General features: G+C 43.8%; 5 protein-coding genes, 1 long non-coding RNA gene and 2 other non-coding genes across 13 annotated transcripts; 4 read left to right on the plus strand and 4 right to left on the minus strand.

Annotated features, from left to right (window-relative positions):
* Positions 1–21,185: 21,185 nt before the first annotated feature.
* Positions 21,186–313,345, plus strand: NF1 (neurofibromin 1). Of its 2 annotated transcripts, XM_025363565.1 has the most exons (58): positions 21,186–21,628; positions 88,466–88,609; positions 91,433–91,516; positions 96,038–96,228; positions 103,085–103,191; positions 114,762–114,829; positions 115,059–115,134; positions 116,171–116,328; positions 138,353–138,526; positions 138,965–139,087; positions 139,349–139,423; positions 144,228–144,359; positions 152,445–152,579; positions 156,962–157,075; positions 159,588–159,667; positions 161,172–161,295; positions 162,824–162,979; positions 163,849–164,098; positions 164,635–164,708; positions 164,943–165,026; positions 166,443–166,883; positions 167,257–167,396; positions 167,682–167,804; positions 168,264–168,347; positions 169,486–169,602; positions 170,112–170,293; positions 170,414–170,625; positions 173,366–173,527; positions 173,673–173,776; positions 183,011–183,146; positions 187,280–187,342; positions 192,705–192,863; positions 193,383–193,480; positions 194,711–194,857; positions 196,065–196,211; positions 199,713–199,823; positions 263,568–264,000; positions 265,189–265,529; positions 267,985–268,187; positions 272,137–272,330; positions 273,594–273,734; positions 273,887–274,166; positions 274,618–274,832; positions 275,066–275,127; positions 275,593–275,707; positions 276,264–276,365; positions 278,043–278,183; positions 281,390–281,516; positions 284,008–284,139; positions 285,058–285,193; positions 287,145–287,302; positions 291,365–291,487; positions 291,879–292,009; positions 292,188–292,288; positions 293,359–293,501; positions 293,845–293,891; positions 295,323–295,539; positions 309,678–313,345. In XM_025363565.1, the coding sequence occupies exons 1-58, from the start codon at positions 21,569–21,571 to the stop codon at positions 309,818–309,820; spliced, it is 8,520 nt and encodes a 2,839-aa protein (XP_025219350.1). In that variant the 5' UTR covers positions 21,186–21,568; the 3' UTR covers positions 309,821–313,345. The 2 variants fall into 2 exon arrangements, with proteins under 2 accessions (XP_025219350.1, XP_025219351.1); XM_025363566.1 differs by lacking the exon at positions 187,280–187,342.
* OMG (oligodendrocyte myelin glycoprotein) lies at positions 228,911–231,662 on the minus strand. Its single transcript, XM_025363571.1, has 2 exons — positions 231,409–231,662; positions 228,911–230,600 (listed from the first exon to the last, which is right to left on the minus strand). The coding sequence occupies exon 2, from the start codon at positions 230,592–230,594 to the stop codon at positions 229,272–229,274; it is 1,323 nt and encodes a 440-aa protein (XP_025219356.1). The 5' UTR covers positions 230,595–230,600; positions 231,409–231,662; the 3' UTR covers positions 228,911–229,271.
* On the minus strand, positions 241,281–256,573 carry EVI2B (ecotropic viral integration site 2B). Of its 3 annotated transcripts, none has more exons than XM_025363567.1 (3): positions 256,050–256,573; positions 251,711–251,776; positions 241,281–243,158 (listed from the first exon to the last, which is right to left on the minus strand). In XM_025363567.1, exons 1-3 carry the CDS (start codon positions 256,086–256,088, stop codon positions 241,782–241,784), a joined length of 1,482 nt encoding a protein of 493 aa, XP_025219352.1. In that variant the 5' UTR covers positions 256,089–256,573; the 3' UTR covers positions 241,281–241,781. The 3 variants fall into 3 exon arrangements, with proteins under 3 accessions (XP_025219352.1, XP_025219355.1, XP_025219353.1); XM_025363570.1 differs by lacking the exon at positions 256,050–256,573 and adding an exon at positions 245,611–245,682 and having other exon boundaries at positions 251,711–251,837; XM_025363568.1 differs by lacking the exon at positions 251,711–251,776 and having other exon boundaries at positions 256,050–256,382.
* EVI2A (ecotropic viral integration site 2A) lies at positions 255,405–259,631 on the minus strand. Of its 2 annotated transcripts, none has more exons than XM_025363572.1 (2): positions 259,245–259,631; positions 255,405–256,764 (listed from the first exon to the last, which is right to left on the minus strand). In XM_025363572.1, the coding sequence occupies exon 2, from the start codon at positions 256,753–256,755 to the stop codon at positions 256,045–256,047; it is 711 nt and encodes a 236-aa protein (XP_025219357.1). In that variant the 5' UTR covers positions 256,756–256,764; positions 259,245–259,631; the 3' UTR covers positions 255,405–256,044. The 2 variants fall into 2 exon arrangements, with proteins under 2 accessions (XP_025219357.1, XP_025219358.1); XM_025363573.1 differs by lacking the exon at positions 259,245–259,631 and adding an exon at positions 258,704–258,773.
* Positions 313,346–314,224: 879 nt separating the features above from the next.
* Positions 314,225–318,138, plus strand: LOC112610232. Its single transcript, XR_003116294.1, has 2 exons — positions 314,225–314,690; positions 317,895–318,138. It is a non-coding gene; the product is annotated as an uncharacterized LOC112610232 (long non-coding RNA).
* Positions 318,139–328,268: 10,130 nt separating this feature from the next.
* RAB11FIP4 (RAB11 family interacting protein 4) lies at positions 328,269–470,505 on the plus strand. Of its 2 annotated transcripts, XM_025362896.1 has the most exons (15): positions 328,269–328,600; positions 368,583–368,670; positions 370,741–370,829; positions 454,691–454,917; positions 458,630–458,824; positions 459,380–459,514; positions 459,818–459,853; positions 460,971–461,070; positions 461,348–461,451; positions 462,540–462,680; positions 465,284–465,365; positions 465,857–465,994; positions 466,071–466,229; positions 467,806–467,949; positions 469,087–470,505. In XM_025362896.1, the coding sequence occupies exons 1-15, from the start codon at positions 328,442–328,444 to the stop codon at positions 469,201–469,203; spliced, it is 1,914 nt and encodes a 637-aa protein (XP_025218681.1). In that variant the 5' UTR covers positions 328,269–328,441; the 3' UTR covers positions 469,204–470,505. The 2 variants fall into 2 exon arrangements, with proteins under 2 accessions (XP_025218681.1, XP_025218682.1); XM_025362897.1 differs by lacking the exons at positions 328,269–328,600; positions 368,583–368,670; positions 370,741–370,829 and adding an exon at positions 426,070–426,348.
* Positions 470,506–487,602: 17,097 nt separating this feature from the next.
* Positions 487,603–487,674, plus strand: TRNAT-CGU. Its single transcript has one exon. It is a non-coding gene; the product is annotated as a tRNA-Thr (tRNA).
* A 13,237-nt stretch (positions 487,675–500,911) lies between these two features.
* On the minus strand, positions 500,912–501,037 carry LOC112610494. The gene has a single exon (XR_003116389.1). It is a non-coding gene; the product is annotated as a U6atac minor spliceosomal RNA (small nuclear RNA).
* Positions 501,038–556,270: the final 55,233 nt, after the last annotated feature.

The raw sequence follows: 556,270 nt of genomic DNA on the forward strand, positions 1-556,270 counted from the left end.
CTCTGCCTCCCGGGTTCAAGCAATTCTCCTGCCTCATACTCCGGAGTAGCTGGAATTATAGGCATGTGCCACCATGCCTGGCTAATTTTTGTATTTTTAATAGAGATGGCGTTTCACCATGTTGGCCAGGCTGGTCTTGAACTCCTGACCTCAAGTGATCCACCCGCCTCAGCCTCCCAAAGTGCTGGGATTACAGGCGTGAGCCACCGTGCTAGAAGTCTTCATTCTTTATGGTACTTCAGGACTTCCAAATGCCTCTTACTATCTCCTCATGGTTTGCGTTTCTACGCTGGTGACTCTCTCTTCATTGCAGCGCCTTCTGCATATCCCACACAGCAGAAGGCCCAGACAGGAATCCCCACGGTGAAAGAGGATGTTTGATCTAAGTGTTCTGCCCAAATCCCTCCAGATCTTTTTTTTTTTTTTTTTTTAAGTCAGGCAGCCCTCAGAATCACAGCAGCTTCAGAGAGAGTCCCCCTCTAGATCTTTTTATGATCTTAGTCATTTCTCTCCACCTTCAAGTGTGCTTTTGTTTACAATGGCCTGCACCTGTGACTCTTCTTAGGGGAATTTGCCCTGGGCTGCTGGAGCCACTTTTCCCTCAAGGATGGAATTCTGGAAGTGCCTAGTAGGTTTTCATGCTCTTGGCAGGCCCTTAGTGGATGACCAAGGGTGAGACCCTCTCTTGTCTTAGGCTGAGACAGACTCAGGTGTGACTTACATCCCAGAGTGCTCCCCCACCCCCACCCCTCCTCCCCCGCCACAGGATAGGGCTGAATCACAGACTGGCTGGGCTCCTTCCTTTGCCTGCCTCCTCCACGCCTTCACTGATTTCTCCTGGGAGCCCTTGCTTAATTTATTACTTACACACAAGTCCTCATCTCAGGGTGGTGTTCTGGGAAACCCAACCTAGAAAAAGACTTAAAAGAAAAAAAAAAAAGAATTACAACTTAAAACTTAAAATAGTTATCACTGGTTTTAATGCAATATAATAAAGCCAGACCTGTTCCTTCTCAGCCTCTTGAAGAACTTAATGCTCAATTTAACATTTTATTTACATTTTCATTCATCTTTTTATGAATTAATCATGCCCAATCTTTTGTTGCTCTTTCCTTCCTTTGAAAGGTTTCTGAGTTTATTCCCTTCTCTGGAAGTTAACTGGTAAAGACTGCCTTAAACACAGTTTAAGGAGTTGTGTTGCCCCCAACCCCAATATCCCCTTTCAGGAAGCAGCATCTTGGTTGTGTTTTGTCTTCCAACACACAGATGTGCACACACACGTACCCACAAATACACACTTGTGCACACACTGATGCACACATATTATGTTCCCACATGCAGGCATGAACAAAAACATGCAGTCACACTCATGTGCACACACAAATCACATACATGCACACATGCACACACATATGCAGACCATACTTAGAATTCAGCACCTGCCTATATGCCTTCCTAAACTGTTCACTGTGGAATTTCCTGATGCTTCTTTTCACTTGTGTGGTTTCCTGAAAGAGTTTGAAGGGCTCTGATGGTTGTCAACAGACTGTCAAGTGTAGGACTGAACCAAATGACATACTTTTGAATATAATGAGAAAAATAGAAGGCACTGAGAGAAAAAGAAGGCAAGTAGTAGAATTTCTTTGGGTAGGTTCTAAGCACACATTTTTAAAGTTTTTCTAAAGTCTAAGGGGGCATACAAAATTATCTTTGATTAAATGTTTATTATAGCTTCCATATTAATGTTAGGTCAGATTTATAACACGGTAGATTCTGAATAGAACTAGGTTTTTTTTTTTTTTTTTTTTTTTGAGACAGAGTCTCGCTCTGTCGCCCAGGCTGGACTGCAGTGGCCGGATCTCAGCTCACTGCAAGCTCCGCCTCCCGGGTTCAGGCCATTCTCCTGCCTCAGCCTCCTGAGTAGCTGGGACTACAGGCGTCCGCCACCACGCCCAGCTAATTTTTGTATTTTTAACAGAGACAGGGTTTCACCGTGTTGGCCAGGATGGTCTCGATCTCCTGACCTCATGATCTGCCCGCCTTGGAGAACTATGTTTATACTATGTCTTATATACACTTTTATTTTTATTTATTTATTTATTTTTGAGTCTGAGTCTTGTTCTGTTACCCAGGCTGGAGTGCAGTGGTGTGACCTTGGCTCATTGCAACCTCCACCTGCTGCATTCAAGTGATTCTTGTGCCTCAGCCTCTAAAGTAGCTGGGACTACAGACGTGTGCCACCACACCTGGCTAATTTTTGTATTTTTAGTACAGAAGGGATTTCACTATGTTGCCCAGGCTGGTCTCGAACTCCTGGACTCAAGTGAGTCACCCGCCTCAGCATTCCAAAGTGCTGGGATTACAGGAGTGAGCCACCATGCCTGGCCTGCATTGTAATTTTCTAAAAGGAGGATGGAGTCATACTTGCCAAACCTATTGGACTATAGCACCCTTCCTGAGGAGCATCTCTGGAATGAGAGTCCAATGGACAATACTCTCAGCAGTGCTGACCTGCTTTACCCTTGGACCTGCACACTTGCAGTGATCTGGTCTAGCTTTTTGTTATATGAACACCAGCATTTTCCACAGATGTGACCTCCCACTGTCAAGGTAATTTAAAACAAAATTTTTTTGTAAAAACTAAAAGAATCCTTGCCAGATAATTTAAGCATCAAAGAGATAAACGTACATGTGATGTTATAGAAGGAAAAGAATCTTCTTGGGAGGTGCTACTTCTCCCCTAGCCCATAAGGACCAATATATACTAATGAGGACCCTTCTCATCTATAAGCCAGGGTGCTAAGCAGCCTCCACAGACTATCTGATTTACTTATTACAGCACTGCCACGAGGTAGATAGCATTATTCTCACTTTGCAATAAAAAAGCCTGAGGGTTACTTGAAATGCCCAACATCATCTGGTAGGTCTGGATTCAAATCCAAACCTGTAACACCAAAGCTCATGGCCTTAAGCAATAAAAGGTAAAAGGCCGGCATGGTGGCTCACCCCTGTAATCCCAGCACTTTGGGAGGCTGAGGCGAGTGGATTACCTGAGGTCAGGAGTTTGAGACCAGCCTGACCAACAAGGAGAAACCCTGCCTCTACTAAAAATACAAAATTAGCCAGGCATCGCCTGGCGCATGCTGGTAGTCCCAGCTACTCGGGAGGTTGAGGCAGGAGAATCATTTGAACCTGGGAAGTGTTGGTTGCGGTGAACTGAGATCTCGCCATTGCACTCCAGCCTGGGCAACAAGAGCAAAACTCTGTCTCAAAAAATAAATAAATAAATAAATAAATAAAATAGAATAGAATAAAAGGTAAAAAAGCAAGGATTGAGGGGGAAACATATCCAGGTGAACATCTGTACATCCCCCTTCCCTTGTGTGGCTCTAGCTGCCTGGAATTAAAGTCAGGCCAGAGCCTACATACCCCAAGGTATAGGGCCCGAAGTGACCATGTTGTTTTCTCAGACCTTAGGACAGGTCACCCAATGACAATAGCTGATATTTATGGAGTGCTTCCCCGGCGCCAACCACTGATAGGCTCTTCACACGCATGATCTCACTTAAACCTCAAAGTTCAAAGCTGTGAGGTAGGTACTATAATGACCCCATTTTACAGAAGAGCATAGGTTCTGAGAGGTTACTTTGCTTGCCCAGGGCCACACTGCTAGGAAATGGTAAAGCTGGGCTTCGAACCCAGGTCTGGTCTGAGTTCAGGCCATATACTTAACCCATTCTCCTATACTGTCGTTCCAAAGTACTGTATTAAGAAAAACCAGAATAGTCTGATTCTTAAATACATCCTTTAAAAACCTACCATATCTTTGAGTTAAAACTAGAAAAAAAAAAAAAAAAGAAATATCAGTCTTTTTTAAGTATCTCCAAATTATGAACATTTGCTGGTTTCGGGGACTACGTAACACCTAGATCTCCTTCCTATTTTGTGGGAATTCCACTTTTGGAAGGTCTTGATGGGAAGGCCTCTGCCTGTGGGAGCTGGAAAAGGCCAAACATTCCCTGTCCCTGCCTCCTGGCTCACCGGTGGGCCGTTCCAGCAGGGAATGATGGTTTTTGGGGGGTGTGATGATGCCAAGACACAGGAGCCCTTAGAGAGCATCCACAGCAGCGGCTGTGGCTGTGGGTGATGTTCCTGTGTCACATCTTTGACTGGGCTTCCTGCTGACTCACCTACATGGGTTCCTGCCTGTTTCCTGGGGCTGGTGACCAAGCCTCCCCACCCGTTCTGTGACCCACCAACATTCTTCCAATATACTCACTCCCTTTCTGTTTAGGTAAACTGCACGTGGCTTCTGATGTGTGCAACCAAGAACCAGACACGTACAAAAGTCTTCGTACTTCTGGAATTACATAATTGGAGCCAAAGATAAACCTTTGTCTTAGCCTCCTGCAGATGATTTAAAAGTGTATTCTTTTGTGAAATCCAAGCAAAGGACATAGCTGTGGCTTTGTCCTTGCGTAACAACCACCTTTTGTACACTGGGGCTATAGGCAGAGAATTCCAGTTTCTCAGTGAGACCTTCAAGGCTTTGCCCAGATTAGCCCCATCCATGACTCTGTCTTCTAACTAGGCCCATATTCCAGCCAACCTGGCCTCCTGGCTGCTCCTTAGCCATGTTTTTGCCTTTTCTCACCCAAATATTCACATGCCCTTCTGAGGTCAGCTTCTTCTAACATGGGTATACATGGAAAGCTTGGTCTTACATATACCTTGAGTCATCCACGTAGAAACACGTCCTACATGTAACCCCAGCACTTTGGGAGGCCGGGCCAGATGGATCACTTAAGGCTAGAAGTTTGAGACCAGCCTGGCCAACATGGTGAAACCCTATCTCTACTAAAAATACAAAAATTAGCCAGGCATGGTGGCACTTGCATGTAATCTCAGCTACTTGGGAGGCTAAGGCGAGAATCGCTTGATCACAGGAGGTGGAAGTTGCAGTGAGCTGAGATCGCACCATTGCACTCCAGCTTAGGCAAAAGAGTAAGACTCTGCCTCAAAAAAAAAAAAAAAAAAAAAAAAAAGCAGCAGGTCCTATAGTCACAGATTTGTTTCCCACTGTTCCTAGCTCTACTGAGGGCTGTGGCTCCCCCACAGTGGTCTGCTAACTCCATCTCTAGGCCTGAGGTAGTCCAGTTGGTAGGAGAAGAGTCTAGTTGTCTCTTCATAGGCCTCACTGGGAAGTGGGAGAGGGAGCGGGTCTCCTTCCCCTTCACCACACCACCCCAGGTTGTACAGATGGAACAACTCACTTCACTGGGCATGTTGGAACCATTGGAAAGGGAACCAAAATTCAGTAAAAGGAAGGTGAAAGTTCTTGATGAATCTGATTCTTCCCGAGTTGCAAGGGAAAGTAGCACAAGATGAGGCCTTCACTGGGTTGGGGTAGAGGATTCTGCTAAGGTCTGGCCCTGAATGTCCCACTTTCTCAAGCGTCTTCTACTATGAGACTTTTGGGAAAACCTCTTCGAGTCACTGGAAAGCACTGGGAAGGCTCTGTTCCATCCCTGTCCTCTCTCCAGACATTCCCTCATTCAAATGGGCAACTCAGCAGGACTATCAGCCCTGCTAGGACAAGCAAGTCTTGAAGACCCATCAGAGGTAGCAGGAGCTGGGGAGAGGCTCAGGCTCACCAGGGTCTGTGGCTGAGGATCGGTATGGGTCGTCTGGGTCAGATTATCTTTGTGCTTGCTATTCCCTTCTGCAAACATGGCTGTGTCAGTAGCTTTTGAACTTGTTAGATTTAACAGGTAGTGGTTAATTAAGAAGTTTTTATTCATTAATAACGTGCTTCCCCTTTCCCTTGAAGTCCCTAAATCCCGTTATAATGCACAGGAGGGGTTAGCCCCTTTCTCATTTTGCCTATCAGAGCAATGGAGGAGGCGTGTGGCTCATGCCTGTAATCTCAGCACTTTGGGAGGCTGAGGTGGGAGGCTCATTGAGCCCAGGAGTTTGAGACCAGTCTGGGCAGGGCAACACAAAAAAATTTTTTAAATTAGTTAGGTGGCCAGGCGCGGTGGCTCACGCCTGTAATCCCAGCACTTTGGGAGGCTGAGGTGGGCGGCTCATGAGGTCAGGAGATTGAGACCATCCTGGTTAACACAGTGAAACCCCGTCTCTACTAAAAATACAAAAAAAATTAGGCGGGCGTCGTGGCGGGCGCCTGTTGTCCCAGCTACTCAGGAGGCTGAGGCAGGAGAATGGTGTGAACCCAGGAGGCGGAGCTTGCAGTGAGCCGAGATTGCACCACTGCACTCCAGCCTGGGTGACAGAGTGAGACTCTGTCTAAAAAAAAAAAAAAAAAAAAAAAAAAAAATTAGTTAGGTGTGGTGGTGTGCACCTGTAGTCCTAGTTGTTTGGGAGGACTAGTGGGAGGATCATTTAAGTGGGAGGATTGTTTAAGCCTGGGAGATTGAGGTTGCAGTGGGCAGTGATCATGCCACTGCACTCTAGCCTGGGTGACAGAGTGAGACCCTGCCTAAAAACAAAAAAAGAAGAATGTAGGAGTTACTAAAAAAAAAAAAAAAAAAAAAAAAAAAAAGCTTTATTCACATATAATTCAAGTATGATGCAATTCACCCACTTAAAGCACACAATTTGAGGGTTTTTACTACAGTATTTTCACAGTTGCAGGCCATCACCACAGTCAATTTTGGAATACTTTCATCACCCCAAAATTAAGCCTCATACCGATTAGCAGTCGTGGTAACCACTAATTGACTTTATGCCTCTATAGATTTGCCTTTTATGAACAATTCATATAAATGAAATTATACAATACTATATGTGTTATTCTGTGACTGACCTCCTTCACTTAGCATAATGCTTTCAAGGTTCATCCATGGTGTAGCATGTATCAGTACTTTATTCTTTTTTATAGCTAAGTAATAGTTCATTGTATGAATATACCACTTTTGTTTATCCATTTATCAGTTTATAGATCTTTGGGTTGTTTTGACTTTATGGCTATCATAAATAAAGCTGCTATGAACACGAGTGTACAAGTCTATGTGTGCACATATGTTTTTTCATTTCTCTTGGGTATATACCTAGGAGTAGAATTGCTTGATCATAGCTCTGTTTAACCTTTGGAGGAACTGCCAAAATGTTTTCCAAAATAGCTGCACTATATTACATTCCTACCAGCGGTGTATCAGGATTTCAATTTCTCCACATCCTTGCTACAACATTATTATCTGTCTTTTATTATAGCCATCCTAATAGGCATGAAGTGGTACCTCACTGTGGTTTTGATTTGCATTTCCTAATGGCTCATAATGTCGAGCATCTTGTGCTTATTGGTCATTTGCATATCTTCTTTGGAGAAACATGCATTTACATCCTTTGCCTGTATTTATTGATTTATTTATTTGAGATAGAGTCTCTCTCTGTTGCCCAGGCTGGAGTGCGGTGGTGTGATCTCAGTTCACTGCAACCTCCGCCTCCTGGGTTCAAGTGATTCTCCTGTCTCAGCCTCCCTAGTAGCTGGGATTACAGGCAGGCACCACCATGCCTGGCTAATTTTTGTATTTTTAGTAAAGATGGAGTTTCACCAAGTTGGCCAGGCTAGTCTTGAATTCCTGACCTTAGGTGATCCACCAGCCTCGGCCTCCCAAAGTGCTGGGATTACAGGCATGAGCCACCGTGCCCAGTCAATTTATTTATATTTATTTATTTATTTAGAGATGGAGCTTCACTCTGTCACCCAGGCTGGAGTGCAGCGGTGCAATCTTGGCTCACTGCAACCTCTGCCTCACAGCTTTCAAATGATTCTCCTGATCAGCCTCCTGAGTAGCTGGGACCACAGGCACATGCCACCACATCCAGCTAATTTTTGCATTTTTAGTAAAGAAGGGTTTCGTCATGTTGGCCAGGCTGATCTTGAACTCCTGACCTCAGGTGATCTGCCCGCCTCGGCCTCCCAAAGTGCTGGGATTATAGGCATGAACCACCGCACTGGGCCATTGGCCTATTTTTTAATTGGGTTATTTGTTTTTGAGTTGTAAGAGTTTTTATATAGTCTAAATACAAGTCCCTTATCAGATATATGATTTGCAAATATTTTCTCCCATTCTTTGAGTTGTCTTTTCACTTTCTTTATGGAATTCTTTGAAGCACAAAGTTAAAAAAAAATGTGAAGTCCAATTTACCATTTTTTTCCTTAACTGCTTTGCTTTAGCATCATATCTAAGAAACCATTGCCTAACACAAAGTCACAAAGATTTACTTCTTTGTTTTATTTGATGAGTTCTAGAATTTTAGCTCTTATATTCAGGTCTTTGATCCATTTTAATTTTTGTATATGGTGTGAGATAGAGGTCCAACTTTATTACTTTGCAGGTGGCTATCTAGTTATTCCAGCAGTACTTGTTGGAAAGACTATTCTTTCCCTGTTGAATTGTCTTGGTATCCTTGTTGACAATCAATTGACTGTAAGTGTGAAGATTTATTTACAGACTCTCGATTTTATTTTTATTTATTTATTTATTTATTTATTTATTTATTTATTTATTTATTTTGAGATGGAGTCTCACTGTCTCACGCAGGCTGGAGTGCAGTGGTGCGTTCTCGGCTCACAGCAACCTCTGGCTCGTGGGTTCAAGCAATTCTCCTGCCTCAGCCTCCTGGGTAGCTAGGATTACAGGTGCCCACCACCACAACCGGCTAATATTTTGCATTTTTAGTACAGATGGAGTTTCACTATGTTGGCCAGGTTCCAACTCCTGGCCTCAAGTGATCTGCCCGCCTCAGCCTCCCAAAGTGCTGGGATTACAGGCGTGAGCCACCGCGCCTAGCCTATTTCAATGTTTTATAGCTGTCCTTACACCAGCACCAGAAGTTACTTTTTTTTGAGACAGAGTCTTACTCTGTCACCCAGGCTGGAGGGCAGTGGCACAATCTCTGCTCACTGCAAGCTCTGCCTCCTGGGTTCACGCCATTCTCCTGCCTCGGCCTCCCGAGTAGCTGGGACTACAGGCACCCGCCACCATGCCCAGATAATTTTTTTGATTTTTAGTAGAGACGGGGTTTTACCGTGTTACCCAGGATGGTCTCAATCTCCTGACCTCGTGATCCGCCCGCCTCGGCCTCCCAAAGTGCTGGGATTACAGGTGTGAGCCACCATGCCCAGCCCAGAAGTTACATTTTAATCAAGGCTGCTTTCTTTCCTTCCCCAGGAGGAGCTCCTGGTTGACAGTTCCGTTGTTCACAATTTAGTCTTGGAAGAAGGATAAGGTTAGAGAAAGGAAGGGAGGTAGCCAGTTCTTTATGTCTGTATTTTCTCAGGCTGTTCTCATTTCTCCAAGAGTAGGACCCCATACCATAGAGGACATGTTAGTGACACCCTCCAGGTTCATTCATTTATTCATTTTCAGTGCATGGTGATACATTGCAGCTTGTCTGTGCCTAATTAAGTGGTTATATAGATTACACTAACTGGATTCCAATAAACTAAATTTGCTGACATTTTCTGTGAAGGCCAGAAGCTGTCAGTAGTATCAAAACATGCCTGCGTGCGGGTGCATACACACACAATGTGACCTTTAAAATAAAGGTGTTATTTAAAAATGATTGAGAGAATGACAAACTCCTTTCCTAAAAAAACATGTTATGGAGAGGGCATTTGGAAAACAGATCTTTTAAAAATATTTCATAGTTATGTGGCTTTGTTGTAAAGACAAGTATGTATTTATAAAAACTCATAGCTGCGGCCTGGCACAGTGGCTCACACCTGTAATCCCAGCATTTTGGAAGGCCGAGGCGGATGGATCATGAGATCAGGAGATCGGGACCATCCTGACTAACACATGAAACCCCGTCTCTACTAAAAATATATACAAAAAATTATCCAGGCGTGGTGGCGGGTGCCTGTAGTCCCAGCTACTCGGGAGGCTGAGGCAGGAGAATGGCCTGAACCCAGGAGGTGGAGCTTGCGGTGAGCCGAGATCACGCCACTGCACTCCAGCCTGGGCGACACAGCGAGACTCTGTCTCAAAAAAGGAAACAAACAAACCAAAAAAAAAACCTCACAGCCATATATTTTTAAAACTTGGAAATCAAAATTTCTAACCCATTTAGGTTTAAAAGGAAATGTTTCAGTGGATTTTGTACTCATTTGTTAGTTTAGAAAAACAACTGGTTCCCATCAGGAAAAATGGAAAGATGCTAACAGCATTACAAGAGCAGCAGCACCCTTGCATAATTAGTGAACAGGGTGGAAAATTAATATCATAGGCTAGGCGCGGGGGCTCATGCCTGTAATCCCAACACTTTGGGAGGCCAAGGCAAGTGGATCACCTGAGGCCAGGAATTCAAGACAAGCCTGGCCAACATGATGAAACCCAGTGTCTACTAAAAATACAAAAAATTAGTGGGCTATGTTGGTGGGCATCTATAATCCCAGCTACTCGGGAGGCTGAGGCAGGAGAATCGCTTGAACCCCAAGAGGCAGAGGTTGCAGTGAGTCGAGATCGCACCACTGTACTCCAGCCTGGGCGACAGATGGAGACTCCGTCTCAAAAAAAAAAAAAAAGAAAAAGTAAGCAGACCCAATGACAACTTCATCCATTTGTGTATATGTACTCTTTTAGAGCAAATGTGTAAGTTATGATATCCATTTAAAAAGGAACAAAATAGGCCGGGTGTGGTGGCTCACACCTGTAATCCCAGCACTTTGGGAGGCCGAGGTGGGTGGATGGCTTGAACCCCGGGGGCAGAGGTTGCAGTGAGTTGAGACTGCACCACTGCACTCCAGCCTGGGCGACAGAGTGAGACTCCGTCTCAAAAACAAACAAACAAACAAAAAACCTGAACTTTAGAAGCAGAACTTTGAAAAGAACAATAAATCAATATGCTGAGAAATAAGGGCCAGGCGCAGTGGCTCATGCTTGTAATCCCAGCAGTTTGGGAGGCTGAAGCGGATGGATCGCTTGAGGTCAGGAGTTTGAGACCGGCCTAACCAACATAGTGAAACCCTGTCTCTACTAAAAATACAAAAATTTAGCCGGGCAAGATGGTGGGTGCCTGTAATCCCAGCTACTCAGGAGACTGAGGCAGGAGAATCGCTTGAACCTGGGAGGCAGAGGTTGCAATGAGCCAAGATCACGCCACTGCACTTCAGCCTGGGCGACAGAGTGAGACCCCATCTCAAAAGAAAAAAAGAAATTAGCTTGGTGTTGTGGTGGGTGCCTGTAACCCAGCTACTCGGGAGTCTGAGGCACGAGAATCACTTGAACCCAAGAGGAGGAGGTTGTAGTGAGCTGAGATTGCGCCACTGCACTCCAGCCTGAGCGACAGAGCAAGATTCTGTCTCAAAGAAAAGCTGAAAAATGTAAAACAAGTCCAATCACAATACTCTTTGTAAAAATATTATTATAAACAATATTAACATTTTATGTTTATAATATATTAAATACTATTAATCATATCACAAATATTACTAATGCTGGAAATTTTAGTGAGAACAAAAATTAATATATTAAACAGACTAAAATTAAAAATAGTTAAAAATATATAGAATCTGTAAGTCCTATACTGGGCAGAGGTGCTTACATTCTTTTACTGATACGAATATGCCTTCAAAAACTTTTTTTTGGTTTGTTTTAAAAAAGGAATATACTGTCAAAAAAGTCTGGAGGCCACTGGCTTAAACTATTACATTGTAATACAGAACACCACTGTGAACTGCCAATAGGGAACTACAGTGCATAGCATTTCTCAAACTCATCTGGCCACGAGTCATTTGGAGGCATGAAAGTTCCAAGAAACTGTCTTTGGACCATGCTGTATGGTGGATAAGAGCATGAATCTGGAGTCAGACAAAGCTGACTTCAGCTGACTACCAGACTCATACTAGCTAGGCGACCTGAGCATTTTACTAAATCTTTTTGAACTCTTTTCCTTATCTGTAAAATGGGGATAGTAATACCTACCTCGCATGGCTGTATGGACTTTAAAAACAATATTGTATATAACTGCATAGTATAATGCCTGGTGTCTTGTAAGCACCCCTTAAAAGGAAGTTTCTATTATTCTATCATCTCTGATAGTTATTTAGAGACCTGATGCATCTTTCATAACTACACCTCTTCAGAGCAGAAATTGAATCTTCTCTTATGAGTCCCATGGAACACTTAGCTGCACTAGGTATGCGAGAATGAAGAAATGAATTATATTAATAGAAGCAGAGTTCTCTGAAAGATTGAGAGACTATATCACCAAAGACTGAAGGACAAATGTTTCTTTCTCAGCTGTTATGACTTACCTTTTTAATGGCTACACCAGAACATTCACATAGGATGAATCCTCATAGTAATTTTCCTTACCTAGGCAGTTGATAACAAATTAGCCTGTAACTGTTTCCAGCTGCTCCCCTTAGATTAATCAATCAAAACAAATTTATAATGGTTCTCCTGTGGTTTGATACTGCTAGGAGCCTGGCATGCCTGAGATGAAGACAAGATGACTACGTGCGCTTAAAAGTCCAGGAAATAGGCTGGGCACGATGGCTCACGCCTGTAATCCCAGCACTTTGAGAGGCTGAGGAGGGCGGATCACCTGAGGTCAGGAGTTCCAGACCAGTCTGGCCAACATGGTGAAACCCTGTCTCTACCACAAATACAAAAATTAGCCAGGCATGGCAGTGGGTGCCTGTAATCTCAGCTACTTGGGAGGTTGAGGCATGAGGACTGCTTGAACCTGGAAGGCGGAAGTTGTGGTGAGCCAGGATCACGCCACTGTACTCCAGCCTGGGCGACACAGCAAGGCTCTGTCCCAAAAAAAAAAAAAGTCAGGGGAATAAGGACTGGAGTGGCCAAAGCAAGTTCAGCACTGAAGGATTAGGTGGGCTTTAAAGGAGAGACAGTGACTCACGCTTATAATCCCAGCACTTTGGGAAGCTGAGGTAGATGGATCACTTGAGGCCAGGAGTTTGAGACCAGCCTGGCCAACATGACAAAATACACAAATTAGTAGGGCATGGTGGTACATGCCTGTAATCCCAGGTACTCGGGAGGCTGAGGCACGAGAAACACTTGAACCCAGGAGGCAGAGGCTGTAGTATGCTGAGATCGTGCCACTCTACTCCAGCTTAGGCAACAGAGCAAAACTCTGCCTCAAAAAAGAAAAAAAAAGGACAGACAAAAGAAAAGTTATTTCAGACCCAGGTAAAAAGAGCAAAGGCATGATAGTGTCAATTTCTAGCTCTCATTTCCTTTTGTGCCGCTTCCTCTGGAATGTTCCTCTTACAAAGTTTTGTTATAGTAGTACTAATGATACTACTACCACTTACGATAATTACATAAGTACTTAACAAATAATCCAGGCCGGGCGCGGTGGCTCAAGCCTGTAATCCCAGCACTTTGGGAGGCCGAGACGGGTGGATCACGAGGTCAGGAGATCGAGACCATCCTGGCGAACACAGTGAAACCCCGTCTCTACTAAAACTACAAAAAAAAAAACTAGCCGGGCGAGGTGGTGGGCGCCTGTAGTCCCAGCTACTCGGGAGGCTGAGGCAGGAGAATGGCGGGAACCCGGGAGGCGGAGCTTGCAGTGAGCTGAGATGCGGCCACTGCACTCCAGCCTGGGCGACAGAGCGAGACTCCGTCTCAAAAAAAAAAAAAAAACAAAAAAAACAAATAATCCAAATAAGTCCTAGGCATCACTTGGCCCAGTTTTGGAGTAGTATAACATTCAGAGGAAGAACCTAGCAACCAAAAATTCCTATGTATATTTTCCTAATTACAACCCATAGTAACACTTCTGAAAATCACCTCTTTCTATACCTCTAGGTTCCATTCAGCAGCTGCTTAAAGCTCCTCTTTCTTTACGTTTCTCAGTATCTGCCGGGGTCAGTTAGGGTTGCATTCAGCTGCATGGAACTGAAACCTGGATGCACATGCTTCACAAAACAGAGGTTTTATTTTTCTTCTGTAACCAGAACTCTGGAGGCAGGCAGTTCAGGGCAGGTACAGCTGCTTGAAGAAGTATCAGGGACCCAAGTTTCCTTTAGCTTCCATCTTTTGCAAAATAGCTGCTTCACTTCCAGGCTTTGATCTATGTTCTCAGCAGGAAGAAGAATGAAGAGTAAATGACAAAAGATCCGTGCTGTTGCTGGCAGATTGGGCATTTGGTGGCATCAGCAGCTGGATCAGCCTTATTGAGTGGGAGCCCTGCTACTCTGTATTTGCATCCTTTTCTTTGATGTTCCCCCAGGGGATGCCAGTTTTTAAAAATGTAGACTGTTGGCTGGGTGAGAGGGGTACCATTTTAGAAGTTTCCCCAGGTATGGCCTTGGCCTTCCCCACTATGACTGCTCTTGCTCCACAGGCCAAGGAACTACTATAGAAGTTCTGCCAACCACCAAGTATGCCCATGCTAAGTACCCATTCAGAGAGGACAAGGACTCATCACTATATACCCTTGCTGGGAATCCAGTCTTCCTCAGTCATTAGGTTCTGGAAATTGGCTCAGGTTGAGAAACAGGGGAAGGGATTGACTCTTGGGGCAGCTCCTCTCAGCCGCCTCCTTATCTGTCCTTGTGTTTTAAAAACTACACCTTGAGGCACACAGTATCCTCCTAACTACCTTCATAGCTCCCTGGGGGTCAGGCCTCCTTGGATGCCATTCTGTCTTGCCACTCCTAACAATGCCACTTAATCTTCTGCTGGTTATGCACTGCCACCTGGTCTCTAGCAGGCCCATTGCTCTCAGGGACCCTAGCCCCTGAAACATCTTCCACCATAAACCCTGGTCTACAGATAAAAGCGGCTATTGGACTTCTCAGCGATGCTTGTGTCCCTCTCAGTAGCATATTCCTTATTGCTTGTGATAAACAGCAGAACACGGCTGACAGGATAGCATGTAAATAATATATCATTCCCACTTCCGAGTCTTTTGCTCCCTTCTTCCATTGTTCGCCAGGACAGCTCTGGCCTTTCTATTTTGCTTAGTGTGGGCCATTACTTTCTCCAAGCTTTCTAGAGCCATCCTAGCAATCTGTTAGCTTTATCTCCTGGAGTCCTTGCCAGAATGTAAATACATTTACATTGCTTATATCCATACACTCTGCTTTATTTAGCATTATTTTCTCCTCCCTCCCCATTTCAGCACACTGGGGACCCCTTCCCCATTTCTCCCACCTTCTGCAGATGTATATATAAGTTGGGCAGGTTTTTTTTGAGACGGAGTCTTGCTCTGTCACCCAGGCTGGAGTGCAGTGGTCCGATCTAGGCTTACTGCAAGCTCCACCTCCTGGGTTCATGCCATTCTCCTGCCTCAGCCTCCAGAGTAGCTGGGACTACAGGCGCGTGCCAACACACCCAGGTAAATTTTTTTTTTTTTTTTTTTGGTATTTTTAGTAGAGACGGGGTTTCACCATGTTAGCCAGGATGGTCTCGATCTCTTGACCTCGTGATCCACCCGCCTTGGCCTCCCAAAGTGCTGGGATTACAGGTGTGAGCCACTGCGCCCAGCCTAAGTTGGGTAGGTTTTTTAGCTCCTTCAGGATATAGTGCCTCTCCTCCCTTAGCAGGTCTAGCATTTTCTTAATGGGGTTATGTGTGACTTGACCTTAGTTACTGGTCTGTTAGACAGGTGGAAAAGAGCAGGTAGATCCTGAGGAGAGTGTGTGTGGCCTTGCAAGGTAGATAATACTTCTTGATCTTCAAGCAAGGGGGTTGGGGTGCTAGTTTCTATAGGGAGGAGTGGGACACTTCTACAAACCCATAGCACTCAAGGTGACGTGGGTTTTGAGGTTCTCAAGTGCATTGACCCAGATGCCCCATTTAAAGTGTCAGGGTCCCACTTCTCAACTATGCCCCGACCTTGGTATAGTAGACTCACTAGGGCTGAAAACCTTTTCAGAGTTCTGCTGCTCTTATAATTAAATCTTGAGCTTGATTTTCTGCTTTTTCTGCTCCTACTTCCTTTATATGCTGCTAAGGAGGCATTCTGGCTTTCTTCCTTAGCCTTTAATTGGTGATTAATCATCCTCAACCTTTCATTGTCTTTCTCCAAAGCACAGGTTTACTCCATCAGTAGCTATCCAATTTCATTGTTCTTCAACTACTATTTGTCCCATATTGTTAAAATGCCTGATAGATTGCACCTATGAGTGCCTTGTTCCACTGATGTTACATCCCACCCATTCCAGCTCTTCACCATTGCTGAAAGTTTTAACATTCTACTGCTATGGCAAGCCGGGGCCTGTCTGGGCTTCTCCTGGGGACCTTAGTGCTAACTGGCCAGGGAGATGTTTCAGCTCCACTGGATCAGACCACATTCATGGGACATTTTTGTCTGTTTTGAGACAGGGTCTTGCTCTGTCACCCAGCCTGGAGTGCAGTGGTACAAACACGGCTCACTGCAGCCTCTACCTCCTGGGATCAAGCAATCCTCCAGCCTTAGCCTCCTGAGTAGCTGAGCTCAGACGACAGCTGCTCACTGCCATGTCTGGCTAATTTTTTTATTTTTTGTAAAGATGTGGTTTTACCATGTTGGTCAGGCTGGTCTCAAACTCTCGGGCTCAAGCGATCCACCTGTCTCAGCTCCCAAAGTGCTGGGATTACAGGCCTGAGCCATGGTGTCCAGCCACACTCATGGGACTCAATTGCCCTTGGAATCAACTTCGTGCAGGAGAGAAAGGAGTAGGATTGAGCAGAAAGAGAAGTTGGACTAAATGTAGTCACAGTAAATGCCTCAGCTTCCAGATCCTAAGGGAGCTCTGGAGCAAGGAAAGCCCTTCAGAGCAGCCCCACCCTAAGCCCTGCATCTGCCAGCCAGTGCAGACGGACCTGGTGAGAGGCAGCTTTCTTCAGCTGAGGGCAACTGCTGGAAAGGGATTTAACTGATAGCTGTTGGCAAGCAATGTGCCCAGCAGCTGAAGAAATGAGCACCTTAGTCCTAAAGAATGGTGTGCTCCTTGGAATGCTGTGATGGTTGGTTGTGCCAGTGGAGATGGGGGCGGTGGGTAGAATAAAGGGAATGCTACTGTAAAAGCTATTTATTTATTTATTTATTTATTTATTTATTTAATAAGACAAGGTCTAACTCTGATGCCCAGGCTGGAGTGCTGGAATGCAATGGCACCATCACAGCTCACTGTAGCCTTGACCTCCTGGGCTCAAACGATCCTCCCACCTCAGCCTCCCAAGTAACTGGAACCACAGGCACATGCCACCATGTCCAGCTAATTTTTAAAAACCATTTTTGTAGAGATGAGGTTTCACCGTGTTGCCCAGGGTGGTCTTGAACTCCTGGGCTCAACTGATCCACCCACCTTGGCCTCCCAAAGCACTGGGATGACAGCATGAGCCACGGCTCCCAGCTTGGAACAAGACTCTTGAAGAAAATATTAGCAGAGCTTGTTGCCTGACCAAAAAACAGAGGCTGAATGAGAGAGATGCATTTAAAACAATACGAAACACTAAGGGTTCCCTGAATACTGTTGGACACTGCAAAATGGGGGAAGTTAGGATACAAATCTAATTCTGTTCTACTCTAAGGCTCGTGCCTTTTCACTAGACTAGAGCTGGTCAAACTGGTGTTCCATGGGCTAAATTCAGACAGCAGACGTATTTTGTTTGGCTGCACAGCACTTAAAAAATGTAAATTGGCTGCCACTATGTAAAAATTGGAAGAGTTTATATGTAAGTTCAGATCTCTAGCTTCTCTTGAGTAACTAGAAGATCTAGCAACACTGGGTCAACATTCCTGCATGGCAGTAACTGGAGTTGAGCGACAGATACTCCTTAAATGGAGAGAGTATCTCTTATCTGGATAAATAGAGGTGGGCATATGCTCCTTAGTTCACCACAGTCTCCATGCATTACCTTCTTTGGCTTTTTTTTTTTTTTCTTTTTTCTTTTTTGAGATGGAGTCACTCTGATGCCCAGGCTGGAGTGCAGTGGCACAATCTCGGCTCACTGAAACCTTGGCCTCCTGGGTTCAAGCAATTCTCCTGCCTCAGCCACCCTAGTAAGTAGTTGGGATTACAGCTATGTGCCACCATGCCCGGCTATTTTGTATTTTTTTTTTTTTTTTTAGTAGAGATGGAGTTTCATCATGTTGGCCAGGCTGGTCAAACTCCTGACCTTAGGTGATTTGCCTGCCTTGTCCTCCCAAAGTGCTGGGATTACAGGCATGAGCCACAGCACCCAGTCTTCTTTGGCATTTTTGTTTAGAATTCCTGCCATACATACTATGTATGATCTAACAAAGTACATAATGTATAACAGGTATTTGGATACTTTTATTTTTATTTATTTTTTAGAGACAGGGTCTTGCTCCGTTGCCTAGGCTGGAGTACAGTGGCAAGATCACAGCTCACTGCAGCCTCGACCTCTCAAGCTCAAGTGATCCTCCCATCTCAGCCTCCCAAGTTGCTGGGACCACAGATGCACACCACTATGCCTAACTAATTTAAACAATTTTTCTTTGGTAGAGTCTGGGGTCTCACTATGTTGCCCAGGCTGGTCTTGAACTTCTGGGCTCAAGCAATCCTCCCACCTTGGCCTCTAAAAGTGCTGGGATTATAGGCGTGAGCCACCATGACTGGCCCATTTGGACACTTGATACTGGTTCAGCAGAACTGAATGAATTTAATTGGAGAGGAAGTTGGGGTGAAGTCTAGGCCTCTGACTGTAATGAGAGGCTTGGCACTCAGGGGAAGCAACAGAACAGGGAGTACAAATTAGGATGAATTAACAACATGCTGGCAGGAGCTTGAGTAAAGGAAGAAGAGCAGAGGGCCAGCAGAAGTTTGGGTGTCTTAGCACAGAGCTAAAGAAGAGTGGGCAATGGTGGAAGAAACTAGAGAAGAGGAAAGAAAGGCACAGAGGAACTTCAGCAATGGAATGCCAGGGAAGGCAAGGGAGCTGAAGGTTTGGGCAGTTGCGTCCAATGTAGGGAAGAAGATCAGGGAGATAGGCAAAAAGCCATGGCAACAAGGAAGTACTTAGGGACTTTCAGAGTAAGTACGAGAAAAGGAGAGGAAGGTTGTGGGTCTGAAGTTTAGCAGTGCAGTAGGGGCACTGGAATACTATCGTGCGGGTATGAGTGAGTGCTTTTTCAGGGGTCCTACTTGGGAGAAACATAGACATTCGTTTAATATTCATCCATTTCTTTCCAGCATTGTTATCATTCTGACAACATCTAAAATAAATTAGTATCTGCATTGCATCCTTAAAAGAAGAAAGGACCAAAGACATGTCCAAACTGTCTTTTTGTTCTAGTGGAATAAAACATTTATTTAACATGTATTTTGGACAACCACCGAGAGATTGGAAACTTTTCTCAAGGATGTATCTCTCTGTACGTGGGTTATTGGCTTTGTGGATTTTCTGTAGTAAAATTAAAATTCTAGTTTTGTTTTCCCTTATCACCCAATGTCTTTCTGTGTGGCCTAACTGGCTGATTAGCGTGTGCTTGGAATGTGTAAATTCATTTTAACATTAGCCTAGGGGCCTGTGTGGCAGCTCACCCCTGTCATCCCAGGACTTTGGGAGGCCGAGGCAGAGGGATCACTTGATGCCAGGAGTTCCAGACCAGCCTGGGCAACATAGCAAGACTCCTGTCTCTTCCACAAAAAAAAAAAAAAAATTAGCCAAAGCAGGGTGGCACTCACCTGTAGTCCCAGCTATTCAGGAGTTTGAGGTGGGAGGATCACTTCAGCCCAGGAGTCTGGGCTGATTGAGCCACTGCACTCCACTGCAGAGTGAGACCTTGTCTCTGAAAAACAAAAACATTCGCCTAGGTAAAATGTATCTAGGAAGACAAATTTTAAAATTACTCATTCCAGGCCAGGCGCAGTGGCTCACACCTGTAATCCTAGTACTTTGCGAGGCTGAGGCGGGCGGATCACAAGGTCAGGAGTTCAAGACCAGCCTGGCCAATACAGTGAAACCCCGTCTCTACTAAAAATACAAAAATTAGCCAGGCACGGTGGCGAGTGCCTGTAGTCCCAGCTACTACGGTGGCTGAGGCAGAAGAATCACTTGAACCCGGGAGGCGGAGGTTGCAGTGAGCCAAGTGCACCTCTGCACTCCAGCCTGGGTGACAGGGTGAGACTCTGTCTTAAAAAAAAAAAAAAAAATTACTCATTCCAAAGTCCAATGTCAGACATAGATAGATTATCCGTTGTTTTGGATGTAATCCTCTTCCTGGAAAACTGGCACAACCAATTACACATGAAATCCTTTCAACTCTGGTATTGGAGGCATAGGGAAGGACTTTGTTTTAGGAGAGCCATAGTCTGCCTCTATTGTCCTTGGAGTTAAACCACATAGGTTTATATCCTGACTCTGCCACCTGTCAACTCTGTGACCTTGGGCAAATCAAGGGTCTGAGGAGTGCAGGCTCCCAGCATTCCCACGGGGGTGGGGAACGTGACCTATTCATCAGTTAGATGAGGATAATGATATGTATTGAAAAGATTTGTTGAAATATTTAAAGACGATGAATATATTGAATTAATAATGAAAGCGAGGCCCTAAAGGTGTTTTGAGGGTGGTGAAACTTGAATCTATTATCAGCTGTGCAAAAGTTATATTAACTTTGGTGGCTATGAGTTTTGCAGAGGAAAGCTGGGCTTAAATCCCAATGCTAGACCCGGTGGCTAGACCTTGATTGCCACTGGGTCTAGCATTGGGATTTAAGCGACCTCTTAAAAAAAAAAAAAAAATCACGGAATCTCTCTTTGGCCTTCCTTTTTTGTTTCTCAGCAGTCTACAAAGCTAAGAAGAACCTGAAAATCGGAGGGTGTGTACTTTATTTTTTCTGAGAACTTAAGGCTGAGAGCACAGCCTCCTCAGGAGATTAGCGGCAGAGATCCGCGCGGCCGGAGAAAGGCTAGCCCCAGGGCGCCCTAACTTCCAACTCCGGGAACAATCCAAACCCGGAGGCCGGCGGGGGAGGGGACAGCCCTAGGGGGCGGTGGGGATGGGAGCGGATGCTCTGGGGTCAGCTCTGGCACTCGCCGGCTGAGCCCAGTGCCAGTCTAGGTGAGCCCCACGGCGGTGAGGGACGCTCGCGAGGCGGCCCAGAGGAGTTAGATGACGTCACCTCCAGGAGGACTCGCTTTTTCATTAATGAAACCGGCCGGCGCGGGCGCATGCGCGGCAGGCCCCCTGCCTTCTCGCTTCCCCCTCCCCTTTCCCAGCCGCGCTCTCAATCTCTAGCTCGCTCGCGCTCCCTCTCCCCGGGCCGTGGAAAGGATCCCACTTCCGGTGGGGTGTCATGGCGGCGTCTCGGACTGTGATGGCTGTGGGGAGACGGCGCTAGTGGGGAAAGCGACCAAGAGGCCCCCTCCCCTCCCCGGGTCCCCTTCCCCTATCCCCCTTCCCCCAGCCTCCGTGCCAACGCCCCCTTTCCCTCTCCCCCTCCCGCTCGGCGCTGACCCCCCATCCCCACCCCCGTGGGAACGCTGGGAGCCTGCACTCCTCAGACCCTCTCCTCGCCTCTTCCCTCACCTCAGCCTCCGCTCCCCGCCCTCTTCCCGGCCCAGGGCGCCGGCCCACCCTTCCCTCCGCCGCCCCCCGGCCGCGGGGAGGACATGGCCGCGCACAGGCCGGTGGAATGGGTCCAGGCCGTGGTCAGCCGCTTCGACGAGCAGGTAACGGGCCCGTGGCGGGCGGGAGGTGGGAGCGGAGTGGGGGTGGGGACAGAGTGGGTGAGGGGAGGTAGGAGCGGCCGCCTCCCCCGCGGCTGCCTCTGGCTCTGTAGGAAAGGAAGGGAAGAAAAGGGAAGGGGGGATAAGTGGGGGTGGCCAAGGCGGGAGGTGAGGGGTAGGAGGGGACAGCTGGGAGCTTGGGCTCCCTTTCCCTCCTAAGTCGGGGGGTGGGGCCTTGTCCCTGACCAGCCTCCGACCCTCCGTACCCTTTATCCCAGCCCTTCCGCTTGGGAATGGGGATGAGTGACCTGGGGGCCCCTTTAGGGGCGCGCCATCTGGATTTAATAATTACCCCCTTACTTTTGTTTTTGAGCAGAGGTGGGTAACGTTTAGGGGTTCTCTCTTCCTCTTCCCTCCGTGACCCTCCTAACTGGGGACGAGCGAACCCTAAGGCCTGTCTTATGTACCCACAATAGGAGAACGATAACATTCCGCCCCTCCCCCAGTTTCTTCAGCTTCCTCTCCTGGAGGGGGAAGAGCAGAAGAAAGCAAGGAAGGCACAGGTTTTCTTACTTTCTGCTCCATCGTCTCATCCTGCCCCGAGAGCTTCAAGTGCACACTCACTGCACATCTTTGTGATGCCCCAAAACGTCGTCCCCCATATCCTGATGACACAGACTGCCTTTTTTTTTTTTTATTGCCGTTTGCAGTGGAAACCGTGTTTCTGAAATATCTTCCCCTTCCTTGATAATTGTAGTCTCTCCCCCCGCCTTTTTTTTTTGCCAGCGGTCTGAGGATGTGATGTGTTCTCGAGTGAGGATGTTGGGGAGTAAAGGGAGAAGGGTGAAAGGAAAGTGAGAAACTGCTTCTGAGCCACCAGCAACACAGAGCAAAGCCAGCTGGGATATGGTCCTGGAGCAGATCATTCTGCTAGTGTTTGTGGTTGTTTTTGACTCTCTCCTCCTGGTTGACAAGAGAACTTTCATTGAGAATATTTGGGATGGAAAAAAAAGTTTTGTAGCTTGAGGAGGTGACTTTTTATCGGCTGAGTTTCACACAATAAATCCTGGGGCTGATTAGAATGAATGCACGCAGCATAGCCTTTTGTCATTGGAAATTAGTTTAACTTTGTGTTGCTGTAGGTAGTTGGGGATGGTTTAAGGGATACTTTCTGCAGCTGTGGTTGCAATGGGCTTCCTGTGATGGGGGAATTGTTTAAGATTGAGTCAATCTATTTTGTTTACTGGATATAATGGTAAAACATTGTGGGAGTTGAAGGGGTGGGGGAAGAGCTCTTCCCTTATTTGATCCATAAACATTTCTTTACGGCACTCCAAGTGTTTCAGACCTACCTGGAAAATATCTGGGAATAGGCAGAGGAAGTTGAGAAGAAGCTATGTAGATAAAATAGAATTATGAAGCTGTCAGAGACTTGAAGGAATTGTTTTATCCATTCGTATGCTTCCAGACCCAAAGGCATCTAAACCAAACTATACTAATCCATCTGTGGTTTAATGTTACTGCATATAAAATATTGCATTATTGATAGAGTGTTAGATTTAAAACTTGGTAGAAAAGACTCTAATTTTAAGAAAGGATTTAAAAGGCACATAGAAGAACCCCAAAGCTGACCCTTGCGGACAGCAGAATCTGGATGTAGGAATTTGAAGGATTCATGCCGCAATTCTCCTTAAATTTTAAAAATTAAAAATTTTTTTCAGTTTTTTCTTAATTTTATTTTTTTACTTCTTACCTGTTCATCTCTAGGCTTATTTACCATATTGGAAAAATATATTTTAAAGGGGAACGATTTTGGACTGGGCACAGTGGCTCACGCCTGTAATCCCAGCACTTTGGGAGGCCGAGGCAGGTCGATCACCTGAGGTCAGGAGTTCGAGACTAGCCTGACTAACAGTGAAACCTCGTCTCTACTACAAAAATTAGCCTGGTGTGGTTGCGGGCGCCTGTAATCCCAACTACTCAGGAGGCTGAGGCAGGAGAATCACTTGAACCCAGGAGATGGAGGTTGCAGTGAGCCGAGATCATGCCAGTGCACTCTAGCCCGGGCAACAGAGGAAGACTCTTGTCTCAAAAAAAAAAAAAAAAGGAGTGATTTTGATTATATGCCCATTAATGCAAGAAAGTGTTTCTCCTTCTGTCCCTAGTGTTAAAAGACCTTAAGGCTTCATTGTTATGCATATTGTGGAATCAAACTCACCACCATCTGTTAAAAATTAAGGACATAAGTTTTTAAAACAGCATTTTTCTGCATTCCTTATGTTGTAATTAAGAGAAAGATACATAGCAGAGATTATTCCTCACTTTTTTTTTTTTTTTAATTGAGACAAGGTCTCACTCTTCTGCCCAGGCTGGAGTGCAGTAGCTTGATGTCGGTTCATTGCACCCCTGCTTCCCGCATTCAAGTGATTCTCCTGCTTCAATCTCCCAAGTAGCTGGGATTACAGGTTTGCACCATCATGCCCGGCTAATTTTTGTATTTTTAGTAGAGACGGGGTTTCACCATATTGGTCAGGCTGATCTCGAACTCCTGACCTCAGGTGATCTGCCCGCCTTGGCCTCTTGAAGTGCTGGGATTATAGGCGTGAGCCACTGTGCCTGGCCTGTTCCTCACGTTTTTCTCTTAGAAAGTTAGTCTCTGACCTTGAGATGCAAAAATGTAAGGGTTTTCAGTGTTTAACATAAGGTACTTACATATATTAATTTATTATAGAAGTGATAAATGTTGAATTCATATTAGAGTTCATCTTAAGGTTGAAAATGTCCTTTAGTCAGAAAACTGAGGCATAGGGAGGTTAAGCGACATAAATGTATTAACAAGAGCTTCAGTATGAAAAGTAGTGAATGCTTGACCGTCAGGGAGATACTTTTCCTAAGTATCCCACAGAATTTGTTCTAATCCATTAAATAGAAGAGTTTTTTTTTTTTTTAATTTTTGAGACGGAGTTTTCACGCTTCTTGCCCAGGCTGGAGTGCAATCATGCGACCTTGGCTTACTGCAACCTCTGCCTCCTGGGTTCAAATGATTCTCCTGCCTCAGACTCCCAAGTGGCTGGGATTACAGGCGCTGGCCACTACTCCTGGATAATACTTGTATTTTTAGTAGAGGTATGAGATTACAGGCGTGAGCCATCGCTTACATTTTTATTGAGGGGAGAAAAAGCCCTGCATGTACTGAGAGATATTTGTATAAGAATCTTAATAGTTGGCCGGGCGCGGTGGCTCACACCTGTAATCCCAGCACTTTGGGAGGCTGAGGTGGGCGGATCACGAGGTCAGGAGATTGAGACCACCCTGGGTAACACAGTGAAACCCCGTCTCTCCTAAAAATACAAAAATTATCTGGGCGTGGTGGCGGGTGCCTGTAGTCCTAGCTACTCGGGAGGCTGAGGCAGGAGAATGGCCTGAACCCGGGAAGTAGAGCTTGCAGTGGACTGAGATGGCGCCACTGCACTCCAGCCTGGGCGACAGAGCGAGACTCCATCTCAAAAAAAACAACAAAAAAGAATCTTAATAGTTTCAACTGTTAATAAAACTTTGAATTTTGGATTATGTTATCTGTACTTTGCTCTACTGGGCCCAGGGGAAGTTAAGCTTTTCCTTCTTATTACAGCTAAGAGTTTGCATGTTGGACCACTTACGCCCCCAGGGAGCATATGCGTGTCAGAAGATGGCAACTCTGTTTATGATTGCTGTTTTGGTTGGATTTCCAATATTTGGTGTGATTAAAGCAGAAATGCATTTCTAGCCACTGCTGATTACAGACATATTGCACTCTGATGGGTATTGCTTAGCAACTTAGTGCAGTAGACTCAGTTAAAAGAAGTGGATGTGTGCCATATTGACATTTTGAGCTCACATTCTTGTGGGTAATATAAAATTCCTTAACCTGATAATATTGCAGCTAAACCTAGTATTTAGGGTCTAACTTGAATGAGTATTACCAATTTTAGAAGTAATCACCTCCTTGGTTAGGGAAATGACAGTTGCAAAGGTGGACAGCCAGAAAGCTGAATGTTATCAGTTACATCTTATGTCTCTCCTTAACCTGCCTTTATGGTGCCAGATAGCAAGTTTCTAATTGAAACTGACAAATTGTATGTGTGTAGCTTTTTTTTTTTTTTTTTCCCCTTGAGGTGGAGTTTTGCTTTTGTCTCCCAGGCCAGAGTGCAATGGCGAGTTCTCAGCTCACTGCAACCTCTGCCTCCCTGGTCCAAGCCATTCTCCTGCCTCAGCCTCCCGAGAAGCTGGGAGCTACCACACCTGGCTAATTTTTGTATTTTTAGCAGAGATGGAGTTTCACCATGTTGGTCAGGCTGGTCTCGAACTCCTGACTTAAGGTGATCTACCTGCCTTGGCCTCCCAAAGTGCTGGGATTACAGGTGTGAGCCACTGCGCCTGGCCAGGTGTGTAGCTTTTAATTGTGGTTCATTAACCCGGTTTCTAAGCAAATTAGAACCTTCTGTGTATCTCACCTAGTTCTGTATGCCCCACTGGTCCCTGTAGAGCTTTATTTCTGAAAGGAAGTATGGGAAAACTATGGATATTTGAACTTGAAAAAGAAGTCCATCCCAAAATCATTTGTTGTAAATATGATTATTTAAAGCAATTATATTTTCCATATCTGATCAAGCAAAAGCAGTATATAAAAGCCAAAAAAAAAAACCATTTAAATAATATGTTACAGAATAAACTCTGATTTTAGAGGTTATAATGGCATATCTGTTCTCATACATTGAGTGTTCATCTGAATGTACTTTGAATATGCGGTGAGAGGTTCACAGTATAAAATGATTGGCAAGTATCTTCGAAATTACAAACCACATACTAATTAGACAAATAGATTTGCAAAACATTGAAGCTTTTTGGATTTAAAAAATATCTCCTAGCTTCATTCTTCAAGCCTGGTCTGTAATTTTTATAAGGCCTTATAATAGTTGAAAATGAGTACTAATTTGTTTTTTTTTTTTTTTTTTGAGACGGAGTCTTGCTCTGTCGCCCAGGCTGGAGTGCAGTGGCCGGATCTCAGCTCACTGCAAGCTCCGCCTCCCGGATTCACGCCATTCTCCTGCCTCAGCCTCCCGAGTAGCTGGGGCTACAGGCACCCGCCACCTCGCCCGGCTAGTTTTTTGTATTTTTTTTTTAGTAGAGATGGGGTTTCATTGTGTTAGCCAGGATGGTCTGGATCTCCTGACCTCGTGATCCGCCCGTCTCGGCCCCCCAAAGTGCTGGGATTACAGGCTTGAGCCACTGCGCCCGGCCATGAAAATGAGTACTCTTTTATGGTGAGGAATATTTTATGGTGAGTGAGAAATAATGCTTATTCTTCCAATTTTAGTATATGTGGTGCTGAAGCGAGCACAATAATGCTTATTCTTTACTTTGGAATTTTTTTTTTTTTTTTTTTTTTTGAGATGGAGTCTTGCTCTGTCGCCCAGGTTGGAGTGCAGTGGCGTGATCTCAGCTCACTGCAACGTCCGCCTCCTGGGTTCAAGCGATTCCCCTGCCTCAGGTTCCCAAGTAACTGTGACTACAGGTGCATGCCACCATGCCCAGCTAATTTTTTATTTTTAGTAGAGTCGGGGTTTCACCTTGTTAGCCAGGATGGGTCTCAATTTCTTGACGTCGTGATCCGCCTGCCTTGACCTCCCAAAGTGCTGGGATTACAGGCATGAGCCATCGTGCCCGGCCCAGAATTCATCCTTTAAAAAAATTTCTTCCAACTGTTCCTCAGTTCTCTGCACCCCTTACACTTTCCACCTTATCTGTCTAGGAACTAATTTAGTCTCTATGTGGGCTTCTTTCTTTTTCACTTTTCAGGCTAAGATTTCCTTTCTCTTGGAAATCAGACATTTACTTGGTCCTGCAGCTCTCTCTGTGGACCAGCCTTTTTTGTTGTTGCCAGATACCCGCCTCTACTGTTTATCCACCCATTTCCTTTATAACTCTGAAAAGTAGCTCCTGCTTCTGCTTTCCTTCTTGATTGCTGTTTTCTTGAAAGTGATTCCTTATGGCAAAACATAGTGGTCTTTGCTTAGTTGTAATGCCACTGTGATGTTCCAGTACCCACTGGAAACCAATCTCTTCTAGTTCCCAAGACACAATACCTTTCTGCTGAATTGGAATTCCTTAGTGGTGGTCTTAGTTTTGTTCTGTTATTCACTGCCTTTGTCCCTATCCTAGCCATTAGCTTTCCTATAGATCCTTGATTTCCTCATCTGTTGAAAAAGAAGTGGCTAGAAAATCTTTTAGATTCTTTCAAGTTTAAATATTCGGTGACTTAAATATTCTAACAGCATGTCTCTGTGACCTAGCAGTCTACCGGGAGCTGACCCCACTTAATTTACTAAACTCTCCCATTATGCCTCTGCATGCACGTATGTTCCAGGCAGGTCACCTCAGTCTCTTCTATATGTATCTTGCTTCTTCCCACTTCTTGGTCTTTGTTTCTGCCAGTCCCTGTCTGAATGCTTTAATTCCTCCTTTGTGCTTTTCTAATTCCTGTCCTTCCTTCAGTGTTCAGCTCAGACTTCATTTTTTTTTTCCCCATGAGGTTGTTTCACACTAAACTCTGCTATCTCACTTCTTGGTATCCTTGTCACCTGGAGTTTTATAAACCACACAGTAAGTTTTCTTCCTTTAGGAGGGTTGGTTGAACACAGCTTGGTTTGTTTTCTTTTTTTCTTGTCTTTTTATCAAATGGAGTGTATACTTTCTGAAAAGCAATGAACCCCATTTGAATTCTCTTCTAGTCACCCCAGTGCCCAGCACAGTCTTAAGCACACAGAACATTGATGGAATGTTTTTGAAATGATTCCTGGTTGAAGGGTAGACTGGCTAAATTAAAAAAAATAGTACTTTTGGCTTTGTTTTACTGAATTTTACTTCCGTGTTTGTAATAGCCTAGGTTTGATAAGTGATATTTTAACAAGCAATGAGTAAGAAAATTAGCATAAAGAAGGAATTTGTACATATTTTTATTTCCTCCCATAGAGCAAACATGTTTTTTGTATCAGGTTTCAGATCTGATCAACTACTTTTGTAATTTTGGATTTGTCACTTACTGTTAGGACATTTTGCAGTAGTCTGATAGGATATGAATGTGAAGCACTTTGAAAAGTCTAAAATTTTTCTAATATAGGATTTATATGTTTTCTTTATAGCTGATTACTTTTTTTTTTTGTGACAGAGTCTTGCTGTGTTGCCCAGGCTAGAGTGCAGTGTAGCTTATTACTGATTATTGTGTTTTCACTAAATAAGGGAGCGTAGGCCGGGTGTGGTAGCTTATGCTTGTAATCCAGCACTTTGGAAGGCCCAGGTGGGAGGATTGCTTGAGGCCTTGAGTTCAAGACCAGGCTGGGCAACATAGTGGGATGCTGTTTCTAAAAAATATTAGTTGGGTGTGGTGGCATGTGCCTGTAGTCTCAGCTACTCAGGAGGCTGAGGCAGGAGGATCACTTGAACCCAGGAGTTCAAGGATACAGTGAGCCATGATTGTGCCACTGTACTCCAGCTTGGGTGAGACCCTGTTGGAGGGTCTGTCTTCCAAAAAAAGTGTGAGACCTCAAGAGTGAGACCCTGTCTTCCAAAAAAAAAAAAGGGAGCGTGACTAGTCTCTGGATATTCCTTTGTATGTACCTTGGCCAATATATACCTTACCTTAGTATCCATTGACAAGTTCTCTTTTTTTCTTCTTTTTTTTTTTTTTTTGAGATAGAGTCTCGCTCTATTGCCCAGGTTGGAGTGCAGTGCCATGATCTCAGCTCACGGCAAACTCCACCTCGTGGGTTCAAGCGATTCTCATGCCTCAGCCTCCCAAGTAGCTGGCATTACAGGCATGTACCACCACACCTGGCTAACTTTTGTATTTTTAGTAGAGACAAGGTTTCGCTATGTTGGCTGGTCTCAAACTACTGACCTCAAGCGATCCGCCTGCCTCAGCCTCCCAAAGTGCTGGGATTATAGGCATAAGCTATGGCGCTGGGTTAATATTGTTACATTTTATTTTAAATGTTCCTGTTTTTTGCCCTACTCTTTTTATTTGACTTTTTAACTATTAGGAAATTAGATTCTTTTCTTAAATCTGCATTATTATTATTATTATTTTGAGACAAGGTCTCACTTTGTCGCCCAGGGTGGAGTGTAGTGGTACAATTTTGGCTCAATGCAAGCTCTGCCTCCTGAGTTTAAGCGATTCTCCTGCCTCAGCCTCCCAAGATTACAGGCATGTACCACCACACCCAGCTGATTTTTTTTGTATTTTTAGTAGAGGCGGGGTTTCACCATATTGGCTAGGCTGGTCTTGAACTCCTGACCTGAGGTGATCCGCCTGTCTCGGCCTCCCAAAGTGCTGGGATCACAGGCTTGAGCCACTGTGCCTGGCCCTATTTTTGTATTTTTAATAGAGACGGGGTTTTGCCATATTGGCCAGGCTGGCCTCAAACACCTGCCTCAGCCTCCCAAAGTACTGGGATTACAGGTGTAAGCCACTGTACCTGGCCTTAAGTCTGCTTTTAAAAAATATTTTGGCTGGGTATGGTGGCTCATGCCTATAGTTCAAGCTTTTTGGGAGGCTGAGGTGGGAGGATCACTTGAGCCTCAGAGTTTGAGACCAGCCTGGGCAACAGAGTGAGACCCCATCTCCTACAAAAAGTGAAAAAAAAAAAAAAAAGAAAAGAAAAAATCAGCCAGTGTGCATTGGTTAAAAGTAAAGTAAAGAAAAAGCAGACAGAGATTAGCCAGGTGTGGTAGTATATGCTACTTGGGAGGCTGAGTCAGGATTGCTTGAGCCCAGGAAATTAAGGCTGCAGTGAGCCATGATTGCACCACTACACTCTGGCCTGGGTGAGACCCTGTCTCAAAAACATTTTTTTAACATGGAGAAAGTATTTTTGTTTTTCATTTTTTATTTGAGTACAGGCCACTGCACCAAGCAAAAATTTTGTCCTTAAAATTTGAGTCATATAATACAGTAGTAAGAATGCCTTATTTTTCACATCTTTGTTCTTTAAATTACTCAGATTGCTATGGGGCATTTTTGTTGTAGCTTTCAAATTTGGTGTTCTGGGGTTCTACGTAGACTATATTGCTGCATTCTAACAACATACTTTTAAGAATAAGCAGTGTATTAATTAAAAATGTGTTTTCCACTTGTGTTCCTTAGGTCTGCGTCTATTTTGGAGGTGTGTGTATATATAAGTCAAGGGACAGGAGGTATCGGAAGGCTCTAAAGGAAGTTTAAGGAGGAGAATGTTCTGTAGAAGTGGAAGGGGAGATTTGTGGTCAGCTTAAACTGTTAAAAGGCTTGGGATCAATACCAAAGCAGAATATGAGCATCTTAATCTGTTTCTTTGCAAAGGATTGACTTGTGTTTATAAAAGCGTTGGCTTGTTTCATCTGACATCTTTTAGAATACCTCATTTTCTTGGGGGTGGGAAGGGAAAGATGAGACCATTTGTTTTGATCTTGAAGGATAGAAAAGTGGTTTTACATCATAGTGACTGTGAATTAAGTTTAAAGTTTCAACAAGTTGTAAATTTCTGTATCATACTATGTGGTAGAGCCTTCAGTAAATAGAGTGCTCTCAGGTGTTTAATGCTATAGGATATGAATTATAACTGCTATTTATAGTACCCTCACTAAAGTCTCTTAAAGACGATCCATTTGATCACTTCAAATGTTATATGCTTGTGATATATGGTTATATTCTCCACATATAACTGGTTTTTAAAAATTGTTTATTATTCATTTGTTTTAGAAGTGAGGTCTCTTGTTGTTCCTCAGGCTGGAGTGCAGTGGTGTGATCATAGCTCAGCATAGCCTCGAACTCCCGGGCTCAAGTGATCACCCATCTCCTGAATATCTAGGAATATGGGTGTGCGCCACCATGCCTGGCTATTATTTTAATTTTTTTTGTAGAGACGGCATCTTGTTATGTTGCCCAGGCTGGTCTGAAACTCTTGGCCTCAAGTAGTCTTCCCACCTTGGCTTCCCAAAGCACTGGAATTATAGGCGTGAACTGCTGTGCTGAGTCCTGAGTGGATTTTGAGCCATGGACTATATCATCAAAAAAGCTTCTGTTGAGACAAAGCTTCAAGGGGAGTTCATCCCACTAAAATGAAGAATTGGCATTACATTCTAAAACTTTACATATTCTTACCATAAATGGTACTAATTACTTTGCAGTAGCAGTAACTTGAGGTGCAAACTTCCAGATTGCATATTTTATTTAAACCATAGTCTGGCACTCATGGTTTGGCTTAGGGTTGCCACTGCAGTCCACAAGCTGTCGCCTGCTCTTATTCATATTTTATAGCTTTGAATGTCTTATTCCGTTGAACTTCAGAGAACTTTTTTTTGAGATGGAGTTTTGCTCTTGTTGTCCAGGCTGGAGTGCAATGACGTGATCTTGGCTCACAGCAACCTCCGCCTCCCAGGTTCAAGCGATTTTCCTGCCTCAGCTTCCCGAGTAGCTGGGATGACAGGCATGTGCCACCATGCCCAGCTAATTTTGTTTTTTTAGTAGAGACAGGGTTTCACCATGTTGGTCAGGCTGGTATCGAACTCCCAACCTCAGGTGATCTGCCTGACTTGGCCTCCCAAAGTGCTGGGATTACAGGCATGAGCCACCATGCCCGGCCGAGAACTTAACTTTTTCTGATGAAATTCTTTCCTGTTCCACCTCATTCCCGTGTCCCACCCCCACCAACAGAGTGGTGTATCTAGCACAGGAGGCATGAAGTTAATTTAGTAAATAGCAGGACTGCTAGAAACTTTTAAGGATTTTATTTAACTTATTTTCAATCAAAATTTTATACTCAGATAATGACCTTTTGGGAAGTTATGTCTCTTAATGATCTCAAGTGGTGACCATTTTCTGTTGACACAGTTTCTCTTGGGTAGTTCTCATAGTAATTTGGGCATGAGAAAACTTTTACCACTTTAGACTTGTGAGGGTAGCCTACTATGTAGTAAAAGAAAAAGCTCTTGACTGTGCAATTTGCAGTGTGGTCTTGGGGAAGTCTCTTAACCTCTCTGAACATCAGTTTTCTATATTTTCGTATGTAAAATGGGCATGATACTTAACCTACTTACATCATGGGCTTGTTTAATGACTTAGGTATGAATCTTACATGAAAGGAAGCTGTAAATAGTCATAAAAATGTATTAGCATCTGTGCAGTATTTCTATCCATTCTTCATAATTTGGTGATTATTATTTCTATTCTACGTGAGAAAAAAGTTACAGAGGCAAAACAACACATTCACAATCATATGATATCTAATTAACTGAGTTAAACTAGAGTATGGATGTCTTAATCCTTAGATCACTAACTTTCCAATAAATAGTCTTAAGTCTAAATTTTACTAACAGGTAGTACAAATATGCAAAATGAGGGATGTGTGATTGCCTCTTCACTGGAAGATGATATATTATGTTTTTCCTTTTATGTTCATGTTAGAGTATCTGAATCTTTTTAAGTTGGTTATATGTTAGAAATAGATGTAAATTTAAAAATTATATCCTTGATTTCATTGTGTATTCTCCTGGTCACTTTATCAAAACTTCTTCAGCTGTTAGAAGTTGTAACATTGTTTCCCTTTTATTTAGTTATATACTCTCTGTACATTCTTAAGTGACAGAATAGAATTTGTGAGAATACCAACAGAAATATACATACAGCTATAAATACGAGATTATCATTCTTTGATGTTGGTATTGCACAGTCTGTTTTCATAAAGTTAGTTTTGTATTCTAAGAACATTTTACTTAGAGTTTGATTACATTTTATTAAACTTTGGTAGTATTTCAATGAAGATTCCTGGATGTGGTTTTTTTAATTGTTACATCTACTTTTTCAGTTTTTCTTTTTCCCTAGAACAACTCTCAAATCCTTCATCTTGTCTTTTGGAGTATTTTTTCTACTCTCCTGTCTTTATCAATGCCTTCTATTCCTGTCCCATCGTGGGTCTGGGAAAATGTTGTGCCTTTATGTTCCATGTGAATCTTCTTCCTTTTGGGTAATGAGTGAGGAGGAAAAAAAGGAAAGTATTTATTTCCCTGTTATGTTTCAGTTTTTGGCCTCTGGTAAGTGAATCTGCAGTAGGGAATGACAGTGATGGTAGGTTTTGTTTTAGTCATATATTAACAACAAAGATCAATGAAGACCTGAAGTTCTTGTTCCTCTCATGACACAAGCTGCCTTTGTGGCTCAGAATTCATAAAATTAAAAAATCTTTTGTTTCTTTTTTATTGAGCCAGCCCTCTGGCTGAAAAAATAATTCCAGTCAGTAATTGACTAGTCACAGATTCTTAGTTAGAAAGAATCTGAGATTATTAAAGTCCTACTTGTACAGTATCCCTGACAGCTGATTGTCTAATCTCTATGTAGACATTAAAAATAAAAAAGTAGTAATTCATATCCTAGTAGTATGGAAAATGCAGCAAAATCACAAAAAGTAAATATCATTACTAATATTGTGACTCAGAACCACTGTTAAGATTTTGGTGCGTGGTTGTGGTTTTTTTTTTTTTTTTTTTTTTTTTTTTTGACAGAGCCCCACTCTGTTGCCCAGGCTGGAGCTCAGTGGCGCAATCTCACCTCACTGCAACCTCCACTTTCCAGGTTCAAGTGATTCTTCTGCCTCAGGAGTAGCTGGAATTACAGGCACGTGCCACCACACCCAGCTAATTCGTGTGTGTGTGTGTGTGTGTGTGTGTATATATATTTTTTTTTTAGTAGAAATGGGGTTTCACCATGTTGACCAGAGGATGGTCTTGAACTCCTAACCTCAGGTGATCCTCCCACCTTGTGTGTGTGTGTGTGTATATATATATATATTTTTTTTTAGTAGAAATGGGGTTTCACCATGTTGACCAGAGGATGGTCTTGAACTCCTAACCTCAGGTGATCCTCCCACCTTGGCCTCCCAAAGTGCTGGGATTACAGGCGTGAGCCACCACACCCAGCCAGTGCATGTTATTAAATGTGCTGATTCTGAAATCAGATTGCTTAGGTTTGAATCTCTGCTCTCTGCTACTGCTTTTAGCCCTTGGACAAGTTACTTAACCTCTTCAAACTTCAGTTTATTCACTTGTAAAATAGAGTTAAAAGCACCTGTTTCATAGAGGTGGTTGTGAGATTTGATAAAGAAATGTATGTAAAGCATATGACACAGTTTCTGGCACATAGGACCTCAATAAAGGTCAGTATTGTTAGGGTGTTGGAATTGAATGACTTAAATTGTTTTATAATCTGTTCTTTTAATATAAACACTTACCATATGATTACGTTTTCTTTTATATTGTTTTAAAATTTAAGGGATTATATGTAATGTTTTTTCTTTTCTTTTTTTTTTTTTTTTTCCTTGACCTCAAGTGATCTGTCAACGTTGGCCTCCCAAAGTGCTGGGATTACAGGTGTGAGCTGCTGTGCCTGGCAGTTTTTTCTTAATATTTAAAAAATTTTGAATTTTTTACATTGAACATATGTTTTTGTAATCAGAAAAGTAACAGTAAATGTTTCTTAAAAATGTAACTAGAATGTGTCAATGTAAGAAATTATATTCTCAATAATTTCTAGTACTGTAAAGTTAACATAAGAGCAGGATCTGAATATGAGGTGAATATAATAATAAGGTGATTAAAGTCTGAGAACTTCTTTTTTTTTTTTTTCTCTCCTGTCATCCAGGCTGGAATGCAGTGGTGTGATCTTGCCTCACTGCAACCTCTGCCTTCCAGGTTCAAGCGATTTTCCTGCCTCAGCCTCCCGAACAGCTGGGATTACAGACGTGCATCACCATGCCCAGCTAATTTTTGTGTTTTTAGTAGAGACAAGGTTTTTCCATTTTGGCCAGGCTGGTCTCGAACTCCTGACCTCAAGTGATCCACCTACCTCGGCTTCCCAAAGTGCTGGGATTACAGGCATGAGCCACCGCATCTGGCCTCTTTTTTTTTTTTTTTGAGACGGGGTCTTGCTTTGTCACCTAGGCTGGAGTGCAGTGCCATGAACACGGTTAACTTTGGCCTCGACCTTCTGGGCTCAAGTGATCCTTCCTCCTCAGCCTCTGGAGTAACTGGGACTACAAGTGTACACCACCATGCCCAGCTAGTTTTTGTATTTTTCTGGTAGAGACAGGGTTTCACCACGTTGCCCAGGCTGGTCTTGAACTCCTGGGCTCAAGCGATCTGCCCACCTTGGCCTCCCAAAATGCTGGGATTATAGGCGTGAGCCACCTTACCCAGCTGAGAACTTGTTACCATACCTTTGGCCCTGTTTAGGTAAGAGGGAACTGTGAACTGCCATAAAAGAGCAGTCTGCTTGACAGGTCTTTGGATTTTAGTGTTTTCAAGGATGGTTAAATGGTTGTGCCACACAAAATTTAACCATTTCCATTAAAAGACATCAGGGCAGGTCATTCTTCTTTTCTTGTGCTGTTCTAAATACTATGATAGGCAGTCTTATTTTGACCTCTGAATGACCAGGTATACTATAGCTCAAGGTAACTCTTTCCATTTGTAGACTTGTAATTGTTATAAGCTCTTCCCTTAAATTGAGCCTCATCTGTCTAAATCTGATCAGCAAACATTTAAGTGCCTTCTATTTGTTATAGATGCTGGAACATTGTAGTAAATGCTAGGGAAATAATAATAAGATGTGGCTCTTGGTTTCCAGAGATCCTAAAGCTAGTATGGGATAGATAAAATAAAATTATAGTTAATATTATGATGGATGCGTAAAGTACAATGGGAGTATGTAACAGGAGCATTTGATTCAGATGGGGCAGTTTGAGAGAGAGCTTGTCAGAGAAAGTGATACCTGAAATGAGTTGTGAATCTCATAGCTGCTTATATGCCGTACTAAGATGTTCAGATTCTTTTGTGAAGGCTTTGGGCATTCATTGAATGGCGTATCCTTTAGTGAGAGAAGTTGACAAGTATAAACAAGGGAAATGATGGAATGAAGAACCATAGGACATTGAAGAAGTTAGAGATCCAAATTAAGGTGAAATTTAGAGACTGAATGGTAGAGAAGGAAAGAATGGGTTTGATTCATAATAGCTTTGGGGGAAATGAAAGAGTGGTCTAAGGATACTTAACAATATTGGACACTTAAAATCTTAGCTGAATTTGCAGACCCTTTCTTTGTTACGGTCATAGTCATTGGAATTGAGGAGATAAGGAAAATGGAGGACTAGATGTTGGATAAGTGACATTGAAGTCACCTAGATTAGGGTTGTCAGATTTGGCAAGAAGAAATATAGGATGCTCCATTAAATTTGAATTTCAGATAAACAATGAATAAATTTTTAGTGTAAGTATTTCCCAAATATGGTATAGGGCATACTTAAAATATAAAAATTATTCACGTTTATCTGAAATTCAAATTTAACTGGAAGTCCTATATTTTATCAGGTAACACTAACCTAGATGCTATCTAGATGATGGTGGATGTGGGGTGGAGGAGAAACTGAGCCAGGAACCAGTTTCTTTTGATGAGGGGGAAATAGCTAGAAAATTGGTAGGTAATTGTGACAAGGTTTGGTAGTGAGTATATGAGCCATAAGCCTTAAAGTGTGGGTTTTTATAAAAGTAGAAAAGTTTAGAATTTAGAGTCTTTTATCCATTGTTTCTACTTCACCCTCTCTAACTCAACAGAATAAATTTGTCCTTTTACTTTAACAGATTTGAGGCTGGGCATGGTGGCTCACACCTGTAATCCCAGCGCTTTGTGAAGCCGAGATGAGATGATCGTTGGAGGCCTGGAGTTTGAGACCAGCCTGGGCAACATAACGAGATCCCGTCTCTACAAAAATGTTTCTTTTTTAATTAGCTGGGCCTGGTGGCGCACGCCTATTGTGTCAACCACTTGGTAGGAGTTCAAGGCTGCAGTGAGCCGTGATCACACCACTCCAGCATGGGTGACAGAACGAAACTCGTTTATTTATTTATTTATTTATTTATTTTTGAGACAGGGTCTTGCTCTGTCACCCAGGCTGGAGTTCAGTAGCACAAACATGGCTCCCTGTGGCTTCGACCTTTCTAGCTCAAGCCATATTCCCTCCTCCGCCTCCTGTGTAGCTGGGACCACAGGTGCATGCCACCATGCCTGGCTAATTTTTTAATTTTTTGTAGAGATGAGGTTTCACCATCTTGCCCAGGCTGGTGTCGAATTCCTGGACTCAAGCTATCTTCCCACCTCGGCCTCCCAAAGTGCTGGGATTACAGGCATGAGCCACTGTGCCCAACCGAGATTCTGTTTCTGAAAAAAATAAAATAAAATAAAATAAATAAATACAAATAAATACATACAAATAAAAGAAAAACATTTGAAGACATCTTAAGTACACCCTAGATTCCCACCCCCACCAAAAAATTTCATTCATTCTTCAGCCATTTCTCGAAGGACATGTTTTCAAGACACCTTACTATCCTAATTGTTTTCCTTTTGGTGTAATGGTGGTCAGTACTCAGGCATACCTTTTTTTTTTTTTTTTTTTTTTTTTGAGAGGGAGTCTCCATCCACCGCCCAGGCTGGAGTGCAGTGGGGCGATCTCGACTCACTGCAAGCTCTGCCTCCCGGGTTCACGCCATTCTCCTGCCTCAGCCTCCCGAGTAGCTGGGACTACAGGTGCCCGCCACTACGCCTGGCTAATTTTTTTGTATTTTTAGTAGAGACGGGGTTTCACTGTGTTAGCCAGGATGGTCTGGATCTCCTAACCTTGTGATCCGCCCGCCTCGGCCTCCCAAAGTGCTGGGATTACAGGCGTGAGCCACCGCGCCTGGCCTCAGGCATACCATTTTTCATCTTTCCTCTCAATGTTGTATGAGGGCATTATATGAAAATTAAATGGATTTTAAAATGCTGAGCTTGCTGGACATGGTGTTCATACCTGTAATTCCAGCACTTTGGTAGATGGAGGAGGGAGGATTGCTTGAGCCCAGGAGTTCGAGATCAACCTGGACAACATAGCTAGTATACACAAAAAAATCTGCACCAAAAAAAAATCAAAAAAGTAGCTGGATGTGGTGGTGCACGCCTGTAGTTCCAGGAACTTGGGAGGCTGAGGTGGGAGGATGCCTTGAGCCCAGGTGGTGGTGTTTGTGCCACTACACTCCAGTGAGTGGTGTTTGTGCCACTACAGTCCAGCATGGGTGACAGAGCGAAACACTGTTTAAAAAAAAAAAAAAATGCTGAGCTTCAGGTACACTGTATTTTTGGTATGCATTTGATTACCAATACAGTGTACCTATCAAAAATGTTAATTACATTGAGAGGTGACAATGGCTAGCAGCCCTCACTCTCGGGGCCTCCTCGGCCTTGGCGGCCACTCTGGCAGCACTTCAGGAGCCCTTCAGCCCGCCACTGCACTGTGGGAGCCCCTCTCTGGGCTGGCCGAGGCCGGAGCCGGCTCCTTCCGCTTGCGGGGCAGTGTGGAGGGAGAGGCGCGGGCAGGAACCGGGGCTGCGCGCTTCGCTCATAGTCCAGCCCGAGTTCTGGCGGGTGGAGGCGCAGGCTCTGCGGGCCCCACACTCGGAGCTGCTGGCCGGCGCCGCTGGCCCAGGGAGTGAGGGGCTTAACACCGGGACCAGCAGCTGTGGTAGGTGCGCCTCGTCCCCCAGCAGTGCCGGCCCGCCGGCGCAGCTGCCTCCCTGCGGGGCGGGGTTCGGGACCTGCAGCCTGCCAGGCCGGAACCCTCTCCCCGGTGGTGGGCTCATGCGTGACTCGAGCCTCCCTGACGAGCCCTGCCCCCTGCTCCGCGGTCTCGTCGACTGCCCAGGGGCTGAGGAGTGCAGACACTGCTTGGGACTGGTGGGCAGCTCTGCCTGCAGCCCCGGTGCAGGATCCACTGGGTGAAGCCAGCTGGGCTCCTGAGTCTAGTGGGGATTTGGAGAACCTTTATGTCTAGCTAAGGGATTGTAAATACACCAATCAGCACTCTGTCTAGCTCAGGGTTTGTAAATACACCAATCAGTACTCTGTGTGTAGCTCAAGGTTTGTAAATACACCAATTGGTACTCTGTATCTAGCTAATCTAGTGGGGACTTGGAGAACTTTTCTGTCTAGCACTCTGTGTCTAGCTAGAGGATTGCAAATGCACCAATCAGCAATCTGTGCCTAGCTCAAGGTTTGTAAATACACCAGTCTGTACTCTGTATCTGGCTAACCCAAGTTGGGACTTGGAGAACTTTTCTGTCTAGCACTCTGTGTCTAGCTAAAGGATTATAAACACACCAATCAGCACCCTATGTAAACGGTCCAATTAGCTCTGTATAAAATGGACCAATCAGCAGGATGTGGGTGGGGCCAGATAAGGGAATAAAAGCAGGCTGCCCAAGCCCGCCAGCGGCAACCCTCTCGGGTGCCCTTCCACAGTGTGGAAGCTTTGTTTTTTTGCTCTTTACAATAAATCTTGCTGCTGCTCACTCTTTGGGTCCACGCCACATTTATGAGCTGTAACACTCACTGCGAAGGTCTACAGCTTCACTCCTGAAGCCAGTGAGACCACGAACCCACCGGAAAGAACCAGTTAACTCCAGACGCGCCACCTTTAAGAGCTGTAACACTTATGCAAGCTCTGCGGCTTCACTCCTGTCAGCGACACCACGAACTCACCAGAAGGAAGAAACTGCAGACACATCTGAACATCTGAAAGAACAAACTCCGGACACACCATCTTTAAGAACTGTAACAATCACCGGGAGGGTCTGCGGCTTCATTCTTGAAGTCAGCGAGACCAGGAACCCACCAATTCCGGACACAACATGTTTTAAAATGAAAAGTTTCAAACATGAAAGTAGAGAGATTTTTTGTTGTTGTTGTTTTTGTTGTTGTTGTTTTTCCTGAGACAGAGTCTTAACTGTATTACCCATGCTGGAGTGCAGTGGCACGATCTTGGCTCACTGCAACCTCTACCTCCCGGGCTCAAGTGATCCTCTGTCTCAGCCTCCCGAATAGCTGGAATCGCAGGTGCACACCACCACGCCTGGCTGAATTTTTAGTATTTTTTGTATTGACAGGGTTTTGTCTTGTTGTGCAGGCTGGTCTCAAACTTCTGACCTCAGGTGATCAGCCCGCCTCAGCCTCCCAAAGTGCTGGGATTACAGGCGTGAGCCACTGTACATGGCCTAGAGAGATGATTATAAATTAATCCTTTTGTATCTATTACTCAATTTCTCCCTAGTCTTATTTCATCCATTTTCCTCCCCATTTCCTGCTCACCACTTCTTTATTATTTTAAAGCAATCCTATATATTATTTCAGCATGATTTATTCTTATACTGACTTTAAGAGCTGTGTAATGTAAAAACAATGCAATGAGGAATCAGAGGACTTCACTTTAAGTCTTAATTTTCTATTGGAGTGAGTTAACAGTGGGGCAAGCCAAGCTGTATGAGCCCTGAATTCCTAATATGTTGAAGAGAGTAACAGGTGGTGGAGGGAACATAATGTCACCTGCCCTTTTTCACAGGAATGTATGAGAATCAAAGACAGGAGGTAATATGCATGAAAGTATTTTGTCTATTCTGAACTCAAGCAAAAGTGCTTTACAAAGGTAGGATTTTATTCGTAAATGCTGCTTCCCTGTATAAGTGCTAACAACTCATGCATAATCAATCTTAGAAATATCTGGATGCTGATATTAAATTAAGTCCATAGTATTAAAGTCACCCTTTCATCTTTGCCCATTCTTGCATTTTGACAATTGCAACATTTTCTCATTCCCAATCTGGCTCCTGTCTACTTTTCATGACTTCTGCATGTTCACTGACAGCATTTCTAAATTTTCATCTATACCTTGGATTCATGTACACTTGAGTTTAGGTAAAGCAGGGAGGTGGGCTCTTCATGCTTTATGTATCTAAGTTCTGATGACTCTCAGCAATGCTCTTTTTCAAATTTGAAGATCATTTTCTTTCTTTTTTTTTTTGGAGATGGAGTCACTGTCCCCCTGACTGGAGTGCAATGGCACGATCTCATGGCTCACTGTAACATCGACCTCCTGGGTTCAAGCTATTCTTGTGTCTTAGCCTTTTGAGTAGCTGAGATTATAGGCGCCTGTCACTATGCCCGGCTAATTTTTTTATTTTTAATAGAGACGGGGTTTCACTGTGTCGTCCAGGCTGGTCTTGAACTCCTAATTTCAGGTGATCCTCCTGCTTTGGCCTCCCAAAGTGCTGGGATTACAGGCGTGAGCCACCATGCCTGGCCTCATTTTATTTTCAACTAGAACGATTAGAAATAAAAATTGAGTTGAATAGTTCTGCTTTTAATGACCTATTGGTGCTGGATCATGGACTCTAGTGATTCTTGTTCTTCTTTCCTCATCTTTTTGATCCTAATGTATTTTAAAAGCCTTTACATATTTTTGTCTTTAAAATTTCTAGTTATTCTGAACTTTTAACTCTTCTGTTAATTTCATCCATTGTGTGTAGTGTGTATTTTTTCTTAAATGTCCTTATATATACTGAGCTATGGGGGAGGGGAGAGGAGGAGCAACTCGTGCAGGCAGGCAAGTTTCTTTAGAAATGTAAGCCTTGCCAGATCACTTAAGACTTGTTAAAAGGACAGATTTCCTGGCTCTACTAAACAGCTTGTGATTTCTAGAGGTCCCAGGTCATTTTGACATAAAGCTGGGTTTGTAAACCACTGCTGTGTGATATACAGGAAGAATTTAATTTCTGGGTGATATTTAATAGGTCACAATACAATTGTATGTATCACTGCAACAAGTTAGAAAAAAAAAACCACAATTGGATGAACTTTAAAAATCAATATTAAACAAAATACTGGAGAGCTATGGCTGTAATGAGGACTAGATGAATTAGAATTCCTGAGATAGAAGAGATCTTTATAGGTGAGCAGAGGATTGCTGACGTTTGCTGATTCAGGACATACACTGAAGGAAAAGGAAACTAGAGAGGAAGTGCATTTTACTAAAACTGCAACATATCCCTGGCCCAGTTCAATTCCTTATTGGACTGAGGTGACCAGCCTATCTTATCCCTTTGTTTAATAGAGGAAATAGACAGCTCTTACTGAGAAGATATATTCTGGAGTTTCTGTGGTTCTTTTCATTTATAATACTATCATACTGTTAACTATTTCTAGAGATGTGAAAGGGTGGAAAAATTCAAGAGAAAAGTAAAACTATAGAAGCAGACTCAGAAAATTGAAGTTCATCAGACAAGGACTTATTTTAAAATACACTTAAGAAAATAAAGGAAAATATGGACAAAATGGATGAAAATTTTCAGAGAATTGGAATCCACAGAAAGAAACCAAATGGACATTCTGGGAATCAAAAACACAACATTGGTTGCTTAAGGTCTTTATTTGTAGTTTGATTAGAAACTTTGGTGCAGGATTCTAGGACCTCATTTTATTGTTCCCCCATTCTTTATTGTTCTTTAAAAAAAAAAAAAACAGGTAAATTGAATGTATACTATTTGAGTTCCACGAGAGCAGGGCCTATGTCTGTTTTGTTCATTGCTGTACTCCCAGGGCTTGGTATAGTGCATGCCACATTGAAAAACAAGACAGAACAAAATCTTCCTTAACACCACCGCCACAACCCCCCCATTAATAATTAATTGGCATTAATCTGAAATTATTCATTGTACTGGTTCAGTAGCAGACTGTGCATAGCAAAAGGCAAGACTAGAGAACTTGTGGACAGATCAACAGAAAATATCTAGATAAAAGCACAGGAAAAAAAAAGAATGGAAAGAGTAGAACAGAGCCTAAGAGACATGTGGAGCACTTGTAAAAAATCTAATGTGTAATTGGAGACCCAAAAGTAGAGACATTAGCATGAAAGCAAATACTTGAAGAAGTAATGATAAAATATTTTCCCAAACTGATGAAAGGCGTCAACCTATAAATTCAAGTAGTTTCGCAAACCCCAAGCAGGATGAACACAAAGAAAACTACACTTAGCATATCTTAATGGAACTGTTGAAAACTAGAAACAAAGAGAAACTCTTTTTTTTTTTTTTGAGATGGAGTCTCGCTCTGTCGCCCAGGCTGGAGTGCAGTGGCACGATTTTGGCTCACTGCAAGCTCCGCCTCCCGGGTTCACGCCATTCTCCTGCCTCAGCCTCCTGAGTAGCTGGGACTACAGGCACCTGCCACCACACCCAGCTAATTTTTTGTATCTTTTAGTAGAGACGGGGTTTCACTGTGTTAGCCAGGATGGTCTCGAACTCCTGACCTCGTGATCCACCCGCCTTGACTTCCCGAAGTGCTGGGATTACAGGCGTGAGCCACCGCGACCGGTGGAAACAAAGAAAGCAGCCAGAAGAGGGGAAAAAAGACACTGTGTTCAAAGGAACAATATAATATAACTGATGGCTGACTTTTTAACACAACTGGAAACTGGGAAATAACAGACATTCTTTAAATGTTGGCAAAAAAACCCTGCCAAGCTAGAATTCTGCTTCCAGCAGAAATATCCTTCAGACAAGAAGGCGAAATAAGGACGTTTTTAGACAATCAAAAGCTGACAATTTATGACCAGCAGACCTGCACTGTAAGATTACTGAAGGAAGTTTTTTAGACAGAACGAAAATATCTGAAATGGAAGTACAAAACTGGGAAATAATGAAGAGCACTCACTCGGGTAAGTGTATGAGTGTATAGACAAGACCTATTGCCTCTTGTTTTTGTTGCTGTTTTTAGGAACTTTATTGCTTTTTGCCATTCTAGAATAATAGAATTTCTACAGCTTTTAGGTTAAGGTAAAATTGCCATCCAATCAATAAACTGCACATATTTAAAATGTATAATTTGATGAGTTTTGATACACACATAAATAAGCCTTTGATACCATTACCACAATCAAGATGAAAAACATATATTACCAGCAAAAGTTTTCTCCAGCCTCTTTATAATCCATTCCTACCTCCATCCCATCCCTAGAGAACTCTTGAGCTGTTTTTGTCTCAGTGAATATATCATAAGTCATTTATCCATTTACTTGTTGATGGATAACTAAAGACAACCCAAATTTTCACCATTACAAATAAAGTTGTCTTGAAGATTCATATACATGACTTTCATTTCTCTTGAGTAAATATAAAGGAGTAGAAATGGGTGGATCATATGGTGGATGTATATGATAATGATATGTTATAGGATATTCTGTAATTTTTTAAGAGGCCACCAAGCTGTTCCTAAAGTGTACCATCTTATAGCAGTATATGATTGTACCATATTATAGCAGTATATGAGAGTTCTAGTTATTCCACATCTTTGCCAACACTTATTTAATCTTTTCTTTTAAATTATAGCCATCCTAGTGGGTATGAAGTGGTGTCTCTTAGTGGTTTTGATTTGCATTTCCCTAATGACTAATGATATTGAGCATCTTTTCATGCGCTTATTTACCATCTGAATATTTTCTTTGGTGAACAGTTTATCTCTTTTGCCCATTTTTTAAAAATTGAGTTTTACTAGAATTTTGAGAGTTCATAATATATGCTGAATACAAGTTCTTTATCAGATAAATGATTTGCAAATCTTTTCTCCTAGTTTTTGCTTGTTTTTGCTTGTTTTTTGTTCTCAAAGTCTTTTAAAAGCAGATGTTCGGCCGGGCGCGGTGGCTCAAGCCTGTAATCCCAGCACTTTGGGAGGCCGAGGCGGGTGGATCACGAGGTCAGGAGATCGAGACTATCCTGGCTAACATGGTGAAACCCCGTCTCTACTAAAAATACAAAAAAACTAGCCGGGCGTGGTGGCGGGCGCCTGTAGTCTCAGCTACTTGGGAGGCTGAGGCGGGAGAATGGCGTGAACCCGGGAGGCGGAGCTTGCAGTGAGCCGAGATCACGCCACTGCACTCCAGCCTGGGAGCACAGCGAGACTCCGTCTCAAAAAAAAAAAAAAAAAAAAAAAAAAAAAAAAAAAAAAAAAAAAAAAAGCAGATGTTCTTAATTTTTCTGAAGTCCACCTTATCAATTAAAAAATGGATCATGTTATTGGTATATCTGAGATACCTTTTTCTAGTACAAGGTCACAAAATTTTCTCCTGTGTTTTCTATAGAAATTTAGGATTCATACTCAGGTTTGTGGCTCATTTTTAGTTAATTTTTGTATTTGTGCTATATGCCTGTTATGCCAATATCACGTAGTCTTAACTATAGAAGAGCTTAACTATATAAAGTATATAATAAAATATCAAGTCAGGTAGTATAAGTCCGCCAGCTTTCTTGTTTCTTAGAATTGTTTTGACTAGTCTAGAACTTTTGTTATCCTTATATGGTTTCGGATTGGCTTGCCAATTTATATTAAAAAGCCTGTTTTGATAGAGATTGTGCTGAGTCCATGGATCAATTTTGGGAAGATTGCCATTTTAACAGGTATTGTTTTTTAGCTTCAATGTTTGATTGTTGCTAATATATAGAAATACGTGGATGTTTATTGATCTTGTTTGTTTTTATTTAGGCCATAGATTTTTTCTTTTTCTTTTTAAAGACAGGGTCTTGCTCTGTTCCCCAGGCTGGAGTACAGTGGCATGATCATAGCTCACTTCAGCCTTGAACTCCTGAGCTGAAGTGATTCTCCCAAGAAGCTAGGACTACAGGTACACGCCACCACACTTGGCTCATTTTCTTATTTTGTAGAGACAGGGTCTTGCTGTGTTTCCCAGGCTGGTCTCAGGCACCTGGCCTCAAGTTGTCCTCTTGCCTCAGCTTCCCAAAGTGCATGAGTCACTGAACCTGGCCAGGCCGTAAATTTTTTTGAGACAGGGTCTTGCTCTGTTGCACAGGCTGGAGTGCAGTGGTACGATCATGGCTTACTGCACCCTCGACCACCTGGGCTCAAGTGATCCTCCCACTTCAGCTTCCTGAGTAGCTGGGTCTATAAGCACTCACCATGATGTCTAGGGACAGGATTTCACCATGTTGGCCAGGCTGGTTTCGAACTCCTGACCTCAGGTGATCCACCCGCCTCGGCCTCCCAAAGTGCTTGACCACTCAGCCTTTATACAGATATTTCATCTTCTTTACAAGAAGAAAAACACTCTGAGCTCTTGCCTAAAAAGATGAAAATGTTATTTGTAAAAATGAGGATGTCCTCACCCTCTTCCCAAAATGAGGAGCAGAGTCTCATAATTGTATTGATTTCTGGGTGACATTCACACTGTCCATTTCTAGGCTGTGTTAATTATGCCTCAAATTCATAGTCCCTTCTGAATATCCTGTTACCTAGGGACTAAATTGTAAAGTTAATCTTTAATAAAGTTTGAATAACAGAGAAGAAGAGAGAAGGAATTGATTTATAAACTCGCCCGATTCCCTGTAATAAGGAAGAAAACATGTATAGCTGTTGTAGACCTTGCTTCTGTAACTGGTTGAGAAATTGTAGTTCATATTTATAACTACTTCTGCTGTGCATTCCATGTTTCCTTTGTTCTCATACAGGATCTCAGCTGATGGGGTAACCTAAATCTTCATTAATAAAGAATATGGCTTTGGGAGGCCAAGGCAGGCGGATCACGAAGTCAGGAGATTGAGACCATCCTGGCTAGCACAGTGAAACCCCGTTTCTACTAAAAACACAAAAAATTAGCCAGGCGTGGTGGCGGGTACCTGTAGTCCTAGCTACTCGGGAGGCTAAGGCAGGAGAATCACTTGAACATGGGAGGCAGAGGTTGCAGTGAGCTGAGATCGTGCCATTGCATTCCAGCCTGGGCGACAGAGTGAGACTCTGTCTCACAAAAAAGAAAAAAAAAAAAGAAAAATGACTATGGGCCGGACACGGTGGCTCACGCCTGTAATCCCAGCACTCTGGGAGGCTGAGGTGGGTGGGTCACAAGGTCAGGAGTTCGAGACCAGCCTGGCCAACATAGTGAAACCCTGTCTCTACTAAAAATACAAATATTAGCTGGGCGTGGTGGCAGGTGCCAGTAATCCCAGCTGCTTGGGAGGCTGAGGCACAAGAATCGCTTCAACCAGGAGGTGGAGGTTGCAGTGAGCCAAGATCACACCACTGCATTCCAGCCTGGGCAACAGAGCAAGACTCCGTCTCAAAAAAAGAAAAAAAAGAATACAAATCCTCGGTGGTCCTGCTTCATGTGTGTGCATGCCTGTGGCTGCAGTTTTCCATTAACTTTTGCTCTTATATATGTAGGTTTAGAAAAACATTTCAGGGAATCCTCAGGGTTCCAGACATAGTCCTCTTTGTCCCCATTATGTAGCAACAGTACAGTATCACCTAGTAATAGGATTGAATTATATCAGCTAATAGAATAACCCCCTTCTTTGACTGTTGATGTAGTGTTGTGATTCTTAGGACAATTTTGCCTCCCAGAGGACATTTGGCAATACCTGGAGACATTTTTAATTGTTACAACTTTCATGGGGGTGGGGAAATGCTACTGGCATCTAGTGGGTAGAGTTCAGGGATGCTGCCAAGCATCCTGAAATGCACAGGACAGCCCCCAAGGGTAGAGACTGATCCAGTCCAAACTGTCAGTAGTGCTAAGGTTGAGAAATTCTGATTTAGTGGTATGGAGGCAGTAGTGGTCACGAGGGTCGTTGTTACTTCCAGTTCAGTGGAACCTGGTGGAATCATTCCCTGCTTGGGAACCAAGGCCTCCAATCCAGCAGATATCAAAGTCGTAGGTACTTGAAACAAAACTTCTGCTATTGGAGTTTTTAGGAATAATAGAGGAACTACTTCTACTTCTGCCCGTTGATTCTCAGGTCTTTGTAGTCTAGCTATAGGGAAAACAACATTGTATATTGCTCATTGATCCAAAGCAGTTAGTACATGTTGTAAGATGAGAACCCTCATTCTTGAGGATTTAGTCTCCCAGCCAGTACTGTAACTGAGTGAATCTTCAGTAGGCCATTCTGTTAGACTGGCTGCTTCTGGGTGATGGAGTATGTGGTAAGACCAGTTCCATAACCTATTTCCAAGTTCCATAACCTATTCCTACATACCCCTTTTTCTGTGAAATGAGTTCCTTGATCAAAGTCGTGTTGAGCAGTATACGTTGATGATGAACAAGGTGTCACCCATGTCCTTGATGGTGATACTGGCAGAAGCACTGCAGACAGGGAATGCACATTCATATTCAGAATATGTTGGTGCCAGTGAGGACAAATTCCTGTCCCCTCCATGTATATAGAGTTTTTGTTTTGTTTTCTTTTTTATGGTGTGGTACTATCCACTATCATTAATATTTTCCGAACATTTTATTTCCACATTAAAAAAGAGCAAAATAGGTAATAAGTATCTCACCAAGAAATGTTTTAAATAAATCGTAGACTTTTGACAACTGTATCATCTATCTAAAAACCTTGGAGTAACTGTAAAGTAGTGAGTTTTGAACTGTAGACTTGACTGATGCAGGTATCTTACTAATTTTGTTGAAATCTACCAGATAGAAACCCATTGTTGTGGGTTGTATGGTTGAAAACTTGTTAGGCTGTCATTTGTTTCAAGATACAGATTGACGGCCGGGCGCGGTGGCTCAAGCCTGTAATCCCAGCACTTTGGGAGGCCGAGGCGGGTGGATCACGAGGTCAGGAGGTCGAGACCATCCTGGCTAACATGGTGAAACCCCGTCTCTACTAAAAATACAAAAAAAAACCTAGCCGGGCGTGGTGGCGGGCACCTGTAGTCCCAGCTACTCGGAGGCTGAGGCAGGAGAATGGCGTGAACCTGGGAGGCGGAGCTTGCAGTGAGCCGAGATCGCGCCACTGCACTCCAGCCTGGGTGACACAGCGCGAGACTCTTGTCTCAAAAAAAAAAAAAAAAAAAAAAGATACAAATTGACTTGGTATACTTTAACACTTCTCATGGTTGACCAAATTTAGGTAAAAGTATTTAATTTCATTGAAAGTTTTAGGGAAAATGCCTAAATATTAAATAGAGATAGGATGAATTAAAGAACTTACCCTTTGAAAAATTGCCAAGGTTAGCAATTTTTATGTGTGGAGTGGTATATATGTTTCAGAGGAATAATATAAATGTTCAGATAAGAGTATCTACCGAATCTAACTAGGACCCGTCTAACCTACCTGCTTAAGGATAGAGGAAATCTTGAGAGACTTGAAATTGAAGAACTTAAAATTTTAAGTGTTCCCTTTCCAGGCCCTATCAACACATCATGACCACATCTTTAAAAACTTATTATTTAATATAGTTAGAAAATTTTATTTTTAGAACTCCAAAATCATTTTATTTTATTTATTTTATTTTTTTGAGATGGAGTCTCGCCCTGTCGCCCAGGCTGGAGTGCAGCCTCTTGGCTCACTGCAAGCTCCGCCTCCTGGGTTCACACCATTCTCCTGCCTCAGCCTCGCAAGTAGCTGGGACTACAGGCGCCCACCACCACGCCCGGCTAATTTTTTTTTTTTCTTTAAGTAGAGATGTGGTTTCACCATGTTAGCCAGGATGGTCTCGATCTCTTGACCTCGTGATCCACCCGCCTCAGCCTCCCAAAGTGCTGGCATTACAGGCGTGAGCCACCATGCCTGACCCGTTTTATTTTTATTATTATTTTTTGAGATGGAGTCTCACTGTCTTCCAGGCTGGAGTGCACTGGTGCTATTTTGGCTCACTGCAACCTCTGCCTCCTGAGTTCAAGCGGTTCTCCTGCCTCAGCCTTTGCAGTAGCTGGTACTACAGGTGTGCCACCAAGCCCGGCTAAATTTTTGTATTTTTAGTAGAGATGGAGTGTTACCATATTGGCCAGGCTGGTCTTGAACTCCTGACCTCAGGTGATCCTCCTGTCTTGGCCTCCCAAAGTGCTGGGATTATAGGTGTGAGCTACCGTGCCCGACCTCCAAAACCGTTTTTATTCATTATATTCTTTATTAAGTATATGTTTGATAAAGACAAGCATTTTTCCTTTTTTCACTGTTACATTCTTTCTGTTTAGAATAGTGATTTGTGGCTGGGCACGGTGGCTCACTCCTGTAATCCCAGCACTCTGGGAGGCCAAGGCAGGCAGATCACAAGGTCAGGAGATCAAGACCATCCTGGCTAACAGGTGAAACCCCGTCTCTACTAAAAATACAGAAAAATTAGCCAGGTGTGATGGCAGGCGCCTATAGTCCCAGCTACTCGGGAGGCTGACACAGGAGAATGGTGTGAACCCGGGAGGTGGAGCTTGCAGTGAGTCCACATCACACCACTGCACTCCAGTCTGGGCGACAGAGTGAGACTCCATCTCAAAAAAAAAAAAAAAAAAAAGTAGTGATTTGCACATAGAAAGGACTCAATAAATATTTGTTGAATGAATGAATATATGAAATAAAATCTTTCATGCTCTTGAAGAGAAGTATTTGTCATATAACTGGTCTTATATGACAGAGTGTCCCTTGTTTACCATTCTTATTCCTTTCTAAGCAAATCATAATACGTATTTTTAGGTATTCTTTGATATTTCTTTTTGAACGCCTGGAAAATGCTAAAATATGGTTTAAACCTCAGTGTTTGTGAATTAGGGGTTAGGTGCAGCCTGACTTAAGGGATAAGGGCTGAATTATAGAGAAATTGCATTATGCTTTCAAATATGGTATGCATATGAAACTAATACATGGTTTTTTTTTTTTTTAACTGGGTTAAATGTGGTAAATGCACTCTGTCAATTCAGTGTTTTATTAAACTTTGGTAGATGTTGTGTTATAAGCATAAACATTTCTAAAAGAATTTTTGGGCCTAGAAGTTGTGGGAATTGTTACTTTCTTTAACTTTTGGTTTGAAACAATCACAGATTACACTGGATTCTTAAAAATGTTGTAGGATCTTTAGGAATCTCAACTGCAGTCCAGATGCTGAATTTTTCTTTTTTTTAAATAATTTAAGTTCTGGGGTACATGTGCGGAATGTGCAGGTTTGTTACATAGGTATACTCATGCCATGGTGGTTTGCTGCACACATCAACCTGTTGTCTACCTTAGGTATTTCTAATGCTATCCCTCTCCTGGCCCCCCACCCCACAACAGGCCTGGTATGTGATGTTCCCCTCTGTGTGTCCATGTGTTTTCATTGCTCAACTCCTACTTATGAGTGAGAACATGCAGTGTTTTCTGTTACTGTGTTAGTTTGCTGAGAATGATGGTTTCCAGCTTCATCCATGTCCCTGCAAAGGACATGAACTCATCCTTTTTTATAGCTGCATAGTATTCCATGGTGTATATGTGCCACATTTTCTTTATCTAGTCTATCATTAATGGGCATTTGGATTGGTTCCAAGTCTTTGCTATCATGAACAGTGCCGCAGTAAACATACGTGTACATGTGTCTTTATAGTAGAATGATTTATAATCCTTTGGGTATATACCCAGTAATTGGATTGCTGAGTCAAATGGTATTTCTAGTTCTAGATCCTTGAGAAATCACCACACTGTATTCCACAATGGTTGAACTAATTTACACTCCCACCAACAGTATAAAGGCATTCCTATTTCTCTCTCTTTTTTTTTTTCTTTCTTTCTTGAGGCAGAGTCTCGCTCTGTCACCAGGCTGGAGTGTGTAGTGTGGTGGCATGATCTTGGCTCACTGCAATCTCTGCGTCCCAGGTTCAAGCGAGTCTCTTGCCTCAGCCTCCCCAGTAGCTGGGATTACAGGCACATGCCACCACACCCAGCTAATTTTTTGTATTTTTAGTAGGGACAGGGTTTCACCATGTTGGTCAGGATGGTCTCGATCTCTTGACCTTGTGATCTGCCTGCCCTGGCCTCCCAAAGTGCTGGGATTACAGGCGTGAGCCACCGCGCCTGGCCTTAAGTGTTCCTATTTCTCCACATCCTTTCCAGCATCTGTTGTTTCCTGACTTTTTAATGATCGCCATTCTAACTGGTGTGAGATGGTATCTCATTGCGGTTTTGATTTGCATTTCTCTAATGACGAGTGATGATGAGCTTTTTTCATATGTTTGTGGGCTGCATATATGTCTTCTTTTGAGAAGTGTCTGTTTATATCCTTCACCCACTTTTTGATGGGGTTGTTTTTTTTCTTATAAATTTGTTTAAGTTCTTTGTAGATTCTGGATATTAGCCCTTCGTCAGATGGATAGATTGCAAAAATTTTCTCCCATTCTGGATGTTGCCTGTTCCCTCTGATGATAGTTTCTTTTGCTCTGCAGAAGTGCTTTAATTTAGTTAGATCCCATTTGTCAATTTTGGCTTTTGTTGTCATTGCTTTTGGTGTTTTAGTGATGAAGTCTTTCCCCATGCCTATGTCCTGAATGGTATTGCCTAGGTTTTCTTCTAGGGTTTTTATGGTTTTAGGTCTTCCGTTTAAGTCTTTAATCCATCTTGAGTTAATTTTTGTATAAGGCATAAGGAAAGGGTCCAGTTTCAGTTTTCTGCATATGGCTAGCCAGTTTTGCTGACACCATTTATTAAATAGGGAATCCTTTCTGCATCGCTTGTTTTTGTCAGGTTTGTCAAAGATCAGAGTGTTGTAGATGTGTGACATCATTTCTGAGGTATCTATTCTGTTCCATTGGTCTATGTATTTGTTTTGGTACTCGTACCATGCTGTTTTGGTTACTGTAGCCTTGTAATATAGTTTGAAGTCACGTAGTGTGATGCCTCCAGCTTTGTTCTTGTTGCTTAGGATTGTCTTGGCGATACAGGCTCTTTTTTGGTTCCATATGAAATTTAAATTTATCCCCCATGATCAAGTCAGCTTCATCACTGGGATGCAAAGCCAGTTCAACATATGTAAGTCAAGAAACATAATCCATCACGTAAACAGAACCAATTCTGCGAGAAAGAAATAAAGGGTATTCAAATAGGAAAAGAGGTAGCTTGATGGGAATAGTATTGAATCTGTAAATTACTTTGGGTAGTACAGCCATTTTCATGATATTGATTCTTCCTGTCCATGAACATGACATTTTTTTTTCATTTGTTTGTGTCATCTTTTATTTCCTTGAGCAGTGGTTTGTAGTTCTCCTTGAAGAGGTCCTTCACATCCCTTGTAAGGTGTATTCCTAAGTATTTTATTCTCTTTGTAGCAATTGTGAATGGGAGTTCACTCATAATTTGGCTCTCTGTTTGTCTATTATTGGTGTATAGGAATGCTTGTGATTTTTGCACATTGATTTTGTATCCTGAGACTTTGCTGAAGTTGCTTATCAGCTTAAGGAGATTTGGGGCTGAGATGATAGGGTTTTCTAAATATACTGTCATGTCATCAGCAAACAGAGACAATTTGACTTCCTCTTTTCCTATTTGAATACCCTTTATTTCTTTCTCTTGCCTGATTGCCCTGGCCAGAACTCCCGATACTATATTGTATAGGAGTGGTGAGAGAAGGCATCCTTGTCTTGTGCCAGTTTTCAAAGGCAATGCTTCCAGTTTTTGCCCATTCAGTATGATATTGGCTGTGGGTTTGTTATAAATAGCTCTTATTGTTTTGAGATCCTTTCTGTCAATACCTAATTTATTGAGAGTTTTTAGCATGAAGGGGTGTTGAATTTTATCAAAGGCCTTTTCTGCATCTGTTGAGATAATCATGTGGTTTTTGTCATTGGTCTGTTTATGTGATGGATTATGTTTCTTGATTTACATATATTGAACCAGCCTTGCATCCCAGTGATGAAGCCGACTTGATCATGGGGGATAAGCTTTCTGGTGTACTGCTGGATTCGGTTTGCCGGTATTTTATTGAGAATTTTCACAGATGCTGAATTTTTTTCTGGGAAGAATTTACTATGACTTTTTCATCCTACAAAAATTATTCTGGTTCCAAAGGACGCAAGTGTTTCAGTGGTGTCTCATTAATATAGGCCTAGCACAGTTCTTGCTTGGTTATAATAGGCAATTAACTGTTGAATGAATGAAAGAATTTTAACTTCATTCTGTGGGTTACAGGGAGCCATTGAAGAGTTAAGCAAGTGAGTGGCCTGCTCACATGTGTTAAAGAGTGTTTCCTGGTAGTGATATAGAGGATGGATTTGAAGGGACGCTAAAGACAAGAAGAATAATTAAGAAATTGTTATAATAGGGATGATGTTCTGAGCCAGGGTACTGATCATAGGAAATCAGGGGCAACCTGGATATGAGATTTGTTTAGGAGATGAAATTGGAAGGCTTCAGATGGATGATAGGGGTAAGGAGGAAAGGAGGAGATTTAAGTGAATAAGAGTTGAGGAGAAGGAGGAGTTGTAAATGAGAATTTTCTTGTTTATTGTTTTGAACAAAGGGGAACATTGTTTTCAGGTATTCATAAAGGACTTAAAAATGGACTTTGATGCCAAAAGTTGTTTTGAAGTTATTTCCTGCTTTATCTTTGGAGATGCTTCCTCCCACCCCCACATCAAAGCAAATCCCCCCAACTGCTTTAGATGCAGTCTTGCATTGAAGTAGGTATCATGTTGGTTTATTTTGCTTGAATGGGTGCTGTTGGCTTAAACATCTAATTGCATCTGCTTTGTCTTCTTTAATTGTTGTCTACTTATGGGCCAAAAGAGCATTTCTACCTCCGTAATTTCATTTGCTTATTGGTTTTCAGATAAATTGAAGATTAATTATACAAAGTATATGGTTTGTAATATCAATTGAAGGTGAATTTTTTATTTTCCTGGTTGAATATAATGGAATCATTTTGGTATGGAGAAGAAATGGTTAAAAATAGACTAATGGGTCATCTCAGTGTGAAGTCAGGAGGACTTCTAGGCTTAAGCCTGGTAGCTAAATTTCTATTGGCTCTACCCTCTTCATGATGAGTTCAAGTTTATTTTGATCTGCATCTTTCTTTTTTTTTTTTTATGAATGAAATTCTCCTTCATTCAGCCTGATAAGTAACCTGGCCATTAGTACATGACTAAATAGCTCAAGCTTCTGGCTTGTATTAAGTTATAAACTTAGCACAGTGGCAGGTGCTTGAACTGCCATGTTAAAACTAGCGCATAGAATCTTTGTCATTCAAAAACTGTTGTCTCAGTCCCATGAAGGAGATGTAGCCTACATGGGAATCTTCACTGATTGTGCTAACTTTTCTTCTACAATTTTTAGTTTATTACATGTATAGTATAGTATATTAGTATACTATATTACATATATAGTATAGTATATTAGTATATTACATGTGAATTGTGCTAGGATATTTTGTTAATATGTTCTTAAAAATTCAAATCCCGGGGTAAACATCAAATAATTGTTCCTACACACACACACACACACACACACACACACACACACACAGTTAAATACGTATAATCTTCATTCTCAGTCTTTCAGAACCCTTGTTTTCCATTTTCATTTTTAACATTAGCTGCATTATTTCTTTATATAACTAGGAAAAGGGATTATTCAGAAATTTGGTTGATGGCTTTTTATTTTGTAGAGACAGGGTCTCTCTCTGTTACCCAGGCTAGTCTCTAATTTCTCGTCTCAAGTGATCTTTCCACTTCAGCCTTCCTGGTGTTGGGATTACAGGCATGAGCAACTGCAATGTCCCGATGGCATTTTAAAGCGTAGTGTTAGGAAAATAATTAATTTTTGCAAGTGAAGATAGTTGAAATGTTAGCTAAAATGATGACCTAGAGGCAGCTCGTTTTGGTAAATATCTTAGTCAGTTTAGGCTGCTATAACAAAATACCATAGATTTGGTAGTTTATAAACAACAGAAACTTAGCTTCTCACAATTCTAAAGGCTGGGAAATCCAAGAATAACATTCCTTCAAGCAAGGTTGAGTGTACCAGCTTGGGCGATAGTGGCAAGTAGCCTCCTATTCTATTCATTGCATTTGTTCTAGAAAGCATTTTTTTCTCTTTTCTATTATTTTTCTCTCTGTGTATGTTTATGTGTTAGGGAGAGAAGGAGAGAGAATATTTTTATATTTTTCTTTAGGGGGGATATTTTTATTTTTTAATTATAAATACTTCCAATTTGCGAATGATCCCAGATATAGTTGAAGCTCTTTAAACCCCTCTGAGATACCATTCTGTCCTCTCTGTTAACTACTATTCTGAAGTTAATTTGTATTCTGTCAGTTTTTATCCTTTTATTACACATGTTTGTGTTCATAAAGCAATAATTATAGTTTAACATTTTTACATAAAAAATACTTGTAAATATTCTGAAATTTGCTTTTTTTAATTTAATTTTTAATTTTTAATTTTTTTTTTGGTAGAGCCAGGGCCTTGCCTTGTTGTCTAGGCTGATCTGAAACTCCTGGCCCCAAGCAATCCTCCTACCTTGGCCTCCCAAAGGGCTGGGATTGTAAGTGTGAACCACCACTCCTGGCCTTGCAGCTTGCTTTTTAAACTTATTCTAAGACTTGATCCCTGTTTATACATGTGTATTGAGTTAACTCACTTTGACTGCATGTATAATATTCTATTATCAGTATGTCAGTTGATCCATTTCTGGTATAGCAGAACACTTAATTTGTTTTCAGGATTTTTTTTTTTTTTGCTTGTGTTTTTGTTTTATTATAAACAATGCTTCAGGAAGCATGTATTTGTATTCTTGAATTTTTTTTTTTTTTTTTTTTTTTGAGACAGAGTCTCGCTGTGTCACCCAGGCTGGAGTGCAGTGGCTCGATCTCGGCTCACTGCAAGCTCCTGCTCGCGGGTTCATGCCATTCTCCTGCCTCAGCCTCCCGAGTAGCTGGGACTACAGGAGCCTGCTACCACGCCGGGCAAATTTTTTTTTGTATTTTTAGTAGAGACGGGGTTTCACCATGTTTATCAGGATGGTCTCGATTTCCTGACCTCGTGATCTGTCCGCCTAGGCCTCCCAAAGTGCTGGGATTACAGGCGTGAGCCACCGCGCCTGACCGTGAATTTTTATTTGACTTAAAACATACTGTGAAACTTGTAAGAATATATGAATCATGTTTGTACAATTTATACTTAAAAAAAAAATAGTGAACTCTTATCAATCCACAGAGTAAAAAACAACATTCCCAATGCTGTGGAAATGCCTCTATGGCCCAAATCACAGTTCTTTTCTTACCATTCCCCCTACCACTATCTTGAATTGTATTTTAAAATTTCCTTGCTTTTCTTTATATCTACATGAACAATGTATTGCCTTGTTTACTTATTTTGATCTTTATGTAATGGAATAATACTGTAAGTATTCTGATTTCTTTTGTAAGCATCATTTTTCTTTTGAGCGTCATCTCTGGTATTGTATGCACTTCATTCAGTTTTACTGCTATACATTAGTTCATTATTTGTATATATCACTATCTGGGCTATTGATGCCTATTTGGATTGTTTCTAGTTTTTTGCTATTACTAACAATGCTGCTTATGAACATTCTTATTCATGTCTTTTGTGCATGTGCAGGAATTTAGAGCATATATCTGGGAGCAGAATTTTTCATTTTATGGGGTATATGGGTTTGTTTAGTTTTAGGTAATGCCAAAGTTTTCTAATTTTAAAATTTTTTTAATTAATTTTTTTTTTTTTTTTTTGAGATGGAGTTTCTCTCTTCTCCCCCAGGCTGAAGTGCAATGGCACGATCTGGGCTCACTGCAACCTCTGCCTCCCGGGTTCAAGAGATTCTCCTGCCTCAGCCTCCCGAGTAGCTGGGATTACAGGCATGCGCACGACGCCCAGCTAATTTTTGTATTTTTATTAGAGACAGGATTTCACCATGTTGGCCAGGCTGGTCTCGAACTCCTGACCTCAAGTGATCTGTCTAACTCAGCCTCCTCAAGTGCTAGGATTACAAGTGTGAGTCACTGTGCCCTGCCACCAAATTATTTTTTAAAGTGATTGAATCAGTTGACACTCCCAACTGCAATGTATAAGTATTCCTATTGCTCTGTGTCCTTGCCAGTGCTTAGAATTGTCTGTTTAAAACATTTTATGGGGCTGGGCACGGTGGCTTACACCTGTTCAAGACCAGCCTGGCCAATGTGATGAAACCCGGTCTCTACTAAAAAATACAAAAAAATTAGCTGGGCGTTGTGGCATGCGCCTTTTGTAGTCCTAGCTACTCGGGAGGCTAAGGCAGGGGAATTGCTTAAACCTGGGAGGCAGAGGTTGCAGTGAGCTGACATTGCACCATTGCACTCCAGCCTGGGCAATAAGAGCAAGACTTTGTCTAAAAATTAAAAAAAAAAAAAAAAGAATTATGTATCTGGTGGGTAAGAAATGTTGTTTCCTTGTAATTTGAATCTGTATTTTCTTGACTACCAATGAGGTTTAGTTTCTTTCAGGTATTCGTAGACCATTTGTGTTTCTTACTCTGTGAAATGTATTTGTGTTTCTTATTCCGTGAAATGTCTGTATATACTTTTTTGCCCATTTTTCTGTTTGGATTGTTTAATTTTTCCTGATTGATTCATAGCAATTTTTGTATGGCTTTAGATCTAATGCTCTTGTTTTTTGAGGCAGGGTCTGGCTCTGTCACCCAGGCTAAAGTGCAATGATGCAATCTTGGCTCACTGCAACCTTGGCTGGGCTTAAGCTATCCTCCCACCTCAGCCTCTTGAGTAGCTGGGACTACAGGTACGCACCACTGTGCCTGGCTAATTTTTATGTTTTTTGTGGAGATGGGGTTTTGCCATGTTCCCCAGGCTGGTCTTGAACTCATGAGCTCAGTTGATCCACCCACCTCAGCTCGCCAAAGTGTTAGGATTGTAGGTTTGAGCCACAGTGCCTGGCCTAGATCTGATTCTTCATATTTACGTATGTTGCAAATATCTTTTCCAGTTTATGACTGGATTAAAAAAAACTTGAGTGATTGAAGTTCTTGATCTTACTGCAGCTGAATTTATCAGTCTTTTATGATTTATGTTTTAAAATTTTTTGTGTGTCTTTTCTCATATCATTAAGATAATTGTCTATTTTCTAAAAGTTGCTTTTCACTTTTACATTTAAGTCTCTAATCCACGTGGAAAGACTTTTTTGGTAAGGATCCACTTTTATTTTTTTCCCATATGATAACAGATACCTGATTGTTCCAGCCTATTTATTGAGTAGTGCATTTTTTCTCCTGTGATCTCAGTGCTTACTTGGGTGAATATTGAGTGTCAGTATATGCACAGGCTCAGTTTCTAGGTTCTCAATTCTGTTCTCTCCTGTGGTGCCAGTAATCCACTTGATTATTTGTCCTGATTGTGGTTGCTTTATAATAATTCGTAGTATAAAGTATGGCAAGTCTCCAAAAGACTCATAATAATGCCTTTTCATATTGATTTTAGAGTCAGCTTATTGATTTCCACAAAAAAAGATACTGGGATTTTGAATGGTATTGCATTGAGTCTTTGGATCAAGTTGGGAAGAATTGATTGACATTGTTATGATATTGAGTCTTCCTATTTAAGAACATAATATGACTTTCTATTTATTTTATGTTTTAAAAAATCATTCCAGTTAAGTTTTATAATTTTCTCCTTATATAAAGAACTTGTGCATCAAATGTCAGTTTTTCCTAGAATATTTGTATTACTTATACATGATATTTGAAAAATTGTATTTTCTGATTGTATATAGAAATGAGACTTATATTTTGTCTTTATACATTTTTTTTTTTAAAAGAAATGGGGTTTTGCTATGTTGCCCAGGCTGGTTTTAAACTCCTGGCCTCAGATGATCATCCTGTGGTCTCAGCCTCCCAAAGTGCTAGGATTACAGGTGTGAGCCATTACATCTGGCTTGTTTTTGTGCTTTTATTGACTTATATCTAGATTCTTTGGGGTTTTCTATGTAGACAGTGGATAATCTACAAATAGTTGTAGCTTTGTTTCTTTATCTTCAATCTTTTTTTTTTAATCTGTGCATCTATTGAGGGCTTTTAATGTTGAATAGGGGAGATGACATTGGGAAGCTAAGTCTTGTTTTTAATTATTATTATTATTTTTTTGGTATATTGACCTCTTCTGTACCTTGCACTTCTTTTTTGTTTTGCTTTGTTTTTGGAATGCAGTGGCACAATCACAGTTCACTGCAGCCTTGATCACCTGGGCTCAAGCCATCATCCCACCTCAGCCTCCCAAGTAGCTGGGACTACAGGCGTGTGCCACCATGCCTGGCTGATTTTTTTTTTTTTTAAGAGATGGGGTTTCATCCTGTTGGCCAGGCTGGTCTCAAATTCCTGAGCTCAAGTGATTCATCTGCCTCGACCTCCCAAGGTGTTAGGATTATAGGCATGAGCCACTGTACCCAGCCCCAGGGTTGTTGCTTGTTTATTGAGCATGCCACTCAGTGCCTTTTAACTGGGACATTTAGCCTGTTTACATTCAAGGTTAGGATTGACATGTGTGGATCTGATTCTGTCATCGTGTTGTTAGCTGGTTATTATGCCGACTAGTTTGCGTGGTTGCTTTGTAGTGTCACTGGTCTGTGTACTTAAGTGTGTTTTTTTTAGTATCTGATAATGTTCTTTCCATATTTAGTGCTGCTTTCAGGAGCTTTTGTAAGGTAGGTCTGGTAGTAACAAATTCCCTCAGCATTTGTTTGTCTGAAAAGGATCTTATTTCTCCTTTGCTTATGAAGCTTAGTTTGGCTGAATATGAAATTCTGGGTTGGGATATCTTATCTTTAAGAATGTTGAATATAGGCCTCCAATCTCTTCTGACTTGTATAGTTTCTGCTGAGAGGTCCACCGTTATTCTGATGGACTTTCCTTTATAGGTGACATGTCCTTTCTCTCTAGCAGCCTTTAACATTTTTTTCTTTCATTTCAACCTTGAAGAATCTGATGATTATGTTTCTTGGAGATGATCTTTTTGTGAAGTAATTTGTGGGAATTCTCTTTATTTCCTGAATTTGAATGTTGACTTCTCTAGCTAGGTTGGGGAAGTTCTCATGAATGATATCCTGAAACATGTTTTCCAAGTTGCTGCCTTTCTCCCCATATCTTTCAGGGATACCAGTGAGTTGTATATTTAGTCTCTTTATGTAATTTCATATTTCTTGGGGGTTTTGTTCCTTTTCATTCTTTTGTCTTTATTCTTGTCTGTCTTATTTCAGAAAGCCAGTCTTCAAGCTCTGAGAGTCTTTTCTCAGCTTGGTCTGTTCTGCTGTTAATATTTGCGATTGCATTATGAAATTCTTTTTTTTTTTTTGAGACAGAGTAGTGAGGCGATTTTAGCTCACTGCAACCTCTGCCTCCTGGGTTCAAGCGATTCTCCTGCCTCAGCCTCCTGAGTAGCTGGGATTACAGGCGCCTGCCACTACACCCATCTAATTTTTTGTATTTTTCGTAGAGACAGCATTTCACCATGTTGACCAGGCTGGTCTTGAACCCCTGACCTCATGATTCGCCTGCTGTGGCCTCCCAAAGTGCTTAGATTACAGGTGTGAGCCACTGCGCCCAGCCATGAAATTCTTGTAGAGTGTTTTTCAGCTCTGTGAGGTCATTTATGCTCTTTTCTATACTGGCTATTTTGTCTGTCAGCTCTGTATCATTTTATTGTGGGTAGCTTCCTTAGATTGGATGTCAACATTCTCCTGAATCTCAGTGATTTTCATTCCCATCCATATTCTGAATTCTGTTTCTGTCATTTCAACCACCTCAGTCCAGTTCAGAAACTTTGCCAGAGAACTAATGCAGTCATTTGTTTTAGAGAAAAGAAGATGCTCTGGCGTTTTGAGTCATCAGAGTCATTCTTGTGCTGGTGCTTTGTCATCTTTGTGGGCTGATGTTCCCTTAGTCTTTGAAGTTGCTGTTTTTTTTTTTTTTCTTTTATCCTATTTGATGACCTTGGATGTTTGTGGTACAAGGTGGGTTCAGTTAACTGGCTTCATTACTGGAAGGGCCAGGGCTCCTCTCAGGACTCCCAGAGTACGTGGGTCCTCTAACTCTGGGGGACTGGTATTGGGCACCAGTCTTGTTCTCTGGTTCTTCAAGCTTAGGAACCTGCTGCATTGGAGGGGCTGAGGTGCTCCTGGACCTCTGGTCACAATATTAGCATGGGTTGTACCAGGCAAAGTGTAGGGGGTGGCAGTGGAATCCATTCTTGTTCTCATGTGCCAGCAGCAGTGGCAGCAAGGCAGGGTGCCAGGGTGTTGGCCTCCATGTGGGCATTGGCAGCAGCAGTGGCAGTAAGGCCAGGGTGGGGGGCCACTGGTACACATTTGCACTGGTGGTGGTGTTAGCACCCGCTGGTGGGTGCAGGACTGGGTGTGCCCTCTGTGCATGTTCATGCTGGTGGCAGTGGCTGCTAGGGGGTAGGGGTGGGTCCTCTATTTTCTCTGCCTAGTTTCATGTTGGTGCAGGGGCTGGGTTCTGGTGGGGATGGCACTGGTGGACTCTGTAGCTGCCAGTGCTCCCTTGACAATGGCCGTGGGGGGACGGGCAGGGTGTACTCATGCTGGCCGCAGTGGCATGGGAGGGTGCCTGCGCACATGTGTGCTGGCAGGGAAGGGAAAACAAGGTAGACCTGTGTACACGTGTAGGCAAAGCATTTGGGGGGTGGCCATGGGCGAGTGCCTGCAGGCAAAGCAGCATGGACCAGCCTTCAGTGGGAGGAGGGTATTGGCAGGCTGATGCTTTTCCACAGGGATCACTCTGGTGGAGCACTCTACCTGTCAGCACCTCACCAGTGCAGGAGCTGGTATGTGGCCCCCCGGAGGTACCGGGGGGCAGCACTGCAAGCATCCTGGCCAGGCTGGGGCCCCGTGAGAGACCAGCAGACTAAGGGTGCTCAGGTCACACCGCCCCCACCTTAAGGGGAAGACTGCCGTGCAGAGTTCAGGTCTGGCAGTTCCTCTAGGGCTAAAATCTCCTATGGGAGCAAGTTGAGTCTTGGGGGATGGGCATTCCTGGCCCTGTTCCACTACAGATGCTCCAGCACCAAACCCTCTGAGCTCTGCCCTGGCTGGAGTTCTGCCCCTACCACTTCTCTAAGCAGCTTTCCCAGCCAACTCAAGTGTCCTTGGTGGTTGAGGGGTCTCCTTGTGGTGGAGGAGTCTCCTCCTGCAGGGATTCCAGAGTCCCCTGGTGAGGGTGGCTTGCTCCTTTCCTGTTCAGCTCAACTGCCTCTTCAGGAGTCACTGGGGGCCAGTAAAAAGTCCCTGTGCGCGGTAGCCCTGTGCAGGGTTCCTCGCTTCTTCCCTCTTCAGCATCTGTGTCTGCCCTCTGTCAGCACTCAGTGCTTTCCCTCTGAAGATCTGCTAGGAGTGTGCCAGTCATCCTGGTCCTTTGGGAGATGTTCCTACTGGCTGCAGCTAGTTGGCCATCTTGGAGCCCCCTCCGTGTGGCTTTTCATGATTTCTAGTAATTACGTTGATGTTACATTCTGTAGGCTGTTCTTATTGAAATGTATAATTTTAACAAATCAGTTGTTGGTGTAAACTTGCTGATATTTTGTTTAGGATGTTTGCATCTATGTTTGAGTAAGATTGGTTTGTAATTTTCTTATATAGCCCGTGTCTGGATTTCATATCAAGGTGGTTCTAGCCTTATAAAATCAATTGGGGAGTTTATATAATCTATTTAATCTCTGTGTTAACTGAAGTTATGTCTCATTTTCACTCCTAATGTTTATTTCTGTATTGTTTCTTGATTTTTTTTCTGTTTGTGTATTTCATTTTATTTTTATTTTTTTGAGACAGAGTCTCACTCTGTCATCCAGGCTAGAGTGCAGTGGTGTGATCATTGTTCCCTGCAGCCTTAACCTCCTGGGTTCAAGCAATCCTCCCACCTTAGCCTCTCAAGTAGCTGGGACTACAGGTGCATGCCACCACCCCTAGCTAATTTTAAAAGGTTTTTTTGTAGAGACGGGGTCTCACTTTGTTGCCCAGGCTGGTCTTGTACTCGTGGACTCAAATGATCTTCTTGTCTTGGCTTCCAAAGGTGCTAGGATTACAGGCGTGAGCCACTGTGGCTGGCCTCAGTGTATTTTTAAAGACTCATTTCTAGGCTAGACTTGGTGGCTTACGCCTGTAATCCCAGCACTTTGTGAGGCTGAGGTGGATGGATCACTTGAAGTCAGGAGTTTGAGACCATCCTGACTAACATAGTGACACTTGTTTGTACTAAAAATACAAAAACTAGCCAGGTGTGGTGGCAGACGCCTGTAATCCCAGCTATTCAGGAGGCTGAGGCAGGAGAATCGCTTGAACCCAGGAGGCGGAGCTTGCAGCCAGCCGAGATTATGCCACTGCATTCCAGCCTGGGCAACAGAGCAAGACTCCATCTCAAAAAAATAAAAAGACTAATTTCTTAGCTTTTAAACTTTGTTTTCTGTTTTGTTAATTTTGTTGTTATCGTTTTCTTTTCTTGGGTTTATTCTGCTATGCATTTTTCCCCTAACTTTTTAATATTACTTATTTATTTTTTGAGATGGAGTTTCACTCTTGTCGCCCAGGTTGGAGTGCAGTGGCGTCATCCCGGCTCACTGCAACATCTGCCTCCCGAGTTCAAGTGATTCTCCTGCCTCAGCCACCCAAGTAGCTGGGATTATAGGTGCTCGTCACCATGCCCGGCTAATTTTTATCTTTTTAGTAGAGATGGGATTTCACCATTTTGGCCAGACTGGTCTCGAACTCCTGACCTCAGGGGATCCACCTGCTTCGGCCTCCCAAAGTGCTGGGATTACAGGCGTGAACTACCACGCCTGGCCTTAATCTTATTTTTAAGTGTGGAAAAATGTACATAACATAAAAGTTACCATCTTAGTTGTTCCTAAGTGTATAGTTCAGTAGTGTTAAGTACATGCACATTGTTGTGTAATCAATTTACAGAACTCCCTTCATCTTAAAAAACTGAAACCTTTTCTCGTTAAACTAGAACTTCCCATTCCTCCATGTTCCCAGGCACTGGAAACCACCGTTCTACTTTCTGTTTCTATGAATTTGACTACCCTGGATACCTCAAATAAGTGGCGTCATACAGTATTTGTCTTTTTATGACTGACTTGTTTCAGTTAGTATAATGCCTTCAAGGTTCGTGCACATTGCAGCATATGTCAGAATTTCCTTCCTTTTAAAGGCTGAATAATATTTTGTTATTTATATAAACCACGTTTTCTTTATCCGTTCATTTATCGATGGACATTTGGGTTACTTTCACCTTTTGGTTATTGTAAATAATGCTGCTGTGAACATGGGTGTGCAGATACCACTTCAAGACCCTGCTTTTAGTTCTTTTGCATATGTACCTAGAAGTAGGGTTGCTGGATGATACAGTAATTCTATTTGTAATATGTTGAGGAACTGTTTTACTGTTTTCCATAGGTAGATACATTATTTTACTTTCCCATCAATAGTGCACAAGGGTTCCAATTTCTCCATATCCTCATTTACATTTGTTATTTTGGTTTTTTTTTGGGACAGAGTCTCACTGTGTTGCCCAGGCTTGAATGCAGTGGTACGATCTGGGCTCACCTCAACCTCCGCCTTCCGGGTTCAAGCGATTCTGCTGCCTCAGCCTCCTGAGTAGCTGGGACTACTGGCCCGCCACCACGTCTGGCTAATTTTTGTATTTTTAGTAGAGACGGGGCTTTGCCATGTCGGCCAGACTGGTCTTGAACTCCTGACCTCAAGCGATCTGCCTGCCTTGGCCTCCCAAAATGTTGGGATTACAGTCATGAGCCACTGTGTCCGGCCTTATTTCATGTCTCTTTTTGACAGTAGCCATCCTAATGAGTGTTACGTGGTTTTATGACTTTTTTTTTCTTTTAATGGAGACAGGTTTTTCCTCTGTCATGCAGGCTAGAGTATAGTATCATGAGCATAGCTCACTGCAGCTTCAAACTCTTGGACTCAAGCAATCCTCCTGCCTTAGCCTCCCCAAAGTGCTGGGATTATAGGTGGAAACCACAGTACCTAGCACGTTTTCTGACTTTAAAAGTTAGATTTAAGCTCATCAATTTTGAATATTTCATTTGATTGAAAGTATTCAAAGTTACAAATTTATTAAATGCTGCTTTAATTGTATCCTACAAGTTTCAATAATTTCAATTTTTATTTTTCAATTCTATATTTCCATGTAATGTTTTCAATTATGATTTCTCCTTTCACCTAGAGTGTTTCGTATGAATATGAAACATGTTATGGTTTACATGTTACCAGTAATTTCAAATTTGAAGTTAGCTTTGTGACCTTGAGCATATGTATTAGTTAGTTATTGTTGTTATAAATTATTCCCAAATGTAGCAGTTTTGTACAGCAAACATTTATTATCACATTAGTTTCTGTCCATCTGAAATCCATTAGTGGCTTAACTGAGTGTTTCTGCCTCAGTCTTTCATGAAGCTGCAGTGAAGTCTTGACTGGGTCTGTAGTAATCTGAAGGCTTGACTGGGGGTAGAGCATTTGCTTCAAAGTGAATTGATTTACATAGCTTTTGGCAGGAGGCCTCAGTTCTTTGCTGGCCATTTGTAAGAGGTCTCACTTCCTTTCTACTTGGGCTTCTCAGTCGAGCTGCTTGTAATGTGGCAGCTGACGTCTCTCAGAGTGAGTGATCTGAGAGAATCAAAAGCCACTTTCTTTCATGATCCTTAGAAGTTACATACCTTCCTGCTTGCCATATAATATTGGTTATGCAAAACAACCCCAATACCAGATGAGAGAGGATGACACACAGGTGTGGATATCAGAATGTAGGAATACTTGCAGACCATCTTGGAGTCTGGCTACTGTAAGCATACAGTCCATTTTTATAAAGGTTTCATGTCTTCTTGAAAATGATATGTAGTCCCAAGTTCTTGAGTGTGATTTTTACGTAGGAGTTTGATCACGTTTATTAAGCAGTTCAACTCTTCTAAATTCTGATTCTTTTTTGTCTGCTAGATCTTACTACTGAGAGAGGTAAGTTAGGAAATCTTTCACTGAATTAGTATATTTATACTTTTTTCTTGCAGATGTGTCAGTTTTGTGTGTGTGTTATTAGGTACATAGAGGCTTACAGTATCTTACAGTTGATTCGAGTCCTGTATCATCATGTAGTGCGCCTCTTGATCTCTAATCCTTTTTGTCTTAGTCCTCTCCTGTTTTCTCTTGTTTCTATATGCCTAATAGATCATTTTCCATTTCATAAGTATCAATATGTCTGTGCCTGTATGTTTTATATTTGTCTCTTACAAACAGTATGTGGGAAACCAGTCTGATGGTTTTTTTCTTCTAACTGGAGTGTTTAGTTCATTTACATTCATTGTGATTACTGATATATTTGGATTCCTTTCTGCCATTTTCTTTTTAAAATTTAATCTAATTATTATTATTTTTTTTGAAACACGGGGATCTCTCTCTGTTGCCCAAACCTGAGTCCAGTAGTGTGATCATGGCTCACTGCAGCCTCTGTCTCCTGGGCTCAAGTCATCCTCCCAGCTCAGCCTCCCTGGAACTATAGGCATATACCATCTTGTCCAGATAATTAAAATTTTTTTTTTTTTTTTTGGTGGATACAGGGTCTTGCTATGTTATCCAGGGGCTAGTCTTGAACTCCTGAGCTCAAGCAATCTGCCTGCCTCCTCCCAAAGTGTTGTGATTACAGGTGTGAACCACCACACCCAGCCTGTCATTTTCTTATGTGCCTTTTTATTCAGCTGTTTCAATTTTTTATCCCTTGAATCTCAGAATTTACTTTTGGGTTCATTTTACTTCTGCTTGAAGCATCTTCTTTAGAATTTCTTTTGATGAGGGTCTGTTGCAGTAATTGCTCTTACTTTCCTTTCTTTGAAAATACAGTAGCCCCCACTGCTGTCCCCCGCAACTTATCAGCAGTTTTGCTTTCCATGGTTTGTTGCTCACAGTCAACTGCAGTCTGAAAATGTTAAATGGAAAATTCCAGAAATAAACAATTCATAAGTTTAAACTTGCATGCCGTTTTGAGTAGTGTGATGAAATCTCACAGAGTCCTGCTTTGTCTTACTTGGGATGCGAATCATCCCTTTGTCCAGTGTATCCACACTGTTTATGGTACCTGCCTGTTAGTCACTTAGTAGCCATCTCATTTATCAGATTGACTGTCATAATATTGTAGTGCTTGTGTTCAATTAACCCTTATTTTATGTAGTAATGGCCCCAAGGAGCAAGAATAGTGACGCTGGCATATTGTTATAATTGTTCTTTTTTTAAAATTAGTTATTATTGTCGATCTCTTACTGTGTCTTACAAATTAAACTTTTTTATAGGCATATATGTGTAGGAAAAAACATAGTGTGTATATAGGGTTCGGTACTATCTCTGGATTCAGGCATCCACTGGGGGTCTTGGGACTTAGGCCCCATGGATAAGGGGAGACTACTGTATCTTTATTTCTCCCTTATTCTTGAATGATAGTTTTGCTGGATATATAGAATTCTGGACAGTTATGTTTCCCTCAGTATGTTAAAGATACTATTTCACTATCTGTCTGCTATTATAGCCGTTGAGAATTCAGTTGACGTAATTGCCTTTATTTTATAGGTGATATTTTCTCTCCGGTTGTTTTTCTTTTTTAGGTCTCCTTTTTGTTGTTTGTTCTGTAGTTTCACCAAAATGTTTGTAGGGATATAGATCTCTATTTATTCTGCTTTGAGTTTTTAGACTTCTTGGTACTGACGTGTGTTGTTGTCTAACAGGTCTAAAAGAATAGCCATTACCTTTTCAAATATTGTTTCTTTTCTGTATTTCTATTAGTTTTCTTCTGGGAGTACAATTAGATGTATGTAATGTTGTTTGAGGCTGAGCCAAGAACTGTACTGTGATTAAGTTTACTTTCTGGTACAATTTTTTGTGTCTCCTAAATTTAGTAAGTCTCATTTAGTCTCTCTTTTTTTTTTTTTTCATTTGCTTCAGTTTTTATGTACCTATTGTTATTTCTTTACATCATTAACACGTTCTCAGTACACTTTTTCACACAGGGTCAAACCGGTTAATCTGTCCAATGTGACCGTTTTCCTTGAGGATTTCCTCCCATGCTCCTGTTTAGAAATGACTGCTTGCTGTGCCAGGTGTGCCTCCTGGGTTCTCCCTTCAGCATCATTTTGGAAATTCCCATTGCTTGTCTCCTGTGTTTATTTGCTTGTTTTGTGGATCCCATTCATTTACAGCACACCTTCCACTAGCTTGCTCGGAAAAAAAAAAAAGTACAAAGGAGGTAAATTTTGAGACCTTTAATGTTTGCAAATGTCTTTATTCTGCCTTTTTTGAAAAAAACAATTTGATAATTTGTCTAAGTATTCTAATATGAAAAAATTTTTTTTCTCAGAATTTGGAAAGAATTTCTCCATTGCCTTTTAGTTTATCACTGAGATTATTGCTAACCCCAATGCCATTCTGGTTTCTGTTGCATTGTCAGCAATCTGTTTATTTTTTCCTTTCTAGAATCCTTGGAATTTTTTTTCCTTTGTCCTTGCTGTTCTGCAGTTCAGTAATAACATACTGGGATACCAAATGGGTCTTACTTAGTTTAGAGACTCTTCAAGTCTGGAAAACTTCTTGTATTATTCTTTGGCAATGTCTTCCTATCTTACTTATTTATTTTTTATTTTTTTCACATGTTGGAATTGATTACTCATGTAATTTTTTACATATTTTTTCTTTTATGGTCTTTTTTTTTTTGTAGAAAATATCTTGACTTTATCTTCCAACTCTTTAATGTTTTCTTTCTTTCCCTTTTCTTTTCTTTTCTTTTTTTTCTTTTCTTTTCCTTTGTCTTGTCTTGTCCTGTCCTGTCCTGTCCTGTCCTGTCTGTCTTCTTTTTTCTCTTGAGACGGAGTCTGGCTCTGTTAGCCAGGCTGGAATGCAGTGGCACGATCTCGGCTCACTGCAACCTCCACCTCTCGGGTTCAAGCGATTCTCCTGCCTCAGCCTCCCAAGTAGCTAGGACTACAGGTGCGTGCGACCACGCGCAGCTAATTTTTGTATTTTTAGTAGAGACGGGCTTTCACCATGTTGGCCAGGATGGTTTCAATCTCCTGACCTCGTGATCCGCCAGCCTTGGCCTCCCAAAGTGCTGGGATTATAGATAGGCATGAGCCACTGCGCCCGGCGTGTTTTCTTTTATCTGTGCAAAGTTAACATAGCAGGCCTTAAGACTATTATCTTTAGAAAGGCGTGCTCCGAAGCTTGGCGATTGGCTGGTATCTGGGAGCTTGGATTTTGAAAGGGTTCCTACCGTTCCCTGATAAGAATAGCTCATTGTACTTAAAATGGTATGTGTAATGTGGTTTATGCTGAATGACTGTTTTCCTTCTGGGTGCCTGGAATTTGGTATGTTTTAGGCAGAGGATGCCCCTAGTGAAAACCCTGAGCACTAAGTATCTAATGAACTTACCTTGTAAGCAATATTTCACATGTGTTGTCACAACTCACTGTTAGAAGAATTTAGCATGTTCTGTGTGGTCCCACTGGGAGACAACACTTGGAAGCTTGCACTTGGTTTCTTCTGGACCTTGTCCCATTTTCAGCTTTTCATTTTGCTGATTTTGCTTTGTATTATTTTGCATAATAAATCATAGCTATGAATATGACTGTATGCTGAGTCCTGGTGAGCCCTTCTAAAGAACACTGAACCTGTGGATGATCTTGGGGATTCCCAACATACTGCACTGTATATTTAACATTCCCAGTGTTCTCTTTTATTCTTATGCTCTCTTAATTTTAATTTAATTTATTATTTTACTTTATATTTAATTTTATATTTTTAAGACGGAGTCTCACTGTGTCACCCAGGCTGGAGTGCAGTGGCATGATCACGGCACTCTGCATCCTCCACCTCCCTGGTTCAAGTGATTCTCCTGCCTCAACCTCCTGAGTAGCTAGGATTATAGGTGCCTGCCACCACACCTGGCTAATTTTTGTATTTTTGGTAGAGATGAAGTTTCACTATGTTGGCCAGGCTGGTCTCGAACCTCTGACCTCAGATGATCCACCTGCCTGGGCTTCCCAAAGTGCTGAGATTACAGGTGTGAGCAATTGCACCTGGCCTGCTCTCTATTTTAAAAATAGTATTCTTTAATTTTTTTTTTTTTTTTTTTAGGGGTGGGGTCTCGCTCTTTCGCCCCGGCTGGGGTGCAGTGGCGCAATCTCAGCTCACTGCAAGCTCCGCCTCACAGGATCACGCCATTCTCCTGCCTCAGCTTCCCAAGTAGCTGGGACTTTTTTTTTTTTTGTATTTTTAGTAGAGACAGGATTTCATCGTGTTAGCCAGGATGGTCTCAATCTCCTGACGTTGTGGTCCGCCCGCCTTGGCCTCCCAAAGTGCTGGGATCACAGGCAGCATTCTTTAAATTTTTAAGTATTTTTTAAGATACTAATAATTTACCTTTTTTTGAAGTTTTCTTCTCTTTCCTCATTATCTTTTTTCTCAAAATTAATTGTGTTTTCTTGGTTCTTTTTCTTTCATGTTAATAAGGTTTACTTATACCTGGTGATTCTGAGCTGTTTTCACTTTAAATATCGAAGTTTTGTTTGTTTGTTTTTTGAGATAGCGTCTCATTCTGTCACCCAAGCTAGAGTGCAGTGGCATGATCTCAGTTCACTGCAACCGCCATCTCCCGGGTTCAAGAAATTCTTGTGCCTCAGCCTCTCAAGTAGCTGGGATTACAGGCATGTGCCACCATGCATGGCTAAATTTTGTGTTTTTAGTAGAGACGAGGTTTCACCAGGTTGGCCAGGCTGGTCTCAAACTCCTGTCCTCAAGTGATTGGCCTGCCTTGGGCCTCTCAAAGTGTTGGGATTACAGCATGAGTCATTGCACCTGGCCTAGTCTTGGATCTTAAATGTTTTACACACACACGCACACATGCACACACGGTAACTGTGATGATGGATGTGTCGATTGTGGTAATCATTTCAGAATGTATACATTTATTAAATTATCATGTAGACCTTAAATTATAATTTTTGTCAATTATACCCGAAGCTGGAAAAAAATGCAGATCTACTCTTTTTTTTTTTTTCCCGAGATGGAGTCTCACTCTGTCACCCAGGCTGGAGTACAGTGGCGCGATCTCGGCTCACTGCAAGCTCCGCCTCCTGGGTTCACCCCATTCTCCTGCCTCAGCCTCCTGAGTAGCTAGGACTACAGGCGCCCACCACCATGCCCGGCTAATTTTTTGTATTTTTAATAGAGACAGGGTTTCACCGTGTTAGCCAGGATGGTCTCGATCTCCTGACCTCGTGATCCACCTGCCTCGGCCTCCCAAAGTGCTGGGATTACAGGCATGAGCCATCGTGCCTGGCCTCTACTCTTAAATGTGAGATAATTGGAAGCTAATGTGCATGGGGTAGGGTAAGTTGGTGGAGAACTAACTTTATTGTTGGAGGCTTTCTAAATGTGTGTCTTTTCTTTGAACATTAGTTTGTTCCAGAAAATATTGCGTGGTTGGTTGCCTGGGAAGATATATGTCTGATTATCGGACTTGGAAGCAAAATAAAGGAAAGAGGCTGCTGGTTTATGTTATAGAGATTTTCACTCGTTAAGGAACTAACGAAGTAAGGAAGTAGGGTTATTGTAGAAATACTATTTTACAGTTCAAGTTTGTAAAACACAGGTGAAGGTAATTGTTGATGGGTCTCTTCCTCTGAGATCACCAAACTATCTGTAGACTGATTGGTAGACTCGCAGAGACCACTTGTTCTTGGACAACAGTTAGAAGCATACTGCCCTAGGCAGTAAAAAGGTGGTTGTTGAGGGCAGCAAGAGGCGGTGCATTTTTCTTTCCTTAGCAAGCATGTACTAATTGCCTTTTAAAACTCCTGACCATAGGGGATAAAATGATTACAAGAAAGATACCTGCCCTGCTCCCATGGAATTTACATTGTAGCACAACAGTGGATATTAAACAACGTATCATCTGGTTATGTAATTACAGTAATAAGAATCATGTAGGGGAGGTCAAGGAAGCTTACTGCTGTGGGGTTCAGGATGGCATCTCTGAAAGTATGAATAAGGAAAGTGGTGGGAGAATAAAAGGAGAGTGGCAGAGACTCAGACTGAGAGATTAATTGGGATAATGACAATTGTGGGATTCAGTGAGGTATATAATGTGTTTAGTGCCTGGTACTTGTGCTCAGTAAGTGCTAATTAGTGATTGTTTATAGCAATATTGTTATCTTGGATGATCAAATAGAAGATCCCTAGCAAGTAATTTTATAAAGACAAAAATTTTGTGTCAACTCTATAATAAAACAATATATCCTTAGAATCAGTTTTCACTTAAAAATCCTTGTTTTATAGAAATTTTTGTGTTTCAAAAGTATAGCTAGGGCAAGTCCCGCTTCAAGGTGGATACTTGAAGGAGGTGAAATCACCTCATAAAGGTGTCTGCACTCCAATGTTCATTGCAGTGTTATTCCCAAGGTAGCCAAGATATGAAAACAGCCTAAATGTCTGTTGATGGCAAATTGATAAAGAAAATGTGTATGTGTGTGTTTATACAATGGAACGTTATTCAGCCTTTAAAAAGAAGGATATTCTGTCATTTGCCACAATATGGTTGGACCTTATGCTAAGTGAAATAGACCACACACAAAAAGAAAAATACTATATAATCTCACTTATATGTGGAATGTTTTTAAAAAGTCAGATATACAGAGATAGAGAATAAAACAGTGGTTAGGTTATATTGATAACAAAATAGCAGATATGTAGAATAAAGAAGTCTGGAGAGCTTAGGTATAACATGAAGACTATAGTTAATAAAATTGTATTAGGGATTTTTATTAAGTAATTTAACTGCTCATAACACACACACACACACACACACACACTAACTGATAGATATGTTTTCACTATAGTAACCACTTTATTGTCTATAGATATCCCATGATATCATCTTGTAAATCTCATATGCACAAATTTTTTTTTAAAGGTATTGTTGGGGCAGAGATCAGGCTTAACTTTATGGTTGTATCTGTAGTACCCAGCATAATGCCTGACACATAGAAGGTGTTCAGTCTTTTTTTTTTTTTTTAAGTATCTGAAATATTTACCAGAAATTCTATTCTCTCAGTTGAGAGACATCTAGGAAGGATATGTGATTTTAGATATTAATAAAAGAAATATTCTTCCTTTTTTTCTTACTACAGTGTTGGTATCGGTGTTGTTTCTTCAGGGACATTATTGATGGCCTTTTAGTTAGAATTTAAATGTTAATCCTTTCTGTAGCCAGCAGGGATCTGTTGGGATAAAGTCTTATTTTTCTTTTCTTGGGAGTAATTGGTGCTTTCTGACTCTCCAGCACTTAGACTTGCAGTATATTAGTTATCTATTGCTGCAAAACACATTACTTTAAAACTTAGCAGTTTAAAACAACAGACATTTATTATCCCACAGTTTCTATGGGTCAGGAAGGATAGGAGTACCTTAGCTGGATGCCTGTGGAGCAGAGTCTCTTGAGGTTGCAGTCAAGCCATTGGCTGGGGCTATATCATCTGAAAGCTTTACTGGGGCAGGAAATGATGTGCTTCCAAGTTCACTCCCCTGATTATTGGGAGAAGGACTTAATTCCGTGTCGTGTGGGCTTCTTCCTGGTTTATGTTTGTTACCTGGTGTCTAGAGCTGATGTACTGGGCACTTTCCCCCTAGCATGGTTATTTTCTTTGTTTTTTCTCTCATTTAGATGAAAACTTATGTGAATTTTAATGTAAACCCCACCCCCATTATGGTCTAAGGGGCCTTTTAGAAAATGAGTAGAATGTACACAGGGGCAAAAATTTTAGCCTGTGACCTTTTGAAGAATTTTCTAAGTGAAACTAGAAACAAATTAACCATTGTTCACAGAGTGCTTTGCTTAATGTTATGCCTTCTTTTGCTAAATCCTCTTGTTTCTTGAAATCTTATATCTTAAGTTGCTGATAGGTTGTTAATAGAGATGATAATTATATTTCTTTGTGCAGTTTAGCTTTACATTTCTTCCATTATACCCAAAGATTTCTATAATATAGCAAGAAATGTTTTTAAAAAGGGGTTTTCCCCAATTGTGTGAAAGTAATGTATCTAATTGAAGAGAAACTCATAAAAGTAAAAATTTTAAAAAATCATCTTATTCTTACCTCTCAAATACAATGACTTCATATTTTTAATTTGGCTGTAGGTTTTTTCCTCCTCATTCTAGGCATAATTATTTTCTTATGTGTGTTCCAGTATTACCTTTTTTGTGAAAAATGTGGTTACAAATGTGGTCTAATTTCATTTTGCACTTTAAAAATTATTAATGAGGCCGAGTGCAGTGGCTCATGCCTGTAATCCCAGCACTTTGGGAGGCTAAGGTGGGCGGATCACGAGGTCAGGATATCGAGACCATCCTGGCTAACATGGTGAAATGCGGTCTCTACTAAAAATACAAAAAATTAGCCAGGTGTGGTGGCGGGCGCCTGTAGTTCCAGCTACTTGGGAGGCTGAGGCAGGAGAATGTCGTGAACCTGGGAGGCGGAACTTGCAGTGAGCCAAGAGCACGCCACTGCACTCCAGCCTGGGCAACAGAGTGAGACTCCGTCTCAAAAAAAGAAAAATTATTAATGAGATGGTCATATTTTTATATATTTACCGATCACTTATCTTTGCATTGCCCCTTATTTCTTGAAGTTTTTCCAATAAATATTCTTATTAATAGACAAGACAACCTTATCTATTAGTTATGTAAACTTTTTGGTAGCTAATTGTATATTCTTTTACCTCCTGTTTGTTTATTAGCAGTGTCTTTTTGTTATAGAATTTATACATTTTCTTGTAGGCAAATATCATTGTTTTTATTATAGGTGCTGTGTGTTTGTCTTGCTTAGGAAAATCTTTCTCACTCCAGTATTATTAAATTATTCTTTAGTATTTGTCCTAATAGTTTTATGGCTTTGTTTTTTCTTAATCACACACACACACGCACGCACGCACGCACACACGCTCTTTGAGACAGGTCTCGTTCTGTCGCCCAAGCTGGAGTGCTGTGGTGCAATTACGGCTCACTGCAGCCTCAACCTCCCGGGCTCAAGATATCCTCCCACCTCAGCCTCCCAAGTAGCTGGGACTCCCGGTGCATACCACCACCCCCAGCCAATTTTTAAATGCTTTTTTTTTTTTTGTAGAAACAGGGTCTCACTTTTTTGCCCAGGCTGGTCCAAAACTCCTGGGCTCAAGTGATCCTCCTTCCTCAGCCTCCCCAAAGTGCTGGTTTTACAGGCATGAGCTACCACACCTGGCAGCGCCCATATATTTTAAAATTTGGTGTGAATTAGTCTTGTCTTTTTGATGTGGCATCATTGTGTTGACTAATCCATTCTTTACCATTGATTTGAAAAACCACCTTTATTATATTAAATTTCTGTGTAAATAGGAGTATCTTTTCTGTGACTGAAATTAATTTATACTTTTGTACAGGTTGTGTTATAAGAGCTTAACAGTATATTTCAGTACTTGGTCATGTCTCTTGTTCGTGTTTTTCTTTTTTTGCTTTGTTTTGTTTTTTGAGACGGAGTCTTGCTCTGTCGCCCAGGCTAGAGTACAGTGGCACGATCTCGGCTCACTGCAAGCTCCGCCTCCCGGGTTCACGCCATTCTCCTGCCTCAGCCTCTTGAGTAGCTGGGACTACAGGCACCCACCACCACGCCCGGCTAATTTTTTTTGTATTTTTAGTAGAGACGGGGTTTCACCGTATTAGTCGGGATAGTCTTGATCTCCTGACCTCGTGATCTGCCCTCCTCAGCCACCCAAAGTGCTGAGATTATAGACATGAGCTACCGCGCCTGGCCTTGTTCTTGTTTTTCAAAAATTTCTTAGATATTCTCACAAGTTTATTCTTCTAAATTAACTTCAGAATCAGCTTACCGTTTTAAATAAGCATCCCCCTTCTAAATCTATTATAACGCCTCACTACTTTCTCTTCTGTTCTTACTAGCTTAACTGAGCTACCATCCTCCCTTGAGTAAGACTGTTTTCTAACATGGAGCAACAAGAGGGTCCGTTTAAAAACATAAATCGGATTATGTCATTCCTTTGCTTAAATTCCTTCAGTGTCTTCTTCCCCTGTCTTTTGGTTATCTATTGCTGTATAATAAGCTACTCCAAAGCCTTGTAGCCTAAAAACAACCATTTTATTGTGCTCACAATTTTTGGGGTGGAGGAATTCATGACACGTTCAGCTGGGCAGTTCTTCTGTTCCATATGGTGTTGCTGACACTGGAGAATTCCTTCCATTATGGCTTCTTCAGTCACATGTCTGGCTCATCAGTGCTTCTTGGCCTCTCTCTCCAGAATGGTGTCCCATTCTTCAGAATCTTTGCGTGTGGCCTCAGCTTCTCACAGCATGCTGATCTCAGAGTAGTCCCATTTTTTACATGGCAGCTGACTTCTAGGAAGAGGGAAATGAAAACTGTCAGACCAATTAAGGGCTGTGGCCTGGAACTACACAGTGTGCCTTTCAGCCGTATTTTATTGGTCAGAATAGTCACTGGGACCTGCTAGATGAAAGGAGGTAGAAAAATAAATTTCTCTTCCTAATGAGGGAGTGGCAAAGTCTTATTTCAGGAAAGCAAGTGGGATGAGAGATACTTGACAGTTGGAAAATATAATCTGCGACATCATCAAATTCAAAATAAATTCAAAGTTCTTAAAATGGCCTATAAGGCTTTTCATGATCTGACTCCTGCTTCTTGAATTTCTGACCACATCCCCTAGATTTTCCTCTTTTGTTGCCTTTGGGTTAACCACATTGGCCCTCTTGGTAGGCTTTGAACATGGCACACCCAACATCGGATCCATTTTACTTGCAACTACTGCCGTGAATGTTCTTCTTTAGATCTTTGCATGGGTCTTCCCATTCTCATTCATTCATTCATTCATTCATTTATTTTGAGACAGAGTCTCACTCTGTTGCCCAGGCTGGAGTGCAGTGGTGTGATCTTGGCTCACTGCAACCTCTGTCTCCTGGTTTAAAGCAATTCTTCCACCTCAGCCTCCTGAGTAGCTGGGACTGCAAGCATGTACCACCATGCCTGGCTAAGTTTTGTATTTTTTGGTTTCACGAGGTTTCCCCATGTTGGCCAGGCTGGTCTCAAATTCCTGACCTCATGTGATCCGCCTGCCTCGGCTTCCCGAAGTGTTGGGTTTAGAGGTGTCAACCACTAATCCCATGGCTGGTCTTCCCTTTTTTTTTTTTTTTTTACTACTTTTAGGTCTCTGCTCAAATGTCACATCTTCAGAGAGCTTCCCCTGACCACCTCATCTGATAAATTCTTGGTTACTTAGAACTCCTTAATCTTGATTTTTTTTTTTTTCTCTGTCATAGGATTTGGTGCTGTTAGTAGGAGCCTGGGAGATCTGAGTACCACTTTTCTTCCTTCCCTGCCTGGCTTCTGAGCAAGTTGAGAAATGAGTAAAGGTGGAGGCCAAAATATATTTTAAAAATTCCTCTGACTAAAGGGAGATGAAGTAAAGGGAACAAAGTATCATGAAGATTCTCAGATGTCCAACATGGGACATCTGAGAGAACAGGTTCAACTGGGCAGTTCTTCTGTTCCATATGGTGTTGCTGACACTGGAGATTGTGGTATTATTTACTAAGACAGGAAACATAGTAGGAAGATTATGAATTAAGCTTTGGAAATGTTGAGTTTGAAGTGCCTACAAGTTATCCATGTGGAGAAACCAAATGGACATTTGGATAACACATCTGAAGCTCACAAGAGTTTACATTATAGATTCAGGTTTGGTAGTTGTTCTAGTTTTCTATTGCCGTGTAACAAACTACCACAAACAGTAGCCTAAAATTCACAAAATTACTATCTTACAGTTTCTGTGGGTCAGGAGTCAGGGCATTGCTTAGCTGGGTTCTCACCAGGCTGAAATCAAGGTTTTGGTTGGGGTCTCAATCTTATCTGAGGCTTGGGGTTCTCTTCCAGGCTCACTGGTTGTTGGCAGAAGGTTCAGGAATCTGGGGAGACAAGATTTTTGGGAGCACCAACCCAGATGTTTCCATTCCATGTGTCAGAATCTTGTTCTTTCCCAGCCGGGTCCCTGATCTGGGCGTAGGTGACCTGCTGCCTTTGGGAGTTCAACCTTTGAAGCTCCACACATATAGATTTAGATACCTAATCTATCTGTTTGTCCGTCTGTCAGTCCTTCCGTCCATCCATCCATCCATCCAACCTGTATATCTCTGAGATATAGAAGTATAGTAAATGAGTGATAATTAAGTGCTGGTTCTGGTCCTTAGGTCTCTCTGCCCTCTTGCTGCAGGAGAGGAGAGTCTCTGTTTTCAGAGGTTCTCTAGCTTTCAAACTTAGTCTTCAATTGGAAGTTAATCAGCTTTTTTGTTGTTATCTTTTTTTCTTTGAAATCAACAGCTGGGAGTGAGGAGCACTTGGCAAATGCAGTGCAGGCCCAACACCAGCTTTGGCCAACCCCCACTGGGAGCCTGGAGCGAGAATGGGAGCCTGGGGCAAGAATGGCTCTTCTGAGTTGCCCAGAATTGCGGTGGCTGAGGTGTCCAGGCCTTTATATTGCCATATCAATTAGTCCTTGGATGTGGGTTATCTTGGGAAGGGTATGACCTTGAACAGGGTTGTTGCCTGTAGGTGAGGCATTCCCTGAAGGGGCTGACTGATAGCACTCCCAGCATTTAAGGCAAGTCTTTTTTTGAAGGAGGAACTAACTGGGTAGCACCTCAGGGTCTACCATGATTTCTTTGTATCCACCAAATGGCCAATTTGTTTTTGTTTTTTATTATCATTATGCATTCATGGATTTAAGCATATATTTAGCAAACTTTCTGTTATGTGTATAGAAAAGGGCACAAATTGTAAATACACAGCTCAGTTAAATGTTCACAAAGTAAACACACCAGTGTAAACAGTATCCAGATCAAGAAATAAAACAATGCTGTGAATCTAGAAGTCCTCCTTGTGTTTCCTTTCAGTCACTGTCTTCCAGGGATCTATCCTGACTTCTGAAATCATGGGATGAATTTAGCATGGTTTTGAAATTTATGTAACATCATACAGTATATCTTGTTCTGACTTCTGTCAGTATTGTATTTGTGAAATTAAGCTCACAATTATAGTGTATTTTTTCATGGTATGACTATACCAGTTTTTATAAACCATTTATGCTATTGACATTTGGATTGTTCCAGTTGTTGGAAATTATAAAACATGCTGCTATAAAACATTGTTGTGCCTGTCTTTTGGTGAACATATATACATTTCTGTTGGGTATATATATCTAGTGAAATTGCTGAATGTGTGTGTGTGTGTTCACTTTTAACAGATAATGCCAATTTCAGCAGATAATGCCAGTTTCCAAGGTAAGTGCTGAGTTACCTACTAGTAGCTCACCAAGGTTTCCAGTTGCTGTAATGTGCTCCTGTTTGTAGAAGACACAGCCTTCCAGGGCTTATCACTGAGAACTGTATTTACTAAGGTCTCCACTAGCAGATTCTGAAATCTTTTAAAGTCGTCTTGAAGCTGCAAGGCTTTCAAATTCTGCTTTTCAGAAGTTTTTAGTTTAGCCTTTTTACACTCTTCCACTCATGGGGGCATTTGAGATTCCCTCACGTCTTCAGTTTTGCCAATCTAGCTCTCAGTGAACACCAGAATCTCTGATGGTTTCTTCTTCCAATAGAGATATATTGCCTGGGGAAAAAAGCCTTATTTCTCAATCTCTTTTCCTGACCAGAATCTGCAAATTCTGGGGAAAAGCAGCTGCAGAAGATCCCCTTATCTCATTATAGCTCACTCTTTTTGGAATCTTAGTGTTACTAATCCCTATTCCTTCAGTAGCTCTCTGAATTCTTCAAACAGATGATTTTTATATTTCATCTTTTGTTAGAAATTAAGTTTGTGGTGGGAGCTATTGTTTTGCAGTAAATTACTCTGTCCTACATGGAAACAGTAGTATGGATTTAAATATATTTAGTATGTTTCAGTAAATTGCTGTCCTTAACAATGTTCAAATTATTACACTTTTGGCCAGTGGGGACCTCTTTAAAATTCATTCCTAACCATTTTTGACTTGACTCTTATTAGTCAGTGCTGCTGTCTGGTATGACAAGATGTTCCAGGGTCATTATGTCCTTTGTGTGTGTGTGTGTGTGTATATGTGTGTGTTTTTACCTCCAGACATAGAAGCAGCCATTTCCTAAAGGAGTTCAGATTCCTTTTACTGGGAAATGGTAGTTCAGGATTATAACTGAGTGAGGATTACTATGGGATTGGTCATTAGTCATTACTATGGGATTGGTCATTGTTTCTAGGCATTTTCAGTCGACAGAAGTAGAAGTATATGTTTTAAAATACAAAATAAAATATCTTGACTTCATATAGATACTTCTATTTAAAATTCAAGACTACAGGTGCTTTACTTTACCATTACTTTTATTTCCCATGCTGAAAGTCGGGGGTTTTTAGAGACACTAGGAGTGATGGAATTAAAATACCACAGAATTATTTAGTTCCTTTCTTTATGATTATACCATTAAAGAATTAGATACAGATTTCAGTTCATTTGTTCATTTTTTATTTCTAGACTTCTTAAAATTTTAATTTTATGTTTATGTAAGTTACATAGTTCTAAAATGAAATCTACAAAAACAATATGTATTCCATATAGAATATGGATTCTATCCTTGTCACTTCTACTTTATTTCTTTTCATTTCCTAAAGGCAACCACTAACTTCTTTGAGCATTTCATTCTTCTGCTGTTTTGTTTTGTTTCTTAATATAAGAAACATATATTTCTATCTCCTCCCTCTTCTTAGATGAATGGAACATACTGTATATATTTTCTCCATCTTGTTTTTTTTTTTAACTTAAGATATATCCTGGAGATTATTCTATCGTTTAATGAATTTTGATTCATTTTTTGGTTTTACATTACATTTAATTTTATACATGCCTTTTATTTAAGTGTCACTGTGTTCATGCTCTTTGCTCTTTCAGCATATATAAATATATACGCATATATACACGTACACATACACACACACAGACACACACACACACACTTTTTGAGACAGAGTCTTGCTCTGTTGCCCAGGCTGGAGTGCAGTGGGGCTTAGCTCACTGCATTCTCTGCCCCCTGGGTTGAAGCAGTTATCATGCCTCAGCCTTCCAAGTAGCTGGGACTGTAGGTGTGCACCGGCTAATTTTTTTGTATTTTGGTAGAGATGGAGTTTCACGATGTTGGCCAGGCTGGTTTCAATTGTGTGCCTTGGCCTCGACGTATATTTTTGTATTTAGAAAGATTTATTCAGACCAGCATTCAGACTGTGTAATGATAAGGAATTTATTGTAGAAATTAGATTGTATACAGTTTTGAGGGGATTAAGTGAGGTGAGTATCTAGAATGGGGAATTGGAGGATCGGGGAGTCCACTAACCAGATCGTCCAAATCAATGACAATGGATAGATAAGTTGGAGGGGTTTGGGAAGTCTGAGAAGTTAAGTATATCCAGCCACTGAAGTGAGATTATGAAGGAGGAGCTTGAAGAGGGCACTGTGGGACGCTCTTGCCATGTAAGGTTTGTCTTACAAAGCCCTGTAGGTTTGCACCCAAGCATCTGGTGGTAGGTTTGGGCTAGTATTGGTCAGCAAAGTGACCACTGGTCCAAAGAAAGAGCTGGACGTAGAGTGAAAGAGAGTAAAAGCTGGAACTTTCTGGGTGCTCTGTATCTGTCTCTCATTGTATCTTAGTGTGAAAACCTTCAGAACAATAGCTGCTGCTTCACTTCCACATTTCAAACAAATTTTATACAGGTTGAGTATCCCTTATCTGAAATGCTTGGGACCAGAAGTGTTTTGGATTTCAGGTATTTTTGGGTTCTAGAATATTTGCATTTTACTCCTCATGATCATCCCTAATCTGAAATGAGCATTTCCCTTTGAGAGTCATGTTGTTGATCAACAAGTTTGGACTTTAGAGTGTTGTAGGTTTCAGATTTTTGGATTAGGGATAGACAGCCTGTACAAATTACCCTTTAGACCAACTCTAACCCAGAACCATACAGTGAATGGGATCTGGGAAAGTAGTTCCCAGCTTAACAGTTAACACACCACACACCACCAGAACAATTTGTGTTTTTGTTCTGGTGGTTACCATTGTATTAATACCTTTATATGGTATTCTAATTTCCTTCTCTTTTGGGGTGGAGGGGTATTATGTGTTGGTTTTTTACTCTGAGCAATAATGAAATGAACTAGAAACCTCCTTTTCTCATCTTTTTTCCTGGCATTTTACTCTCAGTTAATAACAAGACAAGAAACATAATCTGCTATTTATATGCTGTCACCACCCTCCCTCTCCTCAATTTTGATAATTGTATCTATATTATCAAGTACATAAAGCAGTCACCTAATATACTTTCTCCCTTATTACCACCATTCTCAGTTCTTTTAGAAAATACAGTGATGCTCCAGCTGGGCGCGGTGGCTCATGCCTGTAATCCCAGCACTTTGGGAGGCCGAGGCGGGTGGATTACCTGAGGTCAGGAGTTCAAGACCAGTCTGACCAACATGGTGAAACCCCGTCCCTACTAAAAATACAAAAAAGATAGCCAGGCATGGTGGTGCACACCTGTAATCCCAGCTACTAGGGAGGCTGAGGCAGGGGAATCACTTGAACCTGGGAAGCAGAGGTTGTGGTGAGCCGAGATTATGCCACTGCACTTCAGCCTGGGTGACAGAGCAAGGCTCTGTCTCCAAAAAAAAAAAAAAAAGAAAAAATACGATGATGCTCCACATAATGACATTTTGGTCAATGATGGACTGCATATGTAATGGGAGTCCCTTAGTATTATAATACGGTATCTTTACCTTTTCTGTGTTTAGATATACAAACACTATGTGTTAAAGTTGCCAAGAATATTCAAAACAGTAACATGCTGTACAGTTTTGTACCCTGTTACCATATAGCCTAGGGGTGTGGCAGGCTATACTATCTAGGTTTGTATAAGTACACTGTGATGTCACATGATAGTGGAATCATGTAAGGACACATTTCTCAGAACATACCCCATCATTAAGTGACACATGACTAAATATATTTATGATTCTTATTAATGTGGATGTCTCTCGAGGTATTTTGGTCATCTGAAGCATATGCCCTAGTATATCCTCCAGGAAAAGGAAAAGGGAACAAAATTTCCAGGGTTCTTGCAGTTTAGAACAGTTTGTCATTGCTATACAATTGTGTCTCAGTATCTGAGACATTGGTTCCAGGACCCCCCATGGACAGTGAAATCTGCAGATGCTCAAGTCCCTGATATGAAATGGTGTGGTATTTGCATATAGCCTGCACATATCTTTCTGTGTACTTTAAATCATCCCTTGATTACTTATAATACCTATTACAATGTAATACTATGTAAATAGTTGTTATTTATAATACCTAATTTTTTGATCTGCAGTTTCTTGGATGCGTAGATGGAGAACTCATGGATTCAGAGGGCTGACTGTATTTGAATTCATTTTGGCTATATATGAAATCCTTGGTTTATGTTTTCTTTAAATATCTTACATTTATTTACTTTATTGTTTTCTGACAAAATTTTGTCAAAGTCTGATGAGAGTCTAATATTTTTTTTGTATAAATAATTTCCTCTTCCTGTAAGTTCAAAAGATTTTTTTTTTCTTGTTCACAGAAGTTCAAAATATGTTCAGGTGTTGGTCATTCTGGCTCACTTTTTCCAGGTGTGTGGTATGCACATTAAAGATATGGCTTCAAGTTTTTAAAAATTTCGATAATAATTTCAGCAAAGTTTTCTTGAATTCTAGTTTCTACTATCCATTTTATTCCATTGGTTTGGTTTCTTTCTTTGGTGATTCCCGTTATATGTATGTTGGATCTTCTTTTTGTATCTTTTTTGTCACTTTATTGCAAATCCTTACTATCTCATATGTAATTACTTTTTTATATTACAACTTTCCTCCTTATTCCTCCTTTTTTTTTTCAACATTCGTTTACTCTTAAAGCATTATCTTCTGTGTTAATTCATTCTTGTGTATCTTCTGGTTAGTCTTCATTTCTGAAATGATTTATCTTCTAATTATTTCTTGAGTTCTGCCAACTTATTTCTATCTGTAATTCTTATTTGTGTTATTCCACATCTTTTGTATTTTTCTTAATTTCTCTTGGCTCACTTTGAAATAATCATTTACAGTTTTCATCTCTTGGTGGATATGTCTTTTTGGATATTGTAGGCCAGGATAGCTTTGTAGCTTTATGGCTCTAGAGCTTATTCTTTTTTTATTTTCATGAAATTAAAAAAAAAATGGTCTCATTCTTTCAGAACTCTCTTGTTCATCTTTCTGTTTTTCATCTTTATTTGGACCTTTTTCCTTTTCTCCCTTTACCTGTGTTTTTGGTTTGGAGTTTATTCTCAGCAGTTTCTTCTCAGTGTGGGCTAGAACTGTGCTGTCCAGTCAGATCTAATAATTACATGTGTGGCTACTTAAAGCTAAATTTAAATAAACTTTATTTAATAATAATTTAAATAAACTTTAAACTTTTGATTTCTCATCTATGCCAGCTAGGTTACAAGTGGTTAATAGCTACATGTGACGACTAGTGGCTATTATATTGGGCATTGCCCATACAGAGCAGTATCATTACCACAGCAAATTCTATTAGACAGTGATGGTTTTGAATGTGCTCCATTCTCTTCAGACTTTATCATAGGCCTTTTTCACTCATCTGCAAATTGCAGTAAGCATAACTACCCTCTGTTTTGGCTAATATTCCTAAATTGGGCTGCTGTGCTTTTTATTAAGGATGTAGTACATTGGGGAATCTCCTCTTGTCAGATCCATTAGACATTCTCCTTCCACCTGCTTTCTCTTGCATAGATGCTTATACCACACCAGTGTTTTTGTTTTTTGTTTTCTAGAGACAGGATCTCACTCCATTGGCCAGGTTGGAGTGCAGTGGCTAGATCACTGCAACTTTCTGGACTCAAGCAGTCCTCCTGCCTCAGCCTCTTGAGTAACTGGATTATAGGCACACACTACCAAGACTAGCTTTTTTTTTTTTTTTTTTTTTTTTTTTTTAAAGTAAAGATGAGGTCTCACTCTGTTGCCCAGGCTGATCTTAAACTCCTGGACTCAAGCAGTCCTCCTGCCTCAGCCTCAAAAAAGTGCTGGAATTATAGGCATGAGCCATTGCGCCTGTCCCCAACCAGTTTTGTAACTGTAAATGGTTTGTTTCTATTTGTTCACTTCTCTGGGTTTGGGAATGAGGGGCCTTGTCCCTTCATTTTCATGTAGATGTTCATCAGTTTGTGGTTTTACTAGAAGAATTCTAGTTTCTCTAATGTTTTTTTTTGAGACAGAGCCTCTGATGCTCAAGCTGGAGTGCAGTGGTGTGATCTCAGCTCACTGCAACCTCCACCTGCTGTTCAAGCCATTCTCGTGCCTCAGCCTCCCTAGTAGATGTATGCCACCATGCTTGGCTAATTTTTTGTATTTTTTAGTAGAGACAGGGTTGCACCATGTTGGCCAGGCTGGTCTTGAACTTTTGACCTCAAGTGATCTGCCTGCCTCGGCCCCCCAAAGTTCTGGGATTACAAATGTGAGCCTCTGCACCTGGCCGTTTCTCTGATTTTTACGGGATACTTAGGGAGATTCACAAGCTGCATTTTAGCTCCTGCTGTCTTCTGAAAGTCCTATTTTTGGCCCTTCCGGTTTTTTTCCTCCATAATCTTTATAATTAACATTACAAAGTTTTGTAGTTTCTGTTCTGCCCACTCCTTTACACTCTAAAAATGCCCCCCCCATTTCATTTAGTATTTTTTTTTTTTTTTTTTTTTTTGAGATGGAGTCTCGCTCTATCACCAGACTGGAGTGCAGTGGCGTGATCTCGGCTTACTGCAATCTCTGCCTCCTGGATTCAAGCAATTTGGCAGGCCTCAGCCTCCCAAATAGCTTGGATTACAGGTGCATGGCACTACACCCAGCTAATTTTTGTATTTTTAGTAGAGTCTGGGTTTCACCATGTTGGCCAGGATGGTCTCAATCTCCTGACCTCGTGATTTGCCTGCCTCAGCCTCCCAAAGTGCTAGGATTACAGGCCTGAGCCACTGTGCCCAGCCTGTTTAGTATTTCTTTACTATCAAGATAATCGTCCATTATTAACTGATTTAGCAAACTTGGGCATGCCCCTCGGTCTCTTTCCACCTTTAGTTGTACTATGTTAAAAATGAGAATGTTATATTCAGGTTTGTTTTTTTCACAGAGGAACATTGCTAGGTTTCTTTGTTAGCATTAGCAGGGTTTAATATTAACAGTAAGTATGTCTATGATGCTTTTGCTGTTTTTGAGCAGAGTAGAGATGAACTTCTAGACAGTGGAACTTAACTCATTCACAGAGAAATGTAAATGTGATCTTCTCATAGAATATTTTTTCTCATGGGATTTATCTACTTGTGTTCTTTTATCCCTTCAATTGTGTAGCTGAGGGTGCTTATCTTACTGAGTCAGTCTTACTGTGTTTTTTCCAGGTTTTATAGTTTGTTCTTGCTTCTGAACAATCAGCAGTTGTTTGCCATTATTGACTAGAGGTCTAGGACATATATTTTCTTGGTCTGTTTTTCTTTTAATGTCTGAGTTCAATGGATAAGGGAAACGGTTGTATGCATTTTATTGCAGACATTCTCTGAAATAATTTTTAGCCACAAGGAAATAGCTCTATTTCTGTGAGTCATCATTTCTTCTTATATAGTGCTGGGTGAAGAATTTAATTTTGTAGCTAGAGATTTAAGACTTCCAGAAAGAAAGCTGCAAAAGTGAAAGTTTCCAAATAATTTAAGATTTGCTATAATAAATGCTATCATATATTGGAGTTTGAAATTCAGATATAGTTATCTGTGTATCATATATTGGAGTTTGAAAATTGGAGTTTGAGGTGCAAATATAGGTATCTGTGGTTGATACAATTTTCCTAAAACATCATGATTTTCAATGGGAAGTAAGTTATTTATAGTCATTTTTAAGGATAAGCTCTTAACATGTTTTTTTTCTTTTTTTTTCAGCTTCCAATAAAAACAGGACAGCAGAACACACATACCAAAGTCAGTACTGAGCACAACAAGGAATGTCTAATCAATATTTCCAAATACAAGTTTTCTTTGGTTATAAGCGGCCTCACTACTATCTTAAAGAATGTTAACAATATGGTGAGTATTTGGGTTACTGTGTTTTGGGGAATTTGCTTTCTTTTGTTTTTGATTAAAAAGTTTAGAACAGTATATTTTGAAGTATGGAAAGGGATTTTCTGTGGACTTTGGATATAACCATTAATCTTATTTTGTTTACAAGCACAGAGAACCCTTTTTATTTTATTTGTTCAAATTTTTAATTAGCTGGGTTTTAGATTCAGTGAGCACAAGTAACTAACTTTCATTTTAATTTATTGTTTCCCTTAGAAACATCTCCTATTCTTTGTGACCATATTTCCTTTTCCAGTATTTTTCTTGAATTAGGATTTCATACAGCTTTTGTGTGATACACGAACTGACTACAGTAATCTATTACACATATTTTTCTTCAGCATCTTATTTCAATTTACATATGATTGTCTCAGCCCTAAGTAGATGATAGAATATGATCTCATAGTCCTAAAATGTGGATTGATTTTTTATTGAAGATATTACTGTGTTTTTTCTACCTTCTGTAACCTGTGACAGATTCTATAGTAGTTAGCCTGTTGTTGAAACAGTTTTTCTCAAATACCCGTTTCATCAAATAATTCCACTGTTAAAAGCTCATTTCTTTCTTCTTCCCATTTTCTAAAATCTATTGACGTTTCCTAGACTTCAGAGTACTCCAACTGTTCTCCCACTGTACCTTTGAACATACAACATCTTTTGTCTCTCAAGTGATCCCTTCCTCTCTCTAAATTCCTATTTAATGTCTCCATTCTAAGCTGTTCCAAACTAACATACTCAGTTCCTGGCAACTGATCTGGATTTTTCTTGATTAACTCTGAACTGTCTGCCAGTCTTTAGCATTTATTTATTTATGAATGAATGAATGAATAAATGAATGAATGACAGGGTCTCATTCTGTCACCCAGGCTGGAGTGCAGTGGCGCAATCTCGGCTCACCGTAACCTCCCCCTCCCTAGCTAAAGTGATTCTGCTGCCTCAGGCTCCCCAGTAGCTGGGATTACAGGCATGCGCCACCATGCTCGGCTAATTTTTTTGTATTTTTAGTAGAGACAAGGTTTCACCATTTTGGCCAGGCTGGTCTCAAACTCCTGACCTTAAGTGATCCGCCTGCCTCGACCTCCCAAAGTGCTGGGATTACAGGTGTGAGCCACCATGCCCAGCCTGCATTTATAATCCCAATTTGTATTTGTTTGTATTGAGTTGTGAAACAACTGGTTATAGGTTGTGAAGATCATTCCCCCTCCCTTTTTTTTGAGATGCTCCTTAGGTTTATTAGATAATGTTCTAGTATGACATTGAAAAGACATGAAGTTACCTTTTTGCCTTATTCCCATATTTTAAATACTTTTTCTCTTGTTCTGTTTTGTTTTTTAATTGATACACAGTAATTGTACATGTTTATGGGTACATTGATGTTTCAATACATATAATACATAGTGATCCCACTAGGGTAATTAACATATCCATCATCTCAACATTTATCATTTCTTTGTGTTGGAAATATTGAATATTCTCCTGTTATTTGAAACTATGTAATGTTAACTATAGGCCGGCGCAGTGGCTCACACCTGTAATCGCAGCACTTTGGGAGGCTGAGACGGGCGGTGAAACCCTGTCTCTACCAAAAAAAAAAAAACCTTAGCGGGGTGTGGCAGCATGTGCCCATAGTCCCAGCTACTCGGGAGGCTGAGGCAGGAGAATGGTGTGAACCTGGGAGGCGGAGCTTGCAGTGAGCCAAGATGCGCCACTGCACTCCACCCTGGGTGACAATGAGACTCCGTCTCAAAAAAAAAAAAAACTTAACTATATAATGTTCATGTAGTCATTCTACAGTAGTATAGAACACTAAGTCTTATTCTTCCTATAAATCTGTATTTCTGTATCCTTTAACAAATCTCTACCCACCCCGATTCCCCCTATCCTACCCTTCCTCCCTCTAGTGTCCTGTCTTCTACTTTTTACTCTTTTTAGCTTCCACATATGAGTGAGAGCGTGTGGTGTTTAACTTTTTGTTCACATCATCCTTGGTGTGTTTCCTTTTAAGAAAGTTGCTTACACAATACTCTAAACGTACAAAACTAATAAACTGGAGGTGTAGAAAATTGTTTACCTTCTTTATGGAAAAAATTAGTATTTTCCCCCCAAAAGTAGGACTATTTATAAATATATAAAGAGATTTACCTAAAGACATTTAATATTTTTTTTAGCTCCTCTGTTGCAGTGTGTGGGGCACAGTTTAGTATTTGCACATATGAATATATGGCTGTGTTCCCAGTTAGATTGAAATATTTTAATATTTGGGACCCTTTTTTCAAAACAAAACAGCATTGTTATATTGGCTTTCATTTAGTGCTTATTAAATAAGTTTTCAAAACCGTAGTCTCTTGTTAATACATACGTAGTATTCATTTTGAGGATAGTGAGTACTTAAAATTCACTATGGTGCTGTAGCATTTTTTTGCTATGAAAATTAAGACTTTGATTATTTCTTGGCATAAAAGTGTAGTTAAATCCCCAATTCAAGATTCTGGTACAGATCTATATGTGTGTCTAAATCCTACGTATTTTTAAAACATGAACCAAAACAGCATCTTTTACTGTTACAAGGTTAATGGCAAACTCTTAATAAATGCCATTTCTGTTTGCCTGAGAATTTAGTTTTTATGAGGATTAGGATAAAATCAGAAATAATAAATTTAAGTATAGTATAATCTGGGAGATAAAATAGAAGATTATTGTTGATCTTTTAGTCTTTCACTTTTCAGTTGTGTGTTGATTGGTAGCAGAGAGTGAAACTAACTTTTACGTTCTGAATATCTTTTCTGTTAGAGAATATTTGGAGAAGCTGCTGAAAAAAATTTATATCTCTCTCAGTTGATTATTTTGGATACACTGGAAAAATGTCTTGCTGGGGTAAGTAAATTGATCTTAAGTAGGCAGGCTTTGTGAATTCAATCTTGAGAATGATCTTATGTACCAAAGTACAGATGTGGATCAAGAGGACAGTCATACGGACTTTTGTCTAAGACATATAAATACGAGTTTTGTTAATAATAGCTGACCTGGTGACAATTTTTCGTGAGAAAATTCTCTCATCTTTTGTAAATTAAACAGATGTTAAGTTTACTTATAAAATGTTATGTTTCAGCCACGTATCTGTCTCTCAGGTTTTTAGAAAATATTTATGAAGAGATCACTATTTAATTTGACGGATCTCTCAGAGAGTTGTTGGAGAATGTGATTCAGAAGACCAAGAGTAATCTTGTATTTCCTCCTATATGAATATGATTTTGATATTCTACTTTTCAAATTTATGTAAATGAGAACTTAAAAATTAAACCTATTAAGGATAGATACTACCTTGAGAACACTTGTTTTATGTAGACACACACACATGTGATAGGTATGTGGAGGAGAGTACCAAACAATTATTTCTCTGGTTTCCTGTAAGTTGTTACCACAGTGTATTTCAACCATTAATTAATTTGAACTTTTTCAAGACTATTTCTATTGTGTAAAGAAAGTATTTCTATATGTCAGTATCCTTAATTCTTCCTGGAACATGGTGAGAGTTTATATAAATATATAAATTGAATACCTCCATTTTAATGATCTGCCTAGTCCATGTGTATTGAAATTAACTCATTTCTTATGTTCTCTCTTCCTTTGGCTCAGAATTCAGAATTTTGTTTTTATTCAGAATTGCTTCCCTGTTCCACATATGTTGCAGTTCGCTATAGTAAAACTAGTTGAAAGAGACCTTAATATATGAGGACTGATAGTGTGGTTGAGAAGTGTTGGTGGAAGCACTGGGATAGGGAATTGAAAAAAAAAAATTATATTGACACAATTGTGTATCCTTAGGGAAGGCTATAAGCCAAAAAATCTAAGCAAAATATATATGTATACACAGACATTATATATATATACACACTACATGTTGTGTATATATAAATATATATGTGTATATATAGTATATATAGACATTTCCAGTATATGTATAAATATATATATAGTGTGTGTATATATATATTTTTTGAGACAGAGTCTCACTCTGTGGCACAGGCTGAAGTACAGTGGCACTTTCTTGGCTCACTGCAACCTCCACTTCCTAGGTTCAAGCTATTCTCATGCCTCAGAGTCCCGAGTAGCTGGGATTACAGGCATGCACCACCATGCCCAGCTGATTTTTTTGTATTTTCGGTAGCCGTGGGGTTTCCACTATGTTGGTCAGGCTAGTTTGTCTCCTATCCTCAAGTGATCTGCCCACTTTGGCCTCCCAAAGTCCTGGGATTACAGATGTGAACTACTGTGCCTGCCCTAAGCATAATATTTTAAATTTTCTTATTGACCCTTGACCATATTCCAAAATTATGGAGACAGTGTTTGTAAGTTTTCTACTTAAAATCGAAGGTGAGCTAGTTGTTTTAGCATGGTATTTTCTGTTAACTTGTGATATGCTATTGTTCGTGTAAAATGGAGTGAAAGAGATAAAGAGCTGTTACATAGAATTATGGAATTGGGAAGATGGGCAAATTTTAAGCTTTTCTTGAATCAGTTTTTTCCAGTGGTCTTATTACTTTGACTGCAAATTACGAGTATATCAGCCACACCGATGACTGAATGGTGAGGTGCGGGGTGGTTTATTGCCTTGTTCAGTTTCACAACTTTTCTCCATTAACATTTGTAATTGAGAGGTAATGATAAATGTATTTTGGAGAATGATACTGATATTATTGGCCTCTGTTTGATTTAATACTCTTTGAAGATAGCCTAATGGAAATGCTAATAAGTGGGCCTGGTATAACTTATATAATGCATAAAATGTATATTACCTTGCCCTGCTCTACTGTTGAAAAATGTGTACGCTTTTTCATTACATTTACGATTTAAAAAATAATGCTATTTATATTATTGAACAATTGTTTTCTTTATTTCCTTCAATGATTTTACAGATGTTTCTTGATTCTTAGTTTTAAATCAAAGTAAATTGAGGCAGTTTAAGAAGAACTGAGCTCACAAGTACATGTTTGTCATATACATAGTTGGAATAGTTAAGTGAAAGAAAAATACTTACCAATATGTTGTAAGTGAAATTTTGTAGAATTTGAGGAATCTTAAGTATTTTTGTTCCCGTGAATATGACTTATTTAAAAGATTTAATACTTCTCAGATTTTTATGTTAGAGTTAACATCTGTATTATTTGGTTAGTCTATAAACAAGAAATAGGCATTGTAATGTGAATTCACAGGTTTTTGTTTTTTTGTTTTTTTGTTTTTTTGTTTTTTTTGAGACGGAGTCTCACTCTGTTGCCCAGGCTGAAGTGCAGTGGCCGGATCTCAGCTCACTGCAAGCTCCGCCTCCCAGGTTCACGCTATTCTCCTGCCTCAGCCTCCTGAGTAGCTGGGACTACAGGCGCCCGCCACCTCGCCTGGCTAGTTTTTTGTATTTTTTAGTAGAGACGGGGTTTCACCGTGTTCGCCAGGATGGTCTCAATCTCCTGACCTCATGATCCTCCCGTCTCGGCCTCCCAAAGTGCTAGGATTACAGGCTTGAGCCACCGCGCCTGGCCCACAGGTTTTTATGAAGTCTGTTTATGTATTGTCCCTATGTTTTAGTGTATTTGCATCTGAGAGTGCTTGGATTGCAGTTACAGAATTGAGCGTAGCACACGATTGTACAGATTTTTGTTCTTTGCCATCTTGCTCAGTGTTATTAAAATTCTTATCCACATACAGATATCAAGACTGTTAGGTGAAATAGTAATGTGGAACAGCATACCTGCAGGATAACTTATCCATTGATTGTTAATTGTAAAGTATATATTTACTTTACAAAGTAGAGATTTCAGTGTTAACACCAAAGTTATCAAACTTGGTGTCATTAGTGGGACAACCTCGCTTTTTGTGCTCATGGTGCGATGTAATGTAACCTGTAGTGAATCCCCTAAACTGTTTAACCTCAATCTAATCAGACCATTAGGTTTAAATTTTAGATTACAGAAAATATACAGGCTGGGCGCCATGGCTTACACCTGGAATCCTAGCACTTTGGGAGGTTGAGACAGGCGGATCGCTTGAGGTCAGGAATCCAAGACCAGCCTGGCCAACATGGCGAAACCCCATATCTGCTAGAAATACAAAAATTAGCCAGACTTGGTGGCATGTGTCTGTAGTCCCAGCTACTCAGGAAGTTGAGGCAGGAGAATCACTTGAAACCAGGAGGCAGAGGTTGGAGTGAGCCAAGATTGTGCCACTGCACTCCAGCCTGGGCCATAGAGCGAGACTCCGTCTCAAAAAATAAATAAATAAGAAAATACACAATACAGTAACTAGAAGAGCAAATCAATCTATGTCACTGGAAAATAATTAAATCAAGGATATAGAACATTCTGTAAGGCAGCTGACCCACTTAAAGTCATGGGAAATAAGAGTGGTGAATATGGGCTGGGGGTGGTGGCTCATGCCTGTAATCCCAGCACTTTGGGAGGCCAAGGAGGGTGGATCACTTGAGGTCAGGAGTTTGAGACCAGCCTGGCCAACATGGCAAAACCCCGGCTCTACTAAAAGTACAAAAATTAGCTGGGCGTGGTGGCGGGCGCCTGTAATCCCAGCTATTCGGGAGGCTGAGGCAGGAGAATCACTTTAACCCTGGAGGTGGAAGTTGTAGTGAGCTGAGATTATGCCCTTGCACAGAATAATGAAACTAAGGAAACATCCTATTGCAATCGGTGAACTTTTTTGGATCCTTATTGAGTAAAAATGGCTACGAAAGACGTTTTGGGGGACAGTGGTGAAATTTGAATTCAGACTTGGTATTAGATGACACAAGGGAATTGTTTATTTTTCCTTGGTGTGTTAATTGTATTGAAGTTACATTAGAGAAAATTCTTACTTTTAAGAGATGCCAGGTCACATGGGATGAAGTATTATATTTATAACTTACTTTGAAAAGATTCAACCAAAATAAAATTACTTTGAGTAAGTAGTGTCTGTTTTGGTCAGTCTGCACAAAAGCAAGTGTGAATGCTCACCCGGGAATTTACTTAAATGTTAAGACAGATGACACAGTGCACTCATCAATCAGTATGAGTTAAGTTGATTCTGTAATTGTAGAACTCACAACAAAATGGGGATTCCCAGGGAAGGGCTCATTTGATGAACAAGAGAGCAACAGGAATGGGAGAACTAGTAAGGATGGCAGGGGGATTGAACTTTAATTGTGATTATGGGGTCAGAGATGGAACCATCCTCTTTATTAAACTATCTTTAGACAGATGTAGCAAATATGATAAAATGTTAACAGTTGTTAAATCTAGGAAGTGTGTATATAGGTGTTCATTATTTTTGTTCTGTGTGTTTGAAAATTTTCATAATAGAAGTGTTTATAGATCAAATTAAAGTTTTAGAATAATGTGATTATTTCTATTTTAGCAACCAAAGGACACAATGAGATTAGATGAAACGATGCTGGTCAAACAGTTGCTGCCAGAAATCTGCCATTTTCTTCACACCTGTCGTGAAGGAAACCAGCATGCAGCTGAACTTCGGAATTCTGCCTCTGGGGTTTTATTTTCTCTCAGCTGCAACAACTTCAATGCAGTCTTTAGTCGCATTTCTACCAGGTTAGTGTGTAAATCCACATGGGACTAAAGTAATATGAATACTAGAAGTCTTGATTTTGACTACATAAAAAGTTAACAGAAATGAGGATTTTTGTTTTTGAGACAAATTCTGTTGCCCCTCACAGCAGCTTCAACCTCCCAGGCTTAGGTGATCCTCCTACCTCAGCCTCCGGAGAAATGAGTTTGTCTAGGCTTTCGTAGAAATTTTATGCATTAATATCTTCGACATTTTAATTGTGTAATATTGTGATATTGATATGTGCAATTAAATAAGAGCACTGTTATGAATGTGAAAGTCTAAATTTTACATTAAAATATCTGCCGTGAGCAGGCTTTAAAAAACAATACTAGGTATGAACTTTTGGTTTGGCTTTTTAAACATTATTCCTTTAAATGAAACTACCCAATCAGATGGAATAATTGATGAGAGTAGTCAGAATTCGAATACTTTCACAACTCTACCCTTTATCACAAGATCTTAGGTTACCAAAAAACAAAACAAAAACAAAAACAAAAAAAAACCTAAGTGATGTGGAAACACAAGGAAGTGAATAATTGCGAAGTAGAATTCTCCAGAAAGTGGACTGTGTTTTAAGTGTATGTAAAATACTGCCATTTATTGAGTATTTACAGCATTTCCTTTGCTGTCTCATCCTCACAGTAACCCTGATGATACTTCCCCCATTTTACAGGTGAGCAAACTAATACTCAAAAAAGTTAAGGTGATGTGCCAAATAATGGAGGACCCAAAATTTCTAAGTCAGACTGGCTTTAGAATTCATATTAGTTTCACTATACCAGATTGCTTCCCTATCTATTTTAGCCACATTTTGATGAAATCCTTTTTATAAAATATACTTCTGTTTTTAAAGATGTATCAAAAATATAATTCAAGCTTTTATTGATGACTCAAAATCATCCTGAGCATTAGTTGTGATATGCTACATACAGGTGGAGAAATTAGTATAGGTAGTGCCCAGTGAGATAGAATTATAAGTGACAGTAGCAAGTAACTCTGCAAATTGTTGTTATGCAAATGATTTGCCTTTCTCAGGCAAGTAAAGTCAAATGGGTTATTAACTTAATTAGACACTATAGCACAAATTATTTAGTGATTCATGAATCGAAGACTAATACCGAATAGAGAAAAACAGTCCTCTCTGTTGATGCCTGCATCTTTGGCTTGTCAGTGTTGTATGAACAGTGGACTTTATTAGTCAGATTTACTGATTCCTTTGTTGTTTTCTAGCAAGTGTGAATGACAACATACATCACCATTTGAGAATCTGTGTTATGTTTTTTTGGAGGAATTGATTAACTTCAAAGTCCTGCAATCTTTTTAATCAACAATGACATTTCTATAATTAAGATCCTAGGCAGCAATATTTTTCAACCTCAGCACAATTCTTGATCCAAAGAAAATTAAAGTTTTATTTAATGGTATATTATTGGTAATCTTGAGTGATATATATATGATAGAAAAATATTTTCATGAAATCTTTTGAGCAGTAACATTTTATATTCTGAGTAATAATACAGTGGTTGAGTCAGCAAGGTAATAAATACCTACAGAATAGGAGGGTGGAAAACTGTATTTAATAAAAGACGCAAACTGTTTTCATTTAGGTGACTGCTCGGCCAGCCTTACTGTTTGAAACACCTGTTACATTGAAGGTTGAAAGTGATACAAAAAAACCCAAATGTCTTTTAGTCTATCAATGCATGAGCTGCTTTATAGAACACAACAAATGTGCCACCTTGGAAAATTCTAGAAAATTTCTAGTCACCAAAGGTTTTACTTTATGGGATTTTGCAGCATTAGCACATGTAAAAAATAAGCAACTTTTCTTTATTTCCTGAATCTAGTTCACTGTTGCCAGAATAGAAACCAAGTGTCTAAAATTTTATTAGCTTTTAGAGGACAGACTGCTCAGAAATGGCATCTATGAAATAACGTTGTTTCAGACAACTGCATTTGCAGTTTCATTTAACTTGCGTCAGAAATAGGAGCTGATCTTGTTGAAGGATCACTCATCTAAAAGACCATTATGATGGTTTACTTTAAGTGGGAACATCTTACGCTGTCACAGTATTAGGTGACTTAAAATATGCATGTGGCTTGAATGGCAGTTCTTTCTAAAGATTGATTTTATGTTTCATATATAATAGATGAATCAGTATCATGAAGATGTTTCCTGTTTGTCCATTCTCCCCGTCAATGTTTCTCCTTTAAGATTTGGTTTTTTTTATTTCTGACCTTTATTTTTCTTTAGGGGAAGATAGGCTACAGATTTATTTATTTATTTATTTATTTATTTATTTTTTTGAGACGGAGTCTCGCTCTGTCGCCCAGGCTGGAGTGCAGTGGCCGGATCTCAGCTCACTGCAAGCTCCGCCTCCCGGGTTTGCGCCATTCTCCTGCCTCAGCCTCCCGAGTAGCTGGGACTACAGGCGCCTGCCACCTCGCCCGGCTGGTTTTTTGTATTTTTTAGTAGAGACGGGGTTTCACTGTGTTAGCCAGGATGGTCTCGATCTCCTGACCTCGTGATCCGCCCGTCTCGGCCTCCCAAAGTGCTGGGATTACAGGCTTGAGCCACCGCGCCCGGCCTACTTTATTTATTTTTTTTGAGACATAGTCTCTCTCTGTCACCTAGTCTGGAGTGCAGTGATGTGAACATGGCTCACTGCAGCCTCGACCTCCTGGGCTCAAGAGATCCTCCCACCTCAGCCTCTCGAGTAGCCAGGACTACAGGCATGTGCCACCATGCCTGGCTAGTTTCTTTAATTTTTTTGTAGAGACAGGGTCTTGCCATGTTGCCGAGGCTTGTCTTGAACCCCTGGGCTCAAGGGATCCTCCTGCCTTAGCCTCCCAAAGTGTTGGGGTTACAGGGTGTGAGCTACCATGCCTGGCTGGCTATAAATCTTAAGATAGCTTTATTTTTCTCCTGGACTATACCATTTTCTGTGGCTCATAGTACTATTTTATGTAGAGGAGTAGCTGCTTTCTCCACAGAATTACTCCACAACTGCAGTAGATCTAGTTGTTTTGTAGTGAGACGGTGCTTCAGAATATCTAATTTGATATACCACCAGAAGCAGAAGACCCAATGACTTTAAACGTCATTTGGTTCTTTACAGTTTACCATTTGGTTCTATATAAATCTGTTCATTATGGTTTCTTACTCCTTTTATAAAAATAGTTTTCAGTTTTTTTCTATGTCTCTGATCATTTAAAACATATTTTACATTCTCTTTAGTACTGTTTAATATTGATTTGTTTGTGCTGATTCATTCATAGCGAATTGTTTCATCTCAGTTTTGGAATCCTTAATTGGAAAGTTATCTTTAGTGGGGCCTATATTTTCTTTGAGAATCTTTTGTAGTCTTGGGCTGAGGGAATGTTCTAGTGATGGTTTTGCATTTGCATTTGCCAGGTGCCCAGTTCTGGAACTATTTCTTTCTTAATTTCTCTGTCCCACCCTGTATGGGCAGTATAAATTTGAACTGTAAACTCTTAGAAGGTAAACAGCTCTAGATGACTTTTTTCACTTTATCCAAAGTTTAGGCAGAGCAGGTAAGCTTCATTGTGCTGGTAGATATTTTTTCTTTTTTCTTTTTTTTTTTGTGGGGGGTGGTGGTGGTGGGGGAAGTGCATTGTTCTTTCTAGTTCATATTTTATGCAGGGCCCCGGTTAGAATCCTGAATTATTAGGTTACAAGGCTTTATATCCAGTCTCCATGTGGATGTTAAGCCCCAAGCTTCTAGGTTAAGGAGATCAAAAACCTCACTCATCTTTCCTTTGTTGCAGGGCCAGACCATGTACTCATGTACTTAACTCTCTGGTTTTCAGTTTTCTTCTTTTCTGGACCTGTACATTTAAAGTATCTTTCAGTATGCCTAGTCTTTCTAGATGGTTTAGTGATGGGTTTTCTACTCTTCATTTCTTTTGCTCAGACTACCCTTTATCTGATTTCTCTGCTTCAGAAATGATGTTTAACCTTCACAAAATACCTGCTCCCAATAAGGGTACCAGACTATAAAAGTGACAAAATTTTTCTTCCATTTTTCACAAGCAAACACAAGAGTCAGCTTTTGAAAAGTTGGTGTTGCTGATCTGTGATGTTGTGTTTTCTAAGGAGCCGTACTCCATATTTCTATGCTCTTTGCAGCAGCTGTGGAATTTTTAGCATTGAGGACAACCTCATTCCCAGCTTGAAATGCTGAGCTTTTCTTACCCTGATGATAGGAAGAGTGTTCATGTAAGTGCTTAGAATAGTTTTACTGTTAGCTGTAGGCTAATTAAAGCTAAAGTGAGTGAAAGGAAAATTTGAGAAGAAAGAATAGGATTGATTACATTCTTATCAACTGAAGGTTTAGTGTAATGATTAATAACTCAGTTGCAAATTGCACTAAATGATTGAAATTCAAGTTACTTCTTATAAATTATAAGACCACATAGTATTTGTGCCTTTTCTCCATATCTCTATTGCTGCATTTATAAAAGTTAGCAATTTAATTGTGCTGCTTATGTTTTTGATGTCTATTAATATGAATAATGAGTATGCCTCATTAGGTAGCATAATTTAATAGGTTAGCAATACCAACTTTTGAAAATCTGAGCGCTGTGGTTTTTGATGTAAAATGGAAGAAAAGTTTAATTGCTTTTATTAACATTTAGGCTAAGTGAATTTCTTTTATCAGTTTAAAAGTATCTACATATTTGTTAAGTGTTAAATTTTTCTACATTTGTGATAACTTCATATTCAGCATAAGAGAAACTTTGGTTTAAACAGATATTCCTGTCCTTATAAGCTTACATTCTACTGTGAAGGAGGGATATTAATCAAATAATTACATAAACACATGTACATGTACAAACTGAAAAGTGCAATGAAAAAAGGCTTACTCAGTTTTCAAATACAAAGTAAATGTACCCTGTGAATATAAAGTTTCATTCATGTTTCAGAAATCTAGTTGATATAAGTAGAAGTTAGTAAAATCCAGCTTACTTATTATAGTTTTACTTTTAATTAAAATTATACTTTTACTTGTAATTTGAAATATGAATTTTGAAAACTGTTCATTGTGGAAAAATTAAAACATACACATAGCAGAGAGAACAGTACTTCAGTTCCCCATGCATCTCTTACCCTGCTTTAACTGTTTCCAGCATGCTATGATTTCTCTTCCTCCCTTTTCAGTAATTTAAAGCAAACCCCAGACATCATTTCACCTGTAAATATTTCAGTATATATCTCTAATAAATAGATTTTTAAGCATTTAACTATAGTATTGTCATACCTATCAAGAATCATAATTCCTTAATATCATGTATTGCCAAATTTGTGTTTAATTTTTTTTCATTATCTCAGAAATGGCTTTTTTATTTGTTTTGTTGAAATTAAGATACAAACAGGATGCATACTTTGCAATTGGTTGATATTTCTCCTGAGCCTCTGTTAATCTGTGTCATTTCTTCATTTCTTCACCTTGCTCTCCTTTTTTTCTCATGCCGTTTATTTGTTGGACTGTGCTATTTGCCTTATAAAACTTTCTACATTCTGTATTTGGGTTTCACTGGATTCAGGTTCATTTGGCTGGGAGGACAAGAATACTTTACTGATGATGCTGTGTGGTTCCTAAAGCATCACATCAGGAAACATGTCCTATTACTGACTTTTAATGTTATGATCAGTGGTTGGATTTCGATGTTATCAGTGTTATGCATTCATTATACAGTTTCCCATAAATTTGTACCTAATATTTTTGGTAATCACTGATGATCACTGCCTGGATTCCACTTCACTGGGGGCTGCAAAATGAAGTTTTCTATTCTGTCATTCATTCTTTATTTTAAAATTGTGACTTCTGTGAAAGATTTTTGCTTCATTGTGTGTTTAGTTATCTTGCCATAGAGTCCATGTAGGGAATGCAGGATACAGACTTGACTTTCATTTTTCATTATCAGAACGAGTTGGTACCCTAACAGTTGCGAAAGGTTACCCATGAGTTTTTTCTTTCAATATTACAACAGGCTTGTGAATTTTAATTTATTGTATGTATTTCCATTGTAGACATAATTCTTTTGATCCTCAGATTATCCCATTTTTGACAGTTGAGATGCCTAAAGTCCATACCTGTGTGATATTTGACATGACTCTGATAGTTGTTGATAGTTTCCTTGTTTTCAAGCCCAAGGTGACCTGCCCTCATCTTGTAGATCTCTTGCCCCCATCCTGGAATTAAATAATTTTCCCAAAGAACCCTGGCCGAAAGTTGGAAATATCATTTAGACACCTCAGTCTTAAGGATAAGGATGCTACAATGCTACGTTTACTGGATTATCATGGTTTCTTTTATCATATCCTTTAAGTTAGTTATGTTCCTTTAGGATTTTATAAGAAATATTTATGGCTTTATTTTTATATGTGTCTTTACTCTTATGAACTCATCTTTGGGGGAAGAATCTGTTGAATTCAGAATTTAGAGATACTCTAAGACTTTTTTTGTTTTTGTTTTTTTTTAAAGAGACAGGGCCTCCCTCTGTTACTCAGGCTGGAGTACAGCGGTGTGATCACAGCTCATTGCAGCTTCAAACTTCTAAGCTCAAGAGATCCTCCTCCCTTAGCCTCCTGAGTAGCTGGACCTATAGGTGTGTGCCATCATGCCCGGCTAATTTTTGTATTTTTTTTGTAGAGATGGTGTCTTGCTATGTTGCCCAGGCTGGTCTTGAACTCCTGGCCTCAAGTGATCCTCCTGCCTTGGCCTCCCAAAGTGCTGGGATTACAGGTGTGAGCTACCACACCTGGCCCCTAATACTTAATTTGATAAGTTATTTTTGGTTTTTACTTTTTAGGTTACAGGAATTAACTGTTTGTTCAGAAGACAATGTTGATGTTCATGATATAGAATTGTTACAGTATATCAATGTGGATTGTGCAAAATTAAAACGACTCCTGAAGGGTAAGTTTAAATGTATAATATATCTGAAAAAAAATCACTAGGTCAAAAACCAGTATCATGAATGTACTAATTATATTAATTGTGCTGAACTAGAACACCAAACTGGATTTCATAATGACATTTCCTTGTGAAATAGCCAGTAATAACATATGGTTAATTATTTTTCAATCTTTGAAAATAATGCAGTAGAGAAAATGAGCCTTTTAAATCTTGGCAATGGAAAGTTTTGCTTAACTACAATTTTTGTTTTCAATACAGAGAATGCGAGGGTGCTCTTATTTCATTTTTCTGGAATTTGATTTCCCAAGGGTGGCTATAGGTTATAGAAACTATCTGTTTAGCTATTATAGTGCTTTAAAAAGATTGTCTGTAGTAGGATATCAAAGTTTTATTGCCGAATGGAATGAGGAGATTGTGATGTTATGGTGAGAGGATGAAGTGAGCCAGAGATTTCATTTCTGACATTTCTGTTTTCAGCTCTCTTACTGACTTTACAGCATTACAAAGTCCCTTAACCTTCCATTGCCTAGTTTTGTCTCCTTGTTAAACATGTCAATAGTAGTTCCATATATTATAACACCTAATATGTGACTTTAAAGCTTTGGAATTACTTTACATGATTATGTGGATTGAAATAAACTATCAGAAGGAATTGAGATAAATTCTGTGTTAAGCAGTGATGTGTTCGTGTAAATCAGATATCAGTGAGTATTCATAAACTGAGTATGATCAGGAGGAATTGAGATAAATTCTGTGGTAAGCAGTGATGTGTTCATGTAAATCAGATATCAGTGAGTATTCATAAACTGAGTATGAATATCTAAATTTCATTTTACAAAAAATGTTTTTTAGTTTTTGGCATTATTAGACCCTGGCTAATTTAGATATGAAACCTTATACAGTTCACACATATTTTTATTTGTAACTTAAGGAATTGTCAAACAATAGCATTTTTAATATCTGACCTAAAACAGATTGAATGTTAGCTTCAAAAACGTCAGTTCTGCAATATAATTTTCAAAATACCTGGTTTTGTTTTCTTAATATTTGCTTTAAACTCAATAACTATCTCACCAGAGATGTAAAAAGGCAATACCTGTGTAGAGGAATAATATAAAGCTGTGTTCTATTTATATTACTCTTGTTCATAATTTATGATTTTAGGTCATTACCATTGTGAAACCAAGCAGCAATTAAATCAGTGTTCAATAACTTTAATAAAGGAAAATATAGGGATGATTTTAGCTGTTATGCCAAGATAGGAACATGTGGACAGCAATTATTTTGGATTATAATAAACCACCATTGAATTAATAGTTAAGATTTACAAGATTTTAATATCTATTATTAAGCATTGAGTAGTTGAGGAACTGAATGGTAAAATTTAGAGATCTCTATAAGTTAAAGTTAAGAAGTATTAGTGGGATTTTATGATTTTCATAACTCTTCAGTGATGTTTTGGAAACAAGTCTAGCCCAGGTTGCCTGTGAATGGATGTTTAAAACAATAGAAATGTTCAATCCATAATAATTAATTGAAATGGCTCTTCTGTCCAAATAAGAGAAGCTAATTGAATATGTGGATAAATGACTTTCTTTTATACTGTAGTAACTTTCCCATTGAATGCAGCTCCCTCATGAACATAAATTTAGAGTATATGCTGATAAATATATGAAGTGTAAAACCAATATTAAATAGGTCAGCAAAAGATGGCTCTTGGTGACAGTGATAAAAGGAATGCACCCTTTCAATAATGAGTAGTAAAGGTAGTAATGTGTTTTAAATACAATTCAACAAGCTTTTGTTGAGAAACTGTGTATAAGAAGCCATGCTAAGTGCTGGGATTACAAAAATTAATAAAATAGGGACTCTGTCCCTAAGGAGCTCATGGCATGGTTTATGAGACAAATGATATCATTATCAAATTATTTGCAAAAAAAAGCTATGATAAACTTAAATAGGGTGAGTGTAAAGTGAGAGAAGAAGTATATAGTTGTCTGAGGGGATGGGAGATGAGCAAGATGTGAAGGTACAATAATAGGTCAGATCATTTTAATAAAAATATGGCCAGGCCTGGTGGCTCGCACATGTAATTCCCACACTTTGGGGAAGCTGAGGCGGGAGGATTGCTTGAACCTGAGCAACACAGAGAGACCCCCATCTCTACAAGAAAATAAAAATACTAGCCAGGTGTGGTGACACGCACCTGTAGTCCCAGCTACTTGGGAGGCTGAGGTGGGAGGATCACTTGAGCCCAGGAAGAGGTTGAGGCTGCAGTAAGCCATGATCGTGCCACTGCATTCCAACCTGGGTAACAGAGTGAGATCCTGTCTGTATGTCTGTTTTCTCTGTCTGTCTCTCTGTCTCTCTCTCTCTCTCTCTCGATATGCCTATCTGTATATAGATATATCGATCTGTATGTATATATCCAGATCTATCTATGTATACTATATAGATCTGCATATATAGATAATGTCTATATCTCAATAGATATATCGAGAAAGAGAGGGAGAAAAACATTTGTTACATTTTCAGTCTGTGCTGGGCCTTGCACTATGCAGTTTGCATGCCTTTTCTCATCAATTCTTGCAATAACCCTGTGAAGCAATACTAGTATTATCATCTCCTGTGTAGATGAGGAAACTGAGGCCTAAGTAAATTTCCAAAGTTACAGAGCTAGTAATCAATCAGTAAAGATTGAGTTCACATCTGTTCATCTCTAGAACCAAAATACTTGACTGCTGCACTGTTGTGCTTATGAGTTATGAAGCTTTATTTTAGTGGCCATGGGAAGTGATAGAAAGGCTTTAAGGTGGGGAATACCTTAATCAGTATTTTATTTTAGATATACCACCTTGCTTGAAATTTGCAGGATGGCTTGGTAGAGGGTTACCTGACCTTCTGGAACTTGGTTATGCAGTAATATAAGTGAGAAATAATGAGAGTTGTGGATATCCAGATGATGGAATGGGGTAGGATGGGGATGGGGACCAGTTTGATAGCTATTCAAAGAAGTGGAGGCCAGGCTTGGTGGCTCACGCCTGTAATCCCAGCACTTTGTTAGGCTGAGGTGGGCAGATCACCTGAGGTTAGGAGTTTGAGACCAACCTGGCCAACATGGTGAAACCCCATCTCTACTAAAAATACAAAAAAATGGGCCGGGCGCAGTGGCTCACTCCTGTAATCCCAGCACTTTGGGAGGCCAAGGCGGGCAGATCATGAGGTCAGGAGATTGAGACCATCCTGGCTAACACAGCGAAACACCATCTCTACTAAAAATACAAAAAATTATCCGGGCGTGGTGGCAGGCGCCTGTAGTCCCAGCTACTCCTGAGGCTGAGGCAGGAGAATGGCGTGAACCTGGGAGGCGGAGCCTGCAGTGAGCCGAGATCCTGCCACTGCACTCCAGCTTGGGCAACAGAGCGAGACTCTGTCTCAAAATAGAAATAGAAATAGAAAAGAATAGAGAACAGAACAGAACAGAACAGCCGGGCATGGTGGCCCGCGCCTGTAGTCCCAGCTACTCGGGTGGCTGAGGCACAGGAGAATCGCTTCAACCTGGGAGACGGAGGTTGTAGTGAGCCGAGATCACGCCATTGCATGCCAGCTTGGGCAACAAGACTGAAACTCCATCTAAAAAATAGGAAAAATAAATGGAATACATAGCATTTGGTAGTCAATTTAGATATATGAGGTTAGATAATCACCAAACATTACAGAATAAGCTGATTAGAGCAGAAAAAGGAAGGAAAGGTTGATGGCAGAAGAGAGGGTTTGACCAGGAAAATAATAAATTCAGTTTTAGATCTTCTGAGTTTGAGGTATCAGTAGGGTATCCAACAAGAAACTTGTAGAACTGGAAGATACTTTAGCTTTGAGAATAGATTACAGTATATAACCCATTTAAGATGTCATAAAGGTAAAGTTGTTGCTAAAGAACACTGTGAAGTGTAATGTCATTATTTGGAAATCAATGGAGGGTGAGAGTAAAGAGAATTCAAAGGAGTACTTTTAAAAACTGATTTGGAGAGTAACTTATTTGCACATCCAGAAAAAAGACTCATCTCTCTCTTAGACACTTATATAGATGTAATAAAAACCTTTATCACTTCATTAAAAGTCAACAGGAGAAGTTCTTTGCAGAGGGACCATTGCCAGTAAAATTATTTATAGACAGGTCATTTTCTCCAGACATAAATCTTTTTCTGGATGTAGACTATAAACTTATAGAAGAAGAAATTAAAATACCCAATATATTTATATAGAGAAACGTTTACTGTTACTTGCGTTAAAATGCAGTCTACTATTTTGAACAATCCAATTAACAAAATAAAGAAAATGAACATGCTTTTGTGATGACAAAGATACGATGAAGGCACTTTCGTATGCTGCTTGGTGATAGCAGCATTTGGCTCAACCCTAATGAAAGGCAACTTGGTAATCTTTATGAAGGGCCTTAAAAATATTCATCTCTGTGACTGGACACTTCTAGAGATTCCTTATCTTAAATAAGCAGTGGTATGGGAAAATATTTTGATAAAAAAGTATTTATTAATTTTATTTATAATAGTGAAATAACAGAAATAACTTCAGTGTTAAAACTGGAAAACATTTAAATAACCAGTAACTTAATACAAGTGACTTAAATATTATGAGAGACATCAAAGCATACTGAAAAGACTTTGATATTAAAGCCCAATTCAGTCATTTATTAAATCTGTAACCTTAGACACACAGTTTGCTCATCTGTAATATTTTGAAAGCATTAAGATTCCAAAAGAATTAACTAAAAATACATGGTATGTTTTGTTTGTGTAATAGTTACTAATTGCATATAGAGCCATCAAAAATAGGCCAGGTGGGGTGACTCACGCCTGTAATCCCAGCACTTTGGGAGGCCGATGTGGGTGGATCACGAGGTCAGGAGTTCGAGAACAGCCTGACCAACATGGTGAAACCCCGTTTCTACTAAAAATACAAAAATTAGCTGGATGTGGTGGTGCACGCCTGTAATCCCAGCTACTAGGGAGGCTGAGGCAGGAGAATCACTTGAACCTGGGAGGCAGAGGTTGCAGTGAGCCAACATTGCGCCATTGCACTCCAGCCTGGGCAACAGAGCGAGACTCCATCTCAAAAAAAAAAAAATATACACACACACACACATATACATGAAGAGTTTTTACTGACAGAAAAAATTAGGGACACTATGTAAAAAGAACGGGTTTGGTATAGCCTACATGATCTCAATTATGTTAAATGTATTTGTTTTCTACATGCATAGGAAAAGTGATGGAAGAAAAACCACCAGATGTTAACTGTGATTGTCTCCAAATGATAGAATCATTGATGGTTTTAAAAATTTCTCTTGAACACTTACGCTTTTGCTTCCTTTCTTTTTTTCTTTCTTTCTTTTTTTTTTTTTTTTTTTGACAGAGTCTTGCTCTGTCGCTCAGGCTGGCATGCAGTGACATGGTTATAATATACTGTAGCCTTGAAATTCTGGGCTCAAGCTATCTTCCCACTCCTGCCTTGCAAAGTGCTGAGATTATAGGCGTGAGTCATCGGGCCTGGCCCTGTATATGTTTTTAAAATTTTTTTATTATACTTTAAGTTCTGGGGTACATGTGCAGAATGTGCAGGTTTGTTACATAGGTGTCCATGTGCCATGGTGGTTTGCTGCACCCATCAACCCATCATCTACCTTAGGTATTTCTCCTAATGCTATCCCTCCCCTAGCCCCCCACCCTGCAACAGGCCCCGGTGTGTGATGGTCCCCTCCCTGTGTACATGTGTTCTCATTGTTCAACTCCCACTTAGGAGTGAGAACATGTGGTGTTTGGTTTTCTGTTCTTGTGTTAGTTTGCCGAGAATGGTGGTTTCCAATTTCATCCATGTCCCTGCAAAGAACATAAGAACTTACCTTTTTATCCTACTGCATAGTATTCCATGGTGTATATGTGCCACATTTTCTTTATCCAGTCTATCATTGATGGGCATTTGGGTTGGTTCCAAGTCTTTGCTGTTGTGAACAGTACCACAATAAACATACGTGTGCATGTGTCTTTATAGCAGAATGATTTATAATCCTTTGGGTGTATGCCCAGTAATGGGATTGCTGGGTCAAATGGTATTTCTAGTTCTAAATCCTTGAGGAATCGCCACACTGTCTTCCACAGTGGTTGAACTAATTTACACTACCATCAACAGTGTAAAAGCATTCCTGTTTCTCCACATTCTCTCCAGCATCTTTTGTTTCCTGACTTTTTAACGATCACAATTCTAACTGGTGTGAGATGGTATCTCATTGTGGTTTTGATTTGCATTTATCTAATGACCAGTGATGATGAGCTTTTCTCTCTATATGTTTGTTGCTGCATAAATGTCTTCTTTTGAGAAGTGTATGTTCATATCCTTCATCTACTTTTTGATGGGGTTGTTTGTGTTTTTCTGGTAAATTTAAGTTCTTTGTAGATTCTGGATATTAGCCCTTTGTCAGATGGATAGATTGCAAAAATTTTCTCCCATTCTGTAGGATACCTGAACTCCGTGATAGTTCATTTTGCTGTGCAGAAGCTCTTCAGTTTAATTAGATCCCATTTGTCAATTTTGGCTTTTGTTGCCATTGCTTTTGGTGTTTTAGTCATGAAGTCTTTCCCCATGCTTATGTCCTGAATGGTATTGCCTAGGTTTTCTTCTAGGGTTTTTATGGTTTTAGGTCTTCCTTTTAAGTTTTTAGTCCATCTTGCGTTAATTATTGTATAAGGTGTAAGGAAAGGGTCCAGTTTCAGTTTTCTGCATATGGCTGGCCAGTTTTGCCAATACCATTTATTAAATGGGGAATCCTTTCCTCATTGCTCGTTTTTGTCAGGTTTGTCAAAGATCAGATGGTTGTAGATGTGTGGTGTTATTTCTGAGGCCTCTGTTCTGTTCCATTCTTCTATGTATCTGTTTTGGTACCAGTACCATGCTGTTTTGGTTACTGTAGCCTTGTAATACAGTTTGAAGTCAGGTAGTGTGATGCCTCCAGCTTTGTTCTTTTTGCTTAGGATTGTCTTGGTTATGCAGGCTCTTTTTTGGTTTCATATGAAATTTAAAGTAGTTTTTTCTAATTCTATGAAGAAAGTCGGTGGTAGTTTGATGGGGTAGCATTGAATCTATAAATTGCTTTGGGCAGTATGGACATTTTCACGATATTGATTCTTCCTATCCTTGAGCATGGAATGTTTTTCCATTTGTTTATATCCTCTCTGGCTGGCATCTGGCGGGTGCCCCTCTGGGACAAAGCTTCCATGGGTAAGAACAGGCAGCAGTCTTTGTTGTTCTGCAGCCTTCGCTGGTGATACCCTGGCAAACAGGGTCTGGAATGGACCTCCAGCAAACTCCAGACCTGCAGCAGAGGGGTCTGACTGTTAGAAGGAAAACTAAGAAAGGAATAGTATCAACATCACCAACATCAAAGACTAAAGGTAGGTAAATCCACGAAGATGGGGAGAAACCAGTGCAAAAAGGCTGAAAAAAAAACCAGAATGCCTCTTCTCCTCCAAAGGATAACAACTCCTCACCAGCAGGGGAACAAAACTGGACGAAGAATGAGTTTGACGAATTGACAATAGTAGGCTTCAGAAGATGGGTAGTAACAGACTCCTTGGAGCTAAAGGAGCATGTTCTAAGCCAATGCAAGGAAGCGAAGAACCTGTGAAAAAGATTAGACGAATTGGTGACTAGAGTAACCATCTTAGAGAAGAACATAAATGACCTGATGGAGCTGAAAAATACAGCACGAGAACTTCGTGAAGCATACACAAGTATTAATAGCCAAATCGATCAAGCAGAAGAAAGGATATTAGGGATTGAAGATCAACTCAGTGAAATAAAGCGAGAAGACATGATTAGAGAAAAAAGAGCAAAAAGAAACAAGCAAAGCCTCCAAAAAATATAAGACTATGTGAAAAGACCAAATCTATGTTTGATTGGTGTAACTGAAAGTGATGGGGAGAATGGAACCAAGTTGGAAAACACTCTTCAAGATATTATCCAGGAGAACTTTCCCAACCTGGCAAGGCAGGCCAACATTCAAATTTAGGAAATACAGAGAACCCTACGAAGATAATCCTCAAGAAGAGCAACCCCAAGACATATAATCGTCAGATTCACCAAGGTTGAAATGAAGGAAAAAATGTTAAGGGCAACCAGAGAGAAAGGTCGGGTTACCCACAAAGGGAAACCCATCAGACTAACAGAGGATCTCTAGGCAGAAACCCTACAAGCCAGAAGAGAGTGGGGGCCAATATTCAGCATTCTTAAAGAATTTTCATCCCAGAATTTCATATCCAGCCAAACTAAGCTTCATAAGTGAAGGAGAAATAAAATCCTTTACAGACAAGCAAATGCTGAGAGATTTTGTCAACACCAGGCCTGCCTTACAAGAGCTCCTGATGGAAACACTAAGCATGGAAAGGAACAACCAGTACCAGCCATGGCAAAAACATACCAAATTGTAAAGACCATCTATGCTATGAAGAAACTGCATCAACTAATGGACAAAATAACCAGTTAGCATCATAGTGACAAATTTACATGTAACAATATTAACCTTAAATGTAAATGGACTAAATAACCAGCTAGCATCATAATAACAAATTCACGCATAACAATATTAACTTTAAATGTAAACAGGCTAAATGCCCCAATTAAAAGACACAGACTGGCAAACTGGATAAAGAGTCAAGACCTATCAGTGTGCTGCGTTCAGGAGACCCATCTCACATGCAAAGATACACATAGGTTCGAAATAAAGGGATGGAGGAGGATTTACCAAGCAAATGGAAAGCAAAAAACAGCAGGGTTGCAATCCTTGTCTCTGATAAAACAGACTTTAAACCAACAAAAAAGATCAAAAGAGTCAAAGAAGGGTATTACATAGTGGTAAAGGGATCAATGCAACAAGAAGAGCTAACTACCCTAAATATATATGCACCCAATACAGGAGCACCCAGATTCATAAAGCAAGTCTTTAGAGACCTACAAAGAGACTTAGACTCCCACACAATAATAGTGGGAGACTTTAACACCCCACTGTCAACATTAGACAGATCAACGAGACAGAAAATTAACAAGAATATCCAGGACTTGAACTCAGCTCTGGACCAAGCAGATGTAATAGACATCTACAGAACTCTCCACCCCAAATCAACAGAATATACATTCTTCTTAGCACCACATCGCACTTATTCTAAAATTGACCACATAATTGGAAGTACAACACTCTTCAGCAAATGCCAAAGAATGGAAATCATAACAAATAGTCTCTCAGACCACAGTGCAATCAAATTAGAACTCAGGATTAAGAAACTCACTCTAAACCACACAACTACATGGAAACTGAACAACCTGCTCCTGAATGACTACTGGGAAAAGAACGAAATGAAGGCAGAAATCAAGATGTTCTTTCAAACCAATGAGAAAAATACACAACGTAGCAGAACCTCTGGGATACATTTATAGCACTGCATAGAGGGAAATTTATAGCACTAAATGCCCAGAAGAGAAAGCAGGAAAGATGTAAAATTGACACCCTAACATCACAATTAAAAGAACTAGAGAAGCAAGAGCAAACAAATTCAAAAGCTAGCAGAAGGCAAGAAATAACTAAGTTCAGAGCAGAACTGAAGGATATAGAGACACGAAAAAACTTTCAAAAAATCAGTGAATCTCCTTACCTCATGATCTGCCTGCCTTGGTCTCAGTGAAACCCGTCTCTACTAAAAATACAAAAAAATTAGCCAGGCATGGTGGTGGGTGCCTGTAGTCCCAGCTACTTGGGAGTCTGAGGCAGGAGAATGACATGCATCTGGGAGGCAGAGCTTGCAGTGAGCCCATATCGCGCCACTGCACTCCAGCCTGGGCGACAGAGCAAGACTCTGTCTCCAAAAAAAAAAAATCAATGAATCCAGGAGCTGGTTTTTTTTGAAAAGATCAAGAAAATAGATAGACCACTAGCCAGACTAATAAGGAAGGAAGAAAGAAGAATCAAATAGATGCAATAAAAAATGATAAAAGGGATATCAGCACCGATCCCACAGAAGTACAAGCTACCATCAGAGAATACTATAAACACCTCTACACAAGTAAACTAGAAAATCTAGAAGAAATGGATAAATTCCTGGATACCTACACCCTGCCAAGACTAAACCATGAAGAAGTTGAATCCCTGAATAGACCAGTAACAAGTTCTGAAATTGAGGCAATAATTAATAGCCTGTCAACCAATGAAAGTCCAGGACCAGATGGATTCACAGCCAGATTCTACCAGAGGTACAAAGAGGAGCTGGTACCATTCCTTCTGAAACTATTTCAAACAATAGAAAAAGAGTGAATCCTCCCTAACTCGTTTTATAAGCGTCATCCTGATACCAAAACCTGGCAGAGACACAAAAGCAAGAGAAAAGTTTAGACCAATATCCCTGATGAACATTGATGCGAAAATCCTCAATAAAATACTGGCAAACTGAATCCAACAATCACATCAAAAAGCTTGTCCACCATGATCAAGTTGGCTTCATCTCTGGGATGCAAGGCTGGTTCAACATACACAAATCAATGAAAGCAATCCATCACATAAACAGAACCAACAACAAAAACCACATGATTATCTCAATAGATGCAGAAAAGGCCTTTGATAAAATTCAACACCCTTTCATGCCAAAAACTGAATAAACTAGGTATTGATCAAACGTATCTCAAAATAATAAGAGCTATTTATGACAAACCCACAGCCAATATCATACTGAATGGGCAAAAACTGGAAGCATTCCTTTTGAAAACCAGCACAAGACAAGGAAGGATGCCCCCTCTCACCACTCCTATTCAACATAATATTGGAAGTTCTGGCCAGGGCAATCAGGGAAGAGAAAGAAATAAAGGGTATTCAGGTAGGTAAAGAGGAAGTCAAATTGTCCCTGTTTGCAGATGACATGGTTGTATGTTTAGAAAACCCCATCGTCTCAGCCCACAATCTCCTTAAGCTGATAAGCAACTTCAGCAAAGTCTCAGGATACAAAATCAGTGTGTAAAACTCACAAGCATTCCTATATACCAATAACAGACAGAGAGCCAAATCATGAGTGAACTCCCATTCACAATTGCTACAAAGAGAATAAAATACCTAGGAATACAACTTACAAGGGATGTGAAGGACCTCTTCAAGAAGAACTACAAACCACTACTCTAGGAAATAAGAGAGGACACAAATGGAAAACAATTCCATGCTCATGGATAGGAAGAATCAATATCCTGTATGTGTTTTATACTTTTTTTGAAAAAGCAAGTTATTAAAAACAAAGGAAGAAGCTCATAATCATTGATGTCCAAGACATATTTGCTGTTTTGGAATTTTTCTTTCCTAGCAGGCAACTATCAAGTTTTGGGTTTGTGTTAGGTGTCTTTACCTTTCATTGCTTACAGATAACATTGGAGCAAAAGTAATAAGTAAATGGAAAGTTATTTTGCTCTGAGTTGTATTTGTGTTAACTTATTCTAGAGTTAATTTTTAAAAATTGTGTTTTTTCCAGAAACAGCATTTAAATTTAAAGCCCTAAAGAAGGTTGCACAGTTAGCAGTTATAAATAGCCTGGAAAAGGTAAGTTACAACCTCTCTGGTATTAAAATTTTGTTTTCGGTGATAAAATTTGCTGTCGTTAGCATCCTGAATCAAAAAGTTATGATTTGAGTGATAGTTTCACATTAATTTTCAGGAAGAATACATTGTAATATTATTATGAAGGAAGTTAGAAGTTTGTGACATTTTATTTACTATATTACAAAAGATCACTGCTTTCATATAAAGACATGTGTTTGTTTATTTATAGGCATTTTGGAACTGGGTAGAAAATTATCCAGATGAATTTACAAAACTATACCAGATCCCACAGACTGATATGGCTGGTAAGGATAAGATTGAATTTTTTTTTTTTGTCTTTTAAATGCCTACTTGTGACATAAAAACCTATCATTTTCCAAGTTATTTTTGTTATAAAGGTGCTTTTACATCTTCTATTGTCAACTGGCGTCAAATAGGAAATACTGTTTTTCTCTTACATTTCCAAATTACGCCCAACCCTCTTCCTTTCCTTGGAGCAAACAAAGTAGTCTGAAATGAAGGTCAGATCTTTAGAGTTGTGATAGGATGGGATGTTTGACTCTTTGTTGTGGAGAAGCATGTGCTCTGAAGCTTTATTTTGTATTTAGGGAGATGCGTATAAAGTAGTAATATTCTTACCTATGATGTAAGACACAACTGCAAGGCAGAGAATACAGACTCCTGGAGAACTTTGGTGATTCTTTTTGGGAAGCTGTTCAGTTTTTGTTGCTTGGGTACATCACACTTTGCGTAAGGGCCTGCCCAGTGAGACCAAATACACGATCATCCATTCTAAAATGTGGGCTTTTCCAGGATAGATCAAGATAGCTCTTCTAACACATAGACAGTATTACATTGCTTGTCTACTTACCAGAATGCATTTGTGTAGTTGCTTAAATGAAGTTCCATGTTTAGTTCCATGTTTATCTTTTAAAAGTGTTGCCCTTGGGTTTTTTTGTTTTTTTGTTTTTGTTTTTTTGAGATGGAGCCTTGCTCTGTCTCCCAGGCTGGAGTGCAGTGGCGCAATCTCGGCTCACTGCAAGCTCCACCTCTCAGGTTCATGCCATTCTCCTGCCTCAGCCTCCCAAGTAGCTGGGACTGCAGGTGCCCGCCACCACTCCTGGCTAATTTTTTGTATTTTTAGTGGAGACGGGGTTTCACCGCGTTAGCCAGGATGGTCTCGATCTGCTGACTTCGTGATCCGCCCGCCTCAGCCTCCCAAAGTGCTGGGATTATAGACGTGAGCCATGCCCTTGGGTTTTTACATAGTGTCAGCTTTTGCTTTAATGCCAGGGATTTTGTTCCTATCTAATAATGTCATTTAATATATTTTTCATGTAGAATGTGCAGAAAAGCTGTTTGACTTGGTGGATGGTTTTGCTGAAAGCACCAAACGTAAAGCAGCAGTTTGGCCACTACAAATCATTCTCCTTATCTTGTGTCCAGAAATAATCCAGGATATATCCAAGGATGTGGTTGATGAAAACAACATGAATAAGGTAAGGAGGGCAGAATTATTTCCATTATATCTAGATGTGAAGCAGTTTATTTTACTCGAGGTGTGTATTACTTTAGGCTTATTATTTCAGCAAACTATTTCAGGGCACCATTTAAATTATTTTAGGTTTCTTTGTTTGATGGACTTAGAAGAGACATACTCATACATAATTTTATTTGGCAGAGGGATAAATATTACCAGTCAATGATCAAAGATTTAAAATAATCCCTTAGTTTCATTCTTTTATCTGAGAAGACTAAATGATACCTCTGTTAATATTAAATGTAGTTTCTCTAATATTCACTGCAAGGATTGCCCTACTTGACTTCATCACTTTTATAGTGTGTTATTTGCATGTACTTAGGTGTGTGTCCATATGGTGCTACTGAAATTATGTAGTAACTCATTTGAGGTATTTTAGAACAGTTTTCAAAGAATTTTGCCAGGAAGGTAAGGCTCTTGCATATACCATCTGTAGTGAAATTGGCACCGTGACACCTGGTAATTCTAGGAGGCTCTTATTTTTTTAAATAATCACCTAGGCGATTGGAAAAAAAAAAAAAAAAGAACTGAGTATTAATCTTAGAGTTTTACTGAAATTTCAATATGCAGTTTGTTTTGCAAATAATTTTTTTTTCATTTTTTGCTGGTTTTGGAGAAATACTCTTAGGTGGCTAAACATGAGATGGGTTCCTTCATGGTTTGCCTGTAGATGGAGATGTTCAGAATCAGGTCAATGATTTATTACTTTGTAGAAGTATTGGGTAGGGAATGTATACATTAAAGGGTAAATAAATGAACCAGGTAATCCTTGAGCGTCTGTGATTGTGTGTTACTCCACTTAGGTGTATATCTCAACTTTTCCATTATGAGGACACCATTTTTCATGGTAGATTATTTTGGAGCCCTTCAAAATAGTAGGTATGATGATAAATACTGAGTGTCAACTTGATTGGATTGAAGGATATAAAGTATTGATCCTGGTGTATCTGTGAGGGTGTTGCTAAAGGAGGTTAACATTCGAGTTGTGGGCTGGGAAAGGCAGACCCACCCTTAATCTGGGTGGGTACCATTTAATCAGCTGCCAGCATGGCTAGAATATAAGCTGGCAGAAAAATGTGAAAAGAGAGATGGGCCTAGCCTACTAGCCTACATCTTTCTCCTGTGCTGGATGCTTCCTGCCCTCAAACATCAGACTCCATGTTCTTCAGTTTTGGAACTTGGACTGGCTTTTCTTGCCTCTCAGCCTGCAGACAGCCTATTGTGGGACATTGTGATTGTGCGAGTTGATACTTAATATGCCATTTATATAAATATTCTGTTAGTTCTGTCCCTCTAGAGAACCCTAATAGAGATTTTGGTACAAGGAGTGGTTCTAGAGGAACAGAATATTAAGGATGGAGTTTTTTAGTTTGGAGGTTTCTAGAGTTTGCTGCTTAATATGATTAGACCCCCAAATGCTAAGGACTGTACTTCTAATAGTGTAGAGAACACTGATAGTCGTCGGCATGAACTGTTGAGAGAATTATGCAAAATAAATGCATTTGACACTCCTGATTCACCCCTAGTAAGAGGCAAGGAGTTTAGTGACTCTATATATAATACCTTTGACCATATATGGAGAACCAAACAACATAATGAAGCTGGTTGGTTGCTCCTAAATTCGGTGGACAAAGTGATGAAAGAAAATGATGAACTCAGGGATTCTGTGTCCCGGCTTCAGAAGCAGATACTGCTCAGATTGCCCTGGGTGAGAGTCTTAGCTCCTGTAGAGAAATAACTGAAATTGTGGAAGAACAGATACAAGCTCTTACCGTGCAAGTGTCTGACATACAATGAAAGGTGCGTGCACAGTCTCGCTAGGTGTCTACTGTTAAAGTAAGGGCATTGATTGGAAAAGAATGGGACCCTGCAACTTGGAAAGGGGATCTGTGGGAGGACCCTGATGAATCTGGGGACTCTTGAGTTTGTAAACTCTGATGAACCTTTTTTGCCAGAAGAAATAGCTTCTCCATTCCCAGTTACGGCAGCATCCCCTCCTGGAGCCGTGCTGCCATCAGCCTTTCCACCTTTGTCTGAAGAGATAAACCCTGCGCTGCCTGAGGCAACAGTGATGGCCTCCCCTGAGGCAGTTGCCAGGCAAGATAATGTTGATTCTCCTCAGGAACCACCCCCAACATCCCTGTTTGCTTCTAGACCTATAACCAGACTAAAGTCCTGGCAAGTCCCTAGAGGTGAGGCTGAGAGTGTGACCCATGAGGAGGTGCACTACACTTGAAAAGAACTGCTTGAGTTTTCTAATTTATATAAACAAATCTGGAAAACAGGCATGAGAATAGATAGTAAAGGTATGGGATAATGATGGAAGGAAAATAGAGTTGGATTGGGCTGAATTAATTTATTTGGGACCACAAAGTAGGGACTCTGCATATAATGTTGCAGCTTGGGGAGTTAAAAAAGGTTCTAATAGATTATTTGCTTGGTTAGCTGATATATGGATTAAAAGATGGCCCACTGTGAGTGAGCTGGAAATGCCTGATCTCACTTGGTTTAATGTAGAGAAAGGGATCTAAAGGCTTAGGGAGATTGGGATGGTGGATTAGTCATTTTAGACCTACTCATCCCAACTGGGAGGGTCCAGAAGATATATCCTTGACCAATGCCTTGAGAAATAGATTTGTGAGGGCAGCACCTGCATCTCTGAGGAGCCCTGTAATTGCTTTTCTCTGTATGTCAGATCTGACATTGGGAACCACAGTCACTCAACTACAAAATTTAAATACAGTGGGAATAATTGGCTCCTGAGGTGGCAGGAGCCAAGTGGCAACTCTTGACCGTCAAAGGCAAGGTGGGCGTAGCTGCCTTAATGGACAGCACAGGCAAAGCGGCAATTAGACCAACATCCCTGATGAACGTCGATGCAAAAATCCTCAATAAAATACTGGCAAACCGGATTCAGCAGCACATCAAAAAGCTTATCCACCATGATCAAGTGGGCTTCATCCCTGGGATGCAAGGCTGGTTCAACATTCGCAAATCAATAAACATAATCCAGCATATAAACAGAACCAAAGACAAGAACCACGTGATTATCTCAATAGATGCAGAAAAGGCTTTTGACAAAATTCAGCAGCCCTTCATGCTAAAAACGCTCAATAAATTCGGTATTGATGGAACGTACCTCAAAATAATAAGAGCTATTTATGACAAACCCACAGCCAATATCATACTGAATGGGCAAAAACTGGAAAAATTCCCTTTGAAAACTGGCACAAGACAGGGATGCCCTCTCTCACCACTCCTATTCAACATAGTGTTGGAAGTTCTGGCTAGGGCAATCGGGCAAGAGAAAGAAATCAAGGGTATTCAGTTAGGAAAAGAAGAAGTCAAATTGTCCCTCTTTGCAGATGACATGATTGTATATTTAGAAAACCCCATTGTCTCAGCCCAAAATCTCCTTAAGCTGATAACCAACTTCAGCAAAGTCTCAGGATACAAAATTAATGTGCAAAAACCACAAGCATTCTTATACACCAGTAACAGACAAACAGAGAGCCAAATCGTGAATGAACTTCCATTCACAATTGCTTCAAAGAGAATAAAATACCTAGGAATCCAACTTACAAGGGATGTAAAGGACCTCTTCAAGGAGAACTACAAACCACTGCTCAGTGAAATAAAAGAGGACACAAACAAATGGAAGAACATCCCATGCTCATGGATAGGAAGAATCAATATCGTGAAAATGGCCATACTGCCCAAGGTTATTTATAGATTCAATGCCATCCCCATCAAGCTACCAATTCTTCACAGACCTGACTTCAAAGTGTACTACAAGGCTACAGTAACCAAAACAGAGATATAGACCAATGGAACAGAACAGAGCCCTCAGAAATAATACCACACATCTACAGCCATCTGATCTTTGACAAACCTGAGAGAAACAAGAAATGGGGAAAGGGTTCCCTATTTAATAAATGGTGCTGGGAAAATTGGCTAGCCATAAGTAGAAAGCAGAAAGTGGATCCTTTCCTTACTCCTTATACGAAAATTAATTCAAGATGGATTAGAGACTTAAATGTTAGACCTAATACCATAAAACCCCTAGAGGAAAACCTAGGTAGTATCATTCAGTACATAGGCATGGGCAAAGACTTCATGTCTAAAACACCAAAAGCAACGGCAGCAAAAGCCAAAATTGACAAATGGGATCTCATTAAACTAAAGAGCTTCTGCACAGCAAAAGAAACTACCATCAGAGTGAACAGGCAACCTACAGAATGGGAGAAAATTTTTGCAATCTACTCATCAGACAAAGGACTAATATCCAGAACCTACAAAGAACTCAAACAAATTTACAACAACCCCATCAAACAACCCCATCAAAAAGTGGGCAAAGGATATGAACAGACATTTCTCAAAAGAAGACATTCATATAGCCAACAGACACATGAAAAAATGCTCATCATCACTGGCCATCAGAGAAATGCAAATCAAAACCACAATGAGATACCATCTCACACCAGTTAGAATGGCGATCATTAAAAAGTCAGGAAACAACAGGTGCTGGAGAGGATGTGGAGAAATAGGAACACTTTTACACTGTTGGTGGGATTGTAAACTAGTTCAACCATTATGGAAAACAGTATGGTGATTCCTCAAGGATCTAGAACTAGATGTACCATATGACCCAGCCATCCCATTACTGGGTATATACCCAAAGGATTATAAATCATGCTGCTATAAAGACACATGTGGCACTATTCACAATAGCAAAGACTTGGAATCAACCCAAATGTCCATCAGTGACAGACTGGATTAAGAAAATGTGGCACATATACACCATGGAATACTATGCAGCCATAAAAAAGGATGTGTTTGTGTCCTTTGTAGGGACATGTATGCAGCTGGAAACCATCATTCTTAGCAAACTATCACAAGAACAGAAAACCAAACACCGCATGTTCTCACTCATAGGTGGGAACTGAACAATGAGATCACTTGGACTCGGGAAGGGGAACATCACGCACCGGGGCCTATCATGGGGAGGGGGGAGGGGGGAGGGATTGCGTTGGGAGTTATACCTGATGTAAATGACGAGTTGATGGGTGCTGACGAGTTGATGGGTGCAGCACAGCAACATGGCACAAGTATACATATGTAACAAACTTGCACGTTATGCACATGTACCCTAGAACTTAAAGTATAATAATAATAAAAAGTAAATTAAAAAAAAAAAAGAATAGTCTGACTCGTTTAGAGCTCTGGCATTAGCTAATTAGTCATGGTGTTCCTAAAAATGAAATTGATAGGAAGCCTACTGCACTCTCACTTAATTTATACAAGCAGAAAACTTCTAAGGTTGAATGAACAAAAGACTAATTTGAATTATAAAAAACAGAATTATGACTCCTCAATCGGTTTCCAGACTTGAGCCAGTTTACAGACCCAGAACCTCTTGAATGAAAGCGGAGGTCGGGTCCCCTTGAGGAAAGACCCCACTATATTAGTGACAGTGACAGTTTATGCGGTAAATCTTTCTCCCATCCTTCCCCAAGGAGACCTCTGGCCTTTTACCAGGGTAACTGTGCACTGGGGAAAGGGAAATGATCAGACATTTTGGGGACTACTGGACACTGGCTCTACGTTGACATTGATTCCAGGAGACCCAAAATGTCATTGTGGTCCTCCAGTTAAAGTAGGGGCTTATGGAGGTCAGGTAAATTAATGGAGTTTTAGCTCAGGTCTGACTTACAGTGGGTCCCTGGACTCATCCTGTGGTCATTTCCCCAGTGCCAGATGCATAATTGACATAGACATACTTAGCAGCTGGCAGAACACCCACATTGGCTCCCTGACTGGTAGGATGAGGCCTATTACTATAGTGGGAAAGGCCAAATGGAAGCCATTAAAGCTGCCTCTAACTAGAAAAACAGTAAATCAAAAACAATATTGCATTCCTGGAGCGACTGTGGAGATTAGTGACACCGTCAAGGACTTGGAAAGACTCAGAGGTGGTGATTCTCCCCACATCTTCGTTCATCTCTTCCATTTCGCCTGTGCAGAAGACAGATGGGTCTTGGAGAATGACAGTGGATAATTGTTAGCTTAACCAAGTGGTGACTCCAATTGCAGCTGCTGTTCCAGATGTGGTTTCACTGCTCGAGCAAATTAACACATCTCCTGGTACCTGGTGTGCAGCCATTGACTTGGCAAATACCTTTTTCTCCATTCCTGTCCGTAAGACCCATCAGAAGCAATTTGCCTTCAGCGGAGGTAGGATATACCTTTACTATCCTACCTCGGTGGTATATCAGCTCTCCAGTTCTGTGTCATGATCTTACTTGGAGAGACCTTGATCGAGTTTCACTTCCACAACATATCGCACTGGCCCATTACATTGATGATATTATGCTGATTGGATTCAGTGAGCAAACAGTAGCAAATGCACTGGACTTATTGGTGAGACATTTGGGTGCCAGAGGATGGGAAATAAATCCGACTAAAACTCAGGGACCTTCTGCCTCAGTAAAATTTCTAGGGCTCCAGGGGTGTGGGGCCTGTCAAGATATTCTTTCTAAGGTGAAGGATAAGTTGCGGCATTTGGCCCCTCCTACAAAAAAGAAAGAGGCACAACGCCTAGTGGGCCTATTTGAATTTTGGAGGCAACATTTCTCATTTAGGTGTGTTACCCTGGCCCATTTATCCAGTGACCCAAAAGACTGCCAGTTTTGAGTGGGGTCCAGAACAGGAGAATGCTCTGCAGCAGGTCCAGGCTGCTGTGCAAGCTGCTCTGCCACTTGGGCCATATGACCCAGCAGATCCAATGGTGTTTGAAGTGTCAATGACAGATAAGGATGCTGTTTGGAGCCTTTGGCAGGCCCCCATAGGTAAATCACAGCGGAGGACTCTAGGATTTTGGAGCAAGACCCTGCCATCTTCTGCAGATAATTGCTCTCCTTTTGAGAGACAGCTCTTGACCTGTTACTGGGCTTTGGTGGAAACTGAACGTTTGACTGTGGGTCTTCAAGTCACTGTGTGACCTGAACTGCCTATCATCAACTGGGTGCTTTCTGACCCATCTAGCCATAAAGTGGGCCATGCACAGCAGCATTCCATCATCAAATGGAAGTGGTACATACAAGACTGGGCTCAAGCAGGTCCTGAAGGCACAAGTAAGCTACACGAGGAAGTGGCTCAAATGCCCATGGTCTCCACTCCTGCCACCCTGCCTTCTCTTCCCAACCTGTACCGATGGCCTCATAGGGAGTTCCCTATGATCATTTGGCAGAAGAAGAGAAGACTAGGGCCTGGTTCACAGATGGTTCTGCACAATATGCAGACACCACCTGAAAGTGGACAGCTGCAGCACTTCAGCCCCTTTCTAGGACATCCCTGAAGGACAGCAGTAAAGGGAAATCTTCCCAGTGGGCAGAAATTTGAGCATTGCACATGGTTGTACACTTTGCATGGAAGGAGAAATGGCCAGATGTGCAATTATATACTGATTCATGGGCTGTAGCCAGTGATTTGGCTGGATGGTCAGGGATTTGGAAGAAGCATGATTGGAAAACTGTTGACAAAGAGATTTGGGGAAGAGGTATGTGGATAGACCTCTCTGAGTGGTTAAAAACTGTGAAGATGTTTGTATCTGTGTGAGTGCTCACCAGTGGGTGACCTGAGCAGAGGATTTTAATAATCAAGTGGATAGGATGACCTGTTCTGTGGATACCACTCAGCCTCTTTCCCCAGCTACCCCTCTCCTCGCCCAATGGGCCCATAAACAAAGTGGCCATGGAGGCAGGGATAGAGGTTATGCATGGGCTCAGCAACATGGATTTCCGCTCACCAAGGCTGGCCTGTCTACTGCCACTGCTGAGTGCCCAATTTGCCAACAGCAGAGACCAACGCTGAGCCCTCGATCTGACACCATTCCTCGGGTTGATCAGCCAGCTACCTTCTGGCAGGTTGATTATAGTGGACCTCTTCCATCATGGAAAGGGCAGAGGTTGGTCCTCACTGAAATAGACACTTACTCCTGATATGGGTTTGCCTATCCTGCATGCAATGCTTCTGCCAAGATTACCATCCATGGGCTCACAGAATGCCTTACCCACCGTCATGGTATTCCGCACAGCAATGCCTCTGACCAAGGCACTCACTTTACGGCTAAAGAAGTGTGGCAGTGGGCTCATGCTCATGGAATTCACTGTTTTGTGTTTTTGTTGTTGTTGTTGTTTGGTTTTTTGAGACGGAGTCTCGCTCTGTTGCCAGGCTGGAGTGCAGTGGCGCGATCTCGGCTCACTGCAACTTCCGCCTCCTGGGTTCAAGCGATTCTCCTGCCTCAGTCTCCCAACTACCTAGAACTACATGCATGTGCCACCATGCCCAGCTAATTTTTGTATTTTTAGTAGTGATGGAATTTCACCATGTTGGCCAGGATGGTCTTGATCTGTTGACCTTGTATCCACCCACCTCGGCCTCCCAAAGTGCTGGGATTACAGATGTGAGCCAGTGTGCCTGGCCACACTGGTCTTACCATGTTCCCCCACCGTCCTGAAGCAGCTGGATTGATAAAACAGTGGAATGGCCTTTTGAAGTCACAATTACAACGCCAACTAGATGACAGTACTTTGCAAGGCTGGGGCAAAGTTTTCCAGAAGGCTGTGTATGCCCTGAATCAGTGTCCAATATATGGTACTGTTTCTCCCATAGCCAGTATTCATGGGTCCAGAAATTACTCACCATCACCCCTAGTGATCCACTAGAAAACTTTTGCTTCCCGTTCTTGTGACATTACGTTCTGCTGGCCTAGAAGTCTTAGTTCCAGAGGGAGGAACGCTGCCACCAGGAGACACAACGACGATTCCATTAAACTGGAAGTTAAGATTGCCACCTGGACACACTTTGGGCTCCTCCTACCTTTAAGTCAACAGACTAAGAAGGGAGTTAACAGTATTGGCTGGGGTGATTGACCCTGACTATCGAGATGAAATCAGTCTACTACTCCACAGCGGAGGTAAAGAAGAGTATGCGTGGAGATCCATTAGGGCGTCTCTTAGTATTACCATGTATTACCATGCCCTGTGATTAAGGTAAATGGGAAACTACAACAGCCCCATCCAGGCAGGACTACAAATAACCTACACCCAGAGGAATCAAGGTTTGGGTCACTCTACCAGGAAAAAAACCACCACCTGCTGAGGTGCTTGCTGAAGGCAAAGGGAATACAGAATGGGTAGCCGAAGAAGGTAGTCATCAATACCAGCTGCAACTGCATGACCAGCTGGAGAAACCAGGACCGTAATTGTCATGATTATTTCCTCTTCCTTTTGTTAAAAATGTTTGTGCATGTATACACCTGTACTAAGAAAATATCTTCATTTTATTTCCTTTTTCTTTTATCATATGGCTTAAGATTTATTGACTTCACATCAGCATTTAAGTATTATTAACTTTTAGTATTTGGGTTGGGATAGATGTGTTTCTGGTTGTACGAAGGATAGTTGTATTATGTTAGGCGTAATTATGACCTTATTATTGTCTTTATTTGAAGATCGTGTATGATCTCAGGAGATGTGTATGGGTTCAAGTTGACAAGGGGTGGACTTGTGATGGTTAATACTGAGTGTCAACTTGATTGGATTGAAGGATACCAAGTATTGATCCTGGGTGTGTCTGTGAGGGTTTTGCCAAAGGAGATTGACATTTGAGTCAGTGAACTGGGAAAGGCAGACCCACCCTTAATCTGGGTGGCTACCACCTAATCAGCTGCCAGTGTGGCTAGAATATAAGCAGGCAGAAAAATGTGAAAAGAGAGATGGGCGTAGCCTCCCAGCCTGCATCTTCCTCCTGTGCTGGATACTTCCTGCCCTCCAGCGTCGGACTCCAAGTTCTTCAGTTTTGGAACTTGGACTGGCTCTCCTTGCTCCTCACCCTGCAGCAGCCTGTTGTGAGACCACGTGATCGTGTGAGTTAATACTTAATAAACTTCCCTTTATATAAGTATCTATTCCATTAATTCTGTCCTCTAGAGAACCCTGACTAATACAGTAGGGTGTTTTGTTGTTTATTGGAAAAATAGAAATAAATAAAAAGCTATAAATTCAGTAGTACTCTTGAGTGAATTTACATTTTAATAATCACAGCTGTAGCTTTCTAAGTGTTTATTGGTTATTTGTATATCTTCAGGGAATTGCTAATTTTCCCATTGAATTGTTGTCTTTTTGTTTTTTGAGATGCAGTCTCACTCAGTCGCCCAGGCTGGAGTGCAGTGGTGCGATCTCGGCTCACTGCAAGCTCCGCCTCGCAGGTTCACGCCATTCTCCTGCCTCAGCCTCCCAAGTAGCTGGGACTACAGACGCACGCTGCCACGCACGGCTAATTTTTTGCATTTTTAGTAGAGACGGGGTTTCACCGTGTTAGCCAGGATGGTCTTGATCTCCTGACCTCGTGATCCTCCCACCTCGGCCTCCCAAAGTGCTGGGATTACAGGCGTGCGCCACCACGCAAATTGTTTGTCTTTTATTGATTTGTAAGGGTATATGTGTACATTTTTATTTGGTTTCGTTTTTAAACTTTATGAGTTCTTTTTACTATATAGATATTTACAATTTGCATGTAGTCACCTCAGCCTTGTTCTTTTTTGTCTCCTAGCTTTTTTGGTCAGACTTCTCTTCCCACAAGATATTAGTCATTTTATTGAGATATAATTCACATACCATAAAATTTATGTTTTTGAAGTGTAAAATTCAGCGATTTTACTACATTAACAAAGTTGTACAATCATCACCATTGTTTCTGTGCAGAACATTTTCATCTTCCCAAAAAGAAACCCGTTAGTAATCACTCCCCCCCGTTCCTCTCGCCTCACTCACAACTAGTAATCTAGTTTGTCTCTATAGATTTACTTATTCTAAACTAGACATTTCATATAAATGGAATCATTCAGCGTGTGACCTTTTTGTCTGGCATGTGCCAAGATTTTTGAAGTATGCTTTTTAATATTTCTCTGGTATTTTCTAGATTTAAAAGTTTAGATTTTTATATCTTTCTGGATTTTAAAAAAAGTATTATTTATTTATTTATTTTGAGATGAAGTTTCACTCTCGTTGCCCAGGCTGGAGTGCAATGGCATGATTTCGGCTCACTGCAACCCCCACCTCCTGGGTTCAAGCGATTCTCCTGCCTCAGCCTCCTGAGTAGCTGGGATGACAGGCATGCACCACCAGGCCTGGCTAATTTTGTATTTTTAGTAGAGATGGGGTTTCTCCATGTTGTTCAAGCTGCTCTCGAACTCACGACCTCAGGTGATCCGCCTGCCTTGGCCTCCCAAAGTGCCAGGATTACAGGCATGAGCTACTGCGCCTGGCTAAAAAATATATTTAAAAAAATGTATTACAAAAAAAAATAGCTGGATGTGGTGGCAGGCGCCTGCGATCCCAGCTACTCTGGAGGATGAGGCAGGGAGAATTGCTTGAACCTGGGAGGTGGAGGTTGCCGTGAGCTGAGATCACGCCACTGCACTCCAGCCTGGGTGACAGAGCGAGACTCCATCTCAAAAAACAAAAAAATAAAAAATAAAATAATAAAATAAAATAGTATTCTCACCCTTTTCTACTCACATTCCCTCTAAGCTAGTTAGTGTCATTGGCTGGTATGTATTCTTCCACTCACATCTATTTACCCATAAATTCAAATGCAAAGTACACATACATACGTAGGGTGGTTTTGGTTGTATTTTAAAATGAAATTATTTTATGCACATTACTCTCCCTCGTTATTTATCTAAGAAAGTATTTTAGCTGTTCCTCAAAATAGTTGATAGAGATCTAACACATTCCTTTCAATATTAGGTAACATTCTGTTACACTAATGAGCCTCATTTACTCAGCCATTTTGCTGAATGGGTGGGTATTCAGATGTTTTCAGTTTTTTGACACTATAGCTAAGCCTTAAGTAAATATCTTTTTCATATATTCTTGTTAACTGATGCTTTTAATTCTATAGATTAGAATCCAAAAACTGGGGGTTCCTGTGTCGAGAACATTTGCATTTAAAATTTGTAATAGTTATTACTAGATTTACATTCCCCAGTAGTTGCAGCAGGTCACAGTTTCATCCCCACTGAATTGCCTATTTTCCTGCATTTTTATCAGGATTAGCTATTGTTCAGTCTTTAGAATTTTTGCCACACTAATAAGGTAAGATAGTATCTCATCTCAGGTATTCTTACCTTCTCTTTCAGAGGTAAACTGTGTGATGGATATGTTAATTACCTTGATTGTGGTACTTATTTTAGAATATATAAGTTTATCAGAACATCATGTTGTACACCTTAAATATATACAATTTTTATTTTTCGATCATACCTCAATAAAGCTGAAAAATGGCATTCAGAAAGGAAGCAAACAGTATATTAAAAATATGTTATAAATTTTCAAGCATAGAATGATAACATAAGATTAGGAACAAGAATATGCATATAGATTAAACATTTATATCTGTGAATATTAATCCATAAATACGAATGTTGAAGGTGTTACAGTCTTGAAGAAAATGAAAATTATGTTGTGTCCCTATAATATGAAAATTAAAAAATCACACAGAGGCATATACCTTCTCTCAAGGATGTATACTCGAGTATACATATTATTTATAATAGCCTAAATTTGAAAACAGCCCAAGTGTCCATCAGCTGGTGAATGAATAAACCAATGGTGATGCCTTGAAACCATGGAATACTATTCAGCAATAAAAAGGAACTAACTACTGACTCGGCAACATGTGTAAATCTCAAAAATATTATGCTAAGTGAAAGAAGCCAGGCTCAAGAGATGACATGCTATGTGATTTCTTAAAACTTCTAGAGAAGACGAAATTCAGGACAGAAAGCAGATAAGTGGATGTCAGGAGTGGAAGTTAGGGGAGGAAATTTATTGCAAAGGAGCAGTAGGTGATTGATTGTGGTGATGATTGAAATGTTCTATGTCATGATTGTGGTTGTGGTTACATGACTATTCTGAAAGTTCGTATTTAATAAGTGATATAAAAGAAAAAAGTATTGACCTAAACATTAATTTTCCAAATGAGAGCACTAATTAAAATTCTCAGATACTGAGAACAAAGATAGTATCTCATTGTAATTTTTATTCTTTTTAAGGTTACTGAGGTTTGGAAACAGTTCATATGTTTCTTTGCCATTTGCATGTTTTCTTTTGCAGGTGTCTGTTGACTTCTTTACCTATTCTTCTGTTATGTTGCTTCCAGTTCCTTATGAATTTGCGAAATTTTTTGTATATTAAGAGCAGTAATCCTACATTTTTAGTCTGTAAATATTTTCCAGTCACCTGTTTCTTTTGACTATAGTATCTTTTTTTAAAAAGAAATATTTGAAATGTACAAAGAATGTAACAGTTCCCCATACTCCTATTAACATTTTTATATTTTGCTCGTCTTTTGAGAAATTTATATATGTGTCCACGAAAAGAGTCAAACTCTATAAAATATTTTAAGAGATTTATTCTGAACCAAATATGAGTGACACAGGCCCAAAAGTGGTTGGGGTACAGCTTGGTTTGATATATTTTAGGAAGGCATGAAGCATCAATCAAATACATTTAAGAAATACATTGGTTTGGTTTAGAAAGGTGGGACAACTCAAAGTGGGGGCTTCCAGGCTATAGGTAACTTTAAACATTTTCTAGTTGACGGTTGAGTTCGTCTGAAGACTTGGGATTAATGGAAAGGAGTGTCCAGGTTAAGATAAAGGATAAAGGATTATGGAGACCAGGTTTTGTTGCGCGGAGGAATCTCTCAGCAAACTTCAGAGAGCAGGTTGTAAAATGTTTCTTACTAGACCTAAAAGGGTGCCTGGCTCTTAGTCGATTATCTCCTGGATCTGGAAAGGAAGGAAGGAAAACAAAGGGAAAAGGGGATTCTCTATAGAATGTGGCTTTTTCCCACAAGAGACCTTGCATGGCAATTTCAAGGTATGGCAAGAAAATATATTTTGGGGCTAAATATTCTGTCCTTGTCTCATAATGTTATGCCAGAGTCAGATTGAAAAGTAAGTCACGATATATAGGGTCAAATAAAACCCATCTGATGAGAACTTATGGTTTGTAGGGCATACCTCCCTTAGACCCCTTAGGTAGGAATTTGGGCAAGTTAAAACATCAGAGCTTAGTCCTTATATTGCTTTTAAAAGTTGTGAACAAGTAATACTTCCATAAATTCTCACTTAATTACAAATCCCACTAATTTCTTTTTCTTCTTTCCCAGGGACAGCCACTGCAAAGGGTTAAATGTGTATTCTTCCAGTCTAGCTTTTACATTTTTATGAGGATGGGGAGATAGACAGATAGGTATATAGTTCAGTGTTTCTCAAAGTGTGGTCTTTTTTTTTTTTTTTTTTTTTGAGACGGAGTCTCGCGCTGTGTCACCCAGGCTGGAGTGCAGTGGCGCGATCTCGGCTCACTGCAAGCTCCGCCTCCCAGGTTCACGCCATTCTCCTGCCTCAGCCTCCGAGTAGCTGGGACTACAGGCGCCCGCCACCACGCCCGGCTAGTTTTTTGTATTTTTAGTAGAGACGGGGTTTCACCATGTTAGCCTGGATGGTCTCGATCTCCTGACCTCGTGATCCACCCGCCTCGGCCTCCCAAAGTGCTGGGATTACAGGCTTGAGCCACCGCGCCCGGCCAAAGTGTGGTCTTTAGACCAGCAGCATCAGCATCACCTGGAAACTTGTGAGAAATGCCAGTTCTTAGTTTCTAACTAAATATTTAGTTTCTCACTAAAAACAGCAGTTTTTATTAAGTCCTTTCAAGTGGTTGTTAATGCACATTGAAATTTGAGAACTATTGTTCATCTAGGTCATTGGCTTTAACTGCTGTAAGGTGTTCCCCAAATTGAACATACCATTTTTTTAAAAAGAGACTAAGTCTTGCTATTATGTTGCCCAGGCTGGTCTCAAACTTATGGGCTTATGCGATCCTCTTCCACCTCAACCTTCAGATAGCTGCAGCTATAAGCATGCGCCACTGCACCCAGCTTGAATGTACCATATTTTAAATTCCATATTGTCAAGCATTTAAGTTACTTTTCTTTAAAAAATTAACATTAATGCAAAGGAAACAATTGGCAGAGTGAGAAGACAACCTACAGAATAGGAGAAAATATTTGCAAAGTATGTATCCAGCAGAGGATTAATATCCAGAATATACAAGGAACTCTGACGTCTTGACAGCAAATAAAAAAAAAAGAATCCAATTAAAAAATGGGCAAATGACCTGAATAGACATTTCTTAAAAGAAGACAGACACATGACCAACAGACACATTTTTTTAAAAAGCTCAACATCACTAGTCATCAGGGAATGCAAATGAAAACCACAGTGAGATATCATCTTATCCTGGTTAGAATGGCTACTATCAAAAAGACAAAAATTAGCAAGTGCTGGCAAAGGTGTGGAGATAAGTGAACTCTTAAATGTGGCTAGTGGGAATGTAAACTAGTACAGCCACTATGGAGAACAGTGAGAAGGTTCCTCAAAAAACTGCAACTAGAACTACCATGTGATCCAACAATTCATTATTGGACATTTATCCAAAGGAAGGGACATCTGCACCCCCATGTTTATTGCAGCACTATTCACAATGGCCGAGATATGGAATCATCCTAAGTATCTAACAACAGATGAATGCATAAAGAAAATATGGTATATATACACAGTGGAATAGTATTCAGCCATAAAAAAAATGAAATTCTGTATTTTGAGGCACATAGATTGAATTGGAGGACATTATATTAAGTGAAATAAACCAGGGACAGAACGTTAAACACTGCATGTTCTTGTTCGTACATGGAAGCTAAAAAAGTTGATCTCATAGAAGTAAAAAGTAGAACAGAATACTACAGACTGGGAAGGATAGGGCGCAGGAAGGGTAGGGAGCGATTTGTTAAAGGATTCAAAGTTACAACTAGATAGAAAGAGTAAGTTCTAGTGTTGTATACCACTGTAAGATGACTGTAATTAACAATATGTTACACAGTTTCAAAGAACTAGGAGGAGGATGTTGAATGTTCCCAGCACAAAGAAATGATAAGAGATGATGGATATGCTAATTACCTTGATTTGATCTCTGTATATCTATGGAAACATTACTATGTTCTTCATAAACATTAATACATCAAAAAATTTAAAATTAATAACAAAAGATAAAGGGCCCTGAACTCTAGTTTTAGAGCTGAATTGTATCCAGTGAGATAGTTTCTATGTTATATAAACATTCACTTTAAATTTGGAGCTGAAATATATTTGGAAATCCGTACTTTTAGTATGTTCATTTGTGTGTGTGTGTGTGTGAGGTAAACTTGGTTGGCTATTGGCAAATGCATTGGGTAGCTACTTAATAAAACATTTCCTTCCAGTGCTTCAGCTTTCTGATGCTTAGAAAATGTGTATATTTAACATAATATGCATTATCACTTTTGAAAGTAACTAATTATTCTAACAGTTATTTGTGCCAAATTAGTAATGTGAGTTCGGGAACTATCAGTCTTTTCTATGGCCTGGAATAATTTAAATAATAGAAATTATCCGATTAGATAGAAATCATTATAAAATCATCAAGGTTAGAAGCTGTTAAGATTTCCTTTGACTTTTGCTTATCATTAGTTTTAAAGAAAAAAAAAATTGACATAATGGAAATTTTCACTATACATCAGGAAGGAAATTCAGTGGAAAAGTAAGCTTCCTGTTCAGTCTTGACCTTCAGTTTATACTTTTCTTCTTAAGTACTGCTACTGGTTTCTTAATGCTATTTCTAGAACTAGCCTATCTATTGCCTATTTAAAATAACTCATTAATCACCTTTTATTTGAACTCCCATAAATGGATCTATGTTGGTTTTCTGTTGCTTTTTAAAACTTTGTATGCAGTAAAATACACACAAAATAAAGTTTACCATCTTAGCCATTTTTAAGTATACAGTTTAGTAGCACTATCTTTCACATTGTTGTGCAACCAATCTCCAAAACCTTTTCATCTTGCAAAACAAATTCTGTGTCTATTAAACAGCTCTCCTTTTTTCCCTACCCTCAACTCCTGGCAACCATCCTTTTACTTTCTGTCTCTCTGAATCATTGACTACCTCATATAAGTGGACTCATACAGTATTTGTCTTTTGGACATGGGCTTATTTTACTTAGCATAATGTCCTCCAGTTCCATTCGTGTTGCCATGAAAGACAGGATTTCATTCTTTTTTTAATGGCTGAAATAGTATTCATCCATATTGTAGCATGTCAGGATTTCCTTCTTCTTTAAGGCTGAATGATATATTCCATTGTATGTGTATACCAACATTTTATTTATCTAAATTTATATGCCAGTGGATTTTTCGGTTGTTTCCACCTTTTGGCTATTATAAATAATGCTACTGTGAACATGGGTGTACAAATAACTTCAAGACCCTGCTTTTAATTCTTCTGAATATATATCCAGAAGTAGAATTGCTGCATCATATCGTTATTTTATTTTTAATTTTTTGAAGAATTTCTGTTGTTTTTAAAGTCACTTTTGATGGTTTGTTCTTTGCTAGAAAATATATTTTTCAATTTTATCAGTGCAGAGTTGTATATAATACTTATATATTTTACTTGTACAATTACATAAAGGTTATATTTCCATATTCTCATGTAATTATCTTTAGTATCCATGTTTGTAACTGTTTACTCATTTCTCTTTTTCCTCGTTCATGTTTACTGTTTTATTGGTCTTTAAAACCTAGACTTTGATTTTGTTTCCTAGCATTTAAATTTTTCTGTTTCATTAATTTTAGCTTTCATTTTATTTATATTGTTATTTCTTTTTTTTTTTTTTTTTTTTTTTTTTTTTTTTGAGACGGAGTCTCGCACTGTGTCACCCAGGCTGGAGTGCAGTGGCGCGATCTCGGCTCACTGCAAGCTCCGCCTCCCAGGTTCAGGCCATTCTCCTGCCTCAGCCTCCGAGTAGCTGGGACTACAGGCGCCCGCCACCTCGCCCGGCTAGTTTTTTGTATTTTTAGTAGAGACGGGGTTTCACCATGTTAGCCAGGATGGTCTCGATCTCCTGACCTCGTGATCCGCCCGCCTCGGCCTCCCAAAGTGCTGGGATTACAGGCTTGAGCCACCGCGCCCGGCCCTATATTGTTATTTCTTGAGGCAATGGCTTAGTTCATCTATTTTCAGTTTTTTAAAACAACTAAAGTATTTGTAAGGCTCTAAATTTTTTTTTTAGTTATAGGAATTTTTAATATATTCTGGTTATTCATCCCTTATGAGATACATTATTTGCAAATATTTTCTCCCACTCTGTGGATTGTTGTTTCATCTTGATAGTGTCCTTTGTTATACAAAAGTTTTTATTTTGATGAAGTCCAGTTTATCTGTTTTTTTTCTTTTGTTGCCTGTGCTTTTTTGGTATCATATACAAGAAATCTTTGCCAAATGCAATGTTGGAAATATTTTTTTTCCTATATTTTCTTCTAGGAGTTTTATAGCTTTACTGTTAAGTTTTGGTCTTTGATCTGTTTTGAGTTAATTTTTGTATATGATGTAAGAGAAGGGTCCATCTTCATTCTTTTGCATGTGGATAATCAGTTTTCCTAGCATCATTTGTTGAAAAGATTCTCCTTTCTCCATTGAACGGTCTCAGCACCTTTGTCAAAAATTGGTCATATGTGTGAGGGTTTCTTTCTAGGCTCTCTATTCCATTGGTCTGTATGACTGTGCTTATGCTGGTAACACATTGTTTTGATTGCTGTAGCTTTGTAGTAAGTTTTCAAATAAGAAAGTGTGAGTTATCCAACTTTATTCTTTTTCAAGACAATTTTGACTATTATGCACTTCTTTGAGATTCCATATGAATTTTAAGAGGGGTTTTTCTTTTCTTTTTTTTTTTTTTGCAAAAAATACCATTGGGATTTTGATAGGGATTGCATTGAATCTGTATATTGCTTTGGGTAATATTGTTACCTTAACCATCTAGGAACGTGGGATATCTTTCCATTTATTTATGTTTAATTTCTTTCAGCAGTGTTTTGTAGTTTTTTATTGTATAAGTTTTTCACCTTCTTAATTCCTGTATATTTTATTTTTGATGCTATCATAAGTGGAATTGTTTTCTTAATTTCGTTTTTGTATTTTTCATTGCTAATGTATAGAAATCTAGCTGATTTTTGTGTGCTGGATTTGTATTGTGACTTTGAATTTATTAGCTCTAACAGATTGTTTTTGGTGTGTATGTGTCATCTTTAGGGATTTCTACAGATATATCATCTGTGAATAGACATAATTGTGCTTCTTTCTGTCCAATTTGAATGACTTTTCCATCTTTTTCTTGCCTACTTGCTCTATCTAGAATTTCTAGTATTATGCCGAATAGAAGAAGAAAAAGTGGGCATCACCATCCTGTTCCTGATCTTAGGGGAAAAACTTGCAATCTTTTACTATTGAGTATGTTGTTAGCTATTGGTTTTTACTATATGGGTTTTATGATGTTGAGGAAATTTCCTCCTATTCCTAGCTTGAGTGTTTTTTATCATAAAAGGTGTGAACTTTGTCAAGTGGTTTCTCTGTATTGATTCAGATGATCACGTGGAGTTTCTTCTTCATTCTATTAATGTAGTGTATTACATTGATTTTTTTGTTGTTGAATCATCTTGTGCTCCTGGAGTAAGTTTCACTTGGTCGTGGTTTGTCATTCTTTTAATAGGCTGCTGATTTTGTTGAGTTTTGCATCAGTATTCCTAAAGTATATTAGCCTGTAGTTTTCTTGTAGTATTTTTGTCTGGCTTTGGTATCAGGGTAATGTTGGACCATATAACTATTGAGGAGAAGTGTTCCCTTCACTTTAGTTTTTTGGAAGTGTTTGAGAAGCATTCTTTAAATTTTGGGTAGAATCAACCAGTGAAAGCTATCTGGTCCTGGCCTTTTCTTTGGGAGCTTTGTGATTACTGATTTAATCCCTTTACTAGTTATAGTTCTGTTTAGATTTTCCATTTCCTCATGAGTTAGTTTTGGTAGATTGTGTGTTTGTAGAAATTTGTCTATTTTATCCAGGTTATCCAAATTGTTGGCATATAGGTTTACATAGTATCGTCTCATAATTCTTTTTATTTTTGTAAAATCAGTAGTGTCACCACTTTTTTCCTTTTTTTGGGGGGGGGACGGGGGTGCGGGGATGGAGTCTTGCTGTTTCTCCCAGGCTGGAGTGCAGTGACACGATCTTGGCTCACTGCAACCTCCGCCTCCTGGGTTCAAGCGATTCTCCTGCCTCAGCTTCCCTAATAGTTGGGACTACAGGCATACACCACCATGCCTGTGTAATTTTTGTCTTCTTAGCAGAGATGGGGGTTTTACCGTGTTGGTCAGGCTGGTCTTGAACTCCTGACCTCAAGTGATTCACCTGCCCTGGCTTCCCAAGGTGCTGGGATTACAGGCATGAGCCACTGCATCTGACCGTGTCACCACTTTCATATCTGAGTTTAGTAATTTGGTGTTCTTTCTCTCTGTCTCTCTTTTATTTGTTTCTTTTTTTGTTAAATGATCTAGCTAGAGTTTTGTTGACTTTTTCAAAGGATCAACTTCTGGTTTTGTAATTTTTCTCCATTGTTTTTCTGTTCTCTGTTTTCTCTCTAATCTTTATTATTTTCTTTCTTCTGCTAGCTTTGGTGTAGTTTACTCTTTTTCTAGTTCCTTGAGGTGTATAGTTAGGTTGTTGAATGAGAGAACTTTCTTATTTTTTAATGTTTACAGCTTTACATTTTTCTTTTAGCCATGCATTCACTGCATCTTATAAGTTTTAGTATGTTATGTTTTCATTTTCATTTGTCTCAAGTTGTTTTCTAATTTCCTTTGTGATTTTTTCCTTTGATCTGTTAACATTCACAAATTTTCACGTATTTGTGAATTTTTTAGTTTTTTATCTGCTGTTGGTTTTTCATTTCCATTATGATCAGACAACATACTTTGTATGATTTCAATTTCTTTAAATGTATTAAGACTTATTTTGTAGCCTAACATATGGTCTGTTTTGGAGAATGTTCCATGTACACTTGAGAATAATATATTATGCTAGTGTTGGGTGAGTTTAGTTCTTGACTTGTTACATTTGAGCATACATGTAGGTGGAGATGTGAGATACTCATTTAGGAGAAAAGCCAAGTGAAGAAATTTGTTAATGAACTGTAAAGAGGGATTAACATCACAAGAGTAGGTAATTTTTTTTGAGAAACAAATTTAGAGCAACAGAACAGCCTTGAATATATTCCTATTTAGAAGGCTGAAGGTTGAATATAACCTGGTGTGTTACAAAAGGGTGGAACAATTTATCATAGGCCAGAGCCAAGATAGTATAATATTTAGACTTTAAATATCAAAAAGAAGATATGATCAGCTGAATTCAAAGTTGAAGGCTAGGCGTGGTGGCTCACGCCTGTAATCCCAGCACTTTGGGAGGCCGAGGCAGAAGGATCACTTGAGCCCAGGGGTTCAAGACCAGCCTGGCCAACATGGTGAAATCCTGTCTCTACTGAAAATACAAAAATTAGCCAGGCATGGTGGCAGGCGCCTGTAAACCCAGCTATTCTGGAGGCTGAGGCAGGAGAATCGCTTTGACCCCGGGAGGCAGAGGTTGCAATGAGCCGAGATTGTGCCTTTGCATTCCAGCCTGGGTAACAGAGGAAGACACCATCTTGGGGGAAAAAAAAAGTTCAGAAAGCAGCTTGTTTGGGAAGGACTGTTTTTTTGTATTCATTTAATAATTCAATAAAGAAAATAGAAAAAGCATGATTTTTTTTTTTAAATTTGAGAAACATTTAAATGATGACCACTACTTAAATTATGAAATTGAAAACTACAAATATAAATTATGCCTTCTTTATAGTATGAGTTTTAGAGGCTGTTAATTTGCTATAATATTAGATAAATCTGGAATAGAAGAAACTTCATATATTATCTTATCGCTATATTTGCATTCTGTAGAAGTTATTTCTGGACAGTCTACGAAAAGCTCTTGCTGGCCATGGAGGAAGTAGGCAGCTGACAGAAAGTGCTGCAATTGCCTGTGTCAAACTGTGTAAAGCAAGTACTTACATCAATTGGGAAGATAACTCTGTCATTTTCCTACTTGTTCAGTCCATGGTGGTTGATCTTAAGGTAACATGCTTATTCTTTCTCTACTACAAACTTTAAGAAAATGAAATGAATTTTCTAGCATAAGTATTTTTTCAAAGATAATTGCTAACATTAAAGTTCTGATTCTTTGTTAAGTTCATAGGACTTTCTTTTGTTTTTTCTGTGTTCATCAGCCTAAATGGATTGAGAATATGAAGAAAACACCATTTTCTTAAATGAGCATAAATATACAGACTTAGGTTTGAAATAATGTGTCTATTAGGACCTGAAAGGAACCTATATATAGTATAGGAACAGTTGTATCAGACTGATGAACTACAGTATTGGTGCTTTGTGCTTCTTCTGGCAACTGAATTTTACTGCCATTTGTGTGGGTAATGTGTTGATGTTATTACGTGTTAGTAAAGAAGTACTGCATGGGCATTTAAAGGCTTTTGTTTTCTGTTGGGGTTTTTATAGAACCTGCTTTTTAATCCAAGTAAGCCATTCTCAAGAGGCAGTCAGCCTGCAGATGTGGATCTAATGATTGACTGCCTTGTTTCTTGCTTTCGTATAAGTCCTCACAACAACCAACACTTTAAGGTGAGAGCATTGGTTTTTATCTAACTATATTTACTGATGCTGTTATCCTTTATAAACAAAAAGACTAGAGAGATTAATAGGTTTACTTTTATTGGTATTTCTCACTTATTATGTATTGATGTTCATTTCAAGACCTTAAAAACTTAGTGTTTTTTTAAAAAAAAAAAAAAAAAGTTCTATTTGCTGTTTTTTTTGACTTCATTTGTATTACTGAGTATTTTTCTCATAGAAATAATCTGCTTTGTTTTTCTTTTTCTATAGATCTGCCTGGCTCAGAATTCACCTTCTACATTTCACTATGTGCTGGTAAATTCACTCCATCGAATCATCACCAATGTAAGTCCAAAAGGTATTGCTAAATTACTAAAAAAAATTTTTTTGTTCTTTTCTTTGCATATTTCTTTTTAAGAAATGCACTCTTGGTTTTCAAAAAGCTTCTGAATTTAGATGTATGAAATAGGAAAATTTCTCCACAGGGATTATATTTGATAATTGATAAATATTTGTATTTTTCATATTAAGTTTGACTTAATTTTTCATATTAAGTTTCATATTAAGTTTGACTGAAGGGACCATATTAAGGAAGATGGAGTTAATAAGATGCTTTGGAAAGATTAAATCTAAAATGTTTTATTCAGATCAGAAGTCCTTGAAAAAAATGCCACTGAAAATACAATTTAAAATTTTCATCCCAAAGCTTTTCAAACATATTATTTGAATACTCTTAGCCCTCTCACAGCATTTGATACATTGACTTGCCACCTTACCATTTAAATTAAAAGTAATAGTATTTATGTTGTAGTCTAGTATAGCACATTGACAAAATGATGGGACTGTATTTGATGGTACTTTTAAATCTTTTGATCCTAAATTGATTCATAGTGTAAAATTTCATTTTTCTTAAACAAAATGAAATATTAACATACTTTAAAGTAGGTATTCACAAGATACAAAAGCATATCAGACAAAGTAAGTGAAATCATTAAAAGGTACTTGTGAAAGCTTCAACTCTGATGTGGAGACATTAAATAGACAGCAAAACTTTATCAGATTTGGACTGTGGATTTTAAAAATTCTGTTCTTGTAATTATGAACAACCCTATTTTGAAAGTTCTCAGGTGTTATTTTCCATTGTTCCACTTTTATCAAATGATAGATACTCACATTTATGGGTAAAATGGTCAACATTTTCCTTCCTTAAAGGAGGCTTTAATCATTGATAACTTAGTATATTTGTCCTGTTTATAATCAAATTCCATTTTAAGACTGTGCCTCTGGTGAGTTGAAAATAACTCTTTACCCTCATTTGCCCTGAATGTTGTATTTATTTAAAATAAATGCTGCCCATATTCTATCCATTCCTGCAGTGGAAAATTCACTATTGATAAAGCTATTTGGTGACGCATTTAATTTTTCTCAGCATGTGTTTAGTGAGCATTTTGGGAGGATAGTCCTTTGTTGTGCAGGATGCCTTGGGCCTTGCAGGACCTTTAACATCTCTGGCCTCACTTCATTAAATGCCAGTTGTGCTGCATCTCCCCCATCCCTAGTCATTATGAACAAATAAATATGCCTGAAGGAATGATACTTCCTCCCTTAGTTGAGTATCACTGAGTTAAATTGTAGGTAGAAGTAACATTGAATATGCTTTGTTCCAAAAGGGAAAGTTTAATGAAGATTGTAAATAAGGTATGTTTGTATTAAAAACTTTAAAAAAATTACTGTACTTTTGTCAGCATAATGAGCCAGGACATTGTACCTTAAAGGTTTACTTTCAAGGCCATTGGAAAAAAAGATGATTTCCACCCTGAAGTTTATGTTTAACTCAGAAATAAGACATTATTGCTTTTTTCTGCTGTGGCTCAGAACACTGAAAATATTCAAAGAGTGGATAGCTTTACATAAGTGCTTAAAATTTGTTTATAATAAACCCAAATATATACTTTTTTGATATTTTGTGGCTAGTTACTTTAATTGTGAAATATTTTTGTCTACAATTGACTATATAGAGCACTTTCAAGCATGGACTTGGCACTGCTGTAAGTGGCTGAGCTGCTTCTTTCTGGGTTCCAAGCATGCCTGGAGTGGTGCTTCATGCATGTCTCAGTGTACTTGGTGAAAGTGGCTGTGCATCCTCTTCTACTCTAATGAGCACTGCATGTGTGGAGGGTGGAGTGTGTCTGTATCAGAGATCAAGTTATATGAAAATCTGTTTTTATAAAGAAAAAAACTACATTGATTTTTAAATATTAAGTATCAGTAGCTTTTCAATGAAATAACTTGAAAAGGAGCATAAATATTAGTTCAAAGTATCTTTTTAAATCATGCCTTGTGTAGTGATACTTTTTTATTATAGATTGTGTGAGAAATTGTTTCTCCTTAGGATATTTTCCCCCTTGGTTTGAGGCTAATCGCTATTGAATCTGAAGTACTTTTTTGGTTGAAAAGGACTATTTATAAAGTGAATATACAAATTTATGAGATTGACTATTTTAGAGTTTCATTGAAGACATTTATTATGGAAATATTTTTGTCTTGAAAAATCACATGAAATTATTCTTAGATATTTGGACTTCTGATCTTCATTCATAGTGTAAATTTTTTTTCTAATGATTCTTGGTTCAATGTACCTCATAAGTTCTCTTCTCCCATGGTTCTTTAGCCAGTCCACACATTTTTTTTTTAAAGTATCACGTTCTCAAATAAGATAAAAGTTTTACTGATGTGTATTGAGGGTTTGTGTAGAAGTAGTAAGATGTTTGGAGTTCTACTTTTGTAAAACGTACTCATACTCAGTTCATAAGTACTGAGTTTAGATCTAAAATATTCCAGCATTTCTTCTTAGAAAATCTGAAAATATATCCACTATTTGATTCTTATTGTAATGCAGGTTCCTGGCAGTTGCTAAAATAGTAGTAGTTGTACTGTCCTCTTTTTTATTATGATGTACCATAAGAGATGAATTATAGTTGTAAGATCTATGTTATATAATCTTCATAGACTTCCTTTAGGTTAAATTAGATATGTAATTGGGAAATTTAAAAAGTAGTATACACACTTATGAACCAATTATTTTAGCCATCACTGGTACATGCTATAGCTGGTATATTACATATTTCTGTTTTTTTCCTTATGACAATTGATCATAATTTACATATAGATAGTTCACATACTGAAAATGAGATGATTTCTTTCTACTGAGAGGTTGTAGTTGAAAGAAATTATTTCCAAGGCATTTGAAAATTATTTAAATCTCTTGAGGAATTGCCACATAATTTGTTCATATTATGTCAGGGTTGCCATTTGGCTATAAACATGGTATTTTCAAGGAAAAAAAGAGTAAGTCTACTTTAATTGACTGGTGTTCCGGAAGGACACATTTAGTAACTGCTCAAAATACTAAACTTTTTTGCCAACCACATGATATCTAGTTTTTCATGCTTATTTTATTTGAAAATGTGTCTTTTACTTTAAAATGAATATATTATGAAAAATGAAAACTATGAAAATTACTAAATCTTAAGCCTAACGTTATTTTATATGGTGCACCTGGTACCACAATACAGTTTAAAAGCTATTTTTAAAATGACACAGTAATTTGAATAGGATGTTATATGGGACGTCTTTCTTAGTTTATCAGTTTCTGACAAGATCTTATGAGATGTGTTGGGTGAGGAAGACCCTTCACTCAATGTACATTGCTATTCAGCTTTTTGTTACTTTAGGCTGATTAACACAAGCTGTATAATTTAGTAAGTATCAGGAAATCAAGTTGCATTGGTTGCTTTGGGCAAGTCAAAATTGCAGAGAGTTGGAGGAATCCATTATACTATCAGACTAAAAATTGATCATGTGTAGGAACTAGATTAAATGAAGTAGGAGTTGAGGGAAAAGTGTAAACAACCATACTGTCCCAAAAAAGCATTTCTTCCCTCCCAGTTTTGGGATTCCTCCCTGAATGGATTTCAGTATTCAAAATGTGTATCATAAGTTGGTTTTATATTTTACTATCTGGCGAGCAGGATTTGTAATCCACAGTTTGGGTTAAAGTAACGTAACTTGATGCTATTCAAAATATTCTGAGAATTCCAAGTGAAGAAATTAAAATGTTGACACTTGAATTAGCTTAGTTTTGAATAAGAAAAAATCTGGGAATGAGACATGAGAGATGTGAGGCTATTAAATCTCTCTTATCTACAATTTGAATGTGTTATTCTTCCAGATTTTTTTATAAACATCTGGAGTATTATAAATTAGAAGCCTACATTTCAGGTCATTTCATGCATATTCTACATATATAGTGAAAATTCATCCAGTCAGTTTTGTATTAACTGATAGACTTTAAAGATAATAGTGATTTTCATAATTGTCATTTTTTAATAATATATCAAGTCATTCATTTTAAAGTTAAAGATACACTTTCAAATAAAATAGGCGTAAAAACTAGACATCAAAGCAAAACAGGTTAAACTGAAATAGAAAATACACGAAATAATTTTTTAAAAAATGTTTCGCTAGGATCAGTTTGTCTTTGTTTATGGTAATTGTTAGTCTCCCATGTATCATGTCATCATTGCATATCAATTTAAGATTATAGATTTACTTAATAGTTTTATTTCATTTACTAATTTCATGTTGTAATTATCATTGTTTTCTGTAAACATATAGGTAATGGTTTCCCACATACACTTTTAATATTGTGTTGAACCACTAATCACTTTTAAAGCTTTGATAATAGCATTCTTACCTGGGAAAATATATGCCATTTATGCATGTGTTCCAGAAATTGTAAAACTTGAAACTTAAAAAAAAGAAGAAGATCGGCTACAGATTAGCTCTCTGAAGACTTTAGTTTTCAAATTCACTGGCTTATCATTGAGAAAAGATAGTCTCACATGCACATGCTCATGAAGTGGGCAATTTGTCTCATGCTCACTATTATGTTTTATAATATAATGTGTATGAGTTAGTGTTTGAATTAAAGACGTTGTTTGAAGACTTTGGAAATCATGGTGTGTGTTTGCATGGTCTTAGAAACTTCCTGACAAAAAGATAAAACTTAAAACTACAGTGATAAACACAGTATACAACTCATGTAATTTTGTACTTTCTCTTCCTTATGGTCTTTGTTTTTCTCTAGTCGGCATTGGATTGGTGGCCTAAGATTGATGCTGTGTATTGTCACTCGGTTGAACTTCGAAATATGTTTGGTGAAACACTTCATAAAGCAGTGCAAGGTTGTGGAGCACACCCAGCAATACGAATGGCACAGGTAAGATAAATCATGAATTTTGAATCTCACCTCCTTTCAATTGCATTTTTTAGTGTCTTTATCCCATTCCTGCTGCTTTGATTATTTTAGAGAATTGAAGGGGTCCTTCATTTCTTCTAAATGTTGTGGTATGTTGTATGTAGAATATTGTTGAATACTAGATAATAATGTTTATTTTCCACTGTTTCCATGAGTTGAACTTACTTTTCTTAGATAAATGTTCTCACAAAACACTGAAAGTCTTAATGAATGTCACCTTTTTTTCTATTTTTAAAGTTTTTTTCTCTTTAAAACTTTTGAGCAAAAATATTTTGATTAGCTTCTCACCTTTTGGGGATGAGTAAGGGAAGCTGACTCCTGGGTTAGAGTGAATGTTGCTGCTAATGCACATTTTAGCTCATTGAATAGTGACTATTACATATAAGAAATGAATACAATTTAGAGTTTTTGTATTTAAAATAAAAATATTTTATATTTCAACAAATATGCTTTGAGCCTTTACAAATGATAGGTACTTTGATACTGACATTTGACTCTAAACTTAATAAAAAGCAGACTTAAAATTGGGTATTCTCACAGATTATTACTGTTAATATGGAATTTAAAAACTCCTATGGAATCAATTTAAAAAGATAATTATAAGATTGTGGAAGTCAGTTTTTGGTGTTTATGTATAGCAAGAGTATTATACATGGCAACTCTTGACATTGATTGGTGGTGCTTTGTCTTCTGCTTCTTATTTTCTATTCTTATTGGCTGCTGTCGCTCACATGATCAGATGCCAACCAGTCACTGTTTTGCATGGCAGTGGGCTTCTGTGGCTGTAAGTATGACCCATTGTAACTACCTCAGAAAAGTCCTTGGTTTCTTTGACTTTTCTGTGTATAGTTACCATTATAGTCACATTTTGTCATTTCAACTGAAAATATAGCATGTCTTCACCTGTTGGTTTTATCTAGTAAATTAGTCATTTCACAGTTACGAGAAATTTAAACAGCTTCCTCCCTGGCATGCTTCTCTTTTTCTAAGTCCCCTTAGTCAGTGAAATAATTTGGTTTTATACAGTTGTGGTTCACTCTTATCCAGTTGTCAGTAATTATTTCTGAGGATAGTTTATCTTAGATGTTCAAATACAGAAGTTTTTTTATGTCATATAATTTGGGATTATTGAGCCTAAAAAATATAGCTAAAAGATCATGACAGTGATGTTTCCTTAAGTAAACTTTAAAATGCAAGGTTACCTTTTAGTTGACTTTTTGTAATGCCAAGTACTTCATTTTTTTTTAAGTTGAAAAAATTTTCAATACAGGTATAAGTTAATTGGAGGTAAGCATAAATAATAGCTGCATTTTATGTTATTTAACAAGACACTTTTTAAAAATCTTTAAAAACTACTTGAAATAAGTTGTTTAAAAGTTATTTATTGACCTGTTTATTCCAGAGACCTTCTGGGAAATTAGAAGTTTATTTGACTTTTTTGTTTTAAGTTTACTACCTTTTCTGGTAGAAAATTAATGGCCTCCAATAATAGGGCTTGGTGGAAGGTTAATATTCACTTCCTATTTAACTTCAACATCCACTTTACCAGCTGCCCATGACTTTCTGTGAATAAGGACTAAAAATGAAACTAAATGATTATTTTGAACAGAGGTAAAATTTGATTGGTAGTCTGAATATGTCCTCTACACTTATTTTACAAGTTATTTTACTTCTACAAGTTATTTTACTTCTTAGCCCTAGTTGTAAGCTGATTCTCAGAGCTACATATTATTTTACTGAAAAACCATAACTAGAGAGGATTTCCTCTTTTGGCCCAAGGACCCCTGTAATAAGAATTTAGTTTTTATTTCTAATTGTTTTCTGAAAATATCAACATACATTTAATTTTCAAAATCATTCTTAAGCTGTTTATGTTTTTGAAATGTTATATGTATGTATATTTGTACATAATGACTGAAGGACAGCTTTTGAGCTGATATATCCAGGAGAGAAAATAAATAGCAAATTTAATATGAAACAATTTTTAGAATAAGAAAATTTTAGGTTTTGAATGGCTGTTAGAGTAAAATCTCACCCTTCATAAACTTGGTGAGTTAACAGTCAGATAACTAGTATGAAAGTATTGACCTTCTATTTGCCAGGCAAAGGTGCTAATGCCAGGGAAGCATGACAAACTAAACATACACAGTACTTCCCCTCACCGAGACTCCAAGCAAAAGGCTTGTAGCTTTTGCTTGAAAATCCTAATGAAGAACTCACACCGGGTACAGTGGCTGACATCTGTTAATCCCAGCACTTTGGGAGGCCAAGGTGGGCGGATCATCTGAGGTCAGGAGTTCGAGACCAGCCTGGCCAACATGGCAAAACCCCATCTCTACTAAAAATACAAAAATTAACCAGGCGTGGTGGTGCATGCCTGTAATCCCAGCTACTCAGGAGGCTGAGACAGAAGAATCACTTAAACCCGGAAGGCGGAGGTTGCAGTGAGCTGAGATGGCGCCATTGCACTCCAGCGTGGGCAACAAGAGTGAGAATCTGTCTCAAAAAAACACAAAAAAACTCACTACAGGTGGCATGGAGTCTGGCAACACAGGCAAATATATATAATAAATGGTTTACAGATAATACCTAACGTCAGAGTTTCTTACTGTTGGCACTATTAACATTTTGGACTGGATAACTCTATTATAGGGAGCTATACTGTGCATTGTGGGATATTCAGCAGCATCTCTGGCCTCTACCCACTAGCTGCCAATATTTCCTTTACCCCCCAGCCCTCCCCGTTATGAAAACCAGACATGTCTCCGAACATTTCCAGATGCCCCCTGGGGGACAAAATCACCCCCAGTTGAGAACCACTGTATTACAGAGTGTGTTCAGTGGGTTGTCCCTCATTTGTATTGCCTCAAATGATTTGAGACTCTGATAAACCTGAGCCATTAGCTTGCTTCAGAAGTAGCAATCAAGGAGTTCTATTGCAAAACAGTGAAAGTAAAATAATACCTGCTTCAAGGTTTTACTAACACTTTGTATTTTGGAGAGACAAGTTACTTGTTGGAAGGAGCTAATTATTTGAAAATTTTCTCTTTGACCAAGATAGAATCCTGTCTCTGTCACTTCCAGCCATCATTGATCCTCTTTCTTTTGGAACTCTGGAATACTTCTGATTCTTCCACAAGGTGTCCCTGCAGATATTTGAATAAGGTTATTCTGTACTCCTAGAATTCTTTTTATCTTTATATAGTTTTGGCATTTTATTCTTTTAGCTCTCTCTCTCTCTTTTTTTTTTCTTCTTGAGACAGAGTCCCACTCTGAGTCCCACTCTGTCACCCAGGCCGGAGTGCAGTGATGTGATCTTGGCTCACTCCAACCTCTACCTCCCAGGTTCAAGTGATCTCCTGCCTTAGCCTCCTGACTCACTGGGGTTACAGGCACCCACCATCATGCCAGCTAATTTTGTATTTTTAGTAGACCATTTAGCACCATTTTGGGCAGGCTGCTCTTGAACTCTGACCTCAAGTGATCCACTTGCCTCTCTGTCTCCCAAAGTGCTGGGATTATAGGCATGAGCCACTGTGCCTGGCCTCTTTTAGCTCTCTTTGAAAGTGTATGTGTGTTTGTTGGGTCTGTTTTTATAGCTAGGGAAACTGAAGCTTAAAAAGTTATATTAATAACAAATGCATGGTTAATGAGTCGTTAACCAGAGTTAGTTCTGAGGTTTTTTGACATTCAGTTCAGTGTCTTTATCAGGTTCTTTAGTTGTTCTTCTTCACTAGCAAGTTAGGTTGATGAAAGCATTAGCTTTGTCTGGCTTATTCAACACTGAATCCCTAACTTTTGAACAACATCTGATACATACTGGGCATTTAGTACATGTTTGCAGAATGAATGAAGGAATGAATTTCTTACTTGATCTGGTTTCAAAATCCTCCTCCAGGCTGTGTGCAGTGGCTCACGCCTATAATACCAGCATTTAGGGAGGCCGGGGCGGGCAGATCACTTGAGACCAGGAGTTTCAGACCAGCCTGGCCAACATGGTGAAACCTTGCCTCTACTAAAAATACAAAAAAATTAGCCAGGCGTGGGGGGCAGCTACTCAGGAGGCTAGGCAGGAGAATCGCTTGAACCCGGGAGGTGGAGTTTGCAGTGAGCCAAGATTGTGTCACTGCACTCCAGCCTGGGCAACAGAGTGAGACTGTCTCAAAAAAGCAAAAACAAAAAATCAAAAGCCAAAAACCCTCCTATATCTGATTTACTTCTCTTCTGGAAAGACCAACCTGACAAAAATTTTTAAAATTAAAATGCCATATTAAGATCTGATGTTAGTGATACAGATGTAATACTATGATGTAATAATTGATAAAAGCTATTAAACTGTTGTGTTTGTATGCCCTGTTTCTATTAATACAATCTAAGATAGTATTATTATTTTATATTGACGTCTTAGTTATTTAAACTCTGGCCATTTTTATATGAATGTTGAACCGTAACTTCTCTTCGTTTGTACTTTTGTAGTATTTTTTAATATTTGAAATGTTTGTCTTAGCACTAATTTTACTATTTGAAAACTAACATGTCCTGCTTTCATAAAATTCAAAACTGCCCATAAGAGATGTATGAATTTTCACAAATATTTGTTATTTCTCAACATTTTTTATCTTAAATGGCATGCTGGCTTACCAGATCTTTCTTACATGCCGCTTATTCAGTCACATGGTCTAAATTAAAAAGTGGTTTGGGCCTTTAATAGATACCTGAAGACTCTGGTTCATGAATTTCTTCCCAGACATGATTGCCTCTCATCTTTGGCCAGATCACATGTACCAGCTTGTATTCCTAATAATACCTGCAGTATAGAAGATCAGCTAATGAATGAATGAATTTTTTTCTTACATTTCTAATTAAGAAACACATTGCTTCTTTAGCATGTTGTTCCTGACGTTCTGTAACCCACTAAAATTAAAAGGTATTTGAGATGAATTATATTTATTGGAATTTCTGAAGTCATACGTTTCATATTAGGCAGCCATGTTGGAACAGAATTTACATGTTGATACTTGGGATTAAGAGGTGACATAATTAAACTAATATAGTCATACATCACTTAATGACAGGGACATGTCTTGAGAAATGAGTGCATCCTTAGTGATTCAGTCATTGTGCAAACATCATAGAGTCTACTTACATGAACCTGGATGGTTATATAGCCTGCTACATACCTAGGATATATGGTCTAGCCTATTGCTCCTAGGCTACGAACCTAGGCTAAACAACATGTTACTATACTGAATACCGTAGGCAGTTGTAGTACAATGGTAAGTATTTGTTTATTCAAACAGAAAAGGTGCAGTAATAACACAGCATAAAAGAAAAAAATGTATAGGACACTTAACACAAATGGAGTTTGCAGGACTGGAAGTTGCTGTGGGTGACTCATTGAGTGAGTGCTGAGTGAATGTGAAGCCTAGGACATTACTGTACACTACTGTAGACTTAAAATTTTTTTTAATTTATTTTACTTTTAATACTTTTGCATTTTTCTCATACTCAGGATCTATACTGTAGACTTTATAATCACTGTACACTTAAGCTATATCAAATTTATTAAAAAATTTTTATTTGATAATTAACTTTACCATAGCTTTTAAAACATAAACTTTTAATTTTTTAAATTTTGACTCTTGTAATAACATTTAGCTTAAAACACATTGTACAGCTAGCTGTATAAAATATTTTTCTTTATATCCTGTAAGTTTTTCTATTTGAAAATGTTCTGTTTTAATTTTTATTTTGAAAACTGTTTTAAGATCTGAGACAGAAACATGCACATTAGCCTAGGCCTACATGGGGTCAAGATCATCAGTGTTCCTGTCTTACACCTCCACATCTGCTCCCATTGGAAGGTTTTTAGATACAGCGTGTGGAGCTGTCATCTCTTGTGGTAACAATGCCTTCTTCTGGAATACCTCCTGAAGGACTTTCTGAGGCTGTGTTTCATAGTTAACTTTTTATCTTTAAGTAGGAGTATAACAATACAAAGTATACTATAGTAGGTTGGGCCTGGTGGCACACGCCTATAGTCCCAGCACTTTGGGAGGCCAAGGCGAGTGGATCACCTGAGGTCAGGAGTCGAGACCAGCCTGGCCAACATGGCAAATCCCCTTCTTTACTAAAAATACAAAAAAATCAGCTGGGCATGGTGGTGCGCGCCTGTAGTCCCAGCTACTCGGGAGGCTGAGGCAGGAGAATTGCCTGAACCCGGGAGGCAGAGGTTGCAGTGAGCCGAGATTGCGCCACTGAACTCCAACCTGGGCAACAAAGTGAGACTTGGTCTCAAAAAAAGTATATTATAATAAATACATAAACTAGTAACAGTTACTTATTCTCATCAAGTATAGTATACTACACATAATTGTATGTGCTATACTTTTTTTTATATGACTAGAAGTGAAGGTTTGTTTACACCAACATCACTACAAACAAGTAATGCATTGTGCTTGGACATCAGTGATGGCTGTATCACTAAGTGATAGGAATTTTTTAGTTGTGTTACATATTGTCTATCATTGACTGAAATGTTATGTGGCCTATGACTCTATTTAGTTTTTTTGGAAATGATTCTTAACTAAGGAAAAATTCTGATACCTGCCAATTGTTCTCCGATCTTGTGTGCCTGTGCAATGACTGCGTCAGGGAAGAGCCGCTTGATAGTTACACTTAGTTACATCAAAGTAAATAAATTTGTTTGATCAAAGTTTCAGCTTGATCTAAGGTGAAACACCTCAACTTAAAGTGAGGGAAAAATACAGTTGAAAGAGAGCAAACAGTAAAACCAGAATTTATTAAATCATTTAGTAAAACATTTGCTTTGGGGTCAGGGGGCAGTTATAAAAGCAAACTATTTATAAGTTTTGCTGTCTCTCTTCCGTAGTGACATTCTTGAGTATAAATGTGTGCATTAAATAGCTAGTCTTCCCCCCTGAGGACTAAAACCCTTTGGTGTTCTTGGGTGTAATAACAAATGCATATTTCACTTGAACATTGAGGATAGTTCATTTGTGTTGTAGATATGCATGTCTGCTTCTTAACTTTGAAAGACAACCTGTTTACTTGGACATTTGTATTATGGGTCCACAGTTGGTATATAGTCTATTATTTCTATGTTACATATATGTTTACATAAAGGCATTCATGTCAAAAGCAGATAGTTTTGTGTTCTTTTCAAGAAAAAAGGAAGGAAATGTTTTATAATAGAGAGGTGATACTAGCTCTAGAATATAATTGTTGGATTTTTGGTTGAAAAACATCTATAATCATTTTAGTTCATCATATGTCTCTATAATTGAAACATATTTTCTGTAAGTTTACCTTTCTCAGAGTTATTTCTGTTTCATGAATGTTCTTTAGGCAAAATGCAGGCATTCTGTAACTTGAAAGAGGTGGAGTGCCATCAAAGGGAAAAGCAAATTTTACAATTAAACTAGTAAATATAGAGTAAATTGCCTACATAACATATTTCGTTAATTCTAAGAAGCACTTATTTTTACTCTTCTCTAAGATTGGGAGTGTATCTTATTTAAAATGTTGTCCTACAATTGACAGCAGTTTTTCATTCCTTTTGGGACATCAAATAAAGATGCATCTTACAATTGATAATGTTGTAGAGTCTATAAAATACTTGTATATATGTGTGGGGAATGTTTGTTAAATGAATTACCCAGTAGTTATATTTGTGAGAACTATAGACCAAATATTTTTTCCCTTATGTTTTTAAATTTTGGAAAATAGTTTTTCACATAGATGTTTTACAACCTGATATTAAGCTTTTAGTATTGTAATAGATTTTCATTGTTTTATTAGATTGACTTAAAAAATAACATAAATGGTGCAAAAACAGTTTTCATTGTTTTGTTAAGCTTAATGATACTGACTTTATGTTTACTATTGAGTGTTTCTACTTATACCCCACATTTGGTAGTATAAAAAGTAGCTTTTTTCAAAGTTTTTAAATAATTTCTTTTAAAAGGTTGGATAGCTATTATCCTGAGTCTTATGTCTGATACCATGTTTTTGTTTTGTTTTTAGACTCTTACATTTAAAGAAAAAGTAACAAGCCTTAAATTTAAAGAAAAACCTACAGACCTGGAGACAAGAAGCTATAAGTATCTTCTTTTGTCCATGGTGAAACTAATTCATGCAGATCCAAAGCTCTTGCTTTGTGTAAGTATTTTTTTATGAAGTGTCTCAAAATGATTGCACTAAGTTAATTTGGTTTAGCTGAAATGCCAAGACCTTGAGGATAATTTTTAGCTCAAGAGCACTTACTGATCCTTTCTGATCATACCTGAAAACTAAGACATCGCTAAGAAAATTAATGTATAATGAATGCTAACATAATTAGATCAGATTCTTAAGTGCCCTTACCATTTCTTAACATTTCTCTTTCTTCTTAATTTCCCTATCATTATACTAACATACTTTGATGAGATCTCTGTTCTCATCCTATTACTAGGTTATATATTACTCAGATATAATCCTGGTATGGGGGATAGAAGTGACCATCAATCACAGTGCTGTCTACATCTACACCATTGGTTTAAAAAATCTCCAGTTGCTGTTGCCAGTTTAGCTTTTCGCTCCCCCTTTCCTCCTGTTATCAGCTTTCTGTTATTGGTTCTGCCTACAAATACTGTATTGGAAAGAGAATGAGGTGAAAATGGGTGTGGTTAGTACTTGAATTATTGTTATTATTATTATTATTATTTTGAGACAGGGTCTCGCTCTGCTTTCCAGGCTAGAATGCAGTGGCACAGTCATGGCTCACTGCAACTTCAAACTCCTGGCCTCAAGCCATCCTCCAGCCTCAGTCTCCCCAAGTACTGTGATTACAGGCATGAGCCACCGTGCCTGGCTAGTAGTCAGTTATTGTCATAACTACTCTTATTGCCTCAGATGGTATTAAATTTCTGAGAACATCACTCTGGTACACAGAGTAATTAGGAACAATGCAAAATAATAAAAATTAGTCATAGTGAAGTGATTAACAGCATGGACACTGGAGACTACTTACTAGCTATATGATTCGGGTGACTATTTAATCTTTCTATGCCTTAGTTTTCTCATCTGATATATTGGGATCATAATAGTTCTATCTCAGAGATACTGTTAAGAAAATTGAAATAGTACATAGAATGCTTTTAGGAACAATGCCTGGTACATAATAAGAACTAAATAAATGTTAGCTATTATTGCTATTAATAAGATACAATTTAACACTAATATTATTAATGCACCAAATGTAATAGTTCTATATTGTGACTTTCATAGGATGACATGTTGAACCTTTGTTGAGCTTCTTGAGTCCCTGGAGAGCAGCATCAAGCAAGGTTTCTTATCGCTTTGCTCAGTAACAGGCTTTTTAAAAAGTGTTAAGGTGCTTTTATTTCAGTGGCATGTTTTTCAAATTGCTGTAATACAGGGAGTTTATAACTACATACCTATGGTTCCAAGAGTTCTATGAAACTTCATTTATTTTTTAAAAATGTGTATTTATGAGTAATTTTTCTTGGAGAGTGGAGAGGAGAGAAGAAAGAAAGAAAAAACATTCCCAAAGGCTCAGTGACCCCAAAAGAAGGCCTATGATACTTTACCCCTGAAAAACCCATTCAAATTTGAAAGTCTAATTAGAATAAACAGATCTTTGGCATGAAAAAATTCCTTAAAACCTGTGAGTGAAACTCTATAAAAATAATGAAATTCCCTTTCTTTTCATTCCTCTATTATGTGTCACAAGCTATTTGTGGCATTATTTCATCATGAAGGTCACATAATACTAGCACCACTCTGTTTACATGGCAATAATTCACTTTCAAAGCAGGCACCAAACTCATCAATGCCTTTTCCACTTGCTGTTTTCCAAGGATCTTTTAAAATGGAAATTATTTGCTTTGCTGCCATCTAGTGGTTAATATGTTTTCTCAAAGTAACGATGAGTACATTAAAATAGAAGATTCATTGTAAACATTTGACCGTTTTGTCTTTTACATAAAAATTCTGAGTCTTAGTAATTTAGGAAGAGTGCAGGAATAATTATTAAATGGTCTCAATCATGGTATTTTTAAAGTAATATGATTTTGTCTTATTTTAGTACTCTCAATTTCTCAAGCCTCCTGATTACTCAGCTTGCATCGTTTCTTAGATCCCCCTGATCATTTCTCCACACTGAAGTTATGGCAATCTCTTTAAAAAGCAAATCTTATTATGCCCCCAATCAGCTTGAAACCTTTTAGTTGAAATTGCTTTTGCTTATGAAGACCAAACTCCAAATAGATCTGCAAAGTCGTGCAAAATCTTTTTCCCATCTACCATTTCTTCCACATGTAGCATTACATTTTTTGTCTTCCTTTACTCTATTCATGATGGTCTTCCTTTCAATCTTTCTAACCACATGCCTTCATACTTCCCTTGCACTTGCTTTTCCCTCTGCCTAGAATCTGCCTACTTTTCACATAGTAATTCCTACTCATTCTAAGCTGTTGTCACTGCACTTCCTAAGGAAGCCTCCCTGACTAGGACACTTTCCCATGTTATAGGCTGTCATAGCAGCATGTACCTTTATAGCTCTTATGTGATTTGCATTTTTATACTTGTTGATCTGATTATTTTATTGATGATATCTTCCCCCACGAGACTACATGCTCATGGAGGATGGGAAACACATCTTCTGTTTTTCATTGTTGTATCTTTGGCATTCAATAAAAATTATTTGATTTTGAATGAATTTTTATGAATGTCAGAAAATAAGCTAACAGTTTTGAATTACAGATATATTGGAGTGAGGGCTTACCTTAGTCATTATAATGGGGAAAAATCTATAGTTAGCAAAATAAAATATGGGACACAAGTTGCATTGGCTTCGTATATATATTTTTTTTTTTTTAGACAGAGTCTCACTGTATTGTCCAGGCTGGAGTGTGGTGGTGTGATCTCAGCTCACTGCAACCTCCGCCTCCTGGGTTCAAGTGATTCTCCTGCCTCAGCCTCCCGGGTAGCTGAGATTACAGGCATCCACCACCACACCGGCTAATTTTTGTAGTTTTGGGAGAGATGGGGTTTCTCCATGTTGGCCAGGCTTGTCTCAAACTCCTGACCTCAAGCAATCCGCCTCCCTCGGCCTCCCAAAGTGCTGGGATTACAGGCGTGAGCCACCATGCCTGGCCGAACCATATATTCCTGAAGTGCAAATATATGCTTCCAAGTTAAGAGAAACATTTTAGTCTCTAAATAGGTAGGCATTTGGCAGGGCATGGTCGCTTACACCTGTAATCTCAGCATGTTGGGAGGCTGAGGCAGGTGGATCACCTGAGATCAGGAGTTTGAGACCAGTCTGGCCAACATGGTAAACCCTGTCTCTAATAATAATGCAAAAATTAGCCAGACAAGGTGACGCACACCTGTAATCCCAGCTACTTGGGAGGCTGAGGCAGAAGAATCTGTTGAACCCAGGAGGCAGAGGTTGCAGTGAGCCGAGATCACGCCATTGCACTCTGTTTAAAAAAAAAAAAAAAAAGTAGGCATTCACATTTATACACAAGGTTAATTTTCTTTGCTTAGTACACTATCTTTTTCCACAATGAAAAGGACCAAAGTATGAGTATCTGACGATGTGAATTCTAGCCTTTGCTTTGTCAACAGCTGTGTGGATTTGGGCAGGACCTTTGTATGGGACAAGAGGGCCGTACAGGATAATCATGTGATCCTTATCCAACATGTGTGTCCTTTGCCTTTGATCACAATCATGTATAAGCTCAAAACCAGTAACTTCCAAACCAGAGATACGTTCTTAAGCCACTTGGCTATTGTTGGGAAAAAAAATTACTCCTCATATTATTGATGTAATTTTCAATGGAATTAGTGGTTTTTGTTCTCCTTAGGATTTTCCCTGGACATTATTCACATTAATGAACAAGTATAGACGTGGATTAAAAGAATCCCTAACAAAAGAAGTTTTGTTTTAACAAAATTTTTATTTTATTGAGATAAAAATACCATACCCACATACCATAAAATTCACCATCTTAAAGTTTACAGTTTAATTGTTTTCAGTATATTTACAAGGTTCTGCAACCATTACCACTATGTAATTCTAGAATATTTTTTTTTCTTTTTCTTTCCGGTTTTTTTTTTTCTTCAGACAGAGTCTCGCTCTGCCACCCAGGCTGGAGTGCAGTGGTGCAATCTTGGCTCACTGCAACCACCGCCTCCCAGCTTCAAGTGATTCTCCTGCCTCAGCCTTCCAAGTAGCGGGGACCACAGGCGCATGCCACCACACCTGGCAAATTTTTATATTTTTAGTAGAGTTAGGGTTTCACCATGTTGGTCAGGCTGGTCTCAAACTCCTGACTTCAGGTGATCCACCTGCCACGACCTCCCAAAGTGCTGGGCTTACAGGCGTGAACCACCATGCCCAGCCTAGTTCTAGAACATTGTTATCACCCCTAAAAGAAACCTGGTACCCTTTAGCAGTCACTGTCTATTTCTTCCTCCTTCTAATATCTCTCGATTTATTTTTTTTAATTGAAGTTTCGTTTTTCTCCTTGCAGAATCCAAGAAAACAGGGGCCCGAAACCCAAGGCAGTACAGCAGAGTTAATTACAGGGCTCGTCCAACTGGTCCCTCAGTCACACATGCCAGAGATTGCGCAGGAAGCAATGGAGGTAAGGGGAAAATGAATTCCAGGTTCTTGAAGGAAAGGTTGTAACTATGTACATTCATGATGTTCCTTTGGTGTGTGGTTTCTATGAGTAATAGGTAGATGTCATTTCTGGAAATGGTATGTTTATGTCTATACATTGTTTTATAAAACTCCATGGAGAAAGAAGGGATTTACTTGCTTTATATCACATAGCAACAACATTGTACAAATTCTGATGCTTAATAAAATAGTTCGAGATTTTCTAATTGCAGTTGACTTTAAAATTTTTTAAAATATTTTTACTAAATATTAAAAATACTGATTTTTAAATTGAGACATAATTCACATACCCTCAAGTTGAACATTTTAAGTAGTTCTTATTCACACAGTTGTGCAACTATCACCACTCTCTAATCCATTAACATTTTTATCACCCCAGAAAGAAACTTGACTCCCCATTCCCTTATCCCTACGAACTACTAATCTATTTTCTGTCTCTGTGGCTTTGCTTGTTTTAGGTATTTCATTTAAATAGAATCATAGAATATGTGGCCTTTTATGTCTGGCTACCTTGACAATGTTTTCAAGGTTCATTTATGTTGTGGTATGAATCACTATTTTCTTCCTTTTTATTTCCAAATATTTCATTGTATGGATCTCAGTTTTGTTCATCTAGTTATCAGTTGGTGGACGTTTGGTGTTTCTACTTTTTGGCTATTATGAATAATGCTGCTATGAACATTTGTGTAAAAGTCTATATGTGGACGTATCTCTTAAGTATATAGGAGTGGAACTGCTAAGTCATGTGGTAACTCTGTTGAACTTTTGAGGAACTGTCAAACTCTTTTTCCAAAGCAGCTGTATCATTTTATATTCCTAATAAGAAGATATGAAGGTTTTAATATTTCTGCATCCTTGCTAATACTTGTTATAATGTGCCTTTTTGATTATAGCCATCCTAATGTACATACTATAAAAATGTTTATACATACCCAGTAAAACTATTTATAAAAAATGTTTTAGCACTTATGTAATCATTGGTTCTATTTGTGTACATTGCTATTGGTACCATAAATTGATACATTTCTTGTAGTCTTTTTGGAAGGCTATTTGGCAGAAGCTATACAAACATTTCATTTTTTGTACAAATAATTTCTAGCACTTTAAAAATCTTATGAATATAACTCAAAAGGAAAAAGCTGCACACACAGGTACTTATTGCTCTTAATTATAATATGAGAATATTAGAGCTTTACTGAGAGGAGAATGGGCTAATATTCAATAATGAGAATGGTATTTTAACTTGGTGAGCTGTTAAACATTTATTAAAACATATAGATCACACAGCAATGTGGAAAAATATGAAATGTCAAGTTGAGTATACTGTGTTTATGGCTTTGTTAAAACATGGAAAATACAAAAAAAGAAGGCAACATGAAAAGAAAATTAAAGCCTGGAAAAGGCTAACACGTTTTCTTTCAATATATATTTTTAAAGTTTTATCAAACAAAAATATAGAGAATTTGTCACTTGAAAAAACTACTGGCAGTAAATTGTACCAAGTTTTTGTACAATAGTAGCAAAATTGAATTTTAATTTGTGTTGTTTTTCCTTGATACGAGAGCTATAAATTATATAGCTTTTTAAGATTCTCACAATTAATTGCAATTTTCATTAAATATCTCAAAGTACTTACAATAAAAATGTTTGAAATAAGATAATGCGGGTCTGGCCTTTATATGTTGATATGTTGACCAAGGACTGAAAGAAATGTCCAGAGCTTCAGTGTCTGCTGGGTCAGGGGTGGAGGGGTGTGGGAAGAATGTAAATTGAGATTGTAGAATTGGAGTTAAGATAGCATCCATTTGAAGGAAGAGTTTGTGTTTTATTTTTCATATCTTTGATGATTTTATGTAATAATCTATTCATATGTTGTATATTGTAAGTGAATTATTTAATTCTTGTAAATGTTCTCTGAGCCAGATTCCAATTTCAGTTCTGTGGTCAATTGAAATACTTTAGAATGGATAATCTGCTATGAAATACAAAATCCATTTTGCTTCCTCTCTCTTGATTTTGAAAAATAATTGCTCTTTTCTGTTACAAAAGACTTTGTGGCAAGTGAGACAATATTTACTTATCTTTTGCTGTGTGTATTAATTTTGGCAAGCCCTTCTTACTTGGGGATTAACTTTTTGTTTCATAGAGTTCTTTACTATCTATTGAAATTATTTTGTTTGTTTCTTAAAGCAGTTTTTACAGTTATATATTGTTCCAAATTCATCATTTAGCTTTATATGTGCATGCCAGTTAGAGTCAGGATGATGGGAATAAAATTATTTCATGCTGCCTGTATTATTCCCTAGAGGTTTGTGTTCACCAGAGTTTCTCTCTTAACCTTTTACTATATATTGAAACTACAAATGAAATAGCTCAATTTCTTAGCATTTATAAAATAAGTACTCCAGTGTTATGTTTACCAAAAATGTTTGAGTGAGTCTTCTGTTTGTCTTTCTCTTTTTTAAAAAATTCAGGCTCTGCTGGTTCTTCATCAGTTAGATAGCATTGATTTGTGGAATCCTGATGCTCCTGTAGAAACATTTTGGGAGATTAGGTATATGTACTTTTATTTTTTAAATTCAACTTTTAAATTTTATTTTGTATTTTTTGTCTTGAAATAGTAACTCTGTAGTACTTAGTATATTGTAAAACTGGGTTTTATGGTTTTGTATTTTATTTGACTTCAAATTATTAGAATTTCTTGTTTTAACTTATAAGAAAAGTATCATAGCAATTTAGAAAATAAAGTTTAAGAATAGTGCTAAGTTTTGTCACCCTAACATAAGTACTGTTATTTTACATATTACTTTTTTCAGATTTCAATGTGGTTACTACTGTATTTTAATAGATTTTCATAGTTATAAGCCTAGAATGATAAAATTTTGTAACAATACTGTTTTTTCAGTTTTTTAAACTATGATCTTTTGTAAACTTTCTGTAATACCAGTGCTTTTAATGAATGAATTAATAATGGACACCTGCTTAGAAGAAAAAAATATATACAGAATTTTGTGGTCTACTTCCTAGATTATATAAATCATTACATTTTAATGAGCATGAAGTCACCACACTGAGGAAAATGTAAATGTGTAAACCTCAAGTTTGCCATTATCTTATAAGAATGGGTATGCTAAGTTACTTGGTAGCTGAATTAAACCTTACTCTAGAGTAGTGCTCTCCACTAGTAATATAATGAGAACCCCATATGTTAAAGTTTTTTTACTTACTACATTAAAGAGTAAAAAGAAGCAGGTAAAATTAATTGTAATAATGTTTTATTAACCCAGTGTATATTATCTATAATATAATTTCAACATGTAATCAATTTAAAAGTTATTAATGACATTTCATTCTCTTTTTTAAATAAAGTATTCAAACTTTGGTGTGTCTTTTATCCTTACAGCACATTTCAATTTGAACAGGCCACACTTAAAGTGCTCAGTAGCCATGTGTGGCTGGCTAGTGGCTACCATGTTAGACAGTGCAGCTCTGGAGTAGGGATCAGAAAATTTTTCTCTAGAAGACCAGATAATAAATATTTTAGGCTTTGTGGGTCATACAGTTTCCGTCATAACCATTCAGTTCTGCCTTTGGAGCATGAAAGTTGCCACAGACATGTGAATGAACGGGCATGGCTGTGTTTAACTAAAACTTTATATACAATAGCAAGTGATAGGCTGGATTTGGTCTGTGGATGGTAGCTTGCAGACCCCCACTGTGGAGCACTGGGTTTATAGGCAGTCTCTGCTGTGCATATGGTTTATTGTTTCTTCTTATGTCCACTGCACGGATGAGTTACATGGATAGAAACACTGGAAGTTTAATGAAACATAGGGAGCTTATAAATAAATACTTGCTTTTTTTCTATAACCTATGGACATACTTCCTTTGATTATAATGCTGTTAACACTTTGATAACTGTTTCTCTAAAGCCCTACAAGGGAAACTAAGCTTCTCTAAACTTGTATTCATTATGGGAGAATGCCATTCTTATGTCTGGTTATATCTGCATTAAGTTATTGATGATGCTAGTAACAATGAACTTTATGTTACCGCAGCTCACAAATGCTTTTTTACATCTGCAAGAAATTAACTAGTCATCAAATGCTTAGTAGCACAGAAATTCTCAAGTGGTTGCGGGAAATTTTGATCTGCAGGAATAAATTTCTTCTTAAAAATAAGGTAAGCAAAATGACATATTTAAAAAATGGAAGAATATTTGGAATGGTAATGGTGAGAGATTAAGAAAGTGTTTTATAGCCAAATTAGATTCTATTTCAGCTCCTTCTTCCTCCCAATGTTCTCAAAAGGAAATATATGTGCAGAGGACAATGGCTGGTAAATCAGCATTTTAAAAATTGTTCTGAGGCTTTAGCCTTAAAACCACACCGTTGATGAATTCTAGTTCTAGTTGAGTTAAATAGGTCTATCTGGGGCAGGCCTAGGAAAAATGGGGGCTGCTATAACTAAAATAGCTGGTGAGGAGCATATTCTGTGTCTACTCTCAAGTTCATACATAAGACATAATTCATACATAAAATTTTTTTTAACATATAGCTTCTATAATTTAAGAATTCTGTTATGGCATAGATTTGGGAGTACTTGATTTAATTAGTTTTTGTCCAGTTCTAGAATAATAGCTCTGAGAGATCGTAAAGGCCTAGATTTCATGGCTAGACTAGTCCAGAGAATTATCTATCAAGAACCAAAAGGGAAGGAGTTGAGGGTTCTCAATCTAGATTTATTTCTATTCCTCCAGTAAGGGTTTCACCTCTTGAAAGTATCAGGAGACTTCTTCGTTGGGGTGGAGTGAAATGTTTTGATTCTGAACTATTGAAACATGGTGAGGTTGTGGAGGATAGAGAAGAGCCTTAAATTTCTTTTAAAATATAGTTTCCGTAATTAATCTATTTAGGAATTCTGTTATGGCCTAGTTTTCAGAGTACTTGATTTAATGAGGTTTTATCTGGTACTAGAAGCATAACTGTGAAAAACCTTAAATGTATGAAACTCATATCCTTTTCAGTGTTTTACAGCTTGTTATTAATAAATTGCCTCTTTTCGGAAATAGACTAATGGTAAAGTGGGTTTATTCACATGTGGCTTATTTGATGTGTTAATGTAGTGGAATTTGGCATTATTCCAAAGATACGGAAAGAGATTAGACTTCAGACTTTCATGCCCTTGCCTATGGTGTAATCTCCAGAATGCGAGTATGAGGAATCCAATAATGAATTCCTAGGGCCCTGGTAGGCGCAGTCACTCTTGTGACATACTTGGTGTATATACCAGGGTTAATTACTGGTCCATAAAAACTTAATCTCAAGAGTCAATTTCTGGTTATCCCAACATGACACAGTATAAAATCTTATGGAAAAAAAATATTTGTCATTGAGATGGAATTACAGTTCATACAGTAGTTTTACATTGTTGATGTTTTATTTATGTTTATGTGAGACTTAATTTATATTTGTAGAATCTACTGTTTCTAATGATTTAGAGAATGGGAAACTGAAAGAAATTTTAAAGACATTAAGTAAACCTTATTTGTTCTAATGGGTTTCTAGTGAATCTCCTTCAAGTTGGGGCATAGACATTGAGAGGAGAGGTTTTTTAGGAGAGTCTCAAACAAGAAGACAACTCAAATTAAGTGTTTATTCCTCTTGGTTGTCAGTGCTTCATTAAAGCTTATTTATTTCTTTTTTTCTAGCAGGCAGATAGAAGTTCCTGTCACTTTCTCCTTTTTTATGGGGTAGGATGTGATATTCCTTCTAGTGGAAATACCAGTCAAATGTCCATGGATCATGAAGAATTACTACGTACTCCTGGAGCCTCTCTCCGGAAGGGAAAAGGGAACTCCTCTATGGTCAGCTTCTTCTGTACTTTTCCTGTATCATTTTATGTGCTCTGTTTGTTTTCTGAATGAACTTCGGTAAATTTCATCTAGGTATATAGTGTAATAGTGAAAAACTGCTTAGAATCTAGTTCTATTACTGCTCTTTGGGGAACTTTGGGCAAGTTCATAACATCCTTATTCCTCAGTTCCTCAACTTTAAAATGGGGACAGTAATAGTTCCTGCCCCAGAGTTGTTAAAGAGGGATAAATAAAAGGATGTGTAAATAGTACTTGACACTTACAAGCTATATCTGATAATTATAATTATTATAAACCTCCACTCCATAAAAAACCCATTCATACAACAGAAGTATAGAATTTGTACCAGCTAACAAAGGTACAGATTTACAGGGATAAAAACAAAGTATTTTGCTTCATGTGAAAGATAAGTGTTTCTGTGATTTGTGTTTGTATGTATAATTTCTTTTAAATCATATTTCAAGTGAAAATATCAGATCGTTGCAGAAGAGTTTATTTTCCAAACCAAAACTTTTTTCATCTCTAATTTTTAACATAACCTTGTTAGGGAAAAAAACACCTAAGCAGTATGGTATTTACTATTGTCTGTTTTACTTGTAGAATTTGCATTTTCTTTTTTACCAATTTTCTTCTCCATTTCATGTTTGGGGAATAAGTAATTCAGAATCAAGTATATCTGCTACAGCTATATTTATTTCTTGTTTATGCCCTTGTTTCAATGAGTGCTACAGTGTACTTATTTTATTACTTCCCTACACACACACACACACACACACACACACACAGTTGATTGCATTGTTGGGTTTTATATATAAAATTACCCGAGTTGCAAATATATGTCTTCCACCCTTGACTGTCAGGATAGTGCAGCAGGATGCAGCGGAACCCCCCCGATTTGCCGACAAGCCCAGACCAAACTAGAAGTGGCCCTGTACATGTTTCTGTGGAACCCTGACACTGAAGCTGTTCTGGTTGCCATGTCCTGTTTCCGACACCTCTGTGAGGAAGCAGATATCCGGTGTGGGGTGGATGAAGTGTCAGTGCATAACCTCTTGCCCAACTATAACACATTCATGGAGTTTGCCTCTGTCAGCAATATGATGTCAACAGGTAAATGTGAATAGTGGTTTTTTTTACTCAGTCTGCCTCAAAGCACATGGCATCTGATTGTGAGAATGTATTTAAGGTCACTACTTTGTAAGTTTACAGAGGAAATTCAAATAGCTTACTTGAAATCTTTCTCTGAACAAAGTAAGATGAAAATAAAAAGCATTTGAAATAAATTGTTAGTCTCCTACTGAGTTGTTAATATGCTATACATTTTAAAAATAACTGGCAGTGTATGTTACTATCAGTTATGATTATGTAATTTACTCTGCCTAAGTTGTAGATAGTGAAGTTTTATGAACATTGGCATATGTTTCGAGTAAATTATAGGTGGGAATAGTTATTTTATTCTGTGGACATTGTAGAGTCCAAGATAAGTACCTTTCTTCTGAGGTTAGTGAAAGGAAGTTTTTGGCTTTATCATTTGAGGCATTTGCTCTACTCTTCCTACTCTGCCTTTTGGGTGGGGCTTATCAGGTTCTCCATTGGCAGGCAGGGCTCTAAGTGCAGTAACTTGATTTGCTGTTGTATTTGCTTAGGAAGAGCAGCACTTCAGAAAAGAGTGATGGCACTGCTGAGGCGCATTGAGCATCCCACTGCAGGAAACACTGAGGTATGCCCTTAGCAACAGAAACACCCTTTCCAGGCGCCCACCCTCAATTTTGGAAGCCTCTTGTTACATATGTGTGATCAGGAATAGCTTTTGAAGTAAATCTAAGATATGTGCATATTACAAGTATAATATCTGAGTATTTAATATACCTCAAGTTTGAAACTTGACTGTTGCTCATGGATGTTTAGCTCTAGACTTAAAGTTGTTTTCAAGTGATAACTGCCTTCATTTTAGGCTTGGGAAGATACACATGCAAAATGGGAACAAGCAACAAAACTAATCCTTAACTATCCAAAAGCCAAAATGGAAGATGGCCAGGTAAGTTTGTAAAGTTGACTTTTGTCTATTAATTGATCTGCTAAATATATGTACTTCACTTTGGTAATCTTTCATGAGTCACTCAGTAAAGTAAGCATATAGTTGTCTGAAGACTGATATTTAATTGTGGTTTATCTAGACCTGTACTTTGTAATATGGTAGCCACTAGCATGTGTGATGATTTAACTTAAATTTTAACATAATTAAAATTAAATAAAATTTAGTTCCTCAATCATATAGTAGCCACATTGCAAGTACCCAGTAGCCACATTTGACAATTACTTACTCTGTTGGACAGCAGAGAGAGAAAATGTTCCCATCATCACGGAAATACTGGGCAGCATTCCTAGAGACTGTTTGTTGCAGAGACCATTTCTTTACCTTTTCTTGCTCTTTCTCCCTTCATCAGGGTGTTTCACAGAATTTTCAGAAAAGGAGCAACAGAGGTAGAGAAGAGTTAACATGGAAACAATTCATTTTGCTATTTTGTTAGGTATTCTAATTAAGGAATGTCTTAGGCAGTAGATTGAGCCCATAGAGTAAATGAAATTTTAAAATGTGGACAGTTCATTCAACTATTATTATTCACTGTATTACCCGTTACTTTGGAAATTAATGATCAGTTGGTGTTTGTGTGTACTTGATTTGTAATGTTCATATTGCTCTCATTATTAGGTGATTTATAAAAACTGGTTATTCCCCCATTTTTTTGGTCATGCTTAATTACAATAAGAAAAAAGTTACATTTTTGTGAAGCAAAATTATGTACCTAATACCTTTATTTGAAGGGGACATGTAGCTTTAGAATGAAAGCTTTTGGGGAGTTTAATATAATATATAATTACATGCCATACAATTCACCCATTTAAATTATCCAATTCAGTGACTGTTTTTAGTATATTCACAGAGTTGTACAACCATCACCACAATCAAGTTTTAGAACAATTTCATCAATTGAGAAAAAAACCCTGTACCCTTTAGCTATCTCTGCCTCTAACCACCCCCCACCCGCTTTCTTGCCTCTCTTCCCCTAACTTCTCCAGCCCTAGGCAACCACGAATCTACTTTCTGTCTCTGTAGATTTGCCTATTCTGGATATTTTTTGTAAATGGAATTAATAGAATATGCAGGCTTTTGTGATTAGCTTCTTTCACTTAGCATAATGTTTCCAAGGTTCATCCATGTGAAATCAAATTTTTGAAAGAAATTTGATACTCGGGTGATTATATTAGTATATGATAAAAATAAATCAGTGGCTCTTTAAAAATGTGTATGGTAATTTTGGGGGTTGATATTAATGTATTTTTTACATTTTTTGTACTTTTGTCATGGAATAAATGTTGGATAAAGAATAATTTGTCAAGTCTCAACTAATTAAGGTTTAATTCATGCTTTGCACAAAAATTTTGTGTTTAGGCTGCTGAAAGCCTTCACAAGACCATTGTTAAGAGGCGAATGTCCCATGTGAGTGGAGGAGGATCCATAGATTTGTCTGACACAGACTCCCTACAGGAATGGATCAACATGACTGGCTTCCTTTGTGCCCTTGGGGGAGTGTGCCTCCAGCAGAGAAGCAATTCTGGCCTGGCAACCTATAGCCCACCCATGGGTCCAGTCAATGAACGTAAGGGTTCCATGATTTCAGTGATGTCCTCAGAGGGAAACGCAGATACACCTGTCAGCAAATTTATGGATCGGCTCTTGTCCTTAATGGTGTGTAACCATGAGAAAGTGGGACTTCAAATACGGACCAATGTTAAGGATCTGGTGGGTCTAGAATTGAGTCCTGCTCTGTATCCAATGCTATTTAACAAATTGAAGAATACCATCAGCAAGTTTTTTGACTCCCAAGGACAGGTAAAGTGTTCTCTTTTTTATTTTTCACCTTTCCCTATGAATAGAGTGACGTGTTTGAAACAAGCCTTTTTCTTTGAGATTATTTAAATTAGGTACTCACAGTTTTTAAAAATTTCCAAAAAATTGCAGAAAGAAGAGTCATCTCAATGTAGGGGTCAGCTTGCCTCTTAGGAACTCTGGTGTGTACATGTGCCTGAGGGTATACGTGCCTTGTGTATGGGTACGAGTGTCTTCGTATATCTGTAGGCTTGTTTGGCTCTGTGCCTGTGGGTGCACTTACTCTGTGTGTTTAGATCAGTCAGTTTCATCTCTCTAGGGGGTCTGTCTTGTGGGCATTGATGGCAAATCTTTAATATATTTGTTCTTTCTATAGGTTTTATTGACCGATACCAATACTCAGTTTGTAGAACAAACCATAGCTATAATGAAGAACTTGCTAGATAATCATACGGAAGGCAGCTCTGAACATCTGGGGCAAGCTAGCATTGAAACAATGATGTTAAATCTGGTCAGGTAAGCGTTCTACTGAAATATAGCAGAAACATTTTAAGAGATAAGAAAAACCTCTTACACATTGATATTGGTGGTAATTGATAAAATAATTTGCCATTCTTTACTGCACACAAACTAGGGTGTGACAATAAGGTAACCAGAAGTTGTGTATGTTCTTTTCTAAATAAATATCTTATTGTTTTCGAACTTAAATTTAATTCATTTTGCTTGATGACTAAAGTACTTTGAATGCCTTCTCCTTTGTCTATATCTGATAATTTTTTTATTGTTTCTATGTCTATATAGGTATGTTCGTGTGCTTGGGAATATGGTCCATGCAATTCAAATAAAAACGAAACTGTGTCAGTTAGTTGAAGTAATGATGGCAAGGAGAGATGACCTCTCATTTTGCCAAGAGATGAAATTTAGGTGAGTTCTCAAAAGAGCAGTGTAGGGTCTTGTAAATCTTAATATGTTCAATGAAGTACAGGAAAAGAGTAGATACATGGTTATTGGTAGAAAGGAGGACATGAAAAGAGAGCAATTTACATGTTTGTTTTTCTCTACATCCCTTCTCAAATTTCCCTAAGCTTTGTGCCTGTGACAGTGCTCCCTTTTTCTAAAACTATGCTATAATTGAGCTAAGAATTTGATTCTGTTTCCAATCTGATACCATAACTAAGGGCCATGATGGAGGGTAAATATCGATGTTGCTTGTTCCCTTCTGGCTTTTATGTCTGTGATAGCAGTATCTCTTTTATAAAGTCATCATGTCACTTAGATTATCTGGGAAATTATTTGCACTATAAGAAATCTTACATGACTAAAGGTGTGTGTGTGGCTTCAAAAAAATTGTTTGCTGTTTCTCTTTTCTCCACCATTCTATAGGAATAAGATGGTAGAATACCTGACAGACTGGGTTATGGGAACATCAAACCAAGCAGCGGATGATGATGTAAAATGTCTTACAAGGTAAAAAAGAGAATGACCTTCAAGTATTAGTGGGTTTTACTGTGAGAATTATAACTACTTCATTATAGCTTTATACTTGTATTTTATGTGTATTTAAACTTTTTAGGTGTCAAACTTTTGTGTTTGAAATATGTAAAGACACTAATCTTTATTACTTTTTTTTTTTGACTGATAGACTTTCAGTAAAAATAAATGTGAAAGAGCGATATGTTTGGGAAGTTAGTGTTGCTAGGTTATGAAGAATAGTGTAGAGTTATTGGGAAATAAGATACATAAAGCCTCAGATTGCATTTATGTTATGATTAGATAAAAGTATTACTTGAGGAACTCATTGTGTTGAATCTTTCTAAGAAATAATTGATTTCCTGATTCAAGCACCAGAGACGGAAAAAAAAGGAAATAATTAAGTCTGCTTTAATGATAAATACTTATTGACACATATCAGAAAGTGATTAAACACTATGGACTGTATAATAAACATTCACATATGTTTCTTTGACCAAGCCTAGCTTTATAATACAGTCTTCTCTCAGGATCTGTCAGGGATTAGTTCCAGGAACCACTCCCCAAACCGCTCCCCACATCTCACTCCCATGAACACTAAAATCCACAGATGCTCAAGTCTCTGACGTAAAATGTCATAGTATTTGCATATACACTATGCACATCCTCTCATATATTTTAAATTATCTTTCGATTACTTATAATATCTAATACAATATAAATGTTATATAAATAGTTGTTATATCATATTGTTTAGGGAATAACAACAAAGAAAAATCTGCACATGTTGAGTGCAGATGAAACCCTACTTTTTTTCCCCCAACTTTCTTCAGTCCGTGGTTGGATGAATCCATGGATATAGAACTCACTGATAGAGAGGGCTAATTGTACATTCTAAATTTAAGGTAGTCATTTTGCCAAGATTACTTTATAGAAAGTAAGTATTACCTTCTCCCCATTTGAGATGATTTTGTATTCTGGGATCTGCATATTAACTCAAATTATTTGGGTTGTGCTAATAATTTGTTTAATGAAATAGATATTTCCTAAGGCTTATATCCGTTAGTAAGAGGTTTATTTGAGGGGAAGCAAAAGAGCCTGAAAGATTTATGGTCTCTAAATTTTTTTTTTCCAGAGATTTGGACCAGGCAAGCATGGAAGCAGTAGTTTCACTTCTAGCTGGTCTCCCTCTGCAGCCTGAAGAAGGAGATGGTGTGGAATTGATGGAAGCCAAATCACAGTTATTTCTTAAGTAAATTTCGGTCACCAAAAAACATAAAGCAAAAAGCAAATAAAGCCCCCCACCACACACACAAAAACAAGTAATCCCCATGACAGGACTAGGATAGGAAAATAACTGTGTTTTGTGATTTTTTTAAAGAAAATAATATGATCAGTGAAATTTTACTTATAATAAAACCCAAATTGCTTCATTAAGTCATTTACAAAAGTGACATTGTCTAAGCTGTTTGGACCACTAATTTTATATACTAAACATTAAAAGTGACACATTTAACCAGGTTACATTGCATCTATTTGATGCTTATGTTATGAAGGGTATACTAGGCTATATCAGCTAAAATCATGTCTAACATAGCACACTTCATAATGAGCCACCCTGGCTGATTATCCTGAGAGAGGAGAGAAACAGTTAACCCAGGGCCAGTCACACCATGCACATATGATTGTTTTGGAATGTCTGGTTAGCTTTCTAGTTGATACGGCCTTCCCTACGTAAAGGTCGGTTTTTTTATTTCTCAGATACTTCACATTATTTATGAACCTTTTGAATGACTGCAGTGAAGTTGAAGATGAAAATGCACAAACAGGTGGCAGGAAACGTGGCATGTCTCGGAGGCTGGCATCACTGAGGCACTGTACAGTCCTTGCAATGTCAAACTTACTCAATGCCAACGTAGACAGTGGTCTCATGCACTCCATAGGTGAGATCAAAAGAAAGTTTCATTTAGAAATACAAAACCTAGAGAACTGGCATGTAAGATAAGCAAAAATTACTTCAGCAAGGCCATGTTAGTAAATTGGCGTCTGTTTGTCCACATTAGGCTTAGGTTACCACAAAGATCTCCAGACAAGAGCTACATTTATGGAAGTTCTGACAAAAATCCTTCAACAAGGCACAGAATTTGACACACTTGCAGAAACGGTATTGGCTGATCGGTTTGAGAGATTGGTGGAACTGGTCACAATGATGGGTGATCAAGGAGAACTCCCTATAGCGATGGCTCTGGCCAATGTGGTTCCTTGTTCTCAGTGGGTAAGTGCATAGAGTAAGCGGGAAAGAAAAGTGCCTGGCATATAGCAAATCCTTCAGACTATATTTGTTCAGTAAGTGTTTGTTGAATGAATGGGTAAAACTTTAGGGCCAGAATAAATCTTTTTTTTTTTTTTTTTTTTTGGAGATGGGATCTCGCTCTGTCTCCTAGGCTGGAGTGCAGTGGCCCAATTTCGGCTCACTACAACCTCCGCCTCCTGGGTTCAAGCAATTCTCCTGCCTCAGCCTCCCAAGTAGCTGGGACTACAGGCATCCGCCACCACTCCTGGCTAATTTTTTGTATTTTCAGTAGAGACGGGGTTTCACCATATTGGGCAGTCTGGTCTCGAACTACTGACCTTGTGATCCGCCCACCTCGGCCTCCCAAAGTGCTGGGATTACAGGCTTGAGCCACCGCACCCGGCCCAGAAGAAATCTTAGAAGATGTTTAGTTAGATGATTTTTCAGGTGTAGGGAAATGGTTGGCACCACTAGACCTGACTGGTGTTCTATATCTTTCCATCCTACTAAAAAGTTCCGTTTAAACACTGATTAAAAATCACTGATCTACTCTGGTGTCTTCATATATTTGATAAGGTAATTAGGTTAAACCTAATTTTAGTTAGTAGTTGCAACACTGGAGCTGGAATCCACAATTTGTGCCTGTGTACTACCTCCAGTTTGCTATTCTTTTCCCCAGAATGTCTTACACAATTTTTTTAAAATGTAAGTACTTTTTATTTGCATTTGATATTATGATATTTGTTTTAAACACTGAAAACATCATATGGCTATTAGGTCTCTCTCTTAATGAAAAATTTTCCTAAAATCACATCATTCTTAATACATGCTAAAACGTTGAGAAGGGTTGTTGTTCCTTTCCAGTGTTAAAAGGCTATTTGCTTTTTATTGTACCAAAACTGATTTCAGTTGTAGTAAATTATGACTAATAAGGTAATCTGTCGTCGTTATACTTGTACTTAAAGTAAAATTTTTTATACCTGTACTTAAAGTAGAATTAAAACTCCTTATCCTGTCCTACAAGGCTCTACCTGATCTGGGCCCTGCCTCAGAGATCTCTAACATCATCTTATGCTATTTTCTTTCTTGTTCACCAAAGCCACACCAGCTACCTTTCTGTTCCTTCTTGTTAGACTTGTTTCTGCCTTAGAGCACCCTTGCTTCTGCCACCACCTGAAATGCTTCTTCTCTGGTATTTTATTTTGGTGAGAACACGTAGCATGAGATCTACCCTCTAACAGATTTTTAAGTGTATAATACAGTATTGCTGTCTGTAGGCACAATGCTGCACAGCAGATCTCTAGAACTTACCTTGTATAACTGAAATTTTACACTCATTGATTAGCAACAGCCCCAAATTATTGAAACCTTCGTGAAGCCTAAAATTAGTTCACAGATGTTCAAATGTTTTGAAAATGGATGTTCTGAATTATCTTATTAGCACCTATTTATAATTAGCACTGAAAATACTCAGTAATTTTTTAAATTAAGAATCAGTTAAGGGCCGGGTGTGGTGGCTCACACCTGTAATCCCAGCACTTTGGGAGGTCCTAGGTGGGTGGATCACAAGGTCAGGAGATCGAGACCATCCTGGCTAACACCGTGAAACCCTGTCTCTACTAAAAAAAAATACAAAAAAATTAACCGGGCGTGGTGGCAGACGCCAATAGTCCCAGCTACTCGGGAGGCTAAGGCAGGAGAATGGCATGAACCCGGGAGGTGGAGCTTGTAGTGAGCCAAGATCACACCACTGCGCTCTAGCCTGGGTAACAGAGCGAGACTCCGTCTCAAAAAAAAAAAAAAAAAAATTCAGTTAAGTTCAAGTAGCTTTAATTCGTTGAGTTTTATATTAAATGACTTTGAGAAGGAATTTTCTGTTAGGCCAGATCTCACCTATAACATTATTGTAATCCTGGGATCAGGCCAGAATTAGAGAGCTATGGGCCATGATCCTGGCCTTTGTTGTTACTGCTTGAGGATTGAGGCATCTTTTTATAGCTTCCCCTATTCTCTATAAATTTCTTCTTATCATGTGATTAAACAGTGGTTTACCATTAGATCATTTTTTCTTGAGTGTACCCCAAACTGCTTTACTACAGGGAGTTATAAAGGATGTCATTTAGGTAATAGATAGGAATTTCAGCCCTCATCCTTACACCTCTAGCTTTGTATGTAAATCTGACTGATCTCTGGGTTCTGAATGCCCAATTCCTTTTCTTCCTGATTTCTCAAAAATCCTGCAGTCTTTCTGTTTTTGTCATGTCTCTGCCTAGTATATATTCAGTATTCACTGAGTTCCCCTGACTGTATGAGAAGAGAGTAGAACTCTTCTGATCATCAGTCTTATTTCTGCTCTGTGCAAATGCTTGTACAAATCAAACTAAATTCTTTGCTGTCATCTTCTGTTTCTGTTCTCTTTCATTTTGTGATGTAATTTGAGCTGAATCTTGGAGGTTTTGTCTCCTGGTAAAGCCTAGGCCTCTCCCAATAGCTTTCACCAGTTAATCCTTGGAATTAACAGCTATCGTAGACATCGTATATAGTCATCTATCATAAACAATATTCACAGTTAAATCTCAGGATAAATATTAATCAGTCACCATTTGCCTTAATTTAGCAAGTGGTTGTCAACTTTGGGTTTACATTTTTGCTACTCTTTAGCTTTCTACCTAAGAACAAAAATGGGATTGTTTGCGCTAAGCTGATTTTGTTTTGTTCTCAGGATGAACTAGCTCGAGTTCTGGTTACTCTGTTTGATTCTCGACATTTACTCTACCAACTGCTCTGGAACATGTTTTCTAAAGAAGTAGAATTGGCAGACTCCATGCAGACTCTCTTCCGAGGCAACAGCTTGGCCAGTAAAATAATGACGTTCTGTTTCAAGGTTTGTATCATTCATTTTGTGTGCGTGTGTGTGCTGACGTATGTCAAGTAATGATTATGTACAGAATGTGCAGGACTGATTGTCTTCTTTTAAGGTAAAATATATGGAGCAGGCATAATCAACTCCTACTCATGCATTTCTGTAGGTATATGGTGCTACCTATCTACAGAAACTCCTGGATCCTTTATTACGAATTGTGATCACATCCTCTGATTGGCAGCATGTTAGCTTTGAAGTGGATCCTACCAGGTTTGTCATCTTTTCACATAGAACTGCTCTGGTTTTTTTTGTTTTGTTTTGTTTTGTTTTTTACATGAAGCAAGGCCCCTTCTCCCCTTGATCATTAAAATTAGTTTTTAATTATAAAAGTTATATACAAATACACTTTAATGATATCTGTAATTTTTTTTAAGGTATCCTTTTTTTTTGTTTGCCTTAGATCCAGGGACAGACTGGAGAAAGGTGTCTTTGACTTCCACCTCCAGAGACTGTTACTAGTTAAGTCTATTCCACTGTCATTTTTCCATGCATTTGCATATTCATATACAGTCACTCACATGCATACTCTTTTTCTAACTCACTTTTCCTATGATGAGGAGTGACTTAGGAGAAGGGAAAGAGGCTAATAGGTAATGTAGGGTGCAGTTTATTTATTTGTCTTTTTTTTTTAAATTTGAGACAGTCTCATTCTGCCATTCAGGCTGGAGTGCAGTGGTGCAGTCTTGGCTCACTGCAGCCTCCGCCTCCCAGGTTCGTGTGATTCTCCTGCCTCAGCCACCTGAGTAGCTGGGATTACAGGCATGCGCCACCACACCCAGTTAATTTTTTTTTTTTTTTTTTTTGTATTTTTAGTAGAGATGGTGTTTCACCATGTTGGCCAGGCTGGTCTCAAACTCCAGACCTCAGGTGATCTGCCTGCCTTGGCCTCCAAAAGTGCTGGAATTATAGGTGTGAGCCACCATGCCCAGCCCAGAGTGCAGTTTAAACCACCATTTCTGTGAAGCTTTCTCTGTCTGTTACCAGGTACTACCCATGAACAAAGAAATATGCTTTGTTCTGTGCCTCACACCACCATTGTAACAATTGGGATGGTTTATGAGTTTATCTCCCCTCTAGAGTGTTGGCTCTTACACATTTTTACATCTTTATATCCTTCCATGAGTATTTAGCATGGTGTCTGCTTTATAGGGAACATTTTATAAATATTTGTTAAGTGAATAAATTTTAACTGATTTTCTTATGCTTACTTTTTATAAGCCACATGTTAAGATGTTCTTGTCTTTCAGTTAGGACTTTATTTGCCATGTGTATGTTTATTTTTTATTTTTTATTTTTTATTTTTGGCTTTTTTTTTTTTGAGACACAGTCTTGCTTTGTCACACAGGCTGGAGTGTAGTGGCGCAATCTTGGCTCACTGCAACCTCTGCCTCCTGGGTTCAAGTGATTCTCCTGCCTCAGCCTCTTGAGCAGCAGGGATTACAGGTGCCCACCACGATGCCCGGCTAATTTTTGTATTGTCAGTAGAGACGGTGTTTCACCATGTTGGTCAGGCTGGTCCTGAACTCCTGACCTCAAGCAATCCACCCCCCTCGGTCTCCCAAAGTGCTGGGATTACAGGTGTGAGCTACCACGCCCAACCATGTAATATCTTTTTTCTTTCCTTTATTTTCAGTCTGTGTTTTTCCTTGTAGGTGAAGTCTGTTTCTAGTAGGCAACAGATTTTTGGGTCATTGGGGTTTTTTTGTTTGTTTGTTTGTTTTTAATCCATTCAACCACTCTTACGTCTTTTGATTGGAGAATTTAGTCCATTTACATTCGATGTTATTATTGACAAGGACTTACTCCTGCTATTTTGTTATTTGTTTTCTGGTTGTTTTGTGGTCTTCTCTTCCTTCTTTTCTTCCTTCCTGCCTTCCCTTTAGTAAAAGTGATTTTTACAGGTGGTATGTTTTAATTTCTTGCTTTTTATTTTTTGTACATCTGTTTTATGTTTTTGATTTGAGGTTACCATGAGGCTTGCCAATAATAGTTTATGAGCCATTCTTTTAAGCTGATGACAAGTTAGCACTGATTGCATAAAGCAGCAAACAAGCAAAAAGAAAACTAATAAAAACTCTACACTTTAACTTTATCCCCCCACTTTTTAACTTTTTGTTGTTTTTATGTATACCTTATTATACTGTGTCTTGAAAAGCTGTAGTTATTATTTTTAAAAGGCTCATCTTTTAGTCTTCTCAAGATAGTAGTTCATACCACAATTACAGTGTTATAATATTTTGTGTATTTACTATTACCAGTGAGCTTTGGACCTTCAGATGATTTCTTGCTGCTTGTTAATATCCTTTTCCTTTTGATTGAAGAACTCCCTTTAGCATTTCTTCTAGGACAGGTCTGGCATTGATAAAATCCCTCAGCTTTTGTTTGTCTAGGAAAGTCTTTATTTCTCCTTCGTATGTGAAGGATATTTTCACTGGATATACTGTTCTAAGGTAAAAGTTTTTTTTTTTCCTTTAGCACTTGAAATATGTCATGCCACTCTCTCCTGGCCTCTAAGGTTTCCACTGAGAAGTCTGCGGCCAGATGTATTGGAGCTCCATTGTATGTTATTTGTTTCTTTTCTCTTGCTACTTTTAGGATCCTTTCTTTATCCTTGACCTTTGGGAGTCTGATTATTAAATATCTTGAGTTAATCTTTGGTTTAAATCTGTTTGGTGTTCTGTAACCTTCCTGGACTTGAATATTGATAAATATCTTTCTCTAGGTTTCAGAAGTGCTCTGTTATTACCTCTTTGAATAAATTTTCTACTGCTCTTTCTACCTCCTTTTTTTTTTTTTTTTTTTTGAGATGGAGTTTCTTGTCACCCAGGCTGGAGTGCAATGGTGCAACCTCTGCCTCTACCTCCTCTTTAAGGCCAGTAACTCTTAGATTTGCTCTTTTGAGGCTGTTTTCTGGATCTTGTAAGCATGCTTCATTCTTTCTTATTCTCTTTTGTCTCCTCTGTGTATTTTCAAATAGACTGTCTTCAAGCTCACTAATTCTTCGGCTTCATCAATTTTGCTTTTAAGAGACTCTGATGCATTCTTCAGTATGTCAGTTGCATTTTTCATCTCCAGAATTTCTGCCTGGTTCTTTGTAATTGTTTCAATCTCTTCATTAAATTTATCTTGTAGGATTCCCATTCCTTCTCCACATTATCATGGATTTCCTTGAGCTTCCTCAAAACAGCTATTTTGAATCCTCGGTCTGAGAGGTCACATATCTCTGTCTCTCCAGGATTGATCACTGGTGCCTTATTTAATTCGTTTGGTGGGTCATGTTTTTCTGGATGGTCTTGATGCTTATGGATGTTCATTAGTGCCTGGGCATTGAAGAGTTAGATATTTTTGTAGTATTTGTAGTCTGGGCTTGTTTGTACCTATCCTTCTGGGGAAGGCTTTCCAAGTATTTGAAGGCACTTGGGTGTTGTTATCTAAGTCTTTGGTCACTGCAGCTATATCTGCTTTAGGGGACGCTCCAAGCCCAGTAATGCTGTGGCTCTTGTACACTCTTAGCAGTACCACCTTGGTGGTCTTGGGTAAGATCCTGGAGAATTCCCTGGGTTATCAAATGGAGACTCTTGTTCTCTTCCCTTACTTTCCTCTAAACAAACAGAGTCAGTCTGTCTCTCTTTCTCTCTCTCTTTCTGTCTGTGTGTGTGTGTGTTGAGCTGCCTGTAGCTGGGGGAGGGGCGACACAAGCAGCCCTGTGGCCACCACCACTGGGAGTGCACTGGGTCTTGCCCAAGGCCTGCAGTACTGCTGCCTGACTACCACCTATGTTCACTCAAGGCCCAAGGGCTCTACAGTCAACAGGTGGCAAACCCAGCCAGGCTTGTGTTCTTCCCTTCAGGCAGTGAGTTTTCCATGGGTCCAGAGATGCTGTTCAGGAGCCAGTGACTAGAGTTGGATACATTAGAGATCTGTGTAGTGCTCTATTCTGCTGCGGCTAAGGATTAAGCTGGCACCCAAGCTGTAAGACAAAGTCCTTCCCACTCTTCCCTCCTCTTTTCTCAAGCAGAGGAGTCTTTTCCTATGGCCGCCATTGCCCCAGGCCCATGGTGAGAGCTGCCTGGCTATCACTGATGTTCACTCAAGGCTCAAGGGCTCTTCATTCAGCTTGTGGTGAATGCTGCTAGTTCTGAGTCTCTCCCTTAAGGCCATGGGGCTCCCCTCTAACCCAGGGCAGGTCCAGGAAAGTCTTCCAGGAGCCAAGGCCTGGAATCTGGGACCCCAGGAACCTACTTAGTGCTCTACCCCACTGTGTCGAGCTGGTACCCAAGTTGCAACACAGAGTCCTCTTTATTCTTACCTCTTCTTTCCTCAAGCCGAAGGGATCTGTCTCCATGGCCACCACAGTTGGTAATGTGCTGGGTAACACCTGAAGCCAGCATGTCTCCCAAGTCTCACCCAAGGACCACAACAAGTACTGCCTGGCTATCCCTGCTGGTTATTCGGGGCCAAGGGCTCTTTAGTCAGCAGGTGATGAGTTCTGCCAGGACTGGGTCCTTCCTTTTAAGACAGCAGATTCCCTTCTGGCCCAGGGTTTGTTTAGGAGTGTTGTCTGGGAGCTAGGGCCTGGAATGGGGGCCTTAGGACTCTGCCTGGTGCCCTCTCCTACTGTGGCTAAGCTGGTAGTTGCAAGACAAGGTCCTCTTTACTCTCTCCACTCTTGTATTTGAACAGAGGGAAGGTGTCTCTGTTGGAGCTACGAACTGAGCTGAGCTGCCTGGGTTTGGGAGAGGGGTGATGTAAGCATTCCCTTGGCTGCCCTGGCTGTCTTACTAGGTCTACCCCAAGTCCACTGGCTCTGAGCCCAGCACAGCACCAGGACTTACCCAGAAACTGCAGTCCTTGTGTCCCTAGACTGCCTTTCAAGTTTATTTAGGACTTCAGGGCACTTGAGCTCTTGGTGGTGGGGCTTGCTGGAAGTCAGGTTTCAACAACTGGGATGGGTGATTTACCTCTGGCTAGGTCTGTTCTAAGTTCTCTGTCCGTGAGCACTAGTTGAGCTCTGCCCTGTGTTGCTTTCTGCTATGACAGGGCAGCATTGAGTTCTTATGCAAAGCTCCATAATCACTGCGCTGTCCGTCCCCCAAATGCAGATTTTCTTTGCACACCATGGGGCCACTGCCAGGAGGTGAAGGAAGGGTGATATAGGTAATTCAAGACAGTTTTTCCTACCCACTTCAGTGCCTCTTTCCTTAATATGATGTTAAGACCAGGTGTTTTGATTACTTACCTGATTTTCAGTTCTTATGAAGGTGCTTTTTTTGTATGGATGATTGTTCAGATTGGTGTTCCTATAGGGGGGACGATCCCTGGAGGCTTCCATTCAGCCATCTTGCTCCACCTCCAATTCTGAAGCTGGTTCTTTGAAAATCAACTTGAGCGAAAAGTTTTTTACACAGGAACACTTGAATAATTGAACACAGATGTTCATTGTAGTTCAGAATTACTAGAATATTCAACAGGTTACCATTGGCATGTGGGAAGCAAGAGAGCACTGTGGCTAGAACGTATTGTTTTATAGGGAAACCTGAAATGGACTGCAGTGTTCCTGCTGCTATGCTGACTAAAAAAAAAAAAAAAAAAAAAAAAAAAAAGAAAGGCAATTGTCCGGGTTTCTAGCAGTCTCTTTGAGCCTTGTTAAAGAAATTGTTAATCTCATTCATACCCACCAATTTCTAGGCCTCCATATCTAAGATTTGGATTACTGCTGTATCTTAACGTTCTGCCTGCATATAATCCCCATATTTAGACAGTCTCTTCAATTAGCCACATATTGCAAGTTCATTTTCCTCCTCTGGCTTCCTAACAATCATCAGCCATTCTCCAATGGATACCAACCAGGTGTCCTTGTGATTCAGTTCAACCGTGACACTGTTTACCTGGAGTGAACATCAGATTTCCCACAGGGTGAGGGCTGAGTGAGATTGCCACCACTAAAGATGCCAATTACAAGCCACAGGTTGTTACCTGTGCTTCTCACAGTCTCACCTTGAGTTGGATTAATTTGCTAGAATGGCTCACAGAACTCAGGGGCATACTTTACTTTCATTTGCTTACTTACTATAAAGGATATCACAAAGGGTACAGATGAACAGCCAGATGGAAAAGATGCACACAGGGCAAGGCATGTGGGAAGGGGCTTAGAGCTTCCATGCTGTCTCCAGATGCACTATCCTCTAGGCACCTCTGTGTGTTTGGCAACCTTTAAGCTCTTCAAACTCTGTTCGTTGGGTTTTTATGGTGGCCTCATTACATAGGCATGATTGATTCAATCATGGGTGGTTGGTGATAAACTCAACCTTCAGCCTCTCTCCTCTCCTTGGAAGTTGGGGAGTGGGGCTGAAAGTCTCAACCTTCTAATCATAACTTGGTCCTTCTGGTGACTAGCCCCATCTTGAAGCTCCCTAGGGCCTCCCAGCCACTGGTCATCTCATTATCATACAAAAGACACTCAGCACTTCCAGAGATTCCAAGGGTTTTAAGAGCAATGTGTCAGGAACCAGGAGCAGAGACCAAATATATGTTTATCACAATATCCTTGAGTTATTGTATTGAGTACTTAGTGTGGAATACCTGGTGTATATGTCTTTCTCCTTTTTGAAAAGGTCAAAAGGCAATTATTGTTGAATCCTCAGCACCTGACACTAAGATGGCAAATAGTAGATGTGCACTAAATGTTTATTGGATTGAACTGATTACCTGACCTACCTACTTTCTCTTTCTGAAATACCCTTACTTCTTTTGTCTATGCAAATTCTGTGCCTCCTTTGGAACTCACCTGTTCAATGAAATATTTCCTGCTTTGTAGTCCATGCTAATTTCTGAACTCTTACTGTATTCAATGCTGTACCACACAGCAAACTCTTAAGGAATCTAGAGCAATGACGTAAGTGTCTAAAGCATTTCTGTAATACATTAATTAATATAGAAACAAAATTACTAGTTAATCTGTTAAAACAAATATTTACTCAGTACTTGCTGTGGTAAGGCACTGTGCTAGTCTTTAAGGGGACATAGGTAAACACTTCCTTCAAGGAGCTTACAGTTTAGTAAGAGGGATAAAACACATAACAGATAAGTGGTGAGTTTCATAAGGGATGTATTTTGAGAGTTCAGATTAGGCTAGTTAGAGAGTAAAGGTTTGTGGATTTGATTGCTATTGGGTAAAATTTAAACTACATAAAGCAGGTATTATTATTCCTGTATTATTGATGAGAAAAAATGACACCCAGAGAATTTAAGGATTGTGACCAAGCTCATAATGATCCATGACTGATACAGCTGAAATTTAAACCTAGTAAATCTGCCTGCGGAATCTCTTCCTTTAATCGCAACACCAGAGTTTAGAGGTGGTACTGATAAGAGTTAGCAACACCGGGGTGGGCGTGCTGGCTCATGCCTGTAATCCCAGCACTTTGGGAGGCTGGGGCAGGCAGATCATGAGGTCAAGAGATCAAGACCATCCTGGCCAACATGGTGAAACCCTGTCTCTACTAAAAATACAAAAATTAGCTGGGTGTGGTGTTGGTGCTCAGCTGTAGTCCCAGCTACTGGGGAGGCTGAGGCAGGAGAATCACTTGAACCCAGGAGGCGGAGGTTGCAGTGAGCTGAGATTGTGCCTCTGCACTCCAGCCTGGCAACAGAGCGAGACTCTGTCTCAAAAAAAAGAAAAAAAAGCAACACTGATTGGATATGGGGAATAATGAAGTAGAGCAGGAAAAAGTGACATCAGAGATGGCCTGAACGATGTGATTAAGAAAGTGATAGTGCTATTGATAACATAGGGCACAGGATAAGACATACGAGTATAAGGAAAAATCAGTTAATTTGGGGCATACTGATTTTTAGATATCAGTGGGGAGGGGACATCTAGCAGTTAGAAACGTCAGACTGGATGTGAAATGCAGTTCAAAATAAGGGAAACCTGAATGGCCACAAAATATCTAAAAGCATGTCTAACCTTAGTAGGAACTGTGGAAATAGAAGTTAAAAACATGAACTACCTCATGTTTTTCCCACCTACTAGTTTGGAGGGGAATAAGAATTCTTATACAGTACTAGCTTTAGAGCTATTTGGCAATTATCTAGTAAAGTTAAATCTGCATATACTCAATAACTCAGAAATTTCATTTTTAGGTAGCTGCCTTAGAGAAACTCTTATGTGCAAGAATGTTCATTGCAGTGGTATCTATAAAGGTGAAAAATGTTTAATGTTCATTAATTAGAGAATAGATAAATCATGGTATACAATAGACTATTATGCAGTAAAGTGAACTATATATTCATCTATCAACATGGATATCAGAAACATGATATAGAGTGAAAGATGAAGGTTGCATTTTGTTACTATTGATGAAAAAATTAAAAACCTACATCATTCAGCTGGCCGTGGTGGCTTATGCTTGTAATCCCAGCACTTTAGGAGGCTGAGGCAGGTGGGTCACTTGAAGTCAGGAGTTCGAGACCAGCCTGACCAACATGGTGAAACCCCGTCTCTACTAAAAATATATAATTAGCCGGGTGTGGTGGCGCATGCCCGCAATCCCAGCTACTTGGGAGACTGAGGCAGGAGAATCGCTTGAACTCGGGAGGCGGAGGTTGCAGTGAGCTGAGATTGTGTCATTGCACTCCAGCCTGGGCCACAAGAGTGAAACCCCATCCTCCCGACCCCTCCACCCTCCCACCCCCCCAAAAAGCCCTGCATCATTCATATGTGTGTATTAATTTTTTCATACGGGCATATACACATAGAGGATTGTGAATTGGAAAAATATGTGCTATTCTTGTTTTATCTGTCCTCTCTCTCCCCCTTTTGTTGCTTGGGTATTTTAAAGCATATCTCAGAGATCATGTTTCTAACAGATACAGACTTAAACACACACGTGCGTGCGCAGCCTGAGTATTTCCACACAAATTAAAGTTAGTAATCCTGAATAATTTATCTAAGACTAGTTTTCTGTTAAATTGTTTTCAGTTATCTCAAAGTCGTCTTTTTTTTATTTGTATTTTTATTTTTGAGATGCAGTCTTGCTCTCTCATCCAAGCTGGAGTGCAGCGGTGCAATCTTGGCTCACTGCAGCCTCCACCTCCCAGGTTCAAGCGATTCTCCTGCCTCAGCCTCCTGAGTAGCTGGGATTGCAGGCACCTGACTAATTTTTGTATTTTTAGTAGAGATGGGGTTTCACCATGTTGGCCAGGCTGGTCTTGAACTCCGACTTCAAACGATCTGCCAGCCTTGGCCTCCCAAAGTGCTGGGATTGCAGGCGTAAGCCACCGTGCCCTGTCAAAGTTGTCTTTTTTATAGTTGGTTGTTTAAAGATTCCAACGAAGTCCACACATTGCATTTGGCTTAATGTCTCTAAAAGAGTCTCCTTTAAGGAGTGATTTTTGTTATTTGTTTGAAACAAAAGTGTTAGGATTTTAATTTTTTTGTAGATTAGAACCATCAGAGAGCCTTGAGGAAAACCAGCGGAACCTCCTTCAGATGACTGAAAAGTTCTTCCATGCCATCATCAGTTCCTCCTCAGAATTCCCCCCTCAACTTCGAAGTGTGTGCCACTGTTTATACCAGGTATGCTTACAGTTAGAGATTACCATTATTAATCTAAAGTTAAATTATGAAGAATGCTTTATCAAAGAAGGATCTAGCTGCTGATGGTGTGTGGTTAACTATAATACTGAGTGAGTTTGGGTGAATAACACATTGAGAATTGTTGTTGGAATTGTCTTTGAAAAAACTTAAATATTACTTAGGCAACAGTTTGAAGTAAGAGAAGACTTTAAAATACTAAATTTTCCTTGCATTGGGAGCAAGTTTAAAATGCAGTGAATCCACTGGATGTGATGGGTGTGACTGAAATGAACATATTATGGATTTTTGTTGTTGTCGTCTATTAACCTAAATTATTTACAGGGTGTTTCACAGTTAAGGCGGGTCTCCTCCTCGCTTTTTTACCTTGTGAATTGCTTGATCATCTGTGATTTTGGTTTCTTCATTAATGTGTAATTAGTTTGTGTCAGGTTTTCCCAGGATAGACTGATTGTTCTGTTTATTTTATGTAGCATGTTTCTTAAAAGAGATATTGCATCATCATCATTCAGACCAAATTACTAGACTTTCTAACATTAGCGCTGCAAGTAATGCATCTGAATTCAGAAGATAGCCGTAGTCATGGCCTTCTTTTTGAAGGAATTAGGTCTATGATCTTTTATGCCTTCTACTGTGTTTTTGAATTGCACATTGCAGTTTTAGGAATTATTTATTCCAAGGGAGATCCTGCAAATGCACATTAGCCTTTTGGAAACTATGGTTCTGGAAGAAACATTAGTGGGTCTGGAATTTGGGGTAGGGGTGGGTATAAGGTAAATACACAGTTATCAAAACCCATGTCTTTGTGTCTCTCTCTTTGCAGAGTCATCGCAGCCATTTGCTTTTTTTAGCACACGGCTTCAGTTGCTTAGAGACGTTAACAGCATCATTGAAATCACCATTTTAAAAGCTGTTTGAGGCTGCTCTATGTGAATTTTTTCCCCATTGCTATTTTTAAAGATGTATTTGTTCTATCTGTAAAAAAGCTTTTCACAGTATACCTAGATGATACAACATACTTAACATTGTCTCTCTTAATTTATCATGACTTTTCTGTCTTTACAAAAAGACTCAAAGAAACTTAGGAAAATCCTACATAATTTTTTCAGCTAGTTAAATCTGACTCTAAAGGGTGGTTTAGTTATAATATGAAACTTAATACAGTGAATATCTTCTCTTAAGTTTGGGCTGTATTCAGGTGTCTCTTTAAATTTTATTTAGTAATTGTTCTATTGATGAAACTAGGCAGACAGGAAATAGGACATATTAAAAATAGTCTGGGTTGACTTCTTGGTTGGCTTTGTGGTAACTGGTGTCAGAGAGCAAGTGGGTTTCTAAAATGACAGTGGCTTTGACTTTAGCTGGTTAAAAGTGAATGGGGACTGACTACATGATTACATGGTCTAGGAGATTGTAGTAGAATTTCTTCATGTGGTTGTCATCCTAAAAGAAAAATCTTTTTGTATCATCAGCAAACTTGGAGACCATTTCAAGACCATGATTCTGATAATGTAAAAGGAACAGGTCTTAGCACTTATTTAGTACTTAAGAAATATTTAATGAAGAAATAAATTTCCCCATCCCTCCCACCTAAGTAAACAAGATTCTTGCCAGCTTTCATAGCTGAGAAAGGAGGAAAATAGTGAAAATAGAAAATAGATTTTTAAACACTATATGTGGTGGTTATTAAACAGTATGTTATGCTTTTTAGAGCACTTCACAATAAAATATCCTATATTAATAACAAACCTAGATTATTATGTTAAAATTTCACATAAAATTATTATCTTTAAAAACATGAATTAAATGTGGTATTAGTGCATTGAGTATTGGGTAAAAGCATTGTTGAAGAGCAGAGACAGTATGTTGTGTTGTTATTAAATAAGGCTTTATTTTTTAATTAGTAATTGGTAACATTTACTGATTAGAAAGAAAGATAGGGCCGGGCGCGGTGGCTCAAGCCTGTAATCCCAGCACTTTGGGAGGCTGAGATGGGCAGATCACGAGGTCAGGAGATCGAGACCATCCTGGCTAACACGGTGAAACCCCGTCTCTACTAAAAAATACAAAAAACTAGCCGGGCGAGGTGCCAGGCACCTGTAGTCCCAGCTACTCGGGAGGCTGAGGCAGGAGAATGGCGTAAACCCAGGAGGCGGAGCTTGCAGTGAGCTGAGATCCGGCCACTGCACTCCAGCCTGGGCGACAAAGCAAGACTCTGTCTCAAAAAAAAAAAAAAGAAAGAAAGAAAGATAGGAAAAACGCTTTGGTCTCAAGATAGTATTTTATTGAGTCTGCTCCCCAAACCTAGTTTTTTTCCTTTTCATTTGCTCTTTTTTTTTTATTTGTCTTCCCTCTTCTGACTTCTTCTTGCCCCTTTGCCTTTGGCAGTAACACAAGTGTAGCTTCCTGCCCTTCTGTGTTCTGCCTGGAGGGATAGTAGTCCCTTGGCTCCTGCTTTGGGACTTACTGGGGAAATGTTGAAAGGGAAATGAGTATATTGCTAGCTGATAAACTTCCCTGGACTTTAGCCCCTTTTTTGAGTTCATATCTTGGCCTTTAAGCCTTTTAAAATCATGCTTTAACCAGCTGTATTACTTTATATACCTTCCTTCCTTAGTTGACTGATTAAGGTTATATAAGAATAGCCAACTGTGAACATGTGTCAGATTTATAATTAAATCATTTTCTCATGTGTTGTTTTCACTTCTCCTGATGGTTTTAGAATAAAGATAAAATAATTCCCAGAGTGCATATTCTCTTATGGTGAGAGAATTCTAAGAACTAATTTATGATTCTAAATAAATCTCACCTTTTTTCAGTAAATCTCCTTCTCCAAACTGAAGTAGTTTACACAAATTTTTAAGGCTATAAATGATAGTTATATACCATGGTTACTAGTACATTTGTATATAGTCCAAAGTTTGAAACAAAGCTCGGTGAGCTAAGGGGCTGTGTCTTCTTGTTTTACTGCTATTTCCCAATGCCTAGAATGGTATTTGACATTTGGGTGCACAATAACTGCTTGGATAGATGAATGGGTGGGTGGATGAATGGATGTCTAACTAACTTAAAGCCCAAGTTATGGTTATGGTGTTGGATGCCCAGAATTCCTAGAATAAGATGCCATCTATTTGTGGATTAAATAATTCTGACATGGTTTTTGAAATATTTTAAAAATAATTATTCTGCCTAGGCTAGTCCTATCAAGAGTCTTTTAATTTTGAAAGAATTCTCTGGTCTAGAAAGAGCTCTGAGAGATGAAGCCAGTATGTGTCTGGAGTTTTGGGATTTTTTAGGTGGCCTTTTTTTTTTTTTTTAGATATTTTGATCAATGGTCAACTGTAATATGTGAAGTTTTAAGCAGGCCTACAGTTTTGTTCTGTAATTTTCTCTGCAGTTTCTTCACTTTAATAATATTAATGCTTCTTACTAGTTGAGCTGATAACCTTCTTCTCCCAAATGTTGCAGAGCTTTTAACCTCCTCTGATTAGAACCATTTCAGGAAGTAGCCTGCAAACATTGAAAAATAATGTGAAATGATAAGAGTAATCTTTTTTAGGGAGAGAGAGGTCTTTAATTCAGAATTTCTAAAGTGCATTTTTATATTTATCCATATAATTTTTATTTCTTTGTTCAATAGGATCTTAATTAAATGCCAGGTGTTGGAAAAAGAACTTAAAGTCAATTGAAGGATACACAGAGAAGAATTTTACATATCAAGAAAAAATTATGTAGACACAAATGTTTTTAGTGTGTGATCTACTTGTAATGAGTATTTTATATTAAATTTCTCAAAAGCTAGGAATTAACCAAAATGTAAATATTTAATATCCTCAAATTCACTTGGGGAGAGTTTTTCTGTGATTCATAGCCAGAAATAGTAGACATGATTGGGTCTCAACATTTCTTGCTGTTTTAGTGCTTGGCTTAAAAATGTAATAAAAATTAAAACCCAGAATTAAAATTCATTCCTCAAAATTCAGTTGATTTCTAATTTTTTGTTGATTCCATTTGTGTTACATTTTATGGTATAATTTTATGTACAAGCCAACATTGTTTTTGTTGCTGTATGTAGTCGGTGCTGTGACTTGTTTGTGCTCATCTCTGTTCTGTAGGCAACTTGCCACTCCCTACTGAATAAAGCTACAGTAAAAGAAAAAAAGGAAAACAAAAAATCAGTAAGTTTGGAGAACTTTTTACTAGCTGTTTCTTTCAAAGCAAAACAAAAATCTTTTGCTGTTTGTTAAGAATATCTTCACTTCAGCCTATTTGACCTTCACTGTAAAATCATTCTACTAATTCTGGCACAAAATAGCTTTCATTTCAATTAACCCTGGAATTAAGTTACATTGAAACATTCTCTGTGTTCCTTTGGTTTGATTTATCCCAAAGGCAATTTGTGGGCATTTGTTGCATTGGATATCCTTGGTCTAATTTTATTATTGTTACTTTTAAAATTATAAATGAATGCAAAGAAACTTAATTTCAAGGCCTTAGGAAATGCTGACTCTCTTCATTCTTGCTTCTTGTTTGAAGGTAATGTGAGTGGTTTCTTTTTCCAGAGATGACAGTGTTTCTTAATTGTTAGAAGTATATGGTGGGAAAGTGTCACTGTCTAAATCTTACCTAAAAGTTGCTAAATTTTATTTTTTTACTCTTCATATTTTTATCTAGGCAGTCCCAGGCATAATTTAGATATTTGTGCATAGTTTCCTAGAAATTTTAATGGTAAAACTACTTTTACCTCAAAAAAAAAAGGAGGTAAATGGTAAGATAGTATTTTTGAGATAAAAGAAAACTGAGTTTGTATGTGTAGAAAAACACATCATTCTGCAAACATAATGTGAATATACTCTCTGCTTCTATGAACTTGGCCTGATTTATTTAAAAGGAAGAAAATTATGAGAGTCATAATTATTTTCTTCCAGTGAATGGAATTTGTACAAAATATAACATGCATTCATTTAACATTTGCCATTATTTGTCAGAGTGACTTATCAGGCTGAGCCCTGTCTTTATTCATATAATCCAAATAATTGTAGAGTAAGATGTAAAGAAAACTTTTAGGAGTCAAGTAGGTAGTTTTCTTAAAAGGGTGTAATTTAGAATACAGTGTTCATCTGGTTTCATCTTTCATTCCTTTCAACTTTACATATAATAAAGCTTTATGGCAGGGCACAGTGGCTCATACCTGTAATCCCAGCACTTTGGGAGACCAAGGTGGGAGGATCTCTTGAGCCCAGGAGTTCAAGACCAGCTTGGGCAACATAGCAAGTCATCTCTACAAATATATATATATATATTTTTTCATTAGCCAAGTGTGGTGGTGTACTCCTGTAGTCCCAGCTACTCGGGAGGCTGAGGCAGGAGGATTGCTTGAGCCCAGGTGGTTGAGGCTGCAGTGAGCCGTGATTGTACCACTGTACTCCACCATGAGTGACAGAGTAAGACCCTGTCTCACAAAAATCTCACAAAAAAAGAAAAAGCTTTACATATGTTTCTAAGCTTTACATATAAATTGTCTAAGCGTTAAATATAGATTTTTAAAAATTCAAATCAAAATTTAAATTTATAGACATACTTTTGTTGTGTCCATTGAAGATTTTATTTTTGAGTATATTAAGTAAATTTGACTAGCTATGATCAAATTGATTGGATTATAAAGACGTTTCTAATGCTTCAGACTTCTAATTCTCAGTATATGTGAGTTAAACATAATGTACACCATCATCGTTGAAATTAATTTGCTGCTTCTAACACTCTTGTTCAGTGTTATACTAATGCCATTTTGTAGTGTATCACATAATTAAAATTCAGGCTTTCTGTGTTTCTCTAAAGCATGTTTTCTAGCCTTCCTAACACTGCTTTATTTATTAAGATTTTATCTAAAATTGTTTCTTGAAATGTTTTTTCTACTAGAGTTGTTTTCAAAAAAAATTTTTTTAATTTCTGAGTAATACTAAGTTTTGGAATATATTTCTCAGTACAGGTAATATGAGCTCCTCATGGAAACAAGGGGAATCTAATTGGTAATTTCAGATATTTTAGAGTACATTCCAAAGTATGAAGACAGTATACTCATAAATTTAAGTTGTTTTATGGAGTTGTGTGCTTTAACAAAATCTAATGATCTTTAAGAGCTGACTTTCTTTTTGGGTGTATGTATCATGGATTGGAATATGTAAAATATAGAGAGATGTGGCTTCTAGTATATAACTGTGTAGTCACATTACAGATAACTGTTTATTCTCAAACATATAGTGTATAATGAGGTTTACTTTGAAAGTTAACTGTCTGCCTAACTCAGGGAGAATGCAGTAACTAAGCATATATGGGTAGTAACGCTCTTGCTGAAGTGTAGTTTGTGACTGCATGCATTCACATTATGTGGTCAGCTTTTACCAGAGGAAGAAAGGGGACATTTGGCTGATAACGGGTCTCAACACACAGACTGGCCCAACTTTGACCTTTTATGCAGAATGTCTCTTGGATCCAAATTAGATTTTTATGAATTAAAAAACCAATAGAGCATGTATGTATTATGAGGTAAAATTACATTGGCATCAATTAGTGTTGAATGAAAAAAAAAGTCCTTTTATAAGTTGACTTATGAAACTTGTTATATAGCATTTTTATTGGTTTTTAAAATCAGTTTTTAGTTCCAAAATTATATTGATTCTGCCATCAGTGTGATACATATTTATATGATACATGAAACAGTATGTGTTCCTGAGGTGTGGATATTTTGGGTTTTAACATGAATTATTTTTAAAGATGTGGAAGATGGTAAAACTGTGGTACTTTTTGTAAATTTTACAATATTCTTTTGGGAAATCACTTAGTTTTTCATTAAATTCTGATGCTGAGTACCATTAAGTATAAATCAGGTGTAAATATGAGTCACACTTTAAAACTTCTTTGTGCTAGAGAAAACCAGTAAATAGCTACTTCCAAAAAAGTATTTTGTCTAATTGATGATAACCATTACAAATTTCCTTGTTCCTTCTCCACTCCCAGTGCTTCATTTTACTAGCGTAAAAAATGAAACAGTATTTTGAAAGCTCTCTATGTGTTTCACAGCAGGTTAACATTTTATAAACTAACTGGTTCTTTGAAAATTAAACTATGGCTTTTAGTTTTTTAAAAACCATTTTAGAATTTTAATGGGTTAAACTTATTAGATGCTAATTCTTTTAAAATAATCTATTTTAAAATAATTATAAAGTAATTTTTAATCCTTTTCCCTCCTGCTGACTCACTCCTTAAGGGCTTTAAAATGTTATAGGTTTGTTTTGTCTGCCTTTTTATATTTATTTATTTATTTATTTATTTATTTATTTATTTATTTTTGAGACAGAGTCTCTCTGTGTCACCCAGGCTGGAGTGCAGTGGCACAATGGCTCACTGCAACCTCCACTTCCTGGGTTCAAGTGATTCTCCTGCCTTAGCCTCCCAAGTAGTTGGGATTACAGGTGTGCGCCACCACGTCCAGCTACTTTTTGTATTTTTAGTAGAAATTGGGTTTCGCCATGTTGGCCAGGCTGGTTTTGAACTCCTAGCCTCAAGTGATCTGTCTGCCTCGGCCTCCCAGAGTGCTGGGATTACAGGTGTGAGCCACCACGCCCAGCCAGAGAGTTGTCTAAGATTAAAATTTGGGAGTTTTAGAAGAACCACTCAGTAGCAATGATGGTCTATGAATATTCTAAAATTATGTGAAGAATTTTGTGTGTGTGAATGCATACATTCATTTTTCTAACCTTTATCAGATTTCAGAGAGGTTCCTCATCCCCAGAAGGTTGAAACACCGTACTGGAATAGTTGAAGCACTCGAATTTTTTCTTAATTTTACATCTTTCTATAGTTTCAGCTAAAACTTCTGTGTCTAATTCTAAATTTATATATTTGAGCTAAAAATAAATGGTATTTAGGTTTTAAAGCCATTCTAATAAAGCAGCTATATTTAGTCACCTTCACCAGTTTCCGCTTATTTAAGAGTTAAGGTTGTTCTTCATGCAATAAACACTGTAACATAAAGAAAGCTTCCTGAACTACGTGTAGTGTAACTGAAGGTGGGACTATATTAGTTACAACTGACCTCTTTTTATCACCTCTTACAAATATTTTTTTCTCTAAAATCTAGTTTTTACTAACTTCCTATCAGAGATTATAGAAAGCTATTTTGAGATTATAAGCAGTGATAACGCATTTAAAATGTGGACTGCTTGAAGCACTGCATTGAACAGGGTGAAGTGAAATAATCCCGATTCTTTCCAGAGTTAATCTGGAGTCAGCCTATCATAATTTATGTCATAATTTCCTGTCATAACTTATGACAGGAAATATTTATTGAGGCATTGTGAAAAAAATAGCTACGTGATATTCTGCATGTAAATCTGGGACCCCCCCCACCAACATCCTTTGAAATGAAGGTTTATCCTTGGAATCGCAGATTATTGAGTGGAATGCTACAGTTTTGTAGTCACTGCTAGTTTAAACAGCAGTTAGCCACACTAAGCAAAAATAGCTGTAGAGATTAAAATGTTACATTAAGTGTTCTTTAAAAATACACATATATAGTATATATAAAAAATGTAAATTGTAAAATATAATTTTCATCTATAACATGATTTAAAGTAGGGGACACTGGGAAGGGATGGGGGCTGAACCAGTTTTATAGCACTCTTCCCAAGCTAAGGTACCTTTTACTTTATCTTAATGTAGAATGTTTTATAAAGGGAAAATAATCCATTTTTAATATTGGGTTCACATTGCTTTTCAGGCTGGACAACCATTTCTTGAGTTCTTAAATTATTTTTATTTGACAGAATTATAAATTGAGGTAGATATAGGGATTCTGTCTTCTGGTGAGATCCTTTTTTCTTTTAGGTCCCCAGGAATTCCCATCCCTCCATGGTTTAAATAATAGGTAGGTTCTTATATTATAAAGGAAGCTATGAAGAAAAGGAACTGGCAGTAACATTACTTGTAAGTAAGTTGTTTTTTTTTCCCTCAGGAATCTAAGATTTTGTTTTGTATATGGCCAGCATTTTTTTCTTAAATTCAGTTGTAACTGGTACACAACAAAATGTAAATATGTACTATCAAGTATAGGGTGTTTTGGGGGTGTGCTGTTGAAAATTTAGTTTCACCTTATAAAGTTGACCACACTTTCATGTCTGTTAATCTTAGTAAATTACGATCATCTTTGTGTGAAAATTTGGTCTGCTTTCATTACTCATCAAACTTGCGGTACAAGTGATGATACAGTGAAGATCTTTTTTCAGGTTTCTTCTACCCATCTCATCCATGAGGTTTTTCTTTCCTCTGAGATACCTTAATTGTACTTTAATATGATACAAGACTAGAATTGAGAGGAAACCATTTTCTCATGTTTTGGGAGAAGAAAAAAATAGAAATATGTCATTCATGAGGACTGATTGATTCAGAGTGTTTGTGCGAAGTTTGACCTTTGAACTCTTTGTTTTCATGTCCTTATTTTAATTCAGACCTTATACTCAATTCTCAACTCCTTGTTTTTAGGTGGTTAGCCAGCGTTTCCCTCAGAACAGCATCGGTGCAGTAGGAAGTGCCATGTTCCTCAGATTTATCAATCCTGCCATTGTCTCACCGTATGAAGCAGGGATTTTAGATAAAAAGCCACCACCTAGAATCGAAAGGGGCTTGAAGTTAATGTCAAAGGTGAATTATTTTGATAATCTAACTATCTTAAATTCCCTTTGCAACTAAATTTTCAGCTTTTCTTATAGTACTTCCTCTTACATTTATATTTGAAATACCCTATGGTTTTCAGTTATGTGTTTTTGTTTTATTTTGTTTATATTACAAAGGAATTCATTAGGTACCTGATGGACCTTATTTTCATGAGAAAACATGTTGTTATAGCAGATGTCTTGTGTTATGAAGATCTTTTTTGCATAATCATTCTAGACATTCTGAAACAGACTAGAATGTAGACTATAGGATTTTTTTAAAAAGGCATTGAACATTTTTAATACGTATTTTTACATGTAAATATAATAATTGTATTTGGGAAGGATAGAAACACTACCTAAAATAAGTTATAGAATGAGGAATGATTAATTTTTAAGTACTAGCAGAAATATCAATGAGAAAATTCATGCTTTTAAAGAATATATTAATGTATAGACTTCATACAATAAATAATCTGATTATTTATAACCCTGTTTTATTGTATAGATACTTCAGAGTATCGCCAATCATGTTCTCTTCACAAAAGAAGAACATATGCGGCCTTTCAACGATTTTGTGAAAACCAACTTTGATGCAGCACGAAGGTAATTTACTTGCCACTTATTCAGTTGCTCTGTTTGGATCAAATATTTTCAGTTTCATATAAGTCCATGTACCTGTTTTACATGAAGTTCCAGTGTAGGTTTTTTTCTTTTCCTGCTCTAGGTCAAGACATAACTTGTCTTATTTTATTTTACTATAAAAGACAGTCATGAAATAAAATAATATTTTTTATAATTTGATAGTGATTTTCATATTTGAAAACCAAGAGGGATTTTTGACATGTCTGGTTAAATAAAGGATTTGAGGATGGTTCAATATGGGGACAAGGAAGAAGTAGGATTCTTTTTATTTAAAACTAAAACCATGGTATCAATAATACATAACAATGTTTAATAAGGTTTTTTTGATGTTAGAGTATTTGTGGTACTTAAATTTGGAAGTGTATCTAAACTAAAATGTTATTCTTTAAACCAAGTAAAGCAAACACGTAAGATTTTGTTTATGAGAAACTGAACTTTATGATTGTAGAAAACTTTTCTGCTAGATTTCCATAACTAGTTATTTCACTTTATTTCTCTGAGTTACTGGTTTATCTGTAAAGTGGGAATAAAGTCTTTGCCTGAGTTGTTTTTAGAGGGAAAAAAATGAGATAATTCATAAGAAAGTGTTTTGTAAATTTTATGTCTGGAATTCTGCTTTTCATGTAGTATGAATCTAATTGATCCTCATCATCTAAGCTAGGCTTGTACAACTCTCTCTTCCAGTTTATCATCATTGTAGTTGTTACTGACTGCTTTTCTGTTAGGGAAACTTGAGTTTAAAAGGTATATTGCTGAATGACAAGCCATGTTGGAAAGAGAGTGAATGTCAGCATAGGATTCATATTCTGGCACTCTGAGTACCCATACAAAGTTAAAAGGATCAAAGTTTTAATCCTGGCTCTGACAGGCTATGTATCTTTGGGGAAGTCTTTGTCTGGACCTTCATTTCCTTATCTGTAAAATACTAGCCTCTTTCCGAAGTTTCATCCATCTCAATTTTGTTGTTAAACTTCAGAGCCTACTTTGAAGCTGAAGCCAGGTATCAGAAATGGAAAGCCAACTTTCTTCTTGTCCTTTTTGCTTTGTCTGATGTCAAGTCACATTTTGGGAACAAGCCCTCCATATTTGTAATCTCAGTTACTTCACAAAGTTACTTCATATAAATTTAATTCAAACATAAGTCTGGGTGTATCTGGTATTGAAAATTCTAATAACTTTGCATTTTTGAAGGTTTTTCCTTGATATAGCATCTGATTGTCCTACAAGTGATGCAGTAAATCATAGTCTTTCCTTCATCAGTGACGGCAATGTGCTTGCTTTACATCGTCTACTCTGGAACAATCAGGAGAAAATCGGCCAGTATCTTTCCAGCAACAGGTAAGATTTCCCAGTCATGGGGATAGTGAATACTCTCTGTTTAAATTTAGATTAATAAAATTATTGGTCATGAATAGTGCTTTTTACTTTGCATCTTCTTGGACTAAGAATTATGGTTTAGAAAGAGAAAGATTCTTCTTTTCAAAAAAATACAAACAAAAGGTTAAGTCATATTAAATAATCAAGAAACCTACCTAGGTTCCAGTGGTTATTATTATTATTTTTTTGTCAAGTTAAGAAATCACAGATTCGCTCTTTGGGTTTTTATGGCTTGCAAACTGTCATAGACCCAGAGAAGTTCAAATTAGCGTTGGCATTTGAATCTGAAGAACAGCTAATTCGTAGGAATTCAGTAATTAAAATATTGTCAGCGTTTTAATTCTATGATAAACTCATTTGTGATACTTTAAGTATATGCAATAAAGCTTTGTATAGAAAATACCAGCCTGACATGGTGGCTCACGCCTGTAATCTCAGCACTTTGGGTGGCCTAGGCAGGCAGATCACCTGAGGGCAGGAGTTCGAGATCAGCCTGGCCAACATGGTGAAACCCTGTCTCTTGTAAAAATGCAAAAATTAACTGGGCATGGTGGCAGACGCCTGTAATCCCAGCTACTTGGGAGACTGAGGCAGAAAAATCGCTTGAACCGGGAGGCGGAGGTTGCAGTGATCCAAGATCGTGCCATTGCACTCCAGCCTGGGCCACAAGAGCTAAACTCTATCTCAGAAATAAAAAAAAAAAAAAAGAAAATGCTTAAAAATTGAAATTATTAATTTGGGCATTGTTTCATTAATCTTGGTAGTCTCTTGTGTATCATAAATTACTTGCTATCCCATCTAGTTATATAAACTTGTAAAGAGACCAAATTCCTATGTATGAGGAGTCCCTAACAAAGGAAAAATGAGTTCAGATTATTTTTAAATGCCAATAAAAATGGTTAGCACATTCACGGGAAAAGTAGTGGACTGTGAAGCTAAGGGTAAGCAATTGGGAGAAGGGAGTTTAAATGACAGGGCATTTTCATCTTTTATGAGTTATTAATGGATTGAAGTAAACATGGTCCTGAGGTCTTTTTGGTGCTGTTTACAAATCAGCAGAGACCACCAGCTGACAGTAAAAGGAAAAGCAACCAGTTACAAGTTAAAGAAATGTGTAGCGCAAAATGTGAACTGCTAATTTTTTTTCTAAGTAGTTTGCTGTATCTAGGGATCATAAAGCTGTTGGAAGACGACCTTTTGATAAGATGGCAACACTTCTTGCGTACCTGGGTCCTCCAGAGCACAAACCTGTGGCAGATACACACTGGTCCAGCCTTAACCTTACCAGTTCAAAGTTTGAGGAATTTATGACTAGGTAAAGTACAACCTTGAAATAGTTGATTGCATTCTTTTTGTTTGAGAAGCAGAGTTTGCCCACCAGGCCACTTGTTAGATATGATAGAAGACTATGAGGAAAGATGTATTTAATAATCACATTGCCATGTTTGGGGATCCAACTATATATTATTTATATATATAGGGTGTGTTTTTTATATGTTGATTGTCATAACAATAGTAACAAATCATATTTTATCATCTTGCTTTCATAAGTTTTCACATTTAGTGCTTACCAGGGAGTGAAGACAACATTATTTTCAAATTATAGTTAAGGAAGACGCAACTCAATGTGAATAATTGACTTGCTTAAGATTCCACACCTGTTTCATAGGTCTTTTGGTTTTAAGTGAAGGACTTTTCTACTACACTGTAACATTTTTCAGAACCCTCATAAAGGTTAATGGTTTTGACTTCTTTCAGATTAAGGTCCAGAAAATATAGTATACTTCAATATTGCTATAAAATTTCTGTGGACTTTTGTTTGAATCCCATTTAGTGGGATTTAGTTTGTGAACCAAAAGATCCTCATTGTTAGACACTTACTCTATGATGATACAATGGGAGTAGTTTGCTGAATCTTTTAAAGTACCTTTCACAGGACTTGATGCTTAATAAGTGCTCCTTGGTGTCTGTGAGTTGAGTGTTATGTTCATAGTTTGTGCCAAAACAGAAAAAACAGGATCTGATGATGAGAAGTTAAAGATTTGTATATAATATGCCTTGAATTGTAAGTGCTTGTTATTAGTTGTATTGCATATAGGTCATGGTTTTGTATATATAAATCCAAACCAATGATACTGTTAAAAGAATATATGAATATATGAAAGAATATATAAACATAAGAATGTATGGGTATATAATGTCCTTTCCAAATTAATTTTTATTTTTAGCTCTATTAGATTTTTCTCAGTGCAACAAATGTTTATTCCTGTGTAATTAAGGGCATATTTTCCATACAGAATATTCACATTACCTAACTGAAAATTATATACTACAAAAATATAATACTATTTTTAGGCCAGGCATGGTGGCTAATACCTGTGATCCCAACATTTTGAGAGGCCAAGGCAGGAGGATTGCTTGAGGCCAGGAGTTCAAGACCAGCCTGGACAACATAGCAGGACTCTATCTCTACAAATAATAGAGTATTAACCAGGTGTGGTGGTGTGCACCTGTGGTCCCAGCTACCTGGGAGGCTGAGGTGGGAGGGTTGCTCGAGGATGCTGTGAACTGTGATTGCACCACTGCATTTCCAGCCTAGGTGACAGAATGAGACCTTGTCTATGAAAAAAGAAATGAGTAAAAAAAAAATAAGTAAATATAAATATAAAAATGAATGAATCAAAACAATTTTAAATTTGACATCACTGAGGACATCCTAGCCATTTTTCTAGGAAACTATTTTTATCACTCCTTTTTTTCTAAGATCCTACCTTCCCTTACAAAGCAATCTTTTGTGCTTTTGAAGATTAAGTGATCCAATATGTATAATATACTTAGCGTACTATCTGGTACTTGTAAACTGTTTAATAAATGTTAGATCTTATTTTTGTTCTAAATTCCCACTGATGCTCTTGGAGACCCATTTTCTTTAAAAAAAAAAAATGAAGGTAGCTTTATAATATTTTCAGTTATTAAAAAAAATTATTAAATTACTCGATATAGAAATCTAAAGTGGAAAGTAAAAAAAATAAAAATTGTTTATCCTCCCTGTCAGAAATAATTCAGTTAACGTTTGCTGAATAGTCTCCCAGTCATTTATCTATGCACATGTATAATTATTTCTCCTATCAAATGATATCTAGGTTGTTTCCATTAATATTTTTAAAATTCTGACCTGGTACCAGCAGCACGATGGGCTGAGCTAATGCAATCTCTTTCCCAAGACATAAGACTCAGAAATACTAGGTATAAAAGAAAATATGTATAGTTTAAAAAATTTTAGGCCGAGTGCGGTGGCTCTTGTCTGTAATCCCGGCACTTTGGAAGGCCGAGGTGGGTGGATCACCTGAGGTCAGGAGTTGGAGACAAGCCTGGCCAAAATGGTGAAACCTCATCTCTACTAAAAAAAAAAAAAATATATATATATATTTTTATATATATATATTTTATATTTTTTATATATATATATTTATTTTATATATATATTTATTTTATATATATATATATTTTATATATATATATATATATATAAAAGCTGGGTGTGGTGGTGGGCACTTGTAATCCCAGCTACTTGGGAGGCCAAGACAGGAGAATCGTTTGAACCCTGGAGGCAGAGGTTGCAGTGAGCCGAGATCGCGCTACTGCACTCCAGTCTGGTCAACAAGAGCGAAACTCCGTCTCAAAAAAAAATAAAATTTATAGCTGAAGCTAGTTTCTAAGCAAATTACCTAGCATACAGTCAGTACAGACAGATAAATGGAAAATATGAAAGAGGTTAAGAGATGCAGAAGATAGAATGAGAAGGTCCAAAATATGTCTAGTAGGTGTTCCCTAGAAATAGAGCTCAGTGAGAATGGGGAGAAGTAATATTTGAAAGGCTAATGGATGGATGTTTTCTGGAGTTGATGAATGACGTGTATCTTGAGGTTAAAGAAGCACACTGGGCCGGGCGCGGTGGCTCACGCCTGTAATCCCAGCACTTTGGGAGGCCGAGGCGGGCGGATCACGAGGTCAGGAAATCGAGACCATCCTGGCTAACATGGTGAAACCCCGTCTCTACTAAAAATGCAAAAAATTAGCCGGGCGAGGCGGCGGGCGCCTGTAGTCCCAGCTACTCGGGAGGCTGAGGCAGGAGAATGGGGTAAACCGGGGAGGCGGAGCTTGCAGTGAGCGGAGATCGCGCCACTGCACTCCAGCCTGGGCGACTAAGCGAGACTCTGTCTCAAAAAAAAAAAAAAAAAAAAAAAACAAAGAAGCACACTGAGTCTTGAGCAAACTATATAACAATTAAACCAGGCTTTAATACATATGGGAACATAACATATGGTAAAACTGGTATTCAAAATCGAGATTAGGGTGGCCTTTCAGTAAATGGTGTTGATACAACTGAGTAATGATCTGGAAAAATACTTTCATACCATTTATGATAGACTCCCATAAATCAAAAAAGCATGAGCAAAGCTAAGGCCTTTTTCATCCATTCAAAATCCATAAACTAGAAAAGATTGATAAAATGAATTCATTAAAAAATCATAAACTTCTGTCTGGGACAAAAACGTCATGAGTAAAAACAATCCTATGGTTAATATCCTTGTCCAATAGTTCTCTTAGAATAGTCCTAAAAGTGCTTTTGTGGTTCAAAGAGTAGTACCTTGAAATTTTTGGTGCATGTTGCCAAATTACCCTTTAGAATGCCTGTTGCTTTTAAAATATTTTTTCATTTTAGTATTTTATTGTTTATCCAGTTAGAGACTTTTTTTTACATACTCAGTAGACAACATAAAGCCTCATAGTTACTCTGTTCTTTTTCTTTTAGGCATCAGGTACATGAAAAAGAAGAATTCAAGGCTTTGAAAACGTTAAGTATTTTCTACCAAGCTGGGACTTCCAAAGCTGGGAATCCTATTTTTTATTATGTTGCACGGAGGTAAGACATACTATGTTTTGGTGTCCCTTAACAGAATTTTTTAAATTATAGCAAGAGATGGCAAGTTTGGTTTTTCCTAGTTGACTTAACAGGAATTGAAGACAAGTTTACCTGGGAGCATATAGCAGGATAAATAGCCTGCCTTTCCTAAAATGATGGTCAGTATCTAGTAGCTGCTTTTGATACTACCCCTTTCATACTGGTTTCTCTGTCCTACATCATTTTTTAAAATACTGCCTGCCAAGAGTCAAAAATTACCAAGAGTTAAAAACCCACAAAGAATATGTTGTTTTCAAGTATATTCTGATTAAATAGTACTCACAACATGATAACCGGGAACTTTTTTTAAAGGAAGAAATAAAACTGTAAAAGCCTATTTCTGAGAACTTTTAAAAATGTGCTGTGTAAGATGGCATCGGGGTGATTTAGAAAATAATTCAAAGGAGTGGTGGAAAATACCTGTGAAGATGGTGCAGGGGGTGGCCTGGAAAATGGTTCTTGTTCATGCTGCCCTCAGTTGAGGCTAGTTCCTAGAAAGCCTTTCTGGAAATGTTGTGAGCTCTTCTTTAATAATAGGTATGATGCTTGCCTTGCTTTCCCTACCATTGTCTTTTCTTTCTTGCCTCATTTTACCTTCCTTTTGAAAACTCATCTGTGACATTATTTCGTCAGTTTGACTTCTTCGCATTTACCATGACATACATTCATGGTAATTGAACCTTAGAGACAACATGATATGTAGAGAAACCACTGACTTTGGAATCTCAAGGACCATGTTTAGACTTACTTCTGCTACTCATTAGTTGTAGACTTAATCTTTACCAGTTTCCTGAATTTAACAGTATTTAACATCCATGACCATTAAGTTAGTAGACTTACATTGTTAGTCAACTTACTAGCCACAGGTGGCAGTGTGTGGGAAACAAATTGAGGTTGAGAAATAGTAGAGAGATGGTGAAGGAAGATCAGTGGAAGATGGGAAACTTGTCTAATTGGGTAATTCAGATAGCCTTAAGACCAAGAAGTCCAAAGGACTGGAGCATTAGGGAATCAAGAAAGTAAGAAAATTGCATTGAACCTCCCCCCGCACCCCCCTGCCCTTTGACAACTCTAAGTAACCCCTCCTCACCTTCCCATGAAAGACCTCTCTCCAGCTCTCATCTCAGTTGCCATTTCTAAATTGCCTAAGATCATTTTAATTTTCGTTTGCACTTGAGATGAACCATATTTGTATTCTAACCCCAACCTTTAATACAACCAGGATATTTTTACTTTCCCTTTGTTGTCTAAGTAAAAAGCAAACATTGTAAGGGAGGTAGCAGACGTGTATCCCTGTCTTCTTTAAAATCTTATTAGTTTACAAATAGCAAAGATTTATGGTAAACAAAGCTGGGTTTTTTTTCAGGATCAGAAACTATTATATTTGTATTCTTGCTCTGTGGTGATCTAGCAAAAACTAAAGGAAAGCAGATTGGACCTGCTACAGATCCCTTAGTGAGATTCAATCAGTTAGGTTTCCATGAAACCTATTGAGTGTTGTGGCTTAAGAGTGCTAAGAATTCTCAGCTCTGCTGCTTATTAGCTGCATTTTTTTTTTTTTTTTTTTTTTTTGAGATGGAGTTTCACTCTTATTACCTAGGCTGGAGTGCAATGGTGCGATCTCGGCTCACTGCAACCTCCACTTCCTGGGTTCAAGTGATTCTCCTGCCTCATCCTCCCGAGTAGCCGGGATTACAGACATGCACCACCATGCCTGGCTCATTTTGTATTTTTAGTAGAGACGGGGTTTCACCATACTGGCCAGGCTGGTCTCAAACTTCTGACCTCAGGTGATTTGCCTGCCTCAGCCTCCCAAAGTGCTAGGATTACAGGTGTGAGCCACGGCACCTGGCCTTAACTGCATAATCATAAATATAAGTTTATTTTTCCAAATCTGTTGCTTCATCTGTTAAAGCTGGGGTGTGTGCTTATAAAAACTGTCTACCTCTCCTATAAAGTGTTTTTTGACCTGTAAAGTTATGTAAGGAGTAAATTTGAGATTTTCTTTTTTTCTTTCATTCTTTTTTTGGGGAATATGGCACTGTCAGTTTCAGATTTTCAATCCTTTTAGTTTCTTACTTAGACCTACTGGAGCTCCTCCTGGCCTTCATTTTTACCTGGTGTGACAGATGAGTACACAGTACATCAGAGCAGAGCATCCATTTACTCCATTATGAAGGTCTTGTCTGTCTGTATGCCATCAGTTTTGTCAAAGAGCACTTGGGTTTGACTTCTTTTGATATTCCTGCGTTTCTGGGGCTTAGACAACCATGTGTTAAGTGATGCTTTTTGAATTGTGGATTTTCTAATCTCCTTATAGATAGTCCACAGATGTTTCAGACTTGAAATGTCCAAAACTTAATTCAGTATATCTTCAAATCAACCTCCTCTTCACACCATATTTCTCTTAGTAGCATCATCATCCCTTCTAGTTCCCCATCTAGAGACCCTAATCATTTTAAATTCTTTCCTCTTACTTCTTTTATCTTTCTCATTGTTAGTCACCAAATCTTGGTTTTACCTGTGAGATCCTGGGCAATCAATTAAGTTATTCTAGTTATTATTGCAAAGCAGTCATTTGTATTTTCTCAAGAATAGCTTTTAGGAAAAGCATGAATTAGAGCAGAGCCTACCCAGATAAAGAGAACTAGATGACTGTGGTGCTGGAACTGGCTACGCTCTTTGACTGTCTCTTGGTTTTGTGTTCAACTCTTCCTCATGATTTTCTTCTTTCTGTATCCTTTCAGCTTTTGCCCCAGATAGTAACCCCTTCATTGTCTCAGTACTGCATGTCTGAAATTTTAGAAAGAAAATATGATTCAGCTAAAAAGTATCCCTGCTTGGCAGAAACTTTAATGTTAGGTTCTGGCCAGCCAGTTGATTTCTGGCTGCCCCTATGTCCAGTATGTGCTCCTGGCCCAGCAGTCATGTGATTCAAAATGTGACCACTTGGCTGTGCACAGTGGCTCGTGCCTGTAATCCCAGCACTTTGGGAGGCTGTGGCGGGCAGATCATGAGGTCAGGAGATCAAGACTGTCCTGGCCAACATGATGAAACGCCATCTCTACTAAAACACAAAAAATTAGCCAGGCATGGTGGCGCACACCTGTAGTCCCAGCTACTCGTTAGGCTGAGGCAGGGGAATTGCTTGAACCCGGGAGGCGGAGGTTGCAGTGAGCCAAGGTCGCACCACTTCACTCCAGCCTGGCGACAGAGCAAGACTCTGTCTGAAAAAAAAAAAAAAATGACACTCAGTGCTGTTTCTTCATCAGGCGCTGTTCTTAGGTATGTGTTTTAATTGTTTTGTTTTGTTTTGTTTTTGAGATAGGGTCTCACTCTGTTGCCTAGGCTGGAGTGCGGTGACACTATCATGGCTCACTGTAGCCTCTAGCTCCCAGGTTCAAACAGTTCTCCTGCCTCATATTCCCAAGTAGCTGGGAAGACAGGTGTGCGCCACCACAGCTGGCTAATTTTTCTTTTTATGTTTTTGTAGAGATGAAGTCTTGCTATGTTGCCCAGGCTGGGCTTGAACTCCTGGGCTCAAGCAATCCTCCTGCCTTGGCCTCCTAAAGTGCTGGGATTATAGATGTGAGCCACAATGCCTGGCCTAATTTTTTTTTTTTAGTTGGACCTTAATGGACTAATATTACTATTAGGTACCTTGGCAATGTCTTTCGAAACCATTTTCTCCCACTGCATTGCTGGAACTATCACTGTGTCTTACCTATACTAATGTAGCATTATTCTCCTCCTCCTTCATCCCCAGATGACTACTTCTAGGTAATCTTAACATTTCTTCTGGAGCCAGTTTCCAGTAGAAAGCTTGTCTCTCCCATTGACTCCCTGCATAAAGTCCAAGTTCTGTAGTCAAACATGCAAGGTAATTTTGGCCTAATTTACTTTTCTAATCTTTTCCTTCTATTGCATCCTATATACTTACGCTCTTGCCCTGTGGTAAAGTAGCATAATACGAGGACATTGTTGCAACATTGTTTATACAGTGGCAACAAAAAGGAAAACAATAGAGCTGTGTTTCGAAAGGGGGATTGTTGAATAAATGATGATACATTTATATTAGGGAATAATGCAGTGTGTTGATTTTGCTTGTTAAAAGTGACAGAAATGCAATTCAAATTTACGTGTGCCAAAAAGGAATTTACTGACTCATATGCCTAAGAAAATCAAGAGATGTACTAGTTTCTTGCATGACTAGATGCAGAGCTTTGAACAATATCATCTGCAGAACATTTGTCTTCTCTGGCTCTTAACTCTACTTTCTTTGTGTCAGTTTTATTCCCAAGCAGCTCCTCCCAAGTTTTGGCCAGTAATGGTTTGTGTTCTCCCAGCTTAACAATCCCAGTGGAAAAACACCTCTTTCTCAGTTTTGTGGTTTCAGCAAAAGTGGTTGGTCTTACTGGCCTGGTGTGAGTCACATGCCGATTCCTAAGGCAGTCACTATGGCAAAGGGGATGGAATTTCTTGGTTATCTAGACCTGGATCATGTGCCCCTTCCTGGAATGCAGTGGTAAAGCCAGCCCTATCCAAATTGCATGAACTAAAAGGAGGGCATAGGGGCAGGGTTTTCACAAAGGAAAATTGAATTGCTGTTACCAGAATGAGGAAAAATGGATGCTGGACAGGCAGAACTAGCAGAAGTCCTCTACATCCAGCTTTTAAAAGGCCCAGAAAGATGACTCTGACACTTACCTTACAAGGTAGACGACAATGTGTATGTGTACCTGCACATGTGTATGTGTAGACTGAGAAATGTATGAAATTATATATATTAACTGTTCACATTGCTTATCTCGGAAGTGTGATTGGAGGAGATAGAGGACCAATTTAATATTTCTGTTATTTATCTCTATGTTGTTTGGCTTGCCAGGAGCATATAGTGTTTTTGTAAGAATAATTAAAAATATAAAACCCCAAAGTGGCTGGACGTGGTGGCTCACACCTGTAATCCCAGCACTTTGGGAGGCCAACGCGGGGAAATCACTTGGGCTCAGGAGTTTGAGATCAGCCTAGGCAGCATGGTGAAACCCTGTCACTGCAGAAAAATACAAAAATCAACCATACGTGGTGGCATACACCTGTAGCCCCAGCTGTTCAGGAGGCTGAGGTGGGAGGATCACTTGAGCCTAGGAGGTCAAGGCTGCAGTGACCTGAGATCACACCACTGTACTCCAGCCTGGGCAACAGCCTGTCTGAAAGAATAAATTAAAAAAAAAAAAAAAAAAAACACAAAACCCAAGTTACAAAGAAGAGTTTTCCTCTTAGGAATATTGTGATACCTGGCAATTGCTTTTTGGGTGGTAGTAGTAAACAATGATAATAGCTGACATTTCCTAAGTGCTTTCCCTGCATCAGGAAACTGCATATTACATAATTTCTCATTTAATCCACATAATAACCTTCTGAGATATTATTAACAATTAATTGATGTGCATATAAACTGAAACCCAAACCTGGCTATCAGAATGATCTGGAACATTAAAACAAACATATCTGCAGCCCCACTTCCAAATCAAAATCTCAGGGGCAGGGCCTTATTTATATATTTAACAGGCACTGCAAGTGATTCGTTTATTACTAAAGTTTGTTTGGGAATCTCAGTGGGTCATGTATTTAATCCATGGTAGCACAACTAGTAAGAATCAGACGTAGATTTCAAACCTAAGTCAAAGCTCTTAACAAATGCACTATTAATCACATGCTTATTACTATTATAATTTTATGCTTGGGTAAATCTTTGTAGATGAGCATGAAAACCTAACCAACAGTTATGAGATATATTACTCTGGGGAAAATAAGTTCTCAATTCCAGGCATCTGATTTACAAATGATTTTTTGAAACATAAGACAAGAGTTTACTCAATATAAGATAATCTTGTCATTGGCACAATATCATTATACATTACAAAGGTTAGCAGAATTGGCACCTTTTCTTAGCGAAATGACATACTACTATTAACACATTCATGAAATATGTTCAGATGAATGTGTTATTTTGTAAAGCACTTTAGTTTATCAGATTAGCATTTTTTGTCTGTTTAACAAAAAATAAAATATAGACCGGGCATGGTGGCTCACACCTGTAATCCCAGCACTTTGGGAAGCCAAGCCTGGTGGATCACCTGAAGTCAGGAGTTTGAGACCAGCCTGGCCAACATGATGAAACCCCTCTACTAAAAATACAAAAAATTAGCCAGGCATGATGGTGCACGCCTATAATCCCAGCTACTCTGGAGGCTGAGGCAGGAGAATTGCTTGAACCTGGGAGGTGGAGGTTGCAGTGAGCTGAGGTCATGCCATTGCACTCCAGCCTGGGCAAAAGGAGTGAAACTCTGTCTCAAAAAAATAAAAATAAAAATGAAATACAAAAACAGCTTCCCCCATACCACTCCTTATCCCACACCCCCATCCCCTATCCCCTATCCTTCATCTCTGTTTCTCACTCGCTTTCTCACTGTCATGTGTGTGCTCTCTCTCACACACACACACACCCCACCTAAATAATTTCTTCTCTTACACCTTTAATATAAATATCTGAGTTTCAATTCAGTTTTGCAACCATTTAAAAGGCAAACATGGTATTTTGCTTCTTTCAGCATTTAATAATAAGGTAGTAAGTACATACTTTCCTCATATGGAAGGAAACCACCATATTAAGTTAATATTTGAACTTACACAATTATAATTTGCAAAAAAACAAATCAAGTTAATAATTTCTTAAGTAGTAAGTTGAAATAAATGATATTTTCCTAGCATGCTTGTCATTCAGCAGATAATAAGAAACTGAGATAAGAATGCAGGCAGTTGAAGTTCACTTCAGCCCGAGTGCAAGTGTACACAAAACAATAAAAATATTACATAGAAAATAAAGTGAACGTTGTCCATTGGATTGAGTATGGTCCTACCATTTGTCACAGTGCACATATTCATAGTTGTGGCTGTCTTTGGGGTCACTGCTGTGTTCAGACTTGTCTTGGAATTTGGAGTCATCTTGGGACTTGAGGTCATTTTGAGATCTAGGCTTGTCCCAGGATTGGTGTTCATTCTGGGATTGCTGCTACCATTTGTCACAGTGTTCATATTCATAGTTGTGGCTGTCTTTGGGGTCACTGCTATATTCAGACTTGTGTTGGAATTTGGAGTCATCTTGGGACTCGAGGTCATTTTGAGATCTGGGCTTGTCCCAGGATTAGGGTTCATTCTGGGATTGCTGCTACCATTTGTCACAGTGTTCATATTCATAGTTGTGGCTGTCTTTGGGGTCACTGCTGTATTCAGACTTGTGTTGGAATTTGGAGTCATCTTGGGACTCGAGGTCATTTTGAGATCTGGACTTGTCCCAGGATTGGTGTTCATTCTGGGATTGGTGCTCGTCCCAGTATTCAGGCTTGATACGGTACTGGATACTGCCACAGAATTTGAGGTTGTTGATGTTGAAGTTGTTCCCGGAATGTTAACAAACATGAAGAGCACGCCGATCAGTGATAGCTTGAACATCATCCTCCTCTGTTTCACAGTAATTAGATAATTTTAATTGAACACATGGATCACAAATAGGCAAGCATATATCCTTAATTGTGTTTATCAGTACATTTGTGTTATGTAAATGTTTGCTTTTTCACTGTTAGTGAACAAATAAAAAGCTTCCCTTTCTTTGTTGTCAACATCTGCTGACAGAAGACCTATTTTCTATTGAGGGCTACCAGCTGAAGGCAAAAACAATCCAAAGACTAAAAAAGAGCTTAATTGGCATTTTTCTATTTAAAAAAGGAAAAAAAACACTAGACATTCAATACAATAAATATGGGGGCTTGAGATCAGTATAGAGTAGGGTAGGGGCAAAGGCTGAGAGACAATTTGGGACAGTAGAGCAACAAAAGAAATAATGAAATTTTCTTATGACCTTTATTCCAACAATTTAAGGTTTTAGTTTAGGTCACAAATTAGGATATTACTTCTAAATATTTACTCCAGAGACTAAAGAGGTTAAACTGTAGGATTTCCCCAGTGCTGGGATGAGATTTTCTTCGTTAAAACAACAACAAAAAACTAGTAAGTTCATAGTTTTAAGATTTAGAAATGAGCAAAACCAACTCCTTCATTTTGTAAATGGGCTCAGACAAGGGACATAACTTGTCTGAGGGTGCATATCTAAAAATGACCCAAGCTAGAACTTAAGTCTGTGACTTAAAGCCCAAATTTTAACTGTAAAACTCTTAACATATATAGTAAAAGTTGCATTTGGCTCTAATATGTAATTGAGAACATTTCAAATTAATGTTACCTTTTGATATTTTTCTTTGAAGAGTAAGAATTCAGTCTTTCTCCAGTATCTATGGGGAATCTGATTTCTCACTCACTACATTCTATTTAAATATAATTAGTGAGGAAGTCACGTGTTCTAAACTTGACCTGTCATTTGCTCTTTGGAAGTATCCAACTGAGTGTTTCCAGACAACTACGCATAAACAGATAGACTTTGGCAGAGATTAAAGAATTCAAATAAAGTTCTAAAATTTGCTTGCTTATTTAAAGAATCCAGTGAATAGCATTTGTTATTTCTCTTATCCATGTATACATTAATGAATTGCTTCACTGGATTGACTCTAACTAGATGAATTTACTGTTTTGCCTGCTGTGATTATTATGATTTTAAACCAAGTAAGTGTATTAAAGATGTCTGCTTTTTTCTTAGAACATAGGGTAGTTTCTACCCATGGTTATTTTGAAGTTTAAAAAATAATTCAGTAATATAACATTTCAGGTATTTAATTTTTGGTAAATAAAGTAACCTTGGAAAAGAAGTTAAACTTCATTAATACGAAACTTAAGAAAAGGACTACATATGAAAGTGATACTTTTTCATACTAAGTTTACAAACTTTTGTGTGTTTGTGTATGGTTTTTTAATGTATTAAACCACTCACCTTGAAGTGCATAAAGTAAATTTTTTAAAGGAGTTTTGTCTTTTGGTCAGCCAAGAGTTTTCCATGATAACTAGCATATAGGGAAGTTGAGTTGTATTGTGCTAATGTTTTCATCACATTGGCCAGCATACTTTAAAAATTGCAGGGCTGTGAACAATGGTGTTGACATACAAGGAAATTACAACATAAATGGCAGAAATACAAGCCGGTACATGTTCCTTGCTTGTTTTATTGTGCTATGAAGATCGTTTTTCCCCTGAATGAATAAACCATGAATAGAACCATGCTTGGTAAATCTTATTTATGTGGTACATATAATAACTTCACTTAACCAGAGGTTAATATGGTCAGATCTAAGAAGTAAACAAAAAAAGTTTCTTGGCAACCAGAGTAGATATTATGAATCAGAGTACCACAGTAATTTACAGGAGTTTGTCATTGTCCTCTCTCTGCTCACTTGCTCATTCTGTGGATTTCTTTAGGGGCATATAGTTGATAATAGTAATAGTAGTGTTTCGAACTTGAGCAAACTGTGACTTTATTTTTCTAATCCTGATCTTTTGAGTACTACACTTACACAACTCTTTATTGATGCTTCAAACACCTCAGTCTCAACTTGTTTAAAATTCAAAAGGTAGCATTTTCTGCTTCCTATTTTTGTATCTACATATATTATTCTCATAATCTCTTGGTTAATTGTATCATCACCTAGCCAAATGTTTCTCCAACATTGGGTTTCTCATTATCTTCTCTTTCTTATTTCTCTTAAGCTCCCCAGGCCTCTTGATGATGATTAAGTAAAATTTAAATTCTATTTAGTACTCAAATGCTCCCAAACAAACAAAAATCTATTTGCCGTTATTCGGGTCTTCAAATACCCACCAACTTTGTATCTTTGTGCAGCCTCCTCAACTCGCCCAAAGTATAGTAATAGCCCCCTCTTATCCTAAGTTTCACTTTCCATAGTTTCAATTACCCATGGTCCACCATGGCCTGGAAATACTGAATAGAAAATTCCAGAAATAAACAATTCATAAGTTGGATGTATTATGAGAAGGTTAATAACCCAGCACTATGTCACAGTGCTGCATCAGTCAACTCACTTCATCTTACCACATAGGCATTGTGTCATATCACATCATCACAAGAAGGGTGAGTATAGTACAATAAGATATTTTGAGAGAGAGACCATGTGCACATAGCTTTTATTATAGTATATTGCTATAACTTTTATTTTATTGTTTTTAATCTCTTACTGTGCCTAATTTATAATTAAACTGTATCACAGGTATTTATGTATAGGAAAAAAAACAGTATATATTGGGTTCAATACTGTAATTCTCTGGTTTCACGTATCCCTGAGGGGTCTTGGAACATATCCCCCACAGTTAAGGGGGTACTACTGTACTTTCCTCATTCAAAATTGTGTTGTTTCTTCAAGTTCCACTCATGTCAGCACCTTTTATAGGATCCTTCCCTAATTCTTCACATCAGAATCAGTCATTTTAGTATTTTATACTTATCAGAGTCTCCTTTTCACTAAAGAAACTAAATCTTCCACCATATTCTGGCTTTTTTGTGGTAAGATACCACCTCTTATTCCTTCTATTCCCTCTACCTTCTGAAATATCGAGTTTATAAAGAATAGGATACAGGGCCAGGTGCAGTGGCTCATGCCTGTAATTCCAGCACTTTGGGAGGCCAAGGTGGGCAGATCATGAGGTCAGGAGATGGAGACCATCCTGGCTAACACAGTGAAACCCCTTTTCTACTAAAAATACAAAAAATTAGCCGGGCGTGGTGGCATGCGCCTGTAGTCCCAGCTACTCGGGAGGCTGAGTCAGGAGAATTGGTTGAACCCGGGAGGCGGAGGTTGCAGTGAGCTGAGATCACACCACTGCACTCCAGCCTGGGGCACAGAGCAAGACTCCATCTCAAAAAAAGAAAAAAAAAAAAGGACACAGTAAGTATTGGAATTCATTGAAATACCTCCTGTTTCACCATGTCGGAGGGCTGGTATAATTAATGTCTAAAGTAAAAGTTATTTGGTTATTTGCAGTTTTCCCTTCACATTAGCATAAATTTGGAAGACATAGGCCTGAGTTTAACTTTCATCTCTACTTTCCTGGCTGCTGTTTTGAGAGGATTTCTTCATTTGTACAGTGTGGATCATAATGCACATAATCCCTTGTCTGTAATCTGAAATCCAAAAATCCTCCAAAAACCTTAAGTTTTATCAAAAATAAAAAAGTTTGACACCACAATTTATTTGGTGCAAATGCCTTATCTGCATTGGTGTGAGGTTTTTAGCTATCTTTATTTGTTTCACTTAGTGTGGATAGTAAATGTTTCACTGCAGAAATATTGATGAGATTGATTTTGGGGTGCTGTTCCAGTTTTTACTGGAGTGTTACATAATACATGATAAGAGTAGTACTTAGCATATTCATGTTCCTCTTCCTTCTGGGCACAGCACCATGCCACTCTTAGCATTCTGATAGTTAGGTGGTACCGTCTGACTGAGTTCTGGCCACTAAAATGTCAGTTCCAGTGATGTACAATCGACCCTTGAACAACACTGGGGTTAGGGGCACTGTATCTCCACACAATTGAAAATCTACGTATAACTTTTGACTCCCCAAAAACTTAACTACTAACAGACTGTTGATCGGAAACCTTTTGATAACATAAACAGATTAACATGTTTTGTAAGTTAATGGTGTATATGCTATATTCTTAGAGTGAAATAAGCTTGAGAAAAGAAAATGTAGCTCAGAAAATCATGAGGAAGAGAAAATATATTTACTATTCTCTGAGTGGAAGTGGATTATCATGAAGGTCTTCATCCTCATTATCTTCATGTTGAGTAGGTAGAGGAGAAAGAGGGATTGGTCTTACTGTCCCTGGGCTGGCAGAGGTGGAAGGATTAGCACGGTTCAAACCCGTGTTGTTTAAGGGTCAACTGTATATCATTTTTAAGCCTGATGTCTTAACTTCTCACCAATCTTCCATTCTTGCTTTCTTCTGTCAACACCTACTAGAAACAGACGGTTCAGTGGAGGGGTTCGCCAAGACCCTAGAAGATGGTAAAACCATTAGAAGACATGATCTAAGGGAAATAAACTTTTGTTGTCCTAGCCAGTGATATTTTGGGATTATTTGTGACAGAAATTAGTTTGTGCTGACTAACATAATTACATGCTGGGCATTTTGCCTTTGCCTCTTCAAATCCACTCTGTTCTTTACCCTGCTCTGTGCAGAGGGTATCTTTGGGCTCCTCTCCTCTCTGGCTTTCAGCTGGCCCATAGGGAATACAAGCAGAAGATTGGAGGGAAGAAAGAGAGTAAGGTTAGGATGTATATATTTTTGGCTCCCTTTCTGTAGGGTCCCTGTGGGCTGGCTGCATCCCTCCACGCAGTATGGTTTTTGTTGGGTGACCCTCTCCACACAACCTACTCTGCGTCTACTTTTTGCTAACTGCTTCCTGCACTCACTACTTTAGGTGTAGTATCACACTGTCTCTTAGAGTTTCCTTAAAACCTGCCTTCTCCTTTATACATAATCTCTAATATCTCAATTTGAATGTGCCACCTGTTTCCTGCTAGAACTTTAATTGCTACAAACAGTATGTACACTGTATCATCTTCCTAAAATCAACCAGGCATGGTGGGATGTGAGCTATAGTCCCAGCAACTCAGGAGGCTGATGTAGGCGGATTGCTTGAGCCCAGGAATTCAAGGCTACAGTGAGCTATGGATACCCTAACCTGGGCAACAAAGCAAGACCTTATCTCTAAAAAGCAAAAATTAAGTTTAAAAATAGTGTCTTTCTTTATATACTTACATTGCTACTTTCAGTTGATCTGTTTTTGAAATGTTTCCAGAACTGTCTTCCCTCACGTATTGATTCTTCCAAAATTCTTAAGAAAATGAAAAAAAGTAATTTCTGAAAATCATGAGAATGATCATAAATTTCATACAACCCTTTCTTGAGAATTTCAAATTGCAGTTTTAATATTTTACTTTAGAAACAGGTCCAATTTTCCCTTCTGTAATTTTTTTCTTTGGTCTTTTTGGATATATATATATATATTTTTTTTTTTCCATGAAAAGAACACAGAGATCTTTTCTTGAGTGATATTTGCACAGACATTACCTTGGCAATTTTTTTTTTTTTTTAAAGAAAACACTATTAAGTTTTATGCCATGTCTATGTTCATTGCACCTGTGCCTCATGTCTCATTTATTTATTTATTTTACAATTTTTTTTTTTTTTTGAGACGGAGTTTCGCTCTTGTTGCCCAGGCTGGAGTGCAGTGGCGCGATCTCGGCTCACTTCTACCTACGCCTCCTGGATTCAAGTGATTGTCCTGCCTCAGCCTCCTGAGTAGCTGGGATTACAGGCGCCCACCACCACACCCTACTAATTTTCGTATTTTTAGTAGAGATGGGGTTTCACCATGTTGGCCAGGCTGGTCTCGAACTCCTGACCTCAGGTGTTCTGCCCACCTCGGCCTCCCAAAGTGCTGGGATTACAGGTGTGAGCCACCGCACCTGGCCTTCATGTCTTGTTTAAATAGGACTTCTAAAGTTTGAAATGAGGCCAGCTTCAGTAGCTCATACCTATAATCCCAGTGCTTTAGGAGGCCAAGGCAAGAGAATCACTTGAAACCAGGAGTTTGAGACCAGCCTGGGCAACAGCATGAGACCCTGTCTCTACAAAATATATTTTTTAAAAAATTAGCCAGGTGTGGTGGCACACACCTGTGTAGTGTTAGCCACTTGGGAAGCTGAGGCAAGAAGATTGCCTGAGCCCAGGAGTTCACGGTTGCAGTGAGCTATGTTCCCTCCACTGCAGTTCATCCGGTTAAGGGGACAGAGCGAGACCCTGTCTCAAAAAAATTGTGTTTTGAAATGAATTTATGTATGTTTGGTTATTTCTGAAAGCAGTTCAGGCCTACAGCCATACCACCCTGAATGCACCTGATCTTGTCTGAAAGCAATTCAGGTTTTCAGGATTAAAATTTTTATGCTACTAGGTTTTTAACCTATATTTAAAAGTAGAACATTTAAAACATTTTAGTAGTATATAGCACTGAAAAGTGGACTTTTAGTGTAGACAGTTGTTTTTCAAAAAACTATTTTGTAATCCTGGCTACTTGGAGCCTGAGGTGGGAGGGTCGTTTGAGCCCAGAATCCAGTTTGGGCAACAAAGAATTCCAGTCTCTTAAAAAAAAAAAAAAAAAAAAAAAAAAAAAAAAAAGGAAGAAACTATTTGGAAGTTTTGTGAACAATAGATATGCAAAAAGGACATTGTTATAATAGGCCTAATTGTGAGTACTTTCTAGAATGTATATAAGCGTGATTCTCTTCAATAGTAAAATGTCAGCTTCTTCATTTTAGAAATCTAATATAGGAAAAAGAACACATTTCTCCTTAGTTATGAAACACAGGTTCTCAGGGTGAATGCCCATCTTTGAGCAAGTTTGTCTTCCTAATGGTATAATACTGTAAGTCTGTTATCTAATTTTGGCTTGTTGTCACTTATTTTTCATAATCAAAGAAAAATGATTTAATTTTAAAAAGATACTCTCCTTTCTGTTTTCTTCTCTTGGATGATAGTATCTGTCATGCGCATCCATGTGAAGAGACCACCAAACAGGCTTTGTGTGAGCAACATGGCTGTTTATTTCACCTGGGTGCAGGCGGGCTGAGTCCAAAAAGAGAGTCAGCGAGGGGAGATAAGGGTGGGGCCGTTTCATAGGATTTGGGTAGGTAAAGGAAAATTACAGTCAAAGTGGGGTGGTTCTTTGGCAGGCAGGAGTGGGGGTCACAAGGTGCTTAGTGGGGGAGCTTTTTGAGCCAGGATGAGCCAGGAAAAGGAATTTCACAAGGTAATATCATCCCTTAAGGCAAAGACCGGCCATTTTCACTTCTTTTGTGGTGGAATGTCATCGGTTAAGGCAAGGCAGGGCATTTGCACTTCTTTTGTGATTCTTCAGTTACTTCAGGCCATCTGGGCGTATATGTGCAAGTCACAGGGGATGTGATGGCTTGGCTTGGGCTCAGAGGCCTGACAGTATCCCTATCTGTCTGAGTTTACAGAATCTTAATTTTTAACTGCTCTTACCACATATATCTGATTAGTCATTAAGTCATGTTGATTCTGCTTCAGAAATTGTGTTTTATGCTTCACTGTCATGCTACAAACTTATTTGGTAGCTTCAGCAGTTGTCCAAGCTGGGGGTGGCAAACTTTCTCTGTAAAGGACCAAATAGTAAACATTTTGGGCTTTATAGCCCATATGAAGTTTTTTTTTATTTTTCTTTTCTTCTTCTTTTTTTAAAAAAAAAAAAAAAAAAATGCTTTAAAAATGTAAGAACCCACACCTGTAATTGCAGCACTTTGGGAATCTGAGGCAGGTGGATCATGATGTCAGGAGTTTGAGACCAGCCTGGCCAACATGGTGAAACCCTGTCTCTACTAAAGATACATTAGCTGGGCGTGGTGTCTTGTGCTGTAATCCCAGCTACTCAGGAGGCTGGGGCAGGAGAATCCCTTGAACCTGCGAGGCAGAGGTTGCAGTGAACTGAGATCGTGCCACTGCATTCCGGCCTGAGTGACAGAGTGAGACTCTGTCTCAAAAAAAAAAAAAAAAAAAAGTAAGAACCATACTTAGCCTGGAGGCCATATAAAAACAGATCACAAGCAGGCTGTGGGCAGGATATTGCAAGTGGGCCATACTTTGCAGACCTCTGGTCTAGGCTATTACAACAATTTCCTAATTGGAGTATTTGTCACTGGTATTTTACCCCATCACCTTCATCTTACACATTACTGCCAGAATCATCTCTCTGAATTGTGACCATCTCACTTCCAGGTGAAATCTTTATGTGCTCCTTTTAGCTAAGTTTTCATGCTTAAGACATTCATGTACCACTTTGGGGATTTTTTTTTTTTTTTTTTTTTGCCATTTCTTCATAACCATCTATATTATCTATTCAGTATTTTTATAGACTTTTTTTCTTAAAGGAAATTTATACTGTAAATGGAAAATCAATATTGATAGCCATAACTAGAAAACCAGCAAAAGTTAACAGTAAAAGGAAATACAGAACTATGAAATGCCTGTTTCATGTAGCACCCAATCATATATGTACTACATTTCAAAAAGCCCCACTGGCTTATAAACATATTTTTTAGCATCTCATACAAGTCTCTTCATAATCTGTTATACTGCTCACCTAACTTGCACAGTTGCTGAGCCAAAGCAGATCAAAAGTCATTTTGGTAAGAGGCTAGATGCTGACCTTGTATTCTGAAAATCTGATTATTCTACTGTCGTTGTGATGTGATTCCAAGTAAGCCTGTGTGAACTTCTGGACTATTATCAGGGAAGTGTTTATGATACATTGTTGAGGGTATCATCAGGGCAGTTGATCCAAGAAGACTGTAGGAGCTGACAAAGCCGCAAAGTCTGCCCAAAAAGCTCAGAATGACAAATGGATGTTTTGTACATTATCTCTACTATAATAGTAGGGAAAAAAGTCTTAAAACCATTTGTCTCAATTGATCATTTATATGGAATAATAGAAGACTGGTTAATCATCTTAAATCATCATAGTGTTTGGTAATGTCTGTAGAAGGACGCTTTAAACTACTATGTACTTCAGCTATGCTGACCGTCTCACCATTGCCCCCTATGCCATGCCCTGACATGCTCACATGCCTCTCTTCTTTTACATACTCTTTCCTTCTGGTTTGAATGCCCTTCCTTTATCATGGGACATTATCTTTTCCATTTAATACCCGTCTTGATAACCTGACTCTGACTCCTCTAGGCAAGTTAAAAAAAAAGCTTCATTGAAATGAAATTCACCCTTTCTGAAGTACAATTGGCTGGGCACAGTGGCTGACACCTGTAATCCCTGCACTTTGGGAGGCTGAGGTAGAAGAGTCACTTGAGCCCAAGAGTTCGAGACCAGCGACACCTGCCTCTACAAAAAAAATACAAAAATTAGCTGGATGTGGTGGTTCATGCCTGTAGTCCCAGCTACTCAGGAGGCTGAGGTGGGAGAATCACTTGAGCCCAGCAGGTTGAGGCGGCAGCGAGCTAAGATCAAGCCACTGTACTCTAGCCTGGAAAATGGAGAGAGACCCTGTCTCAAAAAAAAAAAAAAACTTTCTTTTTAAGTATACAATTTTGCATATTCAGAGTTGTGCACTCATTACCACTATCTAATTGTAAACATTTTCATCACCCCAAAAAGAAACCCCATAGCCATCAACAGTCACTCCCCTTTCCTCCTGCCCCACCTCAGCCCCTGGCAACCACTAATCTACTTTCTGTCTCTAGGAATTTGCACAGTTTAGATATTTCATATAAGTGGAATCATATAATATGTGCTCTTTTGTGACTGCCTTCTTTTACTTTAATGTTTTCAAGATTGATCCATGTTGTAGCATGTATCAGAACTTTATCCCTTTTTACAGCTGAATAATATTCTATTGTATCATATAATATGTAAGTTTTTGTGTGGATATATGCATTCAGTGTTTTTAGATATATATCTAGAAGTGAAATTGAACCATATGGTACCTCAGTGTTTAACTCTAGAGGAACTGCCAAATGATTTTCCAAAGTAGCTGCATTATTTTACATTGTCCCCAGCAGTGAATGAGAGTTCCAGTTTCTGTACATCTTCACCCAACACTTGGTATTGTCTTTCTAGACGAATTTTGATAAATCCCTCCTTTTCTAAACCATAGAAACATAAACCATAGAAACATTAACATTGTTAAACCACTGTTTAACAATGACCATCTTGGAGCATAAATTTTCTGTTCACACTTTGAACTTTAACTTCCAGGTCTTAGATGTCTTTATTTGGATATACAGAGAATCTACGTTTTGTATGTAATCGTTCAATGATAGTATTAAAACTAAGGCCGGACACAGGCTCGCGCTTGTAATCCCAACACTTTGGGAGACCGAGGCGGGTGGATCATGAGGTCAGGAGATCGAGACCATCCTGGCTAACACGGTGAAACCACGTGTCTACTAAAAATACAAAAAGTCGGGCGTGGTGGTGGGCGCCTGTAGTCCCAGCTACGTAGGAGGCTGAGGCAGGAGAATGGCATGAACCTGAGAGGCGGAGCTTGCAGTGAGCCGAGGTTGTGCCACTGCACTCCAACCTGGGTGACAGAGTGAGACTCCGTCTCAAAAACAAAACAAAACAAAACAAACTAATTACTAGTATTTTTGTTTTTGTTTTTTTGGAACAGGGTCTCACTCTGTTGCCCAGGCTGAAGTACATTGGTGCAATCACAGCTCACTACTGCCTCAGCCTCCCTGGGCTCAAGTGATCCTTCCAGCTCAGCCTCCTGAGTAGCTGGAACTATAGGTGTGCACCACCATGCCAGACTAATTTTTTTTTTTTTTTTTGTTAGAAACACCATGCCTAGCTGATTTTTGTATTTTTTTTGTAAAGACAGGGTTTGTCATGTTGCCCAGGCTGATCTCAAACTCTTGGACTCAAATGATCCGCCTTGGCCTCCCAAAGTGTTAGAATTACGGGCATGAGCCACCTTACCGGGCCTAATTACCCTTTTTAATTATAGACCTACATGACTACAGTTTGAAGGAAAAAGACTTGATTTAATACTTGTGATTGGAATTGGAATTCTGAATTGAGCCAAAAGATTTCTTGAGTGGTTTTGTTTTCTCTGATAACTTGGTTTATATAAGTAAAGTGGTCCTGGGTGTTAGTGGTAAAGCAAGTCTTTGCCTTGTACAACAAAGATGATTTAGTGATTGATACATTCTGAATAATATGGTGGTTATGACTTGACACATACAAAAAATGATAGTGGTTGCAATCCATCTGTTGCTCTGTAAAAAGATTTTTGTTATTGTTTGTTTGTTTTGAGACCAAGTCTCACTCTTATCACCTACGCTGGAATGCAGTGGCACACTCTCTGCTCACTGCAAACTCTGCCTCCTGGAAGCAAGCAATTCTCCTGCCTCAGCCTCTTGAGTAGCTGGGATTACAGGCATGCACCACCACACCTGGCTAATTTTTGTTTTGTTTTTTCTTTTTTTTTGGAGATAAAGTCTCACTATGTCACCCAGCCTGGAGTGCAATGGTGAGATCTCAGGTCACTGCAACCTCCGCCCCACCAAGGTTCAAGCGCTTCCCCTGCCTCAGTCTCCTGAGTAGCTGGGATTACAGGCATGTGCCACCATGCCCAGCTAAGTTTTTTATTTTTAGTAGAGATGGGGTTTCACCATGTTGGCCAGGCTGGTCTTGAGCTCCTGACCTGAAGTGATCTGCCTGCCTTGGCCTCCCAAAATGCTGGGATTACAGGCATGAGCCACCGTGCCTGACCTAATTTTTGTATTTTTTTATAGAGATGGGGTTGGCCAGGCTGGTCTCATGGAACTCCTGACCTCAGGTGATCCACCTGCTTTGGTATCCCAAAGTGCTAGGATTACGGGCATAAGCCACTGTGCCTTGCCAAAAGTTGTTTTCTTGAATCAACTGTGGTTCATTTATTTCAGTTTAAGTGTTTAATCCTCAAAGGAAATAATCCATTGAGATATAATTATGAAGTTTAAGTCTATAAAACAATGTGGAGGCAGGGCGTGGTGGCTCACGCCTGTAATCCCAGCACATTGGAAGGCCGAGACGGGCAGATCACTTGAGGTCAGGAGTTCGTGACCAGCCTGGCCAACATGGCAAAACCCCATCTCTACTAAAAATACAAAAATTAGCTGGGCATGCTGTGCGTGCCTGTAATCCCAGCTACTCAGGAGGTTGAGGCGGGAGAACCACTTGAGCCCGGGAGGCAGAGGTTGCAGTGAGCCAAGATAACACCACTGCACTCCAGCCTGGGTGACAGCATGAGACTCCATCTTAATAAATAAATAGCCAAGTGTGGTGGCACATGGCTGTAGTCCCAGCTACTTGGGAGGCTGAGACAGGAGAATCGCTTGAACCTGGGAGACGGAGGTTGCAGTGAACCGAGATTGCACCACTGCACTCCAACCTGGGCAAGACAGAGTGAGACTCTGTCTTTAAAAAAAAAAAAAAAAAAGTGGAAAAATTCTGAAACAAGCATGTAGGAATAAATGCATCCAAATGAACGTTGTTCATCTCAGAAGAGTCACTATTGGAGGTAATGCGCTGAGTTCAAACTGTGCCACCTTTGAGCACAACATTTTAGGGAAATAATTTTTTGGAAGTGTTGTCAAAGTCTGAAATACATTCTTGTAGAATGTGGAAAATCTTCACACTTGAAATTTTTTGATAAGCAAGACAAAATGTCACGTTTAGTGATACTGTTTTTTGTTTAAGATAAGGTTTTTCTGCTGGACATGGTGACTCACACTTGTAGTCCCAGCACTTTGGGAAGCCAAGGCAGGTGGATTGCTTGAGCCCAGGAGCTTGAGACAAACCTAGGCAACATGATGAAACTCCTTCTGTGTAAAAAATTAGTAGAGAGTGGTGACGAGAGCCTGTAGTTTCAGCTGCTTGTGAGGCTGAGGCTGGAGAATCACTTTAGCCTAGGAGGTCAAGGCTGCACTCCAGCCTGGGTGACAGTGAGACCCTGTCTTAAAAAAAAAAAAGTTTTGTTATATAACTTGTAAACTAGCTCTTAGTGGTATTTGAAAGGAATGGCCCCGGAGTTGTTTTCAGTAGTGATGGTATCATTGGAGTAAAAGTATAGTGATCCAACATGACTACTTTGAAGAAATATACAGAAAATGAGGTGTATCATGTATGACATTTATGTTTAAATTTAAAATCAGTTTATAGTCAACTCATAGTTAATATATGAATTTTTTTTTTACTAATTTCAAGTGATTCCTTGATACTTTTAATATGCTTTTTTGTTGTTTTTTGTTTTAAGATGGTGTCTTGCTCTGTTGCCCAGGGTGGAGTGCAGTGGAGCGATCTCGGCTCCCTGCGACCTCCACCTCCTGGGTTCAAGTGATTCTTCTGCCTCAGCCTCCCGAGTAGCTGGGATTACAGGTGCGTGCCAACATGCCTGGCTCATTTATGTATTCTTAGTAAAGACAGGTTATTCTCCTGTTGGCCAGGCTGGTCTCCAAGTCCTGATGTCAGGTAATCTGCCCGTCTTGGCCAGCACTTGGCCAAAGTGCTTACAGGCGTGAGCCATTGCGCCCAGCCTATTTTAATACGTTTTAAAGAGACTTTAGCTTTTACAAGGTGTCTCTAAGCTCATATTTAATGACCTGCACCTTTTTTTGTAGAATTTAAAGTCGAGGCAAGAGACTCATAATACTTTATCCAAGTATATTTTGTTAAAGCAAAAAAAAAAATGTCATGTGATCTTGTGGAAAAGCCATACCATGAGGAAATTTTAGATCCTATAAATAGGTGAAACTGTTTTTAAACAATTGTTTGCTTTCTTAGATTATTTGTCATTGGTATGAGGAAATACAGCTGAGTATTTAATGTCTAAATAATAGAACTCATAAATGGATGTGGTTGTATGCCAGTTACTCTTACACTACATAATATCTCAAATGTGATAGTGGTCGCTGAGGCTTTGGATGGCAAATTAGGGCTTTTCCAGTGGTTATTGTGGTGTATGGCATCCTTGTCTTCCCTTACTTATGTTTTGTTTTTCTTCTTTCTCAATGAAAAGCCATTAAGTCTTAGTTTATTTTCTGTTGAGGCAAGCATTTGACATTCATGCGAATTCCATCAGCCTTCCAGAAGCGTTTAGTATGTTTCACCTGTGACTATGGGCAACAAAATAATACAAAGTGAAAAACTGCATTTCCTGGTGTGAGTATTTAATTAGATTTATTGATCTTTAGCCTTCTGGTATCTATGTGAAATATTCAGACATCTAATTTTTTACTGCTAAATAATTTTTTTCAGGGGATAAATAGCAAACCTTGTAAATTAATTATTTGAAGCATAACTGAAGATGTCGGATATATGGGAAACTATTTACTATTACTGTTTCAGTCATTTTCACTTCTAATCTTGTTAATTATCCAAGAATCTCTTGTACAAAGGATAGTAATCATTAAAATGGCTATATAGCACCCACAAAGTGCTTTAATATACGTGTTTTAATCTATTCCTTAAAACACCTCTGGAATATATGTTCTTAACCATATTTTTTATCAGAGGACACATTTAATCACTTGCCCAAGGTAAAAACACACACAAGTGATAAACTTTGTGTCATGCTTTGCTATTAAACCACCAATATAGTTAGAATTATTTTGATCAGACAGGAGCAAAGCAGTTTTCCTGTTTTTAGTGAGTGTGTATGTATGTTTAACTTCTGTGCTTTGATCTCATTCGTAACTTTGTGTGTGTGTGTGTGTGTGTGTGTGACACAGGGTCTGGCTCTGTCACCCAGGCTAGAGTACAGTGGCATGATCTCAGCTCACTGTAGCATCTGCCTCCTGGGCTCAAGCCATCCTCCCACCTCAGCCTCCCAAGTAGCTGGGACTACAGGCACATGCCACCACACTTGGCTACTTTTTGTATTTTTTTTATAGAGACAGGGTTTGCTGGGCTCAGAGCTCAAGCAATCTGCCCACCTTGGCCTCCCAATGTGCTGGGATTACAGGCATGAGCCACTGCTCCTGGGCTCATCAGTAACTTTCCAGAAATTTAGATTCAGAATCTCAGGCCAGGCTTTCTAGATAAGGATAAATGGGTGTGTTGAGCATGCGTCTCACCTGGCTCTTAAATATGTTTAATGAAGTTGGGGCTATTGAACCAAACTGGCATTTCTTAAAAGTTGAACTTCTTAAAGACCTCACTTTGCACCACAGTTTTCTAAGTGTGAAATGTATTAATCTGCTTAACACATTAGTGACACCTTAAGGTGACATTTGTTTCTACTTCTCTGCTAACTTCCCTCGAACAGTTTTCTATACTGAATTGTTCACGGGTATCAGAATTAGCCTTTCTCTAGAATTGTTCCAAAGGTAACTCCACATTGCCCAGAACTAGTTTGTTTGTTTGTTTGTTTGTTTGTTTTGAGGGGGAGACAGAGTCTTGCTCTTGTCACCCAGGCTGGAGTGCAGTGGCGCGACCTTGGCTCACTGCAACGTCCGCCTCCCGGGTTCAAGTGATTCTCCTGCCTCGGTCTCCTGAGTAGCTAGGATTATAGGTGCCTGCCACCATGGCCAACTAATTTTTATATTTTTAGTAGCGATAGGGTTTCATCATGTTGACCAGGCTGGTCTCGAACTCCTGACCTCAAATGATCCGCCCACCTTGGCCTCCCAAATTATTGAGGTTACAGGCATGAGCCATGGTGCCTGACCCAGAACTAATTTCTCATATGACTAGTAGTAGCCTAGCCAAATCCTCCCTCATTCTTACCTTTTCTTTGATCTCTCTTTTCTCAGGACTTTGAAGCTGTAACTTTGAAATAAATGAAAGAAACTTAGACTCTAGAATAAGACTATCAGGTTTGACTTGGTCTGACCTAAGTAGGTCATTGTTAGTCCACTAGTCACATCTTTGATCTATGTTAATTCATTCTTTTATTTATAAACGCGGATAAAGATGGTCAAAAAAACCAAACTTCTAGGGGCAAGTGAATGTCTAAGCTGAAATCAAAAGGATGAGTAGGGTTTGAGAGGTCAAGAAGAGGAAGAGAGGACATGCAGCTTCTCTGAAAGCCTAGTGACACGAAACATGGTAATTGAGGGGCAGAGGATATTTTGTTTGTTTGAACTATAAAATGTTAGAGAGCTGGAAAATTTTAAGATGATACTCTAAAGGGAAGCAAGACCCTGATCATGCAGTAAACCATATTAAGAATTTAGATTTTATTCTGAGATACGAGAAATTATTGAAAGGGAAAGGTTGGTACACAGTTCATTTGTGTCTTCTTCTCTTATTTTCTTACTCAGTCTGGATGCCCTAGACAAACATTTCAATAGTTCTTTTCTTAGATCTCTTGGCTATTTCAAGGACAAGGCAGGTAATAATATATGCTTGGTCTGCAGTATTAGCATTTTGGCATGTTTCTTTTTGTTACTTTTTAATACATGGCTCTATGTCCTGTAATTTTTTCTTATTTTTCTAATATTTGCATTTCCCACATTTCACACTTTAAAAAACTCTTCATAAATATTTTTATTGGCCACATATTCTGGTCATTGGGTCATCGTTTACTTAATTTCCCAATAGTGGATATTTATCATTGTTTCAGTTTTTCTTGTTAGAAAGAATGCTGTGATTTACCTATAGGTGAAATTTTAAATACCTTAACTGTAGACAAAAGTTAAAATATCTTACTGTTTTTAAATTTCATTGCCAGATTGCTTTCCCAAAGAATTGTGCCAATATGTGAACATGGCCATTTCATTCTACCTTCCCCATCGTTGGTTTTTATTTTTTTTTAATTGCTTGCTATTTTAATGGTGAAAAATGATACCACATTTTTATTGCTTTTCTCAATTATGTGGTTGGCCATATTCCCATATATTAATCATAGTGTTTCATATCTTGTAAACATTCTTTTTATGTCCTTTGCCCATTTATTTATTGCGAATTTTAAGATTTTTTTCTCATCAATTTTATGAGCTCCTGATTAACAACCTCCTTTACACCATTTTATTTGAATATTTTTATCAGGCTGGTTGTTTCAGCATAATGGGGATTTTGTATAGACCAATCTGTTGATAATTTCTTTGTGTTTTTTTTAATAATTAAATAGCCTTCCACCTGAAGACTTACAAATATTTTTAAATTCTTCTGCTGGTTTTATGACTTCCTTGTTCATGTTTTCTTTCACTTTGTCAGTGTATCACATGAAGTGAGTGTTAAACTGAACTTTTTTCCAATTTCCTCATCTCATTTGTTGAGTCTTTCTCTTCCCCTTTGGTTTCTGATTTTTCTTTCCACAGCAAACAATGTTTGAGAATTTACTATGTGCTAGGCAGTGTTCTAAACACTTTATCTGTATTTTCTCATTTTCTTCTCACAACAACCCTGTAAGGAAATAGAGGCACAGAAACCTAATTTGCTGAAGTGACACAGCTAGTAAGTAAAGCTTGGTCACATATTCAGTTCTTCTGTGTACCTGCGCTCTCATTGTGCTGTTGTTTCTGTATTGTGGTTATCTATTTTTATGCCACTATCATTCTGTCCTAATTAGTATGGCTGATACATGTTTCTCTCTCAAGAAAAGCTAATATCGGCTGGGCATGGTGGCTCACGTCTGAAATCCCAGCACTTTGGGAGGCCGAGGCAAGCAGATCACCTGAGGTCAGGAGTTCAAGACCAGCCTGGCCAACATGGTGAAACCCGATCTCTACTAAAAATACAAAAATTAGCCGAGCATGGTGGCACACACCTGTAGTCTTAGCTACTCAGGAGGCTGAAGCAGAAGAATTGCTTGAACCCAGGAAGTGGAGGATGCAGTGAGCCAAGATCGCACCACTGCATTCTAGCCTGGGTAACAGAGCAAGACTCTGTATGAAATAAATAAATAAATAGGCTAATATAACTGTAGTGTTTACTTCTTTTTCTATTCTTGCTTATGTTTCTAAGTGGATTTAAGGTTCCAAAATGTTTCTCATTGGAATATTTTTCAGAATTGCCTTAATCTATAAACTATACTAGAAATAATTGCAACTTTATAGTATCCCACCGAAGTCCTCTGTACCTTAGTGTTCGATATGTTCCAGGTGCTGACTAAATATTTGTTGAGTGAAAGAATGAATGAATGGAGAGACCTTAGTTTGTCATCTGCATCAAGTCTTAGTTTATACTTCTCATTAATATTTTTCAGATTTTTCCCTTTTGATCCTGCATATTTCATGTTAATGTTACTTCTTGACATTGTATATTTTTTCCCATAATTTTCTAATTATTTGTTGCCAGTATCTGTCATTTCTGGTTTTTTTTTGTTTTGAAATTTCCCAAATATTGTTAAAAAGATTGGCAATAGTGGGTATCCTTGTTTTGATTGTGATTTTAATAGAAATATAAGTTACTCTTCACCACCAAGATGTTGGGTGGTAGCGTGTAATACATTCTTTTATCTAGTTCTTAAAATATATTTTATAAGGAATAATTTTATGAAAGATTTTAGGTTAACTCTTGTCTGACATTTTTGGGATTAAAGGAATTTGCTGTTGTTTGATAGCATCATTATGGAAGATACTGAATAGCACATATTTGTGATCTTTTAAGTTAGCCATAGAAGACATCTTCTCATTCTGCTGTGATAAGTGAATGTCTTTCTGACTTTCTTCTGGGTCCCTATTTCACTGATCTAAACCTGGTTTCTAGCAGAGAAGAGACTAAAGCAAGCACATCCTTGCATTCCCTTGCTTTCAGTATGTAGAGCTGAAATGTTTCCATATATGGGAATTTCTCATAGCATTGGGTTTGGACATACAGATGTCATAATAATCCTCACAACAACAACATTACTGCATCTAGGAATATAGGTGAGCCAAGACACTTTGAAGGGTTTATGTGAATTATGTTATTTAATCTTCAGAAAAAATAAAACACTGTGAGTTCTACTAGCCCATTTTATAGATGAGGAAACTGTGACTTAGAGCAGTGAAATAACTTGTCTATGGTCATACAGCTGAGAAGTGGCAGAGGCAAATTGCCTGTAAAGTAGAGCCAAGCCTTAGGGATGGATGGGTGGAGATAGATATAGATATATGTGTATATAGGTATGTGTATATCTGTACACATATGCATACATATTTGATGTGCTTGAGAGATAGATGCTGAGGACTAATACATTTTGAAATTTTTCTGGAGCCAGTAATATAGTAGTACTTAGTGGCAAATAATGAGCCTTTTTCTGTTAATAATAAGAATACCATTTCTTTGGAAGGGAATACTATCTAATTATAGTTTCCCTCAGTATATCTCGGGGATTGGTTAGCAGACCCCTGTGTATACCAAAATCTGCACATATTCGAATCCCAAAATCGGCCCTGAGGAATGTGCTTCCTTATGGAACCTATTTATACAGTATGTGGGTTTCACATCCCACAAATACTATACTTTCAATCTGCGTTTGGTTGAAAAAAATTATAAGTGTGCCCATGTTGTTCAAGGGTCAACTTTAAGGCTAGATAATACTTCTGTCTAAGGACCTAGAGTCTGAGTAGTTGACATATATTGTACTTGTAAATTTACCAAGTTAGACTATGCATTTTGCGGACATGTCTGTAGGGTTGACATAATCCATAGGTGCTCCTAATGCAGTAGTCCGTAATTTGACTTTCTTATTAGTTTTCTCCCTAAAAATTCTAAGACAGCATTGAATTTTTGGTATCCTCAGAGGAAAAGACAGTTACCTCTAAGAAACCTACTTTCTGGGCGGGCACAGTGGCTCATGCCTGTAATCCCAGAACTTTGGGAGGCCGAGACAGGCGAATCACCTGAGGTCAGGAGTTTGCAACCAGCCTGGCCAACATGGTGAAGCCCCATCTCTACTGAAAATACTAAAATTAGTGGGGTGTGTTGGCAGGTGTCTGTAATCCCAGATGCTTGGGAGGCTGAGGCAGGAGAATTGCTTGAACCCGGGAGGGGGAGGTTGCAGTGAGCCGAGATTGCGCCATTGCACTCCAGCCTGGGGGATAAGAGCTAGACTTCGTCTCAAAAAAAAAAAAAAAAAAACTACTTTCTGTGGAAGTCGGTGTATATGTTTTTTTAAATAATACACAAGTATATGGTAGAGTAGGGATTATCTAAGCAATTAGTCCCTATCATGGATGGTGAAGGTACTAATCAGTGTTTGGGAGGGAGTGGAGATAGCCTCCCCATATAGAGAGGTAATGCATTTTAAAATCATTTAGGGGACTTTTTCAAATAATCCTGTTTCTTCATGGTGACATTCCCTGACACAGTGAGCCAATCAGGTTTGCTAGGGCAGAAAATGTTCAAGAGCCACTGTACTAGATAGCGTAAAAGAGGACTCTTTTGTTGAAGCTTGATGGTAATTTTTCCATAATCCTGGTCTTTAAAAAGCAAAAAAAAAAAACCACATTAAAATGTTGTTACTTTTCTCTCTCTCAGTAGAAATGTTCCTAAACCAGCAAAGGAGGCTATCTGAATTTTTAAAAGTTTTTATGAAGGAACATAAAAATTCCTTTCTATAGTTTTTTCCCACCTCTAGAAATGCTTGAAATGAGATTCTGCCTTACGTCTCACAAATTAAATACCACATTTGTGTCTCATCCATCTCAGTTTTCCTATCTTGCATTTTAATCTATCCTGTTTCAGGACTTCTTTTGCTGCCTTGTGGCTGTTTCTTATGTTTGTTACTAATTCATAAGGTGGCTAACTTTCATATTTGTAGAAAATTTCTCAGTGATTATCTTTTAGTTGGAGTTCCAGTGTAGTTTGATTTGGAGTGTCAAGATCTGTCCCATGCCTAGCCTTAGTCCTCAGTCTGTTTTATTGGGTTCAACACCTGGTTGTAGTACCAAATGCCCTTTTCCCTTTCTCTCTCTCCTTCCTCTCTTCCTCCCTCAGTACTGCCCAAGTTGGTCAGACTCAATGATTTTATTCTTAAGCTAATCTTATGTTTAATTTAGGTAAGTCACATTCTGATTTCTGATTTGCAAAATACAAATTTTCTTCTCCTTCATGTAGTAGGATTTTAATTTTATAAATATTTAAATTTTCCATTAATGATGTGTTAAATCTGCACTAAAACTGCTTCTTTACGTGTTTTTAAATTTTTTCATTGTGGTTTTAACACTTTTTTTTACATGCAAAAAACAAAACCATTAAACTTTTCTTATTAAAATGCAAAGCCTAGTGTCTTCTAGCTTTTTGAAGAGCTTTTGTCCATTATATAATCTGTAAAGTAGCCAAGAGTTCCTCAGAAGCAGGACATCATTTAGATTTAAAACAATTATGACTTGTCTGTAAAATAATAATGTAATATAACCATTCATGGGATGGCAGCTGCGATTTTACTTCAGTGACAAAATCCTTGGATACTACCACCGTTCTATTTACCTTAAAGATTTTACCAAGGTACCCTAGAACAAAAATGGTGAGGTCATTTTTATTCTGATAAAGTTGATATGACTAGAAAGCCAAATGACACAGTTATGAGCATAGACCTTTTATTTTCCAGATGTTTGACAGTGTAAACATACATAAAATACATATTAAAGTTTAGATGCTTTATATTTTGTGCAATAAATTGAAGCCTTAAAAAGAAAACATTTTTTTATAAAAGAAACTCATTAGTTTACTTAATTAAGACAGTAAAATAGCAGCAAGTACCAAGGCATTGTGCATTTCTTTTATTTAAGACAAGTTACTTCATTTACATCAGAGTCAGAAATGTTAAGACTGGCTTTCTTGAATACTTAATATAGCTTGAATCACTGGTTAGATATGGACATATTTTCCCAACTGTACATCAGGGAGGAGTGCTTTCATTAGTTTCAGAAAATGCAGACCCTCAGACAGCCAGCATGACCACAACATTGAGCATTAAGAGAAATGAAGCATTTACTTTCCAAGCATTTGCCACAGAAGGTAATTGAGTCTTTACGTTTGTGGTTGTCTCTTCCCTCCGTAAGTTAAGGGTTGTGCTTTGTTGAGGCATTTCAGAGAAATTATTTGGCATGCCACTAGTGATACTTAGGGTCATGGGTGTTGGGGATGATTTTGTTGAGCTAGTGAGGCTTGTGTTTGTAACCATTCCATCTTGGAGATGAATAGTTAGAGTTGCAGCTGCTGCTTCATGTGAATTGATAGTCTCTGTGGATGTATCTTCTGGATAGGGCACAAAAGCCTTATCAGTGCTAGTAAAGGTGGTGTCTTTGCTTAGAGTGGCACCAAACGTTGTTTCCTTTGTTCGATATTGTTTGGGGATTTTGGTCACTTTGGGTTGAGTTACCACACTCAGAGAGTTAATGGTGTCCACTGTCTGCATCCCACTTACAGTGAATAAGCTTGAGGTAAATCCAGAAGGTGTGGGATATATGCTATGTTCCTTTAAAGATGATATTTGGGTAGAACATGGAGTCCCTATCACTTGGGCTTTTGTTTCCATCATCCACTTCAGTAAGTAAGTAATGTTTTGTTTATGGTCACATGACCACCTGTTATTGTAAAGGGTTATCTCTTGCAACTGAAAGAGCTGGTCAAAAGATTGGTCTGGAATGAATGTGAACTTATTGTTGTGCAGGTAGAGATGCGTGAGATTTGTCAGGTTTATTAATGTACCTGGAAGGATTTGTGTCAAAGAATTATTAGACAGGTCCACGATATGTAGTTTGAAGGGCATGTTGGTTGGGACTGTCCAAAGTTTGTTACTACTGAGGTTGAGAACCTCAAGACTTCTTAGTGTATTTTTAATGAGAACAACCTTTTCCAGCATATTCTTAGAAACATCCAGATATTTAAGATTCCACTGATAAGCAGTATCAGATTTGTCAAGAAGTTTAATGTTGTTGTTAGCAGCAGACATGTTCCACAGAGACCGAGGTAACTGAGCAGGCAGGCTTTCAAGCCTGTTGTTTGAAATGTCCAGGGTCCTCAGATTGGTATATTGGGTTAACTGGTTATGCAGATCAGTAAAGTGGTTATAAGACAGGTTTAAATGTATAATATTCTCTTGCAGTCCAGATGGTAATGTAGTCAAGTTTCTACCTGAACAGTCCACATGCCTGTGCCTTTCTGTGCATATACATTGCAGAGGACAAATGCATAAAATACCAGGTGTGAGAAACAGAAGAATGAACAGGCAGAGAGACATTTTCAATATCTGATATTCCATCAAAGCCTAGAAACAAACAGATACACCCTTCTTTTAATATGCAAATACAGTTTAGGCATCTGCATGGGTCACTTAGCATTAGGCAAAATTTTCAATAAACCTCGTTGTTGTTGAGTCCTTTTATAATTGTTCCAGTGATTAAACTAACAAAGCTCCCCTTCATTTATAGTCCAAATGCTTAATCCTTCAATTGGGCTATGTGGTAGAGAGAGACTCTCTCCCTACTCTCTCCTGCATTTTCTCCTTTATTTTCTCTCCCCCTCCCCCCTTTTCTAACCATATTCTTTCTTATTTATCTTTCTAGAGCCTTAATATGATAAAATAGCATTCTTTGCAAATAAAGAGTTGCAGTTGTAAGCTATTACTATTTTTGATGATATGCTTTCTTACTCAGATGAGAAAAAATGGCTGTCGTGTCTTTTTTTTTTAATCTCTGCAGTAATGTAATTCAATGTGTGTGTATAGGGTAGATTTTATTTAGATATTAAAGCAGTTCTTCGAAATGTTATCTTTTTGTTTTTAGGATAAATATATCTTTGTAAAAGGCACTTGAAAAATCCAGACCAACACTGTACCTATAAACCTCACATTTTATAAAGTGGTTTTTTCTATATATTTCAGTGCCCATTTTAAAAGAAAACAATATATTTACAAAGTGAATGAATATATAAAAAATATCCCTCAACTGACACTGCAGCAAATTTCTGGTGCATGCACTTGCTATTGAATATATATTTAATCTTAACGTTGACTTTTTCTTAAAAAGGAAAAAGATTCCAAAGTCAGCCTTTTACTGATTTAAATAACATCTTACCGTAGTGTCGTCTTCAACATCAGCATCTCATTTTCTCTGGGAAACTTAAAGCTTAAAGGTCGTCTTGTTCTGGAGAGTCGGAACTGTTTCTGGCTGTGGGCTGTGCTTGCCTGCTCAGCTGCATTGTGTTGCTGTGAGCTGAAGCTCTGCAACCACCTGATCAGTACCACATAGGAGGACTGCAGAGCTGTCGCTGGTGCTGACTCAAATTTATGGTGCACACGCAACAAAATGGACAATTTTTTAAAAAATTTACGGCATCAAGTGTACCTATATATCTGATTTGCTATAGGATGGGATACCTTATGCACATTAGAGTTGGCCCTTACTCCTTTCTATGTATTTGTCTGAGATTGGGTTCCATATTTTAACATTTGTCTCATTAAGAATCTTTTTAAATACCTCTACTCTTTATCCTTTTTACATGTTGAAAATGAATTTGACCTTCCTCATGGATAGTTTTCTATGATATTAGTCCCACTATTTTTAACTCCTGCCTTTTTATATTCCTTTCTAAAATGGTATAATTTTCATGTCACATTTTTAATATTAAAAAAATCTGTTCTCTGATTTTTATGTCTTCCTCCAACATGGTGATTATTATGTTTAATCAGCTTTTCAAATTTATCAACCACTTAAATGTGCCATCTTCCCTCTTAGGATGTATAGAATTACTGAAATATGATTATTTTTTCTTTATCTTTCTGATACAATGGATCATTTGACCAAGGCTATACACAAGCCAGATACATTTGGAAATTAGCATCTTATACTTTAGATTATCACTTCCTATGGTAAAATAAACATGTTTTATTTTATATATTTGGGGTTAAAGTTTTTTTTCTTTATGAAACCTTGGATAGTAAGTGGATATGAGTATTGTTTTTTCCAAAGACATTTTTGGTGCTATATGAATGACCATTTATTTGATTTTATGTTTGAAGAATAACAGTATCAATTTAGGCGATTTCAGAGTATTGCACATTTCAGCTTTCTGGGAAAGTAGTTTATAGTTTTAAAATTACATGAAATAATGTAAGAGGAAAATTTTTCATCATGAATTTTATAAAATGAGGTCAAATTTATGATAAATTTTGCTCCACTCTTCAGTGGACTGCTTGCGTAAATCTGTTAAAACACAAATCTGATTTCCAGAATGGCCAGTTTACTTTAAAGCAAGCAAATAAAGTTATGGTATTTCGTTACCAAGTGGCACCATTTAAAAATGAGTAATATTTAGCATATTATATGTAAGGAAAATCCCTTTATGCCTTGTTACTAAATCATTTGTTTTTTCTCTAAATTATATTAGCATTATTTAGATTATACCACAAATATAATTTGTTGTATTAAAATTTGAAGTTTATTTTCTTTTTTCTTTTTTTTTTTTTTTTAGGCGGAGTCTCGCTCTTTCGCCCAGGCTGGAGTGCAGTGGCCAGATCTCAGCTCACTGCAAGCTCCGCCTCCTGGGTTTACGCCATTCTCCTGCCTCAGCCTCCCGAGTAGCTGGGACTACAGGTGCCCGCCACCTCGCCCGGCTAGTTTTTTGTATTTTTAGTAGAGACGGGGTTTCACCGTGTTAGCCAGGATGGTCTCGATCTCCTGACCTCGTGATCCACCCGTCTTGGCCTCCCAAAGTGCTGGGATTACAGGCTTGAGCCACCGCGCCCGGCCTTCTTTTTTTTTTTCATTATACTTTAAGCTCTAGGGTACAGGTGCACAACGTGCAGGTTTGTTACATATGTATACATGTGCCTTGTTGGTGTGCTGCACCCATTAACTCGTCATTTACCTTAGGTATTATCTCCTAATGCTATCCTTCCCCCCTACCCCCTCCCCACAATAGGTGTGTGATGCTCCCCTTCCTGTGTCCAAGTGATCTCATTATTCAGTTCCCACCTGTGAGTGAGAACATGTGGTGTTTGGTTTTCTGTTCTTGCAATAGTTTGCTGAGAATGATGGTTTCCAGCTGCATCCATGTCCCTAAAAAGGACACGAACTCATCCTTTTTTATGGCTGCATAGTATTCCATGGTGTATATGTACCACATTTTCTTAATCCAGTCTGTCACTGATGGACATTTGGATTGATTCCAAGTCTTTGCTATTGTGAATAGTGCCACAGTAAACATACATGTGCATGTGTCTTTATAGCAGCATGACTTATAATCCTTTGGGTATATCCCCAGTAATGTGATGGCTGGGTCAAATGGTATTTCTAGTTCTAGATCCTTGAGGAATCACCACACTGTTTTCCACAATGGTTGAACTAGTTTACAGTCCCACCAACAGTGTAAAAGTGTTCCTATTTCTCCACATCCTCCCCAGCACCTGTTGTTTCCTGATTTTTTTAATGATTGCCATTCTAACTGGTGTGAGATGGTATCTCATTGTGGTTTTGATTTGCATTTCTCTGATGGTGAGTGATGATGAGCATTTTTTCATGTGTATGTTGGCTGTATGAATGTCTTCTTTTGAGAAGTGTCTGTTCATATCCTTTGCCCATTTTTTGATGGGGTTGTTTGTTTTTTTTCTTGTAAATTTGATTGAGTTCTTTATAGGTTCTGGATATTAGCCCTTTGTCAGATGAGTAGATTGCAAAAATTTTCCCCCATTCTGTAGGTTGCTTGTTCACTCTGATGGTAGTTTCTTTTGCTGTGCAGAAGCTCTTTAGTTTAATTAGATCCCATTTGTCAATTTTGACTTTTGTTGCCATTGCTTTTGGTGTTTTAGACATGAAGTCCTTGCCCGTGCCTATGTCCTGAATGGTGTTACCTAGGTTTTCTTCTAGGGTTTTTATGGTTTTAGGTCTAACATTTAAGTCTCTAATCCATCTTGAATTAATTTTCATATAAGGAGTAAGGAAAGGATCCAGTTTCAGCTTTCTACTTATGGCTAGCCAATTTTTCCAGCACCGTTTATTAAATAGGGAATCCTTTCCCCATTTCTTGTTTTTGTCAGGTTTGTCAAAGATCAGATGGCTGTAGATGTGTGGTATTATTTCTGAGGGCTCTGTTCTGTTCCATTGGTCTATATCTCTGTTTTGGTACCAGTACCATGCTGTTTTGGTTACTGTAGCCTTGTAGTATACTTTGAAGTCAGGTAGCGTGATGCCTCCAGCTTTGTTCTTTAACTTAGGATTGTCTTGGCAGTGCGGGGTCTTTTTTGGTTCCATATGAACTTTAAAGCAGTTTTTTCCAATTCTGTGAAGAAAGTCATTGGTAGCTTAATGGGGATGGCATTGAATCTATAAATTACCTTGGGCAGTATGGCCATTTTCACAATATTGATTCTTCCTATCCATGAGCATGGAATGTTCTTCCATTTGTTTGTGTCCTCTTATTTCACTGAGCAGTGGTTTGTAGTTCTCCTTGAAGAGGTCCTTTACATCCCTTGTAAGTTGGATTCCTAGGTATTTTATTCTCTTTGAAGCTATTGTGAATGGGAGTTCACTCATGATTTGGCTCTCTGTTTGTCTGTTACTGGTGTATAAGAATGCTTGTGATTTTTGCACATTGATTTTGTATCCTGAGACTTTGCTGAAGTTGGTTATCAGCTTAAGGAGATTTTGGGCTGAGACAATGGGGTTTTCTAAATATACAATCATGTCATCTGCAAAGAGGGACAATTTGACTTCTTCTTTTCCTACCTGAATACCCTTTATTTCTTTCTCTTCCCTGATTGCCCTAGCGAGAACTTCCAACACTATGTTGAATAGGAGTGGTGAGAGAGGGCATCCCTGTCTTATGCCAGTTTTCAAAGGGAATGCTTGCAGTTTTTGCCCATTCAGTATGATATTGGCTGTGGGTTTGTCATAAATAGCTCTTATTATTTTGAGATACGCTCCATCAATACCGAATTTATTGAGTTTTTAGCATGAAGGGCTGTTGAATTTTGTCAAAGGCCTTTTCCGCGTCTATGGAGATAATCATGTGGTTTTTGTCTTTGATTCTGTTTATATGCTGGATTACGTTTATTGATTTGTGTATGTTGAACCAGCCTTGCATCCCAGGGATGAAGCCCACTTGATCATGGTGGATAAGCTTTTTGATGTGCTGCTGGATTTGGTTTGCCAGTATTTTATTGAGGATTTTTGCATCGATGTTCATCAGGGATATTGGTCTAAAATTCTCCTTTTTTGTTGTGTCTCTATCAGGCTTTGGTATCAGGATGATGTTGGCCTCATAAAATGAGTTAGGGAGGATTCCCTCTTTTTCTATTGATTGGAATAGTTTCAGAAGGAATGGTACCAACTCTTCCTTGTACCTCCGGTAGAATTCGGCTGTGAATCCGTCTGGTCCTGGACTTTTTTTGGTTGGTAGGCTATTAATTGTTGCCTCAATTTCAGAGCCTGCTATTGGTCTATTCAGGGATTCAGCTTCTTCCTGGTTTAGTCTTGGGAGAGTGTAAGTGTCCAGGAAATTATCCATTTCTTCTAGATTTTCTAGTTTATTTGCGTAGAGGTGTTTATAGTATTCTCTGATGGTAGTTTGTATTTCTGTGGGGTCGGTGGTGATATCCCCTTTATCATTTTTTATTGCGTCTATTTGATTCTTCTCTCTTTTCTTTTTATTAGTCTTGCTAGTGGTCTATCAATTTTGTTGATCTTTTCAAAAAACCAACTCCTGGATTCATTGATTTTTTGGAGGGTTTTTTGTGTCTCTATCTCCTTCAGTTCTGCTCTGATCTTAGTTATTTATTGCCTTCTGCTAGCTTTTGAATGTGTTTGCTCTTGCTTCTCTAGTTCTTTTAATTGAAGTTTATTTTCTTACAAGAGAAATTACACTCGAGGAGCCACCTTTTGTATAAAACTAATATTGCTCGAAAAGTGTCTATATTTTAAAAGTCTGCAACATAGAAATTTATTGTTGATTAGGTACTTTATTGCCACTTTACTTTGAGGGTTCAGTTGAACTCTTAATGAGATTCTTACTGTGGATTTAGAAAACCAGCCGTCATTCGTAGTGCTTAAAATAGTATGTTAAAAATACTACATTCAGCAATATTGTGGAAATAGGGAATGCATTGACATTTAGAGTTCTGTTTAAGCTCATATATACACTGCTGCACTTCTAAAGATGTGACTGAGGGTCAATTTACCGACCACTTAAATCTCTTAATTTTAGGAAACCTCATTAAGTCAATGTGGAAGTACAGTTATGCATTTTCATTACACTTAACAGTACTTTTGTTTGAAAGAAAGGACATGTTACTTCATTAATGGATTCAAATGAATTTGGGTTTAGGCTGTATCAAGTTTAGTTTCTGTTGCATATAATAGAAAATTCCAACACAATAGTAGTGGCAGTATTTCTCATTTCAAGTTTGGGGCATACCAAATTGCTTCATATTATTCAAAGATATTGTAAAATTCTCAAAAAGAAAAAGGGAGATCATTTCAACATATTTGAATTGTAACAGTCTCTTACACTTTTAGAAATTCTCATGAAATAAAATAATACTATATTACTGTTACTCAAAAAATACTTTTTAGAGGCATAAGTATTTGTTACAACTTATTTTAAGTATTACTCAAACTCATTACATTTTATATTAGTCTGTCTAGGTCAGTAATGATAGCTAGTTAGGCAACTTTTACATTCTAGGTTAAGCAGTGAATTAATTTACATATTCTTTTGTGTCCTAGAATATATTAGCCCAACATTGTGAAAGGTATCACAAAGCATCTGCCAGGGAATAACTATCCCACACTAATCACTGGTTTCAGTTTTCCATTATTAGAGATAACATTTGCTATGCTTGAGTGTCAGATATTGTTTATTTTGGGTAATATGGTTGGCTATTTAGACTGATTTTCCTGCTGAATACAACTGAGAGTACTCAATACAGTATTTTAAAAGCATGAAAGAACAACATAGAAATTACCAAGTCAAAATCCAAGTGAATCAGTTTCTTTGCCCACCTCCCTACTCCTTTTTTACTTTATGCCACTGGCTTGTTGCCAAAACTCAGTCAATTATTTCCTAAAATGTCTCTCATCTTGGAGTTTTCTCTTTGCCTCTTTGGGAAGATTTAATTCGTTCTTCTGTCCCCCATATTTTCTCTAAGTGGTTCCTAATATCATTGATATAATTACTTATTTGCATCATCTCTCAGTAATTTCAAAATAATGCCAGCATTGACTGCTACAATTAGATTATAGACTACCGAATAAAGTTTAAAATTTCTTCATAGCTCTGCTTGTTTTATTTTCCTAAAAGTGTGTAGTAAATTCTGTGTTCTAATGCAATGTGAAATAATTCTTTTCTCTATATTTTTATATCACCAACTTGATATAAACTTTGTTTTAGTTTTCAGCTTTTCAGGATCACAAGTCAAAATTATATAACAAGGTATATTCAGATAAATCTTGCTTCTCTGTCTTTTCCATCCTGTTTCCTTCCTTCTCCTATTAGTGACTTTTTATTAGCTTTTCATTATATCATTAACCTTTCTTTTTGAAAACCTAAAAAAATGTATTTAAGCATATGTATGGTATGTTCTTATCCCCCCTTCTAATATAAAAGGTGATATATATACATACTGTTAGATATCTTGTTCTTTTTTTCTTACTGTATCTTATCACTCCATATCAGTATATAGGTATCTGATTGATTTTTTGATCCATAGTACTCCATTTGGGAATGTACCATGGCTTATTCAACCAGTCCCCTATTAGTGTACATCTAGGTTTTTTTCAGACTTTTGCTATTACAAATAATGCCACAGTGAATACCATTGTACCTAAGTAATTTTATATGTTTGCCAGTAAATCTTTGAAAACGATTCCTACAAGTAGGATTGCTGGGTAAAAGGGTAAATGCATTTGGAATTTTTCCAGACATTACTAAATTTCTCTCCATTGATTATACCATTTTGCAGTCCCACCAACAGTGTAGCGGGGTGTCCAGTTCTATACAGCCTCACTGTATCCTTTGTTGTTGAACTTTGGGATTTGTTGTCCATCTGATAGTCAAGTGTCTCCGTCTAATTTTAAATGCATCTCTGTAATTATGAGGGAGAGTGTATGTCTTTACATATGTTTAAAGACCATTTAAATGTTTTCTCCTGTAACTATCTTTTTTATGTTTTGCACTATTAAAAGTTGTGTTTTGGGTTTTCCCCTTCCCGCCCCATATTAGGAGCGTTTTAAATTTTAGAGGTATTAGCACTTTGTCTTGATTTAAGTTTTAATTTTTTTTCCAGTTTGCCGTTTATCTTTTGGCTTTATTATGGTGAGGTGTGTGTGTCGGTTATGCTCACATGCATGTGTATGACATTTAAAAGTTTCGTATAATTTCTCTTTTTACTGCCTCTGGATTTTGAGTCTCAGCTAGGAAGGTTTTTTCCCACTTCCAGATTATAAAGGAATTCACTCATATTTTCTTCTGTTACTTGGATAATTTCATGATTTATATTTAGAACTCTGATCCTTGGTGTTTATTCTAATATAGTGTGAAGTATGGATCAAATTTTCTCTTTTTTCCAGGTGTCTATCCAATGCTTGTTTCCACTGATTTGATATTTATTTCTGGACTTTTTCTTCTGTTCCATTGATCTGTTTGTTTAGTCATATACCAGTACCACAATGTTTTAGTTATAGGTTCCCAAAGGTGCTACTTTACTTTTTGATCAGAATTAGGTAAGAACAACAGTTAAAGATCAGCCGCATTGGATTCATTTGTGTCCCTCACCATTCACACCAAATAGAAGACTTACATGATATATGTATGTTTCAGTGCATGATGTAGGTGCTCTTTGGTCCTATATTAGTGAAAAGAGTGTTGAACCAGTAGTCAGGGAGCAAACTCAGCTTTTAGTACCACTTCTAAGCATGTCACTTACTTTCTCTGGTCCTGTTTTCCCAGTAGTTAACAAACAAAAGGAGTTGAACCAAATGCTCTTCAGGGTTGTGTCTGACTCTGGTTAATGCTGTTCTGGTTAAGAGCCCCACTAGTATGTGGTGTGAACTTTAATCTTTTATTCCCCTGCGCCTTGTTCTTTTGCAGTATTCATGTAATAAACTTTCTCTTCTGGATCTTAGTTCTTTAATCTTTTCTCTAAAAGATTTTTCTTTGTTCCAGCATTTTCTTCTGTCCTATATTTATTAGTTTGTATCTCTTCCTGCTGATTAGCAAGGATTGCCACTGTTTGGCTGCTCAGCTTCCACTGACCTCATCGGGGAAAATTACATGCGGTTAAATGTGAGTTATTCTTCCCCCAGCAAATAATTTCTTTTAAAAAAAGGAAAAAAGACAACATAAAAACCCAGCTGCTGCCAGTAGTCTGTCCTGTTATACAAAGAACAGAAAGAGAAAAGCTCCCTTTAAAGTACTTAAAGATACCAGACAAGACTATGGTCAACTAATCAGTTCCTGTTTAATCTAAGAAAATTGGTATTTCCCTATTTTTCCCGGTATTTCTTTCAGGAAAGAAGGTGGTTAAAAAGGGACAAAAATGTGGAAAGAGCCCATTAAGTAACTGTCATAAATGTAAAATGAGAAGAGTTATGATGTTTTAAGGTATGTCAAAGACTTGGCCAAGTATAAAAACATATCTTATTGACCATAACAAAAATTCTTAAAATTCAAAAGAATAATAGGAAATTATCAACTCCAGATTGCTGCTGGGGAAATTAGCTTTAAAAGTACTAAGTTTGGGCCAGGCACGGTGGCTCACACCTGTAATCCCAGCACTTTGAGGGCCTGAGGCAGGTGGATCACGAGGGCAAGAGTTTAAGACCAGCCTGGCCAATATGGTGAAACCCCGTCTCTACTAAAAAAAAAAAAAAAAAAAATTAGCCAGGCGTGGTGGTGCACATCTGTAGTCCCAGATACTCAGGAGGCTGAGGCAGGAGAATCACTTTAACCCAGAAGGCGGACGTTGCAGTGAGCCAAGATCATGCCACTGCACTCCAGCCTGGGTGACAGAGTGAGACTCTGTCTCAAAAAAAAGTACTAACTTTGAAGAATACATGAAAGAAACTTTTTAATGAGGAAGACAAAAGATGTAATGTAATATGATAATAAGTATTATGCTTATTCAGGAAAAGAAGCTCAAGGAAGTGTTTCTACAGATTAAAATATTAATGGTTAGTAAAGATGGCTTGAAAGATTTTAGGAAAAACATTGTACGTAAATTTCATGTGTCCAAAACCCTACTGGTTCTTATTAAATATGGAGCTTTGTTAATGTCATGAATGCCAGTGCTATGAATAAATGCTATGTTCTATTCTGAAAATCCCAGAACTCTGAGTGATTCTCCAAGACTGGGCTACCATTTTATTCTAAGTGCTTGTTTCCCCCTGGAGTTAAATGGGACTAATGAGGAAGAGTATGTGCTTGTTGGGCAAAGGAGCGCTTCTGCAGACACAGGCTGGCATCCCCAAAATCTCAGGCTACTGACCACTCTTGACTCTGACAAAGATTGGGCCCATTCCTACTGTAATAACTCAGACTTACCAATTGTCAGATAATGGATAAAGATGAAATTCTGTATAAGAAAGGTGATTTAAGAGTGGATAGCATCAGAAAGTATAAGTTTAGTAAAAAGTTGAGAATCATCTGTGTTTTGATAGTCTTTTTTCCTAAAAAAAAATCACCCAAAATCACCCGTATTTAGAATGAAACCATAGTCTTCTTTTTCTTTTTTTTCTTTATAAAACTTGATTTTGTTTGGGTGTTTATAAAAAAGAAACGTTTTAAAGATGCTAGTTTTAAAATTTGTGCCTCCCCACGACATGATAGGAAAATATTTACATTTTATGATGTATCCTCATATTTTTTGCAGGGGAAATGTCTTTAACCCAACCCTTCAGTTGATGTTTTAACATGTTTGCTTTACTCTTTGTGATGAAACCAAGAAGAAAGTTTCTCTGTTCTCAAACATGCATTTTAATCTCCCATTCCCACAAACTTGGAATATTTATTTAATACTTGAGGTATTAATTTAAAACTTGGAGTGTATACTTAGTCTCTTATTCCTCTCCACCCCAGTCTTTGAAATGGAAACATAAAAGTTTATTCACAATAAGTTTATACACAGCTTTTCAGGGAAAAAAAAACTGTACTGGGGTAATAATAAGTATATGTAGATTGTTTCAGAGTGATTAAATTATTGAAACATACACCATTTACATCTGTAAAATGTACTATACTTTAAAGATAGGAACTATAATTAGTAAATAGATTACTGTTAAATAACTTTTTAAAAAAATGTTTCATCTATGCACATGGGCTCTGAGTAGATTTCAGATAGTTTCTGAATAAAAATCAAAATTGACTATCAGTTGCCATTTTGTATATGTTAACATATAAAGAAAAACAAAAGAGTCATTTGAGGATGGAAGATCAGCTAAAAAGCAAGTTGTAATATTTATAACAGTTCTGCAGGTGGAGGTGGCAGAGATTCATTAAGATCTTGATCAGAGTTGGGAGGAATAGAGAACTCCTGACACTGGATCTCAAGGTTGGAATCTTCTTGATTTTTCATAAAATCTACCGGTGGCACGGGCAAGTTAAGTGAGTCAGGCGGGGGTGGAAATGATTGTATTATCTCAGATTTATGATCTCCACAGTCTTGATTGAGACAGTCCAGAGATGGAGGGAAACTAGCAGAATCATTTGGAAGAGGAGATACAATTGTCATTATGGGTTTGTCAGATTGGTTACTTTCCTGTCTTTCCAAATCCAGAAGGGGAGGTGGTGGAGGCAGATCTGCATCATCTGAAGAAGAAATAGCAGTTCCAATTGTTGATCCATCAGCACTATCTTCTGATGTACCATTTACTTGATCTTTTGTTTTCTCTGTTTTGGGGTTGTTGGAGTCTTCAGTGTTTTCACTTGATTCAGACAACTTAATTTCTAAGTCATCTGCTAAAAGTGTGCTTTTGCTTGGTTTCCAGGGTGTAAGTGAAATGACTGAGGTATGTTTTGTGGATATTTCATTTTCTCTGATGTTATCGATACAAATGTCAGGGGTTTCTCCATCAGCAAATGGAGATCTACCTGCCCAATTTGGATCATTTAAAACTGGTTTCCTTAAGCATTTCCAAAGTACAATGATGATTATAGCTACCAACATGGAAGTCAGAAGTACACCAATTAGTATGGCAGCTGTTGAATTATAATTGTTTTTTTGTGGAGTTTGTTTGTTACTGGTAACATCTAAGATAAATCCTGGTGTACTCCTAGGTGAATTTTTGACAGTTGATATTGGTTGTGTGGATGGATTATGAACCGTTGGTGTTATTAGTTTTGTAGAAGGGATCTGGACAGTTGATGATTGTTGAGTGAAAGTGTAGACAAATGGCGTTGGTGGTTGTGTGGTAGAAGTATGGGAAGATGGTAGTTGTCTGGCAGAGGTGAACACAGCTTGCTGGGAGGAGGTGTTGGCCATTGGTGTTGGTTGGTTGGTGTTGTAGGCAAGTGGTTGTCCAGCAGAAGTATGTGCTGCTGGTTTTTCAGAAGAGATATAGACAGCTGGTGTTGGTTGTCCAGCAGTGACTTTGGCAGGTGATACTGATTGTCTAGAAGAAATGTCGTTGAATTGCATTGGTTGACCCAAAGGATTCCCTGTTGTGTTTTGAGAATTAGCCAATACATGTGACATTAATGATGTGACTAAGGTGGGCTGTGACTGCTTCTCTGTTGTAATCGTCTCTGTCTTTGAAAAAAATGTATTGTTCAGGTGTCCACAAAACAAAATTAAGATGAAATATTTGGGATCCATTTCAGAATATTTCCTCCTTACCTATAGTGGGTTTAAAATGAAAGAGAAAGACAGTTAGGCATCATTGGTGTCTGGTTAAAAATTTGACTTTTCATTATAATGCCTGGCATAAAGTAGGTAGACATTATTCCTAATTAGTAGTAGTTGATTAGTAGTTATTATTCCTAATTTAGACTTGATACACTGTAGGCTTGGTGTAACAACTCTTGGGTATACTCTAACCCATCATACAGCATTTGGACCTCATAAGCAGTGGTCTCTCTTCTTTTATTAATACAAGTTCTGCACTTGGCTCTGCTGCCCCTCTAGCTTCATTATATTTCAGTACTTCACTTCAGTCATACTTCTCAAAATGCATAGGCTCTATATGCTGGATCCATGTGCTCTCTACCTTTTTTCACCATTTACTACTAGAAATATATTGATTCTCCTGCCTTGAAGAACACTAGTGACCATCTATTACCTAATCCAATTTTTTTTTATTTCTTCTCTCCCCTCCCCTCCTTGACCACATTAGTCACTACTGTTCCTTCACTAATATTCAAGTAGCTTTTTGTAATCAGTCTTCCTTTCATGTTACTCTCACTAGCTCTTTTTCTTCTGCCTTCTAAATATGGTTAATTGATATTCAGTCCTCACCCTTACCTACTTCTCTTTTTTCCTGATTCTGTAAGATTTTAGTTCTCAGCTTTATGCCACAATTCCCAAATCTCTACCTCCAGTCTACATCTTCTTTGTCCTAATTCTATTTGTATGACTTCTTGGTGGATGTTTTTATGTATATATACACATATATATACACACACACACGTATGTATATATGTGTGTATATATATAAACACATATATATATATATATCTCCATCCCACTATCAGGAAATTTAACATATTTAAAATGGAATTCATCTTTACCCTCACAACGGACTCTTCTTCCAACTTCTCTATATCCGTTAATGGTACCACTCAGTTTCTTAGGCACAGACACAGAGTCTATTAGTAGTCTTTGCAGCATCCTCAGTGTCTCTGTAGCATGGTAGCCTGATGTTAAGATTGCATATTTTTAAAGGATTCAATTCAACTCAACTCAGAGTCCTAGGCTTAAAATCCTAGAGTGATCTCTGAATCTGGTGGAATAAATTCAATCCAGTTGGTCAAGTAGTCCTGCTGCTGCTTTCATTCATTTATTGGTAAATGCCGCATTTGTGTGGAGCCCTGTTCTAGGTTTAGGAGATTTTTAAAAAATTTAAAAAAAAAAAGATAGTTACTGCCTTCAAGTGTTTCAGATTCTAGTGGTAGAAGCAAACAGTAAAAGCCAGGCGTGGTGGCTCATGCCTCTAATCCCAGCACTTTGGGAAGCCAAGGTGGGGGGATTGATTGAGGCCAGGAGTTCAAGAACAGCCTGGACCACATAGTGAGATCCCATCTCTAAATAAAAAGAAGAAAGAAAAAAAACCTAAAAAATAATTACAATAATTTTTCCTTCCTTCCTTCCTTCCTTCCTTCCTTCCTTCTTTCCTTCCTTCCTTCCTTCCTTCCTTCCTTCCTTCCTTCCTTCCTTCCTTCCTTCCTTCCCTCCCTCCCTCCCTCCCTCCCTCCCTCCCTCCCTCCCTCCTTCCCTCCCTCCCTCCCTCCCTCCCTCCCTCTGTCGTCACCCAGGCTGGAGTGTAGTGGCGTGATCTGGGCTCACTGCAAACTCCGCCTCCCGGGTTCAAGTGATTCTTCTCCCTCAGCCTCCAAGTAGCTGGGACGCATCACCACGCCTGGCTTATTTTTGTATATTTAGCACAGACGGGGTTTCACCATGTTGGCCAGGCTGATCGAGAACTGATCTCAGGTGATCTGCCCCCCTCGACCTCCCAACGTGCTGGGATTACAGGTGTGAGCCACCACGCCTGGCCCAATTACAATAATTTGATAAGCTTTCTCATAAAGGTATGCAGGAGAAGTACAGAGAAGTTAACCTAGCCTGGGAAGGCTTCAGTGAAGTAAAACTGGAACTTAATTTTAAAAGGTCTGTAAGAACTAATTAAACAAATTTCCAGCCAGGGAGAGCAACAATGTGGGCACAGGAAAATAAGGCACATATGAAAGTTTGGCAGGTAGGGCTTTTTCTGGGAAGTGGTAGATGCTAAAACTTGGAGAGTTAAGTTTCAGTTCTACTTCTCCCATCTAACTACCTATCTAACCATGAGAACTAGTTGCTTAACCTTTCCTGTTCTCAATTGCCTTTTCTCTAAAGTGAGGAGTTCTACTGAGACAATTTGCAACTTTTAGTATAATATACTTGTTTTGCACATCATCAAGCACAATGGCAACCATTTGGTTATCTCTTAACATTAGGGAATAGAAAATCTTAGGATGTTAAATATTGGTATACATGATTAGAAACTATAGTTCTTCTCACTCATAAGCCTGTATTTAGAGAGATTTGATGTTCTGTTGGAAGGTGTAATAAAGGTTTTACAGATTAAAACCTTTTCAGCATATCTAAATAGTTTTCATTGCTTACTCCTCTACCACTTGGTACACAGTGAAGATAAATGACCCTGTTTTAGTAGAAAAAAAGGTATGTGATTTTTTTTTCCTATATTCAAGTCTAAATTTTAAATAATTCAAGTCTAAATTTTAAAACAGTTCTCCTTTGAACTCTCCTGCACACTGCTGAATTAATCTTAAAAGCATCCATGATCAGGTTACTACTCCCTTGCTTGAGGGTTTTCTCTTTCTGTTAAGATAAAACTTCCTTTTTTTTTTTTTTTTTTTTTTTTTGAGACAGAGTCTTCCTCTGTCACCCAGGCTGGAGTGCAGTGGTATGACCTTGTTTCACTGCAACCTCTACCTCCTGGGTTCAAGCAATTCTTGTGCCTCATCCTCCCAAGTAGCTGGAACTACAGTAGGCATGCACCACCACACCTGGCTAATTTTTGTATTTTTAGTAGAGGCAGGGTTTCACCAGGTTGTCCAAACTGGTCTCGAACTCCTGACCTCAAGTGATCTGTCCAGTTCAGCCTCCCAAAATGCTGGGATTACAGGCGTGAGCCACCACGCCTGGCCTGTTAAGATAAAACTTCTAAATTGAGTTTTCTTCCTTCTTGCTTGAGTTAACCAGTCCAGATTCACATATCATGACTGAAACTTCTTATCCAGCCAAATGCATCCCTTTCCCACCTTGCATACTTTCTAAACACACGCTTCCCCCCCCCCCCAAAAAAACAGACCCTTTTATGCTGTTTTTTACCATGCTCAATGGTTTTTTGTTTTTTGTTTTTTGTTTTTCTTCTTCCAGACCTAGCCTCTTCCTCTTTCTGGCTACATATCTGAATCTGTCCTCATCTTTCAGACCTCAGTTTAAATTCCCCTTCTTAACCCAAGTTCTTGTTGACTGACTACAGCCCAAACAGATCAGTCATTTACTGAATTCCCCCTAGCTCTCATTTATTGTTTTTAATGGTTCCTTACATAATTCATGTATGTCCCTCACTCACACTTCTATTCTCTTAAGTAACTGTTTATTTTTTATTACTTTTCACATTTTCTTACACCTACTTCCTCGAACAAGATTATAAAGAACCTTGAAGAAGGCAGAAAGGAGAAAGAAAAATACTTATCTAGAGCATACTATGTGTTATACTATCCCAGCTTTGCATACTTTATTTCACTGAATCTTTACTTTATGAGGAAGGTAAGGGGATCTTTTATTTACAGATAAAGAGACAGCGTCAAATGAGTTAAACAGTTTGCCTGATGTTTTACCACTCTAAGTGACAGATTGGGAGTTTGTACCCAGGGCCACCTGATTCCAAAGCCTACGTTCTTCTTACTACCCTTTATTGCCTCATGTTTTTATGTTTTGATTTCTTTGTAGTATAATGCCTTATATATTAGGAGTACAGTAAACATTTAACCTGTATTGGGCTTCTTGATTCCTTTCCATTTTACTTTTTGCTTTTTACTAGTACTTCTACCAGAATATAAGCAGAGGCAGTGAAATATAAATTAATAAATTCTGCTTTTTATCCATTTTGCAAAAGTTTTAAAAGGGAAGATGTGAACACTTTTGGCATAGATATAGGGATTTGAATCATCTTTAGATGGTCATCATCCATGTAGTTCCTACCCATTATTCTTATAGATTACAGGAAAAAAGGGAGGGGGCTTCTTTAAAAAATGGAAAAAATTTCTTCAGAATTTCATTTTTAAAATGTGTTTTAATGCTATCCAAAGCATCAGAAAATACAAGCCATGAATTGTCTCTAGCCAAAAATGTTTCCTCTTTTGTAACTTTGCTTAAAATAAGGAAACCATACGGTTCCTCTTTTCAGTTAGCTGAAAAAGGAATTAGAGAAGGAAAGAGCCCAAACAAGAACTTAATTATAAATCCACGTTAGTTTGTAAGATCAATTTTGATAGGCTCCTGTCCTCTAATGTCAGTAGTAAGCTGGTGGAACCCTCCATGTATGAGATTTTCACTTGTCAGTTAATGGTTATGGCAATATTAAAACCAAATTCCATTTTTCGCCTATCCTAACACTTTCTACCACTCTTCAGTTAGCTTTTTATCCTAGGATCTGCGACATCAGAATACTAGAAACTGTATTAGAGTTCTATGATGGCAATTCAGCATAGTCCAGAGAAGGAGGAGAAAGATTTAAAAGAAGAAGAAATAGGGAATATAGTAGTGGAAAAAACTGACTTTTTTCCCAGAGGTAATGAGGCCAGTGTGTGGAAGGTTATTTAGCATACACATTTTAAAATATGTAAGTGGTGTGTACCTGAAGTACCAACATTTTTCTGTAGGGAAACAACAATATTGGGCAGGGGAATAAAAAGGAGGAGAAGATTTAGAATAAGATAAAAGGCAGTGCAGAGAAATATGAATAACACAAAAGAGAAAAAAAAAAAACTCTAGGAAGCAGCAAACAGAAAAGAGGAAGGTCAATTGACTAGAGAAGATACAGAAAAGAAGAAAAGTTAATAAACAGCTGAAAAAAAAGCAGTGGTTATATAATTAGCAAGAAGGCAGTATAGATGATTGAAGCAGGCAAAATGAAGAAGTTGGGGGTGGGGGCAGATGATTGAAGTAGATGAAAGAAGCAACGGCAAAATGCTGCTCTGTCGTGGCTGGCCTGTGTGTGTGAGTGCAGGGAGCCAGTAAAGAGGAGCTTGCTTTCTAAAATGGAGGACCAGAATGAACCATCCGTTCAAATTCATTTACCTTTCATTTCAGGCTCTCCTGTCTGCTGTGAGTATCCTTACCATCCTCTCCCCCACCTTTTTTTCCTGACACTATCCAGAAGCATACCTAGCAATTACTCCAAAGAACCCGTGTACCTGTGTATATTTTATATAGAGTTTTTCTAGAAATCCCGTAGTCTGCTGCTCAAGCAAATACCAAATTTGTCAGCCCTCATATGCCAGTATTTTACTCATTATTATAGGCTGGCACTTTGATGAGGTTTAAATCTGTGATTTTGGTTTTTTTTCTTTGCTGAATATTTAGAGTATTTTAAAAAGAAAAACATAAATGTAACTAAACATTTTAAAGACAGTTACAGCGAAGCAAGAGTCCCCATGTATAAGACATGTTCCTTTTTTTTTTTTTTTCCTTTCTTTCGGAGACAGGGTCTAGCTCTGTCACCCAGGCTGCAGTGCAGTGGTGCAATCTCAGCTCAATGCAACCTCCACCTCCTGGGCTCAAGCGATCTTCACACCTCAGCCTCCCTAGAGAAGCTAGAACTGAGGTGCGTGCCACCATGCCCAACTAATTTTTGTGTTTTTTGTAGACATGGGGTTTCACCATGTCACCCAGGCTGGTCTTGAACTCCTGGACTCAAGTGAACTGCCCATCTTGGCCTCCCAAAGTGCTGGGATTATAGGCATGAGCCACCAAGCCAGGCCATAGACATGTTCTTATAAATATAGTGCATAAGTACTTAAAGGGTCCAGCATTTAAAATTGATGCTGTTAAGTTGCAGATGATAGGAAGTATGCCATTGTCTTTTAAAGAGAATCAAGATTTGGAGAGTATGTCCTAGACAAAAGGCAAGTATAGATAGCTGTATCAATTACTTTGATATAATAAAAGTTGTGATGCAAACATAATAGATTAAAATTTAGCAGTAGTATTATCTCTGACTAGTGAAGTTTTGAAACGATAAAGGAAAAAACCAGCCATTCTGCATCTTGAGGAAGAGTGGAAAGAAAAATTGACCTTCACCTACAGTAGGAAGTATTTGATGACCATCTTGTATTGTGATAGTGACCATTTACTGAGCACCCACCAAAGGTTAAGCAGTATCCTATTTTAATTAGCTAGGTGGTGGTTTTTTCATCCTACAGATAAGGAAACTGAGGCACCAAGATGTTGGGTAACTTGACAGTATCACAGCTCTAAGTAGTGGCACTAATACAAAAATCATGCTAATCTTGTGCCAGAATCCTTTCTTTCTATCACATTTCACTATATGTGCTATACTGTCTTTCATAGAAAAGTTATGAAATAGAAATGCTTTATGAAGGAAGGAGATGTGAGTTGGCGGGAATTATATGTAAAGTAATTAAAGTAAGTTTACTGAAAAATTTTTTTTCTCCTTTTTTTAGTTTATTGAAAATTTTATGGTGATTTTTTTTAAAGCTTGGACGTCGAAAGGCATCAGATTTATGTTTCTCAATTCAAACTTAATCAGAATTAAAGTTCCCTTCTAAATGGAATTATGTAGGAATTAGCTGGAAAACACAGGCACTACTAGTAAACTGTAGTTTTGGGAATAACCCTTTAAAAACATGTATGGGGCCAGACGCAGTGGTTCCTACCTGTAATCCCAGCACTTTGGGAGGCCGAGGCGGGCCGATCACTTGAGGTCAGGAGTTCAAGACCAGCCTGACCAATATGGTGAAACCCTGTTTCTACTAAAAATACAAAAATACAGGCATGGTGGCAGGTGCCTGTGATCCCAGCTACTCGGGAGGCTGAGGCAGGAGAATCTCTTGACCCTGGGAGGCAGAGGTTGCAGTGAGCCAAGATCGTGCCACTGCACTCCAGCCTGGGTGACAGAGGGAGACTCCGTCTCAAAACAAAACAAAACAGCAACAAAAAAACAAATGTATGGGATTCTATGATGACAAAAACACACCATAAGGATTCATGGGAAATTTTTTAGTTTAATTTTATGAAATATGATAGTGAAAAAAATTTAATAAGATTTTATGACTTAATATGCATAATGAAATAAACTAAATATTAGAAGCAGAAAAATACATAGACAAGCCTAATCTGAAAAAGAGATAAATATCTTTATTTTCTGACTTCCACAATAATTACTTAGAAGAAATCCTTCTAAGAGAAAGTCATGAGTATTTATTAAGTGTTGAAATGGGATATCACCCACTATGAACATATTATTCCCTGAAATTACAAGTGTGTGTAAAATACTCTTTGCAGTTTTTATTTGCCCATTTTACCCACAGCAAGCATCTTTTGTGCATATTAACAATTTTCTATTGTTTATTCTTTGGGTTTCTTCTATCTTATACTATGTTCTAAAGTCTCATAATATGACATAAACACGTAGGTGATATTAATATATGCATGCATGTTTGACTATTGAATAACACTTTTGACTTAGTAAGCTTTCAAAATGAGCCATAATGTTTTCATGTCATCATTATTAAGTATAAAAATCTATATGTAAAAAATAAAGCATGTATAATAATAATGAAGCACATATAATAATAGTAATAATATTAATCAAATACCACATCTGATTTCTTTTTCTTTCTAAACTGAGTGAAGGTGACCGTTCTTACTATGCAAACTAAAGGGGATACAAAAATTTTAATTTATGGATTATATTGTGTACAGGAAAATTTTATTAAAAGTACATTAGAACTTTTAACAATTAATATTTTGGAGGTTATAAATTCAGTCATAGCCCATGGAATCTAGTTCTATTTCTAACCCTTACCTTTATCTGCCATGACCATAGTTTATTTTTAATTATAAAACTAAGGTTAACAAATATGATTGTGGCTGGGAGCAGTGGCTCACTCCTGTCATCCCAGCACTTTGGGAGCCAAGGTGAGCGGATTACCCGAGGTCAGGAGTAGGAGACCAGCCTGGGCAACATAATGAAACCCCATCTCTACTAAAAATACAAAAAAATTAACCAGGCGTGGTGGTGGGCGCCTATAATCTGAGCTACTTGAGAGGCTGAAGCAGGAGAATTGCTTGAACCCAGGAGGTGGAGGTTGCAGTGAGCTGAGATCATGCCACTGTACTCCAGCCTGGGAGACAGAGTAAGACTCCGTTTCAATATATGTCTCTGTGTGTGTGTGTGTGTGTGTGTGTGTGTGAGATTAAATAAACTTAAAAGGTCTTATACAAACCTAGGTGAAAATGTTTTTCTGAGGCAAGCTGAACACTGAGTATTTTTTAATTCTATGCAACAAAACCACAAAAACCTGCTATAGACATCTTTAGACTATCAGAGTTTAAGTTTAAAACACTAATGACAGTTTTTAAAATAAATTTTATATAAAGCAAGATCAAACCAAATTGTGTGAAAATTTTCTTACCTCAGCTGTTAACTTCTTTTGCAGAATGCTAAATTCTTGTTCTAACTGCACATTTTGGTGATTTGGCTAAGAAAGGAAAATGGGTGGTTCAATTCAGATTTAAAATGTTCCTCTAGCAAACTGAAATAGCTTCTGTAGAAAAAGAGGAAGTTTATCAATAGCTGGTTCCGGAAGTGCAATAAACCACAAAGTGACTAAGAAATATATTACTTTAACAGAATTTATTTTGAAATACATTTTGGAGCCCTATGATTTGAGTGCTTTTAATTAATATATGTAAATAAATATTTGAGATGCTCTAGTAATATGATTATATAAATTAAATATTTAGGGTGGGGTCCTGAAGAGAAAATTACATGTTCTAAGAAGAAAAGCTGCCAGTTGGGTTATAGTGAGATTTCTTCTCATAAGAAATGAGTGATGTGTTCTGTTTACTTGTATGACCTTAGGCAAGACTCTGCACTTCTGAGTCACCATTTCTTCTTCTAAAGGAATATTTTATTGGGTTATTGTGAGGATTAAATAAGATAGCATAATATAACATGTATAAATGCCTCACCCACTGTAGGTAACCACTAAATGTAATGTTATTTCCTCATAGTGTAAAAAGTCCAGGGTAAAAGTATAATTACATTATTTTGCAAATGACAGGATTTCATTCTTTTTTATGGCTGAATAATACTCCATTGTGTATATGTACCATATTTTCTTTATCCACTCATCTCTTTATGGACACTTAGGTTGCCTCTAAATCTTGGCTGTTGTGAATAGTGTTACAACAAATATGGGAGTGCAGGTATCTCTTTGTACTGTTTTCCTTTCTTTTGGGTATATACTAGCAGTGGGATTGCTGGATCATATGGTAGCTCTATTTTTAGTTTTTTGAGGAACCACCAAATTGTTCTCCATAGTGGTTGTACTAATTTACATCCCACCAACAGTGTACGAGAGTTCCGTTTTCTCTACATCCTTGTCAGCACTTGTTATTGCCTGTCTTTTGGGTTAAGCCATTTTAACTGGGGTGAGATGATGTCTCCTTGTAGTTTTGATTTGCATTTCTCTCATCAGTGATGTTGAGTACCTTTTCATATGCCTGTTTGCCATTTGTATATCTGTAATTAAATTATTTTGACCAACTATTTTACTGATGACTTTTGAGTTCAAGTTCACAACCATTTATTTGGTTGCCCACACAGTAGTTACTTCTCAGTGGAAAATAAAATAAATTGGGGATCATTTTTTAAATAAGAATTTAACCAAAGTTAACTTGTTACTAAAGGGTAGTGAGGAGATGGGGAGATGGTGTTACCAGTTAATGGGTACGAAAAACAATAGAAAGAATGAATAAGACCTATTTGATAGCACAGCAGGGTGACTATCATTAATAATTATACATTTTTAAATAACTAAAAGTGTAATTGGATCCTTTGTAACACAAACGATAAGTGCTTGAGGGGATGGGTACCCCATTCTCCATGATGTGATTATTTCACATTACATGACTATATCAAAACATCTCATTACCCTTTAAATATATACACCTACTATGTACCCACAAAAATTTAAAATACAAAAAATTTTGAAGTTAACTAAACAAAGTATATTGAAAAGAGTGAGTCCATCTGAATAAAAATGTCTTTGGGTAAGTCACCTTTCCTCTCTTGAGAAATGGAGATCATAATTCATAATTTATAAGCTTATGGTGGAATTAAATAAATGTAATGTGCCTTGCATGGTGCATATTATAGTAGATATGGAATGTGTTAACCCATGCACTGCTTTTTCCTGGTCACTGCAGGAAACACAGGTTATTATGACCTGGTTCTTAACTTCAAGGTATTTACAGCTTGGTGCAAAAAGAATAGATTTTTTTTTTTTTAACGGGCTCCTACTATAAAGCATAATATACTCAAATGCTATATAAAGCTTTTGATTCACTGATTTTTGGAAGTATTGTTGTTTTTAGAGACAGGGTATTGCTGTGTTGCCCAGGCTGGTCTCGAACTCCTGACTTCAAGCAATCCTCCTGCCTCAGCCTCTTGAGTAGCTGGGACTACAGGCACATGCTACTGTGCTGGCTGGCTGACTTATTTATTTATTGTAAAGATGAGGCTGTTGCTTTGTTGTGCAGGCTGGCCTTGAACTCCTGGCCTCAGGTGATCCTCCCACCTTGGCCTCTGAAGTGTTAGGATTATAGGTGTAAGCCACTGTGCCTGACCTGATTCACTATTTTTAAATCTCTGAATTAAGCTGGTGAACTGTAATACCCAGGGATAGGGAGTGTGTTTTTGTTCAAAACTAAATGTCTCTTAAATTTTGAACTCAAAGGTATCTTACCTACCATTTTTAAATACCTGTCATTTGGAAAGGAACCACTTCTGTTTGTTCAGTAACTATCATTGGATAGTATCATTCTGAGAGTATATGTTTAGTAGCCAAGATAGTAAGTAGTGAATTTTAAATATTCTTTTAAATATCCCTGTGGTAGAAGCTGTCTGGTGAGAAAATGTTTGACTAGTATGTTGAATATGAAAGTAATTTCCTAGTTTTATAATGATACTAATTTATTTTAATTTTCTCTGACAAGTATTTAACGACCCTTGAGTCAAGGATGCTTTGTGTTATTACTGGATGTGTTGGTGCACAATCTCAAATTTTCAATTTTTGCACAGAATGGAAAGTCTGTCCAGTTTCATTTCTAATCTGGGTCATTTTTCCGCTCAAAAGATAACCTGATTTCAGTCACCATGACTGGCATGAATATTCTTATGCTTTCTTTTTTACTTTGTTGACACTTAACTTTGTCTGGAATAATATTTTTATGATTTCTTGTTTAGAGAATAGATTTGGTTTTTACAAATTGCTAATAAATTGATGATAAAAATAATGCTTTATTTTTTTTCTCTCATTTTAATAATACCTAGACGTTTAAATTTGATGACCAAGAGCAGCTATCACCTTGAGAGTTACGTAAAAATTACCAGTGCCTAGAGTTCACCCCATTCCAGTTGCATCAGAAGGAAGACATAGGGATTAAGCATTGGTGTTTTTAAAAAACTTTTCAGGTGATTCTGACATGCAGCCAGGGTAAGAATCACTAGCTTAGAAGGGAGAGTAAGGTTGTAATCATACTTGGGAAAAAATGTATAAAAAATATTTTTTAAAATGGTTAGTATATTGGCCAAAATAAATGCCCAATAAGGGATGAGTTTTTTGAAATGTGGCCTGATCTTAGCCCTGTGTTAATTTCAGTAGATATTTGGGAAGTCTGTCAAACCAATTTTTGTAATATATTTAATTGAAGATGGGGGGGGTCTCAACTTAAATGTAAGTCATTATCTTACTTGAAGCCAGTTTATTGAAAGGTTAAATAATAACCTGAAGTATCCAGTTTTCCAAATTTGAACATACACACACACACACACACACACGCACGCACCCCCCAAATCAATCATTAGGCTACTTGGCATCCTTGAAGTCCAAATATTAATCAACCCTTGAGTACTTGTTGTTAATGTTCCAGTAAGTAGTATTTATAGAAAAGATGAATATTATTAATCTTAAACAGTAAAACATACTTTACATTTACACTTAGCCTATTGGTGTGGGTATAAATCTTATTTATTTTAGTCGTGCTCTGTTTCTTACTGATCTTTACAACGTGTTCTCTAAAGTAATGAAGTGAATGGAAATATACATAGTCACAGGTTTATTCTGAGTTTTAATTTATTATACAAAATTAAAGGTTTTAATTTAATATTAATAGTAGAAAAACACTTTCTTACGTGTGCCATATGAAAGATAAAAGCGTCTAGGCTAAAATTAGCTGTGTTGATTGATAAGCTGGTGTGGATTCTGCCACATCCAGCAAAGAAGGTACCATTAAATTGCACAGTTTAGCTCTATCTTTGCATTAGGAATTTGACTTCCATTTGATGTTAAAGCATATACTTGGCTTTAAGGACACTAAAACTCTTCAAAGTTTAATTACATTCAGACAAAGGTCATCTAACCACTATTGCTACATAGGGAATATTTATTCAGTTATCTCTTTCTATCTCTGTTAATCAATTTCCTCAATTTATCCTTAAAACTTTGCTCAAATGCTTAGTTATTTTATTATTTGCTGTTTAAAATATTCAGTGTCAAAACAAAAGTACACAGTTTAAGTAATTAAGCAGGCATACTTCTTTCTGTCTCACCCACTTGATTCTAAATTACAAGGTCTACCATGTCAAATTTTAGATCATCAGAACAACACTTTGGGATTAAATACGAACTGACTTCATTTTTACTCCATAACCCTTCTCATTGCTACTTTGCATTTTTCTTCACTAACCCATCTGTTCGTTAGTAAGTTTTTCAGTTCCTTCTTCATCTTTTCTTTGTCTTGTAGCTGTGAGCACTCCAGTAGATTGCATCACTAGGTTGGGTCCTGTGAGCTGTTTTGTTCTTTTCCAAGTGTCTGATTCAGCGGGCCATAGACTGCTTGCCAGAAAATCACCATTGCTTCTAGGCTGACGCTTGCCTGCTTGTTTTGATCGTCTGAGAGATGAGACTTTGTTTGCCAAAACCACAGTTGATAGAAATAGAAAGGTACAGATAAGAAAAAGCACTGCAATTATAATTAAGCAAATTAGCATAGCCATGTTGTTGTTGTTTTCCGCACAGACATCCTTTTTGAAAATTTCACCATGACTTCTACTTGTGCTTTCAATGCTCTGTACTGTTGAAGGACTGTTGCTGACGACAGAAGGTATATAAAGCTCCTGTTCAGATTTAGAAGTTAAAGATACGATGTGAGATGTTTCAGGCATGTTTGTAGAATTACCTTTATAATCTGCTTCAGGAGTTATAGGGTTTGTGTTAATGTTTTCATTTTGGCTTCTGCCTGTCTTATTTTGAATAACTGAATCCCAGGAAGTAGTACTGTTAGCCCACAGATGGGTATAGTTTGCTTTTGTTCCAGGAGACAAAGAAAAAACTGTTGTCATCAGAAAGGCAAGATGTAGGTAATGTCCTGTGTGTTCCATGTCCATGGGCATACTGGTAATCTGTTGGGATAGGAGTATAATTTGTTAGTTTGTGAAAGAATAATGGATCCTAGTTTTGGTAACTGTAGTTAAAAGATAGTGTTGAGATGTTATGGGTAAACTACAAGCTTATGCCTAATATTCACTACCCTGAATTCATTCTCAACTGAATTTCTTTCCTATTCAGCTATGTGTGAAGAAGCATTTTACTTTCTATTACACTTTTAGATGCTAGAAGTTAGCATTACAAATAAATATTAATCATTTTAAGTGGAATATCATGACTTTATATGGTTTTCTCCCTTTGAAGCATGTTAGACTTCTGCTTTGAGTCAGTCAGTTCTGCTTTTACTTCTCTGATTCCTTCTTTAAAAAAAAAAAAAATTAAGGATCATTCTTGCAGAAACTACCCACCCTCTAACCTGTCACCAATCTTTACAGAAGAAATGTGACCTTGACCTTCTTGCTTCATGTATGAAATAAAAATGCAAATTTTTTTTGGTGGAAAGAGGGGAAGTTTGGTAGCAACCAAAAGAAACTGAACTTCTAATAGGAATTCAAGGTGTTCTTTTTCCTTCTTGGGTGTTCATCTTGAAGCTTAGAATAAAGCTGGTACTTAGAAATATATTTGTAAGTATATTTGTGAACACAGTTTTACTGTGGTGGTTGTCTCTTTTCATTTCTATTTCCCCGGACTGACTATATCTTTCTGAAGGCAAAGGCATATTGGTTTTCTCAACCTAAAAATCTGAAAAAAAGCAGAAGATTTCCTCTGAATAGACTTAAAAGTTCAATAGAAGTTGTTGGGTTTTCTTTTAAAACATCATTTATACTTAGCATTTTTTCTGATTTGACATAATTGTAAAAAAACAAACAAAAAAAAGAAAATATGTAATAAAATAGAAATAGAGCATCAGGATCTTGATTTGGGATGAAGTGGCAGATTCTAAGCGTCTCAACATATAATTGAAAAAGTTGAATTTCCACTTTGGCCCTGAGCTTGTTGGAAACCAGAACAAAAAGGAGACAAGTTATATTATAAATTTTTATTATCTACCATATAATTGATTTAAATAGAAATGGCATATCTTAGAATTTAACAGTTTCATGTACCGCTAACCCAGCAGGAAAGATTTATAATCATTATTGAGGTATCTTATAATAATATACCTGTTTGTCTTGAGCTACTTTTGAAAGGAGTATTTTACTGTTAGCATTTATTTGAATGAACTAAAAGCAAAACTGTATTGTTCTCCTGAGATTTACTAAATGAAATTGCCTGGTTAAGAACCCTATGTGTGCTATAGAAATTCTTCTCAAATGTACATAGGAGTCCTTTTTTTAAAAAAAAAGAAAAAAGCAGATTCTTACCTAGCTAGTATAGGTAGGGCCTGAAAGTCTTTGTTTCCAAACCAACTCCTAAGCAACATGGATGCTACTGCTAGTCGGGCTTTTGAACATCAAGGTTTTATAAGAAATGGTTGTTATATGTCATTGGCTAACATTTGTATACTATTAAAATAAAGAAATTGAAAATAAGAAATGTGATATGTTGAGTTATACAAACAAAAGTAGCATGTAATAAACAATGCTAACTGGAGACTGTATTTCATATTAATAGTAGGAAGGAAAAACTCTATTATTAAATATTCTAGGATTAAGATTACTTTTTAGATTATGACCTTTAGTAGACAGTTAAAGGCACAAGTCACTGGCTTTTATATAATAGTGTTCATCTTTAATTTTTAAGTTTAGTGACATAAATCTTTGGATATTTCATGATTATTTCACAAAAAGAAATACTTGAAATTGGATTAGCAAGTAATTTCCTTCTTTTTATACTAGACTGGACTTCTGTATTAGATGCTATAATGATTTAAAGTGGATTATTCTTGTCACATTAGTTCATTAACAGTGTAGTATACATCACAGTATTGGTACACATTTTAACAGTGCTTACCACGGGACAGATAATAGGCCTGCTGTTGATTGTCTTCAGCCAGATGTACTGCAATGCCCAAATAAACAAACTGTATGACAAAATGAGACTTTCTCTTGCCCTTACAAATGCCTGAGAATTGAGGACTGTTTTTACACCAGTTTATGCCTTGGAGGCCAGGTTGTGTTATCAAAAGTTTTCTTATCTCTGATCATTTTCGGTAGAATTTATTTTCAGTAGAATTTGTAATGTCCAAGCATTAGTGAAGAGAATTTTATTTTTTAACTTTTGAAAAATAACAAAACATGTGCGGTTTACTTGTGAAATCCAAACTTAAATCTTTCCTAGTCCTAATTTAAAACTCCATGGCGATGGTAAATTTTTTCATTTCTAACTTAAAATTTATGTAATAGGACAGAAAAAAAAGTATACATTTTCAGTCACGATTCTAGTTTGTTAGTGAGATTCTTATACATTTTGATAGCATTTCCTCGAACACTAATCTGTCAAAAGTTAGAAGTGAAAAGGCATAAGAAAAGCCATATATATATATATGACCTACCTTACAAAATGCTTGGTCAAAATCTGATTATAACGTGATTTTGATAAACCACTTCTTTTCTTGTCTTCTTATTTAAAGCAGAATAGACTTGGAGAATATGAGCCTTAAAGTAAATCTGCAGTAAAAAAAAGGATATGTGCAGCTAGTTTTCCACTTTTAAAACCAAACCACAGATGACACATTTCCTTTCCACTGCAACTAAAGCACATGTCACGGGGGGGGGGAAAAAAACGAAAAAACTCCAACTCGTCTAGTTGGCCACTGGCATGACAGGAGGCTTTGTAGAACAAATCCCCGCCTCCAGAACAGGGAGGGTTTTCCACTTAATGCCGTTTGACAGTATGCTCATTCTATAGGCCTGCTACATGCTTTAGTGTCATTCAAAAGAGGTTTTGAAATGGTATCTTCCATTTCAAATCTTCTCTAAAAGACGTATTTGAAATCTACAGACTGATTTGAAAATGTGAGTTTGGAGTCCATGGGATGCTGGTCAGATAATATACAATTGTGGAACTGCAACAATTATTTGAGAAAATATCTAGTAAGCTTAGATTATATGGGACAGAAAATGCTTTTGTGTGGTGTAGTGTGTGTATACACACACATACACACACACACAACTGTCAAACATCCTGTCATCACCTCAAGTTTAACATGTCTGAAACAGACTTTAAGAATTGGGTATGGGCTGGACACGGTGGCTCATGCCTGTAATCCCAGCACTTTGGGAGGGTGAGGCAGGCAGATCACTTGAGGCCAGGAGTTCAAGACCAGCCTGGCTGACATAGAGAAAACCTGTCTCTACTAAAAATACAAAAATTAGCTGGGCCGGGTGGCGTGCACCTATAGTCCCAGCTACTTGGGAGGCTGAGACGGGAGAATTGCTTGAACCCGGGAGGTGGAGGCTGCAGAGATCATGAGATCTCAGCTGCATAAGCTGAGATCATGCCATTGCACTCCAACCTGGGTGACAGAGTAAGACTCTGTCTCAGAAAAACAAAACAAAACAAAACAAAACTGGGTATGGCAGCACCTATCTGTAATCCCAGCAACTAGGGAGGCTGAGGTAGGAGGACCACTGGAGCCCAGGAGTTCAAATCCAGCCTGGGTAACATAGCAAGACTCCATCTCTTAAAAATTAATTAAGTTAATAAAATAAAAAGAACTTTATTTTTTCTTTAAAAGAGACTGCCTGTCACAGTCTTCTTGTTTCTGTGCATGATAGCAACGTTCTAATATCAGAGGCTTAGTATACAACACACCATTTTAATTCAAGTCTTCTCAGTCCTGATCAGACTTTGAATCATGTTGGTCCTTCCTTCATATTCTTGGATCAGTTTCTTTTTCCCTGTCTTTACTGTCTACAGTAGTATTTTAGATCCTTATCAGGTCATACCTAGACTCTACAGTACCTTTTCGGTAGCCCTGACTCCTTCATATATCTTGTATACATCACTTTCTTTGGTCATATCACCCCTTTCTTTAAGGGAAAATAAAACCGGTTGAACATTCCCTAATACTTACAGTAATGATTCAGAAATGTTTGTGTACTTAAACATCAGATGAGAGGATTGTTTAAAAACAATAAAAGCAGGACGTGGTGGCTCACACCTGTAATCTCAGCACTTTGGGAGGCTGAGGTGAGAGGATTACTTGAGCCACAGAAGTTCGAGACCAGCCTGGGCAGCATGGCAAAATCCTGTCTCTACAGAAAAAAAACAAAAACAAAAACAAACAAAAAAAAAACACTAGCTGGTCATGGTGGTACTTATCTGTAGTCCCAGCTACTCAGGAGGCTGAGGTGGGAGGATCACCTGAGCCTGGGGAGGTCAAGGCTACAGTGAGCCGTGAGCTGTGACCATGCCATTGCAGTCCAGCCTGAGTTAAGAAAAAAAGAAAAAAAAAAAAACCATGATAAAAATTTCCAGGCCCCACTACATAGATTCATGTTTAGTAGGTCCAGGTTGGGACCAGAAAATTGCGTTTTGATCAAGCACCACAGGTGATTCTGATGCCAGTAGTCCACAGAACATATGCTGAGAAATGATGAGCCCCTAGGAGAAAACCTAAGCCCTTTGGTTGAGCAGTTATGGTCTCATCACAATTTGACTATTCTGTATTTTCCCAGCTTTATCTCTCAAAACTTCCCTACCTGAATCCTCCATTCTGGCTAGACTAGCTGTCTCTTCAACACATCTAGTTACCGTTTTCTTTTCCTTTTTGTCTTTCTCCATAAGGCGTGCCCAATCCTCTTGCTGAGTTCTGCATTCCTCCTTACCCGATTCAGCCACTGTATCTTCTATGTAGCTTTCACTGACTGCCCAGTTTGTGTTGATCTCTCTCTCTCTCTTTTGTCTTAATAACAGTATTTTCTCTGCAGTTCTTTGACAAGTGATTACATTCTACTTCATATCGTTTATCTTGAAATATTTGACTTGTTTTAAAATCATTTGACTTGTCATATTTTTATCTTATTTTCTCCCAACAAGATTAAAAACTCTGAGGTGCAGTTTTTTATTGATACATGATAATTTGTACATATTAATGGGGTATGTGTGATTTGTTTTGTTTTGTTTTGTTTTTGCTTTTTTTTTGTTGGAGTCTCGCTCTATCGCCCAAGCTGGAGTCCAGTGGCGCAATCTCAGCTCACTGCAAACTCTGCTTCCCGGGTTCAAGCAATTCTCCTGCCTCAGCCTCCCAAGTAGCTGGGACTACAGGCACGTGCCACCACGCCCAGCTAATTTTTGTATTTTTAGTAGAGACGGGGTTTCGCCATGTTGGCCAGGCTAGTCTTGACCTCCCGACCTCAGGTGATCTGCCTGTCTTGGCCTCCCAAAGTGCTGGGATTACGGGCATGAGCCACCATGCCCTGCCTGTATGTGTGATATTTTGATACATGCATATAGTGTGTAATGATTAAATCAGGGTGATTAGGATATCCATTGCCTCAAAGAAAATAAATTGTCTCATCTAGCTGTTTTGAAATATACAATGTTACTATTAACTAGTCACCTTACTATGAATAGTAGAACTTGTTCCTTCTATCTAATTATAATAATACATATATTATTTTTTTTTTTTTAAGACAGTCTCACTGTTGCCCAGGCTGAAGTGCAGTGGTATAGTCTCAACTCACTGCAGCCTCTGCCTCCCAGGTCCAAGTGATTCTCGTGCCTCAGCCTCCCAAGTAGCTGGGATTACAGACATGCACCACCATTCCTGGCTAATTTTTGTATTTTTAGTAGAGACAGGGTTCTGCCATGTTGGCCAGGCTGGTCTCAAACTCCTGGCCTTATGTAACCCACCGGCCTCAGCCTCCCAGAGTGCTGGGAATACAGGCGTGAGCCACTGTGCCAAGCCCTAATTATATTTTTATATCCATTAACCAACCTCTGAGGTAAAGATATTTATTTTAACTTACTTAGTAGTATTATCACCAGAATCATCACATACAGAAAACTTTGGGCCTAAGTTAATATAGATTCTTTTGATTTGAAACTTTGGTGCCATTACTTCAGGGCTTTTTCATGGTCATCACTGTGGCTGCTCACATTTATTAGTATTCTTTTGGTTTTAAGCAACATATGACCTAATATGGCTTAATCAACACATGGTATTTATTGGCTTATATAACTAAGTAGTCCTGGGATAAATTTGACCCCAGGAGAGGCTTTATCTAAGACACAAATGATATGGCCAAAGCTCCAGTTTGTCTTTTTATTTCTCAGCTCTTTCTCTTCAGTCTTTTGGGAAGCTCTTCTTTTATATCCCAAAATATGAGCTAGCAACTCCTAGGGCTATGTATTCCCTTGTTTATAAACACCAGGAAAGAAATATCTCAAATCCCAACAATTTAAGCTAAAGTACCTGAACTGGGCCTCTTTGGCCCTGGTTGTCCTGGTTTGAATCATGTGTTCATTGCTGAATCAGTCTGTGATCAAGGTGGGATAAATGGATTGGCTAAAACCATCTCACTCCAGAGCTCCAGATGGGTCATTCCTACCAGACTGTTTGCCTAAGGAGTTTGGTGGGCCTGCAGGCAACCTACTAATTCCCACTGTTTTCTTCCCTTCTTGACTAATGAGCAAATTTGTTGTTGTTGTTGTTGCTCAAAATTTTTGAATTGGAGATTTGTCTCTTCTCTTAGCCTTATTTCTCAGTGTTCAAAAAACAACTGATTTTAAAAATGAATCCAGACTTTGAAGAATTGTTTTATATTATTCTCTCTAGAAAATGAACCATAAAATAAAATCGATGAGTGGCATCTGTATATTTATTTAAAACACTGTTAATAATCTTTGTCTTTTTTGTCATTTTCCTTAGGTTCAAAACTGGTCAAATCAATGGTGATTTGCTGATATACCATGTCTTACTGACTTTAAAGCCATATTATGCAAAGCCATATGAAATTGTAGTGGACCTTACCCATACCGGGCCTAGCAATCGCTTTAAAACAGACTTTCTCTCTAAGTGGTTTGTTGTTTTTCCTGGCTTTGCTTACGACAACGTCTCCGCAGTCTATATCTATAACTGTAACTCCTGGGTCAGGGAGTACACCAAGTACCATGAGCGGCTGCTGACTGGCCTCAAAGGTAGCAAAAGGCTTGTTTTCATAGACTGTCCTGGGAAACTGGCTGAGCACATAGAGCACGAACAACAGAAACTACCTGCTGCCACCTTGGCTTTAGAAGAGGACCTGAAGGTATTCCACAATGCTCTCAAGCTAGCTCACAAAGATACCAAAGTTTCTATTAAAGTAAGTTTTAGTCTGTGTTTTGTAAATGATTCATTGCTTTTCTTGACTGACTAGACTATATCCTGGCCTCCCTAGGTGTCCTACCCCCATAGTGGTGTATAAAATGTCACGTAAGGCCATTGCGGTGGCTCACGCCTGAATCCAAGCACTTTGGGATGTCAAGGTGGGCGGATCGCCTAAGGTCAGGAGTTCAAGACCAGCCTGGCCAACACGGTGAAACCCCGTCTCTACTAAAATACAAACATTAGCTGGGCATGGTGGTGGGCACCTGTAATCTCAGTTACATGGGAGGCTGAGGCAGAAGAATCGCTTGAACCTGGGAGGTGGAGGTTGCAGTGAGCCAAGATTGTGCCGCTGCACCCCAGCCTGGGCAACAAAGGGAGACTCTGTCTCAAAAAATAAAAGGTTATGTAAATCTAGATGTAGGAAGACCAACATTTGTGTCATCATGGAGGTCCTGTGGAGGATATGAGACGTATACATTTTATTCTAGGTTAGGCTGGAAGTAGAAGAGCGTTTTGGAGAGGGCAGTTTGTTACATCATTCAAATCGTAGGAATGTGTGGAGAGTAGAAATTACCTAATGAGAGTTCTTCTGATTATTGCATGCTTTTTGCAGAGTGAGGAACATGAACCTTCAGGATAAAATCAGTACTTTTCTGTAAGATTCTTTTTTTTTTTATTTGAAATCTCACTCTGTCGCCTAGGCTGGAGTGCAGTGGCATGATCTTGGCTCACTGCAACCTCTGCCTCCCGGGTTCAAGTGATTCTCCTGCCTCAGTCTCCCCAGTAGCTGGGATTATAGGTGCCCACCGCCACGGCAGGCTAGTTTTTGTAGTTTTAGTAGAGACGCGGTTGTTGGCCAGGCTGGTCATGAACTCCTGACCTCAAGTGATCTGCCCACCTCAGCTTCCCAAAGTGCTGGGATTACAGGTATGAGCCACTGCGCCCGGCATTCTATAAGATTCTTGACCTTTTCAAAAAGAAAAAATAAAAATTTTGTAAATGTTTATTTCTTTTGAGAACATTTATCATAACAATTACTGAACCATTTGAATATACAATGGTGGGAACTCTTCCTTAAATGGCATAGTGTTTTGGTTGGTTGGTTGGTTTCTGGAGCCTTTTAGAATTTTATGTAAAATAATTTAATTCTTCTCCACTTCACCCCCTCACCACCACTTTCCAGGTTGGTTCTACTGCTGTCCAGGTAACCTCAGCAGAGCGAACAAAAGTCCTAGGACAATCAGTCTTTTTAAATGACATCTATTATGCTTCGGAAATTGAAGAAATCTGCCTAGTAGATGAGAACCAGTTCACCTTAACCATTGCAAACCAGGGCACGCCGCTCACCTTCATGCACCAGGAGTGTGAAGCCATTGTCCAGTCTATCATTCATATCCGGACCCGCTGGGAGCTGTCACAGCCCGACTCTATCCCCCAACACACCAAGATTCGGCCAAAAGATGTCCCTGGGACACTGCTCAATATCGCATTACTTAATTTAGGCAGTTCTGACCCGAGTTTACGGTAGGTTTTTTAAAAATTCACTTCAGTTTTATTTGGGGTTTGTTGCTTTTAAAGTAAGACCATTTAATGAATTTTAAAATAGCCTCTACCTTAATATTGTAAATTGGAAGGTATGCAGTGTTGGTTAACCACTGTGACATCATCAAGTTGTGGGGTATTCACATGAACTGTGGAATTCCAAACAGGGTGATTCACACTAAACCAATATATGTCCTTTCTCCAGGAAACTGTCATGTAAAACAAAATGACATAGCAGATTTTTTTTTCCCCAAAGTATCCTAAATTAAGTTTTTCCTCCTCTAAGTCCTCAATTTTTTTTCCATTTTCAGAAGTATATCACTATTTAGTTTAAAAGTCAAGTCAGATTATCGTTTGACAAAAGAAGGCCTAATGTTTAATAACTTGGTAACAGTATTGCATACTTTCCACCTACATCACTCTTAACAAAATTCCCAAAATAAATCTTAAATACATCATGTGAGCAGAGTGTAATTGGTTCCATTTAGGGTTAATAATTTGAATATGCATGTGGAAAGAGCATGGCTGTGGAGTGAGTAGATTTGGTTTGAACAGATATGCCACTTTCTCGCTATGTACTTTGAGAAAGATACTGAAGTTCTCAGAGATCTAGTTTCCTCATTTGTAAAATAAAGTTAATTGCCTTCCTCATATACCTACAAAAGCTTAAAAAATAGTATGTGTAGTAGTATAGCATAGCAACCTAACGAATAGTTTATACTTGGTAAGTAGTATTTTCTTATCTTACCTTTTCCCTCCCTGCCAGCGTCTCCTTGCACCTCTCCTTACCAAGTTAGGATAATTATTTGTCTCAAGTACCTTGAGACTTTGAAGATTTTTACAGATGTAAATTCTTCTGAAAATTTTCCCTGAGGATAACATAGCCCAGATTTTATAGTGGGCCTTTTAGGATTCCAAATTCTCCTTTACTTAAAAGGAAAAAGAAAAAAAAAAAATCAAGATTTATTTACTTGGACGGGCTTTAGAAATTGCAAGATTTTGTGTATGCTTTGCTTCCTTTATCTCATAGGTGTCTGTGACACCTATCCTGGGTTGAGGAAGTCCAATTCTTTATAAGTGTTGAAATACACAGGATAAAAGTTTTGTCAAAATTGTATAACTTAGAATTCCTGGGAATTAGTAAAAGATACAAGCTGAGCACCGTGGCACACACCTGTAGTTCCAGCTACTCAGGAAGCTGAGGCGGGAGGACAGCTTGAGCTCAGGAGTTCAAGGCTGCAGTGTGCTATAATCATGTCTGTGAATAGCCAATGCACACCAGCCTGGGGAACATAGTGAGACTCTAAAATTTTTTTAAAAAAGAAAAAAGATATTTAAACTTAGAAACAATAACACTAATATTCACATTTTAGATACATGGAGCTGTAAGCCTGCCTTTAATTTCTAATTCAAAGACCTTCACTGAAAAATACAAACAACCTTTTAACAATTATTAGCCTGGGTAAACCTGTATTCTTCTCTAGTGACCTAAAGCAATCTCTTACAACTTCTGCTTTTTGCTGAAGCATGTCATCCCAGAGAAAAAGCCTTTAGGCAGACTTAAATTCTAGTGGCTTTGTTCTCCTATATGGTTGTTGCATAAATATAGTAGCATGATAAACATTCAGATGTAAGGAAAACCTGACGTTGACTGAGCAAACTATTTCCTTTACTGGACAGGGGAGAAAATTAAAATTTTTAAATTGAGTCTGAGTGTTTTAGACCGTCTCCTAAATTGCTTAAATATATTTTCAGACATTTGTAAGTGATGTTTGGTCTCAATGAAACCTGGATATTACAGGTTTTTTTCGATATTGGTGGTTGTATATGATGTAATGAGGTCATAGAGGGAAACATGGGAGGACTTAATTATAAGTTAATTTTGTTTTTAACCTTCAGTTTGTAGGGTAACTTTTAGGACACCCAGAAAGAAGTTCAGCAGACCCTGATTAAAGATTTTCACATTCCAATTTGATGAAGGGAAGGGCCATCTGATACCTGTCCTTACGATCCCCATTGTAACTGGATCTAGTGGGAAAGGGAACCAGAATTTGAGTTTTGGCTTTACTAAAAATGTATTGTGTGCCTTATTCTGACTTAATTTCTATTGATTCACCTTAGGACCATAAGTCCTTTCATATTTTATGTCCCAGTAAGATTGATTTTAGGAAAGCCTGCACCCCGCCTCTCTGTCGTAGGAGCCTCACAGTGCTCTTATGGTTATATGAAGTGTCTCCCTTTTTATAAAATCCCTAAATGATTAAGGGGTATTTTGGTTTTACTGTGGAATTATAGCATCTTATTTCTAATTGATCATAAAACTTAAAAATAGTTGATGATACTTTGTAATAGAATCACAAATTGTATGTTATGAAAACATTTTGGAACTATAAGGAAAAATACGTTTTAAAACAACTTCATTTGTGTTTTCTTCTAGGTCAGCTGCCTATAATCTTCTGTGTGCCTTAACTTGTACCTTTAATTTAAAAATCGAGGGCCAGTTACTAGAGACATCAGGTTTATGTATCCCTGCCAACAACACCCTCTTTATTGTCTCTATTAGTAAGACACTGGCAGCCAATGAGCCACACCTCACATTAGAATTTTTGGAAGAGTGTATTTCTGGATTTAGCAAATCTAGTAAGTAATGATAATTTTCTTTAATACTAACAATTATTCTAAGAGAATTCAAAGAAAACCCTTTCATTTCAGAATTTGCCAGTGAAGCCTTTCACTTATATTTTTACTTTTTTTCCTCTTCTGATTTTATATCTGTGGTACCCTGTAACTGAAGGAACTCTGAAGGAACTTTTTGGTAGGCCACATTGAGAAATCCACCAAAATTCTGACAATAAAAGCAAAGTGGCAAGAGTTTGGTACTTTACACAACTCTGGACCACTACTTTTCTTCACTGTTACAGTTTAAGTAGCTTCAGCATTTCTCTTGTTTGCAGAAAAGTTCACATAAGTATCCATGTTGCCTCCTTAATTTTAGAGAACTAATCATTTTCTCTTTTCTTCAGGTTGACTTTGAACAATAATTTTAAAGTACATGTACAGTTCCCGGAGAGCAAGCACAGTGGCACATAATACAGGGCCCTGAGTCAGTTCTGACTTGGTATTAACTAAGTCTCATAAATTTAACATCCACTCTTTATATTTGTCCATCTTTATATCCAATCGCTTTATAAATGTTGATCTTCTCCCAACATATTTCCTGACCTTTTCTTCCCTTTCCTTTTCCAGTAATACATAAAACTTTTTTTTCTGCATTCAAACATATTTCTTGATTTTTCTATATTAGATCATTAAAAGCTTCAGCAATTCACTAAGACTCTTTTTCAGGTAAGAGATGTAGGAATATAACCCTAACAAAAAAAAATGTGTAGGACAGACAAAACAAGGAAAATATAAACTTTAGTGATAAATATTAATATGAGAAAAGATTTGAGTGAATGTAAAGGCATATTGTGTTCCCGCATGAACAATTCTTCCCAGATTATTACAAATTTAATGTAATTTCATCAAAATAACCATGGGATTTGAGGATTGAGAATGGAGATAGAACTTAAATGATTCTAAATTCTACATAAAAGTGCAAAAATAGCTAAGAAAATATTGAAAGGAGACTTGAGACTTGATAGTACAGATGGCTGAACACTTTATAGCAGTACAATAATTAAAACATACGTGTGCAAGAATCAGCCATCAGATCAGTTTAAGAGAAACAGATTGATAAAGAAGCATCACAAACTGATGCGGGAGAGATTAAGTCATTTAAGAAATGAAGTTGGGAAATGACTTAAATTAGGTCTTCATCTTCACCATACACCACAGGATACCAAGTGTGTTCTGCCTGTATTTAAGAGTTGAGTAGGACTATGTGTGGTGGCTCATGCCTGTAATCCCAGCACTTTGGGAGGTTGAGGCAAGAGGATTGTGCCTGGAGGATTGCTAGAGCCCCAGAGGTCAGGGCTATAGTGAGCTATCATTGTACCACTGCACTCCAGCCTGGATGATAGAGTGAGAGCCTGTCTCTATTTAAAAAAAAATAAAAATAAAAATAAATTTTTTAAAGTTGTATATAAAAGCTTAGAACCATTTTAAAAAGAAGAGGAACAAGTGAATATTTAATTGCTTTCTAGATGAGTAAGGACATATGAAGTAAAAAAGGGATAGAATGAAATAAAGGAAATAGCGAAGAGATTTGACTACACAAAACTTCAAAACATATCTACTAAAAAACACAAGTGAAGATAATTAAAAACTATGAAATACACTTGGAGCAAATATGATAAATGATTAATATCCTCAATCGGCCGGGCACAGTGGTTCATGCCTATAATCCCAGCACTTTGGGAGGCCGAGGTGGGTGGATCACAAGGTCAGGAGTTCGAGGCCAGCCTGGCCAATATGGTGAAATCCCCTCTCTACTAAAAATGCAAAAATTAGCCGGGCTTGGTGGTGCATGCCTGTAATCCCAGCTACTCAGGAGGCTGAGGCAGGAGAATCACTTGAACCCAGGAGGCGGAGGTTGTGGTGAGCCGAGATCACTCCGCTGCACTCCATCCTGGGCAACAGAGGAAGACTCCGCCTCAAAATGAATGAATGAATGAATGAATGAATGAATGAAATCCTTAATCATGAAGAGTGCTTACAGATTAATAAGTGGATTAACAGTAACATACAAATCATGTTTTTAAAAAAGAATATTTGTACAAAAAAAAGAAAAAAGCCAGGCACCATGGCGCATGCCTATAATCCCACCTACTCAGGAGGATCGCTAAGCCCAGGAGTTTGAGACCAGTCTGCACAACATAGTGAGGCTCCCATCTCAAAAAGTATATATATTTATATTTTAAGGAATTCACTAATAAAAGCAAATTGAAAGAATAGTGAGATAATATATTTAGTTATCAGCTTGGCAAAGTTTTTTTTTTAAGATCTATTCCTGGTGGTCTGTGGAATTGTGAGTATGGGCAATTTTTCTAGAAAGGCATTTGGAAGTGGATAACAAGACCTTAAGACTATTCATACCTTTTGTCCTCATAATTCTGCTTTTTAGCGTTTATCCTAAATAATGTTAAGATGTTTATTATAGCATTTTTTTATGTAGATTTTTAAATTGAGGGTATATCTTATCAGTAAAGTGCAAGATCTTAAGTCAACAGCTTGATGAACTTTTACACGCAAATACATCATGAAAGTATCTCCAGATCAAGACAGAACATTTCCAGCATCCAGAGGGATATACTCAGTACCCTCCCTTCAGCAAGAGTAAACACTATTATGACCTCTATTGCATAGATTTATTTTGCCTACTTTAGAACTTCATATGATATTATTCATAATAGCAAAAAAATGAACAGGCCAAAAGTCAAAGAATAAGGAACTGATTAAATTATTGGTTCTCCATCTGATGCAATAATATGAAGCCATTAAAAAATGGCTTTGTTACAGAATTTCAGTTTGGAAGATGAAAAGGTTCTGGAGATGAATGGTGGTGATGGCTGCACAATGATTTGAATGTACTCAGTGCCACTGAACTGTGCCCTTAAAAATGGGTAAAGCCACGGAACTGTACATTTAAAAATAGTTAAAATGGTAAATTTTATGTTGTGTACATTTTACAATTTTAAAAGTTCTTTGAGACTTTAGGTAAAGTGTATAAATTTTTGTACAATTTTTGTCTTATAAATGTGAAGCTTTTTCAAGTAAGTTAAAAGTTCACAGAATTTGTAATGTTGAATAAACAATCTCAGTATAGGTCAGGCGCAGTGGCTCACTCCTGTAATCCCAGCCTTTGGGAGGCTGAGGTGGGCGGATCACGAGGTCTGGAGATCGAGACCAATCCTGGCTAACACGGTGACACCCCGCCTCTACTAAAAATAGGAAAACAAAAAATTAGCTGGGCATGGTGGCAGGTGCCTGTAGTCCCAGCTACTCGGGAGGCTGAGGCAGGAGAATGGCGTGAACCCGGGAGGTGGAGGTTGCAGTGAGCCCAGATCAAGCCACTGCACTCCAGCCTGAGTGACAGAGCGAGACTGTCTCAAAAAATAATAATAATGTAAGTGTAATCACTGAAAAGAATATTCAGAGCATAGTGCATGTATAACATAATCCCAGTTTTTGTGGGGGAGTGAGAGTGGATTATACTTATGTACACACACATAAATGTACATTAAGTCTACATAAATTTGAAAGCCTCAGGAGAGATGAGATGATACACCGATGTTAATACCGTTTTCATTTTTGCGGTGATGCTTTCCTTTTACCAAACTTTCTGTGATTACCACATTTTCCTTTTATAATGAGAATAAAACAACTTTTTAAGAAGAAAGGACTAAAATGGAGGAAAATAAGACAAAACTTTTCAAAAATTGGCTTACTGGCTTTTAAAATTACTTTCTTCAAGGACTGTTCTTTCTTCACCTCTACAAAAATATATTTGCCAAGTCTCTTTTCTCCAGGCCTGATTCTAGGTAATGGTCTTTACCTTTTACCGTTTTTTCCCTGAATTCTTAATATTAAATACTTGTTGATGTGATTTTCATTGACCATCACATGCTAATAGTGTATTTTTTTCCAGGTATTGAATTGAAACACCTTTGTTTGGAATACATGACTCCATGGCTGTCAAATCTAGTTCGTTTTTGCAAGCATAATGATGATGCCAAACGACAAAGAGTTACTGCTATTCTTGACAAGCTGATAACAATGACCATCAATGAAAAACAGATGTACCCATCTATTCAAGCAAAAATATGGGGAAGCCTTGGGCAGGTATTGAGTTTGCTCAAATATTTATCTAGTATCTCCTTTATGCAGGTATTTATCTGGTGCCCATGTTGGGCAAAGCACTGCCCCAGATACTAGGGATAGAGTTGTAAAAAGCACAATTTCCCCCTTCAGAAAGCATGTAGACACTCACCCAGCTCTTCATCTGATTCAAAATTGTAAATGTCTAGTGCATATCTCAGAGCCAGAGAAAAGCTAGTGATTTGCACAGTCTCCTTCTTGGCATAATTATAGACTGTGCAAATAACTAGCTTTTATATATATATATATAAAATATAGAACTGTAGAAATCTGATGACATTTTTAGTAAATAGTGCTTTATTCTAATTCTCTACATTCCAAAGGTGTCAGTAGATGTTTCTTCTTATTGATGCTATTTGGGACATCTGCTTTCATTTATAGTTCTACATAAGAATGCCAGTATTAAAATAGGATATAATGTAAATTTTATTTTTATCTGACAAGAATTAGGCATATCATTTCTTCAGAGTAATCAATTAAGGAAATAATGTCCTCACTCAAACACTGCTGCTGCTCTTCCAAATAATTTGAAATAACCTTAGAGCCAGTGTTACAGCCCTAGAAAACATCTTGGTACTTGATGTCATTTCCTATATTTTATTTTTTTTGAGACTGGGTCTCACTCTGTTGCCTAGGCTGGAATGCAGTAGTGCAGTCTCGGCTCATTGCAACCTCTGCTTCCCAGGCTCAAGTGACTCTTCCACCTCATCCTCCCAAGTAGTTGGGCCTACAGGTGCACACCAACACATCTGGCTAATTTTTTTTTTTTTTTGTAGAGATGGGTTTTTGCTATGTCGCCCAGGCTGGCCTTGAACTCCTGGCCTCAAGCAATCCACCTGCCTCAGCCTCCCCAAGTGCTAAGATTACAAGCGTGAGCCACTGCACCCAGCTCTGTATTTTCAAATAACTATTTTATATTGATCCTACATTACTGTCTTAGAAAAGCACAGAGATACTTTGCAAGTGACTGAAGATAGTATTGATAGAGATTTAAAATTTTTGAATGCCAGTCTCTTAATCTCTGAAGGAATCAAATACATATACTCATCCTTTCCTGAATATTTTATAATAAATTGTATTTACTGACAGATCTGTAAATAAAATCTAGTATTTTTGAGGCCTCAGGTAAAATAGAATTTTCATATTGATTAGGCTGTTCCAATGAATATTTTTAAATTAAAAATTGGTAGAGTGATTAAAAACATGTTATTTTCCTTCTTCAACTAGATTACAGATCTGCTTGATGTTGTACTAGACAGTTTCATCAAAACCAGTGCAACAGGTGGCTTGGGATCAATAAAAGCTGAGGTGATGGCAGATACTGCTGTAGCTTTGGCTTCTGGAAATGTGAAATTGGTTTCAAGCAAGGTAATCACTTTTCTTTTGCCCTCTGTACTATAGCATATCTGTTTTATCATCAGGAGGTTTTTTGTTTTGTAATTACTTTTAAACTGAACTCTTTTGTGCTAAAACTTTTAGTCCCATGTTTTTTTAAAAAAAAAAATCTTGCTTCTTTACAGGTTATTGGAAGGATGTGCAAAATAATTGACAAGACATGCTTATCTCCAACTCCTACTTTAGAACAACATCTTATGTGGGATGATATTGCTATTTTAGCACGCTACATGCTGATGCTGTCCTTCAACAATTCCCTTGATGTGGCAGCTCATCTTCCCTACCTCTTCCACGTTGTTACTTTCTTAGTAGCCACAGGTCCACTCTCCCTTAGAGCTTCCACACATGGACTGGTCATTAATATCATTCACTCTCTGTGTACTTGTTCACAGCTTCATTTTAGTGGTAAGTTCTCGGAAAGGAATTTGTGTTTACCAGTTCCTTTCTCCATTTTACTTCACCTGATCAATATGGATTATTTTATTTATGTTGGTGCCCTAACACCAAGTTGCTAATTTAAGCCTGTGGTAATGATATGCAATATTACCAAAAAGAAAATAAATTACTTCCATTCTATATCAAGCTATAATAAAGCATACTTGTCGTGTAGACCCTTGTAGTTATCCCATAAGCAGAATACTCAGTGCCAGTTGACCATGTTCCATTACCAGCACTAATGTGTAGATAAATGAAGCAAGAAGCATTAATACAATGTATCTAGAGGTTTGATTTAGGGAGCATGATTATGTAATTTTTATATGGTATTCAGATTTTCTAAATTCAAAATGAAGCATGGAACTTTAGAAATTAAAAAGTAATATTTTCTGTCTTTACTTGTTCCTTTATTCTCTTACAGAAGAGACCAAGCAAGTTTTGAGACTCAGTCTGACAGAATTCTCATTACCCAAATTTTACTTGCTGTTTGGCATTAGCAAAGTCAAGTCAGCTGCTGTCATTGCCTTCCGTTCCAGTTACCGGGACAGGTCATTCTCTCCTGGCTCCTATGAGAGAGAGACTTTTGCTTTGACATCCTTGGAAACAGTCACAGAAGCTTTATTGGAGATCATGGAGGTAGAAAAGGCAAAATGATAAGAAACTAAGTTAAAATCTTTTTTAAAAAATATGTAAATACTATATAGAAGAAATACTGGTTTATTGTGCTGTTTTGCAATTAATGCTTAAATAAAACACTTGATGGACTGTGTTATTGGTAACAGATAGGTCACTTAATGACATCACAGTAAACATTTAACAGTTCTAAAAACATTTCTGCACATACGTATTCAGAGTATCCCCTTTTTTAGGCATGCATGAGAGATATTCCAACGTGCAAGTGGCTGGACCAGTGGACAGAACTAGCTCAAAGGTATGTCCCAAATTAAATATAAGTTGTAAAAATATGTGTATTGTTGAAAATGCAGCTGTAGGCCGGGCGCGGTGGCTCACGCCTGTAATCCCAGCACTTTGGGAGGCCGAGGCGGGCGGATCACAAGGTCAGGAGATCGAGACCACGGTGAAACCCCGTCTCTACTAAAAATACAAAAAATTAGCCGGGCGCGGTTGTGGGCGCCTGTAGTCCCAGCTACTCGGGAGGCTGAGGCAGGAGAATGGCGGGAACCCAGGAGGCGGAGCTTGCAGTGAGCTGAGATCGCGCCACTGCACTCCAGCCTGGGCGACACAGTGAGACTCCGTCTCAAAAAAAAAAAAAAAAAAAAAAAAAAAAAAAAAAATGCAGCTGTTACTGTATGATCAATATTATAATTTATAATTTATTATTTAGTATATATAAACACAAAGGTTTTTATAAGTTCTGTGGATCTTTTAATTGCAGATTTGCATTCCAGTATAATCCATCCCTGCAACCAAGAGCTCTTGTTGTCTTTGGGTGTATTAGCAAACGAGTGTCTCATGGGCAGATAAAGCAGATTATCCGTATTCTTAGCAAGGTACCTGTTCCACCCTCACTTCTCCCAAATATTTATGGTTCTCAAGTTGTAAAGCATATCTTTCATTTTTCTAAAAGACATTTAAATTTGAGGTCAATAAAATATATGTTACTTATTAAGCCTTTAAAATGTATTTTGATTATTTATTGTAATTATTTGAAGTCTTCTCTAAAGAAGCTGTCTTTATTTGTAAACTCTGATTACTTCGATAAGGAAGATGTCTTTAAAATAAAATATGTTGCCTCTTTTGCTAAGCAGGTGCACTTAGTATTTTACCAGTTTTCAAAGTATTTAATTATATGGTAAGACTATAGCCTTGTATAAAATTATTTAATTTGTAATTACTATCATAATGTCTGACTCTTATAATGTAGAAATATCAAAACATAAGAAAACAAATGTACATTAAGCTAGCTACGAAGATCACCATAGCATTAGAAATCATTCTAGCATTTATTAAATAAGTAAATGTTCCTGAATTCATTCTGAGATTCAGTTTAGGAGTTAATGTTTTATTTCAATGAAAGTAAAATAAAAAATTCTGTTTTCCTAAAAGGCACTTGAGAGTTGCTTAAAAGGACCTGATACTTACAACAGTCAAGTTCTGATAGAAGCTACAGTAATAGCACTAACCAAATTACAGCCACTTCTTAATAAGGTAATTACTGTACAGAAAATGAGCACATTCATTTTGGGTATCAGTGTTGAATTTTACTTTCTTTCAAAGAGTTTAGAAAATAAGATGAGAATAAGTTATAATGAAAAAGCTATAGTTAAAGTAGAACCTCTTAGTTGTTTGAAGTAGTTATATTAGGAGAAGAGTAAGTATGGCTAGTATGTTCTCAAGTGCTTATAAGTTTTTTGTCTCATCAGTGCTAAAGGAAAGATAGGTATATATTCTTAATTATTTTATCTTATAAGTATTGATTATCTGCTATTGCCAAGGACTGTTTCAGGCGCTAGAGATAGAGTACTAACAAAGCCCATAAAACTCACTGCTCTCATGGAGCTTACTTTCTGGGGTGGGTGTGGAGGTTGGGGAGTGAGTGGATAATAAAGTAAACCAAATACATAGTATGTTAGTGATTATTACTATGGAGAAATTAGAGCTGAGAGAAGTATACTTGATCATCATAAGAGTTTGGGTGCCAAATGAAGATGATATTTAAAAGGAGTAAAATGATGTGGCCATCTGAGCTTAACCCATTTTTATATTTAATATATCTGGACATGTTTTCATATTAATAAAATGAAGAATCTTAGATTAGATAATGGCATAGTGTTACCCTCCAGTTCTAAAGTAGTTTAATTCTGTGATTTGAGTACAAAGGTATGCCAGACTTGGGAGAGATAACAGAGAAATAAATACCTGTTATATTCCTGGTTTGTCTACAAACATCCTAATTTTATATTATACAAAATGGTTCTCTGGTCCCCATCTTATAAGTGAAAATGAGCTCAGAAGGGCTAAATAACTTGCCCAAGGTCACATACCTAATAAAAGAACCATGATTCTAATGCGATACTATTTGACTCTAAAGTCCATGTATTTTCCCTAATATCACAGTGCTAAATAAGGATTGCCAATAACACATGCTTTTAATTCGGAGCAGTAAGAGATTACCATACTGGTTAAGAGTGACAAGAAGTTGAAAAGACAGAGTTTAAACTAAAGTTAAAGGGAAACATAGGAGTTAATGTAGGTAGAGAGAAGGGGAGAGAGCTGCACAAGAATGCCGGGACAATGGAGGGAAGGTGGGTAGAACATTCTAGTTGTAATGGAGAAACTTTTCAAAGGAATCAAGAGAGGGAAAGTTGTGAGGACTGGATAGACCTCATCCCATATTCAGCATTGTTCAGAAAAGAGTTTGGAAATGTACAGTTTTTAAGCAGGCAAGTCATGTGATGAAAGCAGGACTTAGATCCTGGTGATAGTGTGCACAGTGGATTGGAGTAGGGAAAAACTGAGGTAAAAAGAATCCACCTTTATAATAAAGAAGGTTGGCATGTGGTAATGTCATTAGCAATAAGAAAGAAATGACAGATACAAAAGAGACTACTCTAGAAGAATCGACAAACCTTGGTGACTGGATTTAGAAGTCAAAGAACAGGGAGAAGTCAAAGGAGGTGCTAAGTAATGCTCTCAGTCCAGCTAACAGTGTCTTTAGTTATACATATGGAAAGGTGAAGAGCTTACCTGTATCTTTATCTTCCCCCAAAGAGAAAACCTGGGTAATTTAGGAAGATAAGCTGCTTTATTTTTTACTGCAGTGTGTTTTGAAAGAGACTACATCATAATTCATCTTACTAGCCTCAAACGTGTCTCCTTTGCCAGGACTCACCTCTGCACAAAGCCCTCTTTTGGGTAGCTGTGGCTGTGCTGCAGCTTGATGAAGTCAACTTGTATTCAGCAGGCACGGCACTTCTTGAACAAAACCTGCATACTTTAGATAGTCTCCGTATATTCAATGACAAGGTAAGCAAGCTTTCCCTTGAGGTTCCTAGATTACTCAAATTTAGAATACTGTTCCATCTTTTATTGTTGCTATTCTTTTAAAATCACAAGAAGTCCATAACTTAAATATGAATTTCTTTAATGTAACTTATTGCGAGTATATTTCCTTACCAGCTCATAAAGAACTATGTAAACTCAAATGCATATTTTTTATATAAAAATAGCAAAAAAAAACAAAAAAAAAGTACTGGCCTAATACTAGTAGAATTCCAGAATAAGGATAAATAATACATGATTATCCTTACAGAATGAGGATAAATAATACATGGTAATAATATTAATAGCTACCATGCCAGGCTATATGCTAAGCACTATTATTTTTAATTTTCATAACCTTAAGGTAAAGGTTAGCATTCTCTGCCACCCATTTCACAAGTGAAGAAATAATATAAAAGTAATCTTATTTTTACTTAATAATGCCACTTAATGAAAAATAGGTATAATTCATAGTAGATAAGGAAGCTGGAGAGTCTAAAGGAAACTTTTGGGTACTTAATTTTACTAGTTTTTTCCTTCTATCTAATCTTACTTTAAAATATACCATTAGTGGCCAGGAATTGTGGTTCACACCTGTAATCCCAGCACTTTGAGAGGCCAAGACAGGTGGATCAGTTGAGCTCAGGAGTTAGAGACCAGCCTGGGCAACATGGCAAAACCCCATCTCTACAAAAAGGCAAAAATTAGCTGGGCATGGTAGCATGCATCTGTAATCCCAGCTACTTGGGAGGTGAGGTAGGAGGATTGCTTGAGTCTGAGAAGCAGAGCTTGCAATGAGCTGAGATCACACCACTGCACTCCAACTTGGGCAACAGAGCGCGACCCTGTCTCCAAAAAAAAAATGTGTGTATACATATATTATACACACACATATATATGTAATGTATGTGCATACATATATAAAGTGTGTGTGTGTATATATAAAACATATATAAAATCCAACTCTAGTTAAGGTTAATAAATGCTAGGAGGGGTGCTAGTGGTGTGTGTGTGTATGTGTGTATATATATGAACATGGGCAAGTTTGTTGCGGGATCTGGCCAGCAGCCTGCAATGCAACGGGGCTCTCGCTCTTTGTTCCCAGGCAGATTGGCAGGTCGAGAAATAATAGACACACACAAGATAGTAAAAGCTGGGTCCAGGGGGGTCACCGCCTTCTGGTCCTGTGATGCCGTCAATGCACTGGATGTACCAGCATTTATTATTAAGTTTAGTGAGGGCGGGGGTAGGTTAGTGAGGGATTTAGGGTCATTTGATTATGAGGTGAGATGGTCACATGGGGTGAAAGTAATTCTTTAACATAGTATCTGTATGCAGAAGTACAGTATACAGAGATAAGAATTTATAATACAGTGTGTGCATCAGTAATTTCTAACAGAGCCTTAAAACAGAAGCACAGTCTCTCCATAACCTCTGATTAGTAAGATATTAATCAGCAGTAACAGTTGCAGCAAAAGCTGGTTACAAACAATCCATAGAAACAGGATGTGAAGCTAGACAACCTGTTAGACCAGAAATTCTCAGAAGGGAGTATGCCTTAACCCTAAAGAGGCCTAGAAGAGCTGTGGCAAGATGAGGGCATTTATAGCCCTATCTTATCCATATGAACAGGCACCCCTCATGTGTCCGTTTATAGGCTCTCCACAAGGGTCGCATTCCATTCCTAGAGCAATGAACATCTGCTTTTCTGGGATAGGAATCTTGGTGATGTGAAACCTCCCTGACTGCACATCTGTTCATAGGCTCTCTGCAGGGGGAAAGCACATCACATGCTGTTGGCTCATTCTGGCAGTCCATCCTGGCATTTTCTTTACACAATCCTGCATGCAATTTTGTATTTACAATAATCAGGAGCATTTCCTCTTTGATTCTGTAGCAATAGTTTCAGGGGTCTCCCTACACAAGTTACTTCTTAGTTCCTTTCTAATTTGTAAAATGGAGATCTGATTGGGGTTGGATTTTAGTTCATAGAGAATAGAGGAGAGAATAAAATAGTGTGAAATTATGTCCCTTTTGTCTTTGGATAAAAATGGGAAGTGTCTAGGAGAAAAGAGGGGAATGTTTTTAAAAGAATGTGTATATACAATGAGATGTGCCTGAAGTGAAATTAACTGAACTGTGGGTAGAAAGAACAGGATTATGGTTTTAAGTGTAAAGATACTTGGTCTAAACATTATTAGTTCAGACTACCAGATGTAGTGTGAACCTGAAACAGCTATGGGTCTGAGATATATGGACACAAAATTTTAGGAGTAGGAAGTCTTATGGAGTTTATTAATCAGACCTCCATTTTGCAAATTAGAAAGGAACTAAGAAGTTAAGTCACTTGCCCATGTTTGTACATCTGTTTTGAGACTAGAACCCCTCTTTCCTAATTCTCATTGCCCTTTTTCTAGAACTATTTTGGGACAATGGTGGTCAGTGATATCTAGTTGTTGGCTATTTATATGTTAAGAATATTTGCAGATTGGCTGGGTGCAGTGGCTCATGCTTGTAATTCCAGCACTCTGGGAGGCCGAGTTGGGAGGATCACTTCAGGTCAGGAGTTTGAGACCAGCCTGGCCAACATTGTGAAACCCTGTCTCTACTAAAAATACAAAAATTAGCCACGGTGGCATGTGTTTGTAATTCCAGTGACCTGGCAGGCTGAGGTGGGAGGATCACTTGAACCCAGGAGGTTGCAGTGAGCCAAGATGGTGCCACTGCACTCCAGCCGGGGCAACAGAGTGAGACTCCGTCTAAAAAAAAAGAGTATTTGCAAATGGAGCATTGCAAATGGGGCGTCTGCCTCGGTATTTTCATCTTCAGAACAGCCCAGTAGCAGGCGCTAATATTGATTCTGGTGCCCTTAGGATGCTAGGCATCAAGAGTTAATAAGCATGTTAAAAGTCACCAGGATGTAAATTGACAGTTATTTATTTTGTATTGTAAATAAAAGTGATTTCATCTTCCACCATCTTCTTATTCATATGTTTGACTGTCTTGCACCAGTTAATTTGTAGTAGCTAAAATGTTCTGTGGTTTTTCTGCAGTCAACTGAAAATAATTTCTCTCAGATTGAAAGGATTACTTATCTTGTCATACTATTGAACACAAAAACCAATTAAGTGAGCCTTTAAAGAAAGCTACTGTGTGAACCTCATCAACCATCTCATGATTATCTTTAATAGAGTCCAGAGGAAGTATTTATGGCAATCCGGAATCCTCTGGAGTGGCACTGCAAGCAAATGGATCATTTTGTTGGACTCAATTTCAACTCTAACTTTAACTTTGCATTGGTTGGACACCTTTTAAAAGGTAAAAGCCTATGTTAGAATATTTTTATGAAATAGTATTAAGAAACCAAAAGTAATTTGAGTAAGTGATTACTTGAAATAAATTGAAGTAAGTTAGCCCATATGTCTTACTTTAAATGCAAACTAGGCCGGGCGTGGTGGCTTACGTCTGTAATACCAACACTTTGGGAGGCTGAGGCAGGAGGATCACTTGAGGCTAGGAGTTTGAGATCAGCCTGGGCAACATAGTGAGACTTCATCTCTACAGAAAAAAATTAGCCAGACACGATGGCACGTGCTTGTAGTCCCAGCTACTTAGGAGGCATAGATGGGAGGATTGCTTGAGCCTGGGAAGTCGAGGCTACAGTGAGCCATGATCACACCACTGCACTCAACCTAGGTAACAGAGTGAGACTTTGTCTCAATAAATAAATAAATAAATGCAAACTATATCTGTCCTAATAAGTTGTGTTTTGTTCAATATGTGTTTTATGAGAGCCTCATTTCCATATCAAATATCATATTTGCCTGAAAAATCAAAGAGTTTATTCTGGCTGGGTATGGTGGCTCAAACCTGTAGTCCCAGCACTCTGGCAGGCCGAAGCAGAAGGATCAAGTCTTGAGCTCAGGAGTTTGAGACCAGCCTGGGCAATATGGTGAAACCCCCTTTCTACAAAAAATACAAAACATTAGCGAGGTGTGGTGGCACATGCCTGTAGTCCCAGCTACTTGGGAGGCTGAGGAGGGAGAATCACTTGAGCCCAGGAGGTCAAGTCTGCAGTGGGCCATGATCATGCCACTACACTCCAGCCCGGGTGACAGAGTGAGACCCTGCCTCAAAAAAAAAAGACCACAGAGTTGATTCCTAAAAAACCTACATACTGAGTCTTATAATAGCTGTATTATTATTAATAGTAACAATACCTAAGTATCTTACTGATTTTCAAAATAAAACAGACTGCAAATCACTGAGTGTTATTTGAATAATTTATATTAGAAAATGTTAAGAGATTTGATCACAGATTTTCTTCAACCTGTTTATAGTTTATTGTTGATTAATACTATTATTTTATACCATTGTATCTCACCTTTCTGGTACCCTATCCTCACCCCTTTCTATATTGCTTATAGCCAGTGATCTCCAGCTATTCCTCAGAGCCAGCTCATTCACTTCCTAACCTGGTTTTATTCCCCATTGCTGACTTCACAGCCTGTTAACTTTGGTTCATTAATATGGGGCAGTCATGGCCAGAGACTGCAGTTAATAGGAACAGCATGTAGTGGTGGGTCAGAAGCAAAGCAGGGTAAAGTAAGACCTGGGAGAAGGAGCTGGCATGAACCCCAGTGGTCTCAGCAGTGGATTTGGCCACAATAGAGATTCAAGCTATAGCTTGAGTCAACAATTTTGTATCAATTTAAATCTTAGGCTTGAGGGACCATGGAGATTCCCCCAGTTTTTATGAGAGAGAGAGAGAGAGATGCATACACCCACTACTATGAATGTATGCATTTGATTTCACTTTCTTAGGAAATTTCTACAAAAAATATTGACAGTGTTAATCTCTAAGGTCAGTAGGGATTTCTCAAAAAATACTACGCTTACTAAAGGATACCAAGATAAGTAATTGCAACTGGGCTAATAAAGTGCTTACTTATTCTTTATATCTAGAAGAATACCAGGCTGGGCACAGCGGCTCACGCCTGTAATCCCAACACTTTGGGAGGCTGAGGCAGGCGGATTGCTTGAGGCCAAGAGTTCAAGACCAGCCTGGCCAACATGGTGAAACCCCATCTCTACTAAAAATGCAAAAATTAGCCAGGTGAGGTGGTGCACACCTGTAGTTCCAGCCACTCAGGAGGCTGAGGCACAAGAATTGCTTGAACCTGGGAGGCAGAGGTTGCAGTGAGCCAAGATCCTACCACTGCACTCCAGCCTGTGTGACAGAGTGAGACTCTGTCTTAAAAGACAAGAATACCAGATACTTTCCATGTTCAAATCACCTATTTTTAAATGGGGGTAGCATTAATGATTAAAAGCTGGCCAAAGATCAAATTTATCCTCTAATCAACCCTATTTTTTGGGCTGTTAGAGCATATACTTCCTATGTCATCAGGTTTTCTTTTAATTAAAAGTGTTTTTGTAAAATAACTCTATTTTCAAAAGAAATCTTAAGGAGAATTCTAATACATAGATTTTTTTTTTAATACCTGTGCTGCTTTAGGAAATAGAAGATCTGAAAGACTATCATGTTTTTTAATTTTCCTTTTCCTGGAGTACTATAGAGTTCTAGGGAATATTATTATATTCTACACATTTTTGGTACTTAATCTTATACATAGTTAATTATTCACATTCACATATGTATGTTTTACCTTCCCAAATGGCTATTCTTGGAAAGTAGGAGTTATACTTCCTTTCCTTGCAGAGTTGTTAGTCAAAAGTCAGGGAAGAAGACCTCAGCAGATACTTGTTCAAAAAATTAATTCTTATTTGTTTGTTTGTTTTTTTGTAGGGTACAGGCATCCTTCACCTGCCATTGTTGCAAGAACAGTCAGAATTTTACATACACTACTAACTCTGGTTAACAAACACAGGAATTGTGACAAATTTGAAGTGAATACACAGAGCGTGGCCTACTTAGCAGGTAAAAACACAAAATAAACAAAATTAATCTTGCTACAGCTATATGTAAGGATCACCCCAAAAGTGCAAATACCTATAGGTTTTTGGCGATTGCTTGGCAGAGTAGAAAGTTCACAATCTAGTCCTTTAGTGATTAAAATTTTGAGAGTTTTGCCAGAACATTTTTCTGTAGGAATAAATTTAATTCCCATTAAAATCTGAAATGTGTTCCCTTGGTCATCTTTGGTTCAGGACACAACAGCGGCTCTCTGTTATCCGTCATAAAATCTGAATGCTTCAGTCTAGCATCCTGGGCCCTTAAATAGCCTTCTCAGTTCTGTTATCTTTCTCCAGATTTCATGAGCTTCATTTTTTATCACCACTCCAAATGGATGAGCTATTTTAAGCTAATCTACTTGCCATCTCCTACAAGTGACTGCCTCTTCAATATTCATTCCTTATGTGATTTTATCTGGAATGTCTGCCCTATCCCCACCATTCCATTAAAGCTTCCTGTTTGCTCTTATCTGATTTTTGTTTCTCTACTCAGCAACACTTAGCACTTATGTACAATTCTTGAATGTAGTTGTTTGATGGAAAGTGCTGATTCTCAGTTTCACAGACTTCTGTTTGTTCAACTTTTTTGTTTGAACCATATCACCTTGAGCAAATCATTTAACATCTCTGTATTTGTTCTCACTCAACTTAATAATACCTGCCCTGCCTACTTTGTGTTTGTTAAAATCAAATGTACATTAAAGCACTTGGAAAATAAAAGATGCTTATTAAATCTCTTTGTATATTTCATGTTTATGTAGTCTTCCAAAATATGTGCACATTTAACAGGTATTATCCTCTTTAGGAGACTGTAAGTTCATCCTGTTTTAAGTCACACTTGTGATTTGTTAAATTTTTTAACCTACCACCATTTTCCTTTTAGCTTTACTTACAGTGTCTGAAGAAGTTCGAAGTCGCTGCAGCCTAAAACATAGAAAGTCACTTCTTCTTACTGATGTTTCAATGGAAAATGTTCCTATGGATACATATCCCATTCATCATGGTGATCCTACCTATCGGTAAGTGGATTTACTCTCCTATAATCAAGTTTCAATGTTCCAACTAATGGAGGCAAGCAGCAGAGTAATCTAGAAGGTAATATGGGAGAAATCTAGAGTTGGCCTAGGAAGAGTAAGTCAAAACTCATTTTATAAATGTGTAGTATTTTATGTGGGTTAGTAGGAAAGTTATTCTTCCAGTCTAATTGTGCTAATGTTAACATTAGTTTGCCTCTGAAGCACAGACCAATTGAACAATGAAAAGAGACGCTCTTGAAAAATATTAGGTTGTGGGGGGAAGGACCTGGGGAAAAAAACTAACGCAAAATATAAACAACACATTACGTGCTTGGATAGAGAACGAATCTATACAGATTTGTAAAAATACAGACATACTAACACGTTTGTTGTATTTACTCATATCACACTAATGTTATTTAAAGTTTTCTATAATGTAGATTTAGATGGTCAAAATTATATCTGTTATACATGGTTTTGGGTAATATATTTTTCAGTATAATTTGGAGAAATTTCATGAAAATGGCATCGTTGGGGGATTTTTCTGTATTTTCAACTAAAAAAAATTTCTTTAAGGTTTAGGGACAGTGTTGAATGTAGAAAAGTTATCTTCTGTTCGCAAAACTCATATCATTCCATTTATCAACATCCTGCTTTTTGATAAAAAGACTTCAACAATTTCCTTAAGATTCTAACAATGTATGCAAAAATTTTTCAAACGTACTTGGTATTCAGTAGTCTTACTTTTGTCAGTCCCATTATTATATTACTTTGAGATATGCCCTTTTTGTTATAGAAAGAGTAAAATAGTTTGCCTGTGTTCCCCTGTCAAAACTATAAATTAATGTCTGATTTTCTTGGTTTTTAAACAGTTGCCTGTTTAGACTTGATTTTTTCTGATTTAAAAAAAAATCAGTGCAATAAGTTCAAGGTCATTTATCAGCATAATTACAGTTAATAACAATGCATTTTATACTTGAAAATTGCTACAAGAGTAGATTTTAAGTATTCTCACCACAAAAGATAAATATATGAGGTAATACATATGTTAATTAGCTTGATTTAGCCATTCTACAATGTAAACATATTTTATTTATTTTTATTTTTATTTATTAATTTTCTTGGAGACAGAGTCTCACTCTGTCGCGTAGGCTGGAGTGCAGTGGCACAATCTCAGCTCACTACAACCTCCGCCTCTTGGGTTCAAGTGATTCTCCTGCTTCATCCTCCTGAGTAGCTGGGATTACAGGCGCACACCACCATGCCCAGCTATTTTTTGTATTTTTGTAGAGATGACGTTTCACCGTGTTGGGCAAGCTGGTCTTGAACTCCTGAACTCAGGTGATCCACCCGCCTTGGCCTCCCAAAGTGCTGGGATTACAGGCATGAGCCACAGCGCCCAGCCAATGTAAACGTATTTTAAAACATAATGTTGTACACCAAGCTTGTCAAACCCATGGCCCACAGGCTGCACCCAGCCCCGGAGGGCTTTGAATGCAGCCCAACACAAATTTGTAAACTTTCTTAAAACATTATGAGATTTTTGCAATTTTTTTTTTAAGCTCATCATCTGTAGTTAGTGTTAGTGTATTTTATGTGTGGCCGGGAATATTCTTCTAATTCCACTGTGGCCCAGGGAAGCTAAAAGATTGGACACCCCTGTTGCTGTACCTTTTTATTTGTCAGCTTTTAACAATTGCAGTACAGTTCTTTTTGCTCAGCATTTGATGAGTTCAGTACTCACCAAATGTACTATGTACAAGATACTATGGCAAGAAAGTTGATAATTCCTGGGGATACAACAAGAGTTTGTACCCTAAAGCCCTTTAAAGTACAGTTTTAAAATTAATTGATTGCTGTTGTTAGGAAATAGGACAGCCACTTGGAAGGAGCAAACAATGGTTATATTTGTCACCATGTTAATTAATTTTTCTCTATTGTTTTAATCTCTCAGGACACTAAAGGAGACTCAGCCATGGTCCTCTCCCAAAGGTTCTGAAGGATACCTTGCAGCCACCTATCCAACTGTCGGCCAGACCAGTCCCCGAGCCAGGAAATCCATGAGCTTGGACATGGGGCAGCCTTCTCAGGCCAACACTAAGAAGTTGCTTGGTTAGTTTATCTAAATTATGTAGTTTTTTTTATTATTTAAAAAAATAGATATTTTTACTCTTGGAAAATTATTTGAAATTGCAAGATTATCAAAATTTTCCATCTCAATGTAGCAAAGTTTTTGATGCCATTTAAAAGAGAGTTTGATAGCTCAGTTAAGCATTATAAGTTGAGATAGAGAAATGAGAATGGGGCCTTGAAACGGTTTTTTCTGCATCTTAGACTATTATGACTCTCCTTATTTTGTTTTGCCTTGGCTGGTCAGCAGGGAATGGAACTCTGAGACATATTAGATAAACACCTATAAGAAAGCAAGAGTCTTGCTGCACTCGGGGGATTTAATGATATACTGTAATACTTCCCAAAATTATCGTCTGAGAGAATATGTGAATATGGTATGAAGCTATAATAGTACTATTTGCCATGCTTTCTTTGAAAAGACAATAAGACATGTTTTTCAGTTACTGAAAGAAAATAGGATTCTTTTTTTTTTTTTCTTGAGATGGAGTCTTGTGTTCACCCAGGCTGGAGTGCAGTGGCACAATCTCAGCTCACTGCAACCTCTGCCTCCTGGGTTCAAGCAATTCTCCTGCCTCAGCCTCCATAGTAGCTGGGATTACAGGCGCACATCACCACATCTGGCTAATTTTTGCATTTTTAGTAGAGATGGGATTTTCCCATGTTGGCCAGGCTAGTCTTGAACTCCTGACCTCAGGTGATCCGCCCTCCTCGGCCTCCCAAAGTCCTGAGATTACAGGCATGAGCCACCTTGCCCAGCCAGAAGATAGGATTCTTGAAATTAAGATTGCTCAGTTACATCAACATTTATAGAATTTTTGTCTCTGAGAAGTACACCTAAAACGCTGCGAGACTCATTTCCATTTTAGTAACTGAAAGTAAATGAATGAAAGAACCCAGTAGGCCAGATGCAGTGGCTCACACCCATAATCCCAGTATTTTGGGGGACTCAGGTGGGAGGATTGCTTGAGTCCAGGAGTTCAAGACCAGCCTGGGCAACATGACAAAACCCATCTCTACAAAAAATACAAAACTTAGCTAGGCATGGTGACAAGCACCTGTAGTCCCAGCTACTCACGAAGATCACTTGAGCCCAGGAGGCAGGGGTAGCAGTGAGCCAAGATTGCACCACTGCACTCTAGCCTGGGTGACAGAGTGAGACCCTGACTCCAAACAAACAAACAAAAACACTGATCTTACATTGCTGCTCAGAGGAAATGCAGAGATGTTCTTCTGTTCCATTGGGTAAAATTGTAATTGTTACTGGAATACATTGCGATCTATATTTCAGTGGCCAACACTGTGAATAGTTCAACAGATTTCAGTTATCCATGCAAACATATTTAATATCTTTAGATATTAGAAGAATGTTTGTGTTCATAAGGAAATTAGTGAACAAACAACAAATTGTAACATAAATAACCTGCCAGTAAACCATGAAAGAAATAGAAACCGTGAATGTCAATCACGGTTACTAGCCACATAGGTGTGTTACTGTTGTTGAGTTCCCTTCTGTTAGTACCTTGCCATAAGTAATCTTTTAGGAGTTTCCTGGTTACTTTGTGTTTTGTAATTCTGGATTTTCATGCCAATGAAGTTGTAAATGAAAAACTAACCTCAGAAAAAAATGTAGTATTGAATTCGTTCAACCCATGTACTAAGTGAAAAAGATATGGTAACTGCCCTGGAAGAGTTTGTAATTTGTGTCCAAGACTTATAATCAGCCAATCACAACAGCAATTCCAGGTGCCATTACAATGATATGTCTTAATGGAGGAAACTGGAGATCTGGGGAAATTAGAAGAAAAAAAAACTGCAGCGAGGAGATAACATTTGAGCTGTGTCCTAAAGATTTAATATATGCTTGCTAAATAGGCAACAGGATAAGTAGGGGTGTATGTTTAAGGGCAGTGGGGAATAGCAAGAGTAAAGAAAAGGCAGGAAAGCAACATGATACATCATGGCGTCATGGGGAATGGGGTAGGAAATGAGATGAGAAGAAGGATTAGAACTCGATTGGAAATGACTGTGTGCCATGATAAGAGATTTTTCCTTTATCACACATTCAGCTGAGCTATTTAAGTAGGGGAAGAACATGACCAAATTTTAATTTTCGCCAAGTTTTTCTAACAGCAATGTGGAGAGACAAGAACAGATTTTTAGCAAGGGAACCATTTAATAAAATTGATATAGCAGTCCAAGTAAAAAAAAAAAAAAAAAAAAATGGTGCGGGCCCCGCACTAAGGCAGACGCAATGAGAGAATGGAGAAGAACCAGCAGGTTTGGAGCTGGGCATAATGGTACACACCTATAGTCCCAGGAACTCAGGAGACCAAGGCAGGAGGATTGTTTGAGGCTGACCTGGGCAGCATAGTCAGACCCTGTCTCAAAAAAAACAAAAATCAGGTTTGGAGTAGGTTTCTGAAGTAGAATGGACATGACTTAGTGACCAATTGTTACAGGTGGGGAAGGGGAGAAGATCATGAAGGATGTCAGAAGTTTTTAGTTTTAAAAACTGTCTGGATAGTGATTCCATTCATAGAGATCAGGACTAATATGTTTACAGTACATGATAAATTTAGGTTGGTTGATTATATTGGAATATTTTCAAGACATCTAGGAGTATATAACTAAGAGATAAACCACAAGATGTACCTGGAATTCAGGAAGAAAGTAGATGAGTAAACATTTAGAATTGATTAGCTCACAGATAGTTGAAGCTATGGAAGCAGAATGAGATCTTCCAGGAAGAATGCAGAGAATAAAACAAAAAGGACAAGTGAGAAAGGAAGGAAAACTAAATGTAGAAAGTAGTGTCCCAATCTCATGGAGTATGGAAAGCACTGACTGGTTTTAGAAAACCTGAGTTTTCCATCTGGTCATTGTCTAGATCCCTAGCCATGCTGCCTCAGACTAATTACTTAACTGCTCATGGCTTCATCGGTGTACATGTGCATGAAACGAAAAAGCTGGACTAGATCCCTTTGGGCTGTTAAATTATTTGGCCTTGGTATTTATGACTATTATGAATAGTTATTCGTGTTAATTCTTGAGGTAATAGACTTTGTATTTCTCAAGTGTTAAATTGTCAGATTTTATTATATTGGCTTTAATTCTGGCTTTAAAAAAGTAATACTGTTGGCCGGGCCTGGTGGCTCATGCCTATGATCCCAGCACTTTGGGGAGACCAAGGCAGGTGGATCGCTTGAGCCCAGGAGTTCGAGACCAGGCTGGGCAACATGGAGAAACCCTGTCTGTACTAAAAATAGAAAAATCAGCTGGGTGTGGTAGTGTGCGCCTGTAGTCCCAGCTACTGGGGAGGCTGATGTGGGAAGATCATCTGAGCCCAGGACGCGGAGGTTACAGTGAGCTGAGATCATATCACTACACTCTAGCCTAGGCCACAGAGCGAGACCCTGTCCAAAAAAAAAAAATAGTGTTAATACATGATTACATGAATAGAGAAACTAAAAGCCAAGTGGGAGATAATGCTACTTGCTATTTTTGAAGCATCTCCCAGTGTATCTGGTTTTTAGTATTTTCAGGCATGCATATCTTTTTTTCAAAGCTTAAAAAATTAAAATCAAACTCTGCTTTTTTCCTAAGCTTGGAAATTACTCATGTATTAATGAGTAGTTCTTGCCACTAGCAGCATTTTTTAAACCGAAAAGACTGGTCAGACATAGTTGACCTTTGGTACTGAATAATGCCTACCCTTGTATTTATTATCAGTTATCATATTTGTTGATTTACCTCCAGTGTAGTTTGGTTTACCTCCAGTGTACAGAATATAATCTCAGTTTAATTTGCACCAGTAAGGTGCATCCTATCCTGAAACGGAAAGCTATGGGAACAAAACCCTTTGAGAAGATGGAAAATAAAGGAAAGAAACTGCTCCAGGGATATATTAGAGCTTTCTTTGAGTCCTAAGTGAAAGCTTAAACACTTTATGTCCAAACATTTTCTTTTTAGTATATTCCCATTTATACCATTTATAGACATTGTGGTTAATGAACTTCCATATTCTGTAACTTTTGTTTATAGGAACAAGGAAAAGTTTTGATCACTTGATATCAGACACAAAGGCTCCTAAAAGGCAAGAAATGGAATCAGGGATCACAACACCCCCCAAAATGAGGAGAGTAGCAGAAACTGATTATGAAATGGGTGAGAAACAAAGTATTGATCTAGATCGTTGAAAATAAGGTGGGAGAGTACATGAAAGTCATGTTTATTTTCCAGCTATTTCTTAGAATCTTTAGAATAAAATATAGAAACATTTACCATTTCTCAAAAGATAAACTCTACCATTCTTAAAATGACAGTTATCTTGAAGCTTGTGTAAAAAATAGTCATCTATATTATATACAACATTGTAAATAAGTAACCAAAACTTTTGTATAGGTGAATAGTAATTCTATATGATGTTTATGTTAGTATTTAAAGTATCTACTAAAGAAAGCTGTTGAATTGTAGAAGTAACATTGAAATAGGTGAAGTGATTATCCAGGTGTTTGATTAATACAGCTGATCACATTAATTCCCTGTCTTACTGCAGAAACTCAGAGGATTTCCTCATCACAACAGCATCCACATTTACGTAAGGTTTCGGTGTCTGAATCAAATGTTCTCTTGGATGAAGAAGTACTTACTGATCCAAAAATCCAGGCGCTGCTTCTTACTGTTCTAGTAAGGATTTCCCCTTTTTGAGTCCCCCACCCTCAAATTTTTATTCCAGTCTACTTTTAGGAGGCCCTTAAATATTAGAAACATGAATAGGATACAGTCTTCTACTTCTCACCCAAACAGATAACATTTCAGCCACAAAGTAAAAATGTTGTATGTTTACTTTTTTGCATCTTGGCAGGCTACACTGGTAAAATATACCACAGATGAGTTTGATCAACGAATTCTTTATGAATACTTAGCAGAGGCCAGTGTTGTGTTTCCCAAAGTATTTCCTGTTGTGTAAGTATCTCCTTTTGGTTTAATTAACCTTCGTGCCTGTCTTTAAGTCAAATGCTTACCCAGTAATGTGCACTGGTTGCAAAGAGGGCAAAATGAGATATTGTGATAGTGATTTTAGCTTTGAGACAGTAGATTTAATGAGGGTTAAGATTAGTTTTGACCTATTAGATCTATTAGAAAGTTTTAAAAAAACTGGTTTATTTAAGTGGTTTATTTTGATGATCATTGCTCATTTTCCTCACTTAGAAGCAAACTATTAGACTGCTGTATCTAAATCAGCATACCTGTTTTGGTTTACTTTTTAGTAGAGCTTTTGTATTTATCCACAGCTGAGTGAAAACGACATTGACCAAAAGAGGTGAATTTTATTCTCTCTTAAGGACTAAAAATATTAACCTCAAAGGATTCAAATTTAAATAGCTCAGATAAATTCTTTTCCTGATCTAGGCCTTCTACATCATGTCATTATTTTCTTTTTTTTAACCTCATGTTAGAATTTTAGAGAGTTAGGACTCAGTTATTTTTATTAATGGAGTGTAGCCGGGTTAGAAATAATTTTTTTCGTAAGTTTCAATTGGATCATGTATTTCACTCCCTCTAAACTATTTTGCTTTCCCTATTTGATCTGACTCAGCATTTTTTTAAAAGCTCTGATTAACATTAAATTTAATTTTTTATTTTCGTTTTGCACAGATCCTAAATTTAGTTTTAACTTCCTAAGTGCATGTCAGTATACAACAGATGGAAATAATACTAAAGCATGCTAAGTAGCAGACAGAGCCAACCTTGTCTTAAGCAAACATTTACCGTGTATGGCTACACACGGTTATATGACACTACCAGTTGTTTGTTTTCACCATTTCTTCCCTGGTGACTAAAAACAAAAGACAGACAAAAACAGACACACAAACATGTTCATTGTAGAAAATTTGGAAAATGAAGAAATGCCCCAGAAAGTAAAAAGCACTCATCTCCCTTCAATTTTAGCACATTATTCTGGGGAATGTATATTATGTTTTCCACTACATAATTTTGCTCTAAAATGTTCCTCTGTTGACTTTTTTTTTTAGGCATAATTTGTTGGACTCTAAGATCAACACCCTGTTATCACTGTGCCAAGATCCAAATCTGTTAAATCCAATCCATGGAATTGTGCAGAGTGTGGTGTACCATGAAGAATCCCCACCACAATACCAAACATCTTACCTGCAAAGTAAATAAATGTATCTGGAGAAGGATGGTTGATGAACTTGCTAACATGCGCACTGTTGTAGAATGCACTGACTACAGAATTCTTTATAAGGGATAGACTTGTTCATACTTTTATTTCCATATTCCATTTTTTACTCTCTCAATTGTATGTCCAATGTAACAGGTTGACAACTTTTTATACTGAGTATATTTGAGGTGGGTTTTAGTCGCTTTGACATATTCTAAAAACGTGTTTTCAACGTGTACATAGGGTTTACATATCATCAGCTATAAAACTTATTTAATTTCTGTTACAATTAAAAGATATCTTGCTTGTTATAAGAGTGATATTTGATTTGTTACAGGTTTTGGTTTTAATGGCTTGTGGCGGTTTGCAGGACCCTTTTCAAAGGTAAGAAAATATATTTTTCTCTAACTTTTGGCAAAATGAAGGTTTCTGTTCAAATTAGTATGCTTGTTTTAAGAACACACAATATGCTGAAAACCAGAATAATAATTCACAATAAACACATATGTTACTTTTGTAAAAAGTTTCTCATCACAAGGTTTTTTTCCAGGAAGCAGCACGGTGTGGGGGGGTGTGTATTCACTTTTACAAACAAAGTCAGCTTATGCTTGACTTTTCAGAAGAGTATCATAAACCTCGGTGATACTTTTCTGCCACAGTCCCTTGTGTATTTGATAATCTTAATCCACATACTTAGATAGCTTATGACTAGCAAGGAGCATTACCATTTTATTTCCAGCCTATTAGATAAGATTCATTTCTCTCTGAATTTGTCCTCATTTGCTCCTATTCAGTTTTTTTCGTTTGTTTGTTTGTTTTTGTGAGACGGAGTCTCACTCTGTCTCTAGGCTGGAGTGCAATGGCGCAATCTTGGCTCACTGCAACCTTTGCCTCCCACGTTCGAGCAATTCTCCTTCCGCATCTCCCAAGTAGCTGAGACTACAGGCATGCACCACCACGCCCAGCTAATTTTTGTATTTTGGGTTTCACCATGTTGGCCAAGATGGTCTTGATCTCTTGACCTCGTGATCTCCCCACCTCGGCCTCCCAAAGTACTGGAATTACAGGCATGAGCCACCGCACCTGGCCTCAGTTTGTTTTCTGATTGGCATTAGTTTATGTAGTGTTACATAATATGTATATAATCATTTCTCTGTATGTGGGCTTTCTCCAAATTGATCAAAGTTCCTTGAAGGCAGGATTTCTGTTTCTTCCCTTGAACAGTTCCTAGTGCAGTGTTTTAGATACAGGGGGTGCTAAATCAAGATGAATTATATAAACCTTGTTCCAGTTTTTAAGAATTGGGTATTTTGTTTATTTCTTTTCACTATTACTGAATATCTGTTGACATGCAAAGGTTGTCACTTAAAAAATGGGCCTGAAGTTACAGAAATAGTATATCATACAGAAGTTTTTGCATTCTGATTGCCAGTAACCCTCTGAGCCCTTTACAGTGTCTAGTGATTAGAATCTAAATGGCAGCTGGAATGATGATGCTCTGCTCATTTTCTCTGTTTTGGAAAATTGACTAGACATCATTCCTGATGATTGTATTGCCTTAGTATTAAATTCAGTCTGTCTTGTGCACGGCTTTCAGAAAATGCAGGTTCATCTGGAAGCTTGCTGAATAGACCTGCCTGTTGTAAGTCCTCTGGTAGTCTATAAATATTACTCTACTCCCCTTTTTTAATGGTAAGTAATACAAAGGAAGAAAAATAGTAAATTAAGTCCAAACAAAATTAATACCTTTTTGACTTCAGATGGGGATTTACTTAAAGAAAAGGAGCTAAAATAATTTCCTGGTTTTCATTACAGCAAACACAAATTCCAGACTATGCTGAGCTTATTGTTAAGTTTCTTGATGCCTTGATTGACACGTACCTGCCTGGAATTGATGAAGAAACCAGTGAGGAATCCCTCCTGACACCCACATCTCCTTACCCTCCTGCACTGCAGAGCCAGCTTAGTATCACTGCCAACCTTAACCTCTCTAATTCCATGACCTCACTTGCAACTTCCCAGCATTCCCCAGGTCAGTAAATGTGATCTTTACATGACTTTGAGCAACAGTATAAGATACCAACATTAGGAATTCTCTTGTGATCAGTTTATAGCAAATTTTGCTCCTTTTTCTTATGAGATTCACCTACATTTCTTCTTTACCTTGTAACTGACTTGACTTTTGTTACTCTATAAAGCTTTCTACTTTCAGACAAGTTGTATGTAAGACAGTAAAATGTTAAAATGTCCACATGATATTCCAAGGTTGACAAGTTTCTAGAGTGTGGGCAGGAAGAGTAACTTAAAACACATTATTCTGTAAGTGAACAGAACTATAATTCCTTTACTAGATATACTAACATTGCCCTAAGGGCCTCTTTCCTCTGTCTCTGATACAGCATACTATATCAAAAAATAAAAATAAAAAGAAGAAGAAGAAACACAAAATCTATTAGGTACCTCACTTTCCTGCTGCCAACAATAACTCAACCATCCATAGACCATCCTGAAAATCTGGAAGTAAATAATCAAAAAAGTCATCTCAAGAAAATAACATCTTAAAGCCCATAAGCATATACATACCAATTCATAATGCAACTTAGATTTGAATACACTGAGAAATACTAATAGCTAATAGCTCAGGTGGGACTGAGATAAACAAGATGGCAGAAATGGCAAACCTACAGAACTCTGGACTCATTCAGTGTCATAGTGAATGGTTTCATACAACACTGGTTGACCCAGGAGGGTCATTATTCATTATAGAACTTAACACTATTGTGTGTGTTATGATGACAGTGAGTAATGAAGGAAAGCTTTTGTTATGGTCGTGTTTTCTATTTAGAAAGATACTCTTCTAAAATGGTTAAAAATAAAAGAAACTTTAGTTGCTTAAAGTTCCATTATCTGAAAAGTTCACTTATGAAACACATCATTCTATAAGGAAAAGTTACTATATATAGTTCTTTTAAGTGTTAGCATAAATAAAAAAAAATGACCTAACTATTCTGTGATGTTCAAGATCAATAAATAGAATTCCCAGTTTATGATCCCGGTTTTGCATGAACATTTCAATTTATGTAATTTTGAAGGTTCTAAAGAATTTTGCAATACCTAATTCATATTATAAACTATTACATAATTAACTGTATTCTATTAAATTCTGGTTAACAACAAAGCTTTGCTCAGCAGAGGAAACAAATTTTATTTCAACATTTGTCAGTCGCCTTACAAGTAATCCTTTTCTTCCCCCCAGAAATAAGAGAAGTCTAACTTTTTTCCCCATGTAACAAGGTTTGTTTGCCCTCTGCCTCTAACTCTCTAGTACAATGTTTCTGCAAGTGTGATCCCAGACCAACAGCATCATTTGGGAGCTTGTTAGAAATGCAGATGCTGGAGTTTCACCTCAGATCTGCACAAAAAACTCCAAGTAGAGCCCAGTCAGCAGTCAGTGTGTTAATAAATACCCCAGGCAATTCTTATGCACACTGGAATCGGAGAAGCACTGCCCTGGGGTCTGCTTCTGGTCTTGCCCGTTATCAGCATTTCAGCTGTGAAGGCCAGGGCAAAACTTAAAATTTACTTTTTTTACAGATACTGCAGCCACTGAATTCCTTGCTTTCTGCTTCCCCGCTGATAAACTCTTTAGCATTTTGGAGCTAGGGAACCATACAGGTAATTTAGTTTTAGGCTCACAATATCGTGTACGTTGGGGAGACTGAGTTTTAGAAGAGCTAGGTTAACTGCTTTATATAGTTCTTATCTAGAACCAAGTTCAGGCCCTTTTGTACTACATTCATTGCCTTCCATGTCTGTTGTCTGTCTGATTATCTATCTACTTTCCCTTCTCCTTCTCTATTTCCTTGTTTTTGTTTGTTTATTGCTAATTCATTACTTCTGTCTGCCTTGCCTTAAGCCCACCAGTTCTTTTTTGTCTGTGGGACTGTTTTCTGGGTTATTGAACAAAAGTTGAAAAGTTTTTAAAGTCTGCTTCATTTTAACCAAGCTTTTTGCCTTTTGGGCTACTAAATTTGTGTTAAACATGTCAAAAATGGTTAGTTTTTTTATTAAGTTTTTTTACCCAGTCTAATTGTTTGGGAAATTTCTGCCTATCTTTGCCCACTAATGGAGACAATAAAATAATCTGGATGAGAATAAAGAACCATTACAGGTTTCTCTGCTATTTGATTAGTTGCATATGTCCAGTGTTAATTGGCTATTTGCCAGATCATTTGCTTTGGTAAAACAGTCTTACTCTACAACCTCTTACTTAGAATTGTTTATTAAAATCAGAATAGGTTTTATGACTTTGGTTCCAGTTTCAAACTAATGGTGTCTCCTCCATTAACTCTCCAAAGATGAATAAATAGACTGCTACACCTTGGAAATCTCTGACTATACACAGAAGAGATGAGGAGGTTTAAAAGTAATAGAATTAAGTGGTATCATGGTGTTCAGCTCTTCCTGTCACTCAGTTGTGTGTCATTGGTTTGACAGTTTATTTTACTACATTCAGAGAAAGGGTTTATCTTTTCTTTTTTTTTTGAGACGGAGTCTCCCTGTGCTCCCAGGCTGGAGTGCAGTGGCGTGATCTCGGCTCACTGCAAGCTCCGCCTCCCGGGTTCATGCCATTCTCCCGCCTCAGCCTCCCAAGTAGCTGAGACTACAGGCGCCCGCCACCACGCCCAGCTAGTTTTTTGTATTTTTAGTAGAGACGGGGTTTCACCATGTTAGCCAGGATAGTCTCGATCTCCTGACCTCGTGATCCACCCGCCTCGGCCTCCCAAAGTGCTGGGATTACAGGCTTGAGCCACCGCGCCCGGCCTTTTTATCTTTTCAAAAGTAACCTTACTCTCCCACAAAACCCATTTGTATCTCTAAATTGTGGGCTCATGTTCACAAAAGGATCCCAATTTATATGCCCCATCACTGAGTTTTTGTCATTTGCTCTTACAGAATAACCCCTTTTTTTTTTTTTTTTTTTTTTTTTTTTTGAGACGGAGTCTCGCTCTGTCACCCAGGCTGGAGTGCAGTGGCCGGATCTCAGCTCACTGCAAGCTCCACCTCCCGGGTTTATGCCATTCTCCTGCCTCAGCCTCCCGGGTAGCTGGGACTACAGGCGCCCGCCACCTCGCCCGGCTAAGTTTTCGTATTTTTTAGTAGAGACGGGGTTTCACCGTGTCAGCCAGGATGGTCTCGATCTCCTGACCTCGTGATCCGCCCGTCTCGGCCTCCCAATACAGAATAACTCTTAATGGTAAGAGTTGATCTTTTTGTTTGTAAATAGATGTATTGCTTCATATCTTTAGCTCCATCAAATCTTATATCCTTATCTCTTCTTTTTTTTTTTTTTTGAGACGGAGTCTCGCTCTGTCACCCAGGCTGGAATGCAGCTGTGTGATCTCGACTCACTGCAACCTCCGCCTCCCAGGTTCACGCCATTCTCCTGCCTTAGCCTCCCAAGTAGCTGGAACTACAGGTGCCCGCCGACACGCCCCGCTAATTTTTTGTATTTTTAGTAGAGATGGGGTTTCACCATGTTAGCCAGGATGGTCTCGATCTCCTGACCTCGTGATCCGCCCACTTTGGCCTCCCAAAGTTCTGGGATTACAGACGTGAGCCACTGCACCCTGCCTTTTTTTTTTTTTCCTTTGGAGACAGTGTCTCACTCAGTCGGCCACGCTGGAGTGCAGTGACGCAATCTTGGCTCACTGCAAGCTCTGCCTCCTCGGTTCAAGTGATTCTCCTGCCTCAGCCTCCCTAGTAGCTGGAATTACAGGTGCACACCACCACGCCTGGCTAATTTTTGTATTTTTAGTAGAAATGGGGTTTCCCCATGTTGACCAGGCTGGTCTCGAACTCTTGACCTCAGGTGGTCCACCCATCTCAGCCTCCCAAAGTGCTGGGATTACAGGCGTGAGCCACAGCACTCAGCCACCTCATTTCTTTATGGCACTGAGTTTGCTTATATCAAAAAACCAAAAGAAAGTTGTCCAGATTCCTAACTCGGTCTGGTGTTTCAACTTTGCTATTTAGCTGTATAGAAACCAAAACATTATCTCCAGCAGCAAAGTCTCAAGCAGTAGTATTTAAAGAAGTTCTTTGTCACTCCCCAATATGGAGCATAAGTTTGATTTACCATCAAATTACCCAACATCAACCTACACTGAGATTTAAACAGATAAAGTTTCCATTGCCGTATTTCAAAGAGCAAATGTTGCTGATCGGCACGCATTCAATCCTTTGCTGCAAATGTTTCATGTCAATGCAAAACTCTTCATTCTAGATCTTTGGTGTTTAGCAGGATCAGCTACTAAGCTGTATTTTCTTTTGTCCAACATTTTCTGCTAGCAAATCAACAAAATAAGAGATTCATGAACCTCATCCTCTTCCCCCCTCATGCCCCTGCATTAGGTCTTACTTAAATAAAACATTTTGGTAGTATTTAATTAGTTACCAGCTTTGAGGAGAAGTGGTAGTCACTTACATAAAGCAGTTGTCTCTGAAAATGCATTCTTCTTGACAAATTAGCATAGCCTAATTCTCCGTCCTAAGGGGAGCTGTTTTACAAGTCCACATATAAAAGTACCTAAATAGTTGTCTTCTGAATCCCTCCCTAGTAGAAATTGAATTTGGCATTAGTGGAGCCAATGACTGCACCTGGGATTCAGTGCATATAGAATTGCATTCACTGTGACCCTTTAGCCAAATGGATGTAAGACTTTGGCTCTTAGGATTTTCTCAAACGCCAATAAGAGCATCCTGAAGAGAATCTATTTACTCTATGATATATAAGAATATTTCAGGTTTGATATTATGATCCTTATTAGGTCTAGTCTAGCTGAGCTGGACATGAATTGAAGAACCAGGATTAGAACTAGAAAATGAAACCCAGGCTGAGTGCAGTGGCTCACAACTGTAATCCTAGCACTTTTGGGAGGCCGAGGCAGGTGGATTGCTTGAGACCAGCCTGGGCAACATGATGAAACCCCATCTCTACAAAAATAGAAAACTTAGCCAGGCGTAGTGGCATGCATTTGTACATTTGTAGTCCCAGCTACTTGGGAGGCTGGGGTGGGAGGATCACCTGAGCCCGAGAGGTCAAGGCTGTGGTGGGCTGTGATCTTGCCACTGCACTCCTGCCTGGGATTGAGACCCTATCTCAAAAAAATAAAAAAAGGAAAGAAAGAAAATGAATTAAATAGGATCCATTTCCAAAGTATCAAAATTTGATATATACTTTATCAGGGTCTCCTGATATTCTTCAGAGGAGAATTGTTATAACTGAATTCAATAAACATTTGAATACCTATTTTGTAGGTGTATGTTAGGTGTATATTAGAATCCTTGGTCACCAGAGACTTGACAGTTTTTGCCCATGGATCTAGGAAGGAAAGTTATTTCTTTCCGATCCATGTTGTTTAACAAATTCTAAGTGTGCACTACTTTTTTTTATTTTAAATACAAGATTAATACTATAGTGCTCTGTAGAAAATACCAGAATTCCAGATACTTACCCTACATACATGTATTGTTTACTACATGCACGGGGCTCTTAGACCCAGGGGAGCCGAGGAGCTACCAGGGCATGATACCTGCCTTCAATAGAACCGGCAGTAGAATGTACATAGACAACTATTTTGACCTCTATTGTGATACCTGTCATGTTGTACCTGATAGTTCAAAGGTACATTTGGGTGTAAGGATCATGTAATAATTATGGCAAAAGTTTTATAACACATTTTTCACCTCAAAAACGTTTTTTTTTTTTTTTTTTTTTTTTTTTGAGATGGAGTCTCGCTCTGTCGCCCAGGCTGGAGTGCAGTGGCCGGATCTCAGCTCACTGCAAGCTCTGCCTCCCGGGTTTACGCCATTCTCCTGCCTCAGCCTCCCGAGTAGCTGGGACTACAGACGCCCGCCACCTCGCCCGGCTAGTTTTTTTTTTTTGTATTTTTAGTAGAGACGGGGTTTCACCATGTTAGCCAGGATGGTCTCGATCTCCTGACCTTGTGATCCGCCTGTCTTGGCCTCCCAAAGTGCTGGGATTACAGGCTTGAGCCACCGCGCCCGGCCTCAAAAACGTTTTTAAACAAAACAAGTAAATTTGTGATTTAATTTTTTTTTTTTTTTGAGATGGAGTCTCGCTCTGTCACCCAGGCTGGAGTGCAGTGGCACAATCTCAGCTCACTGCAACCTCCGCCTCCCAGGATCAAGCAGTTCTCCTGCCTCAGCCTCCCGAGTAGCTGGGACTACAGGCACCCACTACCATGCCCAGCTAATTTTTGTATTTTTAGTAGAGATGGGGTTTCACCATATTGGCCAGGCTGGTCTCAAACTCCTGACCTTGTGATCCTCCCACCTCTGCCTCCCAAAGTGCTGGGATTACAGGCATGAGCCACTGCGCCTGGCCTAAATTCTTTTTTTACTAGGAAAAAGGCTTTAACTTTTTTTCGTTTGATTAGCTCATTTTACTGTTAGTGTTGGTGCATGAATTTTTTAGAACAAGGACATACTTAGTTCATCGTTACTTTATATTCCTTTCTTCCATTTTTATTTCTGGGCTTCGTCCAAGCCTACCAGTCATCCTCTCACTTTGCTTCTGTAATGTAGACCTTCTTCCTGAGAAGCTGGCTAGATCAGGTAGTGATCATAACATTCCTAAACCAATAGTGCTGATAGCTCTCTGTATGGAGGGATATTTCATCCAAACCATTTCTCTAAACTTAGACTTAGCTCTGAGTCAGTAATACTTCTGTTTACTAGGTTTGAAATATCTCCCTCTTAGCTGGGCAAAGTGGCACGTGCTTGTGGTCCCAGCTCCTAGGGAGGCTGAGATGGGAGGATTGCTTGAGCCCAAGAGTTGAAGTCCAGCCTGGGCAACATCATGAGACCCCCATCTTTTAAAAGAAAAAAAAGAAATATCTCCCTTTTAGAAGAAACCTAAAGGTCTCTATTTTGAGGCCACTTAAGATCTCTGAAATGATTTTAATGTTTTAGAGAATTATTTATGGTATTACCTGACCTTTTTTTCACGATTTGTTTTCTTTTTCTTCTTTATTATCCTATGTTTAAGGGAGAAAAATAATTTTAAATTGAGTGATTTCTTGGTATAATTCTTGCTAATTTTTAAATCTAATTTTTAGCTTAATTCTTAATTTAAACTAAAATTCTTAATTTTAATATAAATGGTAAAAAAAATACATCTACAAAGTTGTAAGTTCTATCATTTATTTACCAATTGTAAAATTTAGGAAATTAATGGTCAGAGTTCAATAATTAAAACCAGATTCCTTCTGAAAACCAAGGAACATTATAATTATCTAGCGTCTAATTGTACTGCAGCCTTTTTTTAATCTTATGAACATCACTCACTTGTTTTTTTCTTCCATTCTTTGTAAAGCTTCTCTGCCTTGCTCTAAATCAGCAGTTTTCATGCACCTGTTCCCTCATCAAGGTACTCTTTACTTTCATCATCTTTGCACGAAAATACTGCTTACCCAAAAACACTCATCCTGGGCACATAGCATGAGACTTTACTCACCGGTCCCTGTAAGCTCAGTCTGGCTTAGCCACTTTAGGAACTTGTAAAGCCACCACTTTATAAGGTCTTGGTACTTAACAGGAATTGCAGGGCCAGTGTGTGGCCTTAGTTAAGGAGCTGCTGATACCCACCCTGAACAATGAAGATGCAATCCCAGTCCTGGACTAACAAAGGCAGATTAATAAGAAACTCAAGAGAGAGTTAATAGAGAAAGAGCAGAATATGTGGTTTGATGAAGTTTTAGGTTAGAAAATAACTTGTTTTCCCCAAATAGAAAGCCAACCCTAGTGTTTCCTCAGAAATTAAAGCTGCCTGTCTATTCAATCACCTGTGGTTAAAAAAAGGAATATGACTGGGTGCAATGGCTCATGCCTATAATCACAGCACTTTGGGAGGCTGAGGCGGGCTTATCACTTGAATCCAGGAGTTCGAGACCAGCCTGGGTAACATGGCAAAACCCTCTCTCTACAAAAAATATGAAAAGCTGTTCACAGGGCTGAGGTGGGGAGGTTGAGGTGGTGGTGAGCCGAGATCGCACCACCGCACTCCAGCCTGAGTGACAGAGTGATATTCTGTCTCCAAAATACATATATATATGTATATATGATTTTATATATATATTTTATATATACATATATTATATATATATAGATAGATGCCTTTTCTTTTATTCACCTGTAATTATTATACAAAAAGATTACACCTAAACAGAAAAAGAAGTGTTAGCAGTTGGTGAAAATCGTTTTTAAAAATTCTTTTTTCTTTTTGAGACGGAGTCACTCTCTGTTGCCCAGGCTGGATGGAGTACAGTGGTGTGATCTCAGCTCACTGCAACCTCCACCTCCCCAGTTCAAGCTGTTCTCCTGCCTCAGCCTCCTGAGTAGCTGGAATTACAGGCATGTTCCACCAAGCCCGGCAAATTTTTTTTCTATTTTCAGTCGAGACGAGGTTTCACCATGTTGGCCAGGCTAGTCTCGAACTCCTGACCTCAAAGATGTGCCCGCCTTGGCCTCCCAAAATGCTGGGATTACAGGCATGAGCCACTGCACCAAGACAAAAATTCTTATAGTTACAATTTGGTATATTTAGCTCAAAATAAAGATATTTCTAAGTATATATTTAACATGCCTCCACAAATGTATTTACTATAGCTTAAAAACAGGCTGTAGCTACCTTTTCTTCTATGAAGATTTATTCTATTTTGTGCTTATTTATATTAGCTTCACTAATTTTACAAATTCTAGCATAAAATTAAAGTCCTAGTATTTGTTCTAAAACTCCTTTGTATCACCTGGTCTTTTACTACAGATATTAGGAGCATCTTAATTTGTGGAGTAATTATTTTATCTGTGTGCAAAAATTCTTCACATATTTTGTCTAACAACCCTTTGAAATAGACAAGTCTGCTGTTACCCTTAACTGACAGATTAAGAATTAGAACTAAGTAAGAGTACCAATCCAAACAAGTCTCAAAGCTAGGTCTTCTGACATGTTTGACTTCTCCTGTACGTAATAAGAGTTTTCTAATAAGTTTGCCATATTGCATATGAAATAAACTAAATGCAGATTAAGGTAACCTACTAGTGCTGCTGCACAGGTGGCAGGAGATTTCAGTTATTATTAGTCTGTCATTTTTGTAGTATAACTTCTCACAAATTACCTAACCCGTTTTTCCTTAGCTTTTCAAGAGTTAAAAGTGATTCTGTTCTTTTATTGTTTCATGATACTATTATAACTGATTATTTCAGTTTTGGAAACCAGAAGTGTTTTTTAAAAATGGATGACTACAAAATTGTCAGGCTGGAGCTACATCACTAGTTGTAAAAATACACAAACCTTGGTACCTGCCTTCAAGGAATTCGTGTTCTAGCAGGGAAGATAGACATATAACTTAAATAACAATAATGTAATCTAATGCTTTTCCCCAACTACTCAAATTCACTAAATTTTGGCCAATAACACCTTCTATTGAGGATTTTGTCTTTATCTGGAACCACCACAATTTATTGAAACATAGTACTACTGATACACTGCTGTGCAGAATGTCCAGCTGTTTCTGCTCTGCATGTTTATAACTGGCTGTATGTTTGACCACAGTGTGTCTGTGGGGTCATTTAAGCTAGCAAATCAGGACCACAGAAGTTTAGCTTTATTTCCTTTGTGTGGTAGCCTCTGGGTTTCTGTCAGCCACTTCGTAGTTTTTTCTGTTCGTGTCCACCAAAGGCCAGAAGGGGGAGCCAATGCTTTAGGGGCAAAAGAGAGACTAGAACACAAAACTTTAAAGGGCCTTTGATGAAAAGAAGTGCAGCACCAAGGCCTTCCCACCAACTTAAAATACAGCATATACCAGTGCAGGATGTGTTCCGTCTGCATTGGAGCGGTCTGTCAGATAATCTGAGAGTTTTTCCTATGGGATTTTGAAGTGAAATCCTTCACCAGCTTCTAGAGAGATTTCTAGATGTAATTTTAGGGGATAAAAAGAAAGAATGCTGCCAAAATTCTTACAAGTGAGAATTATGCTTAGAAACTTAAATGCCAGAACTAGATACTATGATCATTCTGTTTCATACTACCTTGGCTTTTTCAAGATATATTTTGGTGTAAATATAATGCATTTTAATTGTTTTTTTAAGTGACTGTCCAAGATTTTTGTTAGTTTCTCCTTTGATCCTTACAGTAAAACATCTTTGCTGTGAAGCTGGACTTAGGAATCACAGTCACACCACATTTACCTACGTATGATTTATACAGTTGGGTCACTAAGTAGGAAGAAAACACACATTCCAAAAACAAGAATTTAGATGAAAAATGAATTTGAGAATAGAAGTAGAATATCAACTTTTGACATAGTGTTGAAGCTTTTGGTTATGAGGGACCGGGCTGACAAGTCACTCGTACTTTTACATTTTTAATTAATGTGCTCATTAGGAAAAAATTAGAAAATTCAGAAAAATAAAAGGAAAAAGTTACCCACCATCCTGTCATTCTAAGATAGATAACCACTGTTTATTAACATTTTGGTGCATTTCCTTCCAGTTTATTTTCTTTGTATACTTGAGGTCATAGTATGTGAACAACTTTATAGCTTGTTTTGTACCCTCACATTTAACAGGAGATAAATAAGGCCTTTAAAACTATTTGAGGTTTGACCGTTGTTTGCTTCACAAAACAGAAAGTGGAATGTTCTTAGCACTTCTGTGAAGATATCTTCACCCTAGTGACTTCATCTACATTACTACAATTTATGTAATTTTAATTCTCAAGAAGAACACTGTGCCCAAACAGAAGCATTGCCACGCATGTCATGACTGTTTTCCCCTCAGAGTAGGCCATGGTCTAGTAGTAGCAAGACACACAAGAACAAGCCCCAGGGTAGCAGATTGCTGGCAGAGAGCCACAGGGCCTTCCTAGTGGTCATCCTTGCTTCATGCCCGTCCTGCATGCGGGCCAGCTCCAAGTAGTTTCAAACCTTTGTCTTTTTAAGGTCCTAGTTTTGCCTGAATCTTATTTCCTGTTAAACAATTCAGAATTACTGGACTTGAAACTTGTAGGCCAAATGCAAATTTAAGGAAATGGAAGGTCAAATACGCTGATAAATTCATAATTTTAAATGGAGGATGCCAAAGGGGAAAAAAAGGTCTATCTTTTCAACTAAAAATATTATACTACTCCCTGGAGATCAGGGATTGCATGCTTTGGGGCTCTGAATTACAGGGATCTAGCTATCACATTTTAAAATGGAAGCATTCCGTTCATTCAGTATTAATTGAAAATAATTTTTCAATGTATTGAAAAAATAACTAGATTTTACAGGAAAACAAAAATGAATAATAATGATCTTTATTTACCCTTCTAGGTGCTTTTACTTGGTAGAGGAAATAAGATGGATGTACAAGTTGGGGAGTCATAGGCAAGTTAATTTAAAAGCAAGGAAAGAGAAAGTAGTTCTGGCAAGAGACAGAATAATGCATCATGAAGGAAAAGGAGATGAGAAAAAATATGGGTTGAATTTTATCTTGTAGAGATAGGCAAGACAATTAAAAGAACCTGCACAAACATACATCCCAAAGTTGTTCAAGGCACATTCCAGAGATCATGAGCAGCTTTCTTTCAATTTTGTTATTTCTTTTGTAAATAGCTCTGGAGAGGATGCAAATAAATATATAGAAGAGAATTTAAATTGACCAGAATTCTGTTACCCAGAGAAAAGTTCCATGAATGTTGCTAGTCATCTTTCTATGCATATTAGGTTAGATTAGATTAGAACATGACTAGCCTTAAAAAATTTAATAAGGGTTTTTTTAAAAGATTTGAATAGAATAGATTTTCAGTGGCAGTTCAGCTATGCTCACTTCCTGGAGAAATGTCGCTAATGTTTTTCGTTGCACTCATATGCCTGATGCAGTGCACATGTTCATAAACAGTCACTGACAAATGCCCGTGTTCCTTTGACAGCCTTTCAGATTTTCAAGACAGCAAATCCTGTTGAGCCCATGTAAACCAGGCCATGTGCTTACAGATGCCTGATACTCTTGAGTTGAATTCTGACCTGAATCCAAATGAAAGATGAGTGGCTCCTAGAGGGAGGTCATCCCAAGTTCAATTCCTGTTCATGAGCCAACAGATAACTAACTGGGTAGATCTATGTACATTTTGTGTAACATAATGAATACTTCTTGACTTGAAATAGTACTTTTTGTCCAAAAATGGAAATTTTTCCATTCTGAGATTTAAAATTTCAATATATAAAGAAGAATAAAGTAGAAATTACCTGAAATCTGGCCATACAGAGGTAAAATGTATTTTTTAGTCCTTTGACTTCTAACAGAGATAAAATATTTTGGCAGATGTTTACCCAGCCCTACCCCCTCTCCCCACAGTGTGTGGGTGTTTTTTTCCTACTCCAAAAATTGTGGTCATCTTTTTGTATCAGTAAATATCAATCAGTAATGTACATTTTGATACAAATTACTAAAACGTTCTGCAGCTATTTGCTCTCCCACCAAAAGTTATGCCAGAAGTAGGTATAATCAGTCTAATTTTGGGGGTATATTTTATTGATGAGTAACAGAAAAGTTTACAAATTGCAAGTTTACAGTTTAATGAACTTTTAAAATGTAAACACACTTGAAAATCCATCATCTACATCAAGAAACAAAACATTACCAGCACCCCAAGAAGCCATCCTCATGCCCCCTTCAGTCACTACTTCCGCAAGGGTGACCACAGTCCTGTTACCCAATTTGTAATCTTTCCTAATGTGATAGGTAAAAATAAATATCTTATTTTAGTTTCTGGTTACTTTTCTGAAGTTACTGCTTAGATTATTTATAAAATTAATTGGGATGGGGTGCAGTGGCTCATGCCTGTAATCCCAGCACTTTGAGAGGCCAAGATGGAAGGATTGCTTGAGACCAGGAGTTCAAGACCAGCCTTGGCAACATAATGAGACCCTATCTCTAGACAAAATTTTAAAATTAGCTGGGCATGGTGGCATGCACCTGTAGTCCTAGCTGTTTGGGAGGCTGAGGCGAGAGGATGGCTTGAGCCCAGAAGTTAAGGTTATAGTGAGCTGTGATCACACCACTGCACTGCAGCCTGTGCAACAAACAGGGCAAGACCCTGTCTCTAAATAAATAAACAAATAAATAATCACTGTTAGGCCCGGCTTTTGGAGTTTTAATCTCCTCAAGAGAAATAAATGGCATTTGTTTAAGGTTGCAGAATGTGAAATGACTTGCCATAGCTGAAAAGAAGCAAAGATTCTACAGTATGACCTTTGTGATATATTATTTTCTCAGTAAATAGTTTCTTTGGGACAAGCACTGTGATTTAAAAAATAAAAAGCATCTGAGTTTTCTTTGAAGAGACAAATTTGCTGGAAAGATCAGTACTTTCTGCTGCTGGAGAGTATATTCTGTTTATAAATATGAATGAGGATATGAATAAGGCTAGAAGCTGACCTCTGCTGGAAGTTTCTGGTATGATTTGGAGGAAAGAGCACTAGTCTTCCCTGGTGGCTGCTAGCCTTTCATTTAGTTCAAGCCTGCCTGCCTCTAGCTTTTCCTTGCAACTTCTCTTTTCATTTTTCTTGTGCTAGTTTCTGCTATGATAGCAAACTTTGCCTAACAAAATGTGAAGTTTTCCATGTGACATTAACTTAAAACATTCTAGCAATTGACTATTAAAATGAAATGTGCAAAAACAATTTGCCAGGTTGTATCTTATCACAAATATAGTCATGTGCTGCATAACAACATTGCAGTCAACAACAGAACACATATAGACAGTGGTCCTGAAAGATTATAATACTGTATTTTTACTGTACCTTTTCTATGTTAGATATACAAATACTTAGCATTGTGTTACAACCACATACAGTACACAATATGGTAACCTGCTGTACAGGTTTGTAGCCTGGGAGAAATAGGCTGTACCGTATAGCCTTGGTGTGTAGTAGACTATGCCATCTAAGTTCATGTAAGTACGCTCCACAATATTTGCACAGGCAAAATCGCCTAATGATCGTTTCCTAGAATGTGTCCCCGTTGTTAAGTGACACATGACTATAATGAAATTCAGTCCTGGAAGGAAGAGAAGAAGTAACTGGCTATTCTGTTTTTCTCCAGGAATCGACAAGGAGAACGTTGAACTCTCCCCTACCACTGGCCACTGTAACAGTGGACGAACTCGCCACGGATCCGCAAGCCAAGTGCAGAAGCAAAGAAGCGCTGGCAGTTTCAAACGTAATAGCATTAAGAAGATCGTGTGAAGCTTGCTTGCTTTCTTTTTTAAAGTCAACTTAACATGGGCTCTTCACTAGTGACCCCTTCCCTGTCCTTGCCCCATCCCCCCATGTTGTAATGCTGCACTTCCTGTTTTATAATGAACCTATCCAGTTTGCCATGTTGCCAGATGATCAACTTTTGGAAGCATTGCCTAAATTTAATGCTGCCTTTTCTTTAACTTTTTTTCTTCTACTTTTGGCGTGTATCTGGTATGTGTGAGTGTTCAGAACAACTGCAAAGAAAGTGGGAGGTCAGGAAACTTTAACTGAGATCATCTCAATTGTAAGAGAGGATAAATTCTTGAATACTGCTACTACTGGCCAGCAACGAAAGCCATTTGCACAGAGCTCTGCCTTCTGTGGTTTTCCCTTCTTCATCCTACAGAGTAAAGTGTTAGTCCTATTTATACACTTTTCAAGATACAAGTTTATGAGAGAAATAGTATTATAACTCCAGTATGTTTAATCTTTTAGCTGTGGACTTTTTTTTTAACCTTACAAAACTGAAAGAACCATAAAGGTCAAGCCTCAGTGACTTGACACCATAAAGCCACAGACAAGGTACTTGGCAGGGGAGGGCAGGGAAATTTCATATAGTGGATTCTTAAGAAATACTAACACTTGAGTATTAGCAATAATTACAGGAAAATAAGTGTGACCACATGTATCTTAACATTACTGAATTAAAACTATGGCTTCTAAGTCCTTACCCAAACTCAGTCATCCAAACTAGTTTATTCTTTTTCTCCAGTTGATTATCTTTTAATTTTTAATTTTGCTAAAGGTGGTCTTTTGTGTTTTGTTTTTTTGTAAACCAAAACTATACTAAGTATAGTAATTTTATATATATATATGTCTATTTTTCCCTCCCCCTCTTCTTTCCTAAATAATTCTGAGCAGGGTAATCAGTGAACAAAGAGTTGAAAATTGTTCCCAGAAGGTAATTTTCATAGATATTTGCATTAGCTCCATAGCAAAATGGAATGGTACGTGACATTTAGGGTAGCTGATATTTTTATTTTGTTAAATAATTTCCAAGAATAGAGTATGGTGTATATTATAAATTTCTTTGATAAGATGTATTTTGAATGTCTTTTAATCTTCCTCCTCCTCTCCAGAAAAATCGGAAACCTCTTTAAGAAAACATGTAGGTTATATATGCTAGAATTGCATTTAATCACTGTGAAAAGACTGGTCAGCCTGCATTAGTATGACAATAGGGGGGCCATTAGAGTTGCTGCTATACGGGTGGTATGGATTATCATGGCATTGGAATTTTCATAATAATGCAGATCCAATTTCTTTGTGGTACCTGCAGTATACAAAATAATTTTACTTCAGTGAGCATATTGGTATCTGGATGTTCCAATTTAGAACTAAACCATATTTATTACGAAAAGATATTAATCCCTCTACTCCCAGGTTCCCTTTATATGTTAAGATATAATGACTTTGAGAGGAGGGAAAATAAACCTAGGGGAGAGGGGAGTTTCCTGTAGTGCTGTTTCATTAGAGGATTTCAGTAAATTAAATTCCACAGCTAATTCAATAAATAATGGTACATTTAAGTGTTCTGATTTTAATAATATAATACATTTCACATTTATCCACACAGTAACAATGTAATATGTTAATGTAAATAAAATTGTTTTTGATACTCAGAAATAACAAGAATTTAATTTTTTTAATTTGTTTACAGTCCTGGGAAAAGTAAGAATTATTTGCCAAAATAAAAGGAAGGAAAACTGTAGTGTTCTTAATGAGTTTACCATAGCATTATTGGAAATACTGAAGACAGGTGCAATTTACTAAACTTTTGTTTTTAAACTATTGTAGAGGCTGCATTAGAAGAAAATGTCTATAATGACAGAGCAACTAAGACTATATATAAAAGCTGAAATTAGAACTGAGTTTAGAAATAGATCAGTAACCCAGTGCCAAGGATGCCAAGCTGCCATCATGGTCTTGGCTCTCCCACAACCCAGTGTTTCTGGGGTAAGTTTCACAGTTTCTAGGCCCTAGAATAGCAGGCAGTGTAAGCCTTTGATAACTTTAGTTCCATGTTTTTCTTTTTTTTGTTTGTTGGTTTGGTGCATATGATAGTGGGTGTTATGCTATTTTGCTCTTCCATCAAAATAGAGAAACTTGCAGAGGTTTTACTGTTAAAAATATCGATATTTCCATAAACAAGTTTACCAAGGTATAGTATTTCATACCCCCTGAAATGATCAGCGTTGGCACAAATCAAAATTGAGCCGCTTTTGAAATGCAGAAATACCTTTGACTAGTAAGTACATCCTAGGAATTTGAAAACTTACTAAGGTTTAAAATTTACCCTGTTTAAAGAACTTCTGACTTTTGAGGAAAATCTAGCTTTCCAAGTAACTAAAATGTACATGAGATAAACCTCTCACCACTATGTGTCCCGTGAGAAATGCAACACTTTTTTAGTCTTCATACTTGTAATCTATAAAAGAAATTCTGAAGTTTAGAGCAAGTTGCCCATTTTTGTGTAATTGACATAAGTTCTGTTAAGAATATTGTAAGTAATTTGTTTTGGTTTGTAGATGTTTCCCCTGACTTGTTAAAGAGGAAAACAGGAACTCAGTCATGTTTTTGTCCTGGATAATCTACCTGTTATGCCAGTACTCACGTCTGAGGGGCGTGCCTTTAGTTGCCAAGATGCAGATGCAATTCACTAGATTTGGGGCAAAGTGGCTACAGCTCTATCTTCCATTCACTCAACACCTGTTCATGACTGAGCCAGGTGCCCAGGACACATCCTAAACAGTCAGCTTCTATCCTGTGTCCTAGTCGGGGAGACAAGAGTGCCAGCCAGCAACCGTCCCAGGTTTGTAGGTTTTAGGGGTTTTCAGTGTTGTTTGGGGTTTTTGTTGTTTGGTTTTGTTTCTACATCCTTCCCCGACTCCCAGGCATAATGAGGCATGTCTTACTCAATGTTATGCAATGGATTTAGGCAAAAATTCATTCTTAGTGTCAGCCACACAATTTTTTTTTAATGCAGTATATTCACTTGTAAATAGTTTGTGTAAAATTTGACAAAAAAGTATATTTACTACACTGTAAATACATGTGATGATATATTGTATTATTTTGCTTTTTTGTAAAGCAGTTAGTTGCTGCACATGGATAACAACAAAAATTTGATTATTCTCGTGTTAGTATTGTTAACTCCTTTTTGCGACTGCGTTACATCATTTAAAGAAAATGCTGTGTATTGTAAACTAAAATTGTATATGATAACATACTGTCCTTTCCATCCGGGCCTAAACTTTGGCAGTTCCTTTGTCTACAACTTTGTTAATACCGTAAGCAGTTGTACGCCAGCAGGAAAAATACTGCCCAACAGACAAAATCGATCATTGTAGGGGAAAATTGTAGAAATCCATTTCAGATCTTTATTGTTCCTCACCCCATTTTCCTCCTTGTGTATGTACTTCCCCCATCCCCCCTTTTTTAAGTAAAATGTAAATTCAATCTGCTCTAAGATATGAGGAGTTATTTAATTTCTTCACATGTATCAAGCTCTGTTTTCTTACTTCCCCCCAGTCCTCCCAATCTTTTGAAACATTAAGGCCATTTTCTTTAAGGATGTTTTTGGCTCTCCTACTCCCCATGAGAAAGATCCACTTCCAGAAGTTCTCCACACTAAAAGTGAAATATTTTGGTGAAATGCTTTTTTAGGGCCTGCCAAACTCAGGTGAGTCTATTCTCTGGGATAGGCTGGCTTCTGTTAAAATGAAGCCAGTCAGAAATGTCCAGGGCATCCCAAGATTGACCAGAGGGCAGTTCTCTCCAACTTTTCAGCTTTCCTGCTGTAGAATCTTCTGTGACACTAAACGTGTACACAATGTAAACCACCTCCCCTGGCTCAGCTGCCCCATGTTACTATTTCACTTACTTGATTATGTGGAGTACCTCCCCCAATCAGTGGAGAAAGAACACAACCCACACCCAGTGGGCAAGACAGAGCTATCCTCAGAAGGGTAACAGTGTCCGATGTTGAACAAAGGACTAAAAAAGACCATGTGACAGATACCTACAGGTCTGAGGCAAGTACTGGTCTGTTTATGGGCAGGCTTGGAAAATAGGGGTACCTCACCTGGAGAGCTTGCTAATACACTGGTCCCCATCCCAGTCCCCCAAGGTAAAGGCAGACTCTCCAAAGATGGGCTGTTGGGAGAAAGAGTGTGTGTTTAAACTTCTTAAGCGATTTTACTGAGCACCCAGTGGTTTAAAGACCACTGGAGTAGAGAACTGAAAACTCAAATACTGCAAATAGCTGCCTTTTCCCTGTAGCCTAAAGCATCTTAGTCCAAACTAGGGGATGTTTTTAGGGTAGTGACCCTCTAGATCAGAGCTCTCCCTTCCTGGACAACAAGCTTCCTGAGGACCTGGGCCACTTAGTACATCTTGTATGGGCCTCTCTGCCTGTTGTTTGCTTTGCTTTCTGGGACACCCTTAGGCTAGTCTAGCAATTCCAAACCTGCCTGGCTTGAAGAGCTGATTCCCATGGGATTTTGAGGAGGGGCCAGAGGTTCTGGAATAATAGTAAAAAACCTACAACCAAGTGGTAGCATCTCAGTACTCCTCTTCTTCCACAAAGTAGTCCATCCCCACCATCACCAAGGGAAGCCCCTAGTGGTGGCAGGCATCTTGGGAATTTTCCTTCATTACGAATTATCCCTTGACTACCAGTGGCACTTCTTAACCTGCTCACTGCTCATCAGAACAGCCTCCGACAGAGCTGCATCCAAATTCTTTAAAGGGCAATTAATTGCCCCAAGTAATCTGCCAAACCTGTCTTCGTTAGAAAATCAGTCTTCATATTCAGGTGAGTTCCACTTAAGACCCTTCTAGCTGCCATTTTAAAAGAAGCCCTTTTGCAATGTTGATTATGTTTCTGTAAGTATTAGAACTGGCCGGGCGCAGTGGCTCATGCCTGTAATCCCAACACTGGGAGGCCAAGGCGGGCGGATCACTTGAGGTCAGGAGTTTAGGAAATACGGTGAACCCCGTCTACTAAAAATACAAAAATTAGCTGGGCATGGTGGCTCATGCCTATAATCCCAGCTACCAGGTGGCTGAAGCAAGAGAATCACTTGAACCCGGGAGGTGGAGGTTGCAGTGAGCTGAGATTGCCTGAGATTGTCTTTAAAAAGCAAAACAAAACAAAAACATACTACAGCAACATAGTCACTGTTGGTTTGAATCTCTCACATTTTGTTCTTTCAGAAGTGCTGGCTGATCATAAGTTTCATAAAGTAATGTGGAGGTATAATTTTAATCAGTTGGTTTGGCTTTTTAAAAGAATTATCTTCTAAAAATCTGTTTATACTGTGTGTGTGCATACGTACTACATATGCATATGTGGATGCATATTTTTCTATCCTAGCAATTATAAATGTTTTGAGTCTGGCCCAAAATTGAAGTAGAAAGAAATTGATGGTAGAGATACTTTCTTTGTAATTTGTGAATGGAAGGCAGCTTGATACAGTTTACCTACATTGGGCCAAATTATTTTGTCTTTTAAAATTTTCTCAAAAAGGTCATATTGCAAAATTATTCTAGGTCCTTTACTATGTCTTTATGCTGACAATCAAGCTAGTAGTGATCAAGGGCATTAAACTTCTGGGGTTACAAGGTTCAGAACTTTCCCCACTGGCCACTTCCTCCATATAAAATAAGACAGTCACACTGGAATCTTAATAGGGCCCTTTCCTGCTGAGAAGTTCAGAAAGCATTGCCTAAATTAATATTTTTAAAGGAAGAAAATGTTGACAGATGTAACCTTAGCTGATTGTTCAAAGAAACATTTTCCGTTGGTTATAATTGTAAATACAAAAGAAGAAAGCTTGGCCTTTGCCCTCTATGACTTCATGACTTAGTGGGGAAAACAGCCACCCAAACAATGACCACAGTGTCCCAAGGTGTGGATGGGGTTCTTAGAGGGTCATGGAATGACTGGCATGGTTGGCAACTGAGGAGGTGGATCTTGAAAAATGACCAAGAAGTTTGTCCAGGTTGAAATATGTCCAGTGAGCAGTTGAAAATAGGGTTTTGGAGTATTTAATGGACAGAAGGTAATCAAGGCCATTAAGAGACTGGCCCAGAGACGGATCACGAGGTCAGGAGATCAAGACCATCCTGGCTAACACGGTGAAACCCCGTCTCTACTAAAAATGCAAAAAAAATTAGCCGGGCATGGTGGCGGGCACCTATAGTCCCAGCTACTTGGGAGGCTGAGGCAGGAGAATGGCGTGAAGCTGGGACCAGAGCTTGCAGTGAGCTGAGATCGCACCACTGCACTCCAGCCTGGGCGGCAGAGCGAGACTCTGTCTCAAAAAAAAAAAAAAAGACTGGCCCAGGGAGGGCAAGTAGCAGAGAAATGTTTAGGCAGAAAGCAGCACAACACAGATTGGCTTCTTGTGTTATTTTTCTCCATTCTTTTGTCCCACGTTGGGGAATGCAGCCTAATTTTCTACATTTAAAAAGTATATGGACCAGGCATAGTGGCTCACACCTGTAATCCCAACACTTTGGGAGGCTGAGGCGGGCAGATAACCTGAGGTCAGGAGTTCGAGACCAGCCGGACCAACACGGAGAAACCCCATCTCTACTAAAAATACAAAATTAGCTGGGCGTGGTGGCACATGCCTGTAATCCCAGCTACTGGGGAGGCTGAGGCAGGAGAATCGCTTGAACCGGGAAGCAGAGGTTGCAGTGAGCCGAGATTGTGCCACTGCACTCCAGCCTGGGCAACAAGAGCGAAACTCAGTCTCAAGGGAAAAAAAAAAAAAAAAATGTACATGAAGATATGTCTTAGTCCCAGACCACAAAAATAGCAACACTTTTTCTATCCTAGCAATTATAAATGTTTTGAGTCTGGCCCAAAGTTGAAGTAGAAAGAAATTGATGGTAAAGAGATATTCTTTGCAATTTGGTAATTTGTGACTGGAAGGCAGAAAGGAATTAGGTGATCTGTGCCTTCATTAAAAAAGACTCCACAGGCCAGGCGCGGTGGCTCATGCCTGTAATCCCAGCACTTTGGGAAGCCGAGGCGGGCGGATCACGAGATCAGGAGATCAAGACCATCCTGGCGAACACGGTGAAACCCGTCTCTACTGAAAATACAAAAAAATTAGCCGGGCGTGGTGGTGGGTGCCTGTAGTCCCAGCTTCTAGGGAGGCTGACCAGGAGAATGGCGTGAACCCGGGAGGCGGCGGAGCTTGCAGTGAGCAGAGATCGCGCCACTGCACTCCAGCGTGGGCGACAGAGCGAGACTCCGTCTCAAAAAAAAAAAAAAAAAAAAGACTCCACAAATACCACCCTTACTCATATCTAGGATTCTACAGGAGGCAAAAATTCGTTATCAAAATACCAAGTCTTTTCTAATGTGCAGCAGTCAGTCATTCAGCAAAACATTTTCTGGGTGCCTTGTTGTCACTCAGTTTGAGTACCAGCACCTCTTGGGAAAGATTTCTGATCTCCCATTGGCTGAGAGCCCTTCTATTGCTTCTGTGACAGCTTTTCTATACAACAACAACGTAATCATCAACTATCTTCCTATGTCTCTGGTTAGGACTATGAGCCTTCCAGTGTAGGGAACATGCATTGTTCAAAGGTGCTCAATAGATAGTTGTTGAATAACACTGAAGGCTTTATGTTATAAGGAACTATATAAATAGAATAATGGGGGAAAAAAAGACCCCATTCACCATAGCAACCCCAATGCAAAATCCCTAACAAAATAAAGGTGACCTGTGTAATAAAGACCTATTGAAAATTCTAATCCAGACTTTGAGATTTCACCCATCAGTAAAATTTCCAAAACGTATTTCATCAACTTACGCATTTAGAAACCAGAAAAAATATATCTAACATAGGTTTTTTTGTAAAATGCCATTTCAACTCTGAGTAGCGGGGGAGGGAATCACAGGATAAAGTACAGTTCTTTAAAACGAATTAGTTTTGCTTTATAAAAGTCACTATGTTGTTCTCAATTTTCTCTCATTGCTGCTTATTTTTCTCCGCACAGCACTCCTCAGCAGGCAGGCATGTGAGGGGGCTGGGCTGAAAGGAGACTGCAGCAAATGGAGAGACAGACCACAGTCCTGAGTTGGAAAACTGAGTATCGTTGAATGCCAGATCTTCCAAAATAAATGAACTGGCTTAATACAATTCTAATCAAGATGCCAACAAGAAGAGAGTGTATCCAGACAAAATGATCTTTGGAAAATATTCTTCACCTTGTGGAATAAACAGGAAAGCATGGCTAACAACGGGTAGTCGAAAACTTTCCTTACTAGATAGTAGAACAAATTTTTAAATGCTTAAATACTAATGGTAATTAGAGTAAATAGAGTGGAACAGGCTAGAAGGTCCAGATTATGCTTTGATTTTTTTATTTACAAAGAAAAGCATGAGTAATTCCAAAAGTGTATTGGCTTCAAAGCCACAAAAGCTTATTTCTCACCTCTGCTACATGTCCATCGCCTATTATCAGGAGGCTCTGCTCACCCTGATTTCCTGGGACTCCAGACTGAGTGATCAGCCATATCTGATCACTCACTCATTTGATCTACAGATTGCCAGCCATCATGCCAGAGGGAAGGAGCTCAGGCTACACTGTCCAGCCACTGTGATGATGGAAATGTTCTGCTGGTAGCTGAAACAGAGGGGTTCCATTTTCATTTGTCACATTAGCAAAGATAATATTGGTGCAAGTCCAGAGTGTGGTGCAATGAGTTCTTCCTGCACTTGGCCTCATCTTTCTGTATTACCAGTTCCATATCTGCACTGTCCAGGACAGTGGCCACTAGCCACATGTGGCCATTGAACACCTGAAATGTGGTGAGAATGGGGAACTAAACTTTTATATTAATTAAATGTGAATAGTTAACATGTGGCTACTGACTGCTAGACTGGACAGAGCAGCATCTGGAAGCTCTTGCATCAGCAATTAAAGGCTTGAGGCCAGATGTACTGTTACTTCTCACAGTCACTGCCAGAACTTGACACACAGCTTCACAAAGTCACAAGGGTCAAAAATCACTATCTTCCTCTGTCCAAAAGGAAAAGAGCTGGAAACGTTGGCCAAGAACATTAATGACTCCTACAACTGGGAAGGACTTTGTAAGCTTAAAAGCAGTGTAAGTGCTGGGTGCGGTGGCTCATGCCTGTAATCCTAGCACTTTAGGAGGCCGAGGTGGGTGGATTGCCTGAGCTCAGGAGTTCAAGACCAGCCTGGGCAATATGGGCCTATCTACTAAAATACAATACATTTCCGGGCGTGGCGATGTGCACCTGCAATCCCAGCTGCTCAGGAGGCTGAGACAGGAGAATCGCTTGAACCCGGGAGGTGGAGGTTGCAGTGAGCTGAGATCATGCCATTGCACTCCAGCCTGGGTGACTCCGTCTCAAAAAAAAAAAAAAAAAAAAGGCAGTGTTTAAGCTTAAAAGCAGAAATCCTAAGGGTCCTGCATTGACTTCCTAACATTAACATGTCCCCATGTCCAAAAAAATCACACACAAAATTAAAAGGTCAACCAATAGGGAATTATAAAGAGTTCATAAAAATCCATCTAAAGAAAACACCTAAGTAGAAAGAAGAATGGGCAAAGGACATGAATGGCCAATCCACAGAAATACTGTACCAACTCCTATTTATGATGGAAAAGGTCATCACACTCATTAGTTAAAAAAATGCAAACTGAAACAATGGGATGCCTCATACAAATTTTCATTGTCACATTAGCGAAGACATACTTAACTAATACTTGGTGCAGGTCAAGAATCTGGTGCGATGAGTTCTTCCTGCACGTAGCCTCATCTCTCCGTATTACCAGCCTTAAAAATGTCCATACTGGCCAGGTGCGGTAGCTCATGCCTGTAATCCCGGCACTTCAGGAGGCCGAGGCAGGCGGATCACCTGAGGTCGAGAGTTTGAGACCAGCCTGACCAACACAGAGAAACCCCATCTCTACTAAAAATACAAAATTAGCTGCGCGTGGTGGTGCATGCCTGTTAATCCCAGCTACTCAGGAGGCTGAGGCAGAAGAATCACTTGAACCTGGGAGGCGGAGGCTGAGGTGAGCCGAGATTGCACCATTGCATCCAGTCTGGGCAGCAAGAGCGAAACTCCGTCTCAAAAAAAAAAAAAAAAAAAAAAAAATCCATACCATTTGCCCTAGAAATTAGGAATCTAGCCCGGAGAAACAAATGGTAAAAGAGTGAAGATTTTCATCAAAGTATTATAATATCAGAAAACCTGAAGACAACCAAAATATTGGTTAAATTATCTACATTCATCCAGCACCTTCTGGAGGCTGACCACTTCCTTATGCAGCCTTTAAAAATGGCCTAATATGGGACATGGATGCAGCTGGAAACCATCATTCTCAGCAAACTATCGCAAGAACAGAAAACCAAACACCACATGTTCTCACTCATTGGTGGGAATTGAACAATGAGATCACTTGGACATAGGAAGGGGAATATCACACACTGGGGCCTGTCGTGGGGTGGGGGGAGAGGGGAGAGATAGCATTAGGAGATATACCTAATGTAAATGACGAGTTAATGGGTGCAGCACACCAACATGGCACATGAATACATGTGTAACAAACCTGCACATTGTGCACATGTACCCTAAAACAAAGTATAAAAAAAGGCCTAATAATATTTAAATTTTGGGAGGGGACTTCCAATAAAATCAAGAGTTTTAAAACCACATAAGAGGGCTAATTCCCAATTACGTAAATACAAATATATGTATATAGTTTTTGCATAGGATAAAGAAAAGGAAATATATTCAATGTTAACAATATGTATGGCTCACTTATTCCTTTTTGTGTCTATTTTATTTTATTTTATTTTTTCTTTTTTGAGACGGAGTCTCGCTCTGTCGCCCAGGCTGGAGTGCAGTGGTGCAATCTCGGCTCACTGCAAGCTCCGCCACCCGGGTTCACACCATTCTCCTGCCTCAGCCTCCCAAGTAGCTGGGACTACAGGTGCCCGCCGCCACGCCCAGCTAATTTTTTGCATTTTTAGTAGAGATGGGGTTTCACCATGTTTGCCAGGATGGTCTCTATCTCCTGACCTCATGATCTGCCCGCCTCGGCCTTCCAAAGTGCTGGGATTACAGGCATGAGCCACCACGCCAAGCCTTTGTGTCTATTTTCTGAGCATTTTACAATGATCATTATTGCTTCGAAAACAAAAAGGGTTTTAAGAGATGAGGATAATGCTTACTTTTAATTGTACTAAAAAGGGTGTTTATGAGAGCAGAGTTTATTTAGGTATTACATTAACTACCACCTCTTGGATGTTTTTACCTTTATCTTTTTCCTTTTATCAAAAGGTAGCTCTTTACCTAATTTGGATTACAGGGAGCTGGGTTTGTTTTCCTTCCTTAGGGAAGTATCAGCATAACTAGTTTAGAGTGGTGCAGGTGAACTGCTGTCAACTCCGTAGGTCAACCCCAAACCTTCACCGTTGTTTTATGACTTCTACTCAACAGCTTGCAACCTTTCAAGGTTAACAAGGTTGATGGGGAATGGTCCTTGCTCTCAAGCAGCTCTCAGGTGGCCAGGCGCAATGGCTCACGCCTGTAATCCCAGCATTTTGGGAGGCCGAGGTGGGTGGATCACCTGAGGTCAAGAGTTCAAGACCAGCCTGGCCAACATGGTGAAACCCCATCTCTACTGCAAATACAAAAAATTAGTAGCCGGGCGTGGTGGCTCGCATCTGTAATCCCAACACTTTGGGAGGCCGAGGCGGGTGGATCACCTGAGGTCGGGAGTTCGAGACCAGCCTGACCAACATGGAAAAACCTGTCTCTACTGAAACTACAAAATTAGCCAGGGATGGTGGCATGTGCCTTTAATCCCAGCTGTTTGAAAGGCTAAGGCACAAGAATCGCTTTGAACCTGGGAGGCAGAGGTTGCAGTGAGCTGAGATCGCCCTATTGCACTCCAGCCTGGGCAACAAGAGCGAAACTCCATCTAAAAGAAGAAAAAAAAGCCAGGCGTGTTGACGGGCACCTTCTAATCCCAGCTACTCGGGAGGCTAAGGCAGGAGAATCACTTGAACATTGCAGAAGTTGCAGTGAGCTGAGATCATGCCATTGCACTCCAGCCTAGGCAACAAGAGTGAGACTCCATCTCAAAAAAAAAATACATGGTGAAGGATGTGCATACTTAACTATAATTCAGTAATTTTCCTCACCTCTTTGGGCTTCCAGGCACCTGTTCCCTCTCCTCCTACGGCTCTGACAGCACTTCCTACACCTGCCTCTTAACTCTCGGCTCTTTACCCTGTGTCTGTTTTCCTAATCTTGGAATGATCCCATCATCCCTGGGAAGACAGCTGGGTGCCCCGGCCAGGGGAGACAGCCGATGCGCAGGGCATCCCTGTGTGTGCATCATGAACACACTGTAGGGTCTGCGAAGTTCTGTGAGGGCAGAGCAGTAAGGGCAGCTGACTCAGGGAAGGCTTCAGGGGGTGGCATTTGAAGGATGGCAGTGGGGGTGGTGGAGGGGGGACAATCCAGGCAGAGGGAACAGCATGTGCAAGGCAAGCCAGGCATTTCACTGATCAATTCCATGTTGAGTCACTGTCTTGGAATCTATGCCACACAATACTTGGGATATAGTAAGTGCTCAACAAATGTAAACTGAGTATAGTAGATGATGTTACTGCTCAGCCATGTTTTACAGAACAGAGAGCATCAAACTGTAAAGGGCCTTCCTGCTTGCCGCTCACCCTGAGGACTGAGTTTTTCTTTTAGGTAGAAGTGGGCAGTAGAGGAGGCTCAAAGCCAGGGAATGTGAGTGGATTTGACTCACCGAGGACACTGCTTCCTAAGCCAGGAGGGAAATATTGGTGCCCTGCCTGGAAGTTAGTTTCAGGGGCCATTTCTGCAGCTGACAGTAGGATCTGGAGCCCAGTTGGGTAGAATAAGTTAGGTTTTGGCATTTCTTCTTAGAATCCTGGAAGGAATTTTAGCAATCCTGCTTCTAAGGGTCAGAGAAGATTCTGGATACCCCTCACATCAAGAGCTCATGCAGCAGAGGAAAGATGAGGTCTCAAGATGCCCCCCTGCACCCCAAGTGTGCCCTAGTCCAGCCAGGGTCGTCAGCACTCCAAAGGCAGGGCTGGCTGTGTCTCCCAGCAGGGGCCTCTCTGCTTTTGCTCACAGAAACATATTTTGGGATCAGTGAAGAAGGAAAATAAGTTCACAGCACCTTCTTCCCCTTCAAAGTGATAATTACTCATGGGTTTAAAAAAAAAACAAACCCAGCAGGTTGTGAACAGGAAGTTACTGAATCCTGCCCCATTTCCAGACAACATGGACAATGAAATTAAGGCTCACAGATGAAAATACAGAAATGTTCCCCCTTTTAGACTGGTTCCAAACTGCTCCATACCGCCACACATAATCACCCAGGTGCAGTACTGTGCCAAGCACTGGGCGAGGCATGACACAATCTTTTTTAAATTAAAACCCTGGAGGACCTCTGCAAGGTAGAAAAACTGAGGCTTAGAGAAATTAACCTGTCCAGAGTCATGGTGCTAAACGAGCAACAGATGTTGGTGCCCAGCTCAGCTGTTTTGAATTCCAAAGCCTGGCTCTTAATAATCTTTGATAACTTCCACATGGTATTTGTACCATCCGTATTCATTTCTCATGGCTGCTGTGCTAGGTCCCACAAACTTGGTGGCTTAAGACACCAGAAATTTATTCTGTAACAGTTCTGGAGGCCAGAAGGCCCAAATCCAGGCATCAGCAGGGCTGTGGGCCCTCCAGAGGCTCTGGGAGGGATTCTGCTCCTTGCCTCTTCCAGCTTCTGATGGCTGCTGATGCTCCTTGGCTCATGGCTGCACCACTCCAATCTCTGCCTCTGTGGTCACATTACCCTCTCTTTATGTGTCAAATCTGCCTCTGATCCATCTTATCAATATGTGTGATTGCATTAAGAGTCTACCTCGCTAACCCAGAGTAACCCCCCATCTCCAGATCCTAGTTTGTGGTGTTGTTGTTTTTGTTGTTGTTGCTTTTGTTTTGTTGTTTTGTTTTGTTTTTGGAGACAGGCTGGAATGTAGTGGCATGATCTGGGCTCACGGCAACCTCTGCCTCCTTGGCTCAAGCCATCCTCCCACCTCAGCCTCCTTAGTAGTTGAGACTACAGATACATGCCACCATGCCCGACTAATTTTTGTATTTTTTAGTAGAGACAGGATTTCATCATATTGCCTAGGCTGGTCTCAAATTACTGGGCTGAAGCAATCCGCCTGCCTCAGCCTCGCAAAGTGCTAGGATTACAGGCGTGAGCCACCGCGCCCAGCCTCCAGATCCTTAATTACATCTGCAAAGACCCTTTTTCTAATGAGGTAACATTTAGGGGTCCCAACGCCCAGACCACAGACCATTACCAGTCCATGGCCTGACAGGAACCACAGCAGGAGGTGAGCACCGGGTGAGTGGGCATTAGCGCCTGAGCGCCACCTTCCATCAGGTCAGTGGCATTAGATTCTCATAGAAGTGGGAGCCCTATTGTGAATGGCACATGAGAGGGATCTAGGTTGCATGTCCCTTATGAGAATCTGAAGCCTGATGATCTAAGTTGGAACAGTTTCACCCCGAGATCCTCTTCCCCTGACTTGTCTGAAACCAGTCCCTGGTGCCAAAAAAGGTTGGGGACCACTGATGTACAGGGATTGTTACATAGATATCATTTAAGGGGGCATTTTTCAGGCTACCACACCATATTTGTCCATTCCTTAATTTATTCCTACACAGACCCTAACTATGTGTGTATGGGCATTATTTAGGAGCTACAGAAATCAGGAGAGAAATGGACATAGTCCCTGCTACCAGGGACCTCATGGTCACTCCTACGACCTTCCATACAGTTTCCCAGATACTCCAGTGATAGACAACAGGGGTAAGAGATGGTAAGGATAGTCACAAGGACAATAGCTGTCACTAACCAGCAGCACTGTTCTGACACTTACATGTATGTACTAACTTACTGACTCTCACCACAGCCTTATCCGCACCTGTAAGTGGGCTGCACAGTCTGTACTTTCACCTCTCCGCAGGAGCACATGAGAGAGGTGGTCAAGGGGGCAAGATGGGGGTGGTCATGAAAGGCTTCCTGTAGGAAGTGCCACTTCCACAACACAAGGACAGGAATTAGAGAAAGTGGAATTGGGAGGGAGTAGGATTGAGGCCTCCCACCCACTAAACAGAGGGAGGCAGTAGGGAGCCTGAATGCTCCCACACTAGGGTTAAGGAGTGCAGGAGAGTATGAAGACACTGCACAATGCCAGCTCAGGCAATGGTGGCCATTGAGTTTTCAGCAGGGGAGGGACCTGATCAAACTTGTTTCTTCCTAGAGAAGGGGCCAGAATCCCAACTGTCCCTTCCATGTATATTTCCCAGTATATTTCCAGCCTGACAAGGCTGCTGCAGCTGTTGGAAATCCCCTGGAGAATCAGAGGTCACCTGGAGGAAGTGGAGAACAGTAAGGAGGCTCCCCACCTTCCCACTCTATCCATGGGGACCTCTTGCTTTCCTGGAGCAACCCCCTTCACCCTGAGGTTCCCAGTCCTGCAGCCGGTCCTGACATGGATATTCTCTTGCTGCTTCTGCTCGGGGTTGCACTTTGAGCTCTTTGATCAAGGTGATGGGAGCCTTAGTGGTCCCAGGTCCACGTCCAAGGACCCAAGGACTCCATAAATCTCACCATCTCTGAGGGACCTTTGGGTAGGCACTCAGCAGGCCCTCTTGGGCTCCTAGAGCCTGGGACCTCAATGTAGATCACACTGGGCCATGACTGTCCCCATCAAGTTCAGCAAGTGGCTGCTCCCCTTTCACTGTCATCCTAGCATACCCGACACAACATAGGTGCGCCACAAAAACGTGACAACCCCAGAAAGAATGCCTGTGATGTGCTTTGCTGGCCCCAGCAGCACAGCGGTGAGCAAGAGACCCAGTGCCACTGGTGGGCGAGGCAGGTGTCCTTCAAACCATCGCCCACCAGAGACAAAACTGCAGAGACCTGGGCAAGGAGAGTCGGGTCAGGGAAAGCTCTCCTGGGGGATTTTTGAATTTGTGATGATCCTATCTTTGACAAGAACTGGCTAATCTCATGGCGGGATCCTGTCTTGGTTCACTTGGGATTTGTTCATGCTCAGGCCTGAGGTCCCCGCCTCTGCCAGCTGAAGTGGGTGAGTCTTCCAGCTCCCCTGTCCCCAGTAAGGGGGCATTCAATGCCAGGCAGAGCGCGGAGAGCCACTTCTGCAGCCCCCACCAGGGGGCAGCCCCAGCTCCTGGCCATCTCCTTTCTGTGCTGAGCCCCTTGGGTGAGAGAAAACCACACAAGCTGACCTTGGACGAACTAATATCGGGGTCCCAGGGGCAGGCAGCAGCCCCCAGCTTCCACTCCCTACCTCCTTGCCGGGGAGCTGGCTGAGTCTCCAGCAGCCAGTCTCTCCCTACCAACCGCCCGTCCTTATTCTCCATTTCCACCTCCATTTTGCAGGGTAGGCCGGGGGAAGCAGCATTGCTTAGATTCGCTCTCATCTTCAGTCGCTCTAAAAGGAAGGCACTATTATCCCCACTGTACAGGAGAGGAAACCAGCTAAAATATGTTAGTATCCGGCTGAGGGGCATCCAGCTAGCAGAGACGCTCTCACTCAGCCGAATACCCCCACTCCACTCCCAAGGCCTCCCCTTTCCCGCTTTCACACATTTCCGACTCCTCAATCCTCAGAACCACAGGTCTCTCTTCCCAAGAGGTGCTGCCTTTCATGGCTCTCAGAGGAACCGAAGGGTCAAAGGAGAGTAGCTAAAAGCCAGGTTCATCCCAGGAGCCAGGGCTGGAAAGAAGAAGGCCCCGCCCACTATCAGAAGGCAAACGGCAGTCCCTGTGCAGGATATATTCAGGGTTGAGCAGGAAGACCACAGAGCTACAAACCGAGGCCCAGCTAGGGGAGGTCATGCAGTTCACCCCGGACTCCCACTACATTGCTCCTGGCTCCTCACACAATGGGCGGGCCCATCCCCTCTGGGTGGGGCTTCCTCTGGGCCCACTCTTGGCTGGAGATCAGGGACTTGAAGGTAATTAAGACATGTCTTGCCCTGGAGGGCTTCCCAGCATGGTAGGGAAAATGGGCATCCCACTAGAGAATGAAGAACTAACTGGGCATCTGGAAGAAGGGCCTAGAACTCAGGATAGAAGACAAGATGGAGTGCCATCAGAGAAGCCTTCCCGGAAGAGGAAACCTCTGTGCTGAGCAGGACAGCACAGGTGGGAGTAGCCTCAACCAAGGCCTGTTTTTGGCTTGGGGCCAATCGTTGCCACAAAGACCTGATGTGCCCAGCAAGGAGGTGGAGAACAGAGGGGAGCCCGGCCCGGTCCTGCGGGGCGCTGAAGCGCGGCTGGGAAGTCAGTACAAGCTGGAGTGGAGGCTCCGCTGAGCACTAATGGGAGGAGGCCAAGGTCCTGACCTGGAGCCTGCAGCCACCAGGACAGAGATTCTGTCCTGGACTCTCTGAGCTTGGGGCATGCGGGCTGCCAGGGAGGTGTGATGGTGGGAACCCGGGGAAAGGGAGGAAGCCTCCTCCAGGCGTGGGGCAGCCCTGGGTCCTGCAACAGGCAGGCCTCTGGAAGGGCCTCGCTTTTCCTCCCTTGGGCCTCATCCTGGTTTTCTCCTCACCTCCCTGTCGCAGGGTCCCGGGTCCAGGCTGGGGTTCAGTTCCCTGCTCCTCCTCTCTTTGCCCTCCCCCCGCCCGATGGCCCCACAACTGCTGTCTTGGAGTAGAGCGCCGGGAGACCGCGGCGCCGAGGTGAAGAGCGGAGTCCAGAGCCCTCCAGAGCTGGGAGCGAATCCCAGCCCTGCCTATCGCGAGCTGTGTGGCCTAGAGTGAGTCCGACCTCTCTGGGCCTCAGCTTCCTCCGACATGAATGCAGTCACGGAACGCGCCAACGCAGGAGACACCCAGGACATCCTGACCGCTCGGGAGACGCGAGGCGCGGCAGCGGGCACGGGCAGCGGAGAGGGGCACGACCCTGCGGAATCCTCCGGCAGGGCGGGGCCTTCGGGTGGCTCCGGGTGTCCAGGGGAAGGGGCGGGCTCCGGGACGCGGAGGGAAACTGAGGCCGCGGAGGAGGCGACCGTTGGCAGCGCGCTGCTCCTGCCGGCCCTGCGTGGACGGCCCCACTGGGGAGGACGCGGGCTCCTTTTGTCTGCAGCGTCCCCGCCGCCGCTGCCGCCTCCCTCTCTCCCTCCCGCTCTCGCCGCGGCCCCCGCCCGTCCCCTCCCCTCCCCCTATTGCCCCTCCCCCTTATCCTCCCCTCTCCCCCTCCCCTTCCTTCCCCTCCCCTCCCTTCCCCTCTGGAGCGGCGGGGGCTGCGGCGCCGCTGCTGACACTGATCGGCCGCGGCCGCCACCGGGCGGAGGCTGCGCGGCGCAGACCCAGGCGGGCGGCTCCGGAGGGCGCGCGGCGATGGCGGCGGCGGGAGGGCGGCGGGTGCGGCGGGCGAGGGGTCCGGGCTGAGCTGCGGGCCGGCCCGGATGGCGGGCGGCGCGGGCTGGGCGGGCGCCCCCGCGGCTCTGCTGCGCTCCGTGCGCCGCCTGCGCGAGGTGTTCGAGGTGTGCGGCCGCGACCCCGACGGCTTCCTGCGCGTGGAACGCGTCGCGGCGCTCGGACTGCGCTTCGGCCAGGGCGAGGAGGTAAGCTGGCCCGACCCCAGTCCCGGTCCAGGGACCCCAGCCCAGCCCCCAGCCCCGCCGCCCCTCCCCCAGCTCTCCCGCCGGGTCACCCGCGTGGCCCGAGGCAGTGGCCTCCCTCCCAATCCCCTCCCTCCGCCGGAGCCCAGGACCTCGGTCCCCCGGGTATCCCCGGCACAGCCGGGCCCTCGCTTTCCCCCCCTCCCTGGCGCCTGTGCCCCGAGCATCACGCGTCACGCCCAGGGTGGCTTCTGCGCCCACCTTCCCTCCTCGGTCGTGCAGGTCCTTCTGAGCGGTCTGCACATCCACCCTTGTCTTGGGGAGAGACCTACCAGAATCTGGTCCCAGGCTCCCCACCCCACCCCCAGCTGCAGAGAACAAGATGCAAGGGTCTGTGTACGCCCTGCTGGGCCGGGCCAGGGGGTGAAAGGGACAGGTAGGGGTGCTCTGCAGCCTTGGCTCCTTGGCTGCACCCACCCTGCCCAGACACAGGAGGAGGTGTCTGCTGGGGCCACCGTGTATTCCCGGCCCAGTGCCGAGTGACCTCTCTCATTCAGGCTCTGCTGGGCAGCCAGGCTGGCAGCCGGCTGTGTTGGCTGCAGCAGGCCAGGCAGAGCCAGGCTCGGGGAGTGGTGGCTGAGCAGAGGGCTTTCATGTGGCATCTATTTGGGGAAAGCAGGACTTACGTAGATTGTTAACAGGGCTGGAAGCGGAGGGTCGGTGCAGCCAGTAGGGTGGACGGAGTCATATCACCACACCAGAGTCCTCTGGTGGCACCGGCGTGGGGACTGGGGACTGTGTCTTTAGGGGAAGACAGAACACCCACCTGGCTGAAATGGTCAGGGATTTCCCCTGGAGACAAAAGCCGTGAGAAGTGGGTTTCCAAGACCATCTAAGGCCTCAGGCCCTGCATGGGGGGCCTGGGGCCATGGGCCTCAAATGGGCACTGGCTGGCATTGTGTTCCCGGGACAGGTCAGACCAGGCATTTCAGGACATGGGGGAAGCTGGATGATGGCCAGGTTGGACCCGTGCCTCCGTGTCACCAGACAGTGAGAGACGATGGAGAATTATCTCTCACTGGCACCTGGGCATGGGCCGGGACCTGTGAGTTGCTGAGAGCGGTGGGCAGAAGAGAGCGAGGCAGCTTCAGGGCTTGAGAACTCAGGTACCCACCCCAGGAAACACCACTGCAGTGCCTGTGAGAGCCCAGACTGCCCTCTGCGGGGCTCTGCTGAGGGGCACTGCCTGCTGCCACCATGACCTTTCTTCCCCAAAGGCCAGCCACACCCTTCCCTTTTCCCGGTGGTTCCCATCTGGGGCAGGCTGAGCCGCCTCCTGGTGTAGGTATAGTCCCGCTCCTTCCTCTCAGGACACAGGCTGCAGGTCGGGTAAAGAAGCCACCAGCTCTGGCTGAAACCTGGAGTCCCCGAACCACAGAGCCTCAGTGGTGGGAAGGGTCTCCCAGCAACCTCTGGCAGGGGCCACCAACCTCGGCCACGTGCCCAGCAAGCCTCACCCACTTCTCCCCCGGCTGGACAGTTCCTGCCATTAGAACCTTCTCCCTCATACACTCTAGAGACAGACCTGCTCGTCACTTAGTCATCACCATTCTGCACAGGGACTCACATGGGTCTCTCTTCTTTGCCGGGGCCTTTAAATATTTGAAAATAGCACTCATGCCCCTTCTCTCCTTCCTAGCTCCTTACTCCCATTTTCCCTTCTCCAGGCCAAATACCCCAGTTCCTGAAGCCCTAGGCCATTTCCATGTGACCCAGTAGCCAGACATCTGGCTTCTGGCCCTGGAGCTGCCATCGCCTAATTCTGTGATTCAGTTTTCCTAGCAATAACATGAAAGGGCTGGACCAGCAGACCGCCCCCCCGCCCACCCAAGACTACCAGCCCCAAGACCTCACACATGCACGCAGCTCAGGGTGGGGCTGCCTCTGCACTGTCCACTCATATTAAGTTTCTGGCCACCAAAACCTCCAGGGATCTGTTTTAGAAACCTCTGCCAAGCCAGGGATTCTCTACCCCTGGGGGAGCGTCAGTGATTTCTTTCTTTTAAAAACATACTCTGATATTACTACAGAAGCGGTGGATATGCACTGCAGAAAACTGGAAATAGGGACAAGCAAAATAAAACGTATTGTGTCCTATCTCTCCCGCAGCGCCTCGATGACACTTCTGTCAGACCTTTCCAGCTGTTTCCATGCTTATATGTCAATTTTCTCCAGAAAATGAGATCATACTGTGCATACTGTTTTGTAACCTGATTTTTTTGCCGGTAAATGATCATCACTTTTCTGCTTCAATAAATTTTCATCTCGTTTAATATGCAGACCTTTTTCAGATTTCCCTATTTGACCCCAAAATGTCCATTTTTGCTGTTTCCTCTCTAGGACTGTGCAGTGTATGTGGTTGTTGTCACCTTTTAGTCTCTCTTACTGTAACACAATTCCTTTTTCTTTTCTTTTTTTTTTTTTTCTTTTTTCTTTTAACAATCCTGGCTTGTGGAAGCATTCGGGCCTGTTATCTGTGTCAATAATTTCTGGAATATAAGCCTGTTTCTTGGCCCTTATTCCCATTTAATTTCGTCTTGTTCATTTCCTCACATTGTATGTGTCAAGAAAGAGAATCTACCATCCTACCTCTGTCAGTCTCAGCTGTGGAGAAGCAGTGCTTGGTGTGTCTGAATCCACAAGGCTGGTTAAACATGCGGGGCAGGACCATGGACAGGGCCCCGAGGCACTTGTAGGGGTGGTTTTCTGCTCACACTGTATTGACCGAGACCCGTGGAAATATACTTTGCATCTCTACTCACTACCCATCATATCCCCTGATGCATTACAAAATCGGAGCGTTGTTTTCCAGCGGTGGAGGGGGCCTCCCTTACAAAATGCAGTGTACTCTGACTGTTTCTATTTCATTTGCTTTAAAATCAGGCAGTGGCATTGATTTCCCAGCCACTTGGTGCTCTGGGGTGGATAATGCTCATTCATTAGATATGGAGTTCAGTGAACTTACAGCTGATTGTCCACAGTTCACCACCTACCCCCAGAATACCAGGGATACCAGGGTCAAATGCTTTGCAGAAACCAAAATATACTAGGTCATAAAGTATGAAATAAATATCCATGAGGCCATAATGAAGTATATATAGTATAAATTATTGAACAAATGAATAATAAATAGGAAAATCTCTCGTATAGAAGAAATCCAAATAACATATGCTAATAATTGCCCCACTGAGGAAGTAAAGCATAAGTTCACACCCTGTAAGCATGAGATGTGTGTAGTGGCTTCCTTATAAAGGGCAGAGTTTGGAAAGGGGAGGGGAAGAGCAACTGTATAGTGGAGAAACCCAACACACACTGTCTCAGAAGGTGATCAAGGCCAACATCGATAGTGACAGGTCATGATGATGGCATATACCCTTAGTGTGATGTGGTGAGAATAGACCTTTTCCTCTGTGGTCTTCCTCCCAAACCAGGAATCCCAGTCTAGCCCTGAGAAAAACACCAGACACATCCCAACCGAGACGCATTCTACAAAATACCTGATTAGCACCTGTCAGATTTGTCAAGGTCATCCAAAACAAGGAAATTCTGAGACACTGTCACAGCCAAGTGGAGACTAAGGAGGCAGATGACCAAATGCAGTGTGGTGTCCTGAATGGGACCCTAGAACCAAGAAGAGGACATTAGGTAAAAACTAAGGAAGTCTGGATCAAGTATGAACGTTACTTAATAATGGTATTTATGGATTAGGTTAGTCCCTGATAGTTCCCTACTTTGTTGACCTAGGTATCACAGCAGAAAAGAGGAGACAATGGCCCAGGTGTGGTGGCTCATACCTGTAATCCTAAAACTTTGGGAGGCTGAGGTGGGAGGATCGCTGGAGCTCAGGAGTTCGAGACCAGCCTGGGCAACATGGTGAGACCCCCCCATCTCTACAAAAAATACAAAAATTAGCCCGGTGTAGTGGCATGCACCTGTAATCCTAGCTAGTCGGGAGCCTGACGCAGGAGAATCGCTTGAACCCAGGAGGCAGAGATTGCAGTGAGCTGAGATTACATCACTGCATTCCAGCCTGGGTGACAGAGTGAGACTGTGCCACCAAAAAAAAAAAAAGAAAGAAAGAAAGAAAAGGAAGAAGGAGGGAGGGAGGGAAGAAGGAAGGAAGGAAGATTTTTGAGGGATGGGGGCACACCACTGCCCTGACCCTGAAAGTCTACAATGCCAGGGGAGCAGGACTCTGATAAATATGTAACATGATGGCTCAACACCCTGACCCCTTCCTGATGTATTGCATAGTCTCCCTAACCTCTTTAGGCCTCTATTTACTCATCCATCAAATGGAACTGATCAGAGGCCCCATTCCATAGGGTTATTTTGGGATTTGAGTGAGTTAATACATACAAAGGGCTTAGCCCAGTATCTGCACAGAGTAGGCATAATATCAGAATTGCTGGCGCTCTCCTTGTCATTATTATTATTTTCTTAACACTTGCAAGCATTTTTGAGAGGCTGTTCTAGGCTGGGGATTTGCTAGAAATTGAGGTCAAGATCTGGCACTGGCCTCTATGTGTTCAACTTACCCTCCTTAACCAGCTGTGGTGTTCCTGCCCCTCGTGCGTCCCCCCGGCAGTCAGAATGGCAGACATTGAAAGCAGCCAGAGATGTCCTGGACCACACTTCCTTGTGACATGGTCCTCTTCCCTTTCCAGTTTGAAGACCGTCCTTCTTGCTAGAAAAATGGAAATAAGAATCACCAAGTAGGCCTCTGCCATGCATTAACCCAGCACCATCTCCTCTGGACAGCAGGCCTGTCCTGCCTGCTTGGAGATGAAATGATGGTCCCCATTCGGCTCCCTGAGTCCTCAGGTCCCCTCTGAGCTAATGCCCGCTATCGGGGAATTGCTAGTGTCATTGGCTTAAGCCTGGGTCTTTGAAATGGCAAAAGGGTTGGGGTGCTAGGATGGACTGAGACCAGCCAGGAGCCAGCCCTGGGGCTGGGGTCGACGTCTTCTGAGATACATGGGCTTCCAGGAACAGGAGCAGCTGGAACTAAAGCTCCTCCTGCTCATGAGTGGGGATTGGATAATGGGGAAGACGCAACTGTATCCCCTCCGCTGTGGCCGGAGGAGGCGGTGAAGGGGAAGATAGGGCCAGATCAGTGGTTCCCTGTAAGCAGTGAGGAGACCTAGGCAGCCAAGAGTGGATGTGTGTGGGAGAACGGGATGGGGAGCAGGACTGGAGGCAGAAGGCCTCCTCAGGACTGTGGCACATGGTAAGAGAGGAAAAGCAGCCTGACTTGGGCAGTGGCGAGGGGTGCAGAATTGACAGGGGCCTGGAAGGCCAGCGAAGCCCCAACAAGCCACTCCCAAAAGGTGATAGTTAAAGGTGCTCTTTTGAGACCAGGCAGCCTCGATGTACCCCACCCTAATGAGGCCACCGTGCAGAGTAACAAGGCTGGCACATCAGAAGGAAGGCCCAGGTGCCCTGAGCCTGGCAGGAAAGGTGGGAGTGCCTGGGACCTGAGCTGGGAGCAGGACTGGAGTGGGCCCAGAGAGACGTTCTCTTTCCTGTGCTTCTGGGGAACGGTGCTCCTGACGTTGGAGGTCATCATGGAAGTGGGGCCAAGGCTGGGGTCCCTTGGGGCCTGGGGATGGGCACGTGGCACCACACTCTGCTTTGGGGTGGGAGGACGAGTCCTAGCTGGGGCACCCTCTGGCCTCTCATGCCCACCAGTTTGGCTGTGCTGGGAGGAGGCCAGATGCAGAAAGTCTGCTGGGACTCATCCATCTTATCAGACACGCCCCTGCCTTTTTTTTTTTTTTTTTTTTTAATTGAAACAGGCTCTGGCTTTGTAGCTGTGGCTGGAGTTCAGGGCTGCATCACCACTCACTGCAGCCTCGAGCTCTTGGGCTCAAACCGGCCTCCCGCCCCAGCCTCCCAAGTAGCTGGCACTGCAAGTATATGCCACCATGCTCAGCTAATTTTTTGTCCGACACTCTTTTTTCCTGTGTTTTGTTTTTTTGTTTTTTGTTTTTGAGGTGGAGTCTCACTCTGTCGCCCAGGCTGGAGTGCAGTGGCACCATCTTGGCTCGTTGCAACCTCCACCTCTTGGGCTCAAGCGATTCTCTCACCTCAGCCTCCCGAGTAGCTGGGACTACACAGCCACGTGCCACCACACCCGGCTAATTTTTTGTATTTTTAGTAGAGACGGGGTTTTGCCATGTTGGCCAGGCTGGTCTTTTAACTCCTGACCTCAGGTGATCCACCCGCCTGAGCCTCCCAAGGTGCTGGGATTACAGGCCTGTGAGACACTCTTGACGAAGCCTGAATCCATTTGGCAAAACCTTGCTGAGTTCCAGCATCATCCCCAAGACACTGGAGTTCTAGAGAAGGAAGCGCCAGTGTTGAGGGGCCGTGCTCTGGTTGGGGGGTGTGATCCCTGCCTCCATTGGTGAGACCTGAATGGGGGACGTGTAGACCTGAGTAGGGGGAAGAATCAGCCCTTCCCATCAGCAAGACGTGCCCTCTGAGGGGTTTCAGTGGGTAGAGAACCTTGAACCATCCACAAGCTTCCCTTAGGGGCGTCTAGCCCATGAAGTGGGACGTTCCCCCTGTACAGGTAGGTCACGAGGCTGGACAGGCAGCATGGCTTTCAGACCTGGCCCCGGCTCTGAGGCCTAGGAGCCTTCCCCAGCACTGGGAAGAAAACCAAAGAGGAAAAGAAGAAGAAAGGACTGGGCGGAGGGAGGAGAGCCCGGGCCAGAAGATTCCTGTGTGCTGCCTGGGCTGGTGGGCAGGAAGTAGGGAGCCCAGGAACCTGGGAATGGGGGCGATGGCTACAAAGCCACTCCTTTTTCCTTTAGCAGGGCCTCCACCGCCTTAGAAAGTCGGTGCTGGGCAGCACTGCCTTGGGGGGCAGTGTGTTGCTAGGGTGGGCCGCAGGCTTCTGGACAATGGTGCCCCGGCCTGGGCAACCTGCCGCCAGCAGGAATAGGTCCACGTGGTGGAGGGGGTTCTGCCTCAGTCCGGGCGTGTAGGGTGGAGGGCTCCTTCCCTTCCTGTTGCAGCACCCCTTTGGCCCACCCAGCAGTCGTCCCCACCCCAGCCCTGAGCAGTGCCACCAGGAACAGTGCAGAAGGGGAACCCAACAGCTGGCTGAGATTGACTCTTAGAGCTGAGTCACACCAACCTGGGCAGGATGGAGGGGAAATGCCCCTGGCCTGGAAATGGCATACGGCTTGCCCAAGTCACTGCTGTCCTCCCAGCCCCAAGTTATTGGGTAAATGTGCTGAAATTTTTATAGAGTTGATTTTATGGAAGTACCCCTTACATTTACCCTTAACATGGGTCCAGATGTAAAAAAAAAAAATTTTTTTTTTGAGACGGAGTCTTGCTCTGTCGCCCAGGCTGGAGTGCAGTGGCACGATCTCGGCTCACTGCAAGCTCTGCCTCCTGGGTTCACACCATTCTCCTGCCTCAGCCTCCCAAGTAGCTGTGACTACAGGCGCCCACCACTACGCCTGGCTAATTTTTTGTATTTTTTAGTAGACACGGGGTTTCACCGTGTTAGCCAGGATGGTCTCGATCTCCTGACCTCGTGATCTGCCCGCCTCAGCCTCCCACAGTGCTGGGATTACAGGCGTGAGCCACTGCGCCCGGCCAAAAATTTTTATTCCTAGGCCAGGTGTGGTGGCTCAACTCTGGAATCCCAGCACTTTGGGAGGCTAAGGCGGGTGGATCGCTTGAGGTCAGGAGTTCGAGACCAGCCTGACAAACATGGTGAAACCCCGTCTCTACTAAAAATACAAAAATTAGCTGGGCGTGGTAGCATGCACCTGTAGTCCCAGCTACTTGGGAGGCTGAGACAGGAGAATTGCTTAAACCTGGGAGGCGGAGGTTGCAGTGAGCTGAGATTGCACCACTGCACCCCAGCCTGGGTGACAGAGCGAGACTCCGTCTCAAAAAATAAAAATAAAAAAATAAATACAAATAAATAAATTTTATTCCTAGGCCCAGCACAGTGGCTCAAGCCTGTAATCCCAGCACTTTGGGAGGCCGAGGCAGGCAGATCACCTGAGGTCAGGAGTTTGAGACCAGCCTGGCCAACATGGTGAAACTCCGTCTCTATTAAAAATACAAAAATTAGCCGGGGGTGATGGCACACACCTGTAATCTCAGCTGCTTGGGAAGCCGAGGCAGGAGAATCATTTAAACCCAGGAGGAGGAGGTTGCAGTGAGCCGATTGCGCCACTGCACTCCAGCCTAGGCGACAGGGTGAGACTTTGTCTTAAAAAAAAAAAAAAGCCATTTTATTGCATTTTTAACATCGTGGGTACCTACTGTGTGCCAACCCTGCCCTGGGCACTGGGAAACAGGAAACAACAGGGACCTGGACTCGCATTCTGATTGGGGGGCACAGGAAAGAGACAGACAAAGGAATAGAAACAACTGTCAGGTGCGGGTAAGTGGCGGAAAAAAACATTAGTGCTGAAACAAAAACCAATGTACTTAGAACAATGTCATAGACGGATATTGAGGTGGAGCCCAGAATGAAGTGGGGGCTGCACCTTGCAAATGTCTCGGGAACGCGGTCCATGCAGAGGCAGGAGCCTGCCCCGGGGCTTAGAGGCACAGTGAGCCCGATGACAAGGGCGGGCCAGTTCCTGCGGCCTTCCCTGCAGGGGCTTTGGCTTTCTTGGAATGAGATGGAAGCCCCCAAATGGTTCTGAGCAGAGGAGAAATAGGATCAGACTTAGGTTTAATGGGGACCACCCTGGCTGCCATGTGGCTCCTCGGAGAGGCAGAAGGGGCCGGGAGAGGCAGGGACACCAGTGCCAAGGCTGCTGCTTCACCCAGGTGATGGGCACTGGGGGCTGGGAGCAGAGGAGAAGCCGTGGAGCAGTGGCTGGATCTTGAAAATGGAGCGGATTGACAGTGAGAGTGAACAAGAGGAGACTTTGGAGACAGGCTGCCGTTGCTGGGTGGGGAGGCAGAGAGGAAGAGGGCTGGGTGAGGACTCGGGAGCTCCACGTTGGCCTGTGAGACCTGAGTGCAGCTGTGGAGCCAGTGGCGATGGACAGGTCTGGGGACCACGTTTCAGCTCAACCCTATCTGGCACATCCTGGGCTCTTTCTCCCCTTCCTTCTATCCTGGCCCTTGGGTCTCATCTCACTGCCCACAACAAAGGAATTTACAGAAGCTGACCCAGGTGTGGCCTGGCCCCCTTTAAAAGCCAGACTTGGACAGGCGCGTTGGCTCACGCCTGTAATCCCAGCACTCTGGGAGGCCGAGGCGGGCGAATCACGAGGTCAGGAGACCGAGCCCATCCTGGCTAACACGGTGAAACCCCATCTCTACTAAAAATACAAAAACAAAATTAGCTGGGCGTGATGGTGGGCGACTGTAGTCCTAGCTACTGGGGAGGCTGAGGCAGGAGAATGGTGTGAACCTGGGAGGTGGAGCTTGTAGTGAGCCGAGATCGCGCCACTGCACTCCAGCCTGGGCGACAGAGCCAGGCTCCATCTCAAAGAAAAAAAAAAAAAGAAAAAGAAAAACCGGCTTGCCCCAGCATCTTCAGATTCTTGGAGACTCCCCCATGGGCCACAACTTAGGGCCACCAATTTCCTGCAACCTGTCACCCCTGAGGTCACTGCTGAGGACCCATTGTCCATAGCTTCTGTGTTCTTGGGGGCAGGATGAGCAGAGCAGCCCAGAATCCTTACAGGTTTCTATAACAACCTGTGACCCAAGACGGGGAGCATACAGCCGTAGCCCAGATTCCAGCTGTGAGGACCTCTGGCTTCCCTGGAGACCAAGGCCTTGAGTCCAACACACACTTCAGTTGCTGTGGCTCAGGGCTTACAGGCACAAAACCCAGAGAAGATTGCCAGCTTCCTCCAAAGTGTTTGCTGATGACACATGGGCCTACAATGGGCACTGTCCCCAGGAAAATCCCAGTCTAAGGCCAGCACCTCGACAGGATAGGCAGAGGATTGATATGAACCAAAACAAAAACCAGAAGGGAAGTAGAAGTCATTCAGTGAGACTCCCATTCAGCGCCTGCATCACTCAGTAGCCAAGAGACAGGGACACGCTGCCTCCCAAGGCAAGCCCATTCTCACCTGGCAGAGCTCTGGCTGAGTTCTTGTTCATATAATGAGCTGAAGTCTATCTCCTAGAGTTCCATCTGCTCACACTTCCTCCACCCATTCATCCAACCATCTGCCTGCCCGTTCACCTAAGCATCCACTTACCCATCCATCTACCCATCCATCATCCCTTCCGTCCAGCCATATATACCCAACCATGTACCTCCTGATCCATTCGTCCAGCCAACCGCCCATCCAACCATCCATCCACCCATCCATTCATTAGCCACTCACCCCTTAGCCCACCCATCTGTTCATCCACCCTTCCTCCCACTTCCCTAGCCTCCCCATCTGTCCATCCATCCATCCATCCATCCACCCACCCACCCACCCACCCACCATCTACCACTTCCTGAGTATCAGTCATGCACAAGTCCTAAGCACAGACCCAGGGATGGGGACTGGTATTTTCAGGGAGTGACAAGTTTCTCCATGTAGTAAAGGGACAGGAAGGGCAGGGAGACTGAGAACTCAGGCTGGAACAGGGACCAGATGGTGACTTTCGGGAGGGCTCAGGAGCTGGGAGAGTCTGAGTAGCTCAGATGAGTTTTGGATGAGCAGCAGCACTTCATCCAAGAGCAGCATGTCCCTGTCTCTTGGCTACTGAGTGATGCAGGCAGTAATTCCCGCCCTCTACGGAATCGACTCCTTTTATGACTTCTCACTTCCCACACAGGCCACTGGGTCTGGCAAGAGCTGGGGTCTTGCTGAAAAAAGTGAGGGCTCAGATTATTTTATTTTTATTTATTTATTTATTTATTTGAGACAGAGTCTTGCTCCGTTGCCCAGGTTGGTGTGCAGTGGTGAAATCCCGACCCACTGCAAGCTCCGCATCCCAGTTTCATGCCATTCTCCTGCCTCAGCCTCCTGAGTACCTGGGACTAGAGGGGCCCCCCACCATGCCCGGCTAATTTTTTTTGAATTTTTAGTAGAGATGGGGTTTCACCATGTTGGCCGGGATGGTCTCGATCTCCTGACCTCGTGATCCACCCATCTCGGCCTCCCAAAGTGTTGGGATTACAGGCATGAGCCACCACGCCCGGCCCTGCCTTTGTATTTCTTAATCCCTTTCATCATCGTGGCAACCAGGAGGCTCCAAGAGATGAAGTGACTTGTCCAGGGTCTTGAGTAACTGGAGGAGCTGGGATTTGAACCCAGGTCTGTCAGGTTCTAAAGCTGCCTTTTTAGCTTCCTACAGTGGGGGTCCCACGTTCTTAGAAGGTCAGAGGAGGGAGAGAGTGACCTGATCTGAGTTCCAGAAATCTAACATTGGAGAAATCTAAAATTTGAGGCTTCCTCTGGCTGGGGAATTTGAGCCTGGGATGGTCTCGGTTGGGAAATGCACAGATCAGAAGTAGGTCTGGGATCTGCAGGATGGGCGCCCAGGGGCGTTCTCATGGGCACTGCATCCCAGCACTGGGCAGGGAGGGAGTCTGCCAGCAAACTGTGCCCGGAATTATGCATCTGCGCCACTTCCTGTTCAAGTGGTGATGCCATGACCCCAGGAGGTGTGCGTTTGTTTCTCTGACTGCTCTGATTTCCTGCCAGGCGCTCATAGGTAATTCTCTGCAGGCCCAGGCTGTGTGGGGCTGAGTCTTCTGGGTCTCCAATTGGCCACCCCGCCACCCCTGGACCACAGGCTCCTGTTCCTGCATCTTCCTCAGCCTGCACTGCAGATCCTCCCCAGTCAGAGGCCCTGCAGCCCCAGCCGGCCTCAGCCCCATCCTGCTCTCCTACCCCTTCCCCACTTCCACTTTTCTACAGCACCTCAGATCAGGCCAGGCCATCTCTCAGGTTCTCTCCCTGCCCTAGGGAAGTGGCTGGGAGCTGGGCCCTAGTGTCAGGCACATCTGGTTTGAGACCCAGCTCTGCAACTTACTTGCTGGGTGACTCTGAGAAGTTACCTAACCTCTTTATGCCTCAGTCTCCTCATCTGTATAGTGGGGATAATATTAGCAATGCATGTTAAACCCTCAAAACATAGTGACACGTGACATAGTAAGTGCCACATATATTTGTTAAAATGACCATTACCACGAACTCTAGGTTTTCTGAGTCAGCTCTCCGATCCACTCTTTTACAGATATTTTTGAGGTCTGATTCTGTGTCATGTTTGGGGCCAGAGGGTATACAGATGAGTAAGATGGGATTCCTTCCTTGCGGTGGGGGAGGGGGACTGACATGGAAACCTTGGTCAGACCTGCGGGAAGGGCATGGGCTTATGCAGGTGTGGCTGAAGCATGAAGACAGAGGAGTCTGGAAGATGAGAAAGCCTTTCTCGAGTGGGACTCCAGAAATGGATGGTGGGGCTGAGTTTGGAACAGGGTCTGCCAGGGTGGAGGGAAGGACAGGTATGCCAAAGGTGAGACCTACCTGTGCAGAGGCCCACCTGCAGGGGTGGAGGGGCTGACCAGGCAGGCTGGAGGCAGGAGGTGGCAGGGCTTGATGTTATCCCAAAGGTGTCGGGATAAAATGTTGAAGAGGTTTAAGCAGAGGGCCACACTGCACTAATGCCTTTAGACAAACCCACCTAGAAGTAGCGTGGGTGGGGGAGAAGGGGCTGAGGTGGGAGGTTTCTGTCCCAGTTCAGGGGCAAGGAGAGGGGACCCTGAGGATGGAGAGAAGGGGAGGGGAGGGTCAGAGGGAAGCTCCCAGGTGGTCCGGAGGCATTCACATGGGTCCTCCATGATTCCCACCTTGGTGACTGGGTGCTGGAGCCCTGGGTCCAGTGCAGGTGGCGCTCATACACCTGCCAAGCTCACGCGGCTCCAGGGCCTGCCCTTGCTCTCAGGAATCTTTCCAAGGGCAGCTGCTCTTTTTTTTTTTTTTTTTTTTGAGACAGAGTCTCACTCTGTCGCCCAGGCTGGAGTGCAGTGGTGTAATCTCGGCTCACTGCAGCCTCTACCTCCCTGGTTCAAGCGATTCTCCTGCCTCTGCCTCCCAAGTAGCTGAGACTACAGGTGTTTGTGCCACCACGCCCGGCTAATTTTTTGTATTTTTAGTAGAGACGGGGTTTCACCGCATTGGCAAGGCTGGTCTCAAACTCCTGACCTCAGGCGATCTGCCCTCCTTGGCCTCCCAAAGTACTGGGATTACAGGCGTGAGCCACCGCACCCAGCCTGCTCTTTATTTTAAAAACAAAAAAATTATCAAATATTGTTCTTGATATAGAAGTTTAAACTACTTTATACCTAGTTTTTCTTAGTTTTCTTTATACTTAGTTTTACTTTTATAGTAGGAAAAAGAAAGCTAACTCGCACTGAACTGAAGTTCTGTACCTTAAAACAGAAATGTGGCTATGATTGCTGAGTGTGAGCTATCGTGACCTGTTTCACCTCGTGGTATTTACTGTGCCTGAGTCTGCTCAAGAGATGCTGGTGTCTCCTCCCTCTCCCACCCTGCTTCATCCCAGCACGGACCAGCCCTCACACCAGTCACTATTAGTGTCTGCTCTGGACTCTGCTCTGCTGAGCCCAGCTCACTGAGCCCAGCCCACCTGGCAGGGCACCTGGACCAGCTGGTCAACCCCTGGGCTCAGCCCCTGCTCTGGTGCGAGCAGGGTGGAGCCCAGGGGGCACTTTGCTCCCCAGATGATGCCCTCCAGAGGGCAGAAGGGGGGATGTCTGGAGCCAAGCTCACTGCTGAAAGTCTGGAGGAGGAGTCCTGGGTACCCTGAGCTGAGCTGCACCTCCCTCAGTACCACTGACTGTCCCTTGGGCTCTGCTCCCAGCCCAAGCGCTCAGCTGCCAGCCAGAGGAGTGGCCTCTGGTGTGGGCGTCTCACAACCCCTGACCCCCAGGGGGCACGTCCTAGACACTGGATGGGTGGAATCTAGGGCCTGTCTGCTCACTTGTCTGGCCAGAGGCACTGGCTTTGGGCTTCTGGTCACCTTTTCTAAGAATGGTCGCGTCTTCTCCTTCTCTCTCCCCTGCCTCAAAGCAAGCCTTGCTGCAGGCACGAGGGTGCTGTTTCCGCACGGCCCCATCAGTACTACTATTTTAATATATTTGTTTCTGCCAGTTTGATAGGTGTGTAATGCTATTTCACGGCTTGTTTACACTTGCATTTTTAATTGCTCATGAGACTTTGCATTTTCTCCATGTTGCTATTTACTCTTGGTATTTCTTTCTGCATAAACCGTCCTATCGATCTTTTTTGAGCATTTATCAAGGGGAATATTTGTTTTCCCCTTTATTTTAAAGTCAGTTTTATATATTTCAGCACTGTTTGTCATGCCGTTTTTTCTTGCTCTGTTGCTTTCCTCTTTCTCTCTGTTAATCCTATCTTATTGCTCAAAAGTTTTCCTATGTATGAGTATGTTCTTTCAATTGTATCACATCTGCTTTGTTTCTGATTATATTTATCACTTCTTTAGTAGTTAGACACTTATTTTCCATCTCTAACAAGAATAAATGAGCTATTTTGTTTATAACCCCCAGTAAACTCACCAGCTGTTTTGTGTTTTGCCACGTTTGGTTTTTTCTTTCGCTCTATTTTTTTTTTTTTGAGACAACGCTTTGCTCAGTCACCCAGGCTGGAGTACAGTGGTGTTATCTTGGCTCACTGCAGCCTCCACTTCCTGGGCTCAAGTGATCGTCAGCCTCTTGAGTAGCTGGGACTAACAGGTGTGTGCCACCACGCCCAGCTAATTTATTTTTATTTTTCATAGAAATGAGGGTCTTGCTATGTTACTCAAGCTGGTCTTGAACTCCTGGGATCAAGCAGTCCTCCTCCCTCAGCCTCCCAAAGTGCTGGGATTACAGGCATGAGCTATCGCGGCTGGCTTTCACTCTGCTTCTTATCTGTCTGTCTGTCCATCTATCCATCTATCATCTATCTCCATTTCTGTTGTTTTGTTTTGCTTGAACCATTTTCAGTAGATAGAAGACATCTTGACCTTTCTCCCATAAATATTTGACAGTTTCCTGCCCAAATGCAGCGCAGTGATCACCCAGGGATTTCACATTAATTCACCAGTGTCATCTAATATTCAGCTCATAATCAGATTTCCCCAGTTGTCATAACATTGATGTTTCTGAGGAGTCCGGGCCAGTTGTCCTATAGACTGTCCCATCACTTGGATGTGTCTGTTTCCTCGAGATTAGATACACAGTAAGCATTTTTGGCAAGGACAGGTGGTGGTGTGTCCTCAGAGCATCTCATGAGGGCCACATGCTGTTCATTTGTTCTATTTTGGGGATGCTGAGTTCAATCACTTGGTTAAGGTGGTGTCTACCTCATCTATTCAACATAATGATACTTCTCCCCTTATAATTAATAGGTAATCTGTGGGACCATACCTTGGGACAGTGTAAACGTTTGGTTCACAGAATAGTTTTAGCATCCACTGCTGCCCCTTGCCTGAGTAAATTACACTGGTGGTTGCCAAATGGTGGTTTTTCTAATTCTCTCATTCTTTCCACAGACAGAGCATTGTTCTGTTAAAAAAAAAAAAAAAGAAGGAAGGTCTTTCCTTCCACCCCGCTTTTCTGAGTATCACTATGAACTCCTGGCTCCTTACCTCCCCAGCCTGTCGCACCTTGTTACCATCATTCTTTTTAATGCTCAACAGTTTTTTCTTTTATTTTTAATGCAACATTATAACATTTTGAGCATTATGACTTGGAATAATATAGTTTTAATTGAAACAAGCCAACCGTTATTACCTTTTAAAAATCCCTCTGATAGTCTTCATTATTTATGGATTTTGAAGAATGTAACACATTTTTCAGGGTCTGTAATTGGTATTGCATTCAGTCTATTAGATTAGAAAGAGCTGCCATCTTTACATTTATATTTAGTCCTCCCAATAGGAGCAAAATATTAATATTTAAAATAAATGTTTTACAAATGGACTAAATACATGTTTAATATTTAATGTGCTTTATTACTGCTGATAATGCAGTACTTTTTTTCCACTGATTTTTTTCCTAGCTGCATGTCACTAGCATATAGGAATACAATTGATTTTTTGTAAATGTTTTCTCTGATCTCACCACTGGTATGAATTCATTTATTATTTCTAGTAGTTTTCTGGTTGATGACTTTGCATTTCCTAGGTAAGCCATCCCATCCAGTTCAAAAGTCATTGTTTTGTGTCTTCTTTTGAGTTCAATTACTTTTTCTTCTGAGATGGGAGCTGCCAGCATTTCTAGAGCCAAGCGGGGTGGGCACAAGAGACATTGCCCCGACTGACATGCACTGGAACATTGGCCACAGGTCCAGCTGTGAGTCAAGGAGAACAGCCGGGGCAGGGGCTGTGGTCTCACAGACAGGGTCCCAAAGGAAGCGGTGAATCCTGAAGAGGTCGAGGCTGGTGTTGGCACAAGAGGTGGCCTAATGGAGAGGGAAGGGGGCCAGCAAGAGGTAGTCAGGCCTCCTGCTATGGATCGTGGGGACTCCATCCTCATGGCAGAAAAACCAAGTCCCAGGCAGCAGAGGAGGGATGATGGACCAGGTGAAACATTCACACAGACGGCCACAGAGTTGATCCGGGCAGCCAGACACAGCTAGCTGGGCTGAGGCTGTTCCCTGGTCCCTGTGTGGTCTCAGATGGTGGTGGAGCCAGTAGAGATAAGGGTTGGTAACGGACGGAGGAGGCAGGACCCCATCATCCTTTCCTTGTAATTTTTTACAGTGGAGGGACAGTAGCTTCCTACCACTAACTACCTTGTCGGTACTTGGGTTTGGGTCAATATTCTTGTGCATATTAATGAAGACCACCCCCTCTCCCCTCCGTTCTCCTTTTGTTAGAGTTTTATTCAAGACCAGATGGTAAATTGTACCAAATGTCTTCCCAGCATCTATTACATGTTTCAGTGATGCTTGCTATTTTCCCAGTTGATGTAAAGAATTACATTTGGAATGGGTGAGTCTCCACTTGGCCAGGCCTGGTCAGGTGCCCGTCCTCAGGGGCAGTCCGCCCAAATTACAGGGAATGGGGGAGGGGCAGCTTCCCAGAGGAAAATCAGGGTGCACCTACCAGGTGAGGGGCAGCTCAGCGTTGGGTAGAAAGAAACCACAGATGTGCAGGACTACCTAGCCTCTTAGCCCAAGCACTCTTGGTTCCCACCCTGCACTCGAGGAGCAGGGAGGAGCATTTATTTCTGTGGTTCTCCTGGCATGAGGACAGATGCTGGGTTTCTGCAGCCCTCTGCCTCCAACACAGGGTATTGTACTGGTTCACAGTACTGGATTTACAGGGCGTATGTAACAGGGGCACAGTGTTACTTAGCCGACTGAGTGAGTGAACACATGGAGTGCAAGGGGACCAGCCTGGAACCAGGAGCCCCAGCTCCTCCTGAGCCCTGCCCCAAAAATCTTGTGATTTGGAAGCAAGTTCCTCTCTGCTTCTTGAGGCTGCTAGATGGTTTGGGAGGCAGGAGGGCTTTGTGATCAAGGACTCAGGGTCTGAACGGGTCAGAGGTCAGCTCCCAGCTTTCCAGCTTGCTGGCTCTATGACCTGGGATGGGCCTCCCCTGCAAAATTGGGATGCAATACTGTTCCCCTGAGAGGGTTCTCATAATGCTAATGAAAGAAGGTGGGTGAAGCACTTAGCACAGCCCTTGTGCATCCTAAGCCCTTTACCCAGAGGAGTTATTAGGGTGCACTCTGTGGCTTTGGGGATATTTAGAAGAGGAAGTTCTGCACTGGTTATAGATGATTTCAGGCTCTTGGGGGGATAAGGATAAGCATCCAAGTCCGTAAGTCACTGAGATTGTGCGCTTGCTGCTGCCACCACGTGGTCCCAGGATGATGATGATGATGATGATGATGATGATGATGATGATGATGGAGAAACATACCTGCGCCTCCGGCTGCAGATACAGGGGTAAATTGAAAAAGTGGTATTGCATAGTAGAAAAGAGTGCAAGCTGGGCTGGGTGTGGTGGCTCACGTCTGTAATCCCAGCACTTCGGGAGGCTAAGGTGGGCAGATCACTTGAGGCCAGGAGTTGAAGACCAGCCTGGCCAATATGGTGAAACCCTGTCTCTACTAAAAATACAAAAATTAGCCAGGCATGGTGGTGGGCACCTGTAATCCCAACGCTGCACTGAGGGGCTGAAGGGGGCAAGGGCATGGTATCACACCCTTGGAGGGGCCGTGACTGCTGTGGGCTGAGTCTGCCTGGGAAGGGGTGATGACACAACCCCTCTGTTTCCACTGTTGCTGCTGGAAATATTCCCACTGCCACCACCTAACCGCTTTTGTGCCAGCCTCAGAGGGCATGTGCCAGCTCCAAGACCAGGGCCCTGGTTGAAGACCAGCTCCTGCCACTCCCTGCCTGGGTGAGGTCTACCAGCCGCCCAATCTGGATTCCCCTCTCATGGTCTCATCATCAGAATCTCCAGGGGAAGCCCTGGAAAATACAGCTTCCAGGGTCTCACCCTGGTGAACAGGCTCTGCAGATCTGTGTTGAGATAACAGGATGAGAATCCCCCCATCCTTCTGCCCTGGATGGCATATGGTTTAATGGACCATGCATAGGCCCTGGATTGGAATGCCAAGCTCAAACCTCATTTTTCGGGCTGGGCGCGGTGGCTCACGCCTGTAATCCCAGCACTTTGGGAGGCCAAGGTGGGTGGATCATGAGGTCAGAAGATTGACACCATCCTGGCTAACGTGGTGAAACCCCGTCTCTACTAAAAATACAAAAAAATTAGCCAGGCGTGGCGGCAGGCGGCTGTAGTCCCAGCTGCTGGGAGGCTGAGGCAAGAGAATGGCAGGAGAATGGCGTGAACCCGGGAGGCAGAGGTTGCAGTGAGCCAAGATCACGCCACTGCACTCCAGCCTAGGCGATGGAGCGAGACTCCGTCTCAAAAAAACAGAACAAAACAAAACAAAAAAAAACAAAAAACAAGAAAACAAAACAACAACAACAACAACAAAACCTTGCTTTCCTGTCTCCTAGCCCAGAGATCCCGGCCAAGTCCCTGGCTCTCTAGAGCCTTGGTTTTCTGGTTTATTAAGTGAGGCCAGTAACCTCTCTCCAAGGGCTGGCATGAGGATAAACCAGGAGAAGGGTGTGCAGGTGCCACACGCCTGAGTCCTTTCTGATACCCAGGACTCTGTTACGCTGGTCCTCCACCCCAGGCCTCTGAGCCACTTTCTTTTGGGAAGGAGGTTTAAATTATAAATAAGGGCCTTAATCATGGATGAGGCCTCTTGCCTCCTGCTGTGCTTGCTGGAAAAGAACTTTGCCTCTGCAAAGAGCGTCTACAAAATGAGTAGACTCAAGACCTCCTCTGTGGCCCCTGGCCCCGCCGTATGGGCCCTAAGGAATTTGCCAAGCTGCCCAGGGGTGCCTCCCATGAGGCCAGCTACTCAGACTGCAGGGCGACCTTCTGGGGAGAAGGTGCAGTTGCAGCAGAGAGGAAGCGAGGGCTAGAAAGCCTGAGACATAGACAGCCCCATGTCCTCGCCTCAGTCGGGGCTCTGGGAGGGCCACAGCCAGGCTGAGTAGGCCTGGGCCACCCAGCTTCTCCACCTGGGGAGCAGCTTGGTCCTGGGAGGACCCAGGGAGATCCCACCAGAATTTCTCCTCCCCAAGTGAGTGCATCAGTGCTGGCAGCTGCACCCACAAGCTGCAGGCAGGGGTGTGGAGCGAGTGAACCTAGGCAGTTTATCCTCTAGGGGTAACCGCGCACACTGCCACCCTCCTCTCACCCAGATGCCAGTTTTGCCGTGGAAATGGCCCGTTTAATGTCCTGTGCAAGGGAGAAAAGCTCTAGACCCCCAGAGCAGGGGTCCCATCCTGTGTCCAGCAAAGAGAGGGAGGAAAGCATATTCCGGTCCAGCAGTTGGTCAAGCAATGTGGAAATGGAGCCTGCTCCGCCTTCACTTTAGTCCAGGAAAGCCTCCGGGTAAAAACACTGACTCTGGCCCAGCCTGTCTCAAACTTACGGAGTTCAGAAACCTTTCTACATGTAACACATTGACACTCTCTAAGAAATGCCATCCTGGTGACCTTGGGTGAAGGACTCACCTCTCTGGGTCCCACTCACTTCATCAGTGAAACTGGAACCATAATCCCCATCCTGCCCTGTCCCATCACAGGGAGCATGGATCGGAAGGGGCGGGGCCACCTTAGTCTCTGCTGTCCACATTGGCCTAGGAGCTCCTCTTGTCGCCAGCCCCTGGCTAGGCCTGGCCCGGGAAATGTACTTGAGCACCAGTGAGTCCCAGGGAGCAGGCAGACACTAGGCGCAGGTAGGTTTCGGTCCTCTGCCAGGGCTGCAGGCTGCACCTCCCCCGGGATCCATGTGAGGTTTCTGTGATGGAGAGATTGACCAGTGGGCAGGACCTCACCGCCACCACCACTGCCGTGGCCCTGCAGCCACCATAGGCGTCTGCCTGACCCCTTCCAGGCAGCAGGGAGGGGTGCTTGGAGGAGGCAGGCGGCAAGGGACCATTAAACCCCTGAGCAATGTTTCACCTATGGTAAGAGTTCTCAAATCCATATTCCCTCTGATCCCCATGGTGACGGTATGAGGTGAGGAGCAGTACCTGCCTCATTCACAGGCGAAAAAACTGAGGCTCAGAGAGGTCGGGGTCTGCCAGGGTCTCATGGTATGTTTGAGATTCCATTATGGGATCCCCAGAACAAGTCGCCCTTCTCACTTGCCATCTTGTGTTGTACTGACAGCAACAACAGTGGAATTTCTGGCCGGAGCCACTGTATTTTGCTTTGTTTCTGTAGCTAAACCTCAATTCACTGAAAGGCCATGAGGTGTCCTGGTTAACTCATTTTCTGGAGAACGGAGGGAGGACTGTGGGAGATTTTCAGTTTGAGTCTAGTTGAAGTGTCAGGGCTGGGCAGCTGGGCCTGTTTCAGACAGGGCAGGATAGATGGATTAGAGGAGGCAGGGTCCAGGGACCACACCTTGGAGTGGCCCAACTCCTGCAGGCCAGCACCCCCCTTTGATGAGCAGACATTCCCATGTAACCTTAAATAATGGGTCTGAAGCCAACCAAAGCCCACAGCAAGCAGCACCTTTCAAACTACGCCAAGAGCCAGAGATGTCAACAGAGGGCCTCACACGGAGGGAGCTGTCCTTCCGTGGTCCCCCCGAGAAGAGAGTGTCCTCCCTCTTCCCCCCCCCACCATATTTAGCTTCCACCTGCCCTCCAGCCACTCAGAACAGCTGGTGGTTCCTCAGACCCTTCGGGCACCTCTAGGGCCTGGCCTTGGCTACCCTCTCCCTCCTTCCTCCCTTTGCTCACACCAAAGCCCCCCTTCTTGAATTCCCATTCCCCACATCTGCTGTGTCAGTTCTTCCACCTGCAGTCCAGCAAAACCTCCTCATCCTCCAAGGCCCTTCCACATCTCCCAAGCCCTCTGGGTTGTCTCCCCTGGGCCCCAAAACTGCAAGGATTTGGGGTAGCACTTTCAAAGGGGTTACATTGTGATGGATTCTGTCTTATCTTCCCCTACAATGCCGTGAGCAGTTTTTCAAAAGAGTAAAAAGAGTATTTTTTCCCTAAGTTCAAAAATGATCCAGTTCATTTTTTAAATTCAGCCAGTTAAAAATTGCTGGAAGAAGAGGTGCAGTGACTGGCTGTCCCAGCTCATGAGTTTCACGGGTGTCCGCAGCTTCCTGACCAGGGTCCAGGCATGGTCTGCCTATGAAAGCCTCATTTATCCCAAGGCCGCTCTGTGTCAGCTGCCAGGCTGTCTTGATATGCCATTCCCTCTCAGTCCTAACATGTGATGAGGCAATGCTGTTGCTCAGGGATTAGTGCGCAGGGAGGTGGAGTCATCCACCACTGGTCACACAGCTGGGAAATGGAGGTGGGACTCCAACTCAGCAATGTCTACCTAGAGCCTGGGAGCCACGCTACCCTGCCTCTGGGCTTGTGGCAGTATTAACAGTCACCTACACACTTTTATGCTATTCCCCAGGCTATTTTTATTTCACTCAAAAATAACTCCAGGACATCTGTTCCTTCCCTGGGAGCTTCCCGGGAGCCTCTCTGTCTCCCCACAGGCCAGTCTGGCTGAAGAGCTGTGGAAACATTTGCGGAAGGAACGGACAGATGGGCAGATGCATGCAGAGGCCAGTCCACTTCAGAGACCACCCAGGCTTCTGTCACTTTCGCTCCTATTCAGACCCCAAACAAAGCCCTCGTGGGTGGCCGGAGGGATTCTGTCAGCCCAGGCTCAGGCTGTGAATGAGGGGCCGCCTGATGACACTCAGACGGATGGACGTGTTGGCGGTCCCATAAAGGAAGATGTCTCCAGCTGTGGCTGCTGGGACAGCGCTTCCCAGGAGGCAGTGGCCTGGGTACCATGTCACTGGGCCATGGTGCTGGCCAGCCCTCTGGATGTCTAGCCACCCTGGTCAGAGACACTCCAAAGCCTCACAGCCCCTCTCCACCTTCCCTCCCATCACCACCTTTTATCTGAGCGGGTCCCTGAGACCGGGTCCTTCATCGGGTAGGGGCCCTCCAGCTTTGAGAACCAGGAACCAACACAAAATGACTTGCATGCTGAGGCAAATGTGTTCTTCCTTATAACACAAGGGTCCAAGGTAGGGCAGCTCCAGGGCTGGTTCCTCAGGGGCTCAGAGGCATCAGCTAGGACCCAATCCCCTTCCATTGAGCTTCCCGGCGTCGACCCAAGATGGTGTCCATTCTCCAGCTGGGGAAGCAGGTAGGGGTGAGCTGCTTAGGGATGGGCGCCCCCTCCAAAGACAGCCTCTCCCAGAGCCCCCTGCAGATGTCTTCTCATGGCTTATTGGCCAGAGATGTATAACATGCCTTTGCCTGAACCAATCAGTGGCAAGGGGAATGAGTCCACAGGACTGGCTTGGTCCAGTCAGAACTCATGCCCCAGGTTGAGTGGCCCCAGGCACCTAGTCAGACAGAAGGTGAGCACCTCGGACCAGGGGGAGCTCTACGTGGACAGAGAAGAGGGGAGGGGCAGGATAGTGGTGACTGACAAATCTGCCTCCGTTCTTGTCATTGTTTCTTGGCTATAGAAGAGGGGAAGTAAAAGACTCGCAAGAGAGGTTGAGTAATTCCCCAGGACCACACCCTCTCCAAAGTCCCCAAGCCATTTACTTGTTCCGCAGTGAAGCTCCAGTGAACGGAGGCATTTTTCGCCCAGTCCTCTGACCCCATCTACTTCTCCACTCTGGCTTTCTTCTCTTCCTCCTCCCAACCCCACGCCCACCCCAAACATGCCTGAAAGCGTTACGATCACATAGACCTCAGAGCTGGAAGAGACATTCAATATTAATGTTATCCAATGCTGTCATTTTCCAGATGGGGAAACTGAGGCCTGAGAGGGGAAGGAGCTCAGCGAGACCATTCAGTAAAGCAGTTGGTGGTAGAGCTGGGACTGGATGGAGGGCCCAGAAAGCGCAGCGTCCCCGAGATTCTCAAAGGGTCTCGGACCACCCTACTTTCTCACCTCAGCCCCCCTGTGGACGGTCTCCGCAGCCTCCCTGCTGGCTGGTGGCCCCTCTGCCTGTCCCTCCTGGGGGAAGGCTCCCCCTCAGGCCCCCTTTATGCATCTTTGCACCTGGCACTTCCATAGCACTCTCCAGCCTCCGACGTCCTTGACTCAGTCTGGTCTGATCGTCACAGCGGTCCTGTGAGCTGGTGGGAAGTGCATTAGAGATCCAGAGACTGAGGCCCAGAGAGGCAACAGGGCTCGCCCGAGGTCATGCAGTGGCGCAGTACTGAAGCCCAAGCCGAGCCGGCCTGCGACCTGTGCAGACACACAGGGATCAGTGGTTTGAGGTTGCCTTCTTGAAATTCGTGGTAATTTTCCCCTTTGCTCTGGGCCCCACTAATGACGGAGCTGGTCCTGAGCCCTGAGCTCCTGACTTCTCCAGGATTCTTTCCACAACCACATGCTGTTCCCCCTCTACCAGTGGCCTACCCAGGGCAAGTCTGACTGATTCCATGGGACAGTCCTTCACATGGAGGGGAGCGGGCTTAGGGATTGGGAGCCAGACAGTTGTATATTTTGGCCTGGGCTCGGGGTGCAGGAACTGGCAGGACCGACTTTGGCAATGCCTCCTTCATCCCTTGTCTCAGGCCGGTGTTGCTGAAGCTCTTGCCTGGCTCTTTTCCCATCCCCGCCTCAGAATTCATGGAGAGGTCCAGTGGCAGCCTGTGCCCTTTGTCCCACCGGCCGGCCTGGGAGTGGCGGCTCCAGAATACAGGGTCCTATTGTGTGCCCTGACGTCAGGCAGCTGGACTGCCGGGAGTGAGGATAAACAAGCAGCTGCAGCATCTTGCCGGAAGCCCCAGAAGAGATCTGGAGCCCCTGCAGCAGCAGGAGAAGGAGCCAGTCTGAAGAGGAACAGAGCTAGGGGGAGTTGGAGTCCAACCCTGCCCGCTGTGCGGTGAGGCCAGCCCAGCATCGGCGTCCACTGCTGTAAGAGCGGAATGACTGGCCGTTTGCTACTTCATGGGGCTGCTGGGAGTGATGCACTTGAGTGCTTCAAAGGCTGCCTGACACCAGCCAGCTCTGCCGCCCGCGCTGTCCGCACTTGCCCCTGTTCTTACTATCGCCCATATTCAGGATAAAGCACATACAAGCCCTTTGCCTGGCTCATAAGGCCTTGTCTTTCAGACCTGTTCCCTCTCTGGCCCCGTCTCTTGATGACGCCCCCTCCCCACATTCCCTCCATCCACTCCAGACCCCCTGCCTTTGCCAGCATTGCCCCCTCTTCCTCTCCTGCTCCCTCTTGCTGCCTTTCACATCCTTCCCCACCGTCCCTCTCATCTGGCCAGCTCCCAGCAGAAAACCCTGCAACTGGCCCTGGGATTTACGATGCCTCCAGTACCCCAGTGTCCCCATAGGTGTCCCCTGAGTGTAAGGCCTCCAGAGTGGCCACCCCTGAGCAAGGATCTGGCACCAGCAGCTGCCTCACCTCCTCCAGAGGGTCCCCTCCCCAGAAGCACTGCCAGGACAATCTAGGTTCCACATGGGGACAAAAGGCACTTCCTGGCCTGCTGCAGGGAGTCTCCAGGTACCCAGACCTGCCACTCTCTTTGTAGGCCCCTCTTGCCCCACAGGCACTGTCCTTTCCCCACTTTTCCCGTCTGCCTTCTATTGTGGCTGCTTTTTTATGCTGGGGAGTTTCAACTTCACCCTACTCCAAGCCAAGCCCTGAAACTCCTTTTGCGAGTATAGATGGTGTCAGATGCCCAGCCAAGCCCAGGTTACTGCTCAGGGTAGCAGGAATTGCCACTCTCATGCCCATAGGGGCCAGGAAGGAATGCAGCCTAGGTGGGCTGTGGTGGGGAGCTACTTGGGATTTGGGGGTTCCCATAGACAACTGGGGAGCAGAACACATTCCCTTTCTAAAGAGTGTGCTTGAATTCAGCTGTCGCTCATTGTTGCTGTGGGGGAATATGGGACCTGTGTTGCCAGATCTGATATTTCAAGAAAAGCCAGGGGCTGGACATGGCGGCCATGCCTGTAATCCCAACATTTTGGAAAGTCAAGGCAGGAGGATCACTTGAGGCCGGGAGTTCAAGACCAACGTGGACAACATAATGAGACCCCATCTCTACAAAAAATTAGCCAGGTGTAGTGGTGTATGCCTGTACTCCCAGCTACTTGGGAGGCTGAGTTGGGAGGCTCCCTTGAACCCGAGAAGTCAGGCTGCAGTGAGCTATGATCAATCATGCCACCGCACTCCAGCCTGGGTGACAGTGAGACCCTGTCTATAAGAAAAATAAAAATAGGCTGGGCATGGTGGCTCACGCCTGCACTTTGGGAGGCCAAGGCAGGCAGATCACCTGAGGTCAGGAGTTCGGCAGATCACCTGAGGTCAGGAGTTCGAGACCAGCCTGGCCAACGTGGTGAAACCCTGTCTCTACTAAAAATACAAAAATTAGCCAAGCATAGTGGCGTGCACCTGTAATCCCAGCTACTCGGGAGGCTGAGGCAGGAGAATTGCTTGAACCTGAGAGGCGGAGGTTGCAGTGAGCTGAGATTGCACCATTGCACTCCAGTCTGGGGGACAAAAGCAAGACTTCATCTCAAAAAAATAAAATAAAATACATCAAATAAAAATAAAAATTTAAAGCCAGATATCCAAGTTTGTATGTGCAGTTCCCTTGATTTTTTTTTTTTTTTTTTTTTTTTTTTTTTTTGAGACAGGGTCTCACTGTGTCACTCAGGCTGGAGTGCAGTGGCACATCACAGCTCACTGCAGCCTTGACTTCCCGGGGTTAAGGTGATTCTCCCTCCTCAGCCTCCCAAGTAGCTGGGACTACAGGCGTGCACCACCACACCCGGCTAATTTTGTTTATTTTTTGTAGAGACAGGGTTTTGCCATGTTGCCCCGGCTGATCGCGAACTCCTGAGCTCAAGTGATCCTCCTGCCTTGACCCACTCCCAAAGTGCTGGGGTTACAGGTGTGAGCTACCATGCCCAGCCAGTTCCCTTGATTTTTAAAGAAAAAAATTTTTTTTTTTTTTTTTTTTGAGACGGAGTCTCGCGCGCTGTCGCCCAGGCTGGAGTGCAGTGGCGCGATCTCGGCTCACTGCAAGCTCCGCCTCCCGGGTTCACGCCATTCTCCTGCCTCAGCCTCCTGAGTAGCTGGGACTACAGGCGCCCGCCACCACGCCCGGCTAAATTTTTGTATTTTTAGTAGAGACGGGGTTTCACTGTGGTCTCGATCTCCTGACCTTGTGATCCGCCCGCCTCGGCCTCCCAAAGTGCTGGGATTACAGGCGTGAAGAAAAATTTTTTAAAATTGTTTTTACTTTACATACAGTAAAATTCACTTTTGGGGGATGGGGGAAGAAGTGTTACTATTTACATAGATTCCTGTGACTCCCACCACCATCAGGGACAGAACCGCTCATCCCCCAAATTCCCTCCAGGGGCTCCTTTGTCTTCAGTCCCTCCTCCTCACTCTTGGCATCCACTGATCCAACTTTGTCACTGTGGTTTTGCCTTTTGCACATAAATGGAATCGTACCGTTTGTAATCTTTGGGAGTGGTTTCTTTCCTGTAGCATAATGCATCCGAGATTCATCTGTGGTGTTGTGTCGATCATTTGTTCCTTTTTATTACGGAACACTTGCTTATCCATTCAGTTGTTGAGAGACACTGGGGATGTTTCCAGGTTTGGGTGATTATGTGTAATGCTGCTGTGGACATTTTTGTGCAATTTTGTGTGTGTGTGTGTTTGAATGTAAGTTTTCATTTCTCTAAGCTAAGGAAGGATAAGGAAGTTCCCTTATATTTCTACTTTGTTGAGAGTTTTTTTTTAATATCATGAATGGATGTTGAATTTTGCCACTTTATTTCTCTGCATCTTTTGATAGGTTTTCTTCTTTAGTCATGTTTAGATTACAGCCATTAGTTTTCAGATGTTGGGCCAGCTTTGCTGAATAAACCCCATTCGGCTGCTGGTCTTGTTATATTATTCATATGTATCTCCTGGATTCGATTTGCTAATATTTTGCTGAGGCTCATTGCATCTGTGTTCATGAGGGATATTGACTTGTAGTTTTAGTTTTCTCTCTCTCTCTTTTTTTTTTTTTTTTTTTTTTTTGAGACTGAGTCTCGCTCTGTGCCCAGGCTGGAGTACAGTGGCCCAATATCGGCTCACTGCAAACTCCGCCTCTCGGGTTCACGCCATTCTCCTGCCTCAGCCTTCCGAGTAGCTGGGACTACAGGCGTCCACCACGATGCCCAGCTAATTTTTTGTATTTTTAGTAGAGACGGGGTTTCACTGTGTTGCCAGGATGGTCTCGATCTCCTGACCTCATGATCTGCCCACCTCGGCCTCCCAAACTGCTGGGATTACAGGCATGAGCCACCGCGCCTGGCCAGTTTGTAGTTTTCTTATATTGCTTTTGTTTAGTTTGGGTATCAAGGTATTGCTGGCCCCATAAAATGAGTTGGGAAGTGTCTCTTCTATTCTCTGAAAGAGGCGGTGTAGAATTTATGTATATTTTCCTTAAATACTTAGTGAAATTATCTGAGCCTGAGGTTTCCTTTTTGGAAGGATATAAATTCTGAAATTAATTTCTTTAATCGCTCAAGGACTGTTCAGATTATCTGTTTCTTCTTGCATGAATTTTGGTAGTTTGTGTTTTTCAAATAATTGGTCCATTAGTTCATCAAAGTTGTAGAAATTATGTGTGTAGAAGTGTTCCTAGTGTTCCCTTATTAGCCTTTTAAAGAATGTAAGACTGTAATGATATCTCTGTTTTCTTTCTTTTTTCTAGACAAGGTCACACTCTGTCACCCAGGCTGGAGTGCAGTGCTGCAATCAAGGCTCACTGCAGCCTTGGCCTCCCTGGCTCAAGTGATCCTCCAACCTCAGCCAACCCCAGTAGCTGGGACCAGAGGCATGTGCCACCATGCTTGGCTAATTTTTTTTTTAATCTTTTGTAGAGGTGGGGTCTTGCTATGTTGCCCAGGCTGATCTTGAATGCCTAGTCTCAAGTGATCTTCCCACCTTGACCTCCCAAAGTGCTGGGATTACAGGTGTGAGCCACTGTGCCCAGCCACATTTTTTGTATCGGTAATTTGTATCCTCTCTCTCTCTCTCTCTCTCTGTCTCTCTCTCTGTTTCTCTGTCATTCTGGTTAGAGATGCATCAGTTTTGTTAATCTTTTAAAAACAAAACCAGGTTTGGGTTTTGTTGATTTTTCTCTACCAGTCTCGTTTTTAATTTTATTAATTTCTGCTCTTAATTTTATTATTTCTTTCCTCCCTTTTGCTTTGGGCTTGAATTTTATGGTATTGTATTTTTATTTTCATTTAGTTTAAATTATTTTTAATTTCTCTTGAGACTTCGGGGCCAGGCACGGTGGCTCACGCCTGTAATCCCAGCACTTTGGGAAGCCAAGGGGGGCGGATCACCTGAGGTCGGGAGTTCGAGCCCAGCCTGACCAATATGGAGAAACCCCGCCTCTACCAAAAAATACAAAATTGGCCAGGCGTGGTGGAGCATGCCTGTAATCCCAGCTACTCGGGAGGCTGAGGCAGGAGAATTGCTTAAAACCCAGGAGGCAGAGGTTGCAGTGAGCCGACATCAGGCCACTACACTCCAGCCTGGGTAACAAGAGTGAGACTCCACCTCAAATAAATAAATAAATAAATAAATACATAATATAAAAAACAGTGTTGTACTGGCATAAAAACAGTGGCGCAATTTCAGCTCACTGCAATCTCCACCTCCCATGTTCAAGTAATTCTCGTGCTTCAGCCTCCCAAGTAGCTGGGATTATAGGCACAGGCCACCATGCCCAGCTAATTTTTGTATTGTTAGTAGAGATGGGGTTTTGCCATGTTGCCCAGGCTGGTCTTGAACTCCTGACCTCAAGTGATCCACCTGCCTCAGCCTCCTAAAGTGCTGGGATTACAAACGTGAGCCGTTGAGCCCTGTTATTGATTTTTAGTTTAATTATATTATAGTCACAGGACTTTTTTTTTTTTTTTTTTTGAGATGGAGTTTTGCTCTTGTTGTCCAGGCTGGAGTGCAAAGGCGCGATCTCGGCTCACTGCAACCCCCACCTCCCAGGTTCAAGTGATTCTCCTGCCTTAGCCTCCCTAGTACTGGGATTACAGGTGCCCACCACCATGCCCAGCTAATTTTTTGTATTTTTAGTAGAGATGGGGTTTCACTATGTTGGCCAGGCTGATCTCGAACTCCTAACCTCAGGTGATCTGCCAACCTCAGCCTCCCAAAGTGCTGGGATTACAGGTGTGAGCCACTGCACCCAGCAGGACATACATTTATAATTTCAGTTTTTAAAAATTTGTTGCCAGACTCAGGTGCTTATGCCTATAATCCCAGCACTGTGGGAGGCTAATAAGGCAGGAGGATCTCTTCAGGCCAGGAGTTCGAGACCAGCCTGGGCAACATAGTGAGACCCTCATCTCTACAAAAAATAAGAAAATTAGCTGGGCATGGTGACATATCCCTGTAGACCCAGCTACTTGGGAGGCTGAGGTGGGAGGATTGCTTGAGTCTGGGAGGTGGGGGCTGCAGTGAACTATGATCACACCACTACACTCCAGCTGAGGTGACAAAGATCCTGCCTCCCCCCCACAAAAAAAGTGTTATAGTTTGTTTAATAGCCCAGCATATGATCTACATGATCTACCTTGGTGACAGTTCCATGTTTACATGAAGAGGATGTGTGTTCTGCTATTATTGGGTGGCGTGTTCTATAAACATCAATTAAGTTAAGCTGGTTAGTGGTGATATTCAGGCCTTTTATCTCTTGTTGATTTTTCATCTAACTAGCTCTGTTGTTAAAAATTAGACTTTCTATCTAACTAGTTATATTGTCTAGAGGAGTGTTGAAGTCTCCAACTATGATTGTCAATTTGTCTATTTCTCCTTTCAATTTTATTAGTTTGGCTTCATGTATTTTGAAGCTCTGTTGTTAGGGACATGTGCGTTTAGGATTGTTATGTATCTTCTTGGTGAGTTGACCCTTTTATATAATGTTTGTCTGAATCCTTGGTAATTTTCCTTGTTTGGATTAGGTAATTTCTGTTGTTCTATCACTGCTTTTTTCTGTGATCTCCATTCTGCTATTGATCCAGTCCAATGATATTTTATTTCATATATTGTATTTTTTAGTTCTAAAATTTCCATTTGGTTCCTTTTTTCTAGCCTTTATTTTTCTGCAAGAATTTCTAAATTTCCATTTATTTCAGGATTGTTCACCTTTACCGAACCATGGAGCATTGGTATAATAACTGTTTTAAAGTCTTTGGCTAATTATGGCAACATCTGGGTCATCTCAGCGTTGGTATCTATCTATTGATTGTCTTTTTTTTTTTTCTTTTCGAGACAGAGTCTCGCTCTGTCGCCCAGGCTGGAGTGCAGTGACACGATCTCGGCTCACTGCAAGCTCCGCCTCCCGGGTTCATGCCATTCTCCTGCCTCAGCCTCCCGAGTAGCTGGGACTACAGGCTAATTTTTCTTTTAGTTTTTTGTATTTTTAGTAGAGACGGGCTTTCACCGTGTTAGCCAGGATGGACTCGATCTCCTGACCTCATGATCCACCCACCTCGGCCTCCCAAAGAACTGGGATTACAGGCATGAGCCACCATGCCCAGCCTTATTGTCTTTTGTCTTATACGTTGTTGTCAGCTTTTCCTGTTTCTTTGTATGTCAAGTAATTTTGGATTGTGTCTTGGACATTTGGAATACTATAAGACTCTGGGTCCTGTTAAAATCCTCTGAAGAATGTCAGTTTTTTCTTTGTTTATTCGTTTGTTTTTGAGACAGGGACTTGCTCTGTCACCTAGGCTGGAGTGCACCGGTGCGATCATGGCTCACTGCAGCCTCAACTTCCTGGCCTCAAGCAATCCTCTTACGTTGGCTTCCTAAAGCATTAGGGTTACGAGCATGAGCCACCGTGCCCAGTCCGTTTGCTTTTTGAATCAGTTAGGTTGATGCCTCAGATCCCAGCCTGCCCTCTGTGAGTTATAGTTTCAATGTGAGTTCAGTTTTCAAAGCCTTTGCAGTGCTGTTCAGATCCACCCCAAGTATACATACTCCAGGGGCCAGTCTGTTCGGTCTACACTGTAGTTCAGTTCTCAGAGTCTTTGGTAGGTTATTTGGGGTCAGTTCCATGTATGTGCAGCTCAGGAGTAGGCTAGGACCTCAAATATGACAACTTTATAGGATCACATTCTCAAGCTCCTTTCTTTCTGTGATGCTGCCCTATCCAGCTCCCAGGGGCCCCCTTTTCTCATTTTTTCCAGGCAAAAGATTTTCCCTTTCTCGGAGTTTAGGTTCCCCTGTGTGACTGCTACGGCTGCTGCCGCCACCTAACCTTTGGGATAGGCTTTACCTTGTAGGGAGGCAGCTTGGAGAGAAAAAAGACCCAGGGCACTTCTCCCACTCGATTTTTCCCAAGAGGCCCCCCTTCCCCAGCTTCTCATCAGAAAGAGAATTTCTTCTGTAGCTTTTTCTCTGTGCACCTGCTGCACAGTTCTGGGATTTGGGCTCCTGAGTCTAGGTCAAAAAATATGCAAAGAAAAACTAAGAAAGCTCACCACCATATTCGTCTTACTTAAAGTTTTTCTTTTCCTCCTCAATTCAACTTCCGCTATTCACTTTTCAGAGTCTTTGTGTAGTTGTTTTATGTCTCCTGTCAGGGTTTTTAGTTATAATCAACGGGAAAGCTAGACTGTAGTGTGCTCACTCCATCTTAACCAGAACCAGGAGGCTTGCTTGTCTTTAAATACTGGCATCTAATTTTAAGTCTGTCCACAAGCCACATCTGAGATGCTAGCTGGCCACCTCTGCTTTAGTGGCACAGTGTGTCAAAATTATTTTCTTTCCTTCCTTCCTTCCTTCCTTCCTTTCTTTCTTTTTCTTTTCTTTTCTTTTCTTTTCTTGTCTTTCCTTCTTTCGAGATGGATTCATAGTCTTGGCTCATTGCAACCTCCTGCCTCCTGGGTTCAAGCAATTCTCCTGCCTCAACCTCCCCAGTAGCTGGGACTACAGGCACGCACCACCAAACCTGGCTAATTTTTTTTTTTTTTTTTTTTTTTTTGAGACAGAGTCTCGCTCTGTTGCCCAACTTGGAGTGCAGTGGCATGATCTCGGCTCACTACAACCTCCGCCTCCCAGGTTCAAGTGATTCTCCCACCTCAGCCTCCTAAGCAGCTGGGATTACAGGCGTACACCACCACACCCAGCCTAATTTTTGTATTTCTAGTAGAGATGGGGTTTCACCATGTTGGCCAGGCTGGTCTCAAACTCCTGACCTCAGGTGATTCGCCCATCTCGGCCTCCCAAAGTTCTGGGATTACAGGTGTGAGCCACTGTGCCTGGCCTAATTTTTCTTTTAATACTCAAATTCTTAAGCAAAGGTTGTCAGTACCAATATCAGTTTTTCCAGATGAAAAGAGAGCAGAATACAGATTTATTCTTTCTGTGGTCAGAGCAAGCCCTTAAACCTGTCAGCATAATAATAGTGATTGCAATTATTTTAGCATAAATAATAATAATTACTGGCTAAGGGCATGAACTCTGGAACCAGGCCTCTTGTGTTCAGCCATCTCCTACAAAGTGTGTGACCTTAACTCTGAATGACTTTGCCTTTCTATGTCTCAGTTTCCTCCCCTGTAAAATGGGAATAATAATAGTATTTACTTCCCAGGTGGTGGCGAGGATTAAACAAATTCATATGCATAGAGTGCTCAGAACAGTGCCTGGCAAAAGAAGGCTCGCTAAGCATTTGCTTTGATTCCTGTGAGTAATGGCTAACGTTTATTAGGCACCTTGCCTTGCAGACAGCTTCACGGCGGCAAGATAAGCCGGCTTATCTCGCTTGCTTAGATGAGGCAGCTGAGATTTCAGAAAGGCAAATGGCTTGCTTGAGTCCGTCTGGCCTTCAGACCTTGAAATTAGGGAGGCGTGGGTGGCTGGGCATGGGCTCAGTGTGTCTGGCTGGTAATCAATCAGACGGCAATGGCAATGAAGCTTTTTAACATCATCTGGTCTGAGCTAGAAGAGATGTGACCCAGGGGACTGAGTTCAGGGAAAAAAATCAGCTCAAAGAGAAAGACAACAGAAATAGAAGGGGAAGCCTTGTAATTGAGTGGCCCCAAAAAGGAAAGATCAATATTTTACTTCCAGTGAACAACCAATTTCCCTGGCAGCAAGCTGGGACCCAGCTGCGTGTGCTTCAGCGACAACAGCTGCTCCTGCAACGCCTGCCAGGCCTGGTGAGCCGGTCTCTCCTGGCTGGGGAGCCAGAGCAGGAGCCACACATGGTGTGTGCCCCGGGGTGGGGACGGCCCCCAGCTCCCCTGCCTGGGGTGTAGGCTTCCCACGAAGACCACATGGGGTGGCTATTTGCTATACTCCCTGTGTGACCTTGGGCAAGCCCCTTCCCTCCCTGGGACCTGGCTTCACTGACTGTGGAATGACGGGCTGGGTCAGCGGCATGTGTCCAGCAGAGGACCAGTTGTGGCAAAAGGTTACCCGATGTCCAGGAAGGTCGAGACTTTTTGTGATCAAAGGCGAGGGGTCCTCACCATAGTGGGTAAAGCTTCTTTGATGCACAGGGCACCAGGGGATAGAAACAACACTTCAGTGCAGACAGCCCCGTGAGAGTCTCTGGCCCAGTAAGGCAACAGGGAGCAGCGGCTGACTCTCCAGGGTCAGTAAGACCTGAGTTCAAGAGTTGCCACTACAGGTGGGCAAAAATTTTAAATTTTAAAAAGAGGAAAAAAAAGGGGGGGGGTTACCCCTACAGTGACTTTGTCTAAATGTCTTAACCTCTCTGAGCCTCAGTCTCCTCAATTTAAAATGGGAGACTATAATAATAGCTACTGTTAAGTTGCTGTGAGGATTAAATGAGACTATGTATGAAGCCTCCGTGGACTCCAAGCATTCGCAGTACCTCGCCGCATAAATGATGCTGTTATTTATTTTAAAAATCATTGAGCCTGTGGTGATGGTATATATTGCTAATAACCAGCATGCCTTGTTCTAATAATTTCACACCTGTTTTCTTTTTCTTTCTTTCTTTTTTTTTTTTCTTTTGAGACAGTTTCATTCTTGTTGCCCAGGCTGGAGTGCAATGGTGCGATCTCAGCTCACCACAGCCTCTACCTCCGGGTTCAAGTGATTCTCCTGCTCAGCCTCCCAAGTAGCTAGGACTACAGGCATGCACCACCATGCCCGGATAATTTTTTTTTGTATTTTTAGTAGAGACGGGGTTTCACCATGTTGGCCAGGACGGTGTCAATCTCTTGACCTAGTGATCTGCCCACCTTGACCTCCCAAAGTGCTGGGATTACAGGTGTAAGCCACCGCCCCTGGCCCAATTTCACACCTGTTTTCTAAAGGGCAAGACATCAGTGTGCCTTGCCTCTTTTTTTTTTTTTTTTTTTTTGAGGCGGAGTCTCGCTCTGTCGCCCAGGCTGGAGTGCAGTGGCCGGATCTCGGCTCACTGCAAGCTCTGCCTCCCGGATTTACGCCATTCTCCTGCCTCAGCCTCCTGAGTAGCTGGGACTACAGGCGCCCGCCACCTCGCCCGGCTAGTTTTTTTGTATTTTTTAATAGAGACGGGGTTTCACTGTGTTAGCCAGGATGGTCTCGATCTCCTGAACTCGTGATCCGCCCGTCTCGGCCTCCCAAAGTGCTGGGATTACAGGCTTGAGCCACCGCGCCCGGCCCTTTTTTTTTTTTTGAGATGGAATCTTGCCGTGTCACCCAGACTGAAGTGCAGTGGCACAATCTCGGCTCACTGCAACCTCCACCTCCCCAGTTCAAACGATTCTCCTGCCTCAGCCTCCCCGAGTAGCTGGGATTACAGGCACACATGACCACACCTGGCTAATTTTTGTATTTTAAGTAGAGATGGGGGTTTCTCCATGTTGACCAGGCTGGTCTTGAACTCCTGACCTCCGGTGACCTACCCACCTCAGCCTCCTGAAGTGCTGGGATTACAGGCGTGAGCCACCGTGCCCGGCTGGTCTGGCACTTTTGTGGCCACCACTCTGGGGCTGTAGCTCTTTGAAGAGCCCTGTGAGAGCAGCTGTAGAGAGGTCACAGCCTGGGCCATGGCTCGGGTGCTCCGGGGAACATGCAGTGGCCCTCAGCACCCCATCTATTTGCCTGTCATCAAACAACCCCACCCCCACCTCTGTCCAGGTAGGCTTTTGCTGGCAGAGGAATGGACAGCTCACCCGCCAGTGTCTCCCAGCCCCAGGGAGTTGTGGACACAGAGGTTACAGAATCCAAATCCCTGCACTCCTGCCTCCTAGGTGGACTTGAGGTGGGGGTCCTTATCAGTCAGGCAGCACTCTGTGGCCGACTCCACCCTTGACTTGCTTCGGAAATAATGAAGGCAGAGCCCTGACCTTGGAGAGGATTGTAGGTGTGAGCACGGGAGGCTGGGGGTAGAGGGTGCCCTGGTCCATCCCCACATTCACAGACCCCCTATAATGCCAGCGATGTGAAGGCAGGACGAGAGGAGGCAGAATGCCAGCTGGGATGGTGGGTGGGCTCCCCTGCAGCCCTACAGGTGGCACCTGGGCATTGCTATTCTCAGAAGTCACGTCATTGCCTGGCAGTGTCAGAGGCTGGCATGGCTTGGGGGAGGGGGCAGCTGCAATGCTGAGGAGGCTGGCAAAAAACCACTTTCCTCCTTCACTGAAATTTTACAGATCTTTCCTGAGAGCCCACTAGGTACCAGGTTCAGGGGGGGTTCACGGAAAGAACGTGGCACGACCCCGCTGCCCTTCCCTCATCCCAGACTCACACCAGAGTGGAAAAGCAGGGTCAGCCGGAATCAAGACGCAAGCACAGAGCTTCCAGGTTCCAGGCAGGGAGAAGATGGTTAGGGTGGGGCCCTCTTTGTCCACTGCTCACCTTCCAAAGCCCACTGGGCACAGCCCCATGGTGCCAGGCCACCGGCAGTGACCAAGGCTTCAGACCCCTGCTGCAGCTGCCACGCTGTGGGCATGCAAGAAAAACATGGTCCCTATAAATAGATGAATCCCCAACGTGGTTTGGCTTCGGTGCCTGTTATGGGTGGTGTGGTGTGCTGGTGAGTCTGCCTGTAACGGCGTGAACACTGACAACAGTGACAGCGAGCCATTTCCTGCATGCTGTGCTCTGCAGGCCCCAGGTGCCCTCAGATCCATCATCTGCAGCCCAGCCTGAGCAGATTCTGGAGAGAGCTCATCCTGGCCTGGCTGTGCTATAGATACTGATGGTAATTATTAGGGGGAGCGGCAAGATGCCTGACAAGGAATGTGAGCATGTACACATGTGTGTGCACTATTGTGTATGTGTGGCTAGCCAGCAGAACCAGCACCTACCACCATCAACCCCTGAAAGAGTGCCCGGCATGTAAGAGGTGCTCAGTCATCACTTGTTGAATAAGTAAATGAATGAATGAATGAATGAATGAATGCTTGTATGGGTGCTGTGGGAGGGCTGCCACTAAGTTTTAGAAGCAGTTTTAGATTTAGAAGCAGGCTTCTGAGCCAGGCGTGGTGGCGTGCCAGTAGTCCCGGCTACTTGGGAGGCTAAGGTGGGAGGATCCCTTGAGCCCAGGCATATGAGGCTGCAGTGATCTATGATCATGCCACTGCACTCCAGCTTGGGCAATAGCGTGAGGACCTGGCTCTTAAAAAATGTATCATTATTATTATTATTATTATTATTATTATTATTATTATTCCGAGATGGAGTTTCACTCTTGTCACCCAGGCTGGAGTGCAGTGGCGTGATCTTGGATCACTGCAATCTCCGCCTTGAAGGCAGAGCCCTGACCTTGGAGAGGATTGTAGGTGTGAGCAAAAACAAATATTATGAAGCCTCTACTATGTACCAGTCATGGTGCAAGCGACCAGGTATACAGTGGTGATCAGAACTGACAGGGTGCTTGCCCTTAGAGAGCTTACTTTGTAGAGAGAAGATATAAATTAATCAAATTATCCCACACACATACAACTACATGAAAGAATATGGAGAAACTAAGGCTAAGACTTTCTGCAGTGAGGTCGGGAGATACTCACGCCTGCTAAAGTTCCAGCCACACAATATCCCAAAAGACTTGGATGCGCAACCGAGGTCGTGATCTGCCAGCCTCCAGCATTTCTCAGCTGCGAGTACCCTAACCAGCTCACCAGTCAGAAAGGCTTTGCAATCTAGGATTTCTGCCCAGCCAATGAGCTGCCTCTGAAAACAACTTTCTGTAGAAGTCCTCCGTAAAAAGTCCTCTCCTGGCCGGGTACGGTGGCTCATGTCTGTAATCCAAGTACTTTGGGAGGCCGAGGTGGGCGGATCACCTGAGGTCAGGAGTTGGAGACCAGCGTGGCCAACATAGTGAAGCCCCCTCTCTACTAAAAATACAAAAATTATCTGGGCATGTTGGCGGGTGCCTGTAATCCCAGCTACTCAGGAGAGGCTGAGGCAGGAGAATTGCTTGAACCTGGGAGGTGGAGGTTGCAGTGAGCTGAGATCGCGCCACTGCACTCCAGCTTGGGCAACAGAGCGAGACTTCGTCTCAAAAAAAAAAAAAAAAAGAAGAATCCTCTCCTCCACTTGCCTCCTGGGACGCTCTTCAGGGCTGTCCTGATCCCTTGTACCTTCCACTGTGGTGTGAGTCTGGGATGAGGGAAGGGCAGCGGGGCCATGCCACATTCTTTCTGTGAACCCCCCTGAACCTGCTGGTACCTAGTGGACTCTCAGGAAAGACCTGCAAAATTTCAGTGAAGGAGGAAAGTGACTTTTTGCCAGCCTCCTCAGCATTGCAGCTGCCCCCTCCCCCAAACAAAGAATTGCAATTCTTTGTTTCCCAAATAAACCCTCCATGTCAATCTCTTTTTAGTTAACAATAAATAGCAAGTTGCAACAAATAGTTTGAAGGGAAAGTATAGGATGCTACAAGACAGTATAGCAGCAGGGTGGGTCCTGAATCGATGCGGGTGGTCAGGACAGACCTGTCTTGGGGAGGGACGTTTCATACAGGTACAAAGGGAGACCTGAAGGATGAACTGACATGATGAATGGGGAGGACAGCTGTGCAAGATACAGAGAATAGCATGTGCAAAGGCCCTGGGGCAGAGAAGAGTGTGGTGGTTTGCTTGAGGAGCTGACCAAAGGCCAGTACGGCTGGAGTACAGTGAGTGATGAAGAGTATGGGAAGAGAGGGAGTGGAAGGGGTCAGATCGCATGGGGCCTCATGGGCTGTGCTGTGGACTTTGGATTTTTATCCTAAGTGTGGTGGAATGATACTGGAAGGTTTTAAGCAGAGGAGTGGGTGACATGATCCAGTTAGACTTGCATGGTCCAGGAGAGAGAGGATGATGGCTATGACCAGGTGGGGCCCCTGGGGTGGTGTGGGAAATAGGGAGCTGTGGGATACAGTGGTGGCATAGATTGGACGTGAGTGATAGTGAGCAGACCCAGTGATGCTGAAGAACCCTGCAGTGGCAGGAAGGGAGGGAGGATGGGGTCAGGGAGTGGGACATTCGGATGGGTGGGATTGGAGGGGGTGATGACTGGGTTGACCAAGGGACTTGGTGCCTGAGGTGGAATATGAGGCAATAAGAAAGTCAAGAATCTGAGAGGCCGGGGGTTGATGGTTCACCCATACAGCTGCAGGAACCCCCAAAGATGAGTTATAAAAGCAAAAAGCTGGAAATAACCAAAATGCCCAGCTATTAGGGGTGGTGAAGTAGATTATGATGAACCCACCGGGCAGAATATGTTACAGCCACTAACAATGTGGGTTGTACACACCAAGCAGCATGGAAACTGTTTCTGTCCTACTTACTATTACACGGGAGAGAAACTCCAACCTCAGGGATGTCTGACTCTGCCAGGCTAAAGCTTACTTCCTTATTCATTTAACACTCTTTATTGAAGTGCAAGGTACAAATAGAACAGAAAAGTACATCAGCCACCAGTGTCCATCTCAGTGAGTTTCCCCATCTAGCCAGCGCCTAGAACAAGAAATAGAACAAGAGAAACGGTGGGGTTTCTAGGTCTTTTACAATGCGTTTGTGTCCATTTTGTATGAAAGAAACCAATTTTAAAACATTGGCAGAGCCTTGGCTTTCAGTGTGCAGCCCCTGGGGGAAGGAGGCTCGGTCCCTGAAGCCGTGCGCTGACGGGGGAGCTGGTATTGGCTCTGCTTTTCCTCGCCCAAGTTGTCTGTCACCATGGGGAGAATAAAGTGGCCCCGTGGCCGATACTGACCCCAGGGTGAGGGGAGAGGATGGGGCGGGGACACTGGTGTCCCTCCCTCCCTCTCAGCCTCCCCGTCCCAGTTCCCTGAGTCTTCGGGTGATGCTTGGGTGTCTCACACCTGTCCCTGCTTCCTTCCCACAGGTGGAAAAACTTGTGAAATATTTGGATCCCAACGACCTGGGGAGAATCAACTTCAAGGACTTTTGCCGGGGGGTGTTCGCCATGAAAGGTGAGGCCTTCTAGGGAGGCTTTCCCACGTGCTTCAGGCCCTGCCCAGCTGGGGAAGCTGGTGTGGCTGGGACCCAGCCTGGATTCCTCCCCACAGGGCTCCCAGCGCCCAGGATGGGCCAGAAGTCGGTTCTGCCTCTGGCTTCCGGGGGGGCAGAGAGAAGGACACAGTTGTCCCAGCCGTGGGGGCTGTGGTCTCACCCATGGAGGTCACTTCTGCCCTTCCCCTTGTCTGCCTGCCTCTGGAGAAAGCCTCCCTCCTTGCTTTTCTGTCCTCTTCCTCTGTCTCCCGCTCTGGGATGACCAAACCCAAGGAGTCTCCTGGGCAAACCTGGACAAAGTGCTGGTCACCCGACTGCCCGCCTCCCTCTGAGCTGCTTTTGTGTCCTCCCTGCTCCCACCTCCTTTTTTTTTTTTTTTTTGAGACAGGGTCTGCCTTTGTCACCCAGGCTACTGGAGCGCAGTACGACTATCATGGCTCCCTGCAGCCTCAACCTCCTGGGCTCAAGCAATCCTCCTGCCTCAGCCTCCTGAGTAGCTGGGACTACAGGAGGTACACCACCACGCCAGGCTAATTTTCGTATTTTAAGTAGAGATGGAGTTTCGTCACATTGCCCAGCCTGGTCTTGAACTCCTGAGATCAAGTGGCCCTCCCACCTTAGCCTCCCAAAGGGCTGGAATTACAGGCCTCCATGCCCTGCCCTCTCTTCCTCTTAATTCTTCCTAATTCCTGCCTTTCTTACTTGCTCCCCCTTCCAGCTTTAGGGGAACACTATAAATCCCTCTGTCTTGTCCCAAAAATTCAAAGGCCAGTTGTGAGAAACTTGCAGGAATCAGAATATGGCCACTCACTTACTACTAAGCTGTTTATCTGAGACAGTGAAGGCCAGGCACGGTGGCTCACACCTGTAATCCCAGCACTTTGGGAGGCTGAGGCAGGCAGATCGCTTGATCTCAGGTGGATCACTTGAGTCCAGGAGTTTGAGACCAGCCTGGCCAACATGGCGAAACCTCGTCTCTACAAAAAATACAGAAAAATTAGCTGGGCATTCTGGTGTGTGCCTGTGGTCCCAGCTACCTGAGAGGCTGAGGTGGGAGGATCACCTGAGCCCAGGAAGTCAAGGCTGCAGTGAGCTGACGTCACACCACTGCACTCCAGCCTGGGTAACGGAGTAAGACCCTGTCTCACAAAAGAAAAAAATCTGAGACAGTGGCATAGATCACCAGCCAGGTGGGCTTGCTAAGGCCTCCCCACTAGCTGCAGAGAGAATGCAGTCACTTCTGGAGTCCCAGGGTGTCTGGTTATCTGTAAAGGAAGCCGTGGTTTCCTGTCTGTGGCTCAGATCAAGGTGAGCCCTTTTCTGTGGGGTGCCTGTGAACCCTGGGAGGGTGGAAGGATGCAGGGTGAGGGATGAAGGGAAACGAATACACGGTGCAGGGGGCACAGAACACAGAAGGCACCCAGGGGAGGTTTTCTGCGTGGATTTGACAATGGGCCACTGCAGGCTGCACCTGCCATGTGCCTGTGCCAGGCGTTTTGTCGGGTCCCCCTCCCGTGTTCAGTACAACGTTGGGGCATTTGGTTGGGAACTCAGGAGCGAGGCCAGCCGTGTACAGAGTCAGCAGGAACTGGAGCTGTCCTGGAGCGGCCCTGTCCTGGATGTCCCAGGGTCTGCAGGACGCAGAGGGCACCCAGCTCAGAGGAATGGGTGTGTTTGCTTTCTCCAGAGGCTGGCAGAGTTGTTAGGAGTCCCTGCGAGCCAAGCGGGCAGCACTGCCTTAGGTCCCCTCCCCCAGGAAGGCCTCCTTCTTCCCTGTGTCCCCAGCCTGCCCTCTGCGTGTGGGAGTTAGTCCCAGAGGACAAGGGCCTCTTGCAGCTCCCTGCACAGTGCCCTGAGCCGAGTTCCCCACTGCCTGGGCTCCATCCCTGCCTTCCAATGCTCAGCGGGCCTCCTGGAGCCTTGGGACCCCACCTCAGCCCTTCCCACCCCATGCCCATTAGTTAGAAGCAGAGCAGCCGTCCAGGCTGAGGCTCAACCTCTCACCGTCCCTTGTCTGCCTGTCTGCACAGGGTGCGAGGAGCTTCTGAAGGATGTGCTATCGGTGGAGAGCGCCGGGACTCTGCCATGCGCGCCAGAGATCCCAGACTGCGTGGAGCAGGTAAGGCTTGGGGGACCTCTAGGACCTCCATGGCTCTGCCTCCTCCTTGGTCTCGCCTTTGCTCCATTTTCAGTATCTGGGAGGATCCAGAACCTCCCTCTGAGGACCCTTCTTGAGCATCAAAGTCAAGAAATAGTTTTTGGAACAGGAGCCCTGAGGCCCCATTGGGAAGCCCCAGCAGAGTGTGTAACAGCTGGGGGTCCCCACCCAGCAACTTTGTTCCCCATCTGTGGCACGGAGGAGCAACTGAGTTCCAGACAGGGAAAGTGACAAGTGGAGGGGAGGCAGGACTGGAATTGTTTCCTTTTCTCCTGCACCATCGCTCTCTGGTGAACGCTTCCTGTTTATTTGTTTTCAAACAATGAATTCTCCAATTCTCTGACACTAACTGGTGTCCAGCAGTCAGTTCCACCTGCCACTAACTACCCAACATTAGCACAGACTCCACGAGTCAAGTCCAGCCCCATGAGACTGCCCCACTTCCCATGCCAGCTGCGGTTCTTCCTGGATAGAAGAACCCAGGAAGAACAGGGTTCCCAGGACCCCCCTCTCTCAGGCTGGGTAATTTACTGGAAACACTCAGGAAATGGTTGTACTTATGATGATCAGCGTATTACAAAGGGTACAACTCAGGAATAGCCACACAGAAGAGATGTACAAGACAGGGTATGGGGAGCGGGGGTGCAGAGCTTCCGTACCTTCAGGGACACTGCCTCCCAGCACATCACTGTGCTACCAGCACCCAGGCTCTCTGCATCTCATTGTTCGAGAATTTGTAGGCCTGGCGTGGTGGCTGATGCTTGTAATCCCAGCACTTTGGGAGGCTGAGGCAGGAGGACAGCTTGAACCCAGGAGTTTGAGACAAGCCTGGGCAAGATAGTGAGACCCTGTCTCTACAAAAAAATTTAAAATTAGCTGGATGTGGCGGTGCACACCTGTAGTCCTAGCTACTGGGGAGACTGAGGTGCGAGGAGCCCTCGAGCCCAGCAGTTTGAGACTTCAGTGAGCTGTGATTGTGCTACTGCACTCCAGCCAGCCTGGGTGACAGAGCCAGACTCATCTCCAAACCTAAAACAGTTTTTACAACCCGGTCTCCAGCCCATCTCCTGTGCCTGGAGGTTGGGGGTAGGTGGGAAGGTGAGGAGGTTCCCACCTCATTGTATGCTTGGTCTTTCTGGTGACCAGCCCCATCCTGAAGCTCTGTATCCGGAAGTGGGACAAAGACCACAGTCCCCAAGGCTCTGTTTTACTGTTATCATCACCTAATGGTGTGTTTCTTATAAAACTTTGAACTAGTTTTCCAAACAGTGCAGCTTCATCCTACAGAGAAATAGTTTAAGGTGCACAAGCTGACAACCAGCGAGGTCCCTCCTGGTGGCGACACCCAAAACTAGAGGAAAATGATTCTGATTTCTCACCCAGTCCAACCCCCAATCCTTTTCCCCAGTTCTGATGGGTGCCTCCTCCGGCCCCCAAAACATGAGTATGTTTATAGCTGAAGGAGATCCAGAACCCCAGAGGCTGCTTTGGCCGATGGTAGGCCTCTTGGAATCCAGCTGGGTCGTAGGGCCAGGGTTGGGTTCCCTGGGCAGGACTGGAGGAGGGACAGTCCACAGAGAGGGACACAGTGCTGAGGGCTGCCAGTCCACGGCGGCAGAGACCAAAGCCAGGCACCAACTGTGGCTAGGCCTCAGGCTGCTGTGCTCAAAGCAAGAGCCCTCAGGGATGCGTGGAGATAGCTGGGCTCCAGGCCCGTGCCCGTGCCAGCAGTGGTGGCTCCAGGCCTGTCTTGATGGGTCCAGCAAGGAGGGGTTGAATATGTATTTGGGGCCAGCTAATGGAACCAGGCTTAGGGCAGAGGACCCCTACTGTGGGACAAATACTGTGTTCCCCAGGAAGTTTGTGGGGAGGCCCTTCCTGGATTGCTGAGCGGGAGGCAGCGTGCAGAGGTGTGCAGGACAGGGTCCACACCCACGTGGGCCACCCAGGACAGGCCATGGAACCCGAGCACATTCTTCTCAACCCCTCCGAGCCTCAGTGTCCTCAGCTGTAAAACAGGGCTTGCCACGCCAATCTGGAGGGTCTGTTGTGAAAGTTCAGTGGGAAGACAGACCCCTAATATGTGCTCATTCCTCACCACCTGCTGCTGTAAGAAAATAAATAGTGCTGAAGTTACCGTTTGCATTTTTCAGTTTACCTTTGGATACTGGTGTTGCAAAATTATGTCAAAGTAAAGCCCTGCCCCAAGAACTGCAGGGCAGAGTGGAGCCGAGGCCTGGGGTGGGTGGGGAGTGCGGGTAGGGATGGCGTGTTCCCTGCAGTCTTTGGCTGCTTTTGTGGCCCCCACATTCTGCCATTCACACCTCTGGAAAAGATGGCACGTGGAGAAAAGGTGAGCAGGGGGCACAGAAGAGCGGACCTCCACCAAGGTACTCTTTTTTGTAAACTGATATTGTTTTCCTCCAAAGTCTAGAGGTTATGGGAAAGTAGAAAGAAAGACCACATCAGCCTATCTCAGCAAGCCTGGTGCTTCTCCTCATTTGTTCATGGGACTTTGCAAGCCTATAGGTGTTTGTTGCTTTGGGTTTTAAGCTTCTCGTGGGTGAACTGCTTTCTGCCCTCCATGGAGGCCTGGCCCCGGCTTGGGCGACCACAGCCTAGTGAGATGGCAGTCGGTGGGGACACAGTGGCAGCCTTGTTCATTATACTCGCTGGGGCTGCTTGGTTGACCTGGGCTCCGTTCCCGACCATGGGCTCCTGCGTGTTGGCAGGGAGAGGAAGGGGGCACAATCCGAAGACCAGCCTGACCGAGCGGACGGCTTCTGGGTTGTGAATGAGTCCCCTTCCAGGCTCAGGCTCCTGTAGTAGCAGGGTCAAGACCACAGCTCTGCAGATGAGGTGTCAGAGTGGGCCAGACGGGGCAGGTCCGAATTTCTCAGGCCCGGCCCTCAGCGCCCTGCTGTGTCTTAGCTGTCCCCTAGGGGTCAGTCTGAGACCGAGAAGAAGCGGTGCCTGGATCACTAAGTGGGCTTTCCAGATGCCCCCAGGGAATGCAAACCTGAGGCATGATTTGAGGAGGTGTGGGGATGACACACAGATGGGACGGCAGGCGCTCCACCCCTGTGCTGTGCTTGTGTGCTGGGAAATGAAGCCTGTCTTTTGGGGACACCCCCTTCCCCCCAGGGTGTGGATGGAGACCTCTGATGTCACCACTGGATGTGACTCATAGTTAAAGCAGTGAATGCTTGAGTGCTGGCTGGTGGGCGAGCCGCTGCCACCTGGCCCCTGAGAGTGCCCTGCCCTTCTCATCCCCCTCCCAGGCCCCGAGAAGCCCCTAGCATTGGACATCAGTCAGGGACCCCTGGGGTTGCTGTCCAGACCTCAGGCCAGTGCGAGTCTATCCCAGGCAGTTGATGCCTGGATGCACCAGTTCCTGACCTAACTGGATGTGGCTCCACCTGCGTCCCCAGAGCCCTGTGAAACACTGGCACAGGGAAACTTTGAGTCTTGGGAACCCCAACTGTTGAGCAGGCTGTTGAGCGAGTTTCCTGACCCAGGGAAATTTGCTTCTGGTCAAAGGGAATGCTAGATGTGTCCTGAAGGACTCCCCAGGGTCCCTGGGCCCATGCCTGGGGTCCCTGGAATCGCCCTGGGAGTCCCTCTGAGACTGTCCTGCTCAGGCTGCCCATCAGCACCCAGTCCATATGCTATAGGGGCTCCTGTGGGGAGGGGGCATGGAGACATGTGGAGAGCACCACACTCGGGTGCTAAAGGCAATGGGATAGTTGCTAGGGGCCCGTGGCCACCCCTCGGCAGGTGGTGATGTGAACCCTAACCCTGCAAGCGCTGTAAGGCCGTGGGCCCCGTTCACCCACCCCATGGTGGATTAACAGGCAACCCCATTAATGGAGAGGGCATCCGGCCACCTGCCCTCCTGTGTAGCCACCATGCCAGCAAATGGTGTCAGTAGCCTCCAACCCAGAGAGTCATCCACAGCGCCCCCTCATGCAGCTGCCTGGAGTCCTACGTTCCCCACTCACCCCTGCCTCCCCCTCCCATCGCAGTCACCCACTCACCCCGGCCTCCCCCTCCCATCGCAGTCACCCACTCACCCCTGCCTCCCCCTCCCATCGCAGTCACCCACTCACCCCTGCCTCCCCCTCCCATTGCAGTCACCCACTCACCCCTGCCTCCCCCTCCCATCGCAGTCACTGCCACCCACCGACCAGGCGTCCTCCTGTCCTCGGCCCTCCTCTCTCCACACCCGCATACCACAGTTTGGCAGGCTGTCCCTAAGTTGCTGCTCTGATTTGTCACCCCACTCCTGGGACCTGTCCTTACCAAGGGATGAAAACCAACATCAGCTCCTACCCACTGCTCCAGCCTCATCTCTCACCGTGGTGCGTCTCACACCTAAAACTGGCAATACCAAACCACTCCCTGTTTTCTGAGCAAGCCGCGTTCTCTCTTGCCTCTGAGCCTTTGCATGAGTGTTGTCTTTGTCCTAGGATGTCCTCCTTCCCGCTTACTTGTCAGGAGCTAACGTCTACTCACCTTTTTAAGACTTACTTGGCAGGAGTGGTGGCTCATACCTATAATCCCAGCACTTTGGGAGGCTGAAGTGGGAGAATTGCTTGAGCCCAGGAGTTTGAGACCAGCCTGGACAATATAGTGAGACCCCTTCTCTTTAAAAAAACTTTACTTAGGTACCACCTTCTCCAGGAAGCCTCCCTGGCTCCTTCTGCCCCAGCCCAAAGGAGAAGGACCTGCACTGAGCTTCCTGGGGGCGCTGCACCCTCTATCACCGCCCGAACCTCATCTTTCATGACAGCCAGCCCCATGTCCACCCAGTGGCTGCAGGACTCAGGCTGAGCTCCTCCTTTTCACCCCCAGGACAGCACCCACAGCAAGCATCCTTATCCATGCTCCTTGAGTGTGTCTAAGTATTTCTAAGACTAGATATCTGGAAGTGGAATTGCTGTATCAAAGGGTATGTAGATTTTGTATTTTAATAGATACAGATATAATTTTCTTCCACAAAGCCTGTACCGTGCGTATCATCCAAGCAGTATATGAGAGTGCCCCTTTCCCATGGCCTTCGCCAGCCCCGGAAGCCATCCATCCACCTGCTGGTCTCCAGCTCAGCAGCCTGGGGGGAGGAAAGCCCGTTGCTGCCGTCCTCTGTGCTGCCCGGCTTCCTAGGGAGGCAGACCATCTTTTTCTTATCTTTCCATGCCCTCTGGATTTCTGCTTTTTTTTTTTTTTTTTTTTTTTTGAGACGGAGTCTTGCTCAGTCACCCAGGCTGGAGTGCGGTGGCGCGATCTCGGCTCACTGCAAGCTCCGCCTCCCGGGTTCTCGCCATTCTCCTGCCTCAGCCTCCCGAGTAGCTGGGACTACAGGCGCCCACCACTACGCCTGGCTAGTTTTTTGTATTTTTAGTAGAGACGGGGTTTCACCGTGTTAGACAGGATGGTTTCGATCTCCCGACCTCGTGATCCGCCCGTCTCGACCTCCCAAAGTGCTGGGATTACAGGCTTGAGCCACCGCGCCCGGCCGGATTTCTGCTTTTACGAATTATTCATATTCTTTGCCCGTTTTCAATATGGTTGTTTGTCTTTTCCTTACTGATTTGTAAGAAATCTCTGTATATTCTGTTTTTTGCTTGTTTGTTTGTTTTTGAGGCAGTCTCGCTCTACTGCCCAGGCTGGAGTGCAGTGGCACAATCTCAGCCCACTGCAACCTCTGCCTCCTGGGCTCAAGTGATCCACCTGCCTGGGCCCCCCAATTAGCTGGTACCACAGGCACATGCCACTGCGCCCAGCTAATTTTTGTTTTTGTTTGTTTGTTTGTTTTGGTAGGGACAGGGTTTTGCATGTTGCTCAGGCTGGTCTTGAACTCCTGTGCTCAGATGATCTGCCCACCTCGGCCTCCCAAAGTGCTGAGATTACAGGTGTGAGCCACAGCAACAGGTTGAAATCTCTATATATGCTGATTATCAATCTTTATGCATTTTGCTTGTGTTTTAATCTTGTTTCGGGAGTGTTTTATTACACAGAATGTTAATTCTGATGTCATCATTTATCAGTCCTTTTATGCCATTTACGTTTTGTGTATCATTTTGTGCCTTCTCTACCTCCAGGCTATAAACATATTCTTCTATATATCGTTTTCAGATACTTTTGAGAAAAAGAAGTATTTATGCTTAGCTCTTTGATCCACCTGGAGCTTATTTTTGCTTTTGGTGGGAGTAGAGATCTGGCACTCTCACTTCCTCAATATGGCCAGTGCTTTGAGTTCCTAATGTTGAATAGTCCCTCTTTCTCAATCAATTTGAAATGTTATCTTTATTGTAGGCTAACTTGCCTTATAAACGTAGGTCTCTTTCTGGATTCTAGTCTGTTATATTGATTTGTCTACCTAATTTTAAGCCAAAGCCATAGTTTCAGTTACTCTTGCTTCATAGTTTGATATCTGATAGGGAAAGGCTCTCTCATCCTTCTTTTCTTCCTTCAGGCCAGGTGCGGTGGCTCACGCCTGTAATCCCAGTACTTTGGGAGGCCAAGGCAGGTGGATCACCTCAGGTCAGGAGTTCGAGACTAGCCTGACCAACATGATGAAACCCCATCTGTACTAAAAATACAAAAATTAACCAGGCATGGTGGCGCACGTCTGTAATCCCAGCTACTTGGGAAGCTGAGGCAGGAGAGTCACTTGAACCTGGGAGGTGGAGGTTGCAGTGAGCTGAGATCGCACCATTGCACTACAGCCTGGGCGACAATGCAAGACTCCGTCACACACACACATACACATAAAAACAAAACAAACAGGCCGGGCGCGGTGGCTCAAGCCTGTAATCCCAGCACTTTGGGAGGCCGAGGCGGGTGGATCACGAGGTCAGGAGATCGAGACCATCCTGGCTAACATGGTGAAACCCCGTCTCTACTAAAAATACAAAAAACTAGCCGGGCGTGGTGGCGGGAGCCTGTAGTCCCAGCTACTTGGAGGCTGAGGCGGGAGAATGGCGTGAACCTGGGAGGTGGAGCTTGCAGTGAGCCGAGATCGCGCCACTGCACTCCAGCCTGGGCGACAGAGCAAGACTCTGTCTCAAAAAAAAACAAACAAACAAACAAACAAACAAAAAAATACCTTTTTTGTTATTCTTACATATTTTCTCTTCTGGAACAGCCTGTTTGTCAAGCTCTCTTACAAATCCTGCTGGAGATCATGTTTGAAATTGAATTTGTGCATTAATTGAAGGAAATTGGCTTCTTTACAATATTGCATTCTGTCATCCAGGAATATATATCTCTCTTTATTTATTCTGGCCTTTTATGCCCTCTAAGAAAGTTTTTTGTTGTTGTTTTTTTGGTTTTTTTGAGACAGAGTTTCGCTGTTATTGCCCAGGCTGGAGTGCAATGGCTGGATCTCCACTCACTGCAACCTCCGCCTCCCAGGTTGAAGCGTTTCTCCTGCCTCAGCCTCCCTAGTAGCTGGGACTACAGGTGCCCATCACCATGCCCAGCTAATTTTTTGTATTTTCAGTAGAGATGGGGTTTCATCATGTCGGCCGGGCTGGTCTCAAACTCCTGACCTCAGGTGATCCGCCCGCCTCAGCCTCCCAAAGTGCTGGGATTACAGGCATGAGCCACTGCATCAGGCTAGAAAGTTTTATAATTTTCTTCAATAGGTTATGCACACTTTCTTCTTAGGGTGACTATATTTTGGAGTTTTTATTGCTGATATGTGTAGGATCTTTTTGCTATGATATTTTATAATTGGTTACAACTGATGTATAGGATTGGTTTTCATTTTTGGTGTCAATCTTGTCATGATAACCTTGTTAAACTCTCCTTATTTTATTTATTTATTTATTTATTTATTTACTGAAACAGGGTCTCACTCTTGTTGCCCAGACTGGAGTGCAGTGGCGTGATCTCGGCTCACTGCAGTCTCTGCCTCTGGGGTACAAGCAATTCTCCTGCCTCAGCCTCTCAAATAGCCGGGATTACAGGCATCCACCACCATGCTCAGCTAATTATTGTACTTTTAGTAGAGATGGGGTTTCACCATGTTGGCCAGGCTGGCCTCGAACTCCTGACCTCAGATAATCTGCCTGCTTCGGTCTCCCAAAGTGCTCAGATTATAGGCGTGAGCCACCATGCCTGGCCCATTAAACTCTCTTTATATTTTAGTAGTTTATTTCTATGCTATTTTCTATAATACTTAATTCTATATAACAAGGTAACCATGTTGCCATTTTAAATTTTAAATGGCAACATATTTCATCACATGAAGACAACCAAATTTATATACCAGTTCCTTATTGTTGGATATATATATATATGTGTGTGTGTGTGTGTGTGTGTGTGTGTATATATATATATATTTTTTTTTTTTTTTTTTTGAGACGGAGTCTTGCTCTGTCGCCCAGGTTGGAGTGCAGCGGCGCGATCTCGGCTCACTGCAAGCTCTCCTCCCAGGTTTATGCCATTCTCCTGCCTCAGCCTCCTGAGTAGCTGGGACTACAGGCACCTGCCACCACGCCCAGCTAATTTTTTTTTTTATTTTTAGTAGAGATGGGGTTTCACCGTGTTAGCCAGGATGGTCTCAATCTCCTGACCTCGTGATCCGCCCACCTTGGCCTCCCAAAGTGCTGGGATTACAGGTGTGAGCCACCGTGCCCAGCCAGGTGTATATATATTTTTAACGTAATTTGGGGAATTAACAAAAGCAGTATAATAATCATTCTTTTTTTTTTTTTTTTTTTTTTTGAGACAGAGTTTCGCTCTTTTTGCCCAGGCTGGAGTGCAGTGGCCCGATCTCGGCTCACCACAACCTCTGCCTCCCGGGTTCAAGCGATTCTCCTGCCTCAGCCTCCACGCCCGGCAATAATCATTCTTATAGCTAAGTCTTTCCCCACAGCAGCAATCATCACTTTAAAGTAAATCAGAGATTGGCAAATTACAGACCCCGTGAGCCAAATCTAGGAGCCTGTTATTGTAAATAAAGTTTTACTGGAACACAGCCACACCCATTTGTTCACATCTTATCTGTGGCTGTTTCCACACTGCAGTGGCAGAGCTGAAAAGTTGCCATGGAGGCCAAATGGACTGCAAAGCCTAGAATACTTACCGTCTGTCCTTTACAGAAAAAATTTGCCAACCCGTATGGTAAATTCAGGCAAATGGAGACTGTTTTATGAGAAGGATGCAAAGGCTGGGCACAGTGGGTCACGCCTGCAATCCCAGCACTTTGGGAGGCGGAGGCAGGTGGATCACCTGAGGTCAGGAGTTTGAGACCAGCCTGACCAACATGGTGAAACCCCGTCTCTACTAAAAATACAGAAATTAGCCAGGTGTGGTGGCACACGCCTGTAATCCCAGCTTCTCGGGAGGCTGAGGCAGGAGAATCCCTTGAACCCAAGAGGCGGAGGTTGCAGTGAACTGAGATCGCACCGTCGCACTCCAGCCTGGGCAACAGAGCGAGACTCTGTCTCAAAAAAAAAAAAAAAAAAGAAAGAAAGAAAGAAAAGAAAAAGAAAAAGATGCAAAATGTTAAAACTGCCTAATACTAATCTGTCAAATTCCTCTGCAGGAATCCCATCAGGATTGCATCAGATTCCTTCTACCCTTTTGATACTGGTGTTGCTGAGTTTTCAGACCCTTTAAATTTGAGATGCTAAAATTAGAACCCCTCTTTTGAATTATAATATGGTTTAACTTCTTAAAGTATATTTTTTGGTCACTAAGAGGGCTTTCTTCATGAATTGCCTGTCCACATTCTCCACCCTGGCTATGTTTACTTCTATTGAGTTTTTTTTTAAGAACTAGAAATATAACTTTTTGACATACATTAAATTTTTTCCAGCTTGTTATTTATTTTTAGCTTTGTTTATGACACCAAATTTAAAAATTTTTATAGCCAATTCAGCATTCTTTTGCTTTATGGCTTCAGCCTTTGGTGTAATGCTTATAAATGCTTTCCCACCCATGATTGTGAAACTGTTCTGTTTTATTTTTGTGTATTTAATTTTTCTATTTAAAGCTATAATTCGTAGAATTGACTGTGATGTCTAGAGTGAGGTGGGGATCCAGTTTGCCTTTTTGCCGTCAGTTCCTCTTGCCCTCCCTCACCTGGCTGTTCAGCAGCTTCTTGCTACGCTATGCTTTCGCACGCAGTCCCCTGATGGCGAAGGAAACGAGGTTTGGCCTGGTGCAGTGGCTCAGGCCTGGAATCCCAGCACTTTGGGAGGCCGAGGTGGGCAGATCACTTGAGGCCAGGAGTTCAAGACCAGCTTGGCCAACGTGGTGAAACCCCATCTTTACTGGAAAAAAAAAAAAAAAGTTAGCCTGGCATGGTGGCACATGCCTGTAATCCCAGCTACTTGGGAGGCTGAGCCACAAGAATCACTTGAACCCAGGAGGCGGAGGTTGCAGCCAGCCGAGATCGTGCCACTGCACTCCAGCCCGGGCAACAGAGCAAGACGCTGTCTAAAAAAGAAAAAAAAAAGGAATTGGGGTTTGCTGGGAACCCAGACCTGAGCCTGAGCCCAAAATGGCTCTTTTGCTCATGTTCAGAAGGGGCTTTGCCAAACTCTCGTCTTTCCGGAAGTTTTTAAAATGATGATAACCTGTGCCTCTCTCTAGAAATTGCTGGGGAGGAGGCCTACAGCCTGAACACCTAAGGCCACCCTTGCTTCATTTCATCCATCCTGAAACAAGCATTTCTAAAACCACTCATGACAATGGCACTTATACATTCTAAAAATACTTCTCCTGACAAACAGCACTGTGATTCACCGCGCTGCTGGAGGTGTGGGTGGGGCGCCATGCTCCCACTGGTGTGGTGGCAGGAGGGAGTTTCAGAGCTCAGGGAAGGAGCCTTTCTACTTATATCTGGCCCCAATATATTTTTCTGTGTTTCAACACCCTCCCCCGCCTTCCAAAGAGAAAAAAAAAAAAAAAATCTACTTATCCCAAGCTTCAGAGCTTCTGTAAGATCCTCGATTTGTGTCTTTAGGTAATAACTCAACTGATTAAGCCAAAGGTGGCTGGGACAGAAGCAGTGCAGATATGGAAGCCCCTTTTGTTTGTTCCAAGCCTGGTCTGCCCTGAACCATGTGTCTCCTACCTCCTGCCCCTGACCATCCCTACCCTAAAGAGGCTAAGCTGAGCTGGCCGGCGAGTGCTACTTCCCACAGGCCACCTCCTGCCCCTGATGCCCAAGTCCACATAAATCTTTAGAACCTACTCACCAAGTTAGAGCTTGATAAAACTCTGGAGAGGCTCCTTATATCCCGTCTTTTTAAAGATGAGCAGGAGGGAAAAATTTGGGTTTTATGACCCTGTAGGACATTAACCACCTTCGTATGTACCGTTCCAGTCTCATTTCAGCATCCTTTCTTTCCCTGATGACACAGACTTTGATCCCTCCCCTTCTCCTTTGGACCAGCTATCCCTACCTGCTGCTTCCCTCATTAATGAGTCTAGCACAGTGCGTTTTTGAAGGAGTAACTGTGGGAAACACACAAGCACAATCACATGAGGGCAGATGTTCTCCGAGACAGCGCGGTCGAAACCAATGAGGACTCTGGGTCAGCAGGGCCTGGGGTGCTTCATGTGTCAGAGGCTGAACTGGAATCTCAGTGGAGATTCTACACCCACCATTCAGTTTATAAACCTCCGAGGGCCCGGGCTCCTGCTGCAGAAGGTGCAGGAATAAAGAGTAGATCACTTTTACTAAACAAAGACCTAGAGAGTTGGCTTTGTCTCCAACTTTTTATTTTGAAAATTTCCAATCTTCAGAAAATTTTAAGAGCAGAACGATGAATCCACATATATCCTTCACTTGGATGACCAGTTGTTAACATGCCGCTAAACTTAGTTTCTCTGCCCCTGTGTTTGTTGGTGGGGTGTATGTGCATACACACTACTTTTTCTTCTGGACCATATGAAAGTTAGTTGCGGACATGACACTTTATCCTTAAATACTTGGCCATTGCTAAGAAGGACACTCTCCTATGTGACCACAATTAGTTATCACTTGCAGGAACCTTAACATTGGCACAATTTGTTACCTACTGTAAAATCTACATTCAAATTTTCCAATTTATATATATATATATATATATATATATATATTTTTTTTTTTTTTTTTTGAGATGGAACCTTGCTCTGTCACTCAGGCTGGAGTGCAATGACGCGATCTCCGCTCACCGCAGCCTCCGCCTCCTGGGTTCAAATGCTTCTCCTGCCTCAGCCTCCTGAGTAGCTGGGACTACAGGCACCCACTACCACGCCCGGCTAATTTTTGTATTTTTAGTAGAGATGGGGTTTCACCATGTTGGCCAGGCTAGTCTCGAACTCCTGACCTCGTGATCCACCCACCTCGGCCTCCCAAAGTGCTGGGATTACCGGCATGAGCCACCGCACCTGGTCCCTCCCAGAAATAATTTTATAGCTTTTATTTTTATCTCAAATCTAATCCAGGATCACACAGTTTAGTTGCCATGTTTCTTTAGCTTCTTTTAATCTAGAAGAGTTCCTCGGCCTTTGTTTTATTTTCTTTCTTTCTTTTTTTTTTTTTTTTTTACTCCTATAATGACATTGACCTTTTTAAAAACTTCAGGCCACTTGCTTCAAAGAATGCCCCTCAATTTAGATTTGCCTTTATTGATTTTCTAGTCCTTTGGGGTACTGTAACTTAAATTTAAATTAAAAATAAAATGGGGTGACGAGGAGGGGGCCTGGAGGGGAGTTCTACTGTGTTTATTTTTCAGGTCTAAAACACACTTAAAGTGCGTATTGTTGGCGCCCTCAATGGGCCTCAGTTTTCCCAGGTGAAACATGATCTAAACACCCCTTCCAGCTTGTGTCCATTCTAGCATTTGGGGAAAAATGCCTAATTGTGTGTGTGCGGCCAAGCGTCCACCCTTGGCATCTCTCAAATTGTGGGGAGGCAGCTGGCCTCGGTACTTTCTGGCTCCAGGAACATGCCATGGGCCATTGAACGTCTGTGCGGTGTACACTGGGGACAGTGTTAGGAAGTGTGGGCTCTTACACGTGACCAGGCCACATCTCCACCCTCTTTGGGCTGAGATTAGGACATTGGGGTAGGTGTATTTGTCTCCTGAGAGGGCCAATCTCAAGAGAAAACGAGAAAAGAACCCTCCAGGTCTTTGGGGGAATTATCTGAGATAATGTGGGGAAGAAGCCTAAGCCCCTAAGATATACTGGATGGTGCTTCTCCAGGTACCCGTGCCCGAGGGAGAGACCAGCCACTTGCTGGGATGCCAAGGGGCATCTTCCTGGAGCAGCAGATTCCCTGGAAGAATTGGGGGAAACATTGTCCAACATTAAAACTAACATGGAACATAATAAACATATTTTGAAGATAAGAAAGAAGCCTGTAATCCCAGCACTTTGAGAGGCCCAGGCTGGAGGATCCCTTGAGGCTAGGAGCCTGAGCAGCAAAGTGAGACCCCATATCTATTAATAAAAAAAGACAAAAATTAACTGGGCGTGGTGGCAAACACCTGTGTGTCCCAACTACATGGGAGGCTGAGGCAAGAGGAATCCTAGAGCCCAGGAGATTGAGGCTGGAGTGAGCCGTTTGTGCCACAGCACTCCAGCCTGGGCAACAGCGCAAAATCTCATCTCAAAAAATAAAGTAAAATAAAGATAATAAGAAAGACTTTTATCAATTTTATTTTAGTTTATTTTATTTATTTATTTTTTCGCTCTGTTGCCCAGGCTGGAGTGCAGTGGCCGGATCTCAGCTCACTGCAAGCTCCGCCTCCCGGGTTCAGGCCATTCTCCTGCCTCAGCCTCCCAAGTAGCTGGGACTACAGGCGCCCGCCGCCTCACCCGGCTAGTTTTTTGTATTTTTTTAGTAGAGACGGGGTTTCACCGTTTTAGCCAGGATGGTCTCGATCTCCTGACCTCGTGATCCGCCCGTCTCGGCCTCCCAAAGTGCTGGGATTACAGGCTTGAGCCACCGCACCCGGCCTATTTATTTATTTTTTCGAAACGGAGTTTCACTCATGTCGCCCAGGCTGGAGTGCAATGGTACAATCTCGGCTCACTGCAACCTCCGCCTCCCAGGTTCAAGCGATTCTCCTGCCTCAGTCTCCCAAGTAGCTGGGATTACAGATGCGCACCACCACGCCCAGCAAATTTTTGTATTTTTAATAGAGACGGGGTTTCACTATGTTGGTCAGACTCGTCTCAAACTCCTGACCTCATGTGATTCGCCCACCTCGGCCTCCCAAAGTGCTGGGATTACAGGCACAAGCCACTGCGCCCAGCCGCTTTATTTTATTTTTGAGACAGGATCTCACTCTAGCACCCAGGTTGGAGTGCAGTGGCGCGATCTCAGTTCACTGCAACCTCCACCTCCCAGGCTCAAGCAATCCTCCTGCCTCAGCCTCTTGAGTAGCTGGGACTACAGGCGTGCACCCAGCTGATTTTTGGATTTTTTGGAGAGACAGGGTCTCACTATGTGACCCTGGCTGGTCTTGAACTCCCAGGCTGAAGCGATCCACCACCTCGGCCTCCCAAAATGCTAGGATTCCAGGTGTAAGCCACCATGCCCTGCAGGAAAGACTTAAAATTGTTTTGCTTTAGAGGCTACTCTTTCGAGTCTTACTTCTACTATAGACCCATGTCCCTCTTCTGCTGTGGGGCCACTTTATGCAAGGTATTACTGTTATTGCTGTTTTGTTTTCCTTTTCTTTTTTTTTAAGAAACAAAGTCTTACTCTGTTACTCAGGCTGGAGTGCACTGGTGTAGTGGTGTGATCACAGTCACTGCAGCCTCAACCTCCCAGGCTCAAGCAATCCTCCCACCTCAGCCTCCCCAGTAGCTGGGACCACAGGCACACACCACCACTTCCAGCTAATTTTTTGTTTGTTTGTTTTTTCAGAGACCGGGTCTAGCTATGTTGCCCAGGATGGTCTCAAACTCCTGGCCTCAAGCAAGGCTCCCAACTGGGCCTCCCAAGACACTGGGATTACAGTCATGAACAACCTCTCCTAGCCCTGGTTTCTTATAATAAAGTAAATGCAATGTTCCTTTTAGTAACAAAACAGGTCTTGGCTGGGAGGGAGAAACGGGGAAATTTGACCCCACGTGGCCGAGGCCTGAGATGGGCTCCACGGGCAGCCTCCAGGAGGGATGTAATTTTGCCTCCTCTCAAGGCTGGCCTCAAGGAGGCCTGATTCCAGCCCCTTTGTCTAGCGCTGCCCTGAACCTGTAAGAATCCTTCTGACCAGATCCTCACCAGACACTGTGAATCCTCACCCAGGTTGCTTAGAATCCTGGAAAGAGCTCAGGTTCAAGTCAAACGGGCTGAGTGTGGGTTCTGCTTGACCACTTCCTGTGTGTCATTTGGCAAGTCGCTTTGCTTCTCTGAGCCTTCTTCATTTCTGCCTGTCTAAAGTCGGAGTCGTCAGCCTGATTTTCAGTGTTGTGGTGAGAATGCAATGGATTAATGCTTCTAAAGGTTCCTGAGGAGACGGGTCCCCCAGTCAGTAGTATCTATGACTGCATTCTCTGTACCACTCAGAACCCTCAGGGGAATCATTCAGGACACTGGGGACAGAATTCCCTCCCCTTCCCATTTCCAAAGTCACCAGCCTGCCTCCAGCTATACCCACACTTTCAGCTTGCTGCTGGGATGGTGGGTGGCATGACCCAGCTCTGACACAGGCCCTGCCCTCCAATCCCAGCTCCTCACTCGCACCCTGCCTGAACACTGGATCCCAGCCCCTCCTGCCAATCAAGCACTGGCCTTCACAAACAGCCCCTCACCCCCAGCACCCGCACCACGCCCCTGCTGGGTCCTTTCCACTCACTTCTGGAGCTGACATAATAATGCCCATGGGCAGGGAAGCACCCGCTTGACCCCACATCCTGGCTTTCTTTCCTTTGGTCTATTTCCTCCAAAGACTGGTCTCTACTCCCTTTCTTGTGCCCCTTTCTCTCTGTTGCCACTGCCAATCATGTCTTGGCCCCTCTGTTCTGCTGAAACACTTCTCACAGTCACTAGGAACTTCTTTTTGAGACAGGGGTCTCACTCTGTCGCCCAGGCTGGAGTGCCGTGGTGCAGTCTTGACTCACTGCAGCCTCCAACAGCTGGGTCCAAGCAATCCTCACAACTCAGTCTCCCAAGTAGCTGGGACCGCAGGCATGTGCCATCATCCCCGGCTATTTTTATTTTTTGTAGAGATGGGGGTCTTGTTCTGTTCCCCAGGCTGGAGTGCAGTAGTGCAGTCCTAGTTTGCTGCAGCCTCAAACTCCTGGCCTCAAGCAATCCTCCAATCTCGGCCCCCCAAAGTCCTGGGATGACAGGCATAAACCACCTTGCCTGGCCACCAGGAACTTCTCACTGGCCAAATCCAAGCATCAGTTCTCTAGTCATGTTTTTACATAGCGATGGTGTGTGGTGAACAGATCAGGGTAATTAGCATTTCCATCATCTCTGGCATTTATCATTTCTTTGTTTTGGGAACATTCGATGGTCTCCTAGCTACTGAAAATCTGTATTATTGTTAACGATAGTCATCTTACAGTGATGTGGAGCAATGGAACTTATCCCTCCTCTCGAACTGTAATTCTGTACCTTTAACAAATGTCTCCCTACTCTCCTTCCCCTCCCATTCTCAGCCTCTAGTGTCCTCTGCTCCATTCACATTTTACTGCAACCCTGGGCAGGGCCTGGCACAGCCAACCTCTCCCTTCTCAGACCGTCCTTTTAGCTCGAGGCTTCCTCCTACCTCTCAGGCTGCTTTTCTCCCCACACACCCCCCGACTCCCCTCCTTATTTTATTTATTTATTTATTTATTTTTTGAGACGGAGTCTCCCTCTGTCACCCAGGCTGGAGTGCAGTGGTGTGATCTCAGCTCACTGCAACCTCCACCTCCAGGGTTCAAGCGATTCTCCTGCCTCAGCCTCCCAAGTAGCTGGGATTATAGGACCGTGCCATCACGCCTGGCTAATTTTCCTATTTTTGGTAGAGATGGGGTTTCACCATCTTGCCCAGGCTGGTCTTGAACTCCTGGCCTTGAGTGATCTGTCCACCTCAGCCTTGCCTGCCCTCCTCCTGGGTCCCTTTAAATGGCACTGGGTCTCAGGCCTCATCCTCAGCCCTGTGCTTCCTGCCTGCCCTCTCCCCAGGGGAGCCAGTTGGTCCAGGACTCTAAATGCACCATTACCCTGAGGCTCCCAAGATAGTATTTTCCCCTCGGACACTGCCTTTGGCTCCAGACTCTTCTATCAAACCTTTGGGCACCCTCTGCATTTCCAACATGTTCCAGGCTACACCCTTTGATCCAGCTCCATCCCCTCAGCCCCAAGAATGTTTCCCCAGGCTCCCCATCTCAGTAAATGGCACCATCTCCCCCACCTGGTCACTCTGACCAAGGATCAAGTCGTCCTTCATTTCTTTCCTTCTTCCACATCCAACCCGTCACCACAGCCTGATGGTTTTACCTCCAAACTGTGTCCCAAGCCATCCACTTCCCTCCATCTTGGAGGTTACAACCCAGTCCCGGCAGAGCCACACCCTGTCCCTATGCCCCTACGGCCTGCATTCTCTCTTATCTTTTGTGGTCCGTATGACACCAGAGTGTTCTTTAAAACTTGTAACTCCTAGTCACCAGGCATGGTGACTCACACCTATAATCCCAGCACTTTTGGAGGCTGAGGCGGGTGGATCACCTGAGGTCAGGAGTTCGAGACCAACCTGACCAACATGGTGAAACCCTGTCTCTACTAAAAATACAAAAATTATCTGGGCGTGGTGGGAGGCACCTGTAATTCCAGCTACTCAGGAGACTGAGGCAGAAGAATCTCTTAAACCCAGGAGGCAGAGGTTGCAGTGAGCCAAGATGGCGCCACTACACTCCAGCCTGGGCAACAGAGCGAGACTCCGTCTCAAAAAAACAAAAAACTCCTAAGTCCCACCCTGCCCTCCCTTGCATAAGAGCCTCCAGTGACAAAATCTGAAACCCCAACTTCCCACTGTGGCCTCGCAGGTTTCACTTGTGCCTGAATCTTTGACCTTGCCCCTCCCAGATTCCCGGTGACTCTCATTGTTCAGCCACCCTGGCCTGTTTTCTCTTCCTCAAACTGCCCAAGTGAGTTCTGCACAGGACCTTTGCCTGGCTTCCCCTCCAACTAGAGCCCTTGTCCCCCAAATCTTTGCACAGCTGCCCTTCTGCCCTTCAGGTTTCAGCACAAATGTCACCTCCTCAGAGAAGCCTTCCCCGACCACCCTCTCAAGAGGTTTTCATGTGATCAGGCCAGTCTCTGCCCTGGGAGAATGGTCTAACAAAGGGGTGGCAATTCTTCAGAATGCCCAGGGGCTGAATTTTCTAGCGAGTTTCTAGCTGAATTTCTGCCCCCATCACACCGAGCACCCTGCTTATTTCCTTGAATATGCACCACAGTTAGCTGCATGTTTTTTTAATGGCTGTGTAATAGTGATACATGTTTTTGGGATACATGTGATATTTTGATAACTGCATACGATGTGTAATGATCAAATCAGGGTAACTGGGGTATCCGTTACCTCAAACCTTTGTCTTTGTGTTGGGAACATTACAGTTCGTCTAGCTATTTTGAAAGGTACAAGAAATTATTAACTATAATTTCCCTGCTGTGCTAGCAAATACTAGAACTTATTCCTTCTCTCCAACTGTGTCTTGTTTGGCACAGTCTGGATCATCTACGTGTGTCCTGTCAGCCCCCCACTGGCCTGTAAGCCCCGTGGGTCCGGGGATTCGCCTGTGTCATTCACTGCTGCACAGTGCCTGGCATAGAGAGGCTGTCGGTGCAGATTTGTTGCACAAGCAGATGGATGAATCTCAGATGTGGAATGTTGACTCTTCGTCAGGGAGGGATGGGCTCCTACCTAGGAATCTCCGAGGACCAGCTCAAAGGCTGTAAAAATCACGCCCTGCCTCAGTGCTCTGGGGGATTAGAAAGGGGGTGCCTGGATGCTCTGAGACTCTGCAGCTGGGCCCTCACTTTCCTGTGCGTGTGAATCACTTGGGGTCTTAAGAAAATGTTGGTTCACAGGCCTGGGTCTTCGTTCCTAGCCTGCTCCTCAGCAATGGTGGTGCTGCTGACCTCAGATCTCCCTAGCAGTGCTTTTGTAACTTGCAGGTCCTGTGCCGTCTTTCCCCCTACATGCCATGGGACCACGCAGAAAGAGCCGGAGGGGTCCTTTCATTGCCTCCTCTGCCCCTCCTCCCTCCATCTACCAGCAAGTGTTATTTGTAGCAGTCACTGTCACCTCCGCATGTGGTGGGGCCTGCTAGGTTTCTGTCTCCGCATTTCTGCTACGGTGACAGACAAGACAGATTCTCTGCCAGGAACTGTGCTCAGCCACTTGCTTCTGGCATTGCTGTTTTCTCTCTGCGCACCTCTTATTCAGGCAGACTCCTGGGGGATGTTGCCCCTGCTGGAAGTCAGGCCCAGCTCATTGCCCTAGTGCGGGATGGTGCAGCTGACTCTGCGGGGACCTGGGAGGCATTACTGAGAGGTTTCCAAGCTTTGGTTTCAGGAGTACAGGTATAGGCCTACCTAACTGGCCCTGGGGGTAAAACATTCATTTAAACCTGGGGAGATGCTGGGCGCGGTGGCTCATGCCTGTAATTCCAACACTTTGGGAGGCCAAGGCGGATGGATCACTTGAGCCTAGGAGTTCAAGACCAGCCTAAGCAACATAGAGAGACCCCATATCTACAAAAAATGTAAAAAGTAGCCAGGCATGGTGGCACGTGCCTGTAGTCCCAGCTACTCAGGAGGCTGAGGTGGGAGGATCACTTGAGACTAGGACGTTGAGGCTGCAGTGAGCTATTATCACACCACTGCACTCCAGCCTGTACCATAGAGAGAGACCCTATCTCAAAAAACACTTGCGGAGAGTTGGGGACCTTTGGGGTCCAATGTTCTGAGTTTGAATCCTGATGCTGTCACATACTACTTGGGCCATGCTGAACAAGGAACTTAGCCTCCCTGAGCCTCACTTTCTTCACTTGCTAGATGGAGGTTGTAACTGGTGTCGCTGTCAAAATGAAACATGAAAGTGCATGAAAGTAGGAGACCAAGGCAGGTGGATTACATGAGGTCAGGAGTTCAAGACCAGCCTGGCCAACATGGTGAAATGCTGTCTCTGCTAAAAATACAAAAATTAGCCTGGCATGGTGGTGCGTGCCTGTAATCCCAGCTACTCGGGAGGCTGAGTCAGGAGAATCACTTGAACCCGGGAAGCAGAGGTTGCAGTGAGCCAAGATTGTGCCATTGCACTCCAGCCTGGGCGCAAGACTCCGTCAAAAAAGAAAGAGAGAGAGAGAGAGAGAGGGAGGAAGGAAGGAAGGAAGAGGGAGAAAGAAGGAAAGAAAGAAGAAAGAAAAGAAAGTACGTAGAAGGCTCTCAGCACTCTGCGAAATGCAGGCATTTCTCAACCCACAATGCATAGATTGTGAGACATATCATGGTCCATTGAATATCTTTTGACTCCGGGTGGTGACCAGGTGCTGATAGCAAGGCCTGGGGCCCAGTCCTCCTCCCACAGCTGCATACCCCGCAGCCCCATCCACAGCCACCTGCTGCTCTAGCACTAGCTAGAAAATTCAGCCCCTGGGCATTCTCAAGAATTGAGCCCACCCCTTTGTCAGACCATTCTCCCAGGGCAGAGACTGGCCTGATCACATGAAAACCACACCTGCCGAGCCAGAGGGCAAATGCTCCAACGTTGTATTGGAGAGATAAACAGCTGTTCTCAACCAGATCATTGCTACATTCCATTTCCTGACCAGGAAAATGAAAATGGCTGTCATAGAAGACAGGGCACAGAGTCTGATTCTTTTTTTTTTTTTGGGGGGATGGAGTCTCCTTCTGTCACCCAGGCTGGAGTGCAGTGGCGCGATCTCGGCTCACTGCAACCTCCGCCTCCTGGGTTCAAGCGATTCTCCTGCCTCAGCCTCCCGAGTAGCTGGGACTACAGCCGTGTGCCACCACGCCCAGCTAATTTTTGTATTTTTAATAGAGATGGAGTTTCACCATGTTGGCCAGGTTGGTCTCGAACCCCTGACCTCAAGCAATCCGCCCACCTTGGCTTCCCAAAGTGTTGGGATTACAGGCGTTAGCCACTGTGCCTGGCCTAAGTCTGATTCTTCTTTTTTTTTTTTTTTTTTTTGAGATGGAGTCTCACTCTGTCCCCCAGGCTGGAGTGCAGTGGCCGAATCTCGGCTCACTGCAAGCTCCGCCTCCTGGGTTTACGCTATTCTCCTGCCTCAGCCTCCCGAGTAGCTGGGACTATAGGCACCCGCCACCTCGCCTGGCTAGTTTTTTGTATTTTTTTTTTTTTAGTAGAGACAGGGTTTCACCGTGTTAGCCAGGATGGTCTCGATCTCCTGACCTCGTGATCCGCCCGTCTCGGCCTCCCAAAGTGCTGGGATTACAGGCTTGAGCCACTGCGCTCGGCCAGTCTGATTCTTAAGATGGAAACTCAGCCAGACGGCTGTGGCTCACGCCTGTAATCACAGCACTTTGGGAGGCCGAGGCAAGATCGCTTGAGGTCAGGAATTCAAGACCATCCTGGCCAACATGGTAAAACCCCGTCTCTACTAAAAATACAAAAATTAATCAAGCGTGGTGGTTCCTGCCTATAGTCCCAGCTACTCGAGTGGCTGAGGCAGAAGAATCACATGAACCCAGGAGGCAGAGGTTGCAGTGAGCCAATATGGCACCACTGCATTCCAGCCTGGGCAACAGAATGAGATTCCTTCTCAAACAAAAAAACAAAAACAAAAACAAAAAAAAAAACAAAGACAGAAACTGTCTGTGGGCTCTAGGGAGGCAGTGGAGGTGCCAGGTGAACTGACGATGAGCACCACAGTGGGAACAGGCAGGAAGAGGACTGGGCTCCAGTCTCTGGTCTCCTGTCTGAACAAGTCTGTAGGGGAGGAAAAGCTTTTCCTCTACCCTCTTATGTTATGTACCTGTGGTCTGCAGATAAAACTGAGCAAAGACAGATTAACAGAAAAAAGGCATACGAATTTTATTGTTGTTTTTAATTTTACATGCATGAAAAGCCAAAGAGGTGGTTAGAACCAGGGTTTTTATACAATTTTGACCAAGGAAGATAAGTTGTGGGCAAGTAACTAAACAAGGAAGAGGGGGATTTGGGCTCCTAAAGGCAGTATATTCTGTGAAAGTAGCTAGGAAATGTGTGTTAGATTGGGGGGCGCGGTTTAGATGTGTTACACAGATACATATCCTCCCCACTGGATTTATTCTCCTTTTCGTGGGACGGGAGAGGGTGGCACTTTTACAAATGGAAATTTATGCCCTACTTTCAGGCACCTAAGGGGAGGGCAGAGAGTGGCATCCTGTGCCTGCTGTTTCTCAATTGCCTTCAGCTCAAAATAATCCTTATGCCAAAGTGGCATATTGCAGGGTGGCATATTCGGATCCCCTTCAAGTTCCTGCCTCAGTCCCTTCCCCAGCCCTCTGCCTTGTACACATGGGCGCCTCACTGTACCTACTCAAACTAGGTCTCCTTTGACCACAGGGAGTGGGAAGCTGAGCATCCTCTCTGCTCTGATAATGTGACTTTACAACCAAGATTTCAAAACAACTGCCTTATCCAGCCCAGCCTGGGGTTTCTGCCTTGTGCTATGACTTGCAACATTCTTGGTTAGACCCCTTCTCCTCAAGGGAAACTTTACTCTAGGCCGAAGGGGCCTCTGAGATGGGTACCAGGCAGGAGGCATGTCAGGACCCTTACCTGTGGCAGTGAATGTCAGCTTTGCCACCTTCGGGGCTGACGCTCCAGAGGCAGTTGCACTCACCGTCTGCTGAGAGCGCCGTCCTGGGCTTACAGGCAGAGGCTCAGCTCTGACATGTGATATCGGAGAAAGTCAGTCGTCTTCAGGTCATGTTAACCCTATTCCTTTAGATTTTCCATTCTCTATCCTAATATCAAGTTCCGTGTCAGAAAGCACTGTTTACTCTTGCCTCCTTGCAAATACCTCTTCACTGTTGTATATTTTGTTTTTATTCCCATGGCTCATTGAATATTGCTTCAATTTCATTAGAATTGCTACAGGAAACCTTACAACTGATTTGTCATCCTGTGTACTCTTTGATCCAATACATTCTTTTTTTTTTTTTTTTTTTTTTTGTGACAGCGTCTTGCTCTGTCGCCCAGGCTGGAGTGCAGTGGCCAGATCTCAGCTCACTGCAAGCTCTGCCTCCCAGGTTTACGCCATTCTCCTGCCTCAGCTTTCTGAGTAGCTGGGACTACAGGTGCCTGCCACCTCGCCCGGCTAGTTTTTTGTATTTTTTTTAGTAGAGACAGGGTTTCACCATGTTAGCCAGGATGGTCTCGATCTCCTGATCTCGTGATCTGCCCGTCTCGGCCTCCCAAAGTGCTGGGATTACAGGCTTGAGCCACCGCGCCCGGCCCCAATACATTCTTTTTTTTTGAGACAGGGTCTCACTGTCACCCAGGCTGGAGTGCAGTGGCACAATCTTGGCTCAGTCTTCCAGGCTCAAGCAATCCTCCCACCTCAGCCTCCCAGGTAGCTGGGACTACACTCATGCGGCACCATGCTCAGTTAATGTTTGTATTTTTTGTAGAGACGGGCTTTCACCATGTTGCCCAGGCTGGTCTCGAACTCCTGAGCTCAAGTGATCCACCCACCTCAACCTCCCAAAGTGCTGGGATTACAGGTGTGGGCCACCCTGCTGGCCCCTAGTACATTCTTTTTAGGATTTTGCACCAGAAAAGAAGTCCTTCCTGATGAAATGATACCTTTTTACATCAGATAACGGGAATTACAGCTGTCTCCATTTTGGTTTTGGTAGTCAGAAAACTTAGAGCTAACAAGACTGCTGAATCAATAAAATCTGCCTTTCCATTTAATGATATACCTTCTTTTCCTCTATGGTTTATTTTTATGTTACTAGTCTAGCTGTGAATGTGTCTTTTATTGTAAATAATTTCATAGCTGTCAGGAAGAGATAAAAACAAGGAACCTTGATTTACTAAGGTGAGACTTATTAGAGGATTACTGCCTGGGGGCGGTGGGGAGGGACCATTCCAGTGGGAGCGGGAGCATTGCAGTGGGAGCGGGAGCATTGCAGTGGGAGCGGGAGCATTGCAGTGGGAGAGAGCTCGGTCAAGCAGAAAGGGTTGTTCTTTTCTAGGCAAGAGTAAACAAAGCTGGAAAGAACTGGTGTGGGGAGGTGGGTTGAAAGAGTGGCCTGGTCCTGGGGGCCTGTCTTACCGCAGACCAACCTGTCCTCCAGAGGGCTGTAAGGAGGGGTAGTGAGTTGCTCAGGTGAGGGTGGCCAAAGTTCACAGAACTGGGGGAGAGGGAGAAACTTAGAGTTTGGTTAAGAAGCATCGTGTTTTAGATAGAGAATGGGAATTTGGAGGGCCTTCCTCACAGGTTCTCGACTGTGTTCTCTTGGGGGACAAGGAACAGCCTCTTGGCTTGCTCTGCCCTGTCCTGGGCCTGACCACGTTACTTGGTCCCTGTTTGTTGACTGACCATTGACTGAGGGCCTTTCCAGAGTCAGGAGCTGACCCTCTCAGAGATTCCAAGAAGTAGCAGGTCATACTCTCACCTCTCCCCAGGGGTCCCCAGCTCCCGGCCATGCCGTGTCCTCTCCTTCTCCTCGAAGGGGTCCCCAGGCCTAACCTGGGGAAGCACTCTCCATTCCCTCTTTCACCCCACCCCAGGCCCCTCTGGAACCGGCTTCCCTGCTTCTTCCCCTTTCTCCAGGGCAGGATAAGGTGGAGGGAGAGTGGGAAGGAGAGGAGGAGTCACCCAGCTAACCCCTAGGACTGATAAGAGACCCAGAGGGAGCTTTGAAGGCTGTTACAGCCTGGGGGTGGGAGCAGGCCTGACCCCCACCCCCCTCACCCCCACCCTGCAGGTGGCCACACCCCTCCTGCTGCCCCACCCTCTGTCTCTCAATTTGGCCCTTTCTGTGCGTCTGCGCTCTCTCTTTGTGTGTGTCTCTGCCTCTGTGCCTCCCTCTCCGTCCCTGACTATCCTCCCTTCCTCTCTCTCCCACTTTTCCCCTCCCCACTCTGTCTCTTCTCTCTCTCTGCACCCCATCTCTCTCTGTCCTGATGTCTGCAGTCTCAACACAAGGGGACCTTCCAGTCTGACCCAGGTCTCAGCAGAAGCCAGACAAAATGCCTCAGGGAAGGGACAGATGGAGTATCCCCATGCTAATCTCCTTTAACCACCCCCAGCCCCCTCTTGTCTACTGAGTCCAATCCTGCCAAGTAGGTACTGTAGTACCCATTTCGCTGATGAGGAAGTTGAGGCTCTAACAGCAGTTAAGTCGTGTGTCCAAGGCCTCGGGGCCACAGAGTGCAGGGCCAGGATTTTTAGCTGCATCTGACCCAGATGCCTCAGATTGCGGGCTAAGTCCACCTTTCCTGAGGCTCCTCAGGTGTCCCAGGCCTCTCCTCACTCCCTCCACCCCATCCCTGGAGGCAGGACCAGAGGGTTCCTTTGAGGAGTTGCATAGCTTGGGAGCTGCCCATCAGGAGTAGCTGCACTGCTGCAGGACCATCTTTTACCCAGAGGCGTGAAGTGAAGTATCACAGGAGCCCCGCAGGGCATCGCAGGGCGGCAGGATTCCCCCAGCCCATTCCTGCTGCTTTTGGAGGCCTGAAGGTGGCTCTGACCTGGATGTAGGGGGTCCTAAAATGGAAGCCCTTTGGTTGGGTGGAAGAGGCAGATGGCACCGAGCCTGCCAGCATGGGGCTGTGCCAGGGGTGTTTGGAGGTGCTCCTCAGAAAGGGCATTCTCTGCACGGGAGCCTGGGAGTTGCATCAAGGAAAGATGCGCCGGCTTCCTGGCTGCGGGGCTTCTGGGGCTCTGTAAAATGCTCATGTGCGCCTCTGAGCCTCCCAGCACAGAGGTGGAGGCAGTTTGCCAACCTTCTTTCCTCTGGGAACCCTTCATGCACCAGCATCTTTGTCACATTAGTGAAGAATGGACTGGCCCTGTGGGTCGCCCAGGGTGTGAAACACGTTTGGGGCGAAGCTGCCACTTCCTCCCCAGAAGAAAACAGAATGTAGCCCTTGACAGCAGTGTGGGGTTTAGCTGGCAGCTGTTAGCCCAGGAGCTAAAGACTTGTGGCTACATGCACAGTCATATGTGTGGGTCTGGTCCCTCTATTAGCCAGGGTCACGGCTACCCAACTCCAAGGGACACTATTATCACTGTAGTCTATGGGAATTGTGCAGTACCCAACCTGGGCAGCTGAACATGGTAGTCCTGGTCCCAACCCTCACTCATGATGTCTGACAGTTGCAATGGCCTCTCTGCTGACTTTCTGCCTCTAGTCTCTTCCCTCTAGTGTTGCCTGCACCCCCTGCATGGTGTCACTTCCCCAGTCCTACACCTCCAAGTCCCTTCTCCTCTCAGCCACCTGTCAGAGAGATCTACGAGTACTCTCAGCTGTTCAGGCACCCTGGGAGTGGATGCCTTCCTCTGAGATGGATGAGCTGTGTGGTCTTGGGCAAAGCACTTAACCTCTCTGAGTAACCCCACACTGGTATCACTTATTCTCATTTATAACATGGGGGTAAAATGCCCATCAGGTTGTAGTTTTTTGATCACTAGATTCTTAACTTCAGGAGGCCAGATACTCTCATTCCTCTCTGTACCCACATCTGACACATCCTCGGTTCTGGTGAGCGTTTTATTATTCTTATTATTTAACATGAATGGTATCATAAAGCATTTGTTGAATAAATGAGTGCATGTCACTTTGACCAAAACCTTTCTGCAGCTTCCCCTCCCATGCCTAATGGGTTAACTCAGGACTTCTCAGGCACTGCTGCCCTTTCTACTCCTGGGCTTTTGCCCATGCTGTTCCCTCTCCTAGAATTCCCTATTTCTTGCAGCACTGTCATCTTTGACACAGCTCGGCTGCCACCCAGAAGCTATTCCAGCCCCTCCCCCCTCCCAAAGCAGCCTCTTTATACCCCACCAGTCCCTCCCCACGGCCCCAGATACCTCTGCCCAACAGTGGATTGTGCCCCAGAAGGGCTCCTCTGTTGTTCTGGACACGGGGGTGGCTGGGACTTTACCCTCCTGGGGTGCCAGGGCTTGTGGGGAGCCTGGGACTGGCTCAAGACAGAAGTACACAGAGTGCTCTGGAAATTGGTGGTGGCCACGGTGCTCCTTCCTGCCTTGCGGTCACTCCCCACCCTCTCAGGTACCCCTTGAGGAAAAAGCCCTGCTTTCCCAGACACAAGCCCACCATGGGCTGGGACAGACCAGACTACTAAAAAGCCTGGCTGGAATGGGATGGGGTGGGCACTTCATGGTCAGGCTTTGGGGTCCACTGAAAAATGTGTCTTTGGGTCTGGTGGAGGAGCAAGCACATTGAAGACCCATGCCTGATGCCTTGGCTTACTAGGCTGTTGTTTAAAAAGTAAAGTGCTTTTCAAATGCTTAACTCAGGACCTGACCCAAAGTAAGCAGTGGATCAGTGTCTGCCGTCCCTGGGAGCAGGTGGTGTAGACTCACCTCAGAGCTTGGACGTCGGAGTCAGAAGGACCTGGGTCTGAATCACAGCTTGGCCCTTCCCCGTGAGACTTTGGACAGGTTGTGTCATCTCTGAACCTTGTTTTCTTTGCCTGTAAAATGGGCACGACCCTGGTGTACACCTCAGGCTTGTTGAGAGGATACAGGAGATAAATTAGAAGCCGCTGGCATCAATTAGAATGTGTGTTAGAGCCTGACAGCAAGACAGAGTGCTAGAAACGTTGGTGGCTATAAATATTACTACTTTGCTTCTATTTTCTGGCAAAGAACCATTAATTTCTTGGACCTCTTCATTTTCTCTCTCCCTCCAAGACTAGTGGTAGCAGGTGGCTTTCTCTCTGGGACCATTTTTTCACAGACACAAAGTTGAGTGGGCGTATATAGAGAGACATATATATATATATATCTTCAAGACAGGATTTCACTTTGTCGCCCAGGCTGGAGTGCAGTGGTGTGATCCTAGCTCATTGCATCCTCCAACTCCTAGGCTCAAGTGATCCTCCCACCTTGGCCTCCTGGGTAGCTAGGACTGCAGGTGTGCACCACCACGCCCGACCATGTGTGTATTTTTAATCACTTAGCAGGAGTTACCACACACAGTTAGTAAGGAACAGTACTGTGCTGTAAACGCTGGCTGGGTCATGTGCCAAGCCCCCTACCACCCACAGCCTCCCCTATCCACCAACTTTCACCACCCGCAGACCTCCACAGCCCCCACATACACCACGATGATGCCGCCCAAATCCATGGACCCCTACTCATAGCCTCTGCTGCCAACAACCCCCTTGACTCCCACCCTTAGCTTCCCCACCACCCTAATAGCCCCACCTGTCTGATAAATACCTTGAGGCCATTTGCAACAGAGGTGCAGGTGTGCAGATGAGGCAGAAAAGCCACTCCACACACACGAGCCTGGGCCTGGCCTTGGACTCAGACATCATCTACATCCACATCTCCATCCACCCTACAAAGCCCTCACTGGTCCCTGAAGTGCACAGCTAAGAACCATCACCACAATACGGGGCACTTACTGAGCACTTAGCTTGGCACTGAGCACTGATGTAAGCCCTGGATGGTCAAATAAAAATGCATGGATTACCTCGATGCAGGACTTCTCAGAGCTTTGATATCCCAGCGCCCCTCTGGATGCCAAAGAGGGAGATGAGAGTATGCAGCATTTGCAGACTTGGCCAGGGCAACCTTTCTGCAGCTCTGGAGCACACCTTAGGAACATTCTGGGTCCCTGACATTCCTAGTGTGGTCCATGGACTCATGCGTATATCATCTGCAAATCACCTGGGGGCTGGTTAGAGATACACAATGAAACCCATTTCTACTGAATCAGAATCTGCATTTTAACACCCCCCCGGAGATTCATTCATATGCTCATTAAAGTTTGAGACACACTTTTGTTGGTCACAGATCTGGACCTTGGCCACATATTGGAATCACCTGGGGAGCTTTAAAAAATAATGTGGCTGGCTGTGTGTGGTGGCTCATGCCTGTAATCCAGCACTTTGGGAGGCCAAGATGGGTGGATCACCTGAGGTCAGGAGTTCAAGACCAGCCTGACCAATTTGGTGAAATCCCCCATCTCTACTAAAAATACAAAAATTAGCTGGGTGTGGTGGCAGGTGCCTGTAGTCCCAGCTACTCGGGAGGCTAAGACAGGAGAATCGCTTGAACATGGGAGGCAGAGGTTGTGGTGAGCTGAGATCTGCACTCCAGCGTGGGCAACAGAGCGAGACTCCATCTCAAAAACAAACAAACAAAAATGCCGGGACCTAGGTTCTACCTCCAAATTCTGATGTAATTGGTCTGTAGTTTGGCTTGGTCACTGGGAGTTTGAAAAGCTTCCCGGGTGATTCTGATGTGTGGCCAGCTGCACGCATGAGTGAACATTAGAAAGGGTCTGGAGTATCTGCTTGGAAATTTGCAAGGAAGCATTTAAAGTCTTGGAACAGCCCCAGCGAGGCACAGGAAGAACAAGGGACTGTCCCGAGGTCTCATAGCTGGCTGGTTGCGAAGCCTCAACCAGCACTCAGTTTCCCAGCACCAGCCTCGGTCCAGACTCTTAGCATCACTATCTCCACACCATCTTCTTTTATTTTTTCTTTTCTTTTATTATTTTATTTTATTTTTTGAGAAGAGTCTCACTTTGTTACCCAGGCTGGAGTGCGGTGGTGTGATTTTGGCTCACTGCAATCTCCGCCTCCTGGGTTCAAATGATTCTCCTGCCTCAGCTTCCCAAGTAGCTGGGATTATAGGCACGTGCCACCACGCCCAGCTAATTTTTGTAGTTTAGTAGAGATGGAGTTTCGCCATGTTGGTCAGACTGGTCTCGAAGTCCTGACCTCAAATGATCTGCCCGCCTCGGCCTCCCAAAGTGCTGGGTCATTACAGGCGTGAGCCACCGTGCCCAGCCTCACACCATCTTCTTGAATATTCTCCTTCCTGATCCTGAGCCTCAGCTTCAGTCCTCAAACAAAAACCTTGACTGGGTTCTGATCATGAGGCCGCCTCTGCACTTACTTTGCTGGCTGCTGGCTCAGGGCTCTAGCAAACAGTCCCAAAGCCAGTAAAACTTAAGCCATCAACATGGGGAGGCGTTAACACATTGTAACCACCAGAGCATAGTCCCATTATGTAAGGAGTCCTGCCGTGAGGCCGCTCAGCTTAATGGAGAACACGAGACTCCAGGCAGGCCTGGGTTTGAGTCCCAGCCCTGGCACTTGGCAGCTGTGTTGCCATCATGACCCCTTGAGCCTCTCTGAGCCTCATCTTCCCTACCTGTAAACTGGGCACAATGGTAATCCCCTGCTACAGGTGGTGTGCAGATCATATAAGATAAAGAAGATGATGAGTCCGGCAGTGCCCTGGCATGTGGTGGGCACTAGATCAGAGTTAGTTGAGGGCTCTCAGTTTTGGCACCAACACAGGAGGCCTGGGGTTCTCAGCTGACCCCAGCATCTCAAGTTTCCACATAGCAAGAGCATCCGGAACCTCCCTCCACCAGGCCAGAGGCAGCCAGCACGTGCCTTTCTCTTCTCCTCGGCTCACTCCAACCTTTGTCTCCCAGGCTCAAGCGAATCTCCTGCCTCAGCCTCCCGAGTAGCTGGATTACAGGCACCCGCCACCACACCCAGCTAATTTTTTGTATTTTTAGTGGGGACGGGGTTTCACCATGTTGGTCAGGCTGGTCTTGACTCCGTGACCTCAGGTGATGCGCCCGCCTCGGCCTCCCAAATTGTTGGGATTACAGATGTGAGCCACTGCGCCCGGCCTTTGTTTTCGTTTGTTGTTTTTGTTTTTTGTTTTTGTTTCGAGATGGAGTCTTCTCTGTTTTCCAGGCTGGAGTACAGTGACCCGATCTCAGCTCACTGCAACCTCAGCCTCCTGGTTCAAGCTATTCTCGTGCCTCTGCCTAACAAGTAGCTGGGACTACAGGTGCACACCACCACACTTGGCTAATTTTTTGTATTTTTAGTAGAGGCAGGGTTTTGCCATGTTGGCCAGGCTGGTCTCGAACTCCCAACCTCAGGTGATCCATCCGCCTCAGTCTCCCAAAGTGCTAGGATTATAGGCATATAACCGGGCCCAGCCTCTGCTCCCCGTTTGTTTCTCCTGTGCCAGACCCTCAGGTTCAAGGATCGTACATGCTTGTGTTCGAACATGGCTGCAAGGAGACCTGTGCTGTCCGTGTGGGGGACCGCCCCACCAGCTTTCTCAGGCTGATCAAGCAGAAGTTGGCCATGCCAGCCCACAGTTGGTGGCACTCTTCCCATCTCGTGGGCCCACTCATGACAGAGCAGCTGTTACTGTCATGGTTATTTTATTTTATCCCTCCCTCTGGGAGCCCAGAATCAAAGGGAAACATCAGCACTGCTGCCTCATGACAGAGAGCAGAGAAAATGGGGCTGGGCTGGATATTCTGTTTTTTCTTTTTCTTTTTTTTTTTTTGAGATGGGGCTTAGCTCTTGTGGCCCAGGCTGGAGTGCAGTGTCACGGTCTCGGCTCACCGCAACCTCCGCCTCCTGCGTTCAAACGATTCTCCTGCCTCAGCCTCCCGAGTAGCTGGGGTTACAGGCCCCCGCTACCACGCCCGGCTAATTTTGTATTTTTAGTAGAGACGAGGTTTCTCCATGTTGGTCAGGCTGGTCTCAAACTCCCGAGGTCAGGGGATCCACCTGCCTTGGGATTGATTACAGACATGAGCCACTGCGCCTGGCCTCTTTTTTTTTTTTTTGAAACAAGCTCTTGCTCTGTCACCCAGGCTGGAGTGCAGTGGTGTGACCTTGGCTCACTATAACCTCCGTCTCCCAGGCTCAGGCAAACACCTCAGCCTTCCGAGTAGCTGAAACTTACAGGCATGCACCACCATGCCTGGCTGATTTTTGTATTTTTAGTAGAGACAATTTTGCCATGTTGCCCAGGCTGGTCTTAAACTCCTGGGCTCAAGCGATTTGTCTGCCTTGGCCTCCCAAGTGCTGGGTTTACAGGCATGAGCCACAATGCTTGGCCTGGATATTCTCATCCAGGGCTTGAGGGCAGTCAGTGGAGACCATTTGGGGTGACATATTCATCTTACAGATGGGGAAACAGGTTGCACAGAGCCTGGGACTTCACAAGGCTGTGTTGAGGCCAGACTAGAACTTGGTTCTCCTAGCTCCAGGTCTGAGGTCTTTACCCCGTAGTCAGGAAGGAATCTGGGTTAGGACTCCAGAGCCCTCACTCCTCAACCAATGTGTCCATGTTAAATGCAGATTCCTAGGCCCCATTGACTGGTCCAGGATGTGGGTGGACCTGGGAATCTGATTCCTTAGCACGCTCCCCTAACCAAAGTTCTAGAATCACTGTCGTGACTCTTCCCATTGGCCCCAAAGCTCCAGGCCTATGCTCTGGGACTCTGTGCTTCAATCCCACATCAAAACTCACCATTCAAGAATTTCAGCCCCTCAATAGGGATGGCACCCGGTTAAATAAAAAAAAAAAAGAATCCCAGCCCCAGCTGGGCGCAGTGGTGCTCCTGCAGTCCCAGGTCATGGGGAGGCAGGAGGATCTCTTGAGCCCAGGAGCTCTGGGCTGTGATGCTGTATGTTGATTGGGTATCTACACTGAGTTTGGCATCAATATGGTGACCTCCTGGGAGCAGGGGACCACAGCGTTGCTTGAGGAGGGGTGAACAAGCCCAGGTCAAAAACAGAGCAGGTCAAAACTCCCATGCTGATCAGTGGTGGGATCGCACCTACCAGTGGCCACTGCACTCTAGCCTGGGCAACATCATAGCAAGACCCTATCTCTTTAAAAAATTAGAAAAGAATCCCAGCCCCTGACTAATCTACTTCATTTACAGAGTTGCTTATCTGGTGCCCTTGAGGACAGTGGGTCCCAGGGGAAGGAGACAGAGACAGTGTCATGTTGTGGTTGAGGACATGCACCCTGGACCCAGACAGCCTGGGATCGGTTCCTGAATCCGCCACTTCTAGTCCTGTGACCTTGATGTGTTTCTCCCCCTGTCGGTGCCTTTGTTTCCTTTCCTGTAGGTGGTGATGCCTTCCTCCTAAGATGTTATGAGGATTAAATGAATTAGTAAAAAGTACTTAGGTTAGTGTCTATCGCATAGTTAAATGCTAAGTGTTAGCTGCCGTTACACCATTTTACAGGCTGAGAATGTTATGCAGAGAGACGCTGAGACTTTGCCGAGGTTATGCAGACTCTTGAGTGGCAAAGCTGATTGGGGCTTCTACCCTCGTCCCACATAGTTCCTGCCTGGGCGCCTACCGTCTTCCAGTGCCAACCGTGGCTCCGCTGGTAGATTATAGCTTGGCATGAAAAGACCCTCTGCACTCCCCCATTCACTCATGTACCTTCCTACACACTCTGGGGTTGGGGCAATTTCCCCAGTCCCAGTAGCCAGGAAGGCAGAGTCTATGGAAACCAGGTGGCCATACAGAGCGCAGCTGAGCTTCCCTCAGCCCTCAAAGTCCCTAATGGGGACCCAGGGCCGCTGGAGATGCTACCACCTTGAGTCTCAAAAGCTCAAGCTTTATTATGTCAATGCTCATTTGTACTCAAAGCTTATTTCCATTTTTCTGGAAGAATTTGCACTTCAAATCTCTGCATTTTGGTTTAAGGGAATGTTCTCCAACATCGGCACTCCTGGCTCTCGGTGTCAACAAGACCACTTCCTTCCCTGTCTGGAGAAGAAAATGGAGTTAAGGCCCGGCGTCCTTAAACCATACCTCCTGCATCTAGCTCCCAATTATTTCTTTCTTTTCTTTTCTTCTTTTTTCTTTTTCTTTTTCTTTTTTTTTTTTTTTTTTTTTTTTTTGTGAGATGGAGTCTTGCTCTGTCACCAGGCTGGAGTGCAGTGGTGTGATCTCGGCTTACTGCAACCTCCACCTCCTGGGTTCAAGCATTCTCCTGCCTCAGCCTCCTGAGTAGCTGGGACTACAGGCACCCGCCACCACACCTGGCTAATTTTTGTATTTTTAGTAGAGACTACCGTGGAGGTTTCACCATGTTGGCCCGGCTGGCCTCGAACTCCTGACCTCAGGTGATCCGCCTGCCTCAGCCTCCCAAAGTGCTGGGAATACAGGCATGAGCTACGGTGCCCGGCCACTTCCTAGTATTTCCAGAGGAAACAGAAAGTGCTCTCTTCTTGGTACCCTCCTTCTTCATCCGTGCCGTCAGTCTTTCTCTCTGACTTAATTCTCTACTCTGACTAGTTCTGATGCTAAGTTTGGTCCAAGGACACGACAGAAGTCTATGTCCCCACTGATCTCAGCCTCAGAATGGGCTTTGTGGTACCCCTGTCCCCAGGTTGCTCTGAGGACGGAGGGACTGAGTGAGGCCGTTCAAGCCTGTGGAGGGCCCAGGCACACAGCACCCCACTCCTGCCGCCCACCGCTCTCCATCTCAGCGCCCGAGGGAGGGCAGCTCCATTACCGCTCTTTTTCTCTCCTCCTATCCCTGCTGTGACAGAATCTGCCCTGAGCTTGGGGCCCATTCTAATTAAGGTAACTGAATGCCCAGGCAGCTGAAACCGGTCCTTTGCAAAATAGCAAGTGGAGGGCCTGCCCTTGAGGCCCAGCCTGCCAGCTCCTGTTCGCCCTCGCCTGGTGTTCGAGATGACTGGGCCCTGCAGCCCCAGTGAAGGAGGGGCCCGGAAAGGGGAAGGGGACAGAGAGCAGGTTTATTCGGGGTGAACTGCGCTCGTCCATTGCAGTTTACACTCAGTGCTTCCAGGAGCTGGAAAGGCAAACAATAGATTTAGGTCACGAGGGGGTTGGGGGAGGAGATGGTCAGATTTAGAAGGATTCTGATGCCAAGTAGCTGGTGCTCAGGGCTCTGGGCTGTGAACTTGGGACCCTTCTGATCAGAGCCTCTCTCTCTCCCTTCCTCCTTTGCTCTGCTCAGACCCCCACGCACATGCCACCACTGTCCTGGGCTCCTTTCCCTAGATTTGAGAGGCCCAGGGCAGAGTGGAGAGGGCTTTGGTCTGGCATCCAAATCCTAGCTCTGAATGTCCTTTTGCAGGTTATTTAATCTTTCTGAACCTCAGCCTTCTCATCTGCGAAATGGAAGAGCAATGCATTCTCTGGTGGATCTAGGTTGTGTGGGGCCTGAAGCTCTTACCACATGTGGATCTTTTTTTAAGGTGAAGAATTTCTGGCCGGGCGTGGTGTCTCATGCCTGTAATCCCAGCACTTCAGGAGGCCAAGGCAGGTGGATCATGAAGTCAAGAGATCGAGACCATCCTGGCCAACATGGTGAAACCCCCGTCTCTACTAAAAGTACAAAAAATTGGCTGGGCATGGTGGCGGGCACCTATAATCCCAGCTACTCGGGAGGCTGAGGCAGGAGAATTGCTTGAACCCGGGAGGCGGAAGCTGCAGTGAACCAAGATTGCACTACTGCACTCCAGCTTGGTGACAGAGCAAGACTCTGTCTCAAAAAAAAAAGAATCTTAGCATCTTGTGCAAAGTTTACAAAACACTTAGCCATGTGAATGCACTGTGAGGGCTCCTCCAGAGCACGTGAGGGTCCTGGAAGCTTAAGCTCTGTTAGCTTCACAGTAAATCCAGATGTGTTCACGCCTACCTGGTAGGACTGTGAAGGATTAACTGAGCTCATATTTGAGCTCCTAGAACAGTGTCTGGCACAGAGTAAGCCCCTCATAAGTATTGGCTTTCATTCTTATTGCCTCTCAGGGTTCCTGTGAGCATTAGACATTTGCAGATTGCCCAAGTAACATCAAATGTGGTGTGGGCAGATGCTGTGCACCTGACACATGCATTCATTAGCTCATCTAATGTGTAGCATTCACGATGGGCCAGGTGCCATTCTGAGCACTGGGGAACCAATGGCCCCTGTTAAAGCTTTCGGTCTGAGAGGGGTAATCAAGCAGTTAATCACACACATAGGAAGGTCCAAATGTAATGAGGACAGGTGCTATGAGAAAGCAAGGCAAGGCTAGGCACAGTGGCCCATGCCTACAATCCCAGCACTTTGGGAGGAGGATTGCTTGAGCCCAAGAGTTTGAGACTAGCCTGTGCAACATAATGAGACCTTGTCTCCACAAAAACTGAAAAAAAAAAAAAAAAAATTAACTGGGCAGGCATGGTGGTGTGTGTCTGTAGTCCCAGCTACTCAAGAGGCTGAGGCAGGAGGAGCACATGAGCCCAGGAGGTTGAGGCTGCAGTGAACCATGATCATGCCATTGCACTCCAGCCTGGGTGACAAAGTAACACCCTCTCTCAAAAAAAAAAAAAAAAAAAAAAAGCAAGACTATATCTAGGGAAAGAAAAGTGAGGAAATGATTTTGATTTGGGGTATAAGGAAAGGCCTCTTTGAGACATTACGAAAGAGTAGGGAAGAATTCGTATTCTCGTTTCTGGTTTGCTTGCCGTTTCTGCATGTCCATCCGTAAGGCAGTCTGGCATGGTGACATTAATTAAAGCAACTAAACCGTTTGGCGGTCCAACTAAAATCTAAGCAAATATTATCTCCTCTGAGCCTCTCAACAACTCTGAGATAAGTAAGCGGAGACCCAGGCAAGAGTGGCTTTACCTGAGCTGACACAGGTACTAAATGGAGGAGCTGGGATTGAAATCTCCACCCGACTGCCTCACAGGTCCTTTCTTCACATCGTGTGGCTGACACAAAGCAGGGCTGCTCCTGCAGACTCATGTGACCTCATGACCTTCTCAAAGGCCACACGGTCTAATCTCCTCCCCTCTCACTGTGGGAACGGAGGAAGCTGAGGGCCTGAGTATCGCTGCTTCTGAGACCCATCCCACGTCCTCTGTCTGCCACTATCAAAATGGTTGTGACCTCCCTGGGGCAGCAGAGTCCAAGAAAAGTCAGTCTCCCAGACACAGGAAGCCCTCGTGTGGTCCTCAGCCACCTGCACCGTGGGTACGGCTGCAGATCTGGCCCTCACTGATGCAAACACCAGCCCTCTCCTGGCTTTCTGCTCTACCCACTGGCACATTTCTTCCCAGAAGGGTGATTGATGCTCTGCTACTTGTTGCCTTGGAGGTGCTCACAGTGACATACATGAGATGCCTTAAAACCATGAAGGTCAGAGTTCAAAAGGCAGGTAGGCAAGCAGGGAGAGCCCAAGTATTGGGCCCAGAGAACTACAGTAGGGGAGCAGGTTTATCTCTGAGCATCCCCACAGGCCTGGCAGAAGCAGGTATGGATGATACATGGCTCTCATGATCGAACGGAGGGAAGCAGGTGCTTAACACATGGGCTGGGGTGTGGCACCATGGGGATGAGTGCTGCTTAAGCACCTACCATGTGCCACCCACTGTGCTAGGTGCATGAAGCCAGTTACCGAGTGGGCCTTGAAACCATCTTGTGTGGGAGGTATGTTTATCCCCATTTCACAGATGTGAGCACTGAGACTCAGAGAGGCAAGTGAACATTGTCTCCTCTAAAATGACCATCCCCTATAAACTCCTGGCAGGAGGGCCTTGCCAGCTGAGTCATGGCACTCATCAGAAAGGCTTCAAGGGGGAGGGGAGTCGTTAGACAGGAGACAATGGGCCACATAGTAGATGCAGTTTTCTATAGAAGTTTTATTTTAAAAATCAATGTTACTGTTTTTAAATACAGAAACGTTTGATATTTCCATTAGTCCTGGTTAAAAGCTGAAGCAAATGTTTTAAAATCATATGTGATAAAAGTATGTCTGGGAAATGAAAGGTTTTTTTTTTTTTTTTTTGAGATAGGCTTTCACTGCCACCCTGGCTGGAGTGCAGTGGTGTGATCATGGCTCACTGCAGCCTTGGCCTCCTGATCTCAAACAATCCTTCCACCCCAACCTCCTGAGTACCTGGGACCACAGGCACACCATGCCCAGCTAATTTTTTTTTTTTTTTTTTTTTGTAGAGTTAAGGTCTTACTATGTTGTCAAGTCTGGTCTCAAACTCATGGCCTCAAGCGATCCTCCTGCCTCAGCCTTCTAAAGTGCTGGGATTACAGACGTGAGCCACTGCGCCCAGCTGGAAATGGGAGTTTTTTAAGTGTCCAGGATTATAATATTTGGTCACATATCTCAGTGCTGGAGCACTCATAGAAGTGTAAACATATTGAGGTCACAGGAACTAAGTGCTTTAGAGATGCTACCCCAGCCAAGCCCCCAACAACTTTGTGAGAGAGATATTATTCTTATTCCCATTTCACAGATAACAGGCTTAGCTGTCAAGCAGGTTGCCCAAGGTCACCCATCTGGGAAGTGGCCGAGCCCAGCTGCAAAGTCAGGGCTGCTGAAGGGGAGACAGATGGCCGCGTGCCCAGCCATGAGCAGGCTAGAGGTGCTGGGGGACAGTCGGGGTGTGCACAGAAGCAGCTCCCGAGCTCTCAGTGCTAGTGTGAGGATGAAAGGCCTTCGCCCTGCTGCTGCCCAGGGGGAGAGCCTGAGGCTCAAGCCGGCAATGAACCTTGCAGGCTGGGCCTGGACCTGTGTCTGAAACAGGGAGCCTTGTCAGTGGGGAGGTGCCTTGGCTGAAGCCCTCAAATGCAGAGTCATGGGGCTGGGCGCAGTGGCTCACACCACTTTGGGAGGCTGAGGTGGGTGGATCACGAGGTCAAGAGATCGAGACCATCCTGGCCAACATGGTGACACCCCATCTCTACTAAAAATACAAAAAATTAGCCAGGCGTGGTGGCAGTCGCCTGTAATCCCAGCTACATGGGAGGCTGAGGCAGGAGAACAGCTTGAACCCGGGAGGCGGAGGTTGCAGTGAGCTGAGATTGTGCCATTGCACTCCAGCCTGGGCAAAAAGAGCAAAACTCTATCTTTAAAAAAAAAAAAAAAAAGTAGAGTCATGGAACAGGAAAGGGGCTGCTCACCTGAGGTCAGATCCCCAGACCTGGCTGAGCGCTGCCCTGTCCTCAAAAAGAACCACTGTGCAGTGCCACGTGATGAGCGCTCCCACCATACCCAGCGCGGGGAACCTGGCGAGAGAGTGGCTGGTTCTGGTTCGGGGGTCAGGGCCGGCGCAGGGAGCTGGCAGCCAAGCTGGGCCTTACGTGCTGAGTCATGGCACTCATCATAAAGGCTTCATTCAGAGACACGGCCACAGGCGGCCCCAGCGCTCACCATCCCAGGTCCTTACAACGAACGGCCCAGGATGAGTCCCAGCCGCGCACCAGGGATACACCTATGCATGGGAAGACATGGTCCCTTCTCTCAAAGAATTGCGGTCCGAGGGGAGAAGGCAAGACCATGAACACAGAGGTCAGTCAGTAGCGCCCATGCTGATAGAGAAAGTGGGTAAAGGAGGAGAAGCAGAAGGGAAGACAGGAATGGCCATGGTGGGGGTTTTTCTCTAGGAAGAGGGCCTCATGCGGGAGGTGACCTGAGCTGAGCCAGACAGAAGTGAGGGATGGAGGCCAGGCACGGTGGTTCACGCCTGTAATCCTGTACTTTGGGAGGCCGAGGAGGGTGGATATCTTGTGGTCAGAAGTTCGAGACCAGCCTGGCCAACATGGTGAAACCCCATCTCTGCTAAACATACAAAAATTAACTGGGCGTGGTGGGGGGCACCTGTAGACCCAGCTACTCAGGAGGCTGAGGCAGGAGAATCGCTTGAACCTGGGAGGTGGAGGTTGCAGTGAGCCGAGATTACACCACTACACTCCAGCCTGGGCAACAGAGCAAGACTCATCTCGAAAAAACAAAAAAGAAAAAAGAAGTGAGAGATGGAGGCACGTGAGGTGGGGGAGTGGGAAAGAGCGTGGCTGTTTGGTGGCTGAGTGATGGGAAGGCGGAATGGAATGGAAGGAGGACCCGGGCGGAGGTTCTGAGAGCACGAGCAAGGAGTCTGCACAAGAGGCCAGGCGAGGGTTTTCAGCTGGGAAATGACAAGACTTACTTGATGTTTTAAAAAGATCTCTGGCCAGTCACAGTGGCTCACGCTTGTAATCCCAGCACTTTGGGAGGCTGAGGCAGGTGGATCGCTTGAGACCAGGAGTTCAAGACCAGCCTGGACAACAAAGCAAGACCCAGTCTCTACAAAAAAAAAAAAAAAAAAAAAGAAAGAAAAAAGAAAAAGAAAAAAAATAAAGAAAGAAAAATTAGCTGGGCATGTTGCATGTTCCTGTAGTCCTAGCTACTCGGAGGCTGAGATGGGAGGATCACTGGAGCCCAGGAGTTAGAGGCTGCATGAGTTGAGATCACACCACCGCACTTCAGCCTGGGTGACAGAGCGAGACTCTGTCTCAAAACAGAGGCCCTGCAGCACCTGGAGGAAGATAGCACTGGAATCGGGAAGAATTAGATGGTTGCATTTGTCCAAGGAAAAGAAGGTGAGAAGGAGGTGGCTTGGTCTAGGGCAGTGAGAGGCGGTCAGCTCGGCCAGGCTGCCAGGACTGCTGATATGGGTGGAGGAAAGAGTCATCCAGGGCTATCCTGTGGTTCTCACCTGAGCTCCTGCATGGAGGTTGATGCCATTTGCTCAGCGGGCATGAAGGGGTAACTCGACATTTGGGCGGTGGGCATGTTAACTTGACTGCCCACTGAATAGTCAGTTGAAGTCATCTGCACACTGGTATGCGTCCATATCCCATTGAGGTCCAAGGCCCTTGATCTCCCACCTGCTGGAAGTGTTGGCTGCTGCAGACCGTCCCCAGGAGCCAAAGGGGCTACATTGCCCAGGATGACAGATCCACCCTGGGGCAGCCCTCATCTGAAGACTGGTCCATGTGGGGACACAATGATTTTGCCCCCTTACCTCTTTCTGGGCAACTCTGAAGGACTGTCCTGGCTCCAGATGACCCGGGGGTCAGCTGAGGCTCCTTGCAGCTGCAATGCAATCCACTTCTCCCTCTGCCCACCCTGTATCCCTTGTGCCCTCACAGGCCAAGCCCTAAGACATTCCCCGGTCAACTTCCTCACAGGCAACTGGATGCATTTAGTTTGGAGCTCCGGGAAGAGGTCTAGGCTGGGCAACAACAATGTGGGGTGAGGACATCATGGGAATTTAAAGTCTCAGGCTAGGTGAGAAGGGAAGAGGACTGAAGCACAGAGCATGCCAACCTTGAGAACTGAGGAGGTTGGAGGGGTGGTGCCCTGGAACCAAGCCAAGAAAGGTTTAAAGGGACCAGGTGTGATGGCTCACGCCTGTAATCCCAGTACTTTGGGAGGCCGAGGTGGGTGGATCACTTATCAGGAGTTCGAGACCAGCCTGGCCAATATGGTGAAACCCATCTCTACTGAAAATACACAAGTTAGCCAGATGTGGTGGTGCATGCCTCTAGTCCCAGCTACTCAGGGGGGCTGAGGCAGGAGATTCACCTGAACCTGGGAGACAGAGGTTTCAGTGAGCTGAGATTGCGCCACTGCACTCCAGCCTGGGGGACAGAGCTAGACTTCACCTCAAAAAAGAGAAAAAAGAAAGAAAGAAAGAAAGAAAGTGTTTAAAGGAGAGATCTGGTGCCTATAATCCCATCTACCTGGGAGGCTAAGGCAGAAGAATAGCTTGAACCCAGGAGGTGGAGGTTGCAGTGAGCCAAGATCGTGCCACGGCACTCCAGCCTGGGCATGACAGAGCGAAACTCTGTCTCAAAAAAAAAAAAAAAAGGGAGAGATTCACCTCGCCAGGTGCTATGAGGATTGTCCGGGTAAGATGAGGACCCATGACACTCTAGTTAGTTCATTTCAACCGCTGTGGTGTTCAGGGAGGAACTTGGAGGAACTTTTAAAGCCAGGGGCATCATCTGGTGAGGAGAGGAACTCGCAGAGAAGGGGTCCAGGGCCCACATGGAAGGGTCCATCTGTGAATAATGCTTTGTATCAGGAAGAAGGCAGAGTAGAGGCACCTGTGCAGGTTGGAGCGTAGACCTGGTGGGGAGGTCATTAGGCATGGTCATTGGCTGTGAGTGAGTGGTGTGAAGCGGTGCTGGAGATGAGAAGACAAGAAGAAAGAGTCAGCTTAACCTGCAAGTCTCCCGGCTGCAAAGGGCACTGGTGTGCTTCAAACCTAACTCTGGGCTTCATTCGCTGGAAAAAGCACAAAGATATTCTAAGCTGTCAAGACGTGGTAGGTTCAGCAAGTAATACTAGTTACAGTAAAAAGATTTGAGCTGTTGCTATGCTAAGCATTCGTCGTGCATTCTGTCATTTAACAAGCCATCCCTCAAAACCCCTGTGACACAGATACAGTTGGTTCTTATTAGTTGCACATTCTGTATTTGCAAATTTGCCTGCTTGCTGAAATTCATTTGTAACACCAAAATCAATACTCGCAGAGCCTTTGTGGTCATTTGCAAACATTCTTAGGGTGGTGAAGATGTGAGTTTCCCAACGTGCATGTTCCCAGCTGAGGTCAAACAAGGCGACAAGTGGCCGTCTTGTTTCAGCTGTCATACTGTAAACGAGTGTCCTCTTCACGGTCTAGTTAGTGCCACATTTTCTGCATTTTTGTGTTTTTTATTGGCGATTTTGGTATCTGAAATGGCCCCCAAAGGCTGTCTAGTGTTCCTAAATGCAAGAAGGCTGAGATGTGCCGCATGGAGAAAATAACGACTGTTAGATAAGCTTTGCCCAGGCGTGAGCTACAGTGAGTTCAATGTTAATGAATCAACAATATGTATTAAATACAGTGTCTTTAAACAGAGACATGCTTCAAACAAGGTTATGCGTTGATTGTTTGATGAAAATGTTGTGATCAGAGGCTCACAGGAATTCAACCAGTATTTCCCCTAAGGGCAATGTTTCAGTATTCACGATTCTGTGTTTGTAGTGACTTCATAGAGCATAACTACTGCAAATAATGAGAATCGACTGTACTTTTGTTGTTTTTTGATACGGAGTCCTCCTCTGTCGCCCAGGCTAGAGTGCAGTGGTGCAATATTGGCTCACTGCAACGTCTGCCTCCTGGGTTCAAGCGATTCTCCTGCCTCAGCCTCCCAAGTAGCTGGGATTACAGGTGCACACCATCACGCCTGGCTAATTTTGTATTTTTAGTAGAGAGATTTCACCATGTTGACCAGGCTGGTCTCGAACTCCTAACCTCAAGGGATCCACCCACCTCAGGCTCCCAAAGTGCTGGGATTACAGGTGTGAGCCACCGTGCCCGGCCTCATGTGTACTATCAACCCTGTTGGTCACATAAGAAACCAAGGCTAAGAGACTAGACAAGCTACAGGTAGTAGTAGCAGAGCTGGGGCTGAAACCTGGGCTGGCGGGGCACTACGGGGCTTCGCCCCATGAATGTGGCCTCGTGATCCAGTGGGGACCGTAGGGGACCTGGCTTGGAAGAAAGGTTTCTTTTTTAGGACACCCTTTGAGCAGCCGGTCTCCCCACTGCGCTGGCCTCTCCAGTTTCTACCTGAACACAGAAGCTCCTTCAGCCCGCCTGGGCTGCAGCCACAGAGCTGTTGCCAGGCTATGGTTTTCCCCTAAGCGGGTAGAACAGTGGCTCCGTGTCCAGAGGCCGGGCGCCTTTGGTTTTCCTTTGCCCAGCCCAGCCCAGCCCTGGCAGGGGAGGCACAAAGGAGGCATCTGTGACTGAGCACGGAGGCCAGCCAGTCTCCCGACACCAGCCCATCCGGTCTGCTGCGGCCTCCTGTTTATTCAGGGATAAACTTGGGCAGGCCCCAGGGAGCCACCCTCTCCTCAGCCCCACCGCCTTCTCCACAGGGCAGAGCCCACAGCCCTTCTTCTGTCTTTTGTGGGGTGGCTTGCTTGTTGTGGTTTGGGATACTTCTTCATCCCAGCATCACTGAGATAATTTAGGAGACAATTGTGGGGGACTCTGTTTGCTTTCAGAGTGGAGTTACAAGCCTTTCAGTGCGTGTCCTTCCAACCCCAGAACAGACTCAGAGTTGTCATCGTCCACTGTCATCCTGGCCTAACAGTTATTCTTCTCTCAGGAGGCGGCTAAATCTGAGACTAATGGCTGCCACCTGGCGTGTTCCTCAGGGAGGCAGGGAGCACCCACACGACTGTGAGGACGGGGCACTTACCTGGTGGGGGCTCAGTGCTCCCCTGTGGGGCTGAGGAAGGAGCCCGGGCTTGGGGAGAATCTGGGTGCCTGCCGCCCACCCTTCTTGACTCATCAGATATAGATGAGAAGCCATGGCTGGGAGGGCGCGAAGCTGACAGCAGAGCCCCAGGTCCCCAGACAAGCTGTGGGGAGAAGAGCAGCGCAGGTGTCACAGGTGCCTGGACAGGCGGCCGGCAGGTCCACAGCAAGGCTGCACCTTGTTCTTCCTTGATCTCTGGGTGGCCAGCACTAGGCCTGGCCTGCGGTTCCTGCTCAGTGATTCTTGTTTGAGTAAATGAACGACGGGGTGAAAGAATGGATGGTCTTAGTTCTATGATGGTTACTTTGGGGAAGGTATTTTATTATACAAACCTGAGCTTCTCTTTTTTACATAGGATAATGGCTAGGTGCACAGTCTCTGGAGCCAGGCTGCCTGGGTTTGACTCCTGGCTCTCAACTTACTAGCTGTATATCCTTGAGTAGCCTGAGCCTCAGTTTCCCCATCTGTAAAATGGGGATAATACCTGCCTCGTAGGGTTGTCGGGAGGATTAAATGAGCTCATATCACATGAAGCACTAGAATGGAGCTTGTGTATATTAAGTGCTGTGTGACCATTTGCTGTTAATACTTTTTTTTTTTTTTTTGAGAAGGAGTCTCACTCTGTCACCCAAACTGGAGTGCAGTGGCTAGATCTCGGCTCACTGCAACCTCCACCTCCCGGGTTCAAGTGATTCTCCTGCCTCAGCCTCCTGAGTAACTGGGATTACAGGCGACCACCACCATGCCCAGCTAATTTTTGTATCTTTAGTAGAGACGGGGTTTCACCATGTTGGCCAGGCTGGTCTTGAACCCTTGACCTCAAAGATCCACCCGCCTTGGCCTCCCAAAGTGCTGGGATTACAGGCGTGAGCCACCGCACCTGGCCAGCTGTTAATACCTTTAAGATGAACGTAACGTCTGCCTTCTGTGTGTGTTGGGAGCCTGGTACATTGTTTTCCCAAGTGTGCTCTTCTCAGAACGCTGATCCCTTGTGTTGTTAAATAAGAAGGGTCCTGTCCAAGCCCAATTGCCTTAAGGAAGCCTGGGGTTAAAAGCTAGGGAGGCTTCTTTCCTGCAGAGGTGCCTGTGACATCTCCAAGAGGGAGTGATTTGACCACAGATCACTTGCTTGCTATCACAGTGGGATGGGGTCTCCACAAAACGCATCTTTGAAAACAACAAATACTTCTTCCTTCCCTCTATCCCTGGAGCCCTGGCCTCATCCTGCTTAGCTTATCTGGTGGCAGCCAGGGAAATGGCAGGATGTGTCTCCCTGGGCTTAGAACTGGGGCAGGAGGCAGCAGCCAAGTCAACACCAGGCAGTGGCCACTCCTCGGCTCTAAGCCAGCAGGTAGGACCACAGAGGTGCATGTGGGTGAATCGTAGACACCTGATGTGGGCTGCAACTGATTGAGACACTGCTGAGTCGGACAGTGGACACCTGCAACCCAAGGATGATGAAGAGGAACTTGAGGCCTTTTATTGCTCCTGGTCTTCAATCATCCTTATTAGTTTCTGCTGCTTCCCAGGCAATTCTAGTTGCTGTAAGTAAGCCAATGATGCAACGAGAGAGGCAGAAGGGAGTCCTGAACATGGGCCAGATCTGGGTACAAATCTTGGCTCTGCCACCACTTAATCCTCTTGAGCCTCAGTTTCCTTATCTGTATCATGAGTGCGGTAACATCTACTCTACAAGATTGTTGGATTAAAATAAGAAATGAAGTGGCTGGCACATAGTTCATAGCGATTATTAATAATAGGCTGCAGGGAAATGTTCTGTCCTTGGTTTCGGGGCCCCTGTCCAAGGTTCCTGTTCGGTAGAGGAGTTGTTTCTTCAGAGTTGAGATGTGATGTGTCTGGGAAGAGGGCAGCTTGATCTTGAGAAAGGTCTCTCTCCTTTCAAATGCCCATCTCAGGAACTTCAGAAAAGGCTTCCGCTAATTCACAAATCAAGCTCTCAGCTTTCCATGGTCTGAGGGTGAGGGATTCTCAGTCCCATTCAGGGCCCTAACCATTCCCCAGGTGACTACTGTGTGCCAGACATGTTAGGAGCTTAAGTCCAAGGACACCAGAGGCGTGGACCCTGTCCTCAGGAATTGCAGAATTGTAGGGGACCTGACAGGAGGCCAATCCTGACAATTCAGTGTGTTCCTCATAGTAACGGAGCTTGTGATTGAGGCATAGAGATCATGAAGTCAAGGACTCATTTATTATCACTGGAGAAGACAGGGAAGGCATCACCTGGGAAATCATACCTGGGTGGAGTTTTGAAGGATGAATAGGAGTTTGCCTAGTGGACAGAGGAGGCCAAAAGTTTGGTACTCAAAACAGCATACCTATTCTACTCCCAACCACCTCCCTTTTCTAGGATTGGTGTGGGTCCGTCTGCCATTAGCAAGCTTTGTGACTATAGGTAAGTCATTTCTTCTCTCTAGGCCTCAGTTTCTCATTTGTGAAATGGGATCCCTTCCAGCTTTAATGCACTGTGATTTCATGTGTATGTAGGCCTAGCTAATTGTTTTAAAGTCCTCATATTTGCAAAACACTTGGCGAAAGTCTTTGACTTTTTCTCTTCTAACGCACCTCCCAGTCTTACAAAGTGGGTTGTACTCTCTCCATTTGACTGAGGAGGAAACTGAGGCTTAGTGAAGTTACTTGCCTTTAGCCAATGTGTGGCAGATCCAGGCCTCAAATCCAGGTCTTCCGGCCCTGAGTTCCACTGTTTCGCCACTGCTCCACACAGCCTCTCATCCCACAAGCCCTCGGCGGCTGCACATAATGATCCTGGACAGATTACTGCCTTGTGCAGGCTCCTGTCCGATGTTACTCCTGACAGTTGGGGAGGAGGAGGAGCGAGAACACTGTGTGCCAGGATGCCAGGCCTCGGCCCTGAAGAAGGAGCTTATGAGAAAGAGGCAAGCAGGGAGGCAGCAGGTAGGACGTTGAGCATGGTCAAGAAAGGCTGTTTTGGCCAGAGAGTGGGTAAAGAATAAAGTCTGGAGTAGCAGGCAAGTGCACAGCCACCCTTTCCTGAAGCAAAAATTGGTGCCTAAATCCACAGTGAAAATAGTCCCCCTGGCCGGGTGCGGTGGCTCATGCCTATAATCCCAGCGCTTTGGGAGGCCGAAGTGAGCGGATCGCTTTAGGTCAGGAGATTGAGACAACCCTGGCCAACATGGTGAAACCCTGTCTCTACTAAAAATAAAAAAATTAGCTGGGTGTGGTGGCACATGCCTGTGATCCCAGCTACTCCGGAGGTTGAGGCATGAGAATTGCTTGAACCCAAGAGGCAGAGGTTGCAGTGAGCTGAGATCACGCCACTGCACTCCAGCCTGGCGACAGAGCCAGGCTCCGTCTCAAACAAAAAAAAAAAAGAAAAAAAACAAAGGAAATAGTCCCCCTGGCTCCAGGGTCTCTGTGTGCCCGTACCCTGCTTTGTTTTTTTTCAGAGCACATATTATACATGTCACTCATTAATTTATTGTTTCATCACCCGACTTCTCCACTAAAATGTCAGCTCCACGAGAATCAATCAAGACTTGGTACTGATCAAGGCTGTGTCTACAACACCTAGAACAGAGCCTGGCACTAACTGTTCTTGAACGAATGAAGGAATTAATGAAGGAATGACTGAAAGAATGAAGGAATGAATGAAAGAATGAATGAAGGATTGAAAGAACAAACGATCCCTTCACCTGTGATCATGTCAGCACCCACTGTTGTCAGCAAGCCTTTAGCAAAGCAGTTCCCAAACCGCTGCATCAGAATCACTGGGATCTTTAAAAACTGCCAACACCTGGCTTCCACCGTAACATTCAGATTAGGTTGCCATGGGGTATGTTATTGACAATTTTTTTTTTTTTTTTTTGAGGCGGAGTCTCGCTCTGTCGCCCAGGCTGGAGTGCAGTGGCGTGATCTCAGCTCACCGCAAGCTCCGCCTCCTGGGTTTATGTCATTCTCCTGCCTCAGCCTCCTGAGTAGCTGGGACTACAGGCGCTTGCCACCACGCCCGGCTAATTTTTTTGTATTTTTAGTGGAGACGGGGGTTTCACTGTGTTAGCCAGGCTGGTCTCAATCTCCTGACCTCGTGATCCGCCACCTTGGCCTCCCAAAGTGCTGGGATTACAGGCGTGAGCCACCGCGCCTGGCCTGTTACTAACATTTTTTTAGGTTCAAGTGATTCCAATTGTTTTTTAAGTTCTTCAGGTGATCCTGATGAGCAGTGCAGTTTAGGAACCACTGCTTTAAAGGGTTGTCTACTCCTAAAAAAGGGCAGTCCACTCCTACAAAGCTTCCAGCTGAGTTAATGGCCAATCAGAGACATGGGCAGTGGCACCCTGGGTGGGACCTCTGTGCTGCCCAAATCTGGGAGGAGGTGGGGGCGGTGAGGTGTATGGGGAGAGAAGAGTTGTTTTCGCTGTCTGGGTTTGCAGTTACCTGATGTTACCAAGAGTAGAGGAAAAGGAAGTTTTTCTCCTCGCCCTCACCCAATTCAAGTCAAAAGAAGACCTTGCTGGACTTCCTCCTCCCCTGCCACCTCCTCTTCTTGGATGACTGAATGAGTCAGAGGCGATGTTTGTTAGGGAGGAAACACTGGTTTTCTCACCATTTTCCTCCTTTCTTTGGGCTGGAATGAGTAAGAAAACCCATTGTTTATACATGCACACATTGACAAAAATAGAGCTTGGAGCTTCTGAAGACTCAACCTGGGCTCCAGAGTCAATAAGTCCAGGTCCTACTCCGTCTGCACAGCATCCAGCCAGATGTTATGAGAGAACCCAGCCCCAGGGGCAGACTGGTGAAATCATCCCAGCCAATGGACAGTCACCAACACCGGGGTGTTTGCCAAGGGAAACACCTTGTTTCCACAGTCCAAGATCCTCTCCTGGGCTGGCATAGAGTTGCAGAATTGGAAGAGACCTAAAGATGCTGTCCAGCCAAGAGCTTTTCCAGGGGAGGAGTCTGAGGCCCAAAAAGTTAGGGAGAGCCCAGAACCCAGGCCTCCTGCATCTTCACTGGGTTTGGTGGGAAGAGGCAGAGGAAGGAGTGGTCAGAGAAGATGCCAGCTTAGTGCAGACCCCTAGACACATCCCCACTGGAGAGAGAGGGCGCTGGGATCCAGGAGTCACTCCCATTTTTTGTCTAAATAAAAAATTGGGGGCCAGGTGTGGTGGCTCACACCTGTAATTCTAGCACTTTGGGAGGCCGAAGCGGGCAGATCACTTGAGGCCAGTTTGAGACTAGCCTGGTCAACATAGCAAAACCCCATCTCTACTAAAAATACAAAAAATTAGCTAAGTGTGGTGGCGTATGCCTGTAATCCCAGCTATTCAGGAGGCTGAGACACAAGAATCACCCGAACCCCAGGAGACAGAGGTTGCAGTGAGCCAAGATCGCATCACTACACTCAAGCCTGGGCGACAGAGGGAGACTCTGTCTTAAAAAAAAAAAAAAAAAAAAAAAAAAATTGGGAATGGGTCAAGAGGCCTCTGCAGTCTCAGAGTCCTGCCTACTTACTTGGTAGTCCCTTCCCTAAGCCGCTGCTTAAGTCGTCAAATACTGAATTTATCACCTGGGATGAAAGCTGAGATTTAAGAGTTGTAGCTGAACTTCCTGAGTGTGGAGTCAAAAGACCTCTGAGAGAGAGGTGAGAGAGGATGAGTGCTTGTGGTAAAGTCCTAGCCAGCTGCCAGGGGGCCTTTTCCACACAGAGCCCCAGCTGGGCAGAAATAATGTCCTCTGGCGGGGAGTGGTGGCTCACACCTGTAATCCCAGCACTTTGGGAGGCCGAGGCAGGCGGATCACAAGGTCAGGAGTTCAAGGCCATCCTGACCAACATGGTGACACCTCATCTCTACTAAAAATACAGAAACTAGCCAGGCGTGGTGTCATACTCCTGTAGTCCCAGCTACTCAGGAGGCTGAGGCAGGAGAATCGCTTGAACCCGGGAGGCGGAGGTTGCAGTGAGCCGAGATCGCGCCCCTGTACTCCAGCCCAGGTGACACAGTGAGACTGCGCCTCAAAAAAAAAAAAAAAAAAAAAAAAAAATGTCCTCTGTGTGTGTGTTGACAGAATCAAGCTCTGCTAAGATGGACCGGGTTTGACTGATGCTCACGGTCCTGATTAATGACCGGTGTCCACCTTGGAGAGCACTAGACTGAGAGTCATGAGACCTGGTTCTACCCCTGGCTCCACCACTAACTGTCTGTGCTACTTGTGAGGGGAGATGCCGTTTCCCACCTCTGGGGCTCATTCCCCTGTCTTGGAAATGGTTATATTATACGAGTGATTTTAAACATTTTTAAAGCCATAGAACCCTTTATTCACATGAAGTCTCATGCAGAAGACAGCATGTACAGCAGACAGAAGTGGAGCTACTTTTGTGGTCCCCCTGAAGTACACCTTCCCTTTTGCGAAGTCTCCACAAAACCCTGAGGGTTCCAAGGAACTCAGTTTGAGAACAACTTGGCAGACTTTTTGTTTTAGCTCCAACACTATTTATGTCAGCTGTTGTTTGTTCACTTGGCTGATATTGGTTGGCATCAGTTGCTTGGCTAATGTTAACATTAGGTAATGTTCAGAAGGGTTCTTTTCTCAAAATAATGATCATGAAACCATATATATATTTAGCCAGTCGTTCCACATGGCCCCAAACATGTGCAGAATGTTGCTTCTTTACACCATCTAATGTTGAGCTAACTCTTGCATGGTGGCAGCAGAAAGAAAATAGACTTAGGCCAAGCATGGTGGCTCATACCTGTAATTCCAGCATTTTGGGAAGCTGAGGTGGGGGGATTGCTTGAGCCTAGGAGTTTGAGGCTGCAGTGAGCTATGATTGCGCCACTGCACTTCAGCCTAGGCAACAGAGCAAGGTCCTTTTTATGTGTTTATTTATTTTTTAGACAGTCTCCCTCTGTCACCCACGTTAGAGTGCAGTGGCACAATCTTGGTTCACTGAAGCCTCTACCTCCTGGGTTCAAGTGATTCTCCTGCCTCAGCCTCCGGAGTATCTGGGATTACAAGCGCTCGCCACTACACCCGGCTAATTTTTGTATTTTTTTGTAGAGACAGAGTTTCGCCATGTTGGCCAGGCTGGTCTTGAATTCTTGACCTCAGGTGATATACCTGCCTCGGCCTCCCAAAGTGCTGGGATTACAGGTGTGAGTCACCGCGCCCGGCCTAACCCTGTCTCTTTAAAAAAAAAAAAAAAAAAAAAAGGAACCTCACAGTACTCACAGTAATGCTAAGAGACCAGGGTACCTAACTCAAGACCTTCCTTCCCCACATCCTCACAGGTGGTGCTGTGCTCAGAAGGCAGGATTATACTTCCTATTAACTCACTCTTAGCCCCCGTTTGAACCAAGGACAGAGTCCTAGCCTGTATTAGAGCCCTCAGATCCCATATTCATCCCGTGTCTAATCCCACCCATCAGATACAGTCACCATCCCCACCTCACTCCCCACTGGACTATCACTGCTTCTCTGAACCCTGCTGGAAAGCGTTAGCCCTTACCTCAAAAGTCAGGGTCCTAAATTTTCCCTCGGGCTGCCTCTAATCCTCACCTCTGTTCCCCTCAGCCTCTTGCCATAATGATCATGAGTAATAGCTACTGTTTATTGGCTACCTGCTCTGTGCCAGGCTCTGTTCTATGTATTTTACTGGCCCTGATTATTTTGATCCTCACAACAGTTCTAAAACACATACTATTATTATCTCCAATTTAAAGATGAGGCAATTGAAACACTGGGACTTAAACTTGCCTACGGTCATTTAGCAACAAGGTAGTAAAGCCAAGATATGGCCCTCGGCCCCAGCACCCATGCACAGAACCAGTGCATCAGACTGCAGCTCACTCATGCTGCTGGTAGTGACTAGGAACTACCATTTATTGAGCACCTGCAGCATCTCAGGCATTGCACTAGACACGTCGTCATTTCATTGAAACTTCACAACTGCAAGAGGAAGAGTCTTATTTCCATTTTCTAGAAGTGGAGACTAAGGCTCCAAAACATTGACTTCCCTTGGTAAGTGGAACCGGGCAGGCTTTGAACCCAGGAGTGTTCAATGCATCTGTGGCCTTCCTCTGTCATTCTATTTTTTTTTTGAGACAGAGTTTCGCTCTTTTTTTGCCCAGGCTGGAGTGCAATGGCGCGATCTCGGCTCACCGCAACCTCCGCCTCCCGGGTTCAAGCGATTCTCCTGCCTCAGCCTCCCGAGTAGCTGGGATTACAGGCATGTGCCACCACCCCGGCTAATTTTGTGTTTTTAGTACAGACGGGGTTTCTCCATGTTGGTCAGGCTGGTCTTGAACTCCCGACCTCAGGTGATCCACCTGCCTTGGCCTCCCAAAGTGCTGGGATTACAAGCGTGAGCCACCGCACCTGGCCTGTCACTCTACTTTTAAGGACAAGTACCTGGAGACATTCCCCACTCCACTACCCTTGAGAAAAATAAAGAGGGACCTACTGACACAACCCATTCCACAGAGCTCTTGAGAATGTCGCTCAGGCTGCCCGTGGTGGGGACGCGGAGGGGGCTTGACAGGCCTGACTTTCTCCATTGACCTTCGCTGGGAGACAGCCAGGACCACAGAAGGGATGATCACCCTTGGTTTCTGCTTTACTTTCTTGGTTCTGGACGATCCTGTCATGTGACCCGCTTTCTGGAGCCCAATTATCCTTAGGAGCAACATTGGACTTGGAAGGGAAGGAGGGAAACCAAGATAGAGCCCCTGGACTCAGCCACATCCTAAAACCTTATGGAAGGCTGCTGAGTTAAGGTCTCAGGGTGGAGCTGGGAAGGCAGATAGAGTGGGCCCAGGGTGCATGGGCTCAATCACTTACCACACCTTTGAGGAGTGCCTAAAACACAGTGTACCCACTGTGCTAGGGTGTACAACATCCCGTGAGGTACCATTCCCATTTTACAGATGAAAAGACATCGAGTCTTAGAGAAGTAACAGAACTTGTCCCAGGACATCTGGGAAATAAGACTCAATTCAAACCCAAGTCTGTTTGACTTGAAAGCCAGTGGTATGATACACCACGTAAGTACTTTTATTTATTTATTTTAAATAGAGACAGGGTCAGCCAGGCGCAGTGGCTCACGCCTGTAACCCCAGCACTTTGGGAGGCTGAGGCGGGCAGATCACGAGGTCAGGAGTTCAAGACTAGCCTGGCCAATATGGTGAAACCCCGTCTCTGCTAAAAATACAAAAATTAGCTGGACATGGTGGCACGCAGAAGAATCACTTGAACCTGGGAGGCGGAGGTTGCAGTGAGCTGAGATTGTGCCACTGCACTCCAGCCTGGGCAACAGAATGAAATATAAATCTCAAAATAAATAAATAAACAAAGAGAGACAGGGTCTTGCTGTCAACCAGGCTGGAGTGCAGTGGTGCCATCATGGCTCACTGCAGACTCAAACCCCTGGGCTCAAGTGATCCTCCCTTCTCAGGCTCTCCAGTAGCTGGGACTACAGGCACGTGCCACCATATCTGGCTAATGTTTTTATTTCTAATTTTTTTGGTAGGGATGGGGTGTTGCTATGTTGTCCAAGCTGGCCTCAAATACCTAGCCTTAAGTAACCCTCCTGCTTTGGCCTCCCAAAGGCACTGGGATTACAGGTATGCGTCACCACATCCAACCAACATGTGTGTTCTTTATGATACACCACAGTGCTCCTGTGTGTTAGAGACTGTGGGAGCAGACACAAACAAGAGAAACAGACTGGCCTCTGCACATAGATCTCTGAACAGCAAGGCACACCTTGCGAGGAGAGGTCTGGGGCAGTGGAGTTTCTATCTTGGGCCACAGCTCTAGCTCCTCTCTCAGGTGGCTCTGGCCAGGAGGCCCTCCTCTAGTTAATGCTGTCCCATTTGGAAAGTCCCCAGCAGTTCTGGGAGCCGTAGGGGCTGCTTTCTCTCAGAGACAAGCCCTGGTAAACATAGGAGCCGCTGATAATTTACTGGCAGGAGAGACTGAGGAGAAGGAATTTGACAGCAAAGAGGCAGAGAAGTGGGCAAAGCTGCTGCGTGTGAGCATGTGTGTGTGGGTGGGTGCATGTGTGGGTGTGGGTGCGTGTCTAGGGTGGTGCAGGACCAAAGCACCCAGATGCCCTACTGATCTTGCCCGTACCAAACTGCCGGTGCCACTTTGTTGGCCAGTGAAGACTCAGGGAAGGCAAGGGTGGCTTTGAGCCAGACAGGAAGATAAATCTCTCCCCTCACTCAAGTTATATAGTTCAACAGCGGGTCGAAGGGCAACCACATTTGCAATATTTGCCGCTTTACATTCATCTCATTTTTGCCTTTTTAAAGTCCAGGGCATGGTTAAGAGTGATGGGGGGATGGCGAGTATATTTTTAAACATTTAATTTTTTGTAGAGACGAGGTGTCGCTATGTTGCCCAGGCTGGTCTCAAACTCCTGGCCTCAAAGATCCTCCGCCTCGGCCACTTTGTCCGAGCCACTGTGCCCAGCCTGAGGGCACATGTTTAACATAAATAATATTTACTAGCATTCAACTAGGAAGGGTCCTCTCTTTTTTTTCTTTTTTTTTTTCTTTTTTTTTTGGTTCTTTAGTTCTCGTTGCCGCTTGGTTCTTTGTGTTCCTGAGCTGGTTATGGAGATGGTTCCGACTTCACATGAAAAGGCTGGGAAAGTTGTGGGTAGGACTCAGGATGAAAGTCAGCCTAGGCGCCCCCGGACTCATTAGGGGGTGGAGACGGCGGCTGGCCGTGTGGGGTGGCGTGCGCCGTGTGAGCCGGGGAGCGCCGGCTAGAATCTCGCAGAGCGGTGACAACAAACCGTGAGGGTGGCGCGGAACGGGAAGGAGACTACAGCGCCTACCTGGTAGTGGCGCGAGCTCACCCGCCGCCTCCTGGAGTCCTGGCCCGGGCCGCACGGAGCCAGGCTGGCCCAGGCGAGCTCCACCTCCGGAGGCGGGGCCTGCCGCGCGGCCATTGGTCGGTGCCCCGGAGCCACCTGCCCCTACCTTTAGGGGCGGGGTTACCTGGGCCCCGCCCCGCGGCTCGGGTTCCCGGGCCCTGTCCCAGTCCTCCGCCCCCGCCCCGCCCCGCCCCGGCGCGAGGCCCCGCCCCTGAGTCCCGGGGCCCGGGCGCCTCGTGATGTCACCGCAGCTTTGATACAAAGAGCCCTTCGGCCCACGCGGGTCTCCTGGCAACAGGCGCGGGCGGGGGCGGGGCCGCGCCTTCCACTGGTGCCCAGGAGTGCGAGCGGCGGCGGCGCGGCCGGAATTGTTCCTGCGCTTCGGGGCTGCCCGCCGCGTCCCCGCGCGCCGCCGACCCGCGCCTGCTGGCTTCCGCGCCTCTGCCTGGGACCGGCCCGCGGATGCGCACCCCGCCGGCTCTCGGGAGCCAGGTAAGCGGCGGCCCCGGGGCTGGCGCTCGCGGGGCTCTGGCGGCGCGCATCTGGCTCGGTCCGGCCCGCGGCCCCGGGTTCCGGGCCCCGGGAAGTTGGCGGAGTGCGGACTTGGCCTGAGAGGTCGGGTTACCTGAGCCGTCTCGCTCGGCCGCGGGTAGAAGCCGCTGCCAGGTGTGCGGGTGGCGGCTCCTTCCCCAGCGCGCTTTCAGGAAGTGCTTCTGGTCGGCTGGGAAGGGGGCTCGTTTGCTGGGGCGCCTCCGTGGGAACCCGACCGCGCGCCCCACCTCGGCCCGCAGCGCCCCTGCCCTCCTGCCCTTGCGGGACCGGCGTGGTCCCCAACGCTGTACCCTTGGCTGGGTCCCCGACGGGGCGGAGCGCCGCGAAGTTTTTCTGTAGCTCTTGGCGGCTGCACAGAGCCTGTTTTCTGGCTTCCCCCGTCCCTCTGGGCGGGTGGAGTGGGGGAGTCCTCGGGGCCAGCCCAGGTCGTGGTGGGGGACAGGGCCTTGCCTCTCTCTAGCCGAGAAGCTACCGTGGCGGGAGGTGTGTTGTGGCCCTCGAGGCGGCCGGTCTCCCCCGGGGGTGGGAGCTGTTGGCACAGCCGCTTCTCTGTGCGGGCGACAAGTGTCTCCGAGGTCCTGGCGGCGCAGTCTCTGGAGAGCGTGTGTGTGCTGTGGGAAACCGGGTTCCGACACAGCCCCGGACCCCACTCCTCGCCCGTGCTAACTCCAGTGCCTCCTCTTTCCCTTTGCCCTCACCCTGCTCTCCCACGGAGGACTGGAAGTGACACCTCACTCCCCCGAGGGCCATGTCAGTTTTCCTTGACTGACTGATTTATACCTTCCTTCTCAAAGCGATGTGAGAGGTCTGGGTCCTGTCTCTGCACTTAGCCTCCATCAGGTCTTGAAGTGGCAGCACCCTGGGCTGGTTCCTGGTGATCCACCAAATCTCTGTCCTGCCCTCCCAGAGCAGGCGGCAGGTGGCAGTGGCTTGGGCTCCTGGGACGCTGAAAAGCAGTGGGGCAGGCACATTCCTTGAAACATCCCCAGGTCCTGCCCCAGCTGAAAGGTGGTTACAGTGGTTGCTGAGATGGGAAAAAGGAGACCCAAAGGGGTCGGAGGCAGTACTAATTGTGTGCCAGTAGACCTCTGCAATAGGAGCTCTCACACTCCCCCTCCCATATCCTCCCCCTACCAACTAACCTACCTTGGTGGGGTGCCTGAGTCGCGCTGCCTTTGATTGGGGTCTCCCCCAGGTGCTGGCACCCTGGCAGTGGCCCAAACCTTACCCTCCTTTCTGGCTTTCGGGACTGTTGATTATGTGCCCAGGGAACATTACGTACGAGACATTTCCCTGCCCTCAAGGTGTTTGCAAGCTCAGGGAGTCTGAATACTGGGTCTGCTCTGGGCCAGCCCCGCTCTTCTAAGTTGATTGCAAATTGCCTGCAGTTGTCTTTGAGGTCCCTGTGACTTCACAGGGGAGAGTGTGGCCTGCCGGGGCGAGGGAAGCCGCTTGGGTTCTTCACTGTAGGAGGCAGCACCGCTTGGACAAATGGGTAGTGAACAGCTTCGGAATTTGAGGGGGGGCCTGGACTTCGGTGAAGGGGGTGGAGTAAATGACTAAGGCCAGTAGAAGAGATAAGACTGGGCCGGAGGCGAGGGACGGAACTAGCCAGGCCAGGTGAGCCTGCTGGAAGGCATGACCTTTGCCCTAAGGGAGGTCTGTAGGAGAGACTGCCTGGAGCCTGCCCTTGGGAGGGACTTTCAGCCAAGTGAGGGAGGAAAAGCAGAAGAAATTAGAGGGACCGTTGGGTTCTAAGCCACCTCCTTCGGGGTTCCAGGGGCAGTTTGCACTTGGAAGACTGTGGGCTGCAGCTTGAGACACTCCACTGGCCCCCACTCTCCCTCCCGACCATCTGTGCCCCTCCTAAAGCATGCTGGAGCCTTCCCCGCCACTTCTTCTCCTGGTAGACAGGCTGCTTCAGACCCAAGGTTTTCTCTTTGGCGGTTCACCTGGGGCCCTCATAACTTCCTCTTTCATCCGCACCCTCAGGTGTCTGGCAGTCCCTGCTCTGGGCAGCCTGTTTTTTTTTTTTTTTTTTAATTGAGACAGGGTCTTGCTTTAGGGCCCAGGCTGGAGTGAAGTGGTGTGATCAGGGCTCACTGCAGCCTCCCACCCTCCCAGGCACAAGCGATCTTCTCACCTCAGTCTCAGCTGGAACTACAGATGTGTGCCATCCTGCATCTGGCTAATTTTTGTTTTTGTAGAGATGGGGTTTTGCCATGTTGTCCAGGCTGGTCTTAAACTCCTGGGCTCAAGGGATACGCCTGCCTCAGCCTCCCAAAGTGCTGGGACTACAGGCATGAGCCACCACACCCAGCCAAAGCATCTTTATCTGGTCGTGCCTGCTGCCTGGTGTTAGCAGTGGAACACAGTGCCCTGGTCTTGCCAGGCATACAGAACCCCTGGGGCTGGACTCTGTTTTCCTCTGGGTCAGCTCTGCTGGCTCTTGACTCAGGAACTGGGCACTTATGGCATCAAACACTGGCCTCGAAAATCAATGCCCAGTTACTTTGCCTCAGGTCTCATGGCTGGATTATTGGGTGGTCCTGTCTATACCAGTTAGACACCAGAAAACGCATGCTGATTTGGCAGGCCCACCTGGTGCCTTACTGGATGTTGTATGATCTTTGCCCCTGAATGGTACCACAGTCTTCCTCATGAGGAGGCGTTTCGGGACCCGGAGGCTTCCCCATCTCTGTTTGCTCAGCCCCTAGCATGTTGCCCAGTACAGGGCAAGTGGTACTGAATTCATTCACCAGATACTTGGTTGTCTACTCTGTGCCAGATTCTGTGCTGGGCACTGGAGATACAGCAGTGAACAAAACAGATGAGAACCCCTGCCTTCAAGGAGCTCGCAGGATGGTAGTGAGGCAGGTAGACCAGTAAAACACGGAGCATGGGAGTTGGCAGGAGGGAGAGCAGGGTAGGGGAGGGAGTGCTGGGTTTCAGAGTCAGATGGGGAAGTTCTCACTGAGAAGGTGACATCCCAACAAAAGAGGTACAGGCAGAGAAAAGAGGAACTGCAAGGGCCCTGAGGTGGGACCGTGGCTGGCATGCTATGTTCACAGAACTACAAGACGGGATGTGATTGGAGAGCAAGCCAGGGCTGGGGGGACAGGGGACAAGCTCAGAGAGATGGGGGACCACCCAATGCCGTGACAACCCAGAATCCCAGGAGGAGGAGAAGGGGGGACTGACAGTACAAGTGAGACTAGAAATCCACAGGCACGAGCTGCCTTCCATTGCTCTGCCCTCCTCAGAACCTCCGCATCAAGGGGATTTGGGCCTTGAGGCATTTCTGGAGGACAGGCATCTGTGGCCACGGCTGCCACGGACTTCCCTGCCTCAGCTTGAGTCGGGTCAGATGAGCCTGTCCATTGAACATGGAAACACTTCCTGCCAGACTATGCTGTTGCCACCCCATGAATCAAACCAGCAAAGGGCACACCGGCGATGTGCATATAGCCATGTCTCCGACAGCTGCCTGCGCCTGCCTGCTGTTCCCACGGGTCAGCTCCTATCAGGTAGGGACAGGTCCTGCTCTCAAGGCCCATAAAGCAGTCAGCAGCCTGCCCGTGTTTTCCACACTCTGGCCCGTGCCACCCAGGCTGTCTCCTCATCTCTTTTCTGATCCTCAAGAGCTCCCTGGCCTCCCTCTCCACTCCCTCTGCCTGTGGGCAGGCAGCAGCACGGTTCTGTGGGGGTCCTAAGGACCCCAGGGAGTCACTCCCACATTTGAGCAGCGACTTTGGGTTTAATCTGTCCAGTTTAGGGTCCCAGATCATATATGCGTGTGTGTACACACGTGTGTGTTTGCATGTCAGGCAGCATTCACATGGGGCATCCTGTTCACCCCCCTGCTGTGGGGTGGCTGAGGGTTGGGGTGCCCTCTGAGTTTTTGGTGGGTGGGGCTTCAGCAGGGTGTCTTGGCTACCTCTCCTGGCCAGCACGTGTTCTCCTGGGAGGATTTGCAGCTTTGGGCCTGACCATGGTTCCAAGCAGCATGGTCTGGAGCCCACACTGGGTGGCAGGCTGCAGAGAAGGTGCCCCCAAAAGCCTGGACAGCACCCTTATCTGCTTTCATTTGGAGGGATTTTCTTATTTTCTCATGCCGAGTGTCTGACTACACATGGCAGTCCTTCCCCAAGTGTTTGCGGCCTCATCATAATACTGTTAAGTGAATGGAATTTGTCATTGGCCAGTTTCTGTGGACCCCATTCAAGGCTGAGTGGATGCTGGGGGCGCCCAGCTGGCCTTGCTCAGAGGGGTCCCGAGTATCTTGGTGCTTCAGAAGCTGAGCCCCCCTCAAGAGCATTGATGACCAAGAGCTCAGATTCTCAGAACCCTCTTGAGCACCCAGACAGCCTGAGTGGTTGCTTCTTCACTTTGTCCCGTGACCTGGAAAGGAGATGAGACGGGGAGGAGGACACAAGCAACCAGAAAGATGTGCAGCTTACAAAGGTCGTATGAAGGTCAGAGGGGTGGCTGTTGTGGCCCAGAGCTGTGGGGTCTGGGTGACCTCCAGCCCAGATCCGCCTGGCAGGCCAGTGCTAGTCATGCCAGCATTTCCAAACCCACTTCTTGACTTCCCTTAAGAAATGGGAAGTTTTCCAACTGTTGGTCACATTTTTAATTGATTTAACCTGCTTCATCTTCCCAGACAAGTGGGTTCTTTCCCAACAACGTAAACATTAATTCAGATGCAAACAAAGCTCTGTAGAAGTTATTAATATCCGTGGCTCTGCTCATGGGAGCCTTTCTCTTTTGAGGGACCAGAAAGAGGAAGGCCTAAACAGAACTGGAGTGTGGGAGAGTGGGCGGGCCCTCTCTCTTTAGTCATCTGCGGTCACCCCCACCTTCCTCTGCGCTCTGTAAGCCTGACACCATGAAAAGGGAACCCACATTTCAAATAGCCGCTGCTGCTCCAGTGAACTTGGGGTAAGGGAGCTGAGGGCTGTCTGCCCTCTGCACCAGACCAGACTCAAGTCTCTCTCCTAGAATAGGAGCGAGAATAGTAGCAAGTCCCTGCCCCCTGCTCCCAGGTTTTCCTGGAAGAAATGCCTACCTAAGACACAGGCACCTTCACGCCACGCTCTGTCACCCAATGCCTGTTTCCTTAAGGTGAAAAAATGGGTGCCAGAGAACTTCTGGGTCTAGATTCCGGCTCTGTTGCTCGCTAGCTGTGGAACTTTGGACAAGCGACCTCACCCTTCTGATTTCACTCTCCCTGGCCTCCCTCTCCACTCCCTCTGCCTGTGGGCAGGCAGCAGCACGGTTCTGTGGGGGTCCTAAGGACCCCAGGGAGTCACTCCCACATTTGGGCAGCAGCTTTGGGTTTAGTCTGTCCAGTTTAGGGCCCCAGATCATATATGCATGTGTGCACACACGTGTGTGTTTGCGTGTCAGGCAGCATTCAGATGGGGCTTCCTGTTCATCCACCCCCCTGCTATGGGGTGGCTGAGGGTTGGGGTGCCCAACCTGTAGAATGGGGTTGATAATAGCACCTGCCTCGCAGGGTGGTGGTGAAAATAAAATGAGCCATGGTGATTTAAAATGCCCAGTCTAGGTTTTGGCCCTTACTTAGTTGGCACTCATGGACGGTTAGATGGTTAGAGACGCAGACCAGTTTGGTACCAAAATGCCGTCAGAGTCAGGCTGTCTCTGGGTTCAAATCCTGGCTCTGCCCCTTGCTATTTGTGGAATCTTAGACAAGTTATTTAACTTTTCTGTGCCTCAGCTTCCCCACCTGTAAAATGAGGATGAAGGTGGTACCACCCTCACAGGGTTCGTGGTAAGGCTCAAATATGTAAATGTATGAAAAGCACTTAAAACTGTGCTTTGGGGGGAGCTGTTATTCTTAGTTCCTGCAGGCTTCAGGTGGTTTGATTGTTGTGACTGATAACCTTCACATCTAACAGAATGTCTTGCCGGGGAGCGTCATGGCCCAAACAGGAAGGTGGCAGGGGAAGAACTCCATTACTCAAGAGCCTTTGCAAGAGAAGCAAAACTCTGCTTCCTCAGCTTCTGTGCGTTTTTACATCTTTTTTTTTCCATTTTAATTTTTTTTTTTTAAAAGTAGAAATGAGGTGTTACTATGTTACCTAGGCTGATCTCGAATTCCTACCCTCAGGTGATCCTCCCACCTTGGCTCCCCAAAGTGCTGGGATTACAGGCGTGAGCCACTGCACCCAGCCAGCTTCTGTGTTTTTAACAAACCTGCTCGGGCTCTGCAGATGCAGATTCCGGGTCTGGGGTGAAGTGACTGGTATCTGCGTGGCAATCTGTGAATGAGATGCCAAGCAGCATCCGAGGTGACAGCCTTCTTCCCAGGTTCAGTGAGGGAGGCTGTACCTCGCCTGTCCTTCCACTGGCTGCTCAGGCTGCCAGGCTGTGGCTGGCCTGCCAAGGGGAGGATGGCCATCCACACCTCGGCCCACCTGCCCTTCGCCTCCAGCCAGGGCCTGCCTGTCCATCCACCTGTGCCTAGCTGGGAAAGCTGGCTTGGAGCAGTGCTGCCTGTCTGCCATTGCCAGCCTGCAGCATCTGGTTTATTAAAATGCTGAGGCGCTGGCTGGCCACAAGCCCCAGGAGATTTGGAGAAAGACCAGACAAAAAGGTGCGGGCTGTGCCACTGCCCGGCCACACTGGGTGACTGCCCTTAGTAGTCAACCAAGGAGCAAACCTGCCTGCTCATCCAGCTTGGCTACCCAGAGGTCTGTAGCTCCACTCAGGCGAAGCTGGCTGGCCTGGCCTAGCCTGGCTGGTTGGGTGGGTAGGACAGCCTCCGCCTGACTGATTCTTTTTTTTTTTTTTTGAGACAGAGTTTCGCATTTCTGCCCACCTTGAGTGCAGTGGTACAATCTTGGCTCACTGTAGCCTCAACCTCCTGGGCTCAAGTGATCCTCCCACCTCAGCTGCCTGAGTAGCTGGGTTCATCAACACTCCTTGCTATTTATTTATTCATTTGGTGGAGATGAGGTCTCACTATGTTGCCCATGCTGGTCTCGAACTTCTAGGTGCAAGCAATCCATGTTGGCCAGGATGCTCTCGATCTCCTGACCTCGTGATCCGCCCACCTTGGCCTCCCAAAGTGCTGGAATTACAGGCATGAGCCACCGTGCCTGACCCGCCTGACTAATGTTAGGCAACCTTGAATTGATGACCTCCTGGTGAAATGAGGGTTCTTGTTGACAAGGCAGGTCTGGCCAACACATTTTTGTATGATTATCTGCACGATTTCATCAGTTGTTAGCAAAGAAGGATTTTACAGCAGCAGGTGTGTGCTCATGTGCTTGTGTGGAGTTGTTGACTGCCCTTCACTGCACACAGTCTGCGGAACTGTGACTGAATCCCTGTTCCCCACTCACACTCGCATGGTATTTTCGATTCTAAGGCACATTCTTTTTTTCCTTTCCTTTTTTTTCCATTTAACGTCTTAAATTGGAATGTGTCACACATTCGTGGATTATTATAATTTGACAGCGCCTTTTTCTCGGCATAGTTGAAATAACGGTGCATTGTAAATTCAGAGGTGTCTCAGATTTAATGAAACAGAAACTAGGTAACCTCTGGGGAACTTACATAATTTGTCCAGTTCCTTCAGGGAAGCAGATGGCACCTTGTAGTGGTGGCAGATTATATGAGGGGACGCTGATGCGATTCAAGGGGACAAGCTTGGATTGGGCTTAGATTCCAGCTTTATGGCTCGCCAGCTGTGTGGCCTTGGCAAAGTTGAGCGACCTCTCTGAGCCTCACCCCATATGAATCGTGGCTCCACAGTTGTCATGGTTGTGTGCAAGGCAACTTTCCCTGTTTCTCTTGCTGGGCATCATCTAAGGTCTGCCCAATTCCATCTGGGTTCAGAGGGAAAATGAGGGCAGGGAGTGGGTCACTGGCCTTCCCAAGGGAGCAGAGGGAAACTGGTGTTCTTGACTCAGTTTATAATCCTTGGACATCACTCTTTCTTCTTCCCTCGTCCTTCTCCCACTTTGCCTGAGTTTTCATTTTCACATGTGTTTCCTTTTAACAATTTTCTTTCAAATCTCTCCTCTCCCTTTCTGTAAAGTCTTCCCACATGTAGCCTCTTTGAAGCTGCCTGTGGTGGGAAAGGGGAGGAGGGCTCTGCCCGATGGCCTGGATGGCACAGACCTCAGAAACCCAGTGTGCCGTGGTCCCTGCAAGCTTCAGCTCAAGTCCAAGTTCTGGTACCATCAGCGTTGCTAACTGCTGTTCCCATGGCCGCAGGGTCAGCCTGAGTCCACTCCAGTGCATGGCGTTGTCCATGGGGTGCTGGATGTCACATCGCTGAGAGCATTTGATGTTCTCTGTACCCTCCTTGCTGCGTTAAAATCAGACCTGGTTCAAATCACAGCCTTGCAGCCTTTCATGAATTACTTAACCTCCTTGAACCTGTGTATTCTCATCTAAACAGTGGCTGATGCACAGAAATACCTGGCACATGATAGGTGTTTCGCAGATGCATGCTTTCCTTGTTCTCAAATGTTTAAGACCTCTTTTTGGCCAGGCACCATGGTTCATGCCTGTAATCCTGGCACTTTGGAAGGCCAACGCAGGCAGATCACCTAAGGTCAAGAGTTCGAGACCAGCCTGACCAACACGGTGAAACCCCATCTCTACTGAAAATACAAAAATCAGCCCGGCGTGGTGGCAGGTGCCTGTAATCCCAGCTGCCCGGGAGGCTGAGGCAGGAGAATCGCTGGAACTCGGAAGGCGGAGGCTGCAGTGAACCAAGATCGTGTCACTGCGCTCCAGCCTGGGTGACAGAGCAATACTCCATCTCAAAAAAAAAAAAAAGAGAAAAAAAACTATTTAGGTGCTAAGGATCTCAGGGAGTGCCAGCCAATGGCACTGCTCCTGAGACAGAGGCGTTCTGGGCGGGGGGCAGTGGCAAAGGCACAGGGGCCTGTGTGAGCAGGATGTGTCAGGGCCCCCATCCTTCAGGATGGCTGGGCTGCAGTGGGGTGGGGCAGGATGGAGAGAGAGGAGGAAGAGTGGTGGGATGGGCACCCAGTCGGCACGGCACCTGCAGGGGTGCAGGTGACAAGGCTGCACAGGGTCTGGCTGGAGCAGTGCAGAGGGTTAGGTGTGGGCTACTCATGGAAGTCGGGGCTGAGTTGGGGAGGCACTGGGAGATAGCCACATGGGGATGTCTAGGTGACAGTGGCCCCCAAGCAGGGGCTGTGCATGAACTGCTGGCTGGAGGGAGGCTTTAAGAGCAGGTGATGGTTTTAAACCTTGTTTTCCTCAGAGATCTTCTCTCTGCCCCTCTCCCTCTTGAGATTCTAGTGAAAGGCAGTAGCCCGACCTCCTCAATTTTGCCTGCAGTGTCAGAGATTCGAAGCACCACCTCTTTGATGAGGTGGTGCTTATGCCCCACGTGCATAAAAAGCAGCATGTGCTGAGGCATGGAGGTGAGTAAAGGTGCCCGGAAGCCTGGGGTACTAGGAAAGGGGAGAGGCAGAGCACGTCCTGAGGCTGAGACCTGCTGGAAGGGGCTTTGCGAGCTGCTCTCAGGAGCTGGGCCTGGTTCTGTGGGCAGTGGGCAGCCCATAAGCTCTTAGAGGGGGTTCCCAGTGGACTCCCTGGGCCGGAGGGTCTCTACCCCATGAGCCCCAGACCTAATGCCCTCTCACCTGTCACCACTGCAGGAAAGCCTGCCCTGGCCGGAGGCCCTAAGCTGAGCTCTGGCCAGCTATGCTTGAGTGACACACCCCAATCCCCCATGCAAGACAGCAGCTTCTGGAACACAAAACTTGGGTAGCTGGGTCTAGCAAAGGCCACAGGACAAAGAGGGACACCTGAACTGAGCTTTCTGGGAAGACCATGGGGGCTCTGTGCTGATGGGAGGTACCAGAAGATGGGCAGGGAGGAGGAGAGGGTTATAAAACCCGAGGGCTCTGGCAGGAGGCCCTGCAGGGTTGGGAGGAGAAGAGTCACCCTGCTGATCCTGACCTGCCCGCTCCAGAAGGGCAGGTCACATGGAGCCTTGGCCTATTGGCTGTGGGTAAACAGCAGCAGCCTGCCGGCTGTCCAAGTCCTGAGGGTTCTGTGGCGGAGGAGGAGTTGGGTGGGAACCCACCCTGACTTTGGACCATGGATCGGCTCCATCCAGGTGTACTCTCCTTGAGTTGGATAGTGGCCTCTCTCTAGAAAGTTCCATGTCACCTCTTCGGAGGGCACTCCCCTGAAAAAGGAGCCTGACCTACTTGGTGGACTCTACGAGGGGAAAGAGCTGGCCTGAGCCACTGCTTTCCCTCCCAAACCTTCACTTTGAGTGAAGTATTTTTATCATCACTCCTTTTATCATGATGGTAAAGTATGGAGCCCCCAAAACAAGCCCCACAGACTCTTGGCTGTGTGAGTAATTAAACCCTCTCTTCAAACACCCACATCTTGAAAAGCTATAATTTGTAGCAAAAAATAACTGCCCATTCCAAGAACCAGGAGAGCCCTTTATACACACCCCATTCAACTGCAGCCCGTTACTTCGCTTTTGACACTTGAGTTGCTGGGACCTCTGGTCCGTGCTTTCCTCAGGGGAACCAGAGGCGCAGTGGCTGCATGGGAACTGGAGCTTCCAGAAGGCATTTGGAAAATCTTTTCTGAGAATTTAGATGGGACGACTGAAATTAGGGAACTCCTGATTTGGGTTTGCATGGCCCCAACTTTTTGTGTGACTCCAAAGGGGAATAAAGAGAAAAACTGTAGGGTACTTCAGGGGAAAGTGGATGAGACTCTCTGGACACCATTTCCCCACCTTTCTTTTTCTTTTTCTTTTTTTTAAGATGGAGTCTCACTCTGTCACCAGGCTGGAGTACAGTGGCACAATCTCAGCTCACTGCAACCTCCTACTCCCTGATTCAAGCGATTCCCCTGCCTCAGCCTCCCGAGTAGCTGGGATTACAGGCACGTGCCACCGTGTCCAGCTAATTTTTGTATTTTTTAGTAGAGATGGGGTTTCACCATGTTGGCCAGGATGGTCTCGACCTCCTGACTGCGTGACCCACCCGCCTGGGCCTCCCAAAGTGCTGGGATTACAGGCGTGAGCCACCGTGCCCGGCCGCGTTTCCCCATCTATAAGGAGGGAAATGATAATTACTTGCAGGGAGTTTACCGTCTCTGTAAAGCACAGAGCAGACTGGCCACGTGGTAGGCGCCCTAGTATGTCAACTTTGTTCGCTTTCTCTGAGCTGTGACTTTACCAGCTGTTTGTAGACAGGAGATCTTTGTGGCTTCAGGTAGGTAATGGGGGACTGAAAGCTAACAGGAAATACCTCCCCTGACCTACAGCTTCTCTTTGAGCTGGCACGCCTGGAATTCTTGGGGCTGGCTGCTGGGTTTGTTTTCCAGATGTGGAAGCAATTTAAGTTCTGTTTTCATAGTCCCCAACAGTTTGCCTCTGAAGTCCACATTCTCATTTGAAAATCAAGGCTGTTGGCTCTGTTTGCAGGGCCCAGGGTAGGCTAGATAGCCTCTTCAGACCCCTTTTGTTTAGGAAATGGACTTACTGGGGCACTCAGATCTGGAACCCAGGGCTTGGTTGGGACAATCATACCCCATCAAGGACTTGGTTAAAAGGTGAGTTCACTTTCTCTGTGGGTTTTCCTTGGAGATGATTCACGGAGCTAAATTCAGCTGCACCTTGGTTACAACCCAGCTCTAGACTGCTGTGGAGTGGCGGGGGTGGGGCCCGGGTTTGGGCCATGTCACAGGCCAGCTGGCGTCCCTCTGAGCAGGGTGCCCACGTGTCCCAGGGGCAGTAGCAGTCCTCCTTCCCACACTGACCACAACAGAGAGAGGAAAATGCTCCAGATGTCAAGTAGCCAGAAATACTGTCTGGCACAGAGAAACTGGTAATATCGTGTTCAGTTACTGAGTGCTGCTGGTCACAGAGGCAGCCTGACCCAGGGTAAAAGGCTCCTTGTGTGAGGGCCTGTGACTCCAGGGCTAACTGCTGGTTTCTTCTCTTGTAAACGTTGCTGTGTAGGTAAAACACCTTTTACATTTGTTTTATAACTACACTAAATACAGTTTTGGGCAACAGAAATTGCCTTTGCAATTCTAACATCTCTGAACTGTGCATATGCTTCTCTAAAATTAAAATAGAATACTTATACTACTGAGAGAACACACAAGAAAATGGACCTGGTCAGGCGCGGTGGCTCATACCTGTAATCCCAGCACTTTGGGAGGCCGAGGCAGGAGGATCACAAGGTCAGGAGATCGAGACCGTCCTGGCCAACATGGTGAAACCGCATCTCTACTAAAAATACAAAAATTAGCTGGATGTGATGGTGTGTGCCTGTAGTCCCAGCTACTCAGGAGGCTGAGGCAGGAGAATCACTTGAACCCGGGAGGCGGAGGTTGCAGTGTGCCGAGATCGTGCCATTGAACTCCAGCCTGGCGACAGAGTGAGACTCCATCTCAAAAAAAAAAAAAAAAAAAAGAAAAAGAAAAAGAAAATGGAAATAACTTACTTAGATTGGCATATAAATAGTGTTTATAGAATGCCATCCTGATAATCATAGATTCACCAAGCTTTGGTTTCAACAAAATATCATCTCTTAAGAAGCAGCTGTATTTCAAACTAATCATGAAAGAGAATAAGAGAATACAACCTTTTTTTTTTTTTTTTTTTAGGACAGACCAAAAATAAATCCCTGAGTCTCTTGAGTAGGTTCTAGAAATCCAGTTACAGATGCTTCTTGGTGGGGTTACGTCCCAATAAACCCATCGTATATTGGAAGTGTCATAAGTTAAAAAAAATGCATTTACTACATCTCACCTACCAAGCACCATAACTTAGCCTGGGCTACCTTAAATGTGCCCAGAACACTTGCTTTACCCTACAGTTGGGCAAAATCATCTAACACAGAGCCTGTTTTACAATAAAGTGTTTTATGTCCCATGTAATTTATTAAGTACTATGCTGAAAGTGAAAAACAGTGCTGTTATGGGTACTTAAAGTATGACTTCTGCTGACTGTGGATCACTTTGCACCATCATACAGTTGAAAAATCAAAGTCAGCCCGGGCACAGTGGCTCATGGTGGCCTGTGATCCCAGCACATTGGGAGGCCAAAGTGGATGGATCACTGAGGCCAGGAGTTGGAGACTAGCCCGGACAACATGGTGAAACCCCATCTGTACTGAAAATACAAAAATTAGCCAGGTGCGGTGGTGGCCACCTGTAATCCCAGCTATTTGGGAGGCTGAGGCAGGAGAATCACTTGAACCCAGGAAGGGGGCATTGCAGTGAGCCGAGAGGGTGCCACTGCACTCCGGCCTGGTTGACAGAGTGAGACCTTGTCTCAAAAAAAAAAAAAAAAATGTAAGTCAAACCATTGTAAGTTGAGGACCATCTGTAGTTCTCTTTAAAGGTTGAATTGGCTGGGCACAGTGGGTCACACCTGTAATCCCAGCACTTTAGGAGGCTGAGGCAGGTGGATCACTTGAGGTCAGGAGTTCAAGACCAGCCTGGCCAATATGGTGAAACCCCATCTCTACTAAAAACACAAAAATTAGCCGGGCGTGGTGGCGGGCACCTGTAATCCCAGCTCCTCAGGAGGCTGAGAGGCAGGAGAATTGCTTGAACCCAGGAGATGGAGGTTGCAGTGAGCTGAGATTGTGCCACTGCATTCCAGCCTAGGTGACAGAGCAAGACTCTATCTCAAAAAATAAAAAAAAAGGTTTAATTGAATTAACCTTGAAAAAATTTGTTTTTGTCATCAGGGTGAGAAGGTGGGCGAAAAATCCAGACTGAGCTTGGGTAGGGGTTTCCACATAGGCTTCCTGGGGGAGGAGAAGGGATATTGGTATATTGGTCTGTTGGTCTGCTACGGCTGTCATAGTGAAGGACCACAGACTGCACAGCTTAAACAACCAAAGTGTGTTTTATCACAATTCTGGAGGCTGAAGTCTAACATCAGGGTGCCAGCAGGGTTGGTTTCTTCTGAGGCCTCTCTCCTTGGCTTGCAGACAGCCATCTTCTCCCTGTGTCTTCACATGGTCTTTCCTTTGTGTGTGTCCTCATCTCCTCTTGTAAGGACACCAGTCACATTGCGTTAGGGCCAACCCATTAGGACTTCATTTTAACTGAATTACCTTTTTTAAATTATTATTATTATTTTCCTGTTGTTTGTTTTGAGACAGAGTCTTGCTCTGTCGCCCAGGCTGGAGTGCAGTGGCACTATCTTGGCTCACTGCAACCTCCACCTCCCAGGTTCAAGTGATTCTCCTGCCTCAGCTTCCCGAGTAGCTGGGACTACAGGCATGTGCCACCATGCCTGGCTAATTTTTGTATTTTTAGTAGAGACAGGATTTCAACATGTTGGCCAGGCTAGTAGTCTCGAACTGCTGACCTCAAGTGATCCACCCACCTTGACCTCCCAAAGTACTGGGATTATAGGTGTGAGCCACCACACCCAGCCTGAATTACCTCTGTAAAGACTCTATCTACAAATACAGTCACATTCTGAAGTACTAGGGATTAGGACTTCAATATATGAATTTTAGAGGGAACAGGATTCAGCCCATAACAGAAAAGGGTCTTGGGGACTTCCTTCAAGGGAAGGGGGAAGAGGAAGAGGAGGGTAGGCAAAGCCTGGCAGAGTAGAGGGGAGGCAGTTCTGCTTTCAGGCAAAGGCCCGTGGGTGAGGGACCCCCGTCGGGATGGCTCTTGACTACCTGCTCTATTTGGAAACATTTCTAGGACTGTTATAACTGTGAATGGTCGTTTAGAGGCCAGATCATTCTTACGACCTCAGCCATCCATTGCCTCTTGATCTGATCATTCGAAACCAAGACTGCTCATCATTCTGTTCTCATTTCATCCTCGAAGCTCATGTTGGTCCATCGGGCTCCAGTTTCTGTGGACTCTACCCTCTAGGATAGTATTCTTTCAGGATGACTTCACTTCTTCATATCCTTTTAAATAGAGCTGGACCTGTCAGGAAAAAGCAAATAAACCGATCAAAAAATCGGCAAAAGATCTGAATAGACATTTCTATTGTATGTAATTTATATAAATGGCAAACAGGCATATGAAAGGTGCTCAACATCATTGATCATCACAGAAATGCGAATGAAAACTATAATGAGGTATCATCCCATCCTAGTTAAAATACCTTTTATCCAAAAGACAGGCAGTAACACTTTCCTTAACTAGTTCAGCAAATTTGGGGCAGGCTATTTTTTCATGTTTCCATACAATGTTTACTTCTTCTTTTTTTGAGACGTTTTCTCTCTCTGTCACCCAGGCTGGAGTGCAGTGGTGCGACCTCAGCTCACTGCAAGCTCCGCCTCCTTGGTTCACGCCATTCCCCTGCCTCAGCCTCCTGAGTAGCTGGGACTACAGGAGCCCACCACCACGCCTGGCTAATTTTTTTGTATTTTTAGTGGAGATGGGGTTTCACTGTGTTAGCCAGGATGATCTCGAACTCCTAACCTCATGATCTGCCCACCTCGGCCTCCCAAAGTGCTGGAATTACAGGCGTCTGCCACCATGCCCGGCTAATTTTTTTGTATTTTTAGTAGAGACAGGGTTTCACAATGTTGGCCAGGATGGTCTTGAACTCCTGACCTCATGATCCGCTTGCCTTGGCCTCCCAAAGTGCTGGGATTACAGGCATGAGCCACTGCGCCCGGCCTGTAATTTTCAAATGAACCAAGTTTCTTTTCAAATGAGCTATTTGAAAAGAAATTAAACTAAATATTATCGAAACTAAGGACATTTTCCTTCACAACGATATGCAATTAACACACCTGACAAAATTAAGCATAATTCCCTGACATCATCCAATATCTACTCCAGATTCCATCTTCCTTATTTATCCTCAGAAGGTCTTTTACAGCTGGGTGTTGGTTTGTTTGTTTGATCTCGGATCTAATCAAGGATGATATTTGGTTTCTATGTCTCTCAGTTAATCTAGAACAGTGGTTCACAAAGTGTGGTCCCGGGACGAGCGGCATCCGCATCACCCGAGAACTTGTTAGAAACGCCTTTTCTTCCAACCTGTCTCAACCTTTAGAAATGCATCTTCCCTGTGGTGATGTGTAACTTCTTCTATCCCGTTTTTCCATTTGGTAGAAGTTAGATCCTAAGGCTTGATTCGAATTGAGTTAAATGCTTCATTAAGCCCACATTATAGGTGATGCTGCGTAGCTCATAGGCATCACATTTGATCTCTGCATTAAGGGGACAATAGCCTGTGTTCTCCCTGGTAGAGGTATGTGGGGTGCTTTGGTGTTTTGCAGCAATCTGTAGGGTGATTCTTTGGTATTGTGCAAGTATCCAGTTTCTCATTAGCCTTTAATCTACTGGTTTTATTCTGCAGTTGAGTGTAGTGTTCTGTATGTATCAGTCTCAAGTTTGTGTTGTTCCGGTCTTCTGTATCTTCTCTGATTATCTTGTTTGCTTATTCCATCAATAATAATAATAATAGTCATATTTTTATTATAATAATTATTAATATTTATAGTTATTAATATAATATAAATATAATTATTAATAATTAATTATAATTAGTGAAACATTATTATTATTAAAGACAGATTCTTGAGCCCAGTCACCCAGGTGCAGTCATAGCTCACTGCATCCTCGAACTCGTGGCCTCAAGCAATCCTTTGGCCTCAGCCTTACAAGTAGCTGGGATTACGGGCATGTACCACCTGACTATTTTTTTTTTACTTTTTTTTTTTTCTTTTTTTGGTAGAGATGGAGTCTCATTATGTTTCCCAGGCTGGCCTGGAGCTCCTGGCCACCTGCAAGTTTTGCTTTATGTTTTGAAACTGTTAGATGCATAGATATAAAAGTGTTACATCTTGTTAAATTTCAATTGTGTTTCTTGTAAGTGGCATGTAGTTGTTTTTAATTTACTCTGACAATACTGATCTTTTAATAGGATTGTTTACTCCATTTTCTTTAAAGTATTACTGATGTGGTAGAGTTTTTATCCCACCTAATCTTTAAGTTTTTAATTGACACACAATTGTACATATTTAAAGAGTACAGTATGATGTTTTGACACACATATGTATTGTGGAATGATCAAATCAGGGTCATTAGCATAACCATCACTTCAAACACTTGTCATTTCTTTGTAGTGAGAACATTCAAAATGCTATCTTCTTGCTGTTTTTAAATACACATTATTGTTAACTGTAGTAACCCTACCGTGCAATAGAACACCAGGACTTAGTCCTCCCATCTGACTATAGCTTCGTGTCTGTTGACCAACCTTTCCCCATCCTTCCTTCTCCTACCCTCTCCAGCCTCTGGTAACCACCATTCTACTTTCTACTTCAATGGGGTAACTTCTTTAGATTCTGCATAGGAGTGACGTCATGCTGTTTGTTCTCTGCTTGGCTTCTTTCACTTAACACAGTGTTCTCTAGGTTCATCCATGTTGCAAATGACAGGATTTTTATTCTTTTTTATGGCTGAATAGTATTCCATTGTGTATATATACACCCCATTTTAAAAATGCATTCATCTGTTGATGGATACTTAGTTGACTCCATATTTTGGCTGTTGTAAATTGTGCTGCAATAAATGTGGGAATGCAGATTTCTCTTTGACATACTGATTTCTTTTCTTTTGTGTGTATGCCTAGTAAAGGAATTGTTGGATCATATGGTAGTTTTAAATTATTTGAGGAACCTCTATACCATTGTCCATAATGATTGTTCTATTAATAATTACAGTCCCAGCCGGGCACGGTGGCACACAGCTATAATCCCAGCACTGTGGGAGGCTGAGGTGGGCAGATCATGAGGTCAGGAGTTTGAGACCAGTCTGGCCAATATGATGAAACCCTGTCTCTACTAAAGATACAAAAAATTAGCAGGGCATGGTGGCGTGTGCCTGTAATCCCAGCTAGTCGGGAAGCTGAGGCAGGAGAATCATTTGATTCCGGGAGGTGGAGGTTTCAGTGAGCCAAGATCGTGCTTTTGCACTCCAGCCTGGGCGACAGGGTGAGACTCCATCTCAAAAAATATATATATAAATAAAATTACAGTCCCATTAACAGTGTATAAGAGTTCCCTTTTCTCCACATCCTTGCCAGCATTTGTTATTTTCTGTCTTTTTGATGATAGCCGTTCTTACTAGAGTGATGTGGTATCTCATTGTGGTTTTGATTTGTGTTTCCCTGATGATTTGTGATGTTGAACATTTTTTCATATACTTGTTGGCCATCTGTGTGTTGTCTTTGGAGAAACACCTATTCAGATCTTTTGCCCATTTTTAAATTGAATTATTTGTTTTTTTGCTATTGAGTTGTTTGAGTTCCTTATGTATCCTGGCTATCAGTCTTCTGTCCTTTTGGGTGATTCAAGCATTTTTTTATTCCTTTTTTTCTCTCATCTATTAGATTTTTTTTTTTTAAAGATGTGGGGGTTTTGCTGTGTTGCCCAGGTAGGCCTTGAACTCCTAGGTTCAAGCAGTCCTCCTGCCTCAGCCTCCCAAGTAGTTGAGGTTACAGCCTTGCACTGCCTGGCTTAGATTTTTAGTAATATGTTTTGTTTTATTTTATTTTAGTTAATTTATTTTTAGACAGGGTCTCGCTCCCATTGCCCAGGCTGGAGTGCAGTGGCACCATCACAGCCTTGACTTCCTGGGCTCAGGTGAATGTCTATCCTCAGCCTCTCGAGTAGTTGGGACAACAGGCATGTGCCACCACACCTGGCTAACTTTCTGTATTTTTTGTAGAGACAGAGTTTTGCCATGTTTCCTATGCCGGTTTCAAACTCCTGGGCTCAAGTGATCAGCCAGCCTCCCAAAGTTCTAGGATTACAGGTGTGAGCCACTGCGCCCGGCCCGTTTTTAACTGCCAACCTTTCACTGCTCACTTGTTACTGGAACGGAAGTGGAGAGGAGTGAGAGCGTCCCCCACAGTGGATGACCCAACTGTTCAGGATGTTTCCAGTGGGGTCACACCACGGTCCGGGGTCTGGTCTGCATCCTAATGGGCTCGAAAACCAGATCTTACTGGCTTTTCCCACGCCCCACAGCTTGAGTCCACTCATGCTCACCGATTGTCCCTAGATGGACGTGCAGAACCAGTGGATCCCTTTGTGGTGAGAAATGCACTCCCGTGAGCTTGGGCAGCCCTTCTCTCTCTGTCAGCAGGCTCCTGGAAGTGGGTGCTGCATGAACTTGGACACAAGGGCCAAGGGCTGGACAGGTGTGGAATGTTGAGCCAGGCCGCACAGCCTTCGGGGCAGGCTGGATGTGCTGACCAGCCAGACCCACCACCTCTGGCCAGTGCCTGGGTGGACGCGGCCCGGGTGGGCCTCAGACCCTCCCTCTTGGTGCTTCCCAGAAGACCACCCGCTTAGCCCCTCCCTGAGGACAGGCTCTGTCTTTAGATCCCTTAGTACTTCAGTCCGTCTGCTCAGCTTTAGGAAATGTGTGCATCTCTGTTTTAGTTGAGCTCCCGGGAGGCTATCTGACATCTCTCATTTCTGAGTCTTCCTGGGAACCTCGGCACACACCCCGCTTCCTCTCTGTGGGCTCCTCTGACGCTGCCTTAGCAGCAGTGTGTGTGTTGGGGTGAGGGTGTGAGATCGGAGAGAGAGACAGCTCCAGAGTTGTGATGAAAACACTGAAAGCAAGGGAGTGTGGGCTTCAGCAGCCCTTCCTCGACGATGTTGGTGCAGCAGCAGAACTTGTCGAGTGACCGCCTTTGCTTTATGTAAATGTCATGAGAGTTCTGGAGAAACACAAGCATGGCTTTCGCTTTCTCTTCTGTTCAGCACCAGCCTGAGTTCCACAGCCAGTGAGTGCCAGATCCAGGACTGAACCAAATCTGCCCAAGAGCCTCAGTCTCTCCATCTGTAAAATAGGGTGATTTATTACCTCCCTCCGGAGGTGATGCAACAATCAAAACCTGCTTGCTTCTGAGATGAATGAGCACCTGGGGAACCCCAGTTGTCCCGGTTGCCCCTGCTCCTGGGGCCTGCAGGCCCACGTTAGGATGGAAGTGGAGAGCAGCAGCCGGGTGTCTACAAAAGATTCGCTCCTAGAAGCTCCAGGGCGGGAGCAGTGGGCCCTGCTGAGGGGTGGTCTTGAGCTCCTGGCCACACCTTTTCTGGGGTGAGTTTCAGGAGGTGGATCCTGGGGCCCCTGGCTGGGAGGAGAGAGCCTGGAAGCTGCCCTGCCTTAGCTGCCATCCCCTGGGAGGGAGTTTAGCTGGAGGAATGGGGCACTGGGTCTCTTCCTGACACCCCAGGGCCTCTGAGCCACTCTGGGGATGGAACGTGGCAGCGCAGCTTTTCTTCCTGACCAGAGCAGGAAGCTCTGGGCTGCAGAGCTTTGATCTCACAGTATGCGGTCAGTCCCCGGGGCCGGCTGAGGTGTGGGATAACGCTCGTGACCTGGCGACCTGGTGCTCCCTTGCTTACCCCTGGCTCTGTCGGGGTGAGCCGAGGCCTTGTGTCTGAGCTGAGGTTGCTTGTTGTTCAGAAGGCAAGGCCGAGGCACTGCCTCTGGGTGGATGCTTGAACCCCCTTTATCCCACCCTTGCCTTGGCTGGTGCCTGGGCAACTCTCTGTTGAACCAAAACCTCTTATCGGCAACTGATAAGTACCCAGCCTCGCATCTGCAGAGCAAGGCCTGACCCAGAGCCAGGGTTGGCAGCTGCAGCAGGAGTCAGTTACAGCCAAGACTGCGCACTAATCCCTGCGGCACCACCTTTTCATGATGAGAGCAGCCAAGCCACAGTGGAGTGTAGAAGACCCCAGCCCTGGCAATCACATCCCTTCCCTGTGGACCTGGGGGCACTGGCACCTGTGAGTTAGCTCAATAAGCTGAATTTCCTGCTGCCCATGGGGAGGACCCCGTGAGACCTTGACGCAGCCCATCTCGTTCCGGGGCTGTTGGTTGGCTGGGCGTGGGGTGAGAGATTCTTCACAGGCCTAGCCCGGGCAGCCACTGGGCTCCCCGACACTAGGCTTAGTGTATGTTTCCACCCCCACTGCACACATGCACACCTTCCCAGCGGCAGCGCAGCACGTGTGCCTGCCGGTGCCTTGCTGCAAGGGAAGTGGGCATGTGCCCGCCCAAGCTATTTTTACCCTGCCTCGTCCCCACAGAGCTGTTCTTTGGCTCTGAGTTAGTGCCTGGGGAGTGAGGCCGTTGCCAGGGCTGGGGGTGGATGAGCTGGAACCTCAGAGCTTCTTGGACTCCCTTCCCCAGGCAGCGTCTCATCTTAACGCTTATTAAAGGGTGTAAGTCGTGTGCAGGACGACCTTCCATGAGAGTAGGCAGGAGAGGGCCCTGCGGGGAGAAAGAGGCCCTGATGTTTGGAGGGCAGGCTCTGGAACCTGCAGGTCTGGCTTCCTGAAGTCAAAAAAACCCAACCGAGCTGCAGCCCAGTGAGCCACAGTGGGTAGAAGGAGAGGGTCCCAGGGGCTGGATGGGAGCCAGGAGGCACCCCGGATTGTTTTCCCTCAACACAATGACGACAATAGTAGTTCAGTTTTGGGGTGTGGTGGTGTGTACCTGTAGTCCTAGCTGCTTGGGAGGCTGAGCTGGGAGGATCACTTGGGTCGTGGGGGTTTGAGGCTGCAGTGAGCTGTGATTGCGCCACTGCACTCCAAAGGGTTTGTTGTTGTTGTTTATTTATTTGTTTTGAGCGCTTTCTATGTGTGCTGAGACCATAAAGTGCTTAGGACATGTAGCAGCTCATTTACTCCTAATCACAGTTAACTCCATTTTATAGATGGGGAAACTAAGGCACGGAGCGGTTCGGTAACCCTAAAGCTGCAGAGCTCATGAATGGTGAATGGTGGAGCAGGGCTCGGGCCTGGCCGTCTACTCCAGAGCTCGTCCTTAACGCCGCCCCGCGCCTCCTTTTGCGGTGTGTTCCGCACCCTCATGACACAAGGCATCGTCCTAGTTCCCTGTGGCAGCCCTGCCAAACAGGTGGTTCCCTCTCTGTGTTTAGATGAGGCCCAGAAATTAAACAGCTGGTCCAGCATCACACAGCCAGGCGGTGATCACACCAGAGTCGACACCCAGGTCTCAGGGTCTTGTGGCTGGGCTATTCCCAGCTCATCATACTGCAGTACAGTGTGGTTCAACCAGCACACGTTAACCATCTGCCATGTGCTCCCTACAGTGCTAACCACTGGGGTCCAGATGTGGAAATCCCCATAGCTACCCACTTAGGGTCCTCCCTCTCACAGGGAAGGTGGACATGAGGTCACTCGGGGTCCATGTCCTCTGTGTGTCAGCTCAGGGAAACGCAGAGTGCTGGTGTGTGTGCCTGTGAGGCGGCTCCCCATGGGGAAGGTGGGGAGGGAGAAGACCAGATGCTGCATCCGCTCCCAGAGTGTGGACAGTGTGGCGTTGTTGGCCACTCTGAGGCTGGGACGTCCCCCATGTGTATTGATACTTGGCCTTTTCAGCCGCCCTGAATTCAGCCCTTGCCAACTTCCTACAAAGGAACGGGGTGACTTGGGGCCTGCTGGCGGGCAAACGTGGCTCTCAAGACTGGAGAGGGCCCCATGGCAGGCTGTGTGCCTCCAGGTTCCCACTCCCTGCTGGGGACAGGTAGGACAGCGAGGTAGGGTGCAGGGGTTGCAGATCTGCCTGCCAGAGTGGCTGGCTGGATCCTGTTCCCCAGCTCTCTCCGGAATGCCCTGGCCTCAGGTAATTCCCCGGCTTGGCTTCTCTGAGGAGAGTGGCATCCCTCCTGGCTGCTCATCTGTTCAGGACATTGCTGGCTGACCAGCCAGAGACCTGTGACTGTAGGCTCAGCCTCTGTTGCCTGTCAGGTCAGGCAGAATTTAAGGCTCATTAGGCCAGGTCAGAATTTAAGGCTCCCACTGTGGCCGACTCTCCAGTGTAAATTGGCCCCCTAGAGCTGCCACTGAGGTGGAGTTGACTGGCCCCATTCTGTAGGTGAGGAGCCAGGCGTTCACAAAGGTGGTCACTTGTCCAAGGTCACATGGCTTGTAAGTGGCTGGGCCAGCAGGGCCTGAAACCCAGACTCCTTGGCCCCAGAGCTGAGCCCTCACCCAGGACCACCCCCAGGGACCTCCTGGGGCTTGTGGAGGAACACATTGAGTTCGCTGTCTCCCTTCACCCCGGGGCCCCCTGGCAGGTGGAAGAAAGCCTGGGGTGGTGTGGCCATGTACCAGCCAAGCCTGTGGGCCTGTGGGCCTGTGGTGGCCGGCCCTGTGCCCCAGGGGACAGGGAGCTAGGAGCTCAGGGCTGGCTCTGGGTCCTGAGGGACGGAGCCCTGGCAAGTCAGACTGTGCCACAGACGATGCCCGGTGCTGCCTCCTGAGAACACCGCACTGTCCCTTCCCCACAGGTCCCCAAAAGAGCAGACACAGCCTTTCCGTGCAAACCCTGGGAACACTAGGCCAAGCTCCAGGCCTGGACGTGTCACTGGTGCTAGGGTCCCTGGGTTGTGACTGGATGGCCGTGTGTGGACACCTTTTTCACACAGCGTGGGGGAATGGCAGGAAACGGGGGCTCTGAGAGGCAGTCTTGGAAGCTGCCCTGGGCACAGACCTGACTTGCTGACTCCGGCCACCTAGAAACATGAGCAGTGGGGAGGCCCTGTCCCTGCCCCGCTGCTCCCGCCAGCCCTGCAGTGCCAGCCTTGGGTGGGCGCCACTGTGGTGAGGATGCAGACCATGCAGCCGGGGTGAGCGGGCGGCTCTCTGGACAAGCACAGCGCGGTGAGATGGGGTGATGGTTCCTCTCCCATGGCCCCAGTCTACTTGGAAGTGTATTCAACAGGGGGCTCCGCATGATCCTGACCTGCGGGCAGCCTGGCTGGAGAGGAACCCACTGCCTCCGGAAGCCCGTGACCCCAGGCCACCTGGAAACCTTATGAGGGCAATGTTTTTATTATGGCCAAGTTCTTCCTTTTCCTCTGCAACTTTGTGTAAAACACATACAAAAGGGAAATTGTCCAAAAAGAGTTCTAATATGCTTGACTCCGAGTTCTCCCTCGGAGAACTTGAATGGTGGCTTAAGGAGGAGAGAAGAGGCTGCGTTCTGGCACCTTCCAGCATCTCCCCTCCAGGCGGGAGAAGGAGCGGGGGCTTCCAGCAGACCCTTCCCCAGAGGGCTGGGGAAACAAGAACTGGGGCTGGGGACTTCGGCCCTCAGGGAGGAGCAAGGGTGACCATGGCAAATACCAAGCCAAGGGGGTCTTGGGATAGGCACAGACCAGTACTGTCCTGGGCTAACCAAGGGGTGCAGTAAGCTGTCTTTATAATATTTGAATTTGGCAGGCAAACTACTAGAAATGGTTTAATAATTAAAATTTCCGATTGCCTTGGACAAACAGCTGTGGGTTGAATGAAAAGGTATTAATGTTGGGAGCAGCCATTTTTAAGAGAAAAAGCTGGAGAGAGAGAGAGAGTGTGCGCATGTGTGGCCAGGTGGGTGAGGGCTTGGTGTGTCAGAGCCGGGCGTCAGGTCCCCGCAGGCCCTCTGTGAACCTCGAGGTTCCAGGGCAGCCGCCCTCCCACTCTGAGCCTCATCTTCCCCAGGTGTCAGACGGAGCCGACGAATCCCAAATCTTTGCCCTGTCCACCCCAGGCAGCTCGCGCGGGGCCGTTGTGAGGGATGGGGTATGTGAGACAGGCGAGGAGCTTGCTGAAGGGCTGGGCAGATGTGGACTCCACTTAGTCCAAGCCTGAAAGCCTGCCCAAGGAGGTGGTGGTCTTCTTTGGAGGGTAGGACCCTGGTGCCCCTGCTCTGCCCCGCCTGTGCCTGAGCCAAGCCATTTGCGGCTGCTCTGTCGACCTGGTCAGGGGCTTGGGCCAGCTGCTGGGAGTATCAGGACGCTGCTGTGGACATTGGGTGAGAGGGCCTGGCGGTTCCACCTGCATGCCGTGAGCCAGGTGTTAGTGGGGCAGTGCCTGGCACACACTTGACCTCTGTGTCGTTGTGTCAGTGAGCTAAACCCAAGTTGGCCAGAGGCCACGTCGGACACCTGAGGAGCACGGATGCTGATCTGTGCCGGGCCCTCTGCCTGCCTCTGGGAGCCGGCGGGCCACAGCCTCCCTAGGACGTGGCTGTAGGGGGAAGGTGGGCGTTGGGGACACAGAGTGGTATCCCTGTCCCGACCCGGCTGTGTAGAAAGGGGAAAAGAGGCTCAGCTCATCGGGCTGGGATGAAGACCAGAAGAAACGCCATTGCCATGTTGCTGAGCTCACGTGTGAGCCACAGGGCGGGCATTCCCAGCAAGGCGGAACTCTCCCTACTCGTGTGGCCGGGAAGGTGAAAAGTTTGCAGTTCTTCATGGCCAGGTGAAAGAACAGACCAGGCGCATGGTCCTCTGAGAGCCCCAGTTCTCTTCCGGTCTCCCTCCTGCCTTGTTTCTCTTAGGTGTCCCTGCACTAACCTGCAGTGTCCTGTGGGGGTGTTAAGTGGAAGTTGCTACATTAGGGGGTGTGCTAAGGATTCATAATTAGTCACATGTCCCTATAAAATGTGCTCTCCTTGTTGTCACCATGAGGTTTGAAAATCCACAAAGTGTGGGAGGCATCAAGGATAAATGGAATCAAGTGTGTGGATGTGAAGGCAGGCGGCAGGGGTGGGATGGGGGAGTGGGCCCAGCCCTGCCCTGCCCTGCCCTCTGGCTGGAGGACTTCTGACATGCTACTCTTTGAGCCTCTGTTTCCCCATCAGTAAAATGGGGATAACGATCACTGCCCTGAAGAGCTGTCTTGAAGCACAGGTTGGATAGTATGTGAATGCCCAGCTCGATCTCTGGAGCCTGATGGCTGCTTAGTGATGCTGGTTTCCTTTTGTTTCCACTGGGATGCAGCTTCAGGCTTGGAGACGAAGAACTTACTTAGGGCACAAGATCTGATCGGTTGGGAGCCATGTGACGAGATTAGTATGTGGGTGGAAAGGGCCCTGGAACCCTGGGGGAATTCTCATTACACAACCTGTGTCCACAGTCTCCGCTGTTGGCACGCCCGGCTCGCTGGTGCTCGTGTTATTGGTCCGTCTGGTGCTCAGCCTATCACAGCACAGGCAGGAACTAGGCTCATTATAATATTGCCATCTATTTTTAGCCCAGGGGTCTCCTGGTGGGGATGGACCCCCAGAAGGGCTGCCAGCTCACTGGTGGCAACAGACAGCTGCACATGTCTGGGTAGGCACATCCAGGCCTGTCGCTGAGCAGCTTCTTCAGCTGTCCCTGAACCTGTTCTTGTCTGAGACTCCAGGAGGCTTTTCCCAGCCTGTTTCTGTTGCCCTTCTGTAGTCTCGGGACTGCAGGTCCTTTAATAGCGTGCCCTGCCAGCCCTGGCTGAGGAGCACACCAAAGAACCTTGGGAACAGGCTGACCTCTCCAATGGGTCAGGTAGAAGCAGTGCCACCTGAGAAGTACCTCCCTCCTCAGAGGTGAAGTGGCCCCAGTAAATGGTTTACAGAGAGCTGCCCCTCAGTCTAGGGTCAACTCTGAACCAGGCCAAAGCTCTTCTATCTGATGAGTTACGCAAAAGGTGCCAGCATGTCTTTACCACACACCGTCGTTGTGCTGGGCGGCAGACCCAGCACAAGCAGCGCTCAGGAGTGAGGCCTGGCGTTCTTGCTCCCAGCAAGGCTGTGGCAGGGCGCAGGCAGGCAGTTGCCTCCTGGGCTGGGCATCATATCTTCTGGCCGGGGTTTATTCGTTGAGGTCCTACTGTGTGTTAGATGCTAACGTGAAATACCTCATTTAATCAACACAGTGATCCTGTAAGATTCCATCGCCATTCCTGATTTACAGAGACAAGTGAGGTTCAGAGACATTCCATGACGTGCCCAGAGTCATGGAGGGTGGATCCCAAGTTGTGCAACGTTCACTGTACCACGTTGCAGCAAAGTCTACTAGATCAGAGTTGTTGATCCTAAAAGCTATTCAGTGTGAATAGCTTACATGGGGCACCCCTTACATGGGGCACCAAGAAGCCTTTTCGAAGCCATTTGACTTCCTCTGGCAGAGACTTTTGTGGTGGTGTTACCAGTGGAAGGTTCTTGGTGTCTGAAACAAAAAAATTGGACAAAACGCACAAAAAAAACAAGGAAAGAATGAAGCATCAAAAACAGACATTTATTTTATTTTTTGAGACAGAGTCTCACTCTGTCACCCAGGCTGGAGTGCAGTGGCGCCATCTCAGCTCACTGCAAGCTCCACTTCCTGGGTTCGCGCCATTCTCCTGCCTCAGCCTCCCGAGTAGCTGGGACTACAGGTGCCCGCCACCATGCCCAGCTAATTTTTTGTATTTTTAGTAGAGACGGAGTTTCACCATGTTAGCCAGAATGGTCTTGATCTCCTGACTCGTGATCCACCTGCCTCGGCCTCCCAAAGTGCTGTGATTACAGGCGTGAGCCACTGCGCCCGGTCTAGAGATTTATTGAAAAAAAAAGTACACTCCACAGGGTGGGAGCAGGCCCAAGCATAGGGGATCAAGAGCCTGGTTGCAGAATTTTCTGGAGTTTAAATACCATCTAGAGGTTTCCCATTGGTTACTTGGTGTACACCCTATGTAAATGAAGTAGGGGCCCACAGTTTGATTGGTTGCAGGAGGGGACCAGAGGCCAAAGTGAAGAAGTGAAGTTACAAAGTTACACCCTATGTAAACATCTGATTGGTTGCAGAAAGCAATCAGAAAGCAACCAACCAGAGACTAAAGTGAAGTTACAAAGTTATACTGCTGTGCAAATGAAAACTTAGCCTGTGACCAGCCTGATTGGTTGCAGGAGGGGACCAATCAGAGATACTCTCAGTTTTTCATCTGCCAGGCAGATAAAGGTTGGGGGGTGGGGGAGTGAGGGGGCAGTGGGTAGGAGGGGCGGGGATGCAAAGGGAGTAGCTACTTGGGAGCGGAAAACTGAGGTTTTTCTTTTGATTTAGCTCTAGGAAGTCAGCGTGAATCAGCCTTATGTTCCCTGCCTCAGTGGGGGCTCTGATGGGCCATATTCTGCCTCAGTGGGGGCTCTGATGTGCCAACCAGGGTGCCCTGAATGAAGTGGCTGGCCTGACTGTGGCCCTTCTTCATGGATGGCTGTTCCTGGGAGTTCCAGCTCCTCACTAGACACTCATGAGTCAGCCAGTATGAGAGGTCCCTGGGACTAATCACCTGCCAGGTGTTCCCACACTTAGGGTCTCAGGGTCTGGGCCTCCGGCACCCAATCCCTGCTGTTTTGGCCTGGCTGATGCCCTTGCGGTTTGAGTGGAACACGGAGCCCTGGGAAGCTGGCCTCACTTACCTTGTCCACGCTCTTTCTTTCCCAGGGCAGCGAAGTCACAGGCCCCACCTTTGCTGATGGCGAGCTCATCCCCAGGGAGCCCGGTTTTTTTCCCGAGGACGAGGAGGAGGCTATGACGCTGGCGCCACCTGAGGGCCCCCAGGACTTGGACACGGACAGCCCCATGGAGAGCCCTCAGAGCCTGGAGGGGTCTGTCGGGAGTCCTGCCGAGAAGGACGGGGGACTCGGGGGCCTGTTTCTCCCAGAGGACAAGTAAGTTAAAACCGCCTGAAGCTCAGTATTTGACCTCTCAGCCCAGAAATGTGGTTCTTGGAAAGTGTCTCCAGGAAGTAAATGTGAAACATGCTCAAAATTTGTATCAGAGGCATTAGCTGAATAGCAAAAGATTCTAAACATACTAAATGCTTAACAGGAAGGGATAGTTTTGGAATTTTAGGCAGCCGTGCAAAGTCAAGTTTTTAAATTTAATTTTACTTTATTTTCAGTGCTAGTCCTGCAGGCAAAGTCAAGTTGTAAATGACTGTTAATGATATGAGATACATGATCTCAATTAGTTTTAAAAAAGGTTGTGGCCAGGCATGGTGGCTCACACCTATCACCCCAGGACTTTGGGAGACTGAGGCAGGAGGATCACTTGAGTGCAGGAGTTTAAGGTTACAGTGAGCTATGATCATATCACTGCACTCCAGCCTGGCAACAGAGCAAGACCCTGTCTCAAAAACAAAAACAACAAAAAAGCAGGTTACAAAGATGTCCATGAGATCAGCTTTGTTAAAAACACAAACATATGCCAGGCAAGTGGCATGTGCCTGTAGTCCCAGATACTTGGGAGGCTAAGGCAGGAGGATCGCTGAAGTCCAGGAGTTCTGGGCTCTAGTGCACTATCCTGATCGGATGTCTGCACTAAGTTCAGCATCAGTATGGTGACCTCCCGGGAGTGGGGCACCACCAGGTTGCCTAAGGAGGGATGAACTGGCCCAGGTCAGAAATAGAGCAGGTCAAAACTTGAGTGCTGATCGGTAGTGGGATCACACCAGTGAGTAGTCACTGCACTCCAGCCTGGGCAACTTAGCAAGACCCCATCTCTTAAAACAAAAAAACAAAACATAGACATATGTGTTAGGAAATGCCCAGAAAAAATTAATCTGGAAAATTAAGCAGTTATTTATGTATGGTGGGATGAATTTTTTTTTTTTTTTGAAACAGACTCTTACTCTGTCACCCAGGCTGGAGTGCAGTGCTATGATCTCAGCTCACTGCAAGCTCCGCCTCCCAGGTTCCAGCGATTATCCTGCCTCAGCCTCTCCAGTAGCTGGGAGTACAGGCGCCTGCCACCATGCCTGGCTAATTTTTTGTATTTTTAGTAGAGATGGGGTTTCACCATGTTGGCCAGGATGGTCTCGATCTCCTGACCTTGTGATCCACCTGCCTCAGCCTCCCAAAGTGCTGGGATTACAGGCGCGAGCCACCGCGCCCGGCCAATTGATCATTTTAATTACCTCCCATCTATTCTGCTATATTTTCTATATTGAGCATGTATTCCCATAATCAGAAATGTTATTTAAAAACAACATTAAGACTTAAGTGACTTCCCAGTGAAGCAGTTTCATCTTTAACTTTGGTTTTGGCAGGAAGGAGTCCCTTCCATCTCAGCCCTCACCAGGTCTCTTGAGGGATACAGCGCTGTGGGGTGGTAGGAAGCTGCCACCATTGTGCCTGAGGAAGCCGAGGGGATTGCAAGTGGCAACCCCTTACCAGAAGGTGATGGTTACGGCTGCTGCAGGGACTTGGAGAGGGAAGAGAGGGGTTCCCGTGTTGGTTGAACCACATGAAATTGACAACTTTTAATCATTTCCATCTTCAAAAAAAAAAAAAAGGTAATTTCATGAGGTTCAACCTAATACATCTCAATGCAGGATTTCTCAAACTCAAGTGGTTCTCAGAGTCCCCATGTTCTTGGTGGGGTCCTTTGGGGCTGTGGATGGAGAGAGGGGCCGTGCTGCTTTCTGGGAGCAGCCTTGTAATCCCAGCACTTTGGGAGGCTGAGGCGGGCAGATCACCGGAGGCCAGGAATTTGAGACCAGCCTGGCCAACATGGCAAAAACCCCATCTCTACTAAAAATACAAAATGAGCTGTGTGTGGTGGCAGGAGGAGGCTACTCCTAGCTACTCAAGAGGCTGAGGCAGGTGAGTGACTAGAACCTGGAAGGCAGAGGTTGCACCACTGCACTCCAGCCAGGCGACAAAGCGAGATTCTGTCTCCAAAAAAAAAAAAAAAGAAGACAAACTTACAAAAAACAACACAGTGTAACAACTATTTCCATAGCATTTACATTGTATTAGGTATTATAAGTAATCTAGAGATGATTTTGAGTACACAGGAGGATATGCATAGGTTGTATGTGAATACTATGCCATTTCATATCTGGGACTTGAGCATCCTCAGATTTTGGTGTCCACAGGGGGTCCTGGAACAAATCTCTTTTGGATACCAAGGGACGATCATACTCAGTCTTACAGTATCTAAAATTTTAGATCCATTATATTCATTTTCTATATTACTCTCAATGTTTGTTTTTTTTTTTTTCTCCATAAAGTGAAAGCAAGTTTATTAAGGAAATAAAGGAATAAAAGAATGGCTGCTACATAGGGAGAGCAGCTACTCTGAATTTTTTTTTTCTTTTTTTTTTTTTTTTTGAGATGAAGTCTCACTGTGTCGCCCAGGGCTGGAGTGCAGTGGCGCGATCTCAGCTCACTGCAAGCTCTGCCTCCCGGGTTCACGCCATTCTCCTGCCTCAGCCTCCTGAGTAGCTGTGACTACAGGTGCCCGCCATGACGCCCGGCTAATTTTTTTGTATTTTTAGTAGAGGTGGGGTTTCACCATGTTAGCCAGGATGGTCTTGATCTCCTGACCTTGTAATCCACCCGCTTCGGCCTCCCAAAGTGCTGGGATTTCAGGCATGAGCCACCGCGCCCGGCCACTACTCCAAGTGTTTTAACCTTTCAACAACTGTTTGATGTTCTGCAATTTAATAATTTACTCCCATTATAATTTAATAATTATAATTTGGTCTAGCTGTAGCTAGACAGTTAGGTTGTAAGCAGTGTTTTGCTCCTCTGGGGTAGCATGGGTAGAACTGGTTTGAACTGCAGAGATGGTTTCTGTGGTGAGATGTTTCCCTTTAGATAGGGTCCCTGAAATGTACTTACCAGGTCAAGAAGTACAAACTTAATCGGTAGGCTGGGCGCGGTGGCTCACGCCTGTAATCCCAGCACTTGGGAGGCTAAGGCAGGTGGATCACGAGATCAGGAGATCGAGACCATCCTGGCTAATACAGTGAAACCCCGTCTCTACTAAAAATACAAAAAATTAGCCGGGCGTGGTGGCAGGCGCCTGTAGTCCCAGCTACTTAGGAGGCTGAGGCAGGAGAATGGCATGAACCCGGGTGGCGGAGCTTGCAGTGAGTCAAGATCGCGCCACTCCACTCCAGCTTGGGTGACAGAGCAAGACTCCATCTCCAAAAAAAAAAAAAAAAAAAAAAAATTAATTGGTAGTGCCAATTAAAGGGAAATGCCAGGCCGGGCGCGGTGGCTCAAGCCTGTAATCCCAGCACTTTGGGAGGCCGAGGCGGGTGGATCATGAGGTCAGGAGATCGAGACCATCCTGGCTAACACGATGAAACCCCGTCTCTACTAAAAAATACAAAAAACTAGCCGGGCGAGGTGGCGGGCGCCTGTAGTCCCAGCTACTCCGGAGGCTGAGGCAGGAGAATGGCGTAAACCCGGGAGACGGAGCTTGCAGTGAGCTGAGATCCGGCCACTGCACTCCAGCCTGGGTGACAGAGCGAGACTCCGTCTCAAAAAAAAAAAAAATAAAGGGAAATGCCTACTCGGTTTCCCTACCGCAGGCTGTGGCTGGGGACCCATGAGTCCTCCTCTGACTTGGGTGCTTTCGGATCCTCAGGTCCCTGGTCCACACTCCATCCATGACGACCTCAGACCTTTCTACACACTCCACCACCTCACTTATCAGCAATGAGGAGCAGTTTGAAGACTACGGGGAGGGTGACGACGTGGACTGCGCCCCCAGCAGCCCTTGCCCCGATGATGAGACCAGGACCAACGTCTACTCGGACCTGGGGTCTTCAGTGTCTTCCAGGTGGCCCCTTGGTCGGGGATGTCATTTGGGGTCAAAAGTTGCAGAACCAATCTGAGCACATCCTAGGGGGTCGGGGCAGGGGTCGAGTCCTGAGCTGGCCCCTTTTTCTTTGTCCTAAGCTACATGAGTTCTGCTCCTGGGGCTTGGGGTTGCTACCTTTGCACCCTGATTAGGGGTCAGAAGTTCCTCCTGAATTAACTGACCTAGGAGGCTGCACACTGGGGGCCATGGGGCTCTGTGTCGTCTTGTGTCCTAGAGCCTCAGTGTTGAAGGGTCCTTCCAAGTGACCCCCTGTGATCCCTTCTCACCCACCTGAGTCACCACTTTCTCTGAAATGAGCTTGCAGTTTGCCTTAGCTGTTAAATGGGTATGCATTACTGGCTTCTCTTTGAGCGTGTTGAAGGGATGATCTGTTGCTATACTTCCACTCCCTGCCCCTCTCCCTAACAAGGTTCAAAGGTACTGGGGACTCAAGTAAAGTCAGCTCAGCAGGGTGGCATAGGGCACCAGACTGGACAGCAATTAAGGTGGTGATTCCTTTCCCTCGTGAACCAGCGCGGGGCAGACGCCTAGGAAAATGCGGCACGTGTACAACAGTGAATTGCTAGATGTTTACTGCTCTCAATGCTGCAAGAAAATCAACCTGCTCAATGACTTGGAAGCCCGACTGAAAAACCTGAAGGCCAACAGGTGAGGCCCGGGCCCAGCCCGGGAGCGGGAGGCCAGGGGGCCAGAGCAGGGCCTGGAGGGAGAAGCTACAGGCATGGCGACCCCTGCTCTCTGGGCAGGTGAGAGTTCTCAGAGGAGGGTTGATCCAGGGGCTTTTGCTGCCACAGGAAATCAGGCTGTTTCTTCTCAGGACCAAGCTGACTAGTGAATTCCTTTGAGTGGGAGGGAAGGGCCTTGTCCTGCCCTTTTGTGTCTTACAGCTGGGACAGAGTAAGGGAGTGGACTGAAGCCCCTCTGTTCAATGACTGTTTCCTCTCTCTCTAGCCCCAACCGAAAGATCTCCAGTACAGCCTTTGGACGGTAAGGCCCGCCTCAGGGGAGGGCAAATTGAGTGCTGTCCCCATACTGCCCACTGGCCCGGGCTCCCTGCCAGCAGCCCAGACTCAGCTGGTGCCCGCATGTGGCTGAGAGAGCAGAGGGGAATGAGGCCATCCCAGGGCAGTGCAGCCAGGGCAGCGTCCACTTCTGAAAAACAGGGGCCAGCTCCTCCCTGCCCTCTCCCCACCCCTTGTCCCTTCTTCAAATCCTAGGTCACCTTGACTTCAGGCAAGCACACCAGGGATGCCCTGAGAGAGACAGAGCACCCCACAGCGTTCAGTGCCCTTCCCCCCTCTTGGAGCTGGCAGCCATACTCAATAAAGAGACCCCGGGTTTCCTGCAGGCGGGGATCTGGACATGAGTGTGTGCCATCAGGGCTGGTCACTTTGCTCTGATTAAGTCCTGCAGCAGCTCAGTGTGGCCTCAGGTCCACACTCGGGGCTTTGGGAGCTGGCAGCAAGGGCTCAGGAGCTAGGTGGGTTGGCCTCTTGGCAGAGACCCTGGCTGCTGCCTGTCAGGGAGCTGGAAGGGGATGTCACTGGGGGTGGCAGCTGGATTTTGCCTCAGGCACGGGTTAGCTCACCAGGCCCAGTCCCACCCCAGCTCACTGCTCTGCAAGGCCTGGTGAATTCTCTGCCTTTGCCATCCCCCAGAGTTCCCAGAGATGTAGCAGGAGCCAGCTTGGTGGAGAGGCTCAAGCCTCAGGAGGCCCAGACCCTCTGCCAGGGCCATGGAGCTGGGCTACCTCCTCGGGGGCTTCCCCACTGGAAGAGGAGCAGGCTCACGTGCCAGCTCAGGTCACTGGGTAGCTGCAGGTCAGCCTGCTGGCGTGAAGAGGGCTCTGAGGCCGCAGGAGAAGCTGTGCCTCTTTGGCTGTGTCTGCCAGGGAACCCCGGGGGTCTGTACAGCCCATTTGCCATCCTCTGGGCTGGATGATCTGCTGGGATTGGCAACACTCTCCGTCTCAGGCTGAGTGAGGGCAGCCTCCTTAAAGGGGCAGATCCCCTGGGGTACTGGATGCTCGCCTAGCCAGTAGCCTGAGTCGGCCCCTGTCTCTGGAAGGCCCCTGCAGCCAGACACCCTCTCCCCACCCCTGCAGGCAGCTCATGCACAGCAGCAACTTCAGCAGCAGCAACGGCAGCACCGAAGACCTGTTCCGGGACAGCATTGACTCCTGTGACAATGACATCACAGAGAAGGTGGGCCCCGGGTGGCTGGAGAAGGGACTGAATGCGTGCCTGCTCCCAGGGGTGGTGGGGTGTGCTCGGGCTACTGTCTGGGGACTTGGGAGACCCTGTGCCTGCCCAGGAATTGGGGATAGGTGGCCCTGGTGTGTTCCCCGCCCCTCACCCCACACATGACTGTTCTCGGATACATGGTGGTTTGGAGGTCCTGCTCGTGAACCTCACGGCATCGAGGTTCTCGGTTCTGTGGCCTCGAGGGTCTTCTCCTCCCAACCCCTGCCCCCTGCTGCAGGTAAGCTTCCTGGAAAAGAAGGTGACAGAGCTGGAGAATGACAGCCTGACCAATGGGGACCTGAAGAGCAAGCTGAAGCAAGAGAACACGCAGCTGGTGCACAGGTCAGGGAGGCAGGGCGCTGGGGGCTTGGCTGTGACTCTGGGGAACAAAGGGGGGTCCTTCTTGCTGAGACCTCCGGGAGGAGGCAGCCTCATGCCTTTGCAGCTCTGAGGGTCTGTGATGCATCAGCCTCTTGTCACGTGGCCCTGCCCACATGTGGTGTCCAGGACAGGACCTTAGGGACAGGGAGACAGGTTGGAGCTCGACCTTGGCTCTAGGCCAGATAGATTCCACCCCTGAGGTCTGCAGCCACAGGGCTGGTCCAAGATGGGAGTGGGGATCCACTGTCTCTCATACAGTGATAGGAGCCTGATGTCCCTTCCTAGGGACAAGCTCTGCAGGGGACAGGCCAGTGTGAGCTGGGCGGTGGGAAGGGTCCAGCACTGCTGCTGCTGGAGGTCCCCCGAGCCTGTCGTTCCTGATGCTGTCTGCAGTGGTGAATGCAGGGTTTAGTTGTCCTCACCGATGGCATGACCCTTGGGGGACATACCCTGGCCAGGGGTCCGGTCCTCTAACTTGTCACAGGGCCCATCTTGGGCCCTTCTGTACACCCCAGATGGTCAGCCTGGTGGAGGGGCTGTTGCCAGTGAGACGTACCCCAGACCAAAATACCAACCAGGCTGTCACTGGGGTGCTCACGTCTACGTGCCCCTGGCCCTGTCCCAGGTCTGGGGCAGACTTCAGGCCACTGGCCGGGATGTGCCTATTTTGGGAGTCAAGATGCCCAATAAGCTGAATTATTAATCAGAGGGGTGGCCGGGACGGATTAGTACAAAAAGTAGAGGTGAGGCCTGAGTGCTTCCAGCCAGGTGTGGCTGCAGGGACTGGGGAGGGGGGGTGGTCCCTCCCTGTGCTGCCCTGAGCGCCCCACCTTCTGACTGCCAGGCCTGTTCCTTCATGGCATGCGTGACCAGCACCCCCTCTAGATATGTCGTGTCCCTGTTCATCTCTCCGAAAGCTACTGGCCCACACACCCTCGGTGGGCATGCCAGTGACTCAGGGTCTTAGGGCCCAGGGTTCCTGGTGCCACAGCCTGGGTTGGGGTGAAATAGTGCAGGCCCCAAGAGCTTGCCCCTTGCGCTGTCCTCAGGGTGCATGAGCTGGAGGAGATGGTGAAGGATCAGGAGACCACAGCCGAGCAGGCGCTGGAGGAGGAGGCGCGGCGCCACCGCGAGGCCTACAGCAAGCTGGAGAGGGAGAAGGCCACCGAGGTGGAGCTGCTCAATGCCAGGTGGGCCCCTCCACCGAGCCCCTCCCTCAGAGGGATCCCCTGCCCTGGGGCAGCCCTGTGGGATAGGCGCTACCCCATTTTATAGATGGGAAGCTGAGGCTGAGGGGCAGCTTCTTGAGCCTTCCCAGTAGTAACAGTTCCACTTTCATACCACGAGAAACACAGAGGCCTATGCTCTTCAGAAAGTTCGCTAAAGAATGTTCCCAGGAGCGTGGCTCACATTTGGTGGTGCGAACTACACATATGTCAATGAGAAAAGGGCCTGGGCTGGGTCTAATGTCCAGGCCTAGAGCGCCCCCTGCTGTCAGATTCTCCCCTGACCCCTGAGGGACTGAGCCAGAGCCCCAGGGCCAAGGTAAATGGAAAACCCGGCTCCTGTTCCTTGCGTGTACCTGTGGCTTCACCATTGGAATGTGAGGCAGGCAGGACGAGGAGCAGCCTGGGGCCAGGGATCTGGGTTGGTCTCCCGTTAGCTCTGTGGCCTTGGACGTATTGGGTCACCTCCCTGTGTGCCCCACAGAGCGGCTGTGTGGGTGGGTGAGCTGATGTAAGTGCAGACCCTTCCCATAGGTGAGGGCTACGATGATGCCTCTGTGATGAAGCCCCTTTGCGGCCCTTATCCGAGGCCGAGGAGGCCGCCTGGGCTTCTGGCAGAGAGGACAACTGCCCCGGCACTCCTCAGGCCCCCTGAGGCCCCAGTCTCCATGCTGAGGCTTCCCAGAGTTGCCAAGCCCCACGTGGTGGCTGGTGGGCTGCTGAGCAAATGACTGGGAGTTGGGCTCTCAGGCAGGTACCTCCCTGCCCCTGTGTCCCTGCCCCTGTGCAGTTTGGTGAGGAGACTTCCCAACTCCCTGGTATCTGAGACCTGCTTTGCTAAGTTACCCACCAGGGGTTCATTTTACATTTTGACTCTTCTAGAAGCTGCTGTTTTGCATCTGTTTCTGGAGGCTGGTGCTTGGTTAAGGGTGACTGCTCTCGCTCAGCCCGCCTCTGGCAGCTGGCCCAAGAGAGGTGGCTGGGACACGGGAGTTGGTAAAAGACAGTGTGAACCTGGGCCACAGGACAAAGCGCAGAAAGCCAGCCCTTGGGAACTATCTCCTAACATGTGCCCCTCGCACAGCTCCAGGGGCGCCATTCATGTAAAATATCCGAGTGGTGTTCCCAGAGTCCTGCCCTATGCTTGGTTCCCTACCACTTCCACCAGCTCGGGGCCACTTGCGGGTGGTGGGGCTGAATTCCTCTCTGGAGCCCAGAGGGCAGTGGAGGCCCAGAAGCCATCCTTCCAGGAAAGAGGATGTGATGGGGAGGTGGTAGGTTGAGAACAAGATGTTCTGCAGGAGTCGGTGCCAGAAGTGACCCTGCTCGGTTCTGGTGCCACCGACGGCCCAACTCACCTGCACCTGTTCTCGGACCATTTAAAAGCGACCTGAGACTGGGCACAGTGGCTCACGCTTGTAATCCCAACATTTTGGGAGGCCGAGGCAGGTGGATCATGAGGTCAGGAGATCGAGACCATCCTGGCCAACATGGTGAAACCCTATCTCTACTAAAAATACAAAAATTAGCCAGGCATGGTGGTGCGTGCCTATAGTCCCAGCTGCTCAGGAGGCTAAGGCAGGAGAATTGCTTGAACCTGGGAGGCAGAGGTTGCTGAGAGCTGAGATCACGCCACTGAGACTCCGTCTCAAAACAAACAAACAAACAAACAAAAAACCGACCTGAACACCCAGGCTCTGTCTTCTTGTGGAATCCCTTTAGGATTCCCTTTGTGGAATTCCTGTGTGAATGCTAACACAGAGGATTATTACTGTCAGAGCCCATACCTGTCGTCATCAGAGGCAGGTGCAGTGAGCGCTCAGAGAAGAGCCCTGGATGAGATGGTGTTGGCGGGGAATGAAAAGCCAATATGATCACTGCCTTCCAGTTACAGGGTCTAACAGGAGGGCCCAGTCGCAGAAGCCACAAGAGGACTGTTTCTCCATCTAGCAGAGAAACAGCCCCATGTTGTTTGAGGATCTGAAGGATGCATACAAACAGAATCTGCGTTCCTACTCTCTAATGAATGTTTCCACTTATTGGAAAAATAAAGGCCACGTGTGGTGCCTCACTCTTGTAATCCCAACACTTTGGGAGGCCAAGGTGGGCAGATCACGTGAGGCCAGGAGTTTGAGACCAGCCTGGCCAACATGGCAAAACCCATCTCTACTAAAAATACAAAAATTAGCTAGGCATGGTGGTGCACGCTTGTAATCCCAGCTATTCAGGAGGCTGAGGCACGAGAATCGCTTGAGCCAGGAAGGCAGAGGTTGCTGTGAGCTGAGATTGTGCCACCTCACTCCAGCCTGGGTGACACAGTAGGACTCTGTCTCAAAAAAAAGAAAGGAAAATAAGAACGATAATAATTTAGTATCCTTACTATTTTGCTTTGGCTGATAGGAAGCTCACGGCTAAATTGTCTTTGACATAATAATCATATTCTTTCTCTCAGTTGGTTTCTGGTATCTTCCCTCTTGGAGGAAGCAGAGAATCACTGCAGACTGGCAGGCCCTTATCAGATAGTCTCCATTCCAGGTTTCTGAGATTTGTCTTTCTCCTTTCCCCAGGGTGCAGCAGTTGGAGGAAGAAAACACAGAGCTTAGAACAACAGTGACTCGGCTCAAGTCTCAAACAGAGAAACTGGACGAGGTGAGTAGCAGATCCAGGCTTAGGGCCAAACTCCCAGAGGGGCAGGGCTGGCCATCGGGGGCCTTTAGTTTATTGCTTCTGAAATTCTAAACAAATGCCCTAAGAAATACAAAAAAAGTTAATAACAACTTGTGTTTCTGTATTTCTGATTTTCCAAGTTTCCTACAGCGAATGTATTTATTACTTTATACAGTGGAGAAGAATTACAGTTTTAGAAAGAGGTTAGCTTCTATTTGGGCTAATACCTTCAATTCAGGTTGCATCTAGCATTGTTGAAGGACTTCAGAGGCCTGAGGTTTTTAGTTGTGTTTCTAGAATCATCAGGGCTCTGGCCGTTTCTGTAAGCCAAGACTCAGGGCTCTGTCTGAGGGAGCTGGTTTCACTGTGCATCTGCCTCGTGAAGATGTCTGACCAGACCCCAGGGATACCCCTGGACATAGTGAGCCCCTCTCTGGAAACTCTCCTTCCCTGACCGGGTCTCCCTGCTCCAGGAGCGGCAGCGCATGTCCGACCGTCTGGAGGACACCAGCCTGCGGCTCAAAGATGAGATGGACCTGTACAAGCGCATGATGGACAAGCTGCGGCAGAACCGCCTCGAGTTCCAGAAGGAGCGGGAGGCGACGCAGGAGGTGGGTCCCAGGCCGGCAGGCACCAGGGCTCCTTCCAGCGTCCCTGCTCCTGCCAACCTGCCTCTCTCCCTCGCAGCTCATCGAGGACTTGCGGAAGGAGCTGGAGCACCTGCAGATGTACAAGCTGGACTGCGAGCGGCCAGGAAGGGGACGTAGTGCCTCCTCTGGCCTAGGCGAGTTCAATGCCAGGGCCCGCGAGGTGGAGCTCGAGCACGAGGTCAAGCGGCTCAAGCAGGTGGTTCTAGCAGTTTCTGTGTCCAGTGGGGTGGGGTGGCTGGGTCCACCGCCTGGGTTTCCTATGCAAGATCTGTGACAGGGGAGCCCAGAGCTGTAGCAGCACTGCCTGTCTGCTTCTCAGCAACCTGTTTGTCAGGGCTGGCTCTCCCATTTCACAGTCAGGAAAATCGATCCGCAGATCTCCCCCTTATATCCATATAAAGAAATAGACACTGCTGTCTGCCTTGGTGCTCAGGGTGGAGGATGAGACTATACCCAGCTGCAGTATAGTACCCGCTGGCATTGGGTTCTCCCACAAGTAGACCCTGAGGCCAAGATTCCTTTTTTTTTTTTTTTTTTTTTTTTAAAGAGACAGGGTCTTGCTCTGATACCAGGCTGGAGTGCTTTGGCACAGTCATCGCTCACTGCAACCTTGAATTCCTGGGCTCAGGTGATATTCCTGCCTCAGTCTCCCACATAGCTAGGACTACAGGCACCCACCACCATGCCCAGCTAGTATTGTTTTTGTTTTTTGAGGCAGGGTCTCACTGTGTTGCCCAGGCTGGAGGGCAGTAGTGTAATCACAGCTCACTGCGGCCTCAAATTCCTGGGCTCAAGCAGTTCTCCTGCCTCAGCCTCTCGAGCAGTTAGGACTACAGGAGAGCGCCACCACACCTGGCTAATTTATTTATTTATGTATTTGTAGAGATGGGGTCTCCCTATATTGCCCAGGCTTGAACTCCTGGGCTCAAGGGATCCTCCCGCCCTTAGCCTTTGAAAGTGTTGGGATTACAGGAATGAGCCACTGTGCCTAGCCAGAAGATTGCAGTTCAAGGAGCGCTGCCTTAGCTAAAGACCCTTGGGTGGGGGAGTGGATCAGGAGGAGGCAGTGGCCAGGTGGTGCTGGTTGAAGTGTCAGCTCTGCCTGACCCTGCAGGTGGAAGAGCCTGCAGCATAAATTATCCTTCTGAGTTTGTTCCACTGAGGACAAAGGGGCTGGTGGCTGTGCTCTCATGGAAGTCCTAAAACCCCAGCCCTTCTCCTAGTCTAGGGGTGGGGCGCCCAGGGTCCCAGGTGTGAGCATTAGGGGCTCTTTAGGCAAAAGCTGGCACGTGAGACTGGTGCATGGGATCTGGGTGGGTCTGCCTGGGACAACTCCAGCCAAGCAGGGTTCAGAGCATGGCTGCCGGGGAGCCAAGGAAATGAACTGGCCGGCCTGCCCAGAGAGCCCAGAGCATCACTTCCTTCGGCAAGGGCCAGTGTTGGAGGCCGGGCTGCTGGGTGGGTGGTGTCCCTACACAGGGCCCAGGGAGGAAGGGATGGCCAGGAGCCTTGGCTGCTCTGAGCAGGGCTATAACTCCTCCACAAACCCTGTGCACTGCCAGGACGCCAGGCCCCTGGACCAGGACCCACCCCTCTTACCCCCCAGCGCCTGGCAAAGGCTGCAACATCTATGGCCCCTTGAACTGGCCGTGATGCATACCTGTGGGAATGGCGCTGGCGGCGGGTCAGGGATGGTGGATGTGGAGAAGTGGGTTCCAGTGGGCTGTGGATGCTTCTTGGGGTTGATGTCACCTTCGTCCTTCTCTCTGTAGGAGAATTATAAGCTGCGGGATCAGAATGATGACTTGAATGGGCAGATCTTGAGCCTCAGCCTCTACGAAGCAAAAAACCTCTTTGCCGCCCAGACTAAAGCCCAGTCTCTGGCTGCGGAGATAGACACTGCCTCGCGTGATGAGGTAACCACATCGCTGGCTCTTGCTTTGGGGCCTGGCCGCGCCTCTGTAATTCCTTCTCCCAGCCCCCGCCTGCCCAGAGTGAGAAAACCAGGCCAGGGCTTGGCAGAGAGTCCCATCTACAACTATTCCACATGACAGAGGGCAAAGCCGTGAGCAGGGGAGGGGGCTGCTGGAGAAGTCAAGTCAGCTCTGAGTTCTGCCTGTGCTGGAAGGAGTGCAGGTTTGGTTCAGAGTGCCGTGGGAGTCTTAGGTCTGCCAGAAAAGTGCCAACATAGCCAGCTGAGTGGATCAAGCCGTGACTCTGGGTTAGGCTATCACTCCCACTCTTCCCAACCCAGAGGGAGAGGACATGAGCATTTCTCCAGCACCTGCTGCTTCTGTGATGTGTTTTCGCTGAACCTCCTGATGACTCTGAAGCTTTAGGAACAGCTCCACATTCCAAGCTGGGAAGGTGGAACCCAGGACCACCCAGCTAGGGAGGGAGAGGGACCCAGGTCTCTCCAGAGCCAAAGCCTACCCTTCCTGCCACACCAGAGTGTGCTTATGAAAGGCCGGGCCTCCAGAATGCCCTGGCTGCGTTTGAACAGGAATTGTAAGACACTGTCACTGAGCCTTACCCTCTGCCTGGGACACGGGGTGATGAACTGACCTCTGTCCTCAAGGAGCTCCCAGGTGAGCTGGGCCCCAGCCCCAGGGCAGAGGCAGCATGTCAGCAGTGTCCGAAAGAACACTGTCCTGGAGAAGAGCAGTGTGGGGAGGGGTGTCCAGGCAGGAGACAGCTCCCCTTTGGAGTCTTAGGGGCCCTGGGACTTTGTCAGTCTTGATTTTAAATGACTTTGGCCCATGTTCTCTACTTTTACGAAAGATTACCCACACCTGAGCCGCCTCTACAAACTGATCACATTGGAATCTCTGGGGGTGGGGCCTGGGCACCTGCATAGGTAATACTAGGGGCTGAGCCACTTCGACTCTCGTCCTGGCATCCAAATGCTGAGGCTGTCCTGGGGCCCGCCTTGCCCAGGGTCTCCTGATGCCCTCTGTCGTTAGGCACTGGCCTGCGACAAGCCTGGGAATCTGGACTCTGCCTGCACCCCATCCCAAGCCCAGCCACTGACCTATCTTTCCCATTTCCTTCAGCTAATGGAAGCCCTCAAGGAGCAGGAGGAGATCAACTTCCGGCTGAGGCAGTACATGGACAAGATTATCCTCGCCATCCTGGACCACAACCCTTCCATCCTCGAGATAAAACACTAAGGCACGGGGCTGGCTGCAGAGCAGCCTTAGGACCCTGGAACCAAGGGGCAGACCCTGCCCAAGGATGCAGGCCTAAGCCGGGCCTCACACTCACACTGTAAATGTCTCTCTGGCCACCATGCGTTACGTGTACCTGTGTATATATGTGGGGAGGCTGTGCACACGAGCGAGGGGTGAGTGGCCATGGCTGTTGGCAGCATCCACACGGTTAGCCGTGCATGCACTTTGTGGCCCCTTTGCAAGGGGCGGAGGGTACTGGAAGTGGGAGGGGGCAAGGTCTGCTATCAGGAGTTACTGTAAAAACAAGAACTGGAAGCTCGTGTTTCTGGTACTGGGTAAAATGATTCTACCTCTGGGGATAAGGATCCACATTCGCTCTAGTACGATGGGCTTTCACCCCACTCCTAGTCCCCTGGGCGTGGGAGCAAAATTGTGATCTTTCCTAGGAGTTCGAATGCCCCATATTTGTGTCCTCGCCAGCTCTTTGGCCACCTTTCAAGCCCTGGTGTTCAAGCTCAGAGAGGATGAAGGGGCATCTGGAGGGTCCACAAGATGGGGCCCTCACCAAACGCCTTGGCCGCCGGCCGGCAGCCCTCTGTGATGTGTGTGCAGAGTGAACAGAGGACTCAGGTTTCAGAGGAGCTAGTGCAGGGCACCCTCATCCTGTAGAGTTCATGCACTCCCCATTCGTGCTACCTACCTCCCCGTTTCTGTTTCGGTTTTAAGACAATGAAGCAGCATTCACTGGGTGTAACATGAAGGGATAAAAACGAAGGAGAAAGAGAGTTTGGGATGGGATGTCTAAGGCAGGAGTTGACATCAGGCAACCAAAGAAATGAGTTTTGGGGAGGAACACAACTCCCATCCCAGTTTCCTTCCCATGGCTGCATGTTAAGATGGATGCATGGAGAGACCATCTGCCTGGCTTCCTGTCTTCATTCTCCACACAGCCTGGTGATGGCAGGCCTGGGTTTGGATTTCAGAATCTGAGCTCCGGGCTCCACTCATGTGGCAGCAAGACCGCTTTGTTCCAGCGTTTAGAAACACACCTGTATTTGGTTCTCAGTCATGGGAGCACTCGCTGCACTGGTGGGAGGTGGTTGGGAAAGTTGCAGGAAAACCTTAGTCTTCCATCCTTCCGATCCATGGTGGAAATTCACGCCATGGATTTTTAATGGATCTTTTGTTCTAGGCAGCTGGGAACAGACATGGTACTTACCTTAGAGTTTTCCAATTTATCTCAATTTTATATGGCTTGTGATTCATTTTCTTAATCCAAATATATATAAACGTGTGTGGTCTTATTTTTCCCCCTGCAGTTTCTTGTTTTCTTCAGCACATCTTATAGTATGAGAAGGAAGGTTTGGGCATGTTGGGAAGGACAGTGGAAGGGGAGACACAGAAAGAAAGGGCAGTGATGGTGAGGAGAGGGGATCTGGGGACTTGGGTGTGACCCCTGCATGGCAAAGACAGGGCTGTGGCCAGGACCAACCTTCAATTCCGTTCTAATCAGCCTTTGCATTTGTTGGATCTTGTGGCTTCTTTTGAATCCTATGTTGGGGATTAGTTTCATGCTGCAAATAATGGGGTTGCATTGGTCTGATCCAAGACTTTGGAGCCACCCACACCGGGAAGACTAGGCTAGGCAGTCGGTCTTCTGGAGTTTCTCAGCCCCTTAGGACGCAGGTCTCCTTGGGCTCCCCCAAGGGTCTGCAAAGAGTCAGTGGAAGAAGGCATGAGGAGAGGGTCTCTTGAGAATTTGCCAATAGGAAGCAATGGCCATGGCTGAAAGGAACAAGACAGATCCTGACATAGCTTTGGCCTGGGTGTTAGGTCAAAGGAGTACTGGTGCGTGGGGGCCTTGCCCCAGGGTTGAGTATTTTCTATGTAAAATGTTATCTACTCTTTGGCTGCACTGGAATTTCAGAGAAGGCTGCAGAGGCCTGGGTTCCACAGCCTGAGTCACAACGTGGGAAGGAATCTGCCATGGGAAAGGCGGGCGGAAGCAGCTGGCAGCCTGGGGTGTGCTTCAGGCTCCTCCCTCTAGGGGGCGCCGTGGGAACAGGCTCCAGGAGGCGGCTGGAGTCCAAGAGGCCCCTGGGACAGCCCCAGAGGGGCCTCTGGAACAGGACTGGCTTTTAAATGGGGGGCTGAATTCCAGCTCACACACACCTCAAGTCCAACCTTACTCTCTTCAGCCAGAATACATTTCTTGTAAAACCTGGCCTGTCTGCTTGGCTTTTAAAGATCATATATGTTTGTAAAAATATTCTTCTGGGCTCAAAAGCTAGCTTGAGGGGGCAGATGCCCCAAGGGTCCCAGCTCCACAGCCCCTGGCAGGTCCCAGAGCCCTTGGTGGTAGGGATGGAGCTTGATCTTTGTTTCTGCCCTTACACCTCAGTAGTGGGGCTGCAAGGTAGTAGACAGGATGCCCAGTTAAGTTTGAATTTCAGATAGACAAATAATTTTAGAATGAACATCTGTACTTCAGATAGACAAATAATTTTAGAATGTACATCTGTACTTCAGATAGACAGTAATTTTAGAATGAACATCTGTATTTGGGACAGATGTTATTTTTAGAGATAGGATCTTGCTCTGTTGCCCAGGCTGGAGTGTAGTGGTATGGTCATAGCTCACCATAACCTTGAACTCCCAGGCTCAAGTGATCCTCCTGCCTTAACTGCCTCAGTAGCTGGGACTACAGGCCTGCACCACCATGCCCAGCTAATTTTTCTTATTTTTTGTAGAGACAGGGTCTCACTGTGTTGCCTCACCTGAGCTGCTGGCCTCAAGTGACCCTCCTGCCTCAGCCTCCCAAAGCACTGGGATTACAGGCACGAGCCACCATGCCTGGCCAGGACATATTTGAAATGCGGAGATTTGAAAAATTCTGATGATGAGACTGAGTCCTCAGACATTCCGGTTTAATTGTTGTGGGTGTGACCCAGGCATGGAATTTTGTAAAGAGCTGCTCAGGTAATTCCAATTTAATTGCATGTCCTACTTGGGTTTTTTTTGTTTGTTTTTATTGTTTTGCTAAACCTGGCAACCCTACCAAGTAGGGATTAGCAGTAACTTATCTGAAATCTAGAGGTGTTTTTTGGGTGGGGCGAGGGTTTCTGTAGTAGACTCAGATTTTACGTGGCCCTGAGCTGCCCTGGTGTTCAGTTGGAAGTCACGCAAAATGAACTGAACCAGGAGTGAGCTTTGTATACATTATCTACTAGAAAATGAAGTGCCTCCTGGTTCAGCAAGTCCCTGTGCGGTGAGAGGCTTTAAGAAAGTTCTAGTAAAAATGTTTTTTTTCTTTTAACTTTGAATTGGCCAGAGTTAATCCTAGGTCATTTTATTTTAAACTGGTATATTTCTTTGCGAACTGTCACAGAGAAATTCCTTTTCGTGACTATTTCTGACCTATTTAAAACATGAACAGGCCAGAACAGTGGCTCACGCCTGTAATCCTAGCACGTGGGAGGCAGTGGCAGGCGGATCGCTTGAGCTCAGGAGTCCTAAGCCAGCCTGGGCAACACAGTGATACCTTGTCTCTACCAAAAGTTAAAAATGAAAAAACACAAAGCTCAGGAACCTGCATGAGGGCCTAGAACAGTGGGCTCAGCTTTGGCTGTGTATTGGAATTACCTTGGGAGATTTGTAAGCTTCTGCTGTCTGGGCTGAACCGCCAGAGGTTCGGATTGAATTGGTGGGGGTGTGGTCCAGGCATCCAGATATGTAAAGACCTCCCCAGATGATGATATGCAGCCCGAGGTTGAGACTTCCCTGTCCTGGAAGGTCATTGGCCAGAGGTAGAAGAAACTGGTCAAAGTGGCTGTTGGGCTTGTCAAGCCCATGGCTGAATGACAGCGAGCACTCTTGCTGGGAGGGTACCTTTTCCTGTTATGTTGTTGAATGGTCCTGGCCTGCAGGATGGGAGACCAGATGCCTTCAGGAGCTGGTGGATCCAACTGTTCTCACCAACCTGGAGGTTGGCAGACCAGAGTAGGCGGGCAGGACCTCGGCATGGTGCCCCTGGAGTCAGTGGGTGGCATGTGTTGGGATATACTGGCTACAGGCTCATTCCAAAGAGCAGGTAGAACAGAGTCGGCAGGGAATTGACAGGTGAGGCTGTTCCCCTGAAAGCAGCCTCAGAAACAGCTGCCACCTATTTGCGTAGCTGAGCAGGAGGAGATAATTTTTTTGTGGGTTTTGCCTCTGGTCTGTTTCGTGACTGGGTTGATAAGGGAGTTCCAGCTCTTTCCCTGTTAGCCAAACCAGCATCCCACTCACACACTGGACACTCCCGGTGCTAGTCCGCTGGTGCTGGTGTTCAGGAGAGTAGGGGTGGGGGATGCAAGTGCGGGTTCTTGGTTCCAGTGAGGGACTTAGCCAGCAGAAGCCTCCAGGGGCCAGCAGGGCCAGGTGAAACTGGGAGAAGTGAAGCCTTCTTTCTATGTCCTGTGTGTGTGGTGGGGTTTACTGCATTAGCAAATTTAAACTTAAAAACAAACTGTAGGCCAGGCACGGTGGCTCGCACCTGTAATCCCAGCACTTTGGGAGGCCAAGGCGAGTGGATTGCCTGAGCTCAGGAGTTCCAGACCGACCAGCCTGGGCAACATGGTGAAACTCTTGTCTTTATTTTTTCAAAAAACAAACACTAACTTTAGATGTGATCGTACCAGGAAAGTTTTGCATGGTCACCATGCCAAGAAAATGACTTGGGTTGCCGGGCAGATCCACAGTGACTCTTTTTCAAGGGCTATTGTGGATTCTAGATTGAGGAAAGGGGCCACCTAGGACTCAGTGCTGGTATCCTCCACAGTCCTTTCTCCTAGACTCTGGCCCTCCTGTTGGGACCCAGGGAATCCCCTCTAGGGTGACACTGCTGGCTGGTAAGACGGAGGCCTGCTGCGCCAAGGGACCTCAAGTTAGAAGGGCCGTTCATTCAGTGGATGACTTTGAGCGCTGATCCTAGGCACCCTTCAGGTCCTCACTTCCTGCCCTGAGTGCACACGTGAATGGAGCAGCCAGCAGGAAGCAGGAGAAGCTGGAACCAGGAGCCTGCCCTACCTGCATGGCAGGACAACTCCGAGACCCTTCTGCCATATTCTCTGCTGCCCACCAGAGAAAATAGGCTGCTTTCTAGAAAGATTTGTTTCTAAAAGTGTAGACCCTGGGGAAGTATAATGCCACCATGCTCACCAGGCAAGGTTTCCCATATGGCCTTCCTGCCCTGACCTGGTAGGTTGCTCCTCTCCCCATCTGTAAGGTAGAGATGTCTACCCCGGAGCCACCAGCTGGGGATGGCATCTAGGCCGTGTCTCCTGCAGGATCCAAGTGCTGTTGTCCCCAGGGTAACCCTGCCTCCTGCTGGGGCCCATCCGCTTTGCTGTGCTGCACAGGCTGTTTTCCTCTGCATGGTTTGCGGTCTTTGTCCTTGTGCCTTTTCTTCCCACTGTACAGGATTTTCCACATTACCCACTGCCTCCTTTTCTACATAGTCTCGTCTCCCTGACCTTTCCCGAGCCCTGTAAATGTGTACGTTTTCCACGTGCCTCCCCCAGGTGAGGCCAACTCTCCCGGGCACATTCATCCACAAGGATCAGGCCCCACCTACCCTTGGCTCACTCAGCCTGTAGACTTGGTAACTTTGTACAGAATCTTTCATTATTGTCTTAAACATGGGGGACTAGGACCCACTTAGTCCCTCCTCCAGCCTGCAGCTAGTTTAGGAGCCTTGCATTCCAGAAAAGGGCAACTTTGTGTAAAGCAGCTTCTCCCACAGAGCTTTTCCTGCATTGTTGGCGATGTCCGGCAGAGCATCACTCTTTAACCTGGGGCACTGAGTGGCCCCAGCAGAGATGTCATGGGACTGCAGCCACTCCGTGTACCATCTCTGCCACCAGAGGAAGACCTGTCCGTGGTTCCAGGCCTGCCTTGAGGCCACCACATCTGTGTCTAGAACAGCTGTGGGCGCCACTCGGGCCGAAGGAAGAGGCGTTAGCTGCTGCCCTTGCCTGCTGTGAATACCCGCCCAGCCCTTCCTTGTCTGCTGAGGTGCTCAGACCAGAGTGCCATTAAATACCGACTGATGTCACGGAGCGGACGGTGCATTGCCGAGGACTCACTCACAGCTGTGGGCCCCCTTCCATCTCCTCCCACTTTCTTGGCTGGGTCTTCTGAGGCCTACGTGGAATGAACTACACACGTGGCCTCATGCCCAAGGGTTTGTTCGATGGCTTCTGACTCTGGGATTCAACTTGAGTTTTTTGCCCCAGGAGGCCGTCTGGAAACAGGCTTAGCTTTAGGGCTGGGGTGGGACCTGCCCTGTGGGCTCCAGGGAGGGGATAGCGGGGGTGAGGCCCTGAGGCTGTCCAGGGTCCAAGCTCTTTGCCTCCAACCTGCTTCTGCCTCAAAAGGAACAGGCTGTTGGTGGCAGGCTCCTCCCAGGGAGCTGTACTGTACAGACCAAGGTGTAAATAAACAGTTTACTCTTCTCGCCTGACTGAACCGAGTTTCTTTGGTTGCGGGAGGGTGGGCAGAAGAGGCCTGGTTCCAGGGCTCACAGGGACGGACGGTCTCCCTTAAAAAGAGCAATCCCCTACCCTCACCACGTTTGTGGTTCCCAGAGTGGCTGGTGCTGTCCCCAGGGGCAGCGTGGAGTGGGGGCGGTGTCACTCTCCAGTCCCTAGGGGAGAAGACGTGGATCCCAGAAGCCTCTGTACCACCACCATTCCAGCCACAGGGCTATGATGTTTGGAAACTTCGTCCTCTGGCCATGTTCTTTCCCACTGAGGTCTTCCTAGGGGTTCAGTGGGGTCCCAGTGCCATGCTTCCTCCATGTCCACCACTGTGGCTCCCCAGGGTGACTGCCCAATGCCTCCACTCAGGACTGGCTTCAGACCTGCCAGTGCTGGTCTCTGCCACACCATCAAGTACCAAGGTGGTCCCCAGTTGAGTCACCCAGACCCCTGGATTTCTGCCCTCTGCCCCTTCCTCTGTTATGGGATTCCAGGCATGGAAGTGGCTTCCCAGGTGGCCCAGGCCCTCCACCTCCCAGTGCAGGCCCTGGTGCCATGAGTCCTCCAGGGAGGGCAGACAGCTCCCCACTCACTGGACTTACATAGCCTCCTGGCTCAGGATCCTGGGAGTGCTGTGTCATCCTGGATCTTTATTGCTTCCTTCCTTTTTTTTGTTTTTGTTTTTGTTTTTGTTTTAAGATGGAGTCTTGCTCTATTGCCCAGGCTGGAGTGTAGTTGCACAATCTCAGCTCACTGCAACCTCCGCCTCCCAGGTTCAAGCAATTCTCCTGTCTCAGCCTCCTAAGTAGCTGGGATTACAGGCACGCAACACCACGCCTGGCTATTTTTTGTATTTTTAGTAGAGACAGGGTTTCACCATGTTGGCCATGCTGGTCTCGAACTCTTGAGCTCAAGTGATCCGCCCGCCTCGGCCTCCCAAAGTGCTGGGATGACGGGCGAGAGCCCCCGCGCCTGGCCAGTTCCCTCCTTCCTCCTCATATTCCTTCTTTCCTTCCCAACTGGGGCTGCCAGATTTGGCAAGTAAGAATACAGGATGCGTAGTAAAACTTGAGTTTCAGATAAGTAATCCAACAAGCCTCATCTTTACTTGATTACAAATAGGGTCTTTACATTGCAAAGACCCTGTTTCCAAAATGAACTTGCATAGGTATTGGGGCTTAGGACTTCAACATATCTTTTGGGGGGGACACAATTCAACTTGTAACACCTATTGAAGGAGGTCTTTGGAATTGCCTCAGTTTACCATCCTGGAGAGAGGTGGGAGCGAGCACTGCTGTGTGTACAGGCTGTACCCTCTGCACAGGTGTGTTCCCCATTCACCCATTTTGGAGAACATTTCCTTACAGTCCTATTAAAAAATGATGTCATCCCTGTGCCCCTTTGAGGCCACAGTACCTACTAAAGGTGTCTCATCGTTGGATTCCATCGACTCACCAGGCCCTCAATTAGAGGGCCCTTTAGGGTCATCTGCTGGGCCCAGGCTAAAGCAGATGAATGGGTGGAAAACATCTGAGCACAGAAATCACTCAACCCGCCAGCATCATCTACCGAGCACCACTGTGTGTGCCGGGCACTGGGAATTCGTACAGGCAAGGCCTCTGCCCTGTGAAGTCCCCACACTCCTGGGGGAGGGGAGAGACATAATTGATTTCCAGAGTGATGAGCACTACCAAGAGGAAGATATGGGGGGGCTTCGGGAGCTGGGGGCAAGTGGATTGAGCCCACTCAGGCATCAGGTATGGCTTCTCCCAAGGAAGGGGCCTTTCAGCAGAGCTCCAAAGGACTGTGGGATCTAAGGGAACTGCCATGGGGAGGAGATTTGGAAAAAGCACCACCCTTTCAGGGTACTATGACTAGGAGGTGGACAGAGAGGGGAATTGTGGAGGGCTGCAGCCTAGCCAGGTGGTATAGAGTCTAGGGGGCCAAGGGTGGATCTATCACATTCACTCACTAAGCAGATGCTTCACCAGCACCTATCAGATGCCAGGTGCAGGGGAGGTGCTGGGCTCATGGCACAGGGAGCCTCTAGAATGTACAAGAGAGGTTCTTAAAACCACCCCACCCCAGCAATTCTGATTCCATTGGTGGGGAGTGGGGCTTGGACACTGGGATGTTTTTTAAAGCTCCCAGGTGATTCCAAGGTGTAGCCAATGGTGAGAATTATGGGGTATAAAAAGGACACTTAGACTCACATGAGGAGGCTTCAACTGAGACTTGGAGGAGGAGAGACTGGCCAGGTAAGCGAGATAGGAGGGCAGGGCGGAAGCAGGAGCAGAAACAGCAGGTGCAGAGGCCTTGCCGTGGCGAAGAACTACGAACCAGCTAGCTCAATGGTGAGTGGGACTGTGGGGACTATGCCAAAGCATTTTAAGCTGGGGGTGGTCTGGTCAGGTCAGTTTCAGATTTGGGTGGTGAGAGGTGAGGGCGGCCTGGACTGGGGTGTGTCTTAGCTGTGACTGACTTGACAGAACACAACAGGCTGGGAGGCTTACACAGACACCTATTTTCTCACAGTTCTGGGGGCTGGAAGTCCAATCTCGAGGTGCCAGTAGGGCTGGGTTCTGGTGAGGCCTCTCTCCTTGGCCTGCAGACAGCCGCCTTCTTGCTGTGTGCTCACATGGCCTTGTCTCTGTATGCAAAGAGCTCTTTCTCTGCTGTCTCTGTTGTCTTAGAAGGACACCAGACCTGCTGGATTAGGGCTTCACCCATATGACCTCATTTAGCCTTATTTACCTCCTCAAAAGCCTCATCTCCAAATACAGTCACACTGGGGTTAGGGTGGTAGGGTAGTTGCTTGGGTGAGGGAGTCGGGCTTCTCACAGCCTTTCTGGGAGGGTCTACGTCAGCCAAGCCATTTCTCCAGGAAATGATCAAACTACTCCCCAGGGTGGAAAGCCCCTCATTCTTAGAACCAGGCTTTAGGCCCAGGGCCCTTGGGAGCAGCAGATGACAGCACCACCAACCACTGGATCCAGAGACCCATCAGGTCAGCAGCCGGGGTGCTCTGAGAGGATGGGGCCGGGTCCTCTTTTTTGGTTAGTCCAGCTGGTTGTCCACTCTTTCGAGCCCTGGGGAAGCAGATTTGGCCTCATTCCCCCCTCTACCACCCTCCCCTCCCAAATCCCTGAGCCTAACCCAGCTTGGCCCACAAGAGGCATCAATGAGGTGGTTAATAATGATTGCTTGCACTTGTTTAGGGCTTACGCTAGACCAGACAGTGTTCCAAGTGCTTTGCATGTCCTGGGTTATCTGACCCTCACAACTCTCTATGAGGTGGGTAGTATTTCAGATGAAGAAACAGCCACAGCAGGTGATCTCACTGGCCACATGTCACCTGGGATTCAAGCCCAGGCAGCCCAGGGATTCACCTGGGATTCAAGCTCAGATGGGGCAGGGTCACTGCAGGCTGGGAAGGCAGAGAGAACAGGCAGGACACATGCTGAGCCCTGGAGCCTGGATCCCCTCTCCAGCAACAAGGGGTTGTGACATGAGCACGACTGGAGCAGAGCCAGGAGGTGGGGCCTGCAGCCCTGCTCACAGCTATGTAGGACTGAAGAGAGGACCAGGAAGGGTGGCAGCTCCACTGTGGCTCAGCTTGGCTGTGGCTCAGCCTGGCTGGCTGGACTGTGCCTTAAAGTGGGCTGAGGGGGTCAACCCTGCACCAAGTCCACTGGGAGCAGTTGGGGGCTCTAGGGCCCAGGACATCTGGAGCCAGCTTGAAGCCAGACCTCCCTGGAACTAACGAGGTGGCTGGGATTGCGGCTGCAGGAAGTTCCCCTCACTCTCCTGCCACCTCTGGTTCAGGTCTGGCTGTCACTTCAAACCCCAAGCTCTGACTTTGATTTCGGGCTTTGTCTTGGGCTCCATATTGGTGTGGCCTTTGGGTTTAAAAAGGAGCTAGAATTTCTGAAAGGCCCAAACTGAGGGTGCAGAGGAGCTGAAACATGAGCCTACTTCCTACAGCCTGCTTGACAGCACCAAGCCCACGGGAGCTCGTGGACTCTCGGCCCTTGCTTTCTAGCCCAACTGGCCCCTCCGGGGAGAAACACCTTTTCCAGCTCTGCCACCACTTGGCCATGGTTTCAGGGTTGGCTTTCCCAGCTTACCCAGGTCAGCAGGCAGCCCCTGACCAAAACGTGGACTTTGCCAAACTCTGGCAGAGTCTGGGTCAGACCCTCAGACCTCGGTTCTGCGGTTGGGAGGCTATGAGTGTGGGCTCTGAAGGCCATCAGGGCTGGAAGAAACGTGGGAGAGTATCTGGTCCAAACGCTCCCACTAGTGAGCCCTCAAGATGAGGCCATTTTTTGACGTGGGGCGGAGACAAAGGAGACCCACTTTGTGTCTCTTTACATCTTTGTAAAGATTGAATCCAGCCCCAGGACTGAGTCCAGTTTGTGTCTACGCTCAGAGTCACAGAGCCAGTGAATGACAGGTGTGATACAGCCTCCAAAGACAGGGACCATGGATTTATTCCCTCCCTGGGTGCAGGCCACTCTTCTACTGAGAGGTGAAGTTTATTCTTCACCTCTTTGAATCTGGGCTAACTCTGACTGCTTTGATGACTAGATGCAAAAATGCATCACTTGAGGCAGAAGTGACATTCTGGGACTTTTTTTTTTTTAGATGAAGTTTCACTCTTCTTGCCCAGGCTGGAGTGCAATGTCATGATCTTGGCTTAATGCAACCTCTGCCTCTTGAGTACCTGGGATTATAGGCACCCACCACCATGCCCAGCTAATTTTTTGTGTTTTTAGTAGACACAGGGTTTCTCCATGTTGGCCAGTCTAATCTAGAACTCCTGACCTCAGGGGATCCACCCTCCTCGGCCTCCCAAAGTGCTGGGATTACAGGTGAGAGCCACCGCGCCCGGCCCATTCTGGGACTTCTGAGCTCTAACCTTAAGAGGATCAGCAGCTTCTGTGTCCTTCCTCTTAAAATGCACCATCTTGGAAAACCCAGCTGTGAGGAATCTCAAACAGCCACATGGAGAACTGAGGCCCCAGCCAGGGCCAGCAGGACAGTGAGGCCATCCCAAATCTTCAGCCACCACCAGATGAAGCAGAACTGCTTAGTCAACCCACAGAGCCATGGAAAACAGTAAACTTGTTATTTTAAGATCAAAATGTTGGGGTAGTTGATTAGACATAGCAGTAGGTACCTGAAACACCAGGGCCTCTAGTTTCTTCTCCACCAGACTTTGTCTCAGAAGATCCCCCATCCCAGAAGGAATCCAGTCTGGTCAACAGAGCCAGACCCTTTCTCTAAATAAATGAATAAAGCTAGGTGCAGTGGCTCATGCCTGTAATCCCAGTATTTTGGGAAGCTGAGGCGGGCAGATCACCTGAGGTCAGGAGATTGAGACGAGCCTGGACAACATGGTGAAACTCCGTCTCTACTAAAAATACAAAAATTAGCTGGGTATGGTGGTGGGCACCTGTAGTCTCAGCTATTTGGGAGTCTGAGGCAGGAGAATTGCTTAAACCCGGGAGGCAGAGGTTGCAGTGAGTGGAGATTGTGCCACTGCACTCCAGCCTGGCAACAAAGCGACACTCCGTCTCAAAAAATAAATAAGAAATAAATGAGGCCGGGCGCGGTGGCTCAAACCTGTAATCCCAGCACTTTGGGAGGCCGAGACGGGCGGATCACGAGGTCAGGAGATCGAGACCATCCTGGCGAACACGGTGAAACCCCGTCTCTACTAAAAAAAAATACAAAAATCTAGCCGGGCGAGGTGGTGGGCACCTGTAGTCCCAGCTACTCGGGAGGCTGAGGCAGGAGAATGGCGGGAACCCGGGAGGCGGAGCTTGCAGTGAGCTGAGATCCGGCCACTGCACCCCAGCCTGGGCGACAGAGCGAAACTCCGTCTCAAAAAAAAAAAAAAAAGAAAAAAGAAAGAAATGAGTAAGTGGCCACATACTCTCCAAAAAGTCTCAAGTTGCATTGACTTTCCCCTCCTATTAATGGCACCTTAATTTAGAGCTTTTGTGGTGGCTGTGAAACTTGATCAAAGGGAAAAGTGTTAGTTGTTACTGTACCAAAGGCAGAAGGATCAAGCTGGCATTTCATTCCGCTGTTCACTTTAGCGGTGGATAATGAACCTTGCTCAATTTATAATTAATGCAGGGATGTAAATAATGGGTAACTCTCCCATTCTGTAGATGAGGAAACAGACTAAATGGAGGCTGAAGGGACATTGTACATGGCCCCTGACAAAGTTACCCTGTGTCACTAAGTTTTGCCTACTCCATGCAAATAACCACTAGCCCACAAACCTAGAATGGAAAGGTGTATAAGCTGTATATGGCCCCCTGTATCAACGAACTATTGCTTCCATGTAACAAACCACCCTCAAATCCTAAGGCGTACAAAGGTTTATTACCTTCCTGATTCTGTGGCAGACTGGCAGTTCCGCTGCTGGTTGTGCCTGGGTTCATTCTTGCAGCTGCCTCCAGCTGAGGGGTCAGCTGAGCTGGAAGGTCGCAGATGGCCACTTGACATGTTTGGCAGATGGTGCTGGCTGTTGGCTGGAATGACCCTCCGGGCCTCTCAGCCTTCAGTAGCTAGACTGCCTTTCTTCCACAGCATTCTCAGGGCAATTTCCTAAGACAGTGGAGGCAGAAGCAGCCTCTCTAGGGGCCTTAAGCTTCAGAACTTACATAACTTCACTTTTGCCACATTCTTTTAGTCAAAGCAAGCCCCATGGCCAGCCTGTACCAAAAAGTGGGGGAAGAGACTCCACCTCTAGGTGGGAAAAGCTGCAAAGAATTTGTGACTGCATTTAAGCTACCCCACTTATTTATGAGATGGAGTCTGACTCTGTTGCCCAGGCTGCAGTGCAATGGAGTGACCTCGGCTCACTGCAACCTTCCCCTCCCAGGTTCAAGCAATTCTCCTGCCTCAGCCTCCAGAGTAGCTGGAATTACAGGCACCCACAACCACGCTAATTTTTTGTATTTTTAGTAGAGACGGGGTTTCACCATGTTTGCCAGGCTGGTCTTGAACCCCTGACCTCAGGTGATCCACCTGCCTCAGCCTCCCAAAGTGCTGGGATTACAGGCGTGAGCCACTGCACCAAGCAACCACCTATTTAAAACTGCAACCCGGCCGGGCATGGTGGCTCACGCCTGTAATCCTAGCACTTTGGGAGGCCGAGGTGGGCAGATCATGAGGTCAAGAGATTGAGACCACCTGGCCAACATGTGAAACCCTGTCTCTACTAAAAAACAATTACAAAAATTAGCCGGGCGTGGTGGTGCGTGCCTGTAATCCCAGCTATACTACTCGTGAGGCTGAGGCAAGAGAATCGCTCGAACCCAGGAGGTGGAGGTTGTAGTGAACTGAGATCGCGGCACTAAACTCCAGCCTGGCAACAGAGCGAGACTCCGTGTCAAAAAAAAAAAAAAAAAAAAAGCTGCAACCCCCACCCCACCCCACGAAGAACTTCCTAGCCTCCTTCCCTGCTGTATTTTTCTCCCTAGTACTTCTTACCAACCGATAGACTGTATGTTTTGCTTATTTAAGAATGGAAGCTCCATAAGGGCGGAGATCTGTGCTGCTTAGTTCACTGCTATAGCCCTAGCATTGAGAACAGTATTTGGCATACAGTAGATGCTCCATGATTTGCTGAAGGAATAAATAACTAGGTGCTCTTATGACCACGCTGTATGAAGGTGAGTAAGGCTTGATTCCTGCCCACTTGGAGCTCTGTGTTTCAGAACCAGCCCCCAGGCCTACCCAGCTGAGAAGTGGACCTGGGTGAACCCACAGTGACCCCACCAAAGGGCAATTACAGTGTGGCCCAGGGTTGATAATGATTCATAGCAACAGGTCAGACAGGAAAGAATTCAATAATTATTTTTCTTGTTTTCTTTTGGAAATGGAGTCTTGCTTTGTTGCCCAGGCTGGAGTGTGGTGGCACAGTCTCGGCTCATTGCAACCTCCGCCTCCTGGGTTGAAGCAATTCTCCTGCCTCAGTCTCCCAAGTAGCTGGGACTATAGGTGCATGCCACCACATCTGGCTAATTTTTGTAGTTTTAGTAGAGACAGGGTTTCACCATGTTGGCCAGGCTGTTGGCCAGGCTGGTCTTGAACTCCTGACCTTACAGGTGTCAGTCACTGAGACCAGCGCCATTTTTGTAAAATATACTTTTTTATTTTGAGATGGAGTCTCTCTTTGTTGTCCAGGCCGGAGTGCAATGGCGTGATCTTGGCTCACTGCAACCTCTGCCTCCCGGGTTCAAGCAATTCTTCTGTCTCAGCCTCCCGAGTAGCTTGGGATTACAGGTGCATGCTGCCACACCCAGCCAATTTTTTGTATTTCAGTAGAGATGGGGTTTCACCATGTTGCCTAGGCTGGTCTCGAACTGCTGAACTTGGGCGATCCACCCGGCTTGGCCTCCCAAAGTGCTACAATTACAGGCATGAGCCACTGCACCCAGCCTCGTAAAATAGACTTTTAAAGAGCAGTTTTAGGTTCACAGCAAAACTAAGCAGAAAGCACAGAGTTCCCCATATATCTATGGCCCCCATATCTCCCTAGTCTCCCCTGCCATCAACATCTTCCACTAAAGTGGTACATCTGTTACAACTGATGACCCTGCATTGACACATCATCACCCAAACTACATAGTTTACACTAGGGTTCACTCTTGGTGTTGAACGCTCTATGGGATTTTTTTTTTCTTTATTTTTCCCAGCCCAGAACCCGTTTATGGGTTTTGACAACTATATAATGACACGTATCCACCATTATATCATGCAGAATAGCTTTGCTGCCCTAAAAACCCTCTGTGCCCTGTTTACTCACCCTTCCCGCCCCTCAACCCCTGGCAACCTTTGATATTTTTACTGTCTCCATTGTTTTTTAACATGTCTCCATAGTTTTTTTGAAATGCCTTTTTTAGAATGTCATATAGTATGTAGCCTTTTCAGTTTAGCTTGTCTCAGTCTGTTTTGTGCTGCTAAGACAGAATACCACAGACTAGGTAATTTATAATGCACAGAAATTTACTGGCTCATGGGACTGAAGGTTGGGAAGCCCAAGATGGAGGAGCTGGTATCTGGTGAGGACCTTCTTGCTTCATCAACCCAGGGAGGCAGGGCAAAGAGAGGGTGGGAAGGCAAACTTATTTATAAGAAAACTACTTGCTCCATAATGAACCCACTCCTTCGGGAATGGCACTAACGCATTTATGAGGGTGGTGGCCCCATGACCCAAACACTTCCCACTAGGTGCCATCTCCAAGACCGCCACATCAGGGATCAAGTTTGTAACACATGAACTTTAGGGGACACATTCAAACCATAGCAGTAACATGCATTTTCACTTAGTAATATACATTGAAGATTATTCTGTGTTTTTTCATGACTTGGTAATTCATTTCTTCCTTTTTACAGACTTAATTTTTCAGAGCAGTTTTAGATTCACAGCAAAACTGAGCACAAAGTACAGAGAGTTCCCACATACTCTCTACCCTCCCAACTGCACGGCTTCCCCTGAACAAGAGTTGTGCACTTGTTGTAACTGATGAAAAGATCCACTTTATTTTTTCTTGTGCTGTGTTGGCCAGGCTAGGGTACAGTAGCACAATCATAGCGCACTGCAACCTTGAACTCCTGAACTCAAGTGATCCTCCTGCCTGAGGCTACCAAGTAGCTAGGACTATAGGTGCTATCATGCCTGCCTTGTTTTTTTTTTGTAGAGATGAGGTCTCACTATATTGCCTAGGCTAGTTTCTAACTACTGGCCTCAAGTGATCCTCCTGCCTTGGCCTCCCAAGGGAAGCCTGGGATTACAGGCATAAGCAACCATACCCAGCCTTTTGCCCATTTCTGAGTTGTTTGTTGTTGTTGAGTGGCAGGAGTCTAAGTTTTAATTTGGATAGTGATCCCTTATTAGATATCTGATTTGCAATATTTTCTCCCATCCACAGGTTGCCATTCTGTTGTTTCCTTTGCTATGCAGTTTTTATAAAGTCTGATGTAGTCCCATTTGTCTATTTTTACTTTTGCTGTAATATCCAAAAAAATCATTGTCACATCTAATGTCGTAGGCCTTTCCCCCTGTTTTCTTTCAGGATTTTTATAGTTACAGGTCTTATGTTTATGTCCTGAATCCATTTTGAGGTAATTTTTGTATATGGTGCTAGGTTAGGGTCCAACTTCATTCTTTTGCATGTGGATATCCAGTTTTTCCAGCATCAATAGTTGATGGGTCCAGAGATCCGCCCGCTTTGGCCTGCCAAAGTGCTGGAATTATAGGCATGAGCCACCTCACCCCGCAGAGTCCAGAGAATTTTTAAAAGCATAAAGAGGAGGTCAGACACGGTGGCTCACGCCTGTAATCCCAGCACTTTGTGAGGCTGAGGCAGTGGATCACCTGAAGTAAGGAGTTTGAGATCAGCCTGGTCAACATGATGAAACCCCATCTCTATTAAAATACAAAAAAATAAGCCGGGAGCGGTGGCAGGTGCCTGTAATCCCAGGTACTTGGGAACCTGGGAGGCGGAGGTTGGAGGGAGCCGAAATCCTGCCACTGCATTTGCACTCCAGCTTGGGAAGAGTGAGACTCTATCTCAAAAAACAAAACAAAACAAAACAAACAAACAAACAAAAAACATTCTACACACAAATAAGGCTTAATTTGGCCGTGGTGGTGGCAGGGTGGCTGTCCCCAGTGAGCATGATCCCTGCCTGAGAGAAGGGCTTCTCTTTCCCCACCCATGCACACTCGCCTCTCTCCTGGAACAGATGCTATGGTCACAGGCCAAACAAGAACAGGGGTACCTAATTCCCCCCTTTACTTAAAGAAAATAAAAGGTTTACCAAAAAAGTATACAGCATCCTAATAGGCACTCATGTTCCCAGTCCCTCACCTCCGCCTCTTCCATAGAACAGAAACAAAACAATGCCAATTAAAGTCCACTTTGTCCCCCATCCCCAGTCCCAGGCTCCCTGTTTTTCCAGTAAATTTTCACGTGTGGTTCTGGGCTCTGCCTATGCTGACAATCAGCCCTTTGAACACGAATGGTGGTTCCTTTTCATCGTGAACTGTTCCGCGGTAGGACAGACTACATGATTCCGCGATTCGGGTCGTCATGACATCCCTGGGGGCCTCTCCTGGCGTGCCCACCTCGGCTCCTCCGGGGCAAGGTCATCCAGGCTACACAGATGCTCAGAGTCCACCTTGCCAGGGGCTGGAAGGGGAACGACTTGAACCCGGGGAAGGTCGTGCTTCCTGCAGGGCCAGCGAAGAAAGGTCACCTCCCGGCGCCCCGAGCCTGACCCCATGCCCCGGGCTCCCCGCATCGTCCTCGGAGCGCTGGCCTCGTCCCAGTCCCCGCCCCCGGCCACGCCGCCCTTCTTCTTGCGCCCTGGTCCCCACCGACCCGGCCCCGGCCGCCCACGGACCCTGCCCGGTCCGACAGAAATGACCCACCCAGGGTCACACACTGCCCGGCGCGGCCCGGCCCGGCGCTTCCGCTTCCGCCTCCACCAAGGCTTCTCTGCGACTCAGACACGGCTCTGTGCAGTCGCTTCGACCCCACCGCCTGGCCGCCGCCTGCTCTAGACGCGGGCTGGGCCTCGGGGCGGCGCTCACGGCGGGCGCCGAGCGAGAGAGGAAGGAGGAGGGCCGGGCTCTCTCAAGACGCCGGTTCGGGTCCCGCAGGCGGCAGGCGCGAGACTTGGCACTGACCGCGCGGGAGCGATGCTCGCAGAGTCGCGCTCGGGCTTGCGGGTGGGGCGTGCGGGGGCGGGGAGGGGCGGGGAGGGGCGGGGCCAGGGGCGGGGCCGAAGGCGCCGCTCCCAGCCGGTACCACCTCCCCTCCACTGAGAGCTTCCACCGCTCCCTGGGCTGTCAGGCGCGGTGGCCAAGTGGTAAGGCGTCGGTCTCGTAAACCGAAGATCGCGGGTTCGAACCCCGTCCGTGCCTGAAACCAGAGGTTGGGGTTTGGCTGTGGGAAGTCGGTTTTCTCCACTTACGCCGTCCCTTCTACGTGGCATTTTTTCCATTTTCGGATTCTGTTCAGGCGCCCTCCTGTTCTTCCGCCCTGGGGCTCCGCGGTCGGCCGGGGCCGGTGCACCTGGGCCTCGAGACTCCAGGGTCCACCTTACAGATGAGCTCGAACCGCGCCACGACGCAACTTACCTCGCCACCGATCCCCGCGTCTCCTTTCCGCCAGCCGCATTCCGCAGAGCCGGAGTCGTCTTCACTGATTCCCCGATGGGGACACTGAGGTCCAGGTGGCCCGCGGGGACTCGGGTCCCGCCCGATTTGCGTGTGTTATGGCGGGGCAACTTTTCAGAGAGGGTGCTTGAGTTTCCGGAACGGTCGTTTCTGGATTGTTCCTCGGAAGGTGAGTTATGCAGGCCATGCACACTGCCTGCCTTCCTGTCTACAAAGCAAACCATATTGCTCAACTGGTGGGCGCTTCTTTCCCATTCCTGGTGAACTGACCCTTTGAATCTGCCCCCAGCCAGTTATGGCACTCCCCACATCATCTCTAGTATAAACAGTCCGATTTAACATATTAATAACATGACATTGAGCACCTCCTCCCATTCCTGGATCCTCTTTTTGATACACTGCTCTGTCTGTCCTCCTCTTCAATTGTAACACTCGGTACCAAACATACTACTCCAGATAGAGTGTTATGAATGAAACTTCACCTCCTTCACTCTATACCCCATACATCTGTTAATGTAGCCCTCAAAAAACCACATTACTTTCCCTGAGGCCTGTTACACAGATGACCATGAGGAGCTTTAAGGCGGACTGAATGTCAGCAGAGTCTCAGGTTATCAGAAGAGAAGGTGTAGAGCCCAGACAGCAGAGGAATATTGACCTTTTCTCTAAGATCCCAATAAATGGAAGAGACGCTCTTGACTTTTGAAGGTAATGCCGAGCTAGGATGTCAGTGTCATCATGAAAGTGTTATTAAATACAAATTAAGGCCTTTTCTGACAAGCACCTTAGCTTAGACAGAGTCCAGATATTCAGGGATAGGGATAGGAAGGTGGAAAGTCCTGCTCTACTGGATATTGCCTTGAATCCTGTCCCTTCAAATTCCTGATGAGAAGGAGCTTCAAGACTGAACATTGGGTTATCTGAAGGAGCTGGAGCAGAGAATTCCACCCTAGAGGAGGGCAGGGGGATGAGCCAAGCCAAAGTCAATATAAGAGAAGTGCAAGGGGCCGGGCGCAGTGGCTCACGCCTGTAATCCCAGCACTTTGGGAGGCTGAGGCAGGCGGATCACTTGAGGTCAGGAGTTTGAGACCAGCCTGGCCAACATGGCGAAACCCTGTCTCTATTTAAAATACAAAAAAATTAGCTGGGCATGGTGGTACGTGCCTGTAGTCGCAGCTGCTCAGGAGGCTGAGGTGGGAGAATCGCTTGAGCATGGAGGGTCAAGCTTGCAGTAAGCTGAGATGGTGCAACTGCACTCCAGCCTGAGAGACAATGAGAAACTGTTTCAAAAAAACAAAAAAGAAAAAAAAAAGTACAAGGTACAGAAGAGGTCAGTGTAAAGATACTGGGGAAACATGGGCTTCCAAAGGTGAAGGACCAGAGGCAGGGGTCAAGTATGGATTCCAGGTCAAGGTTGGTGAGAGGAACTGAAGTGAATACAAGTCAGATACAAGCACCAGGGTGAGCTTGGGGAACAGAAATCTTGTAGTTATCTTGAAGGCCAGCAGTTATATACATGCACCCCCATGGAGCCAGGGGTCGGTCATTGGCTTAAAGAATGAGGACAGAAGTGAAGGCAGAGGCAGAAATGGACACATATGTTGAGTTTATTGCATGATCTCCATTAAATCGCTGATACTCCCTAGACTTCAGCTTCCTTAGTTGTAAATTCTACAGTTGAAAGAGCTATGTCCTAAATGCCTCATGTCCTGAAATTTTAGGTTTCTACCTCAGAGCCTGGACTTTGCAGAAGCAAGGGGATCAAGGCCACCCCACCCATCATAGTAGCCCCTTCTGCAATGGGGCTTGACCATTGTGACCTCCTGATGAGATCTATGTGACCAGGGCTCCTCCATCCAGAGAGTTATAAGCAGTCCTCCCTGATGGGAAGCACTGGAGCTGCAAAGGCTCCGCCCATGCTGGTTACCCCTGGTAGAGTCCTCCCTTTTGCTCCTCCTTAGTGTCCAGGGCAAAACACAGGGCCTCTGGTACTGCATTTTGAGAGCCACGCAGGCAGACATAGTCATTTGTGGGCAGCTAAAACCTCCAGGATATTTTTTAAAACATAGACCAGAATTTGGCAATTCTATATATTATGCCTCATTCTATGAGTTTTAGCCCATTACCAGCCTGGAGAAATATGCTTTTTTGTGTGTTTTGTTTTGAGGTGGAGTTTCACTCTTGTCACCCAGGCTGGAGTGCAGTGGTGTGATCTTGGCTCACTGCAACCTCTGCCTCCCAGGTTCAACCAATTCTTCTGCCTCAGCCTCCCGAGTAGCTGGGATTGATTATAGGCATGCGCCACCACGCCCGGCTAATTTTTGTATGTTTAGTAGAGATGGGGTTTCACCATGTTGGCCAGGCTGGTTTCGATCTCCTGACCTCGTGATCTGCCCGTCTCTGCCTCCCAAAGTGCCGGGATTATAGGCATGAGCCACCGCGCCTGGCCCAAGAAATATGTTGTTAAATCTTTTACTATACAATACAACACAAATTTGAAAACCACACAAATCAAGTGAATGCCTTAATGAATTATAAGGGGAACACCATCCAAGTTAGATAATTTTGCCAGATACCCCAGAAACCCTTTTTATGTGCCCGTCCCAATCACAACTCCCCCAGGGCCGTAAGTATCCTTAACCCTCTAATCACTTCCTTGCATTTTAGTTTATCACCTAATTGAGCATTGCAGCATCTTTATACATTATAGTTTAACTGCTCATTTAAAAAAATGGATAGAAGCTTTTTTTCAATCAGGAGGTATCCTTTCCTTCCCTTTTATTTCCTTGCAGTGTGTCTGTTGAGGATCCTGGGCCACTGGACCTGGAGGGTTTCCCACAGTCTAGATTTTGCTTACTGCAAACTCTTGGTGCAACCCAGTAAGCTCCCCAGTCCTCAGTACTTCCTGCAAATTGGCAGCTAGATCCAGATGCTGGATCAGAGACAGGTTGGATGCCTATGGCAAGACTCTGGTATTATGAGAAGGCTCTGATTCCCCCAGGTAAGGAGTCACTCAATTTCTTGTCTGGGACCCCTCTGTGTGTCTGGCACCATACTGGGAAGCCCCTTAGGACTTGGATGGTGTCTCACTCATGTCTGTGTTACCAGCAGCTGGAACAGAGACAGAGCCCTGGCACAAGGAAGGTCCCGGCCTGAAGGGCTAGGGAAGACTTCCCTGAGGAGGTGACATTGTGGCTGGGCTCTGCAGGATGAATAGGAACTCAACAGAGCACAACCAGGTCTTGGGTATCTCTGCCCTCATTCAGTCATCTTTGACACTCAAATATCATGATCTAAGTTGCATCTCAGCAGGCAGGGGTTCTTTTCTTTCCCCTGTGGCCCCTCGAACCTGCAGGTAAAATTGATTTTTGAATTAAGAAACAAATTCTCACTCCCTGTAGATGGTTTTATTAGCAAACCCTAAGGGTCTAACCCCATACTTGGGGACAGAAGTTACCAATTTGGAATCATACACTGATAGGAATGAAACCAGCCAACTGTCTCATTTCACACTGCAGAAACAGGCAAAAAGAAGGAAAGCAATTTGTTCTGGGTCACCCAGAAAGCTCTGCCTTTATCATAGAGATTATGCTTGTCTACAGCACGAGCTCAAATCTTCTTGGAAAAGTCATCTTCATTATTAACTTGACATGCACCGAGGAGATGGTCTCTTTGCCAGCCTGTAGGCCAAACTGGCACCTCACTTGTCAAACACTCATACCTGATCAGCAGATGATGACCAGCAGATGATGACCAAAAACATTAGGACAGCAGATGATGACCAAAATCATTATACTTGATTACAATATTAAGGTTTTAGGAGCAAGAGAGGGACAGAGATATACACTGTTAAAGGTTGGATTCCCCAGAAGGCAGACCCCTAGACAGAGTTTAATGTGCAGAATGCTTATTCCACGTGGGGAAGGGTGGGAAGCAGGTGTGAAATGAGGGAGAGCCCCTTCCCCCACCACTCACTGGATGTGGGCTGTCCAGAAACCTTAGACTAGGTGGCTCTGATGGCAGAAGGCAGTCTGTTGATAGCACTCCAAGCAGCTGGGACAAATCCTTTCTTGAAGGAGTAACATGGCACAGTGGCTATCACACACACAGTGGGAACTTAAAGACAAGAATCAATTCAGTCACAGAAGGTGAGGGCAAAGATAAAGCTCATAGGCCAAAGACTTAACTTCTGGATCAAGGGCTCTAATATTTTCTGGACATGTGCTTTGGCTACTGAAAGCATTTCAGAGAACCCTGAGTAAGAGGGCTGGGACCTGGGGCCAGTAGGTATCATTGTGTGACCTCACTTCCCAGGAGCCTCAGATCACCTGCCTCCTCCCCAGACCCCATCATCCAGGAAAACTGAATTCAGCTGAAAGCACAGCCATGGCATTGCTGAAATATGACACCACCTGGAGAGAATGGATTCCTTTCTGGGGAATTTACCCCTCTGCTGCTGCTTGAGGGCAAGTGTCCTATCTTCCCTTCCCTTGCTAGATAAAGAGGCTCTTCATTTGTTGGCTGAATGAATGAAGGTCAGAAAAAGAAAACTCAACTTCTCTTCCTCCAGTAATGGAACAATCAAGCTGGGAGAAATCACAGAGATAAAAATCACGTCCCAATTTTGTCCACGAGGAAACTGAACTTCAGAGGCAGGAAATAACTCTTTGAAGGTTGCAGAGAAGGTGAGGAATGGAAACAGGCCATAAGCAGCGACAAGCCTGGTAATGCCAGAGTGGTGTTTCTGCAGTAAAGATTTCCCTTCCTGCTTGCCTTTCCCCTGGGTTCTGGGGCTCTCCCTTGGTCCAGACCATTTGGGCCGAGAGAAACAAAACCCAGGTGCACTGCCATCTAAGCAGAATATGCTGAGAAAATCAACCTCACAAATTCCATAGTCATCTACAAAGTACTTCAGGTTATCACCAGCCCCTTTCTCCCTCTGGTCCCAGGATGCCTATGTCTTCTCTCAGATCTCTTTCTGGGCTGGGTGCGGTGGCTCACACCTGCAATCCCAGCACTTAGGGAGACCAAGGCAGGAGGATCACCTGAGGTCAGATTTCACTAACATGGTGAAACCCTATCTCTACCAAAAATACAAAAATTACCCGGACATGGTGGTGGGTGCCTGTAATCCCAGCTACTAGGGAGCCTGAGGCAGGAGAATCGCTTGAACCTGGGAGGCAGAGGTTACAGTGAGCCGAGATTGCGCCACTGCACTCCAGTCTGGGCAACACAGTGAGACTCTGTCTCAAATAAAGGAATGAATAAAAATAACTGAGAGATGTTAATATCATCATTATGGTATATGTTCTTGAAGGCAGTAGTTCTCAAACAGCAGGAGGTAACCCTGTTAAGTGAAACCAATTTAACAGGTTGTAAACAGCATTTTAAAAATGAAATGGTAATGCAGAATATATATTTGAGTGCATAAGAATTGTTTCATAAAACATTTGTTTTACATATGTACCTAGATACATACACATATATACATACACACACACACAGATATTTCCTATCATGGGCATGACTGAGTTTGAAAGCTACTGATCTAAGGCAACATTTCTCTAAAGATGATTGAAAGGAGTGTGTTTCTTTTCTTTTCTTTTCCTTTTCTTTTTTTTTTTTTGAGATGGGGTCTCACTCTGTTGCTCAAGCTAGGGTGCAGTGGCATGATCACAGCTCACTGTAGCCTCAGCCTCCTGAGCTCAAGCGATCCTCCCACCTCAGCCTCCCAAGAAGCTGAGACTACAGGTGCACGGCACCACGCTTAGCTAATTTTTCTGGTTTTTTTTTTTTTTTTTTTCAGAGACAGGGTTTCATCAGGTTGCCTAGACTGGTCTTCAACTCTGGAGCTCAAGCAATCTGCCTGCCTCGGCCTCCCAAAGTGCTTGTGGCTTACAAGCCTGAGCCATTGCGCCCGGTCTATTTTTCTAACTTTAGTAATTTGCATACCACTGCCACTATTGCTGCCATATCAGAATACTACCTATAACATTATTTACTAAATTATTGTCTTTGAGTTGGCTCACTTTAGCCATTTTAGCCTCATTGTAACAGCAATATTCAGAAAATTTACATTTAATACTACATATTACATTTTTTCCCATCTAAAACCATCTCTCATAGGAGCACCACCTTTTGGGAAACGCTGGTGGCAAGGAGTGTCACATGCAAAAGCCCTTTCCAGAAGTCAAGCTGGGAGCCAGAAAAGCTGTGTGATGTTGGAATGTTGGGTGAGCCCCCGTCCTCTGCCCCCAGGGTCCTCCTCTGCCCCTGGAGGCAGTCCCAGTCCTGCTGCTGGGTGTCCCAAGTTCTTGTGTTGACCTTCCCACAGTGGCCACCTCAAGAAGAAAAGAGCAGGCCCTATCTGCCTGCGGACTGGATCTTTCTTGGGATGTTCCCGCCAGTGGAAAAGGCCAGGCCCTGGTGTCTGCCTTTCTGTAGCGAGCTGCGTCCTGCTGCTGCCCCAAGATGGAAGAATTTCCTTTCTTGTCCAGCTTTGATTCCATTGATGGGATTAGGCACCCCCCATGGCCGTGTCCTTTGATGTGGTCAGGGGGTAGCAGGGAGATTTCAGGCCCAGGGAGCAAATCTTAATCTTCTTCGAGCTTCTCTGGGATCAGCACCAGGGTAAACCCATTACAACCCTGCCCTTTCATCCCCCCAGGACACCGGCTCCTCCCGGCTCCTGAGTCTCAGAGATCGTAAGGGTTTGTCAGATTTGGAGCGAGCAATAAAAGGGGAAGAGAAAGCAGAGCACTAACTCCAGACCCCCTCCAGCACTGGCTGCATCTCCAGCAATGTCAGGGCATCTTCTTTCTTCCCTTCTAATCCCGCGCTCCCACAAAATGGCGATTACAGAGGCCTGGGGCCAGCGCTGTCCATGCCCCAGCACAGGGCGTCTCTGCCGGCGCTCCGCCGCCATCCCCCCCCCAGCTGCGCACTTCCGGGAGCACCAGCTCCTGGACATGTCCCACCCAGGGATCCCGATGTGGGGACAGGGGGAGCAGATATACCCCTCAACCCTTACCAAAGTGAGGTTTAGAGACAGGGTCTCGCTCTGTCATGCAGGCTGGAGTGCAGTGGTGCTATCATATCTCACTGTAGCCTCAAACTCCTGGGCTTCGGTGATCTTCCCACCACAGGTGTATGCCACCACGCCCAGCTACTTTTTTTTTTTTTTTTTTTTTTTTAACTTTGTGTAGTGACAGAGTCTCACTATGTTCCCAGGCTGGTCTCAGACTCCTGGGCTCGAGCAATCCTCCTGCCTTGCCTCCCAAAGTGCTGGGATTACAGGTGTGCGCCGCCGTGCCTAGTCTCACAGTGAGGTTTGAAGGCAGGGTTGGTGAGGCCAGGCAAGAGAAGGCAGGAACATAGCTAATATCTATGTCGGGACACAGATATGTCACGTTATTTTCTTTAAATGGTTCCAAATCTCGACCTGAAGAGGTTGGGAAACTCAACCTCAGTGGGTATTTGGGCTCCCCCATCATCCACGGTCCCTGGAATCCTGGCCATCTTGAGGCTGGGGATCTTGGTAGAGGCCTGGTCCAGGTCCCAGAGGAGACACGCAGTTACTCTCCCAAATCCTGGCGTCTCCGGAGAGAGTGGGGCAGCAGGTCTCCACCAAGGGGATTCCACTGAACTCCCACCCCTCGCTAATCTTGCGACAGCTCTCCCTCAGCCTCGAAGCTTTTCTGTCCCACTCCTTTTCCACAGTCCCCCTAAAGGAACTCAGCTTTTCAAACAGCACAGACAGGAAGAGAGGTTGTCTGCAGGCCGCTGGAACTGGGACTTGAAAGCACGAAATTTTAACATCTCAACAAAGCATGCTGCCGGGTACTATGTTTGGCGCTTTAATATATAATCTTTGCCACCATAAGCCCTGCCAGAAGTGCCCGGGGGCTCCAGGTTCCAGATGGGGAAGTTGAGGCCGGCGGCAGGCACGCTCCACCGGGCGCGGGGCGCGGCCCCGGAGTGGAGCGGCCGGCAGGGGGCTCTCCGCGCCGGTCTCGGCGGGAGGAAGCGCTGGCAGCTGCTCGGACGGGTCAAAGGAGGAAAAGGGAAAATTACTGGGCTTGGAGGCGGGAAGGACTGCGTGACTGGGAGGAAGGCACTCGAGACTGTCGAGTCGGGCCGCCGGCGTCGGGACCCCATCCCCGGGACAGGGCGGGCCACCCGGGACCGGGAAGCCCGGGCCGCCCCCCACCGCCGTCAGGGTCTCTCCCGCCGGTGCCGCAGGCTGGAGCGGGCGTCGCGGCCGGGGGCGGTGCCGCCTAGGGGCGGGCGGAGGGCGGGCCGGGGCGGGGCGCCGTCCGCTCGGCTCCGGGAGGCGGTGCGGGCGGGCGCTGGCCGCGTCCGCCCGCCGGGAGCCGCGGGGCGCGCAGCCTTCCTGATGTGTCACCAGCACGTGGAGCCAGGTCGGGCCGCGGCGAGCAAGCGGACCCCCCCACCAACTTTCGAGGGGTCTCGCCATCCCGCTCCTCTCCCGGCTTCGCCCGGCTCGCTCTCCTAGCGGAGGGGGCAGCAGCGGCCCCCAGGTCCCGGGCAAGTCGAGCGAGACCACGGCCCCCGGCCAGGAGCGCGAGGGGCTCCCGGAACGTCGGGGCGCGGGCCCCGGCTCGCGGCTACGGCCCCAGTGTCCAGGCGGCGGCGCGGGCTCGGCCGTGCGGGACGGCGCGGCCTGCGGCGAGAGGTTGGCACTGGCCCCCGCCCCGCGCCCCGCGCCCCGCGCCCCTCGCCCCTCGCCACTCGCCCGCCGAGCTGAGCGCAGGTAACCGGGGCGGAGCGGAGCTGGGCCTCGCGGGCGCGGCGTGGGAGCGTGGCGAAGTTTCTCGGCGCGTAACTCTTGCGCCCCACTCGGGAGTGGGGCTCTGGTGGGGAGGCTTTGGTCCCCGCACCTCCCCCTCCCCCAGCGCTGTCCCTCGGCCTGCACCGAGGCGGCCCGGGGGTGGCCTGGAGGCCGCCGAGCGCGCCAAGCGTCGTGTAACCCTTCGAGGGCTGGGTTTGGAGCCCGCGACCCGAGGTCGGGCGGGGCAGTGGACTTTCCCAGGGGATGCCGCCTGAGGGACACCCAGAGCTTCGGCTGAGTGGAGCGCGGTGCACAGAGCCGGTGGCCGGACCCAGCCCCGGGAAGCCCGTCGGGGACGCGCCGCACCCCGAACTCCGAGACGGATGGGAGCTGAGGGCTGGGTCTTTGCGGGCGAGATGAGGGTGTCGGATCAACTGGCCTACAAAGTCCCAGTCCTCGGCCCCCGGGACCAGCGTCTTCTCCACGGTCCTCGCCCCAGGCCAGCTTCCTCCCGGGCTCGCCTGCGCTCCGGCCGCCGGGCTGCCTCTCAGGTCCGCGCTGGAGGAGGAGTGGCGAGGTGCGCTCGCCACCGGCTGCGTGCGGGGATTCGGGAAATCCCCGCACTTCGCTGGAGAAATAGCTACGCTCTCGGACGTGTGAGTCGGTCACTGCTTGCGGATCCGTACCCTCTGGGCAGACGTGGGCCCCGCCCCGGCGACCTGGACCCGGCTTACCCATGGGCCAAGCCCTGCCACTTACCGAGGCCTGCCCTGTTGCGCTTTCCAGGGCGGCAACCTTGAGCTTGGGGGTGGGGAGAACCGGGCCTGACTTCTAGAATTGCCCGTGGGGAGGTGGGAAGCCGAGGTTTGGCCCGGTGGCGCCGGAAGCCCCTGTCCCTCTCCCAAACACCATTTCTTTAAAGATGGATCTTTGTGGATGTGTTACCAATGGCCAGTTTTTTGTTCCCTGACAGACGCAACATAATGTGGACCCACTCCAGTCCTCTTAAAGTTTTATGCTGGAATTCCTTAAACTCTCCCTTAAAGTCTCTTATCTATAGGAAGTCTATAGTAGTGCGTTTGCTTCTGCTCCCCGAAAAGAAAAACCCAACAGCCCCTGAAACCTCGGGTTTGCCTGGTGTTGGAACTTTGGTTATTTGTCCTTTTGTTTGTGTTGTTTTTTGGCTCTTGGCCGTGGGGGCCGTGGAAAAACATTTGGGGACATGCAGTGAGGTGACTTGAACTGTGTGAAGAACTGGTTGACAAAATAAGGAACGTCTGGTCCCTGTCTTACTTGGCTTTGGAAAACAGGAGAGCTTTTTAGGAGCTGGGAGGAGGGAGGGTGAGAGGGAGGAACCTTCACGGCCAGGTTGGCCCACCCCTTGCCAGGTCGTGAAAAACCCTTCCAAGAGGCATTTTCCCACAGGCTCCCTGCCTCTGCAGGCCACGTGTAGAGTAGTCCTTTGCAGGCGTCCTGCCCATGCTGCTGTCCCTGTTTTGGGGGCACGTGGGAGCCAACACGGGAACCAGGTGTGTGGTGGGCAGTCAGGTGTGCTTTGGGGTCACGGAGGCAGGTTTGGGACTGGGAGCCCAGAAAGGGACATACCCAGTCCTGCAGTTGGCCTGACTTTTGTCCATGTTAGCTTTGTCCTGGAGGCTTAGCCAGTGGAAGGTGCAGATGTCAGAATTATGAGAGAAAAGTGTTTCTTTGGCCATGGGGTAGATTTCTGAGCATCTTGACAAATTCTCATTTTGGAGACAAAATTGTCTAGGAGTGGAACTGGTGGGAGCTTCAACTGGAGACCTCGCCCCTAATTAAGAAAAATGCTCTTTGGAGCGCTGAATCAGCTTGGGAAAACAAAGTTCTCCCTTTGAACCAATGCCTCTCCCAGCCCTGGGGATCAGTGTCTAAAAGTAAATGAAGTGGAGATCTCCAGAATATTGCGTGGTCATAAAACATCCCAGAAGTGGGCTGGAGCAATGAGATGCCGAAAAGCAGGCCGGGCTGGCTGCCCTGCACCCACCCTGGAGGGGACAGGCTGGAGAAGGTGGACTCTCAGGGCTGGGAATGAGACCTGAGGAGCACTGTGGCGCCCCTGGCAGTTTCCCTCAGGCTGTGCCCCATTCTTTCTGGGTCTGGCCAGGGCTTTAGAGATTTTTAGGAAATGACTTGGTGCTTCATTTCTTTGGGGGAAGTGAGTGATTAGGTTTTTCCTTCTTGGATTTTTTTTCCTTTGCAAAATGTGATTGAATCAGCTATGCAGTGGGCTGGGCTAGCCTGGCCTCCTGCAACTGATTTATGCTTCCGTGTAGGCCGTTGTATTGAGGAATTGTGTTGTAGTGGAGAGCTGTTTGATTTTGCTCTCTCGAATTCATAGTTTCCTGGAGCAGAGGCCTCCTTCCTGGCTCCTAGCCCCACCCCAGTCCATCCTTCAAAGATGGGTACCTCAAGGTTTCAAGGGGAAGTAGCTTGAACATAGACTGATTTACCCTGGAGCCTTCTTCAGGAAGCAGCTAAATGCAAGGTAGAAAGCTGGTAGGATGGGGAGGGTTTTAGCTAGAGCCCCAGGGAGACCAATGGGAGACTCCTAAAAATCCAGCTGGATTCTCGGTCCTGCGTACTGGGAAGAAACTTGCATTCCCTCAACTCTTAGGTAAATTGCAGCCTGGTGAATAATTAACCTTGCCATTTTAGCTTTTTTTTTTTTTTTTTAAAGAAAAAGAAAAATCCCAACCTATGAAAGATTAAAGATCAGTTTTTGTCCAGCAGGATTGGAATGACAAAGGAGGTATTGGGAGAAGCCAGTCCTCTCATCTGCACTCCTAGCAACTCTGGAAATTCTGAACCTTAGAAGAAATCCCTCCAGGGTTTTGTTGGTGGCCATCCCTGCCGAGCCCCTGGCTGCTTCCCTCGGTTTCCTTTGGTCCCTCTTTGCCCAAAGCTGAGCTGTCTGAATGGTGAGGATTCTCTCCTCCACTTTGTCTAGCAACAGCTTGGCCCTTGATACTGTAGGAGGAGTTAATTCCGCTGCTGGGCCAGTCTACAGCCCTCTGCGCGGGCTGGTAAATATTTGGCCAGTCTCAGTTCTTTTTACACAAAAGAACAGCGCTCCTAATCTGTGATAAGTCCCTGAAAGAGAGTTGTCTCAGAAGCAAGGGATCATTTTGGTTTCCGTGAAGTGTTTTTTTCTCGAAGCAGACCAGTCTGAAGGCCATGGAGGCACACTTTGCGTCCAGATGTATTTGGGTTCCAACTGCGGCTCACCAGCTGTATGGCTTTGGCCCAGTGACTTCTCTGTGCCCCAGTTTCTTTCCTTGTGAGATGAGGGTTATGATACCTACCCTGTAAGTGTGTGGCGAAGCTTACGAAAGATGTGTGTCAGGGTGTCTGGCACAAACCAGTAGATCTCCGACTGGTAGTCTTCGTCCCCTGGCTCTTTTTTTTAAATAAAATTTTTCAAATTATTATTTTCTTTCTTTTCTCCTTCCTTCCTTCCTTCCTTCCTTCCTTCCTTCCTTCCTTCCGTCCGTCCGTCCTTTTTCTCGACGTAGTCTTACTCTATTGCCCAAGTTGGAGTGCAGTGACACGATCTCAGCTCACTGCAGTCTCCACCTCCCAGGTTCAAGCGATTCTCCTGCCTCAGCCTCTCGATTAGCTGTGATTACAGGCGCCCGCCACCACACCCGGCTTATATTTGTATTTTTAGTAGAGATGGAGTTTCGCCATGTTGGCCAGGCTAGTCTCGAACTCCTGAACTCAAATGATCTGCCTGCCTCAGCCTCCCAAAGTGCTGGGGTTACAGGTGTGAGCCACCACGCTCGGCCTCTTTATTTTTCTTTTCTTTGCTTTTCCTTTCTTTTCTTTTCTTTTTTCTTTTCTTTCTTTTTTTTTTTTTTTTTTGAGACAGATTCTCAGTCTGTTATCCGGGTGGAGTGCAGTGGTATGGTCTCTGCTCACTGAAACCTCTGCCTCCTGGGTTCAAGTGATTCTCCTGCCTCAGTGGGATTACAGGCATGCACCACCGTGCCCTGCTAATTTTTTGCATTTTTAGTAGAGACGGGGTTTTACCATGTTGCCAGGCTGGTCTTGAACTCTTGGCCTCAAGTGATCCCCTCACCTTGACCTCCCAAAGTACTGTGATTACAGGCATGAAATACCACGCCCTGTCTTAAATTATTATTTTAAATTAAAAAAAAAAGATGTTTAGATGCCATGATGTAGGTGGCAGTGCCTTAACCGTGTGTGTGTTGTCAGGCCCAAGAGCCTCTTCCATCCTTGTCAAGGGGAGTGCTAACCTTCTCTCTTTTCATACAGCCTGGCTCTCTTATTTTGTATCTGTATGTATATACATGTTGGTTGAAACTGGTGCAGGGTGATTGAGACTTGGGCTTGTGGGTCTGGTAGGTTCAAGGACTAACTGCATCGCTTGGGAGCATGGGGCCTCGGGCAAGTTACTTAATCCACTGGGAACAGGAGCATTGTAATCACGAGATGGGGATACTGTCTGGGATTCCCATCCCCTATCTGAGTCTCAGTCCTCTCAGTTTCTGTGGTTTGACGACTGTGTGCTAGGGGCTGGGCCAGGCAGATGCTGGGGTGTCCGTTAGTAAGATGGGCACGGTCCCTCGCTGCCTGCTCTGATTTTTGCCCCAGCTCTGAGAGCAGATTAATGGTATTGTAAGTCCTCATTGTATGGTTGAAGTCGCGACTCAGAGGGGAAGAGACCCTCCCAGAATCTCCCAGCTTGCCTCGGTACCACAGGAGCAGGGCCCCCGGCCTTCCGGGTACAGCCTCCCAGGTTGGAAGCTGGCAAGCTGGGGCTGTAGAACAGGAGGTGGCTGGGCTTGGATTCGCTGGCACCGAGTCCTTAAAGGAACCCTGGGTAGCAGATGTGGCTGCCTTGCACATCTGCTCAGCAGTGCATCACTCCTAAAGGCCCAAAGACTCGTCCGGTCCTGACACTGAGCACGTTTCAGAAAAGGTCCCAGGGAAGACATTTGAATTGCCACAGCTGCTCAAGGCTCGCTCCCTCACTCATGCCGTGGGCAAGCTAAACATCCTCTAGTAGGACCAGTCAAGCAGGGCACAAAATGGAAGGGGGGGTGAGGGGGACGAGAAAAGAATGATATTCCAAAAAATGCTGCAGAGTAATCATCGTGGGGGGAAAAATCAGAATTTCTTGGGACTTAGACTTTTTCATGGCTCAGTGGTGTTTTTCTTTAGAATTTAGGACTGGAGGTAGGGATAGACCATAATCTTTTCAATGCTCAAGAGCCTTCAGCAGGCCTCACTGGCTCTGGGCAGGGGGCAGGGCTTACAGGACCCAGAGCAGGTGACATCTTACCCACTGTGGGTGCTTCCTCCCTCCTCCCTTTGGCACGGTCTGAGGAATTTTGAAATCACCTCATAGCCAGACCCCTTGCATTTGCTGCCCAGGAGAACGGAGCAAGGAGGTGCCATGTGGAAAGCCCCGCTGTCTGATTTTCCTCTGAGCTTGTCACTGCAGCCTGAGAGCCCCCTTCTCTGTCAAGTGGGTGACTGGACTGAATACACCAGACCCCCTTTGGCATTCTTCTAAGATCCTGAGGAGGAGGAAGAGCCGAGGAGGGCACGGGGTGGAGCCTGGGGCTGTGGTTTGGAGGATGGGAGGGCTGGGTGAGGGATTTGGAGATTGCAGCTGGGAAATTTGGATCGGCCTGTGAAGACTTTGTGGTTCATTCTCATGAAACTCGCTTCCTCTCACTGGATTTCTGCCCTGGGGGACGTGGGGTTCAAGTGAAAACACTGGGTTTTCCTTCTTGGTGACTGAGGCTTAAATTCTGGTCTCCCAGGCAAACATTTAAGAAATAACTCTCTTTTCTCTCCTTGTCCATTGTAAAACAAACCCTTTTTTTCCCCCATGTCTCCCACCCCCCTGAAAAGAATTAGATTGCATTGCTGCTTACTAGCTGGTAGCACCTGGCTTTCCAGCAGGCTGGTTGAAAACAGAAAATGCTTCTCTGCTTAAGACAGGGAAAGGGCGTGGGCTTTGGCATCAGAAACCTGGCTTTCCTGTAGACTAGCTGGGTTGGGCCAGGGACGTCTTCCCAAGACTCAGTTTCCCTGTCTGTGATAATATGTACCTTCTTCTCAGGGCATTATAAGGACTGAACAAGAATGTCTGTGTGAAACACCAGGTGCGTGGTTGGGGGTGGTACATGGTAGTTCTTCCCGGGTGACAATGTTCATCCCAGGGCCCATGGGACAATGAGGTCAAAGAAGGACTACCTGAGGCTGGTGTGCCTGCTTGCTGGCTTGGTATCTGGGGAGAAGACAGTGGAAGAAGAGCAAATCCTTGCTGTTGGGGTGTGGGGGTGAGTTGTGTGGGTCCTGCCTCTTCAGTGAGACATGCCTACCACTTGGGAGGGGCGTGGGATGGAGGTGGGGGGCCAGGAGTCACAGCCTTTTCCGGGGGTTGGGTTTGTGTGACTACCACTTAAGCCTATCTGAGAGGAGAGGTTAGTGGGAGAGTCAGGGTGAGTTTGTGCTGAGTTCCTTCTTGTCAAACTTGCTTTTGTGGGCTTAAGAACATGGGAAGGGTGGAGAGGGGGCCATATCTTACAAAAGAGAAAGGCTGGGCTCAGTGGCTCACGACTATAATCCCAACACTTTAGGAGGCTTAAGTGGGAGGATCGGTTGAGGCCAGGAGTTCAGACCAGCCTGGCCAAGATAGCGAAATCTCATCTCTACAAAAATAAAAAATAAATTAGCTGGGTGTGGTGGCTTACACCTGTAGTTGCAGCGACTCTGGAGACAGGGGCAAGACAGGATTGCTTGAGCCAGGAGTTTGAGGCTGCAGTGAGCTATGGTCACACCACTGCACTCCAGCCTGGGCAACATAGTAAGACCCTGCCTCTGAAAAAGTAAGAGGAAAAATTAGTCAGGCATGGAGGTGTGTGCCTGTAGTCCCAGCTACTCAGGAGGCTGAGGTGGGAGGATCGCTTGAGCCCAGGAGTTCAAGGTTACAGTGAGCTGTGATTGACTGGGTCACTGCACTCCAGCCTGGGCAATAGAGTCAGACCCTGTCTCTCTTGAAAACTGTCTTGCTTTTGGAACTTTGAGGGCGATTAAACAGATACTTAAGTACAAGTAAAAAGTCTTCAACTTGCCCGGCCAGACCACTGTATATCTGGGAAAAGTCAACTAGACCGCTTGCTCCAGCTGGTTGGTCTGGTTGGTGTGGAGGGTGAACCCTCCTCTGGCCCGAGGCACACACCCTCTCTCCTCCTGTGTCTGGTGATGGCAAGTGTTTATCTTTGCTCAGGTCTGGGTGCACGCTAACCTTGGCCAAATCTCTGAATGTTCAGACATCTGCCAAAATATCCCATTTCGACAATGGGCCTTCTCTACAGAGATGAGATTACAGGGGGCAGTACTGGGATGCTGGAAGACCACTTAAACTTTGACCGCAGGAAGGGGCAGGGTCTAGGATCCTGACTTTGAATGTAAGGAGTGGGGATAGAGAGAGGCCTGAGGACCAGCTCCCTGCTTCCAGAGCCGGAGGGGGAGGGGCTGCTGCCACCCTATCTTGGCATTCTCCCTTTCGTCCTTGGGGCAGATTTCGTTGTAATTAGACAAGTTGTGACAAATAGCCCATTGGTCTTTGGGCCGGAGAATTATGCCGAGTCCTGCCTGGAAACCCAGCCTTGTTCACTTGGGAGCCATAATTAGGCAAGAGAACGGTTCATGAGCCCTTTGATTCAATAAAGACCCTTTTATGATGTTGGTTTTTCCCAGAAAAATAATACCACTTTGCTCCATGTATTGCATTTAGATGTGTAATCATATTAGAACTAAGCAGCCCAGGGGACTGAAGTCGTGTAGCTGGAGTTGTAGGGGCAGAAAGGTGCAATCCCTCTCCTCCCCGTAAGGGTCACAGCTGACACTTGTGTAACAAAGACAGGTTAACAGGAGAGAAGTTTGACGAATTTATTTAATCAGTGTTTTACACAACATGGGAGCCTTCAGAAATAAGATGCAGAGACCCAGGGAAAACTATTTTTATGCTTAGATTGGAGGAAGAATGGACAGCCATCTAGGAATGTGATTGGACAGAAAGGGTGTGACCTAATGTAATAGACAGAGGGGGCCACCCAGCAAGGCCTGTCTATTCAGATGCTTTTTGGCCTCACTGTGCAGTGCAGCATGTTGGGGTGTATGGGGGTGTATGGGGCAGGACCCCTTTGGGATGAGGGTTGTGAAGGGAGAGAGTGACCTTTCTAGATACTATGTCTTGCTTTGGGGGAGAGGAGTTCTACTTCCTCTGACCCACCTTGGGGAAGAGGAATTCTGGTTTCTGTGCCTGGCTGCGGGGGAGAAAGAGGGGCAAGAGACAGAAGGGTGGAAGAAGGTCAGAGAGAACTTGCTTTCTCCTTTAGTTCAAAGTGCGCAGTTTACCAAAGTGCCAGGCTTTGGGGTATCCTGTTCTCAGCCCCATGGAGTAAAGCCTGTTATCCGGTCTTCAGAGAAAAACAGTGTCCTCAGAAAAAAAAGAAAATGAAAAGGAACACTTCTGAAGATTTTCTGTCTTGTCATTTAAAGAACATTTTCTCCCTTCAGAGTGAGAAGTGACCCAGGGGAAAAAAAAACAAAAAGTGAAAGTGACTTGACTGGCCAGTGGCAGCGGCAGCCCCTGGTGCCCTCTGCAGACCTGTGTCGGCCCAGGCCACACGTGCCCAGCATGGTTGATATTTGTCAGATGGGTAGCACGTGTCCAGCCACGGGCCAGAGAAAATGCCCCTAGAGGATGCTTGCGTCCTCTCCACAAGGAGTTGTGGTCAGCCTACTGGGGTCTCCACCGGGGTGGCAGGGCTGCAGACGCTGGTGTTTGCAGGTGGCAGTTCTCGTCCTCGTCCTCATCGCCTCCCTGCGAGGGACAGTCAGCCCTGACTACATGTAGCCCTGGAGCTTGCGGGCAGCTTTCAGCTCATTGGGAAGGTGTGCCGGGCCCACGACGTTGACCAGACAGTTCTTCCAGGCATGAGAGGGATGCCCTGCCCAGGTCGCTGTCAAGGCACAGCCCCTCCCAACAGCCACCCTCTTGCCTTCTTACCCCAAGACCATGTTGTCAGGCAGGCCAAAAGCATTTCCCAATCATGGAGTCAGATCCATCCCAGAAATCTGCCCTGTGCCCAGGAGAGGTCGAAATCGCCAATGGAATCAAGAACCTCTTTCCCAATTTGGGGTTTAGAAATCTCTGGCAATGAGGAAATTTCTGGTAGTCATTTGTAAGAGTTACTCTATTAAGAAATAGAGGGTATGACATTTCAGAATGCTAAAATTGTGTTGCATTAAAAAGGGGGAAAATCCATTTACTTCCCAAACATCTGGTGGGAGTTATCACCAAAATATATTTTCAGATATCCTCTAATGTAGAAAAACTGTGTATTTTGTAGGACATGGTTTATCTGTTTGTAGATAATGTGTATTAAAATACTTTTGCAGTATCACTACTATTTTAAGGTGACTCTTTTTGACCTTCATACTGTAGGCTTTTTTAAAAAATGTAGAGATGGGGGGGGTCTCACTATGTTGCCCAGGCTGGTCTCGAACTCCTGGGCTCAAGCAGTCCTTCCACGTCAGCCTCCCCAAGTGCTAGGATTACAGGTGTGAGCCACCATGCATGGCCTACTTTAGGCTTTTCGGAAGGTAGTTTACACTTTTTGGAAGAAGTGCTGTTAAGTTATGTATATGTATATATTGCTTCCCCCCCCCAAAGGAGTATAATTAGAACATCTGAAACCAGATTATCCAATTAGTACATTTTTCTAATTAGCTGTTAGGAATTCGTGATGAGATAAATTATTTTAGATTTCCAAATGGAACTTTGGCCACAGGGAGGCTCTGAGGAAGTACACAGGGGAGAAAAATAATGGGTTTTTAAAGTTTCAACTCCACCCACTCACCTGCTCCCCGAAAAACCTAATGTGCCTGCCCATGAGGCAGCAACAGTGACCAGAAAATAGTTTCTTTTCCTTATTCTGAGTAAATGGAGTTGGAAGAATTATTCATTTATATTGGCTTTTCTTTGTTCCTGGTAATAAAGCAGGCAGACAGGGGTTGGCATTAAATACTATTTTTTCTACATTTTCATCAGTCATATTAGTAGCTGTTCTTTGGCAGAAAAAAAAATCTGGTGATCTGAATTAATTCAGAACATATTTACTGTGAGCCTTGTATGTGCTTCCGTGTGCCAGGTGGCAACGAAGACCGTCTGTCAGGGGCTTTGGAGGGATGTCCTGTCAAGACCAAGGGGACGAAGTCAGGACCCAGGTTTTGCGTTTTGTAACTGTAGTTGATGCAGGCCCACCATCCTTTGTCCAAAATTCTGGATATGCAAGAAAACTCTGGATACTGAAAGTTGTTTTTGTCACTGATTGAGAGGGAAGACCTGACCCAAACTGACTTGAGACTATTGGAGTCCATATTTATCCTGGGGAGTGTAAATATTCATGGGTTTTCCTGCAGAGATATTAATGTTTGATTACGGGTGCTGCCCTGCTGGGGTGTTACATAATATGTGGCATAGGCACCACATTCCCTTTCTAAAACCTGAAAAGTTCCGGAACACATATGGCCTGAAGGTTTGGAGTAAGAGACTCTGCCCTGGAGTAGCATCTACTTAAGACCACGGCAGCTATGTGCTCAGAGTCCCCGCTCTGCCAGGGCCCGTTTCCGCTTCGGCTACAGGAGGAGCCTGAAGTCAGAATGAGAGTCCAGCTGACCAGTGTGTGCGATGCCCAAACAGCTGCACCTCCACCAGGACAGGTGACTTGGCTGTCCCCATGACCCTCAGAGGCCTTCCCTCACCAGGTGCCAAGCAAAGATTGTTCAGAAGCAGATTCTACTCTGCTGTCGTTGTGAATACATCAATGAATGAGTACATCTATGTTCTTTTTTTTTTTTTTTTTTTTTTGAGACGGAGTCTCGCTCTGTCACCCAGGCTGGAGTGCAGTGGCCGGATCTCAGCTCACTGCAAGCTCCGCCTCCCGGGTTCACGCCATTCTCCTGCCTCAGCCTCCCGAGTAGCTGGGACTATAGGCGCCCGCCACCTCGCCCGGCTAGTTTTTTGTATTTTTTAGTAGAGACGGGGTTTCACCGTGTTAGCCAGGATGGTCTCGATCTCCTGACCTCGTGATCCGCCCGTCTCGGCCTCCCAAAGTGCTGGGATTACAGGCATGAGCCACCGCGTCCGGCAAGTACATCTATGTTCTAATAAAACTTTATGAGGGCTGGCTGCGGTGGCTCACACCTGTAATTCTAGCACTTTGGGAGGCCGAGATGGGCGGATCACTGAAGGTCAGGAGTTCGAGACCAGCCTGGCCAACATGGTGAAACCCCGTCTTTATCAAAAACACGAAAATCAGTTGGGCATGATGGCAGGTGCCTGTAATCTCAGCTATTTGGGAGGCTGAGGCAGGAGAATCGCTTGAACCCGGGAGGTGGAGGTGCAGTGAGCTGAGATTGTGCCACTGCACTTAGCCTGGGTAACAGAGTGAGACTCTGTCCCCCCCACCAAAAAAAAAAAACCCAAAAAACAAAACTTTATGAAAACAGGTGGTGGGCTAGGATGGCCCTTTGACCGGAGTTTGCTGACGCTGTGTCAAAATGATACATGCATCCTTAAACATACTGTTTTCTTCTGCAGACTTTAGCCCTGCCGTCTGCCTGCCTGGTCTGCTTGTCTTGTTCCCCACCCCCTGCCAAGTGGAGTTGCCTTAAAGAGATAAAAGTTGTGGCTCCAATGTCAGTACCCAGCCCTGCTTGGCTCCTCCAGATGGTCTGGAAACATAGATGGAAAGCAGGCGCTGCCCTCATTGGCCTGGCCTCGGTGGCGGGAGTGTGTTTTTGTGTGGACAACTGCAGTTGGGCCCAGGTCCAGCCTTGCTGAGGGCTACTCACTCAGGCCTCCACCCACTGATGGATTTTGGGGTCAGAGCCAAGCCCCAAGACATGTCGGCTGGCAGCCTGGGGCCAGGCAGGGCTGCTGCTGGGGGAGCCCAGTCCCAGGTGGGTTTGTGAGGTGTATGGGGAGTGAGGGGCTGAGAATGAGTGTTTCAGAGCCGATGTGTTCTTAGCAAAAGAATTTCTGGCAGAGAGAGGTTGATTATCGTAAACCCAGCAGCTCTGATGGATGAGTTTCAGGTCTCCTGGCTTGTTCATCCCAGCCCCGGAATGTCCAGCAAGGGCGGGGCCAGCCTGCGAGGCCAGGATGGCTTCTCACTGCATCAGAAGTTTAAATCCAGCCGAGCCCTCTGACTCCCACCTCTGTAGTGCGCTGGCCTGGGGAAGACTGGCTGGAGTAGACAGAAGGAGGGCGGGACCCTCAGAGCCCACTCTAGTCTGTGTACTGGAATCGCCCCTGTCCTCCCCAATCTCCAACCATCCCCAAGCTCCACCAAGGATATTTGGCCCCCCGACTCAAAGAAGGCCTGGCCTTTCCAGGCTGCAGGGCCAGATCCTCTCAGCCAGCCCTGGTGGCAGGCTCCAGCATCCCAGAGAGACAGCGAGTCCCTGTATGTGCCCAGCACCTTCTCTCTGTAGGCGGTTTCTCTCCCAAGACATTTTGGGACTTTTGCCCTCTGCCTGGTCACCTTCTTTCCTAGCCAGGATAGGGCTGGTGGATGCTTTTTTTTTTTTTTTTTTTAAAGCCAGTTCCAAACAAGGGCTGATATTTAGTTGCCCTTTCTTTTTCTTCTCTCATGGTTTTGTGGGTTGCTGGCACTTTAGGGACTCTGTTCAGAGTGGAGCCTCCTCACTCTGCAGCTCCCTGGTAAGCCCTGGTGGCCCATCAGCCCGCAGAGGAAGGAGGCACTCACTCGGGTGAGTATGAATACCCACACTCCCCAGGATAAATACAGACTCTGACAGTCTCAAGTCAGTTTGGGTCAGATTTTCCCACTCAGTGACAAAAACAACTTTCAGTATCTGGAGTTTTGTTTGAGTTGAGAATTTTAAATAAAGGATCGTGGGTCTGCATCAACCACAGTTACAAAATGCAAAAGCTGGGTCGTGACTTCATCCCTTTGGTCTTGATGGGACATCACCCTGACCCGTCCTTATCGCCACCTGGCACATGATGCACCTCAGTCATCAGCGTGTGCCCAGTGCAGGCCCACGCGGAGTGAGCACTCAGGGAAGGTGCATGGAACTGGACTGGGTGGCTGGTGTGTTTGGTGATAGGTTAGCTCTGCTGTCATAGCCAAGTCCAGATGGGTCACCATCACATACCCAGCACGGTGTGAGGAGATCCTCCAGCCACTGTCAGGGGCAGCTCTCCTGGCTCTGCCTCCTTGTTTTTGGACCAAGCTCTTTGGTTTCTGGGCCAAGAACTGCCTGTAGCATTGGGTGTGGGGACTTGGGTTTTGCTTTGTTGGTGGAGAATATGGCTGTGATCTGGGTTAGGGCACAAAGCTCAGGTAGATGACAGGTGCCAGAACAGTGGTTCAAACTTGGGAGAATCACAGCAGGAGCCTATTAACAATGCAGATTCCAGGGCCCCTTGGTAGACCTGGGAAGGCGGGTGCAATCAGCATTGTTAATAAGTGTGTGTGACTGTGAGGCAGGTGGTCCCCGGATTGCGCTCTGGTGGGCTGGACCAGTAGGTAAAGCACAGTGTGATGAGCTTTGGGACGGTAGAATGGGGAGAAGGAAGGGGCTATAACCCAGGGAGAGGCTGGGGTCAAGGAAGGTCACCCAGAAGAGGTGAGCTGAGTCTTGAAGAACAAAGCAGGAATGGTAATAATAGCTAATCTTGATTGAACGCTTTGTGCCAGGCACAGTTCTAAGCCTTTTCCATGAATGAACCCATTCAGTCCTCCAGACAACCCCGTGAAATAGGTAGTAACCCCAGACTCACACAGGAGCAGACCAAAGCACTCGGGGCTAAGTTGCTGGCCCAAGGCTAGTGAGTGGTGAGCTAGGTCTTGCCTGCTTATTGCACGGCACCACATGGGGTAAGGCGTGCCAGGCAGCGGGAGCAGTTCAGCACGGTGATGCAGGTGTGGTGTTCAGTGGTTCAGATGATGCAGAGCCTAGTGTGGGGGGACTGCTTCAGTTCTGCTTTGTTGGTGGAGAATATGTCTGTGATCTTGGTTAGGACAGAAAGCTCCGGGTGGGTGACAGGTGCCAGAATGGCAGTTCGAGAGGGCTGAGGCTGGAGCTGGCAGTCGGGATAGCAGGCACACTTCCTCACAGTCTGAACTGGAAGGAGCGTGGAGTGTGGGGGAGAAGGTGCAATGTCAGTGCCCAGGGTGCAGCAAAGCACAGGCTGACACCCTGACCCAGCCCCCTTCCCAGAGGGGAAGAATTCGAGGTAGCCCAGCCCCTGCCCTTGGGGGTCTGACGGGATCCACTTTCGTTAGGAGCCTGCTACACACTTTGCTTTCTTTCAATCCTTACGTTGCCCTTCCAAGTGGGGCTTATTATTCCCATTTACAGATAGGAGAGCTGAGGCTGGGAAGCCAAGTGGCGTACACAGGGTCAGGTCATACGGCAAGTTAGCGGGTAGTGGTGCCAGGGCAGGCTGGCTGTCTTTTGTGGGGATGTGTTTTCACCACAGCGGGGGCAGCCTGTGTTCTGAGAGGCCAGATTTCCTGCATGGACAGTGGGACCCATGGTCAGACCCCCAAAGAGCAGGTGCAGTGCCAGGCTGGACAGATTCCAGCTGTGCTGGGGCCTTGCGCAAAGTGGCCTGGTCTCAGCAGACACGTTTCCTGTTGCTGGGTGACATTCCACAGGTGGGAGGCACGTGCAGGACCTCATTCCCTAGGGGCCTTCCTGGTCTGGGCCCTGATGCTGGGGTTGACCCTCTATTGCCCTGGAGGCTCACCTGGGCCTCCGAGCAGAAGGGACTGTCCCATTAAGGAGAATCCTCTACAAGTCTCTGATTCTGGAAGCTCTTTGTTTTTATCATCCCATACGAAAAACACATTGGCCAGCAGTCTCTTCCCTTCTTTTTGGCCACTTTCTCACCATCGCCTTCACTCCACCTTGGTTTCTTCCAGCCGAGCCTGTGAGCTTGTTGATTTGAACTCCAAAACCACCTAGGACATCCCAGAGGTCTTCACACTTGTCTTTGTTGCCCATTGTAGGCCGTTTTCATAGAAGGGTATTGGGAGGACCTGCCTTCCCACTCAGGCCAATGTGAAGCTCTTTTGCTAAGGGTGGGGTGGGGTATGACCGAGAATTGGCGGGCTGGCCTGAGATACGTTCAGCGGCACCCCAGGGCGCGCTGTTACTCACAGGTTGCAGCCTCTTCCAGCCCCTTTGCTTTCTGTGGCTGAAAGTCTCATTTCCTCTTTGGCTTTCCCTTTGAAACGGGAGAGAGGGTGGTGGGAGCTTAGCTCCTTCCAGGCCCATTTTACAGACAGGGTAACCAAGGCCACGACTGCTAGAGAGAAGCGGAGCCGCAGTTCCCGTGCCCATTCCTGTCAGAATCTCATGTCTGGGTGCTGTTCTTTAAGACAGGCTGAGGGGCCCGGCGCGGTGGCTCACGCCTGTAATCCCAGCACTTTGGGAGGCCGAGACGGGCGGATCACAAGGTCAGGAGATCAAGACCATCCTGGCTAACACGGCGAAACCCCGTCTCTACTAAAAACACAAAAAATTAGCCGGGCGAGGTGGCGGCGCCTGTGGTCCCAGCTACTCGGGAGGCTGAGGCAGGAGAATGGCGTGAACCCGGGAGGCGGAGCTTGCAGTGAGCTGAGATCCGGCCACTGCACTCCAGCCTGGGCGACAGAGTGAGACTCCGTCTCAAAAAAAAAAAAAAAAAAAAAAAAGACAGGCTGGAGAGATTCCGGGCAGCTCTTCTCCCAGGTTTTCAGGCCTGGATCGCTCTTCCGGGCACTTCCTGGTGTTTTCTTCTCGTTGCCTGAATCAGGCCTGGCCTCAGCAGAGGCCTTGGTTCCAAGAAGGCTGGAGGCTGGCTGGCTTGTGTTCATGTGTCACACCAGGCCTGAGACCATCACTGTCTCTCTGAGATGGTCCATGCCTCTCCTGTGAACACAGGGGCTACAGGCTGCAGTTTTTGCCACATTCCTGAGTTTTGGGGGCTGCCGTTCACATTGGGATTCCACCAGGATGCTGGTCTGCGGTTGCCTGCAGGCAGAAGGCGCTGGGTTCTGAGTTGGCTTTGGGTGGAACACAGGTCATTCCTGGGCGTGCCTTGGGAGGGCAGCGAGGCTGGCCACAGCTGGGCCCAGCACTGGAGAGAACTGTGCCTCTCTGGAGATGCTGCAGCCTTCCCATGGGCTGTGTGGAGGGGGGTCAGTGTCGGGTGAGGGGACACCAGCTTCACCTCGGCTCACCTGGGCGTGGCAGACGACTGCTTCCTCACCTGGAGAGTGTTCAAGGACAGCAAGAAAAATGAGGGACTTTCAGGGGCAGCTGTGTTTTCTGACTCAGTCATAATGCCCCTAAAAATCCTTATTGTTCTTGCAGTGTGCATCGGGCAGCGGCCAGCAACCTGCCCCTCACCCACCTGGCCCTTCTGGGAGGACTGGGACTTCCTGGGGTCAGACTGGAATGTACCTCCAAACCAAGAGTGAATGAGGACTTGCTGATTATTAAAACAATTTTGTTTGCGTGCATTTTTAGCATCTTCTCTTCTGGTGGAGGATTGGAGTGGCTGAGGGTCGGGAGGGCTGGACATCAAGATATTCCTGTGCAGATCAGAGCCCAGGAGGGTGCAGGAGCTCCCTGGTTTGTGTGCAGTGAAGGCCTGGAAGAGCCTAGCTGCATGTGCAGTGCCTAAGGAAGGTCATCTTCCGGGTCAGTGATGTTAGAGGCAACAGTGTTGGGCTGGACAAGATGCCCCCCAACCTTTCCTGAGAAGTTGAGGCAGGAGCGGAGGAGGCATCTATCTGGGCAGGAACTTGCATAGTATTTTAAAATAGAAGGCAGCCTGGCCAACATGGCAAAACCCCATCTCTACTAAAGATGCAAAAGTTAGCCAGGTGTGGTGGTGTGTGCCTGTAATCCCAGCTACTCGGGAGGCTGAGGCACGAGAATCGCTTGAGCCCGGGAGGTGCAGGTTGCAGTGAGCCAAGATCGTACCACTGCACTCCAGCCTGGGCGACACAGTGAGACCTTGTCTCAAAAAATAAAATAAATAAAATAAAATAAATAAAATAATAAAATAAAATAAAATAATTAAAATAAAATAAAATAAAAGCTCAGAGTCCACTGTCTGAGGCCCAGTGAACTAGCCATTTTGAAAATAGAACTGCAGTGGGTTGAGGGTCATTCCTCCTCTGCCGTGACCCTGGAGCTTGCTTTTCCTTGTCTGAAAGTTCTCCCTCCTTACTTCACTTCATGGATCTCCTCCATTCTCAGCAGGTCTCCCTACCCCCACCCTATCCAGTCCCACCCCGCAGATACAGTCATGCACTGCCTAACAATGTTTTGGTCAACGAGGGACTGCATGTAGGACGGCGGTCTCATAAGATCATAACACTGTGCTTTTACTGTGCCTTTTCTATGTTTAGATACACAGACACTTGCCATTGTGTTCTAATTGTCTACAGCATGCAGGACAGGAACGTGCTGTACAGGTGTGTAGCCTGGGAGCAATGGGCTACCCCATCTAGTCTAGGTGTGCAGCAGGCTATACACCATCTAGGTTTACGTAAGTACACTCTGTGAGGTTGGCACAATAACAAAATCACCTAACAATGCCTTTCTCAGGACGGATCCCCGTTGTTAAGTGACATATGACTCTATTTTGACCAGCCAAGGCTTTTGGAGATCCTGGGGGATTGTCGAGAAGCAGAAATACCTTTTTATTTTTTCACTTTTATTATTGTTACTATTTTTTGAGACGGAGTCTCGCACTGTCCCCTGGACTGGAGTTCAGTGGTACAATCTCAGCTCACTGCAACCTCCACATCCCAGGTTCAAGTGATTCTCCTGCCTCAGCCTCCCAAGTAGCTGGGATTACAGGTGTCTGCCACTACACCTGGCTAATTGTTTGTATTTTTAGTAGAGACGGGGTTTCACTATGTTGGCCGGGCTGGTCTCGAATACCTAACCTCATGATCCACCTGCCTTGGCCTCCCAAAGTGCTGGGATTACAGGTGTGAGCCACTGCGCTCGGCTGAATCCAAATTTTTCTGAGACCTATTTTTTTTATTTTTTACTTTTTTGAGACAGAGTCTTACTCTTTCACTCAGCCTGGGGTGCGGTAGCTTCATCACAGCTCACTATAGCCTTGACCTCCAGGACTCCAGGGATCCTCCCACCTCAGCCTCTCAAGTAGCTGGGATTACAGGCACCCACCACCATGCCCAGCTAATTTTTGTATTTTTAGTAGAGATGAGGTTTCACCATGTTGGCCAGGCTGGTCTCAAACTCCTGACCTCAGGTGATCCACCTGCCTCGGCCTCCCAAAATGCTGGGATTACAGGCATGAGCCACCATGCCTAGCCAGAAATACTTTTTAAACAAATCAATTTGTGTTATGCCTGCCTTCCGCAACAATGCCAATCCACGAGAATGTCACTAAACCCGAAGCAACAGAATCCTGCTCTTCAGTGGAGGCTGGGCTGGTGGCTTGAAGTAAAGGACAGGTGGGGAGATGGACAAAGTGACAAGCAGGACTCTGCATGCCCCAGAGGGTCCACTCTATGTCTTACTGCCTTCATGGGTCAGCAGGGGAAGTTTACCCTTGAGATATTTCCAGGGTCCCTAGGTGCCGCTCAAAAGCTCTCGTCACTGGAGGAGACGACCACGTGTGCTCAGCATTTGCAGAACTCCAACTGCCACGATCTTCCCTGAAGCCCAGCCCTGGCTCCAGTGGGCACTGGCCGGTGCTACTGTGACTGTACCTCCACACGAGCTCTCCCAGAGACAGTTTTGAAGGGGCTGGGTTTGCTCAGGAACCTTGCCTTTTTTCTGCCCAGGGCAAGGACAGCTCCAAGGTAAAATTTAAACATGATGGCATTTATCCTTTCTTGGTAAGGGATGGGTATGGCTCCCACGAAATGCTATTCTCACAATCTCCAATGGACAGGGGTGTTGCAAAGGTTCCTTCATCCCCGATCAGCTTCCCTGCCATTTGCTACCCTCAACCATCCCATCCCATGGGGCCCCTTTCTCCTGCCCTTCATTCCCCTGAACCTCCTTGTTCTTGCATGTTTTCCTCATTCTGTTTTTTTTTCCTTGACACAGAATCTTACTCTGTCACCCAGGCTGGAGTGCAGTGGCCTGAACCAGGCCCACTGCAACCTCTACCTCCTGGGCTCAAGCAATCCTCCCACCTCAGCCTCCTGAGCAGCTGGAACTACAGGCGCACACCACCATGCCTGGCTAATTTTTGCATTTATTGTAAGGACAGGATTTTGCCACATTGCCCAGGCTGGTCTCAAACTCCCGAGGCCAAGCAATCCTCCTGCCTTAGCCTCCCAAAGTGTTGGGAATAGAGGTGTGAGCCACTGCACCTGGCCAGTTCTTCATTCTTTACCACAAAACATTTACAAAAGATAATACATCAACCTTTTTTTTTTTTTTTTTTCCAGACGGAGTCTCACTCTATCACCCAGGTTGGAATACAGTGGCACAGTGGCACGATCTCGGTTCACTGCAACCTCCGCCTCCCAGGTTCAAGTGATTTCCCCTGCCTCAGCCTCCTGAGTAGCTCCTGGCACCTGCCACCATGCCCAGCTAATTTTTTGTGTTTTTAGTAGAGACAGGGTTTCACGGTATTAGCCAGGATGGTCTCAATCTCCTGACCTCATGATCCGCTCCCCTTGGCCTCCCAAAGTGCTGGGACTACAGGCGTGAGCCACCGCGCCTGGCCTACATCAACTTTTTAAAAGAGGAAATATATCAAATATAAAACTGATTACTATTTTTTCGCTATTGTAAAAGAATTGCCTTCTACTATGGGGCATTTGAAAAATACAAAGGGGCCAGGCTTGGTGGCTCACACCTATAATCTCAGCACATTGGGAGGCCTAGGTGGGCAGATCACTTGAGTTCAGGAGGTTGAGACCAGCCTGGGCAACATGGCGAAAACCCCGTCGCTACAAAAAACACAAAAATTAGCTAGGCGTGGTGGTGCACGCCTGTAGTCCCGGCTTCTCAGGAGGCTGAGGTGAGAGGATTGTTTGAGCCTGCGAGGTGGAGGTTGCAGTGAGCCGAAATTGCTCCACGGCACTCCAGCCTCAGCGACAGAGCCAGACCCTCCCTCCAAAAAACACAACAAAACAAAAAAAGAGAGAAGGGATGGAAAGGGCTTATAAATGCCCATACCTAGAGATAATGTCCGCTAATGAAATCTATCCTTCCAGCCTTTTTTACTCATGCCTGTACTTCCCCACCCAGTTAGCAGGATTGGGACTTTTAAAAGGATCAGGCTTATAACTCATTTGAGCAATGGCCCTGTGCCCTCGGGCCAGAAAGCCTTTATTTTCTTTTTACCAAGCAGGATATGCTGTGGGCTGCTGCTGGCCTCTGGCCAGGAAGCTCAGTGATCTTGCTGGAGGGTGTTTGAGCAGCACCAGGTCTCTCTAAATCAGGATTGATGAAATTGTCAGTGAGGATGCCGGACAAGAGGGCTTTATCCCGTCTGATTTCTAAGTGGGTGGCTGCATTGCTTCTTGACCAGGCTGCACAGGAGAATCACTTGGGAGCATTAAAAACGTGCCAGTGCCTGGCCCCATGCAGGACCCACTGGATCTGAATTGCTGGGGAATGAAAGGGCCCAAGAACTAGTATCTTTGTTTTTGTTTGTTGTTGTTTTTTATTTGTTTGTTTTTTTAACACAGGGTCTCTCTCTCTCTGTCTCCCAGGTTGGAGTGCGGTGCACTGCAGCCTCAATCTCCAGGGTGCAGGTGATTCTCCCACAGCCTCCCAAGTAGCGTGTGGTGTGTGCCACCGCGCCTGACTGGTGTTTCCTGTTTTTGTTTTTGAGACAGAGTCTTGCTCGGTGGCACAGGCTGGAGTGCAGTGCTGCGATCTCGGCTCATGGCAACCTCTGCTTCCTGAGTTCAAGCGATTCCCGCGTTAGCCTCCCGAGTAGCTGGGTTACAGGTGCCCACCACCTCGCAAGGCTAACTTTTGTATTTTTAGTAGAGACAGAGTTTCACCGTGTTGGCCAGGCTGGTCAAACTCCTGGCCTCAAGTGATCTGCCCGTCTCAGCCTCCCAAAGTGCTGGGATTACAGGCATGAGCCACTGCGCCCGGCACCTGGCCATTAAAAAATTCTTTTTTGTAGAGACGAGATCTCACTATGTTGCCAAGGCTGGTCTTGAAGTCTTGGGCTCAGGCTTCCCAAAATGCTGGGATTATAGGCATGAGCCACCACACCTGACCAGTTATTTATTTATTTTTTCTTATGTTCCTCAGGTGAGTCTCTTAAGCAATCAGAGGAGAACTGTTGGGCTAAATGCCCACAAGCTAGAGATGGAAGACGTTTTCTCCCGCTTTGCCTTCAGAGCCCAATCAAGGGACGGGACCATTTGCAGTTGGCCAGCTTTCATTTCCATTATTGTCTCTGCTGCCCGGTCATCTTTTGATCCTCATTTTGCAAGCAGAAAACTGAGGCTAAGGGGATCGGAGGACTTACCTGAGGACACAGAATATGGCAGAGATGAGATGTAAAATCCACAGCTTCTGACCCTGCAGATTAGTGCTGTTTCAGTAGTACTAGTCATTAGTATTCATGATGAGCATATAGATAATAAGAAGCATATTCTTGTGCTTAATAATAATTGGACATTTGGACATGACAGTATGCTGAGGCATGGGTAGGGGCTGTCCCAGCAGGGTGAGTCATCGTCCCCTAGTTTCCCGATGCTCTGTGTCCCCTGCCAGTCAGCCTGGACCCACAGCTGCCCCCAGCCTGCCCTGTTGCACCAATCCCAGCTGTGGGCAGAGTAGGATTTGGCCCCATTTTACAGATGAGGAATAGGCTCAAAACACTCAAGAGGCTTGGCCCATGTCACCCAGCTCTCCTTGCCTGGACAGAGGCGTCTAGGAAGGAACACAGCCCTGCATGGGGCTTGCTTGTCTGAGTCCTCAGGGGCAGAGCTCTACTGGGGGTGCCCAGGTCTCTAGCAGACTGTCCCTGCCCCTCTCTCCTTCCTGCCGAGCTCAGCTCCAGAGGCCTGGCCTGTGGGTCGGCTGGGCAGGCAGCCAGCGCAGGGAGCTAACGATGGGTGCATTGTCGGCTCCAGGAAGCAGTCAGCTGTTCCCTGGCAGGTCTGCAGAGCCGGAGGGCCAGCCTGCCTCACTCGTGGAGGGTAGAGATAGAATCTGGGAGCTGAGAACACCACTTTCCCGGAGTCCAGTGGCTCTGGGCCAGCCCTCGGGCTTCCTTTGGAAGGAGGGCCCCGTGTACTCGGCCGTTCCTTCCTTGCTTGGCATCGGCCCTCTCCCTCCTCAGTCTGGCTCTCACCGTCCCCCCACCGAGCGCTTTGCAGCGGAGTGTACACTCTTGGCTGCGATGTCCATTAAACCTGCTTCCCAGAAAGCAGCATGGCTGTACAGGCAGATTCAGCCAGCGCCTTAGTGGGAGATGCAGTGGGCATCAGCTCAGGCTTTTCTTGCCCAGGTTCCCTGGGGAGCTGGGTTGGGCGATAGCCCTAAGCTGCCTTGGCTTCCTGGATCAGAAGTACCCTCAGCTCAGTCAGCAGCCTAGCCACTAGACAAGGCTGAGACAAGCGCTTTGACCTCCTGGAGTTGGGCTGGAACAAGCCTTTGCCTGGGAGTCTGATCAAGGCGGTCACTGAGCTGAGAACCTGGGATAAAGCTCCCTGCTGAGCCTGTTGCCTCATTTGTTTGATGGGCACCATAGTTCCCTGTAGGAATGTGTGTACTTTCTAGGCTTCTTCCGAATAGATACAAGAAATTGTGGCTGCCTTTCCCTTCCCGGCCAGGAGTACACTTCAGCAGAGAACTCAGCAGTGCCTGGCGTGGGGAAGATGCCCAGTGAATGGTGCTTGCACCACATGGCTCACGAAGTGAAGTCTGGGTCGCAGCCGGAGGATGGTGCCTTCCCTCCTTGACCCTGCAAGGACAGCCTTTCCTGACAGTCAGTGTTGGGACAGTGGCTCTGAACTGGAAACTGAAGTCTTTACTTCTTTGCTCTGGATTCCCATCAGGTCTAGATCGCTGAGGTCCAGCGCCCACAGAGGTATCTTCCCCTCTGGGGGGGTTTGTCCTGTAAGTCCAGCTCCAAGGCATTCCCACTGGACCTGGGCCAGAGTGGCTGGTGCGGAACTGCTAACTCCCCTGCCAGCTTCCTTGGGGTGCAGACGGCCCAGCACAGGCAGGAAGGGCTTTCTGTTTGGCTCGACTGGTGGGGAAGCAATTAGTGCTTGCTTTCTGTTTTGATTCTTGTATCTAACAGGCAGAGTTTGTGATGTCACGGAAAAGCAGCCTTGGGCCTGCGTGGGTTTGAGGTCTGTCCCTGATAGCCTGGCCAATGTGGAATTGTCTGGAGGTAGGGGTGTGTGCTGACAGTACTCCCTGGGTATGAGGTGGCCATCTGTTGGCTTTCCATGCCCCCTTCTGATAATACCTCTTTTAATACCTTTCTGATAATACCTTCAGGAGATCACTGCTCCCTTACCCTGTATCTCTGGGGTTCTGGTGTGGCCAACCCCAAACCCTGGCTTTAGACACAGGCATGTGATCTAGGCCTGGAGGCCAAGTCCTGAGACTCTGCCATGGGACATCTGCAGCAATTATGGGGAAAGAGACATTCTGTTTCTGAGGGAGTTGCTGTGTTGATAGGATGTAGGCTGGGAACTGCTGGTGGCCATCCTGTCCTCAACTTGACAAAGCCAACAAAGAGGAAGGAAAATGAAGAGATGAGGCCAGGCGTGGTGACTTGTAATCCCAGAACTTTGGGTGGCCAAGGTGGGCGGATCACAAGGTCAGGAGATTGAGACCATCCTGGCTAACTTGGTGAAACCCCATCTCTACTAAAAATACAAAACAATTAGCCGGGTGTGGCGGCGGGAGCCTGTAATCCCAGGCTACTAGGTAGGCTGAGGCAGGAGAATGGCGTGAACTCGGGAGGTGGAGCTTCCAATGAGCCGAGATCATGCCACTGCACTCCAGCCTGGCCGACAGAGCGAGACTCTGTCTCAAAACAAACAAACAAAAAACCAAAGAGATGGAGAGTATGGATCCAGCCATCAGTGAGCCCCTGGATCCAGCCATGCCTGAAACTAACTGCAGCCTGGACTAATCTGATTTTGTGAGCCAATACTTTTCTTTCTTTTTTCTTTTCTTTCTTTGCTTTGAGACAGCATCTTGCTCTGTCATTCAGGCTGGAGTGCAGTGGTGCAATCATAGCTCACTGCAACCTCAAACTCCTGGGCTCAAGCAATCCTCCTGTCTCAGCCTCCTGAGTAGCTGGGACCACAGGCACATGCCACCACACCCAGCTAATTAAATTTTTTTTTCTAGCAATGGGATCTTGCTGTGTAGCTCAGGCTGGTCTCAAACTCCTGGCCTCAAGTGATCCTCCCACCTCAGCCTCCCAAAGCACTGGGATTACAGGTGCAAGTCAGTGCGCCTAGCCTCTTTTCTAAAACCAGCCTGAGTTGGGTTTCCGTCACAGAAAGGGTCTTAATAAAGGCAGTGTTTTTCTTTGGTCCTGTATTTTTAAAAATAAACTTTATTGGGATATAGTTTACATGTAACAAAACCCACCCAGTAAGTGTATAATTCATAAGTTGTGTCAGATGCGTGCACCCTTGTAACTACTGCCACAATCACATGTGCAACATTTCTTATTTGCCCCTAAAAGTTTCTTTATCCCCTTTATGACCAATCCCTCTGACCCAGACAACCTCGATCTGCCTTTGTTTTGCAGATTCATTTTGCCTTCTCTAGAATTTCATGTAAAGAGCATCACATAGCGTGTACTCTTTTGTGTCTGGTTTCTTTTACTCAGCATGTTTTTGAGGCCCATCCACATGTTGCATGCATCTCAGTAGTTCGTTCCTTTTAATTGCTGGAAGGCATTCTATTATTCTATTGTATGGATGTGCCATGGTTTGTTTAACCATTTATCAGATGACAGATAGTTGAGCTGTTTCCAGATATCGTCTATTATGAGTAAGGCTGTTTTGAACATTCACATATGTTTCTTTCATTCTTTGTATGGGCGTATGTTTCAATTTTTATATCTAGACATCAGCCTCATTTTACTGTTGAGGAAACAGGTTCAGAGAGGTAGAATGACCTGTCCAAGGTCACATGGCTGATGAACCTAGGGCTGGCACAGGGAACACAGCTGGGCCAGTGGGGTAGCTGGAAGAATGGCACCTTTCTCCTTTTGGGTATTTGGGTGTCCCCTGATAAATGGAGCTTGGGACTACTTGGAAGGAGCTCATGGAATCCTGGTAGCCAAGAACATCATTGCTGGGAGGGACTGCCAAGATGTCTCCCAGCGTCTTTCTTCTAATAGTAAATCCCAGCGTCTCCCTTTCTTCTAATAGTAACACTCCCTTTCCTTGGAAAACTGCTCCCCTATCGCTCTATCTGGTCCTGGAGCATTTTAGCTTTCCTGGTAACCCAGTGGTCACATGACCTTGGTGAGCCAATCATGCCCTGGATTGGTTCAGGTACTGGACATGAGATCCAATCAGAGTCCTTCCCTGGAATATTTGGAATTTTTCCCCTGAAACCTTTGGCCTTAAGCTAAGTTGAAATTAATGCACCTTATCTAGTGTTGAAGAAAAAGCTGGAAATGTGGGTGGGTGGCCCAGGGACCCTGAGAGGTAGGTGCCTACCATGCACCAATGATCATGTGCCATAATTCTCACCTTTCACCTGTCTAGACCAATGTTATTTTCCCCCTGTGGATTCCAGGGCTTGAAAGATAATATCTACTAAACCCCATACAGGAAGCCAGAATCCACTTCTCCAAATGTATTCTTCAATGCATATGTACAACTCATTGTCTCAGCTGACGGCTCTATCACTGCATAAGCCTGAGGCAGGACCCGGAGTTGAAATCATTCCAGCCGTAGGCAAAGAGGATGATGATGATGATGATGAGCTTGTCACCAACAAATCATGGACTCCTCCCAGAGGTCTGGAGGATGTCAGGTTGGCAACCCCAGTTTAGTCCAGCTGCCCATTTTGCAGGTGCTTCAGCAAGGAAACGGAGGCTTGGAGAAGTTAAGGCCTGGCTGGAATGTGGGTGTGTCACATGCATCTTGCTTGTCTCGTCAGACCCTTGCAGCTCCCCCGCCCACCAGACTGTTGGCTGCTTGCTGGGCCTTGGCCACAGCGGGGGCTGAAGGACTCTGTGGGGTCCCTGCAGTTACTTCCACAGCTAAAACCGACCAGCTGCTTTTCCAGCCTGACTCCTCTGAAACCATATGCCAGGAGGGCGTGGGACCTGGCTCCCACATGGCTGCTAAAGGGGCTGGAGAATGCAACCCAGAAGTGGGGTGGGGGTGAGGGAGTTCTATGGGATGACCTTTGAGCAATAGGAAATGGGAGGGTAAATTCCTTCTTTCTCTCTCCCTTCCTGGAGCCAGGCTTTGCTTGCTGTGAAGTGGCAGCAGTGTGGTTATCCATCATCTTGCCCTGCTTCCCATCAGTTTCCGACTTCACTCCTCTGTTTCCTCATTCCTGGTGCATGGGGGTACAACCTCCAAATTAAAGCATCAGCAATTAATCCCTTGCCCAAGGCTATTTCCTAGTGAACTCAGGCAGCCTGACTCCAGGATCTGCCCTACTCTACTTAGCAAACATTGAACCAGAGGGTAGATGTGTGGGAATGTGAATACATGAGTAACGGTGATATATTCATATTTTATTTTAATTTTATTATCATTATTATTATTTTGAGATGGAGTCTTGCTGTGTTGCCCAGGCTGGAGGGCAGTGGCACCATCTCGGCTCACTGCAACCTCCGCCTCCCGAGTTCAGGCGATTCTCCTGACTCAGTCTCCCAAGAAGCTGGGATTATAGGCAGCACCACCACATCTGGCTAATTTTGTATTTTTAGTAGAGATGGGATTTCCCCATTTTGGCCAGCCTGGTCTTGAACTCCTGACCTCAAGTGATCTGCCTGCCTCGGCCTCCCAGAGTGCTGGGATTACAGACATGAGCCACCACGCCTGGCCTTATTATTGTTTGAAAAAATAACAATAGAGACGAAGTCTCTCTGTGTTGCCCAGGGTGGTCTACAACTCTGGGCTCAAGTGAACCTCCTGCCTTGGCCTCCCAAAGTGCTGGGATTACAGGCATGAGCCACTACACCAGGTTTATCTGTGATTTATGTATCATTACTATGGGGATGGGAGAGTTGATAGGGGGCCAGGATGGTGCCAAATTCATCAGAGATTATTCCCCTTGCTCTCTTCCCCTCCATTCACTACATTTAATCAAATTCTCTCTGATCTTCTGCTGTATTTCAGAGGCTATGGCCTCCCCACTAACTTCTCTGCCTAGTACAAAAGAATCCATATTCCCTGATCCTCCACTGAGGTATGAGATGCTGGCAAGGTACTTTGCCTCCCTGAGCGGGTCTCCCAATCTGAAAAATAGGATTAACAATGTTCTCACTGCATAGGACCTCTGCAGGGCTTAACTTAGTTTGTACCTGGTGCACGAGTGTAGCGGGCATTGTTGGGGCTGCCTGTGCCTCATCACGTCTTCCAATAAGCCCTAATTTTGGGGCCCAGTCTCAGTCCCTACTGAGTAAATGGTGCTGTCTTCTCCACCCCATTCCCAGGCTGGCCACCAGATCCAAGTTCAATCACCACATTCCCTGCTCTGACTCCAAGAATTGGCTCAGGCCTGGGCCTGGGACTTAAGTCTGGCCAGTCACTGTAACAGTGCCCCCAAAGGTTTGCTGGAACAATCAGGAAAGAGGTACTTGCTCTTTGCTGAGATCATTAGCTTGCAGCTGCCAGAGGCCGTTTTTACTATTCGGCTGTTTGAGAATGAAGTCAGTAGAATGAAGTCAGAAGGAAGTGGAGCCAAGGGCCAGCACAGGACGCAGAGTCCTGATGATGTCTTTGTAGCTCCTGGATCCAGCCAGGCCAGAAGCTAGTTCATCTCTGGTACTTTTAGGAATTAAGATATCAACATTTTCCTTTTTATTTGCTTAAGTCAGTTTAAGTTGTTTCTGTGACTTAAAACCGAAATGGTCCTGACTAATACAGTAGGTTCCCTATGAGTGATCGCTGTGGTTATTGCAACTAATATTAGAAACACATCGGCGGGAAGATGCAACCATGGGGATGTATAGGCCAGGTTCCTTCAGGGGCCATCCCGGCTCTTCACACATCATGCCCAGGATATCATGTCCCAGAGGCTGAGTTTTTTTCTCTTTGCTGCTGATGTATCCCAGGTGCCTGGCAGATGGCAGGTGATTGGTAAACATCTGTTGAATGAACAAATGCAGTGGGCCCGTTGTCCATTGTCTGGTCCAAGGTGCCCTGCCTCCCAGTCCCCATGCCGGGGTACACACTTGCTCTCTGCTTATCCTTAGCTGACCTCCGAAGCCAAGAGGAGGGGCTGCCAGGAGTCTATCCTGGCAAACTGATCTCTTGTTTTTACAATTTCACAATTTTCCTAGAAAGTATCCCTTCTAGGCCCTCATTCATCCCTTTATTCATATATTTGATTTAAAAAAAACTTTATGAATGAGTGTCCATTTTGTTAAGTACTAGAGAAAGATGCAAACATGAATACTATTTTGCCTGCTTTCAGGGAACACCTGTTCTAATGGGGATTACACTGACAATTTTGGTGCAATTAGGTTATTTAGGCATTTGGATAATTTTCTAGTATCCTACATACCATACAGTGAAACAAGTCTAAGGAGGACATTTTGGCCATAAGCTAAATTGAAATTAATGCACCTTAGCTAGTGTTGAAGAAAAAGCTGGCAATGTGGATGGGTGGCCCTCGGACCCCACGAGGTAGAAGTCTACCTCGTGCCAAGCTCTCAGCTTCCCAAACCCATCTATAACAACTGCCGACTTGGAATCACTGTTGCATCCTACTGATGGAGAAACAGGCTCAGAGAGGTGAGGTAATTTCCCTGAGCAGAAATGGAATCTGAACCCATCATTGTGCTGTAGCAGGGACCCTCTGATCCTTGGAATTCATAAGACGTCAGTTCCCCAGTGGGCAGTGGCTCATTGTCCATTAGCTCTCATGGAACCGCCCGTGGATGTTGTGGCTCTTTCCACATTCGCCCTTGGATAACAGTGACTTGTGTCCTTGTCTACATCTCCCATCCCAACTCCCTGTAAGAGCTCCCGGTTACAGTCATCTCCACAGCTGTCATACTTGTACCTTGTACCAGGGACAGGCCCATGGTAGAGTCCCAGTGTCATGAGCTTCTGTTGGTTTTGTCCCCAGCGTCTGTTCTCCCTTTCTTCCAATAGCAGCACCCCCTTTCCTCAGAGAACTGCTCCCCTATCACTCTATCTGGTCCTGGAGCATTGTAGCTGCCCTGGTAACCCAGTGGTCACATGATCTTGGTGAGCCAATCATGCCCAGGTTTGGTTCAGGGACTGGGCATGAGATCCAATCAGAGTCTTTTCTGGAATATTTGGAATTTTCCCCTTGGATCATGAGCTGTTAAGAATCTGACTCCAGCCAGGCATGGTTGCTCATGCCTGTTATCCCAGTACTTTGGGAGGCCGAGGCAGATCACCAGAGGTCAAGAGTTCGAGACCAGCCTGGCCAACATGGTGAAACCCTGTCACCACTAAAAATACAAAAATTAGCCAGGTGTAGTGGCGGCCCCTGTAATTCCAGCTACTCAGGAGGCTGAGGCAAGAGAATTGCTTGAACCCAGGAGGCGGAGGTTGCGGTGAGCTGAGATTGCACCACTGCACTCCAGCCTGGGCAACAGAGTGAGACTCCATCTCAAAAAAACAAACAAAAAAAATTAAAAATCTGATTCCAGAGCTACCAGTGGCTGTATGGTGGAGCCTGAGAAAATGAGGCCCTGAAGCAGTCAGCTGAGAATATTAGCCCCTCTGACTTTCTGTATCTGGCTTATATGAGGCAATAAACTCCATCCTTTTTTTACCTTATTATTATCAAAATATACAGGAGCATAGTAACAAATCAAATACAGGTTGAATATGTCTTACCCAAAATGTGTGGGAGTAGAAATGTTTCAGATACTAGATTTTTTTTTTAAAATTGGAATATTTAGGCCGGGCGCGGTGGCTCAAGCCTGTAATCCCAGCACTTTGGGAGGCCGAGACGGGTGGATCACGAGGTCAGGAGATCGAGACCATCCTGGCTAACACGGTGAAACCCCGTCTCTACTAAGAAATACAAAAAACTAGCCGGGCGAGGTGGCGGGCGCCTGTAGTCCCAGCTACTCGGGAGGCTGAGGCCGGAGAATGGCGTGAACCCGGGAGGCGGAGCTTGCAGTGAGCTGAGATCCGGCCACTGCACTCTAGTCTGGGCTACAGAGCGAGACTCCGTCTCAAAAAAAAAAAAAAAAAAAAAAAAAATTGGAATATTTGTATTATACTTACTGATTGAACCTCACAAACCCAGAATCCAAAAGTTTAAAATGCTCCAGAGAGTATTTCCTTTGAGCATCATGTTGACGCTCAAGATGTTTCAGGTTTTGGAGCCTTTTGGATTTCGGATTCATGGATTTGGGATGCTGCTCCTGTAGCACAAAAGAGCTTGTAAGGAAAATCCCCAGCCTCCTGCCCTGTTCTCCCCTCTTTACCCAGCTGTACTCCAGACACAAGCTATTTCACACATTTCCTTTTGTGTTTTTTTCTGTAGTTACCCCGGTTACTAGATAATATGCTTAACACCTATTTCTTGATTTATAACTTTAGACCAATAGCCATTAACTTTTCTGTAAGGTATATGAGGATTTAGTTTATTGACACCCCTAACCCCCTCAACTTTGAAATGTGTAGTACATGTAGGTCATCTACTGATGACCTGTATCTAATAGTTTATTTCTGGCCGGGAGCAGTGGCTCACACCTGTAATTCCAGCACTTTGGAAGGCTGAGGTCAGAAGTTCAAGACCAGCCTGGCCAACATGGCGAAGTCCTGTCTCTACTAAAAAATACAAAAATTAGCCGGGTGTGGTGGTGTGCACCTGTAGTCCCAGCTACTCGGGAGGCTGAGGCAGGAAAATCGCTTGAACCTGGGAGGCAGAGCTTTCAGTGAGCCAAGATGGTGCCACTTCATTCCAGCCTGGGTGACAGAGTGAGACTCTGTCCAAAAACAAAAAGTCTATTTCTTTTGTTCAACTTTAGGCAGTATTTTTTGTGTTCCCCACCCTTTTTAGAATAAGAAAAAATATGGATGCCCTTACCATTTTATCTGCTTATTCACATCCTATCTTTGCCAGCTATAATTTTTTTTTTTTTTTTTTTTTGAGACGGAGTCTCGCTCTGTCACCCAGGCTTGGAGTGCAGTGGTGTGATCTCGGCTCACTGCAACTTCCACCTCCCAGGTTCACGCCATTCTCCTGCCTTAGCCTCCTGAGTAGCTGGGACTACAGGCACCTACCACCATGCCCGGCTGATTTTGTTTTTGTATTTTTAGTAGAGACGGGGTTTCACTGTTAGCCAGGATGGTGTCCATCTCCTGACCTCGTGATCTGCCCCCGCCTGGGCCTCCCAAAGTGCTGGGATTACAGGCGTGAGCTACCACGCCCAGCCATCAGCTATAATTTTTACATTGTTCATGTTATTGACATTCACATTCTCTTCTCCACAATGTTTTATTGATTGATTGATTGATAGATAGATACAGGGTCTTGCTCTGTCACCTAGGCTTGAGTGCAGTGGTACTATTTTGGCTCACTGCAAGTCTTCTGGGTTCAAGCAATCCTCTCATCTCAGCCTCCCGAGTAGCTGAGACTACAGTTATGCACCACCACGTGTGGCTGATTTTTGTATTTTTTGTAGAGATTGGGTCTCCCTATGTTGCCCAAGCTGATCTCGAACTCCTGGGCTCAAGTGATCCACCCACATCATCTTCCCAAAGTGCTGGGATTACCGGTGTGAGCCACTGCACCCGGCCTAGTTATTTTTATTTATTATTATTTTATTTACTATTTCTTTTTGAGACAGGGTCTTGCTCTGTCTCCCAGGCTGGAGTGCAGTGATGCAATCATAGCTCACTGCAGCCTTGACCTCTCAGGCTCAAGCAATCCTCCCACCTAAGCTCCCCTAGTAACTGAGACTACAGGTGTTCACCACCACGCCTGCTAGTTTTTTAATTTTCTGTAGAGACTGGGGTTTCACTATGCAAGCTATCCTCTTGCCTCAGCCTTCCAGAGCACTGGGATTACAGGGATGAGCCGCCGTGCCCAGCCTTCCACAATAAATGTTTATAGCTTTGTCAACAGGTTGACTCAGAAGATTCCCAAGAAACAACATTTACAGGACTATGATTAAGAAACGCTGTTTACTGTAAACTCTCTTTTAGCCAAAGCTAGTTTGATTTGCATTTGTGTTGGTTATGGCCAATGTGTCCTGACTTACTCAAGTTTTGTTGAATCGAATGAGGTGTGTCCACATGCCTTCAAACGCAAGCTGAGATGGAGCTCACCCCAGGCCGCCTCCGTGGGCCTGCCACTCATGCAGTCACAACAGGGCCCTCCACTAAAAGGGTTTTGTGCTTTGTTTATGCTCTCACCACCTTGAAATTCTTAATAACTTTGAACAGAAGGCCCATAAAATATGTAGCTGGTTCTGAGTTCACCATTTTGCTGGGAGAGGCCTGTGCTTTCTGAGAAATAGTCTCTCTCCTTGGCCATGGGCTATTCTCTTGTGGGGGCCCTTAGGCAGGTCCGGAAGCAGCCATAGAAAGTAAGAGGGAGGCCGGGCGCGGTGGCTCAAGCTTGTAATCCCAGCACTTTGGGAGGCCGAGACGGGCGGATCACGAGGTCGGGAGATCGAGACCATCCTGGCTAACACGGTGAAACCCCGTCTCTACTAAAAAATACAAAAAAAAACTAGCCGGGCGAGGTGGCGGGCCCCTGTAGTCCCAGCTACTCGGGAGGCTGAGGCAGGAGAATGGCGTGAACCCGGGAGGCGGAGCTTGCAGTGAGCTGAGATCCGGCCACAGCACTCCAGCCTGGGCGACAGAGCGAGACTCCGTCTCAAAAAAAAAAAAAAAAAGAAAGTAAGAGGGAGAGAGGGAGAGGCTGTGAACCTGAAGGTTGACTTGGTGAATGAACCTCACATTGGGAGGTCAGACTGGGCTTCTCCAAGTTCCTCTTGCAAAGAGGAAACTAACCTTGGTGGACCTGGGGCTGTGTCAAGGAGATGGGATTATCCCTACATTTACAGAGAAGCATCGGGGCAGAAAGATTTGCCCAAAGCCCACTGGTTATAAATGGCAGGTCCTAGATTCAAGTCCGGGCCTCTGATTCCTGCTCCACTACACAGCCTCCAGATCAGTGCTGCGCATGAAGCAGCAGACCTGGGTTTAAGTTCTAGCCCTGCTCCCAATTTGCTGTGTGTCCTTTAGTGACGGGCTTGCCCTCTCTGGCCCACTTACCCTAGCAGTCCTTTGAGAGAACTGATCAACTACAGAAGTCCCTTTCAAACAGAATCACTATGTAACAAAATCATAGAGGAGAGGAAGTCTCTTTTATAGATGGATTCCAGCTAATAAATGCTGAATGATTGAAATATAATGTCATTCTGAAGTCCTTAATGAATTAATTGCTTGAAGCTTCAATGGCTGCTAACATCAGGAACAAATAATTGGACATTATGTGCCTCCTAATAGAAGAATTCGATACCATCTAAGGACATAGTCTCATATATATATATACACACACACACACACACACACACGTATCTTGAATCTGATCAAGTCTGTACTTCCAACTACCAACTTTTAGGAAAAACAGAGGATAGAGGAACATGTTGAACTACACCACAAGGGAGCAATCTGCAAAACCCAGATGGAGGAAAATACCATAAGACAAACAACTCGTTTCCTCCAGTAAATAAACTGCAAGCAAAAACAAAAGAAAAAACATTGCTGGGTGCGGCGGCTCACGCCTGTAATCCCAGCATTTTGGGAGACCAAGGTGGGTGGATCACCTGAGGTCAGGAGTTCAAGACCAACCTGACCAGTATGTTGAAACCCCATCTCTACTAAAAATACAAAAATTATCTGGCCGTGGTGGTGGGCGCCTGTATTCTCAGCTACTCGGGAGACTGAGGCAGGAGAATCGCTTGAACCTGGAAGGCAGAGGTTGCAGTGAGCCAAGATCGCACCATTGCACTCCAGCCTGGGCAACAAGAGCAAAACTCTGTCTCGAAAACAAAACAGAACAAAACAAAACCTCTAGACCCAAAAAGACTCAGAAGATATACTGACCAACTGCAATGTGTAGACCTCATTTGGATCAAAATCTAAACAAACTCAAAAAGCAACTGTGTGGCAATTACAAATTGGAACATTGACCTGCTCTTTGATAATAATAGCAACTATTGTTAATTTTTTTGTTGTGATTATGGCACTTTGTTTTTTGGAAGGAAGAATTCTTTTGGCGATACACACTGAAATATTTATGGATGAAATGATGTCATGCCTGAGATTTGCTTCAAAGTCGGCCAAGTGCAGTGGTTCACACCTGGAATCCCAGCACTTGGGAAGCCGAAGTGGGTGGATCACTTGAGGTCAGGAGTTTGAGACCAGCCTGGCCAACATAGGAAAACCCCATCTCTACTAAATATACAAAAATTAGCTGGGTGTGTAGTGGTGGGCGCCTATAGTCCCAGCTACTCAGGAGGGTGAGGCAGGAGAATTGCTTGAACCCAGGAGGCAGAGGTTGCAGTGAGCTGAGATTATGCCACTGCACTCCAGCCTGGGCGACAGGGTGAGACTTCATCTCAAAACACACACACACATACACACACAGTGAGGAGGGATGTGGATGGGAAGGTGGGTATGTCTGGATGAGGCAGGATGGGGCATAGGCTGATGATTGTCACAGCTGAGTGGTGGGGGTAACAGGGTTTGTTATACCATTGTCTCTTGTGTGTGTGTGTATAATTTTCAGTTTCTAGCCCATTGTAAGGGCCTGAGGGTGGGAGTTCTGTGGACGGCTAGCCATGCCATCTCGGAGCAGGGGTGAGGGCATGACTTTGGTCACACCAGGCCTTGCCTCTCTCTCCCCACCTGCCTTGGCCAGGCTGGGCCCTGGAGTGTTGTGCCCACTAGCGCCCAGGCTAAGATCTTTGTGTTTGGATAAGCTCATGGAGCCAGACACTGTAATTGTAGAACTCTGGCCCTCACTCTGGTGAGTGTGTGTGAGCCACAAGCCAAGCTCTCCCCTCCCCGGGCAGACTGGCTCCACATTCCAGGCACATCGTTGCCTATGCCAGGCCATCTGGCCTCCAGCACGGGTGGGGAAGGTGTGGCAGCTGGTGAGAGCTGTAGGGGTATTCCCAGACACATCTGTCATGACATCCTTGGTGCTGGTAGCATGGCCAGTGCCAGGCCAGGATCTAAGGATCTGGAGGGTCAGAGGGCCACTGTCAGGGCCACCGCCCAGGAGTGCTCCACGAAGGGAGTGAGTACCAGCCACCTTGGTGCTGTGCGACCTTGGCAAGACGTCTTCCCTCCCTCGTCATGGGTTCCCCATTCGACAGGAGGCAACTCAGTGTTTCTCAATGGGGTGCTATTGACCCTTTGGGAGGGACAGTTCTTCCTAGTGAGCAATCCTGGTCCCCAGTCCATTAAATGCCAGCAGCAGTCCCTGTCACGGTGGCAACCAAAAAATACCCTACACATTTCCAGCCACCCTGGGCTTGCAGACCACTGTGGGTCTTTAAGGGCCTTGCCAAGCCCACAGTTCTGTATATCTGTGCTTCTTGAGCCTTTAGGACAAATTGGGTAAGGGAGGAGTAGAAACCATTACTGTTGCTCATAGTCTGGCAAGGGGCTGAAATCTGGATGGGTTTGAAGTATAACTAGGAGTTTGCAAGGTGAGCAAGGGATGGGGACCGGGGGAGGGGAGCAAAACACATTCTAGGTGGAAGGATCAGCTGGCATGTGGGCATGGAGATGGGAAAGAACATGGGGCGTTTGGAGAAGTGCATAAATTGCCTGTGGCTCCGAGGCTTGGCCTGGGCTGAGAAGCCATGCAGTGGAGGTGGGCCTTCAACTTGTAGATGACAGGGAACCAGCGAGGCTTTTTGTTGTTTGTTTTGTTGTTTGTTTTTGTTTTGTTTGTTTTTGAGATGGAGTCTTGCTCTGTCACTTAGGCTAGAGTGCAGTGACATGATCTCAGCTCACCGCAACCTCTGCCTCCCGGGTTCAAACGATTCTCCTGCCTCATCCTCCCAAGTAGCTGGGATTACAGGTGTGTACCACCACACCCCGGTAATTTTTGTATTTGTAGTAGAGACAGAGTTTCACCATGTTGGCCAGGATGGTCTTGAACTCCTGATCTTAGGTGATCCACCCACCTCAGCCTCCCAAAGTGCTGGGATTACAGGCGTGAGCCACCATGTCTGGCCCAGCGAGGCTTTCAAAATGGGGCAGAAACAAACTTCTCCTCCTCCTGAGCAAGAGCAGGTTTTTCCACCCCAGTCCCTCTGGACTGAGAAATCACCAACGCCTGGGTGTGAATCAGGAGAATGTCTCACTCCTCATGGCTCAGGACTGCAGAGAATGCAATTGCGCAGCTGGGATGTGGGGAGAAATTTAAGGTGACAGTGAGAGAGAGAGTGGGCTGCTCATGTTTTTTTTTTTTCTTTTTTTTTTTTTTTTTTTTTTTGAGACAGGGTTTCCCTCTGTTGCCTGGGCTGCTGGAGTGCAGTGGCGAAATCATAGCTTGCTACAGCCTCAGCCTTCCAGGTTCAAGTGATCCTCCCGTGTAGCTGGGACCACAGGCACACACCACTGCGTGTGGCAAATTTTTTTGTATTTTTTGTATTTTTTGTAGAGGTGGAGTCTCACTATGTTGTCCAAGCTGGTCTCAAACCTCTGGGCTCAAGCAGTCCATCTGCCTCAGCCTCCCAAAGTGCTGGGATTGTAGGCATGAGCCACTGTGCACGCTTCTTAACTGGATGAGAACTCCATGGGGAGGGGGAGAGTGTGTCTATGGAGTATGTGTGAGTCGTGTAAGGAGTGTGCTTATGAGTGTGTGTGCCCCACGCATGCAGGCTGCTCATTCATTCATTTAATACGTGCCAGTTGCACAGTGAACGGTGAACACACCCTGACCTGGTCCTCGTCTTCATGGAGCGTGGAATTCAGTGGATCCAGTGGAGGAGAAAGAAACAAACAAGAAAACAAAACAAAACACATCCCAAAAGCTAGAGTTCGAGGCAGCTAGGGCGGGAGTGGGGAATAATGAGGGCCGGTGGGGAGAGTCTGCTGGATAGGCGGGTGTCTGAGGGCCCTCTCAGAGCAGAGCATGGATGGTGGGCATCTGCTGAGCCTGGACCACCCAACTCCCCTTCCTCACAGGCCTTTAGTTTCTTTTGGGGAGGAATTGCCTCTTCTCTGCTGGACAGAGTCTACCAGGCTCCCTCTGCCCTGCCCTGCCCTGCCATAGGGTGGACATGCGACCCACCTAGCCAGTAAGATTGTCCACCCCTCCAATTCATGGGCAGAAGGACAAGGACAGTCAGAGTCTCCCAGCTGCCTCCTGCCACGCATTCCTGCTCCCTAACCCTGATCTATGCGCTTGCCCTTCCCGCCATTTGGTCCTCAGGGGCTGTCTCGGTTCCTGCCCTCGCCCAGGCCTGTTTTTCCAGCCTTCCCACCCATTTTCTGAGCTCCTGTGGGTGTGCCTATCTCTCTGTGGGTTTGGTTTTGGCTTTTAAATGAGCAAAGGCAGAATGAGGGTGCCATGAGCACAGATGAGGCTCTTGGGAAACACCCCCCTTCCATTGCACTCTTGGAAGGCAGTGTAGAGGCTGCTGTGTTTCCTGGGGCCGGCCACCTTGACACCGTGCCTGCATGCACGCAGCCCTCCAGCACACTCCTTCACCAGCCAGCCCCACTGCGGGGCCCTGGGCAGCCTTGCCAGGAGGAAATGCCGGCCGCATTTCTTTAAGCCTCAGTCAGCCTCCCCAGGGACACTCGACTGCCCTAATGCTTCCTCCCAGGCCTGGTCAGTGGTGCAGGCCTGGTCTGCCCGGAGCAGCAGGGCCTCCGGCAGGGGCCTGTGACTCAGGGCTCAGTCAGGCGGAGGCAGGATGTCAGTGCCATTCACTGGGCCACGGGGAATCTCACTCTTCTATTTATAGGCAGCGCAACTGCTGGCCCAGCCTGGCCAGAGGAAGTGGCTGCCGCTGCCAGCGAGTCAGGAGCTAGGATGAGGGAGACACTGCGCTGCCCCCGCTGCCTGCCGGGGGGATTTCCAGGTTAGCACCAGCTCTTCCACTGCAGAACGGTCAAGGCTGGGACAGGCCAGGACAATGAGCTCATGTGGCTTCATGACCCATCGACTGAGCAATAGGGTGGTGGACATGGGGTGGCTTGGTCTGTCAAGAGCCTAGAAGTGAGGGCAGGATGGGGGCCTCCCTGACCCTGAAGGGGGAAGAGGTAAGGTAAAGGCAGTGCCCAGAGCCTGGCATCCTGAAGTTTGGCCCCAGACAACTCACCCCAGTCTTCCTGTATTGGGGTCCCAACTTCATCTTACTTCATCTGTCAGAGTGTAGCTGCTAACACTGGATACTGTCCTAACGAGAGGTGAGCCCTGTCACGTCGATTCCCGCATCCAGTCTCACAACAGCTTTACAACATAAGCCCATTTAGCAGAAGTCAAAGCTGAGGTCGAGAGTGGTGAAGGCACTTGCCTGGCTTTGGGTGTGTGCACAAATGTGCCCTCTATGCATAAGTGTTGTAAAATGTCAGCTACCTTCCCATCACAGAGGGGCTGTGAGGGAACTGAGGTGGCTTTGGTCATTGTGAATCTGATGCCATCTCTGTCGGAGTACCCATCTACATGGTTGACCTGTCCTCAGTTGAGTGTGCATGAGGCGTGAAAGATTCTTGTGTTTGTCTCCTGCCCTGGATGAGGTGTCCCTGGAGGTCAGGAAGGCAGTCTTGCTCCTCCTGTGACCCTAGACCCCAGCTTGGATGGAGCTCAGCACCAAGCAAGTGCCCAGTAGACTACCTACCCCGTGGGCCCGCAGAGGCTCCCCGTCCTCAGACTTGGCCTCTTGCAGGCAGCAGCCCTGCTGGGTGCTCTGCTGCATTGGGTCTGCACAAAGGGGCAGGTGTCAAAGAATGAGGACGGGGCAGGGGGACGCTTCTTCCCGAGAGGCTGCCCGACGGGGAACCCCAGGCCTTCAGTCCTCATGTCAGGTGGGAACCAATTTCCTGAACAGGACGCCTTTCCAACTGAGTCCACTGGGGCCAGAGGGGACCAGTCTGGGGCCATAGTGGATATTGCAGATCTGCCCCCCGCATCAGGAGATAGGGGAGAAACCCTCATGCCTTCCTTTGCAGTCCACAGGGCAGCCTCCCCAGCCCTGCGTTCCCTCCTGTGGCCCAGATCTGCCCACTCTCCAGGGCTGCTGTGACTGCCCACTGGTCCACCATGCGTGCTGCTACCAAGAGGCAGGTTACCCCTCCCGCCCGACCTGGCCCTGTTCGCCCATCCTCACTGACCCTGAGGAAGCTGGGAGCACCGGGTAAGCCTTTACTGAAAAGCTCAGGCCATTGTTCCAAAGCCAGGTGGGATGGGAGGGAAGAAGGGGGTGGGGGAGGCAATTGGGGTTGATATGAGATGGGGTCTCACTGCCTGGCGCTCCAGAGGGCCCCTTCTGGCCTCTCCTGCAGTCCTTGGCTCATCCCCTTCACCTCCTCCTCCAGGAAGCCTTCCCTACCTCCTCAACCAAAGTTCTCACCCTTCCTTCCAACCCCACCACATCTCTTCCTAAGGTAATTAGCAAACCTCAGGGCCCTTCCTGAGTCCTGCAAGTTTGCAGATCTGACAGTCTCTACAGGTCAGTGGCTTTCCTCTTGTGGGCAGGACCCCCTGAGGGCACACAGGAGGGAACCAGGGGAGGGGTTGGCTCCCTTGAGGAAGGGAAGAAGAGTAGGAGTAGAGTCAGTGTGAGCAGAAAAGGGGTCCCAAGGGCTGAAGATCTTGGGGAGGGGAGGTAAAGCTTCGAGAACGTGCAAGGAACTCCGGCGGGTGGAGGGGTTAAAGCGTGGAGTCTCAGGGTGTGGGGGGAAGAATTCCAAGGCAGGAGATGGTGGGCAGATCTCGAGGGCCTCAGGGCAGGCCAAGCTTTCTTCTGAGCACAAAATTAGTCAGTCAAGGGTATCAGGCAGGGCGCTGCTTTGCAGGCTGGGGTAAAGGTGGAGGAGATAGGGTGGCAGCAGGAGGGCCGGCTCAGGCCGGGCAGTCTTTCTGCTGAGAGATGACAGCGGCTGAACTTGGGGCGGCGTGGGCAGTGGAGTAAATGAGAGGCTGGGAGAGAACTGAGAACTCTGATGTGGCCTTGATGCCCCCTCCCCAAGGCCCACCCATACTGGTGAGGATTGGGGTGACCGGCATGAGGAGAGGGAGAGCCCCTGATGAGGCCAGAGTCCAGGCCTAGAGAGACCCCGTCAGCTGTGCCACACATGACATCATTTTTGTGTACTTAACACAAGGTAAACAGGGCTGGAAAAACCCAAGTACTCATTATCTGACTTAGTGGCCGCTGCTGGCTCCTTAACAACTGGTTTCCTGGGATTCTGCAGTTCTCCTGCAGAACGGAGCCAGACGGAGGGGCTTCCCTCCTGTGCGCAGAGAACCCTTGCCCGGTCCCTGTGCTGGGGGCTCGCTGACCTCTTCCTTCTGGGAGGCTTTGAGTCATCGCCTACCAGTTCATGGGACTGGGCCTGCTGAGGGCCAGGTGCCAGACTGGGCATTGTTGGAGCATGACGGAGAGCAAAGCCCACATGTGGTCAGGGGGATTTGGTTCTAGTGAGCAGGTGGGTTTGAGACCCCAGGAGCACAGGAGGGCAGTGGGAGCCCAGTAGGGAGGTTGTGGTAAGCACCCAAGCATGAGCTGGCCGAGTCCTGGAATCCCAGAGGGCACCTCAGAGGTTGTCCACTCTTTTCTTTCTTTCTTTTTCTTTCTTTTTTCTGAGACAGTGTCACTCTGTCACCCACGGTGGAGTGCAGTGTCGCAATCTCAGCTCACTGCAACCTCTGCCTCCAGGTTCAGGTGATTCTCCTGCCTCAGCCTCTCGAGTAGCTGAGATTACAAACGTACACCACCACACCCAGCTAATTTTTGTATTTTCAGTCAGGGTATTTTGTATTTTAGAGATGGAGTTTCGCCATGTTGGCCTGGCTGGTCTCGAAGTCCCATCCTCAGGTGATCCACCTGCCTCGGCCTCTCGAAGTGCTGGGGTTACAGGCGTGAGCCACCACACCCGACCCATTTTGCCATTTGATTCTACAGATGGGTAAACTGAGGTCCAGAGGAATCACAAGACCCAGAGTCATACTGGGGGAGAACCAGGGGCCGGACTAAAACCCAGGTGTTCTGATGTCGGCGAGAAATTGGCTGGCTCTAGAAAGAAAAACAAATTTAAGCATTTAGTCCCCTCCCCACTTCCACTCACCACCCAAACATGCACACATGTGGATTCCGCAAAACGTCAATGATCTTGTGAGAAATTTTTTCTTAGTGGGTGGGTTCCAAGTGCTTTCCTTTTAGCCCCAGAACCCACCCCCAGTCAAGGCCACAGGACAACATTCCTTCCTGTGGAAATAGCTGAAGGGTGGTCGGGCGTGGTGGCTCACACCTGTCATCCCAGCACGTTGGGAGACCAAGGCGGGTGAATAACTTGAGGTCAAGAGTTCAAGACCAGCCTGGCCAACATGGTGAAATCCTGTCTCTACTGAAAATACAAAAATTGCCAGGCGGGTGTGGTGGCACACGCTTGTAATCCCAGCTATTTGGGAGGCTGAGGCAGAAGGATCGCTTAAGCCTGGGAGGCGAGTTTGCAGTGTACTGAGATCACACTGCTGCACTCTAGCCTGAGCAACAGAATGAGACTCCGTCTCAAAAAAAAAAAAAAAGTCAAAGGGTGACCAGCAGCCTCAGAGGACCGATTGTTTGCCACTGCTCTGTATGGCAGCACTGGGTGCCTCTGGCCCCAGTCCACCCTCCCTTCCCCCACCCCAGTCCTCCATGTTCCCTGGATGGAGGGCCCAGCAAGGCAGGAACCTTTCAAAGAGCCCAGAGGCACAGAAAGTTCCTGCATTAATGACACTCGGGGACTCTGGGGCCTTTACTTGCAAAGCAAACCCTGAAAAATAATCTGGTGGATTTTGTTCTCTGCCTTAAAGAATAGCAACCACAGACAACAACAATATTCCTCTTTTTCTAACGTCAGTTGAGTTTAACAGACAAGCAGCACAGAGGAAAGCTGGAAAACTAGCCCTGCAGCCTTGGACAGATCCCTAACTCCCCTTGGGCCTCGGTTTCCCCATTGGTATCAAACCCTAAGCGTTCTTAAGCTTCACTAATCTGTGAGTTTGAATGACCAGTTAATGTTAATGACCAAAGCCTGCTCATCCTAGGCCCCTACTTCTGCTCCCAGGGCCTTTATAAAAGGGAGGCAGGAGGGTCAGAGTCGGAGGCAGGAGGGTCAGAGTCAGAGGCAGTGACGTGGTGGCAGAAGCAGAGGGAGAGAAGGCAAGGGTCAGCAAGATGCAAGGAAAGGGCCAGGAGCCAAGGCGGCAAGTGGCTTCTAGAAGCTGGAAAAGGCAAGGAAACAGATTCTCCCCTAGCGTGTCCACAAGGAACACAGCACTGCCAGCACCTAGGCGTGAGGACTTCTTCTCCGGAACCACAAGAGAGTAAATGTGTGTTGTATTAAGTTATGAAGTTTACGGTTGTTTGTGACAGCAGCAATTGGACACTGGATGGCTCAAGAACAGAAAGTGGCTGGCTCAAGGGTAGGACAGACACCGCTCCTGCTCATCTCAGGTCACCTGCCTGGCCTCCTCTGCCCCTTCTGCTGGGTTGCTGCTGTTGCCTTGGTGACCCTGAGACACAGCTAACTCTGTTGGCCTCACTTTCCACATGGGCTTCGGCAAGGGCCACCAAAGTCTGTGGGTCGCTGTCTGATCACCCTAGCAACAAGCGTTTGCAATTTTTTTTGTTTTTTGAGACAGTCTCCCTCTGTCACCCAGGTTGGAGTGCAGTGGCATGATCTCGGCTCACTGCAACATCCACCTCCTGGGTTCAAGGTATTCTCCTGCCTCAGCCTCCCCAGTAGCTGGGACTACAGGCACACACCACCATGCCCGGCTAATTTTTATGTTTTTATTAGAGACAGGGTTTCACCATGTTGGCTAGGCTGGTCTAGAACTCCTGATCTCAGGTGATCCCCCCGCCTCAGCCTCCCAAAGTGCTGGGACTACAGGCGTGAGCCACTGCGCCTGGCCTTTTTTTTTCTTTTCGAGACATATTCTCACTCTGTCACACAGGCTGGAGTGCAGTGGCACAATCTTGGCTCACTGAAACCTCCACCTCCCAGGTTCAAGCAGTTCTCCTGCCTCAGCCTTCCGAGTAGCTGAGAGACTACAGGCACATGCCACCACACCCAGCTAATTTTTTTTTTTTTTAAATAGAGACGGAGTTTCACCATGTTGGCCAGGATGGTCTCGATCTCTTGACCTCATGATCCGCCCGCCTCAGCCTCCCAAAGTGCTGGGATTACAGGCATAAGTCACCACACCTGGCCAGCATTTGCAGTCTTTAAGGGACAGTGGTAGCAGTAGCTTGGCCTTTTTCTGGGTCCTGAGTGTTACACATACATGCGAGTGCATATGCACCCACACACACGCGCTTGCACATACACACAGACAGACAGACACACACACAAACACACACTGTCCCCTGAACGCAGACCTACTGCCAGGCTAGAGCCAGCGGCCCCATGATTTAGGATTTTATTCTCTGCGTGAAAGAACAGCAACTACAGACAACAGGACCACCCTCACCAACAGCACCCAGGCTGGTTTCTGAGCGGGGGGCTCCGTATGCTGAATGTTCCTTACCTCGTCACTTCTTCCCAGGAACCCCCATTCTCCACCCACCCCACCCTCTCCAAGGTGGCCAGACATTCTCAGTAGGAATGTCCCCAGCTGTGGATGTGGTTCAAGGTTTCCGATTTCTTACCGAGAGGCCTCTCAGCCCCCACAGATCCACGTGCAGAAAGTCCTCATTTAACGTACTCTCGATGGGCTCTTGAAAACTGCAACTTTAAGCAGAATGACATACAGCAGGTTCTCAATAATGTCGTTTCATCCCATGTCGTTTCCTTAATAATTGATTTCATTATACATCATTGTGCTCAAAGTCACAGTTTCCAAGAACCTATTGAGGAGGTTAACTGAGGACTTACTGTGCATGTTAGGGATGGGGTGTGGAAGGTGCTGAGTCCCACCTGCCGTGAGCCGGCCAGGGACCAGCATCCAGGGCAGGACCAACCGTGCCCATGTGTCTTGTAACCTGGCTATGGGAGGGAGGTGGGTAATGGTTGCATATGAGCCCCATGCCTCCCTGATCATTTTCTGGCCTGGACCCCCGCTATTGATGTCCCCAGCCCCTTCTCATCCTCCAGCTTTGTTTGTCCTGTGCCTCCCCTTCACCAGTGGCGTAAGCAAGCCCCCTTCGCGTGGCCCAGTTCAGCAGTTTCTTTCTGGAGAAACCACTGACAACAGTCAGTTTTGCAGGATCTTGGGAACATTTTCCTTTGAAAGACTTTTTAAGCTTTTATTTAATTACGCAAGTGACACATGTTCCCTGAAGGAAAAAAAAAAGCAATAAACAGAAGAGATCTCTCATCCTACCTATACCTATATAGAAATAATAATCTGCCACGCCACTGTTGGAGTCTTGCTATATATCTGATCTATTTCTAATAATCTGATATCTGATAATTGATCACTACTGGAATACTGTTTATTTGTTTTTAACACAGCCATGATCATATCACGCATACTTCTCCAACGCAGGTTTTCTCACACAGCAAATATGTGATGAACTGCTTTCTGTGTCAGCAGAACTAACATCATTTTTCGTGGTTTTGTGGTATTTGATGGTATGAATATGCTGTATTTTATTAAGTCAATTGTTGGACCACTATGTTGTTTCCAGTTTTTCAAAACCATAAACAATGTTGCCTTGTAAAGACTTCTTTGCCCACTTACCCAGCTATTTTGGGAGGAGAAATTCCTAGAGGTGAAATTGCTTGGCCAGAGGTTGTGCACATTTTTAAGGCTTTTGGTGCATATTCCTGGCCCCCTCTTAAATCCATACCCATTTCTTTCATGCTTTGGATTTGTCACCTACTTTAGCATTAACTCAAGGCCACATAAATTTCAGTGGTGAATCTGCTATTTACAATTCTCCGGGTGGCTTCTGTCCATTAATATGCATGCATGAAAAAAATGACTCTAGTTTCCATTTTTAAAATGCCGAGCATATTCTCCCAGTGTTCCTGTGCACCTGGCTCTTCTTCGTAGTTTTGAGAGTTTTGGATTAAATTGTGTTTTTTCCTTCTAGAGGGAGCAGTCCCCAGATGAAGCCAAAGATAGTATAATTTCTCTGAGCCTCAGTTTTCTCATCTGTAAAATAGAGATATTATGAGTACTTTGCAGTATTTTCATGCAGGCGAAAAGAACCCAGCTCCATGTCTGACATGGGGAAATCTCCGAATTTTATCTCTGTCCTCTCCCAGGGCCAGCTGGGGTGTGCAGTGGGGTCTCTGGGCCCAGGTGTTGTCATTGGATACTTGGTTCCTGCTGGGCTCTGTTCCCAGCTTTTCCTACCCATATTTCCAGGTACCCAAAGCTAACTGCCTCCCTAAAGAACAACCCCTAGATTCGTTCCACCTTAAAAGGTCCTTGAGCTCTCACTAGAACAACCAAACAAGAGAACAGAACATTAGAGAAAATTGCTTGTCTAAAATAGACAAATAATTTTCATTTCATCCTTCTCTCTGTGCTCCACTTTATCTGTCTCCTTGCTGTCCCTTTTTCTACATAAGCCAGGCACGAGGGCAATATTATTCTTATAAATTCTCAAGATGGATTACGTAATAATCTAGACTGAAAAAAGAAAAGACAACTGCTTGGTAAATGGACACGAGTCTTTGCAGTTATTTAAAAAGATAAAGCCCAGATCATCCTTGCCTTCCAGTACTCAGTAGTAGCTGATTGCCCTTATTCTTGGGTTTTGCAGACAGTCCCAGCTGGGCCTGTTCGGAACTGTATTGCCCAACTTCCCTGACGATCAGAATCACCTGGGATGTTTATGACATTGCAGCTTCATGGGCTCCAGTCTAGACCTGACTCAGATTTCTCAGGGGAGAGGTCTGCACATTTACAAATGTACCTTGCATTCAGGTCTCTACATTTACAAATGTACATTGTATTTAATGAGTGACCCTGGATGATTCTTAACATCAGGAAAATGTGGTCAACATTGTTAATAGAGGGAGAAAGCCTCAGTAGTTTTCAACCATGTTTGCACATTAGGGTCTCCCAGGGAACTTTAAAAGCTCCGATGTCCAGTTATGTTAGAATCCCAATCATCTCAAACCACATTCAGGGGTGAGTTGAAAGACCTCTGACGTGGACCAAGGGTCCAGGGTTCTGAAAGAGAAAGCCCTGGCTTTGTCACTAATTCACTGGGTAGCATCTCCAGGCCCCAGTTTCCACACATATAAAATGAAGGACATGGACTAGCCCAGTGGGAAAATGCTTTCTGTCCTGTGTGGCAGTCTGGTTGATGGGTAGTCGCTGTCTGGGTCACAATACTGAGAAGAGCTCTGAAGCTGGGACTGGGCTAAACAGGAGAGTGCCTTGATGGATTAATGATGTCTGCCTTGGGTGCACAGGAGAGGTGTTGGCTCATACGTTAACATGCAAGAGCCAAGTATCCCTGGACTAGGTCGTCTGTAAGGGCCCATTTAAGCCTCTGTGACGTAATAATAATGAACATAGCACCAGGTTCATTATGATGCATAGTTGAGATAATCTATGCAAATAACACCTTGCAACCTTTGAGGTGTTGCACAGATGTTGGCTATTATAATAATATTATTATTTTAGTTCTTGGATGCTACTTCTTCAACACTTTTTAAGGCAGGGTCATGACTAACAAGTGGCCTGTCTGGGCCAGGGTGGGATGAGGTGTTGAGGTCAGAATGCACCATTGGAGGCCGAGCACGGTGGCTCACACCTGTAATCCCAGCAATTTGGGAGTCTGAGGCGGACGTATCACTTGAGGTCAGGAGTTTGAGACCAGCCCGGCCAACATGGTGAAACCCTGTTTCCATTCAAAATACAAAGAGAAAAAAAGTCAGCCAGGCGTGGTGGCATGCACCTGTAATCCCAGTTTCTTGGCAGGCTGAGGCAAGAGAATTGCTTGAACTCAGCAGGGAGTGGAGGTTGCAGTGAGCCAAGATCCTGCCACTGCAGTCTGGCCTGGGCAACAAAGTGAGTGAGACTCTGTCTCAAAAAAAAAAAAAAAAAAGAATGCATCATTGGATGGGTAATCACATGGGATTACAAGAATGAATAGTTGAAGATATTAGCGATTTCAAAGCTAGAACTTTTCTTCAACCTGAGGAGGGAAATGACAGAGGGAAGACGGAGTTCTACTTCCAGTGTACATCTGTGCCCCAACCAGCCTACAGCCCATAGAATCTTTCTACTCTCAGGCAAGATTATACTTAAGGATGCCATCCATCCATCCATCCATCCATCCATCCATCCATCCATCCACCCATTCATCCATCCATCCACCCATTCATCCATCCATCTACCAATCCATCCACCCACCCACCCCACTACTCATTCACCCATATGTCCATCCATTTATCCATTTATTGAGCATTTTGCATGTACCTGGCCTACCTAGGTGCTGGAAGATAGTCAGGGCTGCTGTGTTTCACAATGCCAGGTGACAGCTGTGGTCTTTGCAGAGATCCACTGGACACAGAGTGAACAAGACAGACAGCTGGGAACAGTGGCTCACGCTTATAATCCCAGCACTTTGGGAGGCCAAGGTGGGTGGAACACTTGAGGTCAGGAGTTCAAGACCAGCCTGCCCAACACAGTGAAATCCTGTCTCTACTAAAAATACAAACATTAGCTGGGTGTGGCGGCAGGCACCCGTAATCCCAGCTACGCGAGAGGCTGAGGCAGGAGAATCACTTGAACCCAGGAGGTGGAGGTTGCAGTGACATTGCACTCCAGCCTGGGCAACAGAGCTAGACTCAAAGACAGACAAGGTCTTTGCTGGCATGGATCTTTCATTCTAAACAGGGGAAAGATAATAAGCAAACAGTGAATCGGCAAGATCATTTGACATAGAGATAAGTTCTAAGAAACTGAAACAGAGTGATAGGGTGTGATGCACAGTAACAGGTGGGAGATAGGCTGGGACCCTAGTTTGGATGGGGTGCCCAGGAAAGGTGATATTGGAGTAAAAGCCTAAATAACCAGAAGGATCTTTCCAAGTGAAGTTCTAAGGATAGAGCATATCAGACAGAGGGAACTGCAAGTGCCAAGGCCCTGTGGTGGGAACAGTGCTTGGTACCAGAAGAATGCCAGTGTGGCTGTGTTACTAGAAAGTAACCCAAGAGAGGGTTCTTGGACCTCGGGCAAGAAAGAATTCGGGGCAAGTCCATAGAATAGAGTGAAAGCAAGTTTATTACATAAGTAGAGAAACAAAAGAATGGCAACTCCATAAGCAGAGCAGTAGCATGGGTTGCTAAACTGAGTATACTAATAGTTTTTTGTTGTTGTTTGTTTTTTTTTTAGATGGAGTTTCACTCTTGTTGCCCAGGCTGGAGTGCAATGTCGCAATCTCAGCTCACTGCAACCTCCACCTCCTGGGTTCAAGGGATTCTCCTGCCTTAGCCTCCCTAGCAGCTGGGATTACAGGCATGCACCACCACACCCGGCTAATCTTTGTATTTTTTGTAGAGACAGGCTTTCACCATGTTGGCCAGGCTGGTCTCAAACTCCTGACCTCAGGTGATCTGCCCACCTCGGTCTCCCAAAGTGCTGGGATTACAGGCGTGAGCCACCAGGCCCGGTCTGTTATTTCTGGATTATATGTTAAACAAGAGGTAGGTTACTGGTTGAGTTTTCTGAGAAAGGGTTGGGCAATTCCCAGAACTGAGGGTTCCTCCCCTCATAGACCATGTAGGGTAACTTCCTGACATTGCCAATGACATTTGTAAACTGTCATGGCGCTGGTGGGAGTGTCATTTGGCATGCTAATGCATTATAATTAGCATATAATGAGCCATGAGGATGACCAGAGGGCACTTTCATGACATCTTGGTTTTGGTGGGTTTTGGCCAGCTTCATCCTGTTTTATCAGCAGGATCTTTGTGACTTGTATCTTGTGCCAACTTCCTATCTCATCCTGTGACTGAGAACGCCTAACCTCTTGGGAATGCAGCCCAATAAGTTTCAGCCTTATTTTACCCAGACCCTATTCAAGATGGAGTCGCTATGGTGCGAACACCTCTGACAGCTGGAGCTCAGTGTATGAAGAGAAAGGTATGAGATGGTGGAACTTTTGGCTTAAGCAACTGGGTGAATGGTTGATGCCATTTCCTGAGAAGGGAAGACTGAAGGAGGAACACAACAGATGAGTGGAGAAGTGACTCAAGCGATCTATTTTGGCTATGTTGCCTTGAGGTGCATGTAAGATATTCATGAGGAGATATTGAATAGGCAATTCAATTTAGTAGTTTGGAACTCAGAGGTTGGGTTGGAGGTTTGGATTTGGGAGCTGTGGTAGACATGGGGTTTCCTGCCCAATATCTATGCCCCTTTTCATGATAACTACCCTAATGTAAGTTCCTGTGTCCATATCTCCCAAGTGCCTGGAGGGAAATAACACCACCCTTGCACTAGGGGTGGAAGATAGAACTCAAGGCCATCTTCTGGCCTTGTAAGTGGATGTGGAGTGGGCACTTGACCCTATTTGGAGCAATACAACTACAGAAGACGAGTGCGAGGGCTTTCTGGTTCTCTCAAGAGCACTTTGGAAGAGGCCTCTCTCTCCCTGAACATGAAGAGTCACATAGCCTTAGAAGCTGTTCACAGCTATCTTGCAACCACGAGCATGGCCAGGATTACAGTAAAATTGATTAAGTAAAAGGTAGAGCTGAGGAATATGGAAAAAGAATGGTAAAAGTCCTGACATTGAGTCACCGAAGCCCACCCTGCCTCAGAGTTTGGTGAGATGCAAAATTCACTCAAATGTCTAAACTTTTAGAATTTGGGTTGAAATCTCGTACACACACACACACACACACACACACACACACAACCCAACTGATACTAGCCATGGGTTAGACTGTCGCCTAGGGAGAGTGTGGACGGACCTGCATGTGAGTGGACCAGGAGGAAGGTTACTGAGAGTTTTCCAAAGAAAGGGCGGTGGGATCCCTGGACACAGCCATCCTGGAAGTTTTCCTATGTGGAGTCCGGGTCTCTTCTAGTGAAGAGGAAGTGAATGCACTGGAAAAACCTCGGGTCTTTGTGCCAGACAAGCTAGATTTGAACAGCCTCTGCCATTTGCTTGTGGGGGAGTTTTGGCAACTTGCTGAACCTCTCTGAGCCTCAGTTCCTTCTCCTATTCAAAGGAGGTCACGGTAGCCACATCATAGGGTTGTGTGAAGGTTATGCAGTATAAAAACTGTGAGGTGGGGGCTGGCTTTCTGCCCCTCCTTTCTGCCCTCTCCTTGGTGGTGATAAGCTGCTCTCTCGCAAAGCATATTGAGGGACGCTGAGTCATTTTATAAAACTAAAAATGTTAAGTGCTCCCTCAAATGACTGTCTCCAGAGAGGCAGTTGATAGCCAAGCACATTTGTCCCTCCTTTTCATGCATGGATCACATTTTAGCATGAAAATAGATGCTCTAATTAGGGGAGAAAGGAGCATCAGCTCCCATCTGCTGGCTGCTAAGTGATGGCTCACAAAGGACAGGGAGGAAGGGCTGCTTCCAACACAGGGATGGGATGACCTGGGGGATGGCACCCCACCCTGAGAGGTCCCTGAGGGGCAGACCTGAAGGTGGGAAACACAGAGCTTTTGCTGAACTGGAAAATAATTCCTGGAGACGAGGCAGTCCCAGGGGGCCAGGATGCTGATTATGGAGGGGTCAAGCCTGCCTAACTCCTCTCCCGAAAGGGCAGATAGTGAGGTCCTGCCAGGCCACTGCTGTGAGTCGTCTTGTTATCTACGAAGGAGGCGTTTCTTGGCTGGGTCCAAGTGTCAGCTCTGCCTCTCACTAACTCTTATGACCTGGGCAATGCATTTAATGCCCTTGTACTTCTGTTCTTCCATCCGTAAAACATAAAATTGGGAGAGTCACGGCTGCTTCAGGTACACTCATATCCCAATGGGGGAAGGCAAATGGTATAACTCCTATTGAGGAGAATGTGGTCATTTCTAGTAAAATGACATATGCAATTGCACTTTGACCAGCGTTCCTGTTACCAGAAAGGGATCCTGATCCAGACTCCAAGAGAGTGGTCTTGGATCTCACATAAGAAAGAATTCAGGGCAATTCCACAAAGTAAAGTGAAAGCAAGTTTATTAGGAAGGAATAAAAGAATGGCTATTCCATAGACAGAGCAGTCCCAAGGGCTGCTGGTTGCCCATTTTTATGGTTATTTCTTGATGACATGCTAAACAAGAGGTGGATTACTCATGCCTCCCCTTTTTAGACCATATAGGGTAACTTCTTGTTGTTGCCATGGCATTTGTAAATTGTCATGGCACTGGTGTGAGTGCAGCAGTAAGGATGACCTAAGGTCACTCTTGTCACCATCTTGGTTTTGGCTGGTTTCTTTACTAGAACCTGTTTTATTAGCAAGGTATTTATGACCTGTATCTTGTGCCGACCTCCTATCTCATTCTATGATTAAGAATGCCTTAACATACTAGGAATGCAGCCCAGCAGATCTTAGCCTTATTTTATGTAGCCCCTATTCAAGATGGAGTTACTCTGGTTCAAATGCCTCTGACAATCCTACCCTCTAAAAATCTATCCCAAAACCACAATGGCAGAAATACAAAACATATATACTCAGTCTATTTGATACAGCATGATCTGTATTAGAAAAAGGCTGGGCTGGGCGCAGTGGCTCAAGCCTATAATCCCAGCACTTTGGGAGGCTGAGGCGGCCAGATCACCTGAGGTCAGGAGTTCAAGACCAGCCTGGCCAACATGGTGAAACCCCTTCTCTAATAAAAATACAAAAATTAGCTAGGTGCGGTGGTGGGCACCTGTAATCCCAGCTACTAGGGAGGCTGAGGCAGGAGAATCGCTTGAACCTGGGAGGCAGGGGTTGCAGTGAGCTGAGATCACACCACTGCACTCCAGCCTGGGCAGGAGAGTAAGACCCTGTCAAAAAAAAAAAAAAAGAAAAAGAGAGAGAGAGAGGGAAAGAAAAGAAAGAAAAAGAAGAAAAAGAAAAGGAAAAGGAAAGAAAGAGAAAGAAAGGAAAGAAAGAAAGAAAGAAAGAAAGAAAGAAAGAAAGAAAGAAAGAAAGAAAGAAAGAAAGAAAGAAAAAGAGAAAGAAAGAAAGAAAGAAAGAAAAGAAAAGAAAAAAAGAAAGGCTGCAAACAACCTAAATATCCATCAATTGGGCTGGTTGAATAAGCTATGAGCCATGTATATAAAGGAGTACTATGCAGCTGCTAAAAGGAACAAGGATTATTTCTATGTGTTGCTTTGGGGTGATTGCCAGGATATGGTGTTACATGAAAAAAGTAAGATGGAGAAAATATGTTTAGTATATAGCCATTTATGCAAGAAAGGAGGGAGGGAACACACACACACACACACATACACACACCCCACAGAACTTTTTAATCGGAAGGATATTTTTAACTGGTTACCTATAAGGAAGGGGAGGTAGAGAATGAGGTGGAAGGGCAAAGATAGAGTCTAGATTTCTCTGAAAGTGGTTCACAATACCATTCCCTCTGTTTTTGCAAGTATTTGGAATCTTTCATAATGCAACTTTTTATTTTTAAATGATTTTCCTTTCTTTACACTGGCCAGTGGACCAAATGGCATGGAGCAGAGCTACCACTAACCTAAAGCCTTACCGTGGACTTTTCTGTGAGAAACAGCAAGCCTGTTCTTGTTTCTTGTTTCTATGACTGAATGACATCTATTTGTTCCGCAGCTTTGCTCACCCTAACTAACACACAGTCCCACCATTTATCTTCCAAGTCTTACCCTGGCCTTTCCTTCCTGGCTCAAAACCTGTGGGTTCGCCTCATAGGTGAGCAACCTCCAGCCTGACCTCAAGTCCTTCTTTTACAATATGTTCTCAAGGAGACAGAAGCCAAGAGTCTGGGCCCTGCCTCTTCCTTAGCTCCAGCCCCAGGCTCACAAAGGAGTTGGAGGTACACAGGCAGTTCTATATGGTTGCTGTCCACTTATTCTATGAGCAAGGGGACACTTGTTTTGGCCCAGTGGTTTTCATTATTTTCCTTCTCCTCCTCTCCCTCCTCCTTCTACTCTCCTTTCTCCTACCACCTCCCTCCCCTCCTCACCCTCCTTCCTCCCCACCCTGCTGTTATATGTGACTTCTAGTAAGTCTCTGTAAAAGGAAGAGAGGATTTCCTTCTTTTCCCCTACCGCATCCCACTGCCTGAAATGTGGATGCAATGGCTGGAGCTCTAGTAGCCATTTTGGACCCTGAGGATGAGAGTCACATCCTAGAAGTGACAGAGCAGAGAGCTGGGGGATGCCTGAATCCCTGATAATTCTGTGGCATTACCACACCACACCAGGCTCAGGCCACCTACTTCTGAACTTCATAAAAGATGTGATAGTGTGGTCGGGCATGGTGGCTTGTGCCTGTAATCTCAGCACTTTGGGAGGCTGAGGCAGGTGGATCACTTGTGGTCAAGTATTCGAGACCAGCCTGGCCAACATGGCGATACCCCGTGTCTATTAAAAATACAAAAATTAGCAGGGTGTAGTGGCGCATGCCTGTAATCCCAACTACTTAGAGGCTGAGGCAGAAGGATTGCTTGAACCCAGCAGTCGGAGGCTGCAGTGAGCTGAGATCAAGCCACTCCACTTCAGCCTAGGTAACAGTGAGACTCTGCCTCAAGAAAATAAATAAAAATAAAAGATATGATAGTATGAGAGAAATTAACTTCTATCTATTTAAGCAATTGTTATTTTATGATTAAAAAACTCCAAACAAACAGTTTAATCTATCCTAATTGATAAGTCTTCACTCCCCAGCATCAGCTCAGGTATGCCTCTGCAGGGCCCCAGACTACATTGAATACTGTTCTGGCCAAAGGAAAATCAGCTGGTTATTGTGAGCTGTGCTGACTCTTAAGAGCTTCTGCCCAGAACGAAACGTGTTGACTCTGCTCACATCGTGTTGACCAAAGCAAGTCATGTGGCCAAACCTTATGGCAATGGGGTGGGGATATAGAATCCCCTCAAGGGGAAGGACAGGGAATATTTAGAAATAATAATATGATCCATCCTAATAGTCAACAAAACCAAGGCCCAAAGAAGCAAAGTGACTTCCCTGAGGTTTTACAGACTAGTAGGAGGCAGAGTTAGAATACTGATTGGGGCCTAGTACGGTGGTTCATGCCTGTAATCCTAGCACTTCGGGAGGCCAAGGCGGGCAGATCACCTGAGGTCAGGAGTTTGAGACCAGCCTGACCAACATGGTGAAACCCTGTCTCCACTAAAAATACAAAAATTAACCGGGAGTGGTGGTGGGCGCCTGTAATCCCAGTTACTTGGGAGGCTGAGGCAGGAGAATCGCTTGAGCCTGGCAGGTGGAGGTTGCAGTGAGCCAAGACTGTGCCACTGCACTCCAGCCTGGGCAACAAGAGCAAAACTCTGTCTCAAAAAAAAAAAAAAAAAAAAACGCCCTGGTTGGGTTGATTTCAACTCTAATGCTCATTCCTTTACACTTTACTATGTCTCAAAAGGAACACTTGATTTGGGAACATATAATGGCTTCCAAGAAGGCAGTGCTTGGTGAAATCAGGCTCACCCACTAGGTCTTATTTCCATGTTTTCTCCCTTCCTGTAGTCTTCTTTGGGGCAACAGTTATATTTGCCCTCTCTTCTCTTCCCAACTTTTGAAGTCCAAGGTATCAAAATTTATTACTACAGTGGAGACTAGGAAGTGTACCCTTGCCCTAACTTGAGGAAGGATAACAAAAAGTGTGGAGGAATGTGTGAAATAGCCTTCACATGAGAACACAGATATTCCCAGAGGCAAAGGCAACACGGTGTGACCATCTTGGAACCTTTCCAGTGAATTCAGATATTTTAAGGATACAGACAAAAGTCAGGCGGAAAGGCATATTCCTAAGTGGTATGCAGGAAAGAATTATGGGATATTGTGGGTCTTTACATTTTTCTCTTGTGTTGTGAACTGTTCTGGCTCCTTCATCTTCCAGACCACTAATTCGATTTTCCACATAACCAACCCACCTTTCGGTAGTCAATGTATTTTGAATATTTAAATTTGTACAGTTTCTTTTACTCCCAGAAATTTTCTAAATGCTCTAATTGTATCTCCTCAAGAGTTGTTTTTCCCCTTTCAGTTAATTTTCTTGTCTAATTCTTCCATTAGTTCAATAGAAGCCACTTGTTCAACTAACAAAAAAATGAGAAAAAGGAAAAAGAAGGGAAAGCAAATAATAAAAAGTCTAATAAAGAAAAAGCATAAAATAAAATTGGTAGGAATAAAATCGAGAATATCAGTTATAATACCAAGAGAAAACACTGTCAAAGTACATTTATAAAACAAAATATATATACAAGCATATACTCATAGTTAAACAGCAAAAAGTGTAGAAAATAAAGGCATGGACGAAAAATAAAGTAGTAGTGATGTTAGTATCAGATAAAATGAAATTTAGGATCAAAGACATTCAACTGGTCAAAGAGGAACATTACATAATGATAAGATAATATTCTTTATAAAGAAGAGATAGTAAACATAAAGCCTTATGAACCAAACAATAAAGCAGGTAAATATAATATTTAAGGCAAATACTCCTGATGATACTAAGAGAATTTAATAAAAATTTATGTATAGTGGAAACATTTTAAATATTCCTTTAAGAATTTAACAAGTAGTTAAAATATGAGCAAGGACTTACAGAATATGACTGTTCTCATTGATAAGCTTGGTTTAATATGCTAGAATTTTTTAGTTTTTTTTTCTTTTTTTTTTTGAGACAGAGTTTCACTCTTGTCGCCTATGCTGGAGTGCAGTGGTGCAGTCTCGGCTCACCACAACCTCTGCTTCCCGGGTTCAAGAGATTCTCTTGCCCCAGCCTCCCAAATAGCTGGGATTACAGGCATGCACCACCACGCCTGGCTAATTTTGTATTTCTAGTAGAGATGGGGTTTCTCCATGTTGGTCAGACTGCTCTTGAATTCCTAACCTCAGGTGATCCGCCTGCCTTGGCCTCCCAAAGTGCTGGGATTACAGGCATAAGCCACTGCACCTGGCCTTTTTAGTCTATTATGTATTTTTTTATGTTAATGACGCAGCTACCAAAGTCAATTCTAAACAAGTAAAAATGTAATGGAAGGCCTGATAGCATAAAACCATCAATTCTTCCAAATTAATTTATAAATTTAATGCAATTTCAGTGATATCTTCAGTAGTCTTTTGAAAAGGGAAAGAGTAAGTGATTTTAAAGTAAATATAAAGAATAAATGTTCCAGAATAACCAACCAAATTATGAAGATGAAGAGTACTAAAAGGATACTTGTCTTACTACATGTTAAAAACTACTGTAATTAAGCTGGGCATGGTGGCTCACACCTGTAATCCCAGCACTTTGGGATCCTGAGGTGGGTGTTTCACTGGAGGCCAGGGGTTCGAGACCAGCCTGGTCAACACGGTGATGCTCCGTCGCTACTGAAAATACAAAAAAATTTAACTGTGCCTGGGGCGCGTGCCTACAGTCCCAGCTACTCGGGAGGCTGAGGCAAGAGAATCACTTGAGCTCAGGAGGCAAAGGCTGCAGTGATCCAAGATCGCGTCGCTTCACTCCAGCCTGGGTGACAGAGTGAGACCCTATCTTAAAAAAAAAACCTACTGTAATCAAAAGAGTTTAGTATAGGGATAGACCTACAGGTAAATGGAAGAGAATAGTCTAGAAATAAAACCAAATATATGAGAATTTAAAGTATGTCAAAGGTGATATTTCAATTTGGTGGGGAAAAGATTGTTTAGTTACTCAATGGTGCTGGCATAATTTGTTACTCATCTGGAAAAACTGCAAAAAGAACCCCTTACTATATTTGGAAAAATTAAATTCCAGTCAGATTAAAATGCAAATGTAAACAATATTATTTTTAAATTTAGCAGCAAATTTAAATATTTTGTGTAACTTTAGCAAGATAAGAAATCTGAATGTTGTAAAGAAAAAGATTATATTTGACTATGCAAAAATAAACTTTGTTCAAAAACATCACAAACAAAGTCAATGATAGCACTTGGGAAAACTACTTTCAATACATATGATGGGTAAAGTATTAAATCTATAACATTTCAAGCACTCCAAAAATTCATATGAAAAAGACAGGCTGGGCACCGTGGCTCATGCCTGTAATCCCAGCACTTTGGGAGGCTGAGGTGGGCGGATCATGAGGTCAGGAGTTCGAGACCAGCCTGGCCAATATGGTGAAACACTGTCTCTACAAAAAAAAAAAAAATACAAAAATTAGCTGGGCATGGAGGCGTGTGCCTCTAGTCCCAGCTACCTGGGAGACTGAGACAGAAGAATTGCTTGAACCCAGGAGGCAGAGGTTGCAGTAAGCTGAGATCGCACAGCTGCACTCTGGCCTGGGCGACAGAGAGAGACTCCATCTCAAAAAAAAAAAAGAAAAAGACAAATATTCTGATAGAATAAACGGATGCAAATAGGCAACTCTTGGAAGAGGAGCTCTAAATGACCAATAAAAATGATGTTCAAGCTTTCTTGGAGTCAGGAAATGAAAATGAAAGGAACAAAGAAATAAAATCAGATTGGTAAAACAAACAAACAAGAACCCCAAATGATAAACTTCAGTCTTGGTAAGGATGAGGAAAATTAGGCACTCAACATTGCTGGTGGGGAATGTTAATTGCTACAGCCTTTTTAGAGGGCGATCTGGCAATATCTAATAAAATACACAATGTATATTCCACATGCCATGTTTGTATATACATGCTATCTCTGAAAGTATATCTGAAAAATTGGCAACAGTGATCAGACATCTCTGGTAAGGGGAACCATGTACTGGAAAACAGGGATGGGAGGGCAACCTGTGTATCATAAATAGTCTTTTTACCTTTGGAACTTTATGTTGTATTTGTGTATATTTTTTAGCTAACAAATAAAATATTTGCAACATTTTGATTTGAGATCTTTCCTCTCTTAAATATAGGCCATCTACAGCTATAAATTTCCTTCTAGCAACTGCTTTCACTGCATTTCATAAACTTCAGTATGTTGTGTTTTTATTTTCATTCATCTCAAAATATTTTCTAATTTCACTTGTGAATTCATCTTTGACCCATTAATTATTTAGGACTGTGTTCATTTCTATGTATTTGTGAGTTTCGCCAATTTTCTTCTATCATTGATCTCGAATTTCATTCTATTGCAGTTGAAGAAAATACTTTGTATAATTTCAGTATTTTTAAATTTATTAAAACTTGCATTATGGCACAACATATGGTCTATCCTGGAGAATGTTCTGTGTGTACTTGAGAAGAATGTGTATTCTGTTGTTATTTGGTGGAGTGTTTTATAGATATCTGTCAGATAGAATTGGTTTTAGTGTTGTTCACGTCCATTTCTTTGTTGATCTTCTAGTTTAAGATCTAATTGTTTTACCTATTGTTTACAGTGAGTAATTGAAGTCTCCAACTATTATTGTTGAATTGTCTATTTTTCTCTTCGAATACTACCAGTTTTTGCTTTAGTATTTTGGAGCTCAATTGTTAGGTGCAAATATGTTTATAATTGTAATATTTTCTTAATGGATTGACCCTTTTTAAAATTATTTAAAATATCCTTTGTATCAAGAAACAATTTTTTGTCATAAAGTCTATTTTGTCTGATATTAGTATAGCCTTTCTGGATTTTTTCAACTATTTGTCGCCTTTTTACTTTTTTCATCCTTTTGCTTTAAACCTTTTTGTGTCTTTGAATAACAGATGTATTTCTTGTAAACAGCATATAGTTACATAATTCTGCCAATCTCTACCTTTTGATTGAAGTGTTTTGTGCATTTATATTTAATGTAATTACTGATAAGGTAGGATCTACATCTACCATTTTGCTATTTGTTTTCTATATGTCTTATGTCTTTTTAATTAATTTATTTTTAATTTTTGTGGGTACATAGTAGGTGTATATATTTGTGGGGCACATGAGATGTTTTGATACAGGCTTGCAGTGTGCAGCAATCACATCATGCAGAATGGGATATCTATCCCCGAAAGCCTTTATCTATCCATTCCTTTATTATC

This window comes from Theropithecus gelada, chromosome 16 (genome assembly GCF_003255815.1).
Source record: "Theropithecus gelada isolate Dixy chromosome 16, Tgel_1.0, whole genome shotgun sequence".
NCBI classification, from domain to species: domain Eukaryota; kingdom Metazoa; phylum Chordata; class Mammalia; order Primates; family Cercopithecidae; genus Theropithecus; species Theropithecus gelada.

Coding starts and splice junctions, on each gene's coding strand:
- EVI2A (XM_025363572.1), bottom strand. CDS start 256,755: ATGCCCATGGACATGGAACACACAGGACATTACCTACATCTTGCCTTT.
- EVI2B (XM_025363567.1), bottom strand. CDS start 256,088: ATGAAGAAGGAACTGAAAAACTTACTAACGAACAGATGG. Junction 251,777..256,049: donor ACTTACTAACGAACAGATGG/GTTAGTGAAGAA, acceptor TTCCTTTCTTAG/CCAAATCACCAAAATGTGCA. Junction 243,159..251,710: donor AAAAGAAGTTAACAGCTGAG/GTAAGAAAATTT, acceptor AACCCACTATAG/GTAAGGAGGAAATATTCTGA.
- OMG (XM_025363571.1), bottom strand. CDS start 230,594: ATGGAATATCAGATATTGAAAATGTCTCTCTGCCTGTTCATTCTTCTG.
- RAB11FIP4 (XM_025362896.1), top strand. CDS start 328,442: ATGGCGGGCGGCGCGGGCTGGGCGGGCGCCCCCGCGGCTCTGCTGCGC. Junction 461,071..461,347: donor ACAATGACATCACAGAGAAG/GTGGGCCCCGGG, acceptor CCCCTGCTGCAG/GTAAGCTTCCTGGAAAAGAA. Junction 466,230..467,805: donor AGGTCAAGCGGCTCAAGCAG/GTGGTTCTAGCA, acceptor TTCTCTCTGTAG/GAGAATTATAAGCTGCGGGA.
- NF1 (XM_025363565.1), top strand. CDS start 21,569: ATGGCCGCGCACAGGCCGGTGGAATGGGTCCAGGCCGTGGTCAGCCGC. Junction 274,167..274,617: donor TTCACAGCTTCATTTTAGTG/GTAAGTTCTCGG, acceptor ATTCTCTTACAG/AAGAGACCAAGCAAGTTTTG. Junction 276,366..278,042: donor TACAGCCACTTCTTAATAAG/GTAATTACTGTA, acceptor CTCCTTTGCCAG/GACTCACCTCTGCACAAAGC.